Source organism: Colletotrichum fructicola (genome assembly GCF_000319635.2).
Source record: "Colletotrichum fructicola Nara gc5 chromosome Unknown KSG_Nara_v1_contig01, whole genome shotgun sequence".
In the NCBI taxonomy this organism is placed as follows: Eukaryota; Fungi; Ascomycota; class Sordariomycetes; order Glomerellales; family Glomerellaceae; genus Colletotrichum; species Colletotrichum fructicola.
Window position 1 is genome coordinate 5,611,447 of NW_027094051.1, and position 430,108 is coordinate 6,041,554.

Here is a 430,108-nt window from a genome sequence, read left to right on the forward strand (position 1 = left end):
GGAGAAGCCGCAGACTGTCGGCCGTTTCTGGAAGTTTGTATGCATGTTTGTTGCAAGATGACTGGTTGTGCATTCGGACACTTGAGACCAGTGTGTCCCAGAGGATCGGAGCGCCCATCTTGTACAGTTTCCATCTTGAACCAATTTGGTAGTCGTCTGTACAAAGACGTCCTAGCATGCGGCTAAGGCGGTGGTTAGCTAGTCTTGTGGCGTAATTATTGGCTGGCTGCGATGATTGCCCAGCTGCTGCCATTCCCACGATCCAGGCTAAAGAGGCGTTCTGGCGACCAATCAACTATCCGTCTTCGAGTCAGGATGAACGATGTCTCTCTTTGAAAGCATCGACTTGGTCTGTTGGCGAGGGGCTCAGGTCTGTGGCTTTTTTGGTGCGATAGCCTTCCCTCTGGTTCATATCAAAGTGATACAAAGGGCGGTTGCATGTTTGAGCGAGCTCAAGCTCTTGTAAGCCATACTTATTCCAGGACGATGGAATCGACACCATGTCCAAGTCGCGAGCAACTCAAATACCACTGTTATCTTGTTGTCAAAGGCTGAATCCTGATTTAGGCACCTGCATGACAGCAACGAACTTGATGTGCTGGTGGCATCTAGGTGGCTGTTCACACGAGTCTGGAGGGAACTTGGACAGTGCGATCCAGCTATGACCCGAATTAAGACCTGCAGCAGCAAGACTCGAAGCGCAAGGCCCAGAGGGATGATGGATCACCTCGGCGGCAGGATGCAGTAGCCGCTGGCGGTTGAGGATAGAAGCAAACAGACGACGAACCTCTTAAAAGCAAACATTTTGGCGTGGCTCGGAGGTTGGGCAGGCTCCCGTCGAGAGAACGGGATTGTGGAATGTGACGGTTGGCCGCATACCAAAGCTTGGCAGAAAACGTTCAGCTTCCAGATGGTTTCCCTAAAGAAAAAAGCAAAGCTGCAGCGTGGAAACCGCTCGCCAGCCTGCGGCACGACCTCTCTGAACAGAGACAGCTTCATGTTTTAGCCAGGCCAGCCAGCACAACCCCAGAGATTTGGCTGGAGCCAAAGCCGAGCCAGTGAGGCGCCACTGCTCCCGATTGGACGCGCTTGTGGCTAGACGCAAAGTTGTCATCGATGCAATCTGCGTTTGCTTCTTGGGAATGCAGATCATGCGCCGCGAGATGGCTAACACGGAAGAATCTAAGACGATGAGAACCCAAGACTATTGAGTGGGAGGCTGAGGCTTTGGACTCGGAAGGAGTCACAGAGTGTCGTAACAAGCTCAACCTCAGTGATGGAGGAGTCCGACGCCTAGACGCAGTAACTGTACGGAAAAGGGAAGATCAGCAGGCAGGAGATGGAAATCGGCAGAATATCCATGATTCCATGTGCCGTGTGCCATCGTCAATCTCATCTCGGGATCTGGGCTGGTGTTTATTAAACTGCGAGAAGGCAGGTGATGTCGTCGTACCTTGTACCCGGAGACGATGGCGCGTCAAGGCGGGAGGCTGGTCAGCTGCACCGTGTACGAAGCACGGCGGCCGTCCGTTGGGAACTGGGCAGCCCAGCATCGTAAGTGGATGCAGGGAGATGCTTAGGCGGAGAGGACCAGGTAGAAGCGTGGGCTCACTGACATTTGGCCATATGGCGGTGGAGTCGGAGATGGTGATGGGAATGACTATGGGGGGGTTTCTGGCCCTGAACTGGCCTCGCCGCAAGGGCAGAAGAGTACGGATCTTGAAGGTACCGCGCAGTAGTCGACAGTAGCAGAGACATGCGACTTGATCAGGAATGGTGATGGGTTCGCCGCGTCTGTGGTATTTTGGCTCTAAAAAGAGGGATGGGCGATGGGCCGGACGGCGGCTGGCTGGCCGGCTTGTCTGTGGTTGGTTCGCGCCTTGAAAGAAGAAAGGAAATGCAAGGCGACAGGTGCCAAGCTCAGACATACATGATCCCGATCGACCCCTATTGGAGATGCAACTTGCAAGAGCTTGGTTAGGATGCTGTTCCTTTGTGTCTCCGTCCGCCAGTGCCCAGTGGTTGCTTTGAGTACCGTACAGTGAGGTAGGCAAGCGGGACCTGGCTGTGCTCGATTTCCTAGCTTGGAGACGTGCAGAGTATTGGCGAATCAAGCTGTGGCCGAGAGCTTTGGGGTTGGGTTGAATAAGTTGTTTGCTTCCATTGTTTGCTTGACGGCGGCTAGACCGCCTTGCGATGCGTTTTCCTATGTAGGCACACGGTATTGATGAGATTGGCGACGTCTTGATGCGCTGTAGCCTGCTGAATTGTTGTATGGTTGTTTGTGCTTTGTGCAAGTCCGGTGATAAGCCTCGAGCAGGGCATACCACGCACCGTCGCGATGCTGGAATCATTGCCGTCAAGAGCAGCAGCAAGGAGGCCGCGGATGAAGGTGTTTCAAGAATCGCAATGGAAGCCCTGATGGAAGGAGGTTATGTTCCAATTGCAGTTTTCCAATGTTCCATCTGCCATCGATCTCCCTGGCGTTCCCTGCAGGTGGATCTCTGCTTCGTCTGGTCTGGCACTGGCAGAAGCAGAGGTGCTGCAGGTAGTCACAGAAGAAGGAAGGAGGGTGATCCTCCATGCCTTCAGTTAGATGGCTGGTGGAAGGGCTGGAGGGTTGCGTGCGGTGGTGTCCCATTCCAGCTGCCCCGATTGACTGCTTGCTTGACTCTTGGTGGGAAGCACGCAAGGCAAGGCACCTTTCTTCAATTGAGGCAAGGGGTCAGGTGTTGGTCTTGGAGCAGGTTGCCCATGATGCGATGTCTCGCGCAAGTACAACCATCCGAGGCAAAGAGGCGACAGCATGTCTCTTGGAATTGCGTTCCGAGGTGGTCGAGAAGCAATGAAGAGGTGGATTGACACATATTGACTGGTTCGTATTGGCAGCGGCTCGTGCTTCTCGCGCGTTCGGAAGGCAAGGGAATGAGCATATCCCGCCAGGAAGATTAATAGAGAGCGACAGAGCAGAGGCAATAGTGACGGATTACCACCCGGCTAAGGCAAGAGATGCACAGGGCCCGCCCTGTTTGCCTCGCCCGCCAAAGAAAATCCCATCTCCGAGCCTGGTCCCAATGGTCTGTGGTCGCCCGTAGCGCGAGGAGTTTTTCTTACATTAGTCAGGGCGGCGAGCAAGGAGGCTTCGGGCCAGTCAAGCCAACCAGACGCGGCTGCAGACACAGGAGTCCCTGTTAGGCTGTTTCCTTGGTATCGGTTTGTATTTTCCATCTCTCTTCAGGTACTTCAGGGATTGCACAGTAGAGTTGCGCATGCGTGGTTGGCGTTGCTGCGAGTTCCAACCTGCGGGCAATGGGACAAGGCATGGCACGGCGCGACTCCCCACAGGCTGTGGCTATTGGCTTGCCGCTCGCTGCGGTGATTTCAACGTTGCAAAGGGCTGGCTGGTGGACCCGCCGGTGGTCTGTCTCTGAGGGAATGGATGGAACCTTTTGGTCATGTCGGGTATGAGGGTTCGGAGCTCGTAGTTTCTTTCTCAGCAAGTCCATAATCGGTTTTTGACAACATCGGGAGTAAGTCTTCAAAGACCTTCGACCTATCAATCTGTTAGTTGAATTCTCAAGGACATTTTATGTGTATATATTGTACATGCTTGCCTCGGCTTATCGTTGTCGCCGCGATGATGAACAAGGTGACACTGTAATAAGTGGTCTGGCAAATGTTTGGCCACCAACTTCTGCGAAAGAAAAAAAGACACACACACGGCCGACAGGGGGGCCCAGGTCAGGAACCGGGCTAAATGCACTTGGAGGCAGGTACCGGTGGATACGTACCGCAGCTCTCGACCTTGGCTTCTGGAATGCCCCCTGCTGGCCCCTGCACGACGCATCTCAATGGAGTACGTACCTGGCAGCTGTGGATATTTCGTAGCAAGCCTCCACACCGTGCACCCGACTAATTCTTACCCCCTTTTTCTTTCAACCTGCCTGTCACCTCAGACGGACGGCGGCGACCTCACACCTCAGACCTCATCTCAGGCCCCTCTGCCGGGCTCCCTCTGAGTCCCTCACTCCCACCTCCATCAGTCCTGACACCGACTGCGAGCCCGTGGTGCGGCGCACTGGTCACTAGGAGACGCCGGCGACAGTGGATGACACCGCCCCCACCGAACCTCTGAAGCGTCGAGGATGCCCGGCGATGGCCCCCAAAAGCCCCTAGCCTTTCTTGTGCTGCCGGCTGCTTTCACCAGGGCACTTCACTTCCTCCTGGAAGAAGTGCTGGCACCACTTTCCAGTTATCCCAAGGATTGGCCCCTTCGCCAAATCACCGGCCAACCATTTTGCCTCTCCAACCTTACAGTGGACGGCACATTACGAATACCTACTGCGTATCCGTACGTATATGCACCCACTCTGGATTTCTCTGCCCACTGTCTGGCTGCCCGCGGCCCTGCCCGCCGCCCATCATCGCCTGTCATTCGTCGCCTCCGTGCCCTTCGCCTGATTCGCGCACTGTATACGTGCTCTTTGTACCTCGTCTCGAACCGCATTGTCCGCCCCAGAGACGACTGCCCACCCACTCGTCGTCCCAGTCTTCCTCGCCGACTTCTAGCTGCTGCTCCTACTACTGTTACCTACCTACCTACCTAAGCTACCTACCTAGGGAGGTAAAGTAGGAGGTTGCTGCTGGCGAATTGATGCTTCTTGCTGCGGGCTGCTACCTTAGTTACTTTACTCGCAGTACATGCTGCCGGGGTACTTTGCAGCTGCCAGTCGGGCATTCAGTCCACCTACCCAAGTCGCCCACTGTTGCTTGCGCGCCTGCTTTCCCACTTGCAACTCGCACCTGCGCTTCCCTTCCCTTCCCTACCTACCTTACCTGCCCACCTGCACCCGCTCCTGCACCATCGCTGCCACCCCTGCCCATATTCTACCCACCCTTACCCTTTCCCATCTCTCCTCTCCACATTAGAGGCACCTCCCAACCCATTCCTCTCTTTTCTCTCTCCCGTCTCTCCTGCTCCTGGTCTTTCAATCCTGTCGCGACCATCCCATCCTCCCACCGTCCGCCCAACGGCTAGTGTTTTTCTTTTCCTGTTTGCTGCGTTTCTCGAGCCGTCGTCAATTGATTGATTCTACTCTCAATCATCAAATCGAGAGGTGAGTTCACACTGCTTTCCTACTACATCTCTTGCCCTCCAAGGAGCGAAACGCAAAAGCGAAGGTCCCAGGGCATAAGAGAGAGTGAGAGCGAGGAGAGAAAGACCGACGCACACCCACAACCCCCTCGAACTGCAATTGCTGCCGCTCGCCGCCAAACACAACACAAAACCATTGGATTAGGAAGGCGACACGGCAGAGACATCAATAAGAGACAGAACGAGACGAGAGAAAGCCGTCACCCTCGCCTCGCCCACCCCTTCGACACCGCTGCAATACATTGCCAGCACCTCCCTCGATATCTCGACCACCCGACACACCGCACCGCATCGCACGCCGACTCGCCCGTTTCGCATTCCAGCCCCGTCCGTCCCAAACAATTCGCCCGCCTCTCACTCTCTTTCTCTCCATCGCCCATTGCCGGCACCACGGCTACCCGCGACATGGCTGGCTAATCCACTGTTATTTCTCTCAGGCTCAACGACGCATCATCACGATTCGACCCAGGATCCTCAATCACTTTAATCCCATCAATTCTTTTCTATCCGCCGTCGGCAACGACACCAGACCGCCAAGATGGGTTGTGGAATGAGCACGGAGGACAAGGAGGGCAAGGCCCGCAACGAGGAGATCGAGAACCAACTGAAGCGGGACAAGATGATGCAGCGCAACGAGATCAAGATGCTTCTTCTGGGTACGTCAAACCCTCCTTCTCACCCGTTGAATGCCGCATCGTCGTCCGATGCGATGGCATTCAATCGCACCCCAATCGGCCCACTCTAACAACCCAATAGGTGCTGGTGAATCCGGAAAGTCGACGATCCTGAAGCAGATGAAGCTCATCCACGAGGGCGGCTACTCGCGTGACGAGCGGGAATCCTTCAAGGAAATCATCTTCAGCAACACGGTGCAATCGATGCGCGTCATTCTCGAGGCTATGGAATCGCTTGAGCTGCCCCTCGAGGACCAACGCATGGAGTACCACGTCCAGACCATCTTCATGCAACCCGCTCAGATTGAAGGCGACGTTCTGCCCCCTGAAGTTGGAAGTGCCATCGAGGCTCTGTGGAAGGATCGCGGTGTTCAGGAGTGTTTCAAGCGCTCTCGCGAGTACCAGCTTAACGATTCTGCGAGATAGTGAGTTTTCCAGTCCTCGGCGCTGAGCATCGCTTGCTGACAAACCCAGCTACTTCGACAACATTGCTCGTATCGCCGCCCCCGACTACATGCCCAACGACCAGGACGTCCTGCGATCGCGTGTCAAGACGACGGGTATCACAGAAACCACATTCATCATCGGCGACCTGACGTACCGAATGTTCGATGTCGGTGGCCAGCGATCAGAGCGAAAGAAGTGGATCCACTGCTTCGAGAACGTCACCACAATCCTCTTCCTCGTCGCCATTTCCGAGTACGACCAGCTCCTGTTCGAGGACGAGACTGTCAACCGTATGCAGGAAGCCTTGACGCTTTTCGACTCCATCTGCAACTCAAGATGGTTCATCAAGACATCCATCATTCTGTTCCTCAACAAGATCGACCGTTTCAAGGAGAAGTTGCCCGTCAGCCCGATGAAGAACTATTTCCCCGACTATGAGGGTGGTGATGACTACGCCGCGGCATGCGACTACATTCTCAACCGATTCGTCAGCCTGAACCAGCATGAGACCAAGCAAATCTACACGCACTTCACCTGCGCGACAGACACAACCCAGATCCGCTTTGTCATGGCGGCAGTGAATGGTGAGTTTAGCCCCGATTGGAACCACAGAGCTGGTACAAAGCCCACAAAGAAATGAGACTAACGCGCGACAAACAGACATCATTATTCAGGAGAACCTGCGGTTGTGCGGTCTGATTTAAACACTCAAAAACGTTTGCTTTTTTTCAACAATACCCTTTACTTCTAATTGCATGACCAAAGCCAGTAAGCGTCGTGGAGGCTGGCTCATGAAATTTACTCTCCTCCCGACGACGACGAAACGGCGACCCTGCTACGGTTTCCCCAGATTCCCTTGCTTACGCGACTGTATTTTTTCTTCCTACACCTCGGCTATCCCCCCGGTATATTGCCTCACAGACTAGGCGGTACACTTTTTTGGTTCTGCCTCGTTGGTCCGCGTTCAGGAATAGGGGGAAACTTGGGGAGGTAGCTCTGTATCAAACATGATGTTCGGACAGCAGTAGACGGAACCGCGGCGGGACGAGGAAACCCGACCATTGACGGATGGCGGCGAGTGAGAGACGGAGGACGAGATGTGGAAGCCCGGACGGATGGATAGCAAGAGGAAAAGAAGCAATGAACTTGAATGCATTTGAGAGAGAGTCCGATGGACGGAAGGCGGTTAAATATTCTGTTTAATTACGAAAGTCTCCTTATTCCTCACGTTGCGCGCAGGTCGAGAGACTCCTTGAACCTATGCTTTTGGCGCCCAGCAACCTGTATTTTCACTGTGCGCCTTTCTAGTCTGTAGTCTCATTTCAACCAGCATCTGTGCATGCAGCGACACTGGGTATCATAGCATCACCAAGTCTACAGTGTGCACTACACGAAGGTTCCGTCTCGGTGCGGCCCTGATCCGCAGATTTACCTATGATCGCCCTCAATCCACCCACTGGGATTTGAAGGTAGTCGAGAAATTTTAGTTGCTGTAGGTAGCCCAGTCCAGACCCGACGCTATAGTAGACCTCCGGCGCGGACGGCCATCTCCGTTTTCCGTCCCCAATTTCGCCGTTCGCGGCATCGAGACCGCAACCGCCGCTTCCGTCTCTTGGGGTGGACGACGTAGACCTACGTAAGGCTAGTCCCGAGAGAAAACGACCTACTATGCAGTACCTTCCCTAGCGTAACGTAATGCCAAAGGGATTTAGCCTTTCGACTCGTCGATGCTGACTCCTCTGCCTTCTCTCCCCTTCTTCAAGGGTCCTGCTCGGTCCCAGAGGGACCGACCTACTTCGTAACTCCCTCCCGAGAGATCCCCTCGCCCCCGCCACACGCACACACTCACAAGTCTCCGCCCGCGGTTTTTTGGTCTGAAGTTAGGATTTAAGCTTGGGAAGGGGAGTGAGGGTGAGGTAATGATGGTGTGCGTGCATATGTATGTGCGTGTGTGTGGCCGAGGATGGAGCTCCACATCCAATGGTTAAGCTTCCTACAGTTCGACACGGACGTCTTCTCACATTATCATTTTGACGTTGGACATGCAGTTGGATGAAGAGCAAAAACTCTCTCCCACACGTCGCCAAGCGGCGGCGGCGTATCTTGCTGTACGTTTGACGGAGTGGCGCAGCAAGTTTTGAGACTTGCGACAATTCTGTGAGTTCGTCTTCCTGATGCGGTTGAAGACACACACACGATAGTCGACATGGGGCCTCTCTCAACTTGACGGTTTCTTGTAAGAGAGGCTCACTCCTGCAGCTCTTCTGAATCTCTAGCGCGCGGAGCAGCTGCAGGAGCTGTTGCTACAACACGTCTGTTATTGGTAGGGGTCCGGTTTTCGCCCAACCACACATATAATACTGTACCGTCTGATATTGGGTCTTTTACCTTAATTGAATGTTGGATAATGGTGTGCGAACCGGGGGCTGGCTTTGATCCCTTCTCATTCTGTCCCTCTCTCCCTCCGTTTGTTGGACGAATTTTTTCTCAAACATGTCGCAGGATTTGTTGTTCGCCGCTAGGTTACAAGTCCAAGTATCTTCAGTGATATTTGGATGTTGGATATTGATTGATGTCTTTTTCCGGGGAGGATTCTCTTTGGTTGCGTTGCATGTTTGGTGACCCCTTTCATTTCGTTCCCTTGCGTAGGACCTTGGTTTTTTTTTGTCCTTCTCTTGCTTGCTGCGACCTTGTTTGCCAACCCAACCACCCCCTGGAACCAGCAAGTCGGAGAATTTTTGGAACGCGCAACGACGGTGAGAGATCTGGACCCCGTTCATTCCGCCCCTGGGCTGAAGAGTCTGTGAGAGCCCCCTTCCGGAGAAGGCAGCCGAACAGAGAGCAGCAGTGAGGTGAGATAGAGTTGTGAGGGGAGAGGGGTGGACTGTGGGGTTACACTCTTCTGTTTCATAGTGATTACCATACCACAGTGAGGTTGAGAAGGCAAGGCAGTGAGAGGCAGGTGATGGGCATTTTGCCCGGTATTATCTCATCATCGCCGACAGCTTTCCTTCGGCATTAAGGTGTCGACGAGAAGCTGGGGTTGGGGACACAACCATCGGGGACGTGCCGCGTGTTGGGCGGAGGCGAAGATCCAGAGTTTCTTTTGGGCTGATGTGGATGGTTTTCTGCTCTCAGATCCCCTTTGCACCACCCCCCCTCCTCACGTCGAAATGTCACATGGGACGAATTGTATAGACTTTTGTTGGTCGCCCTTGGTGGTGAGATCGCCTTGTGGTTTGGTTTTTCCTGCTCGCCATTATACCCGTAGCAAACCCGTCCTGAGCAAGCGGTTGTGGGTGTGAAGCGAAGCAAAAGGGTTTTCTACGTGTTCTTCGCTAGGATCGAGCCGAATCCGAAGACACTGACTTCTCACCACTATCACCGATTTACTTTCATGTTATCGCCGAGTTACCTGAACAGAAGGGATGCTGGTTGGATGGGCTGAGTGTGCCGTTGACTCTCACATGGGATCTGGCCGTTAAAACGCATGTGCTTGGGCTCCAAGGGAGGGAGAATGCGCCCCAATATGGCTCGCCACCGTGAGGCGCGTTATATCGAGTGACGCAGGCCGCTGGTGGCCTTTCTCCCTTCCTACGACGTCGGACGTCGGACGATTCTGGGGCGGGTTAGGTGAGCGACGGTTCAGGATCGCACCGCTGGGCATACTTTGGATATAGGTGACCGGAATATTACAGGCAACGAAAAAAGCCTTTACCTTTCCCGTGTCGGGTCTGCTCCGCCGTGTTAGTGCCCGTCTGGGACTCAGCTGAGGCGCGATGCGAGGCGGAGCATGGAGTAAAGACACGGCCAGGGAGTCCTGAACCCTGGTTGTGATGCGTGATCACTGTAGCCTAGTTTGAGGAACGAAAACCCGGTGTGAGAGATGCAGTAAGCCAAGAGGTTGAGGTCACAGAGACAAGCTGCCAGCTGACCGGCCCCAGTACGGGGAGCCCTGGTTCACGGCATGCTGCGCTGCAGTGGTACACGACGAATGCATGCTTGGTGTATGAAAGAACCGTGGTATCAATCTATATGTGTGTGTTCAGTATGCACGCCCATGAGCCTCGCCCAAGGTAGCTGTCAACTCAGCTCCTTTTCACGCGTAAAAGTGTATGTGTGCGTGATGATTGTACGAGGTGAACCAATCCCAAAAAAAACAAAAACTAATGCTTCCCATTGCCTTATGCTTTGCTGTTATTCTCTGATGACCGTATGCCTGCCTGGTGCTGCAGGGAAATCCCAAGCTCCCCATGTCTGTATGTGTGTGTGTGTCCCTCTGTCGTCATTGGGTCGTTTTCGCATTGGTCTTTTGGTTTCCGTTCTCCATGTGTTCGCATAGACGGTGCCGCCCTACCACCACGCAGGTGCCAAGTGTATATTGGGAGGGAGAGCGAGTAAGTCGGGCGCCCATGCCCGCGTGTTCTCAAATGCAAAGTGGTACGATGATGATAGAGAAGCTTTGTCATCCACGGCATCGTGGCAGGGAAAGAACAACATTTTGCCCGACTGCATCGGAGGACTGGGGCGGGTTGGTAATCCGTCACGCTGATATTGCTCAGGCCGTAGACATAATCATCGTCGGCCGCTTTTCGGGCCAGTATGTGGAAGACGCAAAGAAGGGTCGATTAAGAGTGAATCGTGAGCCGAATCTCACGGTCCGTCGTTCCCGTCTCCCATCGCCGCCTCCGGCACGGAGCCCTCACCGTCTTGAGGGTGCTGACTCGGGTCGTGGCCCGCCTGCTGAGCCAGAAAATCGGCGTACTCGGCGCTAGCCAGCGCTAGCTCCCGCGCCGCCGTTTCGATGCGGAACTGGAACCGAATGTTTGGATCGTCACTTCGGACCTCCGCCATCGCTCTGTTGAGTGCATCTCTTGTGAACTGGGCCACTGTGTGGTTGCCGCCTGGCTGCCCGAAGCCGCTAGGGCCTGCGGGGACCATGCCGGGAGCCATCGGCGCTGCGCCGGCGAAGCTTGTGTTTGCAGACACCTGAGGCGGCATCTGGACCGCTGGCATGTGCTGAGGGAGGTTGTTCTCTGCATTGATGTCGGTTAGCTCCCCGTATCTTCACCATCTCGTTCGCTCTCTTGAAGCGATACCTGTATACTTACCGTGGAAGGAACATCTTGACCCGCTCGCATTAAACCAGCAGTTGGCACAGCTGCCGCACATCTGGCCATTCACCACAACACAGCCGTTCCACGGGCCGTAACCTTTATGACAACTCTTGCAGGGGCTGGCCGTTTCCTGGCCAGAGACATGAGCTAGCAGAGCCTCGACATTGCTACGCCTCTTTAAGTTGAGGTTTTGGTCTCCACGTCTTTGTACGGCAAGGCGGTGACCCTCGTTGTTGGCTAGACGTTTTGCTAGAGCACTGTCGATGACCAGCTGATGGTAGCCGCTCTGCTTTGCCAGGTCTTCGGCGGTCAGGGGAATATCTCCCGGGCCACCATGACCGCCTTGACTGCCCATGTGAGCTTCCATGGCGAACTGCGCCGGTAGACCGTGGAGATCGGGATGTATGTCCGAGTCGGGAGGGGGAGGGCCGTTGGCCAGGATACCCGCAGCTGCGAGGTCGAAGGCGTTCGGGTGGTGCTGCTGGTGATGCTGCTGCTGATGTTGGTGATGTTGTTGAGAGGTCGTGGGAGGAGGGGGAGCGGTTATCTCGTCGTCATCTTCGTGCTCAGCTTCGGCCTCTGCATCGTGGGCGAGCTGTTCGAGCTGGTGGTCGACGGCGGACGGGGGGTGTCGGCTGGCTGCGGCGGTGGCGCGGGCAAGGGCTTGGGGGTCCCGCTTGATGCCGGCAACGGCGGCGGCCTTGGTCACCTTGTTTGGGCGGCCACGAGGAGGTGGACGGCTTCCGCCTCGGGCACTCATGGAGGGTTGGTCGGAAGAGAAGGGCACGGCTGAGAGCTGCCTTTCTGCGATGTGGACTAATAGCTAGCTGATGGGAGCTGCCTGTGGCCGGGCTGTCGGTGATGAGTGGCGTTGCAAGCGGACAGCTGGTGACGGCTGGAGATGATGGTCGTGGTCGTGGTGGTGAGGAGTTGGGGTCGTTTGGGAAAGCTCTGTTGGTTGAGAGCGGGAAGGAAGCTCACACTGCACCGGTTGCTGTTGGCCGCGCTGGCAGGTCCCACTCTCTGCAACCGCTTTGGTGTGGCAGCACGGTCCAGACGTTCACTTTCTCAAGTCGATGTTTGCTTTGGCAGTAATCCTAGCCTCAGCTGCTTACTTGGAGATTCTTTGAGATATTTGTGTTTTCAATGACGTGAGAGCTTCCGGTGATTATTTTTATTGGATATTAAACCTAGACGGTGGAAGCGAGCAGTCTGCGCCATGGTGCTTTTCGAGCCTAAGCCTGAATACCTTGATACCTTCCTTGCCCAATGCATCTAACCGAGCTTACAATCCAAACGTCCCTCCCCATCCTTCGGTAGGTGCTTATCGCTATCAGAGCTCCATCAACCACTTGAATCTGTGAGGTGATTGGCTCGAATCGACCAGGGAAAGCAAGCTTTCCAGCCGTCGCGCATCTTGGGACAGCAGCAAAGTGCAGTGCCGGTCCCGAAAGTCGATCCCTCCCAAAGAAATTTCATCGTCATCGTCAAGCAGCATCAACCTCCACCGTCACGATAGCTCACGGCAAATCTCGCTCTTCCACGCAAGCCACCCATTTCAAAACACTTCTACACAACCACAATGGACGCGTATGTATAACCCCGCACGCAACTGCTGGAACAGCTGCAAAATCTGAGAGAGGGAATATCGGACTAAAGCGCATCTTTCTGCAGTCTTACCAAGGCCGAGGAGACCCAGCTCCAGCAGAGGCTGCAAAAGCGCCAGGTCAAGGAGTTCATGAACGTATGTTGCACATCTTCCCAAATCAGCCCCCTGGGCTGCAGTTGCGCTCTCATGTCGCAAATCTCTCAGCTTGGAAAACAACGGCGCTGACGTCTACCCCTCATAGCTGTTCGGTAACCTCGTCGACCACTGCTTCACCTCCTGCATCGACGACTTCACCTCCAAGTCCCTTTCCTCCCGCGAGACCGGCTGCATCTCCCGCTGCGTCCAGAAGCAAATGTTCTCCCAGCAGCGCCTGAGCGAGCGCTTCCAGGAGCACAACGCCCAGATGACTGCCCAGATGCAGCAGAACCAGTAAACGCTCTGCCAACAGAAAAAGGTACTGGCCGTAAAAACCAATGAAGCATATTATCAATGAGAGAACAAACGAAAAATCCGAAATGGGAATGTAGCGGCAGGCCAAAGGTCGGCTTGCACGCATGTGTAATACTATCCAGCACCACGACCAAGCTGGACGCTGTGGGATACGAATAACCACTGGAGTGGGTCGTAGACATGGCAAGAGAAACCGACGAGTGGCATTTCTATCATTTGATGTCGACACCCCATGAGGGAGGTTTCCTGTACAATACTTTCTCAAAAGGTTGAATAGAGGTGGTGGCATGGCATTTGCGGGTGTGAAAGACACCAAATTTATGGCAATCGAAGAAATCCTACTCCATTCGTTTCACTGAGACGTGCTCCGACAGTCACAATCATATTGCTCAAGGCACGCACCAAAAGGGTGTTGTTCCCAGCTTGGGTATCCGCTGATTTAATTCTACACCAAATGAGATCCAGTGGTTGCCGGAAAATGTACACTTTCATCCTATACACATCAACGCCTGAGCCATGTTTTAATCTTGAATCCCCCCTTTCGTTCCCTGGGCTACGAGGCCGCTCATATCGTGACTGCAACTATTAATCCTCCTCTAGTTCTTCGCTCAATACATCCCTCACAGCCTCCAGTTGCGACAGCACCTTGCTCTCGAGCAGGTTCTCTGGCTGTCCGTTATCGCCGGATGCGCCCGTCTTGGTGCTCTTCCACTCGACTTCGCGCTGGCCCAGTGGCAGGAGTCTGTCGCGGAGCAGCTTTCGGCTGGAAAGCCAGAAGTCGATGTTCTCCAGTAACGAAGCGGCATCCCATTGAACCTCGGGGATGTCTCTGTTGTTTGCAGTCCGCAGAGCGGCAATGACACGGGTCAAAAGCGCAAGTGAATGAACCTCAGATACGGATAGCAGGGTAACGTAGTGAGGCGCTTCCCTAGATGCGGTCCGGCTGGCCCCGGGAGCCTCAAAACGATCGACGCTAGACTTGAGCAGGAGAGGGAATTGGTTCAGGACGTAGGCAAGTTCGGGGGCAACGGTTCCGCCCAGGGCTGTAAGCAGGTTCAGCAGCAAAGGAAGTACGCCCTTTACCCAGATGCTATAGCATCGCTGTGGTCCGATGGCTTCTGAGAAGGGGGAGATGTTTCCACGGCGCATGAAATTTGTGATGCCAGCCGACGTTAAGTGGCTCAGCAAGCCGTCGCAAGCCATCTGTTCTGCCACCGCCGGGAGTGTCGAGAGCTCCAAGAGGAACAGCAAACTAAGCTCGCCGTAGATGGGGTCGTTGTTGACGGCAAGCTTGTCGGCCCATGAGAAGAGCGATGTTGCAGCATGCATGGCGTCATATGATGCCATGATGTTCAGAATCTGTGTCTGGCATTGGTCGATTGTCGGCATATTGAGACAAGCTTGCAGGATGGCGGTGAGGAGAGCCAAATCCTCGGGCGCTACGGCAGCCTCGGTATCGTGAACAAGAGCGACAAGAGTCCTGAATCCCTTGGCGACCACTCTATCCAGCAGATTCAAAATGGTTTGGGTGAGTGTGACGGAGAATCCCTCGCCGCCGTTCTTGGATGCTCCAAGACCCTTCTTCTCAGCTGCACTGTAAGCCCGCAGAGTGACGTAGATAGTCTTGAGCATGGTTCGGTAGTACGAGATAGATCCCGGATTAAACGGCTCCTCGACTCCGTTAACAATAGTGAAGAGCGTTCCGAGGACCTGGTTAACATCGTGGGATGAAATGGGACGACCGACAAGACGCTGAACGAGCAGAAGACTGAGGTCGGCACGCTCCTCGACAATGCGCATGAAAATGTTCTCGGGTCCTTGGTTTGATCGGTTCGCCTCAAGGCACTGTTGAGAGACCTGGAGCATCTGCTTGGCAATAGTCTCGTTCTCCGGAAGACTGCTGCTGATTTCAAGTAACAAGAATTCCCAAGCGTGGAACAACGACTGCAAGAGTTAGCACAAACTTTCATAGCTGAAGAGAAACTCACAATTTGCGCGTCAACGAGGGACAGGTTTGCGTTAGCAATGCTCATTTCGTTGCAGAAACCGCTGTTGCGACGACCATGCCAGCTGGGGTCGAAGCTTAGCATTTCAGTAGCACTTTCCAGGTCGTAGAAGTAGCTTCTGCCAAGCTCACCAGGCCTCAGAGCCGTTCGCTTAAAGGCTTCCAGAGAGACTCCTGGGTATTTGCTGGTGAAGTTCTTCGCAAAGTTGGTGTGAAGGGAGTTGTTGTAGCTAGAGACTTCGACACCATCGCGCAGATAGTAGTCGAGGTCTGACACCAGGCTCTTCGCGAATACATCAGCGCCGCCCATCTGACGCAAATGGTAGAGCTGCATGGCAAAGATCTCGGCAATGTAAGCAGCCATCTTTGCATCGATGGCAGCCTTGACAGCGTCCGTTTTGCTGGTGACTGTGAAGCTGTTAAGGTCCTTGACGTAAAGACGCAAAGAATCTAAGAAGGCTGAGTCCTTCTGCATGGTAAAAATAGTCCAGGGCCAGTGGTTCTGGGATGATGCTACAAAGTCTAGGATACGAAGCGCCTCCGCGATCTCCAGTTCCTTGATCTTTCTCAGCTTCGTGAACGCAGTGGCAAGGACGGAATTGGGGGCGGATGAAGCGTCCTTCTTGCCGCCCTTCAGAGCATCTCTGGGCGTCTTGCCAGTCAGCAGGCAGTTCGACAACCATGTTTGACGGTTTTGAACAATTGTCGAGAAGAACTTCCATGTGGTTTGCACGTCCCTGCTAACAAGGAAGGGTTTATCGAGCCTTGACAACACCTGAATGAACGACCGAGACAACAGAGGACCAAGATATCCTAGAAGTGATGGAGGATCGTCATTGGCTTTGGCTGCGCTCAGAACCAGCGCCTCGAGGAGCAGAAGAGCCGGTCGCCGGAATTGCTCGCATATGGCGCAGAGCCTCGCGAGAATCGACGATGTTTTGAAAAGATGATCCTCAAACCTTGCTGATGGTCGTTCGAGGTAGTTGGCCACACGCAGCAGCGTTGTAGTGAATTTGAGGGTCGAGATGAGTTGCTCTTGTGCGGAAGCTAGCCTGTCCTGATAGAGTGTTGAATCCGGGACGTGCAAACCGTTGACAAGTGTAGCCAGGAGCGGCTGGAACCGAAGAGAGCCAGTAGACGGCGAGAGGAAAGAATCAATGATGTAGGAAGCGGCAGGCTCCAAGCACACCGTCAGGGTCTCTGAGTTATCTTTGTTACCCATACCGTAAGTGTGAGAAATGATGCGGTCCATCACCGGAACCACATGGCGGATGAGCAGAGTTCGGTGTAGTTCTGAAGCAAACCGCCATGTTGACGAAGTCTCGAATACGTCCACAGCGGCTTGCGCGATGGCCAGGCTGACTTTACCGAGCACCTTGTCTGCTACGCCAAGCCAGACATTATTTGATACTTTCTGGCGACCAACTAGCTTGTTGCCCGACTTGCGCTGGACAGCACTGCTCTTGACGCTGTCAATGAGGCTGTCGAAGAGGCGAACAGAAGAGAGGAGCAAGTCAAAGCGATCACCAACAAGATCCAGGTTGCCTGTGATCTTTGCCAGTTTACCAGCTTGAGCATCGGAGTTCAAAAGTCCGCAGCGGGCCAGGTAAGACCACACCCTAGTAGGGCACAAGGGCAGAATTGCATGCAAAAACTGGACGCAGGAGTTGAGTACTGTGATGCCCTGGCCATCAGTTGCCTTGTCGTCTTGCATGTAAACGTCCATGGTCTCGCACACAACAGCAACCAGATCCTTGTTGCCAGAAATGTGCTTGCCAATTTCTTCCAACAACTCCAGTCCAGACTTAAGCGAATCGTCACCGCTGAGTCCCTGTTGCTCAGACTTGAGCACTTCAGCGCGAAGAAGAGTAGACAACAGAACGATAGTCTCCGCCGTTTCCTCTGGCTGGAAGCCATCTAGCTCGCTGCGGTAAATCTCGGGCGAGAGCTGTACCTCCAGTCTCTTGCCTAGTAGAGCGAGCGCTGAGTGCTCATATTCCATCAGAACAACTCGCCCCGTATCCGTGATAAAGCGTCCATAGGTTTCCGCAGGTACCCTGAATGAGTCATCGAGTCGAGTCCTCCTGTTCCATGCGGTCGCAGGTGTGAAGAGTGGGATATCCTCCAGGAGGCAGAAAGTGTTGGTGTTTTCTTCCTCTTGGGCCAACTCATATTCTTGGTAATCGTCAGGTAGGATGAAGGTGAGAGTAGGGGTTTTGCGTAAAAGATTGACGACAATGTCTGAACGACCATCGGCAACAGTGCAGTTTGCCAAAGCACGACAAATGTTGAGGAAGGGCAACAGCTCGAAAGGGTAGCGGCTTAGTGCTTGGTGGAAGTAATACTCCAGAGTAGTGGCATCTTGAAGTACTTCACCCAGAACATCGTTCGCGGGTGCAAGGACAGGCTTTGCCAAGTCCCAGTATTGTTGACCAGCCGACAGAACTGACAGAAGCGAGGTAACCGAGTCAGACTGGTATCCCACAAATGGGTAGGTAGCCTTCAGGAAATCAACAAAGGCAAGGCGTACCCTCGAGCTGATGAGCGGCGTGAAAGCGCCCTCACTCAAGCCACCGATAGCAAGCGCCATCTCGGAGACAACCTCATACGCCCGCCCATTGGATGTCACAGCTACTGCGAGCTGCTCCACAACCTGCATGTCCTTATCAAGGCCAGCGCCTGTCAGGAAGATGTCGAACGACTTGCCGTCGAGAGAGACGATACTACCGGCCGAAAGTCGACGACTAGGCGTAGGACGGATCAGCACACCAGCTTCGAATGTCTCTTGGGAGCGCTGGTTCTGCAGAGCGTCTCGCTTTTCGATTCTTTCGTGATGCGAGACAAACATGCGGTGAACGATAACAGTCCAGGCAAAGATAACGGGGCTTTGACTTTCGCAATCGGCGTTTGCAGCCGCCAGGATTGCGTTGTGTACTGTCTCGAGGACAGATGGTGCAGTAATGTAAGGATCCTCGTCTCCGCGATACTCGGGTGTCTCCTCCGAGAGAGATTCGATGGATCTCGACGGGTTGAGCATTTTGAGCGAAATCGCAGTTATGAGCGATCTGAGGGGCATGATGAGTGAACCAATGCTCTCATTTGGCTGTTTGCTGTTAGCTTCGTTCCTTAAAGATAGGATCAGTAAACTTGCCGCAGTGATTCCGCTGAAGAAACCGTAGCCCTCCATAAGAGCGAACCATTGTCCAACAATCGCGCAGGGCACGAAAGCATCGCCGTTTCCATCCACGGCCTGGAAAACCACCGATAGAGCATGGACAGTTTCGGTCAGGACCGTCCGCACCCACTCCAACTCGAGTTCCTCAACCAGTAAGTTCTTGTCTTCCAGTACGGAGCCCAAGCCCTCCGCCAGTCTTCCAGCGGAATCTGTCACGAATTGGAGGTAGGTTGTGAGTAGGTCGGCCAGGTATTTGGGGCGATCGGTCGCGGCAAGCAGTCTCGGAGGTGTTGATGGCGCATCGCCAGTCGTTATCTGGGTCGAAGGTTGCGTGTAGAGGAGGTTTTCGTGAACCAAATCGGCTGTCATCAGGAAATTGCGACGTTCAGCGAGGTACGTCTGGAAGATGCGCTGTCGCCTCGTATCGTCCTTCTCGAATTCAGCCCAGATGGCTTCGGCATCCAGCGCCGCACCAGAAAGCGGGACCAGGGATGAAGATTGAACATTAGCAATTCCGGCGGCTTCCTGCAAGTTGACCGCGTCTTGCGTAGAGAGAGGGCCTGTGAGGTGGCTCGCTGGACGGGACTGGAACTCGACAACGGTCGCTCGAAGCGCGGCGACAAGGTTGACTTTGGTATTCTTGCTCAACCATTGCGCATCCTCCTTAATGACCTTGATATCAAATTTGTCATTTGGCGTGGGGGTAACGTGGATGGCGGCGGTCTTGGTCTCGAATTCGGTCTTTGTGGAATCGCTTGGCGGCGCAAAGGCGGTGGCCGGGTCTTTGATGAGGGATCGCACGTATTCGTCTTGCAAAAACTGTATCACAGCTTTGGTTTTTCGTCGCGTGTCGTCCTTGTCGGCTAGAGCAGCAGCGACGAGCTTCCAGGAGCTGATGCGACGTCAGTTGCTAGGCATCGATAAGTCAACAAATAGCACGGCTACCCACATGATGATGTTGTCTCCATTCAGACATTCCTCCAAAGGAGGAAAATACAGACGGTCCGCCACATTCGCCATTGCCGCAGAGGTCGATTGGGCGAAGCGATCAGGATCCAGTCTGCATCAGGCGAGGCTGCGATGAGCTATGTTGCCTGGGATGCGAGAAAGAAAGCAAGTCGACGCGCGTGTACACTTGGACCCGCGAATGCTTTTGCAGCCTTTCTGATGGTGGTTGGCTGGAGCTCAACTTTTTTGGGAGCTGTTTTTCCGACAGATGAGTCTAGCCTTTCCCGGATTAGCGCTCGCCAGTACACGTGGTACGTACCGAAAGCTCAATGAAAGAGCTGTTCAGTTTGGTCAACTTTCTCATTTTCACAGCTTTCTGAGGTTCAAATTTACAGAATGACTCAGAACAATTGTCATCTCATCCTCGCAATGTCCCATCACTATGTAATTGAAATATAAGCAATTAGGAGTGGTTGAAAGCCCCAGTGCAGAGTCTGGGGATTGCCTGTGTGACCAAATAGGTAGCCCCGGGGGGACCGGGATGCGATAGCGGCGGGGCAATCTATCAGCGCTTGCCTCCGGCACCGAGACGCACTGTCTTCTACCGCCAGTTTGCTGGTAGACGCACAGTAAGGTTTAAGCTCCGACATACGGTACGGTCTTCCTTCCTCAACCGCCTTTTCATTTGTACTGCAAACCGTCCTGTTGACTCACTTCAGTCAATCTACACTCACAACTACCGGCATTTCCAACTTCTGGTACAAGACTCCTCGAGGGAGAACGACCACGAGCTCCCAATTGACCCATTTTTCCGAGGCTTGAGTGCGTTTCCAAGATGCCGTCTCTCGATATTATCGATCACTCACCCCACCACCCGGACCCGTCGCCACCGATCCCGACGGCATCTAACTTGATTCTCATCGACAACTACGACTCTTTCACCTGGAACGTCTACCAGTACCTGGTTCTCGAAGGCGCAAACGTCACCGTCTTCAGAAATGACAAGATCACGCTCCCTGAGTTGATTGACAAGAAGCCAACTCAATTGATCATCAGCCCTGGACCTGGACATCCCGAGACCGACTCTGGCGTTAGTCGAGATGCCATTAAGCACTTTGCCGGCAAGATCCCCATTTTTGGAGTTTGCATGGGTCAGCAGTGTATCTTCGATGTCTACGGAGGAGAGGTTGGGTCCGCAGGAGAATGGCTGCACGGCAAGACGTCCCCTCTGACACATGATGCCAAGGGTGTGTACGCTGGCCTGCGCCAAGGTCTCCCGGTCACCAGGTACCACTCGCTCGCCGGCACTCGTGTTACTCTGCCGAGTTGCCTCGAAGTCACTTCCTGGGTTGCCACGGCAGACGGCTCACCGGGCATTATTCAAGGTGTTCGACACAAGGAGTACACGATCGAGGGTGTTCAGTTCCATCCCGAGAGTATTCTTACCGCTGATGGTCGTACCATGCTTCGAAACTTCCTGCAGCTTCAGGGCGGCACTTGGGAGGAGAACGAGAGGCTCAAGAAGGGCTCCGCTGCGAGTGGTGAGTCCAAGGTGGTGGCCTCCGCGCCAGCGAAGAAAAACAACATCTTGCAGCAGATCTACGCCCACAGGAAAGCATCCGTTGCTGCTCAAAAGTTGATTCCCTCGCAAAGACCCGCTGATCTCCAAGCAGCCTACGACTTGAACGCCGCTCCGCCTCAGGTCTCTTTCGTCGACCGCTTGCGCCAGACCCCGTTCGATGTTTCCCTCATGGCAGAGATCAAGAGAGCCTCGCCTTCTAAGGGTATCTTTGACATTAACATCAACGCTCCTACGCAGGCAAAGAAGTATGCTCTTGCCGGCGCCAGCGTCATCTCCGTCCTTACCGAGCCAGAGTGGTTCAAGGGAAGCATCGAGGATCTTCGTGCCGTCAGACAAGTATTGAACGGCCTGCCCAACAGACCAGCTATCCTTCGCAAAGAGTTCATCTTTGAGGAATACCAGATTCTTGAGGCAAGACTGGCCGGTGCCGACACCGTGCTTCTGATTGTCAAGATGCTGGAGACAGAGCTGCTGGAGAGGTTATACAAGTACTCCCTGTCATTGGGTATGGAGCCGCTTGTGGAGGTGCAAAATGCCGAGGAGATGACTACTGCACTGGAGCTGGGCGCCAAGGCCATTGGTGTCAACAACCGCAACTTGGAGAGCTTCGAGGTCGACATGAACACAACGAGCAGGCTGAGGAGTATGGTGTCTGAGAACACCATAATCTGTGCCCTCAGCGGTATCAACAGCCACAAGGACGTTCAAATGTGCAAGAAAGACGGCATCAACGCCATTCTCGTTGGCGAGGCTATTGTCAGAGCCCCTGACACCACCAAGTTTATCAGAGAGCTGTGCTCCGGCTCAGACGCCGAGCCTGAGCCGGTTAAGACTCAACCTCTGTTCGTCAAGATCTGCGGCACGAGGACGCCAGAGGCTGCTCTGGAGGCTGTGAAGTCTGGTGCCGACTTTGTCGGAATCTGCCTGGTTCCTGGTGCCAAGCGCTGCATATCTGATGAGACGGCCGCGGCGATTTCAGGGGCGGTCCACTCATACACGCCTGCAGCGACCCGGCAAGAGTCAAGGATACCCACCATGTCTGCAACAGACTATTACACGGCGTCGGTCTCCAGACTATCAAGCTCTCGCCCGCTGCTCGCGGGTATCTTCCAAAACCAACCACTGGACGAGGTCTTGGAGAAGCAGAAGCGTTTCAACTTGGACATTGTACAGCTCCATGGAAATGAGCCTATCGAGTGGGCAAACCTCATTCCCGTCCCCGTCATCCGCGCATTCAAGCCCAATTCGATTGGTCTTGGTCTCCGCGGCTATCACACCATCCCATTGCTCGACTCCGGTGCGGGCTCTGGTAAGCTTCTCGACGTCTCTAGCGTTAAGGAAATTTTGGCGAAGGACCCTGAGCTGCAGGTCATCCTGGCGGGTGGTCTGAACCCAGACAATGTGATCGAGGCGGTCAAGGCAGTTGGAGAGTTTGGTGATCGCATCGTCGGCGTTGACGTGAGCAGCGGCGTTGAGGAGGACGGCAAGCAGAGCCTGGACAAGATCAGAACATTCATCAAGAATGCGAAGGGCTTCAGGTAGAAGGTGAATGGCCATGAACAAGAAAAGTGATGAACAATAGACAGCTACGTCTCGCAAGAAAACATCATGCCCCATCATCGTCTCATCATCACCAAACTGGAAGTCATACTCAACAACCACCTTCCAAGTGCTGGTTCGTGCCTACTTATTTCTCTTCCTGGTGGCTCCCACTCAGCCTTGTTTTGGAGATAAATAATCTGCCCAGCTTGAACAGTGATTTTCTTTTCTTCCCTTCCATCGCGAGAAGATCATATCTGCACAGCGAGGACACAGTGAGATCGGCGATATTCCAACAACATCAGAACGAACCGTCCCAAGAAAAGCAACCACATACCTAGCCCGGAAGATAACGATGGTGGCCGGTATCTTCAAGGACAGGGTTCTCGCGGCCGCTGGCAAAAACGAGCACGAGGTTGAGAAACTCCAGACATGGACCCAGATGCGGAAGGGACGGTTCTCGCTTGACATGGACGACTCGGTCACGCACCTTCTCTGTACGGATGAACAATTCAAAAACAGAAACAGGAACAAGAGGAGTACGTCTCAGGTTTTCATATCACTCTTCGTAGCCTCTTAGCCTGCGCCTTTCCTGTTCAGGGTGGCAAACTGTCCACGTTTGGGTAGGGTACTAACGACTGTGTTTTGCGATTCCAGTTCAAGAAGCCACACAGAAAAACAAGGACAAAGAAAAGAAGATCAAGATCAAGATCGTCCATGTCGATTGGTTCACCTTCTCCTGCACTCGCAACAAGAAGCTGCGCGAATGCGACTATGACTTCAAAGCCATCAAACGCAGAGAAGATATCAAGCTCAGGAAGCGGAAAGAAGAGGAGGCCAGGATTCGGAATGCTATGGTTGGCCAGGATTGGATCAACCCTGGTAAGTACATCACTGACGAGTCGACCAGTTTCCCCATGAGGTTCCGACATTGACATCTCTAGACCTCTACCGCGTCTTTTCGGACAAGTACCACTTCCGATACGAGATCCAGCTCTTCCGCGACACCGAGGACGAGTATGGCGCCGTGCATGAGAAGTACGAGCTCTACGTTAGTTTTCACAAGTCAGCACTCCGTCACCACGCAAAAGCATGCTAACTCCTTACTATTTCATCAGCTCTTCGAGTCCCACGCGGAGCCCCGTCTCTACTGGTTTGGAGCTAAGTTGTACCAGAAGAAGCACGACGGCGTCTGGCGCTTCCGTGCCATCGAACGCACCAGCGCCACCTGCGGAGTCTTCGAGACCGAGTTCGAGCACTTCAAGAACTTCTTCGAAATCAAGACCAAATACCGCTGGTGTGATCGAGTGCTGAAGGCTGGCACTGGGGAGAAGACAGACTTCAGCTATACGCCCCCGGTAAGGACGGCTCCTTCTGTTACGTCCCATTGTTTCTGCACATTTTCCTGTTCCTGTTATCGACCCCCATATCTTGGGCTGAATGGTCTGCTAACATGGCAATCTTAGACTCGAGGCAAGCCTGTCGGAGGCAGGCTGACCCCAGGCCTCACCTACGACCAATGCGTCAAGCGCAACATTCAGACCCGCCTTCTCTTTGCCGACCTCTTCGGCGACGAGCTCCCCGCCAACATCCAGAACGACGTCGCTATGACAGAACTCCTAGACGAGATCATCGACAAGGCTTGCGCCGCTCATTGCGAGGGTCTCTGCGATGCCGTCCATTAGATGCGGCCCACCGAGGTACCAGCGCCTGCCGAGAGAGACACACCCGTCGAAAGCGACAACTCCTAAGAGGGGGCGTTGTATTAAACGAGCAGCGCGCCCTCTGATAGCACGTCACAGCTGAGCGTTGAAGACATTGACGAACGCCTTGGTAGCATGCAGGAATGCGAGATGGAGGATGCGACGGCTCCCTCCTTGGACAAAGACGAGTGATGACCAACCACTGCTGCCCTCTCCGAGGGTCTCACCATGCAGGATTGGTGAAAGGGACACATGGAAGGAGTGATCTACATACACTACCCAAAAGATGATTTTCAGGGGCATATGGATGGCGACCAGGTTAGATGCATGCTGAACAACTTTGGAAGGGGAAACACAGCGAGACATCGGGAGCGAGAAATCTGCTTTTTTGCATTTGAGAAACACCAAGCTCAAGACTTTCATAGACCTAGAAGGCACAGCACCCTTCGACTTCATTTTCTTCAATAGACCAATCTCGCATTCTTTTAATAACGCTTATGCAACCCTTTCCAGCCCGTTCCCCCAAACGCCTCCCAGAACCCAGCAAAAATCCACACAAGCTCCCCTTCTCCTTCAGGGGCAAGTATCAAAACCTCAACTTGGGCATGACAAAGACCAACAGCACCAGCGCGACCATGAGGCCGTACACCCACGCGTACAGCATCATCCTTCCCCACCAGCCCTTCCCCTCCGTCATCCGGCGCAGCGTTCCCATGCGCCGGCTTGCCGCATCCATCCCGCGCTCCGTCTTGTCCATGCCCTCGCCCGCGCGCGAGAGCACGTTCTTGTCCTGCTCCAGCGTGCTCGAGAAGCGCTGCGACGACGCCTTGAGCGCGCCCGCCATCTTGAGGATCGACTCGGACAGCGTGTCCTGCTCCTGGCGCTGCCGGTCCAGCAGCGCCTCCGCGGTCGCCGTCGACGCTGCGCCTGTTGAAGCGGTGGATTTCAGGGTGTTGCTGCGCCGCTGGGCGAAGAGCGCTGCGCGCGCTGTGGATGTTGCCGTTGCCGTTGCCGTGCCCGTCGACGTCGCTGTTTCCGGTTCTGCGGCGGCGGTGGTGTTGGCGGCGCCGCGGGGGCGTAGGGTCTGTGAGGTCGTCGTTGGTGCTAATGTTGATTCCGGCGCCGGTGTGTGTGCCGGTGCCGCCGCCGCTGCTCCCAACGGCGGCGCAAGGTCCGGGATGTCCTCCGCGGAGTCGTCGTCGCCCGTGTCTTCGGTGGGCATGTCCGTGGACCGCGAGTTCGTGCTCTCGCTGGGCGTGGGGATGATCTCGCCGAGGATGTCCTCGCCGTCGGAGCTGTAGTCGTCGTCGTCCTCGTGCAGCTGCTCGAGGTCGTGCATTCGGTCCACCAGCCTCTCGAGCAGCTCGCGCTTGCGGTTGAGGTCGACCTGCATGTCCTGCCTGCGCGCGAGGAGCTTGACGTGGAGGGCCTCCTGCTCGACGCGGGTCAAGAGGCTGCGTGCGTAGTCCAGATTCTGCACGGGTTTCCGCAAGTCAGTCGCTTGTGTGGGAGGATCACCTCTCGAGTAGAGGAGGGGGCCAAACGAGAGACACTCACCGAGTTCAGCCTCGCCCTCTCGAACTCGCTCGCGCGCAACCTCCTTTCGCGATCATGGTCTGCGTGCAGGATCGTCTGGTCGAGGCGGCGGAGCAGCTGGCTCAGTTCCGCGACGCCGCGCTCCGGGGGCGCGGGCGCCGACGTCGACGATGACAGCCGCGCCATGGTTCACTTTCGTATGTTGCACTTCCTTTTTCTCGTCACTCGTAATCGTATCTTTCTTTTACTCGTATCCTGCGGGAATGGCGGCTGTAGGGGCGGGCGAAAATGGTTTTGACAGGGTGTCTGAAGCTCATGATGTCGTTGGAGGGGGGGTCCAGCCACGGTGGCTGAAGCTCTATCGCATTGCGGTCGCGCACGGGCCATGCTCAAAGTAAAGTGCAGAATCCCATGTTGCTGAGGATTCACATGCATGAGTCTTCTTCTGCCCACGCAACTCAGCGACGAACCTACTTGTCCGTTCTAGCCATACACTCTTGGGGAACCGGGCAAACTATCCCAACGATTTGGATCTCTCGTCGGCGGGTGATAGGTCTCATGAAATCAACTACGCCTCAAGCAACGCGTCTTCGACTCGTAAGAACAGACACGTGAAACGCCGTCAGCTGATCACTTTTTCTCGTGTAAGCTCTGTCCCCATCCCCATATTACACGAGACCAGCCGATGTGAATGATACTCTGCTGCTGCCTCCTTCGTGTATCTCACTCAGGCATCCCATACACAATGTCCTTTGTCTAAGACGATGTGCGTGAGATCATCCGAAGCTTTAGTTTTGATTGTGATGCCTTGCATGCCGCATCATCACAGGACGTCAGTGCCGTAGGAGTAGACCTGTTCGTCCAAGAAATGGGCAAGTCCGAGCTTAAACACGCTCCCTCGCCATCTGATGCGAATACAGCAGTAGATGGCGGCGTGTGGATAGGCAGAAAGGAGCATGAGTAATCAACCTCGTCTGGACTATCTTGCCGGATGAGGCGCTTCACTTCTTCTGCGCCTGCGGAAGGTTAATGAGACTCAGATTGCTGCAACACCAAAACAGATCAAGATGGCCACTAGTCAAAGGCGACTATGGTGTGCAGCAAGTTATGCGAATCGCAGGCGTTTTAACATCATCAGCTTTTATCTCCTACTAATGTTGCTGTGCCACTCCCACGAAGACGAACACCACAATGTTGCCGTCGGGGCCAATGTTTCACTCATGTCTTAGCAGCCGCCATTTCAAGGCGCAGTCAGTGTCTTCTACATCCTCAATGCTGAGGAAAGAGGAGATCTTGCATGGATTGCGTTTCCATTTCACCTTCAGCTGGCATAGCCTTCAGGTACCATTGCCACTCACTACAGGTTGACGCCCAAACTCACGGAGCCAGGTCCGAATGAGCTCGAGATGCCTGAACTTTAGTTAAGTTACAGTGGCCTTCGAGGAAGAATTCTACCACGCAAGTAATTTCAGCCGCAGCTTCATGAGTTGCGGTGATTCCAGGTCCGCTTAGTCAAGACCTCTCATGTAGATGATTTGCTGAGTCAACTCGCGCAATGGACGTTCCGAAGTAGTGCGGAGCACTACCTTTGGGCCCTGACTTACAGCCAATGCAGCCAAGGCAGTTGGGGTGCCTTCGGTCTACAGATCCAATTCTGCTTGACGTATCTTGCAAGATGTCAACTTGCCTTTGCCAACGCTGGTGTTTTGTCTAGAAAAATTGTACTGCCAAGCCGCCCACTGTCACATGAGAGAACATTGACAAGCCGTCTTGAGAAACAGGCTTCAACCTTTCTTGAAAGCGCCGATCCTTCGTACAGGCCCACGTCAAGCTGCCATCGCCCCAACAGTGGTTCAAAAAATCATGGCAACAAGAACACAATGATTTGTAGTGTCGGCGATGCTGGAGTCCGTTATCACTGCCTTGCGCATGGCATGTGGCCAACTCACAGAGTCCCGACTACTCCGAGCCTCCACACCTGCGCAAGTCGCGCATCGCAAGATGTCAGCATCGTGGCAGGTCGTGCGCGCATGATGTGAACGGTGGTGGCTATGCCCTCCTTCTTCTTCCTTCTACCCCGCGTTTGTTTTTAGGTATAACCGGTTCCTGGGTGGGTTTCCTGTTACCTATCATGGAGGGGAAGTTGTCATTGTGCGTTGGCGTTCGTGTGTGTGAGTGCATGGCTGCCATTCCATTCAGCCCTGCAGACACGGGAGAAATCCTCCGTTTCAGCAGTTAGCCTGTTTCATTTCCTGCAGCTGTATTGCAGATTCGTGTAGATCGATTTCTCTCTCAACCGTAGTCTTGCTGGCAGCGTCAGAGAATTGTGACGACAAGAAAGAGCGCTTGCTATTGGGTGCGACGGGGCGAATTGGCGACCAGATGACGAGGCTCTACCGCTCTGCGCCACATCTTGTTCGGCTGACCGGCCGAAATGTGCGCCGCGGGAGAACGTCATGGCAAAGTGATGCTGGAGGCAACTTTTCCCTCTGCAAATCCAAGTTGGAGGTACTTACACGAGACTCGCAGGCCTAGCTGCGTGGTGAAGCAACATACAACCCGACGAGGGGAAGTTGCTGTGCGTCCCTGCATGATGAAAAAAGTTGGTGCTAATTATGGAAACGGGATGAACCCGGTATTGGCTGGAGCAGCTCGTTGACGGCATGATGAAGGGTCTTCGCAATGGTACGTATCTTGTGGCGTGGTATGAACTAATAAAGTGGTGGCCGTGGGCGGCAGACGCCGATATTGGACGGGAGGGCGGGAGGTGACAGCAGCCAGGAAGAGCATCGGGGCAAAGCTCAAAAGAGCCCTTGAGGCCGTTGACATAAACTTGGCGGGGACGGTGGCATCGTCGTCGAAGCCGGAGGTGCACGACGTCATTGGGTAGCTGTGGGGGGGAGCCTTCAAGTGAGTGGAACATCTGGCAAGGAAGATACCCGTGGGATACCGCGCGGGTGGCTGGGAGATTCTTCTAGCGGTAAGTAGCAGCAGGGTATCGGGAAGCCACCAGGACACTGGACCCGCCAGTCCCTGAAGACGGAGCTGGGAGGCTAGCTGACTGGTTGGACCGATGGATGTTCGGCAAGATCCAGCATCTAGGCTCTGTGGAGGTTGGAAAGGTTGGACTGGGATGATTTTGGGTTGCGCTGCCTCGCTGCGTCCGCGAGGTCAATTAGCGAGCGGTGACTCACACCCGTTCGAGTTGTCCGAGGGTTCAATATTCGTTCCTTCTCTGTCTTTAATGGTTTCCGGACATAGGAGCAAATCCCCAAACACTGCCAAAGCTGTCAGATCGGCCTTTAGTTGAAAAGTGCCTTGGCCGATTGGTCAAACTGCTCGATACTGCAGGCTAGGAGAGGCGCGTCCAGGGCCGAAAGGCTAGACTCTTCCCGCCGCAGGTGAGCGCTGCAGGCGAATGCTTGGAAGTGGCATGGTGTCTGGCCACGGCAAACCTGCGTAGAGCGATCGGCCAAGGTACGAATACTGCCTGGCTTTCAGAACCGAATTCCCGTGCTCCAAAAATCCGATGGAAATTTCTGAACGAGACAATACCACGTCGGGCAGGGCCGAAGGGAAGGGCGTCGGAAGTAAAGAGTTTGGTCCCTGAGGTTGCATTGCACCGTACAGATGTAGACGCGGGCGTCAGGTAGAGCACAGAAAACCCGAAGAACCTGCGATTGCGACTTCAGGTCGGTACCTCTGCCCTACGGGGGGCGCCATGCTGCACTAGACGGCTTGTATTGGGTTGCCGGCGGGCCTGACGGTGTCGACTTTGTGCGAGGCCCTGGTATTCCAGCAAGACCAACGACGACGTCGGCCGAGGATGGCTGCAAGGTGTGGCGGCGGAATCGGTACAGCTCCATCCGGCAGGAGGCTTAGCTCGGCGCTGGAGGAAAGATCGACGGCGGCTTTTGCCAATTCAGAAGTCGGGGCTCGGGCTAGGCCAGGGAACAGACTGCGACCTGAGGTCAAATCAGGACTTGAAGCTCCTGATCAGGAGTAGGAGGAACTGAAGACAGAAATAAATGATGTAGTGATGTGATGATTGTAGCATCGGACGGGCAGAGCTGGGCAAAGCAAAGCAAGTCTGAGCCTGGATGTTGTTGGAGGCGGGCGTCGCGAGGTCCACCGGCCGAAAGCGGGCAGTATCCAGGCTGTGGAATGGGATACCGGGCTCCAGTCCGAGATACGGGAGGTCAAACAAAGAAATCTGATCAGATCAGGCCGTCCGTGGGAGCCCGGTGGGTGAGACGGCTGTGTGAGACAACTGTGAGCTGCCGGTTGGTGGTGAATCAAGGCAATGGCGTGGGAGGAGGAATTCGATGTCGTTGGATGGGGAATGGGAATGTCCCGCGGAGTCAACATTCGACGCTGCGGCCGTGTCGTCGGGGCAAGGTGATTTTTGACGTTGGAGAGTTTAATATCACGGTTGTCGGCTGGCGTGATAGTGCGGACGTCGCGTGCCACGGTTCATCAGCGGGCTTTCTTTTTCCTGTTCAATTGGCAATGTGAAAAGCACGCATTATTGAGTAGAGGAATTGGTCGAGAAGGAACGAGAGCCCGGGGTGCGTCTGTCAGTTGCCGTTGGATTGGACGAGACGGGCCGGAGGAGCAGGTGCCAATGCAGGTACCTCGGCGGCGCACTTGCATTTCGAAGTAAGTACCTACTTCTTACCTTCCTTCCATTCCGTAGGTAGGTAGGGATGTAGGTACCTACCTACCTTCCATAAGGTAGAGAACCTAAGCAGACGCAGTGCCTGCCTGGCGCTTGCTGCCGGGTGGTAGGTACCTAGGTAGGTAGTCCTCACCTCAGGTTTCCCGCCTGATTAAGGCTCGTCAGCCAGCACTTTTCGTTTCGCGGGATGTGGATGTGGTCGTAGCCGGCCGGGCGGGAAATTGGGGGAGGAAATGAGTGAGCATGGTGATGTCGAGTGCGTGTTTGTTTTGCTTTTTGTAAAATTGTTTTTTGTTATTATTGACCACTGACCACCAGTGTTTTGATCCTTCGGGTTTGTTGCTGCAGACGGCAGTGTCTGTTTTGAGCGCCCAAGCTCCATTTCGAGGTCCAACCTGTTCACCCGCGAACCACTGGGACTGGGACCAACGAGCAACAACCATGGATAAACCATCGCCAGCCACTGCATGGAGGCTGCGGCTAGGAGGGGCAGCCCAGGCTTGACTCGCGAGACTTTCAACGACAGCGGGAGACCTGTCGGAGAAGGCTGAAGAGGGGAAGAGGGGCCTTGCCAGCGTCTGCTTCTGCTGCTCCAAGGCGTCGATATAATTAGGATTGCAGGAAGCACTGCACTCGCTGCACCCGCTCAAGGAGTGAATGAGTGTTCAGCGTCGTTGGCAGCTGCAGTGTATCCGTACCGTGATATCGACCTTCCATGGATAAGGTAGCTGTCAGCAGGCCACCCACCACCACCACCACCACCACAGCCGCAGTACCCGTGGGAGCCCCCGGGTGCCGTGTGTTTGGCCACACCTTATTCTGCTTCCTTGCCGTGCCGCGTGTGAAATCTCTGCCCGCTCATGAGTTCTGCCAGGAGGTATCCGTACTGCTGCAGTTTTTGGAGGATCAATGTTTTTGATTCAAGTGAAAACCCTCAGCGGGGAGGGAAGAGACAGGCTCCACTGCTCTTGTGGTCACCCAAGAGGCCCAGGTACCTAAGTAGTAGTCCAGTCTCATTTTGCCGTAAAGTAGGTACCTAACTACCTTCCCTCTTCTTCCCTCGCTCCCCCAGCATTCACTTGATCCTTCCTGGCGGCGCCCCACTGAGCCAAAATAATCCAAGCACACTCCCACCAGTGACACTGGACCGACCACGCTCATCAGTCCCGGCAGCGGTGCAGCAGCATCTCAACGTCCCACGTCCCACGTAACTGCGCATCAGTAGCGGGCAGTAGCACCTTCTGTCCGCTGCACGCCTCGGGTCTCGACTCGTCGCTCTCTCCACCCGCCAGAGGGCCTGGGCTCTTGGAGACGACGATTCCTGCGGTAAAAGGGAAGGGCAAGACGGAAACCTGCCCTGCCCTCTCTCTGTCCCCTCCAGGAGTCCAGGGCTCTCGATGCCCGCCAGTCCCGTTCCCACTCCCGCTCCCACTCTCCGTCCGTTTGCTGCTGTTTGCTCCCATTGGGAATCTGGGATTGAAATGCTCCACGACGAACGCTGTTTTTCCAGAGCCAAAGATTGGGATTGGCTCGGTACTGCGCCCACCCCTCGTGCTCATCCTCATCCTCGTCTTCGGCCCTCGTCGGGGTGGACGCTGGGACTGCCCTACCAGACCACCTGACTGACGATAACCCTGTCGACGGGCGGTAACCCTGTATCTTCAAGGGCCTTGGGGTCATTCATCCCGTATTGTCGCCTGCGTCTGTTTCTCGCTTCTGTGGCTGCTCCGTACTGCTGCTACTGCTGCTGCTGCTGCTGCTACTGCTGCTGATGACTTGCCGTGGACATGGGTTTGTCTTTCTGCTGTGCTCTGGATATCTATCGTTTTGTGGCTGTGATTATTGGTGGTGCTTGGGGTCTCGAGCTCATCCCGCATCATGGACAACACGACGACGTACATGTTTCCTCGCATGGCATGGCATCATGGAGCGAACAACAGACGAGGACTGGCAATCCAGAGTATCCATTCGTAGGTAGGTAATCAGGTACCTAAGGTATGGAGAACTGGATCCGGCATTGCACAACTCTCCCGCCTTACTCACCTGCTCTCCATCCCGCCTTGCCGACTTGGGCCGTCTGCCTTGGAGTGCCTGTAACCTTGCGCAGTAGTAGACGTGCTAGTAGGCAAAAAGCTACCTGACCGGCGGGCTTTAATCAAAATAAAAAATAAAGAAAGAGTCTGGATTCATCACCACTGACGACAGCCGTCAATGGCATGGCACACTCATAATACATCGATGGATACTTCGTACAGACCACCCACCCACAGTGACTGAGACTGACTGACGGACTGCACACCACCACCACCACCACCACCACCCCATTGACATTCATTTTGCCTTGCCGTGCATTGCCTCAACGCATCTCTCCCAAAAACCCATGGAAGTCAGCATCCAGCAGCACAAGACCATAGTATCCCCCGACCTCAAGGCACCTTACGCACACACGCACCTGCGCCCGGGCTGCCTGGACCTGGGACCTTGACTTGAACTTGGCGGGGACCTGGACCTGGACCTGGACTTGGACCTGGACCATCTGCCCTGCACTTGCACTTGCACCTGCGCCTGCACCTGTTCCTCACTGGCTGGCTGGCTGGCTTGCTTGGGCACTCACTTGTACCAGCAACCTACCACCACCACCACCACCACGACCATTGCTCCCACCAGCGGCAACAAGCACCTACCTGCATACCCCCCTCCGTCTCCCACTCCCCATACCTTACCACCTGGACCTCTCGTCTGCTTCGACCTCCTCTTACCTTTTACCTCACCTTACTCACCTTCCCACTCGCTTACCTTACCGTACCGGACCTGTACCTGAACTCCTGCCTTTTACCCCTTCTTCTCGACCTCGTCCCAAACTCTCTCCCAAAACCCACAGCGTCTGTCTTGTTTTGCCATTCTTGCCGACGATTCTATTCCACGGGGACACCAACCTGTGCTTCGCGCGCGTTGATCGGAAACGTCACTCGCTTTCATCATTGTCTGTCGTTGAAATCCCACTAACGTACAGCTCTTGTCTTACCGACACCCGCCGATACAACACCTTACCCCCCCAAGACCAGCTCCGCATCATCGTCGCCTACCACTTACTGTCTTTGGCCAGCCCTGCCCAAGAACACTTGGGACTGTTACCTACTTTACCTCTTCGCGGACGCTCCTTCGTCATTCGCTCCCACCTCACCCTCTGCTCCAGTTCATGGCCAGCATTTCCTCCATGACACCGACACCACGGTAGACCAGGAAAACAGAAAACCACGCCGAAATACACACATTCGCTGGAGCGCTTCATTCGACAAAGGAAACCACTCGCGCGCCAAAAGAACAACCCCACGCCCAATTACCGCCTGCGCGTCGCATCCAATCCTAGCGCATGCTCACACCCAATACCTTCCCAGCGACCTAACCCAGTGCAAAACACCACCAAGCGACCAGGCGAGCCGACCGACCGACCATATCCCCAGACGAAACTGGCTGCATCGACTTTGCCCCCGATCGCTCTTGCTCAATTTCTCCTTCGTTTTCGGTCGCCAGACGCCCCGCCCATCTCTATTTCCCGCGAACTGCAATCCCGACGCTGGCTCCTACACGATAATCGAGCTCCCACCATCTGCGTCCCGTCATTGCGATGACGTCCGCCGCTCCTCCCCCAAACCAGGCCTTCCAGCCCTCGACCGGCACCTCGACCGCGACCGCCGGACCTGCGACCCCAAACAAGAGAGACTTGAAGTCGTGGTGGAAGGGCTTCAAGCTGCCTTCAAAACACCAGGAACACCATGGTAGACACCCTTCTACTTTCGCATCAAAACACTCGCCCCCAGCACAACCCCTCTTCAGTGAAGATGTCGACGACCAAATGGATACGTCGCCTGTCCCGCTCGATTTTGTCCTGCTATTACAAGACAGGCATGTTATTGAGCCGGTCGACCCTCTTCCGCCCAGAATCGTCGCTTCAAGTGATGCGACAGCTCCCACCACCACCACCACCACCACCACTAGCCGGGTGGATGTGCTGAACAGGATGTCCCTGTCCGTCACTCAGCCTGTGCGCCAGTGTGCCAAGCGGATCCGCGCAGCTATGACTTCCTCCTTTACTTCAAGAGCTAAACGAAATACAGCAGAGACTCGACCTCACGGCATCTTTGGTGTCCCTCTCCGCCAGAGCATCACATATGCCAACGTCGCAATCTCACTCGTCGATGAGAACGGAAAGAGCTACATTTATGGCTACGTACCGATTGTCGTCGCCAAGTGTGGCGTATTCTTGAAGGAGAAGGGTGAGTTCGCGCAACCCGAGTCGGGCCAGTCTTCATACTCACCTTCATTGCAGCTACGACTGTGGAGGGCATCTTCCGTCTCAGTGGCTCTGAGAAGCGCATCAAGGAGCTGAAACAAATCTTTGATTCCCCCGATCGTTACGGCAAGGGCCTGGTTTGGGATAACTACACCGTACATGATGCCGCCAACGTTCTTCGACGATACCTCAACGACCTCCCAGAGCCAGTCGTGCCGCTGGATTTGTACGAGAAGTTCAGAGAGCCTTTGCGAGGTTCTACCAGGCAAGCGGCCGGCGACGCTGACGGCCCGCAATTCGTGGAGAACTTTGACGAGCAAGCCGCGATTGCCAAGTACCAGAAACTCATCACGGAACTGCCACCACTGAACCGCCAGTTATTGCTTTACATTTTGGATCTGTTGGCTGTGTTTGCCGCTAAGTCGGAGGAGAACAGGATGAACTCTCAGAACCTCGCCGCCATCTTCCAGCCCGGCATGTTGTCGCATCCACAGCATGCAATGGCACCCGAGGAATACCGTCTGAACCAGCATGTCCTCATATTCTTGATTGAGAACCAGGATCACTTCTTGATCGGCATGCAGGGCACGGCCACCGACGAGAAGACAAAGCAGTTGATTGAAAAGGGTACACCCCCACCTGCGGCTGGACCAGTCACCCCCAACCCGAACAGAAAGGCCTCGGGCTTGGGAAGGTCTGCTTCTAACGCGAGCGCAGGTGCTGAGAGCGTGAGGAGAGATGGGATGCTTCGTAGGAACCGATCGACGTCCTCGCGACACTCGCACCACGACGGCTCGACGACGCCGAACAGCCCTGCGCTCGCGCCGACTCCGAACAGCGGTCTCGGTAGAAGCAACACCGTCCCGTCCAAGAAGTCTCCCGCTCTTCAGGGCGGAAGGTTCAGGCGCGATGCATCGCCGATCCCTGGATCATCCCCTAGGATTCCGTCAACGACCGAGGAGCTTGCTGAGGTACCCGACCAGTCCCCTTCGGCCTCCACTATTTCGCCTGCGCCCGCCGCGATCGGAACCTCCACGTTGGCTCCCAATGCTGCCGGGAACGCAGGAAGGAGCCAGGAAAGGCTACTTGACCCACAGGAGGCTACGACTCCCGTCAAAGAGAGAACGCTGCCTAGCATCTTCCAAAGATCCCCCACCGGGGAGGGCGAGAAACGGCAGCCGAACAAGCTAAAGAAGAAGCGGATACCCGGAAGTTTGAACCCTAGCGCGCAAAGTTCCGCCGCGTCTTTAGGTACGCATTCTGCTGCTGTTTCGCCAAGCGTTGAGGCCCCGAACCCTTTGGAGCAGGTGGGAGGACCGATCCCTGAGCATGATGCCCTTCCCATCAGACAGCAACCCAATGCAGGTGACACACCCTCGGAACCTACTCCGCGCGCCTCCCAAGTCCCCTCAACCAACACACTGCATGTTGAGCAAACCCTGAAGGCCAAGAAGTCGCCACCAACCTCGCTTCATTCATCTTTTAACGAAGGTTCTGACATTGATCAGACTGAGGAGTCCATCATGACGACGTCGGCAGAGGCGATAGAGCAGGAAAAGGAGAAGAAGAGAAGGTGGAGGCTTTCTCGCCAAAGAAAGGACGACGGTCACCCCGGCATCACGTCGCCCCGTCTGGCATTTGGTTCTAACGATAACGCCGATGTCAGTGTTACTTCCATCGGTAGTGGAGGCTACAAGCCCCGCAAGAGTTTTACTGGTGAGAGCTCTGAGCAAGGCATGCACAACTCTGAGAGCAACGAATCTGGCAGGGACAGGGACGGCAAGGACGAATCCAAGGGCCCGATCGGTTGGATTAGGAACAAATACCGTGAGGCTAAGGAGAGCGCCGCCGAGAAGAGAAACAAGTCACCCCCAGCAGATCGGCAGTCGTCTTTGGGCGGCTCTAGCATCATGTCTGGTCGAGGCAAGAGCTTGGATATCCGAAGAGAGCCGGAGGAGAAGGTTCAGCATCCTGCTCTGCCTTCTTCGCCGCCTCAAGGGCCTACAGCTCACCCGCAGGCAGCACCGGCTCAGGCCCCTCAGCCTCAGTCAGTCCAGTCTCCCGTCCAGCAAGCAACACAGCCAGCGGCTGCCCCAACCCAGGCCCAAGCCCCGGCCCCTCTCTCGCAGCCCGCTCCGGCACAAGCCACACAAACAACAGAACCGCCGGCTAAGGCCGAATAACCGCGGTAGTTATGACGACATTCGAATATCGAACATGATGCGCATGGGGGTGTTTTGGCAAAGTCTGGGGATTACTTGGTATCTTTGGACATGATGAGGCACGTTCAGGGTTTGAAAGAGCAAACAGAGGTGTAGACGGAAAACTCTCTCTTCCAGAGGTTCACCTTGATATCATATGGTGGCACGTTTGTGAATCATAGTGTATGGAGTTGTATTCTGTGGCTTGGTGTCAGCGAAGCATTGCCCACGGGCTCGCTCGCCTCATGAAGGGATCATTGTCAAGTAGGCGTTGTCGAGTGAAGGCGGGTCCCCTAACGTTCATGGGATTACGTACGTATTCATGGTCTAGGAAAAGAAAAGACTTTTGCATTTCAAATATGTTTGACGATGTGACGTGTGATGGGACGGACTCTTGGCTTCGGCAGGGGCCGGCCTATCGACCTTGTGGACGCGTTTGCACGAATGAGACAGACACTGCAGCCGACATCTGTTTGAACGATAAGTTTCATAAGCTGACCTTTGCGTGCTTGTATCCACATACAATTCGTGAGGCTAAGAAGCTGTATAATTACACATATATTTACAGTCTCCGATCTAGCGATCTAGGAAGCTTCTTTGCATTCCAAGCAGGGAACGCGAAGTCTACATATTTGTTGCCATGCCGTGCGTTGTGTTGGTACAAGTTTCTTGGAAAATCAACGCTTTTCTTCTTCTACTCTTGTCACTGTTTTTTTCTCATGACTTGGTGGTGTACAGCCCCGTGTCCCAGACGACGAGCTTCCCACGCCTCCGGGAGTCCTCATTGAAGAAGCCGTTCCAGCCCTGCCAGACGCGCTTCGGGGCGATGCCGAGGTGCTTGCCGGCGCCGCGGAGGAAGAAGTCGGCGAGCCAGGGCTCGATGCCCTCGAAGCCGACAATGTAGCGGGGGATCTGCTCTGCCGTGGCCGCCGTCGTCGAGGAGGATGTTGGCCAGAGCTCGGTGGACATGAAGAGCTGGGGGTCGTCGTAGAAGCGGTCTGCCTCGTCGCGGTAGTTGAGGCGTTCCGGGGAGTTGGGCGCGGTGTGGAGGGGCGGCTCGCAGGTGAGAGCGCGGGCGCGGAGGGAGGGGTGGTGGAGGTGGGAGCGCCAGGGGGTGGTGTGGCAGGGGGTTAGGAAGAGGGCGAAGAGCTCGTCTGAGGCCGTGGTGTTGTGGGCGAGGGATGTGGCTGCCGTGGGTGAGGATGTTGGGTTTTGGCGGGCGTAGGTTTTGCGGAGGTAGGCGAGGACGGCCAGGGGCGCGGGCTGGTGGAGGAGGGTGAGGAAGAAGGCGAGGAGGGCGTGGAGGGCGAGGGCGAGGGTGAGGAGCCTCTTGCGGCGGAGACGCGGTTTGGGGAGGGGACGTTTTGCGGTTGGTGGTGGTGGCGGGGTCGTGAAGAAGGAGGCCAGGGGCGCGGCGGCGAGGACGTGGAGGATGGGGAGGAGGGGGTAGATGAAGCGGACCTCTTTGTGGGAGATGAGGGAGAGGGCGGCTATCGTGACGTAGACGGTCCAGGAGAGGGTTTTGAGGGTCTGGTTGCGGAGCTTGGAGGGTGTCGAGGGGGGTTTGTAGAGGGAGAGGAGGACGAAGGGGAGGTAGGCGATGGAGAGGAGGGGGAGGCCTTGGGAGAGGTAGTAGTGCCAGTCGTTGCGGCCGTAGAAGACGGCGAGAGACTGGGAGATGTTGAAGTAGCTGAATTTGTACGGCGGGAAGGTCCACTCGCCGAAGTAGAGACGGTCGGAGGCGAGGGAGAGAGTGAGGGCGAGGGCGCCGCAGAGGAGGGCCTCACGGAGGAGGATGAGGACGGTCGAGGGGGTGAGGACGGAGCAGGCGAAGAGAGGCCGGGTGAGTGTCGCGAGGACGACGGTGGCCCAGATGAGGACGTTGGTCGGGCGGAGCAAGACGGCGACGGCGGCGAGCAGGATCGAGAGACGGAGGTTCGTGAGCGTTCCTTGGGTGTTGAGGATGGAGCCGCCGGACGGCTTTGGGTTCTCCTTTGTGAGCTTGGGCTCGCCGAGGAGTTCCCAGGGGAAGTAGTTCAGGGCGGCAATGGTCAGAGTGGTCTCGAGGGAGTTTGAAAACGTCCTGGTTGAGCAGTACCACTGGAACGGGCTGAACATGCTCATGAAGAGCTGCGAGATGTGTGAGCATGAGGTCTCTCGGGTATTGTGGTGTGAGGCAGTGTTAGTGAGAGTGAGACTTACAGCGAACCATGAGACGGAGCTGTCAGCGCCGTAGATCTTGACGGCGAGTTGCCAGGTGTACCAGTCACCGGCGGCAGCGAAGACGGCCTGGGTGGCCTTTGGGGCGGCAAGGAGCAGCCATGATCGTGCGGCGACTGGGAGAGGTTTGCCTACGAGGTCTGCGATGGTGTAGACTCCGGCGAAGAGGGCGGGATGGAGGGAGGAGCGGAGCTGGTACTTCCATTCCTGAGTGCAGTGTCAGTACCCACTCGTCGGCAAAGAAAGATACAAGCAAAGATGGGGGTTGCTTTCAATGATGATAGTTGAATATGACAATTACAAATTGTAATCGCAACTCAACAACCCACGCTTCGTGAGAGAAACAGAGAAACGAGGGGGAAAAATGAAAAACTCACCCATGTAATCCATGCACCGCTCCCCTCACCAAAGGCCATGCGCCATGCGGGCTCGAGGGCCTGGAAGTACTCGTCGGGCTGGAAGAAGGTGAGGACCCACCAGGCGTTGAGCAGACGGATGACGAGGAGGTGCCGGAAGACGGAGGGCTTGTTGTGCTCGTTACGAACTGCCATTAGGAGTTCGGGGCGGGGCGAGGAGCCGACGGAAGCCATTGTGGATACGCGCTTGGCACGGTGCTGGAGCGGTGTTTGCTGAGCGGTGGCCGGCGGCGGCAGCGGCGGACGGGGGTGTTTGGAGGTCGGAAGGCCGCTATTGCGTAATCATCGGTCGGACGGCAAAAATGGGAATAGGGGGGGACGGGGCGCTGTGTGCTGTGTGCTGCGTGGGATGGGAATCGAGTCAGGAGGCACACACACACACAGCAGATGGACACACGCACACACGTCTGAGGATGTGAAGAGGCGTGTATGCGTAGAAGGACGAGGCAAACGGTGTGCGGTACGTGCGTTGCGGACGGTTGGTGTCGTGACGAATCCTGACTTGCAGGTTTGATCACTTTTCCCCCTTTTTTCTCCCCTTCTCGTCTCGGTCTCGGGAGAGGAAGGATTTGCTGTTGGGCTTGATGCCGACCTAGGCAGAGGAGGAAGAGGGTGAGCGGGCTGCTTGATCGCTAATGGAATGTCGAGACGAGGTTGGGAAGGACGGATTACTGGCGCAAAAACAGCGAATGGGACGATGGTCAGGCCCCCCCAAGTTTCACTGACAGGGCGCCGTTCACGTTCTCAGGTCGCCAGGCATTCTTGTTGGCCGCTAAAACCGAGTCGTCGAGGCCTGGAGAAGGAAGGGAACGGGGAACCAGGTGCCACCACCTAACCCAAAACCTCGATTATCAGGCATGAGGTCCAATGAGTATCCACCTTTCTTTGGCCACCGCAGGCTCTCCTATTGGCTCCCAAGGGGGCACCCATCGTAGAGACGCCTCCCATTGGCTCCGAACGGCGGGAGTTGAAATAGGTGCGCCATCATTGGGCGAGACCGCTCTCTTTCCGTGGAGCGTCTTCGAGTCCACCACTGTCTTCGGACTCGGCAGCTTAGGGACGGTCACAACATTCAATTCATCCCCACGGGCACTACGGCGTGTCACTTTACCGTCTCCCTCTTATCTGGCCGTTGACCCAATGGCGCAGCTCTGAATTACATCAGGCGAACGAACCCTGACAGTACACAAAAAGCAAAGCAACGTCAAAGATTACAGATGATATGATAGCGTAGATAGGGACCTCTCGTTGGTCCAAATGCACCGGCGCAGCTTCACGGACTGGGTCCCGTTATCGGCGCCGCCTTCTTTCCTCTGGTTTCCCCTCTTTCCTTCCTTCATTCCCGGCCCCGCCAATCAACCACACTCAACCAGCAGCCCGTCCGTCGGCAGTAAGGCAGAGAAGGAGCAACAGCTGGAAGGAAGGGGGGTTCGGTTCTTGTTGGTTGTCTCCCACGTTTTGATTCATCTGTTCCGTCACTCCAACATTCCGACACCACCACCACCACCAACGACCTGCCTCAGTACATACCTTCGCGGCGACACCGAGCAACGAAAACCATTACAAACAGAAACACTGGCGCCGCTTTCCCTCGGCCGCTTTCGAACTTGGATTTTATTTTCGTTGGCACCACACACGCACACGCACACCCCATACGGCCCATGTGACCGCAATTGGGAACATGGGATACACCGGGATGCTTTCCCTTAACCTGGCCCCCTTCGGGCGTCATCCTGCCCACTCACCCACTTGAGCCGCTTATACCTGCGCTTAGGGGAACATACCTGCACTTAGAGGCATAGCGGCACGCCTCTGACTCCGACACCAAGAGTTTGGTTCCAGGTCATGGCCCGCGTCTTACGCTTCAGCTTTCGACATGCCATGTCATGATTTCCCTCCTTGGTGGTCCATTTGCTCATTTTTTCACGACCTGATACCCGCCTCCGGCCGCTTTGTTGAGCGTGCTGGCCGTTGCCGCCGCCGCCGCCGCCCGCTTGCCCGCTCGCCTCCCTCTTCCTGGCCTGCGTGCTTGTCACGGTCCATGGTCGCTTTCTGCTTGACCCTATCCCATGTCATGTTCCCTCTGTCTGTCTGGCCTTGTTCTTTTAGTCAAGGACGCCCCCAAAGTCTGGGACCCATGTGCCGTCAGGGTATATTAAGCAAAGACCCCGCGATTTGCCCCTCGTCCCGGTCTTCCCTTCTCTTTGACTGTTTTCCTCTACCGAAAACCTTACTCCAACAGCCACCTGTCCCAAAGACACACTCTCTCTCTGACAACACGAATTGATGATCCCCAAACCCAATTGATACTCTCAACTTGTGCTTCCCCTGCCACTTCGTACTCTACGATACCCAAACAAACCACACAACTCTGAACCACCCAACCAACCAACTTACACCATGGCTCCCCACGCAAACGGCGGCGCCCCTCAGTCCAACAGCACCGCCTCCAGGTACCATGCCTCCTCCACCGACGGCGCGATCAAGACCGAGAACGAGTATGCCGCCCACAACTACCACCCTCTGCCCGTCGTCTTCTCCCGCGCGAGCGGCGTCCACGTTTGGGACCCCGAGGGCCGCCAGTACCTCGACTTCCTCTCCGCCTACAGCGCCGTCAACCAGGGCCATTGCCACCCGGAGCTCGTCAAGGCTCTGACCGAGCAGGCCAGCCGTCTGACCCTCAGCTCGCGTGCCTTCTACAACGATGTCTTCCCCAAGTGGGCCGAGAAGATCCGCGACGTGTTCGGCTACGACATGGTCCTGCCCATGAACACGGGTGCTGAGGCCGTCGAAACCGCCATCAAGATTGCGCGCAAGTGGGCTTACAAGGTGAAGGGCGTCGAGCAGGGCAAGGCGCTGGTCTTTTCTGTCAACGACAACTTCCACGGCCGCACGGTTAGTATACTCTTGCAGTACGATGTGTGCGAGTTGCGCGAGACCTCTAAGCTAACCATTGGAAAACCAGATGACCGCCGTCTCGCTGTCAGTCGACCCCGAGTCGAGAGACAACTACGGCCCCTACGTTCCCGGTATTGGCGCCGTGAACCCCTCCACCGGCAAGCCGATCCGCTACAACAACGTCGCCGATATTGAGGAGGTCTTTGAGGCGCACGGCAAGGACACCGCCGCCATCATCATCGAGCCGATTCAAGGCGAGGCCGGCGTGGTCGTGCCGGACGACGACTACCTCGTCAAGGTCTCGGAGCTGTGCAAGAAGCACAACGTGCTCTTCATTTGCGACGAGATTCAGACGGGTATCGGCCGCACGGGTCGCATGCTCTGCTCGCAGTGGGCGAACATCAAGCCGGACATGGTGACGCTCGGCAAGGCCATCTCGGGCGGCCTCTACCCCGTCAGCTGCGTCCTGTCCAGCAAGGAGGTGATGCTCGTCGTGGAGCCCGGCACGCACGGCTCAACATATGGCGGCAACCCGCTCGGCTGCGCCGTGTCGATCCGCGCTCTCGAGATCATGGAGGAGGAGGACCTCACCGCCAAGGCCGAGAAGCTCGGCAACATCTTTAGAGACAGCATCAGGGCCTTCAACTCGCCCATAATTCAGACCGTACGCGGCAAGGGCTTGCTCAACGCAGTTGTGATTGACGAGTCTGCCGCGAACGGAAGGACGGCGTGGGATCTGTGCTTGCTGCTGAAGGCGAAGGGCGTTTTGGTATGTCACTTTACCCCCTCCCCCTCCCCCACTTTCCGGTCATGATGGCTAATACTTGAATGAATAGGCCAAGCCCACGCACGGAAACATCATTCGCTTCGCGCCGCCTCTCGTCATCTCCGAGACGGACCTTCGCAAGGCGCTTAATGTCATCGGCGAAGCGCTCAAGGAGCTTCCGACCGTTGAGAAGGCCGCCCACCACTGAGTTGACCAGGGAAAGAGCCCCCTGTGCGAGGGTGATCGATGAGGCGAGGTGATACTTTTCACATCATAAGCGACCGAGTGAGTCGTCGCCCCCCGATGGCAAACGCGGGGAAGATGGTGTCTTGTCACACGACCAGAGCGCTGTGTGTGTGTGTGGCCCGTCAGATCTGAGGGGACTGCGGGGGAGTGGTTGTTTCGTTTGATCTGTCCTGATTTAGGCATCCAACCCTATCACGGGAAGGGAAAAAAGGCGTTGGGAGCTAGCTCTTCTCTTTCTTTGCGTTCTGACGCCTGCCTTGGAGCGGGGAACACGGATGAAGGAATTGCAGACTTCACAGTGCGCGCGCGCTCGTGCCGGGCAGCATCTCTTGGGGAATCATGGTCATTGGAAGCGGTTGCATGTGATACGGTCCGGAGCATTGAGGCCCTTTTTTGCGGGCTGCAAAGGTAGAAAGAATATGCATGTGCCGCTCGACCAAAGCAAAGGGTGGAATACACCTTTGAGTAGTAGATACAGAGCGAGAATCTCAGAGTGAGAGTATACACATAAAAAGAGATGATTACACCAAGGCCCTTGGGTAGCTACGATGGAGTCGCACCTGTGTACAGTCTCGAAAGATGTGGACGGATTCGGGAGGCTGCATGTGCATGTGTCGGTAGGTGGGAACACGTCGAGGTGCATGTCTTCCTGTCCACTCCTACCCTCCCACCACCACCACCACGAAGTACGTTTGTGCTATTATGTTTCCCCGGTCTTTTCCGTGCTAATTCCCATGGTCGTGTAGCCTATCTGTCGCGAGCTTCTCAAAGCACATACACACACTCACTCACTCACTCACAAGCTATCCAGTTCAGGCCTGCGCGGCCGTAGAGGTTGCGGCGTGGGGTCGGGTGTGGGATGGTTGTCACCCTCCCTCCTCTCTGAGGCCGTTGATTGAGGCCAAACATGTGTGTGTACTTTCATGGCATGTATCTTACCGGAATGCTGGCCGGGGTCGCTGTTGGTTGTGGGAGTCAGACGGGGAAGGGAAGGGGACTGATTCGCTTGGCGTGGGTTGGTCTAGGCAAGTGGATGGAGGTTGGAGTGGTGGTGGTCTAGATGGTGGTTTGATTGATTGAGGTGCATTGTTGGTCCAGAGGCGGTCCCCGTCAGCGAGCGGCCGATGGATGAGAGGTCTGGGTCGTCGTTCGTGGAACCTCAGGGTCTGGGTTTCTGGTGCAACCTTCAGGCGGCGATGCTGCGAGTTGGAGCTGTGATGTTGGACGATCTGGGGTAGGGCCTTGAAGATTGTGTGCTCTGTGTTAGCGGTGGTCTAGCCGTGACGGCTATGGCACGTATCATGATATCGTCGGTCATGTCAAGTGTATGTATCCTTCGTGTAACTCGTCTTGGATAAGGCACAGTAACCAATGCGATGATCACCTTCAAGCAGCGTAGTCTATGAGGCTCCTCGAGTCTTACAAACTCGACCGGCTCAATGCTTGGTTGATTGCAACGTCATGTCCACTGGTGATCGCACATTCATGAGTAGGACCGGCGGAGGTGTATCGACGGGAGATTGCGGCTCTTGGGGACACCTTGACGGACCAGCCCGTCTCTTGTGGCCAGGTGTGCGGAGAGAGTCGGTGTAGGGGTCGAGATCTCCTACCTAGTCGACCGGCGCGCCCTTGGGCTAGGGTCTTCCCTTGCTCGATGTCGCGAGGTAAGTGCCTGGACTGGGACTGTCGATGCCTAGGCGATTACCTAGTCGAGTCGAGTTCGGTCGACTTGCCAAGGTACACCCGTCTGTCTGCCTACTGTCCTGGGGTAAAGTGCAAGTTGTGATGCACAGTACTTCCATCAGCCAAAAACACAAACGGCCTCTTCAATCGTCGCACAGCATCTTGACGGCCTCTTCAGGGCATGCGTGTAGGCAGAAGCAACGAGATGACGTAGACTGCGGGAGGCTGATCAGACGGGCGCTTGCAGTCTCGACCGCCGAGACGCCGTCTAAGCCAGCAGATGCCCGGAACCCCAGACGATGCTATCGCGTAAGTGGAGCTGATGACTCTATGAACCCCTGGCGAAAGGGGGGGAAAGGAAGCATGCTCGATAGAGCACTGTCGTGTGCTCGTGGCCAGCTGTGCCTGCATCGACGCCAGGTCTCCCCTTTAATCGCAGCCAACTTTGGACTGCAGACGGACGGGACGAAAGTGGCGATTCAAGGCAGCTGACCGTTCCCCAGGCTTCATCGTGGAGCCGCATCCCATCCTTGGTTCCGTGAATGCTTGGTTGCCCCGTCATCTCACCTCCGGGTTTGAAGCTGCTCCGAACAGGCAGGTGTCCCACAGTCATTGGGGTGGGCGATTGGCTACGACGATAAGCTGGGGGATTCGTCGATCGCTGCCGGCGAGGCTGTCATTTTGGCGCTAGGACCTCGGGTGATGCGGGCATCCACCTCTTCTATCTTTCCAAGGGGGTGGTGGGCAGCTCTTGGAGCACGCGGGGATGGGTCCCCGTCTTGCGTGTTTAGGGAGGATAGAGAGGGAAGATCGCCACGGGGGCGCAGGAAAATAGTCCTAGTTCTATCGAGTGACCAGTCGGAACGTTTGCTCCTGGCCTTCGCAGGAAGTCCTATTCTCACTTGAGAGTTGAGCTTGAAGTGATGAGTGATAGATTGCAACTAAGACTGAGTAGACAATGGAATTGTAAGGGCTGCAGTCCAGGACGGAGGCGAGCTGGTGATGGAACGGAGAATGGATGACGGCTCCGAGGACGCGGCACCCTGTTCGGATTGCCGTTTTGGGGCAGCGAATGGCACTTGCATGGGGGGCTGGCAGCTGCAGCGGGCGAGACAAAAGTGTCTTGGAAGTGGGTTGCGCCATCGATGTCAGTTTGCCAGGCACAGCAGACGCGACTTCGACAAGACTCTGGCCCTCTCTCTGTGTCTCTCTGCCTTGGCCTCCTGAGGAGCTTCGCTTTCCTTCCAGGCTCTAATAAGAAACACTGTGAGAAGGTATCAACATGTGGGGCGCTTGCTGATTCGAGACCACAGCCGGTGATGTCAACGGGTTTCATGGGCCCCGAAACAGGGTTTTCGACGGGTTGAGAGAATGAAGCCTGGGGCATCAACGGGTGATTGGGGGACGGAGATGAGAGTCTCGTTTGGCTTGTGGTATGGTTCTGCTGATGAGCTGGGTTTAATGGTGGTTCGTGCGAACCTGTGGATAATACCATGCGAAAGATGGGAGAAAACGAAAGGGACAGATGAGCTGGATCGGTGGTTGCCTGTGTCCACACAGCAGATATGCACTGGCGCCATGATTGGGATGGCGGTGGTAGGAAAGCAACCCGCCAGCTCCACGAGTAGCACCTAGACAATGGGCGACGGGGAGGTGTGTTGGCCTGGGGCACTTGTGCGTCGTCGTCGTGGTTGATGGTGCAGCACGGTACTTTGCGGTATTGGGGTTTGGCGAGAGCTTGGAAGCACAGGCGACGTTTCTGTTGGCTCATGGGCTGTTTGAGCCATGCGTGGACGAGTAAGGCAGCTGCAGTACCAACGATCCCCGAGACCCCGATCATGGTGACATTGTATGTATGGCTGGGGTGTCGTGTCCAGGGTTAATCGTTTGGACAACTGGAACCGCGTAGTGTAGACCAGGAGGACTTATTAGGCTCTGCGTCTTATCTCGTCCTATCGAGCGGGAAGTAGACAGAACAGCCACGGTCAGCGCTAACACTTGACACGATGCGTAGACTTGAAGAAACGCAAAAAGTGGACAAAGTCGGTCCCCTGCGATATGTATGGAGCATGCTGCCCGAGGCCGCGATCCGGTTGGCTGGAGAAGTGACGGGCAGCTGGCGCCAGGCATACCGGTGACAGACGAGCAACCTCAAAATAAGGTGACTTGACTTTCTCTGGGGATTGTTGAGAGATGCGAGCCTGAAGGAAGGCCTGAGAGCCTTGGAGCCTGAGAGGTAAGGTAAGACGAGGTGAGGCAAGCAGCAAGGCGAGCCAGGCCATGCTGCAACCTAGCTCAACCGGTCAATGAGAGTGCTGGGCTGCAGGCGATGTGAATGCGCAAAGTTCGTTACGAAGGATGGGGCGGGCTTGCGTTTGCCGTTAGTCAACATTGGACCAGATGTCGACTGGATCTGACAAGGGGTGTTGTTTGGACCAAAACCTAGGTAGCTGTAGAGAACAGAGGCACTGTGTGTTGATGTTTCGAGATGACAATCAACAATGACAAGACCCGGTTGTGCTGCGCTCCGGAATCCACTGGCACAGTCGATACTCGTGGCAGGACTTGCTTGCGCCTGGTTGATTTGTGGGCGGCCAGGCAGGTATTGCGCCATGGCTCAGCGGGATGATGGGACTCGACGGTTGAAGGTTGCGGTGGCTTGACATGAGGCAGTTGAGTTGCCGAAACGATTTCCAACCGGCCACCTCTTTTCGCGATGGCTTTAATGAATAGCGGGAGCCACCGTGTGTCTAGCGGATTTCGTTTTCACATGAGATGGATTTGTTGGTGCAACATCCCCAGAAGCACATGTTTGCCGTGTTGGTGAAGACGGGAGTGTGAGATACGATAAGGGTAGCGCGGCGACTATCAAGGTGGACTGGGCTGCTGGAGAGCGACATAACAGATCGATGGATGGATGCGTCCCTGAGTCCACCCGTCGATACAGTGGTGTGCGTAGCGTGCCTGGGGTGATGAGAGTACCGGTACCTTGTCTTGGCTTGGAGGTGTATTGAAACGCCGCGTACCGTGAATCCGAAAGTCGGCAGGCAGACGGGAGCCGGTAGCAGCGCAGTAGCAGCGGACACCTTTATGCGTCAGGGCGTTCTGGCGTGCGTCTGGAAGGGCGGATGGAATGGAATGGGGGGACTGTGGACTGCTGCATCGTGCCCATTCGTCCGTTTCGTCGGTGAGAGCTGCAGAGTTACTTCTGGTTCCTCCCGTCGATGAGGTGGAAGAATTCGGAGGTAAAGCAGCGGAGGCACTGTACTGCGTACTGCGTACACTACCGCAGTAGGTTCTCTCTCTACCTGCCTGGAAGCAAGTACCTTAGGTGGAGAGAGTTCCATCTGCAAAGGCTGTTACAGGGGAGAAGAGGGTCGCTGGAGTCATTCAAAGTGGTGCGACTGCGGCAGCCAGGTGAAGGAAGAGGTGACAGGCTCGGGGGTGAAGGCAAAGTGTGTGCATGGAGATGGAGATGGAGAAGGGAGAGAATGGGGTCCGAAGACCGGGGTATCTGTCGCGTCGACGACGTTATGATGAAATGTGCCTGCCTCACTGCCTCACACTTCAGCATCCGTACTATGAAAGGCAAAGCAGAACCAGAAGGGACGAGCGGCCAGGCGAGAGGTGTTCCAGCCGCGAAAGTGTATCGCCGACGGTGCTACTGTGCTGTGGGCATAATTACATAGTACATACCTAGTAGAAATGGAGGTAAGTACCTCTGTACCTCCCTAGGTGCTGCACGGGGGAAGCTACGCCTGACCTCGGGAACCCAGTGACATCCAGCGACACCCACGCGAGTGAGCGTGAAGGGTGAGGGTTGGTTTGACATTGATGAGGAAAGAGGCTTGGACGACGGCATGGCTTCGAGGCGTTGCTGTTGCTTCATACTGCGCATAGGGCTCGAGAGAGGTATTCCATGGCAACGTGAGATGAGCAATAACAACACCCAGAGAGAACTGACTGACGCTCGGCTCGGCTCAGCTTAACCCAGCCCAGGGACCTACCCTTTTCTCTCTTGATCGTCAAGACCGTGGATTCATACATACGGTCTGGAGAGTTCCCTGAAGGTGCAGGCAGAGTGCAGACCAAGTGCCAGAAAATAGAGGTGCCAGGCCAGATGCGCGGTCGGCGCTTTCCCAAACACGGAAGTTAGGCGAGTTCGGGGAGTGGACCTGCCTGGCAATCTGGATGCAAACACCGAAACGGCTTCCGAGATCTGTCACTGGTTTGACAACAGCAAGAGGACGGTAAAAAGGTACATGCCGGGGACCCAAAAAGGAGATGGGGATATGGACAGAGAGGGTGACAGAAAGAGAGAGAGAGAGAGAAGACGGCAGGATAAAGAGACACAGACAGAGACAGAGACACCAGACACCAGACACCTGGGGCAACAGGACTGGGCAACTGGGCTGGGCAGGTTGTTGCGAGTGTCTTATCGCGATACATGAGCCTTATCGCGCCATGATGGCATTTGAGTGCTGCAGCAGCCAATACCCCTACCTCTTCTACCTCCATACCTGGGTAAGGTGCATTGTCGCTACAGTGTAGGTATGCGAATGCACCACTGCGTAAGGTGCTGCGCGACCGAGACCGGACTTGTACAGGCTAGGTATCCCTCTCCAATCACATCCCCGCTCCACGGCCAAAAAGGCACCAAAGAGACCCCTGATCAGTGACCACGAGGATACGAGCGGGGCGGCTGCGATGCACCTGCATTGGCTGTTCCAGCGTCCGGAGCTGCAACACTGAGGCACAAAGATACGTACCTTGCCTTGAGGTACCCTGGGTGAGGTACCTTTCCCAAGTGTACTTCTGAGCAAGTACTTTACAAGCCGGGAAGTACATGGGCTGCTTCTCCACATCAACCGCTGCGCAGCGCATCACGAGCCCCGAACCCAAGGAACAGACGCCCAGGATAGGTCACTGTCGTCGCTTGTTGGATGTGGTCACTGGACGAGTCCCTCTCTGTCGCAATGCTTTGTATTGTTCTCACACCTCACCTTGGCCGAATCACATCACCCTCGACGTGCTATTGCTGTTGCTGCCGGTCCCCCTTCTTTTGAACAATACGCTCACCACCTGAACCCCCAAAAAGGCACACCGGCACAGCTCAGACTTGCGGCAGCTGGCCCATTTCTATCTGTAAACCCAGAATCCAGCATCTAGATCGACTCATACAGCTTGCTTCTTCGTCGTCGCCTGCTGTCCCACCCGCCGGCATCATATCGCATATCGCATCCGCTATCCACATCCGCCCACCGCACATCCCGACTTGACTTTCTGGGACCTGTTTGTGTCTCTGTCTGTCTGTCTGTCTGTTCGTGTTCGATAGACCGCCCGACAAACACACAGAGTCCATCATATCAGCGGCACCACCACCACAGCCACAGGCGACCGCGGCGACCGCATCTCGCGCTACTGTGCCACTAAGTTAGATAGGCAGAGAGGTGCTACCCTTTATCGCATCGCATCAATCACACCCACTTCCACCTCCACGGGCCACACGCCGTGTCGTGAGGTGCACAAGGTGATCCACTCTGGACTCGCTATCTAATCGGCCTGATCCACTTCCACCTGGCTCCCCATCCCATCCATCCTCTCCATCCTCGTCACTTGTCTCTGTTCCTGCTGCTCCTGCTGCACCTGTCACTCTCCTCGGCGCGTCCCTTCTTCTACATCCTCTGCCCATCTCCTTGTCCACCTCTCCCTCTCTCTTCCTCTATCCTCGCCTTCAACTTCGACCTCGACCATTTTCTTTCCCCCCCACCGGCCCTACCGCGCGCCCTTCCACACCCACGAAATCCCTCGACTTCTCTGCCCTTCTCTTCTCGGCTTGCCCTCGTGCGCCTACATCACCGATTTCCCGGACCCCGTTTGTACCGCTGCCGTTTGTCCTCCCGTCTTCACTACACCACTCGCCTCTCCATCAGGGTACAAACAAAGTACAAACCACTGCGTCCTTGATAGCTCCGAGTCATTAGCTTGACCTTGGACTTTGCCTGACTCTTACTCCCAAAAGGTACACTCTTCCTCCAAACTCTCCAATACCTTGCTTTGAGAGCCTCAAACCGTTGTGTACTTCCCATGGGTCAAGCTAGCCTCCTGTTCTAACGCTCACCGTCCATTCGTATTAGTCACAACAGGACTCCTCGAGGCGTCTCCCACCTTCTCCCACCTTGCCTCCGATCGCCTCTCTCTACATAACCTCATCCTCAAAGACACTTCGTCGGCCCATCTTTCACCGTGGTCGACTTGCATCCCGTCCTCCACCTATCGACCGTGTTGTCGAGACGATACCGCTGCCTTCCTGCACTCTCCGTACACGGACGCCACGACGGTCCCCGCTTCTACCCTTCGAGCGCTTCCTCGACTCTGCATCGACCTGGTGTGCGTGCGCTCCCGACCTATCGGATAGCTGCCGCCTTGTCTACCGTACCTGCCTACCTTACCGAAGCAACACATTCAGGGTTCTCGCCGCTGCTCGAAGCTCTGCCTACTTCTTTTGACTTGCCTTCTACACCCATTCAATCATCACGGATCCATCTCCAGCATTCTCTCTTCCGCGACCCTGTATGTGTACATGACGACGCCACCCGCCGCCGACGTCTTTCGCATAGCATAGGCCCCTCGGCCTGAACACACTCCGCCCGAAGTCGCCCCTGTTCTTGACAACTTCAACAGGCGATCAAAATGGCGGAGAGACTGCCAACTTCGTCCTCGTCAGGACGCAGGCGACGCGAAGCCGATGCCTCCATTGGTGATTTCGTTATTGGAGGAGAAATCGGCAAGGGCAGCTTTGCCCAGGTATACAGTGGTTACCACAAGGTTCGTAAGCTCCTCGCCTGTTGTTGAGGCCTATAATGGGGCCTGTTTCTTTTGGTGCTGGTTGTTCGATTCCCGGTGACTCATAACTCGTCGATCTTGATGAGCTGACCATCATCCCTTGACAGAGCTCCAAAGCAACTGTAGCGATCAAGTCGGTCGAAACCGGACGCCTGAACAACAAGCTCAGAGAGAACCTGTATGGCGAGATTCAGATCCTCAAGACTCTGCGCCATCCTCATATCGTCGCTCTCCACGACTGTGTCGAGTCGGCAACACACATCAACCTGGTCATGGAATACTGTGAGCTTGGCGACCTGTCGCTCTTTATCAAGAAGAGGGACAAGCTAAGCACCAATCCTGCAACCCATGACATGGCGAGAAAGTATCCCGTCACACCAAACTCCGGTCTGCACGAAGTCGTTACCCGCCACTTCTTGCAACAACTGGGCAGCGCCCTCAAGTTCCTACGAGAGCGAAATTACGTCCATCGAGACGTCAAGCCTCAGAATCTACTTCTCTTGCCATCACCTAAGTTCAGAGAAGAACACTCGCGTCCAATCTTGACTGCTAGTCAGGACTCATTGATTCCTAATGCCGGCTTGGCCTCTCTGCCAATGCTGAAGCTCGCAGACTTCGGTTTCGCTCGTGTTTTGCCATCTACTTCGCTTGCGGATACTCTTTGCGGTTCGCCACTGTACATGGCCCCTGAAATTCTCCGTTACGAGCGATACGATGCCAAGGCCGATCTTTGGTCTGTTGGTACGGTGTTGTACGAGATGATCACCGGACGTCCTCCTTTCCGTGCTAGGAACCACGTGGAGTTGCTCCGGAAGATTGAAAGCGCCGAGGATCGGGTTAAGTACCCGAAAGACCTTGTCGTCAGCAAGGAACTTGTCAAGCTCATCAGCAAACTTCTGACAAGGGCGCCTGTCGAACGCATGAGATTCGAAGACTTCTTCAATGACCCGATCGTAGTCGGCCCCATCCCCGGAGTGGTCGAGGACGACATTCCAAAGCCGGAGGTCAAACCTTCCAGAGACCTTCGATCCCTCGGCAGGTCCGACTCAACGTCTTCGCTGTCTCGCCGCTTATCCTTGCGCCGTCAGACCGAGAATGAAACTGTACGTGAGGAAGGTGAATCGCCAAGGTCGCCCCGTGAGAAACCCCTGAGATCTCCCAGGTTGTCAGGTCCGAGTGAAGGCCGCGCTCAGCAAGCTGCCGATGCGACAGCTCGTGTAAGCCAGTCACCAGGACAGGAAACTGGGGACGGACTTGGAATTCGACGTCCCGCTATGCCACAACCCTCCACCTCAGCACCTGCTCGTCCACATAGGCTGTCCAATGCAGCCATCAACCGACCTGCCGCCCGCGCATCTGCGTCGCCTCCGACCTCATATCTCAATGAGAGAAGACTGCGGCCGGTCACGGAGAGAAGTATGACGGAGCAAGAAAAGGCGGCTCAGGATGTTGCCTTTGAAAGAGACTACGTCGTCGTTGAGAAGAAGCACGTGGAGGTGAACGCCTTTGCAGATGAAATGGCGGCTAATCCGCGCTTGACTTCTCTCTCACCCAAGACCGGGCAGATGATTCGTCGCGCCACACAACAAGGTCCTCCGACTTCGACCACAGGCACAGGCCGTGTGCAGCCTTCAAATGCCGTGCAGATCGCCTCAGGCAAGGGACGCCACGATCGTCGTGACTCTTACGATAGCAAGAACTTCTCGGCAAGCCCCACGACTCAAGGATTCATCGCCAAGGCGATTTCAGATGCCAGCGTTCGTCTGTTCGGCTTCAAGGTCCCACAACATGTTCTGGGCGGCAAGGGTGCCTCTCCGCCTCTCTACAGTCCATTCCCAGCGTACCCGACACCATCGGGTCCCGTTGCGCTGATTGGTGACGGCAAGCAGAGCGCACCAGTTGACGAAGATGCCCGAGCTGTGAAACTGATTCAGGATTTCGCCCATCGCAGTGACTGCGTCTATGGATTTGCCGAGGTGAAGTACAAGCAGCTTTTCCCGCTTGCCCCCTCTATGGACCACGGTCTTGGTGGCGCGCCTGCCGACCAGTTGACGGGAGAGGAGGACGGGCTCACCATTGAGGCCGAAGTCCTTCTCTCGGAAGAGGCCTTGGTTCTTTATGTCAAAGCTTTGACGCTGCTTGCCAGGGCCATGGACGTCGCAAGTCTCTGGTGGTCGCGAAAGACTCGCGGTGACTCCACGGGCGCTGCTGCTGCCGAGGTTTCCAAGGAGAGCCTTGCACAACGCATCAACTCGACCGTACAATGGGTCCGGGGCCGCTTTAACGAAGTCTTGGAGAAGACGGAGGTTGTCCGGCTCAAGCTCATTGCCGTCCAGCAGAAGCTCCCCGATGATCACCCAAGCCACCCGAGCAACCACGGGGGAGAGTCTGCTTCCTCGACCGCGTCCGGCACGAGGGATGTCTACCTCACACCTGGTATCAGCGCGGAGAAGCTTATGTACGACCGAGCCTTGGAGATGAGTCGTACGGCAGCCATCGATGAGATTACAAACGAGAACCTTGAAGGCTGCGTTACCTACTACGTCACTGCCATTCGTATGCTTGAGGCTGTCCTAGACAACGATGAGGACACGGTCAAGCGAAGGTACTCCGCCTCGAGCAAGGAGCTTGTTCGAGATGAGGTATCTAGCGATCTGGACAGTGACGACCAACAGGTTGTTAATCGAAGTAAGTCTCTCTGCCCTTGTTACTGCGATCCATCAGCAAGCTAACAACCCGCAGTGATTCAAATGATTACTGGGCGCCTGTCGACCGTCCGAAAGAAGATGGCGATGATTGCCGAGGCATCGCGATCTCAACAGGCTATGCAGCTTCCAGTGCGGAAGCGAAGTGGCGATGTTACGCCACGCAGCGTGCCCTCATATGCTTCTTAAAGGGAAGCTGGCACCAATCGTAGCATGGCTCACATTGACTGGAACGACTTTTAAAACAACACATTCTGCCTCACGGCCACGAACTTTAACTTCTGCTTTACATGGGCCTGGAGGATTCCTGTGACATGAATCTCGGATGGCAAGAGAATTCGGACAGGAGAACGGGTCAGACTTTTCATGCATCGGCGTTGGGGAAGGCAAACCGGCATATCATCGGTTCCAACCATTTCTTTTTCATCAAGGCCTGTTTTTTTACTTCTTATTATCTCCATTGGCGTTGGGAATCTGCAAACTGCGAGGGTTTCTTCCGCAGCCGCGGAACAATCACGGTAGTTCCTTTTTTGGCGTCCGCACGAGGGCAGGGAAGGGAAAACACAGTACCTTGAACCGGCATAGCAGCTTGGCTTTCATTGTGTTCTTCTCGTCACACCAGGATGGCCACGGAAGGATGATGGCAGGGTTACGGCCGTCCTGCTGAGAGGCGGTACGTTGGACACTAACGGATGAATGTTGCATACCCTTTGAGGTTTTGCTCGCAGACACTGGATCTGCTTTCCTTTCTAGTTGTGTCAAAAATGAGATAACATTTTAGCCACATGCTCTTGCTCCGTGACGAATCTTGTGTAAACTCATTTTTTCATCATTTGTCGCGTCTGGCAGGTGAGTGACTCTATCTTAACCATCATCCAAAGAAAGTAGACTAACACCAAAATATCAGTTCATTGACCAAGGTAGGATTGCGCTATGCCTCGACCCCGCAAAACAGGGATCCCAGGTACGTCGGAACGCCTGCCGGCGTCGGAGGTGAGCGAAAGTGGATCTCATCACCCCAAAGCCGGCCTCATGCGCCCCGGATAACGCAGACAAGTTCATGTCTTACAGGATGTTTCACTGATACCCATTTGCAGCTCTTTAGCTTCCGTGTTGTGCCACCTGTAGACAAATTCCAGGTCGAAGAGTCAAAGGGTATCTAAGCCTCAAGATGCCGGTTGGGCAGCGGAGGTCCAACGTTCGGCGGAGCAACGTAACGGCCTGTCATCGGTGCAAGTCTCGCAAGCAGCGGTGCGACCAGAACATCCCGGCGTGCTCCAATTGCGAGCGCGCCGGCGTGGAGTGTGTGGGCACCGACATTGACGGCCGAGTGGCGCCCAGAAGGTCGGCCCTTTTTCCCTTCCGGCGCACACCTCCGGAAACACCATTCCGTTGCCATGTAACTAACTAGACCGGCACATCAGCTACATCAAGAGCTTGGAGGATCGCATTGCCCAGTTGGAGACGCAGCTGATGTCACACGGTCTCCGGGACCAGAGCCATGATACGCCAACCTCTGTAGACTTCTCAGCGGTCGTCACCCATGGCGTGTCCAACTCGCCCTCTTCGCAAGGCCACAATAGCCAGGCGGACGAGGACCTCGTCGGTCAGATTGTCCTCGACTCACTCCGGGCAGACCACTTCTCCAGTGCAATAGCGAACCACAATGGCCTCTCGCTGCTCAACTCTTTGCTATCGGGCCCCATCACCAAAGTCTCGCGACCCGGGCTTAGGTCAGACCACCGCACCCTCTTCGAGGATCTGCCGTACGAGACGCGAATAGACATGCCGCGGGGCGAGGCAGCCAGCCGGCTTATAGACACGTATTTTGAGCACTGCGACTTCTTCTCTCCCATCCTCCCGTCAAAGGAGCATCTGGCCGCAATGATGGAGCCCCTGTACGACGCTCCCGCGAATAACCTACCGCCCGGTAGCAGTCGCTCCCTCTTAAAGGCGAAGTTCAGGGCGTCCATGATCTTCGCCACGGCGATCCTCCTCATCAACAGGACGGACCCGTCGGTGCCCGTGGAGAGGTCCCACGTGTACTTCGCTGCCGCAATGCACATGCTCTCCCAGGACCCGGCCGCCGTCTGCACCGGCGACCTCGACCACCTCGTCGACCTGCTCCTCATCGTGCAGTACTGCTGCTTCAGCCCGAACCTCACCGCCGCGTGGCACTTCCTCGGCCTCGCGACCCGCCTCGCCGTCGAGCTGGGCCTCCACAACGAACGGCAGCAACGACAACACGGCGCTGCCGCCGCCGCCCCCGTCGCTCTGGACCCGGCCCTGGTCGAGGAGCGGCGCTGGGTCTTCTGGGCGACGTACACCTTCGAGCGCAACCTCTGCGTCATATTAGGTCGGCCATTCTCCATCCCGGACGAGGCCATCGAGACCCCGCTGCCCCCGGAGCCCCTTGGCAACCCGCAGCGCGCGCAGGCGCTGCACCTGATCAAGGCGCGCCGCTTCGAGTCCGAGATCTACGCGACGCTGCGGCAGCGGCAGTCCGCCGGCGCGCCGCTGGACAAGCCCGCCTGGCGCGCGAGCATCACCGCCCGGCTGCGCGATTGGTTCGCGTCCATACCGCCTCCGCCGCTGGACTGCGCGAGCGGCAGCAGCCAGCTGATGCCGCAGCAGATCTTTGGCGGCTTCTTCCACAACGCGTTCGTGAACGTGTACTACCCGTCGCAGCACTTCCCGGACCTGAGCGCGGCGGACGTGCGGGCGCTGGCGCGGCATGCGGCGGAGAGCGTCGCGTGCTATAAGAACTCGTTCCGGTCGCGCGAGCTGCGGTTCTACTGGCGGTGTATCCATAGTCTGTTCAAGGCGGGCGTGGCGCTGGTGTACTGCATCCGCGTGGCGGCGACTCTCCCGCAGCAGCAGCAGGGGGAGGGGGAGGAGATGAATGTGCCGAATTTGGTGGATACGGTTAATGACTGCTCGTCCATCATCTGGGCCATGGTCGAGCGGTACCCGCAGGGCCAGGCGTACCGGGACGTGTTTGAGAGTCTGGTCAACTCGGTTCTGGGCAAGGACGGTGGCGACCAGGTGCAGCAGCAGCAGCAGCAGCAGCCGTCTTTGGTTCAGCAGCAGCAGGCGAGTGCCGGTGATGTGCAGGAGCATTCCATCTTTGACTCGTTGTTTGCGGCGGCTTCGGAGGATACGGATCTGCCGTTTACCGCGATCGAGGCGCTGTCTTGGGGGTTTGCGCAGCCGTCTCCTGCTGGGTGAGGTTGATTGGTTCCTGACGGCCCCTTGTCCCCTGATTCGGTGGTTTTGTGCCAGTCCCAAGGTAATCAAGACATCGATAGCGCTGTAAGAAGTCGCTTTTACTGAGAGGCAAGAGATGTTGCTTGCGGCAACATCGAAACACCAACAACCTTGAGTTTAAAGTTGAGAGCAGCAAAGTCGTTTTACATGAGACATCAACCAGGAGACAGGCCAGTGTTCAACGGCAGGGTTATCTTCGGTATCTGGATGAGGGCACACTACTAGCATGTCTCGAACACCTCATCCTCAAGATCTTCTCTCTTTACATTTGCCCTCTTCGGCAGAAGTCTCTTCCAGTATACCTCCTCTTCCTCCACTTCGTCCTCAACCTCACAGGGCTTCGGCAACGCCCACCCCTTCAAATCCACCTCTCCGACAGCCACCCCGCAAATATCCCTCCTCCTCCCGCGCCTCCCCTCCGCCAACAATTCACCAGCCAACCTTACCGCACCCGCCTCTTCGATCACGCCCGTCTCCGCAGATATCCAATCGCCCGCCTGCGCCCCCGAGATCTCGTCCCGGCCCCAGTCCGCACTCTCGAGCAGCGGCCGCACCAGGCACACGCCGCCGACGCGCCTGCAGCGGCCGCACGGCCCGGACGGCTTGAGCTTCTGCTCGGCGGTGAAGAACTCGCACCGGGCGCCGGCGAGGGCGCACTGCAGGCACTTGCCCGGCGTGCACTCGCGGTAGACGACAGGCGGTGGGGGTGGGCAGGAGCAGGGGGAGGAGGGGGAGAGCAGGGGGAGGCCGTTGCGGTATTGAAGTTTTGGGCGGACGGGCGGTGGTCGTCGTGGCTTGGATGTGTGCTGAGCTTCGTCGCTGTTTTCAGGTTGTGAGGGTTTCATGACGTTGGTTAGTATATTGGACAAACTTATTTTGTGATAGAGTTGCACGTCTTGAACCGGCCGCAAGGGCCGTTCCTCAAAACTCTTAAAAGGTTGCGAGGAGGATAGGATGTTGACTCTGCTGACGGAGTTGATATCAGGTTCCAGCAGCTATGTTCAAACACAGGTTGTAAGTCAGATCCTATGTGTTTTGATGACCGCCAAACAATTCCATTTTCCTTCAAGCAAACAAAGAGAGGACAGTAATAGTAAACCCCCTAGACCAATGGGCCCTTGTCCTACATCAGCCTCCATTGTTCAAAGCTGGTCGTTGACATGATCGGCTTTGACATGCTCGGTATTCTCATTTGGGCTTCCGGCCCCTGGATCGAAACTAAGAACCCAAGTTTACAAAGAAGCCGATAACATGAGTGCCAAACAACACCGCAGAAGAGGATGTGATAGCTTCAACTTGAGGAGGGCTTGATATCCCTCTAAGTTAAGCCAAAACACTCTCTGAATCATACTGTTCGGAACACGTTATTTTTACCCCCAAGAATATCACACGATATTTCACGTTGATCTAGAATGCATGCCTTTACTAGGGGATGCAGTTATTGCGCTATCATCGCGATGCCAGCCTGAGTGTGAGGATACCATGCCGTACAAGCACCAAGAACTGTCGTCATCTTCTTACCAAAATCCTCCCAGGCATCGAATTGCGACGGCAGTAACGCGGGTCTATTTACAGCAACAATGATGATCAACTTGGCCAGATCCAAACAAAGCTGAATGCTCTACAGAGTAGCTCAGAAGCTCAGCTAATGAAGTGTTGCATTGGGGGCGAAGACATAGAGCAGCTTCAACTAGGCCCCTTGCTTCAAGACCAGGATCAATTCGGTAATCTTCCTCAACTTTCCCAAGGTCATGATGTGTAGGCTTTTTGATTTACCGTGGAGAATTTGCTTGAAAGTTGCTGCCTGCGTGCACAGGGGGTCGCAGTCAGACAACCGCAGATCGCTTGTTGGGGTCTCAAAGCTTGTTCTGTTGCTGCCTTGCAGATCATCGGCTTGGTTGAGCGACCATGTTACATCGAAACTCGGGAGCGATGCAGGTAAGAATGTTCCGATTGAAGATGAATACACGTTTAAAATAATAGTTGGAAGAATTCAATATGGTCACACAATTAGTGTCATGTGATACTACTGCTGTGGTGGTTTGTTGCAACACAGGTTGGACGATATGTCCCCGGCGTCATTTGCGAAGCATCGAGCATAAGCACTAGTTTCTACCGTGAACTATGATATACGACTTGAGGTCGACCAAAGATGATATTCGTGAGTTTGGCACTGGTCTCGGAATCTCACGATCCTTGGCAGTGAGACAAGGCCCTCAAAACATGGCCCCGAAGCTTATACCTTGAGTATGCCAAGACGTGAGTAAAAGCCGCCAGGATTTAGTTACAACATCACCTCAGCCCTCTGTCAATAAGCGGGCCGGTAGATCATTGAATCCTTCAGGATGCAATTGTGACCGCGGCTTGGCAAGATCAACCATGAGGCAGTGCACTGTGCCTCGCGATGATCGACGATGGGCGAGATGGTCCATTTCTCACAACAACCTCAGCTGAAATGTATGCGATCATGAATCATCAGCAAAACTGAAGACTCACGACCTTGTAAAATGTTATAAAAGTGTCGACTTCTTCTTCTCTTTTCCCGTCTCGTCAATTCCACAGAACATCAAACATTTCAGAACCCGAAGCCTAAGAATCTTCTTCCACTTCATTCCATTACCACTTTACGTCATGAAGACCTTCAACCTCCTCACCACTCTCTTGGCCGGTGTCTCCGCAGTCTCCGCGGCAGCCCTGCCGAGCGCCATAGACGCCCGCGAAGTCGCCGATGGTTTCTATCAGGTTTCCACCGACGATGCCGGCAACACGAAGACCACTTTCAAGCCTTGGGATGAGGTTGTCACGACGTCTGTCAGAGAGCGGTCGCCTCTTGAGAAGCGCAGAGAGGACTGCGGTCCCGGGTCCGTCAGCACTGGCGAAGCGGACGATGCGAACACCTGCCTGATCAATGGCTTCAGTGGGGATAACGTGTACTTGGAGAAGAATGCCTGGTCATACGTAAGTTTCCCAGTTTCCGTACCCCCAATAATTTTCCCTTGGTGTCCGTCTCTTGGTGGTCTCATGACGGGGAATGGCAATAGACTAACTCAGATCGCAGTGCGTTCGCGGCAACGTCGTCTCCTTCATCTGCCCTTACAGCCAAGGATACAAGGGCAAGGCAGACATCAAAGGGACTTGGTCTTATGTCAAGGGACACTGCGGGCCGAGCAAGATGGGCTACGCGCAGGTCTCCAACGGCATCGGCGACTGGACGGCTGGGTATGCTACCAAGGATGATCACTTCTGTACTGCGGACTTCAAGGTTGGGTCTTGAACATGTCACCCCCCTTTTCCTCGTTGCATATAGAAAGATGTCTTTCCTCTTCATCTGGTTGAAGATGCCACAAGCAGGGTAAATAACTAGTCACATTGCACGCAGTCAGAATACTCGTCACAATCCACTATGATATTTACTTTTGAAAGCGTCGTTCTATAGATGCCCGTTTCTAAGTGTATGTTGCTCCGGTCCCTGTCCCAAAACGCCGAATCGTCGCCTTCATTCATCTTCATCTTCATAATCAGCATCGGCATCATCATCATCATCCCCTTCCACTTCCGTTTCCTCATCCTTAGCTCGCTGCTGCAACTGCTTTGCCCACTTCTTCCCGCCCAAGTTTTCTTTCTTGGCCATCCGGATTACTTTGGCTTGAACTGACTTATCGCTCCTACCCAATCTAGCTCCTATCTCCTCATAATCCTTTCCGGCAGCAAGCATCTCTTTGACGGTAGCAACTTCGCCTCTGCCCCACATCTTCTGCGGCCTAGCCCCCGGCAGGAAACTCATAGGACCGAGCACCTGGTCGGGTGCTGCGGCGCCCTGGGGGTTGTTGTTGATGAACTGCCGGATCGCATTCAGACGGTTGTCCTGGATCAAAACTTGTTCCGCGGTCCAGAGGCAGCCGTTGGTGCCGCTGCCGCAGTGGTAGCCCGCCCACAGCGAGGGGGCGAGGACGGGCACGCGGGCGTCGGCGCGGTGCGCGATGAAGCGCTGCAGGCCGCCCATGATGGCGTTGGAGAGGTTGTGCGTGGTGACGGAGATGATGTTGTCGCAGCCGGGGCAGCGGGCGATAGGACCGTATTCGGGGTCGTTGCCGGTTGTGAAGCGCGTGTTCGGGTTGTAGGCGCAGCCGGGCGTTGCGCAGGTGTGGCCGATGGCCAGGGCTCGGTCGTGGGGGAGGGGGAGGGATTCGCGGAAGATGAGGCCCGCATGGTTGGCTTCGTAGTTGGCGGACCTGGTGTCTTGGGTCAGGGAGAACTGGCATGCTTCGCCGGCGTCGGCGGATTGGTTTGAGATTGGCTGGCGGCAGGAGGCGCAGAAGTACTTGATGTTGAGGCACATGATTAGTTGTACGGTCTTTTTTGTGTTCTTAATGATCGGTTTCTGGTTGGTTTGAGTTGTTGGTAAAATTGTCGCAACCACGGACTCGTGGCTATCTATATGACATGAATCTCGCGGCAGCTTGTGTTGACAATGGAGACAATTCTCTTGACACTCAATACTCAACAATAATGAACTATGAACATTCTTAGCGGTTGGCTTGATCAACGCTGTTGTGTTCTTTATGTTAAACCATTAATTCAGGGGGTTTCGACGGATTCGACAAAGACTCGGTTATGGGTATTCCGTAAAACATCAGAAAGATTTCGGGTCATTGTCTCTCAGGTGTGCCCCGGTTTTATACCTATGAAAGCAGTTTGTACAAAGATGGTCATAGATCAAAGCGCTTCTCGTCCACAACGCCATTGTTCTCATCTGAGCTGGTCTGGGTCTTGCGGTTGGCCCTCCAGTATGTGTACATCAAAGCCAAAGTGTTGGGGATCGAAGCTCCGTACAGCAAAAGAATCGCGAGAAAAGCCTTGGGATACCTCGGAGCGTCGGACTCTTGGAAAAGCTGCTGCCCGGCGAGGCCTCCGAGATTGCTCCCCATCACCGCCATCGCCAGTCCAACGCTGCGATTGCTGGGCTTGGTCGAGTTGATGTTCAGCCAGGCATCGTTGATCGCCTGCGAAAGGGCGTTGCCCCCAGTGAGCAGCGTGAAGAGCGCATACTGCACCCACCTGTTCGCCCCGACAGGCAGCCCGCACAGCGCGCCGGAGAAGGCAATGGACCAGACAAAAGCCACGATGCACCAAGGCCCGCGCAGCCGTGTCTTGTCTGACGCGACGGACAGCGTGTAGGACAGAATGATGACGAGCACGTTGCCGACGGCGTTGAGCAGGTTGGCGTTCGTCTTGGAGAAGCCGAGGCTCTTGATGATCGTGGGTCCGTAGATGGCGAGGCCGCCCTTGGGGGTGAGACTGAGGATGTTGAGGAACATGTGCAGCCAGAGGCGCAGGTCGACGAAGGCTTCGCGGAGACTCTTCAGGGTGATTTCGGCCTTGTCCGCGCCCTTGGATTCGTCGCCGAGAATGATGCGGTTGCTAAGGATGGTGCGCTCGCGGTCGGTGAAAAGGTCGAAGCGGCCATGGATCGGGCGCGTGTGCTTCGGGCTGCGGGGGAGGAGGAGGACGTAGCCGAAGAAGATGAGGAGGGTGAATGTGCCCTCGACTGGCGCCGTTGTCAGATCTGGATGTGATAACGAGGATGGCTTTAAGGGGTTCAACTTACTGACAAAGAGCCACTGCCATCCGGCGAGCCCTCCCTTGCCGCCCATTTGCAGGATTCCTGCGGCGATCAATGAACCAGTCGCGGCGGCTGAATAATTACCGAAGTAAAATATTGATGTTCTCAGTGCCAGCTCGTCTCTCTTGTAGAACAAAGCCAGCATGTACTGAACTCCGGGGATGAATCCTCCCTCAAACAGCCCCAAGAGCATTCTCGTTGCGTAGAATGAGTGGACGTTGGTGCACCAAGCTTGCATTAGAGCGATCGTGCCCCAGATGGCGACCTGCAGTGTGAGCCAGACCGGAGCGCCGACTCTCTGCAGAATCAGGTTGGAGGGGATTTCTGCAATCACGATACCGGCCAACATCAGCTGATTACCAATGTTGACTTGGTTGTTGGTGATGCCGAGGTCTTGCGTCAGGGTGTCGGTGAGGGCGTTGCTGATGTTGGTTCGGTCGAGCTGGAGGACGTAGAAGCCGACGACGAGGAGAGGCATGAGATACCAGTCGAGTCTTTGGTTGAGCTGCTGTCAGTGGTTTGGCCTCGCTGGGAAACAAGTGCTAAAGACTGACTTTCTGACCACGGCCTTTTCTTCATCATGAGTCCACGACTCGCCCTCGGATGGGCTGTGGTTGGACGCGTCGGTCTTCTTCTCTTCCTCCATGGTGACGGCAGACCAATCAATGGAAACCAGAATGCCAAAGCGAGATGCTTGAGAGAATTCCAAATTAATGACCCGCGCTGGGTGATGTCGAAGATATACCCAGGCCAGCTCTTGGCTGCACGCGATCAACGGAAACCATGTCCCTCGCCGCTGTTCCACGGCCCCAGCATGGGCATGGTACAATCCGAATCAGCGATTGCGCAATTGGCTTTCGTGGAATTGATCATGGAGTTGAGCGACGGAGATATGATTGTATTGATCCACATTAGTGAGAGGAGGGGAAGTCGTCGGAATTGAGCGTCGGAGGTCAGCGAAGCTGATCGGTTGTGGCATCGACTTCCTCATGTTGAACGCCAAACGATGTATTCACTTGCCGTCTTTGGATAACGTTAGAAGAACTTAAAGAAGGAATGATCAAAGCATGTAATCAAAAAAAAAAAAAAAAAAAAAAAAAAAAAAAAAAAAAAAAAAAAGGAAGACTTTACTGTGTTTCCACGATTCCAGCGTCGTTAAAGTTCAGGATCAGAATGCCAAGGCCGAACTTACACGACTGAAATTCAATCCGCCGATCTACCTTTTTATCGAAGGTACATTGAACATGCATCTATAAAATAATAAAAATGCTAATAAGCACAAAAAGAACATCAAGTAGTTCCATCAAGACTGAGAAAAAAGACCCTTATCACTAGGTAGAGATTAGCCAGCAAGACCAATCGCCCGACCTGCAGGGGCCTGGCGGAGCTGCCGATCTCGGCCCCGGTCCAGTGTCTACCAGACTCTCGGGTCAGAGACTGGGTGAACAAACATGTGGGATTTTTTGTCCAACACACTTCCACTTGTGAATTTCATCGAAAAAAGAGGGCGTTGGTGCGAACGATAGAATATCTTAGCGTCTTGAGGTGACGTTGAAGTTGAGTTGCCGACGGAGCGGAGCTATGTCGCCGCCAGTTCGTCGATGACTTCATCAGTGGGGCCGAGATCGCGTGGGGGAGCTCTCAGCCCGCCGCACCGTCTGAGCTGTCATCTCAACCACCTTCCAATTTTAGAACCTAGACTCAGTCACATCCATCGAAGGCTGTTCTAGAACTTCTGTTAACATACCTAAATAGGTCCCGCAAATTGGGTACATTATCAGACCAACAGCCACCCCATCAATCAGCAATCTCAACCCCGAGGACACCCCGCAGTCATCCATCCCTGGTTACACAAGCCAGTGACACAACATCAAAGGTCACATCATCAACGGCCCCCTACCGCCAAGATGCCGCCTCCGCCAGATCTATCCCACCACATCCTCCCCGAGCCCGTCTCCAGAGAAATCTTCCAGACACAGATCCTCCCCGCCGACCTGCCCGCCACACTAACCCCGCACCCCACCCGAGCCCGGCCCTTGGCGGTGCTCATCGTCGGCCAAACCGGCGCTGGCAAAACCCGCACCGCCCCGACCGTCCTCTCCGCCATGAACCGCATCAACCCCCCGGCGCACTTCATCGCAGACGTCTACAAGGCCCACCACCCTTCCTACCTGACTCTCATCTCCTCTCCGAACCCCGCGCACGCATCGCCGGCCACCGGCCCAGACGCGCGCAAATGGCTCGCCATGGCCGCGGCGGAGGCCATCTCCCGCAAGCTGGACGTGCTCCTGGAGAGCGCGTGTCGGCACCCAGACGACTTTCGCGACCTGGCGAGGATGTTTGGGGAGGCAGGGTACCGCGTCGAGGTCGTCGTGATGGCTGTCCCCGCGGCGCTGAGTCGGTTGGGGATCCTGCACCGGTTCTATGAGAGACTGCCGGAGGCCGGGAGCGGCAATCTGCCCATCAGGCTCACGCCGGTCAAGATTCATGATGATTCATATGCTGGACTGATGAGTGTTGCGGAGTGGATTGATGAGGTGGACTACATTGACAGGGTGCTCGTTGTGAGACGAGGAAACCTGGTTGCTTGCTCTGATGACAACAATGAGACAGGTAAGCTTAGTGGCAAGGTTGCGGAAGCGTTAAGGAGGGAAAGGGAAAGACCGCTCACCGCGGAGGAGAGAAAGGTTGCTGTAGCGGACCTGGAGAAGTTAGAAGCCCGAGATGGCAAGTTGGCAGTGGAAGTCAAAGGTCTGTTTGAACCGTTACTCAGGTCAGAAGAGCAGGGATATCCAGAGCTGCTACCGTTAGAGTTTCCACCCAGTACAAGGAAGGATGCTCTGCTTACGCTGGGTGAGGTATGAGGACATATACGAGCATAGTTATGCAGCCATTCGAGTTGGCAGATATCAAGGCATTGCCCCAGCTCTCAAGATATGAACCGAATGCAGACAGGCTTAGACGAGCGATTGTCCTGATTTTGCTACTATAGTATGGATGCCTCATTTGCTATATAATTTGCTATATAATTAAACAAGACTGCCTGCCACATGGCACTTCAGAAAGCTGCAAGCAATTTTCCTTTGAATGAACGGGAGTGATATGTCATATATGCCCGTCCTCGCTGAGTAGTCTGTCAAAGCAGCAGGGAACTGCTGTCGATTGCCATTTGCGCCCGGCGACGTTAACTCTATAGGTGACATTCGAAATCCTGCATTCAATACACAAGGGTTGCCATTGAGGCGTGCCGTCCGTCGCAACATGCAATTGGTGAAGTTGATGTTGTCCTGCCTGGCCCCCATCGGCTTGTGTCGGCAGGTATCCACCAGGCCCGGAAGGCACCACCCACACCGTCGCCGGTTGCCCACCCGGAAGGTAGTGGCTTCCGTGGAAGGTACCTGACTGCCCTGGTGTGTACCGGCAGGTTCGACGTTGGTCCAAGCTCCACGCAGCGGGCAGGCCCTGACGTGGAGGGGCACGAATTGGAAGTGGAGCTGGGTGAGGTCACACCAACCTTCCAGAAGCCCCCGCATAAATCGGCACACGTGACGCGGAAGGGTTGCCTGCCCTACAGAGCTCGACCACTAAAACTTCCCCGACAGGCCTGGTCCTCCAGACAAACATCATCACCAACACCTCTCATCTCAAAGGACAAGTAAGTACAGCGCCCCCCACCCCACGGTCATCGGCACGACGGCGGCGCAGAGCTCGCGAAGCTGCCTGCGCTCCTGTCGGCTGCCCGATTGGCCCGGTCGCATTTCGCTGGCGACATCGACTAACCGGTCACCAGCTTCGTGGTCACGATGAGAGCCAAGTGGAGAAAGAAGCGCGTTCGCCGTCTCAAGCGCAAGAGAAGAAAGATGAGGGCTCGCTCGTAAGTTGCACAACACACCGCGGGCGCGAAACTGCCTGGCTAACAACTCTTTCAGCAAATAAACAACTCGCACCCTCCCCTCGACCATGACCATCTTCTGAGATGACGACACCAACCACCATCACGCGATACGCATAATGGAATTGCACTCGCCAGCTTCTGTCACCAGCGACTCAGTCTGTCTCGTTTACCGGGACGTCTATATTCACACTACGAATTGGAACTATGGGACTTGGGGTCATGACAATGATCAGGCACGCACTTCCAGCGGCCTTGATGAGGATTTGATGAAGAATGGACCTGCCAACTGCGGTCGGGATGACTTTACGATGAGGATGCAGTGTTTAGGACAGCTGAAACTACGATGTCACAATGACTTCGAACGCAATCAAATCATCAGTGAAACCACAATATGCTTCCTGCCTGCCATGTGTCCTGCCTCCCTCCGTGATACTGTTCGAGCTCTTCGTGGGCTCTTTGAAATCAGACATGGTGATGAGAATCATTTCACCAGTTGGCGCCAGTTCACAGACCTTCAGCTCCAGCTTTGCGATTGCGAGCCGCCATGGCAGACTATACCATGCGCGCGACTCATTGAGCGCCGCATCTTGTACACAATAACTATATCAATTCATGTAGCCCGATGCCATTGATGAAGATGATGCGCAACAGCAATATTCGGCTTCAATTTCTTCTCGCGTGAGCTGCATTTTTCGTCAATTGAGTGCGCAGAGCTGTGACGTTCGCGCAGCTCCAAGTGGGGTCGGTGCATGCGCCGGTAGCGTCCAGCTTGTTCCACACCGCCTGCCTGTCAAGGTGGTCGCACGGATAAACGCCGGTTTGCCGACAAGGGACTTTTTTTTTTTTTTGAGGCGTCCAGAAAATTTCCAGCAGACTCGCAAGCCCACTACTAGACGTCCAACTACCACCGGTCCGCACCCGCCAGTACCCAGAGACAGCAGAGACGATGGCGGACGCCAACGGAAGAAAGAGAAAGAGAGACGGCGACACCGCCGCCAAGTCGAAGAAGAAGCAGGCTACCGACATGCCGTCAAAATTTACCATCTCTTCGATTTCACAGGCCAAGCTCTGCCCACCTGTCGTTGGTACGTACGATCGTCTCCCTGCGATTATTCACCATTCGCTGACAGTTTGCAGCCTCTTCCCCCGGCATTAGGATATCAAAGAACACTCCTTTTACCCCATACGTCAAGTCAGACATTCAATTGTCAGGCAGGCGCAAACAGAAGACCCCCGCAGTGGCGCAGGACCTCGTTCTGCACTCAAATACTCACCAGACGATGGACTACACGGCCAGAGAAGACGGCAACGGCGACTCCGAAAAGTCGTTGAAGCACTACATTGGAGTGTTTGACCCGAAGACGGGCAAGCTGGAAGTGGTGGAAGCCAAGAAGATGGTGGTTCGGGGTACAGCTAGAGCCAAGCAGGCCTCGGATGAGGCGATGACTGCGCCAGCAGACTACCAGGTTCGTCTCTATCGTCCACGTATGCTGTGCATACTGTGTATACTGTTACTGACTACAATCAGAGCTTCTACGCGCTCAAGACCGATCTTGGTCAGACCTTCGGTACGAGGAAAGCCAAGAAGGCCATCGAGTCTGTCACACTCAACGCCATCGATCCCAACAAGGGCAAGGCTGGCGCTTCGCCCCGCAAGTCTACCGCCGCGGACAAGGCAACGCTCAAGCAGATCGGCGAGATCACCGCGACTATGGCGTCCAAGGAAGAGCTCCAAGACATCGTCGACCAGGCCAAGCCCGTCCCCCGTCCCAACCTCGAGGCCGACGCCATCCAGGACGTGTACGATCCCGACGAGTTCATCGGGCGCGAGTTCCTCGCCGCTGTCCCCGTCAAGGACTGGATCGAGCCCACCAAGAAGGGCGAGGACGTGCAGGTCTACTCTAGGCACGTGGCTGCGCGCGTCAAGAAGATTGTCGACACTGGAAACGTTACCAAGATCCGCCTTCTGCGCTACTTCTACTTCTTGTTCCTGTTCTATACGATGGCACAACCAGGAAAGCAACGCGGCACGAAGCGTGTCCCTCCTCGCGAAAAGCTCAAGGAGAAGCTCGCCCCGGCGCCCCAGGCTGTTATCGAGCAGATTCGTCGCAAGTTCTCAGACGGCGGCGAGATCCGCAAGTTCCACAGCGATTTGCTTATCGCGCACTGCTGCGCTTTGGCTTGTATCATCGATAACTTCGAGGTCGATACTTCTAAGCTGCGGGAGGATATGCGTCTCGATCAGAAGGATATGAATACCTACTTCTACGAGATTGGTGCCCGCGTAAAGCCTGTTGCCAGCAAGGAAAAGGGCAGCAAGCAGCAACACCACATTGCTAAATTGGCCCTGCCACTACAATTCCCCAAGCTCAGATCTCTCGCACCCAAGCGCCGCTAGGAGGGCGTCGCGGGCGATGAAAAAGAGGTTCAGAGGGCGCGCAGGGAGACAATTCCTTTGCGCCAGGCCTAAGCAGTGGCGAGAACAACTCACGAAGGCGACGGCGGCGGCGGCGGCGGCGGCAGCGGCAGCGGCAGCGGCAGAAATAGCGGGGACGGACGACAGTAGCCGGGAGAAGCAGAACCTACGAAGACGGACGACGGAAACAGACGACGGGAGCAAACCATAGGGATGAAAAGTGACGAGGCCGGCGGCTGTGGCACCGGCACCGGCACCAAAAGTAGTCAGGAAGGACGGGGACGAGAAGCGACGGGGCCGAGAGACGACGGGGCCGAGAGACGACGGGGAAGGAAAGTGACAAGGGCCGGCGACAAAGGCACCGGAGCCGGACGACAGCGAGGACCAGAAGATCTGCCGGACTACCGATAACTTGCATACTCTATCTACATGGCTACCATGGCTTACCTATAGAAAGTGCACAACCCAAGTGCACACGCCAATTGATGACCAAAAGTTTCGTTTCATGAATCAGTCGTATATGAATCAGATGGCCCGGGGCAGCAATCACGTCGTTGGCCCGTGAAATATGAATCATTAGTACCGAGCCAGCAGCAATTGGGAGAAACGTTTCCCGATGTGCGCTGCCAGTACTGACGCTAACACCCCGCAGTGGCACCCCCGTCCTGCCGAGGCATCTCGGTGCAGTCGTGGTCCAGTGTGTGTGTGGGGTCCGGGGTAACTCTCCCCTGGCACAGCTCCTGTGTCTCTCATAAAACTAACCAACCACCTGCGGGTGAGCTGCTGTATCTATGTTTGTAGCCTATCTATTTCATGCGGTGAGCTTTCGGGTATTCCTGTAGCTCCCATTTATTTCATTCCAATATTACGATCAGAAGTGAATTAAAGAAGAACCGAATTCGAAGACAACAGATTGTAGAAGAAAGACCACATAGACACCGGCAGATCAGAACACACAATGGCTAGTCCCGAGGATCCCGTCGTCTCGCTCGAGTACCGCGGCCGCGTCGCGCTGCTCACAATCGACAACGACCGCAAGCTCAATGCGATGTCGCAGCCACAGTACTACGACCTCGCCCAGAAGCTGCGCGAGATCGCCACACATGACGAGGTCTTCATCACCGTCCTGACGGCCAAGGGACGTTACTTTTCAGCGTGAGTTTTGTTCTTCGTTTTCAATTCAATTCAATTCATCTTATCCCAACCACTCGGTTTACATCAAAAAGCTCCAAATAAGCAAGAAATGTAAACTAACATCAAAAAGCGGCGCCGACGTCTCCATCGCCCGCGAATCCCCTTCCGGCGCCGCCGCCCACAAGCACTGGCTCCAGGGCTTCGTCGCCTTCAACCTGAACATCACGCAGGCCTTCTACACGCACCCCAAGATCCTCGTCGTCGGCCTCAACGGGCCCGTCATCGGGCTCTCCGCCGCGCTCGTCTCCTTCGCCGACTTCATCTACGCCACGCCGTCCACCTTCCTGCTGACGCCCTTCTCGTCGCTCGGCCTCGTCGCCGAGGGCGGCGCCTCGCGCGCGCTCGTCACGCGGCTTGGCCTGCCCAAGGCCAACGAGGCGCTCATCATGAGCAAGCGCATCTCCGCCGAGGAGCTGCTGCACACGGGCTACGTCAACAAGGTCTTCGACTGCGGCAAGGGCGAGGACGCCAAGTTCCGCGACCTGGTGCTGCAGGAGGTCGATGAGAGGCTGGGCGCACACCTGATCGGAGACAGCCTGACGGGGATCAAGGCGCTCATCAGGCGGCCCGAGATGGAGATTATGGACCGGCAGAACTCGCAGGAGGTGTTTGCGGGTATTGAGAGGTTTATGAAGGGGATCCCGCAGGAGGAGTTTAGGAAGATTGCCAGTGGTGAGAAGAGGCACAAGTTGTAGATGAGTTAGAAGATTCTGCTTTGCTGTAGATATGTTACGTCGCAACAAAGGAAAGCTGCATTCTAGATCATGACTTTTTTTTCTCTATTTCATTCTCTCACTCTAGTGTGTGTATCTCATCGTACATGTGACCGGGTATCTTTACATCATGCGAGCAAGCCGAATAGCAGGTTCGTCTTCTTGTAGTAGTCTTGTGAAGACTTGTTGATGCGCTGTCGAGCTTCGCTGCTGTCCAGGCCTGTCTGCTGGTAGACCTTCTCCTCCACAGCCTCAAGCTCACTCTCCTTGCCCATCTTGGAAGCGTCGAGGAAACAGCGTAGATATGAGACGTCATAAAGCCACTGGGTGAAGAGATCCCGACGCTGCTGGGCGAGTTCGTCTGCTTTTGGCGACGGCGCAAGTTCGGCATCCTCCGTGGAAGCTCCCTCTTTCTTTTCTTCATCTTTCTTGTCTTCCGAAGATTCCTCTTCCTTACTCTCCTCGTTCTTAGTCCCCTCGGGAGTGTCTTCATTTTCTTGCTCCTTTGCCGGGTCTTCGGGCGCAGGCTCAGTCTTGTCGCCGTTGGTTTCGACATTCGCATCCTTCAAGTCGTTCGTCGCGATAGCCTCAAGCCACTTCTCGCAAAGCTGCTTGCTGAGATGCTGCTTCATTACACGAACGGCCACCGCACTCCAGAGATCCATACCCGCATCACTCATCTCCTTTGAAACATCCTTGAAGAACCGGAATAACGTAGGCGACGGCTGCGTCGGCAGCTCGGGGCTTCCCTCCCATAATGGCCGGCTTACCACGGTCGTTTGTGAAAGTCCTTGGTTGACGAAGGTTTCTATCGGCTTGGCGGCCACGGTGACTGACAGCTTCTCGTGAAGAGACGGCACCACAGTCAACCCGAAGCCCTTGACCGCGTCGAGTTTGGGCAGGCCTTGGCGCACGTCGCGGAGGATGCGGAGGAGGTACATGGCCACTCTGCCGCTGTTCGACGCACCCTCCTTTGTTTTCCACAGGCTCGTGAGCTTTTCGTCGAGTTCCTTGAACGCTTTGGCGAGTGTGGAGTCGAGCTTTTCATGCAGCATCCGCGGATCGTCTTTGCTGAGAAGCTGCTGCCGCGCCTCGATCGTCTCCTCGTCCTCAATTTCATCAATGTCGTTGTCCCAGCGCTGCCTTCGAAGCTGCTCCACCACTTCGCCGACTTCATCGATGATACGCCGCCAAGATTGGAAGCCATTGACGGCCTTGGAAACCGAGTCATTGCGGCCATACATTCTTGCGACTAATTCTTGCAAGAAGTGATCCGCTCCGTTGATCAAGTCGATATCAAAGCTCCGCACATTCCAGAGGTCCACGGTCTGATCCGTCACACCGTCCTGCCATGAGTCCAAAGTGGCCGCAACCTCAGACCCAATGATATGCAGCTTGTTGACCTTGACCTCGAGGACGTGCAGCATGTGCCCGTTGATGGCACCGCGTAATTCGTCTAGCATCTCGGAAGGATCAAAACCTCTCGCTTTGCCACCTTCGCGGATCCATAGCTGCAGCACGCTAGTACGCAGCTCCGTGATGGCCTTGAATTCCATCATCCGCTCCATCGTCTTCTTGAGCCCTTCGACAAGCACCTCACTGCCTTTCTTCGCCCAGCTAAAGAGCATATCGCGTGCCTGTGGGCCATCCAGGTCGTCGTGGCGGATGAAGGGCGTGAAGAACTGAATCTCCTCTCCGCACCATCTCTCATAGACGTCCAGGCGCAGACCCTCAAGCCTTTTGAGTGATGGGTCCGCCAGCAGAGGACTTTTCTTGAGATCGGACAAGGCGTTTGACAGCTTGAAAGGTACTAGAGCCTGGACATCGAGCAGGGCTTTGGTGTAGAGATTCAAACTCTTGAGAACGTCGCCTGCGCCTCGTTGGCGCTCCTTGTCCTCAACCTCGAAGGCCATGGCCATGGCAGCTCCTCTGACGCGGAGGAAGTGATCGACCACATCACGGGCTCCGGAGCTGGTAGCCAGACTGTACGCACACAACGCTTTCAAGACGTCCTCCTGCTTCGCAGACTCTCCAGTCTTCTCCATCAAGCCATCAATATTCCGCAGGAGCCGTTTCCTCAGCACGACCAGACTCTTTTTCGTAGCCTCAACGACGTGACTGACGTCACCTTCCAAAGCCTTCTCCTCTCCCAAGCTTTTCACCAAAAGTCGGCTCAGCACCAGAACCTTGCTCGCCAATACGACCCTGTCCCCTCTGCTCAGCTCCAGGCTCCCGGCCCCAGACCCCTTGAGCACGCGTCCCACGACGAGCCCGCAAGCCTCGAGGAGTTTTGCCCTCGCAACGACGCCCACGTCCCCGCCGTACAGCTCCTTTATGCTCCCTTCGAAATTGCTCAGCCCAGCGACCTTTGATCCGACGACGCCGCGCCCGCAGCGCCCGCCCATGCGGCCCAGCACGCCCTGCACGGCGTCGTTGTCCTTCCGCATCTGGACAATCGTGTCGGCTGTCCCGAGGAGGTCGCGGTAGGAGCTACCGACCTGCGTGCGCAGGCGGCTCGCTTTTTCGTCTATTTCGACATGGAGGGATTTGTGTATCGCGCGGATTTGGGGGAGGGTGTAGTTGGAGGAGAAGATCTGGGCGGAGGACGTGAGTGTCGAGAGGTCTGGAGTCGCCATGTTGGGCGTGGTAATTGGCAATTATCGACGTCAAAGTGGCTTTCGTCAATTCGCTTCGCATGCGATTTAGCTTCCGGAGCCGTAGACTCCTTTGCGCAGGCGTCGCGCTTGCCTCGTGGTTGGTTTGTCTCACGAAGAGTTGCTGATGTTGGAAAGTTGAAGCTCTTCTGGCCAGATGGAAATTGGTGGGGCCAGCTGTCTTGGAGCTCGGGGGTACTTCGTATGCTGTCACGGCTGTGCACATCCCACTTACGGCAATCTCACTCGACCCCGGATGAATCAAACACACACTTGCTGCGATTAACACATGAAAACTTTTGATTATGCCTCCCAAGTCTTGGAAACTTCGTGTTAACTCCAATTCTATTTTCCGACCCAAAAAGCCTACAATTTCCTTGCCCTGACAATGCCCGTTGTGATACCGGACATTTCTCCGCCATAACCGCCCTTGGGCTCGCCTCCCTTCCATTGGGCCTTCATGCTCCTCAGCTTCTTCTGCTTCTCTGCGTACTGCATCTTCTTCTTCACACGCGGGTTGCGGTTCTCCTTCTTGCGCTTTGGCGTGAGACCCTTGTTCTTCTCGATGGCGTACGTGATCTTGCGCTTGCCGTCCGCCCCAACGACCTCCTGCTCGACAACGCGGTCCGCCTTGCCAGCCGCCTTGAGAGCGTCGTAGTATGCCTTGTTCTCTTCCTTCTTCTTCTTGGACTTGGCCGCGACCATGTCGTAGTACTCATCGTCACCATCACCACGCAGCGCGGCAGCGGTCCTGGCGTCGTCCTCGTCGCCGCTTCCCTCGTCTCCGAGGTCCGCGCCGTACTTGGAGCCCTTTTGTCCACGGCGCTCGGCCTCGGCATTGAGACGGGCCTGGCGGTCGCGGAGACGCTCGCGGTAGGGCAGATCGTGATCTCCACCGGCGTCGCGGCCGGCGTCGGTGCGCCTGTTGGCCTTTTGCACAATCTGGGAGGTGTAGAAGCGCAGGGACTTCTTGCGAGCGGCCTTGTCGGCAGCGGTGCGGGCGTCGAGGACTTCTTCCTCGCCAAAGTCCGAGTTGTCGTCCTCGTCGGCGGTCGTCTTGGCAGCCTTCTTCGCCTTCTTGGTCTTCTTGGACGGCTTGAGGAGGTCGTCGAGGTCTTTGAGAGAGTCTTCGACAGCCTGTGCTTGCTTCTTCTTGGCCTTGGAGGCCTTCTCGAGCTTTCTGAGCCTGCGAGCTTCCTCTCTTGCGGCGGCAATCGCAGCGTCGTCTTCGTCCTCCTCGGGAATGACTGCTTCCTCTTCCGAGACGTCCATCGAGTCGACTGGGGCGGCTGGCCTGACGGTCTTTACTTGTTGCCAGGCCTCGCGGCACTCGAGAAGTGTTTCCATGACCTCGTGGTCACGGAGCTCCGCAGGATCCAGAGTCTTTTGTGTTGATGAACCGTCGCGGGATGGTGATGTGAGGATGGCGAAGTAGCTTGCGAGAGCGGCGACGTAGCACCCCAGAATCCAGTATTTGACAGCCTCGAGCGATTGGCTGGACTTGCCATGTGCCTCCTTCTGAAGGGTGACAAGCTGCGGTTGCAGGTCCTGGAACTCGTTCACCAAGTGCTCAAATTCGGGGTATCTGCTTTGGAGCATCTTCCTGCGCTCTTCGGGGCCCATGTCGTCTGTGATCTCGATGTCCTTAAGAACCTCGGTGACAACCTCCTGGTCCTCGGCTTCGTCAGGCTTGGAAGCCAGCCACTCTCCTTCGTCGAACAAGAAGTCCTCCTCGGACATCTTGGCCAGCTTCTTCTGCTGCAGGCGCTTGGCCTCAGCCTCTTCCTCGAGGGCGTCGGCCTCCGTCTCGATCTGGTCGGCATTGTAGTACTCCTTCTTCGAGGATCCCCACCAGCTTGGGTCGGCCTCGTCTCCTTCACCCTCTTCCTCTTCATCGGACTCAGCAGCAGCCTGCCCCTTCTTCGCGGCCTTTTTGGCCTTCTTCAGCTCCGCCTTCCTTTCCTCTTCCTCGGAGTCGTCGCCGTCGTCAAAGTCCAAGACCTCCTCGTCCGAGTGCTCCAAGAACTTATCCTCCTCTTCGTCCCTCTTTCTCCTTTTCGACTTGGGCTGCTCGTCGAACATGATCTTGTCGCGGTTCATGAAGTACTCGTCCTCGGAATCGGCAACATCTTCGTAGGTGGTGATGGGACCAAGGCGAGCGTCGGCGGGGTCGAGCTCCTTGGGGCCGGTGCGCGCGGGCGCAGAGGCCTTTCTCTTCTTGGCCATTTTGTGTTTACCGGCTGGGTGTCTAGAGAGTCTAGAATCGGTTCGAGTGTGACGGGCGGCCGGATTGCTGGTGGGAATCAGACGTCGAGACGGACATCAGATGGGGCGAGTTCAAGATGCAGCTGCCGATTGCAAAAAAAGTTCTTGGTTCACTGCACCGAGCGCAGAACTTTTTAGTGGAGACAGTTATTGGCGTCGTCGCTCATTGGTTGAATGGCCCAGCTAATAGTGGGGCCAACCCAGCCAATGCGACTCGGCTTCATTGAAGATGAAGATGCCTTCTTCGCATGGCTCTGTAAGTGTAGATATTTGCGAATACAATTGAGACGACGGAGGTCACTCTTGATTAGATTTTAGGTGTTTGAGTTATCTTACCTCCATGGAATTGATACAGAGTCTTCTGTTGAGTTTAAGGCAAGCTATGCAACATCCACCAAGAACGCACGAGTTAAACGAAAGTTCATCGGAAAACATTTGGGCGGGCTTCTTCTACTAGATTTCTTTAGCTAAGATTTGGCCAAGCTTCCTACATCGGCAATGCAGTTAAGGTCTATTTAACGTCTCGAGGCATCCAAAATTGAGTCCATCTACCGGCTAACCGCCATCGATTTTCTCCAAGATGGATCCATCTTACCTGGAGAAGTACATCGTACCCTTGGTCCAGGGGAGAGGCGCACTAAGACGGCCTGAAGCGCATCAAGGACCCCACTAACACGGACCACGGCGGGAGCTGCATTGTGAACCCCTCGAATGAGGTGAGCTTAACCCCGTCTACCACTCAACGGCTTTCTCCTGACCGACGCGTGCGCCCGACTACCTATCGCACGACAGTGCCCCCGAATAAGCCGAGGACATCTGCTATAAGCATTGACGCCCCCTTACATCCTGCCTAGCGGCAAGCTGTCCTCTTCGCTCCTGATCACGCTCGATCGGTATGGAAAACGTATCACAAGCTGTGTGGGTAGCTCTGGGAGGTCTCGCAGCTGTCCTCTTCGCCTCCGCCATGGGTCTATTTAACTGGAAGAACCACATGCCCGTTGAGGGCAAGGTGAGTCTGCGTCTCCAAGCATCGCAAATGTCATCTCCTAACGTGCAATCCCCCCTAAGACCATCCTCCTGACTGGCGCGTCAGAGGGAATGGGCCGCAGCGTCGCCCTCCAACTCGCCGCAAAGGGCGCGAACCTCGCCCTCGTCGCTCGCAACGCCGCCCGTCTCGAAGAGCTCGTCACCGAGTGCAAAGCCGCCGCCAAGAACCCCTCCACCCAGCGCTTCACCTTCTTCACCGCCGACATTACCCTCGAGAACTACGCCGCGCCCCTGCTCGCCGACGTCAAGGCCTGGAACGACGGCCGCAGCCCTGATATTGTTTGGTGCATCGCCGGCATGGCCAGCACGGGCTTCTGGATCGAGACCCCCTTCGCGCAGACCCGCCGCAACATGGATGTCAACTTTTACGGCACGGCGGAGATGGCGCATGCTATTCTAAGGGAGTGGCTGGCGGTCGATGCGCCGGTCGAGAAGGAGCCGAAGCATCTGATCATGACTACGAGTGTGGTGGCCTTCTTCACCGTTGCGGGATACGGGCCGTATGCTCCGTCCAAGTGGGCCATTCGTGGCCTGGCCGACACGCTTTCGCAGGAGCTGTTGCTGTACCCGCAGAACGTCAAGATTCACGTCGTGTTCCCTGGAACCATCACCAGCCCTGGTCTGGAGAAGGAGAACTTGACCAAGCCCCAGATCACGCACCAATTGGAGGAGCTTGACCCCGTACAGTCGCCTGAAGAGGTGGCTAGGTTGTCTATCAAGGGTTTGGAGAGAGGAGACTACTTCGTCACGGTGGCCTTCTTGGGCAGCCTCATGAAGTGGAGTGGTCTTGGAGGCTCTATCCGTAACAACTGGGTGGTCGACACCTTCATGATTTGGATTACCTCGTGGGTCTGGGTGTTCATGCTGCCTGATATCATGAGGCAATGCAGGAACTATGGCAAGAAGCACGGCCATCCTGCCACCTACCCCAAGCCCAAGGCGGCTTGAGCGCGGGGTGCTATGTATGATGGGAATGGTTGATACCCTTAATATTTAATACAAAAGTCACATGTTGATAAGAAGGATGTTTGTTGCGACTACTCGAATTTTAGACGAAGGAAATATTGCCAGTAACCTTAGGCTACCCAACACGACAGCCCTTGCATGGAATCGAAAGTCCTGGTAGGTGAGGTGCAAAATCCACCAACACTAACAAGAGAACGTCGCCGGTCTCCCTCGAAACGAATACCAAGCCTTCACTTCGTCCTCTTTTAGGACCCGAAGGTGACATTTACTAGACGAGAGCCCTGACGGAAATTGCCATACAAACTTTGCAGCCGTCAACAAAGCTCTGCCAGGATTGAATGATCGCCGCCGTCCAGCAACCCTGAACTTCGGCCTTGAATGGCATCTATTCGTTGATCATTCCACTGACACTCAGTTTGAAGAGTCTCAAGGGGATTGCTTTTTATCCAATGGATCTCCAACACCGCCATCGCTTTTGACACATGACCAGGCCACAGTAACACTTGCAAGCGAACAAAGTGAGGACATCGAATTCTTGGTTGGGATGTTTCCATTACGAGCCTGTCAAAGTCCGATTTATATACGTACATTAACTGTACGTTACCGTTTCCCATATCTTACTCTGCTAGTCCTATACTGGCCAGCTTTCAGTTATGTATTAGCAGCCTTTTAAATATGCCTGCGCACGACCTCAATTCGTTGAGAACACCAATCTTAGGGGTTTTGAGAGAAGAAATATATGCTTACTTTCTGGACTGCGATGATTTTTTACCGCAAATTGATTCTGTCTGTTGTTCAGGAAGGTATTCATCATATATACGAACAACGAAGGTGAGAACCAGATGGCGCGCCAGTAAGCAGGAGGAGTCACAGCCTCATGAATTGGTCTCTATACAGCCATTCCCGGCAATGCACCTCAACCAGTCGTGCGTCCTTTTGGTACTATAGCAATTACGAAATGTTGCACCACATTCGATTGGTGTTGCAGGTTAGTCATCTTGGAGTCTAATGAAGGGGTCATCGCTGTTATAATGCTGCATACTGTTGCGTGCCACTGAGCACCGTTGCTACGAGGCTCACAGCCAGAGCTCGAGTACTTCGGGACATTTCTCAACCTAATACTTGCATCTCGAGAGTTCGAGGAGTCCGCAACGAAGCTTGTTCCTGAACAACTGAAGTCCTCTCCTGTTTGCATTGATCCAACAAGTTTCCTGGACGGTGATGAGATGCACAATCAGACAAAAAGATATCACAAGACTTGAAACTCTGGGAGGCAGAAATGCTGTATTATATCTAGGGTATCTTGCACACGGCCACCACAATCCCTCTTGGCCTTTTTTACACACCGCTCCACTTCCCAAACTTGGAATACCTCCTGTACATCTCCCTCAAAATCGCTCTTCCGCTAGCATCCATGGCATCGTTCAAAATCTTCCTCACCTCAATCGGCGTAATATCAAACACGGAGTTCATACCCGGCTCAAGCGCCTCGCGGACATCCCTCGGGACATCCACGTCAAGCTGCATCTTGACATACGCCATGAGTACGAGGTACATGTGTCGGCCGGCAGACCTCTTGGCCGCATCGGTTGCGGAGTCGAGGGCGCTGAGGTGCTGCACGCGCGACACGGCGGCGGCGGCAGGCTCGCAGACCAAGGTGACCAGGCGGGTGAACTGCGCGGCGTGCTTCGCGCGGACAGCTGCGGAGGTCTGTTGGCGGGACAGGGCTCCAAGAAGGGCTTCCAGGGTTGAGACGAGGATGTGGTAGTGGCCCTCGAGACGGAGGCGATGCTTCTTGATAATCACCTCCATCAGTTTGCAAAGCCACTGGTAGACGCTGGGCGAGGCGTCGAGGAGGTTGTTCGGGTCGGTGGCGACGATGACGGCTGTGGTGCTGAGGGTGGTCTCAATGTTCCACTGCGTCATTGAGTTGGACTTGATGTCGAGCAGCTGCTGGAGGACTTCGGCTGTTCTGACGAATTCGCGGACGGTCTTGGCCTTGGTGAGGTATCTGATCAAAGAGCCGTGTGCGGTTGCCAGATCGAATGTCTTGGACTTCTCAAGGCCGGTTGGTGCTTCTGTGTTGCGTGTTAGCCTGAGATTGGCGACTGTGGTAGGATGCGACTTACCCGTCATCTGAGCGATGACACGGCGAATAGCCAGGAGCTGGCCTTCTGTTGATGCACCGGCCTTGGTAGCAGAGTCTTCCTTCACGCCTTCGAGGAGGCTTTGGATGTAAATAAGCCTCTCGTTGTAATCAAGTCCAGCAACTACAGCGTCAATACAATCCTCCAGAATAGCTTGGCGGTTGAAGTCGGACAGCGGATCAGGAGCCGGTCCACTGGGGAGGGGTGTAGCCACGACGCTGCTGAAGAGCTCGTTGAACGAGATTGGGCGAGGGTCGGCAAGTTGCGATGGGAAACGTTTAATGAGGAAGGATCGCAGCTTCCAGCCGCTCAGGTGCCCGTTTGCGACGGCCTGCTGGCTTGCCTCTTCCAATTGGGACATCTTGACTTTCATTTGTTTGACGGCAGCGTCAGGCAAAGTTTCGGCAGCGTCCAGAGCAATTAACAACCGGTTGACTACAGTCTTGTCGACCTTCTGTTTGCGAGATGCCTTCGCAAAGTCGCCCAGGGCTTCTTGTACCCTGCTAGCAAGTGCGGAGGCAGTCTTGTTGACGTCGATGACAGCCGTCTTTTCCTTCGCGCCAGCATCAGGTAACACCACAGACAGGAGGGCCTTGAGGAGAGTCATCTGAGCAAAGGACTCGGCACTGGCAACATCCCCCAGTAGACTGGAAACTTTCTCGAAATATTGCACACGGTACTCTTGATGATCGTTCATCTGTCGAATAGTCGCCGTTGACAGACTGCCAAGAAGCAGGGACAACCCAACAGCCACCTTTGAGTTGTTCTCAGTGCAGGCTGTCGAGATCGAGGCAGCAATCTTTTGGAGATCTGAGAATGCCATGTCCTTGTAAAACGTCGGTTTCCTCATGATCTTGTCGACCAGCCCAAGAACCAAACTTGAATGCTCCGGGCTTATGCTTTTGACGGCTTGGATCTTGTGAATCAAGATTTCCATAATGCGCTCCCGCTGTTGTCTCGTCAACACTTCATCGGGCACCCTCGAGAGCTCAACCATAGCCGTCCTGCTTGGCTTCTCAGTCCAGGGAGACGACTTTCCAGAAACCTGCGCGATAATTTCGATAGTGTGGTCAACGACTCCAGCCGTCAGCTTTCGGTCGCGCAGGTTATTTTCATTTGAGAAGACAGAATCCAGCACGTTTCCAAGCCGCGATTCGCTGTCGTTCTTGTCGCCAAGAAGCTTTTGTAGGTACTCTGGCATGGAACCAGATGACTTTGAGAGCAGCGAAACAAGTCTGGACGCAGCCAGCGGGTACTCGGCGCAGAACTTGGACGCATTGGAGGTGTCTGAAGCCAAAGAATCCCGCGATTCCAGCAGCTCTTTCACATCATCGAGCTTCACCTTCTTCAACAACCTCTCCACGAACGATGTGAGGAGCGAAGCGAGATCAGCCTGGTCACGGCCATCGGGGTACATGGCTAACCAGAACTGATACGCACACTCCAGAGCCTCGCAAGCATCCTCGTCCTCGAACTTGGCCTTTTGCAGTGCCTTCGTCAGATCGGCGCGAACGTTGTCCCAAAGCTTGGTCGCTCCTTCGTAGTCCACCCACGACACTGTCTTTGCGATGATCCTCCACCGCAAGGAGCGGATATCTGAAGGAACCTTGCCAGATGACCATACTTTAAGGGTCAAATCTGACAGTTGCGTGCCAATCGCATCAGCGTAATCATCGTTGGTTACAGCGCTGGCAATTGTGTTAAGGAAGATGAGCACTGCTGCGGGTCGAAGAGTCTCTTGGTTCTCAACCCATTCCAGGAGGCTCGTCAATTGCTTCGTAGTCAACGATTTCTCGATGCCGCCGATGAGAGTAGGGCTACGGTGGACTCGAGTAAACCAGACAGGCCTATCTTCGGAACGCAGAGTCTTATCCTCAAATTTGGAAAGCTGGTCGAACCACTTCTTCAGGAAGGTGGATAAATCACGGGCGCTTTCGAAGCCAGTGATCAGCGACGCAATCAGCTCGTTCATGGACACCTCGCTTGCCTCAGCGCCAGCAACAGTAATTCTATCGCAAACTTGATCAAAGAGCTCCATTCCCTCCTCGGATTGCAGGAAAACATCCGCGTCGCATTTAGCGATGAGAGAAAGGAGTGTCCAGTCGGTTTCGCTGGGGCTGCCAGTTATGGCATAATTACTGCACGCCATACGCAGGTCGTCCAAGGCAATACGGGCCTTGTGTTCGATCGCTTCTTCCAAGATCGATGTCATAACGCGCGCCTTTTCGCTGTTGGATAGTTGTCTGTTTGCACGCTCAGACAATCTGAACACCTCTTGCATCCAGGCGTCATTGGCTTTGGATGTGGTGAGTCCCCCAACAACCTGCGGCGCGGCCGAGGCCAAGCTGTAAATTACGGGCACCGAAACGGATGCGATACTTTGCAACATGCTGAAGGCGCGAGTGACAATCTCGAGGTCGGTTTTGTTGAAGTATGCTGATCTCGCAGGAAGAATGAGGTTGCGCTGCAGGAACTTCTCCAGCTCGCGCGTCCAGAACTTGGCCACTGCATCGCCCACAGCAGCGCCCTGCTTGAGTCTACCCAGAATGGAGAATGAGGCACGGGAGAAGTGTGTGGCTACCTCAAGCGCATCGGCGCTTCCCTGAAGATGCAGGTCCCATGCAGAAGAGAAGACTTTGACCCAGGACTCCTGGCCCTCGAACTGTTCGCCATCAGCGACGGCCAGCGATTGGTTGCAGAGCGACAGTAGAGGCGACAGGTATTCAACAGCATCGGCCGCAGGTTGCGCGAAAAGCGCCTTGATGTGCTCCGCCCCCATCCTGTCGTGCGCAGACCATTGCGCCGCCGGATCCAGTCGCGCCAGGAGTATCTTCAAAGCACTGAAAATAGCCTCGCCAGTCGCCAGACAGCCATCGCTAGATTTCAGACTCTGCAATTCGAACTTTGCAGCGCCGGCTCTTTTCCTCTTCTTCGAGTCTGTTGTGTCGGCCTCGGTGCTAGGCTTTGCGACATCCTTCAGCGTTTGCTGAAGAACGGCCATAAACTTTCGATCGGCGAGGGATTTTGCGAGAGAGAAGAGAGGTATTCTCTGGAACGAGCAGCCGAGGATGCGCCACGTCAAAGGGAATCGTCGGACAATCTCTGCTTCGTCGTTGTTCGTCTTCATCGTCTTAAGGAGCCATCGCAGAACGCTCTCCTCGGCAGCGGAGAACTGGCTCTGACCGGAGGATGTGAGCTGCTTCCACAGCCGATCGAGGTTTTCGCCATTGGCGCCGGGGCCAGTTTGATCGAGAGATCGCACAGTCTTAACCAAGTCCCTGTCTGCCGTCTTTGGATTGTCAGTACGTCAGAATGCACAGTTGGTCGATATTGGACTTACAATGGTCTCTGACGACCTGTCAGGACTCGCATCGGTCATTTCGACATCCATGGCGACCGTGCGACAGAAAAGGAACCCGGCAGACGTATGTTGTCTCTAAACAGGTAAATGTTTAAGTCGGCATCAACTCCCCGCGATGTTTGGCTTGAGCTTTCCCAAAATTTCGGGATTCTGCCGCCCCACCCAATCGCATCCAGTCACCGAATCTCACCGAGGTCTCACCGCCCTCGGGTGTTCAACATCAATTTGCCGGGTCTCTCCGAAAACATCATTTGGATCAAATCCACAGTTGAAGCTCCAAACCCGGACACCCACCAGTGCGTATCTAGTCAATTGCGTGAGTGTCGACGCCCAAAGCTGCAGCAGGCCGCATTGACGCTGACCAACATCTTTCCAGGGCTACCGACGACGACCATGGCTGAGAAATCCGTTCCCCCTCCCCCGAGCGCTGTCGCGCGACCCGTCAGTGAGGCACTTCTCAACGAGAAGGTTAGCTAGCTCCCCACTTCTAGATACACCAGAGGATTCGGCTGTTTCTGACATCTTGTTCTTGTAGTGGGACCACTGCCTGTCCAACCTCCTCGTCAAGTCCACCCTCGGCCTCGGCTTCGGCGTCGTCTTCTCAGTACTCCTGTTCAAGCGCAGAGCGTGGCCTGCGTTCATCGGTGTTGGTTTCGGAGCTGGACGTGCGTACGAGGAGTGCAACTCTAGCCTGAAGCAGGCCGCCAGGGAGATCAGGAAGCAGGCATAGGTCATGCCTTAGACCACCGTCGAAACGAGACAGACCGGAAGAACGGAGGCGAACTTTCGAACGACCGGAATGACACACGCTGTACAAAACCAACTACGTCACACGAGCACGTGAAGCTCGCCGGGGAAAGCCAGGAGCCGGCGCGTGCCCCCGTCGAGATCACCCTTTTTGGAGTCGGCATTGCTAGATTAGGACGGGGAAGAGCGATGGGAATAGAGCCATTTTCTTTGTTTGTCTACTCTGTTCGTGCCATGCTGCTTGCGTACTGCTACCCCACGAGGTCGAAAGTGGAGGGTGTTCTGAAATTTCTGTGTTCCTGGATGTTCCCGCCGTTCTGCCTTCAAAAGGAATAGGGAGATGTGCGGTGTTCAACCAAGCCCTGGTATGTGTTCCGAAGAGCAACCGTTATCCATCTCTGCCAAGGCGATGACCGAACCCAGTCGCCATCACCAGAGTTCTGACCGCTGCCTATACACCTGTATATCATTACCACCGATGTGCCTTTCGAAGTTTAAATGTGTCATTGCTCGTAGGAAGGGATTTCACTGTCCCAGGGATCAAGATGCTCTCGAAGTCCACTGAAGAATGGTGATGCAGCATGTGATCGATGGATCCTAGTACATCCCCAAAAGACGTCTCTTTCGTTCTCCCTTAAGAACAGCAGAATCAGTAGAACTGGAAGCCCGCTGCCGCATCCTGCATTCCTTTCGCCTGGACAAGATGAGGTAGAGGGCGACAGTGATAGAAACGGCCAAAGCTATGCTGACGAAGACAAGAGCAGCAATTTTCCAGCCTGATATGCCCTGGCTAGGACCAATTCCTCGTTCGTCGACCTCCCGGCTTTGATGTAGACCATCGATGGCGGCGCCTGTGGCGAGCTGGATGATTTTCGTGCTGACGGGCCGGGGGGCGTGACCGCTGCCTTGGTAAAGATGTGGTCTTGTTGTTGTTAGATTGACCCCGGGTTGGGTATCGTTGGCGAGAGCCAGCTTGAGGGTTACAGATGTCATGGCGACATAAAACTATGTTCCAAAATGATACTTCGTTTCCAGGATTTAGGCAAAGACGTGTAGGATTGTTGAGAGTCGTAGATGATCAGGGCTGAGGGTGATCGACGGAATTGCGGAATGCTTGCTGCTTCCCAATCACCATTGTGAATTTTACCGAAGCTCAGTCGCTCTTTCTGCGATGAACCAGACCAAGTCTGCAAACGCAGGAAACTATGACCAGCAAGGTAGGCTCGCCTTCAATGACACAAGATACCTTCCGGGTACTCTTGGCAATGGCACTGGCATAATTCGTCTTTCAGGAGGCACTGACCGGCAGAGATCAATTGGAAGCTTTTACATTGCTGCTACCAACCTCATCTTGACCATTTTTAGGAACGCACTCGAGCAGCAAATGCAATCCACACGTTTCGTCACTTATAACAGGTCAGCGCCGAATTCCACACTCAGTGATCATTCGATCTTTGTTGACGTACTAAATCTGTTGTAGTGCCACTTATAAACACTTCCAAACTCGTGATATCAATTGGCTGCATAATTTTGACCGGACTCATTGCGGGTTGTCGAGACTGGCGGTTGACCAGACCCTAGAAAGCCGGGGCAGCTCGGCGATTGCAGCGTCTCCGATCTGAAGTACTCCACAGATCCGAACAACCGGCTCCGACAACCTCAATAACCGAGCCAACAATCTTTCAGATCTGGTCAAACATGCAAATACCTTGGTTCTTAGCGGAGATTCCGTTGCCCGGATAGAAGCCATTGAAACGGTAACGTGTAAGCTCGATCACAGATCTTTATGTGTCTTGCACACCGGCCAATGGGCAAACCAGCCGCACCGCCGCCAGAGCTTCATATATGAGTAGAAATCCGTAAACAACGATTGGACAACAGACATCCTTCGAGCTCCCCCAGAGCTGACTAATTTCCCCCGAACTGCCCCCCAATGCCAACTGCCGCCACCTACCGCCCACCACCTTTTGCATCATAAGCTGTGCTACACCCGGTAGGTAGCCGGAGCTGCCACCCTCTGTCTGCAGGTCAAATTTCTCCAAACCCGGCCCTCCACCTGCGACTTCAACGAGCGCATCCGACACCCCCCGAATACGCAGCAAATATGGCAACATCACTGCGCTGCCTCCACGCGCCTTCGAGCGCAAACGTTTTTGTGCAGCTTGCATACCGCTCGGTGCCGACTCCGACGACGGCTAGCGCCCCGATTCTCTCGGTTCTGATTCCGAGGTGGAATACCGACACCACGACAAATCACCCCGGCGGGGCGAGGAAGCACAGTACCGAAGCTCTTTCAAGGACAAGGCCGACGCCACAGAATTTTGCGAGGAGAAACGCGGCAACAAAGCACCAACAGATCCGCAAGTTTACGGCTTCGGCGACGAGGCGGCAGACGAGATGTGTCTATAACCCGCAAAACGACGAGGACGGGAAGGAGATGGTGCTTGAGATCACAGACAGGGCGGGCAAGGTATGTCCTTTGGTTTTGCCTCGTTGCGAGGCTTGCTGAGACCTGCGCGGAAATGGCTAACACAAGCTCCACAGCGTCTGGCCGACATCATGAAGAAGGACAACAACCCGAACCTCGCGCTCAGGATACAAGTAGAGAGCGGCGGCTGCCACGGCTTCCAGTACCTCATGAGCCTAGTGACCCTCCCGGGGACCGAGAACGTGGAGGACTGGTCAAAGGTCGTTGGAGAGGAGGATACGGTATTCCAGTACCTTCCCGAGGGCGCGGACCCTTCGGCGGCGACATTTGGGGGACCAAAGGTGGTGATTGACGAGCCGTCCTTGGATCTGTTGAAGGGAAGCAAGGTGGATTTCACGATGGAACTCATCGGCTCCCAGTTCAAGATCACGGATAACCCATACGCCACGAGCAGTTGCGGATGCGGGACGAGCTTCGACATCAAGATTTGAGGCATGAGTCAGCAGGGGGACCTGTACTACCTACGTACTAATATCAAGAGGGGGACATGAGTGTACACTACGGGGTTATGGTGGGTAGAGAGCGAGAACTTTGGGTATGCAGGCTCAACGAGCCTCGAGATAATTCCAGACTCACTACTTTTCACATATTAGACACACGAAACACTACTCTCTTCAGAAGAGGCTTGCATTGCTACTCATAGGGAATGAAGAACCCAGGTGTCGTCAAATGATCAATTCACACAAGTTTCCCTTTTGTGGTTATCAACGCCGTGCAACCATGCCAATCATAAAAGTAACCCTTGGTATTCTCAACCCTGCCGAAGCCCGAGTAAAACTAAGACAAACCCGTCTTGTCACATTGCCAGATCCCCGAATTTTTTGATTCAATTAACCCATAACCCTAAGACAAACAAATAACTTAGTTCATCTGGCGGATAAGAGCGTTGATCTTCTCCTCGCGGTTGCCAAGGTCACCACCCTCGATGTAGTGCTTGAACTTGCGGGGGCGGAAGCCACCAGTGGGGTTGGAGAGCTTGAAGGGCCACAGGAAGTTGGAGGCCTGCTTGAAGTTGGGGCCGACGGAGTAGATCTCGTGGATGAGGTCCTCCATGCAGACAATGCCGTACTTGCCGAGGTTCTCCTCGATGATGGCGTTGTCGGTAAGGGCAACGCGCTGCTTGTTGACCTTTCCGTAACCGCGCTTGTAGACGAGGTCCTTGACGGACTTGAGGTTGGGGTATCCGTAGGCAACCCAGGGCTCGATGACCTTGATCATCTCGGTGGTGGCCTTGGTGACCTTGATGAAGACACCGTTGTTGATCTGGAGGAGACGGAGGAGCTGGAGGATCTTGCGGGGCTTGGGGGGCATCTTGTTGATACCCTTGATGCGGATGAGGAAGATCAGGGTAGCCTCGGCGGGAACGTAGGCGGAGTCGTTCTCGCGAGCGACGCGAGAGAGGCGGACCTTCTCACGCTCGGCATCGCGGTACTCGGTGATGTACTTCTCAGCACGCTTGAAGATGACGCCGCGCTTCTCCTTGTTGGCCTTTGAGAGAACATGTTAGCAACTGTTGCAAGACAGGGTGGTGTTCTCAAAATGAGGCGTTGAATCCGATAAGTGTCAGACCCGAAAGAAGGTTAATTTCCAACAGCATCGACCGTAGTCTAGTCGTGAAGGTTTGTTGTGCATCATGTAGGGAAGGGTGAATGAAGAAATTGCGGCGAAGGCACTTACAGTCTTCTTCTTCTCGGCGGCGGCGTTGCGCTCGGCGCGAGCCTTCTCCTGAGACTTGCGCTTCTTGAGAAGGGTCTCGGGGACCAGGACCTGGTTAGAGGTGGGGACGGAACTGTTGATGCAACTCAGATTAGTACGCAGTCCGACATACTGCATGCAGCATGGAAGAGAGCGCCGGTGCGAGAACTGTAGCTGAAGCGCGACATTCTCACTATGGCTAACTCGAAAGATGACTTTGATCGGTGAGACGACGAACGCGGGAGGGTGTTTGTGCTCTTGTTACAGAGGCTGATAGCACATCTCCGGAGCGCAAGTCTTCTGCTCATCCGACAACACCTCGAACATGGACATGTTCAAGAAGGAGTGCGCGCAGATGCTTGTGTGCAACCAGGCAGACTTTTCAGCGCTGCCTGGTCGACCCCATCATGCGGCAATGATTTTCAGGGAGAACGAGTTACCGTTCATCCCCAACACCCCAGACAACATCTCTCAATCCGCAAGCCATGTTCCAGGTCATGAAGGAAGGAGGGAGAGGCCCGGGAGGGTTCGAGCTGACGAGACCCAGAGACTTCACGACGAGGTGAAACTCATGTTCTCCAGCGAGAGGACCACGACAATCTGCAAGACATCCAACAACACCAGGCACGCCCTCGAAAGGGGAGAGTGCTGCGTTCAGGGGCAATGGTGAACGTACGTAGCGGCGGCCATTGTGAAGGCGGGTTAGTATTTGTCGGCGGGTGTCGTCGAAAATTTGGTCGCTGATCGGAAGAAGGAGAGGATAGAGGAGGGAGAGGCGGGATCACGAAGATTTTGAGCAGATTCTCCAATTGCAAAAACTGGGACCCGCCGCCAAACGCAGGGGCCACTTTCACAAAAATTTCACCCTACACCGCTGAAGGGCTGCTCGCTTAGGTAGGGTTTTCCATAGCGCTAAGCCTGTTCCAGCGTTCTGCCGGCCGACACCGTTGAGCCCCGGTCAGGGCAGAGCCGTCCACTTTTCGAGCGTCGAACGCCTGTGTGAAATTTCCTTTGGTTGCGCGCATCGAGAGGAAAAAGAGCTTCTACCATTCCCGACTAACCACCACCGAAGCAATTCGCCAACACAGCAGTCACGATGCCTCCCAAGAAGACCACCCGCCCTGCCCAGGAGAACATCTCCCTCGGACCCCAGGTCCGCGAGGGTAAGTCGTGAACTTTCCGCTACTTCGCTGCCTGCGGGCGTCGCGGCGTCATAATTGCAAAAAGATTCAAGACTGACATGGTACCCCGCCAACAGGTGAGCTCGTCTTCGGTGTTGCCCGCATCTTCGCCTCCTTCAACGACACCTTCGTCCACGTCACCGATCTCTCGTAGGTCTCTCCCGCAAAGAAAGAAGTCAGTTGCGCGCTGTCGCAGAGCCGGGGAGGATTCCGAATTTCCCACGAAGCTCGCGCGCCGCACAACTGATGGAAACAATGTCCCAAGAAGTACTGGTGGTTCCAGATGGCTAACGTTCTGGGTGATTCCAGTGGCCGTGAGACCATCTGCCGTGTCACTGGTGGCATGAAGGTCAAGGCCGACCGTGACGAGTCCTCCCCCTACGCCGCCATGTTGGCTGCCCAGGACGTCGCTACCCGCTGCAAGGAGCTCGGCATCACTGCCCTCCACATCAAGATCCGTGCCACCGGTGGTAAGTTGCCCTCCTAAGCCTTGCCTCATAACAAGTTCTGATCGTTCCGTCTTCCAGGTAACGGCACCAAGACCCCCGGCCCCGGTGCCCAGTCCGCCCTCCGTGCCCTGGCCCGTTCCGGAATGAAGATCGGCCGTATTGAGGACGTTACCCCCACGCCCTCCGACTCTACCCGCAGAAAGGGTGGTCGCCGCGGTCGCCGTCTCTGAGCGCCCGGTTATCAATCGTCTGGGTGGCTCTGGGGCAGGAGTGCTCATTATTTGGTTTCTGGGTGGCATCGCGAAAAACGCGGGGAACGGCTTCTTAGCCTGGTCCCCATTCTACGCACTGTGACATGCCTTCTGCTGCGGGCGACAGTATCTATCGTAGACAGAATAGAAACTCGCCATAAATGGCCTGAACTGAAGAGTAGCTCCTGAACCCTAACTGAGTCTGTGCAACATTACTGCGCTATTACCAAAGTGAGACGTGAAGGTTGTGTAGGGCGTCTGTTGTCTCGTTAAACGGATTCGGCCTTGATCTCTTGACGGATATCTAGTCTACCTAAGCTCTAATTTGTGTCTACCACGCTGACCCCAACTCCTGCTCAAAATGCAATTGACCCAAGTTTGCCCCTTTCTGGCGGCTTAATCAACGTATCTACGTACTTCCCTTAAAATCCTGGCTTGAGCGACCACATACCCCTGCCAGTGCTGGCTGTGCCTTTCTTGCTCAGGGTGGCGATCTTGTCAAGCGCAGACTTGAATTCGTCTGATTGTTTCGCCGTCTGACAATACGGGTTGAAGTGATCCACCAGCATCTTGCTGGGGACCTTGCCTCCGTGGCGCTTGATGAAGCTCTGGATTAGAAGAATAAAGTCCTTCTGCTTCAAGTTGCTGTTCGGTTTGCTGAGTCCCTGTCGATCGGCTAGGTTGTTCATCACGCCAGATGAACTAGGTCCTCCCCGTCGGCGATGGGCGCCAGGACGGCCTCCGTCACCAACTTCACCAGTCCAGGTGACAGTCCCGATGGGAACGTTTCTTGCTTCCTCGCCGGCTCGGCGGAGGTGAGCTGCAGCCTGGGCGGCCACCTTTCTGGCTTCGTGCTCGTTCATCGCCCTGTCGGCCTGCACCGGCTTCTTGCCGTTCATGATCTGATCGTGCTCGTAAGCGCTCTCCACGGACCGAGCAAAGAGGTTCTCTGTCATGCGCTTCTCATCATGAACCTCCTTCTCTTCGTGGTACTCCTCCATTGCCACAACTCCAGATAGCTTTCGGACGGTGTTGACTTCCGCGTCATCCGCCTTGCCTACAGAGGAGATGGGCATGGCATCCTTGGATGGTTTGTCGTGCTGTACTTGAGCCTCTTCTTTGTTGAACTTGACCTCTGCTCCCTGGAAGATCTTGCTTCTGTCGGCGCTTGCCATGCTATGGCCGGCGTCGCCAAAACTGAAGAGGTCGTAGAGGTCAGATAAGTCAAAGTTGGCACGCTGTTTGGGATCCTTCAAGACCTTGTTGGTCATGAACTGCTTGAAAATTTGTCGGTGGTAGATCTTCTCCTCGATGGTTCCCGATGTCATCAACCGGTAGATAGCAACTGGCTTTGTTTGACCTAGTCGCCAAGCCCTCTCACGAGCCTGCATGTCGGTGGAGGGATTCCAGTCGGGATCGTAAATGATGATGCGTGTTGCGCCCGTAAGATTGATACCCAAGCCTCCCGTCCTTGTCGTCAATAGGAAAACATCGATGGATGGATCGTGGTTGAAGCGGTCAATCAAGGCCTGGCGCTGCTCGATGGGCGTGTCACCGTCCATGCGAACGTAGCTCACGCCGTCCATTCTGCGGATGAACTTCTCAAGAATGTTGAGCATCAACTTGGTCTGGGAGAACAACAGCGTTTTATGTCCGAAACGCTTCCACATTGGCAAAAGCTCGTTCACCATCTGCATCTTGCCTGACTTTGCCGGGTCTCCCCAGTCATACTTCGCATCCCTCTTCAGACGATCATCAAGTAGGTCCGGATGGTTGCAGATCTTCCGCAGAATGTCGATCCCGTAGAGAGCCTTCCGTTTCCTCGTCATGATCTCGCCAACCGCGTCAGAGCTTATAAACCTAGTGTACGCCGTGAGCTGAGATTGAGTCAGCTTGCAGAATAAGACCTGCTCTGTCTTCTCTGGAAGATCCGATGCTACGTCGATCTTGAGACGCTGCAAAAGGTACTGGCTGATGGTTTCCTTCAAGGTTGTGGCGCATTTTTCAGCTGTCATGACCTGAAGGTTGGTTGCGTTCGCATAGCCGCCCTGTTTGATGGGGAGCTCGAACTGCGTCCGGAAGCTCACCAGCGTGCCTAGGCGCATTGGGAAGATGAAGTCGAAGAGAGACCAGAGTTCAGTCAGGTTGTTCTGGATTGGCGTGCCGGAGAGAATGACTCTATTCACGGTATTCAGGTGCTTGCATGCAACAGTGATTTCAGCGTTAGGGTTTCTGATCTTGTGGCCTTCATCAAGGATCGCATAGCCCCATGAGTGCTGCAGAAGCTCTTCGTTGTAGGATTGCAGACCGGCGTATGTGGTTACGAGCACGTGGCCGTGCTTGACAACCCGATTGACGATTCTCCGGGCAGCGACACGATTGGTACTTTCCCCTCCATCATCCAGATCAGAATCATCCTCATGTTGATTCATCATGCCGCTGCCTGAAGAGTGCAAGATGGAGACTCTCAGTGGAGGCCACCATCGGTGAAACTCGTTTACCCACTGCTTCATAACAGTTGCAGGAACAACCACGATGACGGGCTTGTCAAGCTTCTTGCTGTAGTGTAGAGCTGCTACCATGGCAATTGCTTGGACTTTCAGAGGATTAGCAGCGAGATCTTGTCACAGTGCTATTCCATAGCTTACCTGTCTTGCCCAAGCCCATCTCATCGCCGATGATGCCGCCTACGCCTTGTTCGTAAAGCTCCGCGAGCCAGTGAACTCCAGTCTTCTGGTATGCAAATAGAGATGGGTGGATGTCGCCTGGCAACTTCAAGCCGTTACCGAAGACATGGTCAGGATGGTCAGGCGACGGCTTGAACCATTCTTCTTCATCATCTTCGACCAGCTCAACCCCATCAGCTTCGGCACGTCGCCGCCGGGCTCTGCTTCGCCTCTTCACCCAATCTGCTAGTCGTGATTTGTAATTGGATTCATTGCCATCGTCGACACCGGCCAAGTCGACCTTTCCATCATCGGCCGCAGCGCCTGTAGCCTTCTTCTTTGATGGGCCTTTTCGTCGCTTGCGGCCAGTAGCCTCCTCTTCGCTCGTGTCAGAAGCATACTGGCTCTCTGCCTCCGATACAGCGGCAGCCTCTGGCTCAAATTCCTCATCCGAGGCCTCTTGCTTCACCTTGCGCTTCTTTCTTGGCCGAAGGGAGAATTCATTCTCAACAGCTGCTGGAGCAGTTGGCGCTTCGGGCTCTTCGGCAAAGCCCGGCATACGCAGAACCTGGTGGGACTTTGGCTCTTCGTCATCGCTTTGAAAGTCGTTCTCCGCTGCATCCTCTTCAGCTTCCGCAAGAGCGTCTGCAAGCTCGCCTTCGAAGCCAGGGGGTCGATCACCGCCAATATTCGCGAAGGGCGTGATCTTGCCGGTACGGACGAGATACTCGCGATTCGTCTCTCCAGGGAGTCTTCTAGACTTGGTCTTGGACGATTCGTCTACTGCCGCTGCAGCTTCTTCGCGCCTCCTCTCTATGCGGGCCTGAAAATCGGAAATGTCGTTGTTCACATCCTCAATCTCTTTGTCGAGCTTGTCGATTTGGGTCTGGATCTTCCGAGATTTGTATGGGTTGCGACGCTCTTTCTCAAGATTCTGGCGCTCCTTCGCTCTTTGATTCTGAAGCTTTTCTCTTGTGGTCTCGAGCTTTTCAATACGCTGTTGGTCCCTCTTTTCGTCGGCTTCCATCAATGCGGCATTTGCCTGTGCTGTGATGTCTCGTTCCAGATCATCCTGATCTCTGATATCGGATGTAATGTTCCGGAGAAAACTGGCCTCGTCGACTTCTTCCTTCATCTCCGATGTTGCCGGAAGGTCATGAGAAGCGTTATCACCAATACTGTTGCCCTCTTCGCCGGCCAGTCCGTTGCTCGAGATGACGTCCTCATTTTCGGGAGCCATGTTGAGCGTCAACGACCTTCAAAGCATGCAACGTGTTCTTGGTGAATGTGTCGACAACGAGATCCCCTGTTGCTATCAGGAGAGGCAGGCGCATTCGCGATGGGAATATCTAGGAGCAGGCGCGAAGCGCGGATACCTGCTGGCTGTCGAGGCGCTGTTGTGCAAAGCCGACGCGATGGACTTGTCTGATGGAAGTCACCTGCCCTCCTGAGTGAGTTGCTCAATGCAGCCTGCAAGAGCGAGCCTGGCGCGTCGCTTCAGTAACTCTCATCGATCTTTCACAAAAAACCGATGACGCCACGGCAAGGCAGAAGCGAACTGGGCGCGTTGTCATGTGAGCAAGGATCTTAATTGCCCAAAGGCAGGTTTGATTGGCTCATCGGAGTTAGATCGGCATCCTTGCCCGAGCGACAGGTAGCCACAGCCGTCGCAGTTTTCTCTAAGCTCAAGCCACACTATTAGGTCAGCAGGTTTTGAAGCACAGTAGGAATTCGTCTTTCTATGACAGCCGTTTCTACTGTACATCAGACAGACCCGCATCTTCCTCCATCCATCGTCGACTACGCCATACCATCTGTTCCCGCCGGACTTTGTTCACGACTCTCCCACCAGAGTCCTTCAGATTTCAATCGGCGGGGTGTTGCAAAAACACCTCCCCAGTCATGATAGGCGGGAGAGTCTCAACGCGTCTGCTCTCCACAGCTCCTTGGGCAGCATCACGGTCCTTTTCCAGAGCCCTGCACAACATTCCAAAAATGGTCCCCGGATGGCTCCAGACACTTCTGAGCACAAACAAGAGTGCGCCAAAGCTCTATGCCTGGAGACCGTCTGATATAGAGGATCCGACCCTCTCTGAAAATCAGGCTAAGATCGCAAGCTCTGAGCTTGTTCGTCAGGCCGACGAGTCACGGATCTACGTTCTTGGTGTGGGAAATCTCGGCGTCCTTTATGCTACTTCGCTTGCATCGCTGCCAAACCCACCTGCTATCACGCTCGTTTTGCACAGAACGGAACTTCTGCTCTCCTGGCAACAGGAACCGGGCCTCGAAATCACCAGAGGCGGTGTGTTCCACAAGCATTCAGGATTCGACGTCGAGTTGTGGTCCGAAGAACCACCGCCAGCTCGTCAACCTCGCGAAGTTGCCAATGGCCAGAAAATTCGCAATCTCATCGTTACCACTAAGGCGGCTCAAGCTCTACCGGAAGTTGATCGCGTCCGTCGTTATCTCAATGGCGACTCCACGGTGGCTTTCGTCCAAAACGGCATGTGCAAGATGTGGCCACCGCACGGAACTACCTACAACTCGGAGCGTTATTCGCAGGGCCAGCCAACCCAACACCCCAACTGGCTGGCTTGCGTGACAACGCATGGTGTTACTTCCGCAGGCCGCTTTAGAAGCGTGCACGCGTCCGAGGCGGATGTCAAGGTTGGCCCAGTCCTCTTGAGTACCAAGTCTCCCGAAAGCGCGACCTATCTCTCTGATGCTCTGGTTCGAGCACCACATCTCAATGTGACTTCTGTTGCACGACATGATCTTTGGATCCTTCAACTGGAGAAGCTGGTGGTCAATTCCATCATCAATCCGCTCACCGCCATCCTCCGTTGCAAGAATGGGAAGCTGTTCGCGGAAGAGGGTAACATTGTCGCACAATTAATGGACAGATTGCTACAAGAAGCAAGCGGGGTACTCCGAGCTCTGGTTGCCGACAGCATCGCCACTTCGATTTTGCAAGCGACGCCAAATGGGGACCACGTATCAAGAGACAAAACGGTTTCCCCCGAGGACCTCGCGAAGCGCTTCTCTCATGCTCGACTCAAGGGGATGCTCTACGAAGTCGGTCACAAAGTCAGGCAGAATACGAGTTCAATGCTGCAAGACGTTCGAGCTGGAAAGCAGACCGAAATCGACGAGTTCAACGGCTGGCTTGTCGAAACGGCAGCATACCTGGGAGACAATTTGGATGTCACCAGTCACAAGATCCTGATCGATCTTGTGAAGAAAGGTGTCATTCTGGACACGGATTCGCTCAGTTCTCATTTCCCCCATTTGTGAGCCCTTGTGCTATTTAGTGCCTGAGGAAACTCTCGACACTGGCTTCGCAAATCGCAGCTCAAACCGCACCCCCTATTCTGGCTCCAGCCAAGGTGTGCCACGACGTTTCTTCATATCCACAGGGCTCCCGTTGATCTTAACCCGCCCCCTTATGGTGTCTATCAAGACCCGCACTCTTTTAAATCCAGGCATGACCATGCTGTTGAGCACTGGCTGCGACTCAGGGGAAGTCGATCGTGGCCTCCCAGCGATGGTCCTGCCGCCTTCTTTCACGGATGGAGGGTTCAGGTTCGGTAGGGTTCAGGGACAGGGTGTCTGCAGAATGGCCACTCCATGAGCGGGGTGACTTTGTGCTTCTGAGCCGGTCGAGTGCTCACGAGCGATCTCAGGAGCAAAAGCGTTGCCCCGCCTTACTCTGCGAGCCGCCACCTCTGCTCCCAGCCTCATGGCATTCCCGTCGCTCTAACGTGGCCGTTTCTCATCCACAGGCCTATCATGACCAGCTGTCTTAGTCTTTGCAACCTTCACGGGAGGTGCTGGTTCAGGTGAGGGAGATTTTCCTCATTCGCCACGTTCGCTTACCTCCCGCCCCTTAACGGACCACGTTATAGTCACCATATTGCACTTGATATACCGGTATAACACCTTCAACTATTACACCAACAGCACAAGTACCTTTGAAATTCACCGGAATACTTGGGCCGGCAACTTGATTCCTGAAAAAGCGCCTCGTTTCCCACAGATTGACACCCGCCGCTTACCCAATGTCGATGACAACGGCGACGGAGCTTTACTGACAGAGAAACTGTGCGAGCTACCACACGTCGCTATATGTACAAATGTTGCCATTTTGGAGGCATTGGAATTATTTCCGTTGGCTCTCATCACACATTTGTGTTTAATGGCAAACATCGGTCTTTTCCTTGATGGCTCTCGGCTTGTACTTGGCAGAACAGAATCGATGGAGTCGGGACAAATCGAACAGCTAGTCCACCATCAATGAAATACCGAAATGAATCGAAGCGGTCGGCCGTCGGCTTTTTCATCTCAAACACGCGGACTATGCATTGATATCTGTGCATATCAAACTTCATGTTCGGCCCCAAGATGTGGAGCTCTAGCAGCAGGCCATCGGTTCGAAAACCACTGGCAGCTCGATCTGAAGACGCCCTGGATCTGGAAGCCATCTTGCTTAGAATCACGCCATTCGTCTTATAGCGGCGCGGCCTTGGACCTTGTGCAAGGTCCAAGGAGCTTGCTTCTTCAACTGATACATGACAGACATGCGAACGACAGGTCGTTTAGGAAACAATCAATCACAAGCAGGGGACATTGGCAACAAGATCACAATCAAGGGTCACACCTCCTCGTCTTGATGTTTCTGTGGTTGCATTTATAAGTCACTCTCCAGGAAAACTTATCAGCGAAGCACAAGACAGTGTTGTGGAGAGACCAGCGGAGTCGCCAACGACAACTGCGATCCAATTTCATCAATTTGAATGGATCCAAGTTGTCTTACTGCGTCAATTCTCCGATTGGCCGGCAGGGGTGAAAAAAACTCCGGTGCATATTTGACGGAGATTTTTGGCGATGCCTGTCTGATGGGTTCTCATCAGCCCGATGTGGAGACGTCGAACAACTTCAATTTAGAAGACATCAGGGACGCTCTACGCATTACCGAAGTCCAAGGCACAACACCGCCAAATATCCCACAATAATTGAGAGCTCGCTTGCCATTATCCGGTTTCCTCGAGCAAATTTTTGTTGGCAAGCCAAGCCGTGGCCAAGGCCTGGGCCAGGTCAAGAAAAGGATGCTGTGTGGTTACATTGCAGAGCTGACCCGCATCGCGCCCACACGCAAGCGCCGCCGATGGGCAGGTCGTACGTTTTTCTAGCAACCAACAGTGCGCTCAAGTATTTTCAGGGAGTAAACATCCATCCTGCTTAACGGCCGAAGGCCTTCCGATCGGTTGCTGAAACCCTGAGTACACCCGGAGTCGGCTGGGTCCTCGGCTACAACCACGTCACTGAGCCGCTTGATCCAAGCTTTCCGGACTTGCGCACGGAGGAGTCGGCTGGTAAACCACCCAGGCCATGGGTTCCCTGCCGTACGGATTTCGGGGTCCTGCCTTCGTCATGGCGCTCAACCGCAGCCGGCCGGGGTGTACAACGACTGCGGCGGCTGAGAGCTTCGAAATATTTCTGCGGTCGTCGTTGCCGTAAAATCTCGTATGGATTGGCACGCTCACAGCTTTGCCTGGCCTGAACCATGGGGCGAAGCGGTGCAAATATGATGATAACGGTTCCTTGACCACTAAAACGGGACGATCCCTAGTCTGACGTCGGTCAAGCACCCCCCGGCTTCGCAACCGAGTCTCCTCACCGTCTGGCCCGGCAGTTCACACACAATGACCCATTATCAATCGCACACCATAGGTTTCACGTTTGGCGTATCATGCGAAGGCTTTTGCCAGTTCAGCATGAAGTTCGCGAACTACGTATTGACATTCGTCCGATCAGATTGCGAGTTGGTGAGGGGACCATTTCGCGCAGCTTCATGGGCCAGGAACAGAAAACGAAAAAAAAGCTTTTCTCCCAATTTATTTCGAACTCCTCGCATGAGACAAACGGCGATTCCCGTACGTCACGTCCACCACTCCTCTATTGACCCTCTTGTTTTGGCCTGCCTGATCTGCGCCATGCGACGCGTTTCTTGCGCCTCATCTTGTGGCTAAACGAGGTCACGGTCAACAAAGCTTATGCATCTAGATCGAAGGATACTCGACTTTGACTCTAGACCTTTGGAAGGGTCGAAGTTTCTGTACCGTGGTGCTGGAAAGACATCTTGTATGCTGGTCCCCCACATCCGGAAGGCGGCCTCCGGTTTGCACGTATCTTGAAGCTTAAACGCGATTTACTCAGAGTCCCGGCGTTGACAGTGAACACCACTACTGAAAAGGAGGGGGAGAGAGCATTTGGGTGGATGGATGGATGTTAACATGCGTTTATGGAGCCGAGTCCCGATGACTGAACCTACCACGGCTGGTCTTACCTCCTGAGGGCGCACTCTCGCACGCTCTCAGGTTCGAGCCCGGCGCCCCGATGCAGTGATCAGTATCACCTCGCATAGGGTAGCACGCGGGAACTTCTTTCAGCCAGGCTAACCCGTCATGTCACTGTCACCACAAGACGCGACTCACGACGCCCTCGCGTGCATGCACCGCATATCATAGCGATCTGCTTGTTGGGGAGACAGTAGAGGATGGCACCCTGTGGGAACCACGCGTATGACAACTTTTCCGAGTGGTTGACCGCTCCTTTTCTGCTGGCAAGCAGGCACAGGCTTTGGCCTTTCGGCGCAGGTGGCTGGGGTTTGCTCGCTGCCGCCGCCGCGCCCGGGAGATGACGGGCTAGGGGGGGATATATCAGAATCCCGGTGCCATATAACACGCCTGGGCCGAGTGTTTCAACAACGGGGAGCCGCTGCCAAATCGGCCTTCATGGATGGACGCAGAGAGAAAGAGGACAGGACAGACCTGCACGATGGACTTAATGGCGCGTTATCAACTGGATCCCCTCTTGTGCGGGAGATCCAGATCATACGTCGGTCATCGTATGGACGGGCACAACAAGGTGCCAGGAAAAAGGGGACTTTGGGCAACAGGATCGGTCACGCCCGACACGGCACATGCGGAGCAGACGCCCACACTACGAGCAATTCTCAAGCTGCCTTCCCTGTTCCACGGATCAGGTTCAGCACTCGCTCCAGGCCTGTATGCTTGCTTTTGGGCTCTCACATACGGGTTGCCTGCCCCGAGAGCCTGAGAGACAGAGCAACACTGTGCCGAGAAAGTAAAATACAGAGCCCCGAGTGCCATGCTATCTGCTGCCTCGCTCTCGCCGCTCTGCACGACTCCCGGGGTTGGGCGTTCAGTATCCATTCCTCTCTCAAACGGCCCCTCCCCTTTTGCTGGGCCGGTGGGCGATGATTAGGCCCCCCTTTCAACAATTACTCGGCAACTTTCTTTGGCATTTCAAACAAGCGCAAGCCTCGCACCAGAGATAGAGTGCGAGGAAACAAAAATATAGAAAACCCGCCGATGTCAAAAAAGAGATCTGGCATGCGCGTCTCGCCTTGCGATGGGCGTGTGAAACGCGGGCGGAGGCGCAATCAATCACAGACAAACGACCTCGCCTATCCCGCTTTAGCAACAAGCCCGTCACCCGTCAGTCTGCGATAACACACCCCGGGCCTTGTTTAGTTCCCCGGACTTTTTTTGACGTCTACCGTCGACGCAGAAGCGCACCTACATGACATGCCCGCCATTCCGCTCGCTCGCCAAGCCACACCTGCCACGTCCGCGCTAAGGTCAGGGGAAACTGTCGTAGGAGAGAGCGGACGGTCTCCTTTCCTGCGGCCGACTTTACCGTTACCTATCTCGGCAGTTTGTGCTGATTTGGGTAGTAATTGCTAGGAGGGGCCCGTTGCTTTTACAAGCCGCCTCAACTACCTACCAACCTACATAATCGCCTTCCAACAAGCAAAGCAAGACTTGCCGACCCGATGTGTAACACAGGCAGCGGGGCGGAAGAGGGCACCGGAATGCATGACTTGCGTTGCCAACACCTGTGTGCCGCAGTGCGCCATATGCATGTCCTCTATCTTGGTCACAAATCTGGATCGTGCTGTCATTTCTTTTTTTCTCCCCCCTCGTAAACTCGGAAGACGCATGCGAGGTTGTAATTCTCGCATTTCTGGGGGCCCTAACTCGAAATGACTCTAGCCTTGACGAACAGGATTCTGGGCCCAGAATACGCGGTACAATGCTACTTTTCGTCCACTTGGCGAGGCCGGCCACTCTCACCGTTGGACTGTAGCTTTTGATGTGGTTCCTCACGATTCAGGGCCCCATTTCGTTGCGGATGATCTTTGGTCTAGAAGGAAGACAATAGCGGTTCCGGTGCCCCCACCGATAATATGGGTTACGGTACCCCCGGTGGGAGGGGTTCGAGTTCTAGCTTCTTTAATGGCCGCACGCAAAAGAGAATTTCGTCGCGCCCGGACGCGCGGATCATAGAAGCCGGACCCGTAAGAACGTACTTGTTAATATCACGATCCCTATTACAGCCCTGCCTGGCCGTCGAAAACGGTTTGGACCGGCACATTAGCCTGCCGTTGGTTTGTTTCACGGACTGGTAGGGCTGCCCGTCTCGTCGGTATTCGGCGATGATTTACACAACATGAGGCCATATACAACCCGCAGATCCACGTGGTCCAGGGAAGCTAGAGCTGTTGCAAAGATTATTGAGCAAAGAAGTAGATTCGAAAAAAAAAAAAAAACCTCTGTTACGTAAACTACAAGATCTCGAAGAAAAAAAAAGAAGTCAACAGAAAATCAAAAAGGGGGGTAACATGTGAAAACAAATGATTGTGTGGTGAGAACGAATCGAAGAAAAACAAAAGGGTGAAAACAGAGAGAAAAAAGACGTCATCGTTGATGCTGAACCGCGCATGTATGCAGAATGCTTCTCCCTCCCTTCCCCCCCTTTTTTTTCCACCCACAAGACGCCACGCCATATTATGCGAAACCATCAACGCAGTCCCAATGGTGGGACGCACGCTGATAGAATCTCCTGTATGGTGCAAGAAGAGGTATGTCGTCTGTCGAGAAAGCAAGTCGTACGAAGGATGGGATGAACAAACAAAAAGGCCGTGTATTGCATAGTTCGGTGTGTGTGCCCCCCAAGTCTAATGTGTGTTGTGTCATGATTCGGAACCGTAAAAAAGAAGAAGTCGGTCGAAGGTGCGAATTCGAAGGGTAAAAAGGGTTGAATAAGGTAACCCGTGATGTCCGGGGGTATCTCTAGAATTAGGCGGAAGGGGAATCCAGCAAAAATGAAGCAAAAGGACTATGATTCCCTCGGCCGTGATCGAGGGGCAAGACATGCTGAAATCAAAGAGGCGATGTGCGGTTTGCGGTGTCAGGGCCTCCATCTCAGAGTAATGCTCGAAGGTCGGAGCTGGAGCAGGTCTTCGAACCCCTGCGTACTCTTTATTGTCGGTAGCCCAAGCTATTACAAGCAACGACGGCAGATTTATCGTAGACTCTCGCGTCCTCCCGACAGTCCGCGTGATTATTAGAGTGCGGTGTTCGGAGGAGTCGGTCTGAATGCTCTGGTTGGGCCATGTCGTTCCATGTCGCGTAATGGAGATCATCGCTGAAGGCAAGCTCCTCTTCATCACTGAAGCTGCTGCGTGTAGATGGTGTCTCCAGCCGGGGGCTCAGTTGCTCCCGGTGGAGACATTGAATGCTATAAAGGAGCACCCATACCACCCATCAACTCCTGGGCGCGCTCGCGGCAAGCGGCAGGGGTGAAGCCGGTCCCGACTTTGTTGGCCACAATGCGCCATTTCTCATTCTCGTAGTCTTGAAGTGCAGTGCGAAGCTTTTGGTCCTAAGCCAAAAGGAAGATTAGAATTCGTACTTGGGCATAGATTCGATGTCAACACAAGGGTAACATACCGTCTCGTCGGTCCATTGGGTTGTCTTAGCTTTCAGCTTCGTGCAGTAGCGCACTTGCAAGGTTCCAGATGATCGACCAGGGAAAAAGTCGGCGATTTGTTTCCAGGTAAGTGATTTGTTCTCCTTCAAGTCGATTAGAAGTTGGTCGTCTTCAGGCGTGAACTTGAGCTTCGGCCCTCGCGGTCTCGGTGCTGGAGCGGGCATGCCAGCTTGTCCTACCACGCTTGGAGCGCCGCCTCTGTCCCCGCCATCTCCATCGCGCCTCATTAGCTTAGAAGGGGGCCCCGTGTCAGGAAGTCGATGGTGGTGGTGCGTGGGAGGTTGTACTTGAACTCCTTGCCCGTAACCAGTTCCCAGTGGCGTCTGTTGCATGCTCTCGAGGTCAGTCTGCTCCAGATCCGGGATTCCAGGCACGGAAAGGTCGAGGTCATCAGGTCTGGGTCTCTTTGGGGCTCCGTGCGGCGCGTGGGACTGGGTGGGCGTTGTCATCGAGGGATACAGAGGAGCAACCACAGGACCCGGAGCACCATAATGAGGCGGGCCAAGATGTCTGGCATGCCCCATCTGGTGCGCTGGATCCATTAGTACCTGGTGGGAGTGGTGAGGATGGTGCTGCTGCATTCCCGGATGGTGGGAATGGTGGCTCGGGGACGGATCATGGAGCGTGGGCGTGTGTTGGGCGCCATGGTGAATGGAGCTCCTATGATGCTGCTGATGGGATGGCGTCGTGTCATAACCATGCTGCTGCTGACTCTGCTCGCCCGGATGCGACTCCTGTGCAGAGTAATCGACATTGTAGTCCCCTACTCGGTAGTTGCCCGCCAGTGTGCCTCCAATACATGGGTTCCGCCAGAGCGAACCGCTCTGGACGGTCGCCGGGCTCTGAAGTGAAAGAATTGGTTGAGCGAATGCCCTCTCGGGCGGCGTCGGGAGAGGGGAGGGTTGTTGGTGCGACGTTGCGGGGTCGCGAGCTGGGTGGAAGTCTCTCAAACTGCGATCCTGTGACAGCGCTATGGTGTCGCCGTGATGAGACCTCCCGTCCAAAGTCAACGAACATTCGTGCCCAGGCGGTGTGGAGAGAATGGTCGCGGTTGGGTGCGGAATCTCGGGAGAAGGGTATTGTGGAATTTTGAGAGATTGTTGGCGGTCGCCGGTGATTGCAGTGGTTGATGCTGGTGCTGATGCTGATGATGACGGAGACTGGAGGAGACAAGCCCCGAGTTGGTGGTGTTGCCGTCTTGTAGAATTAGTCTCCTCGTTGGTGGAGAGCTGTCTGACTGCACGGCCAGACGGATGGGTTCCCTTTGGCTGGCGTCAGGTGGGAAAAAATTATTAAGACGAAATAGAAGTCGAGGTAACCATGCTACCCTTTTTGAACTGGTTGTTGCCACGCGCTGTTTAAGCTCACGGGATCTTCCCTTGACTTATTATAAATCCCGTTGGCCCTGGACAGCTAATATAGTGATGAAGGGGTCAAAAAAGAGAAAGCGCGGGCGTGGGCAAGGGCTGCATTATATCGTCCGATGTGCCTTATCGAAAAGAGGAATAGAGGGCTGTGTGGGTTCCAGTCTGTCTGGTCCCGTCTGGGGGTCTGGTCGGTTGAGGCAAGGCAAGGCAAGGGAAGACAAGGGAAGGGGACCGGGCAAGAGAGGAGTCTTCTGAGTGACTGACTGAGTGCGAGGTAGGTAGGAGAACGAGGGACGGAGGGCCAAGGGTAGTAGGTATGGTATGCACAGGGTGTGAGGCAAAAGAAAAAGGGTACATCGACTACCGCCGCTTTTGTTCCCGAGTTAAAGCACATTGTAAGCGATTCGCCATGTGCGAGACGTATTCTGTTCCTGAGTAGGTTGCGGAGACCCAAGTTAACCTTGCCCAGTGATGACGGTAGCATAATTTGGGGATCTTATGCCATGGGTTTCGCTGCCGGATATAGAAGCAGGAGTGACCCCGGCCGGCTCTGATGATGCAACGAGCGAGGGGTGGGCATGACAGCAGACAGCTTAGAACAGTTGACAGACAGGGTACCCGGGGGCCAGGTCTGAACAATTTCGTAACTCTAAGAAGCCCCCGGATAACTTCGATCAAATCCTGGAAGGAGGGCTAGGCGACCCAGACAGCAGAGAGGTCTGGAAAAACGCATGGAAGGAATCCAAACACCTTCAGTCGAATGAGGGATAGAAGCTGAAACGAGCCCTACCATGCGCTGGCTGGTTGGGAAGACCATGACAAGTGAAGTTCTGAGAAGAAGGCCGCCCATGTTGCTCGGTCCCCTGCTTCACTGAGGGGATGTGCACGCTGAGAGGAGAGGAGACGAAAGGTCAGAAAAGAGAGAGGGAAAAAACAGTACCAGGGGTGGCAGCTCTTGGCCCAAGGCAGTTGACTTGGTGTGTGTGTGTGTGTGTGTGTGCGTATGTGCGGGAGCTTGAGTCCCTGGACCTCCTCCCCCCGGTCGGCCTTGACCAGGGCGTTTTCTTCGGGTGAGGACCAGCAGTGAACAGCGCAACTTGAACAACTCTGCCCATTCTGGCCAGTGCAGTGGAGCCGGTCGGGGGGCAAACAGCAGGTTTTGGGAAAGAAAAATGGCTGGGTGAGCGCTGAGAAGTCATGCCTTGGCCCTGAAGGGGGTATATCTGAAGCAGGGAGGGTATAGCAGAACCGTGAAGAGAAATCGCCGCTCTGGTATGCGATAGGGCCAGCAACACGGTAAGGTTGCAACAGCCACTCGTCCTAGTGGGCAGATTGCCGAGGGGTAAAAACCAGGGACTGCCGGGTGGGAAAGGAGAAGAAAAACCACGGCCGGCAGACAAGGCCGGGCCTTTTCGACGTCGAATGCTGGATCGACCCTGTGGTTTTCTCTGGCCCTGATCTCCAGTGCTGCCAGTTGGGGCTTGTGGCCTGCTTTCACCCCTCAGACTCCCGGCCAAAAACTCGGGAGCGACTCGGAAGACAACGTCAGTGGTCCCAGGAGGCATGCGACCCCGGTTGACACAAGATGAAGTCGACCGCAGCAGGGGGATTTGCGTTCCAAAGATGAGAAACGTCGTGACTCTTCGGTCTTCGCCTCCATGGCGAAGCATTCGAATCTGGCAGGTCAGGGCGCCAGATGGCCGTATGCAGAGCAACGACTTGAGGTGTACAACTGTGAATGAAATTGGTCGAGATGAAGATTGGCCGCGGCGCCACGGTTGAGGTTCTGCTTCGGCAATGCGGCGGTGGCGGCTGATAGAGGTAACCACGCCCACGCGGGTTGCGGCGCGCGCGCGCGTCGTCGTCAAGATGGGACGGAGGGGAGGGTCGACAAGACAAGACTAGTTAGCCTGTGGGGTAACACTTTTTTGTGAAGAATTTTGGGAACTTGGGACGTGTGCGACTCGACGTCCAGGCCACACGATGGTGCCGTCGTCGAAACCATGGGATGATAGCCGTTCGCTCGACTTGACTATTCGTCTGTTTGCATGGGAAGCGCGCGCTGCCGCTGACCACGTGTGTTTGGCTGGCCCAACTCGACATATTCGTCGTTTCCACGGCCATGAGGGCATCCCAAGACCACTGCACAGCAACGTACACGCGTGCTCGCGCGGTTGCACCCACCCACCCGATGGAGCGCCAGCCGGGAATGTGGTGGGTGTAAGCAGATGCGGAAAAAAGAGAGAACCCCGGCTCTCGGCAATTAGGAGATTGTGCGACTCAATGCACATCCCGGGCTCTTGGTGCGTGAAGGTAAGCAAGTCATCATACAAGCTGCTGGTGGTCGCCCAGGACTGCATTGGCGCCTGGGCAAAAGGTACCGCGAAGTACCGTGTAGTCGAGCCAAGGTCAACAACTGCTAGCAAGGAAGGTTGGCTCGTCTCGACGAGGAGAGGGCCGAGCCAGTAGCAGGGGCGCTTGGACGAGAGAGGGCTGGGACGAAAAGTCGAAGAGGAGGGCTGATGAGGTAGGTAGGGCACTCGGACGGAGCACGGCGGAGGGCTGCCGCAGAGCTGGCGGTTGTGGTGCGGTCGAGTGTCTGGCGGTATCGCAGTGGTTCCGTGTGGGTTGCTGGTGGGCGAGAAGCCGGGCGAGTTGACTTTGTCGAGACATGATGGATCATGGGAGGGGGGTAGTTTTGAAGCTGGAGCAGGGGTCAGACGGGTATCGCATGAAGGAAACGCGTTTCACGCATACCTGGCAATTAAAAGATCAGTTATGCGACCCAGGGATCCCGGGCAATCTTTCTAGAAGGAGTGGGACTCCATTCTAGCGTCTGATCACCTTATTTCTTCGTCGTCAACCTTGAGGCTTGGAAGGTCCTTTTTTGCATTTTGGGGGTCCTCTGGGTTCGGTGGAGGGTCTCAGCCGCGAATCGGAAGGCTGGGCAGTGGTCATATCGGTCGAGTCTGTGGGCACGGGGATGGTGATCAGACGCGGACGAGGGCTTGGAAGGGACGGAGTGGGTGACGACGCCGGCGACGATGATGATGGGTGATGATGATGATGATGGGGGGGCGGTTCTGCTGGATGATGGTGGTGGTGGTGGAGATTTGCGACTGCAGGGCAGATGACCAGACCGGACCACTAAAGACCGGATGGATGAGAAAGGCAGAGTTCGACCGAGACAAGATGCCAGGATTGTGGAAACGAGCGGACGAGGGAACGGACGGAGTAAGGTCGACGAGGCGTCCGAAGATGGTTGTGATGGTGGTGATTATGATTGAACAAGGAGAGAGATTGCGAAATTTACGAGAATTGAGACAGAGAATGCAATGAATGCACGTCTAAATTGAAGCTGGTGTTGGTCTCGAAATTGGTCGCATACAGAGACGGAGACACGTTGTGAGGTGGTGTGTGTGAGTGTATGCGTGTGTCCCAGGTTACGATTTCGTCATGTCCAAGTCACTTTTGCGGCGACAAGATGTGGGAAGGTACCTTCTGCACCTACCTTCTTACCTCGCCCGGCCCTACCTAACCGTTACTTGGGACTTTGCAAAGAAGGTACGTAGGGGACTTGGGGACTTGGAGACTTGAGGTGAGGTGGTGGTGGCCTCTGCGGCAGGTTCGGCTTCTTTCTCAAATCACGTCTGCTCGTAAAACTGCATTTGCGTTGGCGAGGATTGGAAACGTCCCGTCGTCAGGCAGGCGCGGACACAGTTCGCATTGAGAGCCAAGCCTCAGTCTGAAGACGAGGCAGGCACGTACCCGCGAGGGGGCCTTCCTTTCCTTCCTAACCTTACATAGTACAGTTAGTTACCTTACCCCAAATGCAGGTACCGCAATGGAAAGATCAGGAACAGGCAAGTGCGATGGGTTGACAGAAGATGGGTCCATCAGCACCGAGTGGAGGCAATCCACATCGCTCCGGCCTGCCAACAGCACTCAGCGAAACGGAAACAAGAGGTCCAGAGCCATGATCCACCAGCACCAGGTTCAGTGTTAGCGTTCACACTCAAAGCCCGTCCCCACAAACGGGTGGGCTGGGCCTTCCTCTTGTCGTAATTTTTTTCTCCTAGGCGCCGTCCTGCCTACGGAAACCCAGCATGCCGTTGTGGTGGCATGTCGTCAGTCGTCAGCCTCCCCCTTCTTACCATCGTCATGAAGGGCCATCGGGTTCCTGTTGGTCACCGTCCGACCATGAGGCCATCGGACAGGACCTTAAGGGGAGAAAAAGGCAGCAGGCACGCGGGCAGTGTCCGATGTCCGCTCCTACCTTGTCTTGTCACGTCTTGATGTACTATGCAGGTGAGTAAAGGAAGGTAGGTACCTTCGGAGGCAGGCACCGGGCACATGGCATCTGCCTCCTTCCTGCCTGAAGAAATGCAGTGCAAGCAGGAGCAACCACAAGGCGCAGGAAGGTACCTTACAGAGTACGAAGGCGATGCAATCTGATGGTTCCTTCCCGTTCGACACTAAGCCGTTGTTGGGTAGTCGGCCAAGGAACCTAATACACCTTAATGGACCTTAGGTTGGCACTTGGTTGGGGTGTTCTCATCTCAATCTTACCCAACCTAACCGCAGTCGGCCCTCACCTCCTTCTTCTTCTGCACTGCACTGCACAAGACAAGACAAGACCCAGGCACCAAGGCCATCAGGCAGGCCTCCAAGCGGGCGCAGACTGCAGACGACAGGCCATTCATCAAAGTGTTCGGACTTGGGGGGATGGGATTCTCCAATTCTCCATCATACCTGGCCTTGCCTTGTCTCCTAATCAGGTCCGCCGCGACTGCTGCACTGCACGCTGCAACGCGCTGCGCTGCATTGCATCTGCAATCTACTGCCTTGCTCCCGCTCCCGCACTTTAGCTGCGCTGCACTGCACTGCACCACACCGGACATTGCACATGTCAGCTCCATGGACGGAAATCTCTATGCTTCCAGAAATCAGCCCCCAAAATCCATACCGGCCTTGGGTCTGTCTGCCTAGCCGTCCCAGCAGTTCGTCTTCGCCATCCTCGTCTCCCGCGCAAAACAGATTGATTATTGCCAATAACCGATCCACCTAAGACACAAGATTACCCCGGTGCCCGCCAGATATCCTCCAGGTTTTCTTACCGGCGAGATCGCAATCTCAGTCCGAGGACCGACACTTCTTCTGGTTCACACTGCTTGCTTGCTTGCTCATCAACCAACGGCCTGACCGCCAGAAGAAACACCCCTTGCCGGCCACCCATCCATGCTGCCTTCATCCCTCATCCCTAGGGACTGCATGCATCGCATGGATTACATCTCGGCAGCTCGGCTCCAGCGTAGGACGCGGTGGGTAGTGCAAGATTGACAGCCACTTACAGTCCCATTACACGAAGGCGAGGTGCAGCCTGTTCCAGAGTCTGTCTACTCTACAACGAGATACCTGACCTCGCGTTTTTTTTTCAGCTCGTCATCCACTTTCCGCGTCGACATTCCCTCAAACACCTGGCCGTGCCGACACTGCAGCACTTCTTGTCTTGGCTGCCCTTTACACTTTGGGCCTCTCACATTACACCTCCTGGGAACATCCTCCTTGACTCGTCTGAGGGCCCGAACTTGCCGCAAACCTTTTTCGTGCCCGTGAGTCCGGACCGTCAGTATACACCGGATGACAGCCGGCGCTGTGCCTGTACCTCAGGTACCATGTCAGGGACAGCGAACTACCTAACAATGACAACGTTGGTCTCACCTGAGGGACTGCTCCCCGGACTCGAGCCGAAAGCCTGCCGCGCTTCAAAAGGAGGCCATCATACGATCGACCTTTGCAGCGTGACAGCGACCCCCCTGTCTCGCCCTGCGAGCCTTCATGGGCTTGTGTCGCTTCAGCCCAAAGCTTGATGAACTTTCGTATTCTTGGCGGTTTGGGCCACTCGTCGCTCGGCGGAAGTCATCAAGCCTGCCTTGCCTGCCCAGCACGCCCAGCGCGCCCAGCACACTGACACCGCCGAAATGAGCACCTAAATGCCGTGCCCTACCTCTTACGTTACATGCTTACCACTTCACTTTAGCTTACCGCCTACCAACACCCCGCATATTGCAACCATCAGACACTTGCCTCAGTAGCTTGTGCCACACCACAGAGCCGCTGCCGTGCATCGTCTGTCTCACAGGGCAGGTCTCACAAGTCATTGTCTTTCCAGGGTTCTGACCCATTCCCCGGGACCGGGTCGGCCGACCTCTCCTCTCCGCCCACCGGGCACCCCCACCAGCAAGATGGAAGAAAAAAAAAGTTCAAGGGCTTAATTGCTGCTGACCGGCTGGCTTTTTTGGAGAAGGCCGTTGGAGAAAGATCCAAGTAAAAGTAAGGTGGGAAGGGGTCCCTGATGCTGTCACAACTCACACTAAACCCGGTGGGTTTCTGCTGGACAACAGGTCAACCTTGAATTCCTGAGTAGCGCCGCCGCCGCTCTGATCGCACCTAGCCACCTTGCCAGCTTTCTAGTTCAAGGGACCTGGTCAGCCGTTTTCCTCGTCGTCGAGGTTGAGGGTCCATTGGGAAAAAAAGCCCAGCCCTGTCGAAATTACACCGCTTCCCGCCCTCCACGTCTCCAACTGAACGTTAAACCAGCAAACGTGTCGCAACTTCTTCGGCGTCCCGATTCCGAGCGTCTCCTGAGATCCGCGACAGCCCCTCCCAACGACGTTTGATTTACCTTGCGCCACCTACGCTTTTGGGTCTGCCGACGAGCGAAGCGCCGCATCCAAGCCTCGCATTGGGTTTGGGAAGGAGAAAACGAGCAGACGATACGACAAGAGGGCCAGGCCACGAAGAAGACGGCCAACTCCTGTCCTCGATCTCGTAACTGCCGGGTCCCCCTTCAACCCAGCCGCCAGAGCCAAAGCCATCTCCGGATCGCAGTGCTTCATCTCCACCCTCCAAGCGCAATAGTTCGTCCCGACTGGAGAGGTCGCCCGATCCAACGCATCTTGCTCCTCGCCCGACGGGGGTTGACCCAGAAGTCATTTCGACGTCTTCATGCGCCGTCCTGTGGCTCATTCAACAGACGCTCAATTGCGGCGTCGACTGTGCTGATCGCCAATCACGTCCCCGAAAACAGCCACATCTCCACGACCAAAAATATCCGCACCTCGCCACTTTTTTTCTTCTGTTCCTTTTCGCGAACCCTTGTTCGTCCAACGACGTTGCCAGGAAGAGCCCCCATTCCCGATGGCCTGGGCCAAGAGATACCCAACACGGAATGAATCGTCAATATCAGCCGCACCTTAAGCCCATCCCGACCCCATCTCCAAGGATGCAGCAGCTCGATGACGTTTCGTTCCATCGCCGCCACAACGAGTACACAGACAAAAAGGCCCGAGAGACACGGAAACAGCCCCCTTTTTCCCATGCCAATATCACGACAACGCTGCCGACATATCGGCCATTATGACCCAATCTTCGTCAACAGACACGTTTGCCAATCTGCCGCCCCAGCTGCCAATATCCACAGGGCAGCTAGCCTCTCCGGAGTGATCCAGCACAGCGTTTCCATCGCATCGACCTTGAACATTGGGAACCGCACCGAAAGGGGAAGCCCTGTCTTAAACTCGCCCAGTCGCATTAATGCATGAAATCTCCAATTTGCGCGGGCCATCTACCCCGCTGAATCAGCGATTAGACTGCCCACCATCTTCAACGGCCTTCCCGCCGCCTTACCGTTTGCAGCCACTGTCGTCCGAAGATAGAAGAGACAGAGACATCGCTAGACACCAAAAAAGAACTCCAACGGTCGGGGCCGGTGTAGCGGCCGCGGATACACGGGGCACAGCAAAGGCCACCCACGATGAACGACATCGACTCCACAGACGACGCAAAAAAACACGACTGACAGTCGTCACGCATGCAACTTCCTCCCTTCTTGGACCGCCGGGGTACCTGTTTTCAAGATGATCCCTTTCTTTCTCGGCACCCACCGTCCGTACCTGCATATCGTCCAGCCGCAAGCGAAGCAAGGCCCCCTGCCAACTTCTCCCAGATGAGAAGCTGCATGGAAGCCTTGGAACGAAAATCAGGAAGACCTTAGAAGTTTTGCCTCCCCTGATGTTCTATTCCAAGGCATCCACATCATCCGCCACCCCCGTGTTCTCCGACCTTGACCTGGTCATCTCGTGCCCCTCAATGACAAATTCCGGCAGTTTGGGCCCGGTCGAGAGTCGAACGGGGCTCTGCGTATGACGGGCGCCCGCGGAGGCAGCGTTCGTCTTCGCGTCAAGCGCAACTGCCTGCCAAAGTCATGACAGCTCATGACAGTTGTTGCTTGTTTTAGTGAACACCTGTTTGGCAACACGGAGGGGCCGTATAATGCCCTTCTCTATCATACGTTTTCGTGTTTCTATTATTGCTGCCTTCAACATCGCCAATCCCGTCTTCAGTGTCAATCTCGTTCGCGTGCCCTCGGGCATCCCCATCTCTGTCGTCCGGCCTCCATCATCACCGTCGGCGTACATCTTTTGTCTCCGTCCCCGTCTTCGCCGTCTTCACAGAGTTTTTCCAATCTTTGTCTTTGTCTCCCGGCCCCTCCCTCAAGGCCTTCCTCCAAGTGCAAGGTGGTTACGTAGCCCCTTGGAAGAGGATGTTTCACAGAACACAGAACGCATTAACAGGAACGAAATAAGTGCGGCTGACAGGCTGTGACAGCTCACATATCGTTTCAACTAATTCCAAACGCATGAAATAGAGTAGTTTCTTTTTTTAATTGGCAACCTTTTTCTTTTTGCTCTTTTTGTCCCATGCAAATCCAAATAGCGTTATTGGTGACACTGACAAACATTGCATTGCAGAGCTGTGATCTGAATGTCTCATGATAATTTCCACGGGACCTGATTTTGGCCGAGGTTGCAATGTCAGTGTCAGTTTTGCGATTACTGATACTTGCGTCATGTATGTTCGTTTTGTCAAAGCTTGGCCGTGAGTAGATAGGTTGCTTCTTTCACAAGACGTCATAGGTACGGGATGCGATGTGCGGAATAGGTTGTGGTTAAACGTGATTGCAGTGCAAGCAAGATATGTAAAGCAAAGCGCGATGTGTGCGCGCGTTGTGTTGAACTAAATAGCAACAGACAATTGAACAGAAAAGAAAACAAGACGTGCAGGTCAAGAAAAAAGAGAGAGACAGCGATTTTGACCGCCATGGCCTCTTCCGCTCTATCTTTTTGGGCCAAGGCAATTCTGTGTAACGTGTCGGGACAACCGAGTGAGCTATTAACATGGGGACTATCGTGAGTTTTTCGTGTTCCATTGGGGGCCAATTTGTGAGAGGTGTGATACGAGGTGCTGTCGTTCCATTATTTTGGCTATCAACTGAGGGATTAATACACGGCGTAGCAGCGAATATCGAGTTTCTGTGGGGATGAGTTGATGTTGAATCGTGTGTCAGTTTCCCTCGAAGGAACACTTGACGCGATTCTTTGAGGTTTCAACATGGCTTGACAATTTCAATTCTTGAAGTCCTATTGTAATGTGTATGATCTCCCTGTTTACAAAGCCTGTCCGAATTGGCACTTCCCCGCAAAGCGAAATGGGAATGTAAGAGAAGGCTGATGGTGAGAACATGGTGAAGAGAATGGGTAGTGCTGCCTGATGCCAATTGCTGTTGTGCAGCGTGCTTGTAAACCGTGTTATGCTGGGAATCTCATGAAAGCTCTCTGGGGATGTGAGGAAGAGGAAATGCGAGCACCAGGCTGCCCACAAGATGTATGCGCAAAATGGCCGGGGACGTTGGCCTAATTGAGCTTCTGGTACTCATGCCTTGAACAGGTGTCTTTCTCTTCTTCCCATACGGCGATGAGAAATGTATCATGTCTACCTACCCCAAGGTGAGGGCTCGAACACGTCTTAGAGTTGCGTATGGAGAACTACAGACATCTAGACAAATGGAAATGGGAGCTCTGTGCTACATGATATTGCATCACATATCCATGGACCTTCTCGGTCCAAAGAGAAAAGCGCTGAGCTTTTCAAGCAGTCCAGATCGTCACTCCGAGATCATAACTCTTATTGCGGTCATTGCTGAATAATCCTTGGCCACAAGAGTTGATATCAGGCCCGTTGATCTCGGCTGGAATCTACTCAAAAGATGGACTTTCACATATTTGTTCACGATAGCGGCCAGTTCCGGTCGTCCAACGTTATGGTTGCCGGGATTGTTTCCTATCAACCCCTCAAGAGCTCACGAAATGTTTCCACGGAGTCCGTCCTCGTTGTATTAGCTTCCTCAGCAAGTACGAAAACCACTGGCAACGTCTGAAAATCGTCTCTGCTGCCCCCTCTACTTCTGAGTGTCCTTGCTGTCGCAGCTTAAAACGTTTCCGTAAGCTTGACGCGAGGTCAATGGCGGACGTTTGCCGTCTACATCTGTTCGACATTTTGAAGCTATTATCGATGGCATCATTTCCGATCTCATTATGGGCTGTTCCTGAAGTAATAGTTCGCGTTTGGGGTGATTGTACCACCAGGCGGGGTCTACGTAGTCTCTGGGAGTTTCCTGACATCGCAATGGACACAACCTTCGTGATGACAAGGTCAATCAATGTACAAGTCATCTGGAACCGAGTTTCTCAGAGACAACGTGGAGCTTGACACGATCAGCCTGGGTCTCTGCTGTGATCGCGTGTTATACGACACGGACCGAGGGGTTATGTCAAGGTGGGGAAAAGGATGCTCGTGTTTTCACCTTGGGCTGATGTTTATCATCGGATCACCGTCTTTTTCTCTGGCTTGAAGTACAAAAAGCAGGAGATATTCATGAAGTGAAGTTGGTCCTGACAGGTGTTGAGAATAAAGAGGGAAAGAAGGCCCTAGAAAGTTATGGACGTTGAAGAAACGCGGGAGAAGAATAGTAGGCGACTTAATGAGTGGTAACTTGCATGCTGCATTTAGCTCTTGCGTAATCACCAGGTAAGGACCTGTCTATGATACCAAGGAGGCAACACGGGAAGTAAACCATGTACCAAAGGTCCAGACTGCCCTGCCTGTCGAGCCTGTCTTCTCGGCCATCAAGCTTAGGGAGCGGCAGTGACGAACGGGGGAGAAGGTGACGAGGATGACGGCACTGGGAACTAAGAATTTGCAAGACGATGAGAACCGACAGCGTCGAGGGAAGCTAGGGGATGCCAGGCGCGAAGAGCGGAGGCAAGAGGAACCCCCAGGGCACGCAAGGTGTAATATCAACGCAACAAGAGACAACAAAGTGAGCGATGAGGAATTCTATGAAGCAACAAATTAGCTTAGATCACCGGCACCGTCGTATCGGACAAATGCGTACTCTAGACGCCGGGATTGTCAAAAACCCATGTTAGGTCTGCTACTAAAGACAGTCTACTTCTCAAAACTTATTATCACTCATATTGGGACGCATGTCTTAAGTTCACAAAAGTACACTTTGGATTTAATTAAAACCCCACGGGCTGCCTTTCTCAACGCCAGATGCCAGACTAATCATACAAAAACATGTAAAACCCCCCATGCCACCTTCCCCTTCGTGTCTTCTTTTTGTCAACTTTAATGAACAAGAAAATGAATAATGCAAAGAAAAGTCTCGCTCGCCTCCACCTTAGGCAAAGTTATCTTGCCTGTCGACCCAGATGTCCTCCAGCTCAGCAAAGCTGTGGAAGTGCACGGGGCGGTGCTGGTCGCTGTAGAACGGCAGCGGGGTGTCGAGCTTGACGTGGATGGGCTTCTTCTCCATGCCGGCGAAGGCGGAGCCCATGAAGCTGTAGTTCCACATGCCGTTCTCGGGCACAAGGAAGAAGCCGCGGAAGCGGGGACTGAGGAGCAGCTTGCGCTTCTCGCCCATGGTCGTAGTGAAGCCCTGCGGCTGATCGCTGCCCGTGTCCTTGTTCTCGGCGCCCCACTTGTAGCCTTGCGGGTTGAGACCCCAGGCGGAGAGGGAAACGGAGCCGGGAGTGAAGGCAACGTTGACGGTGACCGTGTTGTTCTTGTCCCATTCGGGGTGGGCGTCGATGAGACGGGCGTGCTCGGTGACGTCGGCGGCGGACATGTAGGGGAGCTCGGAGCCTGAGGCTGTGTGAATGACACCGAGGGGCTTCATGCCGTCGAGGAAGTCGGACTGAGGGAGCTGCTGGGGTAATTGGACGTTGCGCAGACCGCCAATCTGAGGAATCATGACAATACACTTGATCTCCATAACCTGGTCGTTGTCAGGGGCGGGGGTACCGTAGAGGTATCCAGCAACCTGGACGCGGAGGTCGGCGATGGTGATGAAGCGCTTGAGGATGTTGTTGGGCATGACGTAGGTGACATCGTCCAAGTCGTTATCAACGGACGAGACGTAAATGTTGTTTGCCTTGGTGCGCAGGTTTGAGGTGGCAATTGCACGGGTGCGCCATTCCGTCTTGGACGCAAAGGTAGTCTGCTCGAACTGCGATGTCGTAGTGACGATGATTTCCTCGCCGTGCACGTTCTGAGTCTTGGTCGTGACGGCAGTCAATTGTTGCTGTTCCTGCTGCTGCTTCTCGATCTCTGCGGCTTGCTGGCGTTGCATTGACGGCGCAGAAATCTCCATACCGAGGATGATATCACGGACTTCACTGCTAGTCAAGCTAGAAACGTTCACGTTGTTCTTCTTTCCGTAGTCGTTGAGGATGAGATCACGAAGTTGGGTTTCAACCTTAATCCAGTCCTCGTCGGACAGCGTAGGCCAGATGTGGTGGTCCTGGGTGATGACCGTCTTGTCCGGGCGCAGAATGAGCTTCGTCTTATCAGGGTTGACGTGCAGGGCACGCAGAATGAGGATAAGACGAGAGAAGGCGGTGTACGAGGAGATACTCTTGAGCCACTCGTCGTAGAGGTTGAAGAGCACCATCTGCGGCTCGGTAGCACGAAGGATCATGTCTCCTAGCTTCTCGACCTTCATCGCAGCCTGGAAAGGCAGTTGGAGCTCGGAGGCTCTGATGGAAATGTTCGGGAAGTCGAGCAAGTGAACTTCGAGAGGATCCAACAGACCCTTACGGGTGACGATGAGCTGCTTGGGCTGCTCCTCGACGGGCAGGGAACGAATGAGGGCCGCCACTTCTTCTGCCGTCTTCCACTTCGCCAACTGTCCCAAACGCTTCTGACCCGCCCAAACACTGGTGTGAATGATCTTCAGGAACAACTGACCAGTTCTGGGGTTGAAGATGAAGATGGCACCGTTGATGGGCTTGGTTGTCAAATTACCCTCGAAGGTCTTGTGAATGGTAACACGGTACACGTTGGTATCGTCAATGAAGAGCTGCGTCTGGTTGCTGAAGAGCTCCGAGTAGTTCTGCGAATTTAGGAACTCCTGGTTGCTCTCAGAAGCGTACAGCTGCAGACCCTTGCGAATACGCTCTCTCAAGACGTACAAAGCGGGGTTGGCCTTCATGATCTTGGCCATGGCCTGCTGAATGAGTACCTTCAGACCGGGGAAGTACATGCCGTAGGCAGAGTACAGGTTGTAGGCCAGATCAATACCAATCATGAGACCAGTGGCGGAGGGGTAGATACTAGCACTGTCGGTGGTGTAGTCAAGGTACTTGGCTCTCGTGTATCTCTCGATGTCGTGAGAGTCGTAGTCACCATATCTCAGCTGAACATCGATCCAGAACTTGTTTGTTGTTGTCGGCTCGATGACATCCTTGGTATCGAACAGCAGGGAAGGCCGCGTGACGTTCCACTTGTGGCTGGCGAACAACAGAATATCTGCGCAAGAGCTGTTCATCTTGTATGACTTTCTGGGATGGATCGTCTCCTTCTGAACCGTCTCGATACCGAGCGACTCAAGTTCCTGGTCAAAGACCTGGCACAAGTCCATGACAACGGACTCGTGAATCTTTTGCCACAAATGGGCACGGAAGATCTGGATGAGGGAGATCTTGAGCGTGGGAATCTTTCCGTGGAGGAAGATACCAGTAAGATCAAGTTGCACCTGGAAACCGACGTAGACGTTGGCTCTGTTGATCGTGGGTGACCACCAGAGGGTGAAGCGACGGTTGGGAATCTGGTTCAAACCGGATCGCTGGGCGTTCGTCAACTTCTTGAACTTCATGGACTCTGTAAAAAAAAGTTAGCGACGCTCTTAAAGGTGATGGACACGGATTTAAGAGAGCAAGAGAAGAACGACGCCGGAGGACGCCTGGGACGACGGCAACGACAACGACCCGGACCGGCGTCGAAGATAGCGATGACATTGACCGAAGACAGCGACGGCGTCGGGAGATGGCACCAGGGGATGGCTCCAGAGACGACGCCGGGGGACGACGCCAGAGGACGACGCCAGAGGACGACGACGGCGACGACAACACCGGCAACAACGGAGGCACCGCATGCCCGGCACAGACGCACGGGCCACTCGGCCGCATGGTCCGTGCACATCACAACCGATCGCCGCCACCACCATCATCTTCAAAAACCCCCAGAAAATCAAGGAAAAATCGCAAAAGCAAGGGGAAAGATGCTCTGAAAGTGGGAAATAGTACGCGCCTTCGAATCCTGATGCCTTTTCCCAGAATAAGCCTTCCCAGGATGGAAATCCGGTTGCCTTGAAGAGGGTGTGCTCGAGAATGGTCTCAACACCACCCAAGGCCTGGATAACGTCGGTGCGGTAAGCGTTCAGGTTCCAGAGCTTTCCGTCGTGTCTCTGACTGGTCCACCAGAACGGGTTGTTCTTCATGAGCTGGTAAATCTTGAACTCGGCGCGGGCGCGGAATCCCTTGTCGAAGCTGAGGGTGCTGCGGTCCTTCTGGAAGAGGGTGTTGATACGCGGCAGACCACGGTCCCAGCTGTCCTCGAGATCCTCCAGGGTGAGACGACGGTTCTGTTGGTTGGCTTCCATGCGCTTCTGAGAGTACTCCGTCCAGACGCGCTGGGAGTCGATGAACTCGGCCTCCCAAGGGATGATGTAACGGAAGATGTTGGGAATGAGCGTTTCCTCGTCGTGCGTCATACCGGCGCGGTAGTGAGTGACGCCCGTGTCGGTCTGCTTGGACCAGCGCTTGTCGCTGGCGGGAATCAAAATGTGGGAGCCGGAGATCATACCCAGACCACCGAGTTCCTTGGGGGTGTAGAACACGGCCGGAGGGAAACGCGACGGCATCTTGGAGTTCAGACCAATCTTGACTCTTGTCTGGATCTTGGTCTCGCACTTGACAATGGTGTCGAGCAGGGTGACGGTGGACACAGCCGCCTCACGGTAGTAGGTGAAGAGCGCGATCAAAGCGGTGTTCCACTTGTTGGCAATCTTCGTGAATGTTGTCGAGCCAGAAGACATGAGAATCTGACGAATGCGGTTGTTGAACTTTTGGATGTCTTCCTCCGTGACTTGAAGGAATGCGTGCGCCGTCCTCTCCTTGGTGGTGTTGTCCACGAGAGACCACACACTGTCCTTGACTGAAAAGTCGTCATTCTGATTGCGGCACTTGGGCAAAATGCGAACTTCGAAACCACACATTGAGAACAGCAGGTTCGGGTTGTCACGACTGTAGACGCTGGCGAAACTGTCGTCCCATTCGATGGTGGTGACGGAACGGGGCAGGCGGTTCTTGAGATCCCAGAAGACGGCCCTGCCAAGGTTAACGTCGTGTCTCATGAGACGCATACGAGAGTCTCGCGGCCAGCATTTCTTGCTCTTGTACCCAATGACGTTCTCAAAGTTGGGGTCAGGCTGTTCGGTGAGGAATCGCTGAATGAGATCGCGAGACTCATCAGCGGTGAAACGCAGGAAGACCCAGATCTTGTCAATGTAACGGGTGTACAGACGGATGGGGTGCCTGGTCTCAGTCTCCTTGTCACGGAATTGAAGGAAGTCGTTGGGGCTTTGCGGCGGACCGGCAATCTCACTAGCGCGCTGGGGACCGAGGAGGAGAAGGTCGAGGACAAGGCCGTAGTACTGGAACACGAACGCCGAGAACTGCAGACCACGGATCATACCGTAGCTGTTGACGTGGTTCATGTCCTTGTACGTCAATTGGACGTTGTTCTTGGCCGTGATGTAGTCTGCCAAGTTGTGGTCCATGATCAGACGGAGCAGCGAGTTGAGCAGGGTCAGCTCAATCTTCTCGTAGACCTTGGACAGTTCTGTCTCAATCATGACGTTGCACTCTCCATTCTCAGTTTCCCAAACCTTGTCCAGGTTGTTGATACCCTGAGCCCACTTGTATGTCAAAAGAGGCGGCACCTCAGAGTCGGAAGGCTTGATCCAGGCAGGAAACAAGTGGCGCTGATCGGCCTGGTACCACAGGTACTGGTCGAGGTAGGCATCGCTGATCTTCTCGATAGGCTCGATATCGTAAACCGGATTGATGGTGCTGTAGTTGTCGTTCATGTCGATACCAACTTCCTTGAAGGCACGCTGCGTAAGCAGGAAACGCTTGATTCGCTCCAGCGTAGTACCAGGACTGTCGTATGCCTGCTCGATAAGGGCCAGTTCCTCACGCTGGCTCTGGTTGAGACGTCCCTTGACTGAGTACGCCTCTCGCAAGCGCTCCAAAGCGAGGATGAGAATCTTGGTGTCGTGCTTGTATGATACAGAGGGGAAAGGAATGGGAGAGAACTTGCGAGACTCCAGCCAGTGAACCGTGGTCGTGTAAATGGCAACGGCCTCCTCACTGGAGACATACGGGCCATCCTTCATGTGGTTGTGCTGTCTCTCTTGCTCAGCCTTCAGCCAGAGTCGAGTGAGACGGCCGACGTTCTTCTTGGCGACGGTCTTATCGACGGTCGCACCGCGGCGAATACGCTCACGGTTGTAGTGTGCAACAGAAATCCACCAGTCAGCCTTGGCCTTGACGTAACGGAGAATGATGTTCTCGATGGGCGCGGGCAAGCCAGGCACCTTCCAAGGGATGTTACTCTTCCAGCATCTCCAGGCCTCAGACAAGTGCTGGAGAACAGTGTTGACCTTGTTCTGCTTGATACCCTCAGGCATCATGTCCATCAAATCGGCCATAACGGAGGCACGCAGCTCGAGATCGAAGTGCGACTCGACACGCTGCTTTGTGACCGTCTTAGCAACGCCCTTGCTGTGACGTCCCTCGAATTGACGGGACAACAAGTTACCCAACCATCTCTCGAGAAGAGGAATGATACCGCGCATGAAGAAAAGCCAGACTCTCCAGGCGGGAGCCCAGAAACCACAACCAGGACCCTTGCCAACGGGCGCGGAGTTGAAGCGGTAGTAAATTAAGTGCTTCAAGTCCTTGCACGAACGAATCTGGTGCATGAGCTTGTACTTGTAACGGTACATACCAGTCAACTGACCAACGTGGTTGAAGGCATACAGGATACCATCAGCTAGCTGGAAGGCATCAATGTTGCCCAGACGGTATTGTACCTGAGCATCGACGATGAGCTTCGTCAAGCGCAGGATTTCACGCATGAGATGGAATGCGTTTCCGAAACGAGACTTCTTTCGCTCCTTTGTGGTCAGGGTCTTCACAGGCTTCAGATTAAAGTTGTAGTCGAGATGAAGGTAGGTAAGGTTCTTGCGGTGAATGAGGAGGTTAAGCATGTTGAAACCTTGCCTGCAGACCTGGAGACCTGCTTCCACCCAATCGATGGTGGTCTGCTGGAAAAATTTCGTTTGCTTCAGGTTACGCATCAGATTCTGGTTCTGTTGCGCCTTGGGCTTCTTCTTGTGAAGCTCATTGAGAACAAAGTTCTTGAGCAGCTTCTGGTAAGATACGCGGACCTTGACCGGAGGCTTGTCGGACGGAGGGTGTTCCAGGTACCACTGCTTGATGAGAGGGACATCTTGAGCGCGGACCATCTTGCCTGAGCGGCGGTCGAAGGGGAAAGGAGCCCACCACAGCTCAATAGCCGAAGCAGTGTCTTCATTGGACAAGTCCTCCTCATCAAGGAAAGGCTCGAGGTCAGCGGGGAGCTCGAAAGCCTCGTCCTCAGGCTCTTCGTTGCTGTCAGGACCAAATATCTCATCCTCATGGCTCACAGTGAGGTTCTTAGGTGCGACTGCTCGGGAAGAAATGGGATGAATCCTCCGATCGAAGTGGAAGGCGGGGAGATCAGGGTTATCGGATCGCTCAAAGACAACCTGAGGGTGCGAGTGCCACGCCAAGTGAACGCTTCGAGGAAGCGAGTTGTAGAGGTACGGGTAGGCCACACGGAACTCTGTTCGCATTGCGTTTCTGAAGATGATTCGGTCAATGGCGTTGAACTCTCCAAAGTCCTCGTCGTTGGGGTCGATATCCTTGTACAGAGGCTCGAAACGCGGACCACCGGGAAGCGCGACGTTGAGCGCCTTTCCGGTAAGGAAGCTCTTCCGATCAAAGAGATAGAAGTAGTTCTTGTCCACCACGTCCGAAATCAAAGGTCGACTCAGTCTGAACAGGGTAGCCATCTGTTGCAAGCTGAGGTTCCATGACCTGTAGCTTGGCCCGTTGACGTGGGGGGTATCGAGAAGCGGGCGGTGGTCGTAGAACCATTCGTACACGGCCGCGTCTTCGTCCTCGTTGAGTTCCATCTGAATCGGCTCGAGAGGCTCGACATCCTCAATGTTTTCGGACCACGACAGGGGCGGCTCTTCGTCGTCAAAAGGAGGGAATCGCATGCGCTTGAACAGTTGTCTGTCGGCCTTTTCTTTCCTCATGAAGGTCCACATCATTGCCCACTGTGCGAAGAAGACAGGCTCGATGACTCTCGGGATCTCGTTGACAAGAGTCAGGCATCCATTGACATGGTACAGAACCTTGACTTCTCTCGCCGACTCCCAAGGCATGGGCATGTTCTCGAGCAGCTTCATGACAGCATGCGGCATGAACTTCAAGGCACCCAGATAACTGCGCTTGTCGCTGGTATACTTCTTTTGCGACACATCGCCGATATCCTTGACGATCTTGCGCAGATGCTCTGGCGGCATGTCTGCCTTTTGTGTCTCGACGAATCCGCCCTTACGCTTCTCGCCGAAGCGGTTGCGCTGATTCCGCAGCCATTCCTTCTTCTTCTGGGCGAACTTCGCGATTTGGGGATCGGTCGGGGGGCGATAACCCGGCGGAGGGGGAGCTGGCGCGGCAGGAGGAGGAGGGAGCGATGAGGATGGCGGAGGAGGCGGCGGTGGAGGAGGGCCCCAGCCGGGGGGAGGAGGTGGTGGGAATGACATCTCGACTCGATGATAAGACTCGTCTCGCGTGGGTGTGATATCGTCAAAGTCGAGGAGTCGCAGTCGCGACTGTCAAGACGCGAAAGTCGTTTCAGGTGTCGCAGAGCAGTTGTACTCGACTCCGGAAACCGATCGAAGCTGCCTGCAGATGAAAAGTTGATCGACTGGTCCCGCAAAAGTTCACAGCGATGACCGGTGTCGCGATGGTGTTGAAATTAGGCGGTGTTTGATGAGTTCATCAATACAATGAACCTCGCCGCGCCAGCGAATTTTTTGGGTATGCAGCTCTCCCCCGGGGCGAAGAGAGATAATTGCGCTAAGCCTGTTCGGGAGTGGCTGCCTCACGTGAGAGCGCGAGCTCCTGCAGCGGCGACGGCCACACTAAAGTCCGGCGGAAGCAACTGCCAGGTGGAAATGGAAACGGCGGGGTGTATCGGGCAGTTTAGTGGAGCCATCAGTTTAAACCTGGAAGGTGGCGTGGGCTGGTGGCTTGACTCTTAACTGGGTGGTGAGTCGAGGCAGGAGTGACTGGCAGGCTTAGTCACCCCTCCACCACGGTGCACTCATCCAGCAGACTCGTATCTCCGTCGCGGCGGCGCACACAGTCACCAAAAGAAAGCTTGGAGCCTGAAACTTTTTGAGGTGGAGTCATCACACTGCCACCTGCCAGCGTTGTGGTGTACCGCTGCTCGCACCAACCCTTGCAGTCACCGCAAGTAGCCCACACCCCGCTGCCAGCTGCAACCCGGCTTGCCAGCTGTCTTTCGCTAAACCCCAAAATCCCCCACCAAAATTCAAATTTCTTTATCACAATTTGAGCCCCTCTCGAGGTTGACCCAGGCCGTGACAAGTCATCGACGACAACAACCTCCCGTCCACCCCCGCGCTTACAGTCGCATCACCAAACCCGTCGTACGAACGATCCGATAGCGATAGCCCAGCATGTCTCGCTTTTTCCGCGGCGGAGACGACAGCTCCACTGACTCTTCCTCTGACGAGGAGGAGCTCTACTCCGAGGAGGAGGAGGAAGAGGAGGAGCAGGGCCAGGAGGACTCTGATGAGGAGGAGGAGGAGGACGATGACGACTCCGACGACTCCGACGACAGCGAGGGAGGTCAAAAGTCCGGCGCCAACCGTTTCTTGCGTGATGCTTCCTCGGAAAGCGAAGACAGCGACGATGAGGAGCGCGTAAAGGTCAAGAGTGCCAAGGACAAGCGCATCGAGGAGCTCGAGGCCACCATCAAGCTCATCGAGAACGGCCAGAAGAACGGCGACTGGGCCTCCATTTCCACAGGTGAGACGCGATGGGAAATTTGCGATGCCGGAGAACACGTGCTAACGTGACCATGCAGAGTTCGACAAGCTCAATCGCCAAGTCACAAAGCTGCAGGATGCCGGCAAGACCCCCAAGATCTACATCAAGACGATTGCCGAGTTGGAGGATTACATGAACGAGGCCGTCGCCAAGCAGAAGGTCACCCCCAAGAAGATGAACGCCACCGCCGCCCGTGGATTGAACGCCGTCAAGCAGAAGATCAAGAAGATCGTCAAGGACTTCCAAACCCAGGTCGATGCCTACCGCGCCGACAACGATGGCTTCATGGAGTCCGAGGAGGAGGAGGAGAAGCCCGCACCCAAGGCCAAGAAGACTGCCCGCTTCGTCGATACCCCCGAGGATGCCCCCGCCGGCGACGACGACGAGGGCTTCGCCACCGTCGGAAAGGGCGGTCGCACCCTGCAGTTCACCCCCGAGAGCATCTTCAAGCACCTCCGCAGCATCATGGAGACCCGCGGAAAGAAGAACACCGACAGACAGGAGCAGATCAAGATCATGGAGAAGCTCTACGAGATTGCCAACACCCCCTACCAGCAGATCCGCGTTCTCCTTACCCTGGTATCAACACGTTTCGACCTTGGTGCTGGTGGCGCTTCCTACATGCCCCTCGAGCACTGGAAGGCCGCTGAGAAGGAGCTGACCCTGCTCATCAACGTTCTCGAGGCTAACACTGACTACGTCGTTGTCGAGAACGCCGAGGAGTGGGATGACGACGAGAAGCCCCCTGTCCTGGAGAAGGGCCAGAAGTACATCAAGGTCCCTGGATCCATTGTCTCCTACGTCGAGCGCCTGGACGACGAGCTCACCCGCTCCCTCCAAAACATCGACCCCCACACCTCTGAATACATTGACCGCCTGACCGACGAGGGCGCCCTCTACAACACCGTCTTCCGCGGTCAGCTCTACTACGAGTACCTCCGCAAGGACGCCGACCTCGATATTCCCCAGGAGAGCATTAACCGTATCGTGACTCGCCGCCTCGAGCACGTGTACTTCAAGGTATGTTCAGGAAGCATAAGTCATCATCCTGCATTCACTAACCCAGTTTTACAGCCCGCCCAGGTTGTCAAGATCCTCGAGGACAACTGCTGGAAGACGGTCAAGGACACCGTCGAGTCCACCATCACCCCCCGCTCCCAGTCCCAGGATGCAGGAAACCTCGTCAACGTTCTCTGCAACTACCTGTTCAGCAACGCCGAGGGTATCCTCCGTGCCCGCGCCATGCTGTGCCAGATCTACTTCCTGGCCCTGCATGACGAGTACTACAAGGCTCGTGACATGATGCTCATGTCCCACTTGCAGGAGAACATCCCCAACTTCGACGTCACCTCCCAGATCCTCTACAACCGCACTCTCGTACAGGTCGGTCTCTGCGCCTTCCGCAAGGGTCTCGTCTACGACGCCCAGAACACCCTGCAGGAGATCTGCGGCAGTGGCCGCCAGAAGGAGCTCCTCGCTCAGGGCGTCATGATGCAGAGATACAACCAAGTCTCACCAGAGCAAGAAAAGCTGGAGAAGCAGCGCCAGCTCCCCTTCCACATGCACATCAACCTCGAGCTGCTCGAGTGCGTCTACCTTACCTGCAGCATGCTCCTCGAGATCCCCTTGCTGGCGCAGACCGGCTCCTCCCCCGACGTCAAGAAGCGCGTCATCAGCAAGACCTACCGCCGCATGCTCGAGTACCACGAGCGCCAGATCTTCACCGGACCCCCCGAGAACACGAGAGATCACGTCATGCAGGCCTCCAAGGCTCTCGCGGCCGGCGAGTGGAAGAAGTCGACCAACTTCATCCACAGCATCAAGATCTGGGACCTCATGCCCAACACGGAGGACATCAAGACGATGCTCTCCAAGCAGATCCAGGAGGAGGGTCTGCGGACGTACCTCTTCACGTACGCGCCCTTCTACGACACCCTGGCGGTCGAGACGCTCAGCAACATGTTCGAGCTGGACGCCAGCAAGGTCCTCGCGGTCGTCAGCAAGATGATCAGCCACGAGGAGCTCGCGGCCTCCCTGGACCAGGTCACGTCGACCGTCATCTTCCGCAAGGGCGTCGAGCTCAGCCGCCTGCAGAGCCTGGCCCTCGCGCTGTCGGACAAGGCCAGCGCGCTCATCGAGACCAACGAGCGCACACTGGAGCAGCGCACCCAGGGCTCGGCCAACGCGTTCGAGAGACAGGGCGGACGCGGAGGTCGCGGCGGCGGCAGGGGTGGCGCGCGGAGAGGAGGCGGCGGCGGCCCGAGGACGGGCGGCAACACCCAACGGCAGGCCGGCGGTACTCAGTTCACGGGCGGCGCGTTGGGTGCCGCGGTCCGGGGTTAAAGGGAAGAAATGGGGAAACGGGGAAACTTTTTCTCTCTCACGCTTGTATCTGCATTACGGTTGGTTGCTTTTAATTAAAATTACCGGCCGCGGGGTTCAGAAAGATCACGAGTCCTGGTTGGTAAGGTGTTTGTAGCTTCAGGGAATAGAAGCTGATAGAGTCATGATGTATATGACCCGTGTTTCTGTGACGTGCGTATGTACTATGTGACGGTTCCGTTCGTGATGTTTGGAATCTGATGTGCTGCTTCGCGTGGCTTTTTCCGCCTGTAATCCAGATCTGCCATTTACCAAAGCATTCTGCCAAAAGCATCGAGGGTCCTCTCGTCCGTTGAACGCCGGCACCAAGACTGTGCGGAGCGGAGCAGAGCGGAGAAAAGCCGGACAGCCACACCGTACCGCGCGCGCGGCACACTCGCCCCAAATCCCCAAGAGCGAGGTCGCGCGCGATACGGGGGTGTGTGGGTGTGTGGCGCACCCGCCCGGCTTTGAAAGAGCTGAGTAAGAAGATGACTTTGAACTGACCAACCAAGCGAGGCGCATTAGAAAATTTCTAGACTTGGATGGAGCAGGAAAGGAAAGAGAGAGGAGGGAGAGGCTGGATTTTTGGACAGCGCGAGGGCTAACAGATAGATAGAATCGCTGTATTTTGACGTTTAGATATTGGATCTTAGAAGCTGAGATTGTCATTGTTTAACATGGCTTAAAAGTGACAAATCTGACCGCTCCAATTCGTCCCAACGCCACATTTTGGCCCGCGCGTCTAGGGTCTTACCACCCGCGCGGTGTACTTCCTGGGTAGCCCCTCCCCTCCAGGGTCGAAAGCAGTGACAATTGTCCGATCTGGAGGCTGCTCTTCGTTGTCCGAGAGGGACCGACCATTTCTGGAAACAGCTTAGTACCCGCCGCGCGGGCGAACTGGGGGCAAAGGTAAGGGTTCGTCTTTCTTCGGGTCGCTGTTAAAAAGTTGGAGGCGGGCGCGTCTCTTCTTATGTTGCCATTCTTTCTCTTAGACTTTCCCTTTCTAACAAGACATGAAAGCGGCTGCTGCCCTGTCCAAGAGGATTTTGTCGAATACTCGTCGCATAGTTCATCCCAACCTTGGCTACAACAGCAACCCCGGACAACTCTGCTCTGCCCTACGCGAATTGTGGCCGCTGTCTAGGTTGTTTCCAGATATCCGCAAGTCGTACTTCACAATGTCGTCGAGCGCCGCGGAGCAACAGCCCCAAGAGGCTTCTACTACTACACCAAAGGCCGAAGAGACTCCCGCCGCCGCGCCGGCAGAGCCTGCGCTGCCCCCGTTGTCGCCGGCCGAGTTTAGAGTGTACAACCAGATGGCGGAGAAGATGGATTACTTTGTAAGTCAAAGACGAAAACCCGCACGGATTCTTTCCATTGCCTTTGCTTGGAGCTTCGTGGTACCCCGCCACCGTCGACCCCCGCCATCACCAACTTTCTTCCCTCCACCATTTCACATCCTCGTCCTGTCACAGACATGCGCTGACCACAACGCTACCCAGCACAACCACTTCCGCGCACAATGGACAATCCTCCACGACGCCGCGACCTCGGGCCGGCGCCCGCGCAACATGTCCCTGAAACAATTCATCGACACGGGGCTGCAGTTCGCGCAGCACCTGACGGCGCACCACGGGATCGAGGAGCGCTTCGTGTTCCCGATGCTGGCGCGGCGCATGCCCGAGTTCCGCGCGGGGCGCAACGCGGACGCGCTGCTGCAGCAGCACCGGGCGATCCACAAGGGCATGGACCAGTTCGAGGCCTACTTGAAGGCGTGCCGCGCGCGCGAGACGGAGCTGGAGCTGAGCGTGCTGCGGGAGAAGATGGACAGCTGGGGCGAGGTGCTGTGGACGCACCTGGACCAGGAGGTCAAGACGCTGGGCGCGGAGAATATGAGGCGGTATTGGACGATGGAGGAGGTGAGGAGCATGCCCATGTGAGCGGGCGCGTGGGTGTTGGAGCAGGGGAAGAGCATGGCGTGGTGTTGGGTAGGAAAGAAGGAAGAGAAAATGTCATGAACATATCTGAGAACTCGTATCTACTTCCGGCGGGCGGTGTTCTGGCGGCACCGCGCGGATGATATCTAAATGGTAAGAAAATTAAAGTCACTGCATGGCCACATACCCGCATGGCCTCGTCTATCATTCTTGTAATGTACCTTTCCCCCAAATATCCCGTCTAAGTGACCTCCTCTTTATCGGTATCATCTCCTTTTCTGGTCCTTTTATCATCCTTCTACGCGTTCGCAGTCTCCTTCCACAGCTGCCGCATCTGCACGATACCGGGGATGCTCCCCAGCAACCCAATACCCATCTCCGGCACGAAGCCCTTGTCCATGCTCCAGTGCACCGTGAGCGGGAACCACGCGGCCTGCCTCGCGAGGGTGCGCGACCACACGCCGAGCTCGTCCTGGTACTCGGCGCTCGCGACGTCGACCTTGCCCTCGCGCAGGGCCTTTCTGCGGCGCAGGTACTCGACCGCCAGGCGGCCGAGCTCGCTGCCGACGTAGCAGGACCAGAAGCGCACGCTCCAGCGGGCGGCGAAGCCCTGGCGCGCGGGGGACATGGGCAGGACGCCCTTGGAGGCGAGGTAGGAGGCGCTCTCGAGGGACTGGAGGAGGATGCAGACGGTGACCTGGAACCAGGAGATGAGGCGGTCGAGGGCGGCGCCGGAGGCCTCGTCTTTGGCCTTCTCGTCTGCGGTCTTTGTGGTGAAGGAGGTCTTCATGAGGCGGCGCAGCCAGAGGTACATGGGCAGCAGGGCCCAGAGGCGGGTGATTGTACGGGCCTCGGAGGTGAGGGTCGCGAGGGCGCGGAGGTGGCCGGCGGTCTGCTGGGCGAGGGAGGCGGCGGGGGAGGACGGGGGCGCGGTGGAGAGGAGGATGGTGGCGTCCTTGGGGAGGGAGAAGGCGAGGGAGACGAGGCGGCGGGCGGAGCGGCGCAGGGAGGAGGTGTAGAGGGACTCGAGGGCGGAGGCGGAGAAGCGGGAGGTGTAGCAGAGGAAGCAGAGGACGGCGTCGATGCCGGAGGGGGTCGCGAAGCAGCGGGTGAGGTGGGCGACGAAGGCGTCGACGTTGGAGGGGGAGAGTGCGAGGAGGACGCGCAGGGGCAGCTGGGGCGGGCGCGGTTGAGGCTGTTTTGAGGATGCGGCGGCCGGCGCGGGAGGAGGGACGATCGGGTCGCCGGAGGGGAGGTCGGAGACGACGGGCGCCTGGTCTGCGGTTTCTGTTTCTGTCGACATGGTTGCGGTGGTGATGGCCGTCGACGGCAGACGCCTTTGTGTCACTCTTGCTGTGTGGTGGTGTGTGAGGGAGGTTGAGGGAGAAAAGAGGAGAGAAGGAAAGAAAAAAAGAGCTCAATGCTGGGATGTTTCCAGGGTTTGTGGAAAGCTTTTGGAGCTCGGTGTCGGTGGTAAAAAAGCTTTGGCCCGAGGATCGGAAGACGAGGAGGGATTGTGGGCTCTCGTTCGACGTTTCGATGGATATCGATAGCTTTGGGAAGCAAGCACACGACGTAAGATGTGGAGGTCGTCGGTGTGAGGCCGAAAATTGACGCAATTCTGGGGGAAGACGTTGTCGCCGGTGGGAGTTGCGTCGTTGAAAAGAGAAGGAGAGACAGCTGCTCTTTTTTTTTGGGTGGACCTCAGAGAACAGAAAAAACAAAGCTTTGCTGCAGAAAGGAATTCAACCGTTGTTCAAATTAGCCATGTTCATGCGCCGAGGTGGATGCTGATTGACTGGGCTTCGACGGGGGGTGACCAGCCAGCAGGTGTCGCCGTGTCGGTAAAGATGCACGCGGGAGGCTGGGCGAGAGCTGGGTTTAGAAGAGAGTTTCGGCAGGAGCACACCATTGACGGCACAGGTGACACAACTTACAAGCCCGCAGCTGCAGCGGCGCCCTCCGTTTTTACCGATGTGCCGCGGCGTCTGCCGTCCTTCCATCATTCACAGTACTGCAGCCAGCGGACGGGACGCGATGGGATGGGATGCAGCGGCAGCGGGAAATCGACCCTCCCACCGTTTCCGTGACCTCGGTACTTTTTACTTTCGGCAACCGCGGCGGGGTCCCCAGATTCAAGACCGTTATCAGATGGAATTTCTGTTGGAGACTCACCGTGCTGCATCGCCCTAGTTTAGACTCTTGACGGTTGGTGAACCGGCTTGGAAAGCACTTCAGATTGATTGGCTCAACGAAATAATAGCTACATTCACAAACAACTGTCGGGTGACATCCCGACAATTGAATGAGCACAAGATGCATTTGCACATGCACTGTGAAAATCGTCAATTGGACTTTGACCGTTTCCCCCGTGAATAATTATCTTATCCATCCATCTAATCGCCGAACATCTCCACTTTGGGAAATATTTTTATTGTGGATTTTGTCCTTTTCACCTTTTCAGAGTCGGAAGAGCTCCCGATCCGTGCGAGTTTGATAGACAGGCTTAAGCGACACATTTCTATTACTTTTCACACCATGTAGTAGCTACGTGATGGGCTTGCCGCGTAGCAGGATCAATCATGATGACAGATTGACGGCGCTACCTACCTAGGAACGTTGATGCTTACCTACTTGTTAACATAACGTATGTGCACATTGGGATCTTACCCATTTCCGGGCCAGCAAAAACCTTCTGCGTAGCTAGCAAAACCCGAAGTTAATCGGTAGCATTGCGCCATAGCATCGATTGGTATGACGAGGAAACTTTGAGAAGTGGCGCTGTTTCTAGGGAATTGAGAATGCAGACAGCAGTTGAGGGGTCGCAGCTTCCCACCTTTGCAGGCAATTCGTCTGTCTCAGCCAAGATCTTGGACAAGAGCCTTGCCCGCGAATCATAGAAACTTCCCTAGAGTTGGGTTGTGCGGGCTTTGTACAAGGCAAAAGCCGAGATCGAGGCAGTCACGCGGGTCACAAAAAGAAAAGACCGTTACACCATCCGCTAACAAAAGCTTCGAAAGGGAGCGACTTCCACAGGAAACGTACATTATCCTCACTATGTTAGATAATCATAAAGGCTAGATGACCAGGCCAAAACACTGGTTTCTTTTACAATCTGGTATTTCTGTTGGGCCAAGTAAGACGTGCTTGTACTGAAGGCCCTGCTAAGTGTGCCACTGTCTTTTCGCAGACCGAGTGGTAGTGTAAGGCGGAAGTGTCATGTTGTCTTACCCAGACCTTGATGTGGCAAACAAACGAGTGTGGAGGACAGCGGCCGTCCTAGGAAGGACGAGGCTAGGCTGCAACCCTTTACCCTGCCGATCTCAAGTTAGTGTTCAGCTACATTCCGAAGAGACAAACTTGTTCTGCCTGAGACCTGACCTATAATAAAGTCTTGGTAAACTTCTGCGCTGTACATAAATACCATATACATGCTCATCCCGATATCCATCATCAAGATTGTGGTGCCGTTTCATCACTTGACCCTCCTATTGCTGCCTAGGTCATTTACATCTTGCAATAACTTACATTTGATAACTTTGCACAGGTCTATTCCTGACTATGTATCAACCTTTAAATCCTAATACATCTTCGCAGGCCTCAGCAACGCTCTGGAATACTGCACAGACTCGACGAATCACCGGAAAACCAGACAACAGACATGGGGAACACAGTCTTCCGCTTCGCGGGCTGCCTGATGAGCCCACGGACCAACATTCAATGACCCCCGACGAATTACCCAAAAGCCTGGACCCTTTTATAAAAGCCAGTATCTTTCTCTCTCTTGTCTCTGTCGCAGCCGCCTTTACCTTCGTCACTTGGATGTGGTGGACTCCCCAGGACGACCAACGCTGGCGTTCATGGGTGCTGGCAAACCGGCTTCAGCCCAGCGTGACACTTGCCTCGGTCACGATTCGCACTGCGGTTGGCACGATCGCTGCCACAGCTACAACAATGATCGCCTCGATTGCCGTGGAGCGTCGCGGTGTCCACCCCCATGCCGTCGCCCAAGTCTCCATCGCCCGATTCTCCAACAGCGGCCCGCTCTCGCTGGGATACCTCGCCATAAAGCACTCACAACTAGACGCAGTCGTCAGGTTGATGATTGTGCTTCTCATCTTGACAACTCTCGCCGTGCAGTTTGTCTCAACGCTGCTCGTGTCTGACCTCCAGCAGAGCGAGATCATCTCGTTCGCGCGGACGGTGCCTACCTTGTTCTACTATCGAGGTCGCGAGAGTCCAGCTATTTCGACACGGGAGTATCCCGAAGATAATGTGGATATGGGAGCCGATTCAGACTACTATTGGTTTCAAGGACCGCGCTCGGCCGAAACGTTCGCCGAGTACTCGGAGCCTCAGATAGATGTCGATGGGATAGATGATACAGGCCCGACCATCCGAGCGTTTCTTCCATTACCCTCGACGGACGCAAGGCAATCGCTCGCCGAATTTAGGGGTATGGCGCGTGTTAGTGATTCACGTGTTGTTTGTCTGCAGCCGGAAATCAGTAATCTTACATTTTGTGAGATCGACTTGGGCGATTCTAGGGTGGAACCTGGTATATGTGGTGTATTTCACCTCAACCATTCTGTAGCCGCTGCTGCAAGCTTGGATTGGCCGGAGAATGACGAAATTGCCTTCGTATGTCCTGTCTCTGGTGTTCAATCCGGAATGTCAGAAAACTTCTGGCAGGTTTGTCAAAATCATATTTTCGATCATCATTCGATGGGGCTTGAGTGGTCTCTACACAATCATACCAGAGGAACTGATATCAAGCTTCTTTGGCACGTGAGTCAACCCGACATCCTGGGCGACCACAAATCCTTAAATCAATCAACAATCAAAATGCTGAATACGACAAACAACGGACCATGGACAAAGCAGGAGTTGGAAATCAGATTTCCGACTGATCCAGAAACTGCAATCAACGAGATCAAATACCTTTCGAGGAGCATGGCAGTCAACATGACGATATGCGCGCTGCCCAGGCGGTAAGTTCCCAGACAGCCAAGGGCTTGAGAAACTTTTATCACAATTTCTAAAAGCTTCTACAAACCACAGAGTAGGATCAATACATCAACTTGATATACACGCTTCAAGGTCTCTAATCAGTCAGAGATCCCGAGCTGAGCCAACTTACTGTTGGGACGTTGATTCGGGGAGTTCCACGACAAAAATGGTGCGCAAACAACTCAACGCTATCGCGGACCCTTCCTCGGGGCCGCGAGCCCACAACCGAGACGCAATCCTAGCCATCGACCGAGACGGACTGAGTTTGAGTATGACCAAGGCCCGCAACGGCACGACATGGACCAAATATAGAACGAATCAGGCAATGAACGAATTTCTTAGTGGGGTGTTCGATGCATCGCGAGGCCCGTCACTAAGACTCTGCCCATCTTGCGTGCCGAAGCTGACACCATCTTACATTATTCCCGACAGCCTCTACATGCGAATATTTGCCGACACCATCACGGAGACGGGATCGCCCGCGCGAGCTTTACAGGCGCTGTACTTCACACTGGAGCGGTCGATATACTACAACAGAATGAGCAGCTACTCACTCAACGAGCCTGATCGTGAGGCCGCTGTTGCAGATATAGTGACATTTGAACCGATGCAGGTTCCGAAGGATTTCAAGGGATACTGGGCCGTTGCGGGCATTCTGGCCGTCTTTCTTGCCGCCTTCGCCGCGGTGATCTGGCTCTATCGCCCGACGCAGTACAGCCTACCGGGAAATTCTTGGCACGTCATCGCGCAAGTTTCTGAGAGTGCTGAGCTTGTCGAGGTCCTTCAAAAGGCGAGGTTGGCAACGGACGATGAGGTTGATAAGTTGATTGAGGGGATATCGTACCCCCCTTCCAGTCCTGTCAGCGGTGGCGCAACTTCCTACGTCAAGAAGGTTCTCGATGAAGCGCGGCGGCACTTCTTGGCCGGTAGGGAGTCCTTCGTTGCTTCGGGTTCAAAGAGGGCAATGCCGCGTTTCGTTCTCCAGAAGGGCGTTTTTGTCGGTGTGCCAGAGGAGGAGATGAACACCACACTACGAGCCAGCGGCTTCCAGCGCCGCACGGTTAGGAAAGGCTCTGAGAGCGAAAATGCGGACTGAAGGCGGTGCTGCCCAGGGAAGAGCGGTCTATCTTGGTTTTGAAGGAAAAGTTGGGGTTATTCCAGACGCTTTTGAATGTATTCACAAAAGCTCGCAGGGACTTCGAGACTGCTTGGAGAGAATCTGAAAGTCATGCAGGTGTGTCTGTCGTTACACTCGCTTCGATGAAGACTGAGATTTACATCAATATCGGTTGACCTCAGGTTTGAAGACCTTCCCCAAAGATCATGGTTCGGTTTCACGGTGAAGCCGACTCCTAGCGTACCGCTAAACTCCATGTCAAGTTTTGGTCACAAAGTGGACACAGCGCCAAGTTTTCATCACAGCCCGATGACCCCCATAAGACCCACGTAGCGACAACTGAGCCACTTCGTGATTCTCCATTGAAATGTCCACCGGTTATGATGATATGATCGCGAACCTGCTGACAGTGTAGATCGTACAAGTAGGTCCTCAAATGAAATTGCGATTGTGGGTTTTGACAAAATTTATAAAATGCTCGTTTCTCATGAGGTGGGTTCTTGATGGCGACAGTGGCCTCGAGGTGACGTTGGCATGCAAAGGGCTGATAAGTCAACAGGCAGCTGAACGCTCTTGTTAGCAGTTATGATCCAGTTCTACGACGTTAATTTCCTGCCACTAAACCGATGATTTTGATGGCGGTGTGAATCACAATGGGCAGTGTTTCTACCTTATAATCAACTCGAGATTAGGGGCTTCCTAAAGGGGCAAGTCTTTCAACGGTGATCCCGTACCGGCATGCTCTCCGAGTGGAGCCAAACAAACCCGGCGCAACCGGACCGGACGGAGCAGGTCAGGATGTTCGGAAGGGTAAATTGTGAGTTGCAGTGAGGCTGACTGCATCATCACATTGCGTCGAACGGTCAAAGTCAGCAAGTCGCCCGGGAAGATCTTGCCGAGTTATCAGACGATAACATCGTGATGCCAAGAGGGCAACTCTGCCGAAGGGCTCATCGTTGTTGGTTGCGCAGCCCTAGACAAGACCTGCCTTTTTTTTTGACGTGTTCGCGGGGATGCATTGCGCCCTAATCTCGCTTCGCGGCTTCTGTGCCTTGAAAGCTGTGCTGTTTGCTCTCCCACATGCCGTGAAGCACAGACACCTCCGAGGAGACCCGCCTCCCATCGGACCTCTTCCGCTGCGATGTTCCCGGCATCCGGCACCCGGCCGCTCGGACGTGAAATAAAGGGGAAGGAGGGAGCACTCTCTGGGTCCTGCGGTCCCCGCCTTCCGGGGGTGACGTGAGGGAATGCCTTGCATGACTAAATATAGTTCCCGCGGTTAGTGGGAAGCTTGTTAAACAGCTGGCCATGCCAAAATTTGAGCATGTTTTTAACCGTACCGCGGGAAGGAAGCATTGGTCGTTCTGTAGACTGTAGGGCTTGTGCAAGCCTTCGGACATTACTACATTTGAATGAATTGTTCGGATGACCCCCACAGATCCCACACATAGCTCGGAGGATTATACATAACTCCCACTTTACCGTTGTTTATCCCGTTGAGTGCGGCTGTGCTGGATGTTTGGATGAACTTATGACTGGTTGTAACGCTGTGAATGTGGTATGATCTGGATTAAGGACCGACATCTCCTGGCACGTGGTTGTTGAATGCTCAACTGCCTCACTTGGGTACAATTGTGTCTTCATGTTTTCTTACGAGGGCCTGGATTTTAAGCCATGAACCCTCGTGATATCAAAAGACACAACTTCGGCCATTAATTGCATCCCTCATTGAATGTTAACTAGCGGCAATTTGAGGCTGCTAGACCAACACTCCCCGCGATGTCGGAATCGAACCGAGAAGTTATCCCTATCATAATTCGAAGGCATGAATGATAGTACCGGAGGTATGGACTCTCGCTATGTGGGATTGCTCATAGGGGTTGTTGTGCCCGAGGCACGGACGCCTTGTGGAGTCTTCCCGCTCACTCCCTAGGAGATCTCTAGTCATGCAAAGCACCTTGGCAGAGCCTTGTGGGCCGCGATGTTACTTCACGATCCACGATCCATCGGTGGAATGTTCGAAGCTGAGCCTCCGCGTCGTCAGCATCAAGCGGAGCATGCATCTCAGTGCCCGACAGGCCTTGGTCAAGGAGCGCCGGAAAGCCCATATCGACATCAGGAGATGCGTCTTCCCGAGAGATAAATAGAGACGGATTTTCCCTCTCTAGCAGCGTTCTTCTCTTCATCCTCATCACCATCCACTCACTCACACTTCAATCTTTAATCCAAACAACTCACACTCTTTCAACCAACTTTCTACAGTCTCTTCAGGTTACTACTTAATACCAACCCAACCCTATCCATCAAAATGCAGTTCTCTACCATCCTCGTTGCCGCTGTTGCCTGCGCCACTGGGTAAGACTACCACCTCACTACAAGTGGAATACATCTTCTAACGCTTCTCAGTGCTGTTGCCAACCTCCACACCGCTGCCTGGTGTATCTCTTCGGGCCTTCAGGACTCTGACCCCAAGAACGTCGCCGCCACCGAGGCTGCCTGCGGTGCCTACAAGGAGCGCCACACCGGCAACGACGTCTGGGACACTTGCCCCGACTGCTACCTCGTAAGCCATCACTAAAACATTCCAACCAGAGATCACTTCAGAAGCTAACTCATTCTTCTCAGGGTGTCAAGGACGACGACGCCCAGGTCGCCACCTGCAACTCCCCCGCCAAGCACATTGGCGGTGACGAGTGGGAGGAGTACTGCATCCAGTACGGTGCCGTCAACGGCGCTGCCAACTAAGAGTTTGTGGATGGCTCGATGGCAAGACATGAGAATAGGACGTTTTCCTCTTGTTACTATATTTGCATGGATGGGAGTACTTGATTTGGTCAAATATGTCTAATACTTAAATCAAAGAGTTCGGACTGCAATAATTGGTGCTTCAATGGGGCTTTTGTGAATGTTTGTTCCTCGACCTCGCTCTCACTGCCGGAGCAGAGATGGGCAGGTTAGGGGTTGAGTCGTGCGACCGCTTGTATCTTCAGGGTTAGCGCTATATCTATGGCCTCTGGAGAAGAATCGCGAGTTCATGCTTTCGGAACTTCGATGGTGCGCCGAGAGGCTTATCCGGGCCGATGTCTGAACAAGAACTGCCTCGTTTCTGTGACGTTTAACCAAAAGAATACACCGGCAACTGGACGCATGTTGTATTGGATAAACTATCGACTTTCGACTGCTGTGTTTCCAAGCCATGACTCAATAAGCATGCTGGCTAAGCTTAATTGAAAGTTTTCGTGGAAATTCCCATGTGGTATGATTAGCGTACTGTGGCGGGGGTTAACCCCATGAGGTTACAGGGGAGGAGTTGGTAGAGTTTAGAAAGACGAGTCAAGACACCAGCTGTTCAGCTTCGCGCCACAACTCAAAATTTCCAATAGCTAAGTTGAGATGCTACGGCCAATTCAGAAATGCCTCCGTCTCTGTTAATATTCAATGTGATACCCCCAAAATACAAAAAGCAACTCAACACCAGTCATGAAGACTGAAGCGATTGCTCTTCCATCCACGCGCCTTTCACAGTCTTTTCCCATCTTCATTCCTTCCAGCCATGACCGTCCCAACTTCTCCGCGGCTTAGTCTGCGCGACACACTCCTTGGTCTTCTTCTACTTCCACTTGTTTCCGCAAAATGCGTTCCTCGCAGCAATCCCTCCAGCGGCCCCCAGCCTGCCAAACTTGCCAACACCTTATATGTAGGCTGCTTCGTCACAACCCTTGTTGAAGGCTCGGCAATGATCCCATCTCAAATCGGCTCTTACAAGAATGAGGCTATGACTGCGGAGCTCTGTGCTACACAGTACTGCAAAACATCAGCCTATTTCGCCACGTTCGAGTCAAACAGATGCTACTGTCACCACGCTGCACCGACCAAGCGCGTTGCTGAGTCGGAATGCTCTTCGCCGTGTGCAGGATCCAAAACCGAGCTCTGCGGCAGCAACACCAGGGCCAACTTCTATCGTCGGGATCCTCGCGTGTTCACGCCTCCTACCGATTCAAGCACCACCAAGCTGGCCTCGTTCTCGTTCAAGAGTGATTCCGACCTCCAGCTCTGGACTGGTTCTAAAGGAACAGAATCCTCCTTCGTGCCTGGAAACACCAATCCCACGGCGCTTAAGTTAGAGTCGAGAACGTCGCTGACGACGTCTGTCAACGCTGCGATCGGTGCAACTTATCGGATTTCGCTCCGCTACATGATGGGAAATGTTTGGAGGAGTGGTCGCCTCATGACTCTTGAAGCCTCTGCTGACTCGGGAGAAGTCTACAAGAAGCAGATGGCTGAGTTCAGTCCTGGATTCACTTTCGAAGAGTGGCAAACCATGTCTATCGAGGTTACTGCCAAAACAGCAAAACTCTCTGTCAAGCTGGAGTACATACCCACGCCGAATGGGGGCTATGCGATCTGGGATAATCTGGCGATTGACCTCATCAAAGCCCCGAAGTCCTGAGCCATCACCAGTGCTACCCAGCATCAGACGATTTCGTCTGTTCTGATTGGCGTTCCGATGCATTGACCAAACCTGGATGGATCATCGACCTGATCCATAAACATGCTGGCCGAGGACATCTCGAGGAATGTAAGGCTAGGATCAATGTGGGCTGAGCGCGATTGTGATACAAAAATGTTGTGCAATCGCTTTGATGCTTAAGTCAGACTTGTCATCAGCTAGACAATAATGATCAAAAGAGTTGCTTTCGCATCAAGGTATTTTTTGGTATCTTAGTACATTACACTTAATTATCTAGTTATTTCCTCCATCTAAAGTAACAAATCAGAATAACCTCGTTTGCCACAGTCTTTGTTTCAGGGGTTTCCTGCATCCATCTTCAAACCAACAACGTGAAAACAGGCAGCGCTAGGCAACAGCCAGCCAAGACTGCAGCAATGAGGGTCCTAAATCCACATGACCTCGCGACAATTTCGCGTTACAATTAGCCATGCTTACCGCCTGACGCCATGCTCGATTGGCTTGGGGAGCTACTGAAAATAGCGCGGTAGCCTGCGTGCCTAAATTTGACTCCAAGAACCTTGTGGCTTCCCTAACAATTCTTTCTAGCAATCCTCTCGATACAAAAACGAGAGAAATTCCAGTTGCACCACTACAAAGACTGCACAATACTCATAGATCACCATCGCCTGTCTATCAACGCCGACCTCTCCACCACCCTTAATTGACACGTGCTCAACGAGCGTCTGGCCACATGTCGAAAACACCATTGACCGCCCGAGACAGACTCGTTCTGCGTCACTGGGCCGAGCAGCAAGGCTCGCAGAAAACGCCGACCATTCCAATGGCAATGCAGTGGATCGCCGAGAACTTGGGAAAGGATGTGGAAGAAGACTCGATCCGATCCGTGCTCAATAAGGGAGATCTCAATGAGGGTTTCCACACCTTTGTGAGTTCGCCATCCAATGCGCTTCAGGGCGGCCAACACTGACTTCAAATCAAGGACGACGGGGAGCTGAACAAGCTTGTACGACCAGGATTTGGTTTGGGTGTCAATGCTATGCCCAAGAAAATGTTTCCCAGCGCGGTGCTCGATTGGACCGCCATCACATTGACGTACTCGGAGCTGGCCATCATGTGGTTCATCGAGCAAATCACCAACAAACCGGATTGGCACGTGAAGGTCTTCAACGATGACATCGCTGCTAAATGGAAAGCCGAAGTCATGGCTGTTGACTGGGCTTCAGTGGGCCTGAAATATGCTCACTTTGATGACGACATGTTCGAATGGGTTCGTCTCATGCCTCGCCCTCCAACTCAACAAGACCGCCCAGCTGACATCATTCTAGTCTCTCGAGGAGCTCCGACAAAAGGCCAAGCTGTACGAAGCCACAGGGATCATTCCGGTCTTTGATTATTCGGCCGCTGTGATCAAGTCCGACAATGCTCTGACGCCGGAAATCAAGGAAGAGCTGAAGAAGGCTGTGGCCATGCTTGAGGATGTCCCGGATGCACACAAGGATTGGCACCCCGGTAGCGATGAGAAGGTTCTTGACCTTGTTCACCCGTCGCTTTGGCCGCTTGCCTACGGCACGACCCGCATCCTATCTGACAAACGGATCCCATTGGCGGACACAATGAAGTACTGCGGCAGAGGAGACGTCATCCCGACTCCTGACGAAGATGTGGACCTATGCTGGTCTACCAAGTTTCAGTGGCTTCCTTGCGAGGTCGAGCTCGACGATGACAAACCTCGAATTGCAAGTTACATCAACAATCTACATCCCACCAAGCATGCGGATCTGTATTCGGTGATCGAAAAAGTGCTGGGTAAGGTCGTGCCCCTCTGGGATGTCGTTCACCGATGGCCCGAGGAGTTCGAAGTCCAACGCCTGTTGATGCCCAAGGTTGGGAGGTGTTGCACTACTCCCGAGATCTGCAACAAAGGTCCTTACTGGTGCCGCCCTGAATCCCGCCCCCAGGAGTCGGATGAGCAGCCCCGCGAAGTGGACGAGTACAATGACGACTATGAAGATAGCGACGACGAACCTGAATCCCTGACTTGGCGCAGAGACAAGATTTGGTACAACGCAACTCATCCTCTCTCACGCCCGAATATTCCTCCCTACACACGAATGCCCATCACTGGCGAAGATGTCAGGTTGCAAAATGGGCTTTTCGATAATGCTGAGCGGATTCAAGTCATCGTGAAGCTTGCAAATATCCATCTCACTCCAGAGAAGCCGACTTACGACGGTGGCTCTTGGCACATCGAGGGCCTACTAAATGAGCACATCTGCGCCACGGCCCTGTATTACTACGACAATGAAAATATTACGGAGAGTCGACTCGCCTTCCGAACCAAGTCCAACAGGGAAGATCTCATGTCGGAACTCCAGTACGAGCAGAGCGACTTCTACTCTATCGGAAGGACCTTTAGCATCGACCCCTCGGGCAACACTATTCAGGACCTCGGCAGTGTACTCACTCGCGAAGATCGCCTCATTGCTTTCCCGAATGTTTATCAGCACTGCGTAGCCCCCTTTGAGCTTATCGACAAGACAAAGTCAGGACATCGCAAGATCCTGGCGCTGTTCCTCGTAGACCCGGACGTCCCCGTAATTAGCACCGCCAACGTGCCGCCGCAGCAGAAACACTGGTTTAGAGACGAGGTGACTACGGGACGGATGCCGCCTGAGATCATCGACATGGTATTTGAGAACCTCGAAATTCCGTTTGGTCTCGAGAAAGCCAAGGAGATGAGATTGGAGGTCATGAAGGAGAGAACAACAGTTGGGGATAACACAAACTATCGTGTTGGCTCGAATGATTTCAATTTTTGCGAGCACTAGATGCAGCTGGAAGAGTCATATATAGTCGAAGATCAAATCGACTCATAGGTGCTGCAAAGTACGGAGTAAAAGCTTTGTAGAAGTACGACACCTTTAATCTCCCTATTAGTATCCATGGATGGAACTTTGATAAGCTTGCCATGATACTGATGTTAATGTACTGCGGCACGCTCTCAGCAGCTGGCAGCTGAGCATGTCTCTTGATAGACTTTAGCTGGAACCTTCGGGTGAGTTCGTCTTGAGATCTAGCTCAAAATGAATCTTGCATTAAGTTGCATTCACGGACTTTGAGGGTCTAGTTGGTTATCGTTGAGAGACACATGGGTGCCGAAGCCTTACGTGCAGGCTAATTTGCTCCGTGCTAAGCCAAAGTTTGTGGTCCAAAACATGAAGGGACGTGGATGGGAGGGACGCTCACTGATGGATGCCCAGCATTCATGTCGGAGTTCTGGCAAGAGAGCTATGAAAGGAAGTCCTGTGATTCATGGGTGGCTTGGGAAAACAGATCGAAATTGTTACTTTCAACGTGCGTCCCAGATTTGATAGGTGAAGATGTAAACATGAGTGAATTTGGAGAAAGGTGTTGGCGCCTACGAAAACGAGTTCATTCAACACACATGTTCCAAGTTGCTAGTCAATTGACTCAAGTCCTTTCTCTTTTCCTCTTCCATGACCAGTATCAGTCGTGGCGTTCTCAGATGAATATCGAGGTGCGCTATAATAGCCTGCAAGCTTGATTACTTGAACCGAGCGAGGCACTACCCTGGCAAAAGATCTCCGGGCGCTATCAAAGCTTCGAAAATTACGCAGCGCCCCTTCTGATGTCATATTATTGCTGCAGCTATTGATCACAAGATCATTTACCAGATTACCGGAGCGTAAATCCCGATGATAGTTTCCGAGTCCCGAGTAAATCTTCAAAGTTCTACCGAGTGAGTGACTTCCCCATCGGGAATCAGGAGTCGGTCCTTAGATCCGAGTCAGAAAAGCTCCGTTACTTCCTAAAATCCAGCCTTCTATACTTCAAAGCTAATCGCCATCCTCGCCGTCTGGTGACGTGAGTATTCCTGCTGAGCAGACGGATTTGGAATGTTTATCGCCAACCGAAGGAGTCAGCCGTGAAAGAGGCCTCGGCCCGGCAGGAGGAAGCAATCCGTGTGAGTGGAACATCACCCCACGCCCGCCCTTCCGAATTCGTGTTCGCTTATGCTAAACTTCCTTATCACGGGTGATTTTCACGGAGTTCGCGGAGAATCAAGCTTCATCGAAAAACAAGGACGGGAAGCTAGGGAATGCGGTCATGGTTCGTTGGGGCGGAAGAGATGGTGGGAACGTCCAAGTATAAAGCTGGCAATGACCTCCCGGCTTGATGGACGATGAAAACAAATCATTCTAACCTTACCCTCATCCAAGCAATATCACCGTTACATATTACCACACACCACCGCACACCAAACCACCTTAGTTTTGTCAAACAAGCATCGTCATTCCCGTCAATCTGAACTTTATCCACGTGGCTGGGCTCTCGTACCCGCATTCCCCGAAAACTCAATCCTGACAACAGCACGCCCATCTGACTTCTTTGTTTCTCCAACTCCCCCAAAAAGAAGATGAAGCTCACCACTGCGGCCACTACCCTGCTCCTCTTTGCCACTCCCATCCTCGCTGGAGTCGCCCCCGCTAACGCAGCGGATGAGTGCGGCCAGCTCGGAGTCATGTCTTATACAGCCGGCTCTATGGACGAAAAGGGCGTAGATCCCTCTCAGATCCGAAAGTGCAAGGAGCATCCCCTTGGCCCGAACCCTCGACCAGAGGGCTCGGTCGGAACTCGACCCAACTATGCCGCGGCCGCAGCCGCTGCAGAGGATGCCAATAGCAACACCAGCGCACCCCTCACTGCTGAACACTGGTGGTGGAAGCATGGCTGGGGCAAGTGCTGGGACGTCGACCCCGGCGAATACGGATGCTCCAGGGGGTATTGTTACAGAGCTTGCGATGGGGACGGACGGTGGTGCTGGACTGCTCGGAACCGTGGTTACGGGTCGTGGAAGACTTGTGATGCCAGGGCTGATTGCAGAGTTGCCGACGACATTAGCTGTGGGAAGGGATGCAGGGCTTGTGGTTGTTCTTGCTGAACGTTCGCTTTCGCTTATTCCTGCTCTTTGGATCCCTGTTCTTCCAGCCTAGCGGTGCGCCTTGGTGTTGGTGTTTAGCTGATGGATTGATGTAATGAGTTTCCCGTCGCGTCGGCCGATTTGAGTTTTGTAATTGGGTTGGCTCGGTAGTTTTCTAGCAAATATTTGTTCTATTGCATTTCTGCACGTGCTACTTCGGACAGAATGACCGTCTCGTCCCAACAGGTGAGATAAGGTTTGGGGATACATAATCATGTAGTTAAATGAGACTTTCATTCAGCGGGCACTCGTTGATAACCCTGCGTACGCAATTAGACTTTACCAAGCGGCAAACGGAGAGTTTATGTAACTAGCGAGCTTGGGCTTCAGCCAACCTTCCCGAGTCAGGATATCATTGGTGATAATCTCCCGACGCATCCTTGGGAATAAAACCCCAGTATTGAACGTGAGCTAAGTTTCGAGTACTATTATATTCCTTCCAACGAAGGATTGAAGGATTTGGCGGTTATTAATCCTCAACAATTACTGCTCAACATGTTTCGGCCAACTTGGCAGCAGCAAAACTTCCTCCGTCCGGCTGTTGAAAAAGACAACCTCGTGAAAAATTGGTATAAAGCAAAACCGCAACATCCTCAATGATTGAAATCCTTTCAAAGTACACATGTAGACCAAGACATTTCACTTTCTTACCTCAATATGTGTGGTTCTTCCCAAAACATCCATTCCCTCATCCTTTCGGCACACCGTAGTATTGTTCGCTCCGCCTGCTTGGCGACTTGTCTCTGTGAATCTAGGCAGGTCTAATTGCCTCTCAAGTTTCATGTAGCTTCAGGTCGCCAAGATGGAGACCCATCCGAGATGACTGATCGATTCCACATGGACTTAGAAGTTAGTGTGTTCTTGGACCACCAAGACCAAGGCACACTCGGCGTCTTCCGGCGGGTGCAACCTCTGGCCCCACGAAGTCCATCTTTGTTGCCATCTTGGCGTAGCTTGGAACCGTTTGACCCAAGGTGTACGGGGACGAAGATTGGAAGTTATCTGAACGAGGCTCGGCGTTCTCCAGTGGGGGATAGTCTGTTGCCAAAGGCATGTTTTCGTACCGAGGCTGTCCGCCAACTTGAGACTGCAGGTCCATCCACTCTTTATTGTTTCTTTGTACCCTTGAAACCAGCACTGTACGGCCATTATGTTCAAACTCTGTTTCGAAGTTGGAGGAGCGATATATTCGTTTCATACGTCGTCGTCGGGCCTGGCAAAGGCCTTCTCTTTCTCGCGGTATCTCTGAGATGGGGAAAAACACCTGCGCTTCATATTGTGCGCCATTCGCATCCGTGACGATGTATACATCGAGAAAATCGTCACTGAGTTGGTGGCTCTTTATTTGATACTCCCCACCGATAATATCTGGGCGAGCCATGAGCGTCATTTGATTGCACGACTCCCACCCCGTTTCACTCCGGGGGCTGATGTTACTGCTTCGCACACACAGTCAGCAACTTCATTTCATACACATCTTTGCTTTTCAAGGTCGACTATGAAACGTTAGTGTCAATGTACTGGCTTGCAACGCACCTTGTTTTCACAGGAATGTCGTATATTCGAACAGCTAAAAAGGCAAAGGAAGCCGGTTGATGTAGAAAAAGGACAGAAAGTTTGAACAAGGCAACCTCAATGCCAGCTTCCCATTTCCATTTATCAGCGTCAGCCGAAAGTCTAGCCAGTTCGAGAGAGGGTGAATTACTTACCGTGCGGTACGTCAAGAAAAGCAAACTCCTAACAGCGCTGTATGTCGAGACTTGTTTTTCTTGTTCGAGTCTTGGGTACTGATTACTAGGAAAACACCCTCAAAACAGTCTGTCGTGAAGAAACCACTCATGCCTCTTTTTTTAACCTTTCAATGTACTTTCATGATCGAGAATCCTCGCTGGAATATATTGGCACTCATAAGGATTTGGTAGTTCGTGGGATGAACTGTTCCGTAGTTTTTTCATCATGTTTTACGCAAACCAGGGCTCACCACGAGTGTACCCACAATTATACCAGTTAGCGAATAATTTCCTCGACTCTGTCTGTCATCATGTGGGTCATATGTTGGTTGTGTGGCTGTGTGAAGTTGCCTCGACGCCTTACGGATGCCTGCAACGCTCATGCTATGGGCTTCTCCCGAGGCTTACATGAAAAATTCAGGAGCAACCAATGAACAGCCGAATGGAGCATACTTGTGAGGCACATTTGCTCAATGAAGGCGCGGGAATCTTACCCAAATTTGGAAGTGGGGCTAGAAATGCATGAGACTTGGCCAATGAGCCCATAGGGCCAATGCCCAGGCAAATAAGACCTGATTGAATGGTTCGCATCGCTTTAGTCAATGGAAAGTCACGATCTGTTTCAATTTAGTATAAATTCGAGAGACGTTCTTGTGGCAATATTCGTCTTGTTCCCTTTCACCTTGTTCTTTTGTCCAGCAGCTCAGGGTCGATCCTCACACTATCATGTCGAAATTCTGAATTTCCGACATCGTGGCTGGCAACCCTGAATAGAGACATTGCCAAACTTCCCGAATGCGTCGAAAAGCTCGTCATCACAGTGCTCTTCACTTGCTCATGGCAAAAAGCTTTTCGCATCGTTCTGGAAAGAAGTCTATTTACTTATTCTGGGGTTCTTGCTTCTTTTCCCCACAAAGTGTTCTTTCCGAGCGTTCTCGTGGTCTTTTTCCCTTTGGATTTCTTTGCACATTTTCTGCACCAGAAACATATCAACTAGAAGGGAACTGCCTCAAGTTTGGACCTGCAAGTAGATTTGAGATGTCTACTGCTATTGATATCCCAACGCAGGAGCCCTTTGCAAGGCAGTTAAATGGAAGCCAGGTATAGATTTGATGCTTGCAACTGAATTTAATCGCGATATTGAGTAGACACTTCCTAGCTACTGCCAAGCGCTTGGTACCATTCAAAACTCAGCGGCAGCAGCTTTTCAAAAAGAAGACCACGGCGTGTGCAAACTTGCTGAAAATCCCGACGAAAAGCTCACTGGGTGCCTTTAGCGTTGTTGGGGGGCCCGACCCGCTCGCCGTATGCCGCATTTCTGCACGTGAGTCAAGTGGCTGTTGAAGTTGTCGGAGGTCTTTCCGCAGATACAAGTGAAAGACCGTCCAGCATCATCCTTGACCTTGCAGGTGTCCTTCAAATGCCGGGTGTAGTTGTCCTTTCGAGCAGTCGAATACGAACACCCGCAAACGTACTTTTTGTCACCATGAACTGTGGCCATGTGCCGTTTCATCTCCCTCCGACAATTGAAAGTTCTATCGCAGGAATCGCATGAAACACAATCACTACGACTCGTCGAAGTGACATCTGTGCCGGCCCGGTTCCAGTAAGCCGGCGCAGTTTGGGTAGCCGAGACAGAGACGGAGTTATCGATAGGGTACATGTGGCCAATGGTACCAATATCCAAATTTTGCTGAAATTCAGTGCCGGCGTATGGAGACTATGAGGGCAACAAGGGATTGCCCTGTTGCTGCACGAACTGGTTCAGTGTATCGGCCCCAGTTGCAGCGATGCCGTGACGATAATCCCCGAGGTCAAGGCCGAAGAAGGCCGCACTAGACCCGATATCAAGGCTAGGATCATGTTGGCGATAATCCAGTGGATACAGTTCAGAGAATTGGTGCACGTTTCCGACGTCGTTCATCAACGGAGCGAAAGGCGTGTTTTGAGGTCGCACGGGGCGGCCGTTGTTGGTATGCCCTGAAGCAGCCGTCCCATCGACCGGGCGCGACTGTGCCATCTCTACAGGAGGTGGCCCTTAAAGGACAACAGTTGGAACAGCCTTGGGGCGTAATTCAAACGCCACTTTAGGAGCCGCTCTGAATCCAGTTAGCAAAACATTTCTCCGGGGAACCATGACATACTGGAAGCGGACGATAGTTTATGGGACCGAGAATGGCGTTGCTTGCTACTGCACTCTCATGCAAATAAAGGCCTGGGGAAAACGAAAGTCTTTGGACAGGCACAAAAAAACGTCCTGGGAGCTCGGTATATTTATCAACCGATGCGGACACTATCTGCTGGGCGAACAAACCCGACTCTCTTTCTAAATTAGAATTCGGATATCACATTGCCTGCTGGAGAACCTTTGCCTCATCGAAGGGCGTGAGTGCGCCTAGAATGTAGGCTCTTTGAGGCGCGCACATAATATGGGGCTTCTGGAGGCGGAATAAAGTCAATGTTAAAGGAATTGTCCCGAATGGCTAAAAGTGGGAGAGAACCACATGGGGTGCGGCGGCACTTGCAGGTGAAGGACGACCGGTCAACAACAGCGTTGGGAGTTCTAGACCTTGCAATTGCGTTGAAGATGATACTGTGGAGAAGCGAGGCACACAGAGGCAACAGAGGCACATTTCTGCCTGGCTGGGGTTGGTCTACTGTTGTGGTGTGTTGGACGTCGGGGGGGGCGTCGTTGTCGGATATATCGTGGCTGATAGTCGCACATGCACCATCAGTATGTCTTGAAGACCGGGCGATGAAGGGAAGCCACTCGCCCGTTACATCGCGAAGGCAAGAAGGCCTGATTCATTCGCGCTTCGGCTATTAGCCCACAGTCTTGTGGAGCGGAGTCCTCGGAGAACGCCTGGGGCCTGTTGTGGTCAGCCCAGACGCATACCGACACGTATTTCAGAAACGTAGCCGGCGGAGGGCATCGTATTTGCAGTCGATGAAGCTACCGCCCGTACGGGAAGAACCTTTTTCTCGATGAGATAAAGTTGACCTATTACATTTGTACGCACCGTTGTGGGAGATTGCCGTCAACGTGTCGCGGCATACACACAAGTCCTCCAGTTTCCGCGCCACGCGTTGCCGGCCGAGCCATCTGGCATTCCGTCCTGCCGCCGGCCGAAATATCCCCGCATGTCGCTGCGAAGCCGATCCTTAGTGACATCACCCCTGGATTACTTGCGACCCATGCGGCCCCCTTGGAGACGTTTCGATCACCTGGTCTCCGGGGTCTCAGATGCCTCACTTTAAATCAACTTCGATGCTGCTGCCTGGTAAATCTGTTGAAGCTTGTGGGTCGAATGAGGCATTATTCGATGTCGGTCGAAGAGCCTGACGAAAGCTGTCTCCTTCGAGGCGCCTTATAGAAGACTCGGGCTTCGAGTGCCGCACTCTTTGCGCTTCTAACGATGACATTTCCATTTTTGGACGATTTTATCTGATCACATCTGGGGGCTTCTTCTCTACAAGGTTTTCTTCCAAGGGACCAAGCAAGCTATCGTTTTCAGCATTTCCAACAACTTATTCGAGGGGTGGGAAATCAATTTTGAACCTACACAGTTCTGTTTCGACACTGAGGTCGCGTTCCTCTTGCATTCGCTGTGTGAAAATAAGAAGCACTTCTTGAGGAGGACTCTCAGTAGCGGCCATTCAAAGGCATTTATAGTTGTGGGAGAATCTCAAACACAGGCATAGAGGCTTCGGTATATTTCCAATGACAAGGCATACTTGCGCTTGTACGTTTATAGGCCTCGGTGAATCGTTGCGGCGATTGGGAGAAGCCTCACCGAATATCTCAAGGCATCATGAAGTTGTGCCTGGACGCGGTTCTAGCGCCCGAGGACGAATATTTCACCTTCGCATACATTGATTACCTGTCTCATGGCGTGGTGAACTACGAGCTCCTGTGCAAAGTCACCCTTCCGACATCCAATCAAAGTTTAGTCCAATCACTTCAGCATGACAGGAGGAGCCCAGCCTGGGTGGTCTTGCTCTTCATTGTCAACGCTAGACATGTTGCAAAGGGATAGAAATCGCGTGAGAGTTGTTAAAAATACTGCGCCTCATGACGCGATGCTGCTCATGCTTTCCATCCAGCGTGGACGTCCCAGGGTGGGATGGCCGGGAACTGCAATACCGGCAGAGGCACAACTAGTAGTGTTGTCACACCTAGCTTGAAAGAAAGCAAGTTTTCATACCATCGGTAGAGATTAGCAGGAGAGAAAAGGCAGTTCCGATCAGTAATCCTTGAACTTTTCCCTGATGCCCTCACCGTGGTCTCCATATCAATGGTAATGAGGCAATTTTGAGGCAAACTTCTGCATGGATAGGCACCTAAGACCATGCCAAAAAGGATATCGAGGGAGCTTCAGTGTCTTAGAGGGGCCGTCGGGGCCTACGCCAAGGCATTGTTGATACACATCGATGCCGGAAATGCGTTCCGGTCTCTTGAAAATGTACCTCAGCGGATCGTCCAAGCCAGTGATAGGCCTAGCTCTCACCGACAAAATGATGGGAGGCCTCAAACTGTCGAGGCTCGACGAATCGTCGTATCAGAAGGGCTCCTTGACGGGCCGGTTGCGGGTCGCCATAAATGCCTCGTCCCAGCCTTCTTGTCTTTCCGTTGTGGTTCGCGTCCAACAAGGCACGAAAGCGATCGCAGACTTGACGCATCCTGGCTTTGCCATTGTCTTCTTATATAATGATCGCGTTTCTTCATTTTCTCAACTGTTTCCCGGGTAAATCGACAGTTTTCAAGGAATGTGTATTCTCCCCTATCTTGTTTCGCTATTTTGGCCGTGTTGTTTCTTTTCAATGTCATGTTGTGATTCAACATGTGCCCACGACGTGGCGGTTGAATCAGCGCCGTCACGCTAATGCACGGTACCCAGGATTAGGAGGCCTCTGTGCTGGTACGCCTTCGCACTGAGTATGACGTGAAATAAGTCAATCGAAAGACGTGAGCACATAGCATGTTCAGTTAGATGCAAGACGGTTCTTTCATGTCCATAGCTTGAGACCTGGAGATGGTAGCTAGTGTAGTAGAAAAGAGGAGGTTTGTTTGCCGCAGAAGAACCAGAGCAAGAGAGGTTGCGACCACTAATGATGGGACAGGTAGTAGATAATAATTAGGCGGTAGATGCTGGGGCTCCTTACATCCGGTCTAAGGCCGGGGCTTCACATAGCCATGTTAGAACAGCCCTGAAGAGCGCCAAATAGACACCTGATCCCCGCCAGGAACAGAATACGAGCTTCGAGAGCTGTTCGGTGGCCGCCCTGCCCTTTTCTTGCCGCACACTTGAACATGAGCCAAATGAGCACCTAACTCGGCGCAAGGCTCTGTGCACTTGCAGACATAAACAGCGTCGGTCAAATCTTTCCCCTTGCAACTCCCACGCAGGTGTCGGATATAGTTGCTCTTGCGTGTGACCCTGTAATTGTTGCATTTACAAACATACTCAGGGTCGCTGTCTCTTCGATGCACCTCCGTTTGGTGTCTCCTTGCTAGTCTCGCGTCGCCGAAGCTTTTACCACATGTTCCGCAAGTAGTTGCCCCAGAGCTGGCCGACAGCCCGCTCCGGCTGCTGACAGCGTCCCAATTAGAAGGTGTGTGGGTGCTGGAGCGGGAAAGTACGTCGGCCTGACTGCGTGTGGCACGGCTAGCTAGAGTGCGGTATGTAGTGGAGGGAGGAGGGTGATAGTTGGGCGCGAGGTAAGTTGGGTCGTGAGCTACAGGATCCCAAGGGGAGGTGGGTTGATAACCCAATCCATCCTCCACCTGCTGCAATGCCAGTTCGGGATCCGAAACCGGATAGACGTATTGACCCTGATGCCCGGGTGTTGATGACGTGAAATTGGGAAAATCTGTATGAAGATCGAGCTCTGGGGAATAGGCACCCGGAGAAAAAGTGTTGTTACTCAAATAGCCCAGGTCGAAGCCAACATAGGATTGGTGATTAGGGTCCGCAAATTGATCGGGATATTCGTTTTCATAGTTCGCGCAGCTCTCGCGATTGGCGAACCGTACATCTTGGTCGATTGCCGGGGTCGGGTCATAATATTCGTTGACCTGGTCATAGCCACCGGTTTCGTCGAATGAGCGCGAGCCGTCCTGGTCGTCCATACTCGAAGTTAAACCTGAGGAAACGCTCAGGTCGGCTGGGTGTGTGGTTGTTGGTTCAAGGATGATGGGGCGGCGAAGCACTGCAGCGTTGGTTAGCTATGGACGTACCCGTCGGTTCGCACAGTGGTCCGCCTGTCAGCCTACTCACCGATATGATTCTCAGGCCGGATATTCAAGATGACGAGAATTTTAATTTTGTGGTTCTGCGCGACGACAGTGGAAACCGTAAAACTCAGGTGAAATGAGAAGAGAAAGAAGAAAATGAAAAGGACGGCCATGGCGGCTTTTACGGGGATGCAAGCAGTGCAGACTACTCACAAGGCGAGGTTGAGATGAGGTTCATTACCTCCAATGAGGCGGCCCGATGATGCTGGCACAAGGGGTTTGGTGCTGGCGAGCCCAGCCGGGCACCCAGCAGAGCCAAGACTGCTGCCGGTTTCCCTTCTCGGAGGCACACGGGTTTAAGGAGGGGATGATGAAGCCAGCAAGGGTGCCAATGCCGCGCAATGAAAATGGATCCTGGGAGCGCGAATACAGCGGAGCCAGCTACAGCACGATTTGATGGTAGCAGTCTTTCCCCAGGAAAATCACCGCCCTTCCTCACATACCTATGCGAACATGCTGCATAGCGGCAAGGTGGGTATTGACACGTCACTGCGTAGTATGGTGACACAAGGGCACTGCCGCGTGTATTAACGATTGAACCCGCATGTTGAGAAAGGCCCGGAAAAGAAGCGCGCCCGCCGAGGCTTGTCGTCAATAAACTTTCTGAAGCTCTGGTATTCGTCCCGGCCCGGGGCCGAAGGAGACCCACAAGCGCCGGCCACGAGAACTCTACGCTTGAATGACCAGACGAATGCCAGGCGCGCCCATTGGCCTGCCGCAGAAATTCCCTCGTCTCAAGTTTTCAGATACTAATTTACGATTGAAATTGAGCCATTACAGCTGGTAATCTATCAAAACGTGTAATCGCCTTTGGTGGGGATAAAACAGGTGCTATGTCCTCCGCATAGGCCATTCATCTCATCTCCTCCGATAAAGCTGTCGTCGCAGCTACGCGATCCGAGAAAACATCCGCGAATAGCGTGCGCTTAGTTTCTTAGTTAATCGAGTCCTTGAATTATAAATGGAAAACTGGAGGGCGGGTTACGTATTTTCCTGCAAGTGGTGCTCCCTCATCCGCGGTCCAGATCTTCAGGCCTGGCGTTATTAGTCAAAGGCTTCGCGACTGCTTGACAAACGCTTGTAATTAAGAACGGTAGCAATGAGATCTTACCTATGACGAAACTTCCTTTGTTATCGGCAGCAGTCGAGGTAAGGGTGCCATCAATAGCGTTGCCTTCAGTATTTGTACAAGCACATAGACGGTGCTCATCGCCCAGAGCGGTGGTACTCAACCAGTGTTAGCATCCTTCTGCTCTATACCAGACGTTGAGATACAAACGTACGCGAGTCCAAGGACAAGGAGGGAGATGATTGGGAAGGTGAACATGACGTCTAACTCAGTGTTGGTTGCCGATTCGAATGCCGTTCGTTGTGTGGAGCGGGAGATGGCTGACACCGCAGACCACAACTTCGAATCTGCTGAGTTGCGTGTACGATAACGTCTCGCCGCGCCCACTGAAGTGATCTGGCACGAGTCGCCGATGGTTTGGGGTTAATGGCGAAGAGGCGGGCTGAATTGCCCGATTTGGTTGATTGATTTTGGTCCACGTGCTTTCAGCGGCTTTGCTTAGCAGGTTAGGCCTGAATTGACAGCGAAGTTTGGCTCATCACCGGAGCGCTCCATCATGACGATTGACCACGCCCCAACTGGTTCTGTCATTGAATCGAGGCCACAATACCGTTTACGTTCGCATAAACTACATAAGACAATCCTCGGTGCTCCAGAACCCGAGTCTAGTCTGAAATGCGGCTCAGAACCATTCTGTTCCGAGAAACTGTAGACGATATGGAACTGAAGCCATCGATCATCTAACGAAAGAAGCACCTCCTGCGGGTGGTTCCGCATTGGCAGTTGTGCCCGGGTCCGGCGCGCGAACAATTCAGGAAGACTCATCCTGGAAAACGGATTGCTCCCCGTTTGGCAATTTGGGCACTTACAGGAACCTAACGAAATATACCTAGGAATTGCGAAGATGAATATTCAAATGACCAGTCGATAGAAACACAAAATAAAACCATGGCATCGTATCATTTCTGGACTACCTAGCTACCATATCTATGAATATATCAACTACTCAGAATGTGGAGTCCGTAACCAGTCTTGGGCGCGTGAGTCGCCTCACAGCTGCCCGGATAGCACTTGAAACCTCATTGACAGCGACACAGCCTCTCGTTCCTCCCTCCCCTTGGCGGTATTTGACTATGCTCGGCCCGGCTCCGAGAGGCAGATCTCTGTTCGAGCCCGGCAGACACGGACACCTTATCCACGCATCCCGATCGAAATGCACCTCACCACCCACAGAGCGGGTCGCCCAGATAAGTACCCCGCCAGATCCTCAATTCAAGAACACTTCCCAGCGGCATAACCTGTCCTCCGGCATGACCCCCCGCCAGATCTTCCGTGTCTGACTCCCTGCTATCCAGGTAACCCGCGGTCAGAGTTTACCAGTCCTGGGCCTAGGTCTAGATTCTTCAACGTCATGAGTATCTGATGCAAAAAGCTCTCCGGGGATATACGCCTCAAAAACAATACACTTAGAATTAACTAGGGTACTATTCGGCTCATTCAACATATCAAGAGGCTCGCGATGTTGGCTAAGGCGGACACGTGAGGGCACTGCAACTCGACTCTGTTAAGTCTGCTTTCTTTCAAATTTTAACTCAGGACGGGTCAAGCATGTGAATTACGCCAATCCGTTCAAATTATACGATGTCCGGGCACCTTCGTCACATGGTCAACTTTCCTGGTGGTTTCGACTCGTCAAGCGATGAGCTGATACTGGCTGGCGATAATGTCCTCAACTAGGCCCACACATGGACGTACCAACGGTTTGGGGTACTGCCACGACAGTCATAGGTGGATCTGGGCGACGATGACAGTCATGGCCAAACAGCTCTCTGCTCGCCTCGCGACCGAGATTGCTTGTATTTTCATTGGTCTCCTCACGATAGCCCACCTGGAAAAGTCGGCGTGCGTATGGTGCCAACTCCATGGGACCACAGCACCCCTGTCAACGTGAGCCGCCATTGGCTGCCGAACCTCCCCTGCATTTTGAACCCACAGCACATGCTTCTCGCGGCCCAATATTATATACCCTCTCGCTCATTCTTCAGTGTCACCGCAAGAACCCCATTCGATACCACCCGAAGCTACGGTTTGCGTCTTGAGAGCGGACATCCTACTTGACTTCAGGACGTTCATTTTCTGTGTTCCTGTCCGCTGGACGGCACTGCAGCAGACGCCCAACTACGAAGCTCTGTTCGCCGCTATCCCTCACCGCTATTCGAGATGTCCACCGCCGTCGTTTCCTCCGCCGCCTCGGTTCACGGGTCTGACAGCGGCGTATCCACTGCCACACTGTCTCGGAAGTCTATCAGACGTGAGGTAGACGTCGTCGCGGGCGTGACCGTGAGGGAGAGGAACAAGCAGAGCCTCACGGTCTGCGTTGTCCGTGAAGAGAGTCTGCACAAGCTGGAAATGGCTTGCAAATACATTCGAGGAATATTCGAACGAGACAGTAAGAGAACCCCCCTGCTGCATATTGCAAGTGCATCAACCAACATTTCTGACACTGAGAATAGCTCCGCCCATGCTCTTCACCACCGTCGAGCTCCTCCAGCAGACCATCGACGCGGCCGAGCTCTCAGCCAAGCACCGCGTCCTCAACCTGCTCTTCAGCCCCGAGATCGAGGAGGTCACCTTCGACGTCCCCCCGCACTTCAGCCAGCTCAAGGTGCTGCGGTGCGCGGACCGCCGCGACCACGGCAAGCTGTTCGTCGACGGCGCCGCCACCTACAACAACGTGCGCCTCGACAAGTGGCAGGCGCACCGGCACAAGAACCACACGCTCATCATCGGCGACGAGCGCGGCGTGCGCATCAAGCTCAGCGACATCGTCACGCTGCCGCACTGGGCGCGGTGCCGCAACAACTTTGACGGCGCGGAGCAGAACGAGATCTTCCAGCATTTTCAGAACCTGTCGGGCAAGAGCCGCTGGGAGGACGTGAAGGGCATCGTGTCGTCGATCTTGGGGCTGGCGACGGGGGCGGCGAAGCTGGGCGTGAGGTTGAGCGGCGCTGCGGGAGGGATTTATGCAAAGTACACGTTTGGACTGCATGCGCTGGAGATCGGGGCTGCGGGTGTGAAGGTCAGCGCTGTTGCGACGGCGGCGGGCTCGGCTGTCGTGCTGGGCGTGGCGGCTGGAGCTGCGGTTTACTTCATACCCTGGGAGGGCCTGTTTGAGTGGTTGAAGAGGGCATTTTTTAGTTTCTGGGACAAGATTTGTTCGCTCTGGCAGCGATTTAAGGGTTGGGTTGTGGATTTGTTCACCGGCGGATCTGAAGTGGAGAGCAAGCAGAAGATGTTGGTCAAGATGAGGTAGTCTGACTTTCCTTTTTGTTATGAGTTTGGCTTGGATATTGGGATATTTGATGAGACGATGGAAATTGGAATACAGTACAAGAAGTACAAGAACGAAGTTTCTTCAGGGGTATATACAGTAGAATGCGACAAAGAGAATGAATAGACGATAAAGCTCTGCTAGACATGATTGGAACAAGAGGATTATGAAGCCATAACGCTGCAGGATGCAAGTGATCTGGCGCCAATGAGGTACTCAAAGCGAGTGGTCACCTGATAACCTACTTCCCTAAGTACAGTGTAGTGATAAGCTGTCCGATGCGCTCTCCGGTGACGGACGCCGGGAGACCCACCATCGCCGAAACCTTCGGGCAAGACCGACACCAAACGGCGCACATATGGAACCGACCATGGGGTACAGGAGTTCAGCAGCACATAGAGTTATACAACATCGAACTTTCCCATATGGGCCTATTTTGCAACATAACCAAGCCAGATCAATCCTCACCGAAGTTACAGAGCCCGGGAATGTTCGTTGCAGACATTCATGAAGATCAAAATTTGAATGAATATATTATCTTGTTGGTACGTATACTACATAGCCCACAATCCAATTTTGTTTCGAAAAATCGTACAATCGCGCCATAACCATTCAAACATAAACAATCGTTTTACAGGCCAAGCAGTCCGCCACCACCCTTCTTACCACCGCCGCCACCTCCAAGAAGACCGCCGCCTCCTTGACCTCCACCCAGCAGTCCGCCGAGCAGTCCTGGATTGTCCTTACCTCCGCCGAGAACTCCTCCGAGAAGTCCCGGGTTGTCTTCTCCTCCACCAAGGATTCCACCGAGCAGACCGCCGTTACCACCTCCGAGGAGTCCACCACCACCACCACCCTGCTTGGAGTTTTGCTCGCCTCCCAGGCCACCGAGAACGCCGCCCAAGAGACCGCCAACACTAAAATATTGATTAGCATGGTGTTCAAAGTCGAAAAACGAAAGATGCTTACCCATCACCAACTCCGCCCACAACGTCACCAACACCACCGAGCAAGTCACCCTGGCCAACCTTGCCAACGCCCTTGCCCAAACCTCCAGTGATACCGGTAACAGCATCGCCAGCACCCTTGCCAACACCACCAACGACGCCACCCAAGGGTCCGCCAACGGTGTCACCAAGGCCTCCAACAGTACCCCCGACAGTGTCACCCTAGAGCCTTCGTCAGCGTCCGTAAATTGTTCTCAGTAAGAGGAGCTCTTACCAATCCCTTGCCGACACCGCCAACAGTGTCGCCAACGCCCTTGGTGGCACCGCCGACGGTACCCATGACATCGCCCCTTCCAAGCGCACCGGTGGTGTCTCCCAACGTCTTGCCGAGACCGCCAGTCGCGGCGCCGAGGGTGTTCGAGACGCCGTTCGTGGCTCCTCCAACAGTCTTGCCGAGACCGTCGACGCCAACGGTCTTGCCAACGCCATCGGCGAGCCCGCCGACAGTCCGGCCGGCTCCGTCAACGACACCGCCAACAGTCTTTCCGGCACCGTCGACAACGCCACCGGCAGTCTGCCCGACTCCGCCAACGGTCTTGCCCGCGCCGCCGAGGACACCTCCGGCAGTCTTGCCGACGCCGTCCACGAGTCCGCCCGCGGTGTTGGCCACGCCGCCGACGGTATTGCCGACGCCGTCGACCAGCCCGCGCTTCCGGGCCTCGATCTCGTGCGTCGGGACCAGTGCGTTGGGGTGGTACGTCTTCTTCTTGGGCGTGTCGGTCTGCTTGCGCTGCGCCTCGAGCTCGTCGGTGGGCACCAGCGCGTTGGGGTGGTAGGTCTTCTGCTTGGGCGCCTGGGCGGGCGCGACCGGGGCGTGGAAGTCGCGCAGGGGCCGCGGGGCCGGGATGCCCGCTGGCGCAGGGGCCTTCTTGGCTGGCGCCGGGGCAGAGGCCGGGGCCGGGGCTTTCTTGGGGAGGTGCTGGGACGCTGGCGTCTTGACGGGCGCGGATGCACGTGATGGGTTGACGGAGGGCTTCGTGGGCTGCGGGTTGGCTGCGGCGGCCTTCCTGGCCTGGATGCGCGCGACGATGTCGGCGCCGGTGGTTGGGGTGTTATTGTGGATAGTCTTCTTTGTCGATGGCCTAGATGATCGGTGGGAGGAGGAGTGGTGATCCTTCATGGCGGTGGACGAAGTCTTGTGGCGATGGGAGTGTGATTGCGAGTGAGATGATGTGTGCGCCTTCGAGACCGGCTTGGATACCTCGCTCGCAACTGGCTTGGTCGCCTCCCTGGCCGAGGGCTTCGCCTGCTCCTTGGCCGCTGACCTCGAGACGCGAGGCTTGGCGGCCTCGGCCGGTGCAGCGCCGGCCATTTGAGCTTGAAGTTGAGCCTGAGCCTGAGCTAGGGCCAGGGCTTGGGCCTGAAGCTTCTTCTGTTGGAGCTTCGCGATGATTTCGGCCCTGGTGTGTTTGGAGTCGTTGGCGGTTCGCCTTGTTGATTGCTGGGCTGCGGCTGTCTCTTTCTCGGCGGCGGCGGCTTCGGCCTGCTTCTTGAGAGCCTCGGCCTTGGCTCTTCGGGCGGCCTTTGCTCGACGGGCCTCGGCGACGACCGCGGCCGATTTGGGGTTACCCAGCGCGTTTGGGGTTAAACCTGCCAGGGGATGTGTAAGCTAATTGAGGTATTTCATGAAATTTACCCGCGATGACTTACTCTGAGTAGGTGCTACTGCAGCCATGATGACTGATTTGGGTAAATGACTTCACTCTTCGGGGTGTAAGATATGAGAAGACACTGGCTTTATGGGTCGAACCAGGTTGAGTGAGAAATCTGATGAAATCGAATTCGAGTTCGCGTCGTTCTTCGCATCGTTGATGGTGTGTGGCTCGTACTTGTATATGCTTCCCTCCCTGTGGCGGACATGTCTCTCTCTGAGTGACGTAGGGAGGCAGAACATTCGCGAGCAGCAGCAGCCGGAGAAGGGGGAGGTTGAGGCACAGACGGAAGAGTGTGTGTGTGGTGTGAGCTGACGTGCGGTCTGTGTCCGGTGACGTCGAGTCTCGGGTCCGTACCGGGGTTTGATAGGTCTGGTCTCTGCTAGCCCAGACGCGCAATTATGCGAGACCGCCAATCCAGACTCACCAGTGGAGCCAATCGAACTTCATTTACCCACACACGCCACACTTTTCTCAAAGAGAGATGCCATGCCTGCAACTGCACCGCCGAGCCACACACACCACAGAGAGTCTCTCTTCGCTTATTACGAGTGATGTGAGTGTGTGTCGGAGTTATCTGTCCCTTCCCTTCCTTCTCCCTCATTAGCCACCACCACCCATCCCATCACCCTGAACTGCTGATCCCTGATATGACATACCCCCGGCCCAGAACTTCTGATGGGCCTTTTCTTTTCGCTATCGATGTGGCGTTTTGTGGATAACGATTGGACTGAAGTGCGGGGTGATTTGCCGAATCGCCGATCGGTTGGTAAGGGATTGTTGCGTGGATGCTTTTTTGCTGGGTTTTGCCAATCACGGTTTTCTCGGCCGTGGGAGCTTGGCCTCGTACACGATGACATCCATGGGTGTCTAACCGCCGGATGTTCGGACGACACTGCGACACCCGCGGCGAAATATGCTCTGGCCCGGCATTTCCATCTAGGTTCAGAGCGCAGAAGGGTCGAGATCATTCGGAAATCGTATTAAAGGTTAACCTTTTTAAAAAGGTGTAGAAATTTCTAAGTTGGCCGGAAAAGTGCTCGATATCACGATGGGGGAAGGCAGCATGATGGGAAAGCACGCGAACCCTGAGTTTGCCCGCACGATTTCGATAATGGTGATGTTTCCCTGTGGATCGCGGCATGCGGCCCCGTTATGATGTATGGGACTCATGGGTGTGGCATATCCCAAGACGAATGGCTGGACGAGAGTCACACTCCACCCATGATTGCGTGCAGTATGTACGTCGACGTATGAGGGAAGCTGGGGGGCCTGCCGCCAGGCTGGATCCCAACGGGCGCCGAGATGCCTGCTCTCTCTCTGCTGATCGGTGGATAGCAACCCTAAGGGTCCAGGCCCCCGCGCTGCCAATGGGCAGCCACAACACTCTTTGCCTCACTGTTTAGATGAAACGGTCGTCGTTCACCGCCGTGTGGCGTAACGACCCTGCGCAGCTGAGCATGTCGGTTTCCCGTATTGGTTATGCTGGGGAGATGATCTCGGGCTCTCCAGAGGCGTGCAGGTCGAAACTCAAAGACCAGCTCTCACCCTCTCGCCTTGATTCAGGAACGGCAGGCAAAATTGACATCTCCGGTGAATGCGAGGCACCGTCAAATCTAGATGGATCCTCGGTTCACGCAGCCAAAAGCCTGTGAGTAAGCAGCGTGTCAAGTCATTGGACGAGTACGTGTCCGGCCAAATCCGGGAGGGAGAAGTGGCGATGTCAGGAATCCGAATGTTATCCGCGAAGCGTTCGACTGCCATTGGTCAGTCATCCTGGCAGGCCAATGGCATCTGATCATTGGCTCCTGACGTTTGAGTTCTTGACATAAGAGAGTGAACGACGACTGGGCTCGGATTGTGAAGGAAACATCAGCACGATGGAGTATACAAGGGGGCTTCCAAGGCAAGTTAAAGTAGCCTTGTTTTTCGAATTCATTACGCAGTCCTTAACATCTAAGATACAGTCCAGAAGGTCAACAGAGCTTTACCGTCAATTAACTGCCAATCAACGCCGGGGTAAAGTTGACTTGTAAGCTGTGGTGCAATTCTTTCATAAAACTGATATCATCTCGAAAGGAGACTCCGATTCTTAGATGTTAATTGGAGATCTATTTCACCGTAAATCTTTCTGCTGCGCCATTCAACAGTTGAAACATTAATATGCGCGGACTTCCTTCTCGTCAAATCTCATAGCGGTCAGTTTCATCACGAACAGGGCGGTACACAAAGTAATCAAAAGTAGCCTCCCGCGCAGTCCCGTTGCAATCCGACGCCGCCACGCCCACAAACGCACCCGTAAAGCTGCCATGCGCCTGGTGTCCGCCGCATTCATCCGAGATGAGCGACGCATCAAACACCGGCCCGATCTTCTTCAACTCCTCGCCCTCGAGCGCGTAGTAGAACTGCAGCGCCGGCCCGCGGATCGTCAGCGCGAGCTTCACCTTGCCCGCGTCCGGCAGCGGCACGGGGTCCACGAACGGCTCCGTGAGGTTTCCGTCGGGCCACGACGCCTCGGAGCTCTGGATGAGCAGCTCGCGCTTGCCGTCCGAGTGCGCCGTCACGGTCAGGTAGAAGAAGTTGTAGCGGCAGTAGTAGGCCGTCAGGCCGGCGAACTCGCGCTCGTCGGTGGGGAAGAAGGACACGACGGTCTCGGCGTCGTAGGAGAAGTGCGTCTGCCGCCGGGCGACGAGGGCCTGCTCGAACCAGGAGCCGACAGACTCCCGCCCGATGAGCGTGAGCTTGCCGCCTTCGGTGCGGAATATGCGCTCGGGCTCGGGGGTTCTGAGCCATTGGAAATCCTGCGGCAGGCCGTTCTCGAAGGTGTACTTCTTCTCGGCCCAGTAGGCTGTCTCGTCGGGGGTTCCGGGGACCTCGACGTGCAGCGAAGGGACGGGCCCGTTCTTGACGTATAGCCAGTCGTCGTCCGCCCAGTATGCTTCTTGCAGGGCCGTTTCGCGGCCGAGCACGCAGCGCCGCTTTTGCGTCGTCGGACGGCCGCTGAGGTGGACCATGTACGTCTTGCCCTCGGGGGTGTCGACAATGTCGCCGTGGCCTGCGCGCTGCAGGGCGGCGAAGGGGGAGTCTTTAGAGGTGATGACGTACTTTTGCGGGTGCAGCTCGTACGGGCCCCAGATGTCGCGGGAGCGGGCGAGGGTGCAAGCGTGCTCGTAGGCGGTGCCGCCCTCGGCGGTGAGGAGGTAGTACCAGCCGTTGCGGTTGTACAGATGGGGGCCTTCAACGAGGGCCAGCTCGGTGCCGCGGAAGATATTCTTCTTGGGCCCGACGAGCTTGCCCTGCTTGGGGTCGAACTCCTGGAGCACGATGCCGGTGAAGGCGTGGGGGCGGCGGCGGTGGTCCCACATCATGTTGACGAACCACTTGCGGCCGTCGTCGTCGTGGAAGAGGGACGGGTCGAAGCCGGAGGAGTTGATGTAGTACGGGTCGGACCAGGGGCCCTCGATGGCGGGCGCTGTGACGATGTAGTTGTGGGTGTCCTTGTAGGAGCCGTCCTTGCGCTTGACGTCGGTGTAGACGAGCCAGAACTTGTCGCCGTCGTGGGAGAGGCAGGGTGCCCAGACACCGCAGCTGTCCGGGTCGCCGCGCATGTCGAGCTGGGATTTCCTGGTCAGAGGACGCGTGGCGAGCGTCCAGTTTGCGAGGTCTTTGGAGTGGTGAATCTGCACGCCGGGGAACCACTCGAAGGTTGAGGTCGCGATGTAGTAGTCGTCTCCGACCCTCACGATGGAGGGGTCCGGGTTGAAGCCGGGGAGGATGGGATTCCGTACGGTAGGCATCTTCTGGATGATGTGAATGACTAGCTGGAGAAAGGAAGAAACACAATGGCGAATCCAAGAACCAGACGACCAGAGTCAACCTTTATCGTGTTGTTGCTCTCTGCTAAATCCATTGAAGATTGAGGTGCCATCCCCACGCCTCCACAAGTTGCATTTAGCCGGCTTGGGGTGATTCGTGAGAATGTCGCCCGAGGGCCTCCACCTCCATGGATGCAGTTGGGGGCTTCGAATTTACCCCGCATGGGGTGAGGGGGAAGCAAGTTGGAGAAAGTCGATGTCGCTTTCTCCACAGATAATTCAGGAGGCGTGCGGAGTTCTTCTTCAAGCATACACCACCGAGTTTCATCTTCTAATTATCACGGCAACTTTTTGAAACGCGCCCTACGGTGTTTTACTGTCACTGCTGATTCGAAAACGTACGAGGCTCAGAGGCCACCAGCAATGGTACAGACGGAGGCCATGTGTAGCAGTTCACGATTCCAGAGAGAACTTTCTATTACTTGGATATGGGCTTGAAGAAATGTTTCAATTTGCTAATCTGGCCTAGGCCTTCCTAACCTGGCGGTCTAGTGTTTCGTTTTACTATTTCCCATTTCGACGCTACACATCCCATCACAGCACAATGCTCGCTTAAGGCAGGGGAATGGCCTGCTTGTGGTTGGTGAACAGACCCTCGGGGTCAACGGCGGCCTTGATCTGCTTGAGGCGGTCAAAGTTGGCGCCGTAGAGACGCGCGCTCCACTCGGCCTCGGTGAGCTCCGTGTCGGCGTAGTTGACGAAGCCCCTCAGCTCCTGGCCGCCGGCGACAAGCGCGTCCTCGAAGGGCTTGATGAGGCCCTTCATGTAGGTGGTGCCGTCGGCGGGGTAGGGGGCGTTGGCGTCGGCCGAGTTGGCCTCCCAGCGGATGAGCCAGAGGTTCTTGCCGTGCGCGTAGGCGGTGTCGGCGTCGGCGATGTCGCGCGAGACGCCGCCCCAGAGGTCGAGGAAGCCGGACTTGCGGAGGTCGGTGCGGTTGAAGGCGAGGGTCGTGCTCTCGAAGAGGATCTTGGCCTGCTCGACCGTCAGGGGGTGGTCGGTCGTGGTGGTCAGCGCCTGGGTGTAGAAGGAGCGGCCGCCGAGGGTGCCGCCCTCGGGCTGGTTCATGCCGGGGCCGGCGACGGCGACCTCCATGTCCCAGAACGGCAGCTCGGTCTTCTGGACGACGGTGGCGTTGGGGGCGAGGGCGTTGAGGGAGGACACGAGCGGGGCGATGACGGCGTCGAACTTGGCCGGGTCGCCGTAGAAGTAGCCGGTGCCGGAGTAGGGCGGCGCGCTCAGGCTCCAGCGGAGGGCGAGCTCGTCGGGGCAGTCCTTGCTGAGGGAGTAGTCCTGGATGGCGACGAGGGCCTTGGCCGCGGTGTCGACGTCGACGCTGCCGATGGAGAGGGTGAAGTTGACGGCGGTGGGGAACAGGGGCGCGTGGGTGTTGGTGGTGACGGAGAGGATGATGCCGTAGGAGGCGCCGGCGCCCTGCGCGGCCCAGAAGAGATCGGAGCCCTTGGCGGCGTTGACGACGGTGCCGTTGTACAGCATGTACTCGATGGACTCGAGGTTGTCCATCGGGGTGCCGAGGTGGCGCGAGGACGAGCCGTAGCCACCGCCGATGCTGGAGCCGGCGAGGCCGACGTGGGCGCCGCGGACATGGGGGAAGTGGCGGCCGGCGGTGTCCCAGGTGTACTTCAGGACGGGGCCGACGTGGGAGCCGCCGCCGTAGGTGACGCGCTGGGTGGCCTCGTCATAGGAGACGGAGTTGAAGGCGGCCATGCTGATGACCAAGCTGCCTGGGTCGCCGAAGCCGTAGGCCTGGAAGGAGTGGTGCGCTCCGAGGGCGGTGGCCTTGGCGGAGGCATTGCGCGCGCAGTCGAGGGACAGGGCGATCTGGTCCTTGTTCTCGGGGAACGAGATGGCGGCCGGCTCGACCTTGATGCGCTTCTGGAAGCCGACGGTCTCGTCGGCCCAGGTGGCGTCGGTGCTGATGATGTTGCGGACGCCGGCAGTCTTCAGACACGCCTGCAGAGCGACGCCCTTGGCGGCAGTGTCCTGGGCACTGGCCAGAGAGGGGGCGAGGAAAAGGAGTGAAGCGACGACGAAGCGTCCAAAAGAGCGTGGAGAATCCATGGCTGTGGTATGTACAGACGGTACAGCCTGGTGATAAGAAACGAATGTAGTGGTTTACGATGAGATATCGAGCTGTAAGGCTTGAGGGCAGAGCGAACAGACTCAATGGGGCTCTGTGACTACGAACAGGTTCATCTTATACTGATGGGGGATATATGGATCTGACCCATAAGGGGTCTGTTCGGATGGGCAGAAATCCCAGAAAACAGCTTCGGTTTTTCGGTAGAGTCGGGCGCCTCTTCGCTCGATATCCGTCAGAAAGGCTAATATGTGACGGATGTCTCTGCTACAAGGGCCATCCATCTTGGCAGAGCCCCCCACGACCCCCCGTCATAATGACCAGATTTGCATGTCCAACGCCCCAGGGCCAAGTTTAGACAAATGCCTGTTTAATCATATCAATCAACCTGGTTCGTCGTAGGGCTTGGCGCTCACCTGCTCAGCCTCTTGACCTACTCAATCTGTAAAACCTTGTCCGGGTGATTCGCCCTATGAAGCAGGCCAACCCCTGCCTCGAAGCTCCCGCCCCGGCGCCGTCGTTCTGGAACCGGAGTCCGTCCCCCTTTTCGGCGGTACCGATGCCCCCGGCGGCCGTTTTTTAAGGTTTACATTAGTATGCTCATTGGGGCGCAAAAAGGCGCAATAAGGTGTTCTTCGTTCGGAATAAGGGGCCCATGGAGGGCAGCAGAAAAGCGTCTCGGCCCCCACCCGAGGGAGAACTTGCTGCGAGTGCGAAGAAATAGAAAAAAGAGAGCTATTCCCGTCATGGTTCATGATGGTCGTCAAAAGTCTTGGCTCAATGCTGCCACAGGTGAGACTCGTCTAAGAGGGACTGCGGACGAGTCATGGGACGTCACAAATCCGGGGCCCCTTCAAATCTCCGTCAATACCGACTTCTTGGGATCGTCTACTCGGGTTCGGTAGCGACCGGTTGGCATTACTAAGGGCGGATGTTGTCCAGAGTCCGGAGTATATTAACACGTTGTGCAGCCCCGTGGTGATGATCGTGAAGCCTACGAGGAAGAGAAGAAAGCTGCGCAACTTGGCTGACTAGCGGAAGCATCATTATCGGATCAGCAGATCGCCTCACTCTTTTCAAACACCAGGACCAAAACGTCCCGGATTCCATTCGTTTTCTGTCTCTTGCAGCAGCGAGTCGCAACACCTTGACTGATTCCCACACCATCTCGGTTGCGTCGACCTGCCTGTTTTACTTGGAATTATCACCAAGTTCCGCTCATTCCACCAGTCGCCCACTCTTTCGCGATAGCTCCATTCTTTTTCCATCTCAACCTTGGGTGAGCACATTTTCCGTCTGTCTCTTCATCTCTCCTGAGAGACAAGCCAAGTCCTTTAGCTTGGCTTATCAAATCAGCCACTAATCCTCCCGAAAAAAAGGTTCCTCAAATCAGAACACACAACCATGCGCTCCTCATCTCCCTTGAAGAGCCTCTTGGCAGGCTCGGCCTTCTGGGCTGCCTCCTGCAGCGCCGTCACGCTCTACGCGGCCGACTCGGGCGGAAATGTCACGACGCTGTCGCTGGCCGGATCGGCCGGGGGCAACTACAGCTTTTCCGTCGCCAGCAAGACGGCAGACTGCGATGTCAACCCTGCCTGGCTCACCCTCGACGGCGCCAACAGGGTGCTCTACTGCCTCGACCGCGGCTCCAACTCGCAGCCCAACGGCTCGCTAAACTCCTTCTCCATCGGGGAGGGCGGCGCCTTGACCCGCATCGCCCGTGTCTCGGCGCCCTTTAGCGGCGTCGCTGGCGAGATCGTCACCACGCCCGCTGGTGTCCGCGGTTATGTCTCTGCTTCATAGTAAGTACTTACACTATCTTTCACAAGTCCTTCCTCCGAGTCGTCGTTCTCCGAGCCTGCAAGCTGTGAAGATGGGATGATTATTCGCCCGTCCTTCATTTCATGGTGGTCCAATCGGCAACACCATTCCCCCGTTCCCCAGAAATCGAAATCCCCATCTGCGGATATGCGGGACTGTCTTATTCACCTGCCTTGACAAGTCTAGAAGGGAAAGCAACTACATCAAGGGATGCCAAGCTCACATATCTCGGTAGCAACCGAAGCGCAGCGGCCGTCTTCGCCCTTGGCGACAAAGGCGCCCTCCCGGGCACCGGTCCCCTTCAGGAGATCTTCCCGACGCTGGACCAGCCCGGCCCGGTAGCCTCCCGCCAGGACACCTCCTACCTGCACCACGTCATCAACGACCCCAAGGGCCAGTACGTGCTCCTCGCGGACCTGGGCGGCGACAAGGTGCGGGTCTACTCCTACGACTCCAACACCGTGGCGCCGATCAAGGAGGTCGACGGCCTGGTCACCGGCCCCGGCGTCGGCCCCCGCCACGGCGTCTTCCGCACCGCCGCCAACGGCGACGTCTTCTTCTACTTCAACGGCGAGCTCGACCAGAACATCTACTCGTACAAGGTCGAGTACAAGGAGACCGGCCTCGCCTTCACAAAGGTCTTTTCCATCCCGGCCATCAGCGCTGACCTCCCGGCGACAAAAGCCCCGACTAGCGAGATTGCCCTCACTGTAAGTTTTAATCTATTCCACTGTTCCCACATTCTTCATCTTCCTCTTTGGGGCCCCTTGCAGGCAGGCCTGCCGATCATTTTCTGGGCCTTATTTTAAATGCCGTACCGAGTTGAATTTTCGTTTCATTTGTACCGCCCGGCCGCATTCTGCTTCCGCGATTTGTAATGTTTTACACGTCGAACAAAAGATCATTTTTGGCTGACCACGTGGGGGCAACTTACAACAGCCGGACAACAAGTTCCTCATCGTCTCCAACCGCGACGTCTCCTTCCGCGACTCCCCGATCCTCGGCTCCGGGCCCTCGGACACGCTCTCCACCTTCGCCATCAAGGAGGACGGTACCCTGGAGCTGGTGCAGCTCGCGCCGTCGGGCGGCTGGTCGCCGCGCCAGTTCTCCATCAACAAGGCCGGCGACCTCATCGCCGTGGGCCACCAGAACAACCGCACCGTCGTCATCTGGAAGCGCGACCTCGAGTCCGGCAAGATCGTCCCCGAGGCGGAGGGCGGCAAGGTCGGCGTGGTTACGCTTACTGGCGCTGTTGTCGCTACCATCTGGGACGAGTAGATGACGCAAAGAGGAAGAGGTTGAGACGCAGTCAGGTACAGATATTTGGCAGGTTGATGCACTTCATGTTCAGGCAGCTTCGGCGTCAGTTTCTAGTCTTGATAAATTAAGATCTATGAGGCAACTCACATTACCTTGCCTTGGTTCTAGCGGTGATTTCCCACGACTGCCTCTGACTTGTGCCAACTACAGGTAATCTAACACTAAGAGTGTGGTCACATTGAGTTTCACCTGTATCACATGAGGCATTCATCAGATGAACATGCAGTAACTCCAGCCGTCGGGCTTGTGTAGGTATGTGCCTATCTCCGACCGAATCGCCAGAATCACTGAGTCCCAAGATATAAATGGCATTGAGTCTTTTAGAACTCAAGAATTCAATCGCCGAATCGCTTTGTTATCGTCTTATAACGACATTTTCAAGCTATTCTAGCTGTGACTTTAGAAATACTTGCATCAGCACCGAAACTTTTTTTTTTCACCGAGTGTTCTTCGTCTCTATCTGTAAATAATTTAAGTTGTGATCCGCTTCGCATCTACGTATCATAGATACATTTGGAAAGCCTCGCATTGGCGAATTGTATACCAAGCGTTCACTATCACCGAAGTCTTCTGACCCAATGGTCCAAAAAGAGAAGACTTCTGAAACTCGCTATGAGGAATTGCTGTGGAAACGTCGGACTTTGAATCCGCAAGGTGGGATCAAGCAAATTGGTTGCAGAAACGCAGCAGGAGGGCTTATTTCCCCGCGGCGATAGCGATCCGCGGGGATTGAGTGCTTACCCTAGTCACATACATTCAAAGCAGTAGGCCAATCTCACGAGGTTCTGAGGCCCACAGCATCTTATCTTTCTGTACCTGTTTCCTTGCGTCAAATTATCCCCGACAAAGCGGTGTTCTCTAGTCATTTACCTCGTTAAGACGGCCACTTGAACGGAGTTTCCCTCGCTGCGGACACCATTCAAAAACCTCACCTGTCTTTTAAGATTGCAATGTCAAGTCATTGACGATCAACAACATAAACTCCCTAACTCCGGTCTGCCATGACTCGCCCCACGCCCCAACGCAAGTCCAGACGCATCACCCAGGCATGCGACTTCTGCCACAAACGGGGCATCAAATGCCGGGCTGCCCCGGCAGACGCATCCTCTCCCGGCAATAAGTCATGCTTGACCTGCATTGAGTACGGCCAAGAGTGCACGCGGCACCGGCAACCCAAGAAGCGGGGCACGAAGCCGCGAGGCTCTGACGGTAGCCACGGTGATGGCAAAGACGGGCGCTGTCAATTAGATAACCGCAAGATCGTGACTGCGCTGCTAGATGTGTACTTGGACACGATACATCCAACGTAAGTATTCGCATATTCGCGATCGTCGTTATCGTCGCTCATCTGCTCTGCAGATTCCCGTTCTTCTGCTAGAGAGAGCTATGGGTTGGCTGGAGAGAGGGCACATTCCCATCCGGCTCGTCGGAGTACATGAGTCTCATTTGCATGTGCGCTCTAAGTGCTCAACATGTTGGAAAGCGAGCCCTGTTCACCGACGACATGGCTCCGTCTGACTTCGCAAGTCTCGCGAACGACTATCTCCAGGAGGCTGTGCGACTTGTGCCTGTTGATTTTGACAGTCCGGACATCGATCTTATACGATCATATGGCCTCTTAGCTTTACTTGGGGCGCAGGAAGGTGACACGGCCATGATCCATAACTACTTGGCACTCTATCATGGCATGTCGGCCCGGTTCAGCTTACATGATGAATCGCGATGGCCGGGTGACACAACGGAATGTGATAGAGAGGTCAGACGCCGTCTTTGGTGGGCGCTGTATCGACTAGAAGTGCACACAGCTTGTGTTTTGGGGAGCCTCATTCGTTGCCCCGAGGCTCATTCTGATGTTAGCTATCCTTGTGGGACACATCATTCAGCATTCATCCCCGGCCGAGATGGGAAGTTTGAGAACTGGTTTGAAGGATGGAACTTGACGACCGATTTGTACCGGGTTCTTGAGCACGCAATATCAGATTTCCGGACGCGGAAGCAGAATCGGAGGTCAATACTGCACAATAATAACGGCCCAAGTAAATCTCGAGCAATATTCGAGACGCTCTCCAAGATTCAGGCGGAGTTGTTACCGCATTTTGGTAGCGCGACGACTCGATCGAGCGACAACGGGAGAAATCGGTGCGGCTTCCAGGCGGCAAATATTCTGTGCACTATCCACCTCACAAGGATGCTGTCAACAATGTCAGAAGAAAATAACTTCCATGCAGCATGTCAGACAGCGCAAGAGATGATGCAGAACATGAAGGCAATACCCTTAGAGTACATCCGAGCTGGTGGGTCGCCTCTTGTTCAGCAGCTTGCCGGTGTTGGCCATATGTTGATTGGCGTCTCGGGCAGGTGCAACTTGTCACGATCAAATTATGGCAATTTGAAAGGGGTTGTCACGTCTATGATGGGCTTCTTGGGACACTTGGAGAACTACAGCAACGTTGCTGTGACCGCAAAACAACGCCTATTGTCTCGACTTACGGACGTGGATCGGCGTGTATCTCCGTCGACTCAGGAGATCACGACCGAAACTGAACCGCAACTTGTATGGTCTCCGTACTCAGAGAATATGTCAAGATATGGACAGGACGGCGACATTCTCTCTGCAACCCTTTTGAACAGCTTTACTTGGCCTTTTGACCTGCCAGCAAACGAACAAGAAGCGTGATAAATAGTTCCTATACGCAGACAAAATCTTTCTTTAGTTCAGCTCCGATGCACTCTTGCAGAAAAGCTCAAATATGTTTTATTACTTCTGATCTGCCTTGGTGTTCCTGGTGTTTGTCGACTTCTGCTTGTTTGTCCTGAAGGCGTAATACTCCCCACCAGTCATGATCGGATACTTCATCGGATTCTCATCGCTGATACAAGTCGGCACAGGCTCAAGCACCTTCTGCCTGTCGAAGCCGAAGAAGAACGGGGCCGAGTACCTCTCTCTACCGCTTTTGTTGATGACTCGATGGATTGTCGACACGAAGAAGTCATTCGTCTGCCTCATGAAGCAGTCGGAAATATTGACAACGAACGAACCAGGAATAGGCTCTGCCTTCACCCAGTTCCCGGTTTTGCTAAGTACTTCCAAGCCCCCTGAGGTATCTTGGGTGACGATGGTGAAGCACTCCACATCAGTGTGTGCGCCGATGCCGTTTTGATCGTCCACTGAGTGCTTCTGCTCGGGGTAATGCAAGATGCGCATGCCTGCCTCTGGCCGCTTGACGTACTCGTCGAAATAATCTTCAGGCAAGTGCAGAGCGAGCGCAAAGATGCGAGTCAGGCGACGAGACAGACGAAGCAGCTCGGTATGATAGGCATAGAGATTTTCGCGGAATCCGGGCATGTCGGATGGCCAGATGCTGACTGACTTCTCGGTTTTGTCGACTGCCTCTGGGTCTTCTCGGGCATCGTAGGCCCAGTTGAAGGCTTCGCTTAGATCTTTCACGGCGTTTAGCAACACGAACCTGGCTTCTGGATAAAAGCGGCCCACCTTGGTGCTTCCACCCATTGCGGTTGTAGCACTCCATTGGATGAAAACCGACGTATTCGTTCGGCACGAGACCGGTGGAGACCTCCATCTTCTTCTCTTCAGGTAAGGCGAAGAAACGCTTCGCCTGCTTCATGGTCTCATCCGCGAATCTTTGATCGACTCCCTGGGGCGTCGAATTGATTAAGACCTCCTCTCCCTTCATAAATGGTCTAGTAATACTCACATGGTTGATCAAGTAAAAGAACCCAATGTCCCTCGAAGCTTCTCTAATCTCCTGGGCAACGGCGTCTCGTTCCGTGATGTCGTCACTCCAGATGCCCGCAGCGTCAATGACGGGGATCTTCTCAAGGTTGGTGGAGACGTTCGAGTTGAAGCTGAACACTGTCCCGTTATGTAGAGTGACGGTCCTCTTCCCGATCCCGGACTGAGAAATCGTTTCTGTTTGAGACATGTCGAGATCAATGTTGATGATTCTGTGGTCAAGATGTTGCGCGACTGGGAATAAAATTTACGACGGCGCTTTTGGTAAGGGACCTGATGGGTCTTGATGAAAACCTCCCGCTAGCACCTACAACTTATATGTGAAGATGTCACGAATTTCTGTAGAAGATACGATGGTTTGATAGGAGCTCGTACTGTTATTTCGGAAGAACTGATCAACTCTTCGACATCAGCTCGAACTGCGGGGCTACCACGGACATGCAAGCTTATCGCGGGGCGTACGACTGCTAAACTGGTGAACTGGTTAACTGCAGTCCTTGGAGATGCAAGCTCTCCCATTGGTCATGAACATCTGCATGGGTCCACAATCATCATGGAAGGGTATGGTCTGCTGGGGGTCACGAAGAGGGGCTTCTCTGCTATCTTCGCAGCTCTCGGTATCGAGAGACCGATCCTTATCATGACTACAAAGCATGCTTACACCCGGCAAATGCCCGAGACGGGCACAACAGAAACGGAATTGGACCTCTTATCATTCTCGGCGAAAGATTGTCTTGCGAAAAGATCAATAGCTTTCTATAAAATTAAACCTCCCGAGCAAAATACACTCTCATGCTGGCTTAAGAGAGTTGAAAACTTCATAGGCGGCTCTCTCGCTTTGGGTCAAGTCGACAGCAACGATTAGTATTGAACGATGGCGACACCAACACTTTTGAGTCGCCGCCTCATCAGACGCATTGAGGTAAATCGAGATACCGATACAGATGTGGACATTTACGTCAACAAAGACACGCGGCCGTTGCCCCCTTCCCGCCGCACATATGGCCCATGGGAGTTCGTTGGCCTCTGGATGGTGACAGGTTCTTTCAATGTTGGGGGCTGGACAACAGGATCTTCCCTCATTTCTCTGGGACTCAATGTTTGGGTAAGCGTCGTCTTCCTCTGTGGCTGCCGCCTCACATAATCAACTAATCAATGAGCATAGCAATCTATGATTGCCATCATCGTCGCCCATACCTTTGTTGGCTTTGTCTGCATAGCTGGCGGTCACCCTGGCGCAAAGTGGCACATTGGCTTTCCCCTATGGATGAAGCAGAACTGGGGCATCTGGGGCTACCTCTTTCCAATGGTATGTCGCCATTCGGAGGCTCAAACTAATTCCTCTGACATGCTGGCTAATAACAACGAAGGCCATCCGCGTTTTCTTATCCTTTGTCTGGACAGCCACCAACACGTGGTACGGAAGCCAATGCCTAAAGGTTCTTTTGACTTGCATCTGGCCGTCCTTTCTCAATCTGGACACAGAGCTCGCGGATGGTACGATGAGGACGTACGACCTCGTATCCTTCGTACTCTACTTGCTCCTGTGTCTCCCAATGATCTGGTTCAGCCCGGAAAACTATCGCAAACCGTTTCTGATCGCCTCCACAACTGTTGCTACAACCGTGTTTGTACTTCTCATCTGGTCCACCGTGCGAGCTGAGGGAGGAGGTGCCCTTGTCGCAGATGTGAGTAAGGTCTCGGGTGTCAAGCCAGCTACGGGAGGCGATCTCGGTTGGGCCTTCGTTGCGGCTGTTACGGCAAATATTGGGGGCATCGCCACGCACATGTGGTCTCAGTCGGACTACACGCGATAAGCACGAAAGCCGGGAGATCAGGTCTTGGCGCAGCTAATCATGGTACCTTTGGGGACCATCATCGTAGCCTGCGTCGGGATCATCTGCACTTCATGCGCCGCCACGCTGTACCCCGATGAGGGCAAGCTCCTGTGGCAGCCCTACGCTTTCCTGGAAGCCGTGCGTAAGAACGAAGATAACTCTGGTTCCCGAGCGGGGATCGCGTTTGCGAGCATCGCCTTCATATTCTCGCAGTTCGGCATGGTGGTCGCATCCAATTGCGTGGTCGCCGGAATCGACTTAGCCGCCCTGCTACCGCGTTGGTTCACGGTCCGCCGCGGGGGCTATTTCACTATTGTCTTCGTGTTCATTATGCAGCCCTGGGCGCTCCTCAATAGCGCTAGCAACTTCTTGACCGTCGTGGGCAGCTTCAACGTTTTCCTCGGCCCGCTCATGGGGATCATGTTCGCTGATTACTTCCTCCTCCGCAAGCGGACAATCAAGTTGACCGACCTCTACGGGAACTCGTCCAACAGCATCTACTGGTACACCAAGGGATGGAACTGGCGAGCAGCCATCGCCTGGTGCCTGGGCGCGTGGCTGTTCATCCCAGGTCTGGCGCAGCGCGCTGTTGCTCCAAGCGAGGTATGGGCGGGCTGGACGAGGCTTTATCAATTGTCGTGGTTTGTGGGCTGTCTTGTGTCAGGTCTGATATACCTCCTCCTGGACTATTTGTGGCCCATGCCGGAAAAACAAGCGGTGGACGACCTTGATTATTTTGGCACATTTGGGCATGCGCCCGTCCTACGCGGGGTGGCTGAGCTCGACGCCATCTCCACGATGTCTGGAGCTGTGGACATTGACGAGAAGACTCCCGGGGCGGGCGGAGAGAAAGTCCAGACCGTCTGACGCCAGTGGCATATTTTCGTGTCCATTGCCTTTTCCGTCGTTCACTCATCATATCATCTAATCTATCTGCCCATATATTCAGCCACACGCGCACGAGACTAGTAACCCAATGTCTCAGATCTCCGTCAATGTTGACACCTCAACGCATCATGTTTCCTTTGCCTTTTGATCTTCTGTCTTTCTTTCCAGAGCTTGAACGGCCGCATTCTCCAGATGAATTTCCCCATGATCGGTGCATCGTACAAATGGCAGCTCGATCCTAGGTAGGTATGCCGTTTGCATAAAAGAGCTAAACTGTCCAAGACATCAGCCAAAACCCACTGACTCAGGGCCCCGATTGGTCCAACCTTAAGCCACAGCTGTGGACGGCGTCTGCGGGTAGCTTGCACCAATTTGGTTGAAGATCGCATTTCTAGAAGGTGAACATGCCCAATAGACATGTGAGCTGGTGCCGCTCCTCTCCCCGAGTGTCAAGCTTTCCTCAAGCTTTCTTCAAGCTTCTCGCGAGTCTGTCTCATGGGTCATCCTTCCCGTCGTGCCGTCAACCTACTGCATCTGCCATACTTCAGCCGAGAAGACTCTATTCGTACCGTCGTTTAACCTCCGCCCGTGACTCAAGACTGCTGATCTTGAGTTCCTGTGCTCAAGTGCCGACCCAAATACTTTCTTTTCCCGCCCTCTTTAAAGTTCCGCCGGACGCCGCGTGGACGTAGATCCTAGCCGCCCCCCCTACGCATCCGTGCCCCCTTGCCGTCGACCGCCGTAAAGGGGCCAGGCCCAACGCTGCTGGGGATCCTGTTCCAGCAATAGAAGACGAAGGATTCTGCCCGCGATCTTCTCTGTTTTCTCGCAACATACCTTGATCCCGTTTCTGCTGCCCGCCGCCATGTCGCCCGAGTAGAGAGTGGTGGACCTCGTAAACGGACTTCAATCCCCATCGGAGCATGGTGGATGCCGACGTCGACATCGATCCGAACCGACCTCGCCGCGTTCTTGCGGTTGCCATTCTCTTTCTCTGTCTCACGCCCATCGCCGTCGCTCTGCGGTTGTACTCGAAAGTTTTCATCACGCGAACCGTGACCTCCGACGACAAGCTTCTTTGCCTGCTGCAAGCTGTTTTTACGGTGTTTTTGGTCACCGAAATCCTGGGAGTAGTGCATGGTACGGGTCGCGATGCGACACAGATAACGCCAGAAGATCGACGGAAAGCCCTCCAGGTACGTTGCAGATTTGGGGTCCACCTCTGCGACAGATTTGACGACAACAAAACGAAAGTACCGGACTGCTGTGTTGACTTCCAACGTGCAGTACTTCTTTGCTGGCGAACTCCTGTATCTCCTCACGACAATCCTCCTGAAAGTCTGCGTCGGCATCCTACTTCTGCGCATCGCGATCGTTCCGACGCACGTCTGGATTCTGCGAGCACTGCTGCTGTCGACGCTGGTATTTGGGTTTCTGTACCTGTTCCTCGTCGCCTTCCAGTGCCGACCGGTACACGTATTCTGGGACGAGGGTCCTCGTACCCCAGGCCATTGCTTCTCGAAAACCGTCGTTCTCGGCACCACATTCACAGCCGCCACACTGAACTGCATTGCGGACTGGACATTTGGGATATTGCCCTTGTTTATTGTCTGGTCGTTGGACCTGCGCAAAAAGACCAAAATTCTGGTTGTGCTCTTGCTAGGGTTTGCTTCAATGTACGTTTCCCATCTCGATGGTTTGGTGGCATGCGCAACACCCAACCTTCCGCTCCGGTGGCATAACTATGATTGGTGATGGAGATGCTAACATGAATTGACTTTTTGCAGCGCGAGTATCGCCACTATTATTCGAGCGGTGACAGTACCGTCTGTATTGAGCGAGGGAAACTTTCTTCGTACGTCAATCGATCTGCCCATGCACACCTAAACTTTACCAGCTTGGAGGGGCACGAAGCCCATGAATGGCATTTAAAACGCGTGCTTACTCTTTCATCGTACAGGAGAGACCGCCAACTTCGCCATTTGGAGCACTGTCGAACCTGGAATCGGTATCACCGCTGCTTGTGCACCGAGTCTCACGCCTCTCGTCCGAGAATTGTGTGGAAGGAGGCAGCGGGAGGAGCAGAGTAGGGGGCCTTGGAGGACTAGATCGTTGCCTACCATCGAGTTAACGGGCGTAACGAGCGAGACGACCGACACGATGTCTAAGAACTTTTTCAGAGGCTCTCTCTCACGGAGCGAGCCGTCGCAGTCGATGGAGATGCCGAGGTTGCGTTTTGACGACTTCACCTACGAATCACGAATCTCAGGCCCAGAGTCACGATCCTGTCGGCCAACACCGAACAGAAATAGGGCGTCCTGGACTTTCCCACTACGATCAGGGTCCGGGTCGTCATCTTCCTCTTCTTCTGGGTCGGAGTCCTGCACCGCCACAGCAGGAAAGTCAGCTACTGCGAGTGTTGGTGTTCTTCCCGAACCTCCATCTTCAGGTATCATGAAGACGATGGAGATTGAACTGTCATACGAGGACAGGACATGGACGAAACAAGGACGGATGATGCCACGAGATGAGTGCATGCTACGACCGCACTCTTTATCGGGCTTCAGGAGGTTGACGAGTGGGGAAGTACCCCTTTTACCGGATATCGATAGCAACAATTTGTCACCGTTGTCTGCAGACTTTGACCTAGAGTCTGCTTTTGGTTCAACGACGTTCAGACATTCATCTCCCCCTGAGGCGAGCTGGCAATGGTCGGACAGCAGCGGTAGTAGAGAAACCTCAGAGCATACACTGGGATTGCCATCCCCAACAAAACAAAGCAGGCAGGATAACGGGCAACTTGGGGATTCATGAAAGGTTTCTGGGAAGGTGATGACTCCAGAGGAATTGGGACGGGATTACGAAGACGGGATTACGAACACGAATATGAATGTGATGATATTTGGAGTTTTGAAACGCTTGGCCATTCGGTCTTGCTGAATTGAACACAATTCAATACAACAACTAGGACTTGGGAGAATGAGAAGGCGCCACAAAACTCCCGTTGAATTGTGTCCCGGAGTGCCATTTTTGACCCCCACTTCCGAGGTTGACGCTCTGGAGTCCGAGGTAATAGTTGCGAAATGAGGGAGTTAGCTTGTCATCCCCAAATGGCGGTATCTTGAACACCTTCTTCGAAAAGCCCTCCAATTCTGCTGCCCGTCCTTCGATAACGACTGAGGTGGTGACTGAGTCGGTTGGACGACGGCTTCAAGGAGCTCTTTGGCCAACAGCCCAACTCTCCTACCCTTTCCTACTGCTTACCGATAACATGCGGGGTGTTGCTCCGTCGCCGAATGAAATGCCGAAGATATGCGGTACAGGTTCGAGTACAAATCTTCTGCGCTTTTCAGGGCTGTTAGTACATCGTGAGTGGATCTTGCGGTTTGACTGGACCCGAAATTTAACAGCATGATCCAAACGTACACGAGTTCTGTCGGAGATGAAAGATTTGAACTGTGCTTGAGGATGGCCCGATAAAAGGTAATGCGTGTCTCTTCAAGACTGGAGGGCTTGAGTCGTCCATACCTGCAGTTACGGAGCACGTGTTCAACCGCATGGGCGTTGAATGCGCTCAATTCCACACCCGCAACTGGAGAATCCGTTCACACGTGGAGGCTAGCCGCCGCAAGGTATGGTGTCATGCGGGCTTTTGCGGTATCTGCCTGGTTGGCTTCAATTGGTTGAGGGATCAAAGTGGAGGTTGGGCAACTCAATTGTCAGACACCCATGCATAAGCTTACACACCCACAATCAGCGACATCTCGTACACTTACCCCGTGTTCAAAGACTCTTGCGTATGAATAATCTAGTCTCTTTTTATCATGGTGATTCTATGTATGAACATATTGAAGCCACTGATTTCTCTTCGCATGGAGCCAATGTGTTTTCGGGACCGTCCACAATCAGCGACCTTCAAGGCATTATAGTGCAATTTGAAAGCTCAGATACCAATCAGACTCACTCCAATACACTCTCTCTCAAGCATCATCTTTGTACAGTACGAGTTAGACCACCTAAGCAACTAACCGGCTTCGGCGAAGGGACGTGGTAAATGTTGACTCACAAGTTACTGCTACCATCTATCCAGAGAAACTCACGATTAATGCTTGCCTTGTCTGGAATTCACTCATGTCAACCGAGCCAGTCCCCAGTTCCAGGTCTTCCCTGGGAAACGAGTAATCTATGTGCGCTCCCGGCCTTCCCTGTGATGGTAGAGGTCTATGCAATTCCACATTGGTCTCTTTAGAGACTTGAATGAGCCATTAAACGGGGTCCAACGCTATGCCAGCGAGTTCATAACGGGTCTCAATGTACACTCAACTGACAGACCCACCAGGTGGCGTAGTTGATTTGTCCTCCAATTGCGATAGGAAACCTACAACTCACATTTGAATTGATCAGCCGACCCAAGAGCGGCATGCATGGTTCAACTCAAACGACAAGATGCCAATAGACCTTCCCCTTCTTCGCCTAGTATCCTGTCAAGCAAATCTGACTTTTCAAAGGCCGAATGTTGATTTGCAATCATCTATGATCACTCTTGCTACCTGCAGGTTTAATGGAATTGCGAAGAAGGATGAGACCTGGCATACCAGCAATATTCGAGACTTTCCGAATATCGACGGGCTGACCATCCGCCGCGCTGAAAATTTGGGAGCTGTGCCAAGAATGAGAGACTGGGCCCCAGTTCCGTGGTTTCCAATCGTGGACATGACAACGTGGTCGCTGACAACACAGTTCTGACAGTCGGAAGTGGAAACACAAGGCAATCATCTTCGGGTACGGTGACCTATTAAATGGTGAGGCAACGAATTGGTTCGCAGCGGAGAGGGTCGCAAAATTGGCGCAGGAGAATGGAGCGCATATGCATGATAAGCCACTAAGACCAGGGTATGTCAGCTCACTCGCCTAGAAACGATTTTGTCTAAAACCAGGCTGGCCAATGGTACCGACGCTTCTGATTCTCAACCATTCACAACATTTGAACACTGCATACGACTGCGGGGTATCTTGTTGGCGAAGTCGGTGGCTGGTTTCAATGGTCTGTTGCAGCGTGGCAGCCTTAGTTTGGATAAGTTGGCGCGAGGGCACCCGCCCTGGATTCCCATGTCCCTGGCCCCTCTTCTTTTCTTCTAATTATGCGAGTGCTTCACAGCCGCATCGGATTTTCTCTTTTTGCCTGCGGATCCTCCACGCGACTTCACAACTCGACCTCGTGCATCTGAACCTCCAACGATGACCTGGCGACGGTGACATTCCCATGCCGGAACGCTCCTGTACAGACTTGGTTCTTTTTCGACCAGGCAAAAACACTGGAACCTCTGCGGAGCGGTCCAGTATGCCTGGACCCACGCGCCGTGTTCATATAGTTGATGCAGATGGTAAACCCCAACACTCAGTCGTGAGTTCAGTCTCGAGATCTCCAAGTAGACAGGGCCGCCGATCTTCATCCTCACAATCCACAACAAATCCGGCACCAAGATATCGGCCCTTGCATACTGCAGCGGGTTCAAGAGCCCCACCAAGATCATCATCATACCACCGACCGTCCGTCAAGGGCAAAGAGCCTTCGTCATTTTGGCGGCAACACAGGCGTCCAACTAGTGGCAGGAATAGGGACGATTCACCTGGAGTAGGCCCATCACGTCAACATACTTGGAACCAGGAGTCATCTCAGCCAAACGAGAAGATGCATTCAAGCCCGAACAACGCGACTTACGGGAGTTATGACTATATCACAGGGGCATATCGTCGTCCAAAGTTTCACGAAAATGTTCCTGGGATGGTTCCTCCCGATTACCATCCACCAGGCCCCTTTATGAACATGAATTCATACAGCTCTATGCCTGGCCGTGCTTGTGGGATGCCGCCGCCGCTCGTAGAACCTGCACATATACCGTACATGTCATCGCAAGCTTTGCCAAGAGGGCCTCCTCCCCCGCCACCGCCTGAAGCCACTCCAAGCCTGTCGCCAGATAAAAGTCGGGAAAGCGAAGAGATTGAAAGTCTTAGAAGGGAACTAGCGAAAGTCAAAGAAGACCAAAGAGCGAGGGAGGAGCGCCAGAGGCAGGAAGAGTTCGAGAAAAGGGTTCAAGAAGAAGCAGAAAAGCACATGAAGCAGAGAATGGAAGAAATCCGACTTGCTCAGGAGGCCGCCAGAAAAGAGCTCGAGGAAGCAAAAGCACAAATAGAGAAAGCCGCCCGAGAAGCAATCGAAGCTGAAAGGCAAGCTGAAGAACAGCGCCGAATACAGGAACGAGAAGAACTCGAAGAGTGCCAGAGAATCGCTCGAGCGAAACTGGAGGCAGAACTACGTGCCCGAGCCGAGTGGGAGCAGCTGAAGGAACAGGAAGCACATCGCCTCAGAATGGATGCTGAAGCAAAGGTGGAAGCCAGGCTGGCACATGAGCAAGAGGAGAGGCGACGAATTCAAGAGGAAGAGGAAGAGAAGGAACGAGTGCGCCAACAGATCAGAGACGAAGTGCGGCTTGAGTTTATGAAACGAGAGAGAAGATACATAAGCTCATCGTCAGAGACCGAGTCTTTCAGCTCACGATCTTCACTAAGCAGTAGCTACTTGAGTCTGAGTACCACCAGTCGGAGTAGGTCTACTAGCTCAAAGATCTCAGCTAGGTTGAAGGCTCCGAGCTGTAGCTCTTGCAGAGCCACGAAGGCGCTCAGTATCGGCTCATCTGACAATGTCAAGGTTCTGGACCTTCAGACGTCGGACGATGGCGTAGCAGGCAGTACAGAAGGAGACGACAAAACAAGGAACGCAACTCTGGACCCGTTCATGTATCTTGAAAAGACATCAACACCGCCGCCGCCGAACCTGCAAAGAAACGATATTGAAACGCAAGAGCCATACTGGGCTTGGGAACACTACTCTAGAAGACTACCGTCTGGGTCTATTCCGGAAGACGCAGGATATACATACGCCGATCTAGAGAATCATGCATTACAGGAAGGCCAGCTTGCATCCGACGATGACGAAAGTGCAAGTTCATCGAGTACTGGGACAGATAGTGACGACAATGGCTCCAGTTTAGGCATTGGAGGTATCTTTGAGCACGAAGCTTCTGATGATGAGGACTCAGATGCCGGGACTGTGATTGCGGCATTCGATAAGCCCAGGCTCACTCCATCGATTATTCGCGATGATTGTTCTCGTACAAAGGGAAAGGAAGTCTTGTCGGTCCAAGGAACGCAGACAGAGCGCCTTTCGAACCCTGAGATGGGGAGTCCTTGTTACGGAAACAGTCGCTGCCCGAGCACCGAAAATTCGGAGCAAAATCGACCGAAGACGCAAGAGCTTCCGCTGAACATCCCAGCTCAAGGAGAGGAGACCTTACCCGCCGCCTTGGTTCAGTATCTTATTACAGAGGATAACGAAGAACAGCAGCAAGTTGCTCTTGAGGAGTTGCAAGAGGAGGTCGATAATGGAGACGGAGGTGCCAACTTGAGAAGTCATCCGCAACAGTCGACCATGAGCCAAGCTGTTCCTGAGCGGACCAAAAATGACTTTTTGACGGATCCCCAATCGATTGCGTATTCGCTACGGACACGCTCATCTCGCGATAGCCCCTTGCTGCCCCTGCTTGCAAAACATATTTCCGACTTTGAAGAGGGATCGTCTCAACGCAACAGGTCTAGCAACTCTTGCAGGGTTCCTCTGCAGTCGCAAGATATGAAAGGTTCCGATGGTAGTTTTCGCCCCTTCCTACAGGAAGGTAACTACCCAAATTGGGCTGGTGAAGAAAACCCAAACCTTTTGTTTCCATATTACTTGGGAAGCCCGGGACGTCAGTCAACGAGTAGCTTCGACCTCAGACAGGTTCGCTCAACGAGGGCTTCGAGCTCAGTTTCTTCTGAGTACCAAACAGAAGTGCCCATGGCTCTTGTGCCTTGCATCATGGTTCCATTGAACATGATTCAATCGGCCATGCAAGGCCCAGTGTTCTATCCAGGGGCTTTGCCTCGACAAGACCGTTGACAAAGATCAGAAATACAGTCTCCCGGAGGACATTCATATGAAAAGCATGGATCGGGCCTTGGTTTCACTATCGGGAGAGAAGTTTAAAGCATTCCTTAGCAAGTTCTTACTCAGGGCGTGAACTGCATGGACGAAGAAAAGAGGCGCTGGTAATAGGGGACGGTAATACCCTGATTCTATGTATTGTATTTCGTATAAGGTAGAAGTAGGGACAGTCCTGGGCCGTCTGTTTTGTATAATTGTAGCGTGTCTGATTTGCATTCACAGATCTAAGGTCCTTTTTGACATTGAAGTTGCAGATTCTTATTCATGGAAGCTAAGGCTAACCAGGCCCTTTTATCCCACGCGAGGACACATGACTAACCCACTCACACGTAATGAAAGACCCATAGGCAATGGTTCACTTTGTTACGTCTAATGTGGCATGCATTTTTCTACTACTTATTAGCTTTCACGCCCAATGACATCGTGGCGCCACAGAGAGTTATCAGGAAATTCTAGAAGATTTCAGCTAGGTGCTCTTAAAGAGCTTGTCGAGCAGCGCGAGCTCACTAGAAAAGATGCATCCGATATGCAGAGAAAATTGGTATCCCAGCTTAAGCAGCTTTGTTGAGTAAAGGAAAGCCACGGACAAATGATAATGTTCCGCGACACTTGCATGGTTGAAGGTAAGACCGCAATCGTTCGATTACTCCTAGATACTTGAGGCCAAAAGAAATGAAATTCTTTTCTATGATCGTATCAGGTCTTCCCTAGTCTAATTCCAGCGGCTTCTATGACTTCAATTCGAATTCTCGCGAGCTCATATTCTCACACATTGACACCTTGGAAATCGTATCCTGGTCCGGAGCGCCGGAGCGGAAGGAGCGGGAGCCGTTGACTCTATGAAATCTCAAGCCCAGATTATTGCATCACTGTGCGCTCAAATGCCCTGCGGTCATTGTTTGGCGTAACGAGAGAAAGCAGGAGGAAGGCGCGGGGAGGAAGTAGGCGTGGTTTGTTGGCAGCGGCGGCGTGAGCACGGTCCCGGGTTCGGGTCCGGGCCCGGCCCCGCTTTCGGTCCGGGAGTTTTGCTGACGGCTTAAGCGTCCACAGTGTCTGGTATTGAATGCCCGGCATCATCGCTCAATCGACGTGCCAATACTATCTCGAAGATGAAGCGAGTCTGCACGATTGGTTAATTCAGGTGTCTTGTGTTGTTTACCATAGCTACTACTGCCTCTCGTCGCATCTGCGCGGGTCGGCGGTTGCGGTGACGTCGCGGCGAAGATGAATGCGGCAGCCACAACCACAAGTACCACAACGCAAATGGGACGGAACATGCAAGGACATTGATTGAAATGCGACTTGGCACTTTGAATGCATTATTTTCCCATGTGTGGGATGCATTACTCGCGATTCATATCCGATATCTTGGTATCATTCATCGATGGCCTCTGAGCCACCACCACCACATTACTACGTTAACTCATGTTTTAAGCACTGATTTCCTTCTCGTTCTTCTCATACACTTCCATTTCACGCCCGGGAGCGTTGCTCTCCTTCTTGCCGCCTCCGCAGATCTTGCTGAGACCGCGGGCGATGTCCTTCATGTTCATCGCGACAATCTCGCTCGTGGGCTTCTCAAACAAGAGATCAATCTCTTCAAGACTCTTGTTTTTCGTCTCGGGCATGAACACCATTCTAAACGTTTATTTGATCAGTTACACGTTCCCAGAAGTGAGGATATTCGTCGAAAGTGGTGGTATAAGTATGAAAAAAATTTGAAGGAAAAGACGTACTGGTAAAACCATCCAATGATGGCAATGCCTCCGTAGAAGCCTAGCGTGAGGCCCGTGCGCGTCATAGCCTCCTGCATGGCAGTAAAGTTGTAGGTGACGATGAAAGACGACAGGAAGAGTAGACCGGAAGATGTGGTCATGCCATATGATCGGAGGTAAGTTGGGTAAACCTCAGAAGGAACGACCCAAGTTAAACATGCGTAACAACCTGAAGCGTTTATTTGATCAGTTTTACGTTCCCAGGAGTGAGGGTGTAGATAAAAAATGAGTTTTCATCAAAAGTGGTGACATACCGAAAAACATCATGTACAAGGCCAGACCGACCAAGTAGCAAGCGACAGCACCAGTAGTGTTCGTCGTAGTCGGAATCTGGTAGCTGGCACCGATAATGACAAGGCCAACGAAGAAACCGGGAAGCATGGTATTGGCCCAGAAGCGACGACCAAACTTCTCCATGTACATGACGGCGGGAATGGTACCAATGAGGAGAGAACCACCACCGACAAGAGACATGTAAGTAGCCTTCTCGTCGTTGAAACCAATCTGCTGCATGAGAATGGACATGTAATACATGATGGCGTTGACACCGGTCAGCTGACCAAGGAGAATCATGATGTTGGCGTAGATGAGAGCACGGCGAGCGCGAGGGACGGTGAAGAAGTCCATCCAGGGGAAGCGCTTGTTCTTAGCACCTTCCGAAACAACCTGCTGTTCATCTAGGACAGAGACCTTCATGATAAAGAACTCCTCCCTAGCCTCAGGTGTGGAAGTACCGCGAATGCGCTTCCAGACCTTGTAGGCTTCAAGAGTCTTGCCCTTGTGCATGAGATATCTTGGACTTTCTGGAAGGAAAAGCATGCCTTCACGCCTGTTAGCTTAAAGATAAATATATTATCATAAGATGACTTACCAGCCCACATGATGGAGGAGAAGAGGAGGGAAGAACCGAGAATGAAGCGCCAATTACCCTTGACGTGAAGGAACATGGCAGCGACAGCATAACCAAGAACCTCACCAAGGGCGATGTTGAGCTGGTAGAGGGACACAACGTTGCCACGAATGCGACGCTCGGCAGTCTCGGCAACGTAGACGGGAACAGTACCACCCTCAAGACCAACACCCATGCCAAGGATGACGCGAGCGGAGACGATCATGCCTGGGCAAGAGTCAGTCGTCGTACGCTACTGCCGGAAATAAGGGTGCTTACCAAAGTTCATGGCGCCAGCGCAGAGAGCAGCACCAATGGTGTAGAGAACGCAAGAAACGATGATCGACATTCTTCTTCCGAGGTATTCGTTGCAGGGACTGAGGATGAGAGCACCACCGACGGCACCCAGAGGCATAGCAGAGTTGACCAAACTGTTTTGGCGATCCGTGAGGCCAAGGTCGCCGGGCAGGAAAAGGTTGGCACCAGAAATCAGGGACTGGTCGAGACCGGAGAGAAGACCACCCATTGAGGCGAAGGCGACGATAAGCCAGGTGAAGTACTTGGTGTTGGTGAACTCGAGATCGAAGATACCTTTCTTTACTCCGCCGGCAGCCTCCAGCTCACGCTCCAAGCTGTCGATGAGAGCGTCAACCTCCCATCCTCCGGCCTGGGCGACGGCGAGGGCATCCTTCTCGTTCAGTCCAGGAAGAGATGTCTGAAGGTTCTCGACGTGAGCCTCATTTTGGCCGTCTGGGTTGTGTTTGCCCGAAATCTTCGGGGCTAGTGTTACGCCGTGCATCGTGTATGTTGGCTTCCGCTTGTCCGTGCGAGGGGAAATACTACGGATCTGATTAAGAGCAGATGCCAAGCACCAAGCAGATTGCGGCTCTGATAAGGTCGACCGGAATAAAGAGACAGCTGCCAAGCGAACCTAAAGGATATTGAACGACGGGAGGCGCCAGGCTTTTAAACAACTTTGCAGATCAGTCAATACCGCTTACCAACTGCCTACGTACGGATACCACGCGACGGACCAAAACTGGAACAACAACCAACCCGGCGACCGCATTGATCCGTTGTGGGTTCTTCGCCGATGTTCGTTACCTGTTTGTCTAACCTCGACACCAACATCGTCATCCAAAATTTCAGTCTGGTGTTAGGGTGGAGAAGCTGGAGAAAAACGGCCGAAGTAAGAGCGATTTCGTCCGCATTTCCAGGCCTTCTTCTCCAGTGGAGGACCCCAGGACTCAGGGACGCGTGCCCGGACACCGACCTGGGGATGCTGTTGCGGGTTGCGGGTGCTGCGGGCGCATGAGCTCTATTGCCCTTGGGGCTCCAGCCTGCGCTCCAGGTTCGGGACTGCAACGCCAGAACGCGGTGGATGGTGGGATGGATGGGGCGACGACTGCAGGTTCTGGTACCGGAGATCAGGCCGCGACGTTATTTCCATCTGACTCGCGACTCCACAACGGGCGAGGATAGCGTTTGTGCGAGACCCGCCCGAAGGGGGTGGTTTGACCGAAAATTTTACCGTGAGGGCCGTCACCGTGTTCTGGATCCCGATGTTCGGTGACAGTCCGAACCATTCTCGCGCTCTTGCGGGAGCTTACGGAGGGAATACGGAGACTCCGCGTGGAGAAGAAAACAGAGTTGGACCATTGAAAACTTCTCCCTGGGGAAAAAGAGTCGGGGAACGATGGGCTGACGTCAAACGAGGAAAATCTAGAAGGGCACATGGCCGTCCAAGGTCGCGTTTCTGCCGACTCCTGAAATATTTACTCCCTATTTTTCTGCCCGGTGGGCGCAGGCGAGACTGCAGCCCGGAACGCGGCCAGACGTCTTCGTGATTCCAGTTCTTTTTCTGGAATAGGAGTTCTTCGGTTTACTGCCAACCCCTGACGAGAAATGTGTGCTCCATTATTGCTACAACAACCATGGTATGACGGCGCAGCAACCACGTGCCTGAAAAACTTCTTCGTCGACACGAGACATTGTTCCTGGGCCGCCACCGATAGACCGCCTTAGCTATCCGCTTATCTCTCCGCTAATTCAGGTCCCGGCCCGGAATGAAGCCGCGTCGAAGCCGCGTCCTTGGCTGAGCACTAATATATTTGTTGGCCGGCTTGGCGCTCCGTGAGGCGGCAGGGTGATGAGCAAAGACCGAGCCGATCGTGCGATGCCGAGACGGCAGGCCAAGGAACCTCCCCCGATGCTTGCAAGCTTATGCTTTCTCGTCAGGGCAGGCAACGTGACAGCCACGAGCATGCCACGAACTGCCCATGATGAGACGACGTAACCACCGTCCCAGTTCCATGGACCTGCAATTACTTTTGACAAACTTTTCTCTGTTTTCTGCGCTTAAGTCACAGCCTATGGGCAGGGCTTTCCTGGGTTTCATGTGGGGGCCAGCAAAATTCGCAAGATTACCTGGCAAAGCAGGCGGCCGGTAAGCCGATCGGGGATAGGGGCTCATGGGTCGGAAGTTTTTTTTACCAAAAGCCAAGCCGCGATCAACCAACTCCTCCCGCTGAAACCTCGAGTCTCTGCTGAGTCTTCTGATACCCACATTTCCGTTGAATGTGTATGTGATCAACTGTTGAAGTCGAAAATCAACGCCATTGACATCATGTGGCAGATGATGTTCTGCTCACCACTGTCTCGTGCTGCTCAACCCATAAAAGGGCCGTTTTCCCCTCATCACTTTTTGGCCCCCGCATGTCGCCCGCAAAAAGCTGTACGGAGTACACGGGGCAGGACCACCAAGGGGACAACAAGAATGTGGCCCCCAAAGAGTGACTTCATTGGTCAATGACCCCTGTCGTCTCCGACGGCGATAACAACCACAAGACCGGGTCGATCGGGATTCTGATATCACAGCGATAAGGTGTGATGATATGCGGTCGCAAAACCTGGGGATTTTCTTCAACAAACCGGATTTGCCATGTCACTGATTCATGTCCGCGTTAAGCGCCGTCGATCGAGTCCTTGGTGCGACATTTTTTTTCCCAACTCGCAAAAGGAAACTTTTCAGGCAAAAAGACATGCAAGAGAAATGCGGAGCGTACAGCTGCCAGGAAATAGGTAGCTTTCGTAACAGTCCCCAAAATACCTTGCATTAGGCACAACATAGCTGATTGGCGTCAAGCTTGCTTAGAATAAATATCATCAGTAGATTAATTTGCTATGCGTAACTCGTGACAAAGCGTTGAGCAAAAACTACAGCTACACAGTCCCTGCGAGACGGGCCCAAAGCCGATTAACACAACACCAAGCTCAACTCATGGCCGACTCATTACGATCAATCAAAATTTACTAAAATGGTCAAAAGCCTCAATAGTAAGATGAAGATGAAAGTCTCATAAAGTTATTTCAAGGAAGTCCCGTAGCCTCCCCCCCCCCCCAGTAAGAGGAGACACGGCGTCGGCAGGTTGAAGGCAGGAAGCGCATTTCTGCCAGTGCTTGTCGAGCGAGAGTGCCACATTCAGAAGAACACAACGTCTTGTTGCTTGCCGGCGGATAATGGGAAATGACAACTTATGAGAGGAGGTTTCACTGACACTAGACAAAATCTTGATATATAATCAACATGCCGAGAAGGCTGTGACTTTCTGCGAGCAGCCCAAGGATGCAAGTAACCGGTCAGCTATGATAGCTGTGCTATATAGGTATGTAAGGTGCAAGTTGTCCTTGTTTAAATAGGGAAGTTATGAACGAAGGAATATCGTCTAATGAGCCCAAACGATTCAAGGCCAACACGAAGAATCGTGTGCTCAATAGCATACGAAATTTTGATTTAGTTCCCAGCCCAGACCATTGTCCAGACTCATGGACTGAGGCTATTCCTAGATTTACCTTCCATCAATTTTCATATCTTCCATGAACTGCGCGATGTTTGAACCTCGCAGTCAACGCCTTGACGTGCTGCTGAATTTCTGCAAACTTACTTGGCCTCAACTTATTGCAGCTTTGATTCAACGATTTATCTCATAGCAATTAAAATACATTTCTCCCGAAAGGTCTGACGTGGCCAGCCAAAGTTTTTACGTTGCAGAAATATTGAAGATGCGATACAAATGAATGTGAAAAATGGGTGAAAGCAAGACGAGTACTTGCATGAGAAAACGCGGTGGTACCTGGGCTCAAGTCAGTTTCGCAAGACAGTAGAGCTGGAATCACTTATCCAGCGAACCAAAACTGCGAGGCCAATGTTGTATGAGAATGAATGAAGTCTTATGGAGATGCCAAATGTGCTAGAGAGCTCAAACGTCTCAACTCATATCGACACCCGGCACTGACAGGATCTTGGTTCCTCCCGAAGGACAGAAAATTTCATGTCGTCCGAATGACACATCATGCACGGTGCGAATCATGAGTACAACTGGTTGCGTAACTCTCTGCTTAGCTGATAAAGACGAAGTCAATAGGATTTAAGCTAGCCCTTGATCTTGCCGCCCAGATGGCACAACACACAAGCGACACCAGAAACGTGCCTGAGTAGGCAAAAACGACGCCATGGTTCCATATCATCAATCATAGGTCGGCGGTTCCTCGTCCGTTTCCATCGGCAGCTTCCGGTCAGCGGACTGGGAGCCGCCCACACCAGAGCTCCGGGCGGCGCCGGCGTCATCGGGGACGCTCTGGCTGGAAGGTGGGACCTGCGATCCCAAGGCGACTTCCTCCTTGCTCATCTCGACCCTGGCGAGCTCCATCTCGCGCTCTTGCAGCTCCTTCATTTGCTCGTCGTGGAGGTCATCGATTGTCTTGCCGCTGGCACTGGAAAGAGAATAAGTCAGCTTCGAATACACTCGAATACGTAGTTCAAATAGCTTACAGGTACTCGCGAACATTGCGTTCAATGTCGCTCTGATCTCTGAGCGCTTTCTCCAAGGCTTGTTTGGACCTATTGATGAGGTTCTGGATGCCGCTCTGCTCCTTGGGAGAAAAGTTGGAACCGTGCTCCTCGAGAATTTTGCCGTAAAGGCGAACTGCTTGCTTCGCATTGTCAACGTAGTCATGAGGGGAACCAGCAAGCAGCAAGTGCATTCCGGCTCGATGAAAATCCCCAAGTCGTGGCTCCATCAACATCTTCATAGCCTCGGCCTCGGCCTCTTCGTACTTCTTCTGTCCGTAGAGCTTCCAGATATGGTTGTATCTCCACTTGAACATAGCTGCGGTGAAGCTCCAAGGTCAGCGCAAGATCGAAGGTGCAAACGGGATGGATCAGTTACCTCCGAGGTTGCCTAGGGGGCTCTCCTCAGGAGCCGAAGCTGGTGCCGCTCCCTCTGAAGCGTCCGCCATGATGTTGTTGAGCTTGTGTTGTGAAAAAAAGTGAAAGTGGCTTGGGTGGGCGGTAGATTGGTAGAAGGAAGGAGGAAAATTTCAGGGTGAGCTCCGATCAGCTTCAGATTGCAGGTACGACCGAGCCACTACCTGCCATAAAGGATCGAGAGGTGCAGGAACTTGCCAATACCAGAATGCTTGTTTTTAATTGGCCACCTTGAGGTCCTCCGCGGCTTAGCTGAACTATTCGGAGCTAATGTGAGCCCGATTATTCTACCAGACCTTTATCACTGAATCTCCCTCAACGCAACAACCGGAGCTTAAATTCACGGGCAGGCACTGCCTCCATAGAAGTTCCACAGGTCTTGAAGAGTACCAAACTGGAGTCTACTAAGGTTTCGTCACCTCCGGTAAGATTGTCGTTCAGCATTCTCTGGACTTCCTGCTGAGTCTGACTCTTCTCCGAAAATTATTAGACGAGTCCAGGCATGGATAACTGGCCTATATGCAAGTGGCACGGTGAACACGGGGAAAAGGACGAAGGATCAGCTCTCGATGAATGATCAACAAGCCAGTTGCCGAAAGACCTTTGAAGAGGTATTATTGAGAGTCACGGAGGCTACTTGCAGGAGTCCTACCTATGATAGCTACGCTCTCGTCTTTCAGTACAAGCTGTTGTTTAAGGCCCATCAGCATCGGCAAAGTTCAACCACAGTCCACCGCCATCAATACAGGCCACCTTGTTTCAGAGATGATGAGAAAGATAGATCTCTCCTACAAACTTCCTTTATTTAGCATCCGGATGACCAGTCGAGCTTGGTCAATCGTGTAGGCCTGTCAATCGTATAAGCCCGTCGAGCGGTCATTCATGAAGGTGGGACTCTCTAGGGAGATCTAAATAAAGCATCTATTCGCGACACGGACGTGGTCGATGAGGTTGACCGCGCCACCAAGGATTGCGTCAGACCTCCCGATTTCTGTGACCGTACTCCAACGATGGATGTCCATTGTGGTCTCCCATGACTGTGCGGGACGTGGACTTCGTCTTATTTATCGCAGTTGTCTGTGAGCAAGCAAGTACGACAGATGTGTTACAGCTCGGCGACAGTCGTCGCGCCAGGCGTAGGGCCGGCAGCCACATCAGTCAGCTTTTGAACCAAAAGGCCAATGCCCTTATTGACAGCCGTGAAGCGGGAAGATCCCGAGGGGTCTCGCCACAGGATGTCTCAACAGCAGCCTGGAAGACATCTGAGATCCCGGGATAATGGCTGAGGAGGGACAGCACATATGATCTACACCTCATCTGCTGCTTACTTCCCTGTGAGCGATCCAAACAAACCGCTGCATCGAGTGTCTCTTGGTGTAATGGAATAAGTAGGAAGCAAAAGGAATTCTTTGACAAAAGCAAAAGAGTATGCGGCCAGTGTGGATTGAACACACGACCTTCAGATTGATTGAATGAAGTTTCCCGGATGTGAACCCGCTTCAGTCTGACGCTCTCCCAACTGAGCTATGTCCGCCGCACTTTTTGATGAGAGGTTACAGCCCTACGTGGAGCCAAGACGGCGATACCGGAAGTTCGCCGGTCGTCACCCACCCGACTACCACTTTAGTCCTAGATAACCATCAACATTTATGGATCTGCTCCTTTAAAGATGTGGGGTTTTAATCAGCAAGGGCATGGCATCATGAGAGTTTAACAGGGATAGAGTTAAGGTGCAGTCTAAAGTTCTCAAACCATGGGAATGGTATTTCGCAACGAACATGATGAAGAGTATATCTGCTTCTAACAAAGATACATGACCGTGGAAAATCCCTCCAGGATTTATCATCCACACAGAACAATCACCCAACGGTACTTCGGCTTCAGTACACTATCTTTGCATCAGCGGTCGTTGAAGACTAGAAATCACAAGTGAAGACCGTCTGCTGACGACAGCATTGGCTGAATCCAAAGCGTCCTACTTCCAGCAAACACTCGTCCTAACAATCACACAGGGTTAGCCCCTGGCCAGAGTTTCCGGTGTATTCTCAACCAACTTACACCTTGGAGTTGACCCCCAGAGCTCTGGCAGCAGACAGCGGTCTCATCTGTCTCGTACACAATTTGGTCATTCTCGTTGGAGCTGCAGCAGTAGATCGTCTGAGCTGCAGCGCTGTAAGACAGTGCTTGTGGTTAGCTATATACAGACTGGATTGGACGGGGTTGTGCATCAGCGAACCTTGCAGCGAGGAAGTATGTGGCGATGAAGGCGGCGGCACGCATTTTGAGGGTGGATGAGTAAAACGAGTGTTCGGTGTAAGTTTTGAAGTGAAAGTGGAGTTGAAGAGACAAAGCTGGTGGCTGGTGAATGAGTGTTCTGGTTTATTCAACAAAGTGCGAGACAGGATGCCTATTAGTATTGCAGGATACGAGTACTTTCGGGTCAGGTATGCCTATCTGGGTGAGAGAAGGCACGTCTGACCGAGACACCTCGTTTTCGGGTCAGATGTGCCCTGCTAGGACTGAGAGATATCGTCGGAAAGACCGAAATAGACAGAGCAAGCCAGCTGACTCAAGAAGTAGACTCTAGCACACCTCTGGTACCAATGAACATCTTGAAAAGACGTTGATTCTGGGTTGAGATGTCTCCAGAGCTGCGTGTATTGTAGATGGTTCGGTCGAAGGCCGGACTTGGCAAGTACGGGGCTCAAACTCAGGATAATTGAACTTACTGCCCAAATCAATGGCGATTCATAGAATAGCCTGACACTGCTGGAAAACTGGCGCATTGCGCCTCCGCCAAGAAAAATATGCCGTCCGTCTTTTTCATCCCTTCCTTCGGCCCCTTCGGATGGCGGGTGTGGGGACGAACCGCACTGGAGTCTGGACTGCCGGCGACAACCCGCGGACCGGGACGGAGAATATCTGCACGTCCAAATCCACATGATGCATCTTGGCGCTGCAGCCCTGCTAAGGGTTACTCCGTCTTTAAATTGTGATGGACGATGCCTTAAACGGTCGTTCTGAACATGGTTGACAAGATCTGGGCAACGTCAGACCAGTCAAACCTAGTTGAAAGGCCAAGATCGACTAGCTTGCGTCTGCACAGACTAAGAAAGGCTATTCCATTGACTGCTGGTGGACTCCACAACACGATTGTAGAAGACGGAAGGTTCATCTAATCTGGAAATATTGATACTTTCCTTTTGGAGAACTGCGAGTCTTATGGAAGAGCAAAGTTGGGAAAGACTTTCGCCAGTCATCATCTCAAGTACTGCAGTCCAGCAGCACGCACTGAGTGGGAAAACATGCACGATAGTTACGACACTTTCAACAGCTCTGATGACACGGGAGAAATAATCATCCTATTTCTTTGACGAAAACAATAAGCGACCTCGGTCTCGGTATATTTTGACTATGAATGCCCTCTGCATCTGGTCTGGAAGCGAACACACTGCCTCATCCAGCGTAGCTCACAAGTCACACCCCAGCACGTTCCGTAACAGGGCAGTTGCTAGTTCCTTAGCCTCCGCCTCGGTAGAAAGAAAACCGCCGTCCCCCCTGTCCCACGTGATGTCGGTTATCGAAGCGTGAGGTTCGTCAGTGTTTGCTGGTGGGGCACCTCCACCCGGAGCCGCCAAGACCACGTTTATGCGCAGAAGCTCGTCCCCAGTCCAGCTTCTGTGCACATGGACCACGAAGTCTCCGCGGACGTCTGGCTCGTCTGCGCGGAACATCCAGCGGTCCTCCATCGCCGCCGGCCGGAAGCCCCGGAGGAGCTTTTCAACGTCGTTGCGAGAGGCGCTGAGGCTCCAGGGCGTAGTGATTGGGTTCTTCATGATGATGATGTTCTGACGGGATGGAGTTTGATAGCGGGCGGCGCGGCAGGTCTGCGGAAAGAGGCCTTGTAGTCCAGTAATGGTCGCGCGAATGATGCAGGAGTGGGTAGCGTCTGAGAGATTGAATGTGTGAGATGACGAGATAAGGTGCAGTGGTTGCCTTTACAACTTGGGACCATGAAAGAGAGTGGATGTGTGCTCCGGAGATCTCGGGGAAATCTGTCTCAAAGAGCTTTTTAACATAGCCTTACGAGGACATCATTCTCCGCTTTTGCGTACGATTTGACCGGCTAGCACCTAGTTCAATAACGAGCATTGTTCCGTCTGCCCAGCAGTCGAGGAAGGTTGTTTGATGACAGATGGAGTGGGGTACAGCGTTTGAGCTATTCTACACTAGGTCGGATTGCGATGCCAAGCGTTCGAGAGCGTTCGACTCAATCAAGTTGAAATATTTTCGGAATAAAGCCGGCATCGCAGCTTGTGTCTAATAATCTAAATATGCTCGTACGAGCCAAGCTTGAGGTTGAACTTAGTTATGGTGCGTGCTTTTGATATCGCACTCGCAACAGTTGTCTCTTGGGTTGTCACAATACCCAGCCACCAGGACATGGAAGCTCGTGTCCAAGATTTCGGGAACGGCGTCATGTTGAGAGCGAAGTACTGAACACCAAGAGCGGAGCCAAGATTGGGCTTGAACCTAGTCATAGTGCCGGCATTCGACCTCGAAATCCAAAGAACGCTGTCTCTTGAGTCGACGACACTCAGCCACCATGAAGCTCACTGCCAAAATTACGAGCATGACATCTTGCTGAGAGAGAAGTACTGCCCACGTCAAAGTCGTCAGAGTTGAGCAGTGAGAAGATGCTGAGCATCATGAGCGTCTGGAGAAGTATAAATCAGGACGCCTTCTCTCCTTTTGATTCCTTCTGTCATTATCATCATCACTTCATTCGCTACTCAACACTAGCCACTCTCTCAAGCCTTGTCTTACACCGTCCCTCATTTGTCACTACTTGTCTTGTCGCTTGCACGACAGACCGCCAACATGGTGTTCCAGAAGAACATTCTCATCCTCTTTGTCCTCAACCTGTGGACTGCTCTGTGCAATGCCCAGTTCAGAGTGTGGCGTGCCGATACCAGAACTCCGACTGAGATGCGCGCCGCTGGCAACTTTGCTCCCAGGGGAGCCAGCCGCTTCCTTGAGGTTACCCCGAATGTCAGCATGTACAACCATGCCGTCGGTGCCGAAAGCGGTGCTAGCCGTGATAATGACGGCTATGTCTCGACCACCGCCAGCGAAGACACTGCTGTCAGGTTCCTCACTCAGATGTTTGGCGGCAACGGCTATGTCTATGAGATCGCGGCAGCGGGCAACTTTATCCAGGTCTCCGGCACCCTTGGCCAGTTCAGCCCGTACCCCAACGAGCAAGAGTACGCCGCGCTCGGCGGCTTCAGTTGGGATCAGGTCATCCGCTGGAGACACTACACCAACGGCGTCGCCGATGCTGCCGGCATGGAAGACAACAATGTGTACGAGGGCAGGATCTACAACAGCTTGAGGCCTAACAACGGCCAGCCCAGCCTTGCTGGATTCCCTGCTGGCCATCGTGCCTGGACTCTCTCACCTTGGAATGCGTTCGCCCAGGGCGGCGAGGGCTGCGGTGGTAACGGCGAGCTCTCTGTCGGCGCTCGTCGTCTCAAGGCTCGCCAGTGCGCTCCTGTTGACAACGCCTTTACCGCTGCTAGCAGGTTCCTCGACGACGCCTGCTACACCAAGGCCCTCTGCGGTTAATATGTGGCCGAGGATCAAATCACGCCGCTTGGTCTTGCGGCATGGACGGGGTGCTTTGAATCGGATTAGACCTTCTTGAACAGCAATAAGAGGTCACGAACGCCACGTACATGACCTATGCTCACGTGGGGTTGTCGATACATTGGATGGAGGATGCAAGATGGTGGATTGAGATATGGCTGAGGATGGGCCACACTGTCTTTACCGTTGCTGATTTCCATCGTGTGTTATTTATTTTTGTTCTTCTTTGAGTTCAGTAGAGGAAATAAAATGGGGATGGGCTGCTTTCATACTTTGAGACACCGGGTCCGATATCAAGTTCGGTGTATTGTGAATGGCTGGTTGAGGCACTGCTAATACCCTGCGGCGTGCGCAGTGTTTAAGCACAGAAGCCAGCAAGGGCTCTTCAATCCTACTCAGAACGGACCGGAGACCGATAGTGCACCAGAGTTAGCATCGAGAGAGAAAGAGATCCCTCGAACCGTTTATCTCGCTCCAGACCCCTGCCGTTTTTGACCCCCGCATCTTGATGATGACACCTGTCCCGGATCCCGATAATCACCAGGATTCAGCGAGCTAGCGCATGTAAGATAATCTAACGACCTTGGCCAGACAACGTGCAGGTGGCTTTTCCCTAACAGCTTACGACTCAGTGCATGCGCCTTCCAGAATAAATCTGACTGGCTTACTTGACCTGTATTGTTGTCATTTTGTATAGTACCACAACTCAACCCCATCCTTTCATAGCTCCTGGGTCGGATGACTCCCTCTGGATCCCACGATACCGCCTGCTACGTCGAGTCTTTGGCAACCCACTGAAGCCACATGATGCACAAGTCTTTGCCGCCTCTGGACGCCGCATGGGACCCGACCCTGCAGACCGACGACGGAGAGGAATATTGCTGGACGCCGTTGCAGCTTGCCGCCAGAGGCGGAGAATTGGAAAACATCCGGGAAATCCTTGCCGCCAACCCGGCGGCCGTTAACGATCCCCCGCGCGGTTACTACGGACAGACGGCCATCCAGGCTGCATGCATGCACGGCCACGAACAGGCGGTGCAGATGCTGGTTGACGCCGGGGCCGATATCCACTTCTGCGGAGGCAACAACTTCCAAAGAAGTGCCTTGCAGATCGCCTGCGGGCATGGAGACGAGAAGGTCGTGAACATTCTGCTCAGTGCGGGGGCAAAGGTCAACGAGGTGTTGTCGAAGCCTGCGCATCCGACACACGGGTCACCAGCGTCGTCAGTTGTCGTGACCCGGTACAACGGAAGAACGGCACTTCAGGCAGCAGCGGAGCGAGGACATGAGCATTTGGTCAGCCGACTACTGGGATTGGGAGCCGACGTGAATGCTCCGCCGTCACCAACGGCAGGTTACACGGCATTACAGGCTGCAGCAGGCGGCGGCTACATGACGATATTGAAGATTCTTCTCCAACATGGGGCTGACATCAATGGTGCCTCAGCAAAGTACAAGGGCTACACAGCTCTTCAAGGGGCATGTCTACGAGGTCATCTCGAGATAGTCGATCTTCTTATCAAGGAAGGCGCTAATGTTTACGCCCTGGGAGGCATTTACGGAGATGGGATGGCTTTACATGCCGCAGCCGAGAAAGGCCATGTGGACATAATCAAACGCTTGTTGGCAGCCCGTGCTGATGTGAATGCTTGTAGCTTCAAGGGACGAAAAGGCCAGACTGCACTTCAAAGCGCCGCGGTTGGAGGCCACGATGAAACGATACAGGTCCTTAGAGATAACGGTGCTGTAGGCAGGACTGGGGGAGGCAGGTTCTTATTTCCTTAAGCGTCATGGATCGAGGAGTGGCTATGTTTATTTGCATAAAGCTTGTGATCAGTTTGAAGTTGAACAGGAAGCCATCGGCATCATTATTTCTAGGCATAGGTACCTTCACATACACTGCTGAGTGCAACTGTCTAATCTTTGAGCGAGACAATGTCCTTCTCTCTGTCCAAAACGATGTCAGCCTCGATGGCGCCGGCTCTGGGAGCAGAAAAAGCGAAATGTTCCTCCGTGACTGGCACGACTCCAGCCTTAGCCCCACAGTCTCCCAGTTGACAGCACCGGATAGTAGCAAAAGGGTGCTACATTCTCATAAAACCTTCGACAACTGATTGATGCAAGTGCTGCACGAATGTAATTATGGGAGACGAAAAGACAGCATGTCCAAAGATCAAGACATGCAATTAAAGAATTACAAATAGTTGGCCACAAGGCCTTCCCCCTTTCTTTCCTCGCTCCAGAGTGTACACGACCGAGCTAATCCTTGCACCACCATGACTCATGAGCTAGCCAGCGAAAGCTCATATGATCTCGTCCTGCTTTCGCTCTTCAATGTCTCTCACGAACCTCTCCACTTCAGGGTCAAGTGAGAGATTCTCCCTGAATTTATTTCTGCTTCCTTTCACGCAGAGACCTTGGAGCGAACGAGCCCTGCTGAGCGCAACATATATCAGTCTCCCATCCCAGGCACTTTCGAGGTCGACGGTTACGCGATCAAGTGAAAGACTTTGGCTCTTATGGATGGTCATAGCCCAACCTGGAACGAGTGGTATTTGAGTTCTTACCGAGAATGACTCCAAAGCCAACCGAACTTCACCATCTATCTCTTTCCAACAAGTAACAACTTTGTGAAAGCTGCAATCAGGGCCGATAACGCGGCGTTCGCCGTTGGAAAACCGAACTTCGGGGTCTGGAAAGCATGTAAGCATCCATGAATCTATAGCATTCTGCCACACCAGGATACTTACATAGTTTCGTGTCCAGATTCGCTTTGAAGACTCCGATTTGCTTGCAACGTGCTTTCGCTATATCGTAGCCAACCTGATCGCCCTTGTAATGTTTGGGATTTGGATCCTTGAGGTCGTCCTCCAGACGCGGTACGAAACCAATGACCGTGCCTTGGCTGCCGTTACAAAGACCTTTCTCCACATCGATCTGCAAGAATCGTCAATTCTAGAGTCCATGGGCGTCAAAGTAATAGGATGATCTCACATTAGAAAGTAAGATGACAGGCATATTGACTTTCATCTCCAAGCATTTGTGATATCGATGTTTGTCGTCATCATCGCCGAGCGATTGAGATCGAGATTTGTCCTCATCGTCGCGTTTGTTCTTTTTGTCGCCGATGGGTTGTGTATGATCGAGGCACTGATATTGTACTTCTTTGCCATCGAGGGATTTGAGCTTCGCGTCATTGTGATTCTTGACATCATTTTTGTGGCTGAACAAAAATGTCCCATTACCATCAACCCGGCGCTTCTCCAAAAGAAGGTCAAGTTCATCATCATCAACGTGGCCTCTACGAATGTTCTGAAGCATTCGTACGAAGCCCTCGTCTTTTTGCCGATGTATCGTGGTCAAGTGGATGTTTCTGGTTGTTGATAGAATTAGCATGTCGACCCATCCCAGCGATCAGAGGAGGATATACTTGAATGTGCAATGATGCCAGGCGTCAGACTTGAAAGCCCACTTTTCGCAATCTTTGAACTGACCGTGGCTCTTGTCCCGAGGGCAATAATGCAGCAGATCGTCCGACGTTTCCATTAACCCGCATGAATAAGGGATCTTGGTTTCTTCATCGAACATCTCGAAGGAGCAATATTTGAATGGTTTCACGGGGGGCAATTGGCAGAAGTCACCAACAGTAATGATCTGAACGCCCCCGAAGGCACCGTGTGCCGATGGTTCGTATCGACCTCGTCAAATCACGCTTAGAACATAGCTGAGCCTCTCGAACACTTGTCTCTCGACCATGCTGATCTCATCAATAGTGAGAACCTCAGTGGACTTGATCCGGGAGAAAATGTGTTTCCTTCGTGCCTTCGCGACAAGTGTGCTGTTGGCCAGGCCGAGGTCATCAGGCCGCCATCCAATGTATGAAAAGATCGTCCTTCCTCCAATATTGACCGCTGCTTGGCCTGTGGGTGCAAGTAAGTGAACGGTCTTTCCATAGGCTGTGAGAGTGTCGTAGAGAGCCTTTACTAGACGGGATTTGCCGCAACCACCCGATCTACGGAATCAGCTGTAAGTTGATGGGCTAATCACTAGATTATCTTTCATTCATGTACATACCCAGTAATGAACAGATTTTCTCCGTTAATTGCCAGCTCTAGCGCGCGTTGTTGTTCTGGACAGAGGGGTGGTAGCTCGGGCGGCGGTGGCGGTGCGACCTCATCCTCCTCATCAAAGCTCTTTTCACCTCGTAATTCGTTGTTTGCCGATGCGACAAACGCGTCGTGAGAACTTTCAGGGTACTTAGAAGGATTATTCAGACGCGGGCGCTTGCTTGACGAGGCTTCGCTTGGGAAGCCATTTCCAGCCTTGACAGAAGACCCAGCAGCAGTGCGTTGAGGTTTTGTTGGCGAACGCGGCAAATGTCCCGCCATGGACTCCCTAGCGAAACCTTCACGAAGAAGTTGCATCTGCTGTTCGTTAGTCGTAGTCGTAAGGGCGGAAGATTGGGCTCACGGCTATCTCCCAGGTTGACGCTGAAATGCCTATCGTGATTAGCATTCGTTAGCTAAACGATCAAACACGAGTGTATGTTCTTAGTGAAAATACTTTTACTTCGCACTCCTCCTCCCGTCTGCTCTTCAGCACCACCAGGGCCTGCCCAGTTCTTAAATATGCCGCATGTTTTCCCGGCGTAGATAACGTATTACATGCGAATGTCCCTTCGTTGTTCGATTGCAAGCTGGTCGCGATTCCGTTCGATGTAATTGTCTGCCTCCTTCCAGTTCCATTCGGAGGGCTCGTTTTCACCTTTGATTTTATCAAGACCGCGCTTTTTCCCCATACTGCCAGTGCTGAAATATTTGTTGATGATCAAGACGCGTCGCGTCAGGGCGCATCTTAGCATATTTCCCATCCTGATGACGTCAGCAATTGAGGGGCCCTAGCAAAGTTCAATCTCGGCGCCCAAAATCTCCAGCTTTCTTTTGCGGTTTCAGATTCCTTCCTTTCTACCTACCTTATCCACTCACTACCTAGACAGGAGCAGAAGCCGCTGCGTGGGTCTGTGGACAGGCATTAATCCTAAGCTCTGGCTTGTCCGGTCAAAATAGCTCTTCTGTTAGTGAAAGGGCGCGGTTATGAGCAGCCCTGCACGTAGGAACTGGAAAACCAGCGCACAGAAACGACATTACCAGGCGCACAGGCTGGAGGCTAAAAGTTGGCCGGGAATCACATGCGAATTATCTCACGTGATATTTGCTGGACGCAAGCTACGAATCACTAAATCAGTTACAAGCCCGATGTTGGAACACCATTGCATCCTCCTTTCTAGTGCTGTTTTCCTCCCTAAGAACCCATGAATGGGATGCAGCAAGCCTCGCAAAGACTGGCGTATACCTGAGTGAGAAACCGCGTCCAGCCGCTTCCTGGCCGTTTTGGTGATGTGGGGGTATCTGAGTAGTAAATGTCAGCCACGGAACACTCCGCAAGTATGGGCCACACTCAGGTCGTGGCGGAAGTGGCTTGCCTTTTACATTAAAGCTTAGTCAAATCCATGAGAACAACGAGACTTAATTTTGGTTCGTGTTCCGGGTGAGATGCCGCATGCATTGACGACGGCGGGATCCGCCGCGGCAGCGTAACACGCATCTTCAAATTCGTTGCCTCCGAGGAAAGGGTGCGGGATGATGGGCCACGCGCGCGTGCCATAGCACTCTTGCTTCTTGAAGTTCATCTTGGAAATTGTTGGCGCATTCGGGTCGCCGTAGTGCACGCCGAAGAACTTGTCTTGCGGATAATAGTTGCAAGCGGCTTGCGTTAAGCAGAGGTCGTGGTCCGGTACTTGCTCGCTGTTGCACCAGCAGAAGTGATGTCTATCGGCGAGTGTGCCAAGTGCGAGCGCACAAAACAGAACAAAGAGTCTAACAAACATGGTCGATATTACGAACGCCAAATGAGTGTGGTTGAAGCTGGGAATGAGAGACTTGTTTGCGAACAACTATTGAGGTCCTCCGCCCGTTGTTATCAATAATTCCAGAGTCACGATGCATGATCATTTACACCAATGTGTTGATAAACCACTCTCCGCGGGTTGACACGAGATAACCCGCGAGGATGGCGTAAGATCGGTGTTGCCGAAAGACGTGGAGATGTCACGGACGATCCGTTCCAGGCTGGGAAACTTTCGCTGGGAGAGACCCAGAGCCCTCATATTTTATACTTCAACACACTGACTCAATTACTATAATTCTTCTGCACCACAAACGACTTCAACGTAACGCTGCAATCGCGTGCTCGAGCTTCAGATTCCGTCAACGTCAAATCCTTCCCGTGTCCATTCCTTCTGGGAACTTTTTGCCTGTTTGGGGACGTCAGCTGAGCCCTCATTCGCTGCTCAACCAACAACTGGAGTTGCGGCTTCCATCGCCGCCGACCCCTAGCTTTCTATAATTAGGGTACCCCGGCAAATCATGCGGCCTCTGCCGCGAAGCGACCTTATCACGCCCTAAATCAATATAGCGAAAATATTGAGATCACCTTTTCTCTCTGCTTAGGTCTCATCGGCAACAGCGAAGGACCTGACATCGCAACATTAGGGCTGACACTCATCTGAGATAAGCTTCATTCTTACGACTCAGATCCTTCACCTGCCAAGCTGATAACTCCGTTTGGGACAAATGCCAACTCCCCTATCTCAATGGTTTTCCGCAAACAAACGCTCTCCCATTGGCCAAAGTGGCCCGTTGGCAAGCTTTCACGCGAGAGCGGACATCCGGTTCGGCGTGGGATATCTCTCCACACATCCGTCCCTTACCAATTACTCTTAATATGTTCCCAGAGTCATTAGAGATATGGTTGAATGGACCTTGCCGATTGCGCAATCCCCCCTTATCTGGCTAGACCGCACCTCGGATGGTGGTCACGATAGCCGCTGTATTTGCCGCCATAAGCCGGGTGTATGCCAGGCAACCCAGAGAAATATATTATCGTCGAGGGAAACCTTGATGATTCTCCCAAACTCAGCGTTCATCTGCAGTCGGTCGTTCACAGTTCCATATACCCAGTCGCGGTTTGGTTTTGATCGTTGTCATAGCGCCTCTTTTGTTTTGTCTCGCTGCTCATCATGCGTTACCAACATATAATTGCGACTTGTGTCGCGTTGTTAATGTCAAAGACCGTTGCCACGCCAGTCCCAGTCAGCAACAACGACATCAGCCTCCCCAGACCTACGATCTTAGATACCCGGCAAGCAACTTGCGAAACAAAGGCACTTTCCAACCAAACATGGATAGAGGAAGATGTCGACGGCTTTTTGGCGAACGCCTCGCAACATTACATCCAATACCCCAACAACAATATTCAGGCACTGGGAGCCTACCTCGGCGCACCCAACTTCTTTTGCGGCGTTAACGAATGGTGCAATGCTGGACAGCCATGCTCCCCTGTCCAACTTCCTGGATGGTACGTCATATCTTATTGAGCCTCAGTGTCTTTGACTTCCGCTAACAATACCTAGGTATGCGCTGATGGGCATCCAGGGGTGGAACAACTATGTCAACAACCTCAACCTCGCTGTGACATACACAGCAGCTATCTTGGGCATGCGGCTTTCCAAGATGGTTACCGAATTGTGGCCGAAGCCAAAGGACAACGTCACGGGATGGAAGATGGCCATTGCGTGGATGAACGGCATCCTCAACGCTTTCCCAACCACTGCAGTGTTCGGAGCTGTTCAAGGTGGTATCGCCTCAGCAGTACAGGGAAACAACATCATCGTCAGCGGTATGTTGGTGGCGCCGAGCGCGGACAAGGAATTCGTTAGGTGGACGGCCATTGGAGACCAGATGGGCCAGAAGTTGGATGAATATAAGAAAGCCATCGGCCAGTACGCGCAAAACATCATCGACGCACCCATCAACGACACCAAGTGGGGCATCAATACGGTCCTCCACGGTGGCAACTACCTCGTCCGCAACAAGAACTTCACTCAAGACGACGTCGAGAACTGGATGTACAAGACCGTCAGCATCAACGCCATGGGTCTGATCCTGCAGGCCCAGAACGTCTTCATCTTCCGGGTCTACAACATGACGGAATGCGATCCCAACGATTACTACAAGGACTACAGGAGCGCCTTCTACTGCCAGCAGCAGCCCAACGGCCTGTGGACCAAGTACCGCCTGCAGAAGATGGGCAGTGACGACTTCGTGCCCGAACATCGCCTCGCATCCAAGCTGCAAGACGTGTACGGCCTGACTAAGGAGGACATCTTCCTTGGGCCCACCACCTGCTTCGACACCCACGACTACGAGCAGCTGACCAACCCCTGGGAGGAGGTGTCACCGAACGGCGTTTTGTTCGACGCAATGCAGCCGTGCAACTTCAACCTGAATGTTTGCACAGTGGACAACGCAGAAAAGGACCTTTATGGGAAGTCTGAGTTTGATTACTACGAGAACGAGGGCGATTGGTGGTGCGAATTGCAGGGTATTACATGGATGTAGCGGTTGTTTAGTGCTTTATAGTTTGTAGCACATGAGAACATGATGAAATTACTTGGATGGTCAATTTTCTGAACGCGGTGCCTGAACCATGTTGGGCATCAAAACCGATTTCTGCATCAATCTCAAGCGTAGCACAACCATCTGGTCGCCCCCGACCCCTATTTTTTCCGCCGTCTTGAGCGTTACATTGACGATGCCTAGCTTTCTTGAATGTACTGTCACTTTTTCCTCGTATTTCCAAACAATTTTTTCTTCATGATGTAGCTTAAGCGTCAATGTCCACTCAATTGCTGAGTTTCAATCCGTCGAAAAGAATCTTTCTGCCGTTCTGCGCTTGAGGTCCCATACTTTTTCTGATCTCTTCGTGGCGACTTACTGTCCTTACTGTCTCTGACCAGGCCGAAAGAATAACGTTTAAGCCCTGCAATTCGCGAAAGGATACCTGACGTCGGTTTGCTTTTACTCTGCGTCTCTTGACGGTAGTCAACTCTCGAAGATCTGGTTCAGAATAATGCATCGCAGCCTGAGATACCCGAGTTCAAGCTGACTCTTATTGCAAGTTGCATGAAGACATCTACATACGGTACTTGGCGCAGCTGCACTCTTGTTTCACAACATCTTCCCCCGCTTCTGATCTGACACCGTGCTTCTATATATTGAATGCGTAGCCAGTAGCATCATTGCACGTCTCAGCTATTGCATATGCAGCATCTCAGCTCGTTTTAGGATGCCTTCGGGATGGTACAACATGCCGCGACTGGCCAATGATATGCCTACCAGCTTTCTCCATAGTCGTAAACGTCCTTGCCCTCAAACGATTCCGAGTGAGAAAGACTAGGAAAAAGGAGCTATTAGTTGTGGAACTGGAAAGTTTCCAACATGACCTCTGGTATATGAAAACCACTCATTTTCTTATATATAGTAGACGCATTTGCGAGCCACGATGAGTCGATGACTCTAGTTCCAGGGTAAGTCACATCATCTAGTCGCTTCCCATGTATCCGCTTCGGTTTCCAATTTCCTCCATCATCACGGTGATAACGGCACTATGAATTCCCTGCATTGCAAAAAGGAGGCATTCACTGTAACGGAAACGGCGATCAATTCACCAGAGACACAGCGTGTCAAGGGAGTCGTGGAAATACCTGAGACCACTGAGGGAAAAGATCCGTTCCTCATTTGCTATGAGCGACGTCACAGTTATGGTGGGCTATCACGACGTTCCTCTTTGTGCCCGTGCTCACCACTGATTAGGTGGGGTTGAAGTGCGTTCGAGGGGATTGGAAAATGAGAACGACATTATAATTTATTCGAATGTGAACAGACTACCATGGGCTGTAAGATTTTCAGCTTCGAGAGAGCTAATGAATTCATACCAGAAATTGAGAATACATGCGACTTCAGAGTTGGATGCGGGGGGCGATGAACCTTCATCATCATTCACCATCATGTGAGTACGCACATTTACTTGATAGCTCAATGCTGACTGCAGAAGCGGCGGGTATGGGAATGGAAGTGTGAAGCCTCTAAGCATCAGCCAACAGCTCTTTCAAAAGACCATGGACGAAATGCAGCTTCCGAAGTCAGTCCCCAAGCTTTTGCGCTCTATTTGCGGCATTTTTACGATGTTCTTAGAAGAGAACGACGACGTCACGAAATCCATCCGTATGGAGAATTGTATCAACGGCAAAGATCATTGCTAATATTCTAGTAGTAATCATCTATTCCACGCCTAATACCCTCGTGAGAGAGGTGTTTCTCGCGATGCGAGTACGCTTTACCTATCAACATTGCTCCGTAACATGCCTCTTCTTTGACGGTCTGCATGATGACCTCGTCAAGGTTATCAAATCAATTGAGGATCCAGCCGCGGATATCGACTGGTCCAACCCACTGGCATTTCTCATCCTTGTGATGCAAGATGTCGGGCGCTCTTCAGAATTCATAAGAAGAACAATGGACGACAAGATTGTCACGATCGAGTCTACCACCAACTCAGCTTCTTGGATGAAGGATTTCGCGACTAGCCATCGTCTACCGACGACACAGATACAACAGACAGAAGCACCCCTTAAGACCATGACCACCTTGCATTTGTGCGAGAATGTGATGACTTTCCTTGGCCGTGCCACCGATGCGGAGCATAACGCATGGCTTCAGGTGCGAAGGTTGGTCAGCAAGGAGCAGTGCGATTGGTTGTTCTCAGACGCAAGGGCTGGCAGCAGACTCAAAGCTCACATGGCAGCTATTGCTGAGTTTGAAGTGGCGTACAACCAGAGCAAGAAGCTTCAAATCCGCGATTTGGAGCAGCGTGCCAAAGTACAGATCAATTTGGTGAGTGGTCATTCTTTGGCATGAGTAATCTATCGATAAACACGGCCTATTTCTCACTAATTATGATCGTAACATTTTAGGTGAACAATATGATGACACATCAAGAAGCGTCGCAGACCAACTTAATCGCTATCGTAGCGTTGGTTTTCGCCCCTGCTAGTTTGACAGCTGTAAGTAATCTTCCAATATTGAAGTCTTCTCGTCGTATGGCCTGGGAGCTAATCAATGCATGCACGCGTGTGCATGTAGGGCATTTTCAGCGCCGGTCTCTTCGAGATTGGCACTAGTTCATGGGTTGTTTATGTTGCCTCCACTCTATCCATCACCTTGGCAGCACTTGGGGCTGGCATGGTGTTTCTTCCACAGCAAGCGCGAATCCAGCGGGCATCAAAAGCAGTGTTTGCAAAGTTGAAACTTGTAGGCAGACGTGGCCGCCTCAAGGACATGACAAGTGGTGATAACGTGTGAGATCAAAAGTTGGACGAGTTCTGATTCGACCAGGACGACTCGGACATTTGTACTTGGGATCACCTTTTTATGGAGCAAATGTGACCCCAAAGAATGCGTTCTTTTCCGCGAAACATCATATTTTTACAGAACAGAATGGTCAAACCTTTTTGCAGACCAAAATTGCTAGAGTGACATCAAAATTCAAACGATCGGCCCTTGGTTACGAATACAGTGACGAGACTTCAGTCAGCGGGTGCAAAGCTAGAAATGCTATGTAGAGACACTTGGCCGCATTTCAGATGTAAACCCAATGATTGAAAATCATCTGGGATTTGCGTGATTTGCTTGGATCATGGCTATGCTGTTCGGATATTTGTAGCCTTCCGGATAGTCGGTGTCGTAACCCCGAACCCGGGGTAAAGGCCGATTCCTTCGGGAAACCGATCATTTTTAAGGTTGTTGTTCCGCCCAGCTTGACGGGCCTCGATCTACGATCGCGTCTGAAAAAAGGGTAAATATAGTTCGGTTATTGAATTAGGAAACCGAAGATGCTGTCTTGGCGTTTTGGTTGGCTGAGTCGCATCAGATGACTAGCCATCTCGCGGGGAAATTTAACCCTCGGCCCAGGAGCGACTAACTCTCAAACTCACTGACAGACACATGTGCGAACTGTCCCTGACGGAATTTACCCACCTGTCCAGTGTTAGGACTGGTTGTAGCGATAAGCGTAAATGCCAAATGTGAAGATCCTGTGAAGATCCTATTATGCCCTCGAAGCCATCAGCCAGACTAACATGAGACCTATTATGCTTTTCACGCAGCAAAGCGATTCTGCCAAACACGTACGAGGTAGATAGTTAAATATCTTTAATTCATATTGGAAATTGCCTCTCGCACGCTCTGTCATTCGCTCATGTTACGTGACAATCTCTTCTGGCGAGAAATTTCCGCGGCCAAATGCAAATACAATTGCTACCCGAAGCTTGAAAATATCCTATGCTGTGGGTATCAGTCGCCGTGACTCACACTCCAAAGGCCATCGGACAGCCTCTAGCCTGTGAAATTCGTTCTTTGGTCATATCCATGTACTCCTTTCCCTTGCCCCTTTGGGAATCAGGTCCTACTTCGGGAATCAAATAACCGTCAGGATGGTATTTAGTGCCCTCATCTCCAGGAAGGCGGCCGCCGATGAGACGGCTGTAGATAGCGGCAGGCCCCCATCGTGAGTAGAAGGTAGGCTTGACGTAGTATGGATGGGCCAAATAGGTCGGCAAGTAGTATCGGCAAGTCTTCTTGTCGATGTCCTTGAGCATCGGGTTGGTCCACCATTTGGGCCTCGGAAGACAAAGATGTCTGAGAACCCAGCGGCGCGTGTTCATGATAGCGTTGAAGACGTAAAATTGGAAGTCGCTCGGGTCCTCGTAACTAGAATCAAAGTCAGTAAACAAGAGTTGCAACCAAGACCAGTTTACCACTACTTACCCCATCGCATGTCTCAACTGGGTCTCCATCAAACACCGTAGCTGCGCAAACACGAAGCTGTGCGACCACTTCGGAAGATCGAGGAGTAGTAGATGCACGTTTGCGTGTGCAAGCTTCTCGTTCGGGACGGCGTACACCATGTACTTCTCCTGGTAGTTGATGCTCCAGACTTGCAGAGCATCCAGCCATGCGATGGCGTCGTTTTTCTCGGCCATGTGCGGGATCAAGCAATCGTACGAAATCTCCATCTCCTTGCCCAAGTCTCTCCAAAACATCGCCATGGCATTCTTCTCGAGCATGGTCAGATCTCGCCACTCGTACCTAGCGGTCCAGCGCACTGGCTCGAGGGCGAAGAGGCTCAGCGTATAGAGCAAATCGTCGTTGGAGATCTTCCCAGCTTTACGCCAGCGGTCGTGGAGGAAGTTGACGCGAGCGATAGCGTCGATGCTACGAAGACACTCGGGCTTGTTCATCATGATTTCTGTCATCAAGACGCCTGTGTCGGTGCGCCGCTTTGAGGCTGTGGCGTCGCCGGAAAGCTGACTCGTCGCGACAAGAAGCTTGGAAATAGTCGGAATTCCGTATGTCTGTTTCAGGGTTTAGTCTTCAAAATGAGCGTAAATAGTAGCAGGAAAGCAAACCTTGAATAGTGCAAAAGATACTGATGTGTAGAAGATAGTGGGGAACTCTTGCTCTGAGAGCTCCCGAATTATTGCGGCAGCATTCGAGAGCGACATGGACGCCATTTCCTCCCTCGTCTTGTACGGATATCGTTTCTGGAGGTCATCTCGGCGCCGATATCTGAGGAACCGTACGAGAAGAAGATAGGAGACGACTGCAGCAATAACAGGTAAATAAAACATCGTGAAAAGTTATTCTTCAGAGGGTCAAAGTTGCACTCAACACATTTCCAGCTGCTGGATTAATTCTGCCCTTGATCGAGGTGGCATGACCTTCTATTTTATTCTCCCACCACACTTCCGATGCTCCAGCGAGCGGACAAGGATACTTGCCTTTTAACCCCATATGTTTCCGCGCTCTTTTAGCCCATCTTTCCGCCCCATGCACCCTTGGCCGCGAAGCACAAGCTCGTTTTGACGTCAACCGTGCGATTCAGAGTCCACGTGGAGTGCGGGGGGAGTGGAGGCCGATGAGGCGCCTCCAATCACAAATATGGGCAAATTTAATGCATTAGCGCAGCCGGGGATGTTGGCTGGGCCATCCCACGCGATGGGATGTCGGCCGACGTCCAATGAATGGGGGAATAATTGGAAAGTGACACGGATTCCGTCGGGCAGCCGAGTGTGACTATCAGACGAAGTGCTGGACCAACAAAGCTAGCTCCTCGCCGGAGTCAGACAAGGCGATTCAGATTTAGACATGGTCTTTGCTCGAAATCCAGAACTTGTCGGATTGGGTAAGTCGGACCCGACGTCCCTTACACCATTTTCCTGTGGCGCGCCACGTCCGGATGGCAGGTTTGAATTTGCCCAACTTTTTCTGACTTGCAAGATCCGACGTCGTGGGTGGCTAAAATGTTGCAGGACGACGGAGCTCGTTAGAGCCAGGGGCAGCGCGTGGCGGACATCGTCCGGCTCGGCGACTTGTTATCTCATCTCGCCTCTAGCCGCCTAACACGCATTCATAATTGACCGTCATTTGCGATACGGCCTATGCAACACCTCGGTGCCCGCAATCGCGATGGGTAGGTCAGACTAAGCTCACAGAATTGTCTCGGAGCCTACGGTACACCACTCTCGGGAGATCTTCAAAACCGGGAGGCGGTGATCCACAGTACCCGAAGTAGACAAAGAGCTCAGAGTACGCGTAGACCATTTAGCCCAGTAGGGCTGCGTCACTCTGTACCCCGGATTGCCGGATGATCCTTCATAGTCCCCTGTTCAGACCCATCGTGGACCTTTTGTCTTGAGTGTCGTGAATTAACCTCAGAGGTATGTTGGCCCAGAAGGCAGGCACTCAGTCTTAGTTGCTAAACCCACAACCTCCGCCGGAGTACCCGGTTCCACTACGAAAATGACGCCTTCCGGGGCCGGGACCGGTATAAGACGGCAAAGCCGCCTTTGCCGCAACATTCGACTTCATTCATACCAGCATCGCACAGTAAAGACTGTTTATGTCACTGAACATTGCATTATCCCTTGATAGGGGTGAACCTAGGAGATAACGTAGTCATTATTCCTTTCGACTATCCATAAGTCTTTGATATGCCTGAGTTAGGGCCATCACATCTGAGTCATCGACAATATCTTGCGCTTCTCGTCCGCCACTTGTATCCGAGGATACACTATCATATGCCCATTTTACAGACCACTCAGGGAGTTCGACGCCAGCACCAGGAAGCACGTCTGGTACAAGACGGACAGAGTTGTCTGCCGCACGCATGAAGAAAATCACCTTCGTCCCCCGGGCCTCGCGGCCGAAGACGTCCCTGCCGGTCATATCCAGCGTCTCGGTGACAAATTGCTCCACTCGCATGGTCTTGGCAGGCAACCCCGGACGCAAAGGCTCGACTCCAGGCGGTATCTGTCCAAATTTATCCAGAACCACGCCGTGTTCTATCTCAACCATACGCCGTGCCACCGCATACATGCCATCCCTCTCCCAGAGTGCTTCTCTTGGCGCCGGGAGAACGGCTAGGCACCGAAGTGCCTTCAATCGAAGACTGAGATATCGACACTTCATGACGAGAAACAGGACTGGCGCGATGAAGCCCATTTCAAACTCAAATTTGCTTTGGCGGCCTGGAGGTCGGTTTTCGACTGTCTTTAGCATTTCTTCCACTGTGGTCTGGTAGTCGTCGAAGTGCTCGTCGAATACCATTTCTGACGAGGCAAAGGCTATGTTGGACCAGATTCGACAGATATGGTACCGAACTAAGGAGAATGTTCGAAGAAAGCCCTTCTTGGTTTTTGTTATAGTAGACTGTTTGGTTGTCGACATTAATCTGGTCTCAAGGTTCTCGAATAGTGCATGCCATTCGTTCAGTAACTGTACGATTCTTTGTTGCTGGCTCAGTAACTCCGGAGACGGGTCTTGGCCTCTCATGGACCCGCCTCGGTAGATGTAGCCTTGGCACAGAATCTGGAATGCCTGGTTGAAGATATCATCGACCATGTCTCCCGCCTCATCATAATTAGAAAACTGAGCAGGGGTCAAATATTTGAAGACCTTGAGATCTGGTAAATCAGGTCCTTCCCCGAACCAGAAATTTAGGGTGTTGAGGCGGCGGAACAGTGGCAGCACCCACTGCTTGACCCAGCGATAGGAGAGAGCATCGGAGGTCCCCAGAATGATCGTCCCGTGCGTGCTATGTTGAAGAGCAGCTTCGCGGTTCGACTGTAAGATCTCGATACAGATGAACAAGAGGCAGACAAGTACCACCAGCCCCTTGTTCTCCATGACCAGCAGATGCTTTATCGCAATGTTATAATGAGCTAGTGCGAGGTTGTCATCATGCAGACATCGAGTCTGGGAGCTCCTATTCGCATCCGCACTCGTCATGGTGACATCTTCATATAATGCGCTAATGGCAAGCACGGAGTGTTTTACCGCCGGCTCGAACCTGGTGAACTGCATGACGAGGTCCGTCCAGAAATACGGGTCGGTAGCGCCGGGCAGGTTTGGGCCTACCATCTCAGAGAAGAACTGCATGGCCCTGTAGTCCGCTCCGTTTAGAGAACCCGGAAACTCGTCCGGGGACTTCGCCAGGCAAAGCTGCGGTCTGGCCGGGCGTGCCGGGGTCAGCGCCTTGTAGCCGTCGCATTTCCGACCGGTCGCGGAACATTTCACGCAGACCGGCTTTGTCTCGTCGCATTTTATCTTCCGAGCCCTGAACGTAGCCGTGTTAGGTGCAAGTTCACTAGATGACGCGCGATTTGAGGCAATGGAGTGATGTTACTCACTTGCAAGTTAAGCAGCCCGTTCTCACTTTGCGGCTTCCTTTCCGGGGCATTGTTTCGATAACGGCAGGATGGTGCTCAGTGACGAGGTCAAAAGTGCCCCCTTTTCTAGTTTCCAGGTCCTGCTGTGGGTCTCCGTGGCTTTATTGGCCTCTGATAATGGAGAGCGGGTGGGAATTGGGGCTATGCGAGAAGACTGGCAGGGGTCAGACAACAGGGGTTGAGGAGTCTTGGCGGTTAGCGACTGGGTTGCGACCGGCTGTCAAGCTGACGTTGGCAACAATGATGATGGTGGCAAGACCGCTTCAAGGAGACGAATTCCAGAAAGCCAGCCGTAACTAAGTAACTCAGTCTTATGACATACGTTGGATTCTATGTCTCAGCTGTGACCCACGGCAAGTCAAGACTTTACGACTACCCAAACAGTCGCATTTCCTATCTTCTTAGAGAAAATAGAGACTGCAGCAAGAACGTGTTGCTTACTAGGTACGTTGCTTATTAGAAAATACTAATGTCGTAAGCGGAGGCAGACATGAGAAGCATCTCAGGGTCAGCCCGCATAAGCTGGGCTGACGACATTATATTTTCGGGATTATTGGGTAAGGTATTCCAAGATGCTTTGATCAGGACTGTGTATGATCAGTAAGCAGTGCCAGCCCTACGGAGTTCGGACACGTTATGCGTATAATTTTCTTCTTCCCCCCAGTTTGATTAGACTCGGGGCAAATATTATTCTAATTGGGTAGGCCTTCTGATCACACGGCCATCGGGGTGTACCCTGGGACATACACAGTCAAGTGGAGGGGTTAAGACGACAGATCAAATGGCAAATATCATCAGCAACAAGTCAAACGCGGTATCGAGTTGTCCCTAGGTCACTAATTGTATCCAGGTATCGCAATACTAAAGGATATGTACCGAAAGCGTGCAGGACTGATGATAATGACGTACGCTTAAACGACTCAATAGTTCCTTCCTATTAGAAGCACGCTGAGATCCTTGGTAGTGCTGCCGCACAATTACGTTATACATTTCGTCCTTTTAAACGCAACCTCGCATCCGCAATCATAAAAGTGCGCATAACTGAAAGCTACAATAATACGCCCGTCGTCAGTCCGTACATAGTGGCCCGCAGCTGTTTCAGTTCCTTTTCTCCTCCATAGGATAGCTTCTGCAAGACCATTTCTCGAAATTCCACATCCCACTGCCCGACTGCCTGCCTCGCCAAAGCCGCTTGTTCGAACCCTATCGGATATATGCCTCCGAATCCAAAGTCGACGAGGCACAAGTCCTGGTTTCCTTCTTGTAGGATGAGATTTCGAGGTGCAATATCTTGATGAGTCAGGACAACATCCGTGAAGGAGAATCTTTGGGGCTCATTGCTCGTTCTCTTGAGTCGTATGCAAACTTCCAGTTTATGGTTATACCAGTCTTCCATATCTTGAAGGGTCGGGAAAGGCCCCGTGCCGTATTCGGTGAAATAGGGACCTCGCCAGGGCTCATCGCCTCCGTGGCCCACAGGGCCAGGAGGCATGTCGCTTATTTTGAGAGACTGCATCCGATCGATCATCTCGGCGACCTTGACTGCCACGGTGTTGCGAGTGTCAGTGTTGAGGTCTGGCCATGCCTTCTCAAGAGAAACTCCCGGCACAAAATCCATCACTATGAACCAGCTTTGTTCCTCTGGCCAGTCGGGGTACAGCCCGAACAGGGAGAAGACCCGATGGACCGTGGGAACTGGGAATCCATGGACTGCAGCGAAGCGCTGAGTTTCACCCTCGCCTTTGGAGACTGTGCCATCGCCTTTCAAAACGAGACTCTGAGAGATTCGCACAATCTTGTTACTGCCAGCTTGGTATAAGACGGGTGCCGTTTGGAAAAGACGACCAAGTTGCTCGTCAGAGACCGAGTCAAACTCCACGTCGTCCAGCGGATATGATATGTCTTCCATTTGATTCGACTTATCGGCCTCAGTCTGAGATTCTCCAGGTCTGGCGTCCGACGTCATCGGACGATCTTGGTTCGGGGTGGCAGCGACGAAAATGCGCATGTGGACTTCGGTCAAAAGGAAATAGAGATGCGACCAGCGAAGATCATATAAAACCTAGTGAGAAGCAGAGATTCGATGTGGTTTGCATGATCTCTTGCTGCGATTGGCTAAATAATGAATGTCGATGGGATTGTGTTGGTTAGGTCTTGGTAGCGCGCGGCAACATAGCCGATGTCACGTCGTGTTGGCTGGTTCTTATGGTCAAAGGAAAGATTTCCCAGCCTGCTGCCTAGCCATACCCACTTAAACCTGTCCGGATGTCGTTGCATCTCAACGAGCGGTTACTTAAGTAAGTGGTGCGGCGAGCCAGTACCCCTTCATATTCTTAAGTGCTGCCTGTTAACGAGCTTCGTGGCCGTTCTACCCTCCTTCATGCAAAACCAGCTTGTTAGTATCAACGAGTCCTCACGATCTGAAAATCTTTCTCTTCGAAGTCTGCGTACAACAAGCAAGGTTCTAGCTTCACAGAATGACTTCGATGACCCAGAGCGCCCGTGTCGAGCCAAGTTCGACTAATGATTCCTCTGCGATGCCTTCAGTAACCTCTGAACCTGCTTCATCCCAGCAGTTTTGGGCTTTCCAACCACCGAAATTCGAGGCAGTGCAGTGTATTCCAAAGAAGGATCGAGAACACATCTTCTCCCTCTCAGTCTTGGAGGCAAGCGCGGTCGCCCACGAGCCCCTCGCTAACGGCGGCAATCACTGGACATTCTACTTGACCGTTACACCGAATCATCTCGACCCTGATGCCTGGCGTCTGATACAGCTCGACTGCACGCCCAGCGGAACCCCAGCCGGCGGTGGGGGCGATGGCTCTAAAGCCAACATCGTGATCAGCCTTTTGGAAGATCGACAATTCAGCCGGGCCCAATGCATTTGCCGGCTCACTACTCGACAGCCGCTAAAGGTCAGCAATTTTGTCGACACAATTGTTGAACATGGAAGGGAAAAGTATGACTTCGACAACAAGGGACAGGGGTGCAAGAAATGGGTTGCCGAGCAGATGGACTTATACTTCAAGGTCGGGATTATCACTGATCGGGACGAAGTTCAAAGCGCGAAGAGCGAGATGATGTTCCAGTGGGAAAAGTTCAAGCACATAGGCGATTATTCTATGTGGGCTATGGGCAGTTACTATCAGTGAGTCGGTGGAGGAAAAAACAGGTCTACAACTTGGTTACACACAACAACCTTGTTAATATAATTGATTTCACCCGAAGTTATGCTTATTATCCTACTTGATAATCCCACATGAAGCTCTGTAGATTGTGTCTCGGCTGTCCGCTGACCATGTAATCAAGGAGTAAAGATTTCTTGTGAGTTTTCGCTATGGTATGCCACGCTATATAATCTCAACCGTACGCCAATCCCTATCTATAAAGTTGAATGTGAGCCCACTCGCAGTGGCCACAAGTAAAAGACAACACTTTTACGCAACGCTGTCATTCTAGCTGAGCAGGCCGTTGAAGTCAGTGTCGAATCGAACAGGAAACCTCTTCCTCCCCTTAGCGTCCTTGTTGACGAAGCATGCCATGCTGTTTCGTTGGCAGGGGAAGAGTCCCAGGCCATTCTCATCAATCATGACGTTGGCAGTCTCCAGGCCCATAACGTCTGTCCATACTTCCCCAGCATGCTCGCGTCCAACCTGCATGCAAATCTGGGACTCGGCCTCGGGAGATTGGGTCCAGCTCATGACGACAGCAAGACCATCGGGTCGCTCCTCAGTTCCCTGTCTCACCCATCCGATGCAGTCGTGCTTGTCAAAGTAGTCTTTCTGCTTGCCGTAGGCGTAGAGCTTCCTGGCCAAGAGCAGATTCGGGAGGTCTGGTACAGAAGGCTCAAGGTGGGGAAGGCCGGTGCCGTAGAGATCGCCAAAGAAGACGCAGGGGTGTCCGTCTCGTCGCAGGAGAATGAGAGAATAGGCGAGGGGCATGAATGCTGCTGAAATAGGCGTGTCCATAGCTTGGCCACGCTGGGTATCATGATTGCGAATAAAAGTCTGGAAGTATGTTAGCTGGGTGTAATCGGCTGACACTCCCGTATGAGATACATACCACTGCGTTATTGGGACGTTGCTCAACCAAAGTGTTCTTGAAGACCTCCCTCAAGTCGTGATCCTCATGCCACGACAGTCTCGCGATGTGGTACATCAGCGGGACGTCATACAGGCTGAAGAACGAATGCATATTGTCCATCCAGTTCGTCAACACCCGAACGTCGCCGTGCCAGAACTCGCCGACAAACATCAGGTCTTGCCGACTGGTCTTCTTCAGGTACCTCGTCCACTCATTGATGAAGTTCCATGAGATGTGTTGCACCGCATCCACGCGGAAGCCTCTCAGACCAAGCTCGTCTACGATCCATCGGCCCCACTCTGTCGACTCCTTGACAACTTCGGGGTTGGTGTAGTCGAGGTTCTCCAACATGAGGTAATCTGCGTTGCCCTGGCTGGTGCCGACGTCTTGGTGCCAGTTCTTTCCATCCTCAACATACCGGTAGATTGATCTCTTGCTGTTCTGCTGGTTCCAGTCGGTGCCGTTGAAATGCGTCTTGTTGTATGTGAATGTGCTGTACTTGCCACCTCTGGCCTTGTAGTTGAATTTCGTCCATGCCTCAATCTCATACGTGTCTGTGATGTCTATCCGTCTATCTAGAAACAAAGTTTAGCATGGTATCCTGGTGTACATGAGTCGCGCGTGCGCCTTACCTCTGGGGTCAACTTCGACGACCTTGACCATCTCAGTCTCATCCGCATAAGCGCGATGGTTGTGAATCGCGTCCCACACCAGTCCGATGCCGTTCTTGTTGCTTTCGGCAGCCAGCGCCATCAGGTCCTCCTTCGTGCCCCATTTCGTGGGTACTGAGCCCTTCTGGTCAAACTCTCCCAGGTCCCACGCATCGTAGATGTCGTAGCCGTTACTCTCCGGATCCTTGGCCTTGCTTCCTGGAGGAAGCCACAGGCTGTTGACACCAACAGCCCTTAGACTTGGGAGTGCTAACCTCAAACGCTTCCAATGGGAATGGTCAGCGGGGAGGTTCCATTCAAATGCCTGGAGTTGCACCGGGTTTTGTGTGCGATCACCGCGACGACGAAGCTGTGACTTGGTCCTCTGGATGACTGTCGGACGAACCGGAAGATCAACTTGTTTCGTCATCGTGGCGCGGAAAAGAAGAAGGCTAAAGAAATCAGAGGTCTAGTGGTTTGCATGACATCTCATGATGAGTTTTGGCGGACGGACTCGGCCCCCTATATATCCAAGCGCAAGATTGATGAGGCATGGACCAGATAGGCAATTTCATGGATCGCGTTTACGAGTACGGCGCCGCCACGGTGGCTTGCGCTCCCACACAATAAGGTATGCACAGCACCGTCTCAACAAGCGCACTCGAACCCGAGATTGAGGCAGGGGCCAATCACAGCTGAGCACTGCCCAGAAGGGGTCCAAGAAGGCATTGGGACGTTGTCAGCGCCATCACGTGTCTCATACATCAGCCGTTCCAGAAGTCTAATGCGTGTGCGTCTGGTGCGAGTCGTCATGGCCTCTGCGTCTTCCCCCCTCGGGTTCGCATTTGGAGACTTCGGTCCCGCAATTCAATACGAGCGGGGCTCCCCCAGGTCCCCTTATTTTTTCTTTATTCAAGCTCCGGGACCCCAAGGCAAACTGACACCCGGAACGAGTCGGGTCACCGGGTGGCATGTTGACGGAGAGCAGCACGGGCACCGCAATGGCGCGCATTGGCGCCAAGCGCTAGTTCGAATGGCTATGTTTAAGGGGGAAACTTGGGTGTTCATGGAGTTAAGGCCGGAGTGTCGGGACTCTAGAACATTGCAGCACGGGACGGGGCGAAGATCAAATTACCGATAGCGAAATTGTGTCCAAAGCTTCTCCTTATCAGCGATCAGCGATTCTGCCCAGCGGAAAAAGAACAACAGAGACAACGCGAAAGCGAAGAGAGCACAGCCTCTGCTCCAGAGCAGTGCACGGCGCGCAAATGCTTCATTCAGGCGTCAAGTAGATGACCACATCATGTTCAGGCAATTTGAAATAATGCCACGTCACAAAAAAGCATGTCAACGTTGGCGGCAGTTGCCCGGGCCGCGTTGATCGGTGTGGGTTGCGCGCCAGTTTGTCAGTGTTTGATACTCCCACAGCACACCTTCTCTACCCCACGTGGCGTTCGCGCAGAGAGTCTGGGTGGACCATGTGGGAGATCCTTCGAACGCATCGCAACCTTTACTCTTATGCGGCAGCCGGCACAATCACGGTTTGGTCTGCTGATTGAATCAAGTTTATTGACTCGAACGGCCTTTGAATCTTCAGATGCATCGGCGAACGATCGCGCAACATAGCATTGCTGGCCTGATGGGTTGGTTTTGACAAGAAACCGACCACACGCTAGAACGGTTTGACATGACTTGAGATTGAATCAAGCTCAAAGCTAGACGTCACGGTGCTTTTTTCGTCGTCTTCAGACCAAGAAAGACTAACATTGTCTGTAAGGTATCTATCTAGATTGTCCCTTTTCGGAACGTTGCATAAACTCAATGGGTGTCCTCATCATCAACTTCTCGCATTATCCGAGATCCCGATCGGGTTTCCAGCACGGCAACCTCCAGATTCCAGCCGGCAGCCGACAATCTCCTCGCGTATCCTTCGTATTTCTCGTCGGCTAGAGCCATAGTCGCCTGAATGTGTCCCAGCATGATGTGCTGGCCTAGCTGAGCTCGCCTCAGCTCGGGTGCCTTCAGACCGTGCAGCCGCTCAGCGAGCAAAAGACCGTGGAACCAAGCTTTCAGTTGCGACTTGGCGGAAACGCCATTCTTCAACACGATCAACACCTTGATCCTGGATGCCGCGTCGTAATTTGTCGCCTCGGATATTTGGCACCACATGATATACTGCTGATTCTCGAAAAGCTCCATGAGGTTGGATAGGTCCACCGTCGGAAGTTGAAAAGACCTCATGTTCTGTTGGCCATTTGCCAAAGCCTGGAGCATAGACTCCAATGGCACCCCGAATTTGCAATGGCCCAAAATTGTATCTGCGTTCCATCGGAAAACCTCGCCACCGCGTCTCTCGAAGATCAGCTCCTTTTCGGAAATCTTTCCGGGCGTAAGAACCTGGTCTTTGGATAGCAGTGCAGAAAACGCAATGTTCGCCCTCTGTCGATTCAGTGAGCGAGATTTGACGGCTCTGACGCCCTTCCAGTTGAGAAATAGGTAGATGGCGATCAGAATGAAGAGTGTTGTCCAGGTAGTAGTTGGTGTTGTTAGGCAAGAAACCACCAGAGTGCCGGTCTGGTATGAAGTTAGCAAATGCTGGTGCTATTCTGAATATCTGCAACTCACGAGCATGCCCATTAGTGAAATTGCCGTTTCTTGACTTGCGTCTTTCTGTATGGTGTTAGTCATGGACAAAACGTCGGAAGCAGATCGCTTACAGCATTGAGTTCCCCAAGATTGTTCCACTTCGCAAAGTGCCCGCTCAGACTGCTCTTTGATGCATTTCCAGCAACACCACTCGCCGCAAACAAGATACTTGAGCAGCACAGAATCAGAAATCTGATACTTCTCGGGAACAGCGGCGAGAGACAATCCAAGATGAAGGCAATGCTGCACAGCACATCGGAAGCCATGCGATAGGCCTTGCACTCAGCCTCTATTGATGTCCCCATCAAATGAGCAAAGGCAATGGTTCCGAGTCTGCCCATTGACTCGCGAATCACCTGTATCATCATAGCGCCAATGGGCGAAGCCATGGAGTCACCAACTCCCATACCTGTCCGATGGGTTAGCGTCTATCTCACTAGCAAGTGGATCACTTGGACTGGTCTTCATCCAAAGATCAAGGGGCAGGTTTAGCCGTCGATGACGTTCACAGCTGCTTACCTTCCCATACGGCACGTGAAGATATCATGCCGGCTATCGTCCCGGCGAACGCCTGGAACGAGTCCTGAATGCTAGTGAGCAGCTGCCATCTAAAACCGGAAGGAATATCAACATACGTAGATCTGATAGGCGGCATAGTCATCCGTCACGCTGTGAGGATAGCCATCCGGCAGGAAGATGTCAAGCACCTTTCTCCAAGGCTTCTTTCGTATTGTAGGAAGCTGCACAGAAGAACCGTTAATCACATGCATCGCGCAACTCTGTTGGTGAGGTAAGGATCAGGGGTGTGGTGATGGAAGCTTTTTTTTTTCTTTCTAAGCTTACCAGGATATCGACTCGAGCAGGTCCGGCGCGCGGAGCCGACTCGATAAACTTGGTTTTCAGGTTCCCAGCCCTGTCATATTCCGCAATCGCCAGACTGGCCGGTTTCCGAGCCTTCTTGGGGGGCTCAAGCATAACTTGAGCCGAAAGCGAAGGCATATTGAAAGAAATGCGATGTTCAAGCGTCGAGCGCAACAAGTCAAAGAATCAATCGGTGCGGGAAAGTCGAACGGATGCGATTAGGGAGGATGAAGGAAAGAAAAGGTGGCATGTGAAAGGATGAGATTAGGGAGATTAGATCAGTACAAGAGGACTAGCCAGATGGGTTTGGCGTGTAATGACACGACGAAGAGAAAATTTTTGTTTAGGAGATTTTTCGCGAAAAAAAGACGGATACGAGAAAAACAAAAAAAAGGGTGAAGCAAGACAAGCTGTTACAGCTGTACGCGTACGGCGTGGTTATTTTGACAGGCAACGAGACTGACTCTCGAAACTTTCCGGGCTGTGCATTCCGCTCCGCGTACCCGCGCCCGCGCGCATCATTGTTATTGTTTTTTTTCCGCCTCAGCCTGGGATCAAACGTGTTCGATGATCTGTCATTGTTCCCATTTGACATATGTCATGGAGTGGAGGATGTGGATTGGATGTGGCGCTTGGTGGTGGTGTGCTGCGGGCTGTAGGTGCATGGGCCGCTGGAGGGGGGGAGAGGAAACAGGAAAAGCTCTCAAAACTGCATCAGAAAAACCAAAGACCACCATCCACAAACTTGTTTCACAAGTTGGGATGCAATCGCCCGTCAGGATTCCGTGGGAGACGCGGGAGAAGGACGTACGTCAGCAACAAGGCGTGCATCCCTCCCTGCGCTATCTCCGCTCGGGCCTAATGCGAATAATACGACTGTCATTCGTGAATTGATGTATGGAGCTTATGCCTACATGGGATCAGCAGTTCGCGTTTGCTTTTCCGAACGATCGGCAGGATGAGCTTCCGGAAGAATTTGCGTAGTTCAGCCGACGCAGCTATCGCCTCGTAGGGTTTTATCACACTGCGTTGGGATTTGGGACGGACGCAAGAGTCTGTGGTCTGACTTGGATACATGATCTTGACATTGCCTGGCCCCCGTCGCGGGGAGATCCGTTTGGGTAAAACATTCGTAGCCAACGGCCACGCCGCCAATGGAAACCCGTGTGGCTGTGAATGGTAAGGTCGCCATGCATGTTGGGTTGATCGTTGATCTGGCGATCATACGGCTTGAATTATGGGACAGTCACTAGTTCGAATGATAACGTGCAGCTGGTAACGCTGAATCGGTGCTCTGCCTTTAGGAGATTCTAAACATCAATATTGCAATCGGTTATTGAACTCCTGACAGAGTTCAAGGTGACATTTCCAACCTTAGTGCCTAGGTAGGTTGCTGTTGGCTCGCACGGGGGCATCATTTTCGGCCAGGCAGACGCAATCAACCCCACACCGATGCCTCAAAGCTGTCACAACGGTTTCCGCCCATGAGGTGAACAGGTTCTTTTTTCGTATTTACATAGTTCCGGTTCGTATCGTGTGGAGGGTGCAGCCTGTCATGAACCGCTTGGGAGAGTTCAATCAAGGGCGATAGAGTTCTACAAGACAAAAGGCCTGGGACCAATGCCCTTCCTGAGACTGTCTTCTCCAGAAACAGAAGTAAAAGGAAGTTACCGCCGTCAGAAATGACCATGGGATACATGAGAACAGTCTTCGACCGGCGTGGCGGTGGGAGAAACATGACCTACCGGTTCCGAAATCCGACAGACCCAATCCCCACACGATAGCCTCAGGACTGCCAGTGTAACGCGAAACGACGACGATCCTAGACGAGGTTGCATTTTGGCCATCCAATCGAAAACGTGTGTATCCGTCTACCCAATCCAACGAATAGATTCATGAGCAATCCGAGGAAACACCGTATTCAGGCCTTATCGTGCTCTGCAGTGCCGTTTTGCTTTGAGTAATGTCGTGCGCTTTCTTTTCCCAGTCACAACTGCCCGTACAAGGCGGTGTAAACCCCGGTGTCGATCGGACCGAGCTGATCGTATGACTGCCATAGATAACGGTGTTGAGTGTTGCCGAGGTGACACACAACGAATTGCCTTTCGGGTTCCCAATGATGTCAAAACTGCAAGACATGAAGGCTTTCTGCCATAAATGATGCTAGGAACGAACACAATCTTTCAGAGACGTCTTGTTTCTAGTCACTGTGTCAAGTTGCGACGGTGATCTCCTTTCGGAAACCTCAGCATCCGAGAGCGCCTCTTGGTATGGCCGTAGGATACCGGACGCATCTGCAGACTATTGCCATCATCAAAGGCAAGTTAGGCTGAACGTGGTTGTCTCTGGGCTTTCTCAGGAGAGAAGAGGCTTCTCGGCTTTGAATACCAACTGTCCCAAGGCAGCATCGATAGGCAAGTATGTAGCCAGAACATTTCCTTTCGTCCTGGGAGCTCCCTATCTGACATCCCGCAGCAAACTGTATGAAAGCGCCGCCGACGATCCGAGGCTTGCCCTACACGACACATGCCCAAGCAAGCGATCCGAGCCTGGCTCTGACGTCGAGAACTAGAATGACAACAAGCACAACGCCGACTCCAAAACGAAGCTTCCACCACCTACAATCACCGGCAAGTATACTGTCACGGCAGGAGGAACCTCTAATATTGATGTGCAACTCTAAAGGACAAAGGAATCGCCAAGCCCTGCCCCGGGCGGTTCAAGAATCCAAAGTCAAAAATTATAGCGGCGATACAACAATATCCTGAAAGAGTCGCCGCTTGAAAAGGAACAACACAAGAAACGCTTGAACGGCCAAGGCCGAGGACTGTTCTCGTCGATTCCTCACAACACATTGCGTTAGGGGGTATTGTTGAGGAAGTTTCGAGCCCACCCAGTAGGGGGTTTCAGCGTCGGAGTGTTATCGTAACATATCTCGATTGGCGTCGGTGTAGATGAGCTTCCAAGCCGGCTACGGCTCGATTCGTCGCGTCTGCATGTTTGGTGGGTTGCTGTCTCTTTGACGGCTTGTCAGGTAATGTGGCGAACTGCTTTCTTTGAACTTTTTCGTCTTCTTATCTGCCTATTATGGCAAGAATCCTGAACATGGTTGTTGTCTAGAGTGGAGAGCTGTCATCTGGTGACGCTGCAACAACCGATATGGGTTCTGTCCGTCTCTCTCTACTTGTTATGTTCGCACTCCGCCCAGGCCTTCATTGACCGGAGCTCATGATACTGGGACTTTTCCAGTATCCCACTTCTTCCTGTGTATGCCTGCGTCTATCTCGAATGTCTCTGCATCCAATCATACGCCTAGTCGTCTATGATGACTGCATTCAGTGGGCCGCGGTACGTGAGTTCAATTAAACGGATGACACAACAGACTTCAAGGCAGACAAAAGTTATGATGAATCTTATAGATTTAGTCCGAACTACATATCCCGATGTAGCCCGCACAGCACTAGTACTTTTATACACAATAGTGACAGTCGTAGATGGTATAACCCTTCCAATCCCGAGGACGGAGAAAAAAGTAAAAAATAGACACAAGAAAATATGGACAAAGACCAGCAGCAATTTTCGCTCAAGAAAGCCAACCCCCAACCGCAATGCTTCAACACACATAAATACCATAACCCCCAAAGAAACTTTCCAACCCAAGGACGCTTAAGAATCCCAAATGGGCCCAAACGCAGGAATACCTCTGCTCTCCATCTGGTACACAAACTTATTCGTCGTGGGCCCGTTCGATATGATGGCGACGCACTCGGCGCCGCTCTCCTTGTACACATTGTACGCGAGCTGCACGAGGTTCGGGCGGCCGAGCTGGTCCGTGTCCCAGATGAGCGCGTCCGGGTCCGCCTTGAGGATGGTGTCCATGATACCCTGGCCGTACGTCTTGAGCGGGTTCTTGGTGGACCACACCACACGCGCGGGGACGCGGCGCTCCATGAGGACGGGCAGGCAGGGCCCGATGCCGGAGCCGGTGGCGACGAGGACCATCTTCTTGAAGAGGGGCGCGACGGCGAGGACGCCCGAGGCCGGGGTGCCGCGGGTCCAGATGGAGGTGGGCGGGTTCTCGATGATGCGCTTGGTCCAGTCGCCGGCCTTGGAGACGACGATGGAGAAGCCGGGGCCGTCGGGCTCGGGGATGGCTGCGAAGGCGTGCCACTCGACCATGGGGCGGTCGGTGATGCGCACGCCGCGCGAGGTGCAGGGGCCCGGGGTGGTGAAGTCGAAGTGCAGGCGGACGGCGTGCTTGGAGAGGGGCTCCGGGACGACCTTGACGCGGCGGAGGCGCATCCAGGGGAGGGCGATGCTGAGGGTGGTGAGGGCGACGAGGTAGAGGGCGGGCGTCTTTGCGAGGGTGGCGCCGAGGGGGGCGGTGGGCGAGGCGGAGGAGGCGGCGGTGGCGACGACGTGGGCCCAGACGAGGGCGAGGGCGGACCAGCCTGCGAAGCGGTGCGTCCACTCGAACTGGTCGTGCATCTTGCCGCGGATGGAGGGGTACGCCATGACGAGGATGGCGAGGAGGAGGAGGAGGATGAGGTAGGTGAGGACGAGGGTGATGAGGGAGACGGAGTGGAGCGAGTTCGAGGCGAGGAAGTTGCCGGTGGCGGCGCCGGTGAAGATGACCCACCAGACGGTGGCGGAGACGGCGCAGCCGGAGTGGACGCCGCCGTTGTGGTAGACGCGGGCGAAGTGGCGGCGGATGGCGAGCGGCACAGAGGTCGGGACGCGGGAGCAAAGCCAGAAGATGAAGTTGACGACGTAGTCCTGGCGGAGGAGGACGGCGCCGAGGAGGTTGGCGGCGACGGCGGTGGCGAGGTGGTTCAGGGGCAGGGAGAAGTTGTTCTCGCGGGCATCCCACAGGAGGAAGACAAAGGTGGCCAGGTTGGCGAGGAAGATGACGCCGAACAGCTTGCGGTAGGCGTTCAGGCCGCGATGGCGGATCCAGCGCCAGCCATGGAAGCCGTTCTTGGAGGGGAGCTCGTAGTCTTCCTGCTTCTCTGCCTCTTCTTCCACGAAGGCGGCAGTCTTCTCGAGGTCTGGGTCGCTGCCATGGGAAGGGATGACGGTGAAGTTGCGAGAGTCGACGAGCGTGCAGCCAGATTCGCTCTTCGTGGGGGATGCCACCTCTGTCCTGATGGAGGAGGCGGAGGAGCCGGTCTGGGGCGTGGACATGGAGGTGGAGATGGGCGGGAGGGGAGGAGAAGGAGTGGCGCCGCCAGCGATATCCCGGAGCACGCGCTTATCAACCTTGCCGTTGGGTGTGAGCTCAATGACCGGGAGATACTTCCAGACCGTGGGAACAGCGTAGAAGGGCTGGCCCTCGCCGACGATGGTCTTGAGCTCGGCCTCGTCGATGGGAGCGGCAGCGGAGTAGAAGCCCCAGAGGCGGTCCTCGATCTTGAGCGCGCAGCCCTTGGTGACGGCAGAGTGCTTCTCAATAGCGCGAGAGACACCGTCGAGCTCAACGCGGAAACCAGAGATCTTGACCTGGTCGTCCTTGCGGCCGAGGGGCTCGAGACTGCCGTCCTCCAGCCAGCGGGCAAGGTCGCCGGTGTTGAACATCATACGACTGTGAGTTTTATATGTCAGTGGCGCTTTCTCTCGGCCGGGTTGTAGGGACGGTGGAGGGGCAGGGAGGGAACTGGACTAACCCGTCTTGAGTGAACTTGTCCAGCTTATATCTCTGAGAGGTTAGCTCGGGCAGGTTGAGGTAGCCTCTGGACACGCCTGGACCGCCGGCCCACATGACACCCGGCTGGCCGATGGGGACGGGGTTCTCGTTCTCGTCGAGGACATAGACGTTGGTGTTGGGGTTGGGTTTGCCGATAGACAGCGTCTTGCCGGGCTTGTGGAGGTGCGCCGTGTTGAGGATGCTGATCTCGGTCGGGCCGCAGACGTTCCAGAACTTGATGTAGGGCGCCCATTGTTCGGCGAGCGCCAACGGGCAGGGCTCGCCGCCAACAGCGATGGTTCTGATGTTGGGGAAGTCCTCGCGGTTGGGCATGTGCTTGAGGACGACTGACGGCGTCGCGATGACGGTGTCGACGCGCTGCAAGCAGTCCGTCCAGAGGTCGTTGCCGCTGCCCCTGATGTGCAGGGTTCCGCCGTTCATCATTGTTCCCAGAATCTCCCATGCGCCTATCCGTATGTGTGCCGCGTCAGCCAAACAATGAAAGCTGAAAGTGGGAATTTAGAGTTTGAGACATTCAACTTACACATATCGAAACCGACGTTCAACTGTTGCGCCACATTCTTTCCCACACGGATGCCCAGCTTCGACGGCTCCGCTAGAAGGGTGTTGGTCACGCCCTCGTGTCTCACATCCACGCCCTTGGGGCGGCCGGTGGTGCCCGAGGTGTAGATCACGTAGGCGCCGTCCTCGGGCTTGACGATCACGCCGGGGTGGCCCGCGTTGCCGTGCTTCCACAGCCAGCTGTTCGCGTCGAGGTCGACGACTCTCACCACATCTCGCCTGTCGTCGGGTATGCTGCGCAGGACCTTCTCCCTGAACTTGGGCAGGCACAGCACGACGGGGGCGCCGGAGTCGGCAATGTCGTAGCCGAGGGTGTCTTCCGGGATGATGCCGCCGTCGAGGGGGACGTACTGGCCGCCGGCCTTGAGGACGGCGAGGATGAAGACGACCATCTCGATGCAGCGCGAGTAGACGAGCACGACGCGGTCTCCCTTCCTGAGGCCGTGGGTGCCCCGCAGCTCGTTGGCGAGGATGTTGGCGCGGCGGTTGAGCTCGCGGTATGTGATCGTCGTGCCATCGTAGTGGCGGACGGCGGTGACGTCGGGATGCGCCGCGGCGATGGACTCGAAGGCGTGGTGGACGACGTGGTAGGGGATCACATCACTCGGGCCCCTGCTGAACTGGTTGAAAAGCACTCGATCCGCCAGGGAGAGGCTTTCCAGCGAGTGGAAGGAACGCGAGGAGACCATGATTAGTAGAGCTAGAAGTTGATGCTCTTGAGTGATTGTGCCCACCAGTGACGCGAGGGATAACCATAGCTCGAACGAGGAGAGGTGGGAACCGCGAGGCAGATATATCCCTATCTGCTTGCTGCGTCTAGACCATCAACACGCCCACGCCCCCGTTGTCTCCATGTCAACTTCCTTGCCATGTCTCGCCTTGCTCGTCTGTGTGTACCGGTAGGCGCGTGGCCATCTCGCGAGATGCCAAGACGAAAGGCCGTGCAGAAGCCCTGTCATCCGAACCACAGCTCCATCCCGTTTGGCAAATTCGCCAAAAACCTGCGTCGAGCTCCGTGAACGAACAAGGTTGCAGCTTCTAGAACACCCTGGCCAGACGCCGAGGGATGGATATCAGGGCTGGGCCTCGTTGCTTCTTTCAGCTCCTGCCTACTACGCAGTGTGCAGAACAAATGTTTTAGATGCGGTGGAGAACCGGGCTGCCTGTTCTGATGAGCTAGGTAGCAAGCAGGACGGAGGAGCTTTCTCACAACACCATGGGGGGGGCCTTGTAATCGGACGTCTTCTAGGAACCGTCAAACCGCAAACGAAAGCAGCAACGGACGAGCGGATACTTGGCCGCACTCCGCAAAAGCCAGGGATCATGACGGGATGATGTGCTGGATGATGGGCGCAAGCAGCAGGTGTCCTGGAAGCATTTTGCATCCATCACCAAGAAAAAGCCCCGAGCGCCAAGGGGCACACCGGGGCACGGTCGAGAATACGCCTCCCTTACGAGCGCGTGTACTATGTACGCATACAGGCCTAGTAGTGCTGGAGATTTGCCGTTAGTCTGCAGGTATCCATAACCATAACACGGTATCCATAGAGAGCAAGTAGTAGGCCAAACCGACTAGGTTGAATTTAGGGCCCCAAAACGGGCAGAAATTTGGTTGTAACGCGCCTGCGGCCCTGTCTCCATCCCGCGGTAACAGTTGTTGTGCGGAACAACTGTGCGGAACGGCGGGGCTGGCCCGGACGAGACCTCCAAATGCGGGAAAAACGGAGGTCGATCCGGACCAGATCCGCCCAATGCGGCAGCTGTTTCCTCAGGACTTGCTGTTGCTGGCGGACCTGGACCTTGTAGGACGTGAAGTTGGACTGTAGCAAGGGACTTTGTGGACAGGACGTCAGGATTTAGGGGCTCCCTTGAACATCCCCCGGTGCAGGGGAGTAGGGGTAAGGCCACGGGGGGAGAAGGGTTCGTCAGGGGGGGGCTTACAAAGTTGTTGTCAATCAGTCCCATTACTTGACGGATTGCTCCCTTCAGTACGTACCATCGATCGTGGAGGATTTGCCAGGCGCTTGCGGATTCACAGCCGATGCGTGAACTTTGTTGACCCCTTGTCATCTCTGCGCTGTGCTCCGTCTCGAACAACTTTCTCTCAACCCACGTCCCGTCCCTGATGCGTTGATGAAATGATGTTGGTGGTGTCGCCTCCTCCCCGGTTGGGCGACGGTCGCCGGCCGCCCGGGGTGAACCCTGTTCTTCGCGGCTCCTAACGCCTGTCTTGACCGTTCAAAGTGTTCGGCCGCCCTCCCTCCCCCTCACCAACTGCACTCAACTCGCCCTCTGATTATCCGCACTGCTACTCCTGTGCATTTTTGGAGGCTCCAGTCGGATGCGACCCTGAGAAGGGCCCTGCGACGCACTGTTTTCCCCTCACCCTCGTCGGTCGGCCGAATTCGGTCATAACAGGGCGGCCCTCCTGGACTGCGCGCTCGGTGTTAGTGAAGAAGCAAAACCTCGTGAGGGGAAAGAAGCAACGACGGAAAAAATAAAAAAGTATCAAGAAGAAAACGTCCAACTTCTTTGTCTCTCTTGCCATGTGCTCACCACGCTTTTGACTCTCATTCCAAGTCAATCCCAACCGGTCCCCCGTCCGTTGTCTCCATTTCTCCAATTTCGCCCCTCACGTTTTTGCTTGTTTTTTTCTCCCGCTTTATCGCCATCCCGAGGTTTCTTCCAATATGGACAGCCTGCAAACGCTCGAGTTGACCGTGGAAGCCGACAAGGGCGTCGCCCTCGTTCGATTCAACCGCCCGGCCAAGAGAAACGCCTTCTCTCAGGTCATGATCGGCGAGATAATCGCGACACTGGTGCATCTCGATGCCTTGGAAGCCGTCCGCGCCGTGGTCATCACCGGCGGCCCTGATGGACCTTTTTGCGGTACGTTTCGTCTTCCGTCCAGTTTTCCAGCTTCCAGCTTCAGCACTCGAGACATGTCCATGTTTCTTTCTCCAAAAGTTCTTGCATCCCAAAAGCTCTAGTGTTCGCCGTTTGGGATCTTGAAGTCTTGGTGCGACAGACAAACACCCCCTCATGCGTTCGAAATCTCGACCCCCTCCCCTCCCCTTCGTTTTTCCCCCTCGGCATCTGCTGTTTCTTGCAGTTGCTTGTCAATCAACACGCGCAGGTTGGCCTGGACCCCCTTACCACGTGCATCCAGGCGCATCACCAACAGGCGCGGCGCCGCACACGGCAGTCAAACCTGAAAGGCACCGCAACTGCCATCCCATCTCCATCTGGTTCCCCACGGACGTGATACACATAGGCGGTGGTGGGCCCCGCCCTCCGTCCGTCGTTGGAACGTCGACGTTTCTGAATCTCTGAAACGTCATGAAAATCCTCGACGGGGGCCCCAGCAGGCGGACCTTTCATCTAATCTAATGGACACCATAACGTTAGCTAATCCGTTTTATGGTGCAGCCGGAATGGATCTGAACGAGCTGGTGCAGATCTCCACGGCAGAGGCCCACAACAGGGCCTTCCTCAAGGACCTAACAGACGCCTTTGCCAGGTTCTCCAAACCCATCATCGCGGCTGTTGTCGGATTTGCCGTAAGTTGTTTTCCGCCGCCGTCGTCGTCGTCGTGCGTTTGGCGTCTTGGCTGGGCGGTAGGCCGTTTTGGCGCCCTAAGGCGACTCCCCCCGGTCCAATTGCTTTCTTTTCCTCCCTCCAGAACTTGGAAAAACCTGGCTAATGCGCGAGCCTCAAGTTGGGCGGTGGCTGCGAGATTGCCCTGGCGGTAAGTGACATGAGCCCCCCCACGGTCTTGCTGCTAGGCGAGAAAAGTCGCTTTGGGCGTGTACGTGCTGTGCTCATCACATTCGATAGTGCGACATGATCTATGCCGCTGAGGACGCCTCCTTTGGCCTCCCTGAGATCAAGATCGGAACCATCCCGGGTGCTGGCGGAACTCAACGGCTAGCTCGCGCCCTTGGAAAGCACAAGGTAAGTCAAGCCGAGAACGAAGATCAACTTAAAGTTTGACCCGTTCATCTTTATCGACTCACTCTCCAATGAGCTAGCGCACTGCGCCCTAGAGATAGATTGAACTAACGGTTGTTAGGCTATGGAGTTCGTCCTGACGGGCGATTCAGCAAGCGGAGCCGAGTTTGAGCGACTGGGCGTCGTCAACAAGGTGTTCCCGCGCGCAGAGGTCGTCCCAGCGGCCCTCAAGCTCGCTGAGCGCATTGCCGTCATGTCGGGCCCCGTCGTCAAGACGGCTAAGCAGGCTGTCCTCACCGGTGGGTTCCCTCACTCTCTCTCCCTTTTCTCCGTTTGGGGGATGGCTTCCGGATTCCACTTAGGGATCGAGGGGGCGGGTCCCTGTAATTATGACTCGCTGACCCCGTCACAGTTGAAAATAGCCACTTGGACGCCGGGATGACCATGGAGAAATCTCTTTACTACTCGACTTTTAGCCTTGGCGATTTCAATGAAGGGATGTCGGCCTTCCTCCAAAAAAGACGTCCCGAATTCAAGCACCAGTAAGTTTCGGGATGGCCCCGCAGCAATCGGTCGCTGTGCGACGCCAATAACGGGGTGGCGCACTGCAAGGGGCGTTGTAACGGTATTTCGACGTCGGGAGCATAGTGCTTGATGACTCGAGCCAACACCGGCATGTGCTCATGGCATCACGGAGTCCTTCTTGCTGGGCCCGCGCATTCCACGGTTTCCGGCGCTTGATACGCGCCTGTGGCTGTAGACGTCGGGAGCATAGTGCTTGATGACTCGAGCCAACACCGGCATGTGCTCATGGCATCACGGAGTCCTTCTTGCTGGGCCCGCGCATTCCACGGTTTCCGGCGCTTGATACGCGCCTGTGGCTGTAGACGTCGGTTGATTAAACTTATGTAACCCGAGTAAATAGGGAAGCTGTTGTACTGAGCCCCTCTAGACGTAAACTTGTTCAAGGCAAAGATCCGTTTAAGCTCTAGTGAATTGACCTTGGCACAGATCGTGTCACTATGCTCCTGCTCGATTGAGGTGTCAAGCGAACACAACGGCAGCAGCGACCTGTGCATTGCAGGCTGACAAGTTGTCTCGATGGTAGGCTGGGACAACAATTGCACCGGCGGCTGGTTGCTTTCGGGAAGCTGCACAGCTAGCACACAGACTGCTTGCTGGCAGCGTAGCATGCAGCGCATCTGCCGGAAGCATCCGCCACTTCGCGCCATAAGCACATGCTTTTTGATGATTTAACGACTTGCCATTTCTGTAGAAGGTCCTGTTTCCCCTGTTATCGCCTCTAGGAATACATCACAAAACATGCTGCTTTTGACTCCATACCGTTGTCCTCCGTGCCGTGTCTTGTCCCTGATGTTTTTCGTACAAACTGCAGTCTTCCGTCGGTTGACTGCGACTGCGCCATTTACCCGCCAGCAGCACTGCAACGTCAGACCGTTGTAGTGCCAATGTCAAAGATTGCATTGCGCCACCCGTCTCTCTGATATTCGTGCACTCGATCGCCTGCCAGGGCCGCCTCCTCGTTCCACATTTTGACGAGACTGCCGGGGGCATAGACCCCCTTGAAGACACCCCGGCCGGGTTGCGCAACGCCCACTCGGGTGTAGAGATCTGGATCCTCCGGAGGCACCAATCTCGCTGCCACGGCCTTGAGGAATGTCCACAGGTCCTGCGGGTCGGCGATGCGGGTGGCCCTGAGCCGCTCACGAGCAAAAAGAAGTTCTCTGTTAGCGAAATGAAGCAACTCGCCGATGCTGGCAGCAATCTGGGCTTCCAATGCGGCCTTGACAATTGGTCGTATAATCGGCTTTAGCACCCAAGCGAGGCAGGCGAATTTGCTCTTGCGGAGCGTGTAGTCGAGATGGTGGATGCGAACGCGGACATTGTGCAGAGTCAATATGTCCTCAAGTCGCTCCTTTCCGACCTCCACATCAATGGCAACATCGATACCCCGCTCATCAAGGTGGAATCCAGCGATGCCAGCATCGGCTAACCTCAATATTCCCGAATGAAGGCGGAGCCAAAAGCCCAGATCCTCTGCGGCAATTGACAGGCCCGATATGGTAATTCGCATGAGCGTTTTCACTGTGGAAGTCGTCCGGAAGCGGGCCTTGCGAATTTCGACATCATTTTGGGTCGATATATTGATCTTGTAAGGGAGGAAAGAGCTGTTGTTGACGGTGCGCCCTGGTTCCAAAATTAGGTTCTCCAAAAGGAGGTCAATTGCCGGTGCTGAAACCTCCAAGCGAGGAATTGGCACGTATTGGATAGCCTGCACCAGCAAGGGGATGAAGACGTTGACAGAGTCCGCCACCAACTCCCCGTTCGTGTATTGGTGGGCAGGCGACAGAATTTTGAGGATTCTTTGGGTGGTGTTGAGCACCTTTTTGATGTCAGCATCTTCAAGCACTGAGTGCAAGGCCAGTTGAACTTTGTCGAGCAATGCGTCGAGATCATCCCTGACGGATGACTCAGATGTAAGCTCCTTTGACTTGGCCCTCAACTCCTTGAAGCGGTCTTCGGCATGTTCGAAAAAGTCGGGATCCGTCAACATGTCCTGGAGCAAGTTGCCGATTTGCCTGACGAGCTCGTCAAACTCAGGGTCACTTCGGCCGTGCTCCATAACAACCTTGAACATGCGTTCGACTTCGTTCCAATGGTTGCGGTCACCGAGAGAGGTCAAAAAGAGCCAGAAGTTCTTCAGGGCCCGGTCCGCCTCGGGGTTGGTGTTGATGTCATCCTGCGCAACTTCGATGGTGTCGGAGATGGCGTGCCAGTAAACCAGCAGATATCGTCGGATCAGAAGCGACAGCGTGGACACAGAATCAGAGTAGTCTTTACGGTCGCGCAAGTTGAGAATTGTCTTCTTCAATCGGTGCACGATGGTCTCTTGTTCGTCGCCGGTGACATGATCCACCAGGCTCTGGCTGGCTTCATCTGCGACTTTGGCGACACCATCAGCAACGACTTGGGAAACCTCGACGACCTCATCCTGGAAGTCGTCCTTGGAAGGGGGAGGCTTCGAGTCCCCGTTCGGGTGGCGGAGAGCTTCCTCTTCCTCTTTGGACGGCTCGATTTTCTTGGCGGCCTGCTTGGACACGTCGGATAGGGTGAAAGCTGTGTCGCGGAACACCTCTCGACCAATGGTGCCGAGGTCCGATAGCAAAAGGCGAAAGTCAGAATTGGTTAAGACGAGAGAGCCGACGGTTTGTAAGCTTTTGTATGCTTGGCAATTGTCAGTTTAAAGTCCAGTCAGGCTTTCATTTATTTGACTTTGATGGAACGTGGGGTCCTCCCAGTACACGGCATCCACGGTGTTAAGGTGTCAGTAGGGATCGACCCACCAGCAACTGTATCGGCTCTGGCCCTGGCTTTTGACGCTCGAGCACCAATGTCGTAGGCGTCGATGGACAAGCGAGCTTTCGTCAAATACCAGATAAAATCTTGAATCTGGTCCTGGTCGTTCTTGTGCAGCAGGAGCTCAATCAGCTGCTTGATCAGGAGCTTAACGTTGAGGATGAGCTTGCGCCCAGAGTCGCTGAGGTCTGGCGTGTCGGGGTTAAGGATGTCGCAAGACAGCAGCGTGCGCAGGTTGACGATGAGCTGCTCGTTGGACGGCATGTATCCCTTGCCGAGAGCTCTCAGCATCTGATACGTGTGCAGCTTCTCGTGCAGCCGCTGCTGGAGCGCCGTATCGTCATTGTAGCGCGGCAGCAGAGGCTCTCGCTCGCGATCCTCGCGCGACTTGCCGAACCCGAAGCAGGACAGCATCGTGCGCCACTTGATATTGAAGCCGTAGGACGATGTGTTGGATATGCGCGTCAACTCATTCATGCCCGGGTCGAATGTGGTGTATCCTGTCGCTAAGAGCTTGGAGGTTGTCGACGTGAAGTCGCGACGAACAGGCGTGTTGCGTGGTGGAATTCGAAGGGTGACCAGCCCATGACGTAGGTGAGTTCGTCCACAGCGTTGGGCGGAGCTTCCCATCCGGCAGGAGGCACGTGCCACCCCAGACGCAGCAGGAGCTTGGGCCCAAAACCGCAATTGCAGAACCCAAAGCTCAGGCAGCCAACCAGCGCCTGCGAATGAGAGACAGGCGATCGTCCCAAATCACAGTCCCGACGGCTGCACCTGTGGTTTCACTGCTTCTGATGTGCGAGCTGTCAGGTCATGTGCTACAAGTACCGGGATGGATGGCTTTCCGATGACTGGCGCCTCAGAAATGGGGCCGTGAGCTCCGGTTCCCTAGCCCCACTCTCGTCCGCGGTACGTCCACAAATCCTCCGCTCCATGTCCGCAAATCCTAAGTATGCTTTTCGGAGGACGAAGATTGCTGCAATCGTACTTATTATAGCATTGTATTTTGATGCGTGTGAAGAAGTTGTTTGATTTTTAGGTAAATACAGCTATAGTGTAGATATATGCCAGTCTCCAGCTTGCTATTTAGCGCTGAATGAAAACATACCAAAAAAGGCGACAGAAAATCTCTACTTGTCTAATTTGACACCGTAAGTATGACGACCCAATGGAATTCAGAGGATGATATCCCTTCACTGCATGGGAAAATTACTGTCATCACCGGCGCAAAGTAAGTCAACCCACCCACATTCAACAAGCCTCAGCTTACATGATTCTTCCTACAGCAGTGACATTGGACGCGAGACAGCCAGATGTCTTGCGCTGAATGGCGCCAAAGTGTATCTGGCGGTGCGATCCGAGGCCAAAGGTGTGCAGACACGAAGGCTCATTCTAGACAAAACCCCCGAGATCGAGCCGCAAAATCTCCAATGGGTCAAGATGGATCTCGCGGATATGGGTAGCATCACGGCCGCAGTGGATTGGTTGAAGACACAGGAGGAAAGGCTTGACCTCCTAAGTATGCCACTTGCCCATACCCAACCCGGAAGAAGACGTCAGCCATGCTGACGCTTTAGAAGTCCACAACGCAGCAGCAGCGACCTGGTCAACCGAATCAGTTGGCGCGGGATGGGAGCCTCACATGGCTGTGAAGTAAGTTCAGCGGGTGGAAAACGAAATTCTCTCCTGACTAGCAACGCCAGTTTCATCGGCCCCTTTGCGCTTACGAACCGCCTTCTCCCATTACTCCAAAGTGCCGCCGCGGAGAAAGACGCCGATGTCCGCATCGTCACTCTAACCTCCACCGCACAAGTCGCGATGCTACCCAGTGGCTTCAAGTTCCCCTTCACCTCGCCCGACTGCCTCCGAAGCCCGGTCCTGTCGCACCCCTGACAGTGGCGGTATTTCGGCAAGTTCGCTTTTGGCTTCGACATGATCCGCTACGCGGTCTCTAAAGCGGCCAACTTCATGTTCGCGCAAGAGTTGCAGAGCAGGCTGGACAAGCAGGGTTTACCCATCATATCTGTTGCGGTGCACCCGGGAGAGGTCGCCACAGAGGGCGTGTTCTCGATTAACAACGCCATGGTCAGGACCATTGCGCGCTTGACGTTTCTCTCGCCGGAGCAAGGTGCTGCAACCTCCCTGTTTGCGGCAGCTTCGACAGATGTGAAGGAGAATCCGGCTGCATACAAAGGGCGATTTCTGTTGCCGGTGGGGAAGATCGGTGTTCCTGCTTCGGTGGCGTCAGATGAAGAGCAAGTGAGGGGCCTTTGGAACACCGCCACGGACGAAATCAACAAAAGGATGGCTGATGAGGGTTTACCATGTCTGCAACGTTGGTGAAGTCAGTACCGAAGTACCGTGTACGAAACCGCATGCATGGCAAAATCTTCATTTCAATCTGTGGAAGAATAGTCCCCTTATTCGCCAAATAGAGATAGGCCAACGTTATGTGCCTTATCTTACAATTGAGGTGCATCGTGACAGAGAGTCATACATCCTCAATACATGACAGATACACTATCGCCAGTACTCACAACCCAACGTTCGACCTTCTCAAGCCCCCACATCACCGTGAAAAGTAGCCTCGCAAACTCATCAACCTCCGCAGCAGGTATCCCGCGCTCAACCAAGCTCTGCCCGTGCAGACTATGCAAAAACAACGGATCCGCCTTGCGAGCGCTAGACTCCCACCGCGCGGACGAAGGCGCGTCCCACAGCTCCGCACGCGCGGTGATGCATATATCCCCGCCGCACGTCTCGGACCACGTTGCCTTGAGCGCGCCGTACACGCCAGTAGCGATGCTCGTCAGCAGGTACGTCCGGCGGATCGACTCTGACAGGACAAACGCCCGATACAGATTCTGCACCATGTCCGTCGTGTCGGCGCCAGCGTCTTCAGGCAACGACAGGGTATTCGAGCAAACGGACGAGGAGGTCGCGTCGAGCGCGGCAGACTCCCAGAGCTGCTGGGCCCACAGGCGGAGCGTGTCGATCAGGCTCTCCGCCTTGGCGCGGCGGGATATGGAGGGAGAGAAAAGGGACAGCAAGAGGTGGATCAGGAGGGCCTGCGTGCGAGCGAGGTGTTCTCTCGTGGTGAGCAGGGAAAACGCCGGCTCCGCCGCCGAGTGGCTGGCGATCAGGTCCAGGATGTAGGTCGCGGAGGTGGCGTCGACCACGTGTTCGTTGTCCGGCGTGACGTTCTGCGCGATGGCGATGGCGGCGTACGCGTCTTGGAGGCAGCGCGGCATGCTCGATTCGGTGTAGAGGTTGCGGTGGATGAAGGGGTTGTGGCCTTTGCGGAGGAAGCGGACGAGCCAGTCCTGCAGGCCGCGGACGAAGTTGGTGAACACGGCGGCCGGAGGGATGGATCCCGGTGGGTGGTAGTGGTAGGCGATGGCCCAGGACGGGGAGTTCAGGAACCAGCTTAGACGCTCCACGGTGGGGCTAAGCTGGTTGGGGCTCGATTCGCTGTTCGACTGATTCGGGTTTGTAATTGAGGATGATGAGGATGCCTCGAGGTTGTGGTCGATCTCGAGGGATAGAGTACTCGGCACTTCAGCTGCCTGATCGGAAGCGAAGAAGGTGTCCGCTAGGGCGTCGATACCCTCCACCTGCAGAGCAATAACGTTCATGTCATCCTGTATTGCGGGCCAGGCTGATTCCAAGTCCCAATTGGAAACGGACTGCGACCCCGAATCGAAGGAGTCTGGCGGCGGACGGAGCCGTGACCGGCGGACCGGTGGGTATGCGCAGTCAACGTCCCGATCTAGACATCGGGAACAGGCGGGGAGTGCCCGATCGCAACGCCTCTTGGCCTCAACACATGGAAAGCAAGATGTCTGTTTTGATCTTCGGCCCATTGCGGTGTACCTTGTGATGTTGAGAAAGAAAATTGGCACGTAGTCCGCGTCGCACTAAACACGGAGTTCACGATGCGATGCAGGGGCCGCGAAATAGAGTTTCGCTGCGGAGATATTGCGGAGCGGGGGCACCGTTAGATCGACGGCGAATATTTTATGGTTCCGTCTCTAAACACCATTGACTCAATCCTCGAATATCTTCAGTTTTGTGGCTGATCTCCTAATCGTCGGGAATTATTGCTTTTGTGTGTTTCTGGTAGCCGGTGCATTAATAACCGGATCCATAAAACATGTTTTAGTTGACCGTTCAAGGAAACAAGAATCGCTACATCCGCATCCTCGACAGGACTCTTGTCTACTTCTGCTAGGCACATGTAAGCTGCTAAAGAATAACATTGGGCACGTAGCTTCTTGGCTGAGAAAACGCCCCCATCCTCAGGCCCAGGGTCTCAAGTTAAGCCAAGGCCATGAATTAGGTTTCGGGCAGATCCAGCAACGTGGATGCAGGGGCTGAGGAACGCTAGCTGTGGGATGGAACCTGATCGTCGTTGCAATATCTTTGAGTTTGCGCTGAGGATCCATCATCCCAGGCTTCAAACATCAAGATCTGATGCCACATTCCATCTCTCGGCAGGGCGGGCCGGCGGTGGAGGTGCTTAGCTGGGCTATTCAGGACTGGTATCGGCATCCCACTCCCATCTCAGAACGAACCGGTGGGATACGAACTCTAAGAGCTTGGTGGTTACGTCTTAGGAGACATTGAGAGAGTTTCAATTAATTCCTCAAGAATGGAGTAACTAATTATGCTGCCATAAAGCGCAGCACTGGTCGTGACTAACATGATGCGGGCCTGCTGCGTGGGGGATCGGGTTCTAGCCTTCTAGGCTTCATTTGACTACTGTGTTGGTAGGATTTCTAACTCTTTGACATCTATGCCTTAACATTGAATTGGAGACCTCTTTGGCCAGAAGCCCTGGAAGAATTCGTTGAGGAATGCCAAGAATTGGAAGGATTCACATCGCTGAGCGGTGATTCGCCACCCACAACAGGCAGCCACTTCCAAACCTGAGGCAACTGATTGATTGGATTCTGGTCACCCAATCTTGCTCCACGTCATAATCTTCTGTGTTTTCTCCGACTTCCATTTACTCGTTCCAAAAAAGTTCTCTTTCGTTACGTGACTAATCGTTATCTGGTTCCAATTGCACGATATTCCAACGCCAGCACTGTAAGCATCTTGAACATTAATCTTCAGTTCGACCTCGTAGTGAGTCTGGACCTGAAGACCACTATGTCTGCGAGTCACAGCGACAGCGACGCTGTCATGATTGACCGAGACGACATTAGCGACTACAACCCCGATCAAATTCTGCCAGAGCCGCCCGAGGTGATCGAGAACCAAAGAGCCTGGCTACAGCCGACCAAATATGACCTTGAAAGCGGCGAATATCGAAAGCACCTCTCATCTCGCGTCCCAGGCACCGGCGAATGGATCGCATCCAACAGCACATACAATAACTGGCTCAAAGGTGAAGAGCAAGGACTCTTATGGATCAAGGGAATACCAGGCTCTGGAAAGTCAGTCTTGGCGTCCAAAGTTGTCCGAGACCTGTCCCAAAATCAACCAGCAACCCCGGTGCTGTACTTCTTCTTTCGGAAGATCATTGACGCCAACCATGAACCCGTTGCGCTGTTGAGAGACTGGCTGGATCAACTGCTGCTATACAGCCCGCCTTTGCAGAAGCAGATCAAGGAACACGTCGAAAACAAGCGATCTCTCAACAGCATGTCAATGGAAGGCCTCTGGAAAGATCTTCGGGTGGCACTTTCCGGATTACATGGGAAAGCATTCTGCATCGTTGACGCTTCGGACGAGATGGATCGGCACCATTGGACGTTCATCCGCGCTCTGGGTGAGCTCGGGACTTGGAAGCCTCACAGAGTCAAAGTGCTCGTTACCAGCAGATTCATGCCTGAGATGGAGCCACTCATGAGAGGTCCCAATCATTCTCAGATTCAATTGCAGTCTGACCTGGTTGACGTCGACATTGCCACCTATGTTCGAACGAGCTTGGAGTCTTCAGATATATCTCTAGAGGACCAAAAGTTCATCAGGGAGGCTATCCCAGGTCAAGCGCATGGCATCTTCTTATATGCCAAACTCGCCATAGATGCCTTCCTCAACCCAGGAGCCAATGCCAAGAAGGTTCTGAAGGCTTTCCTCCAGGATATGTCGGCCATATACTCCAATCTGCTCCGTGAACACTCACGGAGGTCTGGCGTTCCCGAAGACGTTCAGCTCTTCATTCTACAATGGATTACACACGCCACCCGACCGCTCGGCCTACTGGAGATGGCCGATATCATCAAGACCACCCATCATAGTCTCGTCAACCAGGACCTCAAGCTCAGCAAAGACATAGTGAGAGCAGCCTGTGGCTCTTTATTGGAAATACTGCCCGATGAGACCGTCTGTGTGATTCACCACACACTCACAGAGTACCTCACAGACATCAACAGGAACCACAATTCTGCATGCCATATTCTGACCTCCGGAGAGACGAACGCCAGACTTGGTTTAGCATGTTTGAATTACCTACAGGCCGGTTGCCTCGATGAGATGAGTCCCGAGAAAGACGAATCGGTCGTTCGCCCTTAAACAAACCCAGGCGCGGCTACAAAAGACTAGACACTGCTGAAGTAAACTTGAAGTATCCCTTCGTTGCTTATGCAGCAAGCAACTGGCACGTCCATCTTGCCAAATCGACCCGCGAAGGTTATCCGCAGAAGGAGATCAACCAGGCACTAGACATGTTTGTCGAGAACCCTCATTGGTTGAACACATGGCTCGAAATTCGCTGGGATGAAGGGATTAGCGGCGTAACCCCTTTGCATATCGCGGCCAGATATGGCTTATCGGACTGGGTGAGGCATCAGCTGACCGTACCGGGTGCCGCCGCTGACCCTGTAGATGTCAACGGCAGATCGCCACTTTTCTGGGCAGCTGATTGTGGGGCGAGGGACATCGTTAAAACGTTAATTGACGCAGGCGCGAACCCAGACTCAGATGAGAATGAGGGACTCAGGCCTCTTCATCGAGCTGCCTTAATGAACCATGCAGGGGTTGTCAAGGTTTTATTCGAAGCAGGCGTCAACCCGCTGACTCTGAAGACGAAAGAAAATTCCGGCAACTGGTGTGGTAACGCGTCAAGAACGAGAGGACACACTCCGCTCATGGTCAGTCCAGCCTGGCTGTGCTTATGCACCGCTGGAGAAAGGTTTGCCGTGTGAAGGCTGACTTCTTTCAATAGTACGCTTGCCACCATGGGCATTTGGAAGCAGTCGAGGCATTTTTGCCCTTCTTACATGACATGAAGGCTCTTCATCGAGCGTTGGCTTGGGCAGCTGAGAGCAGCCAGGATAAGATTGTCAACAGAATCTTGGCCGAGCCTGGCGTTGACATCAACCGCAAAATCAGAGGTGGAACGCCTCTGTTTCGAGCGTGTAAAAGCGGCAGTGCACAGACAGCTCTGCTACTTCTTAAGAGTGGCGCAGACGTTACAATCCAATGTCGACGAGACGAAGAGTTCGGAGGCTGTAATGCGCCAAAGTACGACTCCGACAGCGACTCCGAGTCAGATATCGAGGAATCCGAAAACGCATCCGACCCACGGAGAAGAAGGGATCTTACTGCCCTGTACATTGCCTGCGAAGGCCCGACTCGAACTCATAGGACACCTCTAACAAGTGACCCTTTAGCGGCTAGAGAGGTTTTCGAGGCATTCATCGAGTGTGGTGAGAATGTCCACCAACGGTTTTCAGATGGATCAACGCTGCTGCATGCGGCGAAAGACAATCCTGTGTGGATGAGTTTACTGCTAGAAAGATCCCTTGACCCAAACATCGCCGACAACAAGGGCCACACACCCCTTCACAATCCGGGAAATACAGACAGCGTATCTCAACTGATTGAGAATGGCCACGCGAATTTGAACGCGGCAGTACCTTCAAATGGAAAGACGCCGCTCTTCTTCCTCCTCGATCGCAACGCTACATTCGTGGCTCTCAAGTTTTTAGAGTATGGCCCGGACTGTAAGGTCGTGGATAGCGAGGGTAATGGGGTATTGCACGTCGCCCTCGGAAAGTCTAACCCAGACGCAAGAATCATCAAGAAACTGATTGAGTTAGGTGCCGACGTCAATCTCAGAAACAAGTCTGACATGACACCCATGGACGTCATGAGGTTTTCATGCGACTATCCGAAAGAGATATGGGACATGTTACTCAGTGCCGGAGCTGACATCAACGCCAAAGACAAAAATGGCTGTACCGCACTTTTCAGAATGGTCAAGTCCCGTACTTCCGATCGCAAAGACCCTCACAGAGACATGAAGGCAATGATAGAACGGGGTGCCACGCTCAACACTTGCGATGCCAAAGGTCGCAGTTTGTTGCACGAAGCTGTGAGAAGCCACCCTGGGAGCTCAAAGAGACTTTTAAATTACCAGGAATATCCCCCCCCGACTGGACTTCTTGATCAGCCTGGGGCTCGATCTGTATGTTGTCGACAACGATGGGAATAGCTTGCTCCGCGAACTCAGCTGGCATCCTTCAAACTTCGATAACTTCACCAGCGTCATTCCTGTCTGGAAGCAGCTCCTGGACCTGGGACTTGACCCTCAGCAGTCGAACAAGAAAGGAAGAACGCCACTTCACAACCTGTCGTGTAAGGCTCGTCGAGGGTCGAGCGAACCGGACGCGACGTACCCCTTGGATCTGCTCATCTCACGGGCGGGAACAGTCGACGCTGCTGATGAAGACGGCATTACTCCGCTGCACTTTGCCGTCACCGCTTCAGAATACCATACCAAGAAGCTGCTTGACGCAGGTGCTAACCCGAATGTTGCCACCAATGAGGACTTGACCCCACTCCACCTCGCCGTTAGAAGCAGGCAAAGCAACATTGTCGGACTGTTGTTAGGCTCTCTTTACCAGCTAGCTGGATTTGAAGATGCGCGTCGAGGCGCTTGGGTAGCAGATGATTGCCCCCTGCCTATCCCCGGCGTCAATCATGAAGACAAGAAGGGCCAAACACCCCTTCATTACGCTTGTACATCAGGCCGCCCCGAAGTTGTTGCTATGCTCCTCAAGGCAGGCGCCAATGTCAAGGCCTCCGGGCTTCGCGAGGCTTGCGACCTATTCGAAGCGGAACATGCGCTGTGGGATGCTCCTCATAGACGTGCCCCTGAGCCAGGAAATGGAGACGCAACTGGTTTCAAAATCTCAGACTTGTCCCGTCCACAGTATACCGGCAACAGTTATCTGTTAAAAGACACAGCCAGACTCGGTGAGATCATCGACATGCTTCTTGATAGGAATGCAGACCTCGCATGGCCGTGGGAAGGACGCCGTTGGGATGAGAAGCTCGCAGGGGTTTCGACTACCTCCTTGGGATGTGGAGATTACACTCTCAGATGTTGGACTGCAGCATCGCAGAAGCGTCAACTCGGCCCCTCTCGTCACCAAATCGGCCACGAAGAAACACCATTCGATAAGTACCTCGTCAAGTATCGCGATGAGGTCACCATAACGGCGTTGCGGAACTACGGTGGTATCAAGAAGTGGAGGCCGAACCGGAAACTTCTTTGGTCGATACTAAAGCGGCGCCAGTATTATCTTGTGGAAGAACTCTTCCACTGCGGTGTCGATTTCTTCGCTGAAAACCGACGTCTAAGACTCACCGGCCTCGAAGAACTAATACGTGGCGGCTTCACATCTTTGCTGAATCGCATCATTCAGCTGGAAGCCAAAAGAAGACAAGAAGAGGGCGTCTATTGTGGGGGGAGGAACACAGAAAACCCGAGAACCGAAATCGATACTTCCTGGATGAGGAAGCAGGAGTCAGACAAGAGTTCCAGGCCATTCATTCTGGAAGCCATCCACATGGAGCTTCCAGTTTTCGACGTTCTCTGTCTTTTAGTTGAAGACTTCGGCGCCGATATCAACGAAATGAGCTGGAGCACCATGAAGTTTGGTAACGATGAGTTGCAGACCATGCAAGGTGCTCTGCATATGCTTGCTAGGGGGAATCATTGGTGGCATGTGGCGCAAGCTCTACCATATCTCATCGGACGTAGCGCGAGCCTTGAGCTGAGGAACGCCCAGGGGCAAACGCCGCTTCAGATTGCCCTTGAATGCGGAGGAAATATAAGAACTGGGCCATTTCACCGCGACGCAGCTCGCCTGCTCATTCTCGGGGGCGCGGACACGAATGCCGTTGACACGATGGGGCGCACATGTCTCACATATGCCGGTTCTGACGCCGAGATGATTCGTCTTTTGATCGAGCATGGGGCTATTGTTAAAGCCGACGTTCTCTTTGCGGCAATTGACAGACAAGATGATAAAATGCTTGGGGCGCTACTGTCGTCAGGCGTGGACCCAAACACGAGGCTGGAACGGAGTCCTATGGGTTCTTTCAAAATTGATTCCAGAGGACTCACTGTGCGTCGTTGGAACGACGATGACATCCCAAACTATGAGTGGTATCCGCTCCATCATGCGGCAACAAAGATGTACCCCAAAGGGAAGCGAGGGAAACCAGCGCCGAGGGAAGAATGGCCAGCCATTTCCCAGGTCATGCGAGTTCTTCTGTCCTGCGGCGCTGACCCCTTTGCAGAGTTCACCAGATGCAAAACAACAGCCTGCGATCACCAAAGACTTGCCCGCCATAGACCATTCAATATATCCAAAACCGAAACAGCGGAGAACCCAAGCGATGCACCGGGGAGCCAAGAAAGATGTCTGGTATTACACGAGCTGCTGGCTGACAGCCATGCTACGTATCAATGCTTATCATCAGAAGGCATCGATCCCAATCACCGAGATGGGAAGAATCGAACCATTCTCCTAGCTGCGTGTTCCTCCAAGTGAGGTCCAGACATGCCGTTTGGCCCGGAAGCTGAAGAATGGAAAGAAGACAAACCCACAGGGATCACGGTATTCGAACGCCTCATTGAACTCGGGGCCGATCCCGAGGCGCGAGACCTGGATGGTAGTAACGCATTGCATCACATGCTCCAATTCCGACAATTCAGAGATAGGAGCGTCCCGTCTATGGTGAAATCGCTTTCGTACATTGCACAATCTCATCCGTCAACCGTCAACCACAGAGACAAGAACGGAAAAACACCACTTCACCTTGCCGTCGAACGCGCCCTCTACGAACAGAAGACGACATACGCCGACCTGCTGCTTGACGCTGGCGCAGGCCCTCTGATCACCGACAACGATGGAAACACCGTCCTGCATATCCTGTGTCGAATGCTATGGATTTCCACCCTACGGCCCCTCTTCGAGAAGCTCATCAAGCACGGCTGCGACGTCAATGCACGCAACCTTCAAGGCGAGACGCCGCTGTTTGGTTACTTTGGCGGGTTCACGCCAGGCGAGAAGCATTTCTATAAAATACACAGAGATATAAAGACCTACGACGAGGCAGGCGCACTTGCTGTTCTGAAGGCCGCTGGTGCGGATTTCTCGGTCCAGCGAAACGATGGTCAGGGGTTGCTCCACATCGCGGCCAAGGGACACGAAGTGAGGTTCAAGAAGCTTCTTGATGAAGGGCTGGATCCCCTGTTGGAGGACGGTGAACGCAGGACTGCGTTGAATGTAGCTGCTTCATCCGATAATACAGGCGTGTTGAAGCTGTTCAAGCGCGGGGAGACAGAAGTTCGGGGAAGCAGAAGCTGGATGGATGGTGATGCCATCTTTGGTCTCAGATGATGGGCTTGCTCGGGCGCACAGGGTTACTTTATGCGGACAATGTTTCCAGATTGTTAACACATACAGCCTAATCATCATCCTTGTCGTTTTAGAAATGTTCACTCTGTGCACCTCGGAAGCGACTGGGGCGCGCGGCTTGCGCGGTTTCCGCGAGTGTTCTTTCGCCCGCTAGCCGAGGTCTTCAGCGGCAGACGAGTGTCGATGGCATTTCTTGGCGACGGTGAACCCTTGTCATTTCCATACCAAGCCCGAGAGACGCGCCGTTTGTACCGCGTCGTTCAGGCATGATCAGCGGCTGCAATTCCCTGGGTTCAATCGTGTGAGGCTGGACTTGAACTGTCAAACTTCCCCACGGGGAAAGGACTCCGCAGGTTCATCTGGACTAGGCAATTGCCCGTGGGGAAATGGTCTAGACTGTGTTCCGCACGAAAGTTCTGTCTGGGTAAGGTGTCTTGGTGGTAAAGATAATTTCATCAGGTGAGGTAATAAATTGATGGGCCGATGTCTATTGAGTTATTTCACGGGGAGTATCGGCGGTGGAGTATCGGCGTCGGCGAGACGTGGAGTATCGGCTGCGGCTACTTGGACGGGAACAAGATGGTTAGGTCCTTTGGCAAGGAGGTGCCTGGCCGCGAGTGAGCTGAGATGGAGGACGCATCTGCCGACACCAACGCCGGAGCATTCCTTGGCCATGTCGCCTCGCTGGTTGCAGAAATTGGAGATCAAAGAGAGGGAGCCAATTGCGACTGCGTTCCTGGCTTGATCGGGGGGGATCGTGTGGGGAACAAGGACTTTGAGACCGAAGATGCGGGGAGTGGGGTGACCGGGGTCAGCAGTACTGCGTGAGACTTGGTTTTTGGGGTTGGTTGCCTGCCGGGTGTGAATGATCCCCAAACAAGAGAGAACATGGCATCGGGATAACGTTTAGGTGCTGTCTTGTCTATATAGTCGTGATAGAGTTGTAAGGTGAGTGTACCAACGACATTTCAACTTCATTGGCATCCCGTCATGGGCAAAGAAGACCCGTTGTGTTGCCCCGCCATGCTCTGGACTCTTCCGGCGGATACACCCGCCGCCGCTAAATCAAGCAAGAAACTGTGAGGTTGATGGCATTCTGGAAGCTGCACTACTTTAGAACTGATCGTCACATCCTATGTTGTATCTGAGGTAGGTGAATTAGTTCATGCAAACTGATAATTCCATCTTCTGATTGATGACTTCGAGTCTAACACAATCTTGACACAGCCACGCCGACTCCCTGTAGGAACGAGTCAACAACGCCAGCCACACGGTTTGAAAAGGAAGGGCCAACCGCTATTTTGACTTGGCATTGGCTGCAACTCTCGGCATTCAAAGGCCCGACTCAATTGAGAACATCTGTCTCCGCGTTTCCCCAGCGGCGCAGAGGCCCAACCCGGGTTGAATCCCCCACGAATCCACTTCGACGCCATGGAACAATACCTGTCAAAAGCGAAAGAGGCCTCGTCTCGTGCGGTCGCGGCCTGATCAACCGCGTCATTGGCCCACCTCCGCAGTTGCATGAACAGGGAGCTATGCGGGGTATTCTCCTTGATACCCCATGAACAAGATGAATTGTCCGATGTTCTAGCGAACACACCCATCTCCCTGTAAGTCAGAGGCTAGGGGCATCTCGGTCGACGCCAAGATGATACAACGGGGCGGGATGGCACGTCGAAATGTTTTAATAGCCATAGCTTCGCCCTCTCGATTTCTCAAAATTCTGCCCGGGCCCAGAGCTGCAGTTCTCTCAACAACTACCTCACCTCCTCTCCCGACCTCCCCAGGCCTTCAACATGGGCCGAAAGAACTCAGCAAACGCAAAGGCCGTCGGCGCCGAGCTGGCCGCCGTCCTCCCGGACATCGGTCCGTGGTACAAGCAGCCGCACATCCTGCGCCTTAACTTGTGCATCATCTCTATCATGATGTGCGCCTCGGCCAACGGATACGACGGTTCCATGATGAACGGCCTGCTTGCACTCCCGCAATGGCACGCCTTCATGAACCAACCCACAGGCCCGTGGCTGGGATTCATCAACGCGGCATACTCCCTCGGTAATGTCCTCGTATACCCGGCCGCTGCGTGGGTGTGCAATAAATATGGCCGCAAGGTCGGAATCTATATCTCATGGGTATTTCTGGCAATTGGTACAGCGGTGCAGACGGCGGCACCGAATGAGGGGGCTTTCGTGGCCGCCAGGTTCATCATTGGCTGTGCTTCTGGGTTCTTCCTCTCGGCGCCGCTGCTGATCACCGAGAATGCGTATCCTACTCACCGTGGAGTTGTATCCTCGCTCTACAACTGTGAGATCCACTGCTCATCTCCTTTCGACAATGTTTATGCTGACTCTATAAAGGTATGTGGTATGCTGGAGCTGTTGTCGCGGCTTGGTGTACCTTCGCCACGAGGCATCTCACCGAGTGGTCTTGGAGAATGCCATCCCTCCTCCAGATCGCGCTGCCGCTCTTGTCGGCTCCGGGTCTGTTTCTGATCGGAGAATCGCCCCGATGGCTCGTCTCCGTAGACCGGGTCGACGAAGCTAGGGTGGTCATTGCCAACGCACACGCTGGCGGTGACATCAACTCTCCTTTGGTTAACTTCGAGATGATGGAAATCGAGGAAACGATTCGCGCCGAGAGGGAGGCGCACACCGCCACGACGTGGGCCGATCTTTACAGCACGCCTGGAAACAGGCACCGTCTGTTTATCTCTGTTAGTTTGGGAGTCTTTGCGCAATGGTATGTCGGCTTTCCATCCCTTCCATTACGTCTAGTAACTAATTGGCGATAAAGGTGCGGTGTCGGCGTTATATCGTACTATTTGGCCCTCGTCCTCTCATCTGTAGGCATCAAGTCCGTCGACGACCAAACTCTCATCTCGGCTTGCATCCAAATTTGGAACTTGATCTGCGCCACCAGCGCCGCCATCATGGTAGATAAAATCGGAAGACGAGCTCTCTTCCTGGCATCGGTGAGTTTCTAAACATGTATCTTCGAGACCTACTGCTGACCATCGTACTTTTCAGGGCACGATCATGCTCATCTCCTTCTCCATTGTGACCGGCCTCTCCGGCAGCTTCGCAATGACGGGCAACGCACCCACCGGCACGGCCGTCATCCCCTTCCTCTTCATCTTCTACCTCGGTTACGACATCGCACTGACGCCGCTGATGGTCGCTTACCCGGTCGAGATCTGGCCGTACCGCCTCCGCGCAAAGGGTCTCACGGTTGCGTTGATGGTAAGCTTGGCCTGTGTCTTCTTCAACACCTTCGTCAACCCCATCGCGCTGGAGTCTATCGCGTGGAAATACTACCTCGTTTTCCTTGCCGTGCTGGTCATCATGCTCGTGAGCGTCTGGTTTGGGTACCCCGAGACTCGTGGACGGACGCTTGAGAACGTCGCGTATTTGTTTGATGGAGAGGACGCAGAGGTTGGAACTGGCACGGCGGAGGGCGCGTTGAAGCAAGCGGAAGCTGCGCACGTCGGGGAGGTGGCGCACGTGGAAGAGACTGAGAAGAGGTAATTATATATGTTCGTGTGCAAGATTTGGAACACAAGATCATAAGGGGAGAGGTTAGATCAGAAATCAAACATTTCTTTGGTGTTCCAAATACTTGAATCGGTCTTATGCATATGGTCTAGGAGCTTCGACTCCAAGTCACTGGTCTCACCTACAAGACAATATCTTTCGCGCCCCTCGCTGTTCATACAAATTGAATGAAATAGCCCATTCTTATCCCCGTATTGAGTCAGTAGCGTATGATGAGGTCGAGCGTTGTAAAACAGAGTGCGTCCGACAGGCCCACGGTGCCTCAATTGATTATGGGCGTTCGGCTTTCCCCATCTCGCCCACAGCGGGACTCAAGCAAAACAAAAGCATACTGCCTTTTGATTCCAGCGCAAGAATTAAATCATACACAAAAAGCGATGCAGATTCGAACTTGGGGCCTTTTGACGTCACCTGTCGGCGATCTCACCAAGTCAAGCTTGCCAGCTAAGCCAAGTGAGTATGATATATTTAACGGAAACCATGCGGAATCTGCGTGATGTAGGAGACAGCGGGAAAGACGATTGGGAAAGGACCTCGGGAGTTAGCAGAAATGGAAGGCGGCAGCGAGAGGGTAGACCGAAAATGTGAAGAGCGAAGAGCCATAAGGGTGCTGGAATGAGAAGGTGCGCGGATGGAATGAGACTAGTGGAGACGTTAGCAAGTAAGTTGCTGATAAGGAATAAATGGCAGGATCAGTGAGTGTAGGAGGCCAAAAGAAGCAGCCAAAGAGGAGGGCGGGTCAAGGAAGGAGGAGGCATGATTAGGCGGTGTCATATGGCAAGTGGCAAGACCAGCACTAGAGCACCTGACCACTTGAACGAGCGTACTCTAATGCGTCGGGAAGGCGGGGCCACCAGCGTGACAGCCTCAATCGAGTGCCCTTGCAGCCTTCAAAGAAGTGAAATAGCAGGAATCAAAATTGTGTAGAAAGTCTGTTAAGAGCCAAACAAATATGTGTCAGGGAGAGTACGACTTGGGGTCATGTCGTGGTATGGAGCTCTGCATAACCAAATGGATTCCTAAAAGGAATCACTAACAAATCTGCGAGGGGATTATTAAAGCGCAACATGGGCCTTAGGTTTGTTCCTATGGCGGTCGTTGCTCGAGAAGAGACAAGGTGATGCCAGGTCTCATGAGCCCATGGGAAACTGTTCATACGCGGTGTCCAAGCATCACACTGAATGCAGAGTGAGCGTAGAAGGCAACATAGCGCGAAATCAAAGAAGACACGAAGTGACAACTGGGTCGAAAGCAGCATATTTCGGTCAGAGAACGCAAGAAAAGGGGAACGAAATCGCATGTGTGGAAGGTTCGAATTTTAGCTCCAAGGTCCATGCTACGATCCACAGCGCCCAGGAGATATAAAGCCGGCTTCTGCTGCACCAGATATCGTGTGGTGCGTCCCGAAAGCCTCTGTGGCCGAATGGTTACCTATGGTATAAGGATATCTTTTTGCCCCCTTTTATTGAGTTAGGTCTCCCGTTCGAACCCTCTCCTGTGCTTTCTTGTGGTTCTTTTTTGCTGCTGACCCTTTGGGTCATGGTCATGAAACTTTATTAAACTTCTACCTTGAAGATACCTTGAGGGCTTAACTAAATGGAACATACTTTTCACTGCTTGGAATACAAATGTATGTTTCGACAAAGTCAACGTAATTCTTGCAAATAAAGTGTCACAGGTTTATTCATGTAACCCGCCTGGCTTGAGAGAGACGACCAAAAAGACTTAGAAACCAATATCCAGAAATGGTGACACAAAGACTTCAAAGCTCTGTACAAAAGGTAAGGCGGAGTTAGCTGTTAAGCACTGCAACATGGAGAGACTATTGAGCCGACACCGTTGCCGGGCCCCCCCAAGGCTTTTTCAGCGTGGCGACTGCCTCAAGGTTGCAGAGGTTGCCTTAGATCAGACGGGAGATGGCCAGGAAAACTGTTCAAGTATGTTGGCTGGGCAGGGTCAGGGGGTCTGGTCTTCGCGATGTACAACTGAAAGCGTCAGCGAATCGGAGTAATGGTAGAAGACACAGAACACCCATATATTCACCAATTCCTGTAACATCGCTCTCGTCCGCATTTGCCGCGGCTCAGAATAGCAAGGCGATGTGTACTCAAAATATGAAGCTCGTCAAGTTCAATCAATTTTTATTATAAGTATACTGTGCTTCAAGGTTGCCCAAAGGTCCAGTCTTCATTTTAGTGCAAGAACCTATCTCTAAATTTCACGAGAAAAACTATTTAGATATAAGGCTCAGTAAGATTGTGTTGTGGATTCCACCTTCTGTGAAGGTTGAGAGCTGCGATGCGTGGCAAATGCTGCGGCCAGCTGATGAACACTCCATTTTGAGGTGATTCCCATCGCCCCCAACGTGGTGCCGAAAGCATTTGTGGCTCAATGGCTATCTGTGGTGTCAGGACACTTTTTTGCTCTTTCTGTCGCGGGAGATCCCTAGTTCGAATTACTTGTCTGCACTTCAGTTCTTTTGGACTTCCAGTCGTTTAGGTCCTCGGGTAAACCTTACAGATGTCAACCTAAGATTAAGTGGGTAGACCTTGATGTATTTGTTGTCTTCTCTTAAGTCGCATGAAGGTCCTATGAAACGAAAGATAGATGAAGATGGGTTCGAAGGTAAGTCACAGCGTACATCGTTGAGGTTGATTGTGCAGGACGTAAGATTTACAACTCATCGCTAACGTACTAGCCCTTAATTGATACCTTCTCAAGATGGAATAGATGCGTATAGCTCCAGGACTCGTCTGAATTGCATCTGTAGTGCTTCGATATTCGGGGGAGCTGCCGACGCTTGTAAAACTCTTGCATTTCGCTGAGGAAGAAGAAGTATTAAGAAGCATCTCTATAGGCACTTGACTACATGTAGACCTTCGCACGTTGGAAAAGAACGGTGTAGAACACAAAGGTTCTGGACTCGCCTTGATATGCTAATGATTCCTCCCTTCATGAGGAATTTATCATTTGATCACTACATTAGCCGTTCGTGCTGGGACCCTCTGACCGAACAATGCTTCCCGATAACTGGAAACTCGCTCTAAAAGGCCTCAAACGGACAAGGGACGCGGGTAGAGCCTGGAATCATAATGACTTCTATCTCTTACTTTGCTTTGTCTGGTTTGGTTGAGACAGTTGGCGGCGTGGGTCTGTCGCCTCGTGCCTTCAGACGTCTAGAAGTTTTGAATTTGTCTCCGCGAGAAGATCTCGGGGAGGAAATGTGCTAGTTTAGTTGAGCAACGCGAAAAGAAACAACGCAATACAAAAACTCCGTTTCCTCGATGAACAGTAACGCCCCAACACCTGCACGTTTGCCTTGTCGACCCCTGTGAGTGGGTATGTGGCCGGAGCCGGTATGGGGGTCCGGCGCACGCAAATTTTGCGCGGCTGCGGGGCCCGGACGAAAATTCTTCAACACCCTGATCGAATCCACCCACCACACCACTGCGAAAAGAATTTTCTTCCCATATATGCAACTCACTGCTCCCTCCTCCCAACAATCCAGCTGGGTGTTTCCAATCGCCCGGCTAGCTCAATCGGTAGAGCGTGAGACTCTTAATCTCAAGGTTGTGGGTTCGACCCCCACGTCGGGCTCAATTCCCGTCAGCGATTGACAGCACCTGGCTATCCTTTTTGCTTTTCTTCTACATTAGGTGAACATTGTTCTCCTCTGTCGAGCGCTATCTTTATGCCCTTTCGGTGTCACAATAGGTATCGGATTGCCTTTCTGAGCCGGTCGTTCATCACTATGAATGCAGCATCAAGAGTTGATGGGAAGACCCACTGCGGCATGTTCTTGTCGCCGTTGCCCACAGTTTCGATCAGACTCCTGACGACGCAGATGTCGCCAGCATGGCCAGAGATCTCCAGTTTCGGATAGGCGGGAGGGAATACTGACAACTGTATGGGATGCCAACAGCTTTCATGTACATCTCAAACAGATTATACTGTCTATTCGGTGACATGCTCTGAGTTGCCTCCGCAAATGCATCGCTCTCCTTCGTAGGCTGAGGCGCAGGCGCAACATGTCGCATGGTTCTTCCTATGCCAAATAGCCATGGCCCCTCATCTTGAATGTGGAATCCGGATCGATGGCTACTTTCTACGAATGGATCGTAGTCGCGCGGCATCCGACATCATGGCTGATGTGGGATGAGAGAAAGTTTGGTGAAGACGTGTGGTCACTACAGTGGCGTGAGCATCCCAAATTGGACTGCAGGCACAGCCTCCCCGCGATAACTGAAGCTAATGAACAGGATGGCTCCATGGCTCCAGGCAACAGCGAATGGAATGCAACATAATAACAAGAGGCTTTTTTCTACTTCACTTCCTCGTCGTAAGCATCTTAATAAAAAAGATATGGATGTGGTCCGGGGCCGGTGAAGTCGGGCAACTTCTAACCACTAGCTAGTTAGTCGATGTTTGATGGTTGGCTGAGCTGATTTTCATCAGCTTATCCTGTTGCCTACAAGTTGTGCTGGGTTCCTGGGCTCAGCCACATCTCAATGTGGTTGGCCCGCGGCCTCCGGGGTACGAGACGACGGGATCTAGAAAATTTCCGGGGGCTGTGAGATCTCGCGGGAGCTTAAGGACTAGCGGGTCTTGGCATTGCTTGGCATCGCCTGACAGCTTGGGGTAGCACCAAAGTACCTGGAATCGACATGCGGCTCAATCCTCCAAGTCGATGTCATACATGGTCAATAGTCAACGTCATGTTTTTGCATTTTGAATGTGGCAGGGCGGCCTGACGTGGCAAGCGGCCGTCCAATCCACTGGAACAGAGCAAGTGAAGACGCTGCGCAATTGTAAAAGATGATGACGAGGGTCAATAAACTTTTAATTATTAGGTATTAGATAGTATGTAATCAAGCCCCGAAAGTGTATGCAAGAACGCTGCAAAGACAACCAGATCATTTCGCTTGCTTCTCCATCCACTGCTCTGTCTATTCCATCGCCCTGTTCTCTCCGATGTTCTTAGCCAGTAAATGGTTGGTAGCGGCTGACCAGCGTGCGCGGCCTCTTTTCAGATGGTATCAATCTGAAGTCTCGAGACGAGACCAAAGCCAGGCGTGACTCGAAAGCCCTGTGTGTTCTTAACACGCGACTCCAGTTAATAGGCCTCTCTGAATCCTTCGGCCGGGCTGATGTTATTCGCAGGGTCTGGCCGAACGGTCACAGCGCAGATCTCTTGTTCCTGAATCATGTGTCGTGCCTCGTCTGATGGTTTGGGTGCAAATTCGAAACAGGATCAGGCTGTCTGAAGTGACCCCCTCTCCTCCCATGTGATGGTCCGGGCGGTTTCTTGGCCGCAGCCTGCATGCGCTTTTGCGCAGCTCCAGACACGTCTGATGGAGGCCTTGGCGTCCGTATTACTCCTGCGACCGTGATTTTGACTCCTGTCGACACTGATTGGATAACCCTCGGACGTATCCTGCACGCATCGCCCGACTCTGAGTTGGCGATTGTTGCGTCGTGGTTCCTCTATTGCTTCAGACCGCTTTACTCTTTGATTCTTCCTCCGCTGTAGGTATTTCTCCATCGACGGCCGAGCCCGGAAGTTCGGAGATAGGCTCAACTACTCCTTGCTGCTTTGTGCCATTGAGGAATTTTCGCTGCTCGGATCGCGCCATCTGGAAGAGTCTTGATGCGCCGTAAAGTTGAGTGGTGATCCATAGGGAGAAAATCAAGGGAGTAACGACTCGCCATACCCGTCCCCATCGGTCCCAGGAACGGTGCAAAAGGTAAATCGTGATCGAGGTTTCGAGGATGGCTCCGAGAAGGATCCAACCGAAACAGCCGTACGCCAGATAAGAGAGCAGACGATGGTCCTTACGTCTTACCCTCCAGAGGATCATGGACACGTAGATGGGGAGCTCGACCACCACGTCAAAGGCGCCTTGAAGAATACAACTGTCAGCTGACACGATAGATCACTACCGAGAAGGAAGGACGCCTACCCCAGACCATGCACATGTAAAACTCGATCGTTGCTTCCGGGTGCTCTACGAAGTTGCCAAACAGAGACAGGGCAGTCTGTGTGATGGCCAAGAGGCCGATGTGATGCGCGATACTGAGGGGACTGGCGAATTGAGTGCGGAAGCAGAGCTCGAAGACGTAGTAGGCGCTGTAGACCTGAGAGACGGTGAAGAGCATGTCACCGATTCGAAGGCGATGCCCCTGGACCACCGGGGTCCCCAATCCAGCGGTTCCAGTCAAGAAGTGCATGACGGGGTAGATGCCGATGCACAAGAGAGCGAACATGATGATTGCGCCGACATGGTAGTATGTGAACGATCGACGGCGCTTCTCGTTCTCAGGGCGCTCTAATGTCTTGTAGACTTCTCCGTAGACCATACGAAGAAGCCATCTCTCGAGGATGTTGGCGATCAGGACGACCACGACGACACTGGAGACCAGAAGCAGGGAGCCATATGAAAGGAGACCGGAGATGGGCCCGTTCTGAATGGTTTCGATTTTGGGCATGCCCCTGCCCTGGAGGGCTTCAGTGACAGACGCCATTGTTGAAAGCGGATTGTGGAAGGCGTCGAGTCGTTGATCGTGGCGTGTGCCATAAACGGATGTGTCTTACAGCTCTGGGTGAGGGCCAAAGTATATAACAAGGACCATCGCCAAGGCTAGCAAGCAAGCAAAGAGAGAAGAAGGGACGAAAATAAAACACCAAGGACGGGTGTTCGCCAGGAGCGCATCAGCGCTAAACTCGAAAGGAATGGAAATGAGCGTTGATTACGAGCGTCTCACCGATCTAATAGCTCCTTGCGCCGTGAGGTTGGCTAGGTGTCAGGCGTTCTGGTGTGGTGGCCGCGGGATCCGTGCTTAAAAGCTTCGGCCGCCGATGCTCTTCAGACAGTTTTGTAAAACTATCGTTTATTATTGAGCGAGAGACAGGGCAACCGAGTCGTCTTGAAATGCAATCCCACCCCCGGTCCATTGAGCACGCCCGACCTGGCCTTACCTGAGCCGATCTTGCCTTGGTACCCCTGGCGACACCGGCGGCCCAATCATGGTAGTCTGAATCTTGCCGTCAAACCCGTTTTAGGAGGTGGAACGTTTGGTTTGGTCGCGTTACAAAGGTGGAACAAAGAGTATGCGGGGTGATTGTTTCTTTTTGGGGCCCTGGGTCTGCCGCTGCACGGCTCTGATGATCCACGAACGGTGTTCTCGGCACCCGGCACCTGGGGTGAAGACCAACACAACAATACCACTGCGGGCAGGGCTGCACGACACCCACACCCACACAGGTGCTCTGTACTGTGTCGCGTGTCCGCTGTCCGTCCGGCCAGATAAAACCGACGTGTCTGGTCTGCGTCCCAGGGAGGTTTAGGCTTTTCTTTCCACGCCGACATCAGAGGCCAAGACGCCAGACCTGCGTGGAGACGAAACTCAAGAGAACGGCTGGTGCGGGTTGTCCGATGTGTCTTTTCCTGTTTGAGAGGGCAGCAGATCTTGTTGCCTGGAGTCCGCTAGAGTTTTCGCTACCTGGATTGCAAGTGTCATCGAGAGAGACGGCAGAGGCATTTTGCTTCGGGCGCAAACCTCGCGTGGGGAATCTCAAATTACGCCTACACACGAGGTCACGTGGGACTGAGCTGTTTTTAGGTCAAAGAGACACGCTGGGAATGCAAATGCGGCACAAAGGGGGGAATGGCGGCTAGGCCTACCTGGCGCTTCTAGCGTAGATCATGATCTATCGGCCGTGGCTGGCTGCCTCAGCTTTGCCTGAAAAGGTTTAAGTCGGTGCCGGTTCCCGAGCCCGAGCTAGGCGGTGCCGAAAGCCGGGACTTGGGCCCGTCCGACTCATGGATCTTTTTTGGTGGTCAGTCAGCGCCCGAGCTGGAGAAAACAAATAAGGGGGCTCCGTCGAAAAGGTCGCCGCCGGTGGACGGACGATGAGCATCAGTAAGGGGGAAGCTAGCGCATCTGAGTGGAATTAGACGCGGGACTAAGATGCCGTGGGAAATGCGGCGCGCGATATAACGCTCATGCTACTGAAGCCCACGGACACAGGGAACACATGTCAATCAACATAAATATCTCGTCAGCATCCTTCCAATGACAGCCCGGGGTTCCGCAGTCTCGCAGTCTCGCTGTCATTGTCCGAAGTGAAGCAGCTCAATTGGTTCTACCTGATCGTGAAAACATCCGTCTACCGTTACGAAGCACCGGTGCCGTTGTCCAGTACCCCAAAGTGCCCTGTGCACAGCTGATGATGGCCTACTCCTTGATGCTAACAAAACACGTCTTAATGGTCGAAGCCACTTTCGCGTTAATTGTGTTCGCGTTTCGAGATTCCGCAGTCCTCAAATGCCGCTCAAGTTGATATGTGACCTCCTTGAATAGTTCACTCGTTGGATCTTTCATGGCCGGATTGCTCTGTATCGTCTTCTCCCATTCAATCTCTTGCCAGTTGTAATTGGTCCGGTATTCTGCCTCGCGGTTCACCGTCTCCCAGACGACGTCAGTCACTCGACCCTTGAGGTGATCCATAAGCTTGGTATTCGCATCTCCTCTGCGATACTCGGCAACACTCGCCAGAACCCTATTGATGTTGGCCAAGTGACGCGTGATTGAGATGTCGTTTGTGACGCCCACAATTCTTCCTTTCTCAACCGCGTAGCCCAGATCGGTCCAGACGCCAACGTAGGTTTTTCGCCCGTCTCTGAGTCTTCTGAACCTATCATCCTTCTTGGGCTCGTTGATAGACGTTGATCGCCATTCGAACGTGGCAGTCATGATGTCGGTTATTGAGTTGAGGGTGAATTCCCACTTTGATTTGATATCGTAGATTGTAGGTGTGGGAGTGGCGCTGCCCGTCTCAATGTAGCTGACGAACTCATTGTATGTGCAACGGTTGCCGGTGCCAGTGCCCCTGCAGCCTAGCGCTATGTAGCCTTTGCCCACACCGAATACCTCAACATCGAGTTCGTAGACTGTGTAGAAGTACAGCATGTCTGCAGCGTCGATGAGTGTGTAGTCGAACTCGGCACATATTTGTGAAACAAGGCCCACGACTGCTATCAGCAGTGAGAGCTTCATGGTCTTCTGCCACGGAGAACCCAGCTTGTTAGTGGCTAAAGGAATGGAATGGATGCCCGAACATACCAGTGGAGGTTGTGAGTGCGCTGAAGACCACAGCGATCTGGCAAAGATGCCTATCAAGGTGATGGCACGATTTAATATCAACGGCAAGTGAACAAATTGGTAAAATCAAGCTAAAGCCCTTGACGTGAGTACCTATGTAGACATGTTAAGAGGCTTCTTTCAAGGTCGCAGGTGGAGAGATCAGCCAAAACATACACTTCCGGAGCTGGTCATGAGTTGAGTCTTATCAGAAGCCAGCAGCCTTTCCAATGTGTCATCCTCGGGACTATTCAAAGACCGAGAATAAATGCTGGCCGAGTTTGTTCATGGAGGTCTCGGTCGTTTTCTTTTCCAAAATCCTTCCTGGGGCCCAGGCCAAGCCGGGTCAGACGGCTTCCTTTTGAACACGAGATGCGGGATATTTTGAGCAAAATAACATCTACATCCTGATCAAACTTTGCAATATCGCGGCCAGAGTGCAAGTGACTCATTTGAAGGTGGCACATTACAATCACTTGACTGCCTACAACATTCCTAATCCGACGTTAGTCTGAACAAGCTATTGATCGAAGGATCCTCGCCGGGGTCGAAGAAGCAGCCCATCAAAAAAAGTGTGTGTGATAAGCTTAATGACAAGCATGCAAGGCACGCGATCGTGTGATTCCGCCGCGGGAAGTGACAGTCTCTGGAAATGGTCCCTGGTCTCTTGGCGGGCGGCCGACCGCCAAGACGGCGGAATCACCCCTGCATCGAAGCGCCAAGTCCTGCTAAACACCAAAGTCCCAAATCCTGTCGGCCTGCCAGCTCGAAGAGGCACTGTTTACACACGGCTAAAGCCAGCAAAGACTCATCCAGATTTGATGTCTTGGACGAAAGTTCCACCAAGTTAGGGCAAAGGATGGCGGGATGTGGGTTCGCCTGGAGCGGAAGACCGGAATACACGGCTCGGTCAAGCTATTGCCAAGAGATAGGCCTTTCTGTGTCAGTCGAAATTGAAGATGAAGGATCAAGAACGAGTTTGGGGGCGAGAATCCCACAGAACCCAGGTAGAGCTCGTGAATGAAGTGAGGGTGTGAGTGAGCCTGGATGAAATGGTCCGGACGTGTATCGTCAAATGACAGTCTCTCAATACCCTCATCATCTATACTAATAGCTTGCACGGCCCATCCCTAAATATGACTTGCGTTTAGCCTTGCTATTCGACTGGAAGACTTCATTTCTAACGTAGAGTCATTAAGGTTCCTCGATGGACATGATGCAGTTTTTACCAAGATTTCTCAAGCTGTTACTTCTATGGCTTTTCCTGGGCCCATTACATGGAACATTCGCCTATCCTTATCATCATGATCGTTCGGAAGACCATGAAGGCGTGGGACTTTCCAATCAGACGCATCCTTTCGCGGAATTCGGTTACAGTCCCGTCAAATCCAGAGCGGACAAGCCAGAGCTCAGAATCCTGCCGTTGGGCGCCTCCATCGTCTTTGGCGTCGGCTCGAGCACAGGCAATGGGTGAGTGATACTAGGAAAGACCGAATCTAAGGAGTAGGGATTACTGATACGAGATCCTCAGCTTTCGGAAGCCTCTTCGTGATGCCCTCCGATATGATGGCTTTGAAGTCAACATGGTCGGCACCAGACACAATGGTAACATGCAAGATTGGGTATAACACTGAGCACTATTATTTGTTTACTCAAAACGCTGACGGGAGTAGGATAATGAAGCAACATCTGGTGCCATCGTCAGTGAGATCCGCTCATACCTGAAAGGGTCTCTCGCCTACAAGCCCAATGTCGTTGTCATCAATGGTGGCACGAACGACTGTAACAGAAATATCGACATAAACAACATTGGCGAGCGCATGAGACTGATTTTGAATGATATCTGGGGCGCACCTGATATGGCAAACACATGGTAACCCAATTGAAAGCCCATTATAAATCAAAGACTAATCTGAGTAGCGTAATGCTTTCTACCATCCTTCCCACAGCTGATGCAACCGGAGCCCTCAATCGCATCACTGCTAATCAGCAGTATCGACTTCTCACTGAGCAGCTTGCTGCTTCTGGAAAGTGCATTTACATGGCCGACATGGACCCTGATGAACCCAGTATTGCTCACAATTGGATTGCTTTGGGAGCAGATATCGGAGGTGATGGAATCCATCCAAAGTATGGAACCCTGCCTGTTTCTATCTGCAACAGCTGCTGACACCAAGTTAGCGACCAAGGCCACAAGAAGATGGCCTCTGTGTTCCATGATGCAATCATAAAAGCTGTATCTGATGGGAAGATCAAGAACCCCGCCACCATGGCCAAAACGGGCACCACCGGCTGCGATAAGACGTTCGGCAACGGCGTCTATGCTGGCGGGCTGACACAGCGGGGATCTGGCTGGGACGACGGGACGTACAAGCATGCCAGTGAGTATGGCGGGCTGCTCTTCTCTGTCACGAGCGATTGGGACCGTGATCAATGGCGCTTTGCACGTTTGTTCACCCGCGACCGAGACGACCTGCTGGGTTGGTTCGAGAAGAGCGCAGGAGTTCACGCGTATGGTGTGTGGAAGAATAATGGGAACGGCAAGTTTGACAAGATCGCGGACTTGGACCCAGATCTGTTTTGCAACCCGCGTGGTGTTCGGTTCATTGACATGAACGGTGAGCCTTTCCGATTTGTTCCGTGTTATGGCCTTACTGACATGTGCATAGCTGACGGACTCGATGACTTGGTTTGCATTGACCCTGATGGCAACTTGTATCTGTCAATCAACCAGGGTGATGGATCTGACAGCAAGCCGCCAACCTTCAAGAGAGTCAGCACTACCGCGAAAATCAAGGATACTGAAGGCTTCAAGCAGGACCGTATCGTCCTGGCTGACATTGATGGAGACGGTCGAGGTGACTACTGCCACCTGGATGATGGGTAAGTGCTTGTTTAAACTGAGTATGAACGCTTTACTGGTGACCTGTTGCAGAGGCAACGTTTGGTGCTGGCGTAATGGCTGGGTCGACGACATCCCGGAGTACTGGCAAGCTCTGGGCTTGAGGTTCACTGCCAAGGGTATGGGTGACGTTCACGGCGTCCGCTTCGAGGATATCAATGGCGACGGTAGAGACGACTGGCTCTGGGTTGACAACGATGGTGTCACATATACCTGGACCAGTGCTCGAAGCTGTGCTTCAGGCAAACTCGGTGACGGTCTGAATGTTGCATGGCGCCAGGGTTTCAACGGCGATGCTACGAGCGGGCCGACTCACATGGGCATGGCCAATTTCGGCGAAAAGGACACCAACATCCGTAACCGCATTCACTTCGGGAGGATATTCGGGGAACCTCAGGCCTTCAGTCTCCTGGGGCAACAAGACTACATCTACATGGAGCATTCCAACACGACCGACGGCGAGCACAAGTTCGACGTTCATGTCTGGAAGAACGTGGCTCGCGGCGGTACAAAGCTTCTCGCAGATGGAAACAAGTACTGCAACATGCTTGGGCACACCGATGGCCGGATGGACTATGTATGGGTTCTATCGACGGGACGAATGACTCTGTATCCCAACGCGGGCAAGTCACATATTTCTGGGGACGAGTCTTTCTGGGGACCGATGACGGAGGAGATCTGGTCTCCCCAGAAGTGGATCTTCAAAGACGCCGACCGTCGCGATCTTCACCTTGTTGACTGGGATGGAGATGGTGCTTGCGACATTGTCTACACCGACCCGGACAAAAACAACTCTCCGCAGGTTTGGCTCAACACTTATCCTCTGACTGGACGCTGGGACTGGACCTACATAGCCAAGCCTGCTCCCCAGGTTCAGTGCAACGAGAGAAAGGGGCTTGGAATCCATGACTGTAGGTTTCCCGTTATAATTGGGACTTAGATATGGCAAAGGCTGACATTAGATAGTGGCTGTCCGATTCGCCAACATTGATGGCGGCAAGAGAGGCGACTATCTGTGTATCAAGCCGAATGGCTATGTCTCAGGTTGGGTCCACAAAGACGACGGTACATGGGAAGATGTCGGGCAAGTCAAGTTCCAAGAGGGCAAAGACCGTGCCAACTTGAGATGGGCCGATGTCAACGGGGACGGCAAAGACGACATGCTCTGGGTCGACAAGTTCAATGGCGACGGCTACGTGTGGTACAACGGCGGCCGTGGAGATCGTGGGGACCTTGGAGGATCTCTCTACTTTTGGAGAAAGATCTCCGACCCTGTCTACGACGGAAATCATGCTGGAACCTGCATGTACTATCCCGACTTGGATGGCAACGGCAGAGCAGACATGCACTCGATCATCGGGACTTTCAACAACCAGGCGGAGACTTGGTTCAATCCTTCCTGCGCCATGACTGATAGAACTGGAGACGATGGCGACATTGGGAATCCCAACTTGCCCGTGCAGCCCGGATCTAGTAACGGTGGTGGCGGTGATGGCGGCGACAGCAGCGGTGGAGAGGACTATGACCCCAATCCAGACGATCACAACACCCTTCCTGTGTGCGACGAGACCTTCGACAACTTCGATAAGTTGGTCGAGGCCTCAGACGATATCCCGGATACCTGCGCGACTCAGTATGTTCTTCAAGTTGGCCAGGCCACACTCCAAGCAGCTGTCAAACGCTACGACGAGATCATGAAGGGCGACTACGACAAATACTTCCAGATTTACGCCGATTATCTGGTACAAAACAGTGCCGATACACTCGAGAAGTTCATGAGAGATAACGGCGCCGACTATTTCGACTGCGACGTTAGGGAGCAATACACTTGCTGCGCTGGCTGTGACAAGATCGGGCTCTATGGCGATACCTGCAAACACTGCGTCGACGAATGCCCCATCAAGAGCCCATGGGGAGATGCCCAGAACGTTTGGTGGGACACCTTCGCCGAGACCTGCCCACCCAACGAGGACTTGGGCATCGGAACGGTCAAGGACAAGACCATCTTCTGGAAGCTCCGTGAAAAAGACAAGAACAACTTCTGGGGCGAGGTCACGGCCACGGTGGGAGCCCCGGAAGAGAAGCTCCCGATCGTCCCGCGACAACAGATTGTCCAGTGGTCTGAATCGACCGACATGTCTTGCGTCATCGCTCAGTCTCGGGACCCAGACAACTTGCCCGAGAATTGCTACAACACGAAGCATTGGTACGATGCTCCCATCGTCAAGGACTTCAAAGCCTCAGATGTCGTCAACCCAAAAGAGGTCGTCCAGAAGGCCTTGGGCGACTCCAGTGTCCTGATAGACGCCCTCGCGGCCACCTTGATGGAGATCAAGACGTACATGTACACCGACGACACCATAGATGTGTCTGATGCCGTCATCCTTCCAATTCTCATGATCCAACATTCTCTCAGCAGCATGGAGGATGTCGTTGAAATGGCCAAGGACATTGAGAAGATGGAAAAGACGAATTTCATCGTCAACCTTATTTCGTCTGTGCTATTCGTGCTTCCGGTTGCTGGCGAGATCCTCGGCACGATCGGCCTGGCTGGGTTTGGGCGCGCTCTCATATATGTGAGCGAGGCTGGAAACGCCGCCATGGGCATATACAGTGTTGTGTCGGAGCCCAAGTCCGCTCCTCTTGCTTTGTTTGGGGCAATTATGAGCGTGAAGAGCATTCGCAACGCCAACAACATGCGCAACGCTGTAAAAGCACGGCGCGCAATGGGCAAACATGACATCGAGGGTTTCAGCAAAGTTATCGCCTCAAAGTTGGAGGATCTAGATCGCATGGCAGCTAGGGGAGAGTTGAGGTTGTGTGGTAGACAAGCTTGAAAGTTGACTCTGATTGAATCTCCTTCATAGGGTTGACGAGACCGTCGATCTCGCCCATGATTACAGCCCTACTCAAGAACAACCAAAGATGGTACTTGCAATCCACCTCGAATAGTGCAAAATGCTTGAAACTGCTCAATAGCCACCCGCATCTTACAAACCTACATGTACCATTCGCTGTACCTAGAATTGTAGTACGCCCCCATGGGGTGATTTCTCTCGAACCAAGAGTCCTTCGGCGAGTTTGGAGCCCCATAATCGGATTCTTCCTCAGATTCCTCCTCAGAGTCTTCCTCTGAATCTTCCTCAGAGTCTTCCTCAGATCCTTCCTCAGATCCCTCCTCAGATGACCCGTCTTTCCGGCGGACGCCGTAAAAGTGAAAACACTGGTTCTTTTGGTCCTTAGTTTTCTTGAAGTAGTTGCTGAACTTTTCCGTCTCCGACTTGTATCCATCACAGAATCCGAGGACAGTCTTGGCAAAAACCTTGAGTTCGAGGTAGTCGTTGTTATGGAAGGTAATTTCCATAGTTTCGCCTTCACTTTTTCTAGTACCGTACGTGCTGATGATGTACTTGCCAGCGTGCTTAGGGCCGGAGAACTCGTTTGAGCACCACGCGGACTCGCCATAGACGACCTCGTTGAGTGTCACGAAGGCAAACAGTTCCGTTCCCGGCGTGTACCGTGAGGGCACAGACGATCGAGTGTACGCCGGTGGCAGAGGGGGATCAAACTCGTCGGTTCCCTCCTCAGTTTCCCAGTCTTCGAAAAACGCTATCTCGTTTCCTTCGCAACCCTCGGCGTCTTCAAGGAGCTGATAGAGCTCGATGCAGTGCAGATCGTAAACGCATCCCCTTATGCTGATGGGTGTTTTCGCCTTTGGGCCCTTAGATTTATTGATGGCCTTGATGGCAGCCTGAATTCCAGAAATCTTTGCCTTCTCGGCCTGCACCATTGTCTTCATCTCTTCCGCCTCTTCGTGCGCTTCAATGCGTAGGGCCCGCTTCAGGCCATTACGATGCTTCTGGTATTTCAAGAAATCTTCGTTCAAGGAAGCCTTTTCGCCATGTAACAAGACTTGCGTTTGCTTGCACTTGCAATTCTTCGGTTTCTTGGTACAATTGCACTCCCAGTCTGAGAGATCTTTCTCCTCCTGCAACACCTCATCTAGCCTTTTTTCCCATACGCTGGGTTTCTCGGCGTACCATCGGCTCACGCGACCGAACCAGGCCGGAGGTTCTTCCAGGACCTTGTTTGGAGGTTGATCATTGCGCTGCTCATTGCCCTGAGGTGCCTTTCCCTGACGTTGGCTGTTCTGCGGCTTGCTGTTCTGCGGCTTGCTGTTCTGCGGCTGGCTGTTCTGCGGCTGGCTGTTCTGCGGCTGGCTGTTCTGAGGTTGGCTGTTCTGGTCCGCGTTGCTTTGAGCCTGCTGCATCTGCTGCATCCGCAGCTTCTTATTACGACGATAGCGCTGATTACGTTCCCGGTTCTTTCCCGGAGGCTGGTTGCTTTGAGGTTGATTGTCCTGAGGTTGGTCATCCAAGGGCCGGCTGTCCTCAGGCTGAGTTTCCTGGGCCATTTTGTCGGGGGATGAGCTACGTGGTATGATGTTGCATGAGTTTGAGCTCTGTGAAGGGTTGCGGGCGCGGAAGTTGAGGAATGGAAGGGAGCAGATCATCTACGCGACTGGAAGCGCAGACGCGACGTTACGTCAGGTCATCCACCTAGCGCGATTGGCAGCAAACATTGGATGAGTACTTCGTAGAGCCCGGGCTTTCCGCGAACACCGCGCGGGGATGATCAATCAGAGGCCGAGGAGCTGTGGAGAACGCCTCGTCCAAGCCACAGTAATTATGATACTTTCCAAATCAATATCAATTGTTCCCTTCACCAACATACTCTAATTAAGTCGGTACGAAAACAAAATGCTGACTTCAAATCTCAACTTAAGAATAAGCCTGCTGAGAATGTACAAGCCGTTGCGGATGATAGCAGCTCCAACCCTATTTACACAAAGACCTTTGAAATTTTGAAGCCTCCAGGAACCCTTGTTTGGAAAACGCCAGTCGGGTCGTACTTCGCTGCGACTTCCTTCAAAAACCTGACATTCTCCTCTCCATATGTTCTGATGGGGTCTTGCGCTGGATTAACGTAGTTCAAGTAACGCCAAGAGGTCGCCTTTCCGTTGGCTTCAGCAAAAGCCTCAAGCTCAGCAGTCGTGGCAGCCAGCTTCGCATGAGCCAAGGCCTCCTGCTCAGCGGTACGTGTCTGCACTTGGCCTAGCCAAATGATGGAGTTGTGCGTCAGCGAGGTTTCGAGTCCCAGCACATTGTTGCCGCTACCCTTGGTTGCGAAATGCTTGGGCAAAGGCTGGCTGACGAAGGTGAGATGGAGATCCGGAGACGCGATGAGAATCTGCAACTCGGCGAGCAGCTGGTCATAGAGCTCGGCCATCTTCCTCATGATCTCTATGTCGTTGTGAAAGCACAGTGAGAACCACACATTTCTGTATCATGATTAGCAGGTGCACTGAGAAGACTTCATCACAGGACTCACCTCGCACCACCAGCCATAGTGTGGGTTGTGATCAGTGTACCATAAGTCTTTCTGCTTCGGTCGTCAAAAAAGGAAGGCAGAGTTGAGAGAGGTGCAAACGAGGTGGAGTTCGATACACCTGCGGTGTTGACAGCCTGGACGGCGATCATCGGTACTGAAGTCTCGCTGGAGTAAGCAAACGTGACGACTTCAGTGTCATCTGGATGTTGCTCATTGGTGTCGATCAGGTTGACGAATTGCTTCATGACAGCATTCTTGTGCTCGTAATCCATGAAGATCAGGCCCCCGTAAAGACCACCGGGGGCAGCAGCAAATGTCTGCATATCAAAGCGCGTGACGATGCCGAAGTTGTTGCTACCACCCTTCAGCGCCCTGAACAGATCAGGGTTCTCGCCAGCATTGGCACTGACGATGGAGCCATCAGCCAAGACCACCTCATAGTTCTTGACATCGTCCGCTGCGAAGCCGCGGTTGCCAGTATGAAACGATGCGCCACCTCCGAGAGTCAGACCTGCGACACCGACGTTCCCCTCGCGACCGCCAGTGACGGTCTGGCCGTACTTCTCAATCTCGGTGTACACCATACCCCACCTAGCGCCGGCTCCGATCGACACAGTGCCCTTTGCAGAGGTTGAGTTACTGTCGCAAGAGGGCACTGCAGCACTTACACTGCAGTTCTTGTAAACCACCGAGTTCATGCGGCTCATGTCGATGGTGACGCCATGGGCAACATTGTTCGAGGTGAAGTGCGAATGGCCACCGCCACGAACGGCGATATCCCAGTTGCCGGCGGGACTTGTTTTGACGAGTGCCGACAGAGCCCTGGAAACCTCGTCGGTGTTGGTGGGTTGAATGATGCACCAGGGGTGGAGGGCCTGAGAGTCGGCAGACCAGTAGGAGGCGATGCTGGAGTTGTACACCGAATCAGTGGGAAACGACACTCGGTCGGAGAGCCCAGCTGAAATCAGTGCATCGCACTGCAGGTCATCATGTCAGCAATACCGCTCAAGTCCATTAGATGTCAGCGACGAAGGAGGAAAGACATCTCATACACCTGTATAGCCACTGGCAGGTGGGGCTTGTCGAGCGTGTCGGCCGAAGCCGACCTCTACTCGTGCGGCTGCGACGCATGCCAGCAGCGAAGAAATGGCAAGCGGAGACGAGAACATCATTGTAACGAACGAGCGAGCGAGGAAAACGAATGAGTGGACTGAGGATTGAAGCCAACCTTACTCATGGTGACATCTCGTCGTTGGTATGGCGCATCGCTGCTTTTAAAAGCTTCCCGAGCAGTATCATGAGTGGCAATTCAAATCTCCACCAAACACTCCAAAGCGGTCATTGGAGTGCGAGGTAAAAGCGAAACCGAGGTGCATACAAAGGACATTAGAATACGACCCTTGAAAGTCTATACCTGGGTTGCTCCGTCTTTCCTGAGATGGCAAACATTTCCCCTATAGAATTAAGTAGACGGGAGATATGATTAACCGAACACCCTTCTACACGACGTGCCACGCTTATTACAAACATTCAAGGAAGATATTCTTATGAACCCCATGCGATCTTGGCGAATATGTTGAAAGAAGAAACACTGCTGGAAATTGGCCCCGAATTGATGGCCCTTGTGTGCGTGCTGGAGGCCTTCTGCATCGGGTTGGTGCTCCAGAATACAACTGGCAAAAGCTCCAGAATTTAGGACTCGGAGTGATTCCTATTGGACTCGTTTATGGCAAGCGATGTGTTGTGCCACCATCCTGCATGCGGTACCATAGACGAAAGATGAGGCCGGTAACTTGCACCAACAACAACATGTTGGTTGTTGACTGGGGTAGATACGAGTCTCTCTTGGCATGCAGAAGCGAGGAGCCAAGACCGGTATGTAATCGGAAAATCGGCGTCTGATATGAGCGATAATCATCACGGCGATCTCACAGTTTGAGGTGGCGCCGTTTCAAGATTCAGTTTGGCGCCCAAATCACGGGTATGCTGACGTACTGCATCAACAAGCTGCGATGTATTTGGCGTAGAATCATAGTAGTTGATACTGAGCAATGTGCGGTTGACTTTTATGTCGGTGGACAACGGGAAGAGGTCTCGCTTCTGTTGGTAATTTACATTTTCATGGACCCACGACATGGTGGCCCACCCATGAAGTGAAAGCCAGGGCTGCCCAACGGCTTTTTTCAATTCGTCAGATATCCAGCAAATACAAGGGACGGGTCTCGGGGATACGTCCGGCTCCAAAAAATAACTGCTAATGGAATGTGCGCTCCGGTTCAGGCCTACAGGGCTCGTCGTCAGTCTGGACTGCAATCACAGGAACCAACAACCTTGCCTGTACTTGGCGTATCCGTACCTGCTTGATGATCGCAAATGATATCCAGAAAACTGGTCTTTTTTAGGTCGGTTGCTTCATGGAACACGCTAGTGCCAGATCTGCCCTGTTCCTCCGATCCTCGTTCATCACATTGTGGCTACTTGATTTCAAGACATCACTCATACCCCCGTTCCCGGGCAGTTGAGAATATTCTACGCCACGCGCTTACAAGATTCCGTATCACATGCATGGACTTCTAATCAAGAATCAGACACAATTACCCTGCACAGATTTCTGCTGGAGAATGACGGGATATCTCCATTGATCAAATGGCTCGATGCCGCCGTTGGGCCATGCCGTTGACTCGCTATGCCTTCTTCGTCCCTTGTCTTTCTACATTTCTCTCTTCCTCCTTCTCTCATACACACGCTGAAACGTCTCGAGCTTTCTCTATGTTTCTCTTACTTTACACTGGTAGTATTGAGACCCTCCAATAACGAACTCAGAAGCCAAAGACTCCGCGATCCCATGATGGGCGGCGAACTCACCCCAAGCCTTCTTCAACAAGACGGAACTACCGCACCCCTGCCGATACCGATTAACCATGGCGATCCCTCTGTACTGATCAATGTCCCTGGGTGGTCAATGCTCGCGATCTCGACGACATTCCTTTGCCTCCGAATCTATTGCAAAGCCTTCCGAGTGCGGTGGATGGTGTGGCTGGATGACTGGCTCTTGATCGGTGGGTGGGCCTTCCTCGTCGCTTCGCAAGCTCTCTTGAGCGAGCTGATGCGACTTGGGTTCGCAAAGACATACAATGTTACGCCAACCATCAGCACCGTCATCTACGCATGGGACAACTGTCACAAGCTTTCCCTCGCGCTGACGAAGACCTCCTTTGCCGTAACATTACATCGGATTGCTTCCTCCTGGCAAAGATACATCATTTGGTTTCTGGTCGGGACCATGAACGTACAATTCATCGTCCACATCATCCTTACCTGGAGAGCAATTTGCCGACCGACCCGACCTGGAGACACGACACCTCACCTGCCGGTATCGTGCTGGCGCTCTGAAGACGCAATCGCTCTTGGGGTCTTTGGTGGCTGTAAGAGATCCCTGCTTTACGGCTACTTGCTGTTGGAGATACAGCCCGCTGACTGCCATAAGTCTATTCTGCCGCTTCCGACTTCATCCTCGCTCTACTGCCATGGAAGATCGTTATGGGGCTACAGATGAAAAATCATGAGAAGATTGGAGTGGCTATCGCCATGAGTATGGGAGTACTGTACGTTATGATTGTCATGAAGAATGTTTCAGACTTTTGAGGTTCTAATAGCAACAGCGCCGGAGTCATGGGTGTCATGAAAGCCGTTCAGAGCATCATCATGCTAGATACATCAGCACCAGACTGTGAGTTCTCTTTCCATTACCCAGCATTGCTTGACATATAGACATGTTCACGCAATAATGTGCTATCTTCATGCGTTCACAGAAATTGCTGACCCGATATGTGATTTCAGTGTTTTGGAAAATTTGCATCATGCATGTTTGGGCCATGGCCGAACCAAACGTCACTATTATTGCCGCGTGCATCCCTGTTCTCCGAGTCTTATTTCGACACATTCGCAGTACCCGCGAAGGGGAATATCCTTCTTCGGGGGCCTACATCAGATCAGACACCCTGAGCAAGTTCCGGAACCAAGACATACGAGGTTGCAGATCAAGGACCACCCGTAATCAAGACGAAAGAGACGACGGAGACAGCGATCGCAGTATGTTACCTCAGGGTATCATCAGGACTACCGAGGTCACGGTAGACTATGACAAGCGCAGTGGGAAATCTGGCAGTAGTATACCTGGCGAGGATGATATTGAGCTGACAGATCGTCCTTTGGCTTCTACCTAAGTTACGAGAACATGGCTTATTTCTTTTTCAAAAGTGCATTGAAGAGTCGCAGGCCGAAGAGCGAATGTACTGAAGGAATTCTTCTTGACGCCCATCGACCGGTTTTGATGAGTTTGCCACACGAAGTTTATCCACTGACAGCATGGACATTTGAGGTTTAACGTTCTTGGGAATCAATCACCACACGTTAAATTGCATCATGTGCGTCTTTTCTGAACTCTAGGTAGGACCTGTTGATTGGCCATAATTGAACGACACATCGCGGGACAATGTTGATTCTTGCGGACCTGCAGCACCACTGTCGTGATGTTGCCTTCAGGTATCACGCACCGGGAGATCCGGTGCGAGTGGAATATCCGAGCCCGGCTCCGGAACAATTGCATTCAGCTTATCCATCCAATATTCCAAATCTGAAGATCGAGAATAATCATTTTCAACGGTCTTCGTCTCGAAGCAGTGCCATTCAATGCCAGTCTCTTGAGCCGCTTTCAAATCATCTTCATCCAGCTTTCTGGCATTCAGCTCGTCAATCACCATACTTACTTTGGGGCCCCAGCAAACGCCGACGAATGTTTCTAGGTCAGGACTGTTCCTGTGATCTTGCTCCAACTCTTCGAGAAAAGCCTCGAGGCGGAGGGTTTCTTCATGCTGCTCCTCCATGATCTCATCCATGTCTTTGATGTCCCAATCTTGAACTACGTCAAACTGTGCTAGCCGACAGCAACTGTGACGAAGGCCCAAAGCGGTGAAGGTCATGTATCTCAAAATCAATTCGAACACTGGGGTCGGCTTTGAAGAGTTAGCCCAAGGCTGAGACTCCGCAGCGATGGCCCAAAATTCGCAAAACCACTGAAAGTCGTATTCGTAGTCGTCCAACGTCGGCGAAGGTTTCTCCCACCATTGCCTTCTCCATACTACCATTCCATTCAGCAATATCAACAATGGGCTACAGCCGTTCACCGTACAAGCGCAGCGACAATTGTCGAGTATGCTGATGGATATTGTTGCATGAGCGATCTCATCTTGCAGGTGGTATCCAATTTCTCCACGTTCGGAGTTATTGTACCGGGCTAGGTACCCAGACAACAAATGTGCTGCTGTCCAAGAAGCGTGATTGATATAGTCCGGTAGGGGGCAGGACAGTGGCTTTCCAAGGTCCGCTCCTTGCCGAAGCAACCAGTAAACATGCGAAATGACTTTGAATCTTCGCCAATCATTCTGAATGGTCTCGTGGTTGAGGACGAAATCTCATAACTCGTAGAATCCCGTGGCCAAGTCGACACCGAGATCCCGGAATCCGAGCCCCCACACGTATGAAGCGGTGTCTTCATCTGAGAGATAAGAGTGTATGCTTCTGAAATGCCAGTCCTCCCAAGACTCACTGTCGGCTTCAAAAACCCTCAAAGATAGGGGAACAGAGATGAAGCGCTCCTTCAAAGCTGTTTGGACGTCTCCTGCAGCTTCATCTAACACGTTAGTGCCATAAAGACCCAATTCTGCGGCTTGGGTTGGCGGGAGGTGCTTTTTGGCGTACTCTCCCGGTCTTTGGCGTCTTTCTTTCAAACAGAGCATGACTTTTCTTAGGGCACAATCTGCTGTACCTCCATTACTCCTAGTACACCCGAAGAAGATGCTGAGAAAGAATGACGGGTATAAAGCACAGTCAGACTGAAACAATGCGTCCAAAATATCGCAGCCATTGCGTTCAACATCGTCTGCATTGTGGCAACCACTGTGAAATTGTGGCATGACAGCATATTCAATCGGATAGCGGTCACGGAGTTTTGCGTAGTCCGGGGTATTGAGAGGCGAGGCATCTGCGCGCAATAGAATGGCTTGAAGGACTTTGAGGTCTCCAACAATGACTGCAACATGTACTGAGTTCTGGCCGAAGCAATTCTGCTCGGAGGCGCTGTATGGATTGCCTCTGAGTATTTGTGAGACATTTTTCTCATCATGCCTCAGGATATGAATTTGAAGATCCGGAAAGTTGAGCACTACCTCTTTAGTGAATAGAATGTCAATAAGTATGTCATGAATCGAGCACCCACCTTCTGCTGTAGCAACGGGGATAGCTTGCAGTACTTCAAAGTGACGTGAAAATGTACCATCAATCCGCGGTTCAAACGGACCATTGATGTCTACCTCATGGCTGACGAGCTTGCGCATCATTTGGTGGGCCAAGACGGTTTCTGTGGACCAATCGCCCATGATGGCCAGAGCGACTGGATGGCTGAGATCGAATCAGTAAGATTTGTTATTCTCTATGAGAGCTGTGGATAGATCTGGAGACAAAAGATCAAAATTTACTTGCCTGCTTGCATTATGGTTTGGACTCGGGGGAACTTGAAGTAACTGCAGAGAATGGACTAGCCAGATAGCTTGTTGTCCAACTTCGGTAGACTCGTCGTAGAGTTGCATGTACTGTACCCGCATTCATTAGTTTAGAAACCCTTAAGGTCGATTCGTCGTTTCCTTACTCCTGGACCTATCCATTGAAGAAGTGAATAGAGTACGGTCTCTCCTTTCTCGTCCACGTCAGTCGGAGAGCCTCTTCCGCTCATGTAACACCAAAGCAGACGTCTCCACGTGGCTCCTAAAAGCCGCCATCTGTCCTCATCTGCCAGAAAGTTGCGACTTTCCCAGCCTGATAGAAGTGACCGTGCAAATTCAACTAATTGAAACGTCATCCAATTATTGGAGCTGACAGTGTTGGTCACGCTGAGCCCACGCCCAAGGCTAATTCCACCTGTTCCGCTAGTGAGAGACCAGAAAGCACGGATAGCTTTACCCGTCAATGGCTGCAAAGCAGGCATTTTGAACTCGAAGCAATAAGAGCTGTCATACTGGTTCTTTATGAATGATCTCAAAGGGCAATTGCTCGAATGTCGAATATTTGCTCGCCATTTGGTTTGAAGCATGATTGGACCCCATCGTGTTTCGCGGTGTTTTTGGGTGCGGTATTCGGTGCAAGAGCATAAAAGTGTTTGCTTGCCAGACCCATGAACTTTCATGCCACTTTCCATAGAGCCGTGTTGTGTGGCTGCTTGTGTCTGAGTTGTAAGACCACGCTGCCTCTTGGTCATTGTCTGCATAATTGCCGGCTCTATGAAGCCAACGAGCCGAGCACGTTCGAGATTCACCGAATTATGCTGCGAAGTGACTTGATCGGCTATGCAGGCGAGAAGATCCTCAACCTTGTCGAAACGATTATCGACGTGCAATCTGCCATCGTCAATGCGAGTGGTGATCCGGTTTCCAACCCGTGATACTGCTTCTGCCTGTTGAGCCATTGACACAGCGGCAGCTGCCGTCCTTTCCTCGATGACAGGAAGGATCTGGTTCGATTGACCGGTAGATATACGAATTCCTTCAATGCTTGTGGAAAGGTCATCTACCTTTGTGCATGTGTCCACTGCGGTAGTCCGGACATCATGCATTGCGGACTTTACCTCCCCGAGGTTGACATGGGTGGTGAGGAGAACATCCCTAAGCCAATCAGTTCGGTGAAATTCTGGCACATCTCCATCGTAACTTTTGAACAACTCACAAGCCCAAGGTCTGCGTAGCCATTTGAAGAACGCCAATGGTTGACTCAAGTCTATTCTCAAGTTCCTGCATGCCCTTCCGATGGAAAGGAAAAGCTAGCTTCCTACCTTTCTCTCGAAGCTTTGCAGATACCGTGCTGACTGGTGAGGATGGTCCTTGGAGCCTCAGGACCAACTCATTCAGCGCACCGAGCTCCCTCTGGCAGCCTTGCACGCTCGAATCGAGGGCGTCTCGCGAAACCATGGGTAGAAAGCCTGGCGAAGTTATAGCGGCATCGATAGCATCAATGCGTCGTTTGAGGCTCGCGCATTGGTGCCTTGCGAAGTCGAGATCTTGCTGTCTTCCCTTGACTGCATCGAGATAGTTGGAGATTTCGCTGTACAGCTGTAGGCCCAAGGAAATCAAGCCTGCGGCGGTACCAGTTATACCCACCGGCTCGGCCATTTTGGAGCGATTCAATTCGTTACAATGAGAAAGGCATGGCCAAAAGAGATGTTTGGGTGGATTGAAAAGGAAAAAGAGATTGAAGAATTGGGGTCAGCCGGTGGGAAAACGACAGATTACCCCGACTGTACAGGTAACACGCAATCTCATCATGCGCCTCAGGGCTGCTATCGCTTTTATTGGTTGCTTGTGAGACAGTCATCAATGGCAAACCATCCACGAGCATGAAGGCATCCGGCTCTTGGCGTTACCGATTTCTCCTAAAGCCATACCGTTCCGCGCATTCGTGGAGCAGAAGACATCAAGAAACAGATGTTTGCGTCTTTGAAATTTTTCTCTCGCAGTAACTCCAAGTATATTGTAAGATTAGCGGGGTTGGGCGCGCGCTGGGCTGATTACACCGGTCGTGCCGATTGGCACCCAACCCAAGGCAGCCAGGGCTCACTGACAGAGCGCAAATTGTACAAGTGGTCTAACACTTCTTTTGATCTTCTCCGATGTTGAACACAGCGTGTTTGATAATTGGAAGAAAAGACGAACGACAATGCTTCGGATTGCGATTGGCGACATAAGCGTACATTTGAGCTATGTGAGATTTCGCAGTAATGGCCAAGAGGCCAATAATGTTATCAGATGGATATAGCTTGTGCTTGTGATCCCAAATATTTTTTGGATCTTGCGATGTAGTCAAAGTTTATCCCAGGTGAGTAAATATCACTTAGCAATGGAATCGACGCCCAAATTATGGCTCATCCGTAGCTACACGGTTACTTGATTAGTAGACCTGGTACAGTCAAGGTCATAAGCAAACACCAGCCACGTCAATTGACTTTGCGATCGAGGACTTTTGCAAGTGTTGTAGTCAAGACTTAAGATATTCATTTTGAAGAAGTGCACTGAATGTCGTTCCTGTTCCTCCGTCTCTGTTGCAGTTGGAAAATTTCATTCGCACTCAAGGTTCATAGTTCATCCTTCTTCCCTTCTAACTTTTCTTCCGCAGGTTCATAATTCATTTGCGTATTCAATCTGCAAAGATTTATGCTCCTGCATCAACCACACTAACTCCCTTACGCCATCCAAGTCATTCAGGGGCTTTCTACATTTTACCACTTAAGCCCTGTTCCTGCTGCATGTCGGGAACGCCCCGAATTCAAGTCTGACAAACCGAAATTCGCACTTTGCATCCTCCCAAAACCTTCGTATCCGCCCTCACTTTAATCCGAAAGCCAAACAATCCTCCTCCGCAGACGTACCGCGCGTACAAGTGATTGAATGCTGACGTGTGTTTTTCGTCGCGCAAGCTAAGGCGCCCCGTGCAGGAGAAGCCTACTTTTTTCGTCGCGTCTGGCGAATCAGCTGTTGCGGCAAGTGAGGGGTCAACGTGACACAGGCGCAGCTTGGCGGCAGTCCTCTTTTTTATGCTGCTTCTCCTCCTCTCTGAGGTCGACAGGATTTGAGGACTGCCTAGTGCGTTTAGGCAGCATTGTGAAGGTGAAATGTGGTCAGATTGGGCTTTTCGGCGCGGGGTTGAACTTTGCTGCTTGGCTTTGGGGGGTTGAGACCCTCACGCTGAAGATGGCTGCATTTGTTACGACGGTAAGACAGTGAGTGGACTTGGAATCGGTCAATATGACGGTTAATGTGAGATGCATTCGGATTGTCTGCTTGTGAGCATCTTGTGTTTGAGTTGCCAATTTGCCGTCTCTTTTACTTTCATCCCAGCCTGCCTTAATGCCATGTGTTTCTGCCGTGAAGCTTCAAATCACCATCCTCCTCCCCCCTGCCCCCTTGGCTCCTTATAGCAAATCCCCTGGGAGCATTTCGGCGTCGTATGCGATTTTAATAGTACCTTATGTAGACGATAGTGGTGAGTGTTTCTAGCACGCAGACTCCTAGGCCGCGAGCATTTGGGTAGTTCCATCTTCGTAAACCTTGACGCGAGGTTTCTGTAGAGCACAGGTCAATCTTGGGAACTCGTAAAGTATCACCAGGGGGGGGGGGGGGGGGGGTGAGCCTACAGTATCAATGTCGTGATAGCCATGGAAGCGACACGAGCTATGTTCGCAATTTTTGAGCCATCGACAATGGTGTCCAAGCATGCAGTCGGCATTATCACAGCCTGACATGTCGTTGCACGGTATTCCCCGAGACTAAGGGTCATCAGCGGAGACCATTCATACTGTATATCGTGACAGGGGATCATCAAGACTCACCTTCTGCTTTAGCAGTGTCAATTCTCCTTGACTCAACTTTTCACCGTGGAGAAATGGGCACGCATCGCCATTCTTGCAGAATCCATGAAGATGAAAGTTGTTGCAGAGATTTTTGCCAGACTTTGTCATGCGTTCCTTGAAGCGCTTCTCGACGTTCGGGTCGATACGCGGAAATTGCTCGTCAACGCGCTGACTCTCAACGTTGAGAAAATAGTACTTTTTAGGCGCAGGTTTCTTGGAAGAAATATCAACCGTCTTGCCGGTCGAGACCTTAGTGACGACAGACCAGGAGGTAGGTGTCTGCGCACCGCCGCTCGATGACTGCGGGCTCGCAACACGCTGGGGCTGGCTCTCGTTCGTGTTGCTTCTCAAAAGGGCGCCGCCATTTCCATTGCTCGTGGGGACGTGCACCGGGGGCGGCAGCGGTTGCATGCCGGCAGTGGGAGGCGACGCAACGGCAGAAACGCTTGACACACTGGATACACTGGGGCGCTCGACGCGATCGGGGAGTTTTTCGGATCTGAAGACCGACTTGAACGAAATTCGATGAAAATTGAGATGTTTAAAGCCCTCCTCGGCAGGAGTGGTCTCGATAAGCGTCAGACGCGGGTAAACCTTAGGGTCTAGCTTATATGGCTCGAGAACGGGAAGATATCCGTTATCGTGGCAGGGACCGAAGAAAATGTGCTTGCACTGATTGATGCGAACCATGAGGCGCAAAGTTTCGCGAATTTTGTGATCGGCGGACTCCTTGCCAGAGCCGACGTCAATGAAGCTGAACAAGGGCTGAGCACGGCCAAAGCCACGTCCAAAGTCGGACAAAGTGCGCTCAGCAGCAGTATTGGAAATAATGCCACAAGCGTGGAGCTTCTTAGCCAGACCGTCGAGATTTAGCACGATCTGAACCATGACGCTCCAGTCCTGACTGGCTGCCTGGGGATAGGCCTCGCTAACGTAGTTCATAATTTCGTTGTGGAGGAGGTACCCGGCTTGAGAGCCTCCATCGGCACCGGCCTTGAGGAGCATGTCTTGAAAGACTGCCCCGTCTCCATCAATAATAACAAAAACGAAAGGATTAGATTCCTGCGGTCGGTCAGTAATTGTTTGCGTGGCAGGAGGTGACCGAAGCCCACCGTCGTCTTGAGACTCTTGCTTAGTGCCTGCATTTCTCTATCGTAGGTTCCTGCCTTGGTCTGCCACATTCGGCGGGACTCGACTTCATTACTGTAGTCGTCGCATTTTTCCTGATATGCACGTTGAAGGTGTTCATATCGCGTAAGAATTTCCTGTGATTCCGAGAGTCAGATATCGGATCATGTGATTTGGAGGCAGCATCCGCCACCACCGTTGCCGTTTCGACGGCATCTGAAGTTGCTTGTGTGACAAGAAAGCATTATCTGCTTCAATTTCAGAGAATCATCGGGCCACTCACTCCTATCATTTGATCGCGGGCATGATCCTGATGCCGGAAAAGTTCGAGTTGTCGCACATATTGGGTGAGGTCGTTAGCACCGTCCATGATGGCGGCGTCGTCTCGTATAATGCTAGTCCGGGTCGACAAAAACACTTTCTCGATTGTCGATCGACGGTGTGGGCGATTGATGCTGAGATATCTCGATTGCTGACGGCGATTGAGAAAAAAAAAAAGGTGAGATGCAGAGATGAGGTTGCGAAGGTTTTGAAGTTCGGACGGCAAGACCCCATTACTTAAGCCCAGAGTGGGGTCGTATTCTGGGTTCTTCCTGCCTTTCAGGCCATTCAGAGCGTCGCTTTGCATTGTTCCGGGGGTAGCAAGCCCCCGGCGCGGCGCCTTCCCGGTAAAGGCGCCCATGGATTTCCAGCGGATTTTTAGCTGCCCCTGCCTGTTGTGTTTGTGCTTGCTAGGCGGAAGTCCTTAGCGGGCCAATCAAATTGCCGATTTGCCCTCTGTTTGCGCCAAAAGCGGGGGCCTGCAGGGACCGCCATCGCTCACCCCAACGTGGCACGCATTCTTTTGATAAACTGTGCCGCTTTGTCTGACTGGCCCATATTAGACATCCGAACGATCCTATCAATGGGACTTTGAATGGCGCTGATTTCGTAGATATAGCATTCATGTTCTGTTTTGTTTGAGAATGTGTCCGTTTGCAAGTATTTTTCAGAACTTTCTGAACAATGTCGCAGCTCAGACTCTCAGTTGGTCTGAACTCATGAACCTGACAAAGTCTGAAACCATTCGAGGGAAACCGATTGACACAAACAAGCATAGTCTATATTTGTAATTATTTATTAGTGTGTTTGCTGTTAAAAATCATAGTATGAGCCCTTGAAAGCGGCACGGATGAGGCGTTCACGATGTTTGTTGAGAGAATTTAGACAATATAGTAAGTAAATGTATTACTGTTGTGTGATGAAATCTTGCTGGTGTTACGGTCAGCTATCCGACAGTAGAGTCTGCTAACAGAAGCTGGGGATTGAGACGTAATAACAGTACACTTGGTCGTGGTCTGGGTCGTAGGTCGTAGGCTAACAGTAGATCAGATCTTCGAGGCTAAGGTGATCAGTCTTAGACTCAACAAGTAATTCGCAGTGAAGGTAAGCTGAGAGTATCCTGAGGATGAAAACTAAGTTGATTGCTGAAGAGCTATGGAAGTCTGACCATGAGCCAGGCTCAGGGTCCTACTATATACAAGTCTTCTTACATGAGCAGCCTTGCTGTTCCTGAGCGCTGTTACCCTTGTCACTATGAGCGCTCATTCTAGAGTGGGATGAGCGCTCATTCTAGTCTCCACTGAGCGCTCATTGTGGATCCCTTATCTATGCTCATTCCTTATCATCACGTGACCTGTACCATAGTTCTTCCGTTCCTGAGTGAGTCCCTGTTGTTCCCGTGATCCTGCAGAGTACAAATGTCCTGTCCTAGCCGCCCGACGCCCGAGTGGGTCGGTTAACTGTTATCCATGCATAACGGGTCGTAACAGCTGGCTCGTACGTAACATTTAAAATAACTTCAATCAAAGCTTTTAACAAACACTATGGTCTCCTTTCATGCATTGGTCGGGAGTTTGATGTTTCGAAAGCAATTGCCTTTGAGTTACTGCTTATGTATTACCAACGCATATTACGGAAAATGCATGCATTGCACTGGAAAGTATTATTCACTTGAGGATCTTTTAACACATACACCATCAAAGCATGAACTTCAGACCAGCTTAATAGATGATTCACTGCCAATGAACACAGCGCCAAGCGATGAGAAAAAAAGCCTGGGATACCTTTGTTGGCTCTGATTCACTCACGATACGTTTGGAAAAGAGCAAGCAAGACAAGACCGTGGTGATTCACCGCAGACTCAGAAATGGCATATAACTGGGAAACATTGCCACTGGTCGTTGAGATCTTCTGGGCCACTATTAACCACAAACATCCACACGAATCATCTCCGTCTTCAGTGGCGCACTTGAAAACCCAGAATCAGTGCCTGTCTACAATACATTCTCAACACTTCATCATCATCAATTCATCATCCATCTTTGACTGTCTCATCATGTGTTTCGGATCTGGCGACCGACCGAGAAGAAAACTGCAAAAACGGCCTCGCAGACGGAACTCCCTTGGCTACTTTTAGAAAGACGATGGTCTTGGACGACTGGAATATCAACGGGGACAAGTTCAAGGTGGTGGAACGTCGAAGGGATGATTGCCATCCATTTCTGAAGTAGTCGCAGAAACTCAAAAGACGCCCGTTGACTTATTTCTATTTTGCAACTTATTAATTGTCCGACTCTAGGCCGCTGTGTGTGGTTGTCTACTGTGAGGCAAACGAGAGAAGCGTAGGACCACAGCACATCAAGTTTTCCAAACTGCTCATGTTACAAGAAAATAGAAGAAGTATAAAATTGAGGGTGCTAAGGAACATTTTTGCTTCGGAGGAAGTAAAGACCGCTTTTTCTGCACCTGCAAGAGTCAGTACGTGACGTCTGAACGACACAATCCACCATCAGATGTCCACGGAACGCGTTCCATGTCCGATGTTCTCCACCCGAAAAGCTTGATTAAACGCGAAAACGAAGATGCACGACTTATTTGTCCCACTGAGTGCCGTATCCGAATCCCATTCGTGAAATCTTACGTTGAAACCCGCAGGTCCGGGCCGGGAAGGCCCACTTCGGAACACTATGACGCCAGTGACCGGAACCGCACGATCGTCGGCGGAGGTAAGACACTGTTCCCATTGGTCAGGAGCATCAACTTGGGAAAGTCGCGGAGATAATGCACACTTCCCATTGGAAGAGCCTATCATATCCGGAAGCTCGGGGCTGATCGCCACTGCACAACTGGAGATCCCGCCCATCGGACCATCGAAGCGGCTCCATTCTTTCAGCCTTAAACCTTGGAATAGACGGGTCCAGACTAATACAGAGCTGTCTCTCTCGCCAGCTCCAGACGTCATGTTCTTCCGGAAGACAGCGGGATGCGCGGAGGCTGCTCCAACTCCGTGGAAACCACGGCTCTTCATCAACGTCGATATGGGATGAGGTCGAGTATAAGAATCGTCGACGATGACCCCAATAGACAGAAATTCTCTCAGCCATCATCAACACAAATCATAAACACTCACACAACTCTCAATAACAACTTCAACTCATCTACACAACACCCTTTACTTAACCACAAACCACCCAAACCATCAAAATGCTCGGCAAGATCGCACTCGAAGAGGCCTACGAGATGGCCGGCATGGAAGCCAAGTCCCGCCGCGAGGCCGCCCTCTACATCAACCCCAACGACCGCACCCGCTACATGCGCCAGATCAGCGACGTCAACGACGAGCGCGTCAAGCTCGCCGACGACCACGGCATCGGCTACACCATCATCTCCCTCACCGTCCCGAGCATCCAGGGCATCGCCGACCAGGCCGAGGCCGAGCGCCGCGCCACCGAGGTCAACAACTGGGCCCACAACCAGATCAAGGCCCGCCCCGACAAGCTCGGCGCCTTTGCTTGTCTCTCGATGCACGACCCCGCGCAGGCCGGCCGCGAGCTGACGCGCTGCGTCAAGGAGCTCGGCATGCACGGCGCGCTGCTCTGCGACTTCCAGCACGCGGGCCCCAACGGCGAGACGTACAAGTTCTACGACCAGCGCGAGTACGACGTCTTCTGGAAGGTTGTGTGCGAGCTGGATGTGCCGGTTTACATCCACCCCGCGGCGCCTGCGGATGTGATGTTTGATAAGTTGTACGCGGAGCGCAAGTACCTCATCGGCCCGCCGCTGTCTTTTGCCAACGGCGTCAACCTGCACCTCATGGGCATCATCTCCAACGGCGTGTTTGATCGCTTCCCGAACCTGAAGATCATCGTTGGCCACCTGGGAGAGCATTTGCCACTAGACTTTTGGCGCATCAACCACTGGTTCGAGGATGTCAAGAAGCCCATCGCCAAGGACGAGGGCAACGAGGACAACATGTGCAAGAAGACCATCTACGACTACTTCAAGCAGAACATCTGGGTCACCACCAGCGGCCACTTCTCCACGCACACGCTCAAGTACGTTGTCGACGAGATTGGCGCCGACCGCGTGCTTTTCAGTGTCGACTACCCCTACGAGACCATCGAGAACTGCTCCGCTTGGTGGGACGGTAAGGCTGGGGAGGTCAAGGAGGCGGTTGGTGGTGTGGAGAACTACCGCAAGATTGGAAGGGACAATGCGAAGAAGCTGCTGAAGCTTGGTAGCTTCCACGACTCTGAGGCCCCTGTTTCTTAGAGAGACTTATCGTACTAGACTCTGTTTTAGTCAACTAGATTTGTGGAGCGAATAGGTAGCAAAGCATAATCATTTTGTTGAAAATCTTGTTATCTTGCTGCGATGCTTCGTCATTGGAAGTTTGACCAGTTACTAAAGTCGATGCCTTGCATATTGAACCAGCTCTCATTCAGGAGGTCAGAACTGAGGAAGTCTCCAAAGTCCTGAGCCATTGGTGTTTGACTCATGCCAGGCATGGAGCTGAAGGGCAGCAGCAAGTCGCCCTGGTTTTGCTCTTGAAGCCCCTCAGGTTGGGAAGTCTGAGAAACCGTCGCATTTGAACCCGCTGGTGCATCCTGTCTTGACACAGCAGCAACCGAGTCCCGGAAGCGTTGCAGAACCTCAATGCCCCTTGTGGCTGACGTCACATGTTTCTTGTGAAAGTTGAATATCCGAAGCGCGCGATCCCACGATGTCTTTGTCGGTTCGGTGTCAAAGCTGACATGAAGATCAGGGCATAAAGTGGCTACAACCAAAGTGGATGCTGCAGCGAAGGTGACTATCATATCCGTTAGTAGTTGTACCAGGTTATTTGGATTGAGACGGAAGCAGCTTACATAGCAACACATGCCATGCTGAGTTTTGGCGCACACTTCCAAGCTTCTCATACATTTCTTGGAGAACGCCATGAGCCGTGGAGACACAGAGGATATTTGCGGCGTGGCCAAAGCTCTCGCTCAGCGCTGATGAATTGGGCAGATCTCTCCTGGACTGGGCGGTCTGCTTGGCTTCTACTAAGAGCAAAGGGCGCAGGAGTAGAAGTCTAATCCAAAGGACTCTGGGTTTCACGTTAGTCTCCACCGTAATGAGTGACATGATAATGTGTGCTGCTACCTTGACTTCAGGATATTCGCCTGCATCTGTAAACTTCCCTTCAGACTCTCATCATATTGAGACAGGCTCGCACCTTCTCTGAGATAGACCGGAAACGAGTCATTCAAGTCATCTAGTTTCGCTGAGAGCTGAAGCACGTCGCTGAGAGATCGCGATTTCAGGTCCGAAGAGCCGTCCCCCTCGCCGTAGAATTTGGCCAGAATTTCTTTCAGAACGTCGAATAGGGCCAGAGAGTGCACGAAGCATGCCAGGTACGACGGTCTGCCCATCGCCTGGCTTCCTTCGGTGATGTCTGACAGGTACTCGTCATCAATTATGGCTGGAGCCGGCGTCGAATACTGTCTCGACAACAAAACGGATCGTCCGAATGTGGTTGCAGTGAGCCTGGCATTCTGCATTAGCTCTGAGCATGGTGGAGGAAGGATAGTAGACCGGTTTACCTATCCAAAGTCAGACAGCAATGCCAAACGCGCCGCCTCATCTCACGTTTGAGCTGATTTACTCCAACGGTTTTGTCTCCTTCATTTTGCAGTCCCAGCCCCTGGGCTACTCTCACCGCGACACCAACCGTGTTCCAACAACGGTCAGCGTAAGACGTGTAATGCAGGTATACGCCTCTTAGAAGTAGCAGCTGGACGACTTGCAATGAAGAGTGGTCGAGGGTGTCTACCGATACAAGCTTGACAGACTGCTTGTAGAACTTGTCAGCGAGGTTCGCCTGCTCTGCTACTGACACCTGATCGGTTCGTTGCGATCCCAGCGCAAGGACAATGCTTAGAGTCGAGTGGAAGACAACGTGTTTGAAATCCCGCTTATGGTTTCGATCCTTCGTTGGCTTCCAGAGGGCCTCGTATGATGCAATGAAGGACGGATTGTGAAGGATTGGGAAGACAGGGTGCACGAATTCCCAGAAGGACTCCATGAACCTGTCGGCAAGCCATCTCTCTGGTAGCATCACCGGCTCAGGGAGGGGATCCGGGCTCTTTGGTTGAACTGTAGAGAAGCCAAGGACGTTAGGCGTACTCTCGGTCTCGTTTCCAGGACCATCTGGGACCAAGTCATCTGGTTTCTGTGCATCCGCGGCAAGAGTGACTTGTCGGAGAAAGGAGATGTTTGAAGAGGGGCCGTAGATGGTCTCATCGTCATTGTGGGACGTCGATCCATTTTGCTGATGATGGCTTGCCGGCATGTCTTCAACAACCCTTGGCCGGAGTCCCGGGCCTGTGCCGCCAAGACCAGTCTCAACTCCGATGCCAATTGGTCGAGCCGGAGCGATTCCGGAAACTCCGGAAGCTCCGGAAACCGGCAAAGGGGGACTGCTATTCGGAGGTACCGATGTCTGGGGAAGAGGCGATCCCTCAAGCCTCTCCAGCCTCTTTTGGAGTTCAGAAATTGTCCTAAAAATCGTCAGCATCATCCATGATCTGGAAAGAGTGGACACGTACGGCCTCGAAGATGCGTTTATCACCGACTCCTGATAGGTGCACTGCTGCTGGATCCCTTTTTTCTGGCACGCCGTGCACACCGGACGCGTCCCGTCGCAGCCGGACTTTCGAGCCCGACACGGGTTGCACGCGAGCTGCGTCTTCCGGCGCTTTCGGGGCGGCACCTGCACCGAGGACATGGTTGGTGGTGTCCACCTCTTGGCAATGATGATGCGAGGCATGGTTGGGGGGATCAGCAGTTCAATTGCCGACGAACCACGTCCGGAACGTGGAGAGGGTAGAGCTCAAGGACCCACATTTGTTTGTGCTGTGCTGCACCGGAACTCGGCACTGATGACATTGCTTTCTTTCAGGCCTGAAGTATTATCATCTTTTTCGATCTCTGATTACAACTTGCCCGAAAATCTCGTCGTATCAAGCAATTGCATTTTCCGAACAATTTGACTCGCGTTTGATGCGCGAACTACTCTGACGTCACATCCGAGCTGACAAGGGTTCCGAACCTCTTCTCCAACTGGCAGCGGGGAACAACAGACGTCATTGCAAGACGGCCAGACCGGGAACCTGAGTCGGTGGCTAGACTTGCTCAATCCAAACAGGAACCGGCGCTTCGTTTATCCCAGAATCCCAGCAACCGCGTTCCTGGTACGAACCCCGCGCGAAGGAGCAACTGGCATTTGCAGAGATCCGCTCGCGATGCCACCCACGTGCGGAGAAATACCACAGCCGACGCGGAGAATTGCATCTACCCTTCCAATTGCGCCTGTCAACTAGCCTGCTCTGAGCACATGAATGAAGAGCCCTCTCCACTTTCTTGACGAAGAAGCGGGCTTCGGCGCCGTTGACCGAGGTTCTGGGGATCAACCGCCCCCGTAACTACCACATCCCCTCCTACGTGGTTAAAATTACCAGTTATCATTGGTCTCTACGACCCTTCGGCTAAAGACTTCCTCTTCAACTACAAATCTCCACAGCGTAGTGATCGTCGGCCACGGCGCCGATGACCGAAAAGAGACCCAGCCACGTGGTTAAGACTTGTATCTGCGAGGAAGTTTGAAGCTCAACGTGCGGAGTAACGGGGTAGCGGACTGAAGACCGGCAGTTTAGAGCGTATCCACACTTGTTGACAGGCAAGCGATGACTTCAAGATGGGGGAATACAAAAAGGGCGCTATCTCGCCTCCGCTGAAACATGTTTCTGGTTCCCGGAGTAGGTCACGTTGGATCTCGGTCATCTACATCATGTTGTCCGCTCTAGCACTCGCTTCCTGGTTCCTGCCGGCTTCAATCGCGGTGCCCTCCCCTAGAAGCCCCGACTGCGAGTCTCTCGCGGAACAGGTAAAGGCCTCTGTGCCAGAGTTGACCTTGGTTAGCTCCGCTCTAGTACCTGCGAATAGCCTTAACATCTCTTCGGTCTTCAACTCCGCGTCGTTCTGTCGGTTCAATGGCACCGTTCCGTACCCGGAGAACAACACGGTTCTCTTTGAGGTTTGGTTGCCGGAGAGCGGATCCTACAACGGCAGATTCCTAGCCGTCGGTACGTCAATCAAGAGACTATGTTGAGGGTCAAAGGCTCTAACGTGAGATAGGCAACGGAGGATTGGCTGGCACGATTGACTATGCGGCAATGGTAGAGAATCTCAACAAGGGATTTGCCACAGCGGGAGGCGACAGCGGACACCGCGCTGCCGACAATAACGGTGGTGATGCCTACCCCGGAGGGATTTACCTCCCATTCCTGCATGATCGAAACCAGGTTCTCGCATGGATTAGAAACTCCATTGCGCTCTTCACTACTCCAGCAAAGCAGATCGCCAGTCTGTACTACGCGGAGCCCCCGTCGCATGCCTATTACAAGGGCTGCTCGACTGGAGGCGCTCAAGGCTTTGCCCTGGTGGAGTATCACCCTGAGTTATTCGACGGAATCGTTGCTGGGTGCCCTGGAAACTGGTACTCTCACCTTGCTCTCTCATTCTTGTGGAACCAGCAGGTGTCTCTGGTTAGTAGCCAATGCGAGCCAGTAAGACGAACTTGACTCACGCTTCTCAGGACTCGGCTTTCATTCCCCAGGAAACGCTCACCTTCATTCGCGACTCTATCTTGGACCAGTGCGACACCCTGGACGGCGTCGCCGATCGCGTCATCGAGAACCCTCTAGCCTGCTCCTTCGACCTCTCCACGCTCGCCTGCACCTCATCGTCAACCAACACATCAACTTGCCTCACACCCGCTCAGATTACCGCAGCCCAGAAAATCTACGCTGGCCCGCGCCATTCCCAGACCAACGCCAGCCTGTATCCCGGCTTCGACCTAGGCAGCGAGTCGGAGTGGATCAATCAAGAAGGCCGTCTGTCCCTCTCCTTCTCGCTTCCTCTTCTGCAGAACATGGTCTTCGATGATCTCAGCTATAACGGTAGCACATTCGACTGGGCTAACGATGTTCAAGCGCTGGATGAGAAGGTTGGAAGCTTGATCGACTCGATCAGCACCAACTTGACCGCGTTCAAGGGGCACGGGGGCAAGTTGATTGTAACCCAGGGTTGGGCTGATCCGTACAATGCTGCGACGTGGCCGATTCAGCATTTGGAGGATGTGGAGAAGGTCACTGGCGATCGGCAGGATTGGGCTTCGTTGTTCATGGTTCCTGGTAAGTTTTCACAATTTCAAGCGAGAGAGAAACCAAGATTAATCTTTCTGCAGGAGGCGGTCACTGTGGCGGCGCTTCGTCGTATCCTCAAGTTCCCAGCAAGCAGAGTTCGCTCGAGGCGCTGGTTGAATGGGTGGAGAAGGGGGCAGCACCGACTGAGTTGCTTGGAAGCGAGCCGGCAGATGGAAGCAGCAGGACGAGGAAGCTTTGCCCCTGGCCACAGACGGCAAAGTTGGTTGGAACAAAGGCTGATGACTCGGGGTCATACGTCTGTTCATGATGAGTCGCTGACGAGAATGGATATCATACAATGTCAATGTCCCGTAATTCACTTTCATCCTCCGGCCACAACTCGCCCTTCATCATCCCAGTGACAACTGACGGCCCCACGAGTCTGTACTCTCCATTATCACCATGCGGTCTTAAAACAAACGGGTGCTTCAGACCAGCGACCACGAATATCTGGTCGTCCTCCAATATCCATGGCACACCAAGCCCGGCGCGTCCGTCGATTGAAAAGAACATCCGACCTTCGCCTATGGCCCACTTGACGTCGATACCCGTTTTTTCATTTCGGCAAAGGATTTCAAGAAGATCGTGAAGGGTGGCATTTGGTTTGAGGGGAGGCAGTGGTTTCCGGCCATGACGTTCCGTATCTATAATGCCGTCCAACAGTTCGAAAAGAGTGGCTGCAACCTTGGCCTCTGAGAGTAGATCTGTCCCAAGATTTCCATGAAGAAAGGAAACAAAGTCCCCCATCAGCTGTCTCAACCGATTTTCGTACTTGATGTCGGTTTCAGAAACGCTGAATATGTCGTCGTCGTGAAATTCCTGGCCACATGCAGAAGCATCTTCTCTTGCCATTTTTGCCATCAGCCAAAAGTTGCCTAGAGGGTCGATGTTGCTAATGAGATTTCCTATCACACCAACACTCCTTCCACGAACGCGGAGGCAGCCTCCAACGTCGAGAAAGGACATCAATGGCGGACTTCCACGTGAGGCATTGGAAGATAGGTAGGTGTCCATGTGCGCCCCACGGTTGAATTGATGACAATCTTTGGTGCCGAAGTCTACTGACCACGACGGCATCGAGCCAATTTCGGTGACCTCCAGAGATGTCCTCGCCAAACTAGCAAAATATAATAGATAGAGCCGTTTGGTTTCTTTCAAAACAATCATGGAAGTTTCTATGTACAGATCATGCAATGGTCGCTGGTAATCAACTTTGATCTTTGCAAGTACATTAGTAGATATGGCGCGAAACGCGAGTATTCTGTCCCTTGGCTCTGTGACTTGCAACTTCAAGAAGCGCTCTAAATAATAGTGACTGATCAGAAGAGGATCGTGGCTAAAGTGCCCAAATACTCGACATCTCCCGTAGACGTCTCGGTGCATCAATAGTTGCCCGCCGTTTTGTGAAAAGTGGCTGCTGTGGCGAATCATCTTGATCATGCCAACAAAGGATATCATGTTCGAGTTCTGGCAAAGAATAGAAACATGAGTATTGGCGAACTCTTGAATGGTCCAAGCGCGAGTCCAATAGGAACTCCAAAGTATGGCAAGGAGTGTGGTTTCACTGCAGCCTGTTATTATGTCAGACGCGTCCACACACAAGTTTCGATGGGAGGTGTAACAATCCATCCTTATGAATATTTGACTCACAGAAGTTACAAAGAGCATTTCCTACCAGTTTCTCTAGCCTTTTGACTTGGGGTTCGAACCATCTGAGGGCTTTCGAGCGCTCTGCCCAATCGAAAAGACCACTCAAACTCCCCATGTCGAGATTCGGTAACAGTGCACATGGCAAAGAGCCAAGCAGAGTCCTTGAAGCTAGCGGAGCTCGTCGATCACCTAGCCAGACAACTACCCTCTTTGCTTGGTGGAATATCTCGGCCATCATCGCAACCTGAGCACTCTTGTCGTCGTTTGAACCTTGGTTGATACAAATGGCATCAACCCACAGCTTTACAATTTTGCGCCTGTTGATAAGTCGATGAAGGGACTTCCGGAACACTCTCAGAGCGGCGGCGCAATTGGGTGTGATAAGAAGCCGGGAGCCCGACGTCTGGCTCTTGTCGACTTGCGCATTGCCAATCGTGAGTGGTTCACTAGGAGTCTCGCCGTTCCATGTGTACGAGAGGGCAAAGTATTCCGGCGGATTATCCAAGTCAATCGCGTCAAGGTCGCAGCTGAGGGGGCATGAAGGGTCTTTCGTCGTTCCAGCATGCAGCCTGATCAGCCGTGTGCATCTAGGTCCCGACAGAGGCGGATACTGGTAGGTGCTAATCGGACTCATAATGTGGAGGATGAGAGCAACGTGAGATTCCCTGAAATGGCGTTGAAAATGTGATAACTTGGGCAGAGGCTTGGGAGATGATGAGCTGAGATTCTGTGCGAGATGAGGGGTTCGGCGGCAGCGCTTCCATGAGGTAAGTTATATGGCAACGCTTACAACTGAGCCAAGCAAGGGCGAGACCATCGCCGCCTCCAACCGATCCCTCCGATTGAAATGAAGTATTTTATGTCTTAACATACTCTAGCTGATAGGAGGCCTTCAATCAGCTGTCGCCCCACTTATAGGCATGCCCAGCCCATCAGTATATGTGAGGGAGGAGGGCCCTTCAGGAGGCCCTAGGAGGCGGGGATGTGGCTATGAGGGATTAAGAGGGCATACGAGGGCCTACGAGCGGGCCTTTGAGACTGTACATAGCCTCTGGAAGTAGCTGTTGGTAGCTTCAAAATTACCCGATCAGGTAATCTCTTCAACGCTATGCTGTACAGTGACTGAATCATCCTTGACTGTATGTGCACCACTTAAAATGCCCTTAATTAAGGCTCTGTTCCGCGGCTGTCCTACGCACAAGGCTGGGCTGAGGAATGGATCATCTATTTTGGATGGTTACACAAGACCAACCAACCATCAGCCCAAACCGCCCTCGGTTATGCACCTTCGGAAGCAGGCTCTGTCACTGTCTAAATCGACAGAGGCGCATGCAGAATTGTAAGTATCAAAACGAAGAATATATGAGAGAAACTTCTTGCTGATGTCGTCAAGATCTATGATATGAACAAATGAAAAAACGTAAGATATTACAGGTAGGTATCACCAACGGCATGAAAAAGAATGCCCCCAAAGACACCAAGCCCCATGCAACCATCCCCGACTCCGTGACGATGCAAAGCCCATATATACCAACACAAGTAACCCGATCCCCGTCTATGGTATCCATACACTCTATTCTTCTCATCTATTTTCCTTTAAAAGCAGAAGACGGCATCGGTCATCTTGGACATGGACCCAGGCTTCTCAAAGCCCAAGTTCTCCAACGACTTCTTCGCCGCGTTGACCATGCCCGGCGGACCGCACAGCATAATCTTGGAATCCGCGCCCGCCGGCGCGGGGAAGCGCTCGGCCATCATCTCCTGCGTGACGTACCCGACGCCGCCGGTCCAGCCCTCGGGCGGGGTGTCGAGCAGGTAGTGCAGCTTGAAGTTCTTGGGGTACCGCCGCGCGAAGGCCTCGAGCTCGTCGCGCAGGAGGATGTCGGCCTCGGAGCGGTTCGCGTAGATCAGGCTGACCTCGGTGGTGTCGCGGTCGTCCTCGCAGATGGCGCGGATGAGCTGGTACATGGGCGTGATGCCGGTACCGCCCGCGAGCATGCCGATCTTCTTGGTCAGCCCGCGGCTGTAGCGCATGGCGCCCTTGGGCCCGCGGAAGAGCACCTCCTCGCCGACCTCGACGTTGGCGAGGTACTTGCCCGTGAGCAGGCCGTCGGGGTAGCAGCGGATGACGAGCTCGAGGCGGCCGAGGTCGGCGTTGTTGGAGGTGGGCGTGTAGGAGCGCGAGACGGACTTGCCGTTGATTTCGGCCTTGAGGGCGACGTGCTGGCCGATGGGCAGGCCGAGCACGGTGGAGGGCGTGGGCAGCTCGAAGACGAGGCGGTAGACGTTGGGCGCGATGAGGTGCTTCTCGACGAGGGGGAGCGGGTGGTAGGTGACGGGGTCGAGCCAGCCGCGCTGGAGGAGGGGGTTCGGGCGCGCGACCTTGGGCATCTTCTTGTGCGGGCGGAACTTCATGGGGGTGAGGTCGTAGTGCAGCAGCGCGGAGAGCTTGTTGGCGGTGACGGTGCCGGCGACGGCGAAGATGGCGGAGGCGAGGGCGAAGCCCTCGACGAAGCCGAAGCCGGTGCGCTTGGGGCGGGTTCCGGCGGCGGCGGCGCTGCTGAGGGAGAGCCACTCGGGGAGGTGGAGGTTGAGGCGGTGGATGGCGGCGATGACGTCCTGGCCGGCGGGGGTGTTTGAGGCGTGGCGGGCGGCGACGGTGCCGAGGGCGAGGAAGACGGCGGCGGCGGCTGCTTGGCCGGCGATGCGGACGGGGCCGGAGGTTGTGTTTGAGGGGGCGGCGGGGGCGGCTTTCGGGGCGACGCGGACGGCCTTGGGGGCGTTGCGCTTGTTGGCGCCCTTGAGCTTGCCGACGCGGAACTCGGCCATGATCTCGGAGGCGTCTTCGGAGTGGCCTGCGTTGTCGAAGGCTTCTGTGGCGTCGACGCCGCCGGCCTCGATGAGGACTTCTGCGCCGCCGGGGTGGTCGTGGAGGTACTTTGTCACATCGTAGACTTTTTGGGTGAGGAGTTAGTTGGGTGTTTTTGGTGATTGGAAGATAGGGAGAGGAGGGCTTGTTTACCTTCACCGCGGATGACCATCCAGCAGTCGTTGGCTTCTCTGTGAGCGGCGACCTCCTTGGCCGTGTATTCTTGGCCTTCTGTTGACGCCATGATGTGTGATGTGTGAATGTGTTTGGAGGGGTATCTCAGGAAGTGGACCAAAGAAATTGAGAGAGGAATCGGTGTTGATGCGACCGAGCCGAAACTTGGGATGTTGGGCAGGATACAAAAGGATTATCTATCTTTACTTATAAATAGGGAGAATGATGAGAATCACCGATAAGGTTCGGGTGAGATCGCAGTGGGAGAAAGGGCCCCTTTCGAGTCGAGCCTCGGGACGTGGAAACGCAGCCAGTATTATTTATCAGCGATGGCGCCACGACAGCGTGCATGAAGTAACGGAAAAAAAAAAAGGATGGGATATCCACAATTAAAAAAATCATTCCAGATCACAATCGGCCGTGTGTCATGTCGAGTCCGTGTCTGACGGTCCATGGAACCCATGGAAAGGGTGCCGGTGGTGGTAGGGGATAGGATAGCGTAATGTCCGAGACTGGGGGGCGTGGGCGGGCAAGATGCCGAGGTTCGAGATAAGTGCTGTGGATTCTTGGTTCTCTCGTCCTTTGAAATGCCTCGCAATGGTCACGAATTTAGGTGCATTCTGCTGGTGTGGATAGCCCAAGGTAAAGATGGGAACGGTGTGGGCACCGGGCGGGATCAAGCCGCGGCGATCGGACGGGTCGGCCGTCTGACAAAGAGGCGCGACGGGATTGGATGCCGGGCGACGGCGGTGTCGGCGGTGACGATTGCGTTCGTCTTTTTTTCCCTGGGAGCTGTTTTCTTCGGAGGGGCCGAGGCCTCTCTGCCTTGTTTCATGCCAAGTTGTCTTCAGCACTACGTTCCTCTCTCTCTGCCTTATCGGTGGCCTGCGGCGAATGGTTGCCCTTTACAGACGGTGAACAGCACTCATCGCGAAAACGAAGCCCGAGGTCTCCAGAATTACGTGTGTCGAGGGCAGAAAAACAGAGTCAGCACCCTCGCATCAGCCCGGTGCTGCGGTAAACAAGTCGACTGCCGGCGGGCCAAGAGATGGCGGCTCACGGCGAATCTTGAGTGCTGTCATCTGTTCATGCAGGGCGCAACGCAGCGTGGGATGGGCGGGAGCTTCTTCAAGCTTGGGTGGGAGCGGGAGCCCACACATGGAAGCAGGCGAAGCTTCTCATTGGCTGAAATGTCCCTAAATTACGTGGGTGGCACAAATAAACAGCAGCACCCAGAGAACACTGACAAGTAAACACGCAACGAGCCGAGGCGCAACGGATTTCGGGACTTGGGACGCCGCCTTGTGGCTGCAGCGTGCAGGAAAAAAGAGGGAAATATCGCATGAGCAAGGGGTCAATGGCATGGCATGGCAATGCAATGCAAATTGATAAGGCGCGGCGCGGTGCGGTGCGGTGCTCTATTCGTAAGGTGGTCCCCTATTTTCGCTGTGTTGTCTCTTCGTTTCGCCTCGGCACCTTTCTTAGTGCCCTGTACACTACTTTTTAGCGCGTGCGGTACGTACCTCTGGCAGTTAGCGCAGATCATCCACTTTAAGTCGGCCCCTGTCTCCCGCTTGGCCCTATCAAACGATGCGAATTCTTCTGATTCTTCTTCAAAGGCCCCGATTTTTGCTTCCATTTTTTTTCGTCTCTTCCTTTTCGTATCGCCTCCGTTCCGCTGTCATGCCATCGAACCGCGGCTTGTCTCCGTCCACACCCCCCAAAGAGACACCAAACAAAACCCAAGTTCCAAACTACTACTTCCAAATTGTTGTCGGGTCCACGCAGTCCACGCCGCCCACGGAGCCGATGCCGATTCAATGCTGCACGCCCGCCCGCGCACTACGGACTTGGGCGCCCATGATCTCATCAACTCCCCTATCGCGGCGACGACCCGCCCACTCTTCTTTCCCCCTGGTCCGTTAGACACTTTGACGTGAACCTCGGCAGGCCACTTTTTCCTCTCGCGTCTGAGCTGTTCGTCGGTCTGTTTCCACCGACGGGTTGCCATTGCCCAGGATCAGATTGGATAAGCTGCGGGCGGCATCGTTAATCTGCCTGGCCTGGACCTGGTGGTGGGATGGGATGGTACGTACTCTTTAGGGACTGCGACTTTTTTTTTTTTTTTTTTTTTTTTTTCCTTCTGCTCCTATTACTTATATCGTGAGCTCGTGGCATCCCCATCTCGCACCGCTTTTGGTTTGCTGTAAATACGTCTCTTATCTACTACCTCATACCATTTTTTCTTAATCTGGTCGCATCATCACTTTCCATTCCATCTTGTGCGACATTCAATCCACACCACACATCACACATACACGCAATGTCATCACAACGCTTCTACCTGTTGGGCGAAGACCCTTCAGCCACAACAGAGATCGAGATCCCCGCCTCGACAGACGAGGAGGGCCTCCAGCATCTCGCCGCCTCTCACTTTGCTGTCGTCGACCACAAGGGTAAGCACCATCTCGTCTCCACCCTCGCTTCTGCACCCAGCTAACAACCCCCAAAGGCATCGGCTTCGTCTCCGGAGATGAGGCCCTGACAACCGTCGCCGACGTCCTCGCCGCCGAGGGCCCCGTCGCCCTCTCCATCGACGGCCACGCCGTCCGCGAGGTCCCCGGCCCGGCCGGCCTGCCCTTCATCGGCAACTACTTCGAGGTCTACCCCGACCACCTCGGCAACCACCAGCGCCTCTTCGAGCGCTACGGCCCCTTCATCAAGACCAACAACATGGGCTCCGTCATCTACCACACAAACGACCCCAAGCTCGCCAACATCGTCTTCTCCGAGTCCGACTTCTTCACAAAGAACATCATCCCCGGCCACCCCCTCTACCCCATCAAGAACCAGGAGTCCGGCGTCTTCCTCGGCGACACCGACACCCCCGAGTGGAAGCTAGCCCACAAGTTCCTCCCGCCCGCCTTCGGCCCCAAGGCCGTCCGCCACTACGCGCCCACCATGCAGGCCACCGTCGAGGACGCCTTCAAGGTCTTTGACGAGCTCGACGACAAGGACGAGGCCTGGAACGTCTACCCCTACATGCTCAAGCTCGGCTCCCAGGCCGTCGGCAAGCTCGTCCTCGGCATGGACTTCAAGCATTTTACGGCGGTCGACGCCCCGCCCCACGAGATGGTCATCCGCATCGCCCAGTCCCTCGAGCTCAACAAGAAGATCACCTCCATGGGCTCCTGGTACGCCAAACTCCCCTTCGGCGACCCCCAGCGCCTGCGCGACGCCCGCGGCCGCATCATCGACATGATGAACGAGTCCATCGCCGCCGCCTCCCGCGGCGGCACCGAAAACCTCGAGCTGCAGGAGGCCGCCCTCAACGCCGACAACATGGTCGACTACGTCCTCCGCGCCGCCGACCGCGACGGCAACAAGCTGCCCCAGGACCGCATCATGGAGCCCCTCGTCGTCGCCACCGGCGCCGGCTTCACCACCACCTCGTCCCTCCTCTCCTGGCTGCTCTACGGCCTCGTCGCCTACCCCGGCATGCAGGAGCGCCTCCTCCAGGAGCTCATCGACAACGGTTTCGATGAAAACACGCAGATCACCGCCGAGCTGACGCAGAAGCTCACCTTCCTCGACAAGTACATCAAGGAGACGCAGCGCAAGCACAACCCGTCGTACCAGCCCGCGCGCACCTCCAAGGTCGACATGGTCCTGCCCGGCGGCTACAAGCTGCCCAAGGACAGCATCGTCATCCCGGCAATCCACCACATCCACAACAACACGCTCGTGTGGGACAACCCGGCGCGCTTCGACCCGGACCGCTGGGACACGGAGCAGGTCAAGAACCGCCCCAACGCGAGCTACATCCCCTTCGCGACGGGCCCGCGCATGTGCATCGGCTTCAACTTTGCGCTGCAGGAGGTCAAGGTCTTCCTGCCCAAGCTGGTCTACCGCTACAAGTTCAGCCTCGCGCAGGACAGCGCTGTGGAGTACGACCCCATGTTCCAGCTCATCCGCCCCAACAACCTGTACGTGCGCGCCGAGAGGAGGGTCAAGTGGCCTCCCAGGAGCGACGCTTAGAGTTGTGTAAAATCGGGATAGGATGGGTTTCGGGTTTGTGTGTTTTTTTGTATGTACCATATTTGTCGGTGTATACCCTTTGGAGCATTGCATGGCGCGGGAATCTGGGGCAATTGGGGTTAGATCTCATGACATAGACATTAGAGCTGGATAGATCTAGACTAATTACAACTTCTACTTGTTCACATCTCTCTTCTGCACGTCTTCAGTGTTTCCAAATGCGGCAATATGATGAGGCCATCACCACAATGGACTGCCCCGCGCACCATCCCGCCTCAGAAAACACGACACCCGCCGTCTCCACCCAAGGCCTCGAACCCCCACATCCCAGGGGCGGTAATGCCGACACCTGGATTCTTCAACCTTATGCCAAGTGCCGATCCCTCTTTCACAAATACGACATTGGGAAATCATGCGAAATCAAACATTTTCGATGGCTCGCTCGAAAGAAGCTAGGCTGCAAAGTGTGCCACCGGCATCCCCTGGTAATCGACAGGAGAATATTAGAAGGCTGTGGGGGAGAAAGGTCTCGGCGGACCGGGCACCTGGCAAGCGAAGAGTGGGGGCGAGATGAAGAGACAAAAACAAAAGGACAGAAACCAAGGGGGACAAAAACAAATAAGAGCTCAATTCGATCTAGAATCGAGTCAAGTCCATGTGAGCGGTTGTGGTTTTACATGATAACCTCATCTTACGACTTGCTGTTCAATCAAGAAGGGCTCAGGCTCAAGATGCCCTGCGAGACAACTCGCGTTTGGTCTATTTCAAACATCGGGAGGTATTAGACGTACTGCTGTCACTCTAAAGCGCTCTCATGCCATTGACTACCTTAAATTGAATGGGTGTTGAATGGAGAACTGAGTGACAGTCCCAACGTGTAAAATGAGTCTAGATAATTCGATATAGTCTCATACTTGTCTCGGAGTACGTACCGACCACTTCCACCTTATGTAAGGGGACGAAACTGCAGGAAATAGTTAGGCGACTGCCCAACGACATGTCCTAAATCCCCATCTCACCATCGGCATAATTCAACTTCTCACCTACTCAAAGCCGGAGATCGCTCTTTGTTTCTATCCACATAAGCCGCACCGGAAGATATGCCGCGTCCCAACTTCTCACAGCATGCACCGCCGCCCCAAACGCCGGTCTACTCAGATGCCTCAAGTTCCTGTTGGCCACCGGGCTGGAACTACGACCGCTACCGCCATGCTACTCACGCTGACATCGCCGAGCTTCCTGAGGGGGAGCTTTTGAAGATGCAAGTGGGGCTGCGCGATGTGCTCGGCGAAGACGGGGTGGAAAGGTTGGCGATGCATGTGTACGAAGAGCAGCAGCGGCAATCGGGCGCCGATGCTAAGGAGAGTGTGCCCGGATACTTCCCACCAAATTGGCTCAAGCATTGGAGCGAACGCCACAAGGGCCAGACGTGGGGTGTGGTGGCCTTTCGGACAGCCAGCTACGATGATTCACATCGATGGGAAGCTTTCACCAAAGAAATCGACAGGATTATTGAGATTCCTTTCCAGAGGGCGGTGGACGAAGGCAATGTTCCCGACGAGTCCATGGGATCCATTAAGGAGGCCAGGTCCCAGTTTGAGATCAGATGGATCGAAGATGCTGCCCTGGCCAGCGAAAGCGCCGACGATCTCCGCGCCAGATTCGACGGCCTCAAACCGGATCTACCCGCCGGCATGTCGGACAAGGTCTTCCTTGTCGCGTCAAACGAGGCAATTGCATCCGTGCTGGACTTGGAGGAAGCCGAACGGCCGACTACGAAATCCATGTGGTGGCGGCCGTCGGCGCCGTTCCTGGTTGCCGTCGCCGTGGATCCTGATCCAGGGCTAGAGGAAGGTCATGAGGAGAGAGAGTGGTTCAGGCCCATCTTCAAGGTGGCTGCGGAAGTGGTGGTTGAGGAGCTGTTGTGGCTTCTGGACTCTGACATCATGCCCCTAAGAAGAATCACGCGAAGCGTCAAGGGATTGGAAAACATCACAGGCAATGAGGTCGTCGGGGACAGGGAATCAGATGATCTCTGGTGGAGTACGGCTCCTTCTCCGCAGAGAACGAGGAAGCGTCGTGGAGTATAAGCGCTACGTCTTGGAAGGAACAGCAGGTGTTACGTCCTCTTGTGGCACGCCGAGGCTGGTCAACATCTGAGTCTCTATCCCAAGCTCCTGCGTGAGATATGCTGCCATCGTCCTTCTTAATTTCTGATCATACCACCCCTCTTTAATCGATCTTTTTCTCAGCCTTCCGTCATTCTTCCCCCGTGGTCGCACATAGATTAACTGGGAGGGACCTGCCTGCTGTTCCTCTACGAGAAACTTGACCATATCAAGAACGGGATGCTTCCCGAGAATCGCAGCAGCCAACACACTGCCATATTCTCCAAACTCCAGATATGCGTTAACATCAGCGCCACTTGCAACGAGAAAGCGAGCGCAGTCCAATTGTCCCATCGATACAGCAGCTGCCAACGGGCTGCCATACGGGCCGAACTTTGGGTTCATGTTGACGTCCGCTCCATGCTCCACGAGAAGGCGAGCGCATTCGAGCTCTCCACTGCATACAGAAGCAGTCAGAGGACTTCCAAAGTCTCTATATTTCAGTTGGGCGTTGACACCTGCACCCTTCGCTATGAGAAAGCGTGCACAGTCAAGCTGCCCCATGTATACGGCAGCTGCCAGAGGACTTCCATCCAGATCTCTGAGATTGTCTGGGTTCACGTCTGCTCCCTTGTCAATGAGAGCTTTCATTATACTTAGATTGCCGCTGTAAGCAGCTCTCGATAGGCCACGACGAAGATAGTGTTTGACGCCAAAAACAGACACGAAGCGAAAGCAGGATCTGCTGCGACACTCGGTGTTGGGGTCTGCGCCTTTCTCTAGTAGAAGGGTGCAGTAATCGATCCCCTTTTCCGTGGCCAGACAAAGGAGACTGTGATGGTTCATGACGCGATCCGGGTTTGCTCCTTTCTCCAGAAGCATTCTCATAGTGCCGATCTTCTGCTGATGTATGGATGCGCCCAGTGCGCTGTGGCACGTAGTTTTAGTATTTATGTTGATGTCACATCCCTGGTGGATGAGGTACTCGCAGAGTTCGGTGTAGCCCAAATAGGCGGCGATTGCCAGGAGATCTGACCCCTCTGCATTCACCAGTGAAGAAATATCGACGTCTTTGTCCCACCAGCCAGCCAGAAACCGATGAAGACCAAATGTAACAACTCCAAAAACAGGGTTGTCGTATGGATCGACAGAAGCACGCATGTAATTGCCGGAGGAATTGTCATAAGTCCAGTCATCGCTACTTATGACAATAAGGCAAAATGCCCTGTACTCCCAGGAAGACTTCTGAGGGCTTGCTTCCCCTAGGAAGCGTTTCAGAGCCTGGACAACATCCAAAATGCTGGAATCTTCGTTGGAAATGTTATGTATGTGCTGTAGCCAGTTTCGAGTAATGTATCTATGAAGCGGATGCCAAGGATCCAGGGTGTGCTTGGGAGCGGCCCTCCTAGCCTCAAGCCAATCGGAGAGGTCAACGACTGTTTCGTCGTTCATCATACACTTCATCGGCCAGACCGAGGAGCAGAAGTCTACCAAGCACTTGGTCAAGATGACTGTCAGCTTCCCTTCGGCGTCTTTGACCCACGAGTCGTTTTTAGCTCGAAAGTATTCGGCAACTGATGCATGCGGGAATTTCCAAACTCCAAGTTTTGGGTCTCTCACGACCAGGTGTCGGCAGACAGCCTCCAAAATGGGCTCGGTGAGGTCCGCCTTGTCAAAAGACTGTTCCCCGTTCGCTTCCTCGCTTTCGATTCTGATGGCTGCCAGCAATGCTCGACTTTCTAACGGCTGGCGCGCGCACATGATCCATCTTACCACCCGCTGCATCATGAAGCACTCAACACCACCAGGGTCGAATCTATCATAGACTTCGTCGTAGGCTTCCGTCAGTGTCTTGGGGAGTGTCCCAAGTCTTTGTTTTACACCACCGTTGGTACTTAAATCCTTGAGTTGTTCCCACTGCAGATACGTCCATCTGAACCTAATTTCTTCCTATCAGCGTAGGTCATATGCATGCGTGCGATTGTACTAACATTCCGTCGCTCTTCTCTACAAGCACATCTTTAATAAGCTGCTTGGTCTCAACCTCCCAATTTGCAGCGAAGTTGTCCACTTCCGCGTCGACAAATGTCTTAATGTCCCCACGGTTGTCTAAAGTGCTGATTGTGATCATCGTCTGCGGCCCTTGAAATGACCTCATGTAACCATTCAAGTCGTGTTCTGGACGACTGGCTATGAATATCTTCAGTAGTCGATTACTTTTCTCAACGAGGCGCTTGAATATCTCAATAAGCTTTCTCCTCGTTTCTTTGTTGCACTCTTCCAAAGCGTCGAGTATCAAAACGGTCCGTGGATAACTGTTAATCATCTCAATCAATGCTGTCTCGCAATCTTCGACTGTAATATCGCTCTGGATTTCTGCTCTCCTGTTGTATAGATCGATAACCACTCTGTGAACACTTTTGCGATCACGCGTTACCTCACAAAGTTGTCGGACATAACTTCGGAGGACAGAGTGAACGCTGTGCCGAGTCGTATCAGAACTATTACAGTAGAAAAAGGCAACCCCTTCGTCGCTCTTCTCACAGGGTGGCTGACTGGCGTTTCGGCTCTGAGCCCAATAACGATCAATGACCTTTGAAGTGAGAAAAGACTTGCCCGTACCAACTGCGGAAGAACGCCCAGGTCAGTCCATCATCCCGTAAAAGTGTTGAGGCACCAAAACTCACTATTTCCTTGCAACCAGAGAACCGAAGAACAGGCCGATTCTTCCCATTTGAGGAATTGAGTATGGTGTATCAGCCATTCACATGTGTCTCTGGTTCTATTTTCACGTTTCTCGTTGTGGTGAACCCCGACTGGGACAGTGCTGATGTATGTCATAGCCTTTTCCTTTTCCTTGTCAGCAAGTCTCTCAAGAACTGCCGCAACATTGTCGTCAACACGCTTGAGCGGCCACGCAAGACTCTGAATCAAGCCTCGATGTTCAGAGCTTGCTTTAGCCTCGCAAGCCTGAGCTGCGAACTGTAGCCTCTGCTCAAGGGCTTTTATGGCCGACACGCGCTTGTCACCGTGACCGGGATCTAAGAGCGCCTCTAAGAACCGCCGCATATTCCCATGCTGCAATTCGCCGTCGACGAAGGCTAGAAACTCCAAGCAGTTCGAGTATACCTTCACAAGCTCTTGCTTCAAATCTTCCTGGGCTGGGAGTCTAGGCAACCCCCGAATGTACACCTCTTCGTACACTATGCCACGCCTCACGAGGCAGAGGACTATGTCTGCACAACCCATGACAGCTACAAGATCTTCGCGTTCCAATACGTTGGTCTGAAAGATCGTCAGCTTGCACGGTTGATGAGCAGATATTTGAGTTGCAACACACTGGCACCTACCTTCAGAAGCATCTTGACCGCTGACCACACGGTTGAAGAAGGCGCCGGGGCAACTGTGACGGCAATGTCTCCGATTGCAGTCAATAAAGAGATGACTCTGCTCGCGTAATCCCTCCATAAGATTTGACGGCCGCCGATCGTGAGCTTCAGCGCCCCTTTCCCATGTTTCTCCTCCCTCAATCGGACCAATTCCACCAGCTCTTTTACGGGGTCTTTGGCATCAGCAGCACCCGGAATACTGTCGATCCATTTACGAGTATTCTCATCCACCTTGTTGTACGCTTCTTGCCACAGATCAACTGTTGCCGCAGCGCGGTCTGTTGTTGCTGATTCTTGATCAGTAATAGGGATGACGGAAGCTGGCTTGTCTTTAACGTTAACAGCTGACGGCGCAGACGAGCTTTCTTCCAAGAAAGCCGGGGTTTGGATCTCGGGGTTCGTCGAGGCAGATGTTTCATCGTTAGCTGGATTGAGCGACGACAGCTCGGTCACCTGCGTTGCGGATGACACCAAAGGGGCCAGTTGATTTGGGCACTCGGAAGGACCTGGTCGCGGTTTGCCTCGTCTCTTGAAGCAAGAAGATAGAACGGAGAGACAACCACTGTCTTCACTAGGGTTGGTCATATTGGAGTAAAAGAGGCTACTTCGCAAAGTACAGGCTGATAGAAAAATACAATATAGAAGGACGACAAGAAGAAGTTGAGGGAGGCCTGGTCGATTGCCAAATCCCTCGCCGTGTTTCCCCTCTCCTGCCGGTATTTTCTGCACCTATCCGTTTTGGAAACGTAATGCAGCTCAAACTGCACATTTCCGCTCTCTCACTGGTCAGATTCCTACGTATAAAGGGGCGGATCCTCACCGGGACCGTATCAGCAACCAACCAAGTCATTTAGGCACAAAGCTTTGAGCCCTACATCTGCGGCTGGACTCGAATGAAGTAAGCAGTGTTTTGATGGGGCTTAGAGTCGACATAGGTATCCAATAGGCTGTCGCCTGGGCGATGAGCGAATGAGGTCATCGGAAGCCCTTTGTTTCTACGTTTTTAGTTGGCGCTTGACCATAGAGAAACAAATCGTCTGTGTAACTACCCTGTGGAATGAATTTCATTTTCCCCAGGCCTAGAGGATACCCTATGCTTTTGGTGCACAATAGGGACACAGCAAACTGGTATTTTCTGAATATGGAGTTAATTAATTACATATGGTCGTCAAGAATACTCAATGCGGTAAGCCTACTAGGTAGTGGCCCGTCCCGCGCTGGTTCTCGGGATGGGTGAAAGTTGGGTGTGATCTTCTCCCCAGTGACATCACCAGTACTGTCTTTGATGACCACTGGCTTTGTACCGAACGTTCACTTGGACTGCTACACTACGTCCTGAGGGATCACATAGACTCCGTCGCTGAACATTATTCAGTACCTTAGGTCACAAACATGCACTGTCAAATATTTATCACTCTCAAATTATTCTCATCATGACTTGCACAGTCAAATGATTGGAGTTCGTCGAGTCAGTGGAGGCAATTTAGGTTCACACATAGCTACTCTCTAACACTGCCCCAACAGATGACCATGGAACACCAAATGGTTCACGAACCCTCTTGCAATCCGACCATCAAATTTGACTCCCTCCACAACCTCCCCTCCTTTTCCTCATCGTAAGCCCATGGCGCGAACCCCTGATCAAGCGAAAACGGACCCTCACCAGGCTTCACCGGTCCAACCTCCCCACAATCACTCAGATACCTGCCTCCCCGGCCTTCCCAGTCTTTACTCACAGCCGCGTACACCGTTGTCGCAGCTCCTTGCGCGGGGCTCTTGAGCGACTTGGCGAGGATGTCGTATTGCTCTCCAAATATGGCTCTCAGCTCTGCGGGGTCTTTGCCGAGTTGGTGGCGGTTCATGTTGGTGATGATGCTGCCCGGGTGTAGCGAGAGGCCATGGAGACCCTGGGCGCCGTAGCGGCGCTCGATCTCGTTGGCCAGGTAGACATTTGCGATTTTAGTTTGGCTGTAGGCGATAACCGTGTCGTAGGGCCGCTTGGTGAAGTTGTAGTCGTCGAAGAGGACTTCGCTGCCACGGTGGAGCATCGAGGCTACCGCGACGACGCGAGAATGGAACTGAGGTGTTGAAGAAGCCAGGAGCAGTGGTTTGAGCAGTTGAAAGAGGAGAAAGTGGCCCAAGTGATTGGTTGCAAACGTCTTTTCGAAGCCGTCCTCGGTTGTCTGTTTGGTTTCTGGCATCACACCTGCGTTGAGCACGAGGATGTTTAGCTGCTTGCTGCGCGCTGTAAAGTCCGCTGCTGCCTTTCGCACTGAGGCGAGAGAGTCGAGAGAGAGCTCTACCAGGTGGAGGCTGCCTTTGCTGTCTGCGTTCGTCGACTTGATGTCGTCGATGGCGGTTTGGCCACGGGTGAGGTCGCGAACGCCGAGATAGATGGTGGCACCGGTTGAGTGCAGTGCGCGAGCTGTCTCGAGGCCGATGCCTTGGTTTGCGCCGGTGATGAAGATCGTTTTATTGACGAGTGCATTGTGGAGGTTCTCGTCGTCAATTATCTGGGCGGCTGTAGGGCGAGCGTCGCCTGGCCCTTGGATATTTTCATGAGCGGCCGCGTACTTCGACATGATGAGTCACTAATCTGGGCCGACGCTGGATCACACTTTGATACCTTCTTTATTTCATAGGAGTTTGAATAATGGTAGTGTGGAGCTCACTCGGCGGTGATCTTTATAGTCTTGATTCTGAGGCGTGGGACCGGTCACCGGACCCGCCGGCAACAGCGTGGTTCTCACATGAAGTACCTCACTACAGGTGATGCACTTGCAATATACATGTTCTGCAGCACTGACTTCCGGATGTTACTTCAAATTCCCGTTCCGAAGTGCAAAGTTTGGAAACGGATACATTGACTTGATTGGGAGAGGTTCGGATGAAGACATGGTCACATGGATCGCGGTGCCCGGTAGGAAGAAAAGCCCGCTTCAGCCGGCGGGATGGTTTGAAGCTGGTATTTGGCCAAGCCTCCGGCGAAAACATGAAGACAGCCGCTATCACCAGTGTCATAACTCTATGGAATCGGCAGATAATAACAAGATACAACCGAAAAATGCGTAACGTCGTGGAGAGTAGTCATTCTTAGAGCAGTTTCCCTGATAATGCGAGCCCTCATGAACTGACCTTTTTTGGCATTAACATTAATGGCATCTGTATTGCTTGAAGGAGCCTCCTTCGGTTATTCCAAGGTAACTATGCTTGATAACAAGATAATGAAGAAGTTATCTGTTGGTGAGGACTACGTCATAATGAAGGGGGCCCCTTGCATCATAAGACATTACACCTTCAGATTGCTGCTGCTGTGCATCTCAACAATATCGCGGTGGTCGGCCTCCAGCATTTGACCAAGCCTACGCCTGCACTATCGCGTCTCCAACCTGGAAATTTCACCGCCCATCGCATCTATCCTCAATGATTTAGCCCGCTGCATGTTTTCAGATTCATGTAACAAGACCTTGATAAAATGGCAGCTATGCCGGCCATCAATTTGTACAATGCGATCTCCGCACCAGACTAAATTACCAAACAACCACGCAATTCAGGAGATAAAGAACCTATACTTTGTCCGAGATGGCCAAGAAAAAGTCCACCAGTCTTAGCGGCGAGACGAAGACCTCATTCACATTCCCACACTTGAACCAGGAGGTTGCCGACGCCGTTTCCGACCACATCACCTCCGTGTGGTTTAACAGAAAAATAAACCAAGAGTCCGACCGGAAATATTCGACCTTTGTGATGGGGAGGTTCACTTGCGACAATGGCAGCTGTTCCAAGGCAGCCTGGAGCAGCGGGAAGGTGACCATAGTCATCAGAGGATACCCCGACAACGGATACAACGCAGTCGTATACAACCAGCGCTGCAAAGCCTGCAAGAAACTAGGAACTCTGACTCTGGATGAAAATTCGTACGTCGAGCGGGTCGCGTATCGGTTGAAGAAATGGGCAGGGGTGGACATGGAACGTCCTGTCTACAGCAAGAAGGAAACACCTCCCCACAAAAGGGAGCTTTGTGAGGGTTGAAAGAGTGGTTATTGTGAGGCCTCAATGTATTCGGCACGGATTTGATCTTTATGCAATGACTTGCTTCCTTTATGAGGACTACGGCTTGTCTAGCTATGTTTACCGATGTGGGAAAAAGAGCTTTCGCAGAGCATGGTCAGAGAAACTGATATCGTCCTCAACATCATTCCAGAAATGCGTTACCCCGACTAGGGAGATTGAGATATTTCAAGAATCAATCGTCGTTCTTCCCAGAGGGTTTGTGGGCGTCAAAGATTCCCGATATACTTGAGACATGAAGCAAACCCTTATCCATGGCTCGTAGTGCGAAAATTTCAACACCCTTGGGATGATGTTCATCTTAAACCGACCCGGATATTTCTGCCATTGAGTAGCTGCATGGTCGAAGCAAATCCAACACGCTAACACGCAGCTTTTCTTGTCCTGGCTGCCAGTTACCCAAAGGATAGATACTTTTCCCGCCTCAAACGCGCAGAACCTTCATTGACTTAAGGATTTGAACCATCAACAAACCCAAAAACGTAACCTCGCATGTGCCTTGTAAAAGTGTGGCCTGACTTTCGAAGTTGTTGCGATAGATACCAGGACTTCCTGCATTGCAGTATGCGGGGTGCTTTTACAGCAGGTGCAACGTGGACCAACAGAGCGTCGCTCCATGTGCAGGCCTCCCATTATTGGCTTGAAACTGCAGCATGCAAGCCACACAAAGCTGCTTTGCAACCATGGCCCATGGGCCGTTGGTTGGATTGCAATAATTCTGTCACGCTGATGGTGGCAAATGCTTCCACAGTAGAAAGCACATCAGGCTTGCGTAGGCCACCTGCAGCAAAGCCCAAATCGCTTGGCTTGGAGGCACCTAAGGCGCCTGCAACATGTTCCACTCGGGGCGTGGGCGATTCGGAGCAGTACCTTGACTACTTAAACAGCACCATCAGGCGGCTTTGGGTGGAATGCTTTCTCAAAATCATAGGCATCGAGAACTATGGCCAAAAAGAAGAAGAAATCGCAGGCGAACACCACAGACGCTACCACTGTCAACGCAATGCCTCCAGCAGATTATCAAATGATTCCAGAAGACGCGCCCCCGCCCCCGCCCGATGATTCTGAGCCTTCAGGTCCAGAAGATGCGCCGGTGCTTTCGTGAGTGGTATCCCCTCTGCACGAGGTGCAACAGAGAGCTGACATGTACTTGGGTTCAGACCATACACGAGCCCAAGCTGTAGGGTCTACTTCAGGAACAAAATGTCGTTCTTTGTTCCACGCGACCTGCTATTTAATGCAAGCGAATTGCTTGGGGCGCTAGCCACTTTGCCAAGCGATGAACCCCGGGATGAACTCAACGATATACATATCGAGGAAGTTCCGGATGACGCCGGTCATGTACTGGTTCATTATCTCTACACTGGGACTTGGCAGACCCTTTCACAGAGCCATTCACAGCAAGAACCCCTCACATGTTATGGCTCCAACATCAGCGTCATTAAGTCCGACTTTCAGACGAGCGTACATGTCTACTGTGCTGCTAAGGCTTATGGTCTCTCGGGCTTGGTGGGAATGGCCAAGAAAGAAGTGCTGCGGCTCGCCAATTATTTGACGCCGCTGGACGTTGTCGTATCGGCCTCCGAGGCTTGCCAGCTTCTGAGTGAACATGACATCTGGTTCAGAAGCTTTCTACAGCGCCGCCTGAGACTCATGTTCAACACCTCGAAGCATCTGGACGATTCGGCGTTTTTGGGATGCGTTCAACACGGCACGGTCTATTCAAACTTTCTGGTGAAGAGCATGTTTTTGTTGTGCTGTCAAAACTCGCGAAACCGCCGTGTACTACCAGTCGCTGATGTGGAACAATCCGATTTCGAAACCGACGAAGCCCATTTGAATGGATCGGCAGCGGCAGCCGACGTGCCTGCAGATGATCACTTCTCTGTGTCACAAGATGAGCCACCAGCAGAGGAGACGAAGGTGCCCGAGACACCGCCATCGGATGACTGGGCTGTGGCTGAACAACCCACGACCGAAGAGTTCGCCGAGCCGACGGAGTCACTGATAGAATGGGCTGAGACCAAAGAGAGTGACCCGGCGGACTGTATTCCTGAGGCTCTGCCAGAGACCTGCCCTCAGCAGGACACGAACTTGATTCAGTCTACAAAACAGTCTAAGAAGGATAAGAAGAAGTCGAAAAAGGCCAAAGCCTTGGAGAGAAACGAAGGTGTCTTGATAGATAATGGGGTAGAGCTTGTGTCGGAGCCGGGGCCAGAGCCGGAAGCTGTACCAGAGGTCGAGGCAGATCCTGGGGCCCTTTGGGGTGAGCTGCCCAAGCCCAAGAAGAAGAAGAAGGAGAAGAAAGTTGAGGGAGGAAATACGAATAAAAACAAGAATCAGGAAATTGTTCCGGACGCCCCAAACCCAGAGTCCGGCACAGAACCGGGCGCGGAAACCTCAACGATGACGGTGGTAAACCCCTGGGGGTTTCTGCCGAAGAAGAAGACGTTGACGAGGGAGCGAATGATTATGCCCGAGTTAGGATGTCCTGATAGGGTCACTCATATCCTTGGTGGCGGATGGACCGAATGCTCTACCTGTCGCGAACAAGTTGGCAACATATCGGGAGAGTATCAGGCTAACCAAGCCAACGAAGGTGAACTTTAAGTAAGCAAGATGAGTTTTCGTGGTTATTATCAACAGAACACCGTCATTTAGAAACAAGTCATTCGTTTAAAGGATCAATGGAAATTGTGAATCATTTGAAAACGAACTTCTCTTGCCATCCACTTGTGTCGCCCTCGGACTGCAGAACTAAAGACATAACGCGTCAACTAGGTCTCGTTGCTGGAGCAACGCACATTGGGAGCTCTGACACAAAAAAGGGACCTTTGCTACCCCTGCAATCGATCCTTATCAGCACTCGATTGCATCATCGCCGCTGTGCCGTTCGTTTCTCAGCGACCTTCCGAGCTTGGTCACTCGTACCAATTACCTGTAACGGTGAATGCGCTTATCGCTGATGTTAGGCATCAAGCGCCATCTCTCTTCATAATCCCTTGCCAAGCTCCATCTCTCCTCCACACATCCACAACCGCAACCCAACAGCCACCATGCGCTACTCTCTGTCTACCAAGCTACTGCTCCTTCTGGGCTCTTCGCAGTTCGCGCTGAGCGCCTCCGATGACCAGTTTGTTATCGCGCCTGCCAACAAAGATGCTGCGACCCCGTTCCGAATCCATGATGCCGATGAGTCAGTCCTCGCCGCGTTGAAGGCGCACCCCGACCCCGTCGATGCCCTGCTGTCCCTGCAGCCCGAGAAGGCGGACAAGCTCGCCGAGCGCAGGTTGCTTCACGTCTTTGGCGAGAAGGAGCCGCAATGGATGACGGAGGGAGACAAGCTTCGTCTGCGCCGGAAGGGCAAGAAGTTCCGCGACATCACGAACCACCAGGACCTCTATGCCGAGAATTCCGTCGGCGCGTGGTCCGGCAAAGCTAGTGAGTACCAGACCGACCTATATCGACCGAGAAGACAATGAGCTAACGAGCCTTTGTTCAGATCTTCCCAAGATTACCCACCAGCGATTGATCAAGCCCCTGTTTCCCAAGGTTAACCAGACCGAGATGCACGACGTCCTCGCCCACATGACGAGCTACTACAACAGATACTTCGACGGTCCGACCGGCGAGGAAAGCTCCCAGTGGCTCCACGATCATATCGCCGAGATTATCGCGCAATCTCCATACCACACCCACATCTCCCTTGAGTACTTCACACATAACTTCGTGCAGTCCTCCATCATCGCGCGCTTCGAGCCCAAGGTCCGCGACTTTTCCAAGCCCCTGACCATCATCGGCGCCCACCAAGACTCCGCCAACTACCTCTTCCCTCTTCTCCCTGCTCCGGGTGCCGACGATGATTGCTCCGGCACGGTCAGCATCCTCGAAGCCTTCCGCGTGCTTGCTCTGAGCGGCTACATTCCCCAAGAGGGACCTGTAGAGTTCCACTGGTATGCCGCTGAGGAAGGCGGTCTGCTCGGTAGCCAGGACATCGCCGCATACAAGAAGAAGGAGGGCGCGAACATTGGTGCTATGATGGAGTTTGACATGACCGCCTTCATCGCGCGGAACGCCACCGAGTCGATTGGGTTCATCAAGACCGACGCGGACGCACCTCTGACGAAGTGGGCTGTGGAATTGAGCACCGAGTACATCAACATCACCACCAGCGTGTACGAGCTGATGCCCGGTGCTGGATCAGACTACATGTCCTACACCAAGCTGGGCTTCCCTGCCACGTTTGCCTCCGAGGGCAACCCCGTTGCTGGTGGGTTCCCTGGCGAGTTCGACCCCTATGTACACACCAGCAAGGACCGGATGGACATTGATGACGAGTTCGGCGTATTTTCTATTGACCACATGGCGAGGTTCTCCGAGCTGGCTATTGCTTTTGCTATTGAGCAGGCTGGTTGGGATAACAAGTGGAGGTAAGGTGCAATCCAATATGTCCAAAGATTGAACACGATCGACTGCAGGGTTGTCATGGTATTATCAAGCACTTCCAGTGCTGGTTGGCGAGAGCGGGATCACTGGTGTAAATGATTCTAGTTCCCTTTGAATACGTGAAAGTCAATACTACTAGGTACATGGACTCAGTGCTGCATCGTAAACGTACGGACCACCTGGTTTAAACTAATGAACTGACAAGTTCGCCCTGATCATCTTGAGCCATGTCCACGCTGCTGTCCTACTGGCGAACTATTTTCCACGAGGACTACAGCCAGCGCTGAATGCCTCCAGATCAGCGTCTCTGACCTGCATGGGCGTTTGGCAGTCTGGGCATCATCTGAAACCCGAAGAACGTGATTCTTAGTGGAACATCCATCTCAAGTCAGCGTAGATGCGTACCTCGTTGCACCTTCACCGAGCAGTTGCTTTCGAACGCCTTTGGCATTTTCAAACGCGAAGAGGGACTTAGACGTTTCTGTGTTGTGCATCTCAACATGAAGCCTGCGCTGATACGTATTGGGTCTGCTCGTGTAACACGAAGCCATGAAAACAAAACGGAAGTCTCTGATGTTCCAGCTTGCTTCACGAGCCAGCGCATGAGAGCTGCTAACAGCTCGTAGTGGTTCTGAGATACGAATACGCTCGTTTCTCGGCCGATGACAGGCCCCCGATCATCCACCCTAACAGCTCGTTACCATGACTCAATTAGGTCGAAGGCAGCGACGATAAGCTAAGGATGTAGCTGACCTTACCTCAGCATACCGCGCCTGTGCTGCCCTCATGTGATATCATGAGGTCATGTATCGAAGCTTCAGAAGTCAATTCATGCACGGGGCAGAAGCTTCCATGCTGCCGCTGCAGCGCATCCCGACTGCCGGAGTCCGTAGGGAACCCAGTTCTGCTCGTACCCGAACCCCGCTGAGACTGGCGAGAACGAGCCGTCGTGTTTGTCGCGTTGTTCTCCATCCGATTTGGCCATGCGTCTCATGGTTGCGAGCTGTAGTGGCTTCCACCGGGGAAGCAGGGATGAGATGACTTTCATCGGCGCCGGAGTTTCGAAGGAAAGTGAACGTTTTCGAAGACACGAGCCACGGCCTGCCACGCACACGTCGTCCGTACACCGGCCGGGTTGTGGTCATATGCCGAGGCACATGCCGTTTCTAATGTCAAGCCGTCTCCTCACGGGCTTTATGAAGCAGTCAGTGTTAACAGCCAAAAGGCAGTCGATTCCATCGCATTTCCAGCTCTGATCTGCAATCACACTCCCAAGCTATCACGATGTCCACGGCTGTTACAACAACTGCTCTGAGCAAAGGCAAGGTGAAGTTGTCAGGTGCGCAGGAAACTCTCCTGCTCACCCTCTTCGCCCGCGCCAAGGATGCCGAGTCTGCATCGCCGATTCTGAATGACCAGTACGCCCTAGAGATCGTCAACCAGATCAAGGAACAGGGCTATGACTTCAACCGAACATCCATGGGATTCACGAGAATCCCAACGTTCTCCGCACCGGTAGCTATGCGCGGTCGCATGCTAGACATTTGCACTGAGAGGTTTCTTCGAAGAAATCCGGGTCCTGCAACGGTGATCCACTTGGCATGCGGAATGGACTCGAGATGTCACCGCGTGCAGTGGCAGGGAGAAGGAAGGGTTTGGATCGACGCGGACAAGGAGGATGTCATCGAGCTACGGCGCCAAGTTTTGAATGACCCGGAACCAGTCAAAGGGGCTGAGTACCGCTTGATCCACCCCAATATTCACAGCGACACCTGGCTCCGCGAGGCCAAGATTCCTGTCGACCGGCCAGTTCTGATCCTTTTCGAAGGTCTTACTCCGTACCTTACAAACGACGAGATGATTGGGCTGGTCCGGCGTATCGTGAACTACTTCCGTTCTCACGGCGCTCACGGCGAGCTTCGTTTCGACGCTGTCGGTTCGATCACGTACTACGCGATGAACTATATCTTCCAGACCCCGTTCAAGACTATGGGAACGCGATTCTACTATTACCTCGACGACCCAAGATCCCTGACGCAGAAGATTCCGGGACTTAGGTACAAAGACTCCATATTCCTGATGCCTGATCTGTTTAGGTACGGCATCTTGGGGCTCGTCCTCGGATTCTTCACATGGATCATAGACCTCTTTGGAATATCTGGCCGTCTGGGTGGTGGATATGGTTATGAATTCTAGAGTGTGGCTACGCCTTTCTGATTAACCTTGTCTTTGGGTCAATCATTCGTGGTACGAAAGTTCGGAAATTTGGTTGATCTAGCTTACGTGCGATGCGGTGGATTCTTGATACGTAGAATCTAATATACTTGCCTAATGCTGTAAAATCACCTCAATGTGCTTGACATAATGTCATTGTGGGACAGGAATTCACGAAAACACCATCACCGAAAGAACGGGATTCAGGCATTGCTTTAACTACGTAACGCTCTCGTGTATTTCTACTCTCGATCACCTAATCATGAACCATTGCTGGGTACTGTACTATGCCTGCCTTTTGTTCCTGACGTGCCATGCAGGCACTCGAGTCGGGTTTGCTATCCTCGACTGTGGCAGACTGATATCATCGAAAACATTTATCGCTAGACTCGGCAGTCTCTGGTATCATTTCGCAGCAAACAATCAAGCAGACGCATTGTTATATACAAAACCATCAAGGTTGAACGTAGAGCGCGTGGTGTCGACGTCTTTCAATAGCACCTCGACAGCGCATGCCACGATAGTCCACACGCCAAGGACGAAGTTGCTCTTGTGTACTCCGCCTCCGGTCGCCGGCCATCTGGGATCGAACTGGGACAGCTGCTTGAAGAAAGTCACGGTCCAGACTCCCATCCAACTAGTCCAGAGCCACCATGACCGGAATTGAATGAGATACAATGGCAGGCAGATTAAAATCGGACCGACGAGGACGACAAGAAATCGGTGGAAGTTCCGTCCGCCGACCGTGTAGAACGAGTTGATTCGCATCTTTTGGTCATCGACGATGTCCTGGTAGCTGTACGTAGTGTTCAGGTAAATGATCCAGAAGAACACCATTGTGCAAAGCGGGAAGCACTGGCTGACGGTGAAGTCGAAAGGTTGCTGCCGACCGTAAATGGCTGAGCGTCCCATCACGGCGGGCCAGGCGATGGTGAAGCCAAGTATGTATTGCGGGTAGATGCGAAGGCGGCGGGCATTCGGTCGCTTTCCGTAAGGATAAAGAATAGAGGCGATGATGACGGGTATCATGTGCTTCCACCTGTACTGAAGTTAGCAACAGACATCCGGCTGTATGCAGGTACAAGCCATACACATCCTTCCCATCAAGCATCTTGTGAACCAAAGACAAAGCCATCAGCAGCTGCAGCGCCATCCATAGCATGGCATCGGTCACGGTGACCTTCTCGGCCGCTAGCGGGCGATCCTTCGTCCGAGCGACCTTTGCGTCGATTTCACGGTCGACATAGTCGTTCCAGACCATTCCCGCGCCGCAAAACAGGTAGGCCGAAAGAAAACATAACGCAGTCTGTCGGAAGACGAAAGCGGGTTGAATGTTCGAATGGGGGTTGGATAGCTCGGTTGCTCCAGCTAGCAAAGCGGACCACACTGTCTCTGCTCAGTCGTGCTGGTTTGAAAACGTCGGCTTTATGGAAACATACCTCCTGCGAACGTGGTGAAGAGGGGCGTGTACTTGTTGTACCGAGAGAGAACCACGAGGTTCCAGAACAAAGTGACTTGTGTAGGCCGTGGCGGGCCGTAGTTGATCTCCTGGAGCTTCTTTGCATCCAGAGCAATCTTACAAAGCTTGACGGCGTCTGATATGGTATCCATGATCATGTAATAATGATGAGTGGACGACAATGATAGAACGCGTAGATTTCACAGCCGAACCATCGAAGCAGGCAAAGAATAAAAATACTTCTGGATTCCTTCTCCGCCTTTAATTTCAAGAATGCCACCCCCTCTCTGCAGCCCAACCCGAGGCGTGCTCGCCTTGATATTTGCGGCGAGAGCGGCATGCTCCGCGCGTTCATCTGGGCCGTTTCAGATGTGACGTCGGCTGGCCCGTTGAGTTTGTGCTTGCATGGACTCTGCCTTACGACACATGCTGACGTGCGCTGGTTGCTACGTTGCCGTGTCTGGGATTTGCCTACAAGCATCTTAGCACCGTCCGTGGGTTCACGACAACCTCCCACGGCTGAACGGTGCCCGGGGTCGATGGTGGCCCAACAACCACAACAGACATTTATGCCCTAAATTCAAAAAGCCAGATGTGCTTTTAGGACGTTCCAGCTCTTCTCCCTTTTTCATGTAGAAATTTTGGAAAGCTGCAAAAGGCTTTGAGGTTGGGCTTTGGTGGCCTTCGCAGGACTCCCACTTACCGAGCGCTTCGTGATCTGAACCCCAGGGATCCGTCCATCATCACGACCGTTGGCGTCTCGGTTACCATTTGTGGAGATTCTAGAAATCTCTAAGGGGGATCCAAGCCGAAGGGATCTATGCTCTATCGCAGATCGGGAACTAGCGGTGCACATCAGTCTTTAATTCATCGGCTCCACGCCCACGTCACTCGTAAACCAGCAGCATCCCAGTTGAAGTTTAAACTTGGCACTCTAGCTGGCCCAACTCCGCCTCACCTCTACGTGGCGGCCCGTGAAGTGGTCTCAAGTGCCGCGGACCCCGCCTCCGGTCAATTTGAGGCTGCAGAATGTGGTTGTTTGGCTCAAACGGCTCAATTTCGTTAGGGCGTTCCTGATGAAGGTCTAGTTATTGGCGGAGACTGATCGTGTGAACCAGTGGATCGTGCAAAGAATCCCGCTACAGAAACCAACAGTTTGGGAGAAAATCTCCTGACTTCGCCTTGAGTTTCATTGGTGCGGGAGTCTGATAAGGACGGCGCTGCACCTACCTAGTGGGTGTAATGAACTATGGCCACCCAGTTTCCAAGACTACTTCGATACAAAGAACGGTTCTCAAGTTTGATCCGAGGCTAATTTATACTGCAAAAATATATTTAGACTGTCAATTTCATTTCAGACCAGGACTTGAACGTACACGACGTGATATCAGTATCTCTGTACGCCTGCGTAGGGGAGATTGGTTCAGGCTTGCCACATCATTGTACCGTCAACTAGCTATCTCGGACATACAATTGCGCCGGGCATCTAGCACGCCATTGTTTGTCCAAGGACTCAAACACACAAATATGATATTCATACGCCTCATTGCCACTTGTATCTCAAAGATGATACTTGTGCTTAGCGCCGGCCAGGCATGTGTACGATTAACGACACTCGACGTTTTCCAAGGCTTCCATCTTCATGTGTATTACACCTGTGAACAAGGTACCCAGCCGGGAAGGTCCTTGTTATGATTTGAGCGGTAGAGAGTAGAGGGCATTCAAACACTGCATCTTGGTCGCATTTATCATCTTGCTAAACAGCAGGCACGTCTGATTTTGCTCTGGCTTTACACTGGAGTTTGATTACTTGGTCTTTTTCGAAGCGACTCCACATCTCTTGTTGCTTCTTTGCCTTAGCAACTAATGTTCTCTGCTGCGGAAGAGGCCAATGAGCAAGAGCCAATCGATCTCCTTGCCTCATTGTAGCCATTTCTTTTTTGTCGAATAGGTCATTACTCTTCTCAGACACAACCAGATCTTTAGTTTTCCCATTGTTGATCACCAAAGCCGTGGCATCGCTTAGGCTATCGAGGCGCTTTCCTTCTTCCACAAGAGAGAAACTGTCGGTTCCTCCTCCCGACCTCAAATCTCGGTGATCACGAACTTTCTTCGTTTTTCGATGGGATACCGTCTTTCCGAAAGGCAAGCGCCTTGTTTCGTCATTCGCGTCAACAAAACAAGCGTGTCCCGAATCACCACAGCGGCTGCCATCTGGACCGGCGTTAGATTCGAAGGCGTAGAAGTCTCTGAACTCGGAGTTTTCCTTTTGAACATCGATTTTGCAGTCTCCCTTCCCAGTCATATGTTTTTGCGCGGCTTGTGGAGTATTCCGGATAGAGACACATTAGAGACATTCGGTGTACTCGTAGATTACGAGATGGAGGTACTTGACTTGTGTCTCAAGGTCGACTATCAAACTCTCAAGATAGGGAACGATCATGCCGTGTCGCTTTCGCATATGATCAAGGTTTTCGTCCAAGTTCTCACTGTTATAATTGCAGAAAAGACACTGAGTGGCATCGAAGACGTTGACATCAACTGAGGCCTCGCTCTCATCTGATGATGCCGACTCTGCATCTGGACCTCCAATGTTGAGATTTGAGAGCTCCTCATTCAGGAATGCTGCATCGACACAGATTTGCTCGTCTTCCGACGCCATTGTGAAGCGAGAGACTTCGAGGTAGTCGTTCTGGACAAACAAATACTCAGTTCCTGACTGCGACATAGATACGGACAACGCAATGTTGAATGTGCTTACGCAAAGAATTGTGATGGGTTGTACCGCGTAACCTGGGCGAAAAAGAAATGAAGGTTGAAGAGCAGAGACACGATGGAGTGAGGGCATACCAAGGAGCATGACTTTAAAGGATAGCACGCTGACAGGCGGCAGGAGACCGACCGCGCTTTGAGAGAATTGAAGTCTAGACTCCGCTCTGGTCCAATTCACTACTGACCTTCCTATTTGAGTGCTCAAATGCCGCTATGGCGTGTCTCGCTTCAACGAACATCAGTTTTGACAACAGACCTGTAGTCAATTCGTGCGCTTAACCATTATCTTTTTTTTTCTCTCGGCATATAGAGATACCTCAGTTGCTCCTGTTCCGCCTTCCAAGTCTGGATGACTCCCAATAGGACAAGCTTATCCTCCAACAAAAGAAATACCGTCCCAATCTAGGCTCAAAGGTGTCTCTCTCTTTCCCAAAACCATCGATAATACCCTAAGGAAGGTTTCAGGGTAAGATCGGTTTTTCTAAACAGCATTCTCCGCCTTGAAATTGCAGCTCGGCGTGATCAAGCATAGAGTGTGTGTTATCTAGAAGGAGAGTCTCTCTCAATCTTCTGAGGCACTACCGCTAGATCTAATAGGGCGTAACTCAACAACATAGTCTTACCGCAGTGATAGGTAGGCTCTCCAGCAGTCGAGGAAACATCACGTTGTCGTACCAGATTCAGTGTGTAATCAAGCTATCAAAGACGAACTAGTATTAATTTAGTACCTATCAAACTTTCAGTAGAATATAAGAGGCAACTCAACCCGTGGAGTTAGGACAAGATAAGTAAAGAGAGAACATCTGACGCTGTCTTGCCAACTAATATTCCCCTGAAAAGTCTCTCGAAGCGTTTGGTCTGCATCTTACGACAGACAAACTCTTCTTTCTGGACACGCGTCCGGACGGATTGCATGGATCACAACCTAGACCCCGGTTTGTGTCATGGGCGTGAATTCAATGTCTCTTCCTGGCCGCTTTCGTTGCACCAACAGCGTTACATTCTTACAATTGTGAGCAATCACTTTCTGATTATCGTGTTATGCGCTGATACCTCAGGCAGCAATCCTACTTGTAATTGTCATGGTAATTGGTTCTTCCTCTACACTACCCAACTTGACTCCATCAACACCACACACAACACCTGTAAGTCATTGCAGCGCGGTTTTCACGATGGCATCCCCACGCATCCAAGCCACGCCGCCCTCCCAGGATGCAATGCTCGATCGTCTCCTTACCACCGGCCGCCGCAACGGCGTCTACGTTGGCCTGCGCGATTGCGATCTCGAGGCGGAAATGCCTCTTCTTCTCAACCGGGCTGGCGCGCCCGTCACATGTATGGAGCCGTCCGACGACTTCGAGGCCGTCAACGCCCACTTTTCGGTTCAAGTGCACGCCTTGTTCAATGCCCTGCACACTCTAGAGAACATGGCAGACGAGCAATCCCCCGACGAGACGGACTTCATCCGGAAACCTGAAGACGGCGGCCTGCACGCCGCCATCCGCATCCTCAACCAGTCCTACGACATCTACCCCGACTGCTGGCACCGCACATTCCACAACCGCCGACTCACTGTCCAGAATCCAGACACCCTGCCTCTCCTCAACTATGTTACCCGGCTTCGCGTCTTGCCCGCCCCCAGCAGCTCCAACGAGCCGGACATGCACTTCGTCCACATGCGCCCCGTCTCCCCGCGCGTTCCCCTCGGGCTCGCCGCTCGCCTCCCCCATCTCCGCGAGCTCGACTGTCCCTGGCTGTGGGAGCGCCTCCCCCTCGCCTTCTCTTCTCAGGCGCTGCGCATATTCTCCCGTCCCTGGGAGGGTCCTTGGCGGGATGCCCGCGTCGAGTTCGGCCGCGGGGTGCGACAACTCATGCCCTCGCTGCCATCTTCCCTCATCAAAGCCCGTCTCTGGTTCTGGAGGCTCAATCCCTACGGCGGCGACGCAGATCAAGCAGTGCACATGCCCGACCTGGTCAGTGCCTCGCCATCGTCGCCCTCAGAGTTTGAAGGCATGGACCCCGTGTCTCTCGGCCTGCGGGACCTGGGCAGTTGCCTGGCGGAACTGAACATCCGCGCCCTCATCACCCCCGACCTTTTCCGTTCCTCGTCTTGGCCGCACATGCGGCACCTCAGAGTGGAGTTCCACCCTTGCGCGCCCGACGGAAGGTGGTACTTCTCCGGTCCTAGAGGCGAAGATCCCTACCCCACGGGCTACGCCGTCACGAGAGAAGAGCACTACCCGCCCGGCTCGGAAGACGTCGAAGAGACGCACGCCCTGATGTCTCGCGAAGAGGACGAGTTCGAGGGCGACGACGAGATGTGCCTCGAACGCCGGCCAGACATGTTCCGCATACTTCCTATCGCGGAGCGCATAGATCCTCTGCTCCTGGCGTTTGTCTCGTCTCTACGGCGACAAGACACGCCCTCCCTCCAAGACGCCGAGATGTTTACGTGGCTTCAGTGGCGGCCTTCCAAGGATCGGGCCGAAGAGTATGAAGGGAGCGACGAGGTGCCTCCCTCGGAGGATGAGGACCAGACAGTCATGTTCCGATGGGGTGTGAGATACGATGCGCCTGATGGAGATGGGAAAGGGAAGGTGACATGGCAGGTCGGCGAGGACTGGAGGCCGGGGGAGGAAGTCATCAGGGCGTTTGAGGAGCTTGTGGGCGGAGACGGGGAGGACATGGAGTGGGAAGCGTTTGAGTTTGTCGGGGAGAGGGAGACGGAGGCGTACATCTTTGATTAAAGCATCAACAGGGCAGGGCAGGGCATCCATCAGCCATGCCACTCACTTGATATGACAGGATCAAAGTCTTTTTGTCTCTTTTTCTCAACAAAGGGCCAACAATCGTGCCCACAGCTACAGGCAGACACACAAAGAAAAGAAAGTCATCTGTAAGTATGTAAAGTACCAAATATCAAAGCAAAAACTTGAACTTGTCACCAGCCAGCAGTATGGATCCCCCTCTCACTCTTAGCCACTAACACCGACGCAATACGCCTCTCCCAGCCAATAATTTGTCAAACAATCGCTGCTCACAGCCGGGTTCCAAGCCAAAAACTGACTCAACGTGATCCCCGCCTGGCTCGCCATATCCGTGCAGGTCAGACCGTCCGTCACCAGAGCCCATTTGTTGCAGTTGTCCGGCTCGCCTCCCATGGTAGGCCCAGGAGGCGTCACCGACGTCGTCGTCGCCACCGCCGTGGTCGTCGTCGACGCGGGGGTAGACTCGCCAGAAACGCCGACGCAATACGCCTCGCCCAGCCAGTAGTTCGTCAGGCAGTCCGAGGACACGGCCGGGTTCCAGGCCAGGAACTGCGCGAGGGAGATGCCGGCTTGGGAGGCCATGTCGGTGCATGACAGGCCGTCGGTCACGACGCTCCATTTGTTGCAGTCGGCGGGCGACCCGGTCATTGTTGGGCCGGGCGGCGTCACCTTCGATGTCGTGGGAGCGGTGGTTGTCGCCGCCGCCGCCGTCGTTGTCGTGGCGCCGTCGTCCGAAACGCCGACGCAGTAGGCTTCGCCGAGCCAGTAGTTGGTCAGACAGTCTGATGAGACAGCTGGGTTCCATGCCAGGAACTGCTCAAGAGAGGTTCCGGCCTCGGATGCCATGTCAGTGCATGACAAGCCGTCCGTCACGAGAGCCCATTTGTTACAGTTCGCGGGTGAGCCCGACATGGTGGGACCCGGCGGCGTGGGGGATGTGTTTGTCGGGTCCTCGCCGCCCGCGGTCGTTGTAGCCGTGACGGCGTCTTGGTCTCCGTGTTCGATGTACCACGAGCCGCAGTAGCGAACGCCCTTTTCGAAAGCGCACGCCGAGTCCGAGACGTTGCCGAGACTGGGGTTCCACAACCCAAAGGTCTCGGGGTCGACGTTGTAGGTGTGAGCGGCGAGCTCGCAGTTGCTAGCGAAGGGCGAGCCTGCGAGGTCGTATTGGTAGTCGTCGCCGGCGAAGTAGTGGACGCAGTCGCCGCGCGTGCCGGTGGCCTGTGGGAGAGCCGTGTACAGCCGGGTGTAAGGGGAGTTGGTCGCGTCTGGTCGCTCCGTGTAGGGGACGCCGGTGAACGGGGCCGAGGGGTCGAGGGTGATGGTGGCGTAGCCGGGGCGGCCTGAGTAGGTGTTGATGTCGCCCACGGCGGCGACACAGTACGACTCTAACGCGAAGAGGTTGGTGCAGTTGGCGTTGACGGCCGGGTTCAGGAAGAGGAAGTCGGCGAGGGTGATGGCGAACTTGACGGCGACGAGGTTACAGTAGTCGCCCTGCTGGACCGAGTACCACCGCCCGCAAGGCTTGTCGGAACCGCCGGAGCCATCGGCCGCGTCCGTAGGCTTGGGAGCCGTGGTGGTCGGAGTTTGAGGGGGCAGAGCGGAGGTGTCGCTGGGGGCCACGAACTTGCGGCCGGGGGCGTCGATGCAGACCTCGGAGCCGTTCATCCTGGGCAGATTGGCGCACCCGTAACTGATGGAGGGGTTCCAGGACTTGAACTGCGCCTCGGTGATATTGGCGGCCGCGGCCATGGCCTCGCACGTCGTGTTGATAGGGACGGTAACGGTGGTACACTGATTGGCGATGCAGAGGCCGGTGCCGGCGGAGGGGAAGTCGGCGCAGAAGGCCGCCAAGTCGTTGTCGGCCAGCAGCCAGTCGGTGCCGACGCCTTGGCTCTTGGAGACGGTGTAGCAGTCGTCTGAGTCCTGAACCGTGTAGGTTGAGCCCTCACACACCTTGGCCGTTGGAACGGGTGACGCAGTGAAGTAGTCGATAGTCGTCGTCACGACCGGGCGGTTCACGATACCGCAGCTCGCCGTCATGCTCGCGTACAGCGACTGGCTGGCGGCGAGGGGTCCGTCGAAGTACGGCGACCCCTCGCGCAGACGCAAGCGGTTGGCCAGACACACGTCGCAGTCGTCGGGCCGCACCTGGTCGGTGGTGTTGGTGACATAGTTGAAGGGGCTGATACCGGGCTCCGCGAAGGCCGCTGCCAGGGCCGCAACGGGTCCGCAGTAGCGGCCCGAGTCGTCCTGCAGGCAGGCGTTCTGGAAATAGTACTGCAGCGACCCGGGGATGTAGACAGCCGCGGCCTCGACTCCAAGGTCTGCCGAGATGGTCTGGCTCCCGCACTGGGACAGCACGGATGACCGCCATGTTTCGATGGCTGACGAGCAGGCGGTGGTGCAGATGCGTGTCAGGGACGCCGGTGGGTAGAAGACGTCAGGACGGAGGTCCCTCACCAGCGGATCGCAGGCTGTGACGTCCACGGCCAGCGCGCCGGTGCACTCCGAGGTGAGTGTTGAGGGGAGACTGTCCGGGTAGAGCAGCACGGTGGCAGATGCAGTTGATGCTGCCACGAGCAGGTCGACGAGGGAGTACCGCATCATGAAGGTTTGAATCCCCTTGATAGTGGCCTGCCTTGCCTTGCCTTGCCTTGCCTTGGGACCTCAAAATTCGGCGGGAATGGCACTGCTATTAGGAAGGGAGGGGAGCTCTTCGCAAACTGCACGTCGCAAAAGGCGGTATCACAAGAGACCCTTTTCTTGACCAGGTTGCCAAGCATCCATCACAAAGCCCCCATGTTCCATTAGGCATCAGATCACGAGGAACACCGTTGCGGCGCGGTGCGGTCCGTCATCTCAGCGTTGCACTTTTCTGTCTCGGACAACTTGCCAACTCGGGCTTGAGATGTCCAATAGTCTGAATCTGAATATCACCTCTCCGCCTGCGAGTGAACCAATAAGTGAATCGACAACAGAACCAACGAGGGGACCAACAGAAACGGCAGGGTTGGTCAACCAATCGGGGCCACGAACCCGTGGAGTTCTTGGGACTCGCTTATGATTTCGCGCAGCCTTGTGACCCCTCCTCTGTAAGATTAGATGTAAGTTTAGGCGGGACAAGATAATCAAGCTCACATCCTCCCGCCTTAGCTCTTCAGCGGGTACGTTGACGAGCCAATGAGAACTTGACGATGTAACATGGTACCTGCATAACGCCGCAGCAATGCAGTCTCACGTCAGCCCTCTTCATGTGCACATAAGCCGAAGTTCTATTGCAAGCGGGAAGATAAGTGAAAACCCCCATGATGTCTATCTTGTAAGATTAAATGCAACTCTACTTTTCGACATGGGAGGGCCTCGCAAGCTTCACCATCCAACGATTCGACAAAATACCTTGCATACGGCACAGCAAGCATCTGACGGGATTTCCCAAAATAGATGTAAGTCGACATCCGAGCTCACCGTCAAAGTGAGCAGACCGCAAGGCTTGGCACGGCAAGGCAGAACCGATTTTGGCGCAAGTGGCGGCGCTCGCCGTGATGCCATTCTCTTATACAAGATGTAGCGGCAACTTGCTGGCCAAGACAGGTGATGCAGCATTCCCGAGCAACCACAACAGTCACGGCCATGCGGTATCCTATCATCTTTGCCCTTCTGTGGTGTCAGAAGCTCGCCGTGGGCTTGCCTAGTGCCGGCCGTGCTGCTGCTGTTGTTGTTGATATTCCATCAGCAACGTGCCGGAATCCCGTCTTGTAAGTGTTATGCCGTCGCGTTTCGAGCCGTTTGCTTGTTGGTCCAACGTACTAATTCCTTCCCCGCCACCGCAGACCTTTTGACTACTCGGCCAAGACCAGGCGGGATTATGAGCTTCCGCTGTGCCGGGACGGCAACGACGGCCATCCCGGCCTCACCGCCGTCTCCGCGCCAACTCTCCTGGGCGGCCGCGCCGTGGTCGATGACTACACGTGCGGGCCGGACCGGCCTTGCGCCAACAAGGCTTGCTGCCCCAAGGAGACGGGGCAATGCAACTACGGCGAGGAGGCGTGCGGCACGTCGGGCATCTCGCCCAACGAGGTGTGCTGGTCCAACTGCGACGCCAAGTCCGAGTGCGGTGTCAACGCCAAAGTGCCCGGCCAGAAGTGCCCTCTCAACGTCTGCTGCGGAAAATGGGGCTTCTGCGGCATGACGGACGACTACTGCGACGCCGAGGACCACGGCGCCACTGGCGGCTGCCAGTCCAACTGCGACCAGCCCGGTCCCAAGAACAAGGCCGACTCCCAGGACCGCATCATCGGCTACTACGAGGCCTGGCGCGCCGACAGCGCGTGCCAGGGCATGGGGCTCAAGGACATCCCCGTCAGCTCGCTCACCCATCTCTACTTCTCCTTCGCCTCCATCACGCCCGACACGTATGGCATCGCGCCCATGGACGGCATCCCCGGGTCCCTGTTCTCTGAGTTCACCAACCTCAAGAAGAAGAACCCGGCCTTGAAGACCGTCATTGCTATTGGTGGTTGGACCTTCAACGACCCGGGCCCGACTCAGAAGGTGTTCAGCGACATGGTGAGCTCGGCACGCACTCGCGAGACCTTCATCGACAACCTGTTCAGCTTCCTGAGGGAGTATGCCTTCGACGGCGTCGACTTCGACTGGGAATATCCCGGCGCTGATGACCGCGGCGGCATCGACACCGATGGTGCCAACTTTGTCACGTTTCTCAAGGAGCTCGATGACGCCAACAAGAAGCAGCCCGTCAAATACGTCGTCTCCTTCACGGCGCCCACCTCGTACTGGTACCTGCGCCACTTCGACCTCAAGGCCGTCGACCACGTCGACTTTGTGAACGTCATGTCCTATGACCTGCACGGCGTCTGGGACGGCAAGAACCCTATCGGCCAGCACATCTACGGGCATACTAACCTCACCGAGATGGAGCAGGCCTTCGACCTCTTCTGGCGCAACGACGTCCCCGCTAATAAGCTCAACATGGGCCTTGGCTTCTACGGCCGCGCCTTCCAATTACAGGATTCCTCGTGTAGTAAGCCGGGTTGCGGCTTTAAGGGCGGCGCTACTAAGGGCGGCTGTAGCGGGGAGTCGGGAATTTTGAGCTATCGCGAGATCATGGCCGTGATCGACTCTAAGAAGATCAAGCCCGTACATGATAAGAAGGCTGGCGTTAAGTATATTACGTGGAACACGGACCAGTGGGTATCGTATGACGATGCTGATACCTTCGACCAGAAGAAGGAGATGGCCAAGGACCTAGGGCTGGGTGGCTACCTCATCTGGGCTATCGACCAGGATGACGAGCATCTGACCGCGCTGCAGGCCGTCATCTCGCCTAAGAAGCTCGGTGATCTGGGCGCAGCCGGCGACTCTGATGACTGGCAATCTTCCAACAAGCACTGCTACATCACATCCTGCGGTGGTAATTGCGACGCCGGCGACGTCAAAATCACCGATCAACCCTGCGATAAGGGTCGCAGTAAGCTCTGCTGCCCGCTGTCTGGCGCCCCGGACCCCAAGGAATGCACATGGCGCGGCGGCGAGACCACCCGCTGGTGCAACGGCCGCTGCAACGACGACGAGGTCATGATGGAGATGAACAAATGGGGCGACGGCGACAGCTGCTGGGATGGCAACAAGGCCTACTGCTGTAAGAGCCCGCTCGCCGAGGAGAACAGCTGCTACTGGGGTGGTGTAGGTGCCGCCTGTAATGGCGACGATCTGCCGTTGACCTTTTCCGGCACCGTCCTGACCGTCTTGGAAGACGTAGCCAAGGTCATCCTCCGTGTCGTTGGACGTGCGTATCCCCTCACGGCCCTGACGGGAGAAGTACTTCTCCAGGTACTTGATGCCCTCGACCTCGACACGGATAAGTACTACTGCTGCCCTAAGGAAGATATTCCCAAGTGGAAGAACTGCGAATGGTTCGGCAAGCCTGGAAACTGCTTCGACGGACACTGCCCGGATATGACCTACGCCCAGCTGACCGACAGCTACTTTGGCGGCGGCGAGACATGCGGTGGCCAGCTATCCCGCGTGCGTACCTTTTGCTGCGAGCCGAGCGAGGACCCCCTATTTCTTCCCGTGCCCCTGGGAAATCTCTTCGAGCATCCGCCCGACGGTGATAGTGTTGATACCGACTTCACCCTCGAGACGGACAAGGACTCCGACTCTCAGCAGAACCCCAACGACGCGGCCTTCCAGTTCGTCGTGCTTGCCTCGCCCGAAGAGCTGCAGGTCTCTCTCGACAAGCGCGACGGCTCCCACTGGGACATCTTCTCTGGCTGCGGAGGAGTCGTCGGCGAAGAAGGACCTCACACGGTTCAGATGGTGTGTACCGACTTCTCCGCGGACAGCAACTGTCACAAGATCGGGCTCGGCCACGGCGTGCCCGGCACCATCCTACAAATGCCTAATGGGTGTGGTCCCGGGAAGTACGCCGTTGCAAAGGACATGGTCCCGACCCCTGAGACGAAGAAGCTCATTCTTCCTCGCCACCTCAAGCACCTCTCCGCGCGCTCGCCCATCGTCTACGACTTGACGTTTGACTACGACTTCACCCGCGTGCCTCGCGACCTTGGAGATACACAGATGCGCGTCGACTTCAGCAACCAGGATGACTACTGGAACACGGTCGTCGCCGGGGCCGCCACGAGCAAGAAGAAGGTCAAGCGCACCCTCGTCGACACCGGAGGCAACCACGTCCGCTGGATGGAGGAAGAATTCCGCGATGACTACCATTTCGGCGCCCTGTCGCGCCGCGAACTCGAAGAGCGCTGGTTCGGCTCAGGCATCCTCGACTGGCTTGCCCAGCTCGTCAAGCCGGAAATCAAGCGCGAGTTCACCTACAGGTACGAGGACACCCTGACTGCCAAACTCATCGACGAGACCTGGCAATGCACTCGCGAGGGCGTCGGCTACGAGGGCCATCTCCTGGCCCAGGCCCTCCTGAAAGTGAACATCGAGACCAGCTTCGGTTTCACTCTGATCGTCACGAAGCTGTCGCTCCCGCTCGACCTTTCCCAAAGCTATTTGACCTTCTACAATAAGGGCGAGATCACCGGCGTCCTAACCCTCGAAGCCGTCGCCAAATTCAAATACCATGAGTCGGAGGTTATCATGAACATCCCTTTCCCGGGCGCCTCCTTCAATATCCCAGGAATTGCGGTCATCGGCCCGCAGCTGACGGTCGAGGGCAGCATCGACGCTCAGCTCACCCTGGCAGGCAAGGTGGAAACCCGCCTCGAGTTCGCTAACTGGGAGGTCCGCCAGGTCGTCCCGGACAACGGTGATAGCAACTACACGCCCAAGGAGATCGGCGACGGCGACCCGGACCTCAAGCGCAACGGCGACACCAAGGACCTGGACAATCCCAACTTCTACGCCGGCGTCCAGGCCCTCGGCGACGTGACGGCTTCGATCTCGGCCGCGGCAGAGTTCGGCGTCCGCTTCGACAAGCGCTGGGAGGTCGAGCCGGCCGCTGCGGCCGTGGTGGGTGAGGCCAGTGTGATCATCAAGATGGGCGCCGGCATCTCCACCAAGGACACCTGCCCCTTCACCTGGGGGCTCGACGTCGGCGCGCGCCTTTTTGCGCGGGCAAAGGCGCCCGCTGTGTTCCGGTGGCCTGCAGCCGAGGTGCCCATCACGCCCGCGTACAAGAAGCCCATCTTCGAGGGTGGCACTTGTCCGGAGCTGGGTCCCCTCCCTACCAAACGTGACCTTGAATACCTTCCTACCATTGGCAGCAACTTTAGCCGCAGCCTTGATCACCTTCACAACCACAACAGCCGTGGTCTCGTTCACATCCGCAACAGCCGTAACCTAGACAAGCGAGCGGCCGTCTGGGGCCCCGTCCTCAGCGTGCCCGTGGGAGACTACTTCTGCCCGCCCGAGTCTGATGACAGTGCCGGCCCGGGAACGGTCTGCTCCAAGATCGGACACGCCTGGACCGTGGACGACGGTGACGGCAACGCGCTTGCGAAGAGAGGCGTCCTCGAAAAGCGCGGCACCAAGACTAGCTCCCTCTGCGGACTCGGCACCCGCTTCCAATACCCATCAGACACGGAGGCCAAAGATATGGGCAACCCGGCCTACGGATTCACCACCACCGACTGCGATGACTACACATGGGGTGGTCCCCTGAGTGCCGACACTCCCAACTCCAACTACGAAGCCGAGCACATTCTCGAGTTCCAACTCACTAAACAGTTCTTTCAGGAGCTCGACCAGACTCTCGACGTCGTCCCTCACCCCGACCCCAACAAACAGACGACACTCAAGTTCTGCGGCCTTGTCGATCAGCTGTGGAACATCCCGGCCGTCCCGATCCCGAACCTCGATACCGCCTCCGGGATGGGCGCCACCCTCACCCCGGCCAACCACGTCGCCAACCAGTTTCCGACCAAGACGTGGAAGCAGGAGGAGTACGTCCGGCTCGACAACACCATCAACTCGCCGCCAAAGGCGAGCGCCTGGGCCGGCCTGTCCAAAACGTTCAAGCAGATCCAAATCGTCGACTTCAACAAATGGATCGGCGGCGACCCCAATGACCCCGGCAGCGTCGTCAACACGGACCAACCCAACTACACGGGCCTCATCACCGAGATCGACGGCGCCGAGAAGATCATGAAGTCCCTTCGCGCCATCGTCGGCTCGCGCCTGTACCACAGCGACCCGCTCGTCATGTCTATCTTGCGGAAGCAGAAGGCGCGCGTAGGTGAGGTGCTGCGGCGCCTCGATACGGAGATCCTGCCGGCAAACCCAAAGCAGCCGACCTGGACGCCCTGGGCGCCACTGGGGCTCAAGGAGCGGTGGGACGAGTTCATGAAGGGCAAGGAGCTGCTAGCGGTGACCAAGTCGAACAAGGTGCTGAATGATATATTGCCACGGATGCAGGCCATGTGGGCGGACCAGGCTGCGAGGGACGCGGCGGCGGCTGATGATAATGATTCACAGACCGAGGCTGAGGCGAAGGCGAGGAGGCTGAGGCTTATCAATAGTATTGATGCATTGGCGGATGTTTTGAGAGTATTGCCGGCGTGGCAGATGGCGTTCTGAGACACTGACTTTGTGCTTTTCGTTGATAATGGTTAAACTTGGTCTTTAGTTTACTTTGTTGAGACCTTGTGTGTACATACACCCTGCTCGTCAGCAGGCTTTGCTTAGTTGAGTACATAATGTATTTCGCACATCGCAAGTAGTCATGGAATTCGATGTGTTTTTCAGAACGGTGTAAGTTTGAGATATGATATCTCCTGTGGCTTTGTAAAGGCGCGGCTTTAGACAGTCAAACGTACCTCGATGAGATAAAGGGCAGCCTGGATGAAAGCCAACAAAGCATGTTAGAAGTAGGCCTTCCAGCTACCAGCTGGAATAAACTATACCTTAGTAAGGCATCAGGCTCACGCCTGCCTGCCTCGCCAACCGCCTCAGAAGTATCTCTGGGCAACCTAGCCTACCCTCTAAACTTATTCGCTAACTTCACTACCCAATCCTTCTCAGAGAAGTTCAGTAAAACAAGGGCCGTCCTTCCGTTATAGCTAGCTATAGTGTAGACAAACACGTCCTCACTATTATTATACTCTGCTACTATTAAGTACTAGGTATATGCCTTTTGGAAGAAAGGTTATACCTTTTAGAAGAAAGGTTATGCCTTTAAGACCTTTTTCGCAAACTGGATCCAATAGCGTCTGGTCGAAAGAGTCTTATGTTGGTGTGAGACACAGTAACAACAGTCCAGGAAACAAGACCATGATTCAGCCGACAGACATGCTCATGCAGCCGACCAACGCACTTCCCTCCTACATACCACCCCACCAGCACCCACTGTTAGTGCTGCGCTGGGCCCGCCACCCTAACACTAACACCACCAAACCCAGCCCCACGACCAGAACCCTCGCCCGCGATGGCCTCACAGCCAGCCGCGGGCCCCTCGCAGGGCCCCAACGGCCTCATATCCTCTATACATAACCTGCCGAAGACCCCTCCCCCCCCTACCTCCCTACCCCCACGTCCGAGGGGCCTCACGCCCCCCCCTATCTGGCCCCTGGGAAGAGGGCCACAACCGGCCACTGCCGCCCTTCAGCAAGCCCGGGAAGGCCGGGCCCTCCGAGATGAGGCCCTGAACCTCCTCGCAAAAGGCCTAGATGCCCTCATTGGGACGGCTCCAGCACGCCTGAAGGCTACAGCCCAGGACCTTATCGACTCCTTTACCAGATTTGCAACCGCAGAAATCTCTGGACCCACCCCTACCCCCGGGCCCGGAAAAACGTACGCCCAGGCCGTCGGAGGCTCCACTGCAGGTGGACCCCTCTCCGGCCCCGGCCCCGGCCCCCGGCCGAGCCGAACAACAGGCCGGCAGCCCACCAACTACGCAAACAAGCCAAAACAGACCCAGGATCTCCGCCTACTGGTTCGGCTCCCTGCAGAACATATCCCTACGTCTAGATCTCTGGCCCCTCATTCAGTAAAAATGGTAGTCACAAAAGAGCTTAACCTACAACCACAAGACCTAGTTGAGGTTCGCCATACTGCTACTGGCTTCTCACTGAGACCCCAGAACAAGGAGATTCAAGCCCTACTCCTGCAGAGGGCCCCTGAGATTAAGAACTGTCTCACAGCTGAGAAGGTAGAAGTGCCTACTAGATGGTACCAGTATTCCATCCCTTTTTGCCCCCTGTACTTCACAAGCCTGGATGGAAGTAAGGTGGGTATTGAATCTGAAATAGAGGAGGAGGTCCTTCTAAGGACAAAGCAAAGACTCCTCTCCTGGCGCCCAACCCGAGATAGCCCTAACCTGGCTACAGCTACGCAAAGCCTCATCATCGCCCTCCCTCAAGAGGTCAAGGAAGGCTTCCGCCTATTCGGCCAGTCAGGCCCAGCCCGTCTGCTTCCCCCAAGGAAGCGTACCCCCAAACGACACTCCCCTGGCTGCCAAGGCTTTCACTCAGACCGCTTTTGTACCAGGCAAGCTCTCTGCGAGAACTGCAGCAAGCCGTTAGGTACTCATGAGGCTGGGCCATGCCTAGCCAGGCCCAAGTGTGCTAACTGCTATGGGCCCTTCCCAGCAAGCCACACTAACTGCCCAGCCAGACCGCTACTAGTTAACGGAAAACTTGTCATACCCACCTATAAGGAACTGCGAGGGATCCGGAAGGTTGGAGGCAAGGCCTCAGATGACCTCCTAGCTAGCCAGACCTGCTCCCTGGGCAGCACACAGCAAGCAGAGGCCAGGCCAGGCGCTACATCTAAGCGCCCTCGACCCCTCACACCTACACAAGACTCAATTGTTGTTGCAGATACTGCTAGCATAACTGGAAGCAGCAGCAGTATGGATGAGGATGAGGCTGAAGACTCTGAAGCCCTCCCCCTTACTAACCGCCCTATCCGCCCGCTTCCAAGCAGCAGCAGAAGCCAGAGGGTAACACAGAAACCTGACTACAACGTTATTAATGCCTACACCCACCTCGACCTCGACTCAGAGCAGTAGGCTCAGGCCGGCTTCCCCACGGGTACTACGGGTCGCCCAGTGTAACGTGGGGAAGATAAGCCCAGCTCATACAGCTCTCCTGGAGCTCTGCTGGGCAGACCAGATCGATATAGTACTGATCCAGGAACCCTGGACAGGCTTTAGAGATAAGATGCAAATTAATACACACCCAGGCTATAACTCTTATGTGCCAGTTGACTTCTGGAACAGCAGAGACACAAGGCCTAGGGTCATGACCTACACACGCAAAAGTCTAAGGTTACGCATACAGCAACAAAGACCTACCCAATCAAGGGATATCTTATGGATTAAAGCTGGCGACGTTACTATTATAAACGTCTATAGGCCACCAGGTGAACCCACAAACCACACAACAAATACCCTCCTAAGATATCAACCACCAGAGAGAGCTCTTATTGCTGGGGATCTTAATGCCCGCCACTCTTCTTGGGAACCCAGCTCCCAAAGCCGGAACCGAGGGGACGATATTGCAGAGTGGGCTGAAGGCTATAATCTTGAGTTCATTGGGGAAGCTGGGGCTCCAACCCATACCCATGGGCATGTACTAGACCTCACCTTCTCAAATATTCCCTTTGCAGAGGCCCATGTCAGCCCACACCTACATCCAGGGGCTGATCACCAAGCTATCACAACAACTATGCCTATAAAAACCCAGGAACAGAGGTGCCAGACAAGCCTCCCTACAGTCTCAGACTCATCCCTCCTCCGGCTAGCCGACCTAGTAAGCGCAGGGATCCCAGCCCTGCCTACCTTAGGGGATACACCTACTCCGGCAGAAATAGACTCCCTAGCTACCCAACTAGTCAGCCTCCTTTCTACAGCTATCCAGGCGGTAGGGAAGAGACGGACTAGCCAGGGTAGGGGAGCCCCCTGGTGGACAGAGGAGTGTTCAGAGGCCCACCAAGCAGCTGTTAAGGCAAGGCGTCGACAAATCCAAGAGCCTGGGCTAGTAATACCACCGCCTATCCTAGAGGAGCAGAAGGCCTTTCTGACCACAGTCAGGAAGGCAAAATGTGCCTACTGGGCTGCTAAGATTGAGGGGGCTAGATCTAGCCAGAACCTATACCAGATACTAAGCTGGCGTAAGTCTGGCCTAGCTATCAAGGCCCCACCTCTACTAGTGGATGGACAGGCCATCAACAACAGCTACGATAAAGCCCAAGCCTTGCGGAAGGCCCTACTAGAGAGATTTGACGCTACAGACGACCTACCTGGGAACCCATTTGCTGCTCCTATAGTCCCAAGGCGTCTAATACCCTGGCAACAGATAGTCAGCATTGAGGAAGTACGCCAGGCAACTCTCACAAAGGCTACAACCCCTGGGATTGACGGGATTACTACAAAGTTGCTACAATCCATTTGGGGCCTGATAGGTGTTCCTATACAGCAGCTCTTCCAGACCTGTGTCCAAACAGGCTACTTCCCTAGGACCTTCCGTAAAGCAGAGGTGGTTATGATCCAGAAGCCAGGGAAAACAGACCTCTCAAAGACTGGATCCTGGCGTCCAATAGCCCTCCTATCCTGCTTAGGCAAGGGTTTAGAGCGGCTGATAGCAAAGAGGATGGCATATCTTACTATTCTAGAAGGGATAGCCAGCCCACAGCAGGTTGGGGCATTACCAGGGAGGGCTGCAGTCGATCTGACAACCTGCCTAACCCACGAGATCGAAAGGGCTCTGGATCTAGGGCTTACTGCTACCCTGGCGACAATGGACGTTAAGGGGGCATTTGACTCCGTGCTACGAAACCGGCTTATCCTCAGGCTACGACAGCAGGGCTGGCCTAGTAGTCTGATTAGGCTGATATTTACCTTCGCCTCCAGCCGGACCGCCCGAGTCAGGCTAGAGGAAACTACTACAGAGGACTTCCCTCTGTCCTGTGGGCTCCCTCAGGGCTCTCCGCTATCCCCTATTCTTTTTCTGCTCTATATAGCTGATATCCTGGCGGATAACCAGAAGCTACGGTTTGGCTATGCAGATGATATCGGCCTCCTAGCGACTAGCCCCTCTCTAGAGGAAAATGCTACAGCCCTCAGCCAGGAGGTCACTCAGATCCTCAACTGGGGTACAGATAATAAGGTAGCATTTGACCCTGCTAAGTGCGAGGCGGTCCATTTTAGTAGGAAACATAAGCAGAGGAAGGACCTACTAGATATACAGGCAAAGGACCTGACTATAAAGGCCTCAACTAGACCTATACGATGGCTAGGGGTCTGGTTTGATAAGAAACTCACCTTCCGGCACCACGTCGATATAAAGGTGGCAGCAGCAAAGAAAGTGGCCCAGTTCCTGCGGCACTTATCCAACACCAAAGGGGGGCTCCCTGCCGCTGCTGCTCGCCAAGCTGTCATTGCCTGTGTCCTCCCAATAGCCCTATATGGAGCTGAGACCTGGTATGCAGGGTTAAAGAGACCAGCTAGGAACAGCAGCACTACTACTACTAGCAGTAGCGCTGATAACCAGATAGCTACAGTCAGCACAAGGCAAAAGGGCCTGGTTAAGAGGGTAGAGAAGGTTATAACAGTAGCAGCAAGGGCTATCCTACCTGTCTGGAGGACCACGCCAACCAGCAGCCTCCTCCGAGACTCTGGCCTGCCTACCGCAAAAGTAGCTCTCGAAGCAGTACGCCTACGCTTCGCTACACGCCTACAGAAGGTTGACCAACAGCACCCCCTAGTCCCAAGGCTTTCCCAGCTAGGGCGGCGGCAAACAAGGCTTCAAAGAACAGCAGCCCTCCTACCTAAGTGCCCAAGGCCGTTGCTCCTACAGCCACAGCACCTCTCAGGATCACAAGACCCTACAGCTGGCCAGGATAAAGAGAAAGCAGCTAAAGCGTTTCAGGACTGGATTAAGACTGTGCCAGACAACCATACAATTATCTACTCAGACGGCTCTAAAGCCCCTAATGGGGCTACAGGTTTCGGCTTCGTTATCTACCGCAGCAACAAACGGATAGCCCAAGGGTGCGGCCGCCTTAACATTGCAGAAGTGTTTGACGGCGAGGCAGAGGGGGCGAGGGCAGGGCTCCAAAGGGCCCTCCTTACTTCCCAAGGCCAGCCTATACATATCTGCATTGATAACACCAGCGTCATTCAGGGGATCCGAGGCATAGCTCCAGACTCCTCACAAGCGGCCTTCCTGGAGATCCAGGAGATAGCAAGGATACAGAACATACAGACCCATTGGTGCCCAGGGCACCAAGGGATAAAAGGAAACGAAGAGGCTGACAGCCTAGCTAAGGAGGGCACAACACTGCCAGCCCCAAGAGGCCTCCTAGCTACCCTATCAGGGATTAAGCGACTGGCCAAAGAACGCAAACAACACCAGCATAGGAAATGGTGGAAGCAAGAAGCACCCCCCCGTTATACCCAGCTGGGGCTTAAGGCCACCCTTGGCTGCCCTCCTGAACTAGCTCTACCAAGAGCTACCCTTCACTATCTCCTGGCAGCACGATCAGGCCACGGAGACTTTGAACAGTATCATCAACGCTTTAATCACACAGAGGCATTGCTCACCTGCTCCTGTGGGGAGGCTAAAGAGGCAGACCACCTGGTCTACTGCCGTAAGACCCTAGTGAGGAGGCAACGGTGGCCTATCCTCTACCCTTATAGCCGAAGGGAGCCTCTAGGACCTATAGGCTCCCTAGAGCGCTACTTTAAGGGTCTACTTATCGACTCTGAAGGCTTCCAGGCCTTCCTTGACGTGACAGACTTCTTCCAGAAGATCTGCCCGCGTTACTAAGAGATAGGACTTAACCTATCCTCTCAAAAACAACAGACTACCTATAGTCACCAGGACAGCAGATTGCTATAACGGAACTAGGGCACCAGTGGGAACTAGGGATGGATAGAACACATATTGGCCCTCGGGCAAGATCTGGAGGACGCTAGGAAGAGACGTGTACTACAGAGTATATAGCTAGAGCCTGCGGCCCTCCACGCCACATACCCTTCGGGAGGTCTGCCGCAAGGGCGGCTGCGCCCTTGCCGCCACGGCGTTAAATATCAAACAAACAAACAAACAAACAAACAGCCGACCAACGGTCACTCTGCGGTTTTCCCGGCCAATGCAGCAGTTCAATTGGACTGGCAGGCCTTAAAAAAGCGCCTTCGGTGTTGGTTTTGCTTTGGTACCTGTGCCGCACGACTGCGCTCTCGCACGAGTCACTGTTTCTCCTTCCTAAAGGAGGTCTTGCCACTTAGCGAGCAGTAAGCAACCAACAAGGCGACCCCGTAAAATTGCCGCCATTCCGGTGCCAAGAAGAACCAACAGCAGTCTGGATCCCCTTTTCGCGAAACCAAAATGAGAGGCACAGCAATGTACCATCACGGCAAAATAGCGGTCATTGACGGGTACGACTTGTGTCTGAGGGGCTGGCTTTAGTAATTCCATGCTGTAAAACTTTCGGACTCGTCGCTAAAAAGCTTATCTCTTTGCTTATTCTTCCGCCTCCCCTGAATGTAGCTGAGCCGTGAACAACTGTTGGAGCCCCGAAACCAACCAAACCTCCGCTCCACATGCTGAGATCTTTCGAGGTTAAAATGGGTCCAACAAGGATACATCTGCACTGTAACCACCAGAAGAACGCAGGGGTAACTTTTGCAAACTCCTTGTTGGCGGCTGTCTCTGGATTGCGCCATGTTGGAGGGGGGGCTTTTCTAATTGAGGCACAGTCAGATGTCCTCTCGGATGACGGAAACTTGAGTCTATCCCAGATGCTCTCAATTTGTGGGAGACACTGCCACACCTCGACCATTTGAGATCTAATTTTCCATGGTAGCTGCCAGCGATCCAAAAAAACATTGCTTCTCGTTTGCAACTCACCTCAGTATGGGCGAAACTGACGAAATCAACTTTTCTGCTTCTAAGGAGAGACTACTTCCATCTTCATTGTCTAGGCATGAGGATGAAAATGTAGAACAGATTCGGAAGCCACGTCCACGCAAGTATTTCTGGGCTCTGGTGCTTAGGCTTGGCTTGTCGCTCATGCTCAATGTCGGACTACTCGGCCATTTATTTTACAAAGCTTAGTTACCGAAGGCGGCAACCTCGCATCAGTCGAGCTCAGCCAAAAGTGTCATAGCCCTCTATTGTAAGTCTATTCGCGCTATTAAATTTTTCTGAGTGTATCTAATGTTTTATAGCTCCAGCCAATGATGCTGTGGAATACCAGCTCACCAAATTTGCGAGCTCGGTTGAAGGGGGAGAGACCGACTTTCAGGGAAGACCTTCGATAAAAACCAATCAAGCTTGGCAGGGCTTGTATGAAGGTGAGAGAACGATATTTGATTTTCTTGAGACCGAGCTGACAAGTCTTTCTGCGCAGATATGTTCACACACATCATGGAAGAAGAGGGACGAATGCTGCCGAATAAGACCGCACACGAGCTTGAATCTAAGGAAAGCGGATATCTAGTCGTCCTGAATGTCTTTCACGATCTCCATTGCATGGGATAACATCCGAAAGGGGCTCTACTATTTCCTCGAACCGCAGTGGAACAGCACACATAATCCATATCTGCTATACGAATCTCCTGAAGCCGCGCTTGAGAATTGCAGGGGCGACCACCTGAGTATTATGCATCTAGACCATTGCATAGACTTACTCAGGCAGTCAATTCAGTGCACCGGAGATGTTGTCCCGAACGTTTTCCAGTACAGTCCAAAATATGGCGATGTGCGGGCTCGCTCTACTGTTGTGCACGAGTGTCGTAATTTCGGCAAGGTGAGTGCAGCCGCCCATAGAAACGAAGCCATGACTTACACGCAGTTTTATCGACAGATTCAGGAGTGGGCTGCTCAACACCACGTCCCAGGCCCGTTCAAAGACTTTGGCAAAGGCCCCGAGCTCGGAAAGTGTGGAATTGACGACCCGTGGACTTGTTTGTTTGAATAGGTTTTAGACAGTCATCCTACCTAGGAAAGTTCATTGTCTCAGCTTTTTGCAATTATTCCCGTGACACCTATTCATTAATGAAGAAGTTGCAGTGAAGGTCGCAGCACTGAACCAATTAAATGTGAAATCTACCAAGGCGGGCATCACATCCCTGCACCCCTAGGCCCTGTCCAGACTAGCCCAGCTAGGAAGCTGGGATCGAGGGTCCCGTCTTGGCTCAGGCGTGCCCTGCATTTCGTGTTGGTACTTCAGCAAGGGTTATCAGCTGTGTGCTCACGCCACGGCGGCACACTTGTTTGGTCTTTCTCTTTCACTTTTTTCTCCCTCTGCGCATTCTTGACTGCTGTGCTGTGTTGCCGACATCAACAACCGCGCTGCGATGAATGCATCGGCGCATTTCGATGCCTTCGGGCCGCAATTGACAGGACAATTCGACTTCACGCTTTATTTTGAACAAGCAATTCTGTCCATCATCCCGTCCGCGCTCTTCTTGGCGATCCTTCCCTGCCGGGTCACATGGCTGTTGCGGAGACATTCGATCCCGCGCAGCGGATGGCTTCTCTTGGCAAAGCTTGTACGTGAAATGGCCATAAAGAAGTTGAAGAACCACATCTAAGATCTCCCTCCAGGGTGCTAGCACAGTTCATCTATCCATCCAAGCGACTCTCTTGGCACTATGGGCACTTCCGACCACAATCAGAACTCCAGCCTCGTTAGCAGCAGCTATTTTAGCCCTGGTCAACTCGATATTTCTCATCGGCTTGATCTATGTGGAGCATGGCCGCTCAACTAGGCCGTCTAAGCTCCTCAGCATCTATGTGTTTATCTCAGCTTTGGTGGACATGGCTCAAGCGAGATCGCTCTTTCTGCAACAGCCCAACACGAGTGGAAGAATTGGTGCTGTGTTTGCAGTGTCTCTGGCCATGAAGCTTCTTCTTGTCTTGCTGGAAGAAATACCAAAGTCAGGTTTGCCGGAGCCTTCATCAAAGGAAGAGATTAGCGGGCCGATCAACAGATCTGTATTCGGCTGGTTGAACCCTTTATTTCTCCTAGGTTCTAGGGGCACGTTACATGTTGGAGATCTCGGAAACATCGATCGCAAGTTTGACTCCGCTCGGCTGCTGTCTAAGCTGAGCTCCTCTTGGGATAGCAGCGATAGATCTGCCAAACATGCCTTGCTCAAATCCACGCTCTCCGCTTTCAGAACGGGTTACCTGGCACCGATTCTTCCGCGATTGTGTCTGGCAGCTTTCAACTTTTCCCAGCCTTTTCTGATCAAAAAAATCATTGAGTTCGTGGGGGAGTCTAGAGACATGCAGTCTCGCGAAGTTGCAGGAGGACTTATTGGAGCTGCTTTGCTGGTTTATTTGGGCCTAGCAGTCAGTGTCCCCACCCCCTCTCCCACTGTAACGAGTGGTTTACTGATTTCTTAGATCTCCAAAGGCGTTTACAACCATGCCGTGTACCAACTCACGACCACGCTTCGAGGCGGACTGGTTTCTATTATCTTTAGAAAGTCTCTTAGACTGAACGCCGCAACAGCTAGCCAAGGAAAGGCTGTTACTCTCATGAGCACTGATATTGACGCAATCGCCAGTGGAGTCAAAGATCTGCATGAGATATGGGCTAGCGTGCTCGAGCTAGGCATAGCTGTCTATCTACTGAATTTGCAAATCGGCGCCGCCTGCTTTGTCGTTATGATTCCAGCCGTTAGTAAGTGGCCTTTGTATCTCCCCTAAGGTATGCCGTTTCGACTCTGTGACTGACAGATGAACAGTTTGCAGCTTTATCACAGAGAGGGCCACCGATGGCATTGGCCCTGCCAGGATGATGTGGAACGAGGGTGTCCAGGAACGCGTTTCCACAACTTCTTCAATGCTTTCTCAGATCAAGGGCATCAAGATGATGGGTCTCACCGACTACTTTGCCACCATGGTACAGCAGCTCAGGGTTGCGGAACTTGACATGTCTAAGAAGTTCAGGATGTTTATCGTGCGGATCATTCTCATTTGTGAGTCCCCGGCTTCGCAAACTCCGCCATTCACTCGCATCTGACACTTCCAACAGCGAATCTCTCAGATCAGATGACCCCGGCCGTGGTCGTGACGGCTGCAGTCTTCTGGACCCGTGCGGATGGCTTCACCATATCCCAGGCCTTCACATCTCTCGCCATTGTGGCCTTGGTGTCTACACCCCTGGCTAACCTCATTGGCTCTTACCCGACTTTTGTGTCCTCTGTCGCCTGTTTCGGTCGCATCCAAGAATTTCTCGTACAAGACGAGCGCAGACCCGAACAAGTGCAAGACACTGACGCCGCCGAGAGGAAAGCTTCCGTGAGCACCACTTCGATCCCCGATACCACGTCGCACACGACCTCAAAACACCGCGCCATAGAAATGAAGGAGATGCATGTGCCACAACCTTCAGAGAAGTCCGGCGTTGCTATTAGTCTCGAGAACGTGAATGTCGGCGTCGAGGGGAAAGACGACCCAATCCTCCGAGACATCACGCTGTCCATTCCAAGAGCCAAATACACAGAGGTCACTGGCGTCGTGGGATGTGGAAAGTCCACGTTACTGAAGACCATCCTTGGAGAACTTCCTTTGATCAGTGGTAGCATCCGGTTTGCACAGCTCAACATGTCGGTTGCTTTCTGTGAACAGTCAGCTTGGCTACGGAATATTTCCATCAAGGACAACATCGTTGGCCAAGAGCAATTTGAAGATGAGTGGTACGGACGTGTTCTTTTCGCCTGCGACCTAAAGCAAGATATTTCTAGACTACCAAAGGGAGACGACACGCTTGTTGGTAGCGGAGGTATTACACTCAGTGGTGGGCAGAAGCAAAGAGTTGTAAGTACCGTCAAGTCCTATGTTGAGAACACTGTTCACTGAGAACGTCTTATCTAGGCGCTTGCGAGAGCTGTCTTTGCGAGACGTGCTATCGTCCTTCTAGATGACCCTTTTAGTGCTCTCGACGCTGAGACCCGGACGAAAGTTTTCAGCCGTCTACTTGGTGAGGAGGGTCTTCTGCGGAAAGGCGACACCACTGTGATCCACGCCACCCCCGCCGGTAAGTCGGCTTGCCTGCTCACTGTCGGCAACCACCACAATTGTTGTCATCCCGTGAGCACGTCAACTGACAAGATTTTACTAGGCCCACGAAAGACAACTGCCGACAACGTTATACTTCTCAGTAAGATGGGTTCTGTTGAACAAACAGGACCCTCGATCAATCTTGCCACGGCATTCAAGGACGTCGATGTTGAGCCTCAGCCTGAAGATAGCATTCAACAGGATGAAGATGTAAGTGCGGCGGCCGAGACATCAGAAACCAAGGAAGAAGCCGCTACTCAGCGGCAATCGGGCGACTTCTCGCTCTACAAATTCTACCTTCGATCCATAGGCCCGGCCCTAACCATTGCTTTCATTCTTGCTGCGGCCACGTACATCTTTCTGGGCTTCATGCCAAATATCTGGCTCAGAATTTGGACCGAGCGCGGAACCAACGATGGAAGCCGCGGCGCTTACTTCGGCGCCTATCTGGCATTTTGTATCGGAACCGTCCTGTTCTCGGGACTGGCCATTGGGCTGTTTTTCGTCGTCGTCATCCCCCACTCAGCCACAAGGCTTCACTGGCAACTTCTCGACTCTGTTCTCAAGGCTCCTCTCTGGTTCTTCACAACAGTGGACAGCGGCGTCACTCTGAACCGCTTCAGCCAGGACATGACGCTTGTCGACCAGACTCTACCTACGGCCTTTTTCGAGGTTGTGCTCGACACTTTGGTCGCTATCGCTTCTGCAGCACTTATCGCCTCAGGTGCCCAGTACTTCGCAGCTATCATTCCGTTTTGTGTCTTGCCCTTGTACTTCCTACAAAAGTTCTATCTCAAGACATCGCGGCAGATGCGTCATCTTGATCTCGAGTCAAAGTCCCCTCTTTACACTCACTTTACAGAGACACTCAACGGTGTCGTGACCATCCGCGCCTTTGGGTGGCAGCAGGAATTTGTCAAAGAACAACTCCGTCTACTTGACATTTCTCAGAGACCTTACTATCTCCTGTTCTGTATCCAAAGATGGCTAGCAATTATGTTGGACCTGTTCGTGGCGGTGATTGCCACCGTTCTGGTGAGAATGCCGCTTCTATTCTGCAGTGTTCGGACGTGCTGACTAGTCCCAGATTGCCTTCGCTGTCAAACTCACCAACACTACAAGCGGCGGTGCCATTGGTCTATCCATGGTCAGTCTCATGGGCCTGAACTCTAGCTTGTCGCGGCTGATCAGCTCTTGGACAAACTTGGAGACTTCTCTCGGCGCAATCGCCCGGTTGCGTGATTTTGTCCGCGATACTCCTCAAGAAGACAGCGTCGATACCGAGAGTCTGCCTCCGGTCCCTCAGGGGTGGCCATCTCCTGGTGCAATTGATTTCAAGAGTATAGACGCTAGATACAAGTATTTCCCCCCATCCCATACCCTACATTTAGTGAAAGGGGTTGGTGCTAATTATTGCGAAGGACCGATGATGAGATTATTCTCCGCGAACTTTCCCTGAGCATCAAGCCTGGCCAGAAGGTCGGCATATGTGGGCGCACAGGAAGGTAAGTCATCTCTCTGTATATACCGATTACGGGAACCACTACTCACGCTGGCCAACATAGCGGCAAAACATCTCTGCTTCTCACTCTCCTTCGTCTTCTCGAAACGCCGTCGGGATCCGTCCAAATCGACGATGTCGATCTCTGCTCTCTCTCGCGCAAAGCAATCCGACCACATTTCATCACTCTGCCTCAAGATCCAGTGACCCTTCCTGGGAGCGTCCGAACCAACCTTGACCCGAACGCATCCTTCGATGGAGAATCAGGAGACAAAGCACTTGTGGAGGCACTGGAGAAGACGTTTCTTTGTGACGATGTCATCAAGTCTCGCGGCGGATTGGACGCTGAATTCGCTGAGTTGGGTCTGTCCCACGGCCAACAGCAGTTGTTCGCTCTGGCTCGCGCCATCTTGCACAAAGACCAGAGTAAGGTCGTGCTGCTGGATGAAGCAACCAGCAGTGTCGATCACGGAACCGATAAAATGCTTCAAAAGGTAGTCAGGGAGGAGCTCGCTAGCCACACCATTCTAGCCGTGGCGCACAGGCTCGACACCATTGAGGACTATGATGTTGTAGTGGTGATGGACAACGGTAGGATCGTAGAGGTAGGCAATCCGAGACAGCTTCGAGAGCAAACCGGATCAGCCTTCCAACGTCTCTATGCGTATTAATCATACCAAAATGTGGGCTGGCTGAAGTTCGTATTGATAGCTGCCTTCAGAGATGACTCACTCGTCTATATGACCACCGTGAGAAGTCTAGCTGTTATGGAAATTCTCCTGGCTCTATTCTTAGGACATTTGAAACGGACGAGCTGGGAGTAATACGATAGATAGCACTACAATAGAAAATATATAGAAGATTGATGTGCAATTGCAAGTCATTAGTCGATCGCCGGCGCATGGGGGAGCCGTGGCGGCTATCACTTTTCAATGTATGCGCCTTCTTGTGGATCAGGGTTTTGCCAAGTGCTGGCATCGAAGTCGAGGAAGTTCAACTGTAATTATGAAGGAGAATTTTCGTAGATAAGATGCCGAAAGAAATGAAACATTAAGAAGTGGGCTGCCTTTGGATTGGGAAGCTTCGGTGGTGTTGATCTGTTGAGTCATAACCGCAAATTTTCCTCGCCCAGACTCTTGGTGATCGTTTCCAGGTTAATCTTAGCCAGGGGGTACCGGACTCCGGAGCCATTCCGACGCAGCGGACCCGTTCCGAAACTACATCCTTACATAGGACAGTACTACGGCAGCTTTTATCTCTGCATCTACCCACTGGCAGATTCCCTGTCGAATCCTACGCAAGCTATGATCGGGAAGTTTTTCTTCCCGGTCAACGAAACGCCATGAAGTGAGTCGGTAGCAATGAATCACAAAGGTCAATGCTTGGGTTTAAGAAGGCAGTCTTTGGAGAGTTGCCGTAAGATGTGTAGAAGCTGTTCCATCATCGACACGTTCGCCCAAAAGACTAGAAGATACATACTCCCGTCCTTACACTTCAAATCTTTTTGCATTCCAGCCTCAAGTTTTCAATTCTTTTGCCTCCTACGATCCAACGAATCGCGTAGACTAGAATACGGGAACAATGACGAGCATCAATGGATCGGATTCTCATGGCCTAACGCATGCCCCTAACGAGTCGGCACCACGCGAGATCTACAACCGACCAGTCGAGAGCTTCCTGAGCAATGTTTCAAGGTTTAAGTTGATTGAGACAACACTTCGCGAGGGAGAGCAATTCGCGAATGCTTTCTTCGATACAGGGTTGTCTTGCCTGCCCCTGATCTTGCTCCCACGTTCTGTCAAGGCCTGCATGGATACAAATTCCCTTCATGGATAGCAGCTAACCAGTTTACCTTAGAAACCAAGATCAAGATGCAAGAGCCCTCGATCGGAACTGCTTGACCAAACGAACGATTTAGAACATTAGCTGACATGAGGACAGAGCCAAGAAGCTTGATGAGTTTGGAGTGGATTACATTGAGCTTACAACTCCGGTCGCATCTCCGCAGTCACGCAAGGACTGCGAGCTTATATGCGGACTTGGCCTCAAGGTACGACCCTCCGTACGCTTTTCTCCAAACTTCTTCTTCGTCATTCCTGATTGACACGCTTTTCAGGCCAAGATTCTAGCACACGTGCGATGCCATATGGATGATGTACGAGCGGCCGTAGAATGCGGTGTTGATGGAGTGTAAGGCAACCCCACAGTCAATTCCCGGTCACTGGCAGCAGAGATTGATTGTTTGATGCAGCAACATCATGATGGGAACGTCGGCTCTCCTTCGCCAACATTCTCACGGCAAGGATGTTGCCCAAATCATCAAGGCAGCAATTGAAGTCATCGAATACGTCAAGTCCCAGGGCCTCGAGGTCAGATTTTCCACTGAAGACTCTTTCCGATCCAATCTTGTCGACATTCTTTCCGTCTATAAGACCGTGGACAAGATTGGGGTCAACCGCGTGGGAGTTGCGGATACCATTGGTTGCGCCAACCCGCGTCAGGTCTACGATCTGATACAAACCCTTCGAGGGGTTGTCTGTGAGTCATCGCCCCGAAACACCAGCTTCCTCGAAACAGCAACAACAAAAGCGAATAAGACCCCATTTCTGACTTTTCAATACCGAATCAGCGTGCGACATCGAAACCCATTTCCACGATGACACCGGCTGCGCCATCGCGAACGCATACACTGCCCTCGAGGCAGGCACCACCCACATCGACGTCACAGTGCTCGGTATCGGCGAGCGCAACGGCATCACACCCCTCGGTGGCTTCATGGCGCGCATAGTTGTCCAGAACCGTGAATACGTCACTAGCAAGTACCAGTTGCACATGCTCAAGGAGCTGGAAGACATGGTCGCCGAAGCTGTGCAGATCAACACGCCCTTCAACAACCCCATCACTGGATTCTGTGCATTTACGCACAAGTCGGGTCATCACGCCAAGGGAGTCATGAGCCATCCGAGCAACTACGAGATCATCAATCCCGAAGACTTTGGGATGACGCGATACGTCCACTTCGAGTCAAGACTGACGGGCTGGCATGCAGTAAAGACCCGCGTGAGCCAGCTTGGCCTGGATATGCCGGACGTTCAGGTCAGAATTGTGTAAGTACTGATTCGATAGGAAATCATCTGGTTGAGACTCTCAACAGGCCTACTGACATCACATTCTGGAACCCAGAAGATCAAGACGCTGGCTGACATTCGCCCATTGGCTATCGAGGATGTGGACTCTATCATTCGAAGTTTCTATGCAGGTGAATCGCATGACCAATAGTTATCGCAGGGTCTAGCTTAGATTGATACATCTAGAAAGATATCATGATTGAGATTAAAGCAATGTTCTGCTCTCAGTCTTCCATAGATGTATGGTCAGCATCCCCCTGCTGTAGGAGCTTACTGTAGGAGCTTACTGAGCGGGGTCGACCGCCTTGTAAGTAGAGTCGACGGAGACCTCATCAAACCAGATTTGCCGAAATGCCTGGCTTCCAACCATTTTATTATCGTCGTGCCAACTATTAGCGTACAGGCCCACACGGAATGCGAACTTGCTGTTGTCGTTGCTAATCGTTGTAGCAACATCGTACTTCTCAAGCACCTTGGCCCCATCGAACCAGATCTTGTAGAAGCCCGTGTTGTCGCTATTCCATCGTGCCTGAATGATGACCGTGTGCCATGCTCCAGCAGAGACGGTGGCAAGGTTGCCAAACTCAGAAAAGTTGCGGATGCAGTTCGGACTGGTGTATTGTCCGCTGACAATGCGTGTTGTGAGTTGATTGCCCTTGAGCCAGAGCATGGACGAAGGCATCCAGTCGTCATCGCCGCAACCAGCGCCGGGACGATTGGCAATGAACTGAGCGATGTTGTAAGACTGCGTTCCTTCGAAAGACCAGCTCTCCGACAAGCGAAAAGCGAAGCCGTAGAAGCGCTCGTCGCCACGAGTGTAGCCGTCCGAGACGTCTACCTCGGAGTGGTATCGGCCGGTATAAGACGCGTCGTAGGTTTGCGTCATCTTGAGGGCTGTGGTACCTTTGTATACGACGTTGGTGACTTGTTGAACTGTCCCATCATGCTCTGCGCAAGAGGCGTCCCAGTTGCCAGGCAGAGTGCCGGGGTTGTAGAAAGGGTATGTGGCTTGGACAGCGAAGGGGAGAAGGGCCAAAACACTGGCAGCGAGAGACTTAGGAGTGATCATGATGGAAAGAATGGTTTTGCTTTAGGGTTGATCAGGATGTCTTACGAAGTGGCCTAGATGGTGCTTTATATGTTCATTTAGCGTCTGACTTCGGAAGACATCGAGACAGTTGAGCCCATCAGAGAGAGACAAAGATCCATGTACTACGGTATTTTGCCCGAGGACTCGAGACCACCAATGTCGTCATTGAGTACCAGTCTTACTGAATGTCCCATTTCATTGGAAAGGTTCGTCAACTCGAAGACAGTTTCAGGCTTTCTATCAAGCGCCGGTACCTGTGTCGCCAGTTGAGCCTGCCATGCATGGTGCATGCACTGAATGTGTATGGGCTATTATTCAGCCATCTTACTTGCATCAGTCAATGAAAGGAAATCAAGTGTCATGAGACTTCATTCGGTCAAGCATGGCGCAAGAAAATTCGATAGTGCTACTCTATTTGACTCACGTCATTGGGCAGGGAACGCTGATAATTGTTCGTGATTGCTACCCGTCCAAATCAGGCAGGTCAATACCCGTGCATAGGCTACTCGACCTCCATACGAGACATGCTGCTGTCCTAGACTTCAGCTGGGCTGCATGTCTCCGCCTGCTGCAACGCTACGCCGGTCAGCAACAAAGACTATCTTCTCCGGACAGGATTCCGGAAGTGGGACCGGCCACGGCACCGAGTGGAACCCGGGGAAGGAGATGTACATGCGGGGTCTACGTCAGGATTACATAAGCCATCAAATATTTTCGCGGCAGCAGACTCATCACTCACTCAGAAATACATCTAACCAGCCGGCGACATCAAGACTCACCAGCATGTCATCCGCGAACACGAAAACGGCCCCGGCCGCTCTGGCTCTTCCCCCGAACGTATCAATATTTACGCCGAAGGATGCAAGCGCGACAAAGAACCTTCTGAACGGCAAGGTCTTCACCCGCCTTACTATCACGGACAAGACACAACCGGCACAAATCTCGGCGGCGCTGAAGAATGCAAAAATCAGCGAAACCTTCTGCCTCACCCACCAGAACGTCATCTTGATTTTTGATCAGGATCAAGATACTCACCATAAGCATTTCCGGGTCGTATGCTTGGCTCTGAGAGATGCGGATGTCGGATTGAGCGTTTCTGGATGCATTCATGACGCTCCGGAGGTCTTGCAGGCTGGGTTTCAACTGGACACGCTAAACTCGGGCTCAATCCTGGTCATTGATTTGATGCATGACGACGACGATGATGATGATTCGGACGATGAAGAGACCAGCCTCGCTGCCTTGATGAACGGAGAGTCTGGCACGACGACATCTTGAGGCGTGCGCTATCGACAACAGCCCTGGCGGGGCCTTACAGTTTTATGGAAATGATTATCAAGAAGGGAAGCAGTTGTCAGGCCGTCAACCGGAATGATGGGATTTTCTACGACGAGGCGGTGGTCTTGACTTTTCAATGACCTCCGAAGGGGTTTGTGTATTAATAATTCACCTTTCACGCAAATAATCACAAATCATCCAACATTTTCTTGGTGCTTTTGCTAAGCAGACACTCTTTATGGCGTGAGTCTTAAAGACTGGTGTAAAAGAGGCCTATAGGTCACCAGGCTGCTCATTGACTCTCGAATTTCATATTCCCTCTACTCAATGTGATAAAAGAGGAAATTCCTTTCACCTGTCAATATGCTTACGCCCAGTCTAGACTTCAATAAATCGCGCCATCCAGGTATTAGTAATTTGCTTGGCTTCGTCTACTAGACCCATATCTAGAAGCAATTGAACGGTTCCCCTGAGAGCACTCTCGAGGGCACTGAAAGTCCAGGTGTGCGTGAAAGTAACTGCTTCGCCGATAAACACAGTGTTGAACTGCGTTTGGTAGAAAGCGGGAAGGTAAAGATCTTGCTGCGAGAAGATCTGCATGGTGAAGGCTCCTGCATGGTGTTCATCCTGTTCCCAGCAGTGCCGAGCGGAGATGCCCGTCCAGTTCTCCTCAACGACATCGCCGTGGACTTGGATAAGAGCCCTTTTGATGTAGGCAAGGTGCTCCTGTTCAGACATAGAGCAAGCGACGGTAGCCTCGTAATCGGAGAGGTACGATGCTAGCATTGTGCCTGGTCCAGTGGCGTTCAGGTCCCACGAAGGATAGCACACCTGGCCGAGCTGAGGCTTAGTGAGACGGGTGCAGCCGCCGAAAATGGGCTTCTCGAGGTGTTCCCAGAACCGAGTCTTGAACTGAACAGCAACCTTGACAGCGTTACCGAACAGGGTTCGATCAACCGCGCGCTTCAGAAGGCTTGAGTAGGGGGGCAGATCCCAGAACTTTAACAGGTTAAGTGGGACACTGTTCATTACGTAGTCGAAGGTCTCGACTTCTTCGGGGGTCTCGAAAGGCTCGGCTCCAGTGGGTTTCCAGGAGACAGACACAGTCTTGTTCTCGTTGTAGTGTAGACCGTTAACCTTCGCGCCGTACTGGATTCTTCCCTTCATCAGAGGCTCAAAAGCGGCTGGCAATCTACTAAGCCCGCCCTTGACAGTTACCCACTTGGTGGCGAGAAAGTAAACGGTCTCGTATTCCCACATGGGCCAGTAGATGTGGGATGGTGAAACCTCATCAGTGGTGTTGAGGTCTGTTTTGATGACGTCCCGCAGATAGGAGACTTCCGAATAATCGAACATGCCGTCTTCCTTAGCTTGCTTATAAGCTGCGAAAATGTTGGTGGCGTACATGCGAATTCGTTCGGCGTCGAGGCCCTTGAACTTGTCCAGAGCAGCAATGGCCTCGGCAGCAGCAGTGGCGTTACTATAGATGGTAGGGTTTGCGTAGGCAGGGTCGGTCGCCACCTCAGTCTTTCCGGGGAACGTGCCATCAGGACGTCGAAACGGAGAATCGACAGGGGTGTTGGGAGAGCTCTGGATCCAATCCCAAAACTTAACTTGCACCGATTCATTGCCAGCGTTGAGCTTGTTGAGTACGTCAGCCAGCTGGAAAACGATCCGTTGATCGTTGAACGGGAACGTCTCGTTGGTCTCGGAGTCTGTGATCTCGACCGGAAAACGCATAGGCCCAAGCTCGTGATATTGACCTTCCTCGGGGGAGGTACCGTTGAGATAGACAGTCCTGAAGCGGCCGCCGAGACGCTCAGATGACTCCAAGATCTTCCAGTTGTGGATACCGACAGAATCCAGGAGTAGCTATGATCCAAACAGGTCAGTCTATGCACCCAAAGATCAATGCAGCCGGCAAACTAGACTTACAGACGACATCAGTCCAGACATACCGGCACCGAGAATACCGAACGACTTGTTCTTTGCCGCGGCGACAAATGCCTCATCAGGCTGCTTCTGCTCCAGGTAGGCCACGCCGTTGAACCACATGCTGTCGTCTCCTCCCACGTCTGCGAACGACCGTTTGGCGCTTCGTCGAGCCATGCGCTTGGTGACTGGAAGATCCTCAGATTGCCCCACTAGCTCACCATTGAGGAACGCACGAAGACACCCGCCATCCGTGTCGGTAGGTGTCAACCAGACAAACTTGGTTGGCCGCCTGTCCTCATGGTCCATGTGGCGCGCTGCTAGGGGATGGTCACCAACATAAGTTGTGCCGAGACGCTGCTTCGCGTCCGAGATGACGGCAGCACCGTCGCATGAGTCGTAGGTGATCGTGAGTTCACCATCTGCACTGCCGCCATACTCAATAACGACGTTATGAGCACTTCCTGGGCTGACCTCCGAAGGGGACAGGAACGTCACAGAAGGCTGATCCAGCGGCTTTGCCTCTGCCAAAGAACGCAAACCTCCCAGTAGGGGAATCAAGTGAATCGAGGACCGCATGATTGACTCCTACAGGCGATGGGCTGCACAAAGAGTTCAAGACATTATGAACGTGACAGAGGCTCCCTTATAGAGGGGTGTATCGTCCGCGTAGAGTGGTTTTCGGAAAATGGCTCAATCAGAGCGTAATCCGGCTTGGTTCCAATGCCAAGGAAAGTTTACCGATATCGCCTGTCTGGACGTTCGTCATGGCCAGGAAATGGGTTGCTTCAGTCCAAAATGTGTCATGGGCATGACCACTCGAGCAACAATGTGGGCTACTCCATGCCCGATAAGACCGCATCACACCCCATGCAAACAATATCGGCAGAGTAGCGATGTTCTTGTTTGTCGGTGAAGAAAAAAGCGTTCAGGTTTCCGTCCGGATCATGGGTCTAGATGTTGCCAAGAAGCTAAAGAGAGATGAGGATCGGTTGATAAGGCAGCGTGCAGCAAAAATCCATGGATGGAGATAAGAGCTGCAATTGATAGGTTTATGTCTGTGCAGATAAGAAAGACGCGATAGGTAGGTAAACAAATAGCCGACGCCAAGCAAGAAGAGAAGAGACCCTTGTCGTTTCCCCGCATTGGCAAGACGTTCAGCAATGATGAAGGTTGAGCCTCTGTGATGTAGTTGGTTGCTCCAAGCAGGAGAAAAATGCGAAGTCACTTCACGGGGGGGTCATCATGGTCGCAATCCTAAACTTCCGGCTTGCCCTTTGCTGTGTTGCGTCCTTCAGGCATTGGTTTGGCCTCCTAAAGCTGACTTCTACGAGTTAGAGCCAAAATTTATATAACGCCTCGGGCCCAAAGACCGTCTCAGTAGTCGGGAAGTTGTTTGTCGAACATGAGGATATTGGAATTGTTGAAGGGTATCTGATTCATGGTGATTCATGGTGAGGACTTACCTACCTCAGTTTCAGTTGCTGGACTGGATCCATTCAACCCGTGGAAGCACGCGATAAAGGCATCAAAGGTTTCGATCGTCTGCGAGAAGGATATTGAGGAAAACATGAGCATCTTCGCCGGTCTTCCCACTTCTTCGTATCAACTATCAGGCCTTCTATATGTTGCAAGTTCTCGGTGATAACACATAGGGTTCATTTCGGTGTGCCGATCTCCGGCCGGTCCGTTGCACGCCACTTCTCGCTACACTGGAAGGCGTCGTTGGCCAATCTGATGTCTTCTCGCCGGACTGATGGTGATCAATCAAACCGACATCCGGAAAGAGTTCCTTTGCAGCTGCTTCTAGATCGTGTCGAGGAATCGTGTGACCGTTAGCTTCCTCGGTGAAAGCCTCAATTTTCACCTCTGGGATATCAAGTAATGAGGCATCAGATGCTTCGATCTTGATTGTTCTGTTGGTGCTACTGCAAGCCAGCTGTGCAAGACGCTCCTTCTCCTTGCGGGTCTTCAGAGTTTCGGTGAAAATGTATTCCGTATTGGCGCTGATCAATCGTCGGCTTGCCTTGGCCACAGACTCCATAGCAGCTTCGTACTTTGCGCGAAAGGGGATGAAGCGTTTCTCTGCTTTGCTGAAAAGCATGTCGGACTTCTCTTTTCGCTTCCTGACCCTTTCGCATTGCTTGTACAGCTTTCCCCCTGGCGTCTTGGCCTCGTCGAAATCCAGATAGACGCCCAAGTGAATCTCGTTCCTGTCGCGCGTGTCTTTTATCGAATAAAATTTTGCCATCTCTTCGAAATGTTTGGGTTTCATCTCATCGAGGCGTCGCTGCAGTTCGTCTTTCTCTGCAACGGCGACATCAACCTCTTCAGCGAGGTCGCAGAGGAACTCGTCGACGACCCAGTGAGCGGTTCCCGCGAGTTTGCCGCAGGCGTCGCACGCGACTCTGGTCGTTGTTCGCAGGTCATCCATCTAATTTATTAGCATTAATTTAAAGTTCTGGCTCATTTGACTTACGTTGAGGCCGATCGAATGAGATTCTGGAGTATGGAGGTCGTGGAGGAAGTGGGTGATTGAGAGATTTGCAAGATGGGAACAGTGGACGCGTCGCGTTCAATGCCGGGGCAGATCGTTCAGCGCGTTCAGGGGGCGCTAGAATGTACCCGCCTATCTCAAGCATGTGTAGGCCGCCATTGATGTTGAACCACCAAATCATTGGTGCTCACGATCAATGATTTATCTCAAAGAGAGACATAAATGGTTTTTCATTTGATGTTTCATTAACATTATGCCCTGGTTCCGGTGAACCTGTTTGTTGAATAGCTCAGAGTGATACTTATAGATGAACTTTTGTTGACCGGCACACGCTACTAAGACGGTATTGTCTGCAAGGCATTTCAGTGCAGCAAATTTGGCATTATGAACGATAGACTAACATTCGTCGCGACGAGTTTCTTACAGACTCATATAAAACAATCCTTCGTATCAAAAAACATATTCCACTCTTCGTACATATTTTGACAACCTTGATGTCGCCAGGTTTCACAAATGCCCAACCCACATTTCACTCCTCGGCAATTCTAATGAGTTCAGACTGACCCGAAGTCTCAAACTTCCCATCCTGTAACAGCCATTTTATTCGTTTTGCATCTTTGTTACGTCCATTGTCCTTCCTCAGCGGTTTCTAAGCCTTCGCACACTCCTCCTCGCAATCTTGCGGCACCGTCTCCCCTAAGCACTCAACCTCTGGGCTCTTGACCAAGCGCTCCCTCACGCTCGCTGCTTCAAGTTTCTCCAATTCTGTTTCGGCCCCATTCCCTTCCGGCTGTTGCATCTGCCACTTCAGGATGTTGACCGCCGATCGGAAGTAGGGCTGGTGCCTAGCTGCGATGCTTCTCGTCCTGCTGGACCGCAAAGGCCTGACGGCAATGACTGACGGTCGAGTCAATGGCTGAGATGACGGCTCACTGACCAGCGAAGGAGTTCCAGTAGTCCCTTCAACGTCGAGATGGGGCATCTCGGATAGTGAGCACGACACTGACATGGCCCCCACCTGCTCAGTCTGGCTCGAAGTGGATGTGACTTCTGGCGGCGGCGTCCGGTAGTCCTCACACACGCACGCGTCCCAATCTCCGACTGGTAGCACACGATGCTGTTCCGCCTCGCGTTTAAATATCGACGCGGCATTAGATAGACGGACCGTTGAACGCGAAAGGTAACGATGAGTTTTGTTGGCTTCCTCATCGATTTCAGCCTTGTCTAGCCAGGCCTTTTTCACTCGACGCTGGGCCCTCTCCAGACGTTCCTCGCATGCCTGCAGGCAGACGATAATTTGTTTGAGAGCCACTTCAGCTGCGTCTCGCTCGGCTCTCAAATCTGCCAGCTGGGCATTGTGTGCCATGGAAATCGAGTGCGCCCTCTCCGAATTGATCTGAGCGGTCAATTTCTCCTCTTCCGCGCGATGGAGATCCTCGAGGGCGGAGTGGTATTTGGTGTTCCGTAGGCTATTGTTGTTGACATTTGTCACATACGAGGCGATTGTTACAGCGTCCATCTTGGCGGATGAAGTCTTGTTAGGGATCACTGAGATGTGAAGGCGCGTACCCTAGTTGAGGTTGTGAAAGAGCAATGGCTTTCCAAACGCGAAGACGAGAGGTGCGGCACTTTTTAGGGGGCACAGTCTTGACTGGGGACCGAAGCTGGATTCTCCATGGGGGCGGGCGTGATGTGGAATGTCGTGCCTCCTTACATGTAGGGAGGACGTTACAAATGCCTGGAGGTGGCTGGAATACCACCCAGCTCTCTGCAGTGCTGATATGCTGCGCCAATAAATTGAGACAGCGATCGAGAAAGAGTGTAGATGTTTCTATTTGCCGATTCAACGATGTGCCCATCATGTTGCAGTTGAAAGGCTACTTCAGAAGCAGCTATGCGTCTGAATAGTGGTGTCTTGACTTATTGGTTGTCTGCATGACCTCCATGTTCCAAAAAAAAGAAGAAAAAAACTAAATAAACAAAACTCACTTTATTTAGGTGATCGTGATGGATTCTTGTGAAACGCCTCCGAAATAAACATCCTTAAGCTGAGCCATTCATTGGTAGCCACCCCCTTCTCTCAGCTTCCGCCCTCGACATGACCTCCATGATCCCGCACCTCGTGTCGATGGATTCAAAGGGCTTGGCTGCCTGTCTAGGCCCGTACCCAAACATATTCAACAAGTCATCCTTGTGAGATTCATTGAATTCCCGGCTGTCATCATCATGAGATCCTGCCATGAACTTTGCCCACACGTCTTCCGGGTCCATCCTGACGAGATACCTTGTGTTGCCGACTTCGATAACAGTATCATCATCTAGCTTCGAGATTTTGATATCCTCTTCATCCCAAGACGGCAGTTCCCCGCAAGAATGCACAAGCGGCTCGACTTTCGGGGGCAAGTCCTTCTTGGTCGGGTAAGGCCGATGCCTCTTCACCCTCTTGTCAGTGCGGTTCGGACCGGCCGCGATCAGGCTCGGAAGCGCCCTCTCGCCCACAGGGCCTGCCACATTGCGCGCCCTATCGCCAAACTCATAAACACGCTCCTTCTCCCAGTCGATGACAGGACGCGTCCCCCTCGCCAGCTGCGCGGCGTTGGTGTTGGCGTCGTGCATGACTTCGACGGCGCCCCAGTACTCGTCGCTCGCTGGCCGCACCCTCCGTTCAGCGACCTCCAATCGTTCCTTCAGCTGTTTGAGCTTCTTCTGTGCGCGCTTCTGTCGGTTCTCCGCCAGTTATAGGACCTTGCGAGCGGCGTCGACTTCGTTCTCAGCGCGGTATACGTCCTCGCGGGCATCATTTAGGTCGTCGTAGATGCCGCCACGCAGGGTCAAAATATCGTCACAGGCGACCCTGAATCTCATAGTTCGGTCGGTCCAGCGCTCCGCTTCAGTGAGGGCGCATGCGTGAACTGTGCCCGGCGCGTGGTCGGCGTGGATTTCGGGGTGATTGCATGGTGCTGTGGGTGGTGTTGTTGACGGTGGTTCGCTCATCTTGATGACGATAAAATGAGAAGTAGCATAGAGCCAATTGATTATAGTATGAATGAAGGTGAATGGGACAAAATGAACGAGCTCAGCTTGAGTTTCGTGATGAATAGGTTGCAGGATAGAGGACGTTTAGCAAGGGGGTAAGGTGGCAGCGCATAGATGGTCGCACCAGCCCTTATCTGCGCGACGCGTCGACTCCAATTGGCTCTAGTATGAGTGCCCTGTAAAGTGGTGGCATTCCTCCATCGCAACTTGTGAGTCGACCTCTTAGGTAGGTTGCACTTGCATCCACTTTTGCTGTGCGACTCAATGTACATAAAATTGAATTAGTTGAGAACGGAGGTGACTTTTATGTTATTGCTCGCAAATCTACGGTGATCTTACCCTTCAGTAGACCTATATGTCAATAAGTACTGTGTTAGCAGCTTCCGGGTTCTTCAACTAGACGTTGTGCGATTAACAACCACGACTGAGTTTCTGCCATATGAGAATTCTCTGTCTCCAATTTGATGCGTTGACGATTCGAAACATGCGTTCTATCTTAGCTCTGAAATATTCGTTTGTTTCTCGCCTGAATACCCTAACCACATTGCCCATCAATTCAAGTCAACATTGCGTCGCTTTTCAACGACGGCTAACGAGTGCCCGGGTTTAGTCTGAAGGTTGTACACAGCAATAGGCAAATAATAAATTGTAGAAGTTCCTACGAATAAACGCAGGTTGAAGAATAAAAGCATGCAGGCGCATGGATCGCTCTTAAGAGGTATTTATGTACATGATTCCCAATATCAACAGCAGAACCATCTCGAAGTGTGACGAGATAATCAGTAATTGTACAAGTCTAATTTGACAGTCTCAGTAAAAGACCTCTTTACGCGGCCGTGGGAGCATAGGCGAAAAACTCCTTGACGGCAACACCGGCGTACGTGCTGCTACCAGACGCAGTCAGGACAGCTCTCAGCGCAGTCGTGGACACCTTGGTGAACTTCACCTCGGTAGGCGTGTCAGTGACATCCGTGGGGTACGAAGTCGCGTCGACGGCCTTCCACGCGGTGCCGTCCTTGTACTCGAGCTTCCACGAGGCAGGCGGCGCAACACCGACAGAAGATCCCGCAGCCTGATCCGCGAAGAAGGCCATGGCGGCACCGTTGAGCTCCTGGGTCGCGTTCCAGGCGAGGGTCAGGGTGCTCTCCTTGGGGGACTGCTCGGCGTTGTAGGAGGACCAGTAGTCGGGCGGGAGGGGCGCCTCCTCGACGCGCTCGTCGTTGATGGCCTTGATCCAGTACTGGATGGGGGTCTCGCCCTCGGAAGCGGCGACGGCCTTGGGAGCGACGTTGCGGGTGGGCTCCTTGGCGGCGGCCGCGCGCTTGGTCTGAACGACCTTGTTGATAGCGGGGGGCTTGGCGGAGTCGTCCCAGGTGAGCTTGTCGATGGCAATGGAGCGGCGGAAGTGCGTGCCGCCCTCGGCATCGCGGGTGTGGTAGACCAGACCCCAGTCACCGTTGCTCAGCTTGTAGGCACCCGGGTGGGAAGTAGTGGAGGAGACGATATCGAGGAAGACACCCTGGAAGGTCCAGGGGCCGAGAGGGCTAGAGGCGGTACCATAGGCCAGGCAAGCGTGGTAGCTGGTCGGGGTGCAGGGGGAGTCGGCGCCGGCGTTGTTGGCGGCGTAGAGCATGTAGTAGGTGTCGTCGCGCTTCATGAGCCAGGGGGCCTCGAAGAAGCCGGTGAGAGAGTCCACATCAACAACATCACCCTTAATAGTGATCATATCCTTGTCGAGCTCGTAGCCCTTGAGGTAGCCGAAGGTGCCGAAGTAGATGTAAACCTTGCCGTCGGTGTCGACCATAACGGTGGGGTCGATGTTCTGGATGTCGTTGCCGGGGGACGGGACGGTCTGGGAGATGATGGGGCCGGAGGGGTGGGCGTCCTTGAAGGGGCCGAGGGGGCTGTCGGAGACGGCCACGCCGATGGCGAAGGGGTCCTTGGCGCTGGAGCTCGCCTGGGTCACGGGGGCATACATGTAAAACTTGCCATCGGCGCCCTGGACGATCTGGCTGGCGTACGCGGTGCCGGCGCTGGCCCAGGAGAAGATGGCCTCGGGCTGGGCGACGTCCTGGTGCAGAGTCCAGTCTCCACCGGCCGGGTCGGGGTTCTTAGCCTCGAAGATCTGCCACTCGTTCATGACGAAGCCGTTCTCGGTCGGGCCCGCGGCGTCCCGGCCGGAGAGGATGTAGAGGGTGTCATTGACGATGAGCGGCGCCGGGTCGGCGGAGTAGATGGAGCCATCGGCCAGGATGGGGTTGCCGGTGGACGTGAAAGTCTTGGAGGTTGCCTGTCGGCGGACAGGGATGACGCCTGCATGCAGGGGCTGAGCCAGCAGCGAAGTAGCGAGACAAGCCCGCAACAGGTTGGAGAGCATTGTGAGAAATGATCGGAGAAGAAAAGAATGACTGAATGTATACACACGCAAAAGAAGGACGGTTGAAAGAACGAACAAGCTCACTGAGTTGACTTGGAACTCGAGTCGGCACTAAGGTCGGGGAATTCTTCCAAAGGGCTGAGTGTCAGGTTTTAAAGAGACTCAAATGGATTAACCTTAGGAGGGGCATCCACTTTTCCTCATCCCTGAATTTCGTTCGTGATACGAATAAATTGACAATTGCACCAGATCAGCCAACAGGGAGCAAATCATCACTAATTGTGACGGCGTCTAGCCACTTAAACTGGGGTAGCCATGAGACTCGGTTGCGTTAAACGACCTGCCCAAAGCAACTAAACGGAGCAACCCGGCTCAACTCAGCCATAAGTCAGCGATCTTTTGCTGCCCGTTCTCATCCCCTTCAAATGTATTTCAACTCCGCCCTACTCTCAAGTACTATAAATGCGTTTTGCTCAATACGAGGTTGCCCCTCCAAGACTAGGACGAACCATCCGTGGATTTTGATTTCCCCGGTGGGAGGACCGGGGCGTATCATTGCGACTCTTTCTACTTGCGACCCAATCACGTTGCACAGAGACCGACACCGAAGGGTTGCATCGCACGGGGGATGGGCAGGTGTACCCCGCGTTTGCTGCCCATTCCGTGCATGAGAACAGGACGCCAGGCTTGGTGGGATGGTTAGTTGACGGTTCGCTTGAGGGCATCGCGTAGTTGACCCTTGTTGACCGGGAAGATTGTGGTCGCGATGCACAAAACTCGGACCATCCGCCCGATCCATGGTTGCATTCGGTTGCCTGGCCCGAACCAAGAAACAAGCGATGCGAGTCTTGAAGCGAAGATACACCATCGCTTTGGTTGATGTTTCCTCAATGGACCAAAGAAGCGATGGAATCTGTTCCACCGAGGCGTGGGATTCATCGGGAACGACACCGGGTTCAATGTAGCATCGCCCAACTGCAGGAACGTAGATCGGTCATAGTCTATCGCGTTTCTAGAATGTCCCTCAGAGTCGAATGGCATGGTGCCATCAATAGTGTGATCAGAAATCGAATCGGAAAGTCTATATAATCATGATGATCCGTTGGCGTTTGTAGCCAGTGTCTAGCACCTCAGACAAGGCAGAGAGCAATTCAGCTCAGCTCAAGTCATCGTGATTTCCGCCATGAAGTTCACTCTCGTGCTCGCCAGCATTGTGGCGACCGTCTTCTGCCAGGACAACTTGGGCTTGAGCAACGGTTACATCACCCTCACGACCGCAAACTTCAACATCCAGCTAGTCCGCAACGCCCAAGTTCTCGCTTCCCTGAAACCCGCGGGCGACACCTTTGATTTCCTCCCCTTCGACTACCTCTCTAAGCGTGCACGCAACGGCCAGTACCACTGGGGCGACATCACCTTCCGCTACCGCCAATCCGGCGCCACAGCATGGACCGACGGCAACTCCGCATCGGCCCGGCAAACGGTCACGGCCCTCACCGCGGGATCCGGCGTCCTCGCCTCCTCCCGTCTCGGCCCCACTCTGCCGACCGGGCCGCTGAACATCACCCGCGAGTGGCTCGACGTCTCCGGCGACCTCGGCCTGCGCTTCACCATCCAGAACTCGGGCTCCTCCGCCGTGGAGATCGGCAGCCTGGGCTTTCCGGCCGAGTTCAACTCCATCTTCACAAACCGCCTCGCCACAGACATGCAACGCCTGTGCTCCCTCTCAGACCCCTACATCGGCATGCACGGCGGCCAAATCCGCGTTGCTCCGATCCGCGGTACTGGCGCTGCCCTTGTCGTCACTCCGCTTGGGGACACGCCCCTGGAGGCGTACCGCAACCTCCCCGAGACGTACTACTCCGACACGGCCTACGGCAGCCAGACGTTTGAAGGCTTCTACGAGTGGCAGACCCTCACCAAAGCCTGGGCCGAGAACGAATGGCGTGCGCAGACACCCTGGAACACACCCTCGTCTAAGACTCTCCAGCCTGGCCAGTCTCTGCAATTCGGCGTCCGCTTCTCCGTCGCAAAGTCCGGCGTGCGCGGACTCGACGCCGCGGTTCGGGGCACCAACACTCCTACCGCCGTCGGCGTGCCAGGCTACATCGTTCCCCGAGGCGAACCAGCTCAACTCTTCCTGCAATCCCAATCCGCCGTCAAGTCCCTCGTCTCCGAACCCGCCGGCGCACTCACCGTGACCCTTGTCTCATCTGGCAAATACACCGTCACCCCCTCCGCCTCCGCCTGGGGCCGCGTCCGCCTAACCATCACCTACGCCGACAACAAAATCCAAACCGTCCACTACTACGTCACCAAGCCTTCCACCGAAGCCGTCGCAAGCCTCGGCCGCTTCCTCACGACCTCGCAATGGTTCAACGACACATCCGACCCCTTCGGCCGCTCCTCCTCCGTCATGACGTACGACTACGAGACAAAGTCCATCGTGACCCAAGACTCGCGCGCCTGGGTCGCCGGCCTCAGCGACGAAGCCGGCGCGGGCTCGTACCTCTCCGCCTTCATGAAGCAGGCCATCCAGCCGGCCGCGGACGAGGTGACCAAGCTTGAGCAGTTCGTCGACAACGTGCTCTGGAAGACAATCCAGACGACCGACTTTGGCGTCCGCAAGAGCATTTTCTTTTACGAGCCCTCGGCTGTGCCGAACTACAGGTATAGCACCAGCATCGACTGGACTTCGTGGACGTCGTGGAACAAGGCGGCTGCGTACTCGATCGATCGCGCATACAACTATGTGCACGTCGCGGGCGCGTATTGGTCGCTGTACCGCGTGGCAAGGGCGTACCCGGCGCTGGTGAAGAGCCATACGTGGGATTGGTATCTGAACCAGGCGTACAGTACAGTTATCAGGGGTATGAGGAACGATGTTGGGTACAACCGTGTCGGGCTGATGGGGGAGACGGTGTTTGGAGAGATTTTGACAGATTTGATCCGCGAGGGGCAGACCACGAAAGCCAATACTCTCTCGACAAGCATGCGATCGAGGGCGGCGCAGTGGGATACAGAGGAGGTGCCGTTTGGAAGCGAGATGGCTTGGGATTCGACTGGTCAGGAGGGGGTTTACTACTGGGCCAAGTGAGTTTTGATGTTCGTGATGATGATAGTACAATATGCTGACTTAAGGTTCGCAGGTACTTTGGCTTCACGAACACCGCTACGAAGTCAGTCAACAGTGTGCTGGGTTTCATGCAGACCCTTCCTCACTGGGGCTGGAATGGAAATGCCCGTCGATACTGGGACAACATGTGAGTCTTGCTATTTCATATATTTCATATATTACGAACTCTCCCCTTCGTGTATGCTCCGAGGGTCATTCTTCAATCCTATCTTTGCATCCATCATACATACCCAATACCCATTACCCGCATCCATGGGTATCCATCGATATCCAACTCACAAACCCATGGATATCCAAAACCACTACCCATTACCCATGGATATCCAGAGCCAAACCCATAAGCCAGATCCTACCCAAACCCATGGGTATCCATAATAATTATCCATTACCCCTTATCCAGATCATACCTGTGTTCACACGCCTACATACATGGATAACCGAATGGATACCCATTACCCATTACCCATTACCCATTACCCATGGATACCCACATTCACGGATATCCATAACCATACCTATACCCAAACCATCTTGCACCCGATTTATCTTACCTGATAAAGCACTACCTTAGACCAAGTGGTTTAGCTGCTTTCCCCTTACTGTAAATCCCCTTCACTAGTTAGACTGGGAAGTCCCTCAACATACCTTACCTACTTACTCAAATCATACCCATACCCATACCCATACTCATGGATATCCATCATTGCCCACTGCCCATTACCCATATGGTTGTTCATTTGGATACACAAGTCCAAACCAGCCAGTGCCCATGGGTTTCCAAATCCGTTGACTCTATACCCATGGATACCCATTCCTACACCATATCCAGTATCCCACCCATACCCATGCCCGCGGATACCCATACCCAAATCGGCAAATACCGATCCAAACCCACACCCATACCCAACTCAACCCAACCCACAACTAACACCCCCAGCTACGGCGGCAAACTCCGGCGCATCGAGCGCCAAATCCACCACTACGGCTCCGCCCTCAACGCCCTCCCCCTCCTCTCCGCCTTCCGCTCCGCCCCCACCGACACCTACCTCCTGCGCACCGGCTACGCCGGCACCACCGGCCCGCTCTCCAACATCAACGCCGACGGCTTCGCCGCCGCCTCCTTCCACTCCTGGCCCGACACCCTCAAGTGGGACGGCATCAGCGGCGACTACGGCCCGGGCTTCCTCGGCCTCGCCCTCGGCTCCGGCACCTACGTCGTCCAGGACGCCGAGCTCGGCCTCGTCGCGTTCGGCGGTACGCTGACGTCGTCGGGCAGCAGTGTCAGCGTCGTGACGAAGGATGCGGTCAGGCGCAAGGTGTTTATTGGCCCGTTGGGGGTTTTGGTTAGCGTGGATGCGGGGATTGTGAGGGAGGTCAAGTATGTGGCGGCGTCGAAGACGGTGGACGTCACGCTGGCGCAGCTGGATGGCGTGCCTAAGGCGGCGAATGCGGTTATTTGGGTCGAGGGCGGTGGGAGCTGGAAGGTCACCGGGTCGGGCGTCACGCAGGCGAGAGGGGGTTGGCAGGTTGCACTCTCGGGGGACAGTGTTGTCGTTCAAGTTCTCCCTGCTTAAGCTCTTCGGGGTGTGTATTTCTATTCTATGTATATATTTCACCACACCAACCAAGACTCTCTGACAAACCATCCACCGCTTCTCACAACTCCTTCTCCAACACCACAAAATACAAATCATCCCTCAACGCCTCGCCCCCCACCAGCTCCTTATACGGAAACTCCCTCCTCTCCCCGGTCCTCCTATACCCCCTCCTCTCATACCACGAAATCAGCTCCTCCCTAACCCAAATAACCCACATCTCAATCCTGCCCACCCCCCACTCCCTCCGCGCAAACTCCTCCGCATACCCCAGCACCCTCCGCCCGACCCCGCCGGCCTGCCTCTCCGGATCAACCGCAAACAGCCCAAAATACGCCGTCCTCCCGTCCGGTTTGCGAAGCACCTCGCAGCACGAGAGCGGCGCGCCCGCGTCCTCGTTCGTGACCAGCATCACCACACCGTCCGGGTGGACGATCTTGCCCAGCAGCCCCGCCTCGTCGATGCGCTGGTCCGCGACGAGGTCCGCCTCCGTCGTCCAGCCCTTGCGCGAGGAGAGGCCGCGGTAGGCGGAGCGGATGAGCGGGAGGAGGAGGGGGATGTCGGCGGGGGTGGCGGGGCGGAAGGAGAGTGGCGGTTGGGGGTGGGAGACTGTCATTTTGTGTGTGTGGTGGTGGTTGTGTGGTTTTGGTGTTGCTGTTGAGCGGTTTGTCGTTGGGTGAGAAAGGACAGAGTCGGAGTTGCGGCGCGGTCTTGTATCGCGATTGGACGGCTTTGAAACAACTCTCACGTTGGATGCAGAAAAGGGTGTCAACGACTGAAAGATGCAGTTAAGGAACTTGAGGAACTTGACTTTAGACACTCGCAAATCTTGAATCTGGAAAACGTCCAAGATCTTAAATAAACCCCCACCACACCGAATCACGCCAGAATCCACAGGAACGGTAAAGTCGCATGGCATCGCAAAAGCCCCATCCAGACCGAGTTTCACACATATCTCTTCAGTCACCCACACATATACCTGTGGCCAAACCCTGTGTAAATCACGCCAAGCACTCACACCAACCACCAAAGACCAGGTCACGTACTGTGAAAATCAAGCCGTCCACTAAATCTACCCGCCGACGCCACCGCCCAAGAACCCCCACCGCGAGTCAATTAAGGGCGCGACACGGACGACACGAATGACATTTTCGACACGTTACCGCCCTGCCGGACGCCTGCCGGTGTCTTTCCGCCGAGGTCGGCCCCAGTTTCCTCTCTTCGACCCGAGTCAAGTTCGGCGGTAAGTGGGCGGCCATAGGATACAGAAGAAAAATGACGTGCCCGATTACTTTCTCTGAGGGTCTTATCTCAACTTTCCTCATTTAGACTGGACAGGAAATTTACGCAGCCATGATTTGCTACGCTAAAATTCAAAATGATGGACGTTGGACAAGTCTCATTCAGCCCTTGAGTGACATGCCATTCACAATAAAGATATACACCATACTGTCCATCACAAAGTCCAAGACAGAAGCAGCGATAGGGGGGAAAAGCTCACGCAAGCTCCGATATTTTCTAGATCGCGGGTATCACTACAATACGCTACACTCAAATACGATGCCACGCCATGCTCATGCTTCGCAATGCAACGCCAATGTTTCGTTTCAATGCTCTCTCCCTGATCCTGCGCCCCTTCCCATGAACCGAAGAAGGACAAGCTCTTCACTTTTTACCCTTGGGTTCGCGCACCTTCACGCCCTGCACGGAATCCCACACGCTCGCGCTCACCTTGCGCGGAATCTTGCGCCCCCGCAACCGCTGGTCGATCAGCCACATGCCCACCACAAACTCCTGCTTGCTCAGCATCCCGCGCCCGCTGCGGTCGACCAGGTCCCACACCTCGGCGAGCTCCTCCGCAGGCAGCCGCGACCGCCGCCAGATCTCGCGCGCCACAATGTTGGCCACGCAGTCGGCCGCATCCTGCGGCGGCGGCAGGACTGCATCCGACTGCAGCGCCTGCGGGAGGAAGGGCGTGAGCAGCAGCGTGCCGCGGTTGCTCGCCCAGACGGCCTCGTACCGGCGGCGCTCGCGCTCGGTGATCTCGTCGCGCCAGCGGCGGCGGGCACCCTCTGCGTGGGAGTGCTTGTTGCTAGCCTTTTGATGCTTCTTCTTGCGGATCTCGTCCTCGTCGTCGGACTTTGAGGGCGGCTGGCGGAGGGTCTGCCGAAGCCGCGGTGACTTTGTCCGGTTTGGGAGGGCAGGCGGGGAGAGGGTCGAGTTGCCTGTGTTAGAGGGCGTGAGGCGAGCTGCGGCAAGGGATCCGGCCATGATGGCATTGGAGAGGGAGTTCAGGGGCAGGCTTGTTGTAGATGACGCCGGCGTGCGGCGAGGAGTTGCGCGGGTAGGCGAGCTGTTGACGGACGAGCGGCTCGGTGTGCTAAGCGCCGAGTGCGTCTGGAGGTTTGGCGGTCTCGCCGGGGTCGCATCGGGTACGGCCGTCAAGCCGGACGACGCGGACACGAAGGTATCGTTAGACGAGCTCGTGTCAGCAGTCGATGGCCTGGTCGCGGAAGTCGGACGTGAAATCTCCTGCAATGGGAGGCCGTGGCCGTAGACTGATGCCATGCTCCTGGGCTTCCTCAATGGGGGCGCTTCCGGCTCCTTCGCTTTTGAAGCTGTACCGCGGGGTTGAGGTGGCGTAGGCGGCCGGATCTTTGCTTTTGACGCTGGCCGCTTAGGTTGAGGAGAGACAATTTCTGTCTGGACCTTGCTAACCGTCGGTGGTGAGCTCGGGGCTGCCTGCTTTGCCTTTGTCGTGCGTGACCTCCGTGGCTCAGGAGCAACAGGAGGCTCTTTCGAGTCTGGTCTCGCAGGCTGGACGGAGGCTGCCTTGGCCAGAGACGGCATCGACCGCTTCTCCACGACCTCAGCAGCAGGCTGCAACCCCACAGGCGGCTTCCTCTTCTGCACCACCTGCTCCGACTCAGTCCTCCTGTGCGGCGACCTCTTCGCCGGCGATCCAGGCTGCTTCGCCGGCTCCGCAACAGGCTTCTTCACCCCCGCATCGGACATCGTCCTCTGAATAGCCGGCGTAGGCGTAATCGGCCTCGGCTTAGGCTTCGTAACCGGCTTCTGGCTCTTCGGCGTGACAGCCTCCACCTCCCTCTCCACCGGCGTGGGCGTGATCGGTCTCGTCTTAACCTTCGGCTTCGACTTCACCACCACCGGCCTCTCCTCAATCCCCATCCTCGCCGCCTTGGCCCTCGCAGGGCTCATCTCCCTCTCAGGCGTCATCGTCCTCACCGCAGGCCTCCTCCTGCTGTCCCCGCCGCTCTTCTTCACCGGGTCGACGTCCTCGCTCCGCTCAAACATGGTAATCAGGTGTCCGGTGGCCGGTATGGACGTGGTATCAGGCAGCCCCATCATCCCCTCCTCCTCGTCGAGGCTATCCCTCCGGCTGCGCAGGCTCCGCGCGCTCTGCATCTGGTGCAGCTGGTTCACCTGCGCGGGCGTCAGCGCGGACGGGCTCGGGTGCGGCTGCGGGCTAGGCGAGGCGCTGCGCGAGGCGGCCAGGGCGGCGGCGATGTAGCTCGGGCTCTTGGGGTCGAGCTTCGTGTGCGGCGTCAGGTGGGATGCCGTCGAGGAGGCGGCGGGGCTGCTCGCGAGGAAGGAGGACAGGCGGTCGCGCATGTCGGCGGTGCCGTCGCGGCCGAAGGTGGTGCTCGTCGCGACGCTCGTGCCGGTGTGCTGGCGCTGGATCGGGCTCGTGCTCCGGCTGCGGTCGGCCGCGGCGGTGGCTGCGAGCGCCGGGGCGAGGCTGCCCACGCCCCCGCGGGCTCCGGCGGTGGAAGTCGGTTTCGGGGGCGGGACGGGCTTGGGCTTGGTCTTGCTGAAGGCGAGGTTTGCGCCCTTCAACGCCGCGGCAGCGTCGGAGGCGCCGCCGCCCGTGTGGTGGTGGAGGCTCTGCTGTGTGTTCGTCATCATGCCGGTTGACGGCCGCGGGGTGGGATGGTGGTAGGTGGTGGGAGGGGTGTCGGCATTGGATTCGGAGGGGCTTTGGTTTATGCGGTCGACGATGGTTGGAGCATTACGTAGGAGTTGTCGGTTTTTCGAGGGAGAAACGGTCGCGATGCCCTCCCTCGTCTGCGATGTAGATGTAGCTATGTGTGTTTCTCGAGGGCAGAGTCGAAGGAAGGGACGAGGTGTCGTTTGTTTGATGTAGGTAGGTAAATAGGCAGAAGATACGAGGAGGTGTCAGGGGAGGGAAACGGAGACGGAGTGCGTAGTGTGTGAGTGTGGTCGTATTGGATCCGGCTGCGCCGCAGAAGTGGAAATACCTAGGCAGGTACTCGGGCTGTAGCTGATTATTGATTATCCACCTTCACCCACACAAATAGCAGCTGCCCACCGCACTCTCCACGTTTGCTGTTGCTGCTGCTGCTGAGTGAGCTCCAGCTTTCTGCCTTTCTGCCCGTGCGGAGAAGGTCGTCGGATGGGATGATTGGGGGAAGCTGCGGCGCATTCAGATGAACGGGTGGCCCGGCGACCTTCTTTCGCAGGCAGTGGAATGGATATTCCTTCCAGGTCTCTCCCTCCTGCAGCAAGTACCGGCATTCCACTGCTAACTGCAGCACCTGTAAGGCTGAGACACGGCGCCGCTCTTGACACCCGACAGCTGCCTGTGTTCATCTGCAGGGGGCCTGTTCCCATCCTGACACAGTGACGCAAAGAATAATATATGGGGAACTGAATTTGGGGAGGAGCCGAGGAAGCACCAGGGAAACACACAACCACCACCGAAGATCTCGACATCACCGGCGTCGTCATAGCGGATCTTCTGGAAATCTGCCCTGACTAGACCACCACCCCGTCACGCTGCCGGCGGGCTAATAAAGCCTAGGTTTCCGTTCATTCCTTCATTCGGAGATTCTGTCAAGTTTTAGCTCCCGTCCTACCGGGCCTCCCGCCCATCGCCTCTCAATCACCACATCATCCGGCATCCTCGGCATTCATCATCATCACCAGACCAAACGCACAAAAATCATGATAAATCAGCGATGCACGCATCACCCCTTTTTGTACTACTTTAAGAAAATACCTACTGGGTCCATGGTAAAAGAGCGTTGAGCTTTAATAGCAACAACACAAAACTACAAAGTCTTACAAAATAAGGCTGACAGAAAAAAGAAAAGGAGCACACTCCGGATGCGACCCTCCGCCAATGGTCGAGTAATCGAAAAAAGGCCAAAATCAAACACAAACGCAAACAAATCGCAAAACCAAACTCCGTTTGTTTGACCGACCCCTCCCTTTCCCTTTACACCTTCCTTCGAAAATGAGGTATCAAAAAGACACCCGTTTCCTCCCGTCCACCCGTCCCCCTACCGAATGGGTATGTCCGACCAAAAGGAGAGAGAACCAAAGCCGTCTCGAGGTCGGGGCTATACATGTGCAGACGGAAGTCTGGAAGAAGTAATAACGACACAAGAAAAAGAAGAAGCAAAAAATGTGGGCGTGTGTGTCGGGTTTCGTCCGCAGACACGGAGTCTTTGTTCAGAGAGGGAGGGTGAGTGGGTGTTGGGGGAGATGCTCGGTGTCCTTTTGTGTTTGCTGAAAAGACAATACGTCGTGAATTTCGACTTGGTTGATCATTCCAGACATGAGAGGTGGGGCATAATCATCCGACATTATCATCAAAGTTTGAAGAAAATCTTCGGAAGCAAGAGGATTGCTAACGCCAAACAGCAACGAAGCAAGACATTTCTTTGGCTAATGCTCAATGATGTTGTTTTGTTTCCTCAGTATCCGTCCTCGTCGGTCCACTCGCTGCCCGAGATGATCCGGTTGCCCTCGTGGTCCGCAAACGCATTCCCAGCATGCGCCTGCGGCGGGTACGCCCGTGGCCTCTTGGGGTCGATTGCTTGCTGGCGCGCCGCGCGCACCTTGGCGTAGTACGTGTCCGTCGCGTCCTGCTCGGGCTCGCTGGCGTCGTCGTACGTCTCCCAGTTCTCCGACCCCGTCACGTTGCTGGAGCCCGTCGATGAATTAGAGATCTGACGCGGCGGTGGTGCTTGGCTGTATGACGGGGGGTGGTGTCGGATCACAGAGGATTGGAAGTCGAACTGGGAGGAGCCTTGGGAGTGGTGTGACGAGGCGGAGGCGTGGGAGTTGTGGGAAGCGTGGGATGCGTGCGAGGTGTGAGAGAGTGTCGAGTTCGCTCTCATGAGGCGCGGTTGGCAGTCATCGTAGACATCCTCCAGCTCCACCTGACGGACGATGCTTCCACCAAGCCCGGCAGACTTGTAGTGGTTCATGTTCATCGGGGTCTCGAGGTCCATGGCGTGGAGATCGCGCATCTTGGGCGGAGGTGCACGGAGGGGAGGGCCTCCGCGTATTGTCGCGTAGGCATCAATCCTCGACTCGGGTCTCTGTATCCTCTCGGGCGAGTTGTTGCCATACTTGAGATTCGTGAGGGGAGGGCGGGCAATCCTTGAGGGGCTTCCTGGAGGCTTGGTGAGAGTGCCATGGTTACTGCGGAAGCCCATGGAGGATTCCGGCCGAGGGCTACCAGGCGGCTTGATGTGAGCGGACAAGGGTCTTGCCGCGGATGCGCCATTCATGTTGTTGGCACTGCGCTTGTTTGTCGGGGCGGCAGCGACGGGTGTCTTTGCTCCCTGGCGGGTTGCTGGTCTCTGTGCTGCGCTGACACTATTCGCGCGGCTGTGGCCGGTTCTGGGCTTGGTTGCCGAAGCCATCTGTCCGGCGCCGGGTGTCTTGGATCGCGGTCCAGGGGCAGGACGGTCCTCCGCCTCGAGAGCGTCGAGGTATCTCTCACCGTGAACTAGGAACGGACGGCCGTACTCGTCCTCGAAGCGCTCCAAGACTTGACGAAGCTCAGCAGCAACCTTGGGCAACTCCTTGGCAATACGCTTGCGCATCTTCTCCTCTCGAAGCAGCTTGCCAGGATCGCGTCTCTCTCCCTTCTGACCGCGCATCATGAGACGAGAAGCATCCTGGCTGGAGGCCGCAAGCTCGTCACGTTCGTTGGTAAGGCTCTTGTGCTTGTCGATGAGTGCGAGCGTGGGGGCGCGCTGCTCCTTGAGAACCTCCAGTCTCGCGATTTCACGCTCGTGAGCCTCGAGCAGGGCGTCGCTGTATACGTCGGAAAAGGCAGGTGTGAACTCGAGCATCTCGTCCTCGGAAAGGTAGAGAGCGTCCCAAAGCTCCTGCAGCTTGCAGCGGGCGTCTTCGACAAAGAGATGCAGGTTCTGGCGCTTCAGCTCGTTCAGGCGCGCCAGCTCGTCCTCGAATTCGTTAATCTGGCGGACACCGCAGCCTCGGTTGCTGTTCAGGAAGCTCTTCCTCTCGGCGTGGTCCACCTCCAGCTTCTCCCAAAGGGCCTCGACCGCAGCGCGAAGGTCCTTGAGCTTCTTCTCGCGGTTCTTCTTCTCGTCTGACAGCTTGTCGCGCTTCGCCTTGAGGCGGGCGATGTCCTCCTCGTGCAAGCCCAGCTGCTCCGGCGCATCGCGGTAGTACTTGACGATGGCAGCGTCCGTCTGGGCCTGCGGGGTGCCGAGCTCGGCCCAGAGCGAGATGATGTGCTCGCAGAGGGCCTTAACCGTTGCGACGCGGCGACTGTACTCTTCATAGACTCTCGTAAACTCGTTATCGAGCTTGTCGACGTACGCGGGCGACAGGTCGAAGTTGGAGGGGACGGACTGATTCGGGCCCGTCGGGGGCAGGGGGATCTGGACGAAGGTGGGTTCGAGGTGCGACGAATATGATTCCAGGGCTTCGACAAGTTCTGGCGGTGTGGTCAGCGGGACTCCTTTTCGTGGCGCGTCGCGGCTGCTGCTGCCGGGCCAACTCACTCTTGACCTGCGCGAAGCGCTCCTTGTGCAACCTGCTAATCTGGACGTGCTTCTCCTTGAGAGACTTTAAGCAGCGGACCAGGGGGTATGTGATCTTGATGTCGTCGCCGTCACGGTCGCGGCGGCCGCTGATTGATGCCTCCATCTGGCGGATGTTGTTGATCATGTGCTCGGCTTCCTCGATCATCTCCTCCTTCTCGGTAGTAACAAGGCGGACCTGGTCGGTCAAGGCCTTGGAAAGGGCCTCGAAGAGCTGTGGAGATGGTTAGCACACGGATAGAAATCCACACGACCAGGTAAGAGCGTACGTCGGCTTCGCGCGCCTCGCGATCATGGTTGGGGACGCCAATTTCGTCAAACAGGCCGTGCAGCTGGCCGATAATGGTGTTGACCTGCTGGGACAGGTAACTGGTATCCATGGCGGATAATTGGACGAAGACGCGCAACCAAGGAAAAGAGACAAGAAATGCCGATGGAAGTCGCGGATAGTAAAATATCGATTAGGTAGGTTCGTGGGGTAAAAAGAGCGGGTGCAGCACAAACGGCTGGTGGTGGTGGTTGTTGTTGATGATGCTATTCACGCGGCAGGCGGGGAATCGTCGGGGATTTTTTTTTGGTGGGTGTTGGTGTTGGATTTGTTTACTTTCTCTCAAGGGCAAGCGAATGGTCACCGAGTGAGTTGCGACTCGGGGTGCATTGTCCGACCACAAGAAAAAATAAAAGTAAAACAAAGAATCCAAAAGAGCGGCGCTGGAGGGATGGCAATCTGCAGTCTCCGTGGTATCTGTGTTGGGTGAGGCCTGGAGAGAGTCGAGCTGGTTGTCAGAGACTGCGATTAGTTACCTGTCGTGATGCGGCGTTGGGAGGGGGAGAGAGTGAAGGTGAGGGTGAGGAGGTGAAATGAAAGATCGAGAGAGCGATGTGAAAGAACGGGAAGGTGGTCGGGAAACGTGATGGGCCAGATTTAGTGGGTGCGCCAGTGGCAGCTCTCGAGGTGGGCCGTCGCCAGGGGCAACAGCCAAACGCTGGGCAGCTTCTGTGAGGAGTGGGCGCTGCTGGTGGTGGGTTTCAGAAAGAGCTACCCCGCCATTGGCCGCCAATTGGCCCGTACGCCCTTAAAACCCCGGTGCTATTGCCGTCCAGTCTTTGTGGACTCAGGTTCCTTGTTGGTGAGCTGTTCTAGCGCCCTGTCGCTTGTCTGTCAGCGCGGGCCAGGGATCTTAGGTAAGACTCCTCCTCCCTCCCTCGCACCTCGTCAATTCTGCCAGGAGTCAATGAACCCAGCCACTCGTCTTTGGTTCTCGCGAAATGAGACTCATGGTCTCCCACATGGCCGCATCTTGGTTCAGCAATGGGGGTGTTGCATTCCAGCATCTATCACTTCTTCATGCAGTTGATGCGGCTCTTGGGTGATTTTCTGCTCTATTCGATCGTGTGCAGACGATCGCAAACCCTATGCAAACACTCAGACAAACAAACCAACTCAGTCACCCGCAGTAGTCCAGAATAAAGCCCGAGGAAGAGCGGACCCGCGCATCGGTTTGTTTACATTGGCCCAACCTCGTTGACTGGGCCATCGGCGTCTCCTCCTCCCCTCGTCTCCCTCTGCGCAATGGTCCAATGGCTGCGCCGACTCGTCAAAAGCCCGTCTGCAAGTCATTCAGCCGGCCCACGAGACGAGTGGCTCGCATGGCAGGACAGGGCACGGCATGGCACACAGCATGGCATTTGCTGCAACAACACAGCCTTTTAGGATTCTCTCCTGCAGCTGGATGGAGTCCAAGGTTCTTTCTTTCCAGAGTCTCAGAGTCTCAGAGTCCCAATCAACTCAACCAACTCGATAAAAGACCGGGCCCCCAGAGCAGGAATCCGATCTGCCTCATCTCGGCTCTCTCCCATCCCATGTTTCCTCCCCCTGTCCCGCCCCGTTTCCAAGTGGGCGCGTGCTGCCCCAAAGTCCCAGCGGTGAGATGCAGCAGCGCCTCTCTTCACCGTGGTGACGCTCCCGAAACCTTGCTCAAGCTGCATTGTTGTCCGCATCTCTCCATTGGCATTGGCCCGCCTCCTTTCTTCTTCCATCTGCGATATGTCTCGCATCAGTTTTTCCTTCTGTTTGTTGAGTCATTGTCCTGCGATTTCGAATTCTGGGCGATTGCTCCCTCGTCATGGAAGCATCAATGGAAGGAAATAAACATACAGACAGAGGCCCCATAATATCTGGCCCATGCTCCTCTTCCCCCCCAGACTCCCGCCGAAAATCTTCGTAACCGACCCCGTCGAAATCCAGTATGATCGCTCGTCCTCGCCCAGCAAAAACCCGGCACGGCTGAGGCCGCACGACGCTAATAAGCTTCTGGGTCGGAATATTTGATAGAACGACGGGTACCAATCGCCGTGGCTGCCAGCCATTAGAATTCTGCCCGAGCTTTTTTTTTTTTTTCTTTTTTTTCAGGCGACGTCATCACCATCGGCACAACCTGCCACCAACAATGGTTGCCTGGGAGCCTGCATCGACAAGCGTTGCACCAGGCCAGGCCAAGAAGCTATTCCGCAATCCGCCGGGTGAGATTCGTATCCCTGTCCATACAATCGGCGATGTAGTATTTCAGCCATCCAGGTTTAATCCTCGTTCATGTTGGTTTTGTTGGGTCCTGCGAGCACGTAACCTTCATGTCGCATCTATCCCACGATGTCACCCTGACCAGGAAGGAAGCATCACCTTGGAATAAAACCAACCACTTAATATTTCTGAAGCCTGGCGATTTTGGCCTTTGGCAACAAGTCTGGTTCCATCCTTCAGCGTCCAGTTCAATTGTGACCTCAGATGTAGCTTCGTCTCGATTGTTCTTAGGCTGCCGTCCGTGAAAACTCACCTCTCTGCTCGCTGGGGAGATAGCTTGCTTCTAATGGTGCAATTCTCCAAACCAACAAGTGCCTTCTGCATCTGGATAATTGCGAAGAGATGCAAGCTACGGCACAGCTGGCTCTCCACGAACCCCCACAGAAGCCCATTCACCCAGAACGAGCCTATGAAGAGAACAACAATTGATGTGTGAAAATGGACGAAGTCGAACCAGTTTTCCCCGCTGCGCATGAGTGAGAAACCACTTTCGAAGCCAACGATGCAATAGTTCAACTCCTATGCATGGTGTGGGATACCGACTGTTGTTTGATAGTCACGAGTCAGATGACCCTAATTGGCATGAGCCTCATCACCGTCACATTTGGACCGGACACAAAGCCAGACAGGACGTACGCTCATTAGCTGCCGAAGAAAACCCTCCCTAACCCACTTTCCAGACGCTCCGTCTGCTCCTGAACGCCTCTACAAAGTGGCAACATGCCCAAAGACCCAGTAAGATTCGTGAGTGAGCGCCCCAAGGCGATTAAACCTCTGTAGAACCAGAAACTCCATCCCGCCCTCATAGAATTCGCCTATGCCAGTTGTCAGACAGCGAATCGCGATGAAGGAATGCCAAAAGAAAAGTACTCACGGTGTCGGATACACCATCGTCAAGCCGTGAAGAATCGCATTCTTCGTCACGCAGCATCTCACGCCGCAACCATTCTCACTTTGCTGCACGTCCCGCCCTCGCAAATAACCGGCCTCTCGCCCTTCAAAGTCCCCATCTCCGCATACTCATCCCCGTCCTCCTCCTCGTCCCTCCGCACGACAGTGTTGTTCCGCCTGCTCTTCGCCCTCCGCCGGCGAACATACGCAGTCGTCGCGAGCGCGATGACCACGACGCCGACCCCGATGCCGATGCCAGCCTGGGCTCCCGTGCTGAGCCCGGCGGACACTTCCGCCGTGTCCATGATGCGGCGGCAAGCAACCACGGCGGCGGTGCGCGCGACGACGATTTCTTTTCTCTCTCTCTCTATCTCCCTTCACCTGAGGTCGCGATTGAAGCAGAGAGTAGATAGACGGCTCGTTTTCGTTATCTCGTTTCTGTGGTGGAGTTGATTGTGGGGTAAAAGAAGGGGAAATAATGGGAGCTGCGCGAAAAGAGAGATACGGTTAAAGTGCGTCGTACTTGTCGCCGCATAGAGTTTCCACGAGTGTATCAAGAAATGTGTACGGATTGAGGGAAACTCTGCTGGCGGAGGACGGCGCATCCCTGCACGAAACAAACCATCTTTCTGGTAGACTCTTGCCATTTGTCGTTGGGGGAACAATGGTTTCCCCGCGTTGGCTGGAAGCACCTTCCTGTTCGGGTCGTCATGGATTGCTTGGCTTTTGAGAGGGGTTAAACTCGCCGAGGATTTAAGCTACCATGAGCCGCATCGCGATATGGACTTTACGAGTCAGCGTAGGTTTGCAATGCGAATTGCGAAAAGATAAAGTGCGAAGCTGCTTCGGATATCGCGAGGGCTTTCGTATTGCGAAGAGGCTAAGGATGAATTACTGTCATTTTCTGTGTAGGCCGCCGCTCGATCAAAGTGCCACCGCCACATAGGCAGCATAAGCGATTCTGGACGATCAACAGACACATAGTTTGTCTTCATTCAATTTAGTTATATATCTCAACAGCCTATGGTTCTGAGCGAAATTGTAAATCCTAGATGCCTCGGCGTTTAAATTCCACCTTGGTAGTACCGAGATGCTTAGGTTTTCTCTCAAAATGTGTAGTTCTTAATCGAAACAAATCGGATCAAGGACTACGTACATCGGACATTTCTTCCTGGTACATTTTGTATTCATCAACCACTGATCCTCAAGTTACTGTCGTTCATCAATATCTTGCAAGATCTCAGATAGTTTGGTCCGGCGAGCTTATTTTCATGCGACCGCTGAGGGTCTCAATGCAGCATCATCCATCTAAGGGACCTTCACTTGCTTCAATCCTTTTTCATTCACCAATAACAAATAATTGCAAGGCTGTCAGATCTGGATTGTGACAACGATTCAACCCACTCGTGCTAGTTGGTCTGGTGGGATTGGCTCAATTGACGAAATGTGGAGGCAATCCATGCAGCCGCTAGGCATCAGTCCAACAACCAACAGATCACCGCATTCGCGGTGCAGGGGTGGATTCTGAAGGATTCCCGCGCCGCAATTGCTTCTCAGGAGACTTTTCCTCTTCATTCATCCAATTGAAAGCTTCGACAATATCGCCTACCTCGGAGGCTTTTGACTATCCAGTTTCGCTCTACCCTCGGGCAAGATGTGGCGTCTCATTGCAGTCGTCGTGTTAGCCATCAGAGTGGTGCAAGCCCAGAACCCCAGCAACAGTACCGCCGAATGCCCGAATGTGTCGGGCTTCTTTTACCAGGACAGCTGTAAACTGCTCTGCCGAGAGACGAAACGGACGGATGTAGTTGTTTTTTACCTTGGTAATTACATCGCCCACGCCGCTACCATCACTACGCGCCCCGGGCAGAGCACCTTGATCACTGTGGTGACAATGATAGGTGCTGTTCTGCTTCCTGGAACCGGTATCTGGAACGGTATGAAGGCCATACTCAGTTTGGCTAGGTTTGCTCCTACCGACCTGCAAACAGCAGCCCGTGCCGGCGCCTTATATGCAGTGGTCAAGGACAACAATTACCACCCATCTCAGGCGTCTGTATCAGATGGAGCAGAGGGCATTCAAATGGCTGCAATCCCAGCTACGGTGGCAACCCGGAGTTCCCAGCAAGAACAAAACATAGAGAAACAACTTTTGGAAGATTCATCAGTACACGATAATTCAAAAGCGTCGGCATCTTGTAAGCTGTTTTATGCATGCTTTGACTTCACAGCTAACTCAGCGAAAGTGACGACAAGTCTCCTGAGCTCCAACATCCACGGATTGTGCGAGCTACCCGACGGTTACCACCTAATGCAAGTCCCGCAGAATGCGACTTTTAGCGGAGAAGACGACTTGCCCGTGGACTACCGGCCATGGTACCACTATCGACGTTTAGCAAACACCATCTTCCCCTGGACACAGCCTCAACCCACCAGGTCGACAGTCGCGCTGTCTTGCAGTTATAACCTGGTCAGAGTACTCGCATCCATCATACAGTTGATCTTTGCTGTCTCAACACTGTATCGCACTCGTGGCGACCAAATTGAGCGTTACGGGTATGCCGCATTCGGCTTGACTGTGATTCCCTACGCATGGATGTCTCTGATCAATCTTGTGGGCAACGCAATATGCCCACAGTATGACAAGATCTACGTTGTCAGCTCCCGAGCACTGCGCGATCTAGAACATGCTCGTGACGGAGGGATCCGGGATTCGCAGACGCAGGAGCAAACCCCGTGGCGAGTCGATGGCACCGTGGGCCGTCTGGAAGATCATTGGGATGAGCAGTTGTGCAAAGACTTCGAGTACTGCCGCGAGCAGGAGAGCGCCGAACAGACGGGACGCACACGACCCCTTCTTTACACCGTCTTTGCAACTTGGAATCGCAAGTCACCGAGTCGCATAGTTCTTGGGCCTTTCATCGACCTACTCAATCCGTTCCGCCACTGGAAAGATTGGGTTGAAGATACTCGCAAGGCCCGACGTTGGTGGAAAGACGAAGCCATGCGCGTTGCCAAGGAGATTCGCGAGGACCCTAAGTCTGGCTTACTCTCTTTCTACCACAGGTGGAAAGAACAGTTGCTTGCGCCGTTGATAGTCTTTCTAGTTCCTCTAGCTATCGTCGGTGGTCTCTCCGGCTTTCAACCCGGCCAGAGTGGGCCGTTTCAACGAGTATGGGTTATGATGTGGTTGGTTCTGGGCCTAGGAGTTGGATTCGTTCTTGGCCAAGCCTTGAGATGGTTTGGCAACCAGTCACCCAATGTATATCAGCAACCTACTGCGGACTACGGAGGTCCTAACGGGTTTGTGAATCTGTGGGAAACCATTATGGGCGCGGTGGCTTATGGACCAATTGCTATTGGAGGGTATGTAGTAGTTACTCGGATGCTTCTTGAATCTGGAAGCTGTGTAGAAGTTAAACGGTAATAGAGACGGGTATCTTGACCTGCGGGACAAAGACAAGTACAGACTGTGTACGAAATGTGAATCGAAATTATCTAGTAGGGGGGATTCAGCCATCCACCTTCCAACTTAGCAATGAGAGCAACCAATCAATGCATGCCACTGACGAAAGTGCACATCTGGGGTAGACCAATCAAATACGGCTACCCCTCTCAGTCGCTGAATGTAGCCGCTATTTCCATCCCTATCTGCATACATGTAAGACAGCCTCATCGTTCCACTATTAGAATCTCGGACGCAGCCTGGTTCTCTCCAAGTCAGACTGAGCAGCACAACACGGCAAACTGACCCAGAAACAGTTCGCGGCGTCAAGATGGCACTCGCCCTGCGACACGCGGCCCCGCTGAAGGCACAGGTTCGCTTGGCGCAAGCTGTCTCTGAGTTCGAAGCGAGCCTAGATGGAGAACAAAAAGCGGCATTCCGGAATGCGCGAATCGCTACGAAAGCCACACCACCAACTCCGAGCGACGTCATGAAGCTGACCGCTGAGATTGACTCGCGAGTACGAAAGGAGCATGGCCCATCTCGGTGTTTCGGTCCTCGTCTTACGAACGTACTCCAAGCCGTTCAACAGTTCGCCGCGCTGGGCGACACGGTGGTAGGCGGCTCGCAGAATCTGGTTGCCTGTGGAGTGTGGTCAGCGGTTCGAATGATGCTACATGTCAGTCATCTACAACTCAATAGACGCTCGCGTGGCTAACTCCTTATTCATAATACAGATGGCGATTGGGTACGCTTCCTACCTGGAGAAGCTGTCGTTACTCTTTATGACTGCTGGTCGGCAAGCCCCTCGATATCAAACCCTTGCAATCATTTATCCCCAGTCAAAAGACTTACAACGCTACTTGTCTGAATACTTCATCGTTATCGTCCACATATGTCAGAGGATGCAGCAATACGCAATGAAGTCGATATTTGGCCAGTTCAAATCTTCGTTGAACGATGCAGACCTGAAGGAATTCCAGGCGGACCTGGAGGTCTGGGGCAATTCCATCAAAGACGAGGCAACGCTGCTTCTTAACCAAAGGATTCAAAACGAATCGCAAGAAAATAAGAAGGTTCGCACATTAGTTACAAGGTGGTCAGCATCTTCGACACAGCGACAGCAAGCCATTGAGCGTATTGAGCGCAAGGTACGACTGCTTGACATATGCTCCACGTACGACTTCCAAACCACTTGGAAACAGGTCAGAAAGCGAGGTTCTACCTCGCTGCTGCCAACATGGTTTGAGTATCAACAATGGAAACAGAAGGTTGAAATGCCGTCCGCTATTCTCTTCAGCGGAAAGGTCGGCGCTGGAAAGTCAGTCATCCTGGCTAATATCATCGACGACTTATATCTATCAGGAGATGCTGTTATTGTGTTTTTCTTTTGCCGCCATGATACTCCGACGAGCCTAACATCCCGCACAATTTTAGGAAGCCTGGCACGTCAATACTTGTCACATTTCCCAGAAGACAACGAAACATTCAAGAAAGACGCAGAAAGTTTTGATATGGACGAGCTCACGGCCCTAATGGAGCCTTAATATGACGATCGTCCCAAGTTCCTGTTGATCGACGGTTTGGATGAATGCAGCATTGAGGAGGAACGCTCTGTCCTCACACAAATGTCTTGTCTACAGAGACAATCGAATTGGAGACTTGGCTTCTCAGCTCGATTTTCAGCCGAGAACGTTATCGAACATCATATAAAACCGAAATGGCACATTTCCCTCCCAACGAACAACCCGGATATTGAGCGATATATCGATAGCGAACTAAAAGTTCGCCTAGCCGATGGCCGATTGAAACTTGGAGACCCAAAGCTTGTGTCCGAGATTCGCACAGCACTTCTGGAAGGTGCGAACGGCATGTGAGTTCATTGAAGTTCTACGCTTGACTTCATCTTCGCTAATGATCAGTTTCGACAGGTTTCTTTGGGTTTCTCTGCAACTTGACGAGATATGCGCTGAGATATCTGATCATTCCATACGCATCGCCATCAAATCGCTTCCTCGGGACTTGTCCGAAACGTATGCTCGCATCTTAAGCATTTCGACTGCTAGAGATGGTGGCCAATACCACATCCGCATATTCAAGTTTCTAGCAGCAGCATATGTGCCGTTAACGATCGGCCAAATCCAAGAAATGGCGAGTGTGACTATAGGCGATGCTACTTGGGACCCTAGCAAATGCGTGAACGACATTTTGAAGCTCTTAGGATTCTGCGGAAGTCTGATAATGGTCGAAGAAGAAGAGCAAGCAGTTCGATTCGTTCATCATAGCGCAAGAAGTTTCTGCCAGGGCGCTCTCAAGGGCTTTGGCCGCTGGGAATCTTGCTTTTCCGACGAGGAGGCCCACTGCGAAATCGGAGAAACTGCTGTGACTTATCTTAGTTACGGCATCTTCGATACCCGCGTATCTACTCAAGTAATCCCAAAGGTAGATGTGGGAGGAGTTGCACATCGTATTGTGCGGCGTACATTTGAATCATCTTATCCCCTTGGACGTTTCGTTTCTGGGCTCGCTAGGCCCAAGAAAGACTGTAGGCGAGACATCGGACAGTTTCTGGCACAGGCCCAAAGAGATCCTTCCTCAAGAGACTGGGAGACAACCAATCATCCGTTTTTACCCTATGCGAAGAATTTCTGGATTTTACACACGAGAAACTTCGACAACTTAGCAGTCCGGGAATTCTGGGAACAGCTTTTTGACGAGGTTGACGTTCATGATTTACAGCGCACACCGCATGTCCTTGGTTCCTTGGACACTTTTAAGATATCCTGCGAGCATCCACTTGCGTCGGCATTTGCCTGGGCGGTCAATTATTCACACGTTCCCGTTTTCGATCGCTTGATGAGCCTGGGCGATAATTTCCCCTTTTCCACGAAGTTGCCTTGGGCGCGTTTCCAATTCTTTCGCAGTTTACTCCAATTTCTTCAATCTCAACATTCATTCCCCAAGACGCCACGATTAGAACAACGAATGGTAGTACGATTGCTGCCATTGGCTATAATTCTGAGGGTCCATGGCGCTGTTGAATGGATGCTGCAGTGTGTAGACCACACAGAAAATCTTAGGGCATTTGAGGTGGCACTTTCCCGCGGCAATTATAAGGCAGTCACGATCATCTCTACCCACCTATCCAGACGTGGATACAAACATGGCCTCCCAAGCGACCTTTTGGCAACGGCTTTAACATATCAAGACGTACGAGCAATTTCTTTACTGGTGAAGACGGGCGCTGCTACGTCAGCAGGCCCTAAAGCTTCGGCGCTTTGGCATGTACTGAACTCTGACATGCACCAAGCTTCTTTGTTAAGAACTATTTTCATCCTGGCCAACGCTGGAATCCAGCTAGGTCACGCAAATTTGCGACAAATATCTGTCGCCTTTCAACTACTAGCAATGAGTCCAGAAATCAACACAGTATTGGCAACACGGGCTATTTCAAACATACTGACGGCAAACTCGGGTTTCCCCGGACTTCATCAACGAGTATTCAGCCAGGCATGCTCGATGGGGAGCCTTGAGCTCGCACAGGCTACGTGGTCTAGCTACTTCAGTGGCGAAGGTCGCACCCCGGGCGCCAGCGATACACCAGCCTTTCCCTTCAAGGGAGATGAACTAGCCCTTGCTCTGCAGACTGTGTCAAGGAGTAGAATAAGTCTTGTGCATTGGCTTATTGCGCATGGCGCCCACGAGGAGGGCGAGACGGCATTTCGTAGAGCGATAATGCTTAAAAGTTGGCAAGTCGCCGACGCTCTGCTGGCTGAAAGTAATTGTTCGAGGGACGCGCTTGAATTCTGTGCGGATCATGAAGTTCTCCACTTCGCCGTCCTTGAAGGGGACTTGGTTGGTATTGACTTCCTGCTCAAGATTGGCATGAATTTCAATACCCCATCAACAGGACCCGTATTCACGCACGAGACTTCTACCGAGGCACTCATAACTCACGACTCAGACTATTTCATGCATCTGTCCGTCGCAGAGCTCTTCTCGAGAGATGCTTTCATGCCGATAATTCCCCTTGAATTTGCAGGCTTGGTGAGGGCTCTTGAATGCCTTCTCTTGCCTGATAATTTCTTGACATGGGACCCGCAGGTTCAGCAAATAGTGAGAGCAAGTGAAGTCCACTCATATGGCCGCGGCTGGCTCACTTGTCTTTGCGCCGCCTCCATACGGAAAGTTTCCAACTGCATTTCGTACCTTTAGGCGGTGATATCGAAACTGGACTAAGTCATCTCGGATCCTGGCTGAATTTCTTCGCTGAGATATGCCTCTCAACTAGAGTCCCCTTCGTTTGCGACGAGCAAGAAGGCATTCTTGCTATCCGAGAGGTTTTGGGTGTCGCAGCTCATCTGGATAACAAGATTGAAACGGAGACGGCTGGATCCATATCAGCCAAATGGCGTCGATGTCCGGCTCAAATGAGGCTGTGGCAGTTCATTGATCTCATCGTGAATCGGGACTCCACACAAACTGCCATATTGTCAAGACACAGTGCACTACAAGAATTGTCTGTTTTGCTCTCCAAGAGCGCACTTGAGGAAATTCTCCCTCGATTCTCTGGAGATGGTTCGGGTTTACCATTGAGGGAGAAAATCTACAGGACACTAAACCAGGCGGACGAGGGTCATTGTCTGCCCTGGATTTTGCAATACTTGTTCATGCGCAGCCAAAAATTCTCCGTCCCTGACTTTTGTGCCTTTTCTGCAGACTGGGGATATATAGTCGGTGGGTTTAGCGAAGCACGACAAGCGTTTGACCGCATGGAATGGGATTCAGCAGACAGATTAATGCTGATTAAAGGCCGATTTATAGAGCCTCAAATGGAAAGGAGAAGAATTTCGGGAGAAACGCTTGTTGAATAGAAAAAGAAAGACTGGGGAAGATTCTTGAGCAGTCATAGCTATAGTGATGTAGCATATGCCTGACCCAGGCCAGTATTGGATTGCTATGATGGCTTCCTGTTCGATGCCAGAATATATCCGTTCACCGTATGGCCATCGGAAGTCATCAAGAAAATGTAACTCATTGTATGCTGCGGTTGCCAGAAGTCGATATGTGGAAGACCAGAAGCTGGCTTGCTGACCACACTGAATGCCTACAGGGCAGTTTCGTATCTCTCTTTCCTCTTGACCGTGGGTGATTGTAAACACAAGAGTGCCCTTTGGTACCTTTTTATGATCGCGAGGAGATCTGATACATTATAGAACAAGTTATAAATCGTGATCGGACTCGAGAATTGTTGAGGATGCTTTCAAGTTTACAGGCTGACAGATTGGCTTACGAAGCGGCAGCAGCAAAATGTTACTGTATCATTGTTATTCGAATTTGGGATTCATTAGTAGGTCTTTCTTGACTTTTCAGTTGTCTGAAGGTGCATGGAAAAGACAATACTACCGTAGTATGTCGTAGATGAGTGAATGCGATAGTTGAGAATTCGCGGCAAGGAGCGGATTTGTGGGTTGACCAACTTCTGATGACATTACCTTCTCGGTTTCAAGCAACATTTTCCTTGACCCCCAACACTGATGATGGTCGTTCATCAACAAATTAGGAGGATGTACAAAAGTGAATCCACCGCGCTGATTGGAGCGTCCTGGCCCGCAATACCAGCCTTAAAGCAAGAGTTGCCGCCATGATTCACAGTAATCATTTTCGCCTGCACAAAACGTACACAAGTAGTAAGCCCGCAGCGAAATGGCTGATACCGAACACGCAATAAGGGTGACCTCGTTAATGTCTTGTATGTAATAACGAACAGGCTTATCACTAGCATTCCAACGCAATGCTATGAGCAGAACGCGCAAATCCCCGGGAAATCGCCCAACGCCTTGAAATAACCATTTTATCCATTTCAGTGACTTGTCCGACCATTTTCACATGTTTCCCGTTTTACCTACCCTGATCGTGAAAGAGTACATGCGTTTCGCGACTAGGGAGCTAGTTGTTGAACATTATCGGGGACCTGCAGAACAGTTTCTTGTCATTTTTCCAACTTTAAAGACCAACGCGACATCTGACTTAGTCGTCCTCCTTACGGGGAATGTTGAAAGGCGAGTCCCTTCCAGTATACACGAAACCATCATACACACAAGCACCGACAACACCACCAATGATAGCGGCAACCCAGGGAGCCCACAACCAGTAGTAATAGTCATGCGTAAAAACAGCAGACCCATAGCCGACGATGGCCAGCGCAATACGCGGGCCTGTATCACGGGCGCCGTTCATGGCATACCCAGTGTTGATGCCCAAAGCGGAGCCGATCGCCAACAGCGCCAGAAACATGGCGAATGGCTGGGTACCCTTGGGCGGGGACAGATTGTTCTGATCAGCCAGCGCAAACACAATGGCGATTAGCACCGCCGAGGCGAGAAATTCGGTGTAGAACGCGCCCAAGTACGGCAGACCCGCGGCGGGGAACGTGAAGAAGAGTCCCGCGGTGGCGTGCTCGCCGACGAGGGTGCGATTCGTGCTGCCCTCGTAGGCGGCGATGCTGGTGGAGTAGTTGAGGTAGACGGCGAGACTGGCCAGGGTGGCGCCGAGGACCTGGGCGATGAGGAAGCCGGGCACTTTGCGCCAGGGGAAGCCACGGAAGAGGGCGAGGGCGACGGTCACGGTCGGGTTGCAGTGGCCGCCCGAGACGCCGCCGGACATCCACACGGCCATGGACACGCCGGCTGCCCAGGCGAGACGGCACTGCAGGAAGTCGCCAGCGTTGGAGCGGATGTCGGAGCCTTTGTAGTTGAGACGCGTCTCGCACTCGACTCCCGCGCCGAAGAGCAGGATCATGAAGGTGCCCCAGAATTCGCTATGGACAATGTGAGCGTCAATTTCACCTGAGATGCCCTGATTAAGGCGGTACTCACGCAAATTCTTCACGCCAGTAATGGCGGATCTGGGCCCATGTATTGGGCGGCCTGTCGCTCAAAGCCCATTGAGGCTTGTGAAGGCGGGTTTCCTCGTGAGCGGCGACGGGCGCGGCTGGGAGAACGGGCTCGACATCTGCGTGATGCGGATGGACTTCCTGCAGGGAGGCGCGTCTCACCGCCAGAGGCGATACGCGACGCTCGCCATTGAATCTAGGCAAGAAGTTGAATGTGCTGGTGCGGCGGCGCTGGTTGGCGAGAAGTGGCTGCGTTGGGTCGCCCGGATCGTGGATTGAGGATGCGGGAGACATGGTGGCGATGTTTCGCGTCTGGGATAGCGGTGTGGCGGGCTGACCGAGAAATGATGGAGATTGATATGTCCTTGTTGCTACGACGAGAAGTTGAAAAGATGAGATGCGAGGGCTTTCTCGAGATAAAAGAGGCCGATTCCCTTCTTTATGCTCTTCCGCGTTACGCTCGCGAGGTGGAGGAAGAGATTTTGAGAGGCGTTATCAATGTTTGTTTTGACTCCAAAAACCTGTCTTTCCGCTCGGTCGGCCGATCCATCTCAGCACGGTTGAAAGTTGATACGATATCTCGCGAAATGACCCAGTTAATGCGCCATTTCTCCACTCAACTTATCTACACAACACGGGCTGCATTGAAAAGAAAACTGGCAACCTTTGGCCCACCTGCGCCCGTAGTCCATGCTTGGGACCACATATCAGCCGGGATCGCCAAGGATCGTACATGCCGGTCGCACCGCCCGGCCGATCCCCGGTTTACCTGATCCGCGGTTGGCGATGGCTTCAAGCACGTGCAGCGGTCACTGGCAGGTAGTCTTTTGACGTTGATTCATGTCGATTCTTGCCCGTTTTGAAGGCAAAATATTTTCCACCTCTATCCTTTGCATTGGTATCCCCAGACTCTATCGTGAATATCTCAAACCGAAAAACATCTATTTCTTGTTGGAGACGTCTGAGGTAGAAAGTCAGCAATCCGCTATAATAGAAGCAGAGTATTGGGTCGACATCGAACTTACTGAATTGGAAGTGGATGATATCTCCGTCTTGGACAACCTGTGAGAACATGGGTCAGCGCTGCAGCATCGGGGTCAAGTCGGAGTACTCACATAAGACTTTCCTTCTTGGCGGTACTTTCCAGCAGCCTTGATCGGGCCCATGGACTTGCCGCCTTCACAGAGATCGTGGAAATCTTGGTAGGCGACGACCTCAGCCTTGATGAATCCCCTCTCGAAATCGCTGTGGATGGCACCAGCAGCTTGGGGAGCAAGGCAGCCCCTTGGGATAGTCCAGCATCTGATCTCCTTCTCACCAGCTACGCCAAAGTCAGCACGCAAATTCACCCAGGGTATTGGCGGAGTGAAAACAAACCAGTGAAGTAGTATTGCAAGCCAAGCTTCGTGAATCCCTCGGTGACGATCTTGTCCAGCTTCGACTTGACCTTGCTCTCCTTGAGGAACTCGGTCTGCGCAGCCGGATCGTCCTTCATGCTGTGGAGCTTCTCCTCAAACTCGATGGAGAAGGGGATGATGTCGCGTGGAACACCTCCGTGCTCAGTGACCCACTTGGCGATGGCCGGCAGGTACTTGCTCTTCTGTCTGAGGTAGTCCTTCATTGTCAGGTTGACGAGGTAGATTGCGGGCTTGGTGGTGATGAGCTGAATCTTCTCGTTGATAAGGGCAATCTCGGCCGGCGTCCAGCTTCCGTCTCTGACTGGTTGGTCCTTCTCCAGCATCTACTCCACAATTATGAGCATGATTGAAACGGCCAGACTTGTGAAATTGGAAACTCACCTCCTTGATCTTTGTCGTCGTCTCTGTGAAGAGAGGCAGCATCTTGTACTTGCCGCCTGCCTTTCTGACAATCTGCTCCTCGGCGACGATGGTCTTCGCCAGAATGTCTAAGAAGGGGAGTGTAAGCTCGCGTCAGGCGGATTCGGAGTGGAAAGTACTAACCAAGATCCTTCTTGCAAAGCTCGCTCTGGATGGTGTCTATAAGATGAACCATTAGTTTTGTCAACCTGAGAAATACGGCTAAACTAACCCAAGTCACGGACGGGATCAACCGAGTCATCGACATGCAAGACTTCATCGTTGTCGAACGCTCTGTCGTAATGCCCAGGTCAGTGTGGAGATGCAGCAATTGAGCCATGGATATTGTACCTGACAATGTGGTACATGCCGTCCACAGCCTGGATGTGAGACAGGAAGGCATTTCCAAGTCCGGCACCTTGAGAAGCACCCTTGATCAGGCCAGCAATATCCGTGACTTGGAGGTACGCGGGGTACATGGAGGGCGGCTTCCAGAGGTCACAGAGAAAGTCCTACACACATCACCTTTCTTAGCCATTTATTCGGAGCATCTCTCTAGGCAAGCTCGACTTACGTATCGAGCGTCAGGAACAGCACATCTCGCTTCGTTGGGCTCAATCGTACAAAACGGGTAGTTCTCCGCAGCGGCGCTCTGCTCGGTCAAGAGGTTGAAGAGACTCGACTTTCCGACATTGGGCAGACCGACGCAACCCATCTTCAGGTTCTTGCTAACCCTGCCGAAAGCAACGACATTGTCCTTGACAACTTCAATCTTCTTGGGAGGCATGTTGACTGTATTTTGGCCCAAGCACAAAAATGAATTTTTACTTCAAAGCTTGATCTTGAGGGGTTGCAAGAAGGAAGAATTCTCTGGCACACGTTTTTAGAAAATGGCCTGATAATTCACCTCGAGGCCCACTTATGGGCATGGGTATGTTCTTAGGGGTCCTGGGGTCCAAGGGTCCTTTCTCGATGGAAATGGCCGCCCCACGCGCTGCTTTAAGCCTTCTGAATTGACAAGCCTGCAGCTTCACGGCTCGCTGTCTCTTTTGCAACCACCTATAGCACCACCTCCACCAAAACATCATCCACATGCAGCGCCACCATAGCTTCATCAATCCCAACAAAGACTATCTCGCGGTGGGTTTCGAAACGCTCATGGAGTTTCTGCACTCTGTCGTCTTCAGAGAGGTCCAGTACATATGCTGCGGTTCTGTGCGAGGCTCGTCTCATGCCGCCCAGCAACACATTCTTCACAAGGGCCATTGCCGCACCGACGTCTCCAAGGGATCCGTGTTCCGAGTTCTATGACCTCGACTTAGAATCTGGTTTTTTTGAAGATATTGACGACCGTGACGGAGCGAAGGACAACGTAATCACGAGCGACGACGACGCGAAGTTCCTGGAAGGCAAGAAATTGCTGCATCGCAACGCTAGGGGACATTGCCACATTCGTCATGCTCTCTTTGGAAAGAGCCAGCGATGATGACATACCGACAGCCTGAGAACTGAGGTCCTGCTCACGATGCAGCTCCCATACAAAAGGAATGCAACAAGTTCGGGGGCACATTCAAAAAACACTACACGCACAATTTAACCCATGTCACTTATCAGTTAGGGAAAAGTACGGAAACCCTACACTTTCCTGCGAGTTGGTGCCAGGTTCAGAAAAGTGAATCCACATTCATGTCCCTTCGGCTATGACGAAATCCTTGTGAAAAGAAAGGTCGCTTATGTCAACTTTCCATAGATCTCTTGAGATAGAACGAGCGAATCTCTGTGATCGGATGTTAGCAAAGCAGCTGTCGCGCCTGATTTTTGTCTTTCAAGAAGGGCGACCAATAATAGCAACGGTAGTCGTTGGATTCCAGACACAGTGCGGTGGCACAGCATACGTAGCTTTTGAGCCCGGCTTACGGTTCCATAGCGGCTAGCAGCTTATTTCCCAACGAGTACATCACCAATGTATGCCGCAGATACGTCAGCTTCGGCCGAGACCACTCTGTGATGAGACTTTTGAGTTGCGCCGCAATGCAGCTAGTAAGTTACGCCAAAAAGACTATCATCATTCAGTTCCAGTGCGGCGGCCTCTGGTCAGGGGTTGATTGTCTCAACCTCAAAAGTGCCAATAGTCTGACGAATGTCGTCTATGTCCTTTATGCACCTCACCGGACTTAACGGAGACATTTGGCAGCATTTCTTAAGTACTGCAAACTCCATTCAAAGTGCAGTTTGCATTTGCTCACAGGAAATTGAAACAAATACAGATGGCCTCGTCAGCCGTTAGTCGAACCACGATGCTTATGTTTAGATCCAAGCAACTTCGTTAGCCTCTCTTGAACACTCATTTTTCAACAGTCAACATGGAGGCTCCGAACACGAAGCCATACAAGATCACGCCTGATGCGGTCTGGTTCGGTTAGTACCTAATCCATAAAGTCTTCAGGATTAGATACTGACTCTTTTTTTTCTTACGTGTAGTATCAGGGTGCTCGTCCGGCATCGGGCAGTCTCTAGCCCAACTTATCGCGAAAACGTCCAACCGCGTTGCTGCCACGGCTCGCAACCCAGCGGATCTGTCTCATATCCTTGATGGCGAGAACGTCCTCAAGCTGAAGCTTGACGTGTGTTCAAAGTCATCTGTTGAATCTGCGCTGGCTGCTACCATCACGAAATGGGGTCGCATTGACATTGTAGTCAATAATGCAGGCTACACACTTGCGGGCGATGCTGAAGGCGCCGGGAACGAGGAGTCTAGGGCTGTGATGGATACTAATTTTTGGGGTATGGTGGACGTGACGAAGAAGGCACTCGGCATCATGAGGGATGAAAACCCCAAGAGTGGTCAGCAGGGTGGAGTCATTCTGAACAGTAGCTCCATTGGGGGCTGGGCTGGCTTCCCAGGTCAGGCTTTCTACCATGCCAGAAAGTTCGCAATGGAAGGGTGGACGGAATCTGTGGCCAAAGAGCTGCCGACCGCATGGAACAGTGAGTTCAGAGCCCCCTTTCTCAGTGTCTCGGCCGTTCAAGTTGCCCTGGTCAACTAATCTTTCTCTTCCTGGTAGTCCATCTCTCGATCATTGAGCCTGGTGGTGTCAAAACCAACTACGCAACATCCTCCTAAAATGATGGAAAGTCGCCATCCCGCTTACTCGGACCCGAACTCCCCAACCAATGCCCTGTTAGGCTATATGCAGAGCGAACAGGGTCGCAGTACTTGGACCGAACCACGGGACCTCGCAGTAGCCGTCTATGCTTTGGTCAGCAGCGGAAATCGTGTGCCCATTCGTGTTCCTCTCGGGCCAGACTCATGGGGTCTGCTGAATTCGGATCTTGAGAGTATCAGGAAGGATTTGGACGAGTTCAAGAATCTGAGCCTTGGTCTTGGTGATTCAAAGCAGTTAGAATCAATCAGTTTTCTGAGGAGCTAAGAAGTCTAGGGAGTTACGAAGAGTGATAGGTTGTCACCTTCTATAATTCTCTAGAGCCATATTGTAGGCTTTAGTAAAGGAACGGGAAATCCAGCATATGGTCCATAGGGCCTACGCGTTCGAGTTCATTAAAATACTGTCAGTGACCAGAGGCCACATCCCGAGAATGATGTATAAGACATCACACAAAACTCACTACATCACGACAATCTGGGGGACTACGTTGTCCGAAAGTCAGATATCATAGGTATGGGAATAGCCCTGAATATGTACGTTTATGATAGTCCTAGCTTTGCCTACAGAGTAGACCTAGCTGCATAATGTATGTACGGAAGAAAGGAATCGAGAAACCATCGAGAATATGCAATCACTGCGCCTCTTCAGCGCCCTCGAAAATGGCGACACCAAAGCTCCTCGTCCACGTGCTGCCCTCGCTGTCCTTGACACTGATATCGAGGTAGTCGATGCCCTTCTCAGCACCAGCCGTGTACGTCGCCTTAGTTCCTGTGACGCTCACCTCACCCTTACCAGCACCCGTGACCTCAAATGTAGGCTCCTTGAAGCCCAACACCAACGCCGCAAGATCGATCTCGACAGCCTTAGAGGGAGAAACATACGCATGCGGCTCCGCCATGAAGTTGAGGTACCCTTCAATCGGCGTGTACCCATCCCCGCCGCTCGAGCCGTCCCACCAGTCCGCGATGCCGTCGCCGTCGGCGTCCCAGCTCGCCGCGCGCTTGACCTCGGGGAAGTCCTCGAGGCCGCCGGCGTCCTTGGGGTCGTCGATGAGGCCCTTCTTGCCGGAGACGGAGCCGACGTAGGTGGTCGTGCCGGTGAGCGTCTCGTTGATGATGCGGGCATCGTGGGTGTCGCGGACGGGCTGGCTGACGCCCGAGTCGGAGAGCACGCGCTTGTAGGCCTCGGTGGATGACTGCGTGTCGACGTGCGGCTCGAAGAAGGGCTCCGCGAAGAACTTTTGATAGGTGGGTGCCGGGTCGAAGGAGACCTTGGCCCAGCACGCGATCTTGTCGGTAATGGAGGTGCCGTCGCCGGAGGGGTACTGGACTGAATCTTGGTCGAAGACACCGTACAGGGAGTTGCCTGCGCAGTGGTACTGCTGCATGCCAGGCATGTTATCCTCGTACTATTCGGGGTTAGCATTGTGATGAGAAAAAACTGAGGGGATTGAGCTTACCGTGGCCTTGAGGGTATAGTTCAATGTGGAGGATGGGCCGGGCTTGTAGTAGTTTCCGACAAAGTTCACCTTCTTGGCTCCACCGTCCGTGACGCGGGAGCCGTAGTTGTAGACGACATTGTTGCGGATGTCGAGCTCACCGGCGAAAGCGGCGTTGTCGTCAACACCGCCACCCATGCTCCAGCTGCGGCCCTCGGCGTGGGCGAGCAGGTTGTGGTGGAAGGAGCCGACGTCACCGCCGATGGTAGCGCTGTAGCCGTGGGCAGTGCCATTGGGGTAGTTCTTGTGGCCGGCAACGTTCAGAGGCTCGGAGATCATGTTGCGCTGGAAGGTGATGTTCCAGGCCGAGCGAGAGCTGAAGGCCTCGTCGATGGTCCAACCCTAATCATACTCGTTAGCAGGCTAGTCTGATAGAATGATTGGGTAGGCTGAAGACATACCATGGAGCATCGGTCAAAGATGCAGTGGTTAGAGCCCTGCATTCCCATGCCGTCGATAGTCTCGCCAGAGACCTTGCCTGGGCGAACGCGGACGTGGCGGAAGACGATGTCGGATGCGCCAGTGAGGCCGACTGGGAAGCCTTGGACCACAATGCCCTTGCCGGGGGCCGTCTGGCCGGCGACGGTGACGTACTGGTCGTTGACGGAGATGCGAGACGTGGTGGTGATGACGCCAGAGACGTCGAAGACGACGATGCGAGGTCCCTTGGCGACGGTCAGGGCGTAGCGGAGGGTTCCTTCGTCAGTTGAGTCTGCCAGGCTGGTGACCTTGACAACCTTGCCACCGCGGCCGCCACGTGCGAAGCGACTGATTTTCGTGTTAATAACTCATGTCTTGTTGTACAAACAAGAAATGACTTACCCATAACCCTCAGCACCAGGGAAAGCCAGCTGAGCCACGCGGAACATGAAGACGCGGCCGGTGTAAGTTGCGTCCCCTGCGACGACATCGACGCGCCAGTAAAAAGTGTCGAAGGTGTTCAAGCCTTTCAATAACTTAGCCGAAGTCCGCTTTCTATAAGAGCTGAGAAAAACATACCAGGGAGAGAAGCGCTCGTCTCAGTGACACCCTCAGCAACGCTCGTCAGGTTAGTCGCCGATGTGCCAAGGAAGACGTTGTACTTGACACCCTCCGCCGACGCAGGCGCGCGCCACGAAGCCTTCACGCTCGTCTCAGTACCAATCTCGATGCGCTCATCGCGGTGCTTCGGCGTCGGAAAGCTGATCTGGTTCGCCATCGCAGGCGCGTCAATCTCAAATCCGTTCAGGAAGGCGCGCCCATCACCGCCGCTGGGCGTATAGACCACCTTCACCTCCTGGCCCGCCGTCGCGACATCGAACGTGACATACGAGGCCGCAGCCTCCCAGATATTGTCGACGCGCGCGGACTGCTTGAAGCCCGACTCGACGCTCTTGCCGTCGACAGCGATGTCGAGCGTTGCGGTCGCGTTCAGGGCGTCCCAGGCGTTGTGCCAAGTCAGCAGGCTGTGCTTGCCGGCGGGCAGGCCCTTGATGGAGAGGGTGAGCGGCGTGCCGTCCTTGGTGGAGGTGCTGATGCCCTCGTTGACAACGCGCTCGCCGAGCGAGGAGAGGAAGCGCGTGTACTGGTACTTGTAGTAGTTGCCGGACAGCTCGGCGGTACCGCCGGCGGCGAGGGTGAGGGAGACGTCGGCGTCGGTTATGTTGGCGACGGTGATGTTGGCGGTGGACGCGCCGGGGATGGTCCAGGTGATGTAGTCCGAGTCGACGAGGTTGCGGACGTTGGCCGGGTTGAGCCGAAGGCGGATGGGGGCGACGGCGGGTAGGCCGGAGCCGGGAGCGGCGGAGGCTTCGGGGATGCGGGAGGTGACTAGCGTGGTCGGGGCCGGGGCCGATGCATTTTGGGCCGCGGAGGCGGTCGCCAGCGCGGTGGCCACCAGGACCTTGAAGAAGCCCTTCATGGTGCTTGTTCGATACTCAATGATGATAGGAAAAGACAGACGGGATGAAACGAATGGAATGCGATGAACGGCAGAGGTTCCGAGACTGCGACGCCGCGGTCGATGGGCGCGCGGGGGAACGCCAATATGTAGGCGACCACCTACGGTCTATTACCGGACATTTTCGCACCATGTTTGCGCCGAACCCACCTGTTCATTACCTGTCTTTTCCCACCGCAAACAAACTGCTCCTATTTCTGCATGCTTTTCGAAGTGTGGTGCACCTCATTCCCAGATTGAAAGGCAAATAGATGGGGGAGGTGGGCGGCCGCTAAGAATGAGGCGATGGCGCTAGACGGTTCCTGGACGAGCCGGGGGATAAATCCAGCGCCCAGCGGTTGGCCATTTTCCACGAGTAGGGATCAGGGCGGCCCCCGCAATGGGATCTGGGTTGCATCCCGGACCGAACATGGCGCTGAAGTGACCAGAAAGTGGCCGTTGTGAAGGCAGAGGCTGCGGGAACCTTGCATGAGGGCTTGGCGGGGATGAGGAAGGTGTTTAGGCTTGATGAGGCAGCTCGACTCAGGTACGAAGTACGGATGCTGCAGTAACTGCGCACATTGTTGGAAGTGGATGCCAAGAGGTGAAATTGCCCAGGGGCTCGTGAGCGTGGAGACTGGGCGACCGATCTGCGGCCCCTTGAATGTGACAGGATTGACGAGTTGCGCTTTGGGGAGTTTTCTGGAAGGCGGCGCTCGGGCTGCTCTGATGTGCCGCAGCTGTTAAGGTTAGATGAGTTTGGATATAATTACGGTGGTAAATAATATCAATATTGAACTTGCTGCCCGTTCATCTGATTCAAGTACAAGCCTCAAGAGGACCCTCTTCACATTGCATACAGCCACAGAATAAAGTGGTTTTCGCACTCATAAGTTGACCGGTAAAACTTACTTAATCTTTTAGGCTTTGCGCCGATAGCATGTCTGGCCTAACAAGAGCTTCGCGGTTCATTCCAACTCCTGCCACTGAAGACGCGCATTTTTTTGCTACAGAAATATTGTGAAATTGTTGTTGACTTACTGATGGATCAATTTCGAGCTGGATAAGGGCTCGCAGCATGGCCTTTTCGTGTACCGTACCCGCTGGGGATGAGATGAACGACGACTGAAGTGAACATGTCGGCCCTCATCGTACCCTTGACACTGATGGGGACACTGAAACAGGACATGAGAGAGATAAAGTAGCCATTCATCCACAACAAAAGGAACATCAGCCCGTCGTAGGGAGCATCATTATTACATTACAGCAACCTTCCTGCTGCTTGAGAGGCGTTTATAGTTACATGATTCCAACAGAAAACACAAAGAGACCGCCAACCCTTACTGGTTAAGGTACTGCTCGAACTTGCCACCATACCGCTGCCCCGCGACCGGCAAGCTCTCAATCAGCGCCCAGATCTCCTTCAAATCGTCGTCGCTCAGCTGCACGTCCTCGCAGTTCTGCACCACGCGCTCCGCCTTGGTCGAGCCCGGGATCGGGACGGCGCCCTGCCGGCGCACCCATGCGATGGCCACCTGCGCGACGTTCGCGCCCTTGCGCTGCGCAATCTTCTCGACGGCCTCGACGAGCTTGAAGTTCTGCGTGAAGACGTCCGCCTTGAAGCGCGGCAGCATGTGGCGCATGTCGTTGGCGGGGAGGTCCTCGGGCTTGCGGAACTCGCCGGTGAGCAGGCCGCGGCTGACGGGGCTATAGGCGACGAGGGCGATGCCGACTGTGAATGGGTGAGTTAGTAATTGATAAAGCATGATGACGGGCTGGGCATTGTGAGAACTTACGCTCCTGGCATGCCTCCGCGACACCGTTGGTCACGGCATCGGGCGTGAAGATGCTGAGCTCGATCTCGACCGAGTCGATGGGGTGGACGGCGTGCGCACGGCGGATGGTCGCGGCGCTGACTTCGCTGAGGCCGATGCCGCCGATCTTGCCCTCCTTGATGAGCTCCGCGAGAGCCTGGACGGAGGTCTCAATGGGGACGTTGGGGTCGACGCGCGCGCACTCGAAGATGTCTATCTTCTTGACGCCGCCGAGGACGCGGACGGCCTCCTCGACGGAGGCACGGATGCCCTCCGGGGTGCCGTCCGGGATGTGGGTCTTGGCGTCGTAGGCGCCCTTGATGCTCAGGACGACCTTGTCGGCGTCCTCTGGGTATTGCTCGAAGTAGTGCTTGAGCAGGTGCAGGGAGTTTCTATCGGGAGTACCGTAGTGGATGCCCTGTTGTTGGGTTAGTATATCCGAAAGATGATATTGTGAATGGGAGAGAGGGGGATGGTAGGCTTACCCCATTCCAAAAGTTGGCGCCCTGTTCGAGGGCAGTCTTCATCAACTTGACCGATTCGGAGAAGTCAATCTGATCCCAAGGGCGGGTCAATCCTGTGCAGCTTTGTTAGCAAAAAGATGATCTGCCTCAAAGCATATGTGCTCACCCATTAGTCCGTAGCCAGTAGGTCCAATGGCCTTTCCAACGAGGGTCTTGGGTGCTGTGGTGGAGCTCATGTTGGCGATGATTGAGATTGAGATGTAAGTGTGTGTAGTGGAGGTTATAGTGTCTGTAGTGTTTGTAGTGCTGTATAGTGTGCTGAGTGAATGCTGGATTGATGATGTTCTTCAAATTCAAAACCATTCTCAGGTTTTCAGCTGCGTATATATATTCTTCCTTTCAATGTTAGCCATTCCAGCCATCACAGCTGTTCATCGGCAGTCTCTGCGAGTATGCCTACCGTGTACCCAGAAATTAAGTCCGGCCAATTATCTCCTAGTGCGCGGGCCGGGGTCGGCCGCCGCCGCAGCGACTTCTGTCGGTTTCGGGCGGGCCTCAGTGGGGTTAACGGAGCTCATAATAAGATCCGGTCCGTCTCACTCACTCACTCACAGGCTGCAGCTGGCGGTGCAGGACATAGACCCCATTCCTTACGGGGCGGTTCTATCGGATTTAGCATGGCCAAGGTTCTGAATGACGACGCCGTACTCATAAACGTCTACCAAAGGTCCAAATTGAGTGGGTGCCGTCTACCAAAAGCCCAAATGCAAGTCCCACGGTTCAACGCGTCTGCCTAGTTCATTCAGTGTGCCCATTTGGACGGTCCAACGCCGGACATTGATTGAGGCATTGCACCGCTGCACTCGACCTGGGTTCTTTCAACCAAAAAAAGACCGCATTTTGTGGCTGCGCCCGACTTGCCGTACGGAATCGCATTCCTGGTGGCTGCACTTCAAACGCATCTCGATGAATCCTGCCGTTTCAAGGACCAATCGCATGAAGAGTCGCGGCAGCTCTACAGCCCCATGTAGGCCGTGATTGGAGGTGAGGAATATGTTGCATACTCTGTTGATTCAGCACCTTATTTTGTCGTCTTCGCAGTTAAGACACCTCCGCTCCGCCCCGTCAGGTTCTAGATAGCTGTTGTCAAGCGCCTCTGTGAAGCATCCCGGACAGGGAGCTATCCCACTTGCAAGAGTCACATACGCTTGAGACTCATGGTTGAGGGGTTCGAATCAAGTGTGAAGACGCCGGAAAACATGAAATAATAGTGGGTGAGAAAGAAAGTTTACAATGATGAATTACAAAATTACTCTATAAAGTCCTTGCGTTGATACGTCTATGATGATGCAGTCTAGCATGCAAAGCTGCCACCCAATCTCCTCACATCTCAACCCAATACCGCCCCCAAACCCCCATACCTCCGAACTGCACACCAATCTTCTCTTCTTCTACTACTCCTTCTTGACCTTGGTACTCTTCTTCGGCATCCGAAGCAGCCAGTAAAGCAGCGCCGCCGCGGCGATGTTGAAGATGCAGTAAGCCCACATCAGCCCAAAGTTCCTCCACCGGTTCGCAAAGTCGACGTTGATGCCCTTGAGGAACGCGTTCGTGTTGTCCATCGCGCAGTAGCTGCACTCCGTAGCGTTGCCCGCGTCCGGGTTCTCGAGGTACCCGCCCGCCGACGCGATGTAGTCGGCCATGTATTCGCCGCAGGTCTGCGCGCTCGGCGCGCTGAACTTGACGAACTCGTTGGCGGCGCAGTGGACGGGTGCGTTGGCGAGGGAGGTTCCCAGGAAGCCCTCGACGACGTAGGTGAAGGGGTTGACGCGGTACATGAAGATCCAGAAGCCCGGGAGATCGTTGGGGCCGGCGAGGATGCTGGGTTGGTGTTAGTTGGGGTGGTTTTCATTGGATGGATGAAGGGAGTGAAGACGTACCCGCAGAAAGCAAACATCATGATGGCGAACAGGTTGACGATGCCGCTGGCGACTTCGGCGTTGGGAAGACCCGCGATCATCATGTGCGCGAAGGAGCCCGTGAAGACGAAGAAGATCCAAACAAGGAGGAACATGGTGATACCGCGGGAGTCGGTGGCGTCGGTGTGGTAGGCGTTGCGGTACAGGCCGATGGGGAAGTACCAGCAGACAAAGCAGAAGACGGAGGCAAGCTGTCATTTCAGTTAGTCTCTGGTCACACAACGTCAGATCTTGATGATCTTACCGAGTTCCAAGCCATCTCGACGAGGATGTTGGCAATCAAGAAAGCCTTCCACGAGTACGCCTTGGACGGGCGCTCGCGGGCTTCATACATGGTGCGCTGGGAGACGAAAACGGGCATGATCTGCTCGACAACCTGGCTGAAGACAGTGAGGAAGATAAAGACGCCGAACATCTGGTTTTGCAAGCCGCGCTGGGTGTTTTCTGCGTTCAAAAAGGAGAGACCGATGAAGAGAGCCTGTAAATCGGTCAGAATGTAGTCTCGCGCAGGTTGAGAAGGGCTAACTTACAGCACCAAAGGACAAGATACCCTTGGAATAGATGTACGACGGGCTACGCCAGTACTGTTGGAAGACTCGCTTGGTGACCTCGAAGAACTGGGTTCCAAAACCGGCAGCAAATTCTTTGTAGCTAGATGCGTCTTCCGTCTGCGGTGCCTGGACCTGGGCCTGAGCCCCTGAGCTCAAACGAGTCAACTCATCCTGAACGGCCTGATACTCGGGAGTCTGGCGCCAGACAGCGGGCCAGTCGATATCGGTGTGAGCGCCGGGCGCTGCACCGATGACTTCCAGCATATACTCCGCGGGATTCGCGCCAGGAGGGCACTCAGGCCCGCCGTTCCGGACGAAATAATCAACCAAAGTCTGCGAATTCTTTCCAATCTCACCAAAGTACACGGTGCGTCCACCACGCGCAAGCAGCAACAGTCTATCAAACCGTTGGAACAGCATCGCGGAAGGCTGGTGGATCGTACAGAGGATCGCCTGACCGCTCTTGGTCAGCTTCTCCATGAGGTTGCAGATGGACCACGAGGTCTGGCTGTCGAGGCCCGAGGTCGGCTCGTCGAGGAATAGCAGGAGCTGGGGGCGGGCCGCGAGCTCGACGCCGATGGTGAGGCGCTTCCTCTGCTCGACGTTGAGACCCTCGCCGGGCTCGCCGATGACGGCGTCGGAGTACTCTTCCATGCCGAGGAGGGCGATCACGGTGTCGACGTAGGCGAGCTTTTCGGCACGGGAGTAGGTGGCGGGCTGGCGCAGAAGGGCGGAGAAGTTGAGGGCCTCGCGGACGGTGGAGGTGTGTAGGTGGAGGTCTTGCTGGGTTACGTAGCCGGTTTTGCGTTGGAAGGAGGAGTCGCGGGGCTGGCCGTTTACGAGCATTTCGCCGGTGATGACGCCCATTGTGACGCGGGTTGCGAGGACGTCGAGGAGAGTTGTTTTGCCGGCGCCGGAGACACCCTGCAAAGCTTATTAGCAGGAGCAAAATCTGTGTATGAACGGGGAGACTTACCATCAAAGCCGTCAGAGTTCCTGGTCTGTACCAAAAATGTCAGTTGAGCTGCAACAGCGGGTTGTGAGGAGCATGACTTACTTCACCCAGCCATCGACATGGTCGAGAATCCGGCGAGGTTCACCCTTGATCTTGATATCGTAGCACACATCCTTCCAGTGGAAGACAGAAGTCTGCTTCTCCATTCCAGCAACACCCTCAGAGTCCTCCTTGTCAGTCTGCTGGGCTCGGGTAGTCGTACCGCTCTCAACATCGACAGCGCCAGACTTGCGGCGCTTGCTCATTGCCGCACGGCTAAAGACCAGAACCTCACCCTTGGAGCGCTCAGAAGCGACGTACTCCGTGGCGATTAGGTGGAGACCCATGAAGAGAATCGTGTAAGCGATCAAGACACCGAAGTTCCTCCAGCGGTGCGAGTTCTTGAAGCCGTAGGACGTCAAAAGGTAGGTGGTACCGCTAACGAAGTCCTGACCAGGGACGGATCCAGCTGAAGAGCAGACCTTCTCGTTGGCCGCGACGGAGGCGTACCCGGGACCCATGGGCACGAATGTCGAACAGGGGAAGTTGCGCCCGACAAACTCGTTAAGCATGACGCTCTCGAGACCGTAGAAGACGGGATTGATCCAGCGGACCCAGCCGAGCCAGTCCTGCATGTACTGCGGTGGGATGGCGAATCCGGTGTATAGGGCGATGAGGAGTAGAATGATGGACGCTGGGGCAAGGGCCTGGGCGACGGACTTAGTGACGGAGCCAATGAGACGGAACATCATCGACATCGAGAGCGTCATGGTGAAAGAGATGAGGAGGAAGAAGAAGAATGCGCCGGGTTCTCTGCGTAGGTTGCCCATGAAGTACAGGATTGTATTCATCAGGATGGCGTTGAAAATCTTGTAGGGGAGATCCACGATCATTGCAGACAGGGCTTCTGCCGAGGGATGGTACAGGGCGTAGCGGGAGTGTTTTTCGACGATTTTCCGTTTGGCGTACAGTGTCATGATCTCGAGAATACTCCCGAAGGCGTTGATGATAACCGTGAAGAACAACAGGATGGCGCGGCGGAAGAAGCTGGATGTGTCGGTAGGTAGGTTGTAGAACAGACTGCTGATGATCAGGGCCTCGAAGATGTTCGTGATGAGCATGGTGAGCGTGATGCTCGGGTCGCCCTTCAACATTACCCAGCTTCTCCACAGCGTCAGGTTCATCTGCTCCGTGTACGAGAGCGTAAAGGGAGACTTGGCGCGCTGAGACTTGGACTGATCCATGCGGCGAGCCTCGAGGAACTTTTGGAAGTGCTCGCCGCCAAAGGGGTGGCGCTGCAGGTAGTCGTCGACTTCTGCGAGGAGGCGGGTGCGGTGCTGGCTGGCCTTCCAGGCCTGGGCGAACTCGTCGGGGCTGCGGGGTGTCTTGCCCTCCCAGCCGGGGCGGATGACACGCTCTTGATGGCTGGTCATGGACGTGAGGAAGTCGGCGGTGGTTTGCTGTTCGGGGCAGACAAAGCCGAGGCCTTCGAAGTAAGCCTTTGCTTCGGTGGTCTTGCCGAAGAAGATCTGGCGGCCTTCGTATAAAACGACAACCTTGTCAAAAACCTGGAACTTGTTAGTTTATGATGATTGGATGGTAAGAGAAGTTAGACTTACATCGTAAGCGTCCTGGGAAGCTTGGTAGATAGCAACGCAGGAGGTGCAGCCCATGACATCGGCTTGGAGTCTCAAAGTGCGGCAAAACTCAAGGGCGTTGGCACTGTCGAGACCGCGAGTACTGTTATCCCAGCACTGCAGAGGCGAGTACGAAAGCGCTGCCTCGGCAATGGTGACACGCTTGCGCTCACCGCCGGATACACCACGAACGAAGTCATCACCAACACGAGTATTCTTCGTATGCGAAATGCCAAACATGGCCATCGTCACATCACGAAGATGCTCAGCATACTCCCGCCTCGTGACGCCTTCCGGGATGTTCTTCGGGCACCGGGCACGAGCGGCGAAGTACAGCGTGTCGCCAACGGTCAAGTGCGGGAAGTGGTGGTCGACTTCGGCCGTGTAAATCGCCTCGCCTCTGAACGCCGTGCGCATCTCCTTGGGATGAATTCCCTGGTAGTTGATGGTTGCGCCGTCGCTGATGTGGAACCCGTGGGTGTCTCCTGCAATGGTTCGCAGGAGAGTTGAACAGCCCGATCCAGGGGGACCAAGGACAGCCAACATCTCACCACTGTGAACGACGCCCTCGAGATCGTGGAGAATATCGATGCGTTGCTCCTTGGCTCCAGCGAGCTTCTTGACCATCGTCGCAGCTTCGAGGAAGACATTGCCGACGCTCTTCTGATAGTCCGTGGAAGTACCGAAGCCGAAGACGTTGAGGTCCTTGAACGCAATGCCGGTCGTCTTGGGCGGGTTGCCCTCAGAGGTGTCGGTGCGGATGTCGTAGAACGCCTTTGCCCATTTTCTCGCGTTGAAGTTGGGGCTGGCGGGATTCAAAGGGCCCTCGGCGGGAACGGGGAACAAAGCACCTGGGGCGCCATGGGACTGGGTAGTGAATCGGCGGGCGAGTTGCAAGACCTCGTTGTTCATCCGCTCCTCCTGCTCAGCTGCGTCCTCGTGCTTGACCCATTCCTTCTCAGCCACGGTGGTGGCCGAGTTGGACACCGAATCCGACGTTGAAGGCTTGTGCTGCTTCTCGTTCGCGGTTGTTGGGGGGGGCAGAACGGCGCTGTCGGTCTCCGTGTCGCTGTCAGACCGCATTGTTGGCTCGAGAGGTCTCTCAGACCAGACGGCACGGATTTCAAAAGTCTGAGTAAGATTGACAGAGTCTTGAGAATTAATGTGACAAAGTAGTAAATAACAAGACCGATGTAGTAATGAGGTACGATCATCAGTTGAAACCGAGTTGACTGAAAGTGGAATGGAATAGAAAATGACATCCCATCTTCGGGACGAGATTCATAAATAATAAACATGGTAGCATGCACGATCTGAAGGATCTTATCTCTATCATCATCATTGTTTGCTTTCGTCAGCCCGTGTTGTTGGTTCTGGACAATCGGATGTTCGGTTGTGGAGAGTCCGAAGGTCCGCCTTTAGGGGACTTTTTCAGCCCTATGAAACATCATTTCGGACTCAGCCAAGCCTCTCGAAAGACTCATTTTGACCTGGAACCCAGCGCTAGCCACGTCTATGACTTATCGGTGTGGCTTGGCCCAGGAACTTGCCGTCTCCCCCTTAATGTGCATTAACAATCTCAAGCATCACCAGCCGGTCGCAGCTGTTCTGACCACTTTTCCCCAGCTTTTGACAGCCCGGAAGATCAGTTTTCACGATTCCGGTGGGCTGCCGGATTTCTCGGGAACCCTGGTCGAGCTGCCCGCGGCCCCCGTTCCTCGAGCTCGCGCGGATCCGTGCTAAGCAGGCCCCCCTTGCCAAGCCAGCAAGCGGTAACCAATTTGACTTTGGCAGACAAAACCATGTCTGTCCCGGAGATTCCACGTCCATGATGCGTCAGATCGGCTCGGGTGGGCTAGTCGCGGGCCTGTACATGGTTATTTGTCTTCCGACTCCCCCTCTGTTTACCCTCTCTTGCACCCGCGCGCCCCTCACAGCCCATTTCTCCGCCCTCCGAACGTCTCGCGAGCCTAGCCAGCCATGGCGGATCAGTCAGCACATTTGAACCCGCTCTCGGTGCGTAGCGGAGATTCCCATGGCCCATTGTCCGCTCTCTGGTTCTTCTCAGGGGCAATGGGCATCTGCTTTGGTGGCTCTCATGGCTGACAGTTGTGTCTCATCTCGCTGTGTGTAGTGCAAAAGATGCAAACACAGAAAGGTCAGTTCTGCATTCCTCCCGGCGACAGCGCTGTTCACGAGCATCATCAACTGACGGGTTGTCTTCGACATCATCAGGTCCGGTGTAGTCGGGTGATGCCGACATGCGATAGATGTAAAACACACGACATCGACTGCGTCTATCCCCAAAGGGTCAAGAGGAAAGTGACCAAGACCCTGACGGACCGTCTCTCGTAAGTCTCCGCCCCTCCACTTTCCTCCGTGCCGTCTCTCCGATGGCCAGATTTACGAGAGATCGTTGGCTCAAACTCGGTTTCTTGGCGACTCCCCAGCACGACGGATGACGCGCTCTCAACCATCCTGGAACGGTTACAGCGCGTCGAGGAGCACTGCACCACGCTGCCGAATGGGGGCCAAGCCGTTGGCTCTCTAGATGCCGCACCCCCTGCTCCCGCGTCTGATCTTCCCGCCCCGCTGCGGCACACGTCAACATCCAACAGCGCGCCGTCCAACGTCTCCTCTCCGGCTCCCTCGAGCGCGGCGGTGGTGGCGTCCCCCTGGACGTCTTTTGCCACCCCGAGCGCGACTCCTGAGATTGACACGGCAGCCATCTTGAAAGATGCCGTTGATCAGGTTCAACGATTGAGGTTACAGACTATCGCTACCGCAACCATCACTGAGAACGTCACTATTCCACCAGAATTGTGTAAACAATGGATCGAGAGTATGTTGGAACTCAACCCCCGTCGTATCATTAATCGTTACTCACTCTGTTGCAAGATTACTTCACCCACATGCAAACAGAGATGTTTGTCAGTTTGATAAATCTCAAACTCATCAAGCTGATTCCCGATCTGCTTGATCTTCCTCATGTTCATTTAGATCCGGCTATTCTCGTGGTTTACTACGGTATTCTCTATCACGGTTGCGCTCTAGGCGCAACCTTTGAGGGCAATGCCGGCAGCGGCTTGCAGTATGTGCGCATGCTGTATCTATGTTGCCTTCGTTCCCTGCCTCTCTGGCAACGGGAAGCAACAGGGACAACGACAGACTTCATAGCTGCGATCTTCATGGTGAGCTTCGCACCGAAAAGTACTTTACGAACCGAAATGGTTTTGCTAACTAATCGTGATTTACAGTGTCGCACAGCTGCCGAATGCTTCGACGAAGAGCTAAGCTGGCGGATGTACACCTACGCCACCGACTACGCACAGAAGCTGAACATTCACAACCTCGACGCTCACACAGAAGGCACCAGCGTTCTTCTAGACCAGGCCAAACTCGATGCCGACCGGAAGGGTTTCTGGGAAATGATCCAGATCGACTTCTTCTTCCGCCTTTTATTCAACAAGCCACCGTCAATCACCGCCAGCATCAACTCCTGGAAGGTCAACCTGCCCTGGCTATCAGCAGACGCACAACCAGACATCAACGCCGTGCCAACCATCGCTTTCCTCGTTGGTTCGCGCCAGACCTTCATCCTCTCGCGGTTCTTCCAGGAGCTCGAAAACAGCAACTGCACCGAGGAGGAGATGCGGCCCAAGACCGAGGACCTCTGCCGCGAGATCGGCCAGCTCTTCGCGGAGTGGGGCGTCGAGGAGTGGGTGACCAAGACCATGTCCAGCGAGAACAAGTCGGAGGCCTGGATGATGAGCGACATCGCCATGTCCGGGTACACGTACGTCATCTTCATGCTGCGCAAGCTCTCCGTGCTGCGCTCTAACTCGCCGCGGCCGGTCATGTCCGACGCCGACGTGCCCGACTCGCCGCTCGCTGTCGACGCGTCGCGCCGCCTGCTGAGCGTCGTCCACATGGTGCTGGTCAAGAACCCGTTCCCGGAGACGATGTGTGTTCTGTTTGGCATGTATCGCCTGTATGTCGCGTACGCGTGTCTGATGAACAGCGTTCTGCATTCGGCCGATGTTCGCGCGCATATGGACGATGTCGGGTTGCTTGAGCAGTTGTGTGATGTGATGACGGTTGCGTCAAGAGGGGAGAAGGACTTTGTGCCGTTGATCAGGGCGATCCAGAGCTTGGGGATGGAAGTAAAGAGGAGGCTTAATGAGCCGGGGACGAGTATTACCACACCGATGCTGGGCTTGGGAACATGAGACTGTTGCTGTTTGTTCTCGTGTTTTTTCTGCTTGTCGTTCAGCCTGTCATTTCATGGGGCTTTGTACAACCATGGTCATCACGGAAAATGGACTGAAGCTCTTCTGGTCTGTCATGGGCGGTGAAATCGGGTATCATGATCTTGCTGGACTATTTCGGGGCGCTGTACGTGAATTGAAAATAGAGATGGCTGAGACATTCGAATTCATTGAATAATCATTACTCTTATTATTAATGCCCACCAGATTAAGTTACTGTAGAAGGGGATCGTCCTTCAATGACTGCTCATACGCTTTCTCTATCAGCTCCGTTCTTTCAGGGCTTCTCGGCTTGAGATCAAAATCAAAGTGCTTCGGCTGAACGTTAAAACCCTCCACAAAATTGTAAACAGGGGGTATCATCTCCTCTCCGGCAGAATTCTTGGCTCTGTTGACGTTGCAACCCCAAGCCAGCATCGCAATCTTAAGGTTGAGACTCCTCTCGGCAATGTTGATACCCTGGCAGATTCGTCGGCCGTGGCCGAACGCGGAGTAGTTCTGCAGATTGGGGTACTGCGTCAGAGGCTCTTTGTACGTCGGGAACGATGGGTCCAGCCAGCGATCGGGGTTGAAGACTTCAGGGTCGGGATACTGCTCCGGGTCTCGCTGGATAGCCCACTGCACGGCATGCACCACAGTTCCCTTCTTAAAGAAATAGCCGTTGTAAGTGTCGTCTTCCGTCAAGCGATGGGGGAATCCTCCGGCGGTGATGGGGTAGACGCGAATCGTCTCCTTGACACACGCTCTCACAAGAGGCAGCGCCGCAATATCGGTGAAGGTGGGTAATCTGTCGGGCCCGACGACTGAGTCAACCTCCTTTTGAAGCTTCTCAAACCATCCCGGGTTCCGCACCATGCACAACACAAATGACGCGAGCGCCGACCCCGAGGTTGTGGCCGCGGCCTGGAACACGGACCCGAGCATCCAGTTCGCCTCGCGGCGCGTGAGGCCCCACTGCTCCTTCGTCTCTAGCCAGTTCCGCGCCCATGACGGCGACTTGCTGCGGTCGATGAGCTCGTGGAAGAAATCCTCATCGCGCCGGCGGCGTGCGCGGAGGTACTTCTTCCAGGGCGCGAGCCACTCGGGCACGTACATGAGCGACGGGAACAGGTCGACCAGGTACGCCCCGGGCGACCCGACGCGCTCGAGCTCATGAACGATGTCGAGAATCATCCTCGCGTCGCGGTCATGTCCGCTCTCGAGGCGTAGACCATAGATGATGCGCAGGCCCAGCCCGACGCTGAAGCGCTCGAAGAGCGCCTCGTAGTCGCTGGGGTCGCGGAGCAAGTCGCGCAGCAGGCGGATGCCCTCAATCTTCTGCTCCGTCTCGTAGAGCGGGGCGACCGGGGACATTGTCACCTGGTGCAGGAACCGGCGGTACTTGCGCCATTGCTCGTCGTACGGGAGCAGCAGCAGCATGTGGTCGTCCGTGAGGAGGTGCGATGACGCCGGCGCATAGTGGCGGTCGCTGTAGATGTTCCCGCGCTGGCGGAGGAGGTCGTTGGCGGCGGTCTCGGTGCCGAGTAGGACGTGCTCCTGGCCCGGGATGGAGAGTCGGACGATGGGGCCGTGCTCCTTGATGAGTTCGTGGAAGGCGAGCCACGAGTGTATTGGGTGAATGGACAGGAGATTACCGATGAGGGGCTTCGGCTTCGGGCCCGGCGGGAGGGCCGTTCCCGGTGGGAGTTGTTGCTGTTTCCTTGGCTTCAGGGCGGTCAAGATGAGGGCGAAGAGGATCGCGGCCCCGGCTGCTAGGTACGGGTTCACGACGCCGCCCAGGGAGGGAGACATCTTTGAGCGGGCTCTACACGATGATGACTGGCGATGGTTGGGATGCTGCGTGGGACATGTCTCATTGCCCAGGTTCTGTCTGGCTCGTGCGAGCGAAGATCTTCATGTGGGAATGTGGAAACAAAATTCTTCAGCAATGGGGTTTTTGACTGCCGGCAGGTCTTTGTGCTGTGACAGCGGAGGCCCCCGCATCATAGTAGCTCTTTGTTATCAGTCTAGACCCCCACTCATGGACAGGCGATACCAATTAGAGATGGTGGCTTGGAAATACGGCCTTAGCAACGGTAGTGCTAGACGGGTGGTCGGGTGGCTCGAGTCATGTCCGACGATACGCAACAGGATATCAAGCACGTATTGAAAGTCCTGATGTTCGTCATTGGATACCACACACATGTTGCTGCTAACAACAGAGCTTTGTTACCGATGCGCCAATGTGGCACAGCATGCAGCGAACCACATGGTTTATGGGGTAGGTGGCCCAAGCTTCAAGACCCAAGTTGAATGATCAAGAGATGATCTTCAGAAATTCAGAAGCTCGTTATCTGAGACTCGTTGTGTGAGACACTGGTCTTTGGTCTATGTCTAGGACTGGGCCTGGAATCTCAAAATGCATGATAGTGCCGGCACAATCCGGGTACAAAAAAAAAAAAAAAAAAAAAGAAACTTAGAAGCTGAAGCATTTGATCCATCAACTCCCCTTGGAGCCAATCATCGCCTTCGCAATTTTGACGCACTCCAAGTCCGTCTAGGGAATATTACCCTTGTATATGCCTTGACTGATGCTGCAAAACACCTTAAAGCGTGCATCGGAAGCTTTTCCCACCATCCAATCACGTGTCCCAGTGCTTTTTGCGCTCTAGATGTGAATGCTGGCTTGGTCTCCATCGCCAAGTGCTGGTCATGCTCGCTGACGGCAGCCTCGAGCCTGCGCATGATTTCGTCGTGCTCTATCTTAAGCAGTCGAATGTGTTCCGGGTCATTTTCATATCGAGCATATTGTAACGGTAATTTGCCGAACCTGTTCTTCGTCCAAACACTGGGTTCATGTTTGACAAGACGATCAACTGCCTCTGTATTCGAGAGTCGCATTGCGTAAGAGAGGGGGGTTTCTCCGTCATGTGCGGCACTGGTGTTGGCGCCCCAGGTGAGAAGTAACTGTAGGATCTCACTCCGCCTTGCATAAATGGCGTGGAAAATTGGTGGCCGCCTTTCAAAGTCCTTGGCTTCAATGTCTGCGCCTTTCTCCAAAAGCAAACTAACAACCTTATGATGGCCATGTGTGATAGAAAACACCAGCGGCGTCGTGCCTTTCTGATCATCCGGTATCTCAGTGTCAGCGCCTTGCTGAAGGAGGAGCTGGACAATCCGGTCATGTCCATTCCTGGCAGCCAATAATAGCGACGTTCGGTGACTTCCATCGGTCGCATTGATGTTAGCCTTTCGGCTTAACAAGTGGTTGACAACGTCGAAGTGGCCCATATAGGCAGCGATGGCTAACACAGGGCAATCGGCTCCGAAATCAACTCCGTTCGGGAAACACGACAAGCCTTTCTCATTGGCATCGGCTCCATGATTGAGTAGGCATTCAACAATACCAGAAAATCCCAGACGAGCAGCCACAGCCAAGGTAGGCTCATTCCGAGCCGTTAGAGGCGATTCAGACTGATTTTGAAACCCGCCTCTCACATCTGCTCCCCTTTTCAACAGCGTTCGGGCAATTGCACAGTGATTTGCCTTCACTGCCACATCTAGTAGAGTCTCGCCGTCTCTTGTTACTGCCACATTTAGTACAGTCTGGCCTTCTCTTGTTCGAAAGCTGGCGTGAGTCTCTTTCTTCAACAACATCTTAAGGGCTGCAGGGTGCCCTAGCAGGGCCGCTGTGGCTAAGGGAGACTGTCCGCGGCTGTCCGAGCGTTTCGCAGCAAACCCCATGGATATGAGTGACTCCAGCACTGGAATGTTGTCTGTAGCAACTGCCAGAGATAGAGCACCTCGCCCTTCGGAATCTTCGACAGTAACATCGGCTTCCAGGAAGTCCCAGAGATATTCCATGGCAGCAATATGTCCCACAGTAACGGCACGAATGAACGCTCTCCGTACAATGTTAGGAATATTATCTGTTGAAGGAATGTCGCTTAGTTGAAGATCTCTACAAAGACTGGTCAACATCGAGTATTGCCATTGTCTTTGTCTGCTCTTTGAGTACGCTATCAACTCTTGGACCGAATTGAATTCCAGGGAAATTTCAAATTGAATTGCCTCTTTTTCGCTCAGGAGATCAAGGAGATGTAGATCTTGAGCTTGCTTTTTGCCCTTCAGGGGCCTCTTGAACTCTGCCAACTTCAAGCTGACCGGCCAACTTTTTGCCAAGAATTCCAAGAGCAATTTTGTGTGTGCAAGTATGTTCAGCTCCCGATCTGCGTCCACGCCGATGTGCATAGGTTGTGGCGCTTTAGCCAGCGCTCCCAACGTGGTCATGTAGAGTTTGGAGTTAGGCGAATCTTGGAACAGCTTCAACTCCAACGTCAAAGAGTCGCTGCTTGCAATATTGCTGCCGAGAAAGCCATCTGAATCGGCTGCTGTTCGAGCAATTATGTCCAGAGCCGTATCCCTAGACGCAACCATCAGATGGCAACTTGCGCGCACTTCCATTTGCTGGACGCGGAGTTCGAGGGCAAAGATAAAATCTTTCAATTCCCCCGTCTTTTGGCGGACCTTCCACCATGACCGCCGAGCTGCATCGTATCGAATATCCATAACGGTACTAAGGACAGCTCTATCTTCGTTCCATTGTCCATCGGAATAGGTAGCGACGATGTCCAAGTCGGTTTCAAGGAGTTTAGCCCACTGAGCGACGTGAAAGCCGTATTTGCAGTGACTCAGAGCAGCTTTATTGCTTGGCAGCAATGCCCTAAGTCGAATGGGTCTGGGTGCCAAACTTACTTCCGATGGAGGTACACACAGAAGTGCTTTTGTCCCCGCCGGTCGTATGTATTCTCGAGGCACTGCGCCAGGCGTAATGCAAAAGAGGGGGATGCCCACCGCTGCATCAGTGCGGTTCATCAATCGACAGTTCAGGATTCCAACAGCGTGTCCAGTCTTGGTGTTGCTGAGACAGAGCCGCAACGACAAGCAGCCTCTCGCGGTCTCTAGCCCCTCTATGGTTGAGCTCTTATTCTCCATTGCCACTATTTGGCCACTGTGCATGAAGTCGGCCGGGCTGGTGGCTAGAGCGTTCCCAAAGAGATTGATGTCGGTGTTTTGATTTTCGCCGCCGTCGTTCAGGCCAAAGCTCATGCCCCACGCTAGGACTGAATCGTCCGCCGTTTTCTTGATGATTTCTTCCTGGAGTCGAATGAATGCATGCTCCTCTTCCCCATATATCATGGGCATCATGACATCAAAGATCCCTAGGAGACAATATGCCAAGTCTTCCTTTCTCTTTGTGACTCTTTTGGCTGCCCAAGACATTCGCTGTGCGACGCTAGCATTGCTTAAATCATCGAAACCAATAAGAATCCCATGTGGGATACCTGTAATGCTTCCGATGGCACCAGCCAATTCAAACTTCTCTCCTAACGGGTACCATTTGTTGTCAAAGAATCTGAGGCTTCTAGGAGCTAGGAGCTCCTGCAAGGTCCACCCCCGTGTAAACCAACGACTCCTGTGAAACTGGTCCAGATCGATCTCTCCATTATGACCCGATACGTCCGCTAGGTAAACGTAACAAATGGCTGATTCCTTGTACCATCGGAACATAGAGTTAATGGCTTCGCCCAGTTCGACAGAGTTGCTTTTGTCGATACAGCAAGTGTCAATCCAGACGTGGCTGTAGCCATCAGATTTTGCCTGCCTGCAGAGTCCATCCAGCTTATTTCCGACTCGTCGCTGGATTGAACCCTCTTGCTGCTGCATGTCATGGAACGATATCTCCTCGTGGTCTTGTCCCCATGTATGAGACAAGATAGCGTAGCTCGGGATATCGCTGTGGAATTCCTCCAACCTGCCTGATTTGACGTTGATGAGTCGCATAGCAAGGACGACCGGGCTGCCACGGAGCCACGCAGGCACCCGTATCGACAGGAAGATACGGAGATGCAGATGAAGTTCTAGAACCTGCAACACGTGCCGGGGGAACAGAATTTTGGGCGTCCTTAGATAAATGATACAGAGCAGCAAAGCTGAGACTGACGATGCCTCAATGGGTGATGTCTTCGCAAGGGATGCGATATGTGCAGGAAGAAGAATCAGGCTGCAATGAATCTTGTCGAGCCAACCCACGTCATCACGTTCGAGACAATCATCAGCTAATAGGTCAGAAATCAGAAGTAAGCCCTACGCCAACACGGTGATACGCGTTGTCTGAGCTACATGTAAGCGAGATACAGCTGGTGCTAATAGGTCGAATGTTGTAGGCCGGTCCAGGCCGTATGTGATACAGCATACGGTGAGGCCGCTGACCTACGAAAATCGTCAAAAACCACTCATTACCTACCTAGTAGTTTTGTGGTTTTAGCGCACATCAATTTGTCTGACAAGGTTTGACAAGATAAGCTGGAATACTGTCAAAAGCTGATCTTCAAAGGTGGAAAAACAAATATTATGACAGATGCATCTGGAGCGTGTGCCGCTGACTTTCGCAATGCATCAACGGGAGCCCATTATGTTCCTATGCAGGGATAATCATTGCCATCGCGATTATCCAAGGCCATGAGGAGCATTTCGAAGTAATCGTGGGCCCTTTTCTATCCCACTTGACGCCTGTAGACCATTAAACCTACATCAAGTCGATATTTATGCTTCTCCACGTTTCGCCGGTGAGGTACCATGTCCTCGGGTCCGCGGCCGACCGACCTGCAACTCACCCAACCCGCGTACCCGCGGGGTCCCCGACCCTCGGCCGCCGGGTTCTTCGGGCCCCGTCCGCGCCGCCCTTGCACCCCGCCGCCGAGGTCAATCGACGATGACGATGAAGACAGCTGGATTTCTACCAGTGAGTAAAGTTAGTGATCGGGTGTATCCCCGACGCAAGGACGGCGCAGACGACTAGTAGCATATTATCTAACAAACTGCCACACTCTGTGCACTGCAATGTTCATCTCACCCTCAAAGTCAGACGTTCGGCGATTAATTACCCAATTCGCTCCCTCGGGAAGTGGGTAGACGGCATGCCACCGGCGCTCTATCCGCGGACCGCTGAAAGGGCACCCGCCGGGGGAAAAGCCAACATGGCGGATAAGGGCAAGAGTTCCAGACCGTATCTTGTTGGTCGCATCCCACAGAGCAGTTTATATCGTCACTGTGTTTTCGATGTATAAGAAGCGCATGTTCTCCCACCCCGCGCCCGGGAAACCCGGGGTCCGACGGGCGCCCGACGCACCACCTGACGGATCGTGAGCCCACGCGAACGGCGTTCTTTTACCTGGTCCAACCCGACTAATCAGCAATTTCAATCAACTCAAAAGCTGATCTTCCTCCTAAGGCTGACGACGTCCCATCGCCTTCGGGCTAACCTTTTATTCCATCTCCGCTCCGCGTTGTCCGTCGGGCGGTTAGTCGGATCAATTGTCAAGCAAACACCCACTGGACATGGACCAAGTCAAGGTGGAGCGGGCGGAGGTCGAGCCCCGGCCGGCGGCGTTTCGATCGGTGAGTTGAACCAATAAGAAACTACGATGATGAATCATCGATCGATCGAGTTGTTAAATTGACGTTGAGGCTAATTTCACTGCATTGGTAGTGCGACTGGTGCCGTTCTCGAAAGGTTAGTTGTTGTCCAAGCCGGTGTTAGTCGCTAGGCTGCACAGCCATTCTGGCAGGCCGAAATGCGACGATATTTCGGCCTCTCCGTCTCATGTGACAAAGTACACATCATGCTGACCAACCTTGTTAGATTCGGTGCGATAAGGGTTCGCCCTGTACTAGCTGCAAGGTTTCCAAGGTGTCGTGCGAACGAAAGCTCCAACTGAAGCACAGGACCCAAGCACAGAGAGTGCTCATATCGCCAGAATAGTGCGTTGCCATCTCCAGCAGGCCCCCAAGTTGCTCTGCTTTTCTGACCACCAGAGACCAATAGTAGGGCCAAGATTGACCGTATTGACGAGCGTCTCGATAAGATCACGCAAATATTGATGGACTTGAAGCAGCAGACCAAGATCCCAATAAAGCAAGAGATGCTGAGTCCTGGGCCGAGGCCGCACCCTCTCTTGGCACCCAAGGTCAGAGCCGAATGAACAGAAGAGCACAATTCACGATTCAAACATAACGAAAACGCAACATGGTCATCATTGTCAAGACACAAATAGGAGTTCCGGACTGCTCAACTATTTTTTCTATCTCATAACACAGTACATATAGTTCATGCTTGGGCTAGTTGACGATTCGATCGCGACTTGATTCTTGATGTAGATAAAAGCTTCGTTCCTGTGATTTCCGTGCTGTTTGTTTGTCTCGGCTATTCCAAGGGCTACAACGACACTTGGCAGTTCTCTAGTGTAGACCGCCGACGTCGCGTCGTCTCACATGTGAGATCACCCAATCCGCTTGATATAAGGTTATGCAGACTGCTAAGATAGAAATGGAATCGGTAGTGGGCTACCGAGTGCTCATCAAGAAGCTCTGAGCACCCAGTCAGACCAGAAGCGCGCTCATCGCCCGAACAATGCACTGTTCATAAAATGTGTACGGCATGACTTGATTCTCGTTCAAGGTCAGACTTCCCGAACCGTTCAGTAATTGACTTTGTGGACATTTTTATGAATGATTTCAGCTAAACTGCAACGCAAAATACAATGCTTCTTGGAATGAACATGCTTATACCGTCACGATGTTCCGATAAATCAAAAGGCTAGAACATACTATACACATGCACCACCTGTTTGCCACCTTCCATCAGTAAGTGCCAAACACTCGTCAAAATGCTCTCAAGGTTTTTGAACATGAAATACAGTTGGTTACAGTTCTTCGGCCAATTATCCATCACGGGCACTACGATAAATGTGAGAATAGCACCGAGTTTTGAGGAGGTATAACTTACGCAGAGCACAATCTATTCCCAAATATGAACGTGAGCGATTTGAAGTGCTTTCTCAGGGGCTAGATACTTACACCGCTACTCAGGCATTTGACAAGAATGGACTCTTCGCCGTTATACGGACTGTGGCACACTCTGCGCGTCGGGAAGGTTTCGGTTTTGTTACCAGGTTCTTCACACTGTACATCTGATATTAATAACACTCTTCGAGATATCGAAGGTGCTCCCTTACACAGTAGGTTTTGGGCTAGAGCTTTTTAGCTGGCTGTACAACTTTTATTGTGATATGGTGGGTAAACTTACTTGGTTAAGAGAGCACGAGGCTCCTTCGGGCTTGTCCCATCCAGCGTTACAGTGAGCGGCCTCGGTAACGGCGACCAGAGCGAGAAGAAAAGCCGGGTATTTCATATTGAGAAGTTGATAGCACGTCAGGGCAAAAGTGACAGTAATAATCAATGACTGTTAGCGGGAGGATGGGAAGCTGAACAGATAGGATGTCGGTACGAGAGGGGGAATATATACTAATTGTATGTCAAAAAGATTGATAGAGAAGTCAGAAGATGAACTGATTTTACTGTCAATTGCCTTACTAAGCGCACAAGATTGCATGCAACGCTTTGAGACGTCAACAACTGCGTGTTCGATCTCCTGGCAAATCATCTACATCACACACTCAGCCAGGGCTGACCGCCACGGTTTGGGATTATAATGTCGCAAGGTATCAGATGTCGGTATATTTAGTCTGAAGTGATCTTCAAAATTCTCCATCTCGTTCTTTTGTATCCATTTCGATGTATAATTTAGAGCCAAGGTTTCAGTTTCCTTAGAAGGCGTTCCTAGCTTTAGTGTATCTCATGAGTTACGACTCGTGGCGGCCGCCACGGGCCGCTTACTGGAGGCAATCCGGGAATGATGTACCGAAACAGGCATGATTCACCCGAACTTCCACCTCTGCCGAAATGTCTCAATACTGACAATGCTGGCTCTTTGTTGATTGTCAGCAGGGGCGGATGTGCCTTGAAACTCAGAACGGCCATCATCCCAGGGCACGTCAAGGTCAAAAATAGCATAGTGTCGCGTGCCGGTGAAATTGGTTGGTCCCGACTGGCCGGAGCTGATCGAACTTCTGCAACAAGAATTCTTAAAGCAGACGTCATTCTACACAAGTCGTTTGTTAATGTGATCATTCCTTCACTTCTTTCAATAAGATGACAATTACTGTAAGACAAAATGTGAAATAACTTGCCAAGTTTGGTTAATATTTCACCGAGGTACCCTACCATGATGACATTTGGATCATTCGAGACTCAAATTTATTCTTATGTCTATTCAAATACAAAGAAGTAAAATTGGCATTACTTGAAACAATTAAGTTCTTTGCCGGAGGGACATAATTCTATCACCAACCTAATGGTAAGAACGGTTTCGTGATATCCGAATTACAGCTGAATATAGAGCTTTCAAGCCCTTTCATTTCCATTCAAGCGCTCAGCTGTACCAACCGTTGTATTGGAGCTTCACCTATAGAAACAGTGAGCAACCTGCAAATCAAGTGGAATGAAGAAGATGACTTACAAACGATGAGTCGATCTGCTTCAGATCCGCAACCCCAAGATTCGCAGCATCAATCGCAATCTCATGCTTCAGAAGCTGCGCAGCCCTCGCCACACCCTCAGCACCGTACGTATTCGCAAACATGAATGGGCGACCCAAGCCGACGGCTTTGACACCAAGCGCAAGCAGCTTCAGTACGTCGGCACCGTACCGCACACCGCCGTCGGCAAATACCTCAGTCTGCGTGAAAATTTCCGGGGCCTCTTCATGGATTTCCAGCGCCACTTCCAAGCCTGACGGTGAGCTGTCGAGTTGGCGGGAGCCGTGGTTTGAAAGGATAATACCGGGTGCTCCATGTTCCACAGCTAGCTTAGCATCTTCGACGGTGCCGACGCCTTTGATGATAATAGGCAGGTCGGTCATGGACTGTAAATGCTTGTAGTATTCCCAGGTGTTGTAGGTAAGAGCGGTATCAGCGGAGCCAACGCCGTAGCGGGCTGCTCTGTGGCGGTTACCGTCCGCGGCCGAGTCCACCGTGAAGACGAGGGCTTTGTGGCCCAGAGCCTTGGCGCGATCAAAAATCTCCTGGGTTGCGGTGTCGTTGTGTTCGAGGTAGATTTGTTGGAAGGTCACCTGTCCATCGACTCTGGCGTTGGCAATGTCTTCGCCGGAGCGTGTAGTCCGGAGGGCCGGGATGTAGAGAATGCCTTCCTTCCCTGCACCACCGACGAGACCGAGTTCTCCCTCAGCATGTCCTAGGCCGGCACGGCCACAGGGGCTGATGTAGAAAGGGGCAGAGAAGTTGTGACCGAGGATGGTTGTAGGCATCGTTGACTCGACCTTGGTGATGTCGACCATAACGCGGGGACGAAAGCGGAGGCGATGGAAGCCTTCAAGGTTGTTGCGGTAGGAGAACTCGCCTGCTGCGCCATTGCGATAGAATGTGTAACTTGACGCGTTGAGGTAGTGGCGGGCTGCCCAGTCGAAGTCCGGCAAGCCGACGAGTCGGTCTAGGGGGGGCAACTCGCCAGCTGGGAGATCACCAAAGATTTCCTCGATTCCAGTGTCGGGTTCATTGAGGAATGGGCGAGCTGCGAGAGCGGCGCTGAGAAACGACAAAAGATTGAAGGATCGCATATTGAAACAAGTGCAGCGTTAAATGAGTGTGGTAGTTGCTGGTAGCTGAATGCTCGGAAACACAATTTCACCAGAACGTTTGACGATGTTCTATAGCTTTATTGATTGAGTCTCAGACTCGCCAGGCTTTAGACCGTACCTAAATATGCTCTAGTCATTGAGGCCGAGACGGAGCTATCCCGACGTCTCTTGCTTCTTTCCTGGTTAGCTGTCTGGCTTGACGATAGCCAAGGATCTCATCCAAATTGTGAAGTATCACGATGTTCCTTGGCAATCCTTCGCAGACCAATCTGATAAGCTTGTTGGATGCTCACGTTTCCCAGTGGGGAAGGTTGATGCTGCATGGCCGGGAATGGATTTTCCAGCATGAACCTAGCTAGATTTGGGAGTTCGGAGGAAACGACCTGAATGAAGTATGACTGATCCACGTGCACACCTAGGAGAGCTTGCTATTGGACGTTTACATCAAGATCGGTACCTGATAAGTCCCGTCAATTTCAGGTGGGTCGTTTATTGCCATTCAACCTACCGTCTCAGATCGTAAGGAAGACGATGATCAGCAAGGCCATGATGATATCTGATGTGAGGTTAGCAATCAGGTACTATGACTGAATTGGCCGTGGCAGAGGAAACGTGAGCTGGCAGCCTGCAAGACTTTCACACATTCAGACATGACTGAAGTTATCTTGACATTAGTTCATCAACTATTACTGCTGAGGTGAGACTGTTAGTTGAAAATCAACCTTCTCTCACCAGAGCTCGGCTATCTCGGTCGCCGACTCCTCGACACAGGAGCGCCTGCTGCTTTCGGAAATAAGTCAGAGCTCGCTACCGCAGAATCAGATGGCGACATGATCAGGGTGTCAGCCATGCTTATCAGGGATACCCTCCCGATGCCCCACGACGGAGTAGTCCGGACGTGGGGGTTTGTTGGCTCACTGGACACGTTATTCAAGAAGCTTAGAAGTCTATGAGGGATAAATACGGGATGAACACCTTGATTCGAGTTTCTTTCAATCTGGGGTATTGTCCACAGAAAATGGGTACGCCAATTCTTGGCAGAGAGAAAAGGGGAACTTCATCATCGGCATCATGCCGTCATGTTCGGCGTCAAGCCGGTCCCACTTCAACTCGACAACCACTACAGGTTCAAGTAACCTATCATAGACACCATAAGTTGGAAATTAACCGTTGCACGGTATTTGACATCAAGAAGTCACGATTTACCCGACGAGTTCGGAGTGAGAATGCCTTAAGGTAATCTGCCACTAATACCTTTGCCTTAACTTCAGCCACATAAACACAAGAGCTCCAAAAAGCGCCAGAAATAATCCAAACGTAGCAGCCAAAGACGTGTCTTCCGTTGAACTTTGAACCATGCTAGGTTTATAGATGATCCTCTCCGCCAAGCGGTGAGCTGCCTGTGAGTCGTGGGCAGGGAGGAGTACAACCTTTTCGCTACTTGCAAATTCTTTGACTTTCCTCAGAGAATCGATTGCCAGCGCTGGATTGTTGTTGACGCCATCCGTGAGCTCCTTGTCAAGTAGATCTTGATCATATGTGGCATCCCCAAGCAGGAGATACGTAACGTCATCGGCGTATACAACCAGTGAAAGATGTCCGGGAACATGACCGGGTGTGTCAACAGCCACAACCTTCCCATCATCTGTTATGGGATAGCTCTGGTTCCATGGACCAATCGGACCACCAGTTGGCTGGAGAAGTAGAGGTTTGAATGTTTCTGGCCATTGGTTCGGAACAGCTCCTTCAATTGTAGCGTGGATTGGCTTCTTGTATGCCTGCCAATGTTCTTTGGTGATCCAGACTGGTGCTCCAACAAGGTCTGGTAGCCCGTCACCGTGATCATGGTGAAGATGAGATAACACGACTGCCTTGAGGTCGGCGGCAGCAAGATTCTCCTGCTCGAGAAGAGAGCCGATGCCCTCGTTCTTTCCGACATTGATATCGACAGCGAAGTGGAAAAAGGGCATCCAGAACGGAAAGTATCCCGGTTCCATACTGTTCGGAGACTCACCAGAGTCGAACAGGATGTGCCCCTCAGGATGATCGATTAGGTACGTGTTGATTGGCAGTGGCGGTGTCCAGGATCTGTCAAGGAAGACGGAAAGACGACGTAGAAGTACAGCTTTCCTTGCGGGCTGATGGCGGTGGGAAGGACGGATCCGTATGGTCCCTGTCTGGAGAATTTTGATGCTGATGGCCATCTTCAAGTTTTTGTCCAAAGGTATTGTCGAGTTCTGGAAAAAGCATGGCACTGGTTGATTCTCAAAAATTAACTAGTACTGGCGAGATGAGATCATTATTTATTTACACCCGCAAGTATTGGCTTTGGGTGGTTAAAGGCAGCGGTGATAACGCAGCCACTGAACCCCGGCCTACAATCTGTAAAGTGGCTACAGATCAGAATGTTCGTGCCGGTGGGATATCCGCTCTGGGCCTACGATCTTCAGTGATTGTGGAGGATGGTGTCTCCTAGTCCGGGGTACCAGATTCCTAAGCTTCAGAAAGCACCGGTAGCGCGGCGACAAAGTATACCGGTTTCCGCGGTCGGGGGTGTTAGCTACCGACTCCCGACTTCATACTTTCAAACAGCAGTTCCTGTTGAACGCCTCCTATTCCTACCTATCACGCTGAAGAACCAACGTCTGCATCTCATCAGGTTTGCAAGAATGTAGAAACGGAGCTTTGTGTCTTTTGGGTGAGCGGTTTTCGGAGCTGTCATTCTCCGCGACCATCCATGTGGTGTCAAAGGGGACTTCGTCGCCGAAAACCCAGTTCGTCGGCGACAGCGAACGCAGCGCGACGCCCCTGCTCAATAGCCCCATCTATATAACCAACCCAGCCATCGGCCCAGTCCGATCCAGCAAGAGTAAGCTTTCTAGACACTCTCCTGTTCTCCATGAGTGTACCGAGGGGTTTCGAAAGGACCTTGGCAGGGTAAACAGGCCAAGCCCCTTTGGAGAACTGGTCGTTCCGCCAATCGTGCCAGAGATACTCGTTGATATTGCGCAAGTCCACTGACACAGGCTTCAAATCATTGAGGGCGTCATCCAGAATCGTCAATGGTGGCCGACCAGGTGCTTCGAGATGGGAGCTTTCGAAGGCAACTATATTGACGCCCCCAGTTTTGGAAACAGACTCAGTAAAGCCAAAGCATGCAGTTTTGGAAGGAGTAGTAACGCCAAAGAATTTAGCCGCGCTTCTTGGCGAATGCACGTGAAGCTTTCCGCCAAAATTGTAGTGCCCGATCGAGGCAAACGAAGGAGGTAGGGCAGGTGTAAATTCGATATCGGCGAGACAATGTACTGGGACGGTGCAGATAACGTGACTGGCAGAGAACTCTTGGCCACCCTTGACCTGAACTGTCGCACTAGTCGAATGCGAGGTGATGGCAGTGATATGGCGATTGAATAACGACGCACCCTTGAATTCGGCGAAAATCATTTCGGCTAGCGCTGTGGTTCCTCCGGGGATCTTAAAGGTTCCGTTAATCTCAAGATATTGCTGGAAGTTGTACCCAGAGAGTGCATAAAGCCGTAGCAGACTTAAGAACCCAATTTGAGATACGTCAGTCAAGCCTGAGATCGACATCCATATTCTGAGTAGCCCTTTCTCTTGCTCCGTGACATCCATCTGGTTTATACGCTCTTCGGCGCTGATATCCCACATGGCGATTGCCTCGTGGTTGAGGAGAGGTCGAGTTGGCTGAGGCATAACAATTCGCCCGCCATGGCCGTCGACGTCGAAGAAAGCAGCTGCAAGAGGGGCAAACGATGCGCCCGCCTTCTGCATGCTTTGGAGGTTGCCGTCGATTTTCAATGGGCTATCCTGCTCCATCCCGGAACTCTTCTCGGTCGCCGTGAGACCATACCGACTCATCTCACTCCACACATGAGGTTGCAGGTGGTGGACCCAGCCGCCGCCCATTTCGTAATCATTGTTCTTCCCTTTTGCAGTCCATGTACGGCCGCCGATGCGATCCCGAGCTTCGAGAATGAGTACGCTCAAGCCTTTTAGGGATAAATCTCTGGCGGCTGTTAAGCCTGCGAAGCCAGCACCGATGACGATGACATCGTGGAATTGGGAACCGTCATTAGTGTCGAGCTTGATGGCTGGAGTTGGGAGGCCCGTGTTGACAACGTTACGCTGAAAGTCCCAAGAGCAGCCTTCTCTAGTTCGAGACCACATATTGAATGTTGACTTGAATTGTAACTTTGATGTGCGTTTTATTGCTTTATGTTCGGTGACTGACATTTAGGTAGGTAAACGTGAGGATTGATTAACCTAACTATATAGCGAAAGCGGACCATTTGTGTTACAACTATGCATGGTCTTTGCTGTAAATTTGATCACACGTCATGGCTCAAGGCTAGAATCTAAGAAAGTCCGAAGGTCCGAATGGCCGCGTCTAGGCCTCAGATCCACGTCAGTTGTGATGAAGGTTAGCTTTGCATGTTCAAAGGTGGGATGCCGAATTCTAGGTCCAAACGCCAGGGCTTTCCGGATTGCACGGGCGGCCGAAGTATTTGAGCAGTTGATCAAAGATCGGACAATAAGACAAACTCAAAGAACATCTTCAAAGAACATCTGATGCCTAAGCACGAAACAGATTATTGTTCAATTGGAACTCATTACCCGCAACATCCGATGGCCAAGACTTCGAGAGACGACTTTTCATCGAAGAGGTATGCTTGGCGCAGTACTCCCAGTAGGGTTTACAAACATTACCAAAATGAAAGCACAGTTTCTGAACTCGGATTCTTCAGTTGTCACCTGTCAAGTCCAAGGAATCTGACTATGGCGACATAAACATCCCTTGTTTATTTATAGGTAGCGAAAACGTCAATCTCATTGTGGTAGTAGCTACGAGACATGCTTTCCAGACAGGCTCTTGATCAGCTTTGGTGAAAATCAGGCGCGACAAGTTTCTCTGTAAGCTTGCTAAGCTGGCAAACTTCTCTCAGAGAACTGGTTTATCCTGCGCAAGGTACGGTATGGGAAATCGAACCTATCTCAAGGAGTGGCTTAAAGTTCATTGTCCGAAAGCCTTTCACGCCTTGATCAGAAATTGAAAACATTCCCTACTTGTTCCAACCGACAAGAGAATCTCGTCAGGTCTATCGCATCTTCACGGCCCTGGTAGCCAAGTCGTTGTAGGGAAAGGGTGCTCCAGTGCCGAACTCCTTTAGAAGACTAGGAGTGACGCCGGCGTAGTCCACAAGTGGCTTTCTGCTAGCGAAATCGGAAGCGGGAACCTGAGAAGTCAGAATTAGCTGCGGCATCGAAGAGTTTTGGTAGGAAGTGGATCGCATTCCTCATACAGCAAGCAAAACATAGGATTTTCCGTTTCAACTCACCCAATTGCCATGTACACCCTCTCTGATTCTGAACGGAAGCTGGATAATGCTCACAGGACCCGCCGTGATATCTCGGGTGTCCAGGATCACGAGGTTTCCGAGGGTCGTCGTGTGGTCGCGACAGGAGACGACCAAAAATCCGTCCGCTTCCGGAGCATCCGCGGAGCGGGGGACAAAGCATGGCTCTCCGACCGTCACATCCGGGCCTGCGTTCCACATCTTCGTGGTTCCGGCGGCGATGTCAATGTGTAGGACGGCACCGAAACCCCGGGGTGTGGGGCCGCCGGAACCGAAGGCGTGGTTATAGGGCTTCGTGGTGTAGCGGTCGTCGCAACGAGCCATCTCGCCGGCCACATCGCTGATGATTTTCGGTGGCTCCATCTCTGTGGTCTCGGCGGTTGGGTCGATCTTGAACCTGACGAACTTGCCCACGGGAGGACGTTGGCCAGGGTTGTGCGCAGACTCAAGTTCGGGATGCTGGGTGGGGAATACGCCGAGTGCATCCGTGTCATGGAGGAAGGTGTCGATGTAAATGCAGCCGTCGTTGCCCTCGAAATGGTTACTCACGTGGCCCCAGTAGTGGTTCTTTAGCGAGGTGAACCATCTTACGTCCTCTGGTTTGGGGCCACGACGTGGGAGGACACCAAAGTGATTGGCCTTTGGGATGGAAGGAATTAGCCTACGGACTTTTTTCGCCGATAGGGACGGATCTAGAAATTGCTTACAAGGAAAGGGTTCCGTCGAAAATGAGTTCCGTTGGCCTCCTTCATGTGCTTCAAGTCGAACTCGTGCGGCGTCATCCCGAAGATAACATAACTGGACTTTCATGTCAGCATCCATTCTCCTTTCAACACATTCCGAATCCGAAATCTCAGGGGGAATGGGAGCACACTTGTCAGTTGCGGCCATGTCATGGGTCCAGGTGACGACCGGAGTTTTGATCCAACACTCATCCAGCAATTTCCCCTCCTTGCTGAACCTGTAGTAGGCAAGGTCATTCGAGCTGAGTGGGTAAGGTCAATGTCGGCCTAAGAGAGTCCACACGACAGTCACGTACCCAAGCCCAGCAGCTTCCATGCCGAAACCGAGCATCTCACCAGTGGAAACATCCGTCTTGGGGTGGGCGCAAAACGTCTTGGCCGTCATTTGGCCCTCGAAGTCGTAAACCCCTGCAAGTTTTCTTCTTTCAGCTTCTCTTCTAAGACTCTTCCTTTGTCTTGATTTCAAGGAAATAGGGCCGCGGGTATGTTACCAATCGTATCCAATGTGTCAGGGTCCACCAGCAATGGCGGGCTATCTTCCTTAAGGACGAGCAGCTTCTTCTGCCACCACTGAACATGCGTGTTGCCCGTGGACTGAACCTGGTCAAAGACTCGCGGGTCTCCTGCGTAGGGATTTCGATACGTGCCCCAGAGTGGTTTCCGAGCCGCTCGTTCTAGGATGAAGCGTGGGGTCCGAACGAACTTCTGCTTGAAGTCGACCACGCCGTTCGAGATTCTCCAAGCGTTCACGGCACCATCGCCATTGATCCAGACGTCATGTCCATTACGGTTGGCAAAGACGAAGTCGCAGATGATGCGGTAAAACGTCCCGTCGATGCATTGGGGGATGCTTCCGTGGACGACGCACGAGGCGATCTCAGCGTCGAAACGGCCGGGCTGGTTAACAGGCTGAGCGCACAAGTGGTCGGCCGCCGCGAATTGGAACTCGCTACTAATGTGCAGAGTATGCCTTTTCTTGTCAATGGTCGCAGAGAGATCCGATGCAACGATTTGAGTGTTGTGGCATAGTCGCTGGAAAGTGTCCCACTGCGGAGAAGTTGGTGTTTTTTCGTCAGGCATTGCTGATAATTGCAGATGAAATCTCACATAATCAACGAGCAACTATCATCAACAAGCCCAGCCACAGATCATCTCGATGGTACTCAATGTTGCATTTAAGTACATCATGAAACAAATTACTCAGCGGGCAGTCGTTGAAATCGCCGACCGTCTGGGGAAACAATAAACTTCACCCGTGAACTGGAAGAAAACACATCATTGTCGCGGGCCATGATCAGTGTCGCAGATCGCGCCCCCAGCTGACGTGGTGTTGAAGCTCTCACCAATCATGATGCCATGCAAACTTGCGGCGACACCCATTCTGCTGACTCCCTATCTCCCCGCCGAGCCTGCGGTCTTCGCACAGGCCCGGAGGCCGGGAGCGTCTGTGCGCTCGGAAGAAATCTACTCCAAGAGGACTCTCAGTTGAACATGATCGCCGCAGGGAGGTCTTAATCAAGGCTGGCGTCCCCGAAACAGGGCCAAGGAATGTTACGTGGATTTGCATTCTGGCGCAGTCAATTGGATCACATCCACATGTTTTTGTCACGTATTCTCAACTTACACGTATCCATGAACAGCTGGACAAAGTCAGCCCGCACGTTCAATAAACCTAGTGGATTACGGGGTGCATTTCCCGCCACACAATAACAGTAGACCTATGTCGTAGCTAGCTGTGAATAACTACAGATCAAGCGTTCGTACGGTAAGCTAATTATACATTGGCATAAAGAACGCGTCATCGTTCATCCCGAACAAATCGGTAAACGCTCAACACTCACCAACTCTGTCAGTTTTGTATCCCCTACAGCAAATCGTTCTTAACATGGAAGATTATGATTAATCAATAGTAGAATACCAACGAGCCTGGGTAGAAAGCCATTATGTTGCTTGATTTTCGAGGTGTTATCCCAGTCATGATCGCGCTGAGGGTTTCCACCGTGTTACGGCACGGAAGGGGAAGGGGGTGGGGCCGGAGTGGCGCGGGCGGGGCCGCTTGTAAGGAACCGGGAGATAGCCGCGCGCAGAAAGTTCAGCAGGGCAGATTCGAATACATCGAGCCCTAAACCCAAAGGGGCATTCCCTACTCTAGAACTCTGTGCGACACTTGTACTGACACACTAGGTATGTAGGATCTAAACACAATGGATATCACATATTGTAGTAAGATCAACGTGCTCCTGTAGCTGACAAGGCTTTTGACACAACAGCAGTGCTGTTGAGAACCGAGTTCGTCAAGTTCGTTTTGGACGACAAGAAGTCCCTTGTCTGGTGGGAATAATATTGCAGTTCTCATTTTGCTTCAGGTACAACGGTATAGGGACATTCAACTTTGTAGCAGTTGAACTTGTTCGGGAATCGATTCTTCCTCCTCGCGTTCGGTTTGAACGTTGATCACGTCGCCCTCAACATTGAAGATGGCCAGCCGAAAGAACACCCATGTTGCTTCAGGGTTTCTCCCTAAGCCTTGCTCTTTAACTACAGCCCCAATTATTCTTGTTTCGTATTCAGCCGGTAAGAAGATGACCGTTCTCTACCACTTGTTGCGTTTATTTCTCCATATGGAATCCGTGAGTAACTGCTGAACCAAATGCATCGTGTGTTCGAAACCACATTATTCCTGAGGCAGATTCAAAAACGAGTTTGTTTACTACCGAAACCGATGTTCTTATTTTCGCCAGTAAGCCTCGAAATAATCTTCTCTTGACATCCCCTGGAAGCACCATCGCTCTCAAGCAATCGCCAACCATAGCCCGCTGATTTAAAAGAGACCCGCGACTCATGCAACAAGCAGTGCCGTGTTGCCGACGAAGGCGCTGCCAACAGACTGTCAATCGCAATCTGCAGAACGTCGCACTTAACAGCAGCCGCAGCAGAATATCGAAAGTGATATTGCGATATCGAGCGCATAGCCATTCTTATCAAAAAAGGGAAACTCTGAATTGCATTGGCCTTGCGCAGCTGGTGCCCCCCCGTTTTTTGAGTCAATATCCCGGCCCCTAAAAAGGCCCCAGAAAACACGACGAACCGCCGAGCCCCAAAATTAGCATGGTTCGCCAATCAGGGGCCCCAACAGTGGATCGTCCTCAAAACTGAAACGAGACAGTCGACTTCGGTCTCGTGAAAATCGTCGATTGGTCCTTCTGGAATGGCCGCCTTTCACCCCCCCCAAACCACTCAAACCACCCAGACCACCCAAAACTCGCGGCTTAGCCCGAGGCGTTCTGCATCTGTCATTATGAAACTAGCGAGATGTAGTATTGAGCAGCTCGGTATCGAGAAAGCAATGATTCTTGTTAGGCGTTTTTTCAGCTCCCTGTCTGGCCTCTGGGGGAATTTTGAAGTTCTTTATCTCTTGGTGTCCCCATCGAAGTAAATCCCAGGATGAAGTCTACATCGCTCTCTGTTTTCCTCTGTATTCGACTGGCTGTTTCTTTACATCTTCTTGGCTAACTACTCTCCTTTTTGTGGAATTTGTCAAAAATCTGTGTTGAATTTTCGTTTTCATCGTTTCGATCCTAAGCCCCGACGACAACCCCTCCCGACGACCCTCCCCGAAGGAACCAAACCGCCATCATGGGCGCGAACTTGGGAGCCAAAATCGCCGGCATCGGTGCCGGGTTGAAGAAAGATGCCAACTTCTCCCGCGTCGGCTCGGGGGCCAAAATTGGAGTAAGGACTCTCCGTGCTGGCACGGGACGCTACTTCCTCAACAAGGTTCCCGTCTTCATCTGGATCTCGTCGTACGTGCCTGCCTGGCTCCTTGGGGATCTGGTCGCCGGTGTGTCGGTTGGGCTCGTCATGTTCCCCCAGGCTCTCATGTATTCGGCCTTGGCTGGTGTTCCTATCCAGGTTGCACTCACCTCGTGTTGGCTGCCGAACATTCTCTACGCCGTGATGGGAACTTCGAAAGGTAAGCACACATGCTTTTGCTTCACAAGAGGTGCGGGGATATCTTACTTATCATCACGGCAAACCAGATGTCTCTTTCGGGCCCATGTTCTTCCCCTCCATCATCATCGGCGGCATCAACGCCGCCATGCCCAAGCCGGGCCCGCCCCCTGCCCTAGTCGCCGCCGTCCTCTCGCTCTGCGCCGGCATCTGGTCCGCCCTCTTCGGCTTCCTCAACCTCGGCTTCCTCTTCGACGCGCTCTCTGTCCCCATCGTGCTCGGCTTCGGCTGCGGCATGGGCATCATGGCCTACATGGCCCAGGTCCCGCACCTCTTCGGCATGGTCGGCGTCAGCCCGATGCTCTCCCACCTCACCGGCGAGTTCATCGCCAACCTGCCCAAGACGAACCCCTTCGCCGTCGCCCTCGGCTTCGGCACCATCGTCTTCCTCGTCGCGCTGCAGAAGGTCCAGAAGAAGTTCGGCGCCACGAACGAGATCGTCCGCCTCGTCACGAGCAACCGCAATCTCTTCATCCTGCTGCTCACCCCCTGGATCACGTACATGGTCAACAAGGACCGCGGCAACAAGCCGCTGTGGCTGTCCGTGTCGCCCGTCGAGACCGAGGTCTCGTTCGTCCAGGGCATGAGCTTCGACCTCATCAAGTCGCTCTTCTTCCCGAGCTTCATGGTTTGGTTCGGCATCGCCCTCGAGCACATCCTCGTCGCCAAGGGCCTGGGCCGCATGCGCGGCTACAAGATCGACCCCAGCCAGGAACTCGTCCACCTCGGCATCTCCAATATTGCAAACTCCTTCATGGGCGGACTTCCCGTCGGCGGCGGCGACATCACACGCGCCAGCGTGGCCGCAACCTCGGGCGTCAGGAGCCCCATCTCCGCGCTTTTCGTCGCGGGAATCGTCGCTGCCGGCATGTACCCCCTGAGCAGCTTCATCGAGTACATCCCCCTTCCCGCCGTCGCGGCCATCATCATCGTCGCCGTCATCGACACCATGCCCTCGCCGGGCGAGATGGGCAAGTACTGGGCGTGGTCCTTTGCCGACTTCATCACTTTCCTCTTGACCTTCAACGGCGCGTTGATGGCGACGCCCCAAATCGGCTTCGAGCTTGGCGCCGGGGTGCTGGTCATCTACACCCTCTGTCGCTTCATGAGCTCCCGCCCCAAGCCCATGCTGGGAGTCGACCTCGAGGGCCAGCCGGGTGTCTTCTCGCTGCCGTGCTGGGAGGCCGGGGAGAACGTGCCGCCTGGCGTCTGCGTCCTGCGCCTCGAGAGCGATCTGATGTACGCCAACGCCGAGGGTGTGCGGAACCGCATCGTCGACACCGCCATGATATGGCACGCCTCGGTTCCCTCGACTTTGAACAAGAACGACCGCGCCTGGAGCAACTGCCGCGACAAGCGCGTGGAGTACCTCCGAAAGCGCGCCAACCTCACACAACCCGAATACCTGCTCCCGGCCCTCCGACTCGTCATCATCGACATGACCAAGGCGCCCTTTATCGATGCGTCCGGTCTCCACGCGATTGAGGATGCAAAGGCTGAGCTGCGGGCTTTTGCGGGCAGCGGCGTCGAGTTCCGGTTTGTGGGCGTGAGCGATGCGGTGAAGCGCAGGTTTGAGCGCGCGGGCTGGAAGATTGCTTCTCCCTATGACGATGATCAGGAGCAGCAGCAGGAGCAGCAGCCGCAAGCTGAGGGTGCAGAGGTTGCTCTTCCGGACTACATCTTTGACCACTTGCCTACTGCCATTAGAACGCCCTCGAGAGTAAGGAATGCCCCGGATCAGGTACCCCTGACGCAGATGCAGTCATGGGAGGGGGATGATTACAGCTTTCAGAAGGGGCACACCATGTAAAGCGGCCGGAGGTGGACAAGGCACAAGGCAGATAAGGTAGTTGAAGGGATGTAAGATAGTACCGGAAGACATGAATATGCGCCACCGACGGACTTTGACCGTTGAATTAGCATCTGGCGCGCATCAGTCTGTAGAGTTCATATTCACTTATACATCTCACCATGGGTTTCCTTTTGTTTTTGCATTCCTTCGAATTTCCTTGGATTTGATAGAACATATAGATTACCACTAGACGCCACTTTCCTCATAGAGAGGAATCAACCGGCATTCAATAATACACATACACAAGGCCCTGGAATAGGCGTCAAGCACACGTAACCCCTGTATTGAATTGTCCGTCTCTGAGGTATTCACATTAATACATCAAAACTTCCCGTGATGGTCCTACAGAACTCACTCTCTAAGGCGCGGCCATTAATCATCCTTAGGATGTGAGGCATGTAACTCAATATCATCCATAGCTTCCACGCACTCCAGTTTTCGCAAGCTCTGTCATCATTGTTTTTACAAAGCAGAAAGGGGCATAGAGAACCCAAATGTGCCTTTTAATACGAAACAAAATCCCATTTCAGAAGCATAAATCTTAATCTTTAGGGACGCCATCGCTATAAAAGAGAGATGGAGCAGCGTAAGAGAGACTCGTTTGACCAGCAATCCTTTGTTGGTCGGAGAACTTTGGTATCTTGCTCGTAAATGATAGGCGTCACACGTACACGGC

General features: G+C 53.6%; 133 protein-coding genes across 133 annotated transcripts; 63 read left to right on the forward strand and 70 right to left on the reverse strand.

Moving 5' to 3' along the window:
• Positions 1 to 5,693: 5,693 nt before the first annotated feature.
• CTG1 (Guanine nucleotide-binding protein subunit alpha) lies at positions 5,694 to 6,980 on the forward strand (the record flags this gene model as incomplete). Its single annotated transcript, XM_032034653.1, has 4 exons — positions 5,694 to 5,811; positions 5,912 to 6,254; positions 6,304 to 6,860; positions 6,937 to 6,980. 4 exons carry the CDS (start codon positions 5,694 to 5,696, stop codon positions 6,978 to 6,980), a joined length of 1,062 nt encoding a protein of 353 aa, XP_031886286.1.
• A 3,949-nt stretch (positions 6,981 to 10,929) lies between these two features.
• CGGC5_v001574 (uncharacterized protein) lies at positions 10,930 to 12,153 on the reverse strand (the record flags this gene model as incomplete). The annotated part of the gene is made up of 2 exons (XM_032034654.1): positions 10,930 to 11,312; positions 11,388 to 12,153. 2 exons carry the CDS (start codon positions 12,151 to 12,153, stop codon positions 10,930 to 10,932), a joined length of 1,149 nt encoding a protein of 382 aa, XP_031886285.1.
• Positions 12,154 to 12,975: 822 nt separating this feature from the next.
• TIM9 (Mitochondrial import inner membrane translocase subunit TIM9) lies at positions 12,976 to 13,435 on the forward strand (the record flags this gene model as incomplete). Its single annotated transcript, XM_032034656.1, has 3 exons — positions 12,976 to 12,983; positions 13,068 to 13,137; positions 13,244 to 13,435. The coding sequence occupies 3 exons, from the start codon at positions 12,976 to 12,978 to the stop codon at positions 13,433 to 13,435; spliced, it is 270 nt and encodes an 89-aa protein (XP_031886476.1).
• A 602-nt stretch (positions 13,436 to 14,037) lies between these two features.
• NUP188 (Nucleoporin NUP188) lies at positions 14,038 to 19,652 on the reverse strand (the record flags this gene model as incomplete). The annotated part of the gene is made up of 3 exons (XM_066150853.1): positions 14,038 to 15,396; positions 15,441 to 19,524; positions 19,582 to 19,652. 3 exons carry the CDS (start codon positions 19,650 to 19,652, stop codon positions 14,038 to 14,040), a joined length of 5,514 nt encoding a protein of 1,837 aa, XP_066009946.1.
• A 763-nt stretch (positions 19,653 to 20,415) lies between these two features.
• On the forward strand, positions 20,416 to 22,704 carry trp-1 (Multifunctional tryptophan biosynthesis protein; the record flags this gene model as incomplete). The annotated part of the gene is made up of 2 exons (XM_066150854.1): positions 20,416 to 21,121; positions 21,254 to 22,704. The coding sequence occupies 2 exons, from the start codon at positions 20,416 to 20,418 to the stop codon at positions 22,702 to 22,704; spliced, it is 2,157 nt and encodes a 718-aa protein (XP_066009662.1).
• Positions 22,705 to 23,056: 352 nt separating this feature from the next.
• CGGC5_v001578 (uncharacterized protein) lies at positions 23,057 to 24,386 on the forward strand (the record flags this gene model as incomplete). Its single annotated transcript, XM_032034659.1, has 5 exons — positions 23,057 to 23,240; positions 23,359 to 23,583; positions 23,646 to 23,752; positions 23,820 to 24,059; positions 24,168 to 24,386. 5 exons carry the CDS (start codon positions 23,057 to 23,059, stop codon positions 24,384 to 24,386), a joined length of 975 nt encoding a protein of 324 aa, XP_031886479.1.
• Positions 24,387 to 24,990: 604 nt separating this feature from the next.
• Positions 24,991 to 26,126, reverse strand: CGGC5_v001579 (uncharacterized protein; the record flags this gene model as incomplete). Its single annotated transcript, XM_032034660.1, has 2 exons — positions 24,991 to 25,878; positions 25,962 to 26,126. 2 exons carry the CDS (start codon positions 26,124 to 26,126, stop codon positions 24,991 to 24,993), a joined length of 1,053 nt encoding a protein of 350 aa, XP_031886472.1.
• An 8,120-nt stretch (positions 26,127 to 34,246) lies between these two features.
• Positions 34,247 to 37,095, forward strand: rga5 (Rho-GTPase-activating protein 5; the record flags this gene model as incomplete). The annotated part of the gene is made up of 4 exons (XM_032034661.1): positions 34,247 to 34,397; positions 34,737 to 34,895; positions 34,949 to 35,539; positions 35,630 to 37,095. 4 exons carry the CDS (start codon positions 34,247 to 34,249, stop codon positions 37,093 to 37,095), a joined length of 2,367 nt encoding a protein of 788 aa, XP_031886473.1.
• A 735-nt stretch (positions 37,096 to 37,830) lies between these two features.
• Positions 37,831 to 39,923, reverse strand: GPI10 (GPI mannosyltransferase 3; the record flags this gene model as incomplete). Its single annotated transcript, XM_032034662.1, has 3 exons — positions 37,831 to 39,243; positions 39,316 to 39,540; positions 39,711 to 39,923. The coding sequence occupies 3 exons, from the start codon at positions 39,921 to 39,923 to the stop codon at positions 37,831 to 37,833; spliced, it is 1,851 nt and encodes a 616-aa protein (XP_031886474.1).
• Positions 39,924 to 42,149: 2,226 nt separating this feature from the next.
• Positions 42,150 to 43,621, forward strand: otaA (Ornithine aminotransferase; the record flags this gene model as incomplete). Its single annotated transcript, XM_032034663.2, has 3 exons — positions 42,150 to 42,644; positions 42,715 to 43,416; positions 43,484 to 43,621. The coding sequence occupies 3 exons, from the start codon at positions 42,150 to 42,152 to the stop codon at positions 43,619 to 43,621; spliced, it is 1,335 nt and encodes a 444-aa protein (XP_031886475.2).
• An 8,414-nt stretch (positions 43,622 to 52,035) lies between these two features.
• ATG1 (Serine/threonine-protein kinase ATG1) lies at positions 52,036 to 56,056 on the forward strand (the record flags this gene model as incomplete). Its single annotated transcript, XM_066150855.1, has 6 exons — positions 52,036 to 52,170; positions 52,296 to 53,295; positions 53,518 to 54,876; positions 54,931 to 55,025; positions 55,801 to 55,857; positions 55,991 to 56,056. 6 exons carry the CDS (start codon positions 52,036 to 52,038, stop codon positions 56,054 to 56,056), a joined length of 2,712 nt encoding a protein of 903 aa, XP_066009752.1.
• Positions 56,057 to 56,064: 8 nt separating this feature from the next.
• uaY-1 (Positive regulator of purine utilization) lies at positions 56,065 to 58,121 on the forward strand (the record flags this gene model as incomplete). Its single annotated transcript, XM_032034667.1, has 2 exons — positions 56,065 to 56,237; positions 56,318 to 58,121. 2 exons carry the CDS (start codon positions 56,065 to 56,067, stop codon positions 58,119 to 58,121), a joined length of 1,977 nt encoding a protein of 658 aa, XP_031886449.1.
• Positions 58,122 to 58,381: 260 nt separating this feature from the next.
• On the reverse strand, positions 58,382 to 59,005 carry CGGC5_v001585 (uncharacterized protein; the record flags this gene model as incomplete). The annotated part of the gene is made up of 1 exon (XM_032034668.1): positions 58,382 to 59,005. The coding sequence occupies one exon, from the start codon at positions 59,003 to 59,005 to the stop codon at positions 58,382 to 58,384; it is 624 nt and encodes a 207-aa protein (XP_031886243.1).
• A 1,786-nt stretch (positions 59,006 to 60,791) lies between these two features.
• On the forward strand, positions 60,792 to 61,434 carry CGGC5_v001586 (uncharacterized protein; the record flags this gene model as incomplete). The annotated part of the gene is made up of 2 exons (XM_032034669.1): positions 60,792 to 61,118; positions 61,219 to 61,434. The coding sequence occupies 2 exons, from the start codon at positions 60,792 to 60,794 to the stop codon at positions 61,432 to 61,434; spliced, it is 543 nt and encodes a 180-aa protein (XP_031886245.1).
• A 222-nt stretch (positions 61,435 to 61,656) lies between these two features.
• CGGC5_v001587 (uncharacterized protein) lies at positions 61,657 to 62,499 on the reverse strand (the record flags this gene model as incomplete). Its single annotated transcript, XM_032034670.1, has 1 exon — positions 61,657 to 62,499. One exon carries the CDS (start codon positions 62,497 to 62,499, stop codon positions 61,657 to 61,659), a length of 843 nt encoding a protein of 280 aa, XP_031886244.1.
• Positions 62,500 to 62,869: 370 nt separating this feature from the next.
• Positions 62,870 to 64,429, reverse strand: CGGC5_v001588 (putative transporter; the record flags this gene model as incomplete). Its single annotated transcript, XM_032034671.1, has 3 exons — positions 62,870 to 63,708; positions 63,769 to 64,277; positions 64,338 to 64,429. The coding sequence occupies 3 exons, from the start codon at positions 64,427 to 64,429 to the stop codon at positions 62,870 to 62,872; spliced, it is 1,440 nt and encodes a 479-aa protein (XP_031886247.1).
• Positions 64,430 to 65,690: 1,261 nt separating this feature from the next.
• CGGC5_v001589 (uncharacterized protein) lies at positions 65,691 to 67,763 on the forward strand (the record flags this gene model as incomplete). The annotated part of the gene is made up of 4 exons (XM_066150856.1): positions 65,691 to 66,534; positions 67,386 to 67,438; positions 67,574 to 67,657; positions 67,713 to 67,763. The coding sequence occupies 4 exons, from the start codon at positions 65,691 to 65,693 to the stop codon at positions 67,761 to 67,763; spliced, it is 1,032 nt and encodes a 343-aa protein (XP_066009750.1).
• An 861-nt stretch (positions 67,764 to 68,624) lies between these two features.
• On the forward strand, positions 68,625 to 70,076 carry rpa49 (DNA-directed RNA polymerase I subunit rpa49; the record flags this gene model as incomplete). Its single annotated transcript, XM_032026037.1, has 3 exons — positions 68,625 to 68,763; positions 68,816 to 69,144; positions 69,207 to 70,076. 3 exons carry the CDS (start codon positions 68,625 to 68,627, stop codon positions 70,074 to 70,076), a joined length of 1,338 nt encoding a protein of 445 aa, XP_031877419.1.
• Positions 70,077 to 71,052: 976 nt separating this feature from the next.
• Positions 71,053 to 71,983, forward strand: ECI1 (3,2-trans-enoyl-CoA isomerase; the record flags this gene model as incomplete). The annotated part of the gene is made up of 2 exons (XM_032026038.1): positions 71,053 to 71,249; positions 71,359 to 71,983. The coding sequence occupies 2 exons, from the start codon at positions 71,053 to 71,055 to the stop codon at positions 71,981 to 71,983; spliced, it is 822 nt and encodes a 273-aa protein (XP_031877416.1).
• Positions 71,984 to 72,129: 146 nt separating this feature from the next.
• Positions 72,130 to 74,637, reverse strand: CGGC5_v001592 (Conserved oligomeric Golgi complex subunit 1; the record flags this gene model as incomplete). The annotated part of the gene is made up of 1 exon (XM_032026039.1): positions 72,130 to 74,637. The coding sequence occupies one exon, from the start codon at positions 74,635 to 74,637 to the stop codon at positions 72,130 to 72,132; it is 2,508 nt and encodes an 835-aa protein (XP_031877417.1).
• Positions 74,638 to 75,021: 384 nt separating this feature from the next.
• On the reverse strand, positions 75,022 to 76,881 carry CGGC5_v001593 (Uncharacterized protein; the record flags this gene model as incomplete). The annotated part of the gene is made up of 1 exon (XM_032026040.1): positions 75,022 to 76,881. One exon carries the CDS (start codon positions 76,879 to 76,881, stop codon positions 75,022 to 75,024), a length of 1,860 nt encoding a protein of 619 aa, XP_031877415.1.
• A 934-nt stretch (positions 76,882 to 77,815) lies between these two features.
• On the forward strand, positions 77,816 to 78,915 carry gsl-3 (3-ketodihydrosphingosine reductase gsl-3; the record flags this gene model as incomplete). Its single annotated transcript, XM_032026041.1, has 2 exons — positions 77,816 to 77,929; positions 77,989 to 78,915. The coding sequence occupies 2 exons, from the start codon at positions 77,816 to 77,818 to the stop codon at positions 78,913 to 78,915; spliced, it is 1,041 nt and encodes a 346-aa protein (XP_031877451.1).
• A 1,356-nt stretch (positions 78,916 to 80,271) lies between these two features.
• Positions 80,272 to 84,471, reverse strand: URB2 (Nucleolar pre-ribosomal-associated protein 2; the record flags this gene model as incomplete). Its single annotated transcript, XM_032026042.1, has 3 exons — positions 80,272 to 81,011; positions 81,063 to 84,369; positions 84,421 to 84,471. The coding sequence occupies 3 exons, from the start codon at positions 84,469 to 84,471 to the stop codon at positions 80,272 to 80,274; spliced, it is 4,098 nt and encodes a 1,365-aa protein (XP_031877413.1).
• Positions 84,472 to 84,528: 57 nt separating this feature from the next.
• mic10 (MICOS complex subunit mic10) lies at positions 84,529 to 85,171 on the forward strand (the record flags this gene model as incomplete). The annotated part of the gene is made up of 3 exons (XM_032026043.1): positions 84,529 to 84,757; positions 84,818 to 84,909; positions 84,977 to 85,171. The coding sequence occupies 3 exons, from the start codon at positions 84,529 to 84,531 to the stop codon at positions 85,169 to 85,171; spliced, it is 516 nt and encodes a 171-aa protein (XP_031877414.1).
• A 2,121-nt stretch (positions 85,172 to 87,292) lies between these two features.
• On the forward strand, positions 87,293 to 88,107 carry CGGC5_v001597 (Iron-sulfur cluster assembly 2-like protein; the record flags this gene model as incomplete). Its single annotated transcript, XM_032026045.1, has 2 exons — positions 87,293 to 87,658; positions 87,733 to 88,107. The coding sequence occupies 2 exons, from the start codon at positions 87,293 to 87,295 to the stop codon at positions 88,105 to 88,107; spliced, it is 741 nt and encodes a 246-aa protein (XP_031877421.1).
• Positions 88,108 to 88,537: 430 nt separating this feature from the next.
• Positions 88,538 to 90,061, reverse strand: rpl-7 (60S ribosomal protein uL30; the record flags this gene model as incomplete). Its single annotated transcript, XM_032026047.1, has 3 exons — positions 88,538 to 89,164; positions 89,354 to 89,465; positions 90,048 to 90,061. 3 exons carry the CDS (start codon positions 90,059 to 90,061, stop codon positions 88,538 to 88,540), a joined length of 753 nt encoding a protein of 250 aa, XP_031877384.1.
• Positions 90,062 to 90,467: 406 nt separating this feature from the next.
• rps-14 (40S ribosomal protein uS11) lies at positions 90,468 to 91,231 on the forward strand (the record flags this gene model as incomplete). Its single annotated transcript, XM_032026048.1, has 4 exons — positions 90,468 to 90,534; positions 90,630 to 90,702; positions 90,862 to 91,022; positions 91,080 to 91,231. 4 exons carry the CDS (start codon positions 90,468 to 90,470, stop codon positions 91,229 to 91,231), a joined length of 453 nt encoding a protein of 150 aa, XP_031877383.1.
• A 443-nt stretch (positions 91,232 to 91,674) lies between these two features.
• RAD26 (DNA repair and recombination protein RAD26) lies at positions 91,675 to 95,158 on the reverse strand (the record flags this gene model as incomplete). Its single annotated transcript, XM_032026049.1, has 2 exons — positions 91,675 to 93,848; positions 93,901 to 95,158. The coding sequence occupies 2 exons, from the start codon at positions 95,156 to 95,158 to the stop codon at positions 91,675 to 91,677; spliced, it is 3,432 nt and encodes a 1,143-aa protein (XP_031877386.1).
• A 755-nt stretch (positions 95,159 to 95,913) lies between these two features.
• Positions 95,914 to 97,212, forward strand: BEA2 (Ketoisovalerate reductase BEA2; the record flags this gene model as incomplete). The annotated part of the gene is made up of 1 exon (XM_032026050.1): positions 95,914 to 97,212. One exon carries the CDS (start codon positions 95,914 to 95,916, stop codon positions 97,210 to 97,212), a length of 1,299 nt encoding a protein of 432 aa, XP_031877385.1.
• Positions 97,213 to 103,524: 6,312 nt separating this feature from the next.
• Positions 103,525 to 104,225, reverse strand: MYB (Transcriptional activator Myb; the record flags this gene model as incomplete). Its single annotated transcript, XM_032026051.1, has 2 exons — positions 103,525 to 103,668; positions 103,737 to 104,225. The coding sequence occupies 2 exons, from the start codon at positions 104,223 to 104,225 to the stop codon at positions 103,525 to 103,527; spliced, it is 633 nt and encodes a 210-aa protein (XP_031877381.1).
• A 12,502-nt stretch (positions 104,226 to 116,727) lies between these two features.
• Positions 116,728 to 124,266, reverse strand: PRPF8 (Pre-mRNA-processing-splicing factor 8; the record flags this gene model as incomplete). The annotated part of the gene is made up of 2 exons (XM_066150857.1): positions 116,728 to 119,207; positions 119,499 to 124,266. 2 exons carry the CDS (start codon positions 124,264 to 124,266, stop codon positions 116,728 to 116,730), a joined length of 7,248 nt encoding a protein of 2,415 aa, XP_066009935.1.
• A 942-nt stretch (positions 124,267 to 125,208) lies between these two features.
• Positions 125,209 to 127,924, forward strand: NIP1 (Eukaryotic translation initiation factor 3 subunit C; the record flags this gene model as incomplete). The annotated part of the gene is made up of 3 exons (XM_032026053.1): positions 125,209 to 125,560; positions 125,619 to 126,601; positions 126,656 to 127,924. The coding sequence occupies 3 exons, from the start codon at positions 125,209 to 125,211 to the stop codon at positions 127,922 to 127,924; spliced, it is 2,604 nt and encodes an 867-aa protein (XP_031877406.1).
• Positions 127,925 to 129,123: 1,199 nt separating this feature from the next.
• On the forward strand, positions 129,124 to 129,885 carry CGGC5_v001605 (uncharacterized protein; the record flags this gene model as incomplete). The annotated part of the gene is made up of 2 exons (XM_032026054.1): positions 129,124 to 129,285; positions 129,448 to 129,885. 2 exons carry the CDS (start codon positions 129,124 to 129,126, stop codon positions 129,883 to 129,885), a joined length of 600 nt encoding a protein of 199 aa, XP_031877382.1.
• A 295-nt stretch (positions 129,886 to 130,180) lies between these two features.
• On the reverse strand, positions 130,181 to 131,185 carry CGGC5_v001606 (uncharacterized protein; the record flags this gene model as incomplete). Its single annotated transcript, XM_032026055.1, has 1 exon — positions 130,181 to 131,185. One exon carries the CDS (start codon positions 131,183 to 131,185, stop codon positions 130,181 to 130,183), a length of 1,005 nt encoding a protein of 334 aa, XP_031877388.1.
• Positions 131,186 to 133,836: 2,651 nt separating this feature from the next.
• Positions 133,837 to 134,393, forward strand: CGGC5_v001607 (uncharacterized protein; the record flags this gene model as incomplete). Its single annotated transcript, XM_066150858.1, has 2 exons — positions 133,837 to 134,338; positions 134,380 to 134,393. 2 exons carry the CDS (start codon positions 133,837 to 133,839, stop codon positions 134,391 to 134,393), a joined length of 516 nt encoding a protein of 171 aa, XP_066009934.1.
• A 665-nt stretch (positions 134,394 to 135,058) lies between these two features.
• CGGC5_v001608 (uncharacterized protein) lies at positions 135,059 to 135,988 on the forward strand (the record flags this gene model as incomplete). The annotated part of the gene is made up of 1 exon (XM_032026058.1): positions 135,059 to 135,988. The coding sequence occupies one exon, from the start codon at positions 135,059 to 135,061 to the stop codon at positions 135,986 to 135,988; it is 930 nt and encodes a 309-aa protein (XP_031877433.1).
• Positions 135,989 to 138,317: 2,329 nt separating this feature from the next.
• On the forward strand, positions 138,318 to 138,754 carry CGGC5_v001609 (uncharacterized protein; the record flags this gene model as incomplete). Its single annotated transcript, XM_032026059.1, has 3 exons — positions 138,318 to 138,364; positions 138,416 to 138,572; positions 138,635 to 138,754. 3 exons carry the CDS (start codon positions 138,318 to 138,320, stop codon positions 138,752 to 138,754), a joined length of 324 nt encoding a protein of 107 aa, XP_031877434.1.
• Positions 138,755 to 139,745: 991 nt separating this feature from the next.
• Positions 139,746 to 140,459, forward strand: CGGC5_v001610 (uncharacterized protein; the record flags this gene model as incomplete). The annotated part of the gene is made up of 1 exon (XM_032026060.1): positions 139,746 to 140,459. One exon carries the CDS (start codon positions 139,746 to 139,748, stop codon positions 140,457 to 140,459), a length of 714 nt encoding a protein of 237 aa, XP_031877435.1.
• Positions 140,460 to 141,213: 754 nt separating this feature from the next.
• On the forward strand, positions 141,214 to 143,311 carry CGGC5_v001611 (uncharacterized protein; the record flags this gene model as incomplete). The annotated part of the gene is made up of 3 exons (XM_032026061.1): positions 141,214 to 141,408; positions 141,463 to 141,750; positions 141,809 to 143,311. The coding sequence occupies 3 exons, from the start codon at positions 141,214 to 141,216 to the stop codon at positions 143,309 to 143,311; spliced, it is 1,986 nt and encodes a 661-aa protein (XP_031877436.1).
• Positions 143,312 to 144,921: 1,610 nt separating this feature from the next.
• On the forward strand, positions 144,922 to 145,524 carry CGGC5_v001612 (uncharacterized protein; the record flags this gene model as incomplete). Its single annotated transcript, XM_032026062.1, has 2 exons — positions 144,922 to 145,286; positions 145,494 to 145,524. 2 exons carry the CDS (start codon positions 144,922 to 144,924, stop codon positions 145,522 to 145,524), a joined length of 396 nt encoding a protein of 131 aa, XP_031877428.1.
• An 811-nt stretch (positions 145,525 to 146,335) lies between these two features.
• Positions 146,336 to 147,358, reverse strand: CGGC5_v001613 (uncharacterized protein; the record flags this gene model as incomplete). The annotated part of the gene is made up of 4 exons (XM_032026064.1): positions 146,336 to 146,921; positions 147,022 to 147,127; positions 147,195 to 147,222; positions 147,353 to 147,358. The coding sequence occupies 4 exons, from the start codon at positions 147,356 to 147,358 to the stop codon at positions 146,336 to 146,338; spliced, it is 726 nt and encodes a 241-aa protein (XP_031877430.1).
• Positions 147,359 to 152,749: 5,391 nt separating this feature from the next.
• On the reverse strand, positions 152,750 to 153,623 carry CGGC5_v001614 (uncharacterized protein; the record flags this gene model as incomplete). Its single annotated transcript, XM_032026065.1, has 3 exons — positions 152,750 to 152,806; positions 152,857 to 153,425; positions 153,494 to 153,623. The coding sequence occupies 3 exons, from the start codon at positions 153,621 to 153,623 to the stop codon at positions 152,750 to 152,752; spliced, it is 756 nt and encodes a 251-aa protein (XP_031877431.1).
• Positions 153,624 to 156,799: 3,176 nt separating this feature from the next.
• Positions 156,800 to 157,892, forward strand: CGGC5_v001615 (uncharacterized protein; the record flags this gene model as incomplete). Its single annotated transcript, XM_032026067.1, has 2 exons — positions 156,800 to 157,028; positions 157,093 to 157,892. 2 exons carry the CDS (start codon positions 156,800 to 156,802, stop codon positions 157,890 to 157,892), a joined length of 1,029 nt encoding a protein of 342 aa, XP_031877426.1.
• A 649-nt stretch (positions 157,893 to 158,541) lies between these two features.
• On the reverse strand, positions 158,542 to 160,592 carry CGGC5_v001616 (uncharacterized protein; the record flags this gene model as incomplete). The annotated part of the gene is made up of 4 exons (XM_032026068.1): positions 158,542 to 158,827; positions 158,880 to 159,079; positions 159,132 to 160,507; positions 160,568 to 160,592. 4 exons carry the CDS (start codon positions 160,590 to 160,592, stop codon positions 158,542 to 158,544), a joined length of 1,887 nt encoding a protein of 628 aa, XP_031877427.1.
• A 2,160-nt stretch (positions 160,593 to 162,752) lies between these two features.
• xynB-1 (Beta-xylosidase) lies at positions 162,753 to 164,366 on the reverse strand (the record flags this gene model as incomplete). The annotated part of the gene is made up of 1 exon (XM_032026070.1): positions 162,753 to 164,366. The coding sequence occupies one exon, from the start codon at positions 164,364 to 164,366 to the stop codon at positions 162,753 to 162,755; it is 1,614 nt and encodes a 537-aa protein (XP_031877397.1).
• A 630-nt stretch (positions 164,367 to 164,996) lies between these two features.
• On the reverse strand, positions 164,997 to 166,523 carry sorD-5 (FAD-linked oxidoreductase sorD; the record flags this gene model as incomplete). Its single annotated transcript, XM_032026071.1, has 1 exon — positions 164,997 to 166,523. The coding sequence occupies one exon, from the start codon at positions 166,521 to 166,523 to the stop codon at positions 164,997 to 164,999; it is 1,527 nt and encodes a 508-aa protein (XP_031877396.1).
• A 765-nt stretch (positions 166,524 to 167,288) lies between these two features.
• On the forward strand, positions 167,289 to 169,641 carry CGGC5_v001619 (putative 6-phosphogluconolactonase; the record flags this gene model as incomplete). Its single annotated transcript, XM_032026072.2, has 5 exons — positions 167,289 to 167,334; positions 167,794 to 167,821; positions 167,922 to 168,344; positions 168,599 to 169,073; positions 169,303 to 169,641. The coding sequence occupies 5 exons, from the start codon at positions 167,289 to 167,291 to the stop codon at positions 169,639 to 169,641; spliced, it is 1,311 nt and encodes a 436-aa protein (XP_031877395.2).
• A 2,800-nt stretch (positions 169,642 to 172,441) lies between these two features.
• Positions 172,442 to 173,627, reverse strand: hxnY-2 (2-oxoglutarate-Fe(II) type oxidoreductase hxnY; the record flags this gene model as incomplete). Its single annotated transcript, XM_032026074.1, has 3 exons — positions 172,442 to 173,124; positions 173,177 to 173,339; positions 173,400 to 173,627. 3 exons carry the CDS (start codon positions 173,625 to 173,627, stop codon positions 172,442 to 172,444), a joined length of 1,074 nt encoding a protein of 357 aa, XP_031877401.1.
• Positions 173,628 to 174,311: 684 nt separating this feature from the next.
• Positions 174,312 to 175,254, forward strand: fur4-2 (Uracil permease; the record flags this gene model as incomplete). Its single annotated transcript, XM_032026075.1, has 3 exons — positions 174,312 to 174,542; positions 174,603 to 174,746; positions 174,808 to 175,254. 3 exons carry the CDS (start codon positions 174,312 to 174,314, stop codon positions 175,252 to 175,254), a joined length of 822 nt encoding a protein of 273 aa, XP_031877400.1.
• A 39-nt stretch (positions 175,255 to 175,293) lies between these two features.
• Positions 175,294 to 176,142, forward strand: aclS-0 (Transporter aclS; the record flags this gene model as incomplete). The annotated part of the gene is made up of 1 exon (XM_032026076.1): positions 175,294 to 176,142. The coding sequence occupies one exon, from the start codon at positions 175,294 to 175,296 to the stop codon at positions 176,140 to 176,142; it is 849 nt and encodes a 282-aa protein (XP_031877399.1).
• Positions 176,143 to 177,086: 944 nt separating this feature from the next.
• Positions 177,087 to 178,403, forward strand: CGGC5_v001623 (uncharacterized protein; the record flags this gene model as incomplete). The annotated part of the gene is made up of 5 exons (XM_032026077.2): positions 177,087 to 177,359; positions 177,451 to 177,839; positions 177,951 to 178,018; positions 178,124 to 178,299; positions 178,344 to 178,403. 5 exons carry the CDS (start codon positions 177,087 to 177,089, stop codon positions 178,401 to 178,403), a joined length of 966 nt encoding a protein of 321 aa, XP_031877398.2.
• Positions 178,404 to 182,290: 3,887 nt separating this feature from the next.
• On the forward strand, positions 182,291 to 184,159 carry CGGC5_v001624 (Reticulocyte-binding protein 2-like protein a; the record flags this gene model as incomplete). The annotated part of the gene is made up of 1 exon (XM_066150859.1): positions 182,291 to 184,159. One exon carries the CDS (start codon positions 182,291 to 182,293, stop codon positions 184,157 to 184,159), a length of 1,869 nt encoding a protein of 622 aa, XP_066009893.1.
• A 1,475-nt stretch (positions 184,160 to 185,634) lies between these two features.
• On the reverse strand, positions 185,635 to 187,667 carry itr2 (Myo-inositol transporter 2; the record flags this gene model as incomplete). Its single annotated transcript, XM_032026078.1, has 5 exons — positions 185,635 to 185,842; positions 185,941 to 186,148; positions 186,234 to 186,800; positions 186,851 to 187,096; positions 187,148 to 187,667. The coding sequence occupies 5 exons, from the start codon at positions 187,665 to 187,667 to the stop codon at positions 185,635 to 185,637; spliced, it is 1,749 nt and encodes a 582-aa protein (XP_031877393.1).
• A 3,727-nt stretch (positions 187,668 to 191,394) lies between these two features.
• CGGC5_v001626 (uncharacterized protein) lies at positions 191,395 to 192,034 on the reverse strand (the record flags this gene model as incomplete). The annotated part of the gene is made up of 2 exons (XM_032026079.2): positions 191,395 to 191,641; positions 191,700 to 192,034. 2 exons carry the CDS (start codon positions 192,032 to 192,034, stop codon positions 191,395 to 191,397), a joined length of 582 nt encoding a protein of 193 aa, XP_031877392.2.
• A 2,016-nt stretch (positions 192,035 to 194,050) lies between these two features.
• CGGC5_v001627 (uncharacterized protein) lies at positions 194,051 to 194,414 on the reverse strand (the record flags this gene model as incomplete). Its single annotated transcript, XM_032026083.1, has 3 exons — positions 194,051 to 194,131; positions 194,193 to 194,304; positions 194,371 to 194,414. The coding sequence occupies 3 exons, from the start codon at positions 194,412 to 194,414 to the stop codon at positions 194,051 to 194,053; spliced, it is 237 nt and encodes a 78-aa protein (XP_031877441.1).
• Positions 194,415 to 195,604: 1,190 nt separating this feature from the next.
• On the reverse strand, positions 195,605 to 195,970 carry CGGC5_v001628 (uncharacterized protein; the record flags this gene model as incomplete). Its single annotated transcript, XM_032026084.1, has 1 exon — positions 195,605 to 195,970. The coding sequence occupies one exon, from the start codon at positions 195,968 to 195,970 to the stop codon at positions 195,605 to 195,607; it is 366 nt and encodes a 121-aa protein (XP_031877442.1).
• A 1,045-nt stretch (positions 195,971 to 197,015) lies between these two features.
• Positions 197,016 to 197,762, forward strand: E2AA-1 (Heat-labile enterotoxin IIA, A chain; the record flags this gene model as incomplete). The annotated part of the gene is made up of 1 exon (XM_032026085.1): positions 197,016 to 197,762. The coding sequence occupies one exon, from the start codon at positions 197,016 to 197,018 to the stop codon at positions 197,760 to 197,762; it is 747 nt and encodes a 248-aa protein (XP_031877405.1).
• An 828-nt stretch (positions 197,763 to 198,590) lies between these two features.
• On the forward strand, positions 198,591 to 199,568 carry Ripk4 (Receptor-interacting serine/threonine-protein kinase 4; the record flags this gene model as incomplete). Its single annotated transcript, XM_032026086.1, has 1 exon — positions 198,591 to 199,568. The coding sequence occupies one exon, from the start codon at positions 198,591 to 198,593 to the stop codon at positions 199,566 to 199,568; it is 978 nt and encodes a 325-aa protein (XP_031877443.1).
• A 603-nt stretch (positions 199,569 to 200,171) lies between these two features.
• pif1-4 (ATP-dependent DNA helicase PIF1) lies at positions 200,172 to 201,371 on the reverse strand (the record flags this gene model as incomplete). Its single annotated transcript, XM_032026087.2, has 5 exons — positions 200,172 to 200,216; positions 200,351 to 200,475; positions 200,534 to 200,720; positions 200,778 to 201,156; positions 201,214 to 201,371. The coding sequence occupies 5 exons, from the start codon at positions 201,369 to 201,371 to the stop codon at positions 200,172 to 200,174; spliced, it is 894 nt and encodes a 297-aa protein (XP_031877438.2).
• A 114-nt stretch (positions 201,372 to 201,485) lies between these two features.
• PIF5 (ATP-dependent DNA helicase PIF5) lies at positions 201,486 to 202,653 on the reverse strand (the record flags this gene model as incomplete). The annotated part of the gene is made up of 5 exons (XM_066150860.1): positions 201,486 to 201,795; positions 201,858 to 202,207; positions 202,254 to 202,282; positions 202,347 to 202,394; positions 202,584 to 202,653. 5 exons carry the CDS (start codon positions 202,651 to 202,653, stop codon positions 201,486 to 201,488), a joined length of 807 nt encoding a protein of 268 aa, XP_066009667.1.
• Positions 202,654 to 203,280: 627 nt separating this feature from the next.
• On the reverse strand, positions 203,281 to 203,670 carry CGGC5_v001633 (uncharacterized protein; the record flags this gene model as incomplete). Its single annotated transcript, XM_032026088.1, has 1 exon — positions 203,281 to 203,670. One exon carries the CDS (start codon positions 203,668 to 203,670, stop codon positions 203,281 to 203,283), a length of 390 nt encoding a protein of 129 aa, XP_031877444.1.
• A 1,191-nt stretch (positions 203,671 to 204,861) lies between these two features.
• On the forward strand, positions 204,862 to 206,242 carry CGGC5_v001634 (uncharacterized protein; the record flags this gene model as incomplete). The annotated part of the gene is made up of 2 exons (XM_032026089.1): positions 204,862 to 205,199; positions 205,255 to 206,242. The coding sequence occupies 2 exons, from the start codon at positions 204,862 to 204,864 to the stop codon at positions 206,240 to 206,242; spliced, it is 1,326 nt and encodes a 441-aa protein (XP_031877437.1).
• Positions 206,243 to 207,867: 1,625 nt separating this feature from the next.
• On the forward strand, positions 207,868 to 209,044 carry CGGC5_v001635 (uncharacterized protein; the record flags this gene model as incomplete). The annotated part of the gene is made up of 4 exons (XM_032026090.2): positions 207,868 to 207,907; positions 207,957 to 208,576; positions 208,657 to 208,746; positions 208,826 to 209,044. The coding sequence occupies 4 exons, from the start codon at positions 207,868 to 207,870 to the stop codon at positions 209,042 to 209,044; spliced, it is 969 nt and encodes a 322-aa protein (XP_031877445.2).
• Positions 209,045 to 210,048: 1,004 nt separating this feature from the next.
• On the reverse strand, positions 210,049 to 211,371 carry mpaB-1 (Mycophenolic acid synthesis protein B; the record flags this gene model as incomplete). Its single annotated transcript, XM_032026091.1, has 3 exons — positions 210,049 to 210,451; positions 210,509 to 211,095; positions 211,150 to 211,371. 3 exons carry the CDS (start codon positions 211,369 to 211,371, stop codon positions 210,049 to 210,051), a joined length of 1,212 nt encoding a protein of 403 aa, XP_031877439.1.
• Positions 211,372 to 212,701: 1,330 nt separating this feature from the next.
• On the reverse strand, positions 212,702 to 214,481 carry atnN-17 (Aspercryptin biosynthesis cluster-specific transcription regulator atnN; the record flags this gene model as incomplete). The annotated part of the gene is made up of 2 exons (XM_032026092.1): positions 212,702 to 214,358; positions 214,432 to 214,481. The coding sequence occupies 2 exons, from the start codon at positions 214,479 to 214,481 to the stop codon at positions 212,702 to 212,704; spliced, it is 1,707 nt and encodes a 568-aa protein (XP_031877440.1).
• A 1,037-nt stretch (positions 214,482 to 215,518) lies between these two features.
• Positions 215,519 to 216,478, reverse strand: CGGC5_v001638 (uncharacterized protein; the record flags this gene model as incomplete). The annotated part of the gene is made up of 1 exon (XM_032026094.1): positions 215,519 to 216,478. The coding sequence occupies one exon, from the start codon at positions 216,476 to 216,478 to the stop codon at positions 215,519 to 215,521; it is 960 nt and encodes a 319-aa protein (XP_031877410.1).
• A 469-nt stretch (positions 216,479 to 216,947) lies between these two features.
• CGGC5_v001639 (uncharacterized protein) lies at positions 216,948 to 217,622 on the forward strand (the record flags this gene model as incomplete). The annotated part of the gene is made up of 1 exon (XM_032026095.2): positions 216,948 to 217,622. The coding sequence occupies one exon, from the start codon at positions 216,948 to 216,950 to the stop codon at positions 217,620 to 217,622; it is 675 nt and encodes a 224-aa protein (XP_031877402.2).
• Positions 217,623 to 217,925: 303 nt separating this feature from the next.
• On the reverse strand, positions 217,926 to 219,633 carry AMT6 (Glucan 1,4-alpha-maltohexaosidase; the record flags this gene model as incomplete). The annotated part of the gene is made up of 3 exons (XM_032026096.1): positions 217,926 to 218,477; positions 218,533 to 219,128; positions 219,186 to 219,633. The coding sequence occupies 3 exons, from the start codon at positions 219,631 to 219,633 to the stop codon at positions 217,926 to 217,928; spliced, it is 1,596 nt and encodes a 531-aa protein (XP_031877409.1).
• Positions 219,634 to 221,021: 1,388 nt separating this feature from the next.
• Positions 221,022 to 222,848, reverse strand: CGGC5_v001641 (RUS1 family protein-like protein; the record flags this gene model as incomplete). Its single annotated transcript, XM_032026097.1, has 6 exons — positions 221,022 to 221,777; positions 221,829 to 221,873; positions 221,921 to 222,258; positions 222,369 to 222,432; positions 222,485 to 222,589; positions 222,693 to 222,848. The coding sequence occupies 6 exons, from the start codon at positions 222,846 to 222,848 to the stop codon at positions 221,022 to 221,024; spliced, it is 1,464 nt and encodes a 487-aa protein (XP_031877408.1).
• Positions 222,849 to 226,376: 3,528 nt separating this feature from the next.
• On the reverse strand, positions 226,377 to 229,664 carry CGGC5_v001642 (Adenylate-forming reductase; the record flags this gene model as incomplete). The annotated part of the gene is made up of 3 exons (XM_032026098.1): positions 226,377 to 228,291; positions 228,374 to 228,860; positions 228,938 to 229,664. 3 exons carry the CDS (start codon positions 229,662 to 229,664, stop codon positions 226,377 to 226,379), a joined length of 3,129 nt encoding a protein of 1,042 aa, XP_031877407.1.
• A 2,001-nt stretch (positions 229,665 to 231,665) lies between these two features.
• On the forward strand, positions 231,666 to 233,472 carry CGGC5_v001643 (Enoyl-CoA hydratase; the record flags this gene model as incomplete). The annotated part of the gene is made up of 6 exons (XM_032026099.1): positions 231,666 to 231,864; positions 232,405 to 232,535; positions 232,694 to 232,723; positions 232,813 to 232,929; positions 233,048 to 233,225; positions 233,339 to 233,472. 6 exons carry the CDS (start codon positions 231,666 to 231,668, stop codon positions 233,470 to 233,472), a joined length of 789 nt encoding a protein of 262 aa, XP_031877424.1.
• Positions 233,473 to 234,376: 904 nt separating this feature from the next.
• On the reverse strand, positions 234,377 to 236,781 carry CGGC5_v001644 (Uncharacterized protein; the record flags this gene model as incomplete). Its single annotated transcript, XM_032026100.2, has 2 exons — positions 234,377 to 236,172; positions 236,292 to 236,781. The coding sequence occupies 2 exons, from the start codon at positions 236,779 to 236,781 to the stop codon at positions 234,377 to 234,379; spliced, it is 2,286 nt and encodes a 761-aa protein (XP_031877423.2).
• Positions 236,782 to 237,744: 963 nt separating this feature from the next.
• On the forward strand, positions 237,745 to 238,197 carry CGGC5_v001645 (putative oxidoreductase; the record flags this gene model as incomplete). Its single annotated transcript, XM_032026101.1, has 3 exons — positions 237,745 to 237,823; positions 237,885 to 237,957; positions 238,008 to 238,197. The coding sequence occupies 3 exons, from the start codon at positions 237,745 to 237,747 to the stop codon at positions 238,195 to 238,197; spliced, it is 342 nt and encodes a 113-aa protein (XP_031877422.1).
• A 39-nt stretch (positions 238,198 to 238,236) lies between these two features.
• On the forward strand, positions 238,237 to 238,647 carry CGGC5_v001646 (Retinol dehydrogenase 12; the record flags this gene model as incomplete). Its single annotated transcript, XM_032026102.1, has 1 exon — positions 238,237 to 238,647. The coding sequence occupies one exon, from the start codon at positions 238,237 to 238,239 to the stop codon at positions 238,645 to 238,647; it is 411 nt and encodes a 136-aa protein (XP_031877411.1).
• Positions 238,648 to 238,805: 158 nt separating this feature from the next.
• On the reverse strand, positions 238,806 to 239,939 carry gsfR2-3 (Transcription factor gsfR2; the record flags this gene model as incomplete). Its single annotated transcript, XM_032026103.1, has 1 exon — positions 238,806 to 239,939. One exon carries the CDS (start codon positions 239,937 to 239,939, stop codon positions 238,806 to 238,808), a length of 1,134 nt encoding a protein of 377 aa, XP_031877425.1.
• Positions 239,940 to 247,109: 7,170 nt separating this feature from the next.
• Positions 247,110 to 247,952, forward strand: CGGC5_v001648 (putative serine/threonine-protein kinase; the record flags this gene model as incomplete). The annotated part of the gene is made up of 1 exon (XM_032026106.2): positions 247,110 to 247,952. One exon carries the CDS (start codon positions 247,110 to 247,112, stop codon positions 247,950 to 247,952), a length of 843 nt encoding a protein of 280 aa, XP_031877450.2.
• A 1,814-nt stretch (positions 247,953 to 249,766) lies between these two features.
• On the forward strand, positions 249,767 to 251,494 carry CGGC5_v001649 (Lactose permease; the record flags this gene model as incomplete). Its single annotated transcript, XM_032026107.1, has 4 exons — positions 249,767 to 250,274; positions 250,328 to 250,709; positions 250,764 to 250,941; positions 250,997 to 251,494. 4 exons carry the CDS (start codon positions 249,767 to 249,769, stop codon positions 251,492 to 251,494), a joined length of 1,566 nt encoding a protein of 521 aa, XP_031877449.1.
• Positions 251,495 to 257,013: 5,519 nt separating this feature from the next.
• Positions 257,014 to 258,043, reverse strand: CGGC5_v001650 (uncharacterized protein; the record flags this gene model as incomplete). The annotated part of the gene is made up of 2 exons (XM_032026108.1): positions 257,014 to 257,420; positions 257,482 to 258,043. 2 exons carry the CDS (start codon positions 258,041 to 258,043, stop codon positions 257,014 to 257,016), a joined length of 969 nt encoding a protein of 322 aa, XP_031877390.1.
• Positions 258,044 to 259,756: 1,713 nt separating this feature from the next.
• CGGC5_v001651 (uncharacterized protein) lies at positions 259,757 to 260,857 on the reverse strand (the record flags this gene model as incomplete). Its single annotated transcript, XM_066150861.1, has 4 exons — positions 259,757 to 260,581; positions 260,645 to 260,681; positions 260,769 to 260,776; positions 260,840 to 260,857. The coding sequence occupies 4 exons, from the start codon at positions 260,855 to 260,857 to the stop codon at positions 259,757 to 259,759; spliced, it is 888 nt and encodes a 295-aa protein (XP_066009676.1).
• Positions 260,858 to 262,245: 1,388 nt separating this feature from the next.
• On the forward strand, positions 262,246 to 266,401 carry CGGC5_v001652 (uncharacterized protein; the record flags this gene model as incomplete). The annotated part of the gene is made up of 7 exons (XM_032026110.2): positions 262,246 to 262,284; positions 262,336 to 262,535; positions 262,583 to 262,792; positions 262,844 to 263,280; positions 263,332 to 263,545; positions 263,598 to 264,475; positions 264,531 to 266,401. The coding sequence occupies 7 exons, from the start codon at positions 262,246 to 262,248 to the stop codon at positions 266,399 to 266,401; spliced, it is 3,849 nt and encodes a 1,282-aa protein (XP_031877412.2).
• Positions 266,402 to 266,562: 161 nt separating this feature from the next.
• infB-2 (Translation initiation factor IF-2) lies at positions 266,563 to 267,978 on the reverse strand (the record flags this gene model as incomplete). The annotated part of the gene is made up of 1 exon (XM_032026111.1): positions 266,563 to 267,978. One exon carries the CDS (start codon positions 267,976 to 267,978, stop codon positions 266,563 to 266,565), a length of 1,416 nt encoding a protein of 471 aa, XP_031877447.1.
• Positions 267,979 to 268,406: 428 nt separating this feature from the next.
• CGGC5_v001654 (putative FAD-linked oxidoreductase) lies at positions 268,407 to 270,127 on the reverse strand (the record flags this gene model as incomplete). Its single annotated transcript, XM_032026112.1, has 4 exons — positions 268,407 to 268,905; positions 268,956 to 269,575; positions 269,624 to 269,932; positions 270,008 to 270,127. 4 exons carry the CDS (start codon positions 270,125 to 270,127, stop codon positions 268,407 to 268,409), a joined length of 1,548 nt encoding a protein of 515 aa, XP_031877448.1.
• A 1,676-nt stretch (positions 270,128 to 271,803) lies between these two features.
• Positions 271,804 to 272,743, forward strand: CGGC5_v001655 (uncharacterized protein; the record flags this gene model as incomplete). Its single annotated transcript, XM_066150862.1, has 4 exons — positions 271,804 to 272,380; positions 272,443 to 272,560; positions 272,618 to 272,685; positions 272,727 to 272,743. The coding sequence occupies 4 exons, from the start codon at positions 271,804 to 271,806 to the stop codon at positions 272,741 to 272,743; spliced, it is 780 nt and encodes a 259-aa protein (XP_066009677.1).
• Positions 272,744 to 273,496: 753 nt separating this feature from the next.
• On the reverse strand, positions 273,497 to 275,392 carry CGGC5_v001656 (uncharacterized protein; the record flags this gene model as incomplete). Its single annotated transcript, XM_032026114.2, has 3 exons — positions 273,497 to 274,095; positions 274,564 to 275,178; positions 275,233 to 275,392. The coding sequence occupies 3 exons, from the start codon at positions 275,390 to 275,392 to the stop codon at positions 273,497 to 273,499; spliced, it is 1,374 nt and encodes a 457-aa protein (XP_031877403.2).
• A 1,237-nt stretch (positions 275,393 to 276,629) lies between these two features.
• Positions 276,630 to 277,174, reverse strand: CGGC5_v001657 (uncharacterized protein; the record flags this gene model as incomplete). The annotated part of the gene is made up of 3 exons (XM_066150863.1): positions 276,630 to 276,670; positions 276,732 to 276,782; positions 276,838 to 277,174. 3 exons carry the CDS (start codon positions 277,172 to 277,174, stop codon positions 276,630 to 276,632), a joined length of 429 nt encoding a protein of 142 aa, XP_066009678.1.
• A 1,892-nt stretch (positions 277,175 to 279,066) lies between these two features.
• CGGC5_v001658 (uncharacterized protein) lies at positions 279,067 to 280,906 on the reverse strand (the record flags this gene model as incomplete). Its single annotated transcript, XM_066150864.1, has 5 exons — positions 279,067 to 279,120; positions 279,193 to 279,324; positions 279,388 to 280,470; positions 280,521 to 280,673; positions 280,820 to 280,906. 5 exons carry the CDS (start codon positions 280,904 to 280,906, stop codon positions 279,067 to 279,069), a joined length of 1,509 nt encoding a protein of 502 aa, XP_066009679.1.
• A 3,155-nt stretch (positions 280,907 to 284,061) lies between these two features.
• On the forward strand, positions 284,062 to 285,129 carry sdc (Salicylate decarboxylase; the record flags this gene model as incomplete). The annotated part of the gene is made up of 1 exon (XM_032025146.1): positions 284,062 to 285,129. One exon carries the CDS (start codon positions 284,062 to 284,064, stop codon positions 285,127 to 285,129), a length of 1,068 nt encoding a protein of 355 aa, XP_031878216.1.
• Positions 285,130 to 285,239: 110 nt separating this feature from the next.
• sor3-0 (Sorbicillinoid biosynthetic cluster transcription factor sor3) lies at positions 285,240 to 287,668 on the reverse strand (the record flags this gene model as incomplete). Its single annotated transcript, XM_032025147.1, has 5 exons — positions 285,240 to 285,667; positions 285,726 to 285,946; positions 286,003 to 286,386; positions 286,443 to 287,399; positions 287,448 to 287,668. The coding sequence occupies 5 exons, from the start codon at positions 287,666 to 287,668 to the stop codon at positions 285,240 to 285,242; spliced, it is 2,211 nt and encodes a 736-aa protein (XP_031878214.1).
• Positions 287,669 to 288,688: 1,020 nt separating this feature from the next.
• On the forward strand, positions 288,689 to 290,373 carry CGGC5_v001661 (putative esterase; the record flags this gene model as incomplete). The annotated part of the gene is made up of 4 exons (XM_032025148.1): positions 288,689 to 288,983; positions 289,036 to 289,445; positions 289,496 to 290,093; positions 290,147 to 290,373. The coding sequence occupies 4 exons, from the start codon at positions 288,689 to 288,691 to the stop codon at positions 290,371 to 290,373; spliced, it is 1,530 nt and encodes a 509-aa protein (XP_031878213.1).
• A 2,978-nt stretch (positions 290,374 to 293,351) lies between these two features.
• cbr1 (NADH-cytochrome b5 reductase 1) lies at positions 293,352 to 294,868 on the reverse strand (the record flags this gene model as incomplete). The annotated part of the gene is made up of 2 exons (XM_032025149.1): positions 293,352 to 294,709; positions 294,778 to 294,868. 2 exons carry the CDS (start codon positions 294,866 to 294,868, stop codon positions 293,352 to 293,354), a joined length of 1,449 nt encoding a protein of 482 aa, XP_031878246.1.
• A 2,253-nt stretch (positions 294,869 to 297,121) lies between these two features.
• Cyp4f5 (Cytochrome P450 4F5) lies at positions 297,122 to 298,836 on the forward strand (the record flags this gene model as incomplete). The annotated part of the gene is made up of 2 exons (XM_032025150.1): positions 297,122 to 297,254; positions 297,311 to 298,836. 2 exons carry the CDS (start codon positions 297,122 to 297,124, stop codon positions 298,834 to 298,836), a joined length of 1,659 nt encoding a protein of 552 aa, XP_031878215.1.
• Positions 298,837 to 299,936: 1,100 nt separating this feature from the next.
• On the forward strand, positions 299,937 to 300,926 carry CGGC5_v001664 (uncharacterized protein; the record flags this gene model as incomplete). Its single annotated transcript, XM_032025151.1, has 1 exon — positions 299,937 to 300,926. One exon carries the CDS (start codon positions 299,937 to 299,939, stop codon positions 300,924 to 300,926), a length of 990 nt encoding a protein of 329 aa, XP_031878212.1.
• Positions 300,927 to 300,929: 3 nt separating this feature from the next.
• Positions 300,930 to 304,918, reverse strand: ANKHD1-1 (Ankyrin repeat and KH domain-containing protein 1; the record flags this gene model as incomplete). Its single annotated transcript, XM_032025152.1, has 6 exons — positions 300,930 to 302,883; positions 302,936 to 303,328; positions 303,382 to 303,424; positions 303,489 to 303,569; positions 303,632 to 304,229; positions 304,295 to 304,918. 6 exons carry the CDS (start codon positions 304,916 to 304,918, stop codon positions 300,930 to 300,932), a joined length of 3,693 nt encoding a protein of 1,230 aa, XP_031878240.1.
• Positions 304,919 to 305,880: 962 nt separating this feature from the next.
• On the reverse strand, positions 305,881 to 306,915 carry WWOX-0 (WW domain-containing oxidoreductase; the record flags this gene model as incomplete). The annotated part of the gene is made up of 1 exon (XM_032025154.1): positions 305,881 to 306,915. The coding sequence occupies one exon, from the start codon at positions 306,913 to 306,915 to the stop codon at positions 305,881 to 305,883; it is 1,035 nt and encodes a 344-aa protein (XP_031878178.1).
• Positions 306,916 to 309,347: 2,432 nt separating this feature from the next.
• On the forward strand, positions 309,348 to 311,014 carry CGGC5_v001667 (uncharacterized protein; the record flags this gene model as incomplete). Its single annotated transcript, XM_032025156.1, has 2 exons — positions 309,348 to 309,505; positions 309,565 to 311,014. 2 exons carry the CDS (start codon positions 309,348 to 309,350, stop codon positions 311,012 to 311,014), a joined length of 1,608 nt encoding a protein of 535 aa, XP_031878179.1.
• A 446-nt stretch (positions 311,015 to 311,460) lies between these two features.
• LAP1-1 (Leucine aminopeptidase 1) lies at positions 311,461 to 312,838 on the forward strand (the record flags this gene model as incomplete). The annotated part of the gene is made up of 2 exons (XM_032025157.1): positions 311,461 to 311,845; positions 311,907 to 312,838. 2 exons carry the CDS (start codon positions 311,461 to 311,463, stop codon positions 312,836 to 312,838), a joined length of 1,317 nt encoding a protein of 438 aa, XP_031878180.1.
• A 1,296-nt stretch (positions 312,839 to 314,134) lies between these two features.
• On the forward strand, positions 314,135 to 315,046 carry tcmP (Tetracenomycin polyketide synthesis O-methyltransferase TcmP; the record flags this gene model as incomplete). Its single annotated transcript, XM_032025158.1, has 1 exon — positions 314,135 to 315,046. One exon carries the CDS (start codon positions 314,135 to 314,137, stop codon positions 315,044 to 315,046), a length of 912 nt encoding a protein of 303 aa, XP_031878176.1.
• Positions 315,047 to 315,487: 441 nt separating this feature from the next.
• Positions 315,488 to 316,675, reverse strand: mpaA (Polyprenyl transferase mapA; the record flags this gene model as incomplete). Its single annotated transcript, XM_032025159.1, has 3 exons — positions 315,488 to 316,103; positions 316,156 to 316,450; positions 316,504 to 316,675. 3 exons carry the CDS (start codon positions 316,673 to 316,675, stop codon positions 315,488 to 315,490), a joined length of 1,083 nt encoding a protein of 360 aa, XP_031878177.1.
• Positions 316,676 to 318,870: 2,195 nt separating this feature from the next.
• On the reverse strand, positions 318,871 to 319,185 carry CGGC5_v001671 (Core trichothecene cluster (CTC) protein 15; the record flags this gene model as incomplete). The annotated part of the gene is made up of 1 exon (XM_032025160.1): positions 318,871 to 319,185. The coding sequence occupies one exon, from the start codon at positions 319,183 to 319,185 to the stop codon at positions 318,871 to 318,873; it is 315 nt and encodes a 104-aa protein (XP_031878181.1).
• A 1,282-nt stretch (positions 319,186 to 320,467) lies between these two features.
• On the forward strand, positions 320,468 to 322,042 carry CGGC5_v001672 (uncharacterized protein; the record flags this gene model as incomplete). The annotated part of the gene is made up of 1 exon (XM_032025161.1): positions 320,468 to 322,042. The coding sequence occupies one exon, from the start codon at positions 320,468 to 320,470 to the stop codon at positions 322,040 to 322,042; it is 1,575 nt and encodes a 524-aa protein (XP_031878182.1).
• A 228-nt stretch (positions 322,043 to 322,270) lies between these two features.
• Positions 322,271 to 324,670, reverse strand: CGGC5_v001673 (LysM domain-containing protein; the record flags this gene model as incomplete). Its single annotated transcript, XM_032025162.1, has 1 exon — positions 322,271 to 324,670. One exon carries the CDS (start codon positions 324,668 to 324,670, stop codon positions 322,271 to 322,273), a length of 2,400 nt encoding a protein of 799 aa, XP_031878211.1.
• Positions 324,671 to 325,696: 1,026 nt separating this feature from the next.
• On the forward strand, positions 325,697 to 331,132 carry CHIT1-2 (Chitotriosidase-1; the record flags this gene model as incomplete). Its single annotated transcript, XM_066150865.1, has 2 exons — positions 325,697 to 325,821; positions 325,897 to 331,132. 2 exons carry the CDS (start codon positions 325,697 to 325,699, stop codon positions 331,130 to 331,132), a joined length of 5,361 nt encoding a protein of 1,786 aa, XP_066009730.1.
• An 847-nt stretch (positions 331,133 to 331,979) lies between these two features.
• Positions 331,980 to 332,863, forward strand: CGGC5_v001675 (uncharacterized protein; the record flags this gene model as incomplete). The annotated part of the gene is made up of 2 exons (XM_066150866.1): positions 331,980 to 332,728; positions 332,803 to 332,863. 2 exons carry the CDS (start codon positions 331,980 to 331,982, stop codon positions 332,861 to 332,863), a joined length of 810 nt encoding a protein of 269 aa, XP_066009729.1.
• A 5,549-nt stretch (positions 332,864 to 338,412) lies between these two features.
• CGGC5_v001676 (uncharacterized protein) lies at positions 338,413 to 339,478 on the forward strand (the record flags this gene model as incomplete). Its single annotated transcript, XM_066150867.1, has 6 exons — positions 338,413 to 338,544; positions 338,614 to 338,674; positions 338,727 to 338,852; positions 338,909 to 339,000; positions 339,206 to 339,307; positions 339,365 to 339,478. 6 exons carry the CDS (start codon positions 338,413 to 338,415, stop codon positions 339,476 to 339,478), a joined length of 627 nt encoding a protein of 208 aa, XP_066009728.1.
• Positions 339,479 to 339,857: 379 nt separating this feature from the next.
• On the forward strand, positions 339,858 to 344,745 carry atnG-8 (ABC transporter atnG; the record flags this gene model as incomplete). The annotated part of the gene is made up of 10 exons (XM_032025166.1): positions 339,858 to 340,052; positions 340,108 to 340,857; positions 340,912 to 341,191; positions 341,256 to 341,489; positions 341,546 to 342,330; positions 342,388 to 342,550; positions 342,635 to 343,608; positions 343,661 to 343,932; positions 343,995 to 344,078; positions 344,139 to 344,745. The coding sequence occupies 10 exons, from the start codon at positions 339,858 to 339,860 to the stop codon at positions 344,743 to 344,745; spliced, it is 4,344 nt and encodes a 1,447-aa protein (XP_031878233.1).
• Positions 344,746 to 345,416: 671 nt separating this feature from the next.
• On the forward strand, positions 345,417 to 347,277 carry CGGC5_v001678 (Homocitrate synthase; the record flags this gene model as incomplete). Its single annotated transcript, XM_032025167.2, has 6 exons — positions 345,417 to 345,421; positions 346,016 to 346,124; positions 346,191 to 346,264; positions 346,326 to 346,612; positions 346,704 to 347,181; positions 347,229 to 347,277. The coding sequence occupies 6 exons, from the start codon at positions 345,417 to 345,419 to the stop codon at positions 347,275 to 347,277; spliced, it is 1,002 nt and encodes a 333-aa protein (XP_031878232.2).
• Positions 347,278 to 347,485: 208 nt separating this feature from the next.
• CGGC5_v001679 (uncharacterized protein) lies at positions 347,486 to 348,271 on the reverse strand (the record flags this gene model as incomplete). The annotated part of the gene is made up of 1 exon (XM_032025168.2): positions 347,486 to 348,271. The coding sequence occupies one exon, from the start codon at positions 348,269 to 348,271 to the stop codon at positions 347,486 to 347,488; it is 786 nt and encodes a 261-aa protein (XP_031878231.2).
• Positions 348,272 to 349,075: 804 nt separating this feature from the next.
• CGGC5_v001680 (uncharacterized protein) lies at positions 349,076 to 349,570 on the forward strand (the record flags this gene model as incomplete). Its single annotated transcript, XM_032025169.1, has 1 exon — positions 349,076 to 349,570. The coding sequence occupies one exon, from the start codon at positions 349,076 to 349,078 to the stop codon at positions 349,568 to 349,570; it is 495 nt and encodes a 164-aa protein (XP_031878237.1).
• A 378-nt stretch (positions 349,571 to 349,948) lies between these two features.
• lox-3 (L-amino-acid oxidase) lies at positions 349,949 to 352,081 on the reverse strand (the record flags this gene model as incomplete). Its single annotated transcript, XM_032025170.1, has 2 exons — positions 349,949 to 351,442; positions 351,506 to 352,081. 2 exons carry the CDS (start codon positions 352,079 to 352,081, stop codon positions 349,949 to 349,951), a joined length of 2,070 nt encoding a protein of 689 aa, XP_031878236.1.
• A 1,042-nt stretch (positions 352,082 to 353,123) lies between these two features.
• Positions 353,124 to 353,936, reverse strand: CGGC5_v001682 (uncharacterized protein; the record flags this gene model as incomplete). The annotated part of the gene is made up of 1 exon (XM_066150868.1): positions 353,124 to 353,936. The coding sequence occupies one exon, from the start codon at positions 353,934 to 353,936 to the stop codon at positions 353,124 to 353,126; it is 813 nt and encodes a 270-aa protein (XP_066009930.1).
• Positions 353,937 to 354,648: 712 nt separating this feature from the next.
• On the reverse strand, positions 354,649 to 355,518 carry CGGC5_v001683 (uncharacterized protein; the record flags this gene model as incomplete). The annotated part of the gene is made up of 1 exon (XM_066150869.1): positions 354,649 to 355,518. The coding sequence occupies one exon, from the start codon at positions 355,516 to 355,518 to the stop codon at positions 354,649 to 354,651; it is 870 nt and encodes a 289-aa protein (XP_066009931.1).
• Positions 355,519 to 356,042: 524 nt separating this feature from the next.
• Positions 356,043 to 356,993, reverse strand: CGGC5_v001684 (uncharacterized protein; the record flags this gene model as incomplete). Its single annotated transcript, XM_066150870.1, has 2 exons — positions 356,043 to 356,705; positions 356,745 to 356,993. 2 exons carry the CDS (start codon positions 356,991 to 356,993, stop codon positions 356,043 to 356,045), a joined length of 912 nt encoding a protein of 303 aa, XP_066009929.1.
• Positions 356,994 to 357,861: 868 nt separating this feature from the next.
• Positions 357,862 to 359,412, reverse strand: xsa-2 (Xylosidase/arabinosidase; the record flags this gene model as incomplete). The annotated part of the gene is made up of 1 exon (XM_032025172.1): positions 357,862 to 359,412. The coding sequence occupies one exon, from the start codon at positions 359,410 to 359,412 to the stop codon at positions 357,862 to 357,864; it is 1,551 nt and encodes a 516-aa protein (XP_031878239.1).
• Positions 359,413 to 360,595: 1,183 nt separating this feature from the next.
• CGGC5_v001686 (uncharacterized protein) lies at positions 360,596 to 364,122 on the forward strand (the record flags this gene model as incomplete). Its single annotated transcript, XM_032025173.1, has 3 exons — positions 360,596 to 362,505; positions 362,562 to 362,675; positions 363,486 to 364,122. The coding sequence occupies 3 exons, from the start codon at positions 360,596 to 360,598 to the stop codon at positions 364,120 to 364,122; spliced, it is 2,661 nt and encodes an 886-aa protein (XP_031878238.1).
• An 82-nt stretch (positions 364,123 to 364,204) lies between these two features.
• Positions 364,205 to 364,759, reverse strand: CGGC5_v001687 (uncharacterized protein; the record flags this gene model as incomplete). Its single annotated transcript, XM_032025176.1, has 1 exon — positions 364,205 to 364,759. The coding sequence occupies one exon, from the start codon at positions 364,757 to 364,759 to the stop codon at positions 364,205 to 364,207; it is 555 nt and encodes a 184-aa protein (XP_031878243.1).
• A 1,049-nt stretch (positions 364,760 to 365,808) lies between these two features.
• Positions 365,809 to 368,067, reverse strand: IRS4 (Increased rDNA silencing protein 4; the record flags this gene model as incomplete). The annotated part of the gene is made up of 1 exon (XM_032025177.1): positions 365,809 to 368,067. One exon carries the CDS (start codon positions 368,065 to 368,067, stop codon positions 365,809 to 365,811), a length of 2,259 nt encoding a protein of 752 aa, XP_031878224.1.
• Positions 368,068 to 369,884: 1,817 nt separating this feature from the next.
• On the reverse strand, positions 369,885 to 372,376 carry ase1 (Anaphase spindle elongation protein 1; the record flags this gene model as incomplete). The annotated part of the gene is made up of 3 exons (XM_032025178.1): positions 369,885 to 371,890; positions 371,958 to 372,210; positions 372,266 to 372,376. The coding sequence occupies 3 exons, from the start codon at positions 372,374 to 372,376 to the stop codon at positions 369,885 to 369,887; spliced, it is 2,370 nt and encodes a 789-aa protein (XP_031878242.1).
• Positions 372,377 to 375,379: 3,003 nt separating this feature from the next.
• Positions 375,380 to 375,773, reverse strand: CGGC5_v001690 (uncharacterized protein; the record flags this gene model as incomplete). Its single annotated transcript, XM_032025179.2, has 3 exons — positions 375,380 to 375,392; positions 375,452 to 375,492; positions 375,531 to 375,773. 3 exons carry the CDS (start codon positions 375,771 to 375,773, stop codon positions 375,380 to 375,382), a joined length of 297 nt encoding a protein of 98 aa, XP_031878223.2.
• A 1,349-nt stretch (positions 375,774 to 377,122) lies between these two features.
• Positions 377,123 to 381,462, forward strand: CGGC5_v001691 (Vegetative incompatibility protein HET-E-1; the record flags this gene model as incomplete). Its single annotated transcript, XM_066150871.1, has 8 exons — positions 377,123 to 377,666; positions 377,715 to 378,834; positions 378,899 to 378,942; positions 379,231 to 379,592; positions 379,651 to 380,234; positions 380,688 to 380,786; positions 380,845 to 381,343; positions 381,445 to 381,462. 8 exons carry the CDS (start codon positions 377,123 to 377,125, stop codon positions 381,460 to 381,462), a joined length of 3,270 nt encoding a protein of 1,089 aa, XP_066009703.1.
• A 3,481-nt stretch (positions 381,463 to 384,943) lies between these two features.
• CGGC5_v001692 (uncharacterized protein) lies at positions 384,944 to 386,102 on the reverse strand (the record flags this gene model as incomplete). Its single annotated transcript, XM_032025181.1, has 2 exons — positions 384,944 to 385,733; positions 385,792 to 386,102. The coding sequence occupies 2 exons, from the start codon at positions 386,100 to 386,102 to the stop codon at positions 384,944 to 384,946; spliced, it is 1,101 nt and encodes a 366-aa protein (XP_031878221.1).
• Positions 386,103 to 386,749: 647 nt separating this feature from the next.
• Positions 386,750 to 388,412, reverse strand: YchF1 (Obg-like ATPase 1; the record flags this gene model as incomplete). The annotated part of the gene is made up of 9 exons (XM_032025182.1): positions 386,750 to 386,769; positions 386,834 to 386,870; positions 386,924 to 387,129; positions 387,186 to 387,549; positions 387,608 to 387,714; positions 387,770 to 387,805; positions 387,858 to 387,919; positions 387,977 to 388,137; positions 388,200 to 388,412. 9 exons carry the CDS (start codon positions 388,410 to 388,412, stop codon positions 386,750 to 386,752), a joined length of 1,206 nt encoding a protein of 401 aa, XP_031878220.1.
• A 1,576-nt stretch (positions 388,413 to 389,988) lies between these two features.
• On the forward strand, positions 389,989 to 390,672 carry CGGC5_v001694 (putative oxidoreductase; the record flags this gene model as incomplete). Its single annotated transcript, XM_066150872.1, has 2 exons — positions 389,989 to 390,043; positions 390,113 to 390,672. 2 exons carry the CDS (start codon positions 389,989 to 389,991, stop codon positions 390,670 to 390,672), a joined length of 615 nt encoding a protein of 204 aa, XP_066009702.1.
• Positions 390,673 to 391,423: 751 nt separating this feature from the next.
• On the reverse strand, positions 391,424 to 394,190 carry plyC-1 (putative pectate lyase C; the record flags this gene model as incomplete). Its single annotated transcript, XM_032025184.1, has 5 exons — positions 391,424 to 392,200; positions 392,252 to 392,632; positions 392,692 to 393,058; positions 393,113 to 393,236; positions 393,290 to 394,190. 5 exons carry the CDS (start codon positions 394,188 to 394,190, stop codon positions 391,424 to 391,426), a joined length of 2,550 nt encoding a protein of 849 aa, XP_031878245.1.
• A 1,358-nt stretch (positions 394,191 to 395,548) lies between these two features.
• Positions 395,549 to 396,722, reverse strand: plr1-1 (Pyridoxal reductase; the record flags this gene model as incomplete). Its single annotated transcript, XM_032025185.1, has 4 exons — positions 395,549 to 395,940; positions 396,005 to 396,440; positions 396,508 to 396,599; positions 396,653 to 396,722. 4 exons carry the CDS (start codon positions 396,720 to 396,722, stop codon positions 395,549 to 395,551), a joined length of 990 nt encoding a protein of 329 aa, XP_031878244.1.
• A 1,218-nt stretch (positions 396,723 to 397,940) lies between these two features.
• ZRA1-6 (ZEB2-regulated ABC transporter 1) lies at positions 397,941 to 402,730 on the reverse strand (the record flags this gene model as incomplete). Its single annotated transcript, XM_032025187.1, has 7 exons — positions 397,941 to 398,367; positions 398,427 to 398,656; positions 398,710 to 398,943; positions 398,996 to 399,940; positions 399,993 to 400,017; positions 400,074 to 401,578; positions 401,630 to 402,730. 7 exons carry the CDS (start codon positions 402,728 to 402,730, stop codon positions 397,941 to 397,943), a joined length of 4,467 nt encoding a protein of 1,488 aa, XP_031878188.1.
• An 897-nt stretch (positions 402,731 to 403,627) lies between these two features.
• DEP6-1 (Depudecin biosynthesis cluster-specific transcription activator DEP6) lies at positions 403,628 to 405,876 on the forward strand (the record flags this gene model as incomplete). The annotated part of the gene is made up of 6 exons (XM_032025188.1): positions 403,628 to 403,663; positions 403,782 to 403,805; positions 403,883 to 403,998; positions 404,098 to 404,489; positions 404,546 to 404,838; positions 404,905 to 405,876. 6 exons carry the CDS (start codon positions 403,628 to 403,630, stop codon positions 405,874 to 405,876), a joined length of 1,833 nt encoding a protein of 610 aa, XP_031878189.1.
• A 252-nt stretch (positions 405,877 to 406,128) lies between these two features.
• On the reverse strand, positions 406,129 to 407,706 carry psoD (Cytochrome P450 monooxygenase psoD; the record flags this gene model as incomplete). Its single annotated transcript, XM_032025189.1, has 1 exon — positions 406,129 to 407,706. One exon carries the CDS (start codon positions 407,704 to 407,706, stop codon positions 406,129 to 406,131), a length of 1,578 nt encoding a protein of 525 aa, XP_031878218.1.
• Positions 407,707 to 413,295: 5,589 nt separating this feature from the next.
• thi1 (Thiamine repressible genes regulatory protein thi1) lies at positions 413,296 to 414,513 on the forward strand (the record flags this gene model as incomplete). Its single annotated transcript, XM_032025190.2, has 7 exons — positions 413,296 to 413,355; positions 413,447 to 413,470; positions 413,600 to 413,718; positions 413,783 to 413,924; positions 414,205 to 414,230; positions 414,297 to 414,415; positions 414,476 to 414,513. The coding sequence occupies 7 exons, from the start codon at positions 413,296 to 413,298 to the stop codon at positions 414,511 to 414,513; spliced, it is 528 nt and encodes a 175-aa protein (XP_031878186.2).
• A 1,714-nt stretch (positions 414,514 to 416,227) lies between these two features.
• On the reverse strand, positions 416,228 to 417,430 carry CGGC5_v001701 (Cytochrome b2; the record flags this gene model as incomplete). The annotated part of the gene is made up of 2 exons (XM_032025192.1): positions 416,228 to 416,260; positions 416,315 to 417,430. The coding sequence occupies 2 exons, from the start codon at positions 417,428 to 417,430 to the stop codon at positions 416,228 to 416,230; spliced, it is 1,149 nt and encodes a 382-aa protein (XP_031878191.1).
• Positions 417,431 to 418,698: 1,268 nt separating this feature from the next.
• Y2-aiiA (N-acyl homoserine lactonase) lies at positions 418,699 to 419,448 on the reverse strand (the record flags this gene model as incomplete). The annotated part of the gene is made up of 1 exon (XM_032025193.1): positions 418,699 to 419,448. The coding sequence occupies one exon, from the start codon at positions 419,446 to 419,448 to the stop codon at positions 418,699 to 418,701; it is 750 nt and encodes a 249-aa protein (XP_031878219.1).
• Positions 419,449 to 420,196: 748 nt separating this feature from the next.
• Positions 420,197 to 421,639, reverse strand: maoN-2 (Monoamine oxidase N; the record flags this gene model as incomplete). Its single annotated transcript, XM_032025194.1, has 1 exon — positions 420,197 to 421,639. The coding sequence occupies one exon, from the start codon at positions 421,637 to 421,639 to the stop codon at positions 420,197 to 420,199; it is 1,443 nt and encodes a 480-aa protein (XP_031878192.1).
• A 929-nt stretch (positions 421,640 to 422,568) lies between these two features.
• LSDX1-1 (Lignostilbene-alpha,beta-dioxygenase isozyme I) lies at positions 422,569 to 424,649 on the reverse strand (the record flags this gene model as incomplete). Its single annotated transcript, XM_032025195.1, has 6 exons — positions 422,569 to 422,706; positions 422,809 to 423,465; positions 423,534 to 423,624; positions 423,701 to 423,811; positions 423,866 to 423,977; positions 424,061 to 424,649. The coding sequence occupies 6 exons, from the start codon at positions 424,647 to 424,649 to the stop codon at positions 422,569 to 422,571; spliced, it is 1,698 nt and encodes a 565-aa protein (XP_031878187.1).
• A 2,556-nt stretch (positions 424,650 to 427,205) lies between these two features.
• Positions 427,206 to 429,390, forward strand: CGGC5_v001705 (putative sulfate permease; the record flags this gene model as incomplete). Its single annotated transcript, XM_032025196.1, has 2 exons — positions 427,206 to 427,542; positions 427,610 to 429,390. 2 exons carry the CDS (start codon positions 427,206 to 427,208, stop codon positions 429,388 to 429,390), a joined length of 2,118 nt encoding a protein of 705 aa, XP_031878185.1.
• Positions 429,391 to 430,108: the final 718 nt, after the last annotated feature.